Source organism: Rhinopithecus roxellana, chromosome 18 (genome assembly GCF_007565055.1).
Source record: "Rhinopithecus roxellana isolate Shanxi Qingling chromosome 18, ASM756505v1, whole genome shotgun sequence".
Taxonomy (NCBI): domain Eukaryota; kingdom Metazoa; phylum Chordata; class Mammalia; order Primates; family Cercopithecidae; genus Rhinopithecus; species Rhinopithecus roxellana.
The window spans coordinates 97,767,983-98,344,698 of record NC_044566.1 but is presented as its reverse complement, the minus strand read 5'-3'; the positions used below and the strand labels follow the sequence as shown (position 1 = coordinate 98,344,698).

The window sequence follows — 576,716 nt, the reverse complement described above, 5'->3', positions numbered from 1 at the left end:
CCGGCTAATTTTTATATTTTTAGTAGAGATTGGGTTTCACCGTCTTGGTCAGGCTGGTCTTGAACTCCTGACCTCAGGTGATCCGCCCACCTCAGCCTCCCAAAGTGCTGGGATCACAAGCATGAGCCACCACGCCCGGCTAAGCATCACCTCTTTGTTGTTCCAGAATACTTTAGTCACCCCAAAAGGAAACAGTTCCCATGAATCAATGACACGCCATTCTTTAAGCCACTCTGGCCCCTGGTAACCACAAATCTGCTTTCTGTCTCTGTGGATTTACATGTTCCAGATGTTTCTTATAAATGAAATTATATGATATGTGGTCTTTTGTGTCTGGTTTCTCTCATTCAGCATAATGTTTTCTAGGTTCATTCACAGCGTAGCACGTTAGTTCTTCTTTCCTTGTTATGATTGAATAATATTCCATTGTATGGATATGCCACATTTGTTTATTGTAGTTTCTTTATTTTTATTTTCTCTTCCAAGTTACCCTATTCTTGTTCCTGGAAGCAAGTTGCCTATATGATTGAATCCATGGGGGTGGGAACAAATAAAGATGACAGCAAATAACTCCACTCAAGGCCTTCTTTTCAATTCTCCAGGGCCCATTGTTGGTCCCTTTAGCAATCAGCTTGGTACTGACCTTGAACCAGTCACTTGATCTCCCTGTGCCACAATTTCCTCAGCTATAAAGTAGGCTTGATGACTGCCTGCTACCCATCCCACAGGGAATAACGAGTTAATGCTTATTAAAAGCTTTCAGCTTCTCAGATGTTAGTCACCATATATCGTAGATAAGTACAGCGTAGCAATCTAATAAGCATCCTCCGGGAGTTCAGTTTGTTTTTCCTAATTACCTTTTTTAAAAATGACAAACCTCAGCAAATGTTCCCAGGCATGCGGGGTGCCCTTTCTCTTTCCAGAACACGCCTTGCTCTTGGGCACAGTGCGGGTATGCTCCCAGGGATACCCGAAAGGGATCTTTCTTCTGCTTGCTCCAGCACATTGCCTGCTCATCAGTTCTAGAATGAATGCAGGGTGTTAACGATGACTGAGCAGCTACCACATGCCGAATGTAAGACAGTTGGGTCTGCGATCTCATTAGATTCTCATGGCAGCCGTGTGATCTAGATGTTACTCCAATCTGAATATGAAGCCACGGAAGCCCAGCGGGATTATGTGACTCGTGCAAAGTTCCAAAGCCAGGAACAAGAGGAGGTAGGACTCAGTCCTGCTTGTGTAACGTCTTCGCACTCTGTGCTGCTTCACTTTCAGAATGAACTGGTGACTTTCCTGAGAAGGTTTTGAGTGGTCATATTGGACTCTGTGCATCTGAAAACTCTTGGGTGAATAGTAAGATGGAATGGAAGAAGTAAACATACTAACTTGAATGCGACACCCCCTAAATCCATGTCCCCTCAGAACCTCAGAATGTGACCTTATTTGGAATGAGGATCTTTGCAGATGCAGTTGGTTAAGATGAGGTCACTTAATCTCCCTGTGCCTCAGTTTCCTCAGCTATAAAGTAGGCTTAATGACTGCCTGCTACCCATAAGGGTAGGCCCTAAGTCCAATGATTGGTGTCTTTTTTTCTTCTTCTTCTTCTTGTTTTTCAAGACAGAGTTTCACTCTCTCGTCCAGGCTGGAGTGCAGTGGCAGGATCTCAGCTCACTGCCAGCTCCGCCTCCCCATTAGCTGGGACTACGGACGCTCACCACCACGCCTGGCTAATTTTTTGTATTTTTAGTAGAGACGGGGTTTCACTGTGTTCGCTAGGATGGTCTCGATCTTCTGACCTTGTGATCCACCCGCCTCGGCCTCCCAAAGTGCTGGGATTACAGGCATGAGCCACCGCGCCCGGCCGACTGGTGTCTTTTTAAGAGAAAGTAGAGGGAGATTCAGATGCACACAGATGGAAGAAGGCAGAGGTGGGAGTGATAAAGCTGCAAGCCAAGGAATGCCAAAGATTGCCAGAAACCACCAGAAGCTAAGAAGAGGCAAAGAAAGAATCTTCCTTAGAACCTTTGGAGGAAGCAAGGCCCTGCCAGAGCCTTAATTTCAGACCTCCAGCCTCCAGAACTGTGAGCCAATACATTCCCGTTGTTTTAAGCCACCCAGTTTGTGGTACAGAAGTCCTTGGAAACCAATACATAAACCTTCCTACATTTTGTAAGTTGGCCTGTGGACTCTTCCACTGGACTCTTCGTGTCACGGTTAATTATGGAATGAGAAGATATTCGGAACTGAACTGTTTAGATGATCAGAAGTTGAAATTTTGTGGAAAAAAAAAATCCCTTCCCATGAGCAGCCTTTAGCCACCTGACTATGATGATGCTCAAGAAACAGAAATGCAAGTGGAAAAGAAAAAGTTTATAAAGGACTAGAATGGCATATGTAAGTAAATATAATTACTATAGTAAGTATACTATCCTTAGGTTAGTATAAATTATAAATTTCTTTTTAAAGAAATAGACTAGAAGGCATAGGTTTGATGTCCAGGGAAGTGAAAAAATTGCTAGTGTTTGAAACAGTTTAACAAAAAAGAAGAAAGAACTGGAAACAAATAAATAAATTGAGCCAGGTGCGGTGGCTCACGCCTGTAATCCCAGCACTTTGGGAGGCTGCGGCGGGTGGATCAGAAGGTCAGGAGATGGAGACCATCCTGGCTAACACAGTGAAACAAACCCCTTCTCTACTAAAAATAAAATAAAAAAAAAATTTCACCGGGTGTGCTGGTGGCGCCTGTAGTCCCAGCTACTCGAGAGGCTGAGGCAGGAGAATGGTGTGAACTCAGGAGGTGGAGCTTGCAGTGAGCCGAGATCATGCCACTGCACTCCAGCCTGGGCAATAGAGCGAGACTGTGTCTCAAAAAATAAATAAATAAATAAATAAATAAATTGAAGTGGAGAACAAGAAAATGTTAACCTGAACTTAAAATGTTGATTGCAACATATTTACCAAGACTAGTCTTCTGGTGAGTGTGTCTGGAAATTGAGGGTCAAGTGGATTTTTCTCTCTGGGTTGAGTATAGGGATTAATGGAAGGCAAAGATGATATCATCTATCAAAGTAATATAGATTAAGTTTGGGAGATTTTTGACTGATCTCTGCTTGTGTTGCTTTCTATTAATTGGTTCATCTTATGCGTCACAGCTGAAGCTTATACAGAGGGTGGTAGTCAAAGTTTGGCTAAAAAGAGCCTAATTTTCAGGTTGAGGGGTGGATAGTCAGCCATTTTTCATCCAGTTGGGAAGAAACAGCAGAGGATAGATGACCCAAAGGCCTGATTTCTATTTCAAATTCTCCATCAACTAGCTTATGACCTTGCATAAGATCGCCCAATATCCACAAGTCTCAGTTTTCTCTTCTATTTTATGAAAGTACCAAGCAACATGATGTGTAAAATACCTATATGTACTATGAATAAAATACCCCTTCCAGTTAAATAAAGAAGCCAAACATGATAACAGTGTTTCAAGATGTCCAGGGACTGGGGTAAGGGCCAACTCAAAGGACATAGGTAAATGTACTGTTTATTCTGAGCAGAATTAATGATTTAAGATGAGGTTTCATGAAAGCCTAAGTACATAAATTAAATGAATTCTATCAATTAACTTGGTGATATCCCAAATTCATTGCTGTACATGCAGGTCCAAATGATGTATCATATCCCCCTGATATTCTGCTGATATAATGAAAATAAATAAATTAAAATAAAATAAAATAAAGAAAATGTGGCACATATACACCATGGAATACTATGCAGCCATAAAAAAGGATGAGTTCATGTCCTTTGTAGGGACATGGATGTGGCTGGAAACCATCATTCTCAGCAAACTATCACAAGAACAGAAAACCACACACTGCATGTTCTCACTCATAGGTGGGAATTGAACAATGAGATCACTTGGACACAGGAAGGGGAACATCACACACCGGGGCCTATTGTGGGGAGGGGACGGGGGGAGGGATAGCATTAGGAGATATACCTAATGTAAATGACAGCACACCAACATGGCACATGTATGTATACATATGTAACAAACCTGCACGTTGTACACATGTACCCTAGAACTTAAAGTATAATAATAAAAAAAAATTTTAAAAAAAGAGACTGACACAAAGCCTTAAAATGATAGTCTTAAGAAACTGATTAATGCATTAATATTTTATAGCAAAATCTCTGATCTAAACAAAAAATGCTTTCCAAAACTAATGACAATGGAATGAGACCATGTGATGGTTAATACTGAGTGTCAACTTGATGGAATTGAAGGATATAAAGTATTGATCCTGGGTGTGTCTGTGAGGGTATTGCCAAAGGAGATTAGCATTTGAGCCAGTGGTCTGGGAAAGGCAGACCCACCCTTAATCTGAGTGGGCACAATCTATTCAGCTACCAGCATGACCAGAATATAAAGCAGGCAGAAAAAAGTGTAAAGGCTCGACTGCTGTAGCCTGTCAGCCTACATCTTTCTCCCGTGCTGGATACTTCCTGCCCTGGAACATCGGACTCTGAGTTTCAGCTTTGGGACTCAGACTGGCTTCCTTGCTCCTCTATTTGTGGATGGCCTGTTGTGGGACATTGTGATTGTGTGAGTTAATACTACTTGATAAACTCCCTTTTACATATATCTAACATATTAGTTCTGTCCCTCTAGAGAACCCTGACTAATACAGACCAATGAACTTAGTAAAAGGAGATGAGATCACCTTTATAGTCTTCTATGCACACATACCTGCAAATAAAAATGTCAAAATGCTTCGTTTTTGGAAGATGCTCAAAAAAAAATTGGTTGGATGAATAAAAACTTTCCTCTTGCATTACACCAATTGTTTCCCTTCCTCTTTCATTTTACTTTGTTTTTATATATATATATATATATATATTTTTTTTTTTCGTTTTGTGCTTTAGATTTGGGGGCAGCATCACAAAAAACTGATCACCCAGGCATCCCCTTGCTCCTTCCCTGGCAGTCCCTAACTGATCCATTCAGGCTAAGGTTTTGATGAAACCATGAAACTCACCATTAAAGATTCCCAAGACTTCATTCTCAAAATAATAGTATGTCCATTCATTTCATATGCAAACTAACAAAAAAATACCCAATCCAAGTTTTTCTACAAGTTAAACCAACACCAAAAATTATTTTTCTGTGCCAAATTTTTAGTACATTAAAAGTTATGAGTATCTGTAGGTTCAATTTGGGCCAGTAAAGACAGTTTCATTTCCTTGATATGACTAAATTTTTATGGAGAACTCTCATAATCAAGATTTCTTTAGCAATCACATCTAACACAATTTCTGAATTCCATAGAACTAACCAACTACCATTGTCTGTATCAGTTTATAGTCTCCTGGCAGTCACAGGCCATTCAACCTAATGGACAGCAGAGTTTGCTGCTGGAATTGGGTGGGAGAGCTAGAGCTTGCAACTTATCCCTTTTGGGCCATCCTGTCTTAAAACTGTTTCAATCCATTTTCTGGACACTGTGAATATTCAGCTTACAAGAATGTCAGTCATAATTGATACTTGTAAAAAGAAGTTTCAGATCCATGGATGAAAGGCATGAGATAAGTACAGAGTATTATGATTATTAATCATGATTGTTGTTATTATTACAATTGCTGGCTACTATTATAGTTTTATTAGAACCTCTCTAAAGGTCATGTTGATGATGTTGAAGTTCCTTAAGAACAGGATTCTTAGCTCCTTTATCAGTCCTAGTTTATCCATTGCTTCATTTAAACTGTTAAGGATTTAAGCCAATTGAATTATTAGGGCTTAGTGAGAATAGCTCCAGCAGAGTTGGAGGGTAAATCATATCAGCTTTTGTGAACAAGATGCAAGATAACGTTCAAAAAAAGTGAAGGTGTCATGTTATGCCTCTCCTATCACTATTCTGAGATAAGATTTTCACTCTATGGAAATCGATTATCTTATAAGGAGGATAATTTAGCATTAATCACCCTGTTGACAGTTTATAGACTTTGATTCTAAGTTCTCCAACTATATATATCTCCAATTCAATGAGCTCTTTTTGATGCAAATTATCCATTTTTCCATGTTTTTGTATTTTTTAATTATCAGTCTATAGAATGACAAACAGTACGTAAACTATTACATTTTCCCATGTTTTTGTATTTTTATATTATTTATCGGTCTACAGAATGACAAATAGTAAACTATTACTATTACCCCAGATGATTGTTGTGAGAATTGAATTATTTGATATATACATAAGGTAGTTAGAACAGTGTCTGGCACATAATAAGTTGTATGTAAATGTTATCTATGATTATTACCAACATCAATTGTTATTTCTCATAAGGAATATTAAGAACTTCACTATTAATTGGCTAGAAAACTATTTGTCATTCTATAGACTGATAAATAATATAAAAATACAAAAACATTGTCATTCTGTAGACTGATAAATAATATAAAAATACAAAAACATGGAAAAATGTAATGTCCACCCTCAATAGTGCCCAGCCTCATTGGAAAGAAGACAAGTAAGTCGACAACTAGAATACCTTATAATAAGTACTGTGATGGAAATACGCATAGCACTCTCATGGAACTCAGGGGAGAAGCCACCAGACTGTGGAGCAGGAATGCCTGGGTGAGGATGCAGCAGGAAGCGAGAAGGAGTAGGAAGAGGTTCTCAGAGTAGGTGTACCAAGTAATGAAAGATGTGCAAAAGTCAGCTAGGAAAAGAAGAATAAGTTTTATGATATATTTTATGTGGTTGGAGAGTAATGAGACTCAGGAGAAGTGTTAGGAAATTAGACTGGTCAAGGGATATGGGCCAGAACACAAGAGCCTTGGATGTCATGCCAAGGAGCTTGAATTTTATCCTGAAGGTAATAAAAATCATTAAATTATTTCAAGTAGTGACTTAGAGTACACCATTCGAGAAAGATCATTTCTACTGTAGACTGAAGGATGTTTAAAGAGGGTGAGGATGGAGAAAGATAGATACAGAGATCTTTGGGGGAGAAAAATCAACACGGGTTGGTGATTAATTGGTTACAGATGGTGTAAGAAAGGATCCATGGTAACTACCAGATTTCTGGCTTCCATTAGCCCCTGTAGATGATGGTACCACCCACTGAAATGGGGACTACATGAAAAGGCACTTTTCTTTTTTTCAGAGAAAGTGATAAATTCTGTTTTTTTAGATGTTGATTTGAGGTGATTATGTGATAAATATCTTCATGCTTTATTTCCTCTCCCTCTGCAGTGAAGATGGTGAAAGTGAGAAAAGGAAGACACCTGTAGGCAACGCTATCGAGAAACAGAGACCACTTGAATTTTTTTTTTCCACTGAAAAGATTAGTATTTAATGTTGAGTAGATATTGCTCTAGTGCCTCTAAGATTCACCTTGACAACTAAGAGATAATACCAACAACCTCGAATTAAGGAAAGAAAAGAAACAGAATCAATATCCAAATTTTCTCTAGGTCAATACAGAAATTCAGGCACTGGAAACATTTCACTACCCATGCTGGGTGGCAGCTTCTGCACCTTGCATGCTTGTGCTGCGTGGGAATCCCACAGCAGGCCGTGCAAAGGGCAATGGGAGATACAGGTTGAAAGTTTCAGATCTATCATTGACTCTGTGTGATTTGAAATAAAGAAAACTGTCCTATATGCAGCAATCTTAACGACTTTCTTTCACATCTAATAGTTATAGAGTCTTTTCAAAACACAAGTTCCACAGATGTTAACAGCATCCACAGACTGAATTCAAACCCTGGCCCCACCACTTCTTAGCCACATGACTTGGGCAATCAACTGAACTTTTTGTATCATGGTTTCCTCATCTGGAAAAAGGGGATAAAAACAGTAATCACCCCATATGATTGTTGTAAGAATTGAATTATTTGATATATATATATATATAAGGTAGTTAGAACAGTGATTGGCACATAATAAGTTGTATGTAAATGTTATCTATGAATATTATCAACATCAATTGTTATTTCTCATAAAGAATATTAAGAACTTCACTATTAATTGGCTAACTATTTAAAAATGTAATAGGTTGGCCAGGCACGGTGGTTCATGCCTGTAATCCCAGCACTTTGGGAGACCAAAGCTGGTGGAACATTTGAGATCAGCAGTTCAAGACCAGCCTGGCCAGCATGGTGAAACCTCGTCTCTGCTAAAAATACAAAAATGAGTCAGGTGTTGTAGAAGGCCCCTGTAATCTGAGCTACTTGGGAGGCTGAGGCAAGAGAATTGCTTGAATCTGGGAGGTGGAGGTTGCAGTGAGCCAAGATTGCACAACTCTACTCCAGCTTGGGTGACAGAGTGAAACTCTCTCTCTTAAAAAAAAAAAAAAAAATTATAATAAGTATTGTGATGGAAATACGCATAGCACTCTCATGGAACTCAGGGGAGAAGCCACCAGACTGTGGAGCAGGAATGCCTGGGTGAGGACGCAGCAGGAAGCAAGAGGGAGTAGGAGGAGGTTCTCAGAGCACGTAGACCGAGTAATGAAAGATGTGAAAATTAAGGAGCAGGAAAAGTTAAATAATTTTCTCTTTAGTCAAATATGGTTTTAGCTTTTGGTTGCTTCTTAAAACATAATAAAATTTTTATAAAAGTGCCAAATAATTAATTATTTGTGCTCTGAAGTCTGTACCTTCCCCTGGTATCAAATAGGTTTGCACCTGAGTATCTTGAGGGCAAAATGTGGGGTTCTGGGAAAAACTTGTTTCTGTCTAAAATGTATTTAAAAAAGAGAACTTTGGCAAAGTACCAGTGAAGGAGTGGTGGATGACTGTGACATGTGGGAAAGTTTATTTCCTCAGGAAAATATCCAGAGATATGGCAAAGGAAGAAAAATGAGTTTTGAAAACAATATGGAGGCCAAGGGAGATTTTCATGTAAGTTTTGGAGGCAGAGATTCATTTTCTTAAAATATCTAATGGATTTAGAAGATGACACAAGCTTTAGGAAGGCAAAGATGAAGAATCAACGGAATGATGACTAATTCCTGTCCTAGTCCTCTGCTATTGTTTTCTAATTCTTTCCATTAATTTCTCACAATCGTGTGGGGTGGACTAGTGACTATTTCTCACAGGTGAGTGGACATGATATGTGGCTCTTTCTAGTCAAAGATTTTAAGATGTTGTTCCTTATTTACACTCTTGCCCCTTTCTTTAGCTGGATTGATAGTGACAAGGCCCTAGGGTGCGGCAGATCCACAGATGGCATAAGGCTGAGTTCTTGAGTCACTGCATAGAGGAACGACACCAGGAATGCTCATCGTGGCCGACATTTGAATGGGAAATAAACTTGCGTTGCGTGAAGACGCTGAACTTTCGGAGTTCGTTTTAGCAGGTAGTGTTTCTCCAGCTAGAATGGTACACATCATTTTCTTTTTAGTAATCATTGATTTTGTGAAAACTTTTTGTTGCCCAGGCTGGAGTGCAGTGGCACAATCATAGCTCACTGGAGCCTCAAACTCCTGGGCTCAAGCGATTCTCCTGCCTCAGCCTCTCAAGTGGCCGGGACTATACGTGCACACCACCATGCCCAGCTAATGTTTAAATTTATTTTGCATTTCTTTGTAGATAAAGGGTCTCACTGTGTTGCCTAGGCTGGTCTCGAACTCCTGGCTTCAAGCAATCCTGCCTTTGCCTCTCAAAGTCTTGGGATTACAGGCGTGAGCCACCTGTGTGGCCAAAACTTTTTTTTTCACAAAGATCCAACCATAAAATTTGTATTCTTGGCTGCTTTATGTAAATGTATATAAGAAGGGCTTGGAAGTCTAATTTTCTCATCTGCAAAATAGAAATAAAGATGATGCAGAATAGAATGATAAAATGAAATATACTGAAGTACTTTTAAGCTATGGAGGGCAAAAATATGTAAAATCATATGAAGATTGTGCTAGTGTTTCACAAAGCTATGACATCACACGTGCTGCTCCATCATCCTGGAATATCCTCATCTCATTTCTCTTTGCAGGGCTCTCAGAGCTTGATTCTTCCATTTAAAATGCTCGAATTGTCTTCTCTCTAAAGACTTTCAACATCTCATGTCCTCCCTTTTACTGCTTTTCTGCTTCTTTGCCCCACCAGGAAGTTGTACCCTGCTCCTAAGCACTGTGCACATTATTATTAATTAATTCAACAAATATTTATTAACCACCTACTATGTGTCAGACAGTCCCAACTAGGAATGGATGGGCTAGCAATGGATGACAGAAACAAAGTCCTTGCTCTTATAGAGTTTATAATTCAGTAGGAGAAGACAGACGGTAAACCAGTAAATACATTTAAAACTTATTTGAGACAGTGGCAAGTGTGCTGTGAAACAGATATTGGATTGATGTGAGGGAGAATTAGGAGGAGGAAAGAGGTGCCTTCCACTGTGTGTTCAGAGACAGCCTCTCTGAGAAGATGCTGCTTGTATTGAGGCCTGGACTACAAAAGAGCACAGAAGTGAGTGGTCTAGGCTGGGGTCAGAGGAGTAGCCAGAAACCAGGTCACGAAGGGGCTTATCAGCCATGGTGAGAGTTGGGTTTTATTCTAGTTCCGATGGGAAGTCATGGGAGAGTTTTAAGGAGGGAGAAGGGTGAACTGATGTGTGTTTTGGGATGATCACTCTGGCTAAGGAAAGAAAAATGGATTTTAGTGGCCAAGAGTGGAAAAAGGCTAAAAGGTTAGCACGAGGGTCTCAGAAAAAAGATGATGGTGCCTTGGATCAGAGTGACGCAGAGGAGTCGAAGAACAGTGACAATGATATCATCAGCCACACAAGTAGATCTTGATTCAAATTCCATCAAGCTATGTGACTTTGGAGAAATGACTTCATGTCTAAGGCTATGTCCCTATCCTTAATACGTGTCTTAACAGATGGTCAGGTTAAGAGAAGATAAAGTATTTATTACTTTTATATATACTGTATTTGTTCAGAAATCTTCTCTCTCATAGTATTGTTGGTTTCTTCAAAGCAGGGATGATGGCTTAGTTCCCACTGTACCTCAGGAGCCCAGTTCATAGCTGCCGCTACAGCAGAATTTTTTACTAATGTATACTTTTAGCTATGGGAATTTCTGTCTGTGGATTTCAATGTCAAATCTAAGTTTTAGATATTGTCATTTGGAGCCAAGTTAAAAAAAATTTTAATTGTACTCTTTTAAAAAGGAATTTGAAAAGCCATAAAACTCTTAGAAACAAAATACAGGTGTAACATGTAAAAAACTCTTAGTAGAAAACATAGGTATAAATCTTTGTGATCTTGGTTAAGATATGATGCTTAGAGCACAGCAACCGAGGAAAAACAGATAAATGGCATTTCATCACAATGAACTCTTGTGTATCAAAAGACAAAATCAAGAAATTTAAAAGTCAGTCTACCAAACGGGAGGAAATATTTGCAATCACATATCTGATAAGGGCCTAGTATTCATAATACATAAAGAACTCTTACAACTGAACAATAAAAAGACAACACAGTTTAAAAATAGGCAAAGGACTTGAATATACATTTCTCTATAATGCACATGAAAAAATGGTCAACATCATTAGCAATCCAAGGAATGCAAATCAAACTACAATGAGATAGCCCTACATACCATTAGCATGACTATTAAAAAAAGGACAATCCCTAAACACCAACAAGTCTTTGTGAGCATGTGGAGAAACCAGAACTCTCATACATTCCTGTTGGAGATGCAAAATGGTGCAGCAGCTGTGAAAAATAGTTTGGCAGTTCCTCAAAAAGTTAAAAATCGAGCTGCCATGCTACTCTACTTCTAGTTAAACACAGAGTTGCCAGCAAGTCTACTTCCAGGTATACACCCAATGAATTGAAAGATATATTCACAAAGGGACTTGTATACAAATATTCACAAAGGGACTGGTATATAAATGTACCTAGAAGCATTATTTATAATAGCCAGAAAGTGAAGATAACCAAAATTCCCATCAACTGATGAGCAGAAAAACAAAATGTGGTATATCCATACAATGAATCATAATTCAGCCATGAAAAGGAATGAAGTACAGATACACACTACAACGTGGATGGACCTTGAAAATGCTATGCTACACAAAAGGCCACATATTGTATAATTTCATTCATATAAATTGTCTACAGTAGGCAAATCCATAGACATAGAAAGTAGATTAGTGACTTGCGAGGATATGGGGTGTCTGGGTATGGGGCAGGATGAGGAGTGACTGCTAAATGGGTATGAGGTTTCCTTTGCAGTGTGATAAAAATGTTCTTCAATTAAATAGTGGCTCTGGTTGTGCAACACTGTGAATGAACTAAAACTACAGAAATGTCTACTCTCGAAAGGTGAATTTTATAGTATGTGAATTATCTCACAATCAAAAAATGGTTTAGATGACCAACTCCACTATTTTACCCTGCATGCCTTAAGTTTCAAGGCACCTTTAGCACAGGAGCTATTTAAATCTACATCTTAGGTCTGTTCATTCCAGCCAGGGTGGGCCCTGTGGTAGAAACAGCCTTCAGCTCCTACACCAGTAAACTCTGTTTTCCCTGGAAGAATTCCCCAGCTAAGGTCTGACACATGCTACATCATGGATGCAGCTTGAGGACAGTATGTTACGTCAAACAGGCCAGTCACGAAAAGACAAATGCTGTATGATTTCACTCATTTGAGGTACCTAGGGTAGTCAAATTTATAAAGACAGAAAGTAGAACGGTGGTTGCCAGGGGTTGGGAGAAGGGAGAATGGTGAGTTATCGTTTAATGGCTATGCAGGTTCTGTTGGGTAAGATGAAAAGAATTCTGGAGATTGACTGTACAACAGTGCAAATGTCCTTAACACTACTGAACTGTACACTCAAGATGGTAAAGTTCATGTTATGTGTATTTTAACACAATTAAAAAATGTTTAAATGGCTTTTGCCATCACATGTGCACAAACATGTACACATACATGTATCTATACATACACACCCTTTCCCCCCCTTGATTGCATCCATCATCAATGTGAGGTTCCAGATGGTTCCAAGTAAAACAAAAATGAACACAACCCAAACTCAGGCCCCTGTGAAAGATTAGACTTACACTGTTTTAGTTGGCACAAGCACCAGTGTTAAAAGACCTGAGCTTCTACACAGGTTATTTTGGTTTAAAACTCTGCACCTAAACCGTCAGCCAGAAGCATCTCTTTCCTTCCATATAATGGATTGTGTCTTGGCCTGTCTTTACCTTAATCAAAGTTCGACTCAATAGTAACAAATGGCTTGAGTGTTCTTCTGAGGCTCTACTTGACAGGCTATAATTAGAAATACTTTACTTGACCTTTATAAGTCATGATCCCCAACAAAATTGTACCGAATCACATTTGAAAAATGCTCTTGCATCTTTGGTGAATATGGGCAAGATTACAGGATACTTTTATTTTAGAATAATTACATAGTGACCTTCAGAGTTATTTGCAAAGGTCATATTCTCTTCACATACCCTTGATTTCCTTTCAGTTTTTCCTTTTGTCCCACCAGACATAAATTTAGCAAAGGAAGAAGAAAGAGAGAGAGTGTTTTTTTCTGCGGATGAAAACTGAAGAAGATAGTTCCAAGTCCCCATAGGCGCTCAGAGGGCTGTGGGCTATGATAGGCTATTTTCTACCATTTAGCTCCTGCATTATCACTACTCCTTTTTCTTCATTATTCTCCACTTATCACACGCAGCATCACTGCAAAGCCCAAATAGAGCGTTGTAATTACCCGGCTGCCACCTGATAGTCCCCCTTCTATCATCTTTATCTCACTAGGCCTTGCTGTTTCATCATCGGATAAAACTTGCCCATGGCAATGCCTGTGATAGTGCATCTCAGAGATACATTTAAAGTTTACTCATTTATCGCAGAAAAATGCTGAACCCGGGCAATTATTAGATAAACTCGCCAGTTTAGTTTTTCACTAAAGGTTAGTTTAACTCCCTTTTGTATCAGCCATTTTTCCCTTTTCTTCTTGGAAACACCGAGGTTACAACTGGCTACTGAGATGAAATTTTAATGACATTGTCCGGCATCAACAATACTGAGGGTGCCTATGGTCATACGTATGTGTGTGTGTGTGTGTGTGTGTGTGTCTGTGTGTGTGTGGCACGTGTGCGTGTGCGTGTGTTGCTGCCATTCAATTCAAGCAGTCCTCTTGTCAGGCACACCTAAAAAAGCAGCACACTCCTTTGAAGGGGCTCTTTGGCTCAAAAACGTCACTAGGTACCAAGACCTTATGAAGTATCACATTTTGTAAAGGGTGATGTCACATTTGGCCTGCTGATGATTGTAAAAATCAGAACACGGAATGGTTGATATCTAAAAGCATAAAAATATATATTGGGCACCTCTTTGACAGATTTCTTCAGCTGTTTATTTATTCAATATGCGGGAATATAACCCAAGGGTAAGTCTCAAGAATAAGTGCTGTATATATGCATGTGTGTGTGTGTGTGTGTGTGCATGCGCAAGTGCTCGACACATGTACTTTCAATCTCTAGTGCAATTAGAAGAATGTTCATATGTGATAATGTATTTAACGGATGGCCACTGCCCTCATCAAAGTCTGTTATAAATTCAGTAGGCTACTTTTCACTCTGGCAAAAAGGCCTATTAAGAAGCTAAGAAATTCTAGTGCTAATTATTATGATTATTTTGAGATGGAGTCTCGCTCTGTCATCCAGGCTGGAGGGCCGTGGTGCCGTCTTGGCTCACTGCAACCTCCGCCTCCCAGGTTCAAGCAATTCTCTTGCCTCAGCCTCCCTAGTTGCTGGGATTACAGGCATGCACCACCATACCCAGCTAATTTTTGTATTTTTAGTAGAGACGGAGTTTCACCATGTTGGCCAGGCTGGTCTCGAACTCCTGACCTCAGATGATCTGCCTGCCTCGGCCTCCCAAAGTGTTGGGATTACAGGTGTGAGCCACTGTGCCCTGCCTCTAGTGCTCATTTTTAAAAACACTTTTATTTATGCTGAGAGTGTTAACAGTGCAACTGTGAAACTAATTCATATTAAAAGATCTTATTTGGAAGTGAAGAATAAAATGAGCGAAAATTATTTACATTTATTTCAACAATGGCAATTGCATTTAAGTGGACTTAAAAAAACTCAATGCAAGTTAGTTTTAGTAACAGCTTTAATAATCCTCTTTTACCTTGTCAGACACTTTTGAAGGCAATCTAGCCCATTATGGAAAAGGCAGATTTTTGTATGTGACTGGGCATCAGTATGGGAAAAAAAGGCTTTGCACAATAATAACAAGAGGTGCACGTTCCCCAAGTGTAGGACTTAAAATGTGGGATTTTGTGTGTATGTGTGTGTGTGTGTGTGTGTGTGTGTGTGTTTTGTTTTGTTTTAGGAAACAGGATCTCTCTCTGTTGCCTGGGCTGGAGTGCAGTGGTATGATCATAGCTCACTGCAGCCTCAAACTCTTGGGCTCAAGCTATCCTCCCGTCTCAGCCTCCCAAAGTGTTAGGAATACAGGTGTGAGTCACCACGACCAGTCTAAAATATGGTTTTACAGATGTGGTTTTTAAAATTACATCCTCCATGAATATTTAATTTGGCTTGATTAATTTACTTTATGGAATGATCTATGTAAAACAACAAATAGTCATTCCACATAATAACCAGTGTCTATTAAGCCACCGTAAATACACTCAGGTGCGCACACACACTCACGCACATGGATAGCAATGTACCTTTACACAGTTTCCCACTTTGTTGAAAAGCTCTTTTGTCCCAGTATCTGATTTCTCTTCAACTTCCAGGTAAATTAGGATTGTGCCCCACACTTCTGTAAAACTGTTCTCCCACAGAGTAGCTCTGAAGGAAGCAGGCACTAGAGAAGTTAGTGGCAGTACCATGAGGATAAAACCTTACTGTACATGCATTAAGTTTATTATTTATTTTAAAACTATTTATTTATTTATATATTTTTGGGTGTGGACACGATAGTTATGTACAAAGAAAGTTACAGAAACCATCAGAGTGGGTGCTCTGTGAAAGTGAGCAGCCACATATTTTTAGAAAGGAATAAAGAAAAACAATTGGATTGGGGGGGCTCACATAAAACAGCGATGAATTTCATCTAATCCCATTTTCCTTGTATTTTAACCTTTACTTTTTGGTTCTGTTTGAGCAACTTACTCTGGGCTGTTTTGGAGTGTTTTCTACTCATTTCAGGGAAGAAAAAGTATTGAGATATGTATTCTTAGTTCAAACCAGCTTAATCAATGGGAATATGATTTATTTATTTGCTAGAACTTAAAATGTATTCCCTGTGAAGAGCAGAAATAGTAAATTAAAGCAGTCCACAGGCCACCCAAAACACAACGATGAACTGGGAATTCTACTTTTGTCTTCTACCAAATGGAATTAGAAACTGATATAAATCCATAAGGATTATCCCACCTCCATTCCACCACCCCACCTTTTTTTTGAGACAGAGTCTCTCTCTGTCACCCAGGCTGGAGTGCAGTGGCACGATTTTGGCTCACTGCAATCTCTGCCTTCTGGGTTCAAGCAATTCTTCTGTCTCAGCCTCCCAAGTAGCTAGGACTACAGGTGCGTGCCACCACTCCTGGCTAATTTTTGTATTTTTTGGTAGAGACAGGGTTTCCCTGTGTTGGCCAGGCTGGTCTCGAATTCCTGGCCTCAAATGATCTGCCCACCTTTGCCTCCCAAAGTGCTGGGATTACAAGTGTGAGCCACTGCGCTTGGCCTACCCCACTCCTTCTAATGGTGGTTCTTCATTGGCTAGAGGAGAAGACTCACTCAGCACTTGGCTGACCTTCCACATGAACCACTGTAAGTTTTTCAACTTCTGTAATAAAGTCTCAGCCAGGACCAGGCAGCGGGCCATGAGAATGCAGTGCAGTAATGGCTGCCCATACTCTGATTCATACAACCTCACTTACTGATGTGGAACCTCGGGAAACCTACTTAACTTCTCCAAACCTCAATGTTCTCATCTGTACAATAGGCAGAGTACTATCATCTACCTTACAGGGACATGTAAACATTGAGTGTATGCACTAAGCACCCAGCGTGTAGATCCGTCAGTTATTTCCACTTGTTCTTAGAACGGGAGCCTGGGATGAATGGGGAGTAACACACAGGCCCGTGAAGCTGGTGGATGGGACATTGCTCTGCACCTTATCATGCTGTCATGTCCATGAGTGAGGCTGGTTTTCCTCTAGCACAGTTGGTTTTACTGAATGGCCAGGGCTGCTTTGCTCAAGTAGAGTCACCGATGAAAGCTCATTTCATGAAGTGATTAGGACACACAAGATTGTGCCTCTGACAGGTGAGAAAACCCTGTCAGCCCATTTTTCCCATGAGGCAAAGAGTTTTGTTGCATACTGCATATGTATAAGGTGAAGGGGCCGCTGGTTTTTATACCTTGAGAAGCCAAAACAATGCCGGATGTTAAGATTATGTACCTGAATTTCACTTTGGGTTTATGAGTCAACCAGAAAAGGTTACATTAAAACTGAAAGATTAACAACAACAACAACAACGATAACAAAAAGCAACCTCTAAAACCTCCTCCAAAAACATCCGCTTTCATCGAGCAAGCAGAGGCCTGTCTAGAAGAACATACTCTTTCTTTTCTTTATGACCCACTGTGGCTATCGGGGCAAGGCAATCATAGGCATGCATCAGAACAAATTTTGTTGTGGCAACTGCCCAAACATTGAGGGTAAGAATTTCTCAAATATCTGTGACTTCCTCCAGAGTCAGCATAAAACTTGGAGGAGAAGCAATGCATACTGACCAGCTAGATTAAGCTTGTCCAACCCACAGCTCGGAGGCCGCATATAACTCAGTACGGTTTTCACGGTGGCCCAACACAAATTCATAAGCTTTCTTAAACATTATGAGATTTTTTTGCAATTTTTTTTTTTTTTTTTTTTTTTTAGCTCATCAGCTATCATTAGTATTAGTGTATTTTATGTGTGGCCAAAGACAATTCTTCTTCCAGTGTGGCCAAGGGAAGCTAAAAGATTGGACACGCCTGAACTAGGCAGTTATGAACCCACTATTCTGTTTAAGCTGAGGATCACAAACAAAATGCCCCTCAGATTCAATATATTTCTAAAGTAACTTTAAATACCTGTCTTATTTTTTCTTGTTTAGTGTCACTGGAGAACATTTGGAGGTTCTTAATTGGGGGTCTACATGAGTTTCAAAGGCTTTGTGGACCTTCTGAAAATTTCTGCAAGGTTTTGAGAGTATGCTCATGTTTCCGAGAGTGAGTCCATGGTTTGGATCGGATTTCAAAGGGGTTTGTGTCCCCATAAATGGTGAAGAACCGCTATTTTGCAACACATTTTCCAGGAAAGAGAAGAGCAGAATATCTGAAAGAATAAAGAATGGGACTGAGGTTTTCAGAGAATATAAAAGAACATGCAATCTTATTCCTCCTTTTGTGCTACTTTCTAATACACTTTGGTTGGCCTTTGCCAAGCCCTTTGGCTGCAGTTCAGGAAGGTCAAAAACTCAGGGGTTCACTGTGTTTAGGAGCAGCATTAAAAAGGTTTAATGTAAACCCCCACCCACTTCAGAAACAAGAGCCAGGTCATTAGTTTGAATTGGCTCAGATTTTTCTGTTTCAAAGAGCTGTGATTTGCATTACGTGTACCCGGACACAAAATGGCATGTCATATCATGCACATTTCAGCTCAAATTTTTTTAAGCCTGTGTATGTCATCTCTCCTGACTACCTCTTACCACTTTGAATAAAAAAGTATAGGTGTTATTATGGCAGCTCCTGAAAGCAAGTCTATTGATCTATTAAAAGAAGCACTTTTAATTAAGCAATAATACGTGGTTGAATTGGGATGCCAAGTAGTAAATGTTTATGACCGCCAGGGGAGGGCATTGCAGAAACTTACTTGAGTTATTTGCCAGGCTTGAAAGCTGTTCTTCCAAGAAAACTTTTCTTCCCCATTGGGAAGCCAATATATTTGTAATTTTTATACTGTTACGTTTTGAGGACATCAAGCCTGAAAGCCATGTTTCAAAATGGATGATCTTATTTGACTTGTGCTTTGATGTCACCTTATCGATAGAATTCATGGTTACTTTTGAGAAGCATTTCTCCCCATGGCCCTTCTTGAACAGAGAAAAGGCTAATAAAGAAACAATTACAACAATCTCAACTCATGTTGTTGCCTTTTTAAAAGTCTGAAATCCTGTACAATTAGAATAGTGGATCTGCTAGGTATTAGATAAACCTACAATAGAGCCTCAAAATTGAGGCTATTTCCTTATTGCCCGGTCCCTTTAGTTGCTGGATGTCTCTGTCTATAAGAGATATTTCTTTTTTGTCCTTTCTTTCCTTCTTTCTTTCTCCTTCCTTCCTTCCTTCCTTCCTTCTTTCATTCCTTCTTTCCTTCCTTCCTTCCTTCCTTCCTTCCTTCCTTCCTTCCTTCCTTCCTTCCTTCCTTCCTTCCTTCCTTCCTTCCTTCCTTCTTTCCTTCCTTCCTTCCCTCCCTCCCTCCCTCCCACCCTGTCTCTCTCTCTCTTTCTTTCTTTCCCCCTTCCCTTCCCTTCCCTCTTTTCTTTTCTTTTCGATGGAGTTTCGCTCTGTCACCCAAGCTCGAGTGTGGTGGCGCAATCTCAGCTCACTGCAACCTCCGCCTCCTGGGTTCAAGTGATTCTCCCACCTCAGCTTCAAGAGTAGCTGGGACTACGGGCATGCACCACCACACCTGGCTGATTTTTATATTTTTACTAGAGACCCATGTTGGTCAGGATGGTCTCAAACTCCCAACCTCAGGTGATCTGCCCACCTAGGCCTTGCAAAGGGCTAGGCTTACAGGCATGAGCCACAGGCCCTGGCCAAGAGAGATTTCTTTAATTGTGCAATGTCAGTTTTTTTTCTCAGTTCTAACTCCCAGCCCTGTCTTATCTTGCACTCACCTTCTCACCTAGTAGGTTATCCTATCTCTTTTCCATCTACTAAGATTGAAGCACACTTAAGGCCCAGCTCAAAACCTACTCCTGTGACAAGTCTTCCCCTGAGAGCTCCAGCCCTGACTGATTTTCTTTTCTTGCTGAGCTTATTTGCAAGACAGTTCTGCCTCTGTTATATATAATCCCATATCATTGCTGTTGCACAAATGTTCCTTTTGTGTTTTGGACCACATTGAAAACTCCTTGTGAGATCATGTCTTGAATATTTCCTAGCAAAATATCGGATATATAGTTAGGTGCTTACTAAATAATGTAAGACTAGTAGCTACTGACTTTCTTGAAGTGATTATCTGACATTGTAAGTTGGATAAAATTGGTTAAGCAAGTTTCAGCCTGTGTCTGGGAATTTCCCTCTGTATTTGGGTTTCTGCCATAATTTAATAAAAAGAAAGGAAAAGAGGAAAAAAAGAAGGACCCAAGGCCATACCCAAAGCTATTAAAGATCAGCAAGGCCAGGCACAGTAGCTCACACCTGTAATCTCTGTACTTTGGAAGGCCAAGGAGGAAGGATTGCCTGAGGCCAGGAATTCAAGGCCAGCCTGAGCAACATAGCAAGACCCCATCTCTACAAAAAATAAAGTTCAGAAATTTAGATAATACACATGAATTGTGAGTTAACAGGCAAATTTGTGCTGGTCAGCAGGTCTCAGCCACAATATTGTGATTTATCAAACTGAACTCCCCAATACTGTATTATTGATTTAATACAGTAATAATTAAACCTCCTCTTTTCTGCTTGGGTCTCAGGAGGAAAAAAGCATGTTTTGTGTTTGCCTTTGGCTTGATGTAGCAGCTAATGGTTGATGATTCTTGGTTGGGAATAATGGAGACAAGGGAGATGTGTGTGAATCCTGAACTTCAGCTGGAGCTGGTGTGTCAGTTGGACATGCTAAAGGCCAAAAGGGAAGTACCTGCAGCGTGCACTGCATGACAACATCATCATCATATTAACCACATTGTTGCAGCCAGTGTGACTGTGCATCTTGGTTTGATCAGGAGAATTCCAGTTTAATCCTAAGTTGTTGCCATCATTCTTAACAACACACCTTTTTACTCTCAAAGCTGTCCCAATGTGATGATAAATTATATAGCCACTCAATTCATAAATAATATTTATTGAGCACTTGTTATACACTAGGCATTTACTTAATATACTATTTGTTTTGTCTTCACAACAACTTTACGAATTAGGTGTTCCTTTCAGCCCCATTTTACGGATGATGAAATTGAGATGGCGTTTAAGAAATTTACCCATGGTTATCCAGCTTGAAGCCAGCAGTCTGGCTCCAGAACCCAAAATCTCAAACACTTTACTGCTTCTTGCACAGAAAATATGGGGATCTGCTCCACATGATTCCCTACTATCAGGTCCATCATAAAATACTGTCACCCCAATAGAAATACCTGAATCTCTGACAGGTTTTTACCCTGGAGCCATGTGTCAGAAAATGGGAATCTAGTTAATTTTAGCCATTTGAATCTTGTTGTCCAATTTAACTTATAAATGAGCTTCTTTTCCTCTTCACGGTCTGGTTAGAGAGTGCCCAATTTAGTAAACCCACAAGTTTAGGATGAGAAAGGACTGCAAAGGCTGCAGATTGTTCGAGTTAGCCCACAGGAGTTGCTCTGTCACACTGTCATTTGTTAAAAACCAACTTTGTCACTAAGGCAAATTGCCTCATCTTGCCTTTATTTGTCACCCACATGCCATGAGTTATATTATTATCCACATTTTAAAAATGAAAAAATATACTAAAGAGTTTAACTGACCCGTGATCACTTAGCTAATATGCCTCAATGCTAGGATTTTAAACCAGGTTTCTGACTCCAGTGTTTATTTTTTGACCTCCTACTGCCTAGTAAATACTCAATTACTGATTAACTAATATATGGGTAGTATGTATGTGTGTGTATATATACACACTATATATACACATGCACTACACATATATTGATTTATTGCTTATACATATAAACATTTTTTGTAATGTCTAACATAAAATTAGGTGACACTGCCTTTATTCACTTATTGAGCAAATATTCACTGAGTACTTTCTATTTTTTTTAAAAATAGGGATGAGGTCTTGCTATATTGCCCAGGTTGGTCTCAAAAACTCCTGGGCTCAAGTGATCCTCTTGCCTCGCCCTCCCAAAGTGTTGGGATTATAGGCATGAGCCACCACATCCAGCCTCAATGAGCACTTTCAAAATGTCAAATTCCATGCTTGGCAGTTGGAGATGTGGTGCTGAACAAGATGGGGTTCCTCCCTTCACGATGTGTGTATGCTTTAGAAAAGGGAAAGACTGACACACAAAAAGATATGCTACAATGTGATTAATGCTATAAGCAAATGGTAAAATGAGAACCTCATGATGGAAATGATGCATTTTCCCTGGGAGAGTATGGAAAGAACTGACATAGAGTAATGATGGGAGATGAGCCAAAATATAAGTCAAAACTAGATTGCGAAAAAAGATATATGCTACATAAAATTGTTGGATTATGTTCACAGGGAGATGCACCAAGTAATTAAGCATGGGAATGACATGGTTACATTTTGATTTGAGAAAAATGGCCAAGGATAGAGAAGAAAATTAACTGGATGCAGAAGATATGGAGGTAGAAGATAATTATGAGGTTATTGGTCAAGCGTGGTGGCTCACATCTGAAATCTTAGCACTTTGGGAGGCCAAGGCAGGCAGATCCCTTGATCCCAGGAGTTCAAGACCAGCCCTGGGCAACATGGTGAAATCTGATTTCTACAGAAAAAAAAAAAAAAAAAATTAGCCAGGCATGGTGGTGTGCACCTGTAGTCCAGCTACTCAGGAGGCTAAGGTGGGAGGATTACTTGAACCTAGGAAGTCAAGGCTGCAGTGAGCCAAGATCATGCTACTGCACTATAGCCTGGGCAATAGAGTGAGACTCTGTCTCTCTCTCTCTTAAAAAAAAGAAAATTAAAAAGAGGTTACTGGAGTGGTCCAGCGTACACAGAATCAACACTTGAACTGGTATAAGAGTAGTGAAACTGGAGGACAGGAGACAGATTCAAGAGCCATTTCAGTAAGATCTACAGGATGTATATTGAGGATTGGATTTGACATTAGGTATAAAGGGCTTTGGTTAATTCCAAGGCTTTTGGCTTCTGTAACTTGGTGGATGCTGGTGTCCTTTAGTAACATAGGGAAGAAAACATGTTTTGCTTTAGTCCCAGCTGGAAATATGGATCGGGTGCTAGTAAGACAGGCAGTTGCTGGAGAAATGGGTTGAAAACCGTTTCTAAAGAGGTGTTTAAAAGTGGAGAAATGGATGAAAACTTCCACCCTCACTTTGATTAGCGAACACTCCGACACGGTGGACTGCTTGGCTGAAGATGGCCCTCGTTTGAGCAGTTTGCACAAGCCTGTCACACTAATCCTGATTCGTTAGGGGTATAACTTCCTGTGAGGAAAACTAGGTTTGTTTTGCAGCTGCATTTCATGTTTACATACAGTTTTTACAAGCTGTGTGGGCAGTCCAAGCAGCCTCAGGCAGGCGGTCCAGTTCCAATTCTGAGCCATTGCAAAATGATACTCTAGACTTCAGAAAAGTCAGGGAAAGGCAAGACCTGATCCAGGAGTCTGTGTCATCTACATTAGGCCGATAGTTCTGAGATGCACTTCTAATCATTAGCCAGTTTATCTTAAAGTGGATCTAAAGTTGTGAGGGCCGTGTAAGAGCTACTCTTCCTGATAGGGCTGCTGAATTGTGGGGCCAGGCAGGAGGCTTCGGGGCATTAGAATATTTTCCTTTGGGTTACTACAAGACAAGGAAGGCACCTGCCTGCTTCAGGTGCCATATAGACTGCTGTATGTGCTTATTGGAGCCTGAAACCATGGTGTCTCCACTTATCCTTAGGGCGTGGCCTTCAAAGACGCTCTTTCCACATACAAGGTGTGGGTGTGGATTGACTCATGTTAACCCCCATATCAGAGGTGGTTTGGCAGAGGGGTTAGGAGACTAGACTCCACCTAACTCTCTAAATCCTGGCTCCACTGTTTATTCCCTCTGGGTTTGGGGCAAGTGGCCTAATCGCTTGGTGCCCACATTTTCCTATACATGAAATAGGAACAATAATTGCACTTAACTCAGATGATTAAATTAGGTAATCTATGTAGTGTGCTTAAAATAATACTTAGCACACTATAAGCACTAAATGAATATTATCTACCATAATGTTTTGTACCAAGTTTGGGTTGATTGCCTATAGTGCAACCACTATAGTAATATTTCACCATAGTGATATGTTTCACCATAGTAAAATAGCCAGGCCTCCTATGTTTTCAAAACATTCTTTTTGAGGAATTTCAAGACTTTTGTGACTCAGAAGTCTTTGTACACAGCCTTCACATTTTCAGTTAGAAATGTACCTACCTATAGGGCAAGGAGGACTTCGGTTGTGTGAGGACTGTGAAATGACAGGTCAATGTATTCATTTTCCAAAGTACTTTCGTTTGGCAATTTCTCTATCACTAAAAGAAGATTAACACTTGACATGATAAGAAAGTTTGATCAACAAAAACCTGCGATCCAGCAGATAGGATAAAATAGAAAGTCACTTAAATAGACTGGACATTTAACAAGGCTGACTTCCAGCAAAATGCTTGCTGATGACTCAGTTTATCTATAAAAGAAAAATCAGGCAGAGGCAAATCATGAAAGAAATGGATTAATAGTGTTAAAGATGAGATAGGAAGGAAAGGAATTAAAGGGAGAGATTGTAATGGTCAATAAGAATAAGGAATAGAATGACCCCAGACTGAATAATCTCATTCGATCATTGGTTGATGTGTGGCTGATGGAAAAAGACTCAAAAGCAAAGAAAAAGAAGTCAAAAAGCAGACAAGTCTCCGTCTGTCTGTCTTTCAGTCTTTCCTTGGCAAAATGTGGAGGTTGAACAAAATGACCTCTATGGCTTCTTCCAGTGTTGCTATTGTGTAATAACACAATTCCACCACGGAGAAAGAGAAGTCCGGGGCTGGAGTTATTATATATGCACACACACAGAGCATCTATTCATGCGCAAGCATCACAGCTACTTATTATTTGACTCAATTATTAAATTTTAATTTCATATCCCTTGTGTGTCGGTCATCCTTTCGTTTTGTTTCTTCTCAGCTTTACTTCTCAGCAGTCATGATTTTAATCAGTTAGGAGCCGCATGCTGGAAGACCTTTCCCACATGGCTTATTTTTTCATGCCCTCTTTGTCTCACTATAGCAGTTAGAGAGAATAACCCTGCAAATGAAATAAGACCATGCGCTTGTGTTTAGAGGGGAACAAGAAGAGGGAAATGTGGGGAGACTAGCTATCTGGCAGTCAGACTGGGGGGAAGAACACCTTCGGAGAAGACTGGGTAGTGTTAATTACCAAGAAGAGGAGAAAACAAGCTCTCTTTGAGGATATAAGGATAAAAAAAAGAAAATAGGAAATGGGCCACTGGTCTAGTTTAAAACAGGGCTATAACGAGGCCTGACAATATGCAATGTAACATTATAAGAGAGTTCATTGTAAGCTTTAAAAATATTCTGAGAAAAATTGCCTTTGACAGTTTTGGGGAGCAGCCACTTATCAGAGACTGATGGTCTCTGTATTTGTTTTTTGTTTGTTTTGTTTCATCTCAGACATATTCAGAAATTTCAGCTCTTTTTTTTTTTTTTTTTTTTCGCACAAGGATTAGCCAGTCAACCATTGGATGCTGAAAATCATCCATTTCTAATTTTCTACTATTTTGAACTCATTTCTGCTTAAAGCTTTCCATTTATTTTCTTTAAAAAACCTAGACAGATATGAGATAAAGTATTTGTAAACTGTAAAGCATGCAAAAACTAAAAAGTGAGTGTGTTAGGTTCCCATTGTAGCTGTAACAAATTGCCACAGATTTAGTGGCTAAAACAATACAGATATCTTATGGTTCTCAGGTTGGAAATCTGACTCGGGTCTCACTGGGCTAACCCAAAACGTTGGCAGGACTACATTCTTTCTGGAAATGCCAAGTGAGAATCATTTCCTTGCCTTTTCCTGCTTCTGGGGGCTGCCTGCATCCTTTGACTTATTGTCCCCCTCCCTTCATCTTCAAACAGCAACATTGCATCTCTTTGACCATTCTTCCACTGTCACATCTCTCCTTGACCACAGCCAAGGAAAGTGCTCCAATTTTAAGGGCTCATGTGATTAGATGGGGCCAAGCTGGAGAATCCAGGATAATCTCTCCATCTCGAGATTTTTAACTTAATCACATCTGCAAAGTCTCTTCTGCCATGTGTGGTAAAATATCCACAGGTTTCAGAGATTAGAGCACGGACATCTTTGGGGGTGAAGGCATTATTCTGCCTTCCACAGTGAGTATTCAAATAATTCTATATTAAAATGAAGCATAGTGGATTTTTTTTTTTTTTTAAAGAATAAAGCCTATTGGATGCTAGATGGGCTATAAAGAGTTTCTACTTAGAATCCCAAAGTGTGCTTTTTATGGTCATTCTTAATATGGAGTGCACCTATTTCATATTCCTCCCTGAATTATTATTTACCCTTGGATTATACAGTGGGACAACTTTCACTTCCCTGCACACACCCACGCACACACACACACACACACACACACACACACAATATTGCAGACTTCCCCAGCTGTAGAGCATATTTCTTATCATCAAACACAGTGTCCGAAATCTGTCTGCTGAGCCAGGCACGGTGGTTCACACCGGTAATCCCGGCACTCTGGGAGGGCAAGGGGAGAGAATCACTTGAGCCCAGGAGTTTGAGACCAGCCTGGGCAACACAGCAAGACCCTGTCTCTACAAAAAATAAAAATAAAAGAAAAAATAAAAGAAATTTTTCTGCCAGAAACTTCTGCAATAAGAAGTTAACAGAAGCTTATTTTTTAATTATCTGTGCACCATTATGTTAAAGCATGTAGCATGTGCTTTAAAGATATTTACTAGAGGAACAGTTCAATGTTTACTATAGAGAAATTCAGAAGTGTAAAGGAACCTCATTGTCCTGGAAGGCAGGACAATTGATTGTTCCACATTTTCCCCACTTGGGGAAAAGATTTGTAACATGTCATTTCCAAAATAGCTTCTTTGTATAATTGTATTTTTCTGCAAAACATGTATTAATAAACTTATCTTGATATAAGCAATTCTTTTATTTTCAATTTATTCAAATCTGACACAAACTAGACCTAGCACATTTAGGTGTATGGGGAGGGTGGGGGTAATTCTTTGACAATATCCTCTGTTATTTCCATGTTTATTGATCTGTTTATTAAGGTTTGAGTCTCATTTTTGTCCATTTCTATTTTCCAAGAAATTAATATGTTGAAAAATTATTATTATTATTACTATTATTATTGAGACAGGATCTTACTCTGTTGCCCAGGTTGGAGTGCAGTAGAGCAATCACTGCTCACCGTAGCCTTGAACTCCCCAGTTCAAATGCGAAAAAAATTCTTTAAAAAATTTTAGCATGGATTTATTCAAAGTATTTTCTCATAAATAATTCACCATTCACCATTCTTATGCCCAATTTTGGTTATTTGTGCCTTTTCTCTCTGTCTATAAGAACTGGGCTAGCTAGTGACTTATTCACTTTTTCTGTTTTCTTATAGAAGTAGTACTTACTAAATACTTAGTAAGTAGTTATTTGACTTACCACATAAAAGGAACAGCATGATGAAATTCAGTCAAATCTCCACCGATAATTGGAAAGAACTTCAGCAAGGAGTGAAATTAGGAGATAAACAGTCCAGGAAGATGCCGGTTGGGCACGAATGGCCCTGGTGGAAAAACGGGCATTCCGGGCTTAACTATTTCCTCTAAAACAAAAGTGCATTGGGAAATAAGAATGTCTGGTTTAGAATTGAGTATGGTCATATCCAATTTGATCTTTGTTTTTCCTTTTATCTCCTAACTTCTTTTCTCTGGCCACACCTCTCATCTGTTTTCATGGATTGAGTCAATTAGAGCTACAAAAAAAGTTACTAGTCAGTAATAGAATGCCTACGTACTGCTACAACATATTCAACCTGATGATTCTGTAGAATTGGTGATGAAAAGGAAGCACTTTAACAAAGTATAGAGTGGGTGGGAGTGAAGAGCAGCAAATCTGAAGCATTTTAGAAATTTGAGACAACAACATTTTGATAAAAATCTTTTTAACCTTCAAAAAAGAACATGAATAACCCAAGGATTATGTAATTTCTTTTATGAATATCAAGGTCATTATTTCTTGCACAAACCTGTTAATGTCATCTGATTCAGATGAAACGCTGATTTTTTTTAAGCCATGAAAAGAGTTTTTGTTCAAATAAAGCTTATAAAACTTTATTTTATTTTGTTTTATTTTTGGACTGGAAATGAAGTTTGGTTCTTACGTGCAAGCCCTTGTTCTTCTGATATTTTCCTTTATGTGCACATAAGTTTTTAAAAAATCCTTTGTCCATCATGTGAATGCTAGTTAATAGAATAAGTTTATTTTCTTAAAAGATTCCATCTTTGCCCACTATGTTTGGACTCCATGTGGTCTATTTAGACTTAGAAACATGTATCGACCCCCAACTCATCCCATGCTCCAAATATCATTGCTTCGGCTACAAAGATTTTAAAATCGGTTAATCACGGAAGTTGAAAACAAAGTGTGTGCATAAGTCTACCAGAGTCCGGCGTCAGGACAAGTACCCATTTGGCAAGAGACATTCTTGAATGCAGGAAGATCATTTGAGGTTTTCTTGATTTAATTATTTCCTTCTATTTTGAGATGAATTTTAATTTTACAGCACTGTGGTTTTGTTGATGCATTTTCTGTGATTCACAGATACAGTAAACAAGAAACCATTGTTTTATACATCTGACCAACAGGACTTCTTATTCCACTTATCTGTCAATCATCTTCAGTGTGTGATGGAAGAGGGTATAGTGTTGAACTCAAGCAATGGTAAGTATTTCTCAGATATTCCACTTGCTTTATTCTATCTAAGTCTAATCCTGGTTTTCTGATACCTGTTGCTGTAATACTGATAACCATTGATCCAAAGTTCAGAATGTCAACAACAATACTCATTACTGCCTAGTAAGCATCTACTAATCTACATAATCTCAAAGCTCCTGGATCCTTGACTGCTCCAGGTCCTTCTCAGCCCACAGATGTTAGGGGAAGGCCTGCAATGAAGTATGCAAAACTGTAACCATATGAGAACTTAAGTTCCATCTCAAACTTTCATTTTGCACTGTAGCAGAACAAGCTTTTCTACGTATTTCCAGGTAAATGTACCTTATTCAGGATTTAAACGTAAGGTTCTGCGGCTTTTTCCTCCACAGAATGACATCTACATTCCAGAAGCCGATAGGCATCACATTGTCTGGGCAGAGACATAGACCAATATTAATCTCCTGTCCCTTTCTAGTGTCTATTTCTTCAGTCTTCTTTGATAAGGCCCAGTGTATATACTGTTTAACGCCAAGGGGCTACATGGTTTCTAGCTCATGAAATTTACTCTGCACTTGTCAATCGTGTCCTGTCATCATAGCTGCAAGACCCGCGCAGTCTACAGCCCACTCAGGGCACAGAACTCCCGTGGGTGCTGGCCCGTAACTTGTTGGGGCTGTAGCAGAGTCTCTGCTTAGATAAACCTGGCTGCCACTTGTACCCAATGGCATCCACATTATCCTGGGTTTTCTCTGGGAAGCAAGGCTCATGTCTTTGCTGCTCCTGGAACTCACAAACCTATTTGAGGTTTTTACAGTGTCCTCTCCTCAGGGCTTGACACAGAATTGCATTGCAGAGAGCCTCCCCATCATCCGGCCACAATACTCCTTTTCTTCTCCCTCTCAACTCTATTTCCATGACTCCAGCTGCTCACACTTACATCCTTCGGGGAGAGAAAACGGACTCTCCCTCCATTAGCATTCATTCCAAGCTTCACGTTTATGGGACAAACTTTATTTCCCTGGGTTGTTCAGACTCAGCCTTTTTGCTCCTCAAAAACACTTTTCTCACTCTAATACAAACAAAAAGAAATACAACTTCTTTTATGAGCAAAAACTTTGGCTTTCAAAACTACTGCTTTCTGCTATGGATTTTCAGCATTGACTCTAGGAGTCAAAATACTGTTCTTCGCTTGGCTTCCATGAGCCAGCGAGCCTCACCCTCAGGGCTAGTGTCAAAGGTAAAAGAGATGATAAATAAAAGTGAGGTTTCCTGTGATGAAATACCATCAGTTCAGTTTCAGAATAGTGTTCTGTTATAAATCCAGCATCCCCCTTTAATCCTTACAGCAACTGAACCAGATAAGCATTATCATTCCACATTTGTAGATAAGAAAATGGAAGTAATCTTCTTAATTAAGGCAGCCAAATAGTCAGGTGGCAGACTCAGAAGACAAACCCAGGCCCTGCTAACTCTATTTATTTTTCCTTTTTTTGGTCATGCTATCTAGTCTTTCTCCTTGAGATCCAGCAGGTGTTCATGTTCAAGAAACAGTGCCAAAGGCTATGATTATAATCTCCATAAATGCACCATTGACTGTTATCAGTACACAGTGGTTTGTTGTCATGCAGATAGACTCAGCTTTAGCAAAATTACCCATGTGTGGTAATTCAGGAGCTTTATCCCGTGCGTGTCTACACAGTAGATCTAGATTCATGATTCATGACTGTTAGGCACCATCCACCAGGGAAGTTGGTTCCTGATGTTTCTCTCCATTCACCAACAGTTTGCCCCATGATATAGTTTGGATATCAAACCAAATCTCATGTTGAACTGTGATCCCCAGTGTTGGAGGTGGGGCCTAGTCGGAGGTGTTTGGGTCATGGGGGCGGATCCCTCGTGGATGGCTTGGTGCCCTCCCCATGGTAATGAGTGCGTTCTCGCTCTAAGAGTTACTGTGAGATCTGATTGTTAAGAAGAGCTGGCACCTTCCTCCTCCCCTTCCTCTTGCCCCCTCTCTCACCATGTGACATGCCTGCTCCTGATTCACTTTCCACCACAATTGGAAGCTTCCTGAGGCCTCATCAGAAGCAGATACTGGTGCCATGCTTCTTGTACAGTCTTGGTCTGTAGAACCATGGGCCAAATAAACCTTTTCCTTTATAAATTATCCAGCCTTAGATATTCCTTTACAACAACACAAAGTGGACTAACACATGCCACTATTGGCCAGAGGGAAGCCCCCTACCTTCTCTAACACTGCACTTTGACATTTTATTACATAATCCTCTGTGCCCTTGACTTTAATTCCTATCCCCGCATTTTCCACAGGTTCTGGCATATATTGGAAGTGAATTTGCATGTATGGATATATTCAGATGGATAATATGTTTCTTTCATAAGCCTCCATTACTTTTTGAAACCAAATTGAAAACCTAAATTTAGCTTTCTGCTTTATGTATTATATATAAAAACTTAACTGAAAACAGTCCTTTCACACTCTAGACATTTATGATCATTTACAAACTACAAACTATAAACTGAAAAAGAAGAACTGCAACGGTCCCTTTTAATTTGGAAATCCACTCTAAGAGGAAGACTAACTTAATATGACACAAACTAAAGTCTTTGCCAGCATGGACCTTTTTTCATCCAAATTGTTAGAGTTCACAAAACGTATTAATCCGGAAGCATCTACCAATGTAGCAAGAAAGACTGTATAAAGCATCAGGTGGTGAAAGGCCAGCCTCCAGCTGCGTACTGAAATCTCACATCTGCCAAACCTGTGGATGATAGGAAGTTAACCATCTTTTCCCCACTGCTCGGAAATCCCACCTTTGTCATATGCTAATTCTCCACATGTTTTTGTCTATTATTGGACTTCGTTCTCGTCCATTGATTTGTCTAATCCCACTAATTATAGTAGCTTGATAATATATTTTAATGTCTTGGAGGGCTGGTCTCTCCTCCTTACTCTTTTTATTAGGAGTTTTGAGTATTTTTAAAATATTTGCTTTTCTGTATGATATTTGGAAATAGTTTACTTAGTTAAAAATATCCTGCTGGTCTTTTAAGTGGGATTGTTAAAATGTATAGATTATTTAAGGGAGGATGGAGATCTGTGTAATGCTGAATCTATCTGTACAAGAAGAGGCTGTGTCTTTCCATTTATTCAAAACTTCTTTATGATTGTCAGGAGAAATTTAAAATATATATATTTCACACACACAGACATCTCCTTGAACTTATTATGTTGTATTATAATTTCTATTTATTTGTGATTTTCCTTGGATAAAGTGTTAGCTCTTTAAGGGCAACTCTTTATTAATTACTAAACCCCAACCCCATGGGCAGTGCTACTTCAGTCAATGTTCAATAAATAAACTGATGAAATAACTAAAATTAAACATGAAATTCTGTGACCATCCCATCTAAATAAATATGAATGTGAGGTGGTAGACGCACTTGTGCATAGTTACCGTGCACCAGCTTTCAAAACCAATCTTGTTCTAGCTCCTCGTAACTCTCACCCTAGAGTTCCCCACCAGATGTGAAAGGCCAAACCAACCATTAGAATGACAAGTGACACTCATTTCTCCATGTAAATAAAACTTGTGAAAGTGCTTTAAAGGAGTCCCCTTCAATATTTCTTTCCTTTGAGGGACAGAAGCAAATTGACTGTCAGTGAAAAGCCCTTTAGTCCATAAATTCTTCATAGCAAAGGCACAGAAACTTGAAACAATGTCCTCAGCGCTCTCCCTTTTGTCTGTGGAAATGGAATGGGGATTCTGCACTCCAACAGCTCCTTAGGGGAAAACATCAATGCTCCAAAATTTAAACTCCACAAAGCTGCATTCAGGGAACGAAGGCCAGACATGACGCTGTTCTCAGGACAGGGTGGCTATTGTGGAAAATTGCCCTTCTTAAGAACTTTTGGTGTCCAGGCTCCTGTATGGAGCAGCCCAGACAATACCCCTGCCTTCCCAGCTATGGTCCATCTCTAGAGGCCAGCATGGGGGATAAATGTCCACGAGGGTTTTCTCTACCAATGCAAACCTCCTGAAGTTTCTGTCTTCAAAAGTGAGGGCCGTAGAATAAGAATGACAATGGACCTTGGTCCTGCTGAGGGGGAAAAACAAATTGGAATGGAAGGCCGCTACTTTCAACTTAAGCAAACTTGGAACAGATACTTCCAAAGGTATTGGGCTAACTCCACATACGTAATGGAATTTTGTAGCATACTTTATTTTCATTTTTGCAACCACGTGTTTATAATTACGTATGTAATTAGTCAACCTCTTTATATATCAAGAAACTGAGACACAGGCAATGTAAATAACTCAGTAATTACATAGCTAGTTAGAGATATAGCTGGGTTGAGAGCTTAGGTGTTCAAGCAAAGAGTCTAATTTTCTTGATTCTGTTACATTGCCATTATTTAATCCCAACACACCTTATATTTGAAAGCATGTTTTAATTAAAATTATTTGCCATTAAATTATATGAAAATAAATCCAGGCTTCCAAGTTTTACTATCAATCTACTTTTTAAAAAAAATTAGCACATCTCTAGAATGTTTTTAAAATGTATGTTAGCATACTTTTCCAACTTAAAGTATTTGCGTCAGGGTCAAGGGAGGTAGCAACTGTTGGTCCACACTATTAATACCTTAGTGAAATCTCACTTCATGCCTAGGACATGCATATCGTTAAAAAAGTGCAACTTAAAACTTTTTTAAAACACCTGTGAAAAAGTATCTTTTTGACACTGTAGATGGTGACAGTGCAACTTTCAACTACATTCGTGAAATTTTTGACAAACTTAAGACAGTCTGGTAATTCACTTTGGAAGCTTTGGTGCCTGATCCATGGAAGATTTTATTAGATAATCTAAAATCATGTCAGATGTTACATAATAAACTTGTTGGCAAAAACTTAGCTTTGGTTTGCATTCTCCTATTATAAACACTGAAGTTAAGAATGAATACAAATATAAATGGCCAGTTGCATATCACATTTCATGTAGGCATTCGAGATTTGTTCATTCATGATTTAATTAGCCATTTTATCCATTTCAATATGTCAGATTCTGTGCTAGGCATAAGAATCAGTGGTAAATAAAATAGAAATGATCCCTACCTTCACAAAGTTTACAGTACAATAAGCCTGGAAAATTGTTACAAAAATGGATTGTAATGAGGCTTGGGAATGTATAACAAAGGAATGAGGAGAATATTTCTTAAGACTTGAAGGATGAATAAGAATTAGGGGGAGGGGCCAGGTGCAGTGGCTCACACCTGTAATCCCAGCACTTTGGGAGGCTGACGTAGGAGGATTGCTTGAGGCCAGGAGTTTTAGACCAGCCTGGCCAACATGATGAAACCCTGTCTCTACTAAAAATACAAAAAATTAGCCAGGCATGGTGGTGGGCACCTGTAATCCCAGCTACTGGGGAGGCTGAGGCAGAAGAATCACTTGAACCTGGGAGGCGGATGTTGTGAGGAGCCGAGATGGCTCCACTGCTCTTCAGCCTGGGCAACAGGGTGAGACTCTGCCTAAACAAAATAAATAATTAAAAAAAAAAAAGAATTAGGGGAAGAGAGGGAACAGATAGAAGAAAGAGTAAAGGAGTGGGAAGAGTAAAAAATGTGTTTTCCTCCCTATCTATTTAAAGGCCCCTCTGTTATCTTCTACTGCGGACAATGGTCAAAATATCCTTTGCTGCTTGAAGCCAACACAGAGCTGTCCTTCCACACCACCTTTCTGCTCCCTGCAGGAATTATGCTCACGCTTACCCTTTCTCCATGCTGACAGCTCAGTTAATTTCATCACATATAGCCTCTTAAAAAGTCCCTACATTCTCCTCCTCCTCTTCTTCCTCTTCCTCCTTTTCCTTCTCCCTGTTCTTATAATACAAATAACCAATAATATATTAAATAACCAATTAATATATTAAAATGATAAAAAATCCAAATTACATAAAACGAAGAGTCCCTTTTCCATCCATCACCTCTCACACTTTCTTTGAAGTAATCCTTTCTCCTTCAGCTTTTAAAAAAATATTTGAAATACAAAAAATAAAAATATATAAATAATTAAAATATGTATAACACACATAAAAGAATATATATAATACAAATCCATGCTGTGAAGCACATCAGCAAAACAAAACAAACACCCATGAAACCCACCACCCAAACCAAGAAATAGAATTCTCATAATATCTCTCTCCCCCATCCAGAGGCAATAATAATTCTAAGTTTTGTGTCCATTATTCTCTTGTTTTTCTACGTTGATATAAGTCCATACAGAATACCTACAGGTACTTTTTTTTTAGTTTTTGCTGTTTTTGAGATTTATAAATGGTATCACATTCCATGCTATCTTCTGCTACTTGCTTTTGGCATTCAACATTATATTTCTAAAATGTATGTATGTTGACATGTGTAGTTTTAGCTTATTCAATTTCACTGCTGTATAGTATATTCCCACCATGAGAATATATCATTTTTAAAATTTATTTGCTTTCCTATTAAGGAAAATGTGGTTTTCTTTCTCTCTATCTGCTCACCCCTCCATCTACTATCCATCGATCATCTATCTGTCTATCTATCTATCTATCTAACCTTATGAATAAGGCTGCTATGAATATTCTTGTAAATTTTGTCTCTATCATATATTTTCTCTAGGGTATATATACATTTTTTTCTAGGGCATATACCTGGAATTAGAACTGGGTCATAAAGTACATGCCTACTCAGCTTTATAAAATAATGCCACTTTTCAAAATGTTTTTGAATTGTTAAACTCACCAACACTAGGTTTTGCCAAATTTTTATTTTTCCTAACTTTTCAGTTATAATATAAAATGATATTTTTTAACATTTTAATATATTAAAATGATAGATTTTATAATCTCATGAGAGATTATAAAATAATCTCTCATAAATACAGCAGTTTGCTGTATTTATTCAATGTTTCTGGTTTTTTAAAGTAAAGTAATTGCTGTTATATTTTGCCTATTTTTCTATTTAACTATTTGGTTTATTATTGGTTTTTAAAAGAATTCTTATATAATCCAGATATGAATTATTCGCTATCTCTTCTTTTGTTTTTAAATAAATATGCTGCAAATGGCTTCCCTCCCTTACCCCTCATTGGCTTGTATTTTCACTTCCTTTATAATTTGAATAAACAGAATTTAATTTTAATGAGGTACAATTTAGAAATCTTTTTCTAATCTTTGTGATTAGTGCTTCTCTGTATTTCAAAACAGATCTTTCTGGTTCCCAAGGTTATAAAGTCAGTATATATTTTATCCCACAAACATCAGAGTTTTGACTTTTATATTTAACTCATTAATCTGGTTGCAATTTTTTTTGTGTGTGTTTGCATGGCCTAAAAAATAGAAATTCAGTTTCCTAGTGGCAAACTAATTGACCAACACCACTTACTGAATATTTTCTTCATTCTCCCACTGACCTGTGATATCACATCTAGTTTCCATGTAGATGTGAGGGGCTGTATCTGAGCTCTTTATTCAGTGGCATTCATCATTTTTTCTATAGTCTTAATTACTATAATTTTATTGTAAGTCCTGGTATCTGGTAGGGGAACTCTTCCCACGTTCTTTCCCAGGAGTCTCTTGACTACTCTGTACAGACTTTAGGATCAGCTTGTTAGGTTCCTCAAATAATTTTGTTGGAGCTTTGATTGAGATTGCTTTGAATTTATAAATCATCTTAGAAAGAACTGATATCTTTACAATATTGAACTCTTTCTATCCATAAATATTCTATATTTTCCAGTTTACTTAGATCTGGTATATTTTTAACTACTTGCTCCATTTCTTATTATTGGAAATGGTGCAGCATTTATAAATACTAGGCTTTCTAATTAGTGTTACTAAGTTATAAAAAGGCATTTAAAATATTTGATCTTATATCTGGCCTCCTATGTAGATGTTCTTATTAGTTCTAACAATTTGTAGACTCTGTCGAGTTTTCTATGTATAGAATTTATACGATCTGCAAATGAGGGTTTTCTTTCTACCATTTCAATCTTTTAAACTTTCATTTCTTCATCTTGTCTTACAGCTCTGGTTAGATCAAAGTTGAATGTTGAGCTGAAATTGTAATAATTAGCTTCCTTGTCCTGTTTCTAATTTTAAACATATTTTAAATATTTTGCCATCATGAAAAATGTTCACAGTAGGTTTTGGTAGAGACTCCTTATAAGAGTGCCTTTGTAAAATAAAGGAAATACTCTTATAATCATGTTTTACAGGATTATTTTTTTCTCCTTTAGGCATGATTAGGCATTGGCTATTTTATATGCTGTAATGAGAATAATTTCAATAATAAAGTTTCTATGTTAAATCACTTGCACATTGTTGCGATAAATTCAGTTTGTTCATGATATATTTGTTTTGTGTAGAATTTTTGCATCTGGGTTTATGAGTGAGATGGGTGAATGGATTTCCTTTCACATACTGACCCCACTAGTTTTGTATCAGAAGTCTACTAGCTTAAGCAGGTAAATCAAGCAATAGTCTCTCTTCTCTTTTCCCTGGAAGAATTATTATGAAATTGAAATAACCTGTTACTTTTAAAATTATGGTGCAAGTCACCTCAAAAATTATTTGAACTTGATGTTTTCTGTGTGCAAAAAACCCTACATTAACAATTCATGCATGTTAATAATTACAGGACATTTGACACTTTTTATTCTCCTGTGGCAGCTTGTCTGTTACCTTTTTTGAAGATGTATATTGTTACATCCAAATTTTCAAATATATTAACATCAAATTATTCTCTTACTTTTATTGAAATCTTTTCTTCTGTCTATAGTTATGTCCTTTATTCCGTCCTAATGTTGTTTATTTGTACCTTCCTTCTCTTTTTTATTGAACAATTTTACCAGAGGTTGGTCAATTTTATTAGTCTTTCCAAAGAACCAGCTTTTTGCTTCTTTGATTCTTATTATCATTGATTTTTGCTCTTACTTAACTGTATACTTTCTTCTACTTGGAGGTGGGAGGAATTCTTTTGGTGTTTTTCTAACTTAAATTGGATGCTTACACCTTCAAGTCTCAGCCTTTCTTTCTTTCCTTCTCATGTAATCACTTATGACTATAACTAATAGTAAATATCCTTTTCTCTCTAAAACTACCTTTTCTGGAAGCCAGATGTTATATGTGCCTTCTATTTTCACAATTTTATTCTGCTTTAAGAAAAATGTTGTATGGAATATTTTGAACTTATTTAAAAAGTAGATATAATAATGTAATCCTTCACAGAGCTTCCAAAAAATTATCAATTTTGTTTCAACTATACCTTTCCTACTGCCTCTCTGCCCCAAATATTTTGGAGCAAATCCCAGATATTTTATTATTTCATGAATATTTGGGTATATTTCTCTAAAATATCAGGATTTTAAAAATATATGACTTCATAGCCGGCCGCAGTGGCTCATACATGTAATCCCAGCACTTCGTGAGGTTGAGGCAGGCGGATCGCTTGAGGCCAGGGGTCCGAGACCAGCCTAGCCAACATGGTGAAACCCTGTCTCTACTAAAAATACAAAAATTAGCCAGGTGTGGTGGTGCACTGCCTGTAGTCCCAACTACTCGGGAGGCTGAGGCAGGAGAATCACTTGAACCCTGGAGGTAGAGATTGCAGTGAGCCGACATCACGCCACTGCACTTCAGCCTGGGTGACAGAGGAAGACTGTGTCTCAAATAAAATAAAATAAAATAAAATAAAACAAAATAAAATAAAAAATACATGACTTCAATACTATTATCATATCCAAAATATTACAGTAATTCTTTAATATCATTAATTGTCCAGTAAGTATTCAGCTTTTCTGATTGTCTTATAACTTATTTTCCTAGTTTGTTTATTCAAGCCAGGATGCATTTAAGCCCATATATTGTAATCAATGATATATCTTTATGGTTTCATTTTATTTTTTTGAGTTTCTCCTCCATCTGTTTTTTTATTTTGGTAAGTTTTTCCCCTCTCCTTGCAATTTATTTGGAGAAACTGAAGGGCTTGTCTGGTAGAACTTTCTACAATCTGGATTTTGCTGACTGGTCATTGAGGTGGTGTGTGTTCTCTGTTGTTTATCTATTAAGTGGGTATTCGGAGGTAGGGGCTTGACCTACTCTATGTTGATTTTATGGCAAGACTATGTCATAGGCAGTGGTGTGTACTTTCTCTGGGAGGCCCATAATGCCTTGTCTCTTTCTTTTTATGATGTTGTCAACTATTGATGACTATTGCCTAGATTCGCCAATTCATTAGACATTCAAAAATTTTAATATTCTAATTCTATCTTTTGTCTTCATATATTAGTTGAAATTCTTCTATACAAAGAAATTCTCATATCAGTTATTTGGTTATCATGAGGCACACAGAGTACACATACAAAGGCAGCATAAATGACCCTTTCCTGTTTATTATATCACATTTCAAAGAAAAAGACATAACAGACTTTGAATAAGTAATCTTAAAAGTAAATCATATTTTCATTTCAAAGATATCCCACATTGATTAAAACTGTTCAGGTAAATCTCTCCTTTTGAATTCACAGAAGTACATAAAAATCATGTGTGTCACTTTAAGCACCGATTTTTCACTCCCTCACAATACAAGAGGATTTGTTATACTGGTTACCCAGCATATTTACTTACATAATTCTGGGTGAGTTTTGATATTTTCCCCAAATCAAACATATTGTCCAAAAATGACACTTTTCAGATAATCAATGAAACCCTTCAAAATGATATGCAGAAACTTCTAGTTTCTCCATTTTCTCAAACTCCTGCTCCATCTATCCATCCATTCATCTATCTATCTATCTATCTATCTATCTATCCATTCATCTAATGTATCTTCTACCCATTTTATTCTCATATGGTAATATGATTAACATATCACTTCATCTGGCATGACTTGAACAAAATAGGCCCCTTGTTTTCTGGTGTCATAGGTCTGTCAGGGTCACAGGGGATCCCAGTTGAAAACAGGTGCTCCCCATACATGTGGTGATGACTCACTCCTTACAGCAACAGCTCCTCAGGAAACCTTTTCCCACCCGGGATGCTCACCTAAACTTACACTTTGCCACATAAGACCTCAGCAAAAGGCAAAAGCTAACTTTAATCTAGCTTTGATGCTAAAACCCCTTAACTCACACCCACTCTTTCGGCTGCTGCCACCAAAATATGCACCATGGGCTGGGAGTATGGCCTCCAGACTCAGTCCTCTGCTTTGTTAGAACAAGCATCCCCCACGAAGCCATCAAGGTCTCAAAAAATGTCTCCAGCCCTTTTTTTCCACCTTTATGAAAAGGAACATTGAAAGAGGTAGCTTTGTCAATATAAAAATTAGAAAGTCCTATCATATCTTTCTTTCCAGGGCAATAAGTGTCTATTGGCTTGTATTTACATTAACTAAGAAGGGTCATTAAAGTGATTCTCCCTAGAATAAATAATATCTCCCACATGCTTTTAAATCCACGTCTAGATTTAAAACTAGGTGGCAACTTTTAAATTGAGTCTTTCTCGGCAGATAGTGGTTTGTTTTTCTTTGAAAGTATATGTTGAGGCCTTTCAACTAAGACATTAAGTTCTTTAGATTTGTACATTCTTTGCACATAGTAAGTGCTCAACAAATAACTGTGTGAATGGAGAAAGATTATTCAAGATTAAGAAGGGTGGGAAAATGGATAGATTTACCCCATAAAAATCTCCTCTCTGTCATGGGAGCCAGTGGGTAGTCCAGCTCAGATCTGATGGACCCAGGGATCAAGAGCACCGCTACTCGGTGTTGTCCCCAGACCAGCACCATAAACACAGTCAGGGACATTGTGACAAATGCAAATTCACAGGCCCCACCCCAGGTCTACGGGATCAGAATCTGTTTTCACAAATCCTGTGGGTGATTCTATAAGCAATAAAGTTTAAGACCCATTGGTCTACAGTCGCCCAGTGTGGACTGTATTAACACGAGATGACATGGGGACCCGTGCTAGTTTTAGGCCAGACCAGCAAGAGGGAAGGTGGTAATCATTATTCTGCCCTGAGAAATCAAGAAAGGAACAGATATTTTTATAGAAATAGAAACACTGGTTGATGAGATTGCCTAACAGTGACTAGAGTTACAGATTATGTTTCTCCATCATTGATTAGAAATATATTTACAGGTCTCTAGGCTTAATCCAGTTTTTCTTCATCAATAAAGGCAAAAAAGAATTAGAAAAAACACAATAGATATCCAGAGCCAGCCCACACAAGGCATTTTCTACACGTAGGGCTTAGAGATGGCTCCAGAAAACAGCAGACGTATCTGAAACCCAGATCTCTTCTGACGTGCTAGGCCAGGGGAAAAACATTTTCTGTACAGAACCAAAAAGTAAATATTTTTGGCTTTGCAGGTTATACGTGACTGCTCACCTTGTAGTGTGAAAGCAGTCATAGACAATACAGATATAGATGAGTGTGGCTATGTTCCAACACATTGTATTTATGGGCTCTGAAATTTAAAATTTATGTAATTTTCATCTCATGAACTATTATTTTTTTCCAGTAATTTAAAAATTCTTAGCTTGGAGGATGTACAAAAATAGATGGTGGCCAGATCTGGCCCCAAGTCCATAGTTTGCCAACCCCTGCTCTAGACTAGAGGCCAATATTTCACATGTGCCCAGTATGTAGAGAAGAGAGAATTAGGAACCAGATAGAATTAATACAAAGTCTGGAAGGAAAATTGTCTCCACCACCTGCACCCCAAAAGGGAAACCTAAGAGTTTTCAATTATTAATGACTGCCAGTCCCTCTGCAGGCTACAGTAAGCAACATCAAACTTTGGGCGCCCACTCCAACGTACAAAGTACTAAAATTGCTAAGGTGGTAAGTTTGAAGTTTCTTCTTCTGATGGTGATGATGGCAGCAATGAATTAGAAGGGAAGAATTGAAGAATCTATCAGTGAGAATCCAAAGCGTGAATGTACAGCCCTACTTCCTCCTCCTTTCTTGTTTTTTACTTTCAGAGACAGAGTCTCACTCTGTTGCTCAGTCTGGAGTGCAGTGGCACAGTCTCACTGCAGCCTCGAACTCCTCAGCTCAAGCCAACTTCCCACCTTAGCCTCCCAAGTAGCAGGAATCCTCCTTCCTTTTTATCCCCTAACTCTGTTTATTTTTGTCTCTCTATTGCTTTAAAAAAAACATAAATATGCGTATAAAATGCAAGCCCTTTCTTCTTCGATAAATAACACACTTTTCTCCACCTTACTTTTTTCTCAATAATAATTTCTAGAGATCCCTCCAAAGCAGTATATAAAAATGTTCTTCATTGCTTTGCTTTTTTTTTTTTTTTTTTGAGACGGAGTTTCGCTCTTCTTGCCCAGGCTGGAGTGCAATGGTGCAATCTGGCTCACCGCAACCTCCGCCTCTCAGGTTCAAGCGATTCTCCTGCATCAGCCTCTGGAGTAGCTGGGATTATAGGCGTGTGCTACCATGCCCAGCAAATTTTTGTATTTTTAGCAAGATACTCAGTCATTTTGGTGTGGATTTACTACAGCTTATTTAACCAGTCCATCATCAGTGGACATTTGTACATTTTTTTGCTATTATAAATACAGCCCACTATACTTGTATGTGCCAGTGCTGTGCATTTTATACATATTACCTATTTAGTTCTTATAGCAAGCTTATCTCCCCTTTACAGGTGAGGAAACTGAGGTCTAGAGAGGTTAAATAATGTGTCAAGGATCAAGCAGCTGTTAAGTAGCAGAGTAAGGGTTCCGGCATTGTGACTGTTCTTAGTCACTCAACCTATTTCATCCTCCTGATTCAGGCCTGTGCAGAGGAGCAGAGGAGACCAAGTTCCTCCTCCCTGACCCCCAGAAGCCTTGTTGGCACCAGCTCACATTCTTTTGCAAACTCAACAAGGCCCCTTCCAACTGCCTTACAGCCCTCAGCTGGGAGCAGATTTGTTAAACAGATGCATGAGGCTTGGAAAACTGCCCAGGGTGTCCCCACACTGACAAAACAAGAGTCCTGTGGGACACAGCAGAGATCCTGCCTCATCTGCATTCTCTCTGGCTCTCCGAGGATTGCCTTCAATGCCCCAGGCTAATGTGTTTGCCCAGAAGCATTTGTTTGGTGGGGAAGGGAGAAGAATAAGAGGGAGAGTGCTGGACAAACCTTTCCTTTTTACAGTCGGGGCACACAGGGGTTTTTAAGGCACTGCCACCTCTCCCTCCTTGTCTCTATCCTAAAATGACCTTATTCCCTTACCAACCAACCTGGAACAGGAGGGTGAGTTTGGGGGCATGTGATGCAGGTTGTAGGGGTGACTGGAAGCTCCATCCTTTGCTCTCTAGCCTGGCCTGAATGTGGGTAGAGCCACGATATCAGAGAATATCAGTCCAGCCCCCACCCCCGAAAACCCCAAATCCTGATTGTTGCAGGGAGTTAAAGGTGGCAGCTTCTGAGTACAAGTTACAGAGGTGAAGGCAGAAACTGTCCAGGGCCTAGGAATAAGTGGGGGAAGGGGGATGCACCAAAGCTGTGCCACCTTCTTTAAACAAGTGCTACAGGCTACAGTGCCAGGGAAGAAAGCCATATATCTGTATTAGATGATGATGCCTAGGGGTAAACTGTGCAGAGAGGAGAAAGGGAAAGCTACAGATTTCAGAAGCATATGATTGGCCTTAAACATTGGGTCAACCTAACATTCAATTTTGGAAGCAAAAAAAAAAGTAATACTAATATTTATTAAGTATTTAGGCTAATGAATTTACCTACATCATTTCAGTTAATCTTTATAGTAACCCTCAAATATATAATTCCCATTTTCAGATACGAAAATTGAGGCTGAGGCCAGGCGTGGTGGCTCAAGCCTGTAATCCCAGCACTTTGGGAGGCCGAGACAGGCAGGATCACGAGGTCAGGAGATCGAGACCATCCTGGCTAACACAGTGAAACCCCGTCTCTACTAAAAAATACAAAAAAACTAGCCGGGCGAGGTGGCGGGCGCCTGTAGTCCCAGCTACTTGGGAGGCTGAGGCAGGAGAATGGCGTAAACCCGGGAGGCGGAGCTTGCAGTGAGCTGAGATCTGGCCACTGCACTCCAGCCCGGGTGACAGAGCAAGACTCCGTCTCAAAAAAAAAAAAAAAAAAAAGAAAGAAAGAAAATTGAGGCTGAAAGAGCTTAAGAGATCCATTCAGATTTGAAAACCTAGTATGCAGTGGAGTCCTGATTCAAACCCAGATCTGCTAACTGCACAGTCCAAGTACCTAATCATTTTACAGTGCTGAAGACTCTTTCCTCATTCATTCAAGAGATATTTATTTAACATCTATGATGTACTAAAGACATGATATTGTGGGGATACAATAATGAAAGTAAGAGAGATGTGATTCTGGCCCTCATGGTGCTCATCTTCAAGGCTGGGGAAAATAAATAGGTAAATAAGTAAACAACATGATTACAGACTTTGATAAATGCTATGTCTCTTATTTAATATTTGAGATTGGTTTAAAACGAAGTCTTTTTTTTTAAGTCTCTAGTAATTAATGAAAGTCATCCTATATAAACTCTCCTTCCATTGACTTTGTCTATATCATGTGTAATATTTTAAGATATTCCTTTATACTTAGCTATTTTATTTAATCTGAGCTCCTCTTAAGTTGAGGCAAGAGTACAGCCTCATTATTAGTATTATTTTTAATATTCTGAACTTAATGTCTCCAAAAGCCAAAAGTAGATATTAAAAAGTCCATTTCAAATGACCTGAGGTTTTATGAGCCATCCCTGTGAAATGTTTAGGGAGCTATCCCCAGGGAAGTTGAAATTATGCCCTACTAGGAAAGGTTGAAGAAACTACCCGAGGTTTGTCAGCAGAAGAACATGGCTTTACTTCTCCCTTTACTTCCACATGTCAGAGCTGTGTGAAAAGCTCCCATGAAAGAAGACAGGATATGAATTCAACCTATAGTTTGAAAAACAAGTATATCAGATGACAAGTGATCTAAACAGTATTATTATATTCTACTATTATCATTGTTCTTCCATGTAGTTAGAAGATTTCAATCTGAGCTATCTTTTTTCTTTATGTTCACAAATACCTAGGGGGAAGGGAGGTGGAAGATATTAGTATTCCCATCACTTCCTAAACAGCTTCTGAATGAAAACTACCTGCCTCCTACCTGTCTGACTGGGCTCTGGAGTTTAATTAGATTAACATCTTTAAACTACTCAGGTTTCCCCGAGATAGGCGTTATGTAAACATAAGGTATTATTATCATTATCATAGTGTCATTATGTTATTGTAATTGTGTGGATTCTCCCATAAAGCTGCATAGGATGGGATCCTAGCCCAGATTATTATTTGTCTAGTGCTTTGAGCTTAGATGAAAGGCATGTATATGTTGTCTTGTGTTGTTACATCATTACAGTCATTATTGTTGCATTTTTGATTATTGAAGAATGAACCCGTTTTCAAATTCATCTCAACATCTCTCCAATTTTTAAAAGATGTTTCCTGTGTGACTGCAATGGTGTGCTCTTCCACACTGGTTTAAAGCCCTGGGGTAAGATAGCTCCTTGGGCTTCTGATATCACCTGGGGAAAAAGGCAGACAGGCAGAGTCTTTTAGGATGGTGTTTTTGTTTGTTTGTTTTTTGTTTTTTGTTTTTTGTTTTTGTTTTTTTAACCTCTGTTCTACTAGAGCCTGGTAGAGGTCACAGAGCTCCAGGCCTGTTGACAGCAACACTCAGGTAAATTATTCTGGTTAAAGCCGAGTTTGAGTGACTCTTCTGTCTCATTTGCTACCTTTAGGAGCCATAAATGGCTATTCTCAAAAAGATTAAGATGGGATCCATCTCAAAAAGAGGAAAGAAGACGAGATATAGGGCCAAACAGCACACCAGAGAATAATTTTAGGAGATTAAAGTAGTTGATTCATCACTAAATATACCAGCTGGTAAAGTTGTACAGTTCATTTTAGGAGGGTATTCATAAATCCAAAGATTTATGTTATCAGTGATGAAAATGTTATTTTGGAGTTTGTGAGTTTGGGACCTGCCTTATTTTATCTTCCTGTATTCTGGCAATGTCATCCTCAAAGGTCATTTTTATTCCATTCTATTTCTTTTTTCTCCTGTGAATTCTACTATTATTAATTTTCTCTTGGCTGTGTTTGTTTACAGATATGACTATAATTATTTCCATTAGAGCTTCACACTTAAGGTTTGCATTTTCTTTCATTTCCTCTACTAAAAGTCCAGTGTTTTATGCTACTGGGGAATCTGAAAGCGGCATAATTTAGAAATGTAAGACGATGGCTCCTTTTAGATACTCCCCGTTGCATAATTGTAGTTCTTTACAGGGCTGAATATCATCACATTTAAATGAAGGAAAAGCCTCTCAATTGATGAGCCAGCTGTTCACTGAGATGTTTATATCTATTCAGGCTTCAGACTAATATGTCTTTGTATGATTTATTAAACGTGTTAGTAATAACAGAGTTATCATCACTCTCTTCACTCTCTTACTGTCCGATGATTGGTTCTTGGGCTGGTATTGTATGTGGTGCTGAAACTGTCATGGCAGAGAAAGTATTTTGCTCTTTTCTGATAAGAAATTCCCACCTGGTTCCATCTGTGGAAAGGCAAGGCTAACCAGGGTGCTGAAGAGGCTTAGGGGGTGGTTAACCGCCACGCAGACCTTGACTTTCAATGCAAATTACCCAACAAAAAACTGACTGTGACTTGAACTGCTGTTTCTCATCGAATTTGTGGGAGCATTTCTTGTGCAGCTACAGGTTGCAGCTGGTCTGGCCACGGTTTTGTGTGGCTGAGTGCTCAGGCCGGCACCTTATTATCAGAACAGAACAAATCTAGGCTAATGTGCGTGGTAGAAAGAATCCCAGGGTGCCTCAGTGCCTGATTCTCCGGCCATTCTTTCCCGTTTTTCTGCTGTTGCACTCTGGATAATTGCAGTTTAATTGGGTGACATGAAATGAAAACTGTGTCCACATTATCCAGGATTATCTCTTTTTCCTGAAGCCTGCCACCCGTTGAAAGGAGCCCATTTATCAGACCAAAGAGCTGCGCTCGGTTGCTTTTACGAGCGGGGAAGAGTATGAGAACAGGCTGGGAAAAGGAGAAAGGGAGCTGACAGCTAAGAAAAATTATTTCAGTTGTTTATCACGAGGAAAGTTTATCTGATTCTTTACAAAATGATATGGGGGCCGGCATGTCGAGCCATGAGTAATGAACATTGACCAACTTTGCTTCCCCCACTGGTTGGATCCAGCGCTGCCTCTTTTGTGTGGGCACAGATCAACTTTAAAAGCTTCTTTCAGGCAGCATGAATGCACTTCATTTTACCAAAAAGAACTTTGTATTGATAGCTAGAAAAAAGGAAGGTTGTTTAAAAAGGAAGGGTAGACAATTGGGACAAAATGAGGAGCTTTCAGTTTCTATTATGAGCATGTCGCTCCTTTCTTCTCATCTGTTTATACATTCCCTGCACAATAATGTCTCTTTGCAGTAATATGTTTCCCCTTTTACACTATTCATATTGAAAAAGCCCTCACATCATGACCACGGTAACAAATACCATAGAAATGTGGATATAATGTCAATTTGCATTCTGTGAGAAGATCAAGGTAAACCTAAGGGCCAAAAGAATATTCTGCTAATGCTCATTCATCATTCTCCAGATTCAGGTGAAAGAAGGACCTTGTCACTACATTGCAAACCCCTTCTGTTGCTGCTGCATTTGTGTGAACATTTTAGCCTAATGCACCAATTGTTAAGTAGAAAGAGCAGTCTTTGAAATTGTCTATTGCACTCAAATCCCTAGCTACACAAGGTCTGGGCAGGAGGCATTTCTATTCAGAAGGAAATAGAAGGCTTTAGTTCAGTAAGCACAGTGTGGTTGAAGGTTACGGAGGATATTGTGTGTTTTTTAAATAAAAGTTTTCGAATGGGGGAAAAGCTCATTATCTATAATGGCAACAGTGGATATGAAGTCAACATCTGGTGAAACTGTATGATATGTTGCTGCGGTCCTCACATTTGGAGGTATCCATCAGTGGCTGGTTGACATCAGCATGTCCTAAATGTGCAAGGTGGGAAGTATTTTGTACCATGGAAGTAAACAGCCACACAGTCTTAGTTTTAGATATACATTGTGTTATCACACACATGAATTCAGTATTCTCTGTAATGTCTGCCATTCAATTTAATATAGACCTTCAAAAATAAGAAGGGAAAGGCTCCCTTCTTAGGAGGTTCATAGGAAAAAATCAAAATCAGTTATTCTACACATATTATTGAACAGACTACTAATTCTACTCATTGAACACAATCGTTGAGGTTGGATAACTCAACTACCTCTAGAACACTACCCTTTCCCGTGTCTTCTTTTGAAGCAGATATTAAAATGGCAGAAATGTTTCCAAAGCAATGACTTTCTGCAGGTTTTTAATGTTTTCATTGTATTTTCCACTTACCAGAGAGTACATAAATTTAGAGAAGCAGCCACTTCAGAACTGATGAAAGTCCCTTAAATCTACTTTTTAATGCATTAGCAAACAACGGCTTGCAAAAATGTTGAATGAAGAGTTTGATTTTTAAAAACTGTATTACAATGCCTATAATCCCAGCACTTTGGGAGGCCTAGGCTGGAGGATCGCCTGAGCTCAGGAGTTTGAGACCAGCCTGGGCAACATGGCAAAACCCCAATGCTATAAAAGATACAAAATATTAGCCAGGCATGGTGGTGTATGTCTACAGTCCCAGCTACTTGAGAGGTTGAGGTGGGAGAATTGCTTGAGCCCAGGAGCAAGAGGTTGCAGCGATCTGTGACTGGGCCACTGCACTCCAGCCCAGGCAACAAAGCAAGACTCTGTCTCAAAAAAAAAAAAAAAAAAAAAAGTATTACCATTTGTTAGTCTCACTCCATCCCACTCTTATTAAAGAGATTTTAACGTCTTTGAAGAAGTTGAAAATCAAATCTTTTTTTCTTGTGATTTCTTTTTAACCTGTGTCTATGGTGAATATAACTAAATGTATTCTCAGAGGCCTCTCTACTTTCACTGCCTTTTCTTTCCATTTGAATTATTTTCCTTTACATTTATTTTAAATCATGTGTGATTTATTCAGAAAGAAAAATAGTCAAAAAGGAAAGAGATAATTTTTTTTTCCGTAAGACATAGGCAGACAACTAACTTGAAATCTCTGAATCTTACCATGTGTAGAAAACTCAAATAAAATGGGAATTTGGCAGAGCCTCTTCATGTCTTTAGAGAACCGGCCCCAGCACATACTAATGTCACCTCAATTTTAAAATTTTGTTTATAACCTTGCTCTTAAGAACTACTAGCCGTATGCACATTTGCAGCCAAAACCAAGATTGAGAAAATTTGACATTAGATTATTTTATAAAGGGTCCATTCACTTCCTTCCAAATGTAGAAGAAATTATGTCTGCCGGACTCATCTTTGCTCCTCTAGCACAAATGACAAACGCACACACAGGCAGACAGAACTCCACACCAGACTGATTTATAAAAGCCTACAGATGAGTGTTTCGGGACTGGAAACCTATTTGTCAAATAGCCACACCAATTTATGCTGTCTTCCTCCCAGGCAGCAAGGAAGACACTGTGGATTAGGCTTATAACAAACACTGGAATGCTTTGCTTTACGTTAGGTATCAAGACTCTGGATGTGTGTTCAAATATATTTATCCTCTGAAAAAGAGGTGGAGAAAAATTCACAATGAGTGAGGATGTCACTCACTGATCGACAGGGTATGTATTTACTGTTCATCAAAGGCAGCAAAAAGAATCACATAGCTTCGGAGCACAGGCCTGGATTACAGACTTCCTGTATGTGAGAACATGGAATGGATTTCGAAAAAGGAAAAAAAGACAGAAAATAAATCACAATGAAACAAAGCAAAGCACAAAACTCAGAAGTTCCAGAAAACTCAAAAGCCTGAGTGAAAGCACAGTCTGGAGCCCTATCTACTTACTCCATATATGGACTTTAGCCAAAGACCAAATAGTTTTTGATTTACTATTGTCACTCAGCTATCTATTCAAAGCTCTATTGGGAACAGAATGCAAATATCATTTGATGAGTCTGGATTAGGAGACAGCGTAATAGTATGTGTGTTTCCCCGCAACTACAAGTTTGTCACTATAAAAAGTCACTACAGAAGGCTCCCCAGGGAAATGGACAATATCCACAACTGCAATCAAACAATACTAAGTGGGACTCTTTGAAAGAAGTACCGAAAATGAAACCAAATATCCTAATAGCTAATATTTACTGAATGTTCACTATGCTGAACACTATACTTGCCCTCTTATCTTGCAGCAACTCTAGGTCGTAGATATTAGAAATTAAGATATAGGGAGGTAAAATAATTCGTCTAAGCCAAGAAAAGAATATGAGTTGAATTGTGTTTCCTCTCATCCCACAATTTGTATGTTGAAGTTCTAACCCCCAGGACCTCAGAATCTGACTTCATCTGGAAATCAGGTTGTTGCAGATTTAATTAGTTACCATGAGGTCAGACTGGCCCCTTTATATAAAGGGAGAACTTGGACATAGACACACACACACACACACACACAGAGAGAGAGAGAGAGAGAGAGAGAGAGAGAGAGAAGACCATGAGAAGATGAAGATGGAGATCAGATGATACTTCTACAAGCCATGGGACAACAAAAATTGCCAGCTGACCCACCAAAAGCAAGGGGAGAGGCATGGAACAGATTCTCCCTCGCTGCCCTTAGAAGAGACCAACCTTGCCCGCACTTTGATGCTAGATTTCTGGCCTCCAAAATGGTGAGACAATACATTTCTGTTGTTTAAGGCCCTCAGCTGTGTGGTCACTCGGTTGTGCAGGTACCCTGACTTCCCGGAGGGGGTAGTTCACCTGGCACCTTCCCTCACACCCACAGAGAGTAAACAGTGACCCTGAGATGGACATTCACTTATGCATAGGCTTGATTCCAGACATGGCCCTGCTCAAAGCCCAGATGGAAGCATTTCATATACTGAGGGCCTTTCTGTCTGGCTACTAGTGTGCTCTCTTGATATTTAAAAGTTGCTTTTTGATTCAATTATCCCACAGTCAGGGAAAATTGGTAATACACAGATTACCAACATGCAAGAAGAACAATAAGTCATGCCTGGAAAAAGAGAATCTCCTTTCAAGCCTTGAATCCTGCATGTGACCTAAAGTGACAACCGTCTTCTCTCAGAATCTATTTCATTTACTGATTTACGTAGGATGAAGGGGGCTTCTTCGGGGAGGGGGACACTGGAGTTCTGCCCAGAGTTATTGGTCAGACATAGTGACACGATCGGATTGGAGGAGGGAAAGGTGACAGAAACAAGTTTCTATTCAAAAGGAAGGAGAAGGGCAGAGTCAACCAGACCGAGCAGTGGATCTTGGACAGGGACAGTAGTTTCCTGGGCACTGTTGCTGCCTCCAACAAACTGGGGTTCATGTGAAGTGGAAGAATTGCTTCATGAAATCCTTTAGTGTGTTGGGCCCAAGCTTTCCACGATAAAATTCTCACCCTGCCATCCCATCCTCCCTCTTCAATCAGCAGAGATGAGCTGAATGAGCAGAGTCTGCCTTCTCCCTTCCTAAGAGCCTGCCCAGCAGCACCAGCCTTGCCAGAGTCAGAGCATCATCAGTCAGTTGGTGAATCTCAGAGGGGATCTGCACCAAGATGGTCACTCATACTCAAGTAGAAGTGCCATGGTTAGCTCATGTTAGAGAACAGAGCTGTTCCTGATTTCATCCCTTTCTATGCTGGGGATAAAGCAACCTTGCTGTGGGACCTTTCCTAACAGAGAATAACAGAGAAAGAAGGAATGTTTGCCTTCCAACTCCATAAGGTCAGCCTGGCTGGCAGGTGAGGAGGCAGGAAAATGCCGGCTCTGACTGGCACCAGGAAGGCAGTGGCGAACTCAGGAGGTGCCCAATTCCACCTCTAGTAGCCCACGTATGTTTTCATTTGGTCAAAGTCCCAGTATGACAAGAGAAAGGAAGATACTGATCCAAGAAAACATGTAAAATACCTCTTGCGAGTTAGCAGAAATATTTGGAGAGAGGTGGTCCTCAAGGAAGTGGACTTCCTGCATGGTCACATCAGGGGTCAGAGCCATGGGAACGTGGATATTCCTGTTGAGATGACCGTGTTGTGCCTACAGGCCAATGGGGCGTGGGGCATTTTGGTGGTTGCTTACTGTCACTTTCTAATGGGTGTAATTAGAGACCAACTTGTTCCTTAAAAACTAATTCCCAAGACCTCAGTGAGAAGAGTGAAATTCTGATTCCTTCTCCTCATAAAGTCTCTGTATCTCAAAAAATGGGTTCTGTGAAGCCTCGTCTCTACTAAAAATACAAAAATTACCTGGGCATGGTGGCGTGTGCCTGTAATCCCAGCTATTCGGGAGGCTAAGGCAGGCGAATTGCTTGATCCGGGACTCAGAGGCAGAGGTTGCAGTGAGCCGAGATCGCACCACTGCACGCCAGCCTGGGCTACAGAGGGAGACTCCGTCTCAAAAAAAAAAAAAAAAAGGGTACTGCCTACTAATCCAAGATGGCGGGCTAAACACAGTCATTTACTCTTCTGTCCACCAAAATGCCATTCGGATGACAACAAAGAAGAACAAAATGGGGTAAGTGAGCTTGAGAGGTGGGGGAAAAGGGAGCATCAGTGGAGCAGAAAGGCCGATGGATTTCTGGCAGATGGGAAGGAGAAGGAATGATATAGAGGGATGACGCCTGGAACACGATGTGCTGGTTCCTGAAGGAGGAGTGGGGATGGGAACATTCTTTTGCAGGATTAGCCAGAGACAGGCTCCAAGCACAGGGGTGGCAACATAGAGTAGGAGTGAGTGACACATAGGCGGAAACGGAAGTGGTTCACTGAAGGGTAGTTTCTGGAACGCTTACCTAAATGGGCTCTTTTTCCCCCATCCCTACCCACTACAAGTATGGGCAGGATCTTTAGTCTCAGATTAAAATCAGGTGTTGCTCTGTAAAGAAACAATTGGTTGGAGAGATCTAGGGAACAGAGAGTGACTGTGGGTACTCAGAGCTAAGACTTCTTTATTTTGGCATAAAAAAGAGATGTTTTACCAGCTCCCTGCCAACAGACTATAAAGTCAACATGCCTTATAGGCACACACATTTCTTACAGTCAGCTGCCTTTTAAGAGAAGGCCTGAAAAGAAAACAGGACTACCCACATCTAGAAGCCATCTACACAAGCTTCTCAATTCGGATCGTATATGACAAAGGTAGGTTTAGATGCTGTACTGCGGTTTCAGCTACATGGGAGGCTGAGGCAGGAGGATCTTTTGTGCTGAGGATGTCTAGGCTGCAGTGAGCTGTGTTTGCACCACCGCACTCCAGAGAGACCCTGTCTCAAAATAATAATAAAAAATGATGCTGTAACAAGATACCTAACAATTAATCAGTAGCTTAAGAAATGTAAAAATCCATTTTCCTATCCAGCAGTCATCCAATCAGCAGATGGCTCTTTTCATGAAATCATTCTGGAGAGCAGCTCAGCCATGGTCAACCATGGTGTCCAAGGTCACTTCAGTCTGCAGAAAGAGGGGATGAGATTGTGAAGGGGTCATGATCATGGTCTTAAAAGTATCCACCTAGAAGAGGCTCATTACCTTGGATAGAACACTTACCTGAAAGCATGTCTAGAAAATACAGTCTAGCTATGACCCTTGAAGAGCAGATTTTGATGGACAGATAGCAGTCTCTGCACAGACACAACAAAAGACAGCCAGACATTCAATGATAAACTATGGCACCAGAGAGAAGGAACCAGACCAAAAAACAGAACAACCAACCTCAGAGCTTATGCGGTGAACATAAGAGAAGCTTCAAAAATTCTATTTGGAGTTTTGAGAAGATACTGCATTCATTAAAAAAAATTGGACAAACTGACATTCTAAGGTCACGCCTCAAGGAACTAGAGAAACAAGAATAAACCAAACCCAAACCCAGCAGAAAAAAGGAAATAACCAAGATCCAAGCAGAACTAAATGAAATTGAAATTAAAAATACAAAAGATAAATGAAACAAAAAGCTGGCTTTTTGAAAAGATAAATAAAATGATAGACCATTAGCAAGATTAACCAAGAAAAGAAGAGAGAAAATCCAAATAACTTCACTAAGAAAAGAAACAGGAAATATTACAACTGACACCACTGAAATACAAAAGATCATTCAAAGCTACTATGAATACCTTTATGCACATAAACTGGAAAACCTAGAAGGGATGAATAAACTCCTGGAAAAATACAACCCTCCTAGCTTAAATCAGGAAGAATTAGATACCCTGAACAGACCAATAAAAAGCAGTGAGATTGAAATAGTAATCTAAAAATTACCAATAAAAAAAGTCCAGGACCAGATAAATTCACAGAATTCTACCAGACATTCAAAGAAGAATTGGTACCAATCCTTTTAACAGTATTTCACAAAATAGAGAAAGAAGGAACCATCCACAATTCATTCTATGAAGCCAGCATCACCCTAATACCAACACCTGGAAAGCACATAACCAATAAAGAAAACTACAGACCAATATCCTTGATGAACATAGATGCTAAAATCCTTAACAAAATACTAGTTAACCAAATCCAACAACATATCAAAAAGATAACCCACCATGATCAAGTGGGTTTCATATCAGGGATGCAGGGATGGTTTAACACGTGCAAGTCAATAAATGCGATACACCACTTAAACAGAATTAAGAACAAAAATCACATGATCACCCCAATAGATGCAGAAAAAGCATTCAACGAAATCCAGCATCCCTTTACGATTAAAACTCTCAGCAAAATTGGCATACAAGGGACATACTCAATGTAATTGAAGCCACCTACGACAAACCCACAGCCAACATAATGCTGAATGGTGAAAAGTTGAAAGTATTCCCTCTGAAAACTGGAACAAAATAAGGATGCCTACTCTCACCACTCCTCTTCAAGGTAGTACTGGAAGTCCTAGACAGAGCAATCAGACAAGAGAAAGAAATAAAGGGCATCCATATTGGTAAAAAGGAAGTCAAACTGTCACTGTTTGCTGACTATATGATTGTTTACCTTGAAAACCCTAAAGACTCCCCCAGAAAGCTCCTAGAACTGATAAAAAAAATTCAGCAAAGTTTCCAGATGCAAGATTAATGTACACAAATCAGTAGCTCTTCTATAAGCCAACAGCAACCAAGCGGAGAATCAAATCAACAACTCTTTTTACAACAACAAACCTGTTACAATAGCTGCAAAAAACAAAACAAAACAAAAAAACAAAAACAAACAAACAAAAAAACCAAAAACAAACAAACAAACAAAAAACTTAGGAATATACCTAACCAAGGAGTTGAAGGACCTTTCCAAGGAAAACTACAAAACACTACTGAAAGAAATCATAGATGACACAAACAAATGGAAACACATCCCATGCTCATGAATGGGTAGAATCAATACTGTGAAAATGACCACACTGCCAAAAGCAATCTACAAATTCAATGTGATCCCCATCAAATACTACCATTATTCTTCACAGAATTAGAAAAAATAATTCTAAATTCATATGGAACCACAAAAGAGCCCACATAGCCAAAGCAAGACTAAGCAAAAAGAACGAATCTGGAGGCATCACAAACCTGATTTCAAACCATACTATAAGGCCATAGTCACCAGAACAGTGTGGTACTGGTATAAAAATAGCCACATAGACCAATGGAACAGAATAGAGAACCCAGAAATAAACCCAAAGACTTACAGCCAACTGATCTTGGACAAAGCAAACAAAAACATAAAGTGGGGAAAGGACACCTTTTTCAACAAATGGTGCTGGGATAATTGGCTAGCCACATGTAGGAGAATGAAACTGGATCCTCATCTGTCACATTATACAAAAATCAACTCAAGATGGATTAGGGACTTGAATCTAAGACCTGAAACTATAAACATTCTAGAAGATGACATTGGAAAAACCCTTCTAGATGTTGGCTCAGGCAAGGATTCCATGACCAGGAACCCAAAAGCAAATGCAATAAAAACAAAGATAAACAGTTGGGACTTAATTAAAGACCTTTAGCACAACAGCAACAACAAAAAAAAGTCTTTGCTATTGTGAATAGTGCCGCAATAAACATACGTGTGCATGTGTCTTTATAGCAGCATGATTTATAATCCTTTGGGTATATACCCAGTAGTAGGATGGCTGGGTCATATGGTACATCTAGTTCTAGATCCTTGAGGAATCGCCATACTGTTTTCCATAATGGTTGAACTAGTTTACAATCCCACCAACAGTGTAAAAGTGTTCCTATTTCTCCACATCCTCTCCAACACCTGTTGTTTCCTGACTTTTTAATGATTGCCATTCTAACTGGTGTGAGATGGTATCTCATTGTGGTTTTGATTTGCATTTCTCTGATGGCCAGTGATGATGAGCATTTTTTCATGTGTCTGTTGGCTGTATGAATGTCTTCTTTTGAGAAATGTCTGTTCATATCCTTTGCCCAATTTTTGATGGGGTTGTTTGTTTTTTTCTTGTAAATTTGTTTGAGTTCTTTGTAGATTCTGGATATCAGCCCTTTGTCAGATGAGTAGGTTGCAAAAATTTTCTCCCATTCTGTAGGTTGCCTGTTCACTCTGATGGTAGTTTATTTTGCTGTGCAGAAGCTCTTTAGTTTAATTAGATCCCATTTGTCCATTTTGGCTTTTGCTGCCGTTGCTTTTGGTGTTTTAGACATGAAGTCCTTGCCCATGCCTATGTCCTGAATGGTATTAGCTAGGTTTTCTTCTAGGGTTTTTATGGTATTAGGTCTAACATTTAAGTCTCTAATCCATCTTGAATTAATTTTCGTATAAGGAGTAAGGAAAGGATCCCGTTTCAGCTTTCTACTTATGGCTAGCCAATTTTCCCAGCACCATTTATTAAATAGGGAATCCTTTCCCCATTTCTTGTTTCTCTCAGGTTTGTCAAAGATCAGATGGCTGTAGATGTGTGGTATTATTTCTGAGGACTCTGTTCTATTCCATTGGTCTATATCTCTGTTTTGGTACCAGTACCATGCTGTTTTGGTTACTGTAGCCTTGTAGTATAGTTTGAAGTCAGGTAGCGTGATGCCTCCAGCTTTGTTCTTATGACTTAGGATTGTCTTGGCAATGCGGGCTCTTTTTTGGTTCCATATGAACTTTAAAGCAGTTTTTTCCAATTCTGTGAAGAAACTCATTGGTAGCTTGATGGGAATGGCACTGAATCTATAAATAACCTTGGGCAGTATGGCCATTTTCACGATATTGATTCTTCCTATCCACGAGCATGGTATGTTGCAATCAACCCAAATGTCCATCTGTGACAGACTGGATTAAGAAAATGTGGCACATATATACCATGGAATATTATGCAGCCATAAAAAAGGATGAGTTTGCGTCCTTTGTAGGGACATGGATGCAGCTGGAAACCATCATTCTTAGCAAACTATCACAAGAACAGAAAACCAAACACCGCATGTTCTCACTCATAGGTGGGAACTGAACAATGACATCACTTGGACTCGGGAAGGGGAATATCACACACCGGGGCCTATCATGGGGAGGGGGGAAGGGTGAGGGATTGCATTGGGAGTTATACCTGATATAAATGACGAATTGATGGGTGCTGACGAGTTGATGGGTGCAGCACACCAACATGGCACAAGTATACATATGTAACAAACCTGCACGTTATGCACATGTACCCTAGAACTTAAAGTATAATAAAAAAAAAAATAAAAAATTAAAAAAAAAAAAACAAGAGTCAGCAAAGTAAACAGACAACCCACAGAGTGGGGGAAAATCTTCACAATCTATACATCTTATAAAGGATGAATATCCAGAATCTACAACAAACTCAAATAAATCAGTAAGAAAAACAAAATCCGATCAAAAAGTGGGCTAAGGATATGAATAGACAATTCTCAAAAGAAGGTATACAAGTGGCCAAAAACCTATGAAAAAATGTTCAACATCACTAATCATTAGGGAAATGCAAATCAAAATATGATATAACCTTACTCCTGCAAGAATGGCCGTAATAAAAAAAATCAAAAAACAGATGTTGGTGTGGATGTGGTGATCAGGGAACACTTCTACACTGCTGGTGGGAATGTAAACTAGTACAGTCACTATGAAAAACAGTATGGAGATTCCTTAAAGAACTAAAAGTAGAACTACCATTTGATCCAGCAATCCCACTACTGGGTATCTACCCAGAAGAAAAGTCATTATATGAAAAATATACTTACACACGCATGTTTATAGCAGCACAATTCACAGTTGCAAAATCGTGCAACCAACCCAAATGCCAATCAATCAACAAGTGGACAAAGAAACTGTGGTGTGTGTGTGTATGTGTGTGTGTGTATATATATATATATATACACACACACACACACAATGGAAATATATATATATATATATATACACACACACACACAATGGAAATATATATATATACACACAATGGAATACTTTACTACTCAGCCACAAAAAGGAACAAATTAGCAGCATTTGCAGCGACCTGAATGAGACTGGAGACTATTATTCCAAGTAAAGTAACTCAGGAATGGAAAAACCAAAGATCATTTGTTCTCACTGATATGTGGCAGCTAAGTTATGAGGAGGCAAAGGCATAAGAATGATACAATGGACTGTGGGTATTTGGGAGGAAGAGTGGGAGGGTAGCGAAGGATAAAAGACTACGAATATGATGCAGTGTATACTGCTCGGGTAATGGGTGCACCAAAATCTCACAAATCACCATTAAAGAACTTAGTCATGTAACCAAATACCACCTGTACCCCAATAACTTATGAAAAAAACAGATTTAATTAAAAAGTTGGCTACTTTGAAAAGGAAAACCCAAAGAACAGGGAAGAGTCATAAAGTACGACAACTGAAATTTTAAAATTCAATGAAATGGAAGATGATAGAGTTGGCTATTGTTTTTCTTTCCTTTTCTGTTTTTGAGACAGGGTCTCACTCTGTTGCCCAGGCTGGAGTTCAGTGGCACAATCACAGCTCACTGTAGCCTTGACCTCCTGGACCCAAGCAATTTTTCCACCTGAGCCTCCCAAAGTGCTGAGATTAAAGGCATGAACCACTGTACGCGGTCCTGGTTTTCAATATTTAAAATAAACTTACAGAAAATACCAGATTTAATTATTGTTAAAGAACAGAGTATAAAAGTCATGGAAGTTGTAGGTAGAAAGGCAGAAAAGTGTAGGGATAGGTAGAGGGCTCCAATTTCCTCAAATTACATGCTAGGAGATCAAGGCACACAGTCTAAAGCTAGCGGCTCAAAAAATAGAGGATTTAGAATATTCTTGTAATTGATAAAATCAACCACTAGAACTGAAAATAAACATGTGAGGTTGGGAGGAGGTGGAGAGAGAAGTAATTCAGATAAGCTCTCAGTTCTCGGTCCATTGATACAGCTTAAAGTTGATAAGTCAAGAAAGAAAGGTTGAGGGAAAATAGCTAGATATGTGGAGGTAACCACTAGAAGAAATAAAAGAGGGAAGTGGCTACCTTTGGCAAGTGGGAATGAAATACCAAGGGGGTGAAATGTTCTTTATTTAATCTCCCTGGATATTTTAATTTTCACTGTTATATGTTTCTTGCATTGAATGAAATCTGAAAGGACATGAACTGTTAATAATGGCTATTCTATTGAATTGGAATGAGGGATGTGGGATCAGGGGGCATGGGGAAGGGTAGAAAAATTTAGCTTTTTTTTCATTCTTTACCTGCCTCGATTGTATTTTTGTGATAATAATTATGAACTTTGTGTTGAAATAGCCATTACAATTTTAAATATCACCCTCCCCATATTTCAAGGAGTTTACAGGGGAATAGACCCTTCTGTGCTGTAAAGGGCATAGTGCACAAATACAAGGTTGCAGGCAATCTGTCTAAAATTGTGTCTTGGGGACTCTGAACTTCAACTTGACCATGAACTGCATCCATTTTCGTAAAGAATAGGCTCTCAAAGAATATTGGATCTAACTTCTTGTAGGCACATTTTACAACTTAAAGTGATTAGTTTTGCCAATATAGCTTATTGCATTATTATGTCTTATAAAGGCTCTCTAGGCGTATGGTGTTCCTTTCAGGTGCTGTCACCCAAGGACATTTTGTGTTAAGATTTTTAAAGAAGTGTATTTAAAGCACAACAGGACTAATTTTTCAACATTGTTAACTTTTAACAATTTATTTCAAGCTGTGATGTAAATGAACAAAATTAAATGCCAGAGGGCTAGCTTTTATGGTTCTTGTTTTAATAATCATATGGTAATGTTTTTATTATTACCATCTTTGTAACTGAAACTGTGGCTTTGACTGATTTAGTTTAATGACTGTACAACTTCTACAGATATCAGGATCTACCCTAGGCCAGAAAAAGGTTGCAGAGTTCAGAATGGAAGAATTCAGAAGCTGTGGGAAGCATCAACACATTTTGTTCACTTAAAAATATTTCTTGCTTGTTGGCAAATAAATATTATTTTGATTTTATAGGTGTGAAAAGTTGGTGAGGTCATGAGATTCTCTATTCTGCTATATTGGAAGTCTTCTGAGGGCAAGAGGTGGGGGATATTTGCTAATCTCCCTGGTGCTGGCACCATGAATAGTCAATAAATATCTGATATTTGTTTATTGAACACATGCGTATATGAACGAAAGGATAAATGAATGGGTCATTGATAGACATTAGTTTTCAAAGTCTTTATCTCGTTCTCTGTGCAGAAGCCCAAACCACCCCTCCTATCACAGCTGCAAGATTACCAAGTGGAATCTTAAAAGTTTAAGACCTCCAAAGGCAAAGACTGAGCCCAGAAGACTTATTTTCCAGTTTTGATCAAATGAAACCACAGGGAAGGCCTCCCTCCTTCATGAGTGGCATTTATGCCAAATAGATTTCATATGCTAGACAGCCCATTCTTAAGTGTGTGAATTTATTCCAAAGTTTAGACTGTAAATAGGCACCATGGAATCCATAAAAATGAAGATACCGTGATTTACAGGAGGATGTGTATTTAAATCAGAATATCTCCTTAGGTGAAAACATATCACCCACCAAACAGATTTTATCAAGGGGCAGATTCTGCAGTAATGATGAGGTGACTAGTGGGAGAGATAAACCTGAGAAATGTCTGGCAGATCTATTGAATTTGGACATTCATGAGGATTTCCTTCCAGCAATTCCCTCTAGAACATGCCCCAAAGGGAAAACTGCTCTACTAGTGTGCTATCTGTGAACCTCTGCAGCTTTGCACTGAAGTTTTTAAGAGAGCAGTACTAAATACGCTCAACTCCTCTTCATTCCCCATGTCCTCAGAGGCAGCAGCATAGACCTCTCCTGTCACAGATGGAAAAAGAAAAATTCTCCCAGGGACTCTGAAATCTATGACAAAACTGGAGACCTCTTGTCCCACTGCTTGGAGGTGAGAGAGGATGTCCTGGGGCTTTATTTAGGAGTCTCAGACTTTCCACTGGGCCCCTTCTTCGGGTTCCAATGAGAATATGGCGACATGGCCTTGTCTTGCCAGGGACCCCTTGGTTTGCCTTTCATAATTCATGAGCCTATTGGTCGTAGGTCTTGGAGAGAACCCTGGATCTGTGATCTGCATTTTGAGTTGTATTCCAAGGTTACATCCCTTCCTTGCTCTCTCATCTCCCATTACTATAATCTGTTAGGGGGAGTCTGACAAGTTTGCTTCTACACAGAGGCTCCTTGGCATGGCTCCAAAAGATGCTCAGAGAGGGCACACCCTTAAATGTAATGTGGTCGAAGTGCTATTAAGTTAATTACAACATTTATTATAGAGCTATTTACAAGGTAAAATCCTGCAACATAAAACATGAAAGAAACATAATTACACAGAAATGGAAGGGAGACAGTAAGTTATCAAATACAAGGCATTCGATTAACGAGTTGGCTCTGAGAATAGGTTAGTTAGGCTTATCCATATGACACAGAGATGGAGCCTACCTCCTTGGGGATGTCAGGCATCTTGGAATCCAAGTGCTCAATGCCACAATTTTAGTTCTTTATTTTCTCCCTATTTTAGCCATAAATACAAATACATATTTTTTTTCTCTAATGGGATGGAGCCCTCACATGGAATCATTGCAATTGTCAATCATTTGTATCTCTCCAAACCAAGCTGAAGGATATTTCTTATGTTAGCAATTCTGATAGTATCTTAGTACATAGAATAGATACCAATCTTGTTATCTTTCAGTTGAAAGGAAATGCTACTGGCTGCACTGTATACAATTTCCCACAAACTGCAGAGTTTGTTTAGAACATGAGGGCTTTTGTTGCACCACTCACTCTATCTTATTCATGTCTTCAAAACACTCAAGACAAGATGTTTTGATTTTATTCATTTAATTCACTCACAAAGGAACTATTGTCCCCTTTAGTTTTTAAGTCTTCATGTATGTCTCCAATTTGCTATCTTTCTTCCTATTTTGACCCCATTCAGACATTCATTCAAAGAATAGCAACTCCATTCTTCCAGTAGCTCAAGCTAAAAAAAAAAAATCAGGGGCCACTCTTAACTCTTTTTTTTTTTTTTTTTAAATATCTCACATCAAATTCACCAAGTAGTCCTCTTGAGCCTACCTTCAAAATATATTCCTAAATGTATAGGTAAGTTACTTAATTTCTCGGAGCTTCAGTTTTTCCCATCTGTAATATTGGGATACTAGGGTTACACCCACCTTCAAAGATCTGTTCAGAAGATTAAATGATATTGAAATACTGCAAGGTGGCTGGACGTGGTGGCTCATGCCTGTAATCCCAGCAATTTGGGAGGCAAAGGTGGGTGGATCACTGGAGGTCAGGAGTTTGAGACCAACATGGCCAACATGGTGCAACCCCATCTTTACTAAAAATACAAAAAATTATCCAGGTGTGGTGGCACTTGCCTGTAGTCCCACCTACTCGAGAGGCTGAAGTGGGAGAATCACTTGAACCTGGAAGTTGGAGATTCTAATGCCGAAATCATACTGCATTCCAGCCTGGGTGACAGAGTGAGACCCTTTCTCAAAAAGAAAAAAAAAAAAAAATACTGCAAGGTGTCAGGTAAATGCTCATTAAGTGTTAATACCTATTTTCTTACCATAACTAGGTGATATGACATGGCAACTAAAACTATATTATATGTGTCCTACTTTTGTAGAATGCTGAAAAATTCAGAGACTTGACAAGAAAGAGCTGTTAATAAAACATCAACTGATGAAAGAAAGGTTAGTTGGTAAAGAACATGAAGACAAATGCAATGCTATTTAAAGCTTGGAAATCATGAAAAATTACTCAAGAGAAGTACATAATCTTAAAAAGAAAAATGAACAAAATGTTTAAAAGTAATGTTGGCAGCCATATATGCCCAAGTCAGGGGCATTCATAGAAAAGCCAAAAAACTTATTAATTTTAACATATTATTACTTTTTAAAAGAATATACCCAAACTCTGAGCACCTCTCATCACCTGAGTTTATGAATTATTCTTGAAAAATTCTACTTCTTCACATTTTCTGAATTTTCTATGGAGAATGCACATAACCTCTACAACAAAAAATATTATTAAAGATATTTGCTTTAATGAAAAGGTAATGGAAACTCGATATTTTTAGTTAACACACATTCTAATAAAATAAAGCTTTATTTTCAACCTAATTTGCCTTTATTAAGGTATGATGTTTTCAAAGGTTAAAAGTTGAGCCAGTTGCTACCCAAGAAAATAAGAATTAAATTTAAATTTATTTGTAATTTGAAGGTAACTGGAAAATATCAGCCTTTAGTAATTAGTAAGTTGCACTTATTTTTAAAAATGAAACTTAATCTTTTTTTTTTTTTTTTTTTTGAGGCGGAGTCTCGCTCTGTCGCCCGGACTGGAGTGCAGTGGCCAGATCTCAGCTCACTGCAAGCTCCGCCTCCCGGGTTTATGCCATTCTCCTGCCTCAGCCTCCCGAGTAGCTGGGACTACAGGCGCCTGCCACCTCGCCCGGCTAGTTTTTTTGTATTTTTAGTAGAGACGGGGTTTCACTGTGTTAGCCAGGATGGTCTCGATCTCCTGACCTCGTGATCCGCCCGTCTCGGCCTCCCAAAGTGCTGGGATTACAGGCTTGAGCCACTGTGCCCGGCCGAAACTTACCCTTATACATACACAATGTTGTATAGGTTCCTGAGGGGGCTACTTTTATACAGTGTTTAGTTGTTTGGTTTCGGCTTGTAAGTTATATTATTAAAAATGTTTATAAAAGTTTGGGGTCTATAAAACTAATAAAAATTACCCTCAGTGCGGCTTTTCCCATAGATTTGCCTTTGAAGTACAGTGCTATGGTTTAGGTAGTTTCAAAGCTATATTTATTCTATCATTTTAAAGTATAAAAGTTAATAACTTAATGGTAGCAACTTGAGCTATAATTTTAATTGTGAAACTGTTCTTTCTCTTGACATCACAATCCAGTGTAGTCAGGGTTTGAAAATCAGGCCACAGAAAAAGGGCAGGTACGCTCAGATTCTTTTTTTTTTTTTTCCAATATACTATTTCATGGCAAATCATTTTCATTCTCTTTAGAGCTCTCATCAGGCATATTGGTAGCCCAAACTTGTTGGCAAATATCCCAATGAAATGACATCAACCCTATGTATATACTATGTTGGATGCTGGCAGCTGTGTAAAGATGAGAGAAGAAATATTAATTCTCCAAGTTGTTCTTTTAAGTATATTTATTGAGCACCTACTCTGTGCCAGGGACTGTGCTGGTTGTTTCTACCCACATCACATCATTTATTACTCACAGTCCCATTGGGAGTGAGGCGTTAAGGCCACCATATTCCACAGAAGGGCAGTGGAAGGAGAAATGCAGAACTTGAACCCCAGTCATCAAATTCTAAGCCTGCTGCACACCATTCAAAAGTTTGAAGAAAAATAAATTGAGGAACAGGAGACAGTGAGACCAAAGTAGAAACCACACCCCAACAAAACACACAGCAGAACGGTATATGCTAACGTTGTGAAGATAGCAAAGCAAAATAAATTGAGGTCTTGCAGGCTTTGCTGTAGGCTTTCCTGGTGTGTTAGGCCATTAAACTCCTCGGCTCTCAGCTCTCTTGGTTATGGACAGGGCAACAAGAAGAAAGAACCAGAGAACAGAGCACTCTTCTGTGGACAGTGGACCATGCCATCACAAGACCCCTGCTGAGAAGGGAAGGAGCTTGTTGCAGGACCAAGAGCCTCTTGCATCCCTGTGGGTGGAAGGGCTGGGGGAGCCCATGACCTCAGTGGCCAAGCTGGCTAGGTAGGATCATGTGCAGGATCAGGTGGCAGGGAGCATATATTTGAAGCTCAGACTTTCAATGTCAGAACAAATTTGTTTTTTGGTGATTTTGTTGTTTTTTAACAAGAATCTTGGTGCTGCCAGTAGGCATTTTCTTGGCTAAACTGTGAACAGCAGAAAATGGCTTTTAATTCATTTATTGTGTGTGTGTGTTTTATTTTTATTTTTATTTATTTATTTTATTTTATTTTTTTTTTTTTGAGACGGGTCTTGCTCTGTCCACCAGACTGGAGTGTGGTAGCACCATCATAGCTCACTGCAGCCTCAATTTCCCAGGCTCAAGCAATCCTCCTGCCTCAGCCTCCTGAGTAGCTGGGACTATAGGCACATGCCACCATGCCCAGCTATATTTTTAGTTTTTGTAGACATGGTGTCTCAGTATGTTGCCCAGGCTGATCTCAAGCTCCTGGGTTCAAGGGATTCTCTTGCCTTGGCCTCCTAAAATGTTGGGATTACAGGTGTAAGCCACTGTGCCCAGCTAATTCAGTCACTGAATTAGAAGAAAGTTCCCAATGAGGTTCATTGCTGTGTCTACTGTGAGATTACTGGTGGGGACAGTGCCCATCATCCTGCACAGAAAACAATTTCCCTAGGTAGAATTTTTTCCCCTGGTCTTAATATCAGTAAGAGTTGATTGGTTTTACCATGGACTCTGTGAATCATGTGTTAGTAACTGGGCAGGGTTCCCATTTCATATTGGAACTGAAGGATTTGAGGCTAACTTAGGTTCCACGTTAGCAAGTACACAGAAATTTAAAATACATGTTTTTGTATTAGCCACATTCCTAACTTCTGTTTTATTCTATTAATCATCAAAATACATTTTCTTTTATTTTGTTGTATATTTGGAATCTTCTCAAGTTGTCTAGGCTCCCTTCGGAAACAGGACAGGATATGAGTGCACACGTGTAGGTGTCCACGCAAATGTGCTGATGTTCAGAGGAGGTGTGTGGGGGTGACTGAGGCTGATCCCAGGGTCCAACCTCCCCTTGCTGGTGTTTCTCCTAAACTGCCTTCTACAGGAGGCCGAGTCATCTTCACTTCACTTCCAACCCCTCAGAGGAAGTCATCAAGCTGATGATCAAGTGAGACAGTCACGTCCCATAGTGTCACAGCATTGGATTTGGAGGCCACTTTTGGGAGGGGGGGCATGCTGGATACCAGGGGCATCTTTCTTTGCTGTCACTGACGTGTTTTGAATCTTGGCTCTGCCACCTCCCATGAGTGTGTCTTTGGAGAAGTTCTTCAACCTCTACTAGTTGCAGCATCCTACCTCTGAAAGAGACAATAGGCCAAGTGCAGTGACTCATGCCTGCAATCCCAGCACTTTAGGAGGCAGAGGCAGGAGGATAGCTTGAGCCCAGGAGTTCAAGACCAGCCTGGGCAACATGGCAAAACCTCATCTCTACCAAAAAAAAACCACAAACAATCAAAAAATTAGCCAGGCATGGTAATGCACACCTGTAGTCCCAGCTACTTGGGAAGCCGAGGCAGGAGGATCACCTGAGCCCAAGAGGTGAGGCTACAGTGAACTGAGATGGCACCACTACACTCCTGCCTAGGTGACCCTGTCTCAAAAAAACAAAAGAAAAGAAACAATAACAGTGCCCTACCTCACAGGTAAATAAATGAGATCATATCCATAAAATACCCACCCAGTGTCTGGTTCATAGAAAATTATATATATATATATATATACATATATATATACACACACACACACATTATTATCACACCATTACAGATAAGAAAAATCGGCTTGTAGTCCCAGCAACTTCATTTTGTTTTATTTCATTTATTTATTTATTTATTTTGAGTCAGAGTCTCACTTTGTCACCCAGGCTGGAGTACAGTGGTGTGATCTTGGCTCACCGCAACCCCCACCTTCTGGGTCCCAGCAATTCTTCTGCCTCAGCCTTGCAAGTAGCTGAGACTACAGGTGTGCACCACCATGCCTGGCTAATTTTTCTTTTCTTTTCTTTTCTTTTTTTTTTTTTTTTTTGTAGAGACAGGGTTTTTCCATGTTAGCCAGGCTGGTCTTGAACTCCTGATCTCAAGTGATTCACCCGCCTCGGCCTCCCGAAGCGCTGGGATTATAGGTGTGAGCCACTACAACCGGCAGGCAGCAACTTCATTTTATATATATATATGTGTATACACATGGGCACACACACATGTAGAACATCTGCTAAGCTGTCCATTACAACAGGAAGACCCACCCCTGTCCTCAAGGGTCTCCCAGTGGCGGAAATGTCTATGGAACAGGAGCATTACTATGGAACTATGAACAAGTGTGCCGGCGAAATAGTAAAGGCAGCCAGTCTGGGTGACCAGGGCCAGCGCAAGCAGCTGCAGCAGAAACAGAGCAAGACCATGCTTCTTTTTTCAGATAAAAAATTTAAAATGTAGCCACTGATATATCTTTGGGACTTGTAAAAAGAAAACAGGCTAAGTGGACTCTCCTACTCTCTGCTTCTATGCAGGCCTGGCCCAGGTGAAACAGCACCCGCCTTCCTCCAGCAGCCTCTGCCAGTGTCCTTCACGCTGACCCCCACAGATGAACGTGGTGTCGCAGCCACATGGAGACCTCAAGGCAGCTGTCCTGGTTGTCCTCCTCAGTCTTCCAGGGAGGAGCCTCCGACAGAGGCATGGCTCTCTGAGGGCCCTATCGTGCACCCCTGTAATTCTCCAAGGAGGAAAGGCAACTGAAATGCATTTTTGGTTAGCAAAGTGAGACAGGTATGATCTGGTATGATCTGGAAGATGCACATCTTCCAGAACTTTCTACCGATGCGTCCTGCCATGCAACCCTCCTCTCCCGTCACATGTCCCCAATTCCTCCCATCTCACACACTATACAATTACTGTCTAATATGTCATCCTTGTAGGACCTCACTCCCTTCATTCCATTAAAATAAGTTAACCAATTTCTTTTTCTTTTTGAAACAGAGGCTGGGGTGCAGTGGCATGATCTTGGCTCACTGCAACCTCTGCCTCCCGCGTTCAAGGTATTCTCCTGCCTCACCCTCCTGAGTAGCTAGGACTACAGACCAGCGCCACCACACCTGGCTAAATTTTGTTATTTTTAGTAGAGATGGGATTTCACCATGTTGGCCAGGCTGGTCTCAAACTCCTGACCTCAGGTGATCCGCCCGCCTCAGCCTCCCAAAGTGCTGGGATTAAAGGTGTGAGCCACTGCGCCTGGCCAAGTTAACCAATTTCTGACACACTCAAGAAATTCTTTCTGTTACTAAAAGTCTAAATCCTAAGTACATAATTTTTCTGTTTTATGGTGATCAGAAATAGAGAACAGTTTGTCATTTTCTTTCACTGAAGAGCTCTTTGAATATGGCCACACTTATTTTAAGATTTGTTGGTCCTTGGAGTTCTTTGAAGGAAACGTTACTACTTAACACAAGATATGATAAATGTGCTTACAAATACAGAGTGGTTTGAAATATCTGATGAGTCGCTCTGTTTTAGACAACATTTTTACATCCCTCCTTACCCTAGGAGAAACAGTCACACACTCATGCCATACCTAGAGGAAAACCAACAATTTAAAAGTCATTGGAAGGAAGGTAATTAAGAGTGTTATTATGCATACATGGTAATAAAACAATATTTGCTTTGGTGACTCATAATAAACACTGGTCATTTGACCTGAAACCAGTGAAATATTATGTAATGGGGAAACAATTGATCTTAGTTTTTATGTGCACAATCTCATTGCCTAGAGTTTCTTCTTGTTAAGGTTCTTCATACCTTTTAAATAGTTTGTGTTTCATCTTCACAAATTAATAGTTAAAATAATTATTCCCTTCACAAACTTAACCTGGCTATACTGAACAGTTCTATGCAACTAACTCTGTTAGATTTTATTCTATCGAACTCAAGTTAGTTTTCACCATGTATTAGAAATAACAGAATTTTGTGGTTCTAGGCCTTCATAATCATGATGGGGAACTGAGGTTTGGTTTGCTTCAAGACAAGAAACCAGATCTTCCTCTAACAATTGGTTGCATATAATTAAAACTCTTAACTGTGGCTTATTAAATTTTTTTTTAAATCTGTATCATGAATTTGCTGTAGAATGCTAGTTGATATTCTGAAAGATCAAAGTAATATACTTAGCAACAATTTGAGAAAAGACATACTGCTTCTGCATTCTAATGTGTGTATGTGAGAATACTATTGCAACACAATTTTAGGTGATTTACTATAACTGGTAGCTAACAATTGATCAGAACTAACTTTTACAGACTGATACTTATTTTCCATATTTTAAAAAATATGATTTACTTAAATGTGGATTATGACCTCGGGTTTTAGCCCCGAGTTTGGTTGTCCAAAACATTATGTCAGATATGGAATACTTTCACTTGGTCAGCCACAACTTACTGAGTGGGCAGACAGAACAAATTGTTCTAGAAACTGGCTAAATGTGATGGACCACATTTCTGTAGTCAAAGGAAAAGGAAAAGTTAGGTAATTTCTCCAAGCAATTTAAGCAAAAGCGATTTGGATCAGGCAGAAAGAGGGCACGAGAGAGAAAAGCAGAGTGCTGAGAGAAGGTAAAGTAATCTCAGTGATTTATTCCACTCTTCATGGTGCTTTAGCTTTGGAAGCCTGGCTCTAATATGGCAAATGGGCAGCATGTTAAATATCCTTTTGGACTCTAGGTCCGATGCGGTTTCCATCAAATTCCACAGCCTTCAGGGAAGGCCCATTCATTCAGGGGATTCAACCAATCTATTTAGTGGGCACCATTATCAAAGCATATTCATTCTAGATTCATGAGCAGGAGATATTCAGTCAATATTTGCTCAGGATCCTTTCAGTTATACAGTGAGAACTAGATACTGGAAAATCTTTAGGCCAGGGACAGTTTATCTTAGGCCATTTTCATAGCAGTTCTTACCATCTGCCTATTTATTAACATAGGCATCATGAAAGCAAGGACATTCTGACCTGACGAGCGTATTGATAGTGGATGTATACCCATTAATTCAGAGTCAGGCACATGGAAGGAGCTGGACACATGTTTGTTAAAGGAAAGAATGAATGTCACACACATGACCCTCCTTTCTTCCTTCTCCCCTTCAGTGCTTGCAAGGCAGCAGCAAGGGGAAGCATCCACTTTAGGACACGCATCTTGTGCATTGTGGTTCATATGTCTTTAGACTGGACACCCAATGATATGGTTTGGCTCTGTCCCCACCCAAATATCATCTTGAATTGTAGCTCCCATAATTCCCACATGTCATGGGAGGGACTTGGTGGGAGGTAACTGAATCATGGCCTTGGGTCTTTCCCATACTGTTCTCATGATAGTGAATAATTCTCATGAGATCTGATGATTTTATAAAGGGAAGTTCCCCTCATGCACTCTTTTGCCTGCTGCCATGCAAGACGTGATTTTGCTCCTCCTTCACCTTCCACCATGATTGTGAGGCCTCCCCAGCCATGTGGAACTGTGAGTCCACTAAACTTCTTTCCTTTATAAATTACCCAGTCTTGGGTATGTCTTTATTAGCAGCATAAAAACAGACTAATACACCCATCTTGAACCATTGCCTCAGGGCCACGAGTCTATGATGTCGGCTCTTTGCTCAATCACCTGGACCCATGTTCAATTATTAATGGGTCGTAATGTGTTAACTATGTTTCCCCCCACAGTCATACTCACTCTAATGACAGTGACTTAATTCAAGGTGGCATTGAGAAGCCACTCGGAGCTGGTTGCTCTCTCCACTGAGTACACTGAATCATCATTATTCTTTTGCGTGACTGCCTTTGTCATCTGAATTGAGAGCCCCTGAAGAGAACACTACTTTTTTTATATATTAGTCATCTGTGGAAACCTCTAACACAGCTCTTGGCCCATCAGGAAATAATCTTAAGAAACCACTTACTGAAAAATTGCGAATGTCCCTGGCACTCACATTCACTCTCAATTGAGGCTGCAGTACTCCAGGGAGACAATAGAACTCTTGTTTCTAGATAAGGCAACTGAGACTCAGAGGGTTTAAGTATCTCGCCCAGGGTCAAGTAAATGCAGGAACTGGAGTTAAAACCCATATCTGTTCAACTGCGAAGCTCCTTCTTTCTCCACTGCATGGTGCAGCCACCCCTACATCACAGATGCTCCCCACCAAGTCTTTTTAAGACATGGTACATTCTAGACACTTTTGAAACAAAATAATATTACAGTGTGGTATCCTGAGAGAGCTTATGTCTTGGCCATCCTGGACATGCACTGTGATTGGACACCTAAGATATGAGCCAGTGCTTTCTATAATATAAGGACTTAATAAATATTAAATTGCAGAATGAAATCCTTATTCACTATTGAAGAAAGCAGTTGTGTCAGGAACCCGAGCATTACCAGGACTACCTGGATAGGAATGACATTTTGATAAGGCAGCTGCAGGCCATGGTTGAAGTAGACCTCAAACCCAAGATCACTGTAGGAAGAGGCCAAGTTTACTGGCTTTGTGCTACTATTATCAAACTCCATGGGCTTTCTTAATTGCCGCTGCTGAATAGATATCGTGATGGTAATTACACAATATAACGAGAATGTCATCCTGAATAGGTGATTCTGCAAGTCCAGTGGCTTAAGGCTGACCATAAATTAGCTTCACGGATTCTGTGTAGAGCAATCAAATACTGAATATTTACCTGCTGCTTTGTGAATAAGTCTTCTTCACTAAGGAAGAAAACAAATCTTAAAAACAGATGCATATCCAACTTCAAGGCTTTTAACTGAGGAACGAATACAAAAATCAAGGACAAACTTGTACCTGGATGGCAACTTGATTTTTCTGATTTCTTTTAGACAAGCAGAATTTCTTTAATGAACTTTTAATTTTAGACTAGCTCTAGATTTACAGAAAAGTTGAAAAGATACTACAGAGAATTACCATCTACCCCTCATCCAGCTTCCCCTATATATTACATTTCTATGGTGCATTTATCACAACTATGGAGAGACTACCACCTGATAACAAATATTGTTCAAAAGAGACACTGTATCCAGGAGCAGTGATTAATACCCTCAGGCAGAGTGTCTTGTTGGGAGTGTAAATGCAAAGCAGAGGAAAATAGTTCACAGGAATGTGGCTGAGAAGTAGAGAAAACTGGCAGTAAAAGCCACAAAGCAAACAAGTCAAGAATAATCATAATTCAAGTCAAGTGAATATCAACATGGAAAAATGGAACCTTCACTCTTACCTCACACCTTACACACAATTCAATTCCAGTTGATTTTGGATAGAAATGGGAAAATTAAAGCAATAAAACTGTTAGAAGATAACATAGAAAAATATCTTACTTTTGGATAGAGATGTTTCTTAAATGGAACATAAAGGGAAAAAATAACCTGGGCTTTATTAAAAGTAAGAACTATTGTTCATCTGAAGGTACCATCCTAAGAATGGAGAGAAAATATTTGCAATCAACATAATTGACAGAAGACTTATTTTCAGAATATATTTAGAACTCTTACAAATCTATAAGAAAAAAAAGACAACACAATTTTTTTAAATGGGCAAAAGACTGAATAACCACATCACAAAATTAAGAAAACCAAATAACAACTAAGCATGTAAGGTGCTCAACCTCATCATTCATCAGGGAAATACAAATTCAAACCACAATGTGATACTACATATACATCCCAGAATGACAAATTGTTTTCAAGCTGAGAATTCTGAATGTGGAGCAACTGAAACTCTCATACACTTCTGGGGGAAAAGTAAGCTGGTTTACCACTTTAGAAAATTGTTAGGACATGTCTACTAAAGTTGGTCATGTATATAATCTATGATTCAGCAATTCTATTCCTAGGAATATACCCAATGGAAATATTTATCCATGTACACTAAAATAATGTCTAGAATGCCCATAACAACACTATGCAAAAAGTTGAAAATAACCTAAAGTTGGAAATAACCCAAATGTGCATCAATAGTAAAATGGATAAATTGTAGTTTATTAGTGTAATAAACTAATGAAAATAAACCACAGCTACATATCACAATATAAATGTATCTCACAAATGTAGTGCTGAGAGAAATAAGCCTAGCAACAAAAAAGAGTATATACTGTATGATTCCATTTACATTCATTCAAAAACATGCAAAACCAATTTAGGCTGGAAGATGTCAGAATGGCAGGATAATGACTGAGGGGGGGCATGAGGGAAACTCTGAGATTGTTGTAACGTTCTATTTTTTGTTTTAACCTAGTGGTTACATGGGTGTTTCAATTTTCTAAAACTTCACCAAGCTGGACACATATGATTTGTGTACTTTTCTGTAAAACCTGAATGCTAGCGTCAGAATATGACATTCATTGTGGTAAAACCTCAAGCTGAAAAGTTTATAAAACTCAACCTAGTTTTTCCTGGAGTGATCCAGAAAGCATATTTTAACAGTTTCACCCTTTAATAACAGCATAAAGAAGATAAACAGTGGTTCACAGATCTCTTTATTGGGAAACATGTAGGCTCTAAAAACCTGGCACAGTCAGTTCTGATGAATGAACTCTGCAGTTCTGTCAATTAGACTTGAGAGAAGCAAAGCAGATGACCTCTTGACTGAGACAGTTCTCACTCACCTGAGCCCAGTGGATCTCAGTGACTCCCATTTCTGGTGTTGTGTCACTTGCTTAGGGAATAAAATCGGGCTCGGTTTACAAAACAAAAAAGTTGAGCGGAATTCATGAGGCAGAGGGAATACCAAAGACTCAGAAAAGACAGTCACCATAGACTCAGGGACAAAGAGAAGTGAGTCACAAGGACAGTAGGCTCCCATGGTTACCCTTGGCTAGAGCTAATCTTGTCTCCTGAACTATCTGTTCCTGGTGCTTCTTTCCTTTGCTTTTTTTGTTTTGTTTTGTTTTGCTTTGTTGTTGTTTGTTTGTTTTTACAAGCAGTGCCCATCAGAGTAACCTCAGATGATCTTTTCCTGAAATCTTAGCCTCACTACAACAGAAAGTGATTATAGTTAGAAGAAGGAAGATCCTTCTGAATCAGATTCTATGAAGGATGAGTCTTGTTTAAATCTGTCATTTAAACAATCATCCTGGTTACCATAGCTCTAATCAACTTTCTATCCTAAATAATCCGAAGAAGCTTTATTTCTCTGAAAGTCTAGGATTCTAAAAGGGAATTACATTCTCCATTTCTTCACTGTTAAAAATAATGCTCCAATAAATAGTATTGAACATTACCTTTAGTTACCCTTGATTATTTTCTTAGGACAGATTCTTAAATGAGATATCAGTGCAAAAGGCATGACCATTTGCTTTATGAAAGGTTTAAAAATAAGTATTATTTCTAGATTTTTCTATTTTAAAAAGTTGAACGAATTCATAGATATATAAGTATTTAATAAGTGTTCCCAATTCACAGTATCTTCACCAACAATGAGTGTTAACATTTTAAATCTTTGCTTATCAAATTTGAATTCATTTATTTGAATTAGGCCAAACACTTTAAGAAATATTTTTGATATTATTTAAGAAAATGATTGGAGCATCATTATATGATATTTTCATAAGAAATTTGTTAGTCAGAATTTATGACCTAACAAGGATAAAATGGAAGCAGAGACTTATACTTCTACAACATTTGTAATTCCAGAGAGAAGACAACAAGATGACTTTATTCTTTTTGCCTGGACAATGACCTCTAGCATCTCTTAGACAGCATTGCAATGAGTCTTTTAAATATTTCACTGGAAATCTTTGACTGGTTTGCTTAAGTTCTAGTGGATATTTTTAAATTAGCCTTACAGAGAAAAGTAGATTCATGTTATTTTCTACTTCCCCATAATTTCAGGGCTCTGCAATTTATCTAAGAACTCAGAGGACTAGCAGAAATACAAGAAAATGTTGCCCCAAATTGCCATGTGCAATTTACTTGTCCACAGAATGCTCCCTTCATAAATCCGTTTGCTTTTGCATTTCTGACAGAGAATGTAGAAAACTGTTTCTTCTCAGAAATTTAACAAAACAAGCCTAAAGAGAAATTTGCAGTTTCCTAAGTAACTTACCCATATAATGTACTTCTAATGGAAAAGCTTGCAAGCCCACTTTTAGAATTATTTCCCCAAGAGTGGCTGACCAAAGTATTAAGTTTTAGGAAAAGGGCACAAGGCATTTGAAGTCATGGCAGACAGTCTGATTAGTAAGAAGTGGGCTCTGGCACTCTATGTGGACAGCGAGGAGGGGTGGCTGCTTTCCTGACCACATACTCCCCAACTCTACACGTCAGTGGGTCGTCTGGCCCCATCCCATGCTCAAAGCCCCCAAAGGGCCCTGACTCTGGTAGTTAAGTGGAGAAACAGGTTGGATAAGGCAGCAAGTCCCAGTAAACAGGGTTTGGTGCTCCTTCTGCCCTGTTTTTCTGGAGGAAATAGCCACTTATGCCTGAGGTTCTTCTCTTCCAACCACCTTGCCCATAGCAGGACCACAATGTAGACAGTGATTAGAACACTGTATAAGTATATGGTGGAAGACCCAGAAGGTTCTTTCCCTAGCTCCAAAAGGAATGGCAATCCCATCAAAGCCTTGGAGAAGATGATCACTTCACAAGCAGGGTGTTTTTTAACTCGTATGTTAGGTTCGGGGTACATGTGCAGGTTTGTTATACAGGTGAACTTGTGTCACAGGGGTTTGTTGTACAGATTATTTCATCACCCAGGTATTAAGCTTAGTACCCACTAGGTTTTTTTTTCTGATCCTCTCCCTTCTCTCACCCTTCACCCCCAAGTAGGCCCCAGCATCTGTTGTTCCCCTCTTTGTGTCCATGAATTCTCATCATTTAGCTCCCACTTCTAAGTGAGAACATGCGATATTTGGATTTCGGCTCCCGCGTTAATTTGCTAAGGATATAGTGTCCAGCTCCATCCATGTTTCTGCAAAAGACATGATCTCATTCTTTTTTATGAACAAGCAGGGTTTGTTCAATCGAAACTTTATCAATTATATCCTTCCAACACACACACACACACACACACACACACACGTTATCAACCATCACTGAAGTGACAAATTTGCTGCATACAGGGTTGTCCTTGTGCATTGAAGTTTGTGGCTCTCTTTGGGGTATGATTTGAAGCTGTACAAGGTTATCCAGCCACCATACTGGAAATCACCCCCATTGGAATAGTTCCTTCTAGTGAGTACGTTGGCTCCAGAGAATCTTCTCAAGGTATATGTATGCTGGCCAGAAGAAAGAGGTAGCACATTTACTTGTCAGCATTCTGTTATTACTACCTTACACATTAACACAATCAATGTCTCAGCCCAGTCAGCTGCCACCAGGCAGGAGGAAGAACAGGAAGCTGGAATTAGAAAAGACCCTGTTGCGGAACCAGGCATGTGTAGTACCAGTCGGAAAGCTGTGTAGGACAAACTTCTCCTTAATGTTTTTTTCTGGGCAAATTCTACATATCCATTTTAAGTCCATCACGAAAATAAAGAGTAATCTTGAAACAGACTGTTAGAAAAGGTAGAAATGAATTTTCTGGAAGCCCTTGGAATCTGCTCATGTAATGAACACAGCGGGCTCTGTCCCTGGCTAGTTTATAGGATTTGGGGATGGTTCTGCTTTTCCTGTTTTATTTTCCCACCCCCATCTCATAGAGAACACACATCTCCATGTAAAATATACTGTGTGCAAAGCCAGTGTACACTGTTATATTATGACACGAACTTGAAAATACAGCCCAATCCATGTTCTCCATTTCCAACCACAGCCAATCAAACTGGTTTCCTGCCAAACCAGTTGCTGCTCTTGGTGGAGAAAGGAGACAGGCTGCACGATGGAAGACAAGGGGACTTTGCCCATCCCTAATAATCCATTGAGGTACCTCATTTGCTCTGTATACAGCCATTATTTGAAAGGAACTACTGAACAAAGTCCAGAACCTTTAGCAAATGCAGCTAAGGCCATGCAATTCCCCAGTCCCCCCATGTTCATTATTATTATTCTTAACCCCACATTGCTTTTACCCAGCTGCTCAGCAAGCCTCTCTGTTACCATTGCCCACCATCCTAGCCACTCTCACTGGAGAGGAATGCCATACTCACTGAAAAACAGCATGATTCTAAAAAAACAATCTATTGCAATAGTAAACATTTGAAAGCCAGTTACAATTGTCTTTTGTTGTTTCATTTAGCTGGATGGCTCATCAACATCAATTTCTAAAAAGAACTAAGAAGAGATTCTACTTAAGCTAGGGGATTTAAATGTTTTCCACTTCAAGCCTTATTTTATTTTGATTTTGTCAATAGGTCAGCCAATACCAACATATGGTAGTTTGCCTATACAGTAGGCAGCTAAAAAACTAATCTGCAGCCATTCCTTCAAAAATTACTTATACTCTGGGTATTGCAGTGTGTGGGCTCAGGGAGAGCAGAGACCATGCCTGCTTGGTGACCCTGCCTGCCTGGTGACCCTGTGTCCAGCCTTTAGGGTAGGCTCAATAAATTGTTTCTTCCTTTTTTTTTTTTTGATGAAGTTTCGCTCTTGTTGCCCAGGCTGGAGTGTAATGGCGCTATCTCAGCTCACTGCAACCTCTGCCTCCTGGGTTCAAGTGATTCTTCTGCCTCAGCCTCCTGAGTAGGTGGGATTACAGGCGTCCGCCACCATGCCTGGCTAATTTTTGTATTTTTAGTAGAGACAGGGTTTCACCATGTTGGTCAGACTGGTCTTGAACTCCTGACCTCAGTTGATCCACCCACCTTGGCCTCCCAAAGTGCTAGGATTACAGGTGTGAGCCACCACGCTAGGCCCAATAAGTTGTTACTGAATAAACAATAGAGTGTAATTGGTTCTTTGCTCGGTGTTAGGGACTAAGAGGTAGGAGATATGGTTCTCTAGAGATTCCACATATAGTGGAAAAGAAATATGCTTTGAGTTAATGTCCCAACCTTTCACCAGGAAACCCAGCTTGCAATAAACACATCACAAGGTCAGGAGGTGTGGATGCCAGATGCACTTCTTCCACCAACAAGTATTGTGACTTCTGACCCTGGCAGTTAACAGGCCCCAGTTTTCCCTTTCTAAAAGTAAGGGTGCTCGCTTAGATGAACCCAAAGAACCCTTCTCAACTTTTTTAACTGATTCATGGGATATGGGCCGGTGGATGAAACGCTGGCCTGCGAGCAGAGGCACATGTGTTCTCTCGGCCAGGCGATCCAGGGAAGAGGGAATCTGCTGCTGTGTCCTGAGGAAGCCGCTGGCAGGAAGGGGTTATGTAAGCACTTTGCGGAAATGTTGGTGAGGCTGGATATTTTCAGGCCTTCTGCAGCTCCGCGTTGCTGGGCAGCAGTTGGCTGGCTTTCACAGCCGTTATCACGCAGGACAAGCTCGAGACTGTCCACCCCCAACTGCAGCTGCAGAGCTCTGGGAGGACTGGCCATAGCACCTCTCTCAGCCATTGGAGTAAGCCCAGGGCTGTCCCAATGGGAGATGCATTTCCGCACCTGCTTCTTGTCCTTAGCAACTTCTCTTTGTTGCTGGGCCCCAGAAGGGAGACCCTGATACACACACAAAATGCTACTCGAGGAGCGTGGCAGACCAGGCTGTCCTCAGCACAGCCTGCACAGGATGAGGCCAGTACTCTCACTCCCATCAGCATCACATCACACCAATCTAATTTAAAATAAAAGGCTTAGAGTTCGCCATTATTACACTTTTGCCTGACAAATGTTCCCATAAAGCTATATGCAAGACATAGTCCAAAATAGATGGCACCATGCTTATGATGAATTCAGCTCCTAAATTGTAAGTCCAATGCTGTGTGAGACACCTCATCTGATGCCTGTCACCTCACTTCAAAAATTGAATTGTGCCCCACCTTGCCAAATGAGCCCATTAGTCACAACGTCAGGAAGTCCTGAAATGTCCTGGTTACTAAAGAAGGCACATTAAACAAACAGAACAAATCAGTATGATGTTTGGATATGGTTCCTGGCATGACTTTTGACACCTCAGTTTCCCCATTGGTAAAATAATGACCAGAGGGTCTTGAAAACCTGCACAGAAACCTACCACAGATGCAGCTAGTACTTTTATTATGCCATTCTAGCAGGCGTCAAAGCCACAGAGGGACACCGAATTTTCATTCAGACGAGAGTGGGGTTTAGCAATGTAGTCATTCAGGGCCATTACTTTGTAATGAATTCACAAAGTTTCTGCAGAAGCATTAAAAAGAGATGGCCGCAACCATATCAAAAAGAGACACTGAATTCCAGCTAAACACATAAACACATTTATAACACACACACGCACAACCCAGTGTGTTAAAGGGAGGGCACAGCATTCCAGAAACTGGAAAGATGGAAAAAAAAAAAAAACACACACATGGAAAACCTCAAGTTCAAACCCAGCATCGCATATCTAGATTAAATGTGAAGGCAAGGATTGGTGAAGTCACAGCCGAAAAGCCTTCCATTTTTAAGGAGCCGAGCGTAATTTCAGTGGTTCTGCGTCACTGACATTTAATGACATGTTATACAAAGTTCCGTAGCACAGAGCCTCTTTGTTTTTAAGACAAGAGAAAACACCTGTGATGTTGGCTTGAATAGCCTCTGTCACAAGTACTACCCAGTGGAAGTCAGAAAATGTGGGTTTGAATTTCTGGACCAGTTAAGTGTTTGCGTTCTGTGGTCCATTCACGTTGTCGCTATAACGTGGATGTACAAACGGCTGCTGGAATCCTGTCTTTATACTTCCTACGTCTCTGACACTAAACTTTTTTGTCTAACCTTCCCTAGTCCTCCTGTTCTTTTTCCTCTTTGTTCCTTTCATCTGCTATTTCACAAAATACGTGGGCCTGTTTTGTTTTTTATAAAGCAAATATAATGCATCCAGATAGGGAGGGGGAACAGAGAAAGGAGGAAGGAAGAGGAAGAGACAGAGAGTGACAGATAGAGTGAGAGAGAGAGAGAGAGAGAGAGAGAGAGAGAGAGAGAGAGAGAGAGAGAGACAGGAAATATGTCCCTCTGTTTTGTTTCATTTTTTTGCAGCAAGGCTGCCTACATTTGTTCAGTGATGAATCAGTGTCAGGAACTTTCAAGCTACTAGGAATAAAAACTAAACTTCCTGTATAATTGAAAACTACTTCAAAAACAATTTGTTTGTCTGGTATCAGCGGCAACCAGAGAGAAACCAGGGTTACCTGAAAAGTCACATAACATATCGAAAGGTGCTGTGCTGGGTGAATCCTGTGTCCCTCTTGGAGCGGTGGGGGATCCTGTGAAAGTTTGTGTTCAGTGAATGCTGCTGCACCATCAAGTCCAACTGCAGGTAGAGAGGAGCTGCATTGTGAAAAGTGATAGCCATCACCTAAAGTAGCGTTTTGATGATTATACAGAATAGATCTGAAGGATAAAGACACTGGGCTCTGATTATAATTTTATCACTTATGTAACATGGCTCACAATTTTGTGTGTTTTCAAAATAATTCATCTTTTAATTCAATAATTAGTTTTAAAGGTTTAATTAGGGGCAGCTGTCTGCCAATAGCGACATGTAAATCACTTCAATGACCGAAACCTCTGATCTGTTTTCTTAGTTGGATGGCATGAAAAATCAGAAAACTAAGCATTATTAATATGTATGTCCTCCTCCAAATCAGTGATTTTTATGATATTTGAATGCAAGAGTTTATAGGTTGGAAATAATACATATGCTTCTTATTTTATACATGGCACCACAAAATTAGCCAGTCAGCACACTCTGTAAAAATGCGTAACATGAAACAGGAAGACCTCAGGGACCTGGGGCAGAAGTGGAAACAGACTCTGCCCTTTACATTCAATGTGAAAATATTTTATTTGTGCCAACAAAGCATTATTCATAAGACAGCTTCAGAGCTGTCACATTTGAGATAAATTTCACATCTTGCCTCAACCTTGCATTTTTCCCTGAAGGTGTGATAATTTAAGAATAAACATACAGGAAACATTCTATATTTTGGGAGCGCCTCTGAAATGAGTTGTTAGCAATCACATCCCCTGGATTCTCCTTGATACACGTTCATTTTCTTTACCTGCTCTTCCAAATTAGCATCCTCTTTATTCCAACATTTTCATATTAGCAAAAGTTACAAGTACTGAGAGTGTCACAGAAAGAAAACCTGGCCATTCCAAGAAGGCTGCTGAGAAGGCTGGTGGTGAGATGAGAATAGGGAGGAGAGAGACACTATCTGTCCAGCAGTCTGAGTGCGAGCTCTCCTTCCCTTACCTGTGTTCTTGTGCATCTGTGCTGGTTCCCTGTACAGCTGTTGAGTTCCCTGCCAAGCTACCTGGGAATGGACCCCTGCTCATTTCAGGCGGGGTGGCTGCTCCGCAAGCCCCATCTGTCCAAGTCTCACGACTGGACCAAATGAGAGGCAAGCATCAGATACCGTCTGCTGATACTGGCTCATCAGGGCGGGCTCATCTTCTGTTTCTCCCTGAGAGACTAGATGCCTAGAGCCTCCCAACTCTGCTGCTCTGCTGAGTTTCTTGACGTAATACTAGTCTGACGTAGCGACCTGGGATTACAATCCTAGTTTATTATAATGACGGTTAGAGGAGGCAACCGGCATCTTTGTTCACCCGAGGGGGCTGAGGTTTGTACCTGCAGGTGTCATTGCGGCAAGGGTTGTGATCCTAGCTGCTCAGGCTTGTCCTGTTCTCTTTCCCATGTGTTCTGTGTGTCAGAACCCAAAGCAAATGGACACAGATGGTGGCTTGCTGTGAGGGCTGTTTGTTGATTTGTTTTCATTGTTGTTTCTAAAATCTACAGGCAGAATTTATTTCCTTAGTGTTCAGTTTATTTTAATTTCACTGGTTTTTTTTTCCGCTCAGTGTTTCTAAGAGTGTTGCTTTTGTAACAAAAAAAAAAAAAAAAAAAAGCAAGAATTTTATAATGGCTTTTAGTAGAACCTAAATTCTATCTAACGAATCCTTGCTATAAGAGGAAATGGTTAAAAACAAAAAACCAGGAAGATATTTCTTGTTATCTATTTGCTGACTTGTAACTGTTAATATAAACCCATCATGTATGCACATAAATGCACACATCATTTGGGAAGAGTCAAATTCAGTTCTACCATATTGTACTTTCTGTCTCCAAAATGTTTCCTGATCCCTGGAAAGAAAAGAATGCATACCTCTGCCTCTGAAGCTTTGAGTTCAAGTAGGTCATTTCCTACACATTCTGTGGACTGTAAATTCCAAAGAATATCAGCAACATGGCTAAAAATTACATTGGTTTTGTTATCCTGAAGCTTCCTGACCTTGAGACATACAGTCTTTTCTGGCATGGAGAAAATACAAAAAGTAGTTCCCTCTTCCAATCTGCACAGACTTCAGATGTCATTGCTATACCATTTACATGTCATAAAAAAATGCTATACAAAGAATATGTCTAAATGTGGCTCTTTTGGTTTCATGCCATCTGCATCTTTTTAAATTACTTAGAAATACTCTGAGTGAAATACTCTAGCAGAATTAACCTCTGTTCCCTCAACATTTCTCAACTATCTAGCTGAAGCCTGGGAACACATTTACAGTGTATGTATGGTTTTTAAAGTGCTAAGGCAGAAAATGTCTGAAGAAAAATCAACTTAAGTATGTTTTACAACAAAACATGTTATTGTGGGTATTGGAGTTAGGTTATGATAATTAATTTCAGATTCAAATATTTTCTTTGGTCGCCACAAAAATACGTGAGGAGCCATGGGTTTGCTTTCAGTGTTCAGTGTGGAGTTAGTTGTGTTTCATTACTAGAGGCTAATTGTATGAGAACTGCTTTCACATCCAGAAATCTTGAGATGGTAAAGGGAATTGGGGGATCGGGGAACCCAAAACATCCTATGTGGATAATTATTTAAAAGAGGAAGGATTAGCAGTGGCTGTTGGTATTTAAATACTTTTTGAAGTGATTTAAATGGTGGCTCAGTGATTGATACTGGTGCCCATACATCAACCTGTCTGAGGTTAAGGCCACTTGTTTCTAAGTACCTCCACAGACCTTTCCAAGTGGATAGGGACATTTCTTTGGTGGTGCATAAGAGTTCTCCATTAGATCATTAAGTGAGTTCAATAATGTTGAACAATCAAACCGGAAGTAAATATGCTATTAATCTGCTTCGTCCAGAGTGTTTATTTATTGTAATCATTCATCACTATCAGCCTGAGAGGCTACTTAGAGTTTGTTGTTGTTGTTTTTAAAAATTAGGTTGAGATGCTCTGTGTTGGTTAAATACCACGCAGGATGTGAACGAGACAAACCTAGGAGAAAGGTGGGCATATTGCCTGATAAAGGATTATAGTGGAAGTGAAAGGCTGACCTACAGTCAGGAAATGTTAATCATTTTTACACCAAAGTGAGTGTAACGTTTCTATAGGGAAATTACTTCAATCTGGTCAGTGCAAGGAGCAGTTTGTATAATCGGATTGCAAATAAGGTTTGATCACATTCCAGCTTAATCTACTCTCTGAGCACCATTTACGGCACTAAATCAAACCCAGGGAAGCTGCCGGCGCAGTTTTACAGTCATTACACCCAAGGGGCAGGGACTTGGTAATAAACAGCAAATAAATTGAAGCACTGACTTGCCTGCTACAGGGCATTTCTAATTATCCTCTAGTTTAGCTGGAAATTGTCATGCTCTCATCACAGCCTATTTTAACTGCTGCTGAATAAGAGTGATACTTTTAGGCTGAATTAATTGGGAATATGGGGAAATGTAGATTGTACCTCCAGCTCTCCCCTTCCCTTTTCTGCCCTTTCCAACTCTCTTCTCTCCTCCCTCCAACCCACTTCATCAACTTATTGTAGGCATTTATAAAGACCTGAGCAGATTATTTATTCTGTGTTCATCTGTCTCCCTCCTCTCATGAGGGAATCAGAAATGTAATGTAACAACAGCATGCCTCGTTTATTTCAATTATGGCCCAAAGAAGCACCAGAATGGACGGCTCTAATAAAGACACTTGCAAATCCTCCTAAATGACCTGGTAAAGTAATGATGGCTTGTTCCATCCCCAGGTTTATGGGCAAGAAGAGTTACCAATCTGTAGCATCAAACGATAGAAACTGATTGAGTCAGACACAGTAACTTGGCCAGTGAGGCTCAACAGTGGCCTTCAGATCCACCTTTGCCACTGATTCACCAGAATGTCATAGAACCACCATCCGAAAAGCTGTGGTCCTGGGGGTCTTACCAAACTGAACAAGGTCATGATCGGGTTTTGAGCACCTTGAGAAACACCTGCTTGGGTGAATTTCATCTGGAGGTAAGGATTAGGAAGGGCTCCTATTCTATAATTCATCTGAAATGAAAGTAAGGTATTGAGACCATCCTTTATGCAAAATGAGCATGATGGTAGAAATATTAAGGTACAAGATAATCATTTCTCTTTAAAGTTCAAGGATAGTGTCTCTGAGGTAAACAACTGTTCATTGAAATGGATATTCTTGGTACCCAGACATCAGGGAGAGTGGGTAGTTAAGAGCAGTCTTTTAAGTGGGAGGAGGCTTATTATTCGATGTCACTTGGATTTTAAAGTCAGCTTCCCAGGGAAGCAGAAGAATCTAAGCTACCCTGGTCTGCTTCCAGCTTCTATTCTCTCACCAACTTCTGCCCACCTTTCCACCTCAAAAATGGATCTTTTAAAATGATTTTTTTTCTACCCTGGAAATCTCAGGATCAAGAATCAGTAACGCTCTGTATCTGTGAAGCTCTCTGACTTCACTCCATATCATACAGCACAGTATTGTACCGGAGTCCACTCCTAACCCATCAGAACGACTGTACAACTAATTGGTAAGGGGCAATTTCTCTCTCCACTCAAACACCAGCATCACTTTGGAATCAGAAGAACTTCTCTTCTGCCACGCACACAAGCTAAGGCAGGATTTTCCACAGGAGTCATCTTGCCTTATTAAATCTTCTTTTGCTAACGGACTTCAAAGTAACTTTCGTTATGTTTGTATATTTTTCAAAATGTGAAAATACAAAGTAGACAGGAATTTTATTATCCAATACTTTCAACTGCAAAGAATTTACCCATGAATGCATTCATCCCTCCATGCAGGATGGTAGCAAAGCAAAGTGCCCGACAGATTCTGTCCTGGGGAACTCAAGGAGCAGCCTGATGGCAGCTGTCCTTTCCTCCAAGCTCTCCCCTTCCTGCCCTTGCAGTGGGAGGTAAGATGATGGTCAGGGGAAGCAAAGTCCAGCAATGAAGTGTCAGTCACAAAGGGGTACCTGTTATCACCTCACCTCCTCCAGGGCTGGAAGAGTCAACTATGAGTGAGTCAACTATGAGTCTCTGGACAAAGACGAGTCCACATCAGACGGAAGCTTGCAGGCTTGTCTCTGGGAGCCCAGCCATGAAAGTGATGTGCATCCCTATTTCTAGGAACCCTACGGGCTGTCATGGTGGTCCTCAGTAATAATTTTTGGTCAGCCAGGCACAATGGCTGATGCTTGTAATCCAGGCACTTTGGGAGGCCAAGGTGGGAGGATCACTTGAGCCCAGGGGTTCAAGACCAGCCTTGGCAACAAAGTGAGACCCCATCTTTATGAAACATTTAAAAATTAGCTGGGTGTGGTGGTGAGCACCTATTGTCCCAGCTACTCAGGAGGCTCAGGTGGGAGTATCTCTTGAGCCCAGGAGGTTGAGGCTGGAATGAGCCATGTTCACGCCACTGCATTCCAGTCTGGGCAACAGAGCAAGACTTTGTCTGAATAATAATAATAATAATAATAATAACAACAACAACAACAATAATAATTTTGGGTCAAATGTGGGAAAAATACAAGAATTCTGGACTCTGATGGAAACCATGGTGCTACCATATTTTGAGGAAGGCTACAAAAATGTAAGCCCCATGGCTGATGCAAAGCATGCTGACCTTAGGGTAAGCAAGTTAGGACCATCTGGACTTAGAAACAAGATAAAGGGTATTGTCTACTTAACAGGATTTCTTTTTTCTTTTTTTTTTTTTTTTTGAGATGGAGTCTTGCTCTGTCACCCAGGCTGGAGTGCAGTGGTGCTATCTCAGCTCACTGCAACCTCTGCCTCCCAGATTCAAGGGATTCTCCTGCCTCAGCCTCCAGGGTAGCTGGAACTACAGGCGCTGCCACCACGCCCGGCTAATCTTTGTATTTTTAGCAGAGACGGGTTTCACCATATTGGCCAGGCTGGTCTCAAACTCCTGGCCTCATGATCCACCTGCCTCAACCTCCCAAAGTGCTGGAATTACAGGGTTGTGCCACCATGCCTGGCCATCCACAGCATTTCTTAAAATAGACACCTGGTATGTATCTACAGGTGACATGGCTTCTCATTCCGGCACTGCCGCTGCACTGTCTATGCCACCTTGGACAGGTTCCTTGACTCCATTTCCTTATGTCTAAAGTCATAAGCTAATAATACCCTCCTCACAGGATTATTGTGGGCAAGAATACCAACTAGATACAAATGAAAACCACAAGGAGATACCACTTCACACCTATTAGGATGGCTACATATAAAAAAAAAGAAAGCAGGCCGGGTGCAGTGGCTCACGCCTATAACCCCTTCTTTGGGAGGCTGAGGCAGGAGAATTGCTTGAGCCCAGGAGTTCAAGGACAGCCTGGGGTTTGCACTTTGTTGCCCAGGCTCAAACCCCGGGGCTCAAGCGATCCTCCCACCTTGGCCTCCCAAAGTGCCTGGATTACAAGCGTCAGCCATCATGCCTGGCTGACCAAAAATTATTACTGAGGACCACCATGACAACTCATAGGATTCTTAGAAAGAGGGACTCATATCACTTTCATGGCTGGGCTCCCGGAGACAAGCCTGCAAGCTTCCCTCTGATGTGGACTCATCTTTGCCCAGAGACTCATGACAAAAACTCACCTCTACAAAAAACAACAACAACAAAAAACACACACAAAAATTAGTGGTACACGGTGGCTTGCACCTATAGTCCCAACTGCTCTGGGGGCTGAGGTGGCATGATCACCTGAGCCCAGGGAGGTTGAAGCTGCAGTGAACCATGATCACACCACTGCACTCCAGCCTGGGTGACAAAATGAGGCCCTATCTCAAAAGAAATAAAAAATAATAAAAGAAAAAGAAAAGAACAAGTGCTGACAAGGATGTGTAGAAATTGAAACCCTCGTGCATTGCTGGTGGGAATGTAAAATGGTGCACTCACTGTAAAAAAAAAAAAAAGTTTGGCAATTCCTCAAAAAATTAAACATAGAATTACCATATGATCCGACAATTTCACTCCTGAGTATGTACCCAAAAGAAAGCAGGAACTCAGACAGATACTTGTACACTCATGTTCACAGCAGCACTATTTACAGTGGTCAAAAGGTAGAAACAAGCCAAATGTACATCAGCAGATGAACAGATAAGCAAAACGTGGTATTTACATATAAGGAATATTATCCTGCCCTAAAAAGGAATGGAATTCTGACACATGCTACAACACAGAGGAACCCTGAAAACATGTTGCTAAGTGAACTAAGCCAGAAACAAAAGAACAAATACTGTATGATGCCACAGAAGTGAGTGTTATGGACTGAAAGTTTGTGCCGCCTCAAATTCATATGCTGATATCCTAACACCCAATGTAAATGTATTTGGAAGTGGGAACTTTGGGAGGTAATTAGGTCATGAGGGTGGAGCCTTCATGAATGGGATTAGTGTTCTTATATGAGAGACCCCAGAGAGCTCTCTCTGCCGCTTTCTGCCATGGGAGGATACCACAAGAACATGGCAGTCTACAGCCCAGAAGAGGGCCCTCACCAGAGTCTCACCATACTGGCACCCTGATCTCAGACTTCCAGCCTCCAGAACTATGAGAAATAAAGGTCTGCTGTTTAAGCCACACAGTCTATAGTAATTTGTTATAGCAGCCTGAACTAACTAAGACAGCAAGGTACCTGGAGTAGTCAGATGCATCGAGACTGAAAGGGTGGTTACCAGGGGCTGGGAGGAAGGAGCAATGGGGAGTTACTGTTTAATGAATACAGAGCTTCTGCTTGGGATGGTGAAAAAGTTCTGGGAATAAATGGTGGTAGATAGTTGCACAAAATTGTGAATGTATTTAATGCCATAATTGTACACTTAAAACTTGTTAAAATGATAAATCCTATGTATATTTTACTATAAAAATAATTACTTTAAAAGTACCAAATAGATAAAAACAATCTCTGGGACAGGTCTTCCATTTATGTTATTGAATCCGAATAATTTGACTCCTACAAAATAGCGGCTTGCCCAAAGTTTTAAGATGTCTCCCTATGGCAGGCACCGCTAATTGGCAACACATGAGAATCCCCTGGGGCACTTTAAAAGTATACCATGCCTGGGCCAGGCCCTGGTCCTGGAGCCTCAGCGTCTGTGTTTCTTATTTGTTTGTTTGGACATGCTCCAAATGATGAGTCATGAGATTGATAAACACAACCACGTGGTCCTGAGATACCGGTCTAGCCCTTGGTCCAACCAGGTGGGACGTGCGGTAGGCTGTGAGCATACTGTCTGCTTGCTCCAGGGTACAGCGCAAGTCTTACCATTTCCTGTAAGTGCCATGATGTAAAAATGTTTGTTGGGTAGCACTGTTCTGACAAAGTCTATCTCTGTAAGGAGCAAGAAATGGTTAGCAGCTTCAAGACAGTTGGTGAACTGGTGAACTGGCCCTCAGGCCTTATGAATATCAAGGGCCAAACTTGGGAACTACAATTTATGGAGCAATTGCAGTCTGCTTGGCACGTCACACTTTCCATCTCCCAGTGTTCCGAAGACCCCACGGCAGATTGTGCTGTGAATCCCATTTTACGGATGAAGAAACTGAGGCTCAGAGTTACTGAGTAGCCTGCCCGGGTTACCTGTTACATAGCAAGTATGTGGCTCAGCCTGAATTCATGTCTGGGTCTGACTCCAAATCGTTTGTTTTTCCACTGAAGTCTGTTTCAGCTTTTTTCTCTCCCAGCTCTAGCACTTTGATGGCACAACCTGAACTTCAAAGTGGACTAAAGCCAAATTCCAAATCATGGCATGTGCAGTAACCTGAAAAACAGAGCTCCCGGGACCCCAGGAGGAGCCAGTGCCCACCCCCCAAATCCCACACTTCCTCCTTCCGGACCCAAATGTGCTGTTTCTTATGCCTGAATCACAGGACTAAGACCCCATCCCAAACCCAATGACACACCCACCCTGGTGCCCTTTTCTTTTATAAAACAATGAAAACTGAGTCACCCTGAAAAGTGAAACTTCACATAGCCCAAGACCCCTTGACCTCTAAACCACTAGTTTATCTGGTAAATTCCACTTGGCACCCCTTACTGCCCATCTGTCCAGTGAGTCAATTTATTTGGCTCCAATATTAATTATCATTCCTCTCTTGCTAACAACATATGTAATGAACAAGAATTTAGCTAAGGTTTAGAAATATGCACTACTAGAGCAGAGTATACAAAGATGTGCCATTTATTTAGGTCACAGGTAGAGAGAAGTTTGTCTAATGTATTGCTTAGTGCAGGATGACAGACGTAACTACACAACATAACTAAATCCATGTCTGCCCCCTTTAGTGTTGTCCCTTTTTAGGAGTATATTTTCATCAAGTTTTATAGAAATCTAGGATAAGGTTTGAAATAGGGTATTTTGTACCCATGGGTCAGAGTTGGGGGTGACGAGTGCATCAGCATCAAGCTCCTCCACCCAGACGGTATCCCACTCTGTTGCCCAGGCTGAGTGCAGTGGCACAATCATAGCTCACTGCAGCCTCCAACTCCTGGGCTCAAGCAATCCTCCTGCCTCAGCCTTCTGAGTAGCTGAGACTAGAGGTGTGTGCCACCACTCCCGGCTAATTTTCAAAATTTTTTCGTAGAGAGGGTCTCACTATGTTGCCCAGACTGGTCTTGAATTCCTGGGCTCAAATGATCCTCCTGCCTCAGCCTCCCAAATAGCAAGGACTACAGTAAACCACCACACTCAGTTCATAATGATCATTTTTATGTGCTGAAGACAATCTTGAAAAAAGTCAGCATTCAGAGTCAAAGATTCTGGTGTGCACATAAAGTATCTGTTAAAGCTACATAAACATTGAGTCTGACTAGGTCATTGTCCTCTTAGACTGCTGTGTTCATTTTCACATCTCCAGTTTTTATTACAAAGTCACATTATTGACTGTAAGATGCTATCAGACGGCTGGTGGCTCACACCTGTAATCCCAGCAGTTTGGGAGGCCAAGGTTGGCGGATCACGAGGTCAGGAGTTTGAAACCAGTCTGACCAACATGGTGAAACATCGTCTCCTCTAAAAATACAAAAATTAATTGAGTGTGGTGGCAGGCACCTGTAATCCCAGCTACTCCAGAGGCTGAGGCAGGAGAATCGTTTGAACCTTGGAGGCAGAGGTTGCAATGAGTCAAGATCATGCCATTGAACTCTAGCCTGGGAGACAAGCGCAAAACTCTGTCTCAAAAAAAAAAAAAAAAAAAAAAAAAAAAAAAAAAAAAAAAAATGCTGTCGGAGAACTCCAGAGTGCTCTCTCTTCGACTGCACAGGCAGCAGTGACTACTATTACCACCTGGACCAAAGGGATCATTCAGCATTGGCACGAGTACCAACTTTATTCTTTACATGGAAATGCATAGATTACCCCTTATTGGTTGCCTCATGTCCCCAAAAAACATATATTGAATCCCTAACTTTTGGTACCAGTGAATGTGACCTTATTTGGAAATAGAATCCTTGTAGATACAATCAGGTTAAGATGAGATGATTAAGGGGGGCCCTACTCCGATATGACTGGTATTCTTATAAGAAGAGGAAAACACCAGCTAAAGGCAGAGACCCGAAGGGAGAACACCAGGTGAGGATGGAGGCAGAGATTGGAGGGATGCAGCTACAAGCCAAGGAAAGCTGGGGATGGATGGCCACCACCAGAAGCTAGAAAGAGGCAAGGAAGGATTTTACCTTCCAGAGGAAGCAGGCCCTGCTGATGCCTTGATTTCAAACTTCTGGCCGCCGGAACTGCCAGAGAATACTTTTCTGTTGTTTTAAGCCTCCCAGTTTGAGGGACTTTGTTATGGCAGCCCTAGGAAATGAATCCACTGCCCTTTTCTTAGGAGTCCATTTGGTGCACCGTCTGCATTTAAAGTGTCTACATGTTGTAGATGAGCTCTGCTGCTCTACATTGTGTTCTTTCTTTTGGTTTTGAGGCAAATTAATTAACATGATACGGAAATGAGAGAATACAAATGCTGAAGCCCTCACTTTAAGCCCTCATACTCTTTTGTTCTCCATTATTGCACCAAATTATTTAATTGGGTCTCTCTGATTGTGCTCAGACACAGAAAAGAACACAGTCTATTGTGAGGCTCCCTGCAACCATAATGCAATATCAAATTCAATTCCCATCAAAAGTGCTCGCTGCTAAAAGCCTGTTCTGTGACTGCAGATTAATGAAGATCTGCATTGAGCAAAGTGGTGGTCGTAGAGACATTATTTTCCTCCAATAGAAGGCCTATTCTTGAAGAACAATAAAAGCACAGAGAAGCGTTAGTCTGCTTACGGATAGAAATAAATCAAAATGAATAAGAGGGTTGATGGAAACAGTCTGAAAGCAGCAGAGTGAATTTTGAAAATATCATTTTTGTTTTGTGAGGACATTTTCTTTCTTTTTTGTCTCTCATCTCCCCACAGTACCACTCTAGCCCTTGATAAAAGGCTGCTGGGTGCAGGATCGAAAGCTGTGGAGTGAGGGACAAACCTGAAAAATGAAAACTCACTTATAGATAATCAACGTTCTGTCAACACACTCAGCTCAGCCCAGCCTTGCTGCTTACATTCACAGTGGGGAGGAAAGTGAGAGGACTCTAGATCATGGTGTAAATTTGGGCAAGAGGAAGCCTCACCCAAAACGATAACAGCTGTAAAGATAGAGGGGAATAATTACACTGCTTTCAGCTAATCAGACACTTAGATGGTCTCTTGACTCTCTGCTCCCCTTATTGTGGGACTGTTGAACTTTCTATTTTTTCTACTTTCTCCACTCCCAATGTCCCCAAAGAGTTTTTTCCTTGGAATGGCCTATTCTCACCTCCTTTCCACCCATCCTAATTTGAAACTCCATCCTAAATTCCATGAAGAATTTCTCAACCTGAGAAATTCAGCCTTCCTTCGACCCTTCCCCTTCCTAATTCCGCCAGGCACATATTATCTGAACTGTGTTTTCGACACAGGTGTATATTAAATGATATACCTGAGCTGTCCAATATGGTAGCCATCAGCCATATGCAACTACAGAGCACTTGAAATGTGGCTAGACCAAACTGAGAGGCACTGTAACTGTAAAACACATACTGCACTTTAAAGACTTAGTTAAAAAAAGAAAAAGAAGAAATACCTCAATAACTTTCGGAATTTGATTACATGTTGAAATGGTCATTCCAAGGAAAAGGGGCTTTGGGGACATTTGGTTTTACTGGGTTAAATAGTGTATATTATTTAAATTAATTTCCTCTGTTTTATTTTACTTTTCAAAATTTATCTAGCAGTAAATTTAAAATGGCATCTGTGGCTCACAAATGTGATTTGCATTATATTTCTGTTGAATGGTGCTGCTATATACAATTAAGGATGTAGATCATCTATGGCCATCTAAAGTGGCCACAGTTTAAACCCAGTATTGTAAACACAGGAGGTCTGACTCCAGTATTCAAACATGATATCAAACTCTTCAAATGAAAGTGAAATCCCAAGGATCTTTGCGCAGTTCTATGAAGCCTGCTGTTTAAACCCTGAAAGGTCTGCTCTTCCAGGCCAGGAGGATAATATCCTCAGCCTTCCCCTTTGCTCCTTGGAGGCATTTGCGCCCTCTATCCTTTGATGCTCAGTGTTCTCCTGCCTTATCTCCATTGTGTCTTATCAAAGATCCATTGACACGTCAGTGTGAATGATTGATTATGCTTAATGTATGGCTTCCTCAGGGCATTGTCCTTTCAGCAAAGGCAGAAAACCTCTGAGTTAGCTTAAATCAAGTGAAACTTAACTGAGTGACCCTGTACATCAAGAAGCCACATGAGGCAGGCATTCTTAAACATCTAATCTCGGTGAAGCCTGTAAAGCCACCCTGCCTGATGAATGCCTACTGTTCATTTCCTAATTGCCTTATGAACGGAATAGAATTGTTCACAAAGGATTCCTGTAGGAGAGCCATGGCAGGACTCTACCATCTGACCAGAGGCCATTCAACCATGGGTTTTTAAAAAATCATTGCTCACCCGTGTCTTCTCGGTGGCTACTCTCCACAGTAACCCGATCTTTTACTCATTGTCCCATCCTCCTTGATGATCTCCATCAGCCCCGGCCCATGCTTATCTTGTCCTGTGCTCTCCCCATCATTGGTGACATCCTCCCTCTCACTGAGAACCCTTCTTTTGAATACACTGGCACCAAGGCTGTTTCACCGTCTAACCTATGGAGATCCTCATGATTTTCTGATTCTCAGGGCATTACCAACAGAGAACCTCAATCCATGCCATTTTGTTTGATCTCCAAGACTTTGGAACTTAGACCTTCCCCTTCATCACGGCCACTTGGTTCCTTCATCTTGTCTACGGGCACTTCCTAGCCCTTCAGTTCCTCTCTGTTCTGCCAGAACATCTGCCTCCCTGGGTGTATCAGTCTGTTTTGCCATGTTATAAAGGAATACCTGAGACTGGGTAATTTATAAAGAAAAGAGGTTTATGTGGTTCATGGTTCTATAGTCTGTACAAGCATGGCACTAGCATCTGCTCAGCTTCTGGTGAAGCTCAGAAAGCTTTTACTCATGGCAGAAAGTGAAGGGGGAGCAGGCATGTTTCATGGTGGAGAAATGGCAAGAGAGAGAGAGGAGATGCCAGGCTCCTTTAAGCCAGCTCTCAGGTGAACCAACAGAGGGAAAACTTGCACATTACCATGTGGAGGGAGGGCACCAAGCCATTCATAAAGAATCCGCCCCCATGACTCAAAGGCCTCCCACCAGGCCCCACCTGCAATGTTGGGGATCACATTTCAACATAAGATTTGGAGGGGGCAAATATCCAATGACTTCACCCCAATCCATACCCTGCTTAACTTATGATGTCTCTGCAATAGACACTCCTTTTTGTCATTTTCTGAAACCTCCTTTTCCTCTGACCTTTTAATGGGCACTTTGCTTACTTCTAGCCCTATATTGTCACTTCCCCTGCTCTCATGCAAATGATTCCTTCCTCTACCAAAGTTTTTAGATAAATTTAGGCAATCTGTGTAATGTCACTTACCAGTAATACTTCTACTCTGAAAATTACTTACTGATTTGGAGTTAACAAAATGCTAACTCAATTCTATCCTTGCTTGGTAGCTGATAACCCCTTTGAGGTGTCTCTTAATAAACCTCTAATTGCATTCTTACCCAAGACTTTTTCTCTCTGAAGCTACAATTTTACCCTCACTCTTTCCACATGAATTCACCTTGTATAGAGGAAATTAAGACCACTCAGTCACTATTTCCTTAATTTCCCTCATCTCTACCTCAACTTTTCTGTCTATACCATCACAAATGTTTCCTTCATTCTCTTCTTTTTCTGGGGAAGAAGTGCCTTTTCTCCTTTAGAACATGACACATCTATTCCCTCTGGAAATTTGCTTTATCAATTTTGTGTTCTCTTTTCAGCATCTTCAATCTCTCCCTTTTCCCTGCCCTTTCCTCTTTGCCTGCTTATTAATAACTCTAAAAATCTGTCTTCTGACACTTCCATTCTATTTCAACTCTACTATTGCTGCTACATGTGTTTAAAAGATATCCTACTTGCACATTTATTTTTCCTTGCTACTCTTCAGATGTGTAGTTGGGCTCTAGAAACTTTTATGAAGATTGCCTTCTTTTCAAATCCAATGTCTTCTAAGAATTCACATTACTCTACCTCAGTGCAGCCTTGGCATAACTGACTTCTTACTTACTCTTTCCTGAAACTAAATTGTCTTTAGATTTTACCTAAGGTACACTTTCCTGCATATCCTCTTACATTCCTAAAGTTTCTCCCCTCTGTTTTTATGACTCCACTTTCTTTTCCTACCCACTAAACATAAGTTCCCAAGATTCTGTCTTAAGCTCTCTGCTCACACAGCATTCATTCCTGTTCTTCAACTGTCAATTTAGTATGGATGACTCCTAAGCAGCCCCCCATCCCCCTCCCTCCCACACACACATACACACACACATACTAGCTGGATCTCACTCCCAAGCTCTAGACATGATAGTTCCATGGTCCCTGCATGTCTCCCAAACGTTTCATGTCCAAAAAATAAAATAAAATAAAATAAATCTGTCATCACCTTCTCCAAATGATCTCCTCCTTCTGACTTCCCATACCTTTTCTGTAGTCGCTGTTGCTTGAAATCTCAGACTCATCTTGACTCTTGCAATCAGATTTATTCATACTCTGCTGGCTCTGCCCTAGCACTGTTCTCTCCGTTGCTATCCCCTTCTATTTTCATAATGTCACCTCTCTTAAGGCGTCAATGATGCCTTTCTAAGATTTACTAGCAAAGCCTTCTGTCTGCCACTCTACCACCAGCCTCAGCCCTCCAATTTATTCTGCAGTCATTTACCAGATCAGATTTGTCTTGCCAAGACACGTCTAGAAAAATCTGGTTCAAAACCCTCCAGGGACTGCACATTTCTACTGAGCAAAGTCTAAGCCTATAGTCTAATATTCTAGGTTAAGTTCCACATAATTTTCGCAGCTTAGTTTCCTATTACTTCTCTTATATTTTCCTAGCTTTCAACCAAACCATACTATTTGTCGATTCTGTCTTTTTTCCACGTCATGCCTTTGCACTTACTATGAAGGTCTTTACATTAGTTCTCTCTGTGTTGGGCTCCTTTACAACATGAGGCCATTTTTTAAGGCTCATACCAATATGATCTCTTCCCTGAGCCCAACTTTCCCTTTTCCAATTTTCTGGGTGCAATGGTTTTTTTGCTCTGAATCTCAAAAGCTTCTGATTGGATTATGGGCACGGTGGCTCATGCCTGTAATCCCAGCACTTTGAGAGACTGAGGCGGTGGATCACCTGAGGTCAGGAATTCGAGACTAGCCTGGCCAACATAGTGAAACCCTGTCTCTACTAAAAATACAAGCATTAGCCCGGCGTGGTGGCAGGCGCCTGTAATCTCAGCTACTCGGGAGGCTGAGGCAGGAGAATGGCTTGAACCCGGGAGGTGGAGGTTGCAGTGAGCCGAGATTGCACCACTGCACTCCAGCCTGGGTGACAAAAGCGAGACTCCGTCTCAAAAAAAGAAAAAAAAAAAGTTTTTGATTGTGTCTCATTTCAGTGGATAACGATAATGTCTTTTTTTAACTTGGTACCAATTTGCCAAGTATTTTTACAAATTACAGTAATTCATTATATGTCCATCCATCACTGTGAAGTGACCAGGGCTTATTGTTTCAGTTTCTGGAAACTGAAATCTGGAAGTGTTCATTTACTGACCCAAGGTCACATAGTGGCAATTTAAACTGAGATCTCTGGACTTCCATTCCAGCATTCATTACCGAATGCTTTATTTTGTATGACAGTTACTTATATACTTGTCTCATCCCTACTACTACACTATGGGCTTCTTGAAAGCAGGATTCTGAGAATAAAAGTTTCTCTCTTTGGAGGAAAGCATTGATTATTCTTCGGCTAGAGAAACAAATAAATACAAGAACTGGATTTGTACATGTCCTAATTGGTTGCTGACAATTTTGCATCAGTAAAGTGGCTTCTGAAAGTCAGCCAAGGGCCTGGCATGGTGGCTCATGCCTGTAATCCCAGCACTTTGGGAGGCCAAAGTGGGCAGATCACGAGGTCAGGAGTTCAAGACTAGCCTGGCCAACATGGTGAAACCTCGTCTCTACTAAAAATACAAAAATTAGCCAGGTGTGGTGGCGCATGCCTGTAATCCCAGCTACTAGTGAGGCTGAGGTAGAAGAAGAATCGCTTGAACCTGGGAGGCAGAGGTTGCAGTGAGCCGAGATCATGCCACTGCACTCCAGCCTGGGCGACAGAGTGAGACTCCATCTGAAAACGAAAATGAAAACGAAAACAAAAATAAAAACATAAAAAAAAAAAAAAGAAAATCAGTCAAACACTAACAGCTTCACCCTAATCAGCTCATTTCCTATCAACCAATCAGCAAGTCTTGCTGGAGAATCCACACTTCGACAGATAAAGGGCAAGCACTTCCTGAACATTCCCACTTTGGGAAAAATCCACCAATACCTTAGCATCTCCATTCTTCCCAAAACCCCGTGTAAGACAAAGTCTGGGTCTTATATTCAGGTCATAAATAGATTTTCTCAGAAAAATCACACAATGATTATGAATTTGTCATTTTTACCCAGTGTATTAGCAGTTTTTGCTTTATATGTTTTGTAGCTATGTTGTGTGGTGCAGAAAGGATTGAAGGTCATTCCATGTTTTGGTGTACTATACGTATAACATATGAAACATTCCTCTTTGTTCCACTCAGTGTCTTTGCACTTAATTCAATTTTGTCTGATATACTGCTATATCACTTTATTTTTCTTCCCATTTGCTGTGTATATTTCTATTTTCAACTTCTCTGTGTGGTGTTTAAAAAGATATATTTCTTATAAATAACACAGAGAAGAATTATGTTTTTTTAAACTCACTCTAAAATCTCCTTTTGATGAAAACAAAAACTTAACTCATTCATATTTATTGTAATTTCTGATATTTTTGGTTTACTCATGCCACCTTATTTTATATTTTCTTTTAGGTATATTTCTTGCTCCTGCCCCCCTCCTTGCATCTTCTGTTGTTCATTTGTCCATTGGATTAAGTTTTGTTTCGCTGTTGTTGTTTCTTTTTTCCTTTCAGCCCCAGTAGTGGTTTGGGAGTTCTTCAGAGAGCAGGAAAAGAGACTGGCCGTAGATTTTCATAGTGGTTAGAAAGTGGGTCCAGGGTGAAGATTCCACATTTGGTTTAAACTTTTTACTAGCACCCAAATGAAAGTTCAATCCTACTTTCTTATCAGCTTTCCCAGGTGTGAGACAGAGAGAAAGAAGAAGGATTGAGATGCTCTTTTTTGTAACTGTTGTTGTCTGAGCACTTCACCCAGGCTGAAGTGCAGTGGCATGATTATAGCTCACTGCAGCCTCCACTTCCTGGGCTCAAGTGATCTTTGCAACCTCAGCCCCCCAGGATAGTTGGGACTACAGGCATTGTGTTATCACACCTGGCTAATTTTTTTTTCTTTTTGTAGAGATGGGGTGTCATTATGTTGGCCAGGCTGATCTCAAACTCCTAGGCTCAAGCAATCCTTCCACCTCGGCCTCCCAAAATGCTGGAATTACAGGCATGAGCCACCATGCCTGGCCTAGATTGGGCAATCTGTCAGCAGCCAAGCAAAAGATGGAGTCAGTTCCATTATATTGATATTGCTTATTTCTGGATATACATACTCCTTGGAATCAGTGCATTTAATGTTGTCACCAAACTCTAGCAAGGTTTAACACATTATTCTTTTCCTCTACTGACTACATTGTGTCTAATCAGAGAGGTTAAAGCTTCCTTGGTTGCTTGCAAATTCAGTCTCAAAACTGTTCACTGAAAGTGAGTTCCAGGAGTCCACATCATCTCTGCTCTCCAGTTCTTCTTCATCACAGGACCACTGCTCAAATGACTCAGCTCTAATCCTAGGGTTTGTAATCAGTCCACAGTGCAGATAGCCACAGTACTGCACAGGGATCCTCAGCAATTCCACATGACGGCCCCCTATCCCCCACCCCCATGTATTAGGATGACTCAGTCCACAAACATAGGAATGCAACACATTTAATTTTATTTTCTCTGGAAACTTAATTTCTATTTTAAGCCCTTGAAAAAGAGAGGAAACTCCAATGGACTGGAATTAGGCCTCTACCAGTCCCATTGAATGGACACTTAAAGCAGAAAGCTGTAGGAGGTTTATATTGTGCTCAGACATTGGGTCCACTTCATGTATACTTCAGTATCCTCAGCAAAGTCACCACTGTAACGTTACTTAGTGTCTCTTATGTAATAGTTAACATTTATTTGTACTTTCATGTCATATACATTCTCTCACTCAATCTTGATGTGTCTAAGAGTGTCTTTCCTGAAATATTTTATCACACAAACTGAAAACAACTTATCCTAACGTGTTTCCTCTTTTGAAATCTCAGAATCAAATTTACTGTTCAGCTAGAGAAACAATCTTATTCCACTATAATCTAATCTCCCTGTGAGCAGGGTCATATCGCTCTTTCACCCTTGATGCCAAGCACATTGCCTGGTACACAGGGGATCAATAATTATAAAACAGAAGAACATCTTTCCTGGGTGGGCTACCATTGTCTTAGCACTAATGCTCCTTCTGACCTACACTTGTATATGTTGTATTGCGCATCACTTCAGATCCTTTGTTTTGGAATTAGGAGGGAGATAAGAAAGAAAATAACAGAGGGAAGGAAATAGGAAATGGAAGTGTAGTGTGAAAATAAGTCTCTATGCTACTTCAATAGTCAACAATTTTACGTTTCTCTTTTCTTTCCACTTAAAAAAATCTGTATCATTTTCCATATGCTTTTCTGATAATCCTTTTTTCCTAAATGAACCAATGCATTTAATATATGCAAAACAAGCCAAAAATAGATCTGGGCAGGACAGAGGGTTCATCTATTCATCTAAAAACCATTCATAGGGCTGCTATCTGGTGACAGGCCTTGCACTAGACACTAGAAGATACAAAGCTGGATATGAAGCACCTGCTGTCTACTTCCAGGTGGGGGTAAACATACAAACAATGCAGTGACAGATGTATGTGTAGGGTACAAGTAAGAACACAAAGGGATTATGACATTGAGAAGATTATGTGAGTTGAGTCCTGAAATATGACTGGAGCTTTCCAGGTGGTAAGGTTGGAAAGCTGCTGGGAAGATAATTCTAGGGACAAGTCTGTCTCTTTCCACACTCTTTCAAAGCAAGGAGCTTTTGGAAATTTAAACTCACACACATGGCTGATTGCCTTAAAACAATAACATATAATTTAGCTCTGTGATACTTAAAGGTTTATTTAGATATTTAGGAGACCTGCCGGGCACGGTGGCTCATGCCTGTAATCCCAGCACTTTGGGAGGCCGAGGCACATGGATCACCTGAGGTCAGGAGTTTGAGACAAGCCTGGCCAATGTGGTGAAACCCGTCTCTACTAAAAATACAAAAATATTAGCCGGGCGTGGTGGCAGGCGCCTGTAATCCCAGTTACTCGGGAGGCTGAGGCAGGAAAATCGCTTGAACCTGGGAAGCAGAGGTTGCAGTGAGCCGAGATTGTGCCATTGCACTCCAGCCTGGGGACAAGAACGAGATTTTGTCTCAAAAAAAAAAAAAAAAAAAAAAGAAGAAGAAGAAAAAAGATTTTTAGGAGATCAATCTTTTGGTCAACAGATTTACCCCTGAAACATTATGTATATATTATGTATACAATAATGTATGCAAGGCCCAAATATCTAGAGAAATGGTTTCCTTTTGAAAATTCTCCAAATTATACTCTGAGTGCTTTGATTTCAACTAACCATGAAAAATCTCCTTTTTAAAATAAAGTAATTAAAAGTTGGATATTGTTGCAATTGAAAAATATTCTTTATAAAGAGTTGATTTCTTTGATATAATATTCATTTCCCTTGGGGAAACACCCTCAATAAATGAAAATATTTTTACAGCAAATAATCTATTGCTTTAAGTTCACTTAAATTGATTTGATAAGCTGTTTCAACTCCTGTGGCAAATTTCTATGTGGAAAGGATTTTAATTAAAATAAAAGTAATATATGCATATGACTAAAAAATCAAATAGTACAAAGAATTTATAATGGAAAGAATAGTTCCTTGTCCAACCCTCCCCATCCACAGCCAACTCCCTAGAGATAACTATTACAAACAGTATCTTAGTACTTCCAGTGTTTATGTCAATATCCCTAAATGAAACGCGTCACCTCCATTTCTTTATTTCTCAAGGATATTTGGCTTCATTTATACCCCTCATCTTCATACGTTTATACCACTATGCTTTATTTCTATCAGTATACCTTGGTAAGTTAATGAATACGCTTAAACATCTATTTCTCATTCTGTTAACTGGCTGCAGTATTTCTTAACCCCCAACTTTGTAAAGTGAGGACATTGGCTCCTTTATTCTTCTCTCCAATGCCTTGTTGTTGTTATTTTTAAGTTAGCGTGTTAACATTATTTACTGCAGATTCAAGTGTCATGATAGAACACATTTCATATTATATTTTCTTCTCTATAGATCTAAGGTAATGTCCCCAATTCCACTCAATGAGTGTTGTTACAAGGGAATCATCTTGATTACACTCCAACAGTGATGGAAAATTCTGTCACATTTCTGTTTGCTTTGGAGTCACAGCATGGTTTGCACAGCTTTCTGATTTTCCGTGAGATTCTGATTGACTCTCTTATCTGGTTGAGGGAGAATCGTGCACCTCCTTATAATAACCTCTATACCTTTCAGCATTTTCCTCATTCTGTCTGTTACTTAGAATCCCTTTCATTCTTTTTCCATGAAATCTACAGCTAATTAGAACCATTTACTTCATATTTGGACCGCCACTTTCTTTGTATTGTTTTTTTTTCTCCTGTGAAGTTTTTATTCCCCATTTTATTTCAGGCACTCTGTATCTTTAGTAAATCATCATGTTCTAGCATCCTAACTTTTCTGCCCATCCAAAGGAATCCCTTCATTCCTGGAGACCTCCTACAGGGAGCCTTCTATCCACTTGCATACGTTTGAACTGATTATTCTAGGTTTTTTGTACAACTGTCTTCCTAGACCTTCCCTTCTTTGCTCTTCTGGATTGAATCTACAGTTTCCTGAATCTCATGTTTTCCTCTTTGGGTTTACTCCCTCATTTAACCAAAACATATCATCAAATTATTTCCCAAAGAAGAGTATATGAAAAATAAACTTTACAATCTTTCATACATCTGAAAGTACAGTTATTATGCCATCATGACTGACAAATACTCCAGCTGTATAGAAATCCATGAAAACGCATTCCTCTTCAGAGTTTTGAAGGCACTGCCCATTGCCTGTTAGCATCCAGAACTGCTGATGAGAAATCTGATGAGAGTTTCATTCTTTTGTAAGTGATCTATTTTTTTCTCACTAAATGTTTTGAATATATGCTATTCTTTATGTCATTCTGCAATTTTGTAATGATTGTGTAGGTGTGGACATTTTTTTATGCAACCTATTTGGTACTCAGCAATCCCTTCAGTTTGAAGATTTGTATCTCCCTTCAACTCTGGGAAACTTCTTTATGTTTTTGTTGCTGTTTTGTGAATTTTCTCTTTTCCAAATGTATCCACACTTTGGAACTTTTAATAACTGTTTATTGTCTCACCTGAACTGATTCTCTATGTTCTTATTCTTTCTTTTGTATGTATTTATTTCTTTTGTTGTTTGCGATAGGATTATCAGTCATTATAGGATTTCACTCAGGCTGAGTGCAGTGGTGTGATCACAGCTCACTGCAGCCTCAACCTCCTTGGCTCAAGCAGTTCTCTCACGTCAGCCTCTGGTATAGTGGGGACTACAGATGTGCACCACCATGCCTAGCTAATTTTTTATTTTTTGTAGAGACAGGGTCTCACTATATTGCCCACGCTAGTCTTGAACTCCTGGGCTCAAGTGATCCCCCTGCCTTTGCCTCCCGAAGGGCTGGGATTACAGGCGCGAGTCACCACACCCGGCCTCATATTTCTTGCCTCAGGGTTTGTGTTCTTCTGTTTTTTCTTCATTTATTTTCCAAATATTCTTCAAGCATCCTATTAATATTTCTATTTAAATAATCAAGTGTTTCATTTTCAAGAGTTCTCTAATTTTTCATTTTCATGATATATTCCTTCAACTTTCCGGAAATACTACCTTCTTCAATCTTTCCAAGAATTCCCCCGGAGGATTTGTTTCTCAGGGTTTTTTTTTCTTCTGTTCCTAAAATTATCTTCGCTTTTTTCCCGATCAGTTTTTCTGTTTGCTTAACTTTGTTTGTTAGGCTTTCTTCAAATATCTGGTGATTCTTGATTCATATTTAAGAGTTAGGCCACAGGAAGGCTGGCTAGGAGCTCGGTGTAGACAGGCAGTGCTTCTCAGCCAGGCATGATCCATGCGGCTTGCTTTGTTCGTCCACCTCTGCTTTGTGTCTTGGTCAATAATCTTCCATTCACTGCCTTTCATCCAGAAATGTTTTTCGGTTCCCTCATCCACTTATGAACCTCTTCAATTTCTCTTCATTGCATATTATCAAACTTTTTAAACAAAAATTCTTTACGTTGAGTTTATGGATCCAGGGGGTGGCAGTAGAAATACATGTGGTAAGTTCAAAATCTTTAACAAAAATCATTAAAAATTTTCATCCTCGAACATATTGGGTGTGGCGTAATTAAGAAAGGAGTTTTGGGTTTTTTGTTTTCTTTATGTTATTTGCTTGGGACTATATCAGTTAGGAATCAGTCTTTGACTGAGAGTAACAAAAACCCAACTAACATTGGCTTAAACAAATAAAGGGCTGTTTTTATCCATGAAAAGAAGGTGGAGGTAGGTAACTGAGGGTGTTCATCTCCTCAATGATGGTATCAGAAAACCAGGCTTTTTGTGCCTTTCCACTCCACCTCTCTAGCCTGTGGACTTTTGTCCTTCTGTCCATCACCTCTGGCAAATGGCTCCTGCAGCTCCAGCCATCAAGTTAACATCTAAAGCAGGATCGTCACATCTGTCTTCTTTTTTCAGGAAAGCAAAAAGATTTCCTGCCCCTTCCCATCAGACATGCACTCACTTCTAATTGGGCAAAACTGTGTCACATGGCCACCCTTATCTTAATGGGCCTGGGGAAGGTGAATACTACTCAACTTAACTGAATCTATCGTCCTGAACAAAATTGGAGTTTGCAAAGAAGGAAAGGGAATGGATATTGGGTAAGCAGCCAACAATGTCTGTAGCTGGGAGCAAAATATAATTTTTGTAAAAAATAAAATTTTCAAAAAAGTTATATGATCAAATGTAAAATGTAAGATATGTAACTGATCAGCAGTAAAATCCCAATAGTATACAATAAATCATATGTGATAAAATAGAAAACATGCTTACATTTTAAAATTAAGTTTGTCTGGTGTATTTTTCGAAACTGGTAAAAAGTTTAGCCTCAAACTGCCTCCTTACATATATTAAACTCGGCGTAAAGGTTTCTCTATACATGGTGAACTGCAATGCAACTGGATGTGTAAACAGACTGTAGCCTTCTCTTGTGCCAATCATTGAGTTTCAGCCAATCAAAGTGACCAACCGTTCAAACCATCTTCAAAGAAGGCAAACACCGAGCTGTGACCAGTCAGCTGTTTCTGTAGCCAGTTTCCGTTTCCTGTACTCACTTTTCTTTTTCCATCCACAAATCTTCCACCATGTCGCTGCACTGAAGTCTCTCTGAACCTATCCTGGTTTGAGGGCTGCCCAATTTGTGAATCATTCTTTGCTCAGTTTAACTCTGTTCAATTTAATTTCTTACGGTTTTTTTCTTTTAACAAAATCATCTGGCAACCCAAAGTACACAGCAAAAATTTGTGATTAAAATGTATCTGGGTGGTAATCAAATGCACGAGGGTCATTTACAAACCATAGACTTCTACCTCTTTATACATTTAAGAACAATATTTTCTGGGGTGGAAGTTGTCTCAATTTTTCTAGAAGGCTGCTATCCCTTTCTACTTGGCACTCATTGTACCCAGGGTTAGGACCACTCCCAGGTGGTTTGCAAGGCCTGTGGCCATCTTTTTTTTTTTTTTTTTTTTTTTTTAAGGAGGAAAGGTGAAAATGAAACCCAAGGCTTTTTCTTGACTTATAAATACCTGACCTGTTAAATATTTGCTATATATGCTATATATTAGTGACTGTCTCGTCTCAGCCATGACCTTATCTTGAGATATCTGCCACAGCAGGTATGCCTGGGACTCCAGTGCTCTCTTCAGCAAGTTTTCTTTTCCACTTACAAAAAAATTTAGAGGGCATTTAATTTCAAAAGGGATATGTCCTTTAGGATTGAGTTTTGCTGCAGGCAAGGCAAACCTAAAATAACAGTAGCTTAAAACAAATAGAAATGTAATTCTCCAATATGAAAGAACTCCCAAGATGGAAAGTCCAGGGCTAGTAAGGCAGTTCGGTCCCAGGCTCCTCCTATGCTCTGCTTTTCTTGGCGTGTAGCTGAGGGTCCAAAACAGCTGCTTGAGCTCCGGCCATAACAGCCACATTCTATACAACAGGACGAAGTAAGGACACTGTAAGAATACTTCCTGGAAACTCACACAACACTTTCTATTGTTCCCACACATGGCCATACCTAGCTGCAAAGGAAGCTGGGAAAAATAGTCCTGATTCCATGTGGCCATGTGGCCGGTTGAAAATCAGGTATTCTATTACTAAACAATGATAGATATTGGTATCAAAGAGCCGTCTTTGTCATGCGTTATGAGTGTAGGAAACTGACAACACTTAACAAGGCTTTTTACCCTATTGCACAAAATGTGCCAGGCCCTATCCTGAGTGCTCTGCATGTATTAACTTATTTCATTCTCAGAACAACCCTGTGAAGTAAGTGTTGCTATCTCCATTTGTCAGCAGAGAAAATGTGGACGGAAATTATTCTATTTGCTTATACCCAGTACACAGCCTAACACAGCACCTCTTGCCCTCAAGTATTTAATGAATGCTTTTTGGTGACCTTGACTGACAGTGAAAATGCACACAGGTCTGTAGGCAGTTGATTTAAGCCTACCACTTTGGGTAATTATATTTGCAAAGGGTTTTAAATTATTGATGTTGATTTTCTAATATTCTGTACTGGGAAGCATGCTTTTCAAAGCTGTGTGCTCTAATGAAGAGTCCTCATGATTAGACTTGTTGGCTAAATATCCCAAGGGGGACTGGAATCACCAGTAGATGATTTCAAATTGCTGCTCCTTGGAGCACAGCCAGGCCTGACTTTGTGTGATGCTGGAACTGTGATAGGTCTCAAAGATCTTAGGAAGTGGATCTAGAACAGGGAAAGATCAGACTTCAGTTGTGGGCTGGAGAAGGACCTGCTAAGGACGATACACACCAAAGTATGGTGGTGGAAAGCAGCTTGTCACTTTTCTAGGTTAGTATTTTCCTGGCATTTCCTGGGCATTCTTTTCAAGTCCTGGAAATGTAAGGCAAATGGCCTTTTATCACTACGACAATTTGGTCGACAAAAATGTAAGCAAAATCTACATTTCCAAAAAGCAATATCATATATGTTTATTCATTTTTTTTCTTCTTCCCACTGCCACATTAATGTCAGGGTGCTCCACAACAGTGACAGGTCATAGGACTTTTCAGATTATTTTGCTCTGAATTTTTAAATATTTCACGTAAACCATAGACTGACTGTAATGTTTATTATAGTTTTCTCACCCCATACGTCCTTTGCCAAACAAAATACCGGGAAGGAAAGTCTGAGAGATTTTTGTGTGTGGATTCTTTTTATCATTCCTTAAAATATATTTCCTCTCTTGGCAACAAAGGAACTTTAGCTCTAGAAAGCTTTGTACTGTGTTATAACTTTCATATTACCCTTTCCACAGCCATTTTTCTTTGGCTGCATGGTGTGTATCATTCATTGCAAGTTTACTTCATTCCCCTGGATTCATAGCTGATGCTCTGTGGACCATAAAATTTCAGCTGCAAAACCAGAACATCTCATTATTTCTGAAATATCAAGCTTGTATCTTCTTGATAAATAATTCCTACTAGTATAATGTATCAGACTAAAACATATTTTCTGAGGCCAGTGAGGTTAAAGCAGCAATCTCACCTTTTTTAATTTTTTTGCCCTGAAGACAGTGATTTCCATATATAGAGTGACCCCGGTTTGTGTTGAACATGGGGAATGAGGATGAAGCATGAAACGACACATATTGCTGTCAGAGATTTGAAATGAGGCCTGCTAACCTGTAGGCAGCCTTCCAGACTAATCAGCCCCTTGCATTACCAATATATTCAGATAGCGACACACCTTAGCTAGCAGTGGGCTGGGAAGTTTTCCCTTTCTTCCTGCTGCTTCTTCTCCTTTTTTGTTTTTTAATCACAGTAATTGACAAACATTGCATTTTAATGCAATTCTTCCTTCCCTTTCCTACTCCACTGCAAAGAGAGAGAGAGAGAGAGAAAGAAAGAAAAAGTTTCCATTGATACCATATCTCTGAGACACTAGTTTCATCTGGTTTCCCTGATGCCTGAAAAGTGGGTGCAACTGTTTGAATTTGCTTTTGAATGTACATCAGTCAGCGGTGCTTAAACAGGTGATAACATTTTTACTCTTTCAGTAGGCAACAGTCAACGCTCTGGAATTCAGCCACTCTCTAAAATTGGCTGCCCAATTTTCTAGCACCAGGAGCTTTTTTTAAGGAAGTAGTGTCACCACTCTTGAGTTTTGTTTGTCGTACAGTACAAGGTAGCAACACTGTGAAGGGGAAGAGGTTTTAAAAAATGAATAATTTGTTTTCTGCTTCCTAAAGTCCTCTCTTTTAGTGTCTGTTTCACAAACAAGGAAATCTGCCAAAGTCATGCCAAAAAATTTCTCTGCTTCAGGCCTGCAAATGAATGGTAGAATCTATGTGTATGTATATATACATATATATTTATATATATTAATTTAACATATGTATATATCTGATATATAATATGTATCTAATATATGTATATGTATATATCAGCATATATAGTATATATGTCTGACATATGTATGTACATACACACACATACATACACTCATATATGTAAGCACAATTCAGGTGACTTAACGTAAGTCATTTCCATGTCAATTATCCCACTATCTGATGGCACTGTTCTTCTTGTAGCTGTTACTGATGTCAAGAAGCACCATGGTGATTGTCTGCCTTGGAGGGAATTTGTTTTCTATGCTGACATTGTAAACAGCTACAACAGCAATTCCAACTTGTGGGCCTTGGGCCCTTGGTGGGCCATGAGTTATTTCAAGTGGTCTTTCCATCCATATGTAGAGGAAGCCTTCTCAGGATGCAGAATGAGAAATATTCATGTATATAAGGCCAGTTTTTAAAAACATACAAGTACTATTATGATGATTAAATTCTAAAATTTATTTAATAGCATTATCAAATTTATGGTATTTTTGTCATTATATATTTTCTCCACGGAAAGTACAATGATCTTTTGATTAGGGGGTCTAATGTTTTTCCCTTGAAGAAAAGACCTCATATACAAAAGATCAGAAACCACTGAGCCGAGGAAGACAGGAAATCAAGATAGATCCAAAGTGATGAAGATGCTGCATGTGGGAGGCAGGGGGCTGGAGCCACAGGGCACCTAGAAAGAGCTGCCAAATGTTACTTTGGCTTTTTACTCCTGGGGTCTCCTGGGAGTGAAGACCCTATGACATGGACCCCTTAATAGACCACAGTGTCACATGACCAAATTATCCAGTAAGTAGCCCCTTCTTAGGATCTAGACAGTTAGGTTTTCTTTCTTTTTTTTTTTTTTAATCACTTTACTGATTGTTACACAAACAGCTATACACAAACCTGAGTGTGGAGATGTGGACACACCCATTAAACCATCACTTCAGTATATGCCATAAATTTATCCATCACTTCCAAAAGGTTCCCCCAGCCCTCTTTATTTGTGATTACTTTGTGTGTGTGATAAGAACACTTAACATAAGATTTACTCTCTTAGCAAATTTTAAAGTATGTAATACAGTATTTACTCTAATCACTATGTCACTCAGTAGATCTCTAGCACTGATTCATTATTGCATAACAGAAACTTTGTACACTTGGACCAATACCTCTCCTTCTCCCTTCCCACCGGCCTCAGCAACCAACCATTCTACTCTCTGCTAGTATGAGTTCAAATGTTCTGGATTCCCCATAAGTGTATTATCATGTAGTATTTGTCCTTCTGTGTCTGGCTTATTTCACTCAACATAATGTCCTTTAAATTTATCTATGTTGTCACAAATGGCAATATTTTCCTCTTTTCAAAGGCTGGATAATATTCTATTCTATGTATGTGCCACATTTTCTTTATCCATTCGTCTATCGAAGGACATTTAAATTGTTTCTATATCTTGGCTACTGTGAGTAATGCTGCAGTGGATATGGGAGTACAGATATTTCTTCAAGATCTTGACTTCGATTCTTTTGGACATATACACAAAAGTAGGATTGCTGATTCATATGGTAGTTCTTTTCAATTTTTTTTTGAGAAACTTCCATAGCAGGCATACTTTTTGACTAACTTTATCATTGGGCTCTTTAACGGAAAATACATCAGCTTGTTGAAGAGAATTTAGATTAGTACTTTTCTTTTTTCTTTTTTCTTTTTTTTTTTTGAGACAGAGTCTTGCTCTGTCGCCCAGGCTGGAGTGCAGTGGCCGGATCTCAGCTCACTGCAAGCTCCGCCTCCCGGGTTCACGCCATTCTCCTGCCTCAGCCTCCCGAGTAGCTGGGACTACAGGCGCCCGCCACCTCGCCCGGCTAGTTTTTTGTATTTTCTTTTTTTAGTAGAGACGGGGTTTCACTGTGTTAGCCAGGATGGTCTCGATTTCCTGACCTCGTGATCCGCCCGTCTCGGCCTCCCAAAGTGCTGGGATTACAGGTTTGAGCCACCGCGCCCGGCCTAGATTAGTACTTTTCAAGCTTAGGTATGTAGAGACCTCTTTTAAAAGGAAAACTATATCATTAAAGGTTGATATATAATCTTGTTTATTAATGTTACTTAAAATATGCAAACATAAAACTAGGTATAACTTCTTAATGCCTATGATCTTGTTTTAAATCAAGTATAATAACGAAATTTCAATTAACAACATTGAAGTGTGACGTTATTTTGCTGAAACATCATTGCAAACTTGTAATATGGAAATATGCTGATTGCTGGCCAGGCGTGGTGGCTCATGCCTGTAATCCCAGCAGTTTGAGAGGCCGAGGCAGGCGGATCACCTGAGGTCAGGAGTTCGAGACTAGCCTGGCCAACAATGGCAAAACCCCGTCTCTACTAAAAATAAAAAAAATTAGTGGGGTATGGTGGCGGGCGCCTGTAGTCCCAGCTACTAGGGAGGCTGAGGCAGGAGAATCACTTGAACTCAGGAGGTGGAAGCTGCAGTGAGCCAAGATCACGCCATTGCACCCCAGCCTGGGCGACAGAGCAAGACTCTTTCTCAAAAAACAAACAAACAAACAAACAAACAAACAAACAAACAAATGCTGATCGCCACAACACAGATATTTTGTTTTAAGTTTGGCCTATAATGCCTACCATGCGCTATGTTATAATCCAATTCTTCCACCATTTTTCTCTTTTAAAACTATTTTAATTTTATAGTACATTTGATTATCATCAAAATAAAAACTCAAAACTCCAATATTGTTATAGAGTTCCCCCAGACCTGAAAGAATACACCTTCCAGCATCCGAGGACCCCAGATGGAGAAACACTGCTTTAGATACAGAACATCTGATGACAGTGAAGGAAACTTTAGAAGCAGCATCCTAAGCAAATGGCTTGGGCAGAATGGAGTCCAAATAGCAACATTCTTGTTAATTCACTGTTAGAAATGCAGTGACAGGGACAGAGCTCAGCAAACATGTACAAGTAAGTAAGTAAAAGCAAACCTGTCTTTAAAGAAGACAAGGAGACCTCTATTCCTGGATGTGAGATAGAAATTTGAGATAATTTGATGAAATGGTTTTCTAAATACTAACTTTTCCTATTTACCAGAAAACCTGCTCGGTCTTTTTTTGCATTTTTTTAATTTTAAAATTAGAGACACAAATTTCATGACAGAGAATCTTATAGTTGCCTTCTTTTATACCTATGAACAATTTCCTTTCTAAACTGTGAAAAGCTTGTTGCAAAGCATCTGTCCTTGGTTCAACCCACCTAACGTCATGTCCTGTAACATGCATGATTCTCTGTCAATGTGTTACACAGTCACCAGCTTGCCTGCTGGCAGTTGCACTAGTTTACTTACAAAACTCAGGGTGATTTGGGCTTGAATGAGACCTACAAATTGCCAAGGATGTTTTGCATTTTCAGAGAATCACTAGCCAAATCCTGCTACCTGTATTGCCCGTATTCATGTAAATGGATTTTTACTTATTGACAGCCTTTCATTTTATTTGCTTTTCACCTGGAAAATTTTTACTGGGTGCTTTCGATAACAATCTCTAATTCAGGTGCACAAGTCCTCAGGGAATTTGCATCTTTTCTGCTGTAGAAGTTTTTAATTCTTTCCTCCTTTGAAGTTTTATACAGTATTTTTCTAATATTAATCCCACAAGGAAGAAGCCCTGTTAGAGATCCACAATTGCATCCATAAAAGATGTATTTTTTTTTCTCATTTGGAGTTGCAATTTAAGAGCATGCTCATATTGGTATTTTATTCCAACAAGTTTAGTCACTCTATTATCTTGAAAGCGTTATGAAAATGTGAGTGAACTACCATGGAATATGTATTCAAGATATCTGGGTGAACTTGGTGAACCATGGAACATGTATTTAAGGTATATGGGTGAACTTGGTGAAACTGTGCTCTTACATTTGTTCCTACAGTATGTTTACCGTTTTCGTATATGTTATTTCTAATTCTTTTCTTTTCTTTTCTTTTTTTTTTTGAGACAGTCTCACTCTGTTGCCTAGGCTGGAGTGCAGTGGCATGATCTCAGTTCACTGCAACCTCTGCCTCCCGGGTTCAGGCAATTTTCGTGCCTCAGCCTCCCAAGTAGCTGGGATTACAAGTGTGCATCACCACACCTGGCTAATTTTTATATTTTTATTAGAGATGGAGTTTCACCATGTTGGCCAGGCTGGTCTCAAACTCCTGGCCTCAAGTGATCCACCCACCCACCTCCCAAAGTGCTGGGATTACCGGCGTGAGCCACCATCCATGCCCATTCTTGTCATTTCTAATTCTAACCTCTCAGAAATTTTTTTTGTATAATAAAATTCTCCCAGAAATATTTTTATAAACATTTTTAAGAAGAGAAAGTAGGCTTAGAGAGATACATTTGTTCAGCTTATGATATTTCACAAGTTGCTGAGCCAGAACTCAAACTAAAGCCAGATTTTAAGGGTTTCCACTACACCTCATTGTCTCAGTCTGTTCAGACTGCTATGACAAAATACCTTAGCCTGGATAATTTATAAATAACAAAATTACTGTCCACAGTTCTGGAGGCTGAGAAGTCCAAGATCAAGGCACTAGCAGATGCAACATTTAGTAAGCTCACTTTCTAATAAACTTTTGCTTTTAGAATAGTTTTAGACTTGCAGTAATATTACAAAGAAAACACAAAGAGTTCACACACACCTCCACACCCAGCTTCCCCTATGATTAACATCTTACATTAGTATGGGATATTTGTCACAACTAATGAGCCAATATTGGTACATTTTATTGACTAAAGTCCATACTTTATTCAGATTGCCTCAGTTTTTACCTAATGTCTTTCTGTTGTTGCTATAGGATCCCACTGAGGATACCACAGTACATTTAGTTCTTCTGTGTTCTTAGGTTCCTCTTGGCTGTGACAATTTCTCAGACTTTCCTTGTTTTTGATGATCTTGACAGTTTTGAGGAGCATTAGTCAGGTAGTTTGTAGAGTGTCCCTCAACTGGGATTTGTCTGATGTGTTTTGCACAGGTAGTCTGGGGTTATATGTTTTGGGGGAGGAAGACCACACGGGTAAAGTGCCATTTTTATCACATCATATCAAGGTACATACTATCAATACGATTTAGCACTGTGAATGTTGACCTTGATCACTATGGAGGATTGGTTTCTCCCTGGTGATCAAAGGATACCAAATTCCATGAATGCTTAGTCCCTGATATAAAATGGCATAGTATTTGCAAATAATCTATGCACATCCTCCTGTATACTTTAAATAATCTCTAGATTATCCATAATACCTAATACAATGGCTACACATCAATTCACTTATGTGAACTGAATGGAGAACTTGATGTGTGGCAAATTCAGGTTTTGGTTTGGGGAACTTTGTGGAATTGCTTTTCCTGAATATTTTAAATCTGCAGTTCATTCAATCCATGGATACGAAGGACCAACTGTATGCCATTTCACATGTAGTGTAACTTAACTTATTCCCAATTTCTCTCTCCTACCTGATATGACACTGCCATCTTTCTTTCACCTAATCATATGTACTATCCCTCAACACATTATTACTATTATTACTTTAAACAAATATCTTTTAGATCAATTAAGAATGAAAATTTTATTTTACCTTTATTTATTCCTTCTGCTATACTACAGTCTTCATTGCTCAATGTAGATCTGATTTTCTGATATATGTCCTTTTCCCTGAAGAACTTCTTTCAACATTTCTTACAGATCTGCTGCTGATGAACTCCCCATTTTTTGTTGACCTGTGAAAGTCTGTATTTCTCTTTTAATTTGGAAGGATTATATTTCTGGTTATAGAATCCTAGGTTGGTGACAGTTTTTTTTTTTCCCAGTTTTTTATGGCTTTAAGTACAGTTATATGCTGGTTACTCCGCAATTTGTATCTCCATCCTGGCCTCTTTTCTGAATTCCAGATTTGTTTATCAAACTACCATCTTGGGCATCTCCTCTAGAATTCTTAATAGGTATCTCAAATTGAAAACTGAAGCCAGACACAGCTGCTCATGCCTGTAATCCCAGCACTTTGGGAGACAAAGGTGGGAGGATTGCTTGAGGCCAGGAGTTGGAGACCACCCTGGGCAATATAAGACCTCATATCTACCAAAAAGTTTAAAAGTTAGCCAAGCAGGTGGTTTTTGCCTATAGTCATAGCTAATTAAGAGGCTGAGGTGGCAGAATCCCTTGAGCCCAGGAGTTCAAAGTTACAGTGAGCTGTGATTGTGTCACTGCACTCCAGCCTGGGTGACAGACCTAGATCCTGTCTCAAAAATATAAGTAAGTAAATAAATGAATAAATAAATGAAATAGAAAACTGTGCTCCTGATATTCCTCCACAAGGCTGAGTCTCCCACATGCTTTCCAACTCAGTAAATAGCTATGCTAATTTTCTAGTTACACAGGTAAAAGATGTAAGTTACTCTCGCTTCTTTTTGTTTCACATCCCACTTTAAACTCATCAACAGTTTCTGTCATCTCTATCTTGAATGAATATCAAAATCCAAAATGTTCTCATGACTTCCACTGCTACCAATCTGGTAGGAGCCACCATTGTTTTTTACTTGGACTGTGGCAACAGACTCCTAGATGATCTTCCTGCTTCTACCCTTCACCCCCTTTCATCTATACCCAACACAACAATGATCCTGATAAAACAGAAGCCATGTCATGTCACTGTTCTGCTAAAACCCTCCAATGGCTTACCATCTCTCTCAGAGTAAAAGTCAAAGTTCTTACAGTGGCACATAAGGCTTTACACTATCTGGCCCTCATCTTAATCATCCCTTCCTCCTACCATTTCAGTCATGTTTTTTTCCTTGCTATTCCTCAAAAGCATTAGACAAGCTCCTGCCTTATGGCATTTGCAATGGCTGTTTCCTATAACTGGATCGTTAAAATTTTAATCATAGGCACACTTAAAAACTCTACCCCTATTTTGTGCCTTTCTTTTGTCATTAGGACTTGCCACCACCTAACATCAATATATCTTCCTTCTTTATCTTTCTTTTTTTTTTTTTTTTTTTAGAATCTCACTCTGTCATCCAGGCTGGAGTGCAGTGGTGCAATCACGGCTTACCACAGCCTCCACCTCCCAGGCTCAAGCAATCCTCTCACCTCATTCCCTGAGGCACTAGGACTACAGGTGCACACCACCATGCCCAGCTAATTTTTTAATTTTTTGTAGACACAGGGTCTCATATTCTTGGGCTCAAGCAGTCCTCCTGCCTCAGCCTCCCAAAGTGCTGTGAGTACAAGCATGAGCCACCAATTTATTTTGTTTATCTTGCTTATTGGCTGTTAGTCTCTCACAAGAATGAAATCTCTCTGAAGGCAAGGATGTTTACTCTTTTTTACATTATTTTATTCCCACTGTCTAGAACAATGCCTAATATATAATAAACATATATTATTTACAATATTTATTTATTATAATTAATGAGTTAATAAATGAATAGCTATATTTTTCCTTTTCAGGATTTATAGTTAGTTCTTTTGCATGTCCATCTTTTTTATTCATATTTGCTCATTTGGGTTCATCATAAATTCTTTTACAATTGGTGTTATTCTTCTCAGTTCTGAAAATATTAACCCTCTTTGTTATTATGTCATTTAAAGATATTCTATTACTTTCATTTCATTGGGGGTAAATGTATCTACCAAATGTTGAACATGTTGAATTTTAAGAGTGGGTGTATGTGTGTGAATGTTTTCCTTGTGTGTTTTGGAATGCAGTTTTCAGCCTGGTTTTAAGTAAAGTTCTCTATCTGTCTCTCTCCTTTTCTCTCTCTTCCAAAGAATACAAATGGTAATAATGAAAACAAAACAAACATTAAAAATAATAAAATATAAATCTTAAAAAAGAAAAATGTGGTCTTCAGTATTACCAATTCAATTTTGGAGCTGAATAGGTAGAAAAAATTCTAGGTTGTACACTTTGAAGGCATGGTTTGGAAAAGCAGAAGCAAGAACTGAAGAAATCACCAAATAATAAGATATGCAGAGCCAAGGAGACGAAGAATATGAAAGAGGAGTTAAAGGATGAGGAGAGTAGATTTAAAGCTCCAATATATGTTGAACCAGCCTTGCATCCAAGGAATAAAGCCTACTTGATCATGGTGTATTAACTTTTTGATGTGCTGCTACATTCAGTTAGCTAGCATTTTATTGAGGATTTTGTGTCTGTGTTCATGAGGGATATTGGCCTGAAGTTTTATTTTTTCATTGTGTCTTGCCAGATTTTGGTACCAGGCTGATGCTGACTTCATAGAATGAGCTAGGGAGGAGCCGCTCCTCCTTGATTTTTTGGGATAGTTTCAGTAGGATTAGTACCACTTCTTCTTTGTATATCTGGTAGAATTTGGCTGTGAATCTACCTGGTCCAGGGCTTTCCTTGGTTGGTAGTTTTCTGTGTTACTGATTCATTTTTGGAGCTTGTTACTGGTCTGTTCAAGTTTTCACTTTCTTCCTTGATCAATCCTGGGAGCTTGTATGTTTCCAAATATTTATCCATTTCCTCTAGATTTTATAAATTGTGTGCCTAGAGTTGTTCATAATAGTTTCTGAGGATAGTTTGCATTTCTGTGGGATGGGTTGTAATGTCTTCTTGGTCATTTCTAATCGTATTTATTTGGATCTTCTTTCTCTCTCTTTTGATTAATCTAGTTAGCAGTCTATCAATCTTGTTTGTTCTTTTGAATAGCCAACTCTTGGTTTCATTGATCTTTGGTGTGGATTTTTGCATCTCCACTTTATTCAGTTCTTCTATAATTTTTGTTATTTTTTTTTTCTGCTGCTAGCTTTGGTATTGGTATACTCTTTTTTCTTATTCCTCTAAGTTCAAAATTAGATTGTTAATTTGAGATCTTTATAACTTCTTGATTGGAGCTGTTTAGCACTGTAAACTTCCCTCTTATCACGGCTTTAGCTACATTCCAGAGATTGTGGTAAGTTGTGTCCCTATTTTAATTAGTTTCCAAGATTTTTTAATTCTGCCTTAATTTTATTGTTCATCCAAAAGTCATTCAGGATAAAGTTGCCTCATTTCTATGTATTTGTGTCATTTTGAGAGCTCTTCTTGATATTGATTTCTACTTTTATTGCACTGTGATTCAAGAGTACACTTGGTATGATTTTGACTTTTTAAAAAAATTATTGAGACCTGCTTTATAACCAAGCATGTGGGTAATCTTAGAATATGTTCTATGTGCAGATGAGAAAAATATATATTCTGTGATTGCCGGGTGAAGTATTCTGTAGACAGAATTAAAAGTAAAATCATAAGATCATCTCAAAAGATGTGGAAGGAGCTTTTGCTAAAATCCAACATTCCTTCATGATAAAAGCCCTCAATAAACTAGGCATTGTAGGAACATACCTCAAAATAAGTGCCATCTACGACAAACTCACAGCCAACATCATACATACCTCAAAATAAGTGCCATCTATGACAAACTCACAGCCAACATCATACTGAACAGTTAAAAAGCTGGAATCATTCCCCTTGAGAATGGAACAAGACAAGGATACCCACTCTGCCCACTCCTTTTCAACATAGTACTGGAAGTCCTAGCCAGAGCAATCAGGCAAGAGAAAGAAATAAAAGACATCCACATAGGAAAATAAGTCAACTATTTCTCTTCTAACAATATGATTCTATACCTAGAAAACTCTAAAGACTCTGCCAAAAGGCTCCTAAAACTGATAAATGACTTCAGTAAAGTTTCAGGATACAAAATAAATGTACAAAAGCATTTCTATGTACCAGTAATATTCAAGTTGAGAGTTAAATCAAGAACACAATTCCATTTACAATCATCACACACACAAAAAAAATAAAATACATAGCAATACAGCTAACCAAGGAGGTGAAACATCTCTACAAAGAGAACTGCAAAACCCTGCTGAAAGAAATCATAGATCACACAAACAAACGGAAAAGCATCCCCTGCTCATAGACTAGAAGAATCAATATTGTTAAAATGGCCATACTGTCCAAAGCAATACACAGATTCAACACTATTCCTAAGAAACTACCAACATCAGTTTTCACAGAATTAGAAAAACTGTTTTAAAATTCATATGGACCCAAAAAAGAGCCCAAGTACCCAAAGCAAAAAGAACAAAGCTGGAGGCATCACCCTACCTGACTTCAAACTATACTATAAGGCTATAGTAGCCAAAAGAGCATAGTACTGAGTTTTTAAAAATAGACATACACCAATGGAACAGAATAGAGTATCCCAAAATAAAGTTGCACACCTACAACCCTCTGGTCTTTGACAAAGCTGACAAAAACAAGCAATGAGAAAAGAACGTCCTATTCATTAAATGGTGCTGGGATAGCTGGCTAGTCATATGCAGAAGAATAAAACTAGATCCCTACTTTTCACCACATACAAAAAGTAACTCAAGAAGGATTAAAGATTTAAATGATAGATCTCAAACTATAAAAATCATAGAAGAAAACCTAGGAAGTACCCTACTCAATATTGGCATTGGAAAATAATTTTTGGTTATTCTTTCAAAAATGTTTGGCTTTCTTTCAAAAGCAAGGCAAAAACAAAAGCAAAAATTGACAAATGGGACCAAATTAAACTAAAGCGCTTTTGCACAACAAAAGAAACTATCAATAGAATAAACAGATAACTTATAGAAATGGAGAAAATATTTGCAAACTATGTATCTGAGAAAGGTCTAATGTCCAGAATCTATAAGGAACTTAAATAAATTATAAGCAAAAAATGAATAACTTCATTAAAAAATGGACAAAGACATGAACAGACACTTTCCAAAAGGAAACATAAAAGTGGTCAGCAGCATTTGAAAAAAATGTTCAGTGTCACTAATCATCAAAGAAATGCAGATCAAAACCACAATGAGATACCCTCTCATACCAGTCAGAATGGTTGGTAATAAAATGCCAAAAAATAACAGATGCTGATGATGCTGCAGAGAAAAGGGAATGCTTATATACTGTTGGTGGGAATGTAAATTATTTCAGCCACTATGGAAAGTAGTTTGGAGACTTCTCAAAGAACATAAAAGAGAACTACCATTTGACCCAGCAATCCCATTACTGGTATATACCCAAAGGAAAATACATCATTCTACCAAAAAGACACATGCACTCACATGCTCATCACAGCACTATCCACAATAGCAAAGACATAAAATCAACCTAGGTGCCATCAATGGTGGATTGGATAAAGAAGATGTCGTACCTATACACCATGGAATACTGTGCAGCTATAAAAAAGAACAAGATCTTGTCTTTTGCAGCAATATGAATGCAGCTGAAGGCCATAATCTTAAGTGAATTAACGCAGGAACAGAAAACCAAATACCACACGTTCTCACTTAAAAGTGAGCTAAACATTGAGTATATATGGACATAAAGATGGGAACAATAGATACTGTGGACTACTAGCGTGGGGAGAGAGGGGAATGTGAGTTGAAAAACTACCTATTGTGTATTATGCTCACTATCTGGATGACGGGATCCAAACCCTAAACCTCAGCATGACGCAATATACCCATGTAACAAACCTGCACATGTGCCCCCAAATGTAAAATAAAAGTTGAAATTATAAAAACAAAACAATATTAAATAAATAAATAAATGCTACAATGCAGTGTAATAAGACTTCCAGGAGAAAAAAACGTTTTAGAATTGGAAATAACAATGAGTCTTTTCACCGGAAGAGCTCCCTGTGGATTCAGAAGTAACATGAAGTTTGAAACATGAAGTTTGAAACAGTGAAAAGAAATCAACTCTCTGAAAGAAATGCAGAGATAAACGAATAACAAGAAAATGAGAGCCAGAGAAATAGGAAACATCAATGATTGGCACAGAGGGTAAGAAGACAATCCAGCCAAGAAGAGTTAAAGTTAAGGGTGTAATTTATAAAATATCATAGAAGCCTAATGAGCACAAAGTTTTTTTTTTTTTTTTTTATACTTTAAGTTCTAGGGTACATGTGCATAACGTGCAGGTTTGTTACATATGTATACTTGGAGCACAAAGTTTTAAGATGAAGTGAACTAAGTGTCAAGTGCCACAGAGCATGAGAAGAGTCTTGGAACTGAGTAAAGAACACGACGTTTGCTAAAAAGTAGATCATTTGTGATTTTAGAGACTGTTGTTTACACAGAATGATGATAACAAAGGACATAATGTATAATGTGAAAGAAATGAGTGGAAAGAAATCTGAGAATTCTAATCACAGGCTACTGAGATCCTAAGAACATAATCATAACTCAACTTTTGCTCCTGTTCATGTGAAATAAAGTTGTTTCAATCTATCTATTTACTTACGCTTATGAGTATACATATGCAGTGTTTTCTGTAAATAACTATTGAATTCAATTGAGGCAGAAATAGGGTAATGCAATGGAAAGGACACTGGCCTGGATATCAGATCTGAATTCTAGTTCTGATTTACTAGACAGTAAGACCTCAGGCAAGATCATATCTACTAAAGGAATGTTTATACTAACTTAGTGGTTCTCAGTTATTGGCAGGGGCACCCTGGTGTGCTGCCAAATTTCAAGTAATGTTAAATTTTAACTTTGATGACAACTTACATTTCATCTTTTCCAAGTGAATCTTTTACATGGCATGTAGTGCTGAATGGGTCACGTGAAAAAAAAGAGAGTGATACACAATTCATGGCCAATGTTGAGTAAACGCATGCCATGACATCAGGCCCCTGTCAAAGAAAGTCATGTTTCTAGGATTTGTGATAATTCTGTCTCATGAGTATATAAGACATCTCAGGATGGTAAACATCTCTTCTCAATCAAAAACACAAGAACAAAGGGTGAGCTTCTGTGTGGATCTCTGTATATACTCTATAAGATGCTGATATTCTGTAGCTGGGATTGCAGTCATAATTGTTGCTGACTTATTTAGTGGTATTTAACTATCTTAAATATAATAACCACAATTCTATGTTTGAAAGTGTGCCGTGAACAAAAAATATGCATAACTACTGAATTTAGTCAACAGTGAGATCCCTTCCAGTCATAATATTCTATCATTTGAAGACAATGAGTTCTAGTGTTGATGTCCATTAAAAATCAGCCCTTTATTTCTAAGGCCTCATTTTCAAAAAGAACTTACCCTCACTCAATTCAGAGCATTAAAAAAGTCAGTTCCTTGAATATATTCTGGCTCAAGGTCTATATAACATTTTTAAATTTGATTTAAAGAAGATTTTTTTTTCACTTTTTACTCTTGCCTTCTTTCTGTTCTTGGAGACATACTAACATGTGGCAATAGCTATATTAGACTACCAATATTAATACCCTTTTAAAAAAAAAGATCGATTATTCAAAGAGACACTTCACTAAAGAAGATGTGTGCATATTAGAATCACAAAGAAATACCACTACACACATATTAGAATGGCTAAAATATTTTTTAAGTAATCATACCAGTGTTAGCAATAATGTGGAGGAATTGGAACTCTCAAACGCTGCTACTAAGAGTGTAAAATGCTGCAACCACTTTGGAAAACATGTAGGAATTTTCTTAAAAAGTTATACACGTGGCCGGGCGCAGTGGCTCACACCTGTAATCCCAGCACTTTGGGAGGCCAAGTTGGGCGGATCACCTGAGGTTGGGAATTCAAGACCATTCTGGCCAACATGGTGAAACCTCGTCTCTACTAAAACTACGAAGATAGCTGGGGGTGGTGGCACACGCCTGTAGTCCCAGCTACTCAGGAAGCTGAGGCAGGAGAATCGCTTGAACCTGGGAGGCAGAGGTTGCAGTGAGCCGAGATCATGCCACTGCACTCCAGCCTGGTGACAGAGTGAGACTCTGTCTCAAAAAAAAAAGTTATACATGTACCATCATATGATCCAGCCATGTTACTCTAGAGCATTTACCTAAGATAAATGAAAACATATGTCCATAGAAAGGCTTGCACACAAATGGTCAGAGCAGCTTTATTTGTAATCATTAAAAATTAGAAAAAACTCAAAAGTTCATGAACTGATAGATGAATAAACAAATTGTGGAACATCCATATGATAAACTCATCCTCAGTAATCAACAGGAATGAACTATTCATACACAACAACATCCCAAAATAATTATGCTGAGTGCAAGAAGCCAGATAAAAAGTGCAAGAAGTATGATTTCATTTGTAGAAAATTGTAGAAAATGCAAATTCATGTAGACTGACAGAAAGCAGGCCATTCGTTGGGTGTATGGATAGGGGCAGAAAGGAACAGGAATGAGGATTTCAAAAGGCTCAAGGCAACTTTTGGAGGTGATTAATATGTTCACTATCTTGATGGTAGTGATGGTTTCACAGATGTGAAACCAAACCATCTACACCCAAACTTATCAAATTATATACTTTATTTCATGCAGTTTATTATGTGCCAATTATATGCAGAAAGGAAAGAAGGAAGGAAGGAAGGAAGGAAGGAAGGAAGGAAGGAAGGAAGGAAGGAAGGAAGGAAGGAAGGAAGGAAGGAAAGAAAGAAGGAAAACAGAAAGAGAATCGTCACCTCAAAAGGCTGTTAAGATTAAATCAATTAATACTAGTCAAATACCTTAAACATTGCCTGACATCTAGTAAAGCCCTCAGTAAATATTATCACTATTATTATTATTATTATTATTATTATTATTATTATTATCAGCCAAATGGGGAACGTGATACTTCCTACCCCATTGGACTGGGGGCAGAATTGAATGAGCCAATACATGGTAAATACATTTGTCCCCATGCTATGCACCTCATGAGGGCTCAACAGATGTAAGAAGGTGCAGTCACTGGGAATGGTGGGTTTGTTGCTATTTTCGTTTGCTTATTTATAAGATTTAAATAGTCCGCATACTTGGATGAATATTAGTTCTTTTTAGTTTCCCACTAGCCCAGTGGAGTAGATACAGACAGGGAAAGATGTTGCAGCTAGTGTAGGGTAGGTGCACCACTGGCAATTTTTGATACTAAGCTCTGACTTCTCTTTATAATGAAAGAGGCAACGTGTGCTCCTGTTGAAGTACTTATTGAAGACTTACTGTGTTTCTCGGTGCTGTGGGGCACAGAGGTATAGATTCCAATCCTGGCCTTAACACAATTTAGCCTCATTGAGGTGATGTGGCATACACTTCACTAGCAATATTTATTAATAATACTAAGAGTTTATCCCATGCTAGTCATGGTATTAAATACTTCATAAGCATTTCTTATTTAATCCTCTGAACAACCCTATGGATAGATATAATAATCATCATCATAATTATAATAATTTTAAAATTATTATTACAAATAAAAAAGTTGTTGATCTCCAAACTACAATCTAAAGACCTGCTAGCAGGTTGGCCCATTGGTTTCCAGGTTCTCCCTGTAACAAGTGATTCATTTGAGTTCTCAACCAAGCACAGCTTTGGAAGAGAGTGATTTGAGCTGCATTCCTTAGTGAAAATCTTTGGTGGTGAGATTATTTTGTGGAGCAAAGTCTCAGGGAGGTAGCAGAGCTCCCTCATGCAGGATGATCAGAGCAGACAGGAGAAAACAGGCTGGGTTTCTGTAAGGAGAGGTCCTGCTCCAGCCCCTGTGGAAGAGCTGTCCAAGGTGCCCGTGATGGTGGGTGGTGGATCTGGGAAGACTGGGACATTCAAATGAGCTGAGAGATGTTGCAGGGCCCTCTTGTGAGTACCTGAGACTAGTTATATAAGGCTTCTGAGAGCAAAGGAAAAGGCACTTCAGCAAACTCCTTCAGATAATTTTTGTCCATGAAAGTGGACCCTGGAAGGTGTCTGATTTGCCCTGCTTCCATTTCCTTTCTAATACCTCAGTGTCTTTAATCACATCCTTAGGTGATTCTGATAATTATTAAATACACATTTTGGTTCATAATTTCCTGCTTATTATAAAATAATAAATTTTATTACAAATGAGAAATGTTTAGCATCTAATATAATGTAAGAGAAAAATAATATGGTTTGCCTCAAACATACATCCACCAACCCTTGACCAAAAGCTCTGTATAAGGCAGTGAAATAGAAAGTTTGGTTTTGAAACATATAACTGGGCAGGTTAAAAATGTTTAAAAGGTAAGAATTCTACTCAAGCTTAAGGCTTCTCTTCAGACAGGAAATTGCTCACCTTTGAAAGTAGCAAAAATATCTTTTTACCTGCACATGTGAAGGCACTATTTCCTCTACTATGTGGCTCTCATCTATAAAATAGGGTGGGCCGGGTGGGGTGGCTCACGCCTCTAATCCCAGCACTTTGGGAGGCCAACGTAGGTGGATCACAAAATGAGGAGTTCAAGACCAGCCTGACCAAGATGGTGAAACCCCATCTCTACTAAAAATACAAAAATTAGCCAGGCACAGTGGCAGGTGCCTGTAATCCCAGCTACTCAGGAGGCTGAGGTAGGAGAATCACGTGAACCCAAGCGGCACAGGTTGCAGTGAGCCGAGATCTCGCCACTGCATTCCAACCTGGGTGACAGAGTGAGACTCCATCTCAAATAAATAAATAAATAAATAAAATAAAATAAAATAAAATAGGGTGAATTCTATCTGCCCTACCTACTTCACAGGAATATAGTGAGTCCAATGGGATCACACTCATGAGAGTGCTTTGAAAAAGAGAAAACGACAGAAAAAATAAGATGGCATTATTATTGATGTGGAGAATGGTAGAAAAGATTATTCTGTTTCTCTCTTTTTTTCAAAGGCAAACTATTTGACTTACTTCCTACCGCCTGGCTGAAGACAGTCCATTATTGGAGTGTGAATCCTTTTCTTTAATGCTTTTAGTTCTAATTTAAACATCATCTTGAGCAGATGGTCATACTTAACCTATTTGTAGTCATTTATGTCTCTGTAAGAGATGACATTTATGTCTGTGTAAGAATGAGATGTGAAGAGGACTCAATCGTTCCACTTTCTCTTTCCTCTGGGAGAGGATGGCATGAGCAGAATTTCTCAGAATCTGGGTCTTCTTTTAGATTCTGACACATCAAGTGAAATCTTCAGAAAAGTCCCTTATTCTTGTTGGGGCTCAGTTTCCTCAAATCTCAGTTTTAGGGAGAGACCAGGTGAGACTTTCTGCATCTCTAAAAATTTGAGACTCCCATGGCAATGTATGCCAGGTAATAGTTGCAACAACTGTCAGAGAACGGTTTCTCACCTCAATTTGCAAACAGTGAAAAAGGTATGGGGAGCCAAGCAATTTGCCAACAGTTGATCTAGAACTATCTTGAGCCAAAGTCAAGGCTCCATCTTCTAGTTTCTCTGGAAGATGGAATTAGTCCACCGTGGTAGACTAGATGCCCTCACCTACTACATCCACAGCTTCCTTGAAGCCGTGGTTCTTACTCCATTTGCACATGAGAATCACCTAATTCTAATTAGGAGCTTTTTAAAAATACTGATGCCTTAAAACAATAATGAGACACTACCTCACACCTGTTAGGATGGCTCCTATTCAAAAAAATAGGAAATAGTGAGTGTTGGCAAGAACGTGGAGAAACTGGGACCCTTGCGTGCCATTGGTAGGAATGTAAAATGGCGCCACTGCATTGAAAAACAGTATGGTGGTTCCTCGAAAATTGAAAAACCGAATTACCATATGATCCAGCAATCCCACTTCTAGGTATATACACAAAAGAAATGAAAACATGCTTACAGAGATACTTGTATACCCACGTTCATAGTAGCATTATGCAATATACGCATACAATGGAATACCACGGAGTCTTAAAAAGGAAGGAAATTCTGACTCACGCCACAATATGGATGAACCTCGAGGACATCTGAGTGAAATAAGTCAGTGACAAAAATACAAACACGATATGATTCCAATTATGTGAGGTATTTAGAATACTCAACCTCATAGAGTCAGAAAGTAGAAAGGTGGTTGCCAGTGGGAGAGGGTCTAGGAATGGGGAGTTATTTTTTAATGGATACAGTTTTAATTTTGCAAGATAAAAAGAGTTCTCATGCAGCACACCAACATGGCACATGTATAGCTATGTAACAAACCTGCACGTTGTGCACATGTACCCCAGAACTTAAAGTACAATAATAAAAAGAAAAAAGTTCGGGAGTTAGATGATGGTGATTGCACAAGAATGTAAATGTACTTAATGCCACTGAACTATACACCTAAAAATGACTAGGATGGTAAATTTATTTTATGTGTACTTTATCACAATTCAAAATTTGTTTCTTAGTATTGATGCCAGGGCCAGACTAATTGAATCAGTCTATACGGGTTAGGGCTGGAGCTCTGGTGTTTTGTAAAAACTCCTTGGCATTTTCTGTTGCACAGACAGCGTCAAAGTTTGCTCTAGAACAACACATCCCCACGCTGGCCCTACTCCCTGGAAACACTCCTCTTCAGTACCAAAATGTCATTTGATAATTTGAGTCAGAATAAGAATGAAAATCACTGACATCACCTCCTGCGAATATTCTCTTGAGTATATTCTTCTTAGAGAAGAGAAAAGAAGATTCTGTCCTGGGTTTGCCAACAAGAAAGAGTCTTCTGTGTGCTTATTCTATTCTGAAACAAACCTCACTCTGAATTCTCTGACCCAGGAAAAAAAGCTGTGGTATCTGCAGAAAGCAAACGGATCCCAGGCTCCAATCAACAGAAGAATGCCTGGGGAATCAGAAGAACATTATGGTGTTGTATAAATTTCTGGTGAGGTTTCAGCCTGAAGCATTGTCCTGAATTCTATGCAAAACACCAGGGATACTGGTGAATTGGAAGGTGACTTTGATAATCACAGGCCTCGGGCCTTACTGTGATGAAGTTAGAAAAAAAAGATAGGTTTATAGTCAGAGGAAGAGAGGAAATGAAGGAAGAAGAGGTTTATGGAGTGCACTAGAGGATAGAGGAGAGATTTGTTGCAAAGCATCTGAGAGGATGATGAAACACTCTAAAACAATTAAGTGTGCATTCTCTTCTGCAAAGAAAGGGCAAGGAATTTGGTTTAGGTCTGAGAAAGGCAAGGACTGATGGGAAGATTAGGATTCTTAAAGTCTTTTATCTTTGCTGCCATTCAGGGGCATGGAGAAAGGAGGTCTCATTCTCATTCTGGATATTTCTATTGCCGCATTGGTCAGCTGGTGCACTGTTTGAGTCAACATTGTCCAGTAGAACTTTCTTTGATGATAAAAATGTTCAAGGGGTGCGTTGGAACTATTTTTACTAGCTCAACTGAGCTGACTGCTACATTTTCAGGAATTCTGTGAGCTGGTTTTAAGCACCGCTATTATTGAACAATTAAATTGTTTAAACTTACTATTAAATACTGTACTAAAAGACATATGTGCAAATACTCGAAACTCATCACTTCTTAATTATGTTACTACATTTTACTATTATATATGCTCTGTGGTTTGCCCTCTCCAATATGGTAGCCACATGTGACCACTGAGTGCTTGCAATTAGCTAGTGTGACAGCAGAACTGAATTTTAAATTCAATTAGATTAATTTACATGTAAATAGCCACATGTGGCTAGTGGCCAGTGGCTACTGTAACAGACAGTGCAGGTTTGGGATTTTTGTAAAAAGCAAAAATGGTTATCAGAACTGATCAGTAATCACTGTTATCAGATCTGATTGCTATTAGAAGAACATTTATGTATTTGTTACTAAATGAATCTTTCTCTTTCATGTCAATGATTTAGGCTTTTATTATCAGATCATTTGGATCTGATTTCAGGTTACTTGGGAGGACAGTGATGGAGAAAGTAGAAAGTGCTAGAGAGAGAGAATTCATTCTAAATTGAATTCTTAGTGCTTTGTGAGGTTGCATGCTAATGCCAGCACAGAAGCTCTGAGCTTGATGTTGTGTGATCCCATGAGCTGAACCAAAAGACAAACTTGCTTGCCTGATACAGAGCTGACTTTGGATCCTGGCACGTCATTGGCAGGCATTCGTGGGGTTCATTCAGAGTTCAGGAACATCACTAGACTCCTCAGATGGAGAAGGGACCCCAGCTGGGATCCCTTGGTTCAGAAGCCACCACAATTTGACTCTATTTGCAAGGGAGTGCCTCAGCTTTCCCAAGCTGTCGAAGGTCAGCCTGGTCAGCCAGCTGGGAGGTATTGGACAATTAGCACTTAAAGCTATTGCCTCTCAGATGTGCCCAACCTCATTTCTCTTCCCCATTCCCCCAGGTAGCTCCTTGCTTTAATTTCCCTGCAGGTTTCAGAAAGGATGCATTAAATTATAATCACTAACTGTTTTGTGAGCAGCCTTTTGTGACCAATAATGACTGTAATGAGAGAAAAGAAAAAGGGAAAATGGGATGATTGAAGCTCACTGAGATGCTTTTGCTGAGCCGTTTGTAAAGCAACACAAACAGACAAATGGGGCTCTTCTTTGCCCATTAATTTGTGTCTGTGTTTTCCTTTGCCACTGAAAGGTAAGCCTATTTATTAGGCATCTGCTAGACAACAGAGAACACTTTACTTAACCTAAGGTGGGAACTTAGAGACAGCAGGAGTCACATGACTGTCTCCTGCAGCCTTCACAGTCTTGTATATAGTCAGCTCTGCAAGTCTGCTACGTGGTTCAACTAAAACTACAGCTGGGGATCTGTCCATTAAAGCATTGACATCCTAATAAATCTGCCCCTCCTTCCTAGCCCCAGAGTTCATGCTTTTCCTGCTCATCTGGATCCTTGAAACAGCTCCTCCCTATCTTCCTGAAAAGGTAGAGATCTAATCATAACACTCCCATGGGCTAGAATCTTCAGCAACTCCCTACTATCTGTAAGCAGTTATAATGACCTTCAAGGACCTCTGCAGTGCTGACTTCATGTAACGATGTAATTAGATGGTAAGTTATCTGAGGGCAGGGACTGTGTGTCTTGTCAGCTTTTTATCAGAAATGGCAAAGTGAATTGTGCTTCAGAGGTCCAGAAGAGTCTCCTGAACTGGATTAAATCCAAAGTAAAAAGAAAAAGAAATTTTAATCTTTTCATCAAGTGCTGTTACTCAGATACTCAGACACAAAAGAAAGAAAAAAGAGACAGAAACACACAGAAAGTTTGCACTGTTCTCTAGAGAAATTATTTTAAAACTTTTCTTAACACAGTAGAAACCTTATAAAAATGTGTCTGCTTCCTACCAAAAGTTAGAGGTCAGAAATCCTATAACTTGGACCAACTCTGCCCCAGGTTCCTGGGCATCTTGGAGACCACACCAATGCCATCCAAAGGTACTCCAGTTTAGAAATTATGATGTAGAGTAACGGAGAGTGGGGATGGAAGACAGGAGATCCAGGTTCTACTCATTGCTCTACCATTAACTAGCTGTGTGATCTTGGAGATATTCTCTCTTCTATAAAATGAAAATGGGGCTAAATGGTCACCAGTGACTCTCAGCTTGAAAAATCTATGATTTTTAAAAGGTAGAATAAACTTTTCCAAAGAACTGGAGACCCTCAAATCCATTTCTTTCCATTTTCTGCCTGTGAATCTTAAAGATCAAAGATTTTAGCACAGCTCCCTTTGGGGTTCATTCAACAGACATCTGCTTATCACAGATCAGTAGACCTGAAGGGTTGACCCTGTGTTCTTATTGATAAGTCTGCAAACCTCTCTTCATCCTAGTTTTTAAAGTCCACTTGTAGAACTATACTAAGGAAATTGCTTAGACAAGTCTTCTGTCAATCCTTTCTCCTCCCAAGGATATAATCCAATGAAAACTGTCCATTAGGGCTAATTCTGGAGAATACCATTCCTCCTACAGCAGATGCTGTGGCATGTCACCAAGTCCCCTCTTTAGAACAGACACATGCAATCCCCAGATGCTGGTGAGACCAGCTACTGATGGCTTACAGCTGCACTCTTCACTAGGCTTTCCTGGCGCCATAGGGAATCACCTCACCCAAGTTTATGCCCTGTGGGAGAATTAAAGATGGCAGCAAATTCTTTATTACTCCTCTCATTGAGAGAGGGGGTTGAATCCCACCCACGCACTTTGAATTCCAGGCAGGCTCTGTGACTGCCTTGATCAATAGAATTCAGCAGAATTGATACTGTTCCAGTTTTGGGGCCCAAGACATAAGAGGCTAGCAAATTCCAGGCTCTGTCTTTTGGCAGATTCTCTGTGAACCCTGAACTATGCAAGAATCCCAACTACACTGCAACCACCATCCTGGAGAAGCCACATGTAGATGATATGGTTGAGAGTCTCTGAAGAGCCTACCCTTCCAGTCACCCCTGCCAAGGGGCCAGACATGTAAATGAAGCTGCCTTTAATCCTCCAGACCAAACTAGCCCATTCACCAGCTCAGTACCACCGAGCAACCCCTGCCAATGATATATGCATCAGAAGCATCCACCAGCTGAGTCCCATCTAAATTCCTGACCCACACATTTGCAAGATATGGTAGACTGCCACTATGTTTTGGAGTCGTTTGTTACATGGCAAAACATAACTGGGACATGCCTGTTTCCTGGGGGTGCACAGCGGGCAGTTCATAGCCAATGACTGGCTAATGCCGAGATGTAAAGGCCAGAACCCTTGCCTCAATGCTGGGCATTGAAAGGGCCTTCCAGCTCTAGAGCTCCCTGAAGAAGTGGCTGAGGCCTCATTTGCAAATGCCTTGTGGGTCAGCTTCTTCTCGGTCAAATCCTACCTTCCTCATTCCTTTACAGGTGTACCTCCCCAGTAAAACTTGGCACATGACACTCTGTCTCTAAGCATTATCCCAGGGAACCCAGGCTCAGATGGCTCCACATCTTGCTTTCTTCAAGTGAATTTTCTCAGTTCCTCTTTCTCTTCTTTGTCTTCCTTTGGGTTTGGGTTGTGTTGATAGAATAACTCAGGAAGATTCCAACTGATATAATATTTGGTGTCTTTGGGTTACTACCTGGTGGGTAAGTTAATATTTGTTCAATGAATTTTTGTTGAATAGAAGAATCGAGGGCATGTGTAAGAGTAGTAAATTATTTCCTTTTTAAGGATCCGTGTGTGTGGCAGGGCTGAGGGAATTCTAAACCCCTGCGATCCAAGCCATGTCCACCAATCTTTCATCCCCTCTAGTAATCATAGAAAGTTAGTTGGGAGCCGTAGGAACCAGTGCCTCATTGATTGAAATAAACACAGAAAGATATGTGGGGTTTCAGTGTGGAGAGGTCCAATTAGTTACCAGATTTTTTGTCTGAGCAGAATTAAAGCATTCATTTAGCAGAGTAATTGGTAAATTTATAGACAAGCAGATGGGCTAGGCTAGTTTGTACTTCCCTGTGCTCTGAGCTTGAGCATGTACTACCCAGGAGATACAACATTCGAGTAACAGATAGGATCTTTGCTTTTTAAAGCTTCCATTTAAGTGCACAAAGCAACAAGAGAAATTGTTATAAAGTAGCACATTACCCAGAGAAAGAAAATATAAACACTCAACAGAAACTTCAAAACAAAAAAAGGGTATGGTCAGCATTGTGTGGGTTTCTCACTGAATTTGAATGAAGAAAGTCTACCTACTGCTTTACTTTAGCCACAGTTTCAATGTCCTGAGATTATTTCCTGAACATATTTTTTAACTATTCTCTCCTAGCCTCCCATTCACTATTGCTTAGGAAGCACTTAGAATGTGATCGGTGCCATATAAATTCCTAGTGGGAAAAACGGTGGAGTGAATTGCCTCAAATCAGCTCTACTGCCTTTAGGCATCAGATCCCCCTTCCCTTTTTTTTCCTCTGCAACTTTACACATCCCCATAACTCCAACAACTTAAGACTAGAAAACTTTCCTAGAATTAAAACTAAAATTTAAAAGTTGATGCTCTTTCCACTTGGATATTTTCCCCCAAGGATTCTAGAATGCATATTCAGTTCTTACACAATGAAAAATAGATGTATCAAATAAATTTTCTGTTTTAGATTGAGAAAATAAGTCATTGAAGAATGACCGGAAGTTAGCCCACTGGGGCCTCCCCAGTGCCTGGGGTAATATGGAATTACTAGCTTGAGAAGCAGAGCAGGTCTCAGCACAATCGTGGAAGAGCATTTGTCCTTGGAGCTGAGTCCCTGGGTAATGGCTTCCGTGGCATGTTTAGGATGTGACTGTCACCATTCCAGCTGCCACCACCCTTCATGTCTGTCTTATGAGAGTTCTTTAGTATCAGTCCTGGGTTGGGGTTTCTTCTCTCATCTTCCTTGGTTTCAGCTAGCTTTTTGTTCAGAGATGACTGGAACTAATTTCGGCCATATCCACATTTTCTTGTTGATGATGGATGAAGAGCGAACCTCTGGCAGAATTCAATGGGGTGCCCACATCTTTGAGGCCTCTGGGTCCCTCCCTCTAGGGCACCCCGTTGTTCAAGGATGTCCAGTTTCCATAGCAAGTGTCATGAGTTGTGACTCCCAAAGACCCTACGCCAGTGTGATACTCCCAAGGTGTCCTGAGAAACCCAAAAGTGCATCTCCCAAAAATCTCTGAATTTACTGAATGCAAGTTCAGTGAAGCTCTAAGGTCGAGTTTTCCATCTCTCCTTCTGTGACCCCTCTGGGTGGGCCTCAATTTACCCAAAAAGGTGCTATGCTATGTTTCAAAGCTAAGGTGATTTTTATTCTCTTGAATTTTTAAAAATACATATATGCAAGAAAGAAATTTAGGAAATGTGGGGCCTAATAGATAAACAAATAACAAATTTCAAAGGGGCCTGGAATCAATGCCACAGGCTTTTTCTCCTCTGTACTGACTTCCTTCATTCCTTAGCCCCATTTTCCTAGAAAATGAAGGAAGAGGCTGGAAATAAGTCTTGAGGGATGAGAACACAAATGCCTAGGAGGGGACCACATGTGGTTTTTTTCAGGAATAAGAAGTCTAGATCAACTACAGCCAGTCAGTGACACAGCAGGTGTCTTGCAATCAGATGCAGCAACCCTGAGACGTGCCAGTTTACACCTGTCCTCTGGGGCTATCTCTCAAGTTTTCTAGAGAACAAAGAGCTATCTTTCCAGCCTATGAACACTCCATCCAGCCGTGCTACTCAACCTGCAGTGTGGTACCAGGAGCAAGGCTATCACCAGGGAGTTTGTTAAAAATGCACAATCTCAGTCGCCACTCTCAGCTGGCTGAATCAGAAACAAGTGTCCTGGGGTGAACCTTAAGCATATTGAAGTTTGAAAAGCACTGGCACACAGGATGTCCCTCTTCACAGATCACTCCTGCAGTACTTAGATGCCCGCAGTACCTCTCACAGTTGCCTGCATAGTGGAGCACCTCCTGGCCTCTGCTCCACGCCCTGTCTTCTCTACACAGCAATCTACACAACTCATCACAGCCTGATATCTCCATTCTATCTTCATCATTCTGATCCCCTGAGCCTGGCAGGCAGGGGACTCTGAGATCTGAGCCCACCTGCAGCACCAGCCTCAACTGCCATCACTCCCAGCTTGACTACAGCTGCATAGCCCTGCACGATTCAGACTGATCCTGGCTTTGCTCTGGTTATTTCAGCCTAGGACACCCTTCCTACTCATCCTGCCCATCCTTTAAGATCCAGTTGACTTCTCACTTAAGAAGCTAATTATGGCCTATCTCCATCTAATCAGCAGGACACACACACACCAAGCTGGGTTAGGTTCCCCTCCTCAGGGGTCATATGGATGCTGGGGTCATAATGCTCTTACACCACTTTACATTATTTTGCAGTGATCTATCTTTGACACAGGGCCTGAAAAAATACTACAGTCTAGGGCCAGCGTGGTATAGTGGTGAGTGTGGACTCGAGCTAGCAGTCTGGGTTCATGTCCCAGTCCTGTGCCTAAGTTTCATCAGTTGTAAAAAAAAAAAAAAAAAAGGTAATTTGAGGTACCTACTTCGTGATGTTGTTGTGAAGATGAAATGAGTTGATACCTGCTATATGTATGATATAAACATTTGCTATCATTTTTTAATTATTCAAGTTTGTATTCCCAGTGACTAGTGGAGTGCTTGGCAGACAGTAAATGTGCAATAAATAAAATACTGAATGATTGAATATATTATTGTGCTTGTTTAGATTTTATCTGTGAAGTCCATAAGATTTGCCTTATTGGCCTCATGTAATAAACAAGGAATGGACCGAGAGAAGAAATGGGTCTTGGAGGAAGGGAACGCCGAGAGAGTTTGCCTTGCCAAAGACCTCACAACTAATTCAAAGCAGGAGCAGTGCCTCAGCTGGAACCTTTTTCAGCTTTCTGTTTGTGCAGGATCAACACCCCTGATGTCCAATCTGCCAAATGGGAACATGGTGGATCATAAGGATGGACATCTAGTCATGAAAGCTTTCCTCCTAAATTTCTTATTGCCAAAGACCAGTGACCATGGCCACTCATCCGAAGAGCAGCAGTTTATTCCACCCTATCACCCGGAGGACTCTTCCACCTATTTCCATTACAATTTTATAGTGTCTGGCAGTCACTAGGATGCACTTGTCAACTCAACAATTATTTATTAAAATGCTGGGATTTTAAAATCACAGACTGATGAAAACTGCTTTTTCAATGCATTTTTAATATTGCAAAAAAAATTCTTTTCACAAGCACAATGACCAAAATAACCCAGACCTTATTAGTTTATTCACCTTAAATTTGTTTTTGTACTGTGTATGAAAATGAGCACTCGTATACTATGACAATGGCAGTAAACACTTTGTTTTGTTTTTACTGAAAGGGAAAAAAATCGACTTTAATTTGAATACTAAACCATCCAGAATATCTAGCTGAAAACATGTTTTTATTATTTGCATTCTTGGGTTTGGCTTGTTATGCTTTGGGCATATCTGCTGATATCACTTGCAATATTTTTTCATTTCATATATTAATATTTAATATTCTTTAAACATTGTTCAACCTTAATGGTTGTCTAATTTCTGTTTTTCATCCACAGAGAAGCTATTAATTTATGAGCGTATAGGGCAGTAAGTAATAATTTGCATGAATGCCTTGAACAGATATGCTTCCATAGGCCGCCCATAGCATAGACTCGGAAAGGGATGATACCATCTATTGGCCAAGCTCCAATGAACATTGCTTTACAAGAAGCAGAAAAAAAAGTTTTTTAATCCATAAAGAAGTCTACTAAATGAAAAATCAACAGAGATGACAGGAACCGGTTTGTTTCTGCTCCTTTTTTCTTTTGTGTGTGCTTTGCAGTTCCCTGTTGGGAGAGATTTGTGAAATCGCAAAGCAAGAAGCTGAAGTGCTTTGAAGAAGTGGAGAACAGCCCATCCTTATCTGTGTCTAGAACTTCACCCTTTTCCTCCAATAACTCTGTTGACAGAGATCCGGGCTCACATGTTGCCAGCTGAGCTAACCCAAAATAAGGCCAGATGGGATAAAAAGAAAAAATAAATCAATGAATCAGTCAAACCAGTGGCTTAGCAGTATCTAGGCAGCTGAAATCTGCTCAGTTCTCCATCTCATTGGCATTGATATTTCACGTTGTATAAATCTGACAAATGACTTCCGGCAGGCAACACAATATCACCTGTGTTCCATCTTAATCTTGGAGTTGGAGGTGTAACTGCACATTCAGAGGTGAGAGGATACTTTATATGTGAAAAGACATTAGGTTAATTGCCTTCAAAACAATCTCAATACTTCCCTCCTCCATAAAGGTGTGGAATTTGTTCCCCTTGGGCCAGGAAGTCAGCGATGAAGGCAATCACCTTTCCCATAAAGTCTGTCCCTAATTTCTTATCCTCCCTAGTCCTTCTGTCAGTTTCCTAGAATTACCTTCTCTAAAATCTGGGATTTACAGTCACCTCAGGACAGATGTCACTCTGGCACACCAGGTAGACAATTAAGATAGTTACCTAGACAATTTAGAAAGGACAAAATAATTTTTCCTTAATTATCTGTATGTTACAGCTAGTCCTTTCTTTTCAAATAGCTATGCGATTGCTATAATTCTCTTTTTAAAATTGTTTTCCTATCTTGAACAAGCCTTATGGGTATAGTAGAAGTTTAATAAGATTTAGATAGAATTAGCACCCACACTAATAAAATCTAATCTCATAATCCAGTATTTCAGCATTCAGAAAACATACCCAACAGAAGGAATGATTTTCCTAACTCCCCAGGAAGTTAGATGACTTGTTTTCATGCAGTGAACCCTAAGACCTTAAGTATTAAATGAGGCTCTTAAAATGTCTTCCCATACTCTTTCTCATTCTTGTGCTGAATTTATATCATGGCAGCAGACTTTCTACATGTGTTTCTTATTAAAATAGCAAAATGAAGTTAGTAGTGTTTAAATTATGAATATACATTTTAAAAGCTTCATTATTTTGGATAGAGGGGTGTATTCGTTTGTTTTCACAGTGCTGATAAAGACATTCGCAAAACTGCGAACAAAAAAAGGTTTAACTGGACTTACAGTTCCACATGGGAGGCCTCAGAATCATGGTGGGAGGTGAAAGGCTCTTCTTACATGGGGGCGGCAAGAGAAAATGAGGAACAAGTAAAAGTGCAAACTCTTGATAAACCCATCAGATCTCGTGAGACTTATTAACCATCACGAGAATAGCATGGGAAAGACCAGCCCCCATGATTCAATTACCTCCCCATGGGTTCCTCCCACAACACATGGGAATTCTGGGAGATAAAATTCAAGTTGAGATTTGGATGGAAACACAACCAAACCATATCAAGAGGGTTGTTGGTTTGTTATTTTGGGCTAAACTTTTTATGAAGCAAGAAAGCACATTTGGGTATACATTTATCCATGAGTGAACTGTACAGAGCTAAATATACAATCAACTGGGGCATTCCTTTTTCTTTCATGGAATTTTACAGTATCTTCAAAGTTTTATTTGGACAAATACACAATTCTTCCTCTAAACAAATCTCCCTTATCAGTGATCTAGCTCAAATCACATGTATATAGAAATATATTAGGTACGTAACATGAATAAAGCACAGTCTGGTTGAAATAAAAGTCTTCTTTCTGTAACTTTTAGTTTCAGGTGTACATGTGCAGTTTCGTTCCGTCATGGGGGCTTGGTGTACATATTATTTCAGCACCCAGATAGTAAGCATAGTACCCAATGGGCGGTTTTTAGATCCTCATACTTCCCCCACCTGCCACCCTCAAGTAGGCCCTGATGTTGGTTGTTCCCTTCTTTGTGTCCATGTGTGCTCAATGTTCTCACTTATAAGTGAGAATATACAGTGTTTGGTTTTCTATTTCTGCATTAGTTCACTTAGGATAACGGTCTCCAGCTCCATCCATCTTGCTGCAAAGAACGTGATCTCATTCTTTGTTATGGCTGGCTAGTATTCTATGGTGTATATGTATCACATTTTCTTTATCCAGTTATGTTGATGGGCATTTATGTTGATTCCATATCTTTGCTATTGTGAAGAGTGCTGCAATGAACATATGCATGTATGTGTCTTTTTGGTAGAATGATTTATATTCCTTGGGTATACACCCAATAATGTGATTACTGAGTTGAATGGTAGTTCTGTTTTAAAGCTACACTACATTCCACAGTGGCTGAACTAAATTACAATCCCACTAGCAGTATATAAGCCTTTCCTTTTCTCTGCAGCCTCAGCAGCATCTGTTATTTTTTGACTTTTTAGCTATAGCCACTCAGACTGGTGTGAGATGGTATCTTATTGTGGTTTTGATTTGCTTTTCTCTAATGATTACAGATGTGGACCCCATTTCTTCTTTTCTCTCTCTTTTTTTTTTTTTTTTTTTTTTTTTTTGAGAAAGCATTCTACTCCATCGCCCAGACTGGAGTACAGTGGCACAAACACGACTCACTGCAGCCTCGAATTCCCAGGCCCAGGTGATTCTCCCACTTCAGCCTTCCGAGTAGCTGAGACCACAGGCACGCACTACCATACCTGGCTAATTCTTTGTAGAGACGGGTTTTCACCATGTTGTCCAGGTTGGTCTCAAGCAATCCACCCGCCTTGGCCTCTCAGAGTGCTGGGATTATACTGTGAGCCACCATGCACAACCGAGCATGTTTTCATATGTTTGTTGGCCACATGTATGTCTTCTTTGGAAAAGGGTTTGTTCATCTCCTTTGCCCACTTTTTACTGGGGTTGCTTGTTTATTGCTTGTTAATTTGTTAAAGTTCTTTATAGATTCTGGATATGAGACCTTTGTCAGATGCATAGTTTGCAAATATTTTCTCTCATTCTATGGGCTGTCTGTTGATTCTGTTGATAGTTTCTTTTGCTATGCAGAAGCTCTTTAGTTTAATTAGGTACCACTTGTCAATTTTTGTTTTTGTTGCAGTTGCTTTTAGCATCTTAATCATAAGGTCTTTGCCAAGGCCTCTGTCTAGAATGGTATTTCCTAGGTTTTCTTTAAGGGTTTTTAAAGTTTTCAGTTTTACATTTAAGTTTTTAATCCATCTTTCTAATCGGGACCTTCTGCCATTCCAGAGCCCACAATGGCAGCCTCTTTCTTACAAGGAGGTTAAGAAATGACAAGTTGGGTAGGGAAGAAAATAGTGAAAAAGTGACTTCATACAATGTTTTCAAACTTTACAAAATCAATTTTTGTAACAAACTCATTTTCAGATGGGAGAAAATAACCTGTGAAGATCAATCTAATAACATTCTTATCAGATGGTAGTTTGAGGCAGGATGGTGTTTCTGGAAATTTTAAGATTTCCAAATAAAATTTAAATTTTTTTTAAGTTTTGAAACCTCTTCCAAAATGAACAAAAACATTTCATGATTACATTTTTTCTAAACGTAATGAAACTTCACTAAATTGCACTTGCCGAAAATAAAAGCCATCTAATTCATTTATTTTACAAATAAAACCATTTTTGGAATAAAGTTAACTGTTTTCAGGTATAAACTGTGTTTCAATATGTAGAATTCACTACATATTGCCTCAAAGGCACCAAATGTTAGGCATAGATATGTGTGCCTGTTTTGGAAGCCAGAGTGAATAAATCCATTTGTTCTTTTAAATATTTTAAACATTTACTATCAAATAACAGTTACGCTATTATTTTGCATAATCTCCGTTAAATGGACTTGTTCAGCAGAAAGAAATTTAAAGCTAAATTACACAACATTCTAATTTAGTGATTTTTAAATACATTTTTTAACAATCAGTCTTTCAGCCACCATCGAAAGGAAATGACACATTTCAGGAAATGTCTACATATAGCCAGGCGGCTCTGAATTTTATATACTGGAATTGAGATGTGCTGAATAGAAAATAAAGCAGGAGAGTCAATGTTCAATTCTGCTCCACTAACATTTATTGATTCCTTCCTTCTTAGTGCCAAGCCCTCCATTAGATCCTGAAGCTAAGAAGATGACAGGAACACAGTTACTGGACTTATTTGGATACTCACCTACAGTTCTCACGCTCTTTCTATATTTTTTATTTGCAGAGGGTTTTTTCCAGCTCTGATTACTCTATCCCACCTGGTTATGCCAATCACTTCCACCCACTGAATGTCCAAATTCACAGGAGAATTTTCAGACATCACCCCACATACCTTTCCTGGTCTCCTAAATATATAAAAAGTGCATTCTGCAACACAATATCATATAGATCAGTTGCCTATTGCCACAGTAAGGCTACATGACAAACAATCACAAAACTACAATAGATTATAACAATTCGCATTCAGCTTGTGAGTCAATGAGGTTAAACTGATCTGGCTAAAACAGCTAAAGCTAGGCTGCAAGTTGGTAGATAGATTTGCTGGTTTGGTCTGGGCTTGTTCACAAGTCTGAAGGACCAGTTGGCTATTCTTGGCTGATCTAGGACAGTCCAGCTCATTAACCAGCAGGCTAGCCCAGGCATGTACTTCTCAGGAAGGTGACAGAGAGCAAGAGTGAGCCAACCCAATGATGCAAGTGCTTTTCAAGCTGCTACTCATGTCACGTCAGCTCAATATCCTGTTGACCAAAGTAGGTTGCATGGCTAATGCCAGTGTTAGAATGGAAGGGTATAAAAATGACATGGCCACCGGTATGAATGCAGGGACAGGTAAAGGACTGGGGCCCTTTTTGCAAACTATAACATATGTAGGTAGAAATAGACATAAACCAATGTACAAGAATCATACTGTGTAACACTTTCCAAACATTGCCCAGTATTGTGGAAGACTTTACCAATGCGATAAACTCCATCTGCTGAACTTAGCCCTGCTCAGTCCTTTCACAATACCTCTTGAGTTCAGAAGGCACTCAAGGAAGGACAGCGGCCTCTTGAAAGCCAATGTGGGTCCCAGGATGACAATTACTACAGGACTTGACATAGAGAGCAGCAGAAAATATGTCAGCTGTTAGAAGTAGATCAAAGGTAAATATAAACACCTCCAATCACCAATTAAGTTAAAAGAAAGAGGCCAACACTAAATTCACCTGCAGAAAAATACTGCACTTCCTCTCTCAGCAACTGAAGCATGCCCAGTAAGTATAACCAATACCCCAGCACCAGCCCTTTATAGAAATAACTGCACTGAACTCCCATCCTCTGAGGCCAGGCACGGTGGCTCATGCCAGTAATCCCAGTGCTTTGAGAGGCCAAGGTGGGAGGATTGCTTGAGCTCATGAGTTTGAGAACAGCCTCAGTCACACAGCAAAACCCTGTCTCTACAAAAAATACAAAACCTAGCTGGGCACGGTGGTGCCTGCCTGTAGTCATAGCTACTTAAGATGAGGTGGGAAGCTGACGTGGGAGGACGGCTTGAGCCCCAGAGGCAGAGGTTGCAGTTGGCGGAGATTGCTGCACTGCACTCCAACCTGAGGCAAATGAGTCAGACATTGTTAAAAAAAAAAAAAAAAATCCCATCCTCTGGATAAAGTAAACGTAGAGCAACTAAAACTATACTGAAGTAATCTAATTTTTTCTTATTTTTTTTTTGAGATGAGGTCTGGCTCTATCACCTAGGCTGGATCACAGTGAAGCAATCTCAGTTCATTGCAACCTGTGCCTTTTGGGGCTCAAGTGATCCTCCAACCTCAGCCTCCCTAACAGCTGGGACTACAGGTGCATGTCACCATGCCCGGCTAAATTTTTTTTTTTTTAATAGATGGGGTTTTGCTGTATTGCCCAGGCTGGTCTCGAACTCGTGAACTCAAGTGATCCTCCTGCCTCGGCCTCCCAAAGTGCTGGGATTACAGGCATGAGCCACCCTAGCCAGGCTAGACTAAAATAATCTAGACTAATTATCTGCATGTGTGAATGTGGTGGTGTTGAAGGAATACAGGCATCGAGGGCCTATGCAGCCCTTAAAGATAGGAATTGATTATGCTTGCTTGCTTGCTTGCTTTTTTATTGTGGTAAAGAATACATAACATGAGCTCTAGGCTTTACCAGAATTTTCAGTGTAGGGTGCGATACAATATTGTTAACTATGAGCACGTAACTGTACAGCAGCTCTCTAGAACTTTTTCATCTTGCATAACTAAAACCATATACCTGATGAACAGCACTTCTTCCATTTCCCTTCCCTTTAGTCCCTGGCAACCACCATTCTACTTTCTGCCTTTGTAAGTTTAACTATTTCAGACACCTCACGTAAACAGAATTACACAGTATTGGCTTCTCTGTGTCTGGCTTATTTCGCTTAGCGTAATGTCCTCGAGTTCCATCCATGTTGTAGCATATGACAGGATTCCCTTCTTTCATGGCTGAATAGTATTCCATTGTGCATAGGTATCAGATTTTCTTTATGCATTCATCCACTGATGGGCATTTAGGTTGTTTCCACTTCCTATCTATTTTGAATAACGCTGCAATGAACATGGGAATGCAGATAATTTCTCAAGCTTCTGATTTCATTTTTTTTTTTTTTTTGATAAAAAAATGGGATCATTGGCAGAGGCAGAAGAATTGCTTGAACTCAGAAGGCAGAGAATGCAGTGAGCTGAGACCGTGCCATTGCACTTCAGCCTGAGCGACAAGACCGAAACTCTGTCTCAAAAAAAAAGTGATTTTTGACTCTTATGGTAGTTCCACTTTTAATTTTTTGAGGAAACTCCATACCGCTTTCCATAATGGCTGTACTGATTGACATTCCCACCAACAGCGTACGAGTGTTCCAGCTTCCCCACATCCTCACCCACACTTGTTTTTTTCTGTTTGTTTTTTGTTTTCAATCTTTTTACAGTGGCCATCCTAACAGGTATGAAGAGCTTCCTCACTGTGGTTTTGATTTGCATTTCTCTGATGGTTAATGATGTTGAGCATCTTTTCATAGACTATATTTTCTTACTCATATAATGGGTACATACTACATTAATTTTACATGACTGAAAAAAGAGTAGGATCCCATTATGTGTTCCCAGGGGAGCCAAATACAAAAATAATTTCACTTTTTAATACTGGTTAAACGACAACACAACAAAGCTGCACATGCTGCTTAACAGAGAACTTCAAAAACTCATATTCAGTCTCCTAGAATAGAGAACATATGTTAGAGGAATTTTCTATTCACTATCAGCAAAATTAATCTTCAGCATTTATTAGTCTCTCGTCACTCCTCAAAGACATGAACAGGGCTATCATGAGCATTTTCCAATTACTGTAAGAAGGAAACGAAGGGAAACAAAAGAAATTCACACTATGGGAGACATGGTCATTCCACACTTAGACTTTGATTTGTGCAAATGGGTTATGGTTGTTGAATCTGAAGGACACTTTGGCATGTGAATATATGCTTCACACTAGCCCTCCACTCCAGACAGGCTACAGAATTTGCTGGGCCCAGGGCAACAGGAAAATGCAGGGCCTCTTATTCCAAAATCAAGAATTTCTAGACAGCAACACAGAGCATTAAAACAAGTGCTGAGGCTTCTAAGTAAGAGGACCCTGTGTGACTGCATAACTCATGCGCCCATGAAGCCAACCCAGTCTCCACTTTTTCCCACATGGTAAAATGAAAACTTCTTTTCCCATGCTGGGCACCTGTCAAATGTCAGGAAAAAAATACCCATAAGCAACTCTGTGTGCCCAAAGAACTGGCAGCAGTGACAGTTAAGGCCCTTAAAATCTAATGGGGAAACAGTCTACACACTGCACCTGTTGAAATCAAGTTTTCTTTCTAGAAAATTCCAAAAGTTCACTTAGTTTCAACACCTAGACATTCACTTGGAGGCTGGAATTTTGCAGTCAGCCACAGCCAGGCTACAGAGCAGTTAATTCTGGCTTGCCATAATTAATTTATGGGCAATCATTACCAGGAGAGAAAAGTTACTGAGAATTACACAAGCACACAGTATCCCCAGTCAATATGAACACAGAGTTCAGGAGAGACTTTGGGGAGACTCAGATCAAGCTTGGCTTTACCATGCTCTGTATAACTTATTAACCTTAAGCAATGAAATGTTTATGAGAGTCAGAAAGGAATCTCAATGAACAATGAAACATCTTTTCGAAGTGCTTGCAAGTAGCAATGATCCTTAGAATTTCACAATAGGAAAATGGATATTTTTTAAAACCTACGTTTTTTGTGCTCACCACTTAAGTAATCAGGGGAAATTTCCCTTACTTTGTGGTGATTTATAAAGTGAGTGGTTGGCCTTTTCATTCATTATTGTTTTCACAAGGTTTATTTCCTCTAAAGACACTTTTATTTATTTTTTAAAATCATAACCAGCAGTACAGTCAGATCCTGAGTAATTTGTTCTTGATTCTGCAAATTACATTAATGACATAATTAATAACTTTTTTTTAAAAACTATGGCTGTCAGATGGGCACATCATCTAATCAATGGGAACAAATCTTTTTCTCTGATGTTTAATGATTCCCTCAAGAAGTGAATCTAAGAAAACAGAAAAGTCAATTAATGAGGAGGTTGCAGATATTGTTTCTTTTATCAGCAGGACTGAAAATGAAGGTTTTCTTTATTGTGTAAATTTCAACCATTGGAAATCAATTTTTGTACGCAGAAGGAGGGGATATGTGGGGTGGAGTCCAATACTTGATTTTTATGTGGTGAAATCCCAGCAGAACCTAAAATTATAGTCCACCACAGCTTTTAGTGATTGTCCAAATACTCTGGAAATCAAGATTAACTCATTTTCAGAAAAAATCTGAGTTTTTAAAATTATACTGTAAGTTCTAGGGTACATGTGCACAACGTGCAGTTTTGTTACACATGTATACATGTGCCATGTTGGTGTGCTGCACTCATTAACTCATCATTTACATTAGGTATATCTCCTAATGCTATCCCCCCCACCCCTGACAATAGGACCCAGTGTGTGATGTTCCCCTTCCTGTGTCCAAGTGATCTCATTGTTCAATTCCCACCTATGAGTGAGAACATGTGGTGTTTGGTTTCTGTTCCTGTGATAGTTTGCTGAGAATGATGGTTTCCAGCTGCATCCACGTCCCTACAAAGGACATGAACTCATCCTTTTTTATGGCTGCATAGTATTCCATGGTGTATATATGCCACATTTTCTTAATCCAGTCTGTCACTGATGGACATTTGGGTTGACTCCAAGTCTTTGCTATTGTGAATAGTGCCACAATAAACATACACGTGCATGTGTCTTTATAGCAGCATGATTTATAATCCTTTGGATATATACCCAGTAATGGGATGGCTTGGTCAAATGGTATTTCTAGTTCTAGATCCTTGAGGAATCGCCACACTGTCTTCCACAATGGTTGAACTAGTTTACAATCCCACCACCAGTGTAAAAGTGTTCCTATTTCTCCATGTCCTCTCTAGCACCTGTTGTTTCCTGACTTTTTAATGATCACCACTCTATCTGGTGTGAGATGGTATCTCATTGTGGTTTTGATTTGCATTTCTCTGATGGCCAGTGATGATGAGCATTTTTTCATGTGTCTGTTGGCTGCATAAATGTCTTCTTTTGAGAAGTGTCTGTTCATATCCTTCGCCCACTTTTTGATGGGGTCGTTTGTTTTTTTCTTGTAAATTTGTTTGAGTTCTTTGTAGGTTCTGGATATTAGCCCTTTGTCAGATGAGTAGATTGCAAAAAGAAATTTGATTCTTTAAACCATGAAATATATAATTGGGAGCTGAAGGAGTGAGATACCACTGAAGTTCTGCCCTAATGTGCTATCCGTCAGTCAGGCCCTTGGAAAGACTAGAGGTACCCAGTCAGATGCCTGGCTGGTGGTGGGGGTAAAGATGTGATATTTGTAGACTCAGAGCTGCTGGGCAATCTTAGAGCCTGGTCTCTGGTGTGAACTGGGCTGTCAAAGCTGTGGAGGGTTTCTTGGAATTTGAGCTGCCCAAGAAGAGCGTGAAACCACTCGTTAACTCGGCTTGCTCCTTTTAGACAAAGCCAGGGTATAAATGCCTACATGCTCCCTCCCTGCACGCTCGCCATCAGCTTAGGGGGAGTCAAAAGAACCATGTTGCAACAAAACAGCAGCAATGTTAACTGATGAAAGACACGGCCTTCCTTCATAACTTCCTCTTGTCTTTATGCCCAATTCCATCTTATACAATGACTTGATTTGGTTTGGGAATCACTCCCTAACTTCTATCTTGATGTTTTTCCATCTGCAATGTCATTTGATTTTGCCATTCTTTCAACACTCCTATTGCCCCGAGATAAGGATTTCATTGGCTCTGTGCTTGTCTCTCTCTGTCCCCACCCTTCTTATACCCCAAAGCACATACCACATCCAGATTAATCATCCTAAAACACAGCCACCACCTGCCCTTCCCTTGTAAACACCCGTGGTCAGCTGTCCACTTCTCTGCATCTCTACCACCCTTTTCCTTGCGGGGCATAGGCTGAGGGTCAGGTCCTCAGTTTTGCATTTTCAGAAATTCAGTTGTATCAGCTCACCCAGGTTATATTCATACTAACCAATGTCATGAAAGGCTGAGTTGTAAGCCAAAATAAGTTTTCTCTCTCTCTCTCTGTTTTTTTTTTTTAAACAGCGTTAGAGTTTTTAATTAGCAAGCAGACCTATGAAACCATCATGCAGATCCATTATACTATTTTAGGGCAATTTCTTTCTCAAATATTTTTTTTTTACAATTAAATTGATCTAACATTTAGTACAAGCCTTATTTTTATTTCCTTATGGAACATATATTTGAAATATCCTTTTAGATATGTGTGTACCCATCTTTTTTTCACTTAGTAAATTTTATTATATTGTGTAAAAACTTTGATTGTGAACAATTGAGAACTACTGAAGATGACCCAGAGAGATCATGATTCATTCCCTCTGCTCCAAATGCATAATAATGACAGATAAAACATAGAAAAAAGAAAAACAGAAATGTAGCCTGGCTTCAAATGCAAGGTAAGTGCTTCATTGTATCAGAAACAGGACAGAAAATAAAATTGTGAGTAGGGCTGAAAATACAGGTCTATTGAGCTCCGAGTCCAGAGGTAGGAAGCAGTAAACAGAAATCTGTCCTTTTCACAGTGAAAGGGATTCACAGTGCTTGTGTGCAAGGGACACTGTAACAGTCTCATGCCTTGAATCCAGGACTGGGGTTAGGCTCTCCATCTTCCCCAGGGAAGGAGGCTGAAGAAAGCTGTGGCAGGATCACAGGTTGCGGCTGTGGCATTATATAAAGCTGCAGGCCACTTTCACGGCAGTCTTATGAGTTTGGTAGAACAGATCTCCCTCTGTTTTGCTAGAAAGAAGCTGCTAGAGCTTCGTAACTCGTAGGTACACTTAAATGGCAAGTTTGATAAGTTACTGAAGGCTGGGTGTCCAGAATACATTTTCAATGAGAAATGTTACCACCAGGTAGCTAGAATCTCTCTCCAGCTGCTCAGTGTTTACTTTAGAAAGAAACCAAAGGACATTTGGTAGCAGGATAATTAGAGCATAGTGGATGGAATGATCTTACTGACCAGTATACTTGTGTGATGATACCCAGTACCAGTCAGAAGACATTGACTACACGTCTACCAATGGTTACGTTACTGCTCCAGACCCTTGGGTTTCATCAGTAAACAAAAATGACAAAAAGAAATTCCTTCGGGGCTGGGCTCAGTGTGGCTCATGTTTATAATCCCAGCACCTTGGGAGGCTGAGGCTGGTAGACCACTTGAGCCCAAGAGTTTGAGACCAGTCTTGGCAACATAATGAGACCTCATCTCTACCAACAAAAAAATTTTTTTGGCTGGGCACAGTGGCTTATGCATGTAATCCCAGCACTTTGGGAGGCTGAGGTGGGCGGATCACCTTAGGTAAGAGTTCGACACTAGCCTGGCTGACAAGGTGAAACCCTGTCTCTACTAAAAATTCAAACATTAGCTGGGCATGGTGGCAGGCACCTATAATCCCAGCTGCTTGGGAAGCTAAGGCGGAATTGCTTAAACCTGGGAGGCAGAGGTTGCAGTGAGCCGAAATTGCACCATTGCACTCTAGCCTGGGCAACAAGAGAGAAACTCCATCTTCAAAAAAAAAAAAAAATTTTTTTTTTTAATTAGCCAGACATGATGTCACATGACTGTGGTCCCAGTTTCTCAGGAGACTGAGGCAGGAGGATCACTTGAGCCCAGGAGGTCCAGGCTGCAGTGAGCCATGATCACACCATTGCAATCCAGCCTGGGTAACAGGGTGAGACCCCGTCTCAAAAAAATAAAATAAAGAAATTTCTTATGGAGTTTATATTCTATACAAAGAGAAAGACGATAACAACAGTAACTCTAATAAAATATTAAATTATATAATATGTGGCATGAGTTGAACTGTGTCCTCCAGAAAGTTTATATGTTGAAGTCCTAACCCTCTGTACCTTAGAATGTGAGCTTATTTAGAAATGGGGTCTTTGCAGATATAAGCAGTTAAGTTAGAATGTGGTCACACAGGAGTATGATCAATATGAGGGGTATAGCAGCAGGAGAAGGCCATGGGATGACAGAGGCGGAGAGCAGAGTGAGGCAGCTGCAAGCCAAGGAATGGCCAGGATTGGTGGCTACCACCAAAAGCGAGGAAGAGGCAAAGAAAGATTCCACTCAGAGTCTCAGAGTGAGCATGGCCCTCCTGGCACCTTGACTTTGGGTTTTTAGCCTCCAAAACTGTGAATTAATTTCCATTGTTAAAAGCCGCCTCTTTGTGATACTTTGTCCTGTCAACCCCAGGAAACTAATAGATATATTAGAGAGTCGTACACACTGGGGGTGAGGGTGGAAAAAAGGAGAGTTTGTGGTGCAACTCTGCAGGGAGAGGTGGGTTGCAATGGTAAGAAGAGTGGTCAGAGTAAACTTCATGGAGAAAATGAGATTTCAGTAAAGACTTGAAGGAGCTGATGGAATTGGCCTTGTGTGTATCTGGGGAAGAGTGTTCTGGGCTGAAGAATGGCAAATGCAAAAGTCCTACGTGGGAGCTAGCCAGACATGTTAGAAAACAAGCAAGGAGGCCCTCACGACTGGAGCAGAATGAAGGGAGAGCTTTAGGAGCTGATGTCAGATGCACAGTGAGGGAGCTTGGTCCTTCTGGGCTGCTATGAACCTGGTCCTTCCAGGATGCTATGAAGATAGGGGCTTTCGCTCTGAGTGAGATGGAAAAACTTTGGAGGATTTTGAGCACAGGAGTGACATGATCACACATCCAAAGAATGCTTCTCTGGCTACTCTGTTGAGAATAGATTTTTGAGGGCAGAGAAAGGCACTATTTCAGGAATCCAAGTAAGCAAGAGTAGAGGCTCACTTTGCTGTGCTGGTCATTGCAGTGAAGAAAAGTGGTTGGATTCTGAATATAGTTTGAAAGTAGAGCCAACAGGACTTACAGTTGGATTAGATGTAGGGTGCCTCTTGCTTCCCAAGTGCCAGAATACCCCATTACTTCTTGGAGAATATTGGAGATACCCAGAGAAAGTTTTTCTCATTGATTTTCCCTTTCTAGCATTTATATTGAGGTGCTTACCTCTCTTTCACGAAAAAAATTACCTTGGATAGATTGCAAGAATTTTTTTTGTATAAAAGTACTATATATACATGATTTTTAAAATATCCCAACAGTACTGAAGGATATAATATGAAAATGAGGCCAGGCATGGTGGGTCATGCCTGTAATCCCACACTTTGGAAGGCCAAGGCAGGTGGATGGCTTGAGCTCAGGAGTTCAAGACCAGCCTGGGCAACATGGCAAAACCTCATCTCTATAAAAATACAAAAATTAGGAGGGTGTGGTGGTGCATGCCTGTAGTCCCAACTATTTGGGAGGCAGAAGTGGGTAAACCACTTGAGCCTGGGAGGTTGAGGCTGCAGTGAGCCATGACTGCACTACTGCAGTCCAGCCTGGGCAACAGGCTGGAGTGCAATGTGACCCTGTTTCAAAAAAAAAAAAAAGGTGGGGGGGAGGAAAATTAAAAGCCTTTCTCTCCCTCCGCAGCTTCACAGTTCAGCTATAACTACTACTAATAGTCTATTCTTACAAAAAACCATAATGCACATATCACATATATGTGATATAGCCTATCTTTTACCCAGTTAAGATCATGTACATACCATTCTGCCTTTTTTTCTCTTATGTACATGTATGTATAACTTAGACATTGTTTCAAATCAGCACTTACAAAACTACCTAATTCTTTGTAATGATCATATAATATCACATTGTATGTATACACCATGATTTAATCACTTGATCTTTTATTGATGGACTTTTTTAAGGTTGAAATAGACACCTTTCTAAATAACACTAGTAAAAAAGTGAACATACATATAGCACTTACTATGTGCTCAGCACTGTTCTAAATAACTCCTCTATTTCTCTCAAGATCCCAATAGGCAGAGACTACCACTATCCCAAGTTTACAGATGAGGACACTGAGTCATAAAGGGGCTAGGTAACTTTCCAAAGGTCACATTGCTGACATGTGATAGATCAGTCCATCCTGTAGAGCTTCTCTATTTCTTTATACTTTGTAGGACTACTACATATTTGTGGGACAAAATCCTGAAACAAAATTGCTAGACCATAGAGTACATGTATTTTAAACTTTGACAGATAATCTCAAGTTGACCTCCACAGAGGTACCAATTTACAACAAATCATATGAGAAGGTTTCTTCGCACATGCTCCTAACAACACTGCATACAATCAAATGTTAAATCTTCGCCAAGCTGACAGAGGAAGAACGGTATCTCATCTGTATTTTAATTCCCAGCTATTTAATTGTGAGTGAGTTTAAACATTTCTTTGGCTGTTAATTGGTCATTTTTGTGGGTGTATAAATTGCCTATTCATGTCTTTTGCCCATTTTCCTTTGGGTTGTTCACCTTTTTTTTTTTTTTTTTTTTTTTGAGACGGAGTCTCGCTCTGTCGCCCGGGCTGGAGTGCAGTGGCCGGATCTCAGCTCACTGCAAGCTCTGCCTCCGGGGTTTATGCCATTCTCCTGCCTCAGCCTCCCAAGTAGCTGGGACTACAGGTGCCCGCCACCTCGCCCAGCTAGTTTTTTGTATTTTTTAGTAGAGACGGGGTTTCACCATGTTAGCCAGAATGGTCTAGATCTCCTGACCTTGTGATCTGCCCACCTCGGCCTCCCAATTGTTCACCTTTTTTAAAAAATAAACTTACATGAGCATTCTTTGTATAGTAATGAAATTAGCCCTTTCTATCTATGGAACACAGTTAGTTCTCCAGTTTTTTGCCTGTCTTTTGCCTTTGAGATTTTTTTTTCTATATGAACATTTGACAAATTCGTTGTTTTCATTTTATAGTTTCTGTTCTTACTCATTCTCTTAGTGAGAATTTAAAAGACCTTCTTTTCCGTGTATGAGAGTGCATTGAACTAAAATGGTAACTTTCATTTGCATTTCCAAAAGAATTTCATTGCAAATGAGTTGTATATTTTGACCGCCAAAATAATATTATTTTGATAATATCATTCATGATATATCAACAAATAGGATGAATTTAGTGGATTCACAATTATTTAAAATATTTTATTATATTAATGTTAATTAACATCAATGCAACGTAGAAAGAGAAGATGGTCACTTAGTGGCACACCACTAGGCTCTGTATTTACTTCCACCTATTTGATATTTTGTTTAAATATTTGGATTAGAATAAAATAAGCATGCTTACTAGATTTAGTAACGGCACAAAGATGGAAGGATTGTTGATATGCTAGATGTTGGATGCAGATTCAAATTGATTTTAACAGTTTGGAACAATCAGCAAAACTAATAAGGTGGAATTTAATCAGGATAAATGTGAAGTTCTGTAATGAGGTTAAAAAATGCCTGAACATTAGAGGGTGAGAAACACCTAAACCACTGGTAATTCAAATAAAATCATTTCAGGGGTTTAACTTAATCAAAATTGCAGTACTGGCCAATAGACAGAATTGCCAGAAGAACTAATGAGATCTTGAATTACATTAATAGAAATATTTCATCCAGAATAAAAACAGCAGTAGTCCCAGATGTATGCTTTGCTGGTGTGCCTACACTGGAAGTACTGTTTTAGTTCTGAGTGTCATATTGTAAGGGCTATATTGACAAAACAAAGTTCTCCCAAGAATGGAAACTATATCTTGTGATATTTAAACTAGAAAAAGGGAATTGTTATGAGAATGATAATTGTTAGGTATTTAAAGGACTGTTAGGTAGAGGTATGCTTATATTTATCTGTGTAGCCACAGAGGATGAAACTAGGACAAGAGAATTGAAGTCATAGAAGGGAGACTTCTACTTCATTTAAAAAGAATTGTCTAATGTTGAAGCTTCCCAAGAATTGGATGATTGCCTTATGAGAGAGTGAAATTTCCATCATTAGGCTCATTTAAGCTGAAGTCCAAGGGTGTTTTAAAAGGAGTTAAACATTGGCTGAGATCAGATATAAGATCAGTCACAGGGAATTTGTTACCTGTGATTTAAGGGGGCCAGTGTTGGCAGCTTCAGTGTTAGTCCTCTACTAATGGCACTTTCCATTGCTGGCATTCCATTAAGCATCACTTGAGTTGGAAAGAAGGGAACAGGGTTTCTGCTCATCCTATTTCCTGCAGCCAAATATATGTGTGCAACATTGGTAGCATGTCTTGCAGGAAAAAATCATCTATCATGTCTGTTCATGCAGGAAAAACAAAAAAAAAGGACAAAAAGCCACTAGTCTGATGATCTTAAAAATCCCTTCAGTTCCTGAGACTCAGGCTTCTGCATGTGGGAAAGCTGGCACAGCTTCAGTCAGGAGAAGTTGGTTGTAGACAATGGCAGAGCTTTAGGAATGAAGTAGCTGGCACCAGAGGTGAGGAGTGGTTTGGCCACACACAAATTCTCAAGCGGGGAAAGTGGGCCCTGGGTTAGCAAACAAACCAAGGTAGAGATAAAAGTGAAGCTTGACTACATGAAGAAAGCAGAAGACTAACTTTCGGAGGTGAGATTCAATGAAACCAAGACCCCTCCTGGTCTTCACCCGCCTACATTTCCAAGCATCATCCCCCATCTTCACCCTGTCAGTACCCAACTGTTCGCAATTCCCTGAACATGAGGAGCACTCCCTTTGCACACGCTGTCCTTCTGCCTGGAATACCATTGCATCCCTTGTCTATCAGGGTTGATCAGATTTTCTCAAGACATAACTTACACACCAGCTCTTCTGTGGTCTCCCTGGGCCTCTCCAAGCAGAGGTAGGCATTTCGTCCTCTCTGTTTCGACAGCACCCTCTGCATAAGAATTGCATTCATATAATTATTCTTGCTATGTCTGACCCTGCCACTTAGCTGTGAGCCCCTCAAAGCTAGAAACGATGTTCCCTTATTTTTCTTTTCTTTCTTTTTTTTCTTTTTCTCTTTTTTTTTTTTTTTTTTTGAGGTGAAGTTTCACTCTTGTTGCCCAGGCTGGAGTGCAATTGTGAGATCTCGCCTCACCACAACCTCTGCCTCCCAGGTTCAAGCGATTCTCCTGCTTCAGCCTCCCTTGTAGCTGGGATTACAGGCATGTGCCACTACGCCAGGTAATTTTGTAATTTTTTAAGTAGAGACGGGGTTTCTCCATGTTGGTCAGGCTGATCTCGAACTTCCCACCTCAGGTGATCTGCCCACCTTAGTCTCCCAAAGTGCTGGGATTACAGGTGTGAGCCACCACGCCCAGCCCCCCTTGATTTTTCTATCACCAGAGTTTAAATTGTTCCAGATACATTTTTTGGCTCAATGGATATTTGGTGAATAAATAAATGAATGAGTGAATGAGGCAAGGAACAGCAGCACAGCAGAGCCCATCCTCTGGAACCAGATGTTCTCTTTTTTTTAGTAAACCATGAAGAAGAGAGTGAGCACTCATGTGGGGCCAAGTCACCCAAACTGTAGAGATTAAAATATTTGGGGGATAAAGAGCCTGGCATGCCATTATAAGAATTTCCAAATTTTCCTGATATCCACAGGAGCCTCTGGCACTGTGTTTTGCCAAATAAATATGATCATTCACACTAAATGCATCTCCAATGAGCAAACACTTGTATGAATAAGTGAATGAAAACCCATTTCATCAAGTGCAGACTGTTTTTCTGGAGTCAAAATGCCTACAATTGCCCCTGCTGCTGCTAAACCTTATCTCACTGCTTCCTAAGACATCAGCCTCCTCTGGTCGGTCTGCTCAGATAGGTGGGTGATTCGGTCTGGTCAGACAGGTTGAAATGTCCGTCTCTCTCTGTTCTCCGTCTCACTCATCACCAGATTCGACTCACTCATCTGAATGTTTTCGTAGCTCCCCTTTCTCACTCACTTCTTACCACCCACATTGCTCTTGGCTTTCTCAACCAGAGAACTGCTATTAAGGAAAGAGCATGTTCTTTAGGACTCCCCTGCTCCAGGCTTAAGTTCCATCCCCTAAAGTTTATTCTTGTCCCCTGGCAATTGCTTTTGTTACTTACTCACTTGTAATGACCCCATCCTTCTTCTCTCTGTTTAATTTTTTGTTGTTCTTCCAGCAAGAGATTTATTGAAAGGCAGCTGACACTCACTCAGCCCCTGTAATACGGCATCCCCTGTGCTCAGGTCTGAAGATACCAGGGCAAATGTGACACAGGTCTGCTCTCCAGTGGTCTGAGCTTACCTGGCTGCCCTGCCCCGGACTTAGGTTTGTCATCACCCCGCCTCGTTGGTACTTAATTATCCTCAATCTCTCTCTCTCTCTCTCTCTTTTTTTTTTTTTTCGAGATGGAATCTCACTCTGTCACCCAGGCTGGAGTGCAGTAGTGTGATCTCGGCTCACTACAACTTGAAACCTCCGCCTCCCTGTTTCAAGCAATTCTCCTGCCTCAGCCTCCCTGAGTAGCTGGGACTGCAGGTACGTACCACCATGCCCAGCTAATTTTTTTGTCTGCTTTTAGTAGAGACAAGGTTTCACCATGTTGGTCAGGCTGGTCTCAAACTCCTGACCTCAAGTGATCCACCTGCCTTGGCCTCCCAAAGTGCTGGGATTACAGGCTTGAGCCACTGCGCCTGGCCCTCATCTTTTTATAGTGTCACTTTTCCTCAAGATATTGCAAATTCTATTTCCTCATAACCTACGACAGCAACCAGCTCAATGCTAGAGTTGTACCAGGCACAATACACATTTGTCACCCAAGTTGGAGGGGCAGCTTTTCTTGGGTTGACATGACTCATCCTGGAAAAATAACTCCCTAATCCTTTGAAGAGCAACCCTTATGCTTTTCTTGGATTGGAGGTGAAATGGGGAATTTGCCTCTTTCTCCTTGAAACTTCTCATTAAAGAAAAGAACTAAATTTTCAGAATTTTAAACAGGAATTCAAAGCATCCCATTTTGTCAGTGTATGTCGATGTAATAATACTGTTTATACACTCTCTTCTAGAAAACATGGACTCTGTAACATGTTTTAGCCGTGGTTCCTAGTTTCTTTTTCCTCGTTTGTGCCTGGGTTCAGTTTTACATTTGGGTCGGCTTTGATGTCACAAAGTAGAAGGACATGAGGGAAATAAGCCTGACCCATAATTCAGAAAGATGCTTTCAATACCGAAGGATGTGTGTGTCATCAGCTAATAGTAAAGTATTTCCCTTTCTCTGCACCTGACTTTGTCTGGGAAGCACTTCTGGTCTCAAGGGAAAAAACAAAATAAAAGAAAATATAAGCCACCATTAGGAATATAAAAAAGATTGTAGGTAGCTGAAAAACAGATTACGCAACGCAACAGGATGAAATAACCCACAGCACCAAAACCCAGGGCTGCCAAGGATCAATTACCACGGAGCACATAATGATCTTCTTACATCAAAAGCCCTTTCAAGACATAGCAACATACCTGCCCTGCAAAGACTCTTGAACCAGAGGATAATGTAATCATCAATACAATATCCTTTCTCTTTTTGTGAGCACTTTAGAAAAAGCCCAGCAGACTGGTGACTCGGTATTAAGTGTCATTTTAAACAATACCTCGAAACCCTAATGCAGTCTCACTCCTGAAATGTGAAATATTTGCTGCCACCATGGGTACACCTGGCACGTTTGGTTGCTAATAGAATAAATCTGTGATTTTCTGTTCACTTGCGTTCTCAATTCTTGCCTGAGTAAGCTGCAAATCATTGAACTTACCCTTCTTTTCTGTTTTGTTTCAGGGTCTGGTATTTGTTTGTGCTTTATCTTCCCCTACCTCTTAATAAAAAGAGTAAACCAGTCTGCCTGTGAGAGTATTGACTGTGGTAAGAATGCGGGATTGTGTTGCAAAGAAGCTCAGGCCTGTAATGTTATCACTCAGCAGGACTGGGTCCCATCAGAAGGCACATGGTGTGCCATGACGTAGCTGGTCTTCGACCACAAAAGCAGACTTTTCTCTGTGAATTAGACAAACCACACAAAAGGCAACAATAGCTAGCATAAACACCATTTAATACTATTCACAGGCTATTGAAGAGATGGGCGTTGACTAAGAATTGCTGCAAAGCCAGGACATTGTAGTCAGATGAAAAGAGGCCTAATGAACAGGAAGCATCATTTGAGCAGGCTGACAGTAACCATATAACGGCGGGATTGTGGGGCTGGCATTTACCCCAAGGGTCTTTACAGTGAGAAAAATACAGAGAAATTAAAGCATAAGGAATCCTCTTTGTGAGCACTTAAAGCCCATGAAGCAACACAAGAAGCTATACAATTGTCTCTTCAAGGCTCGTCTGTGCTTTAGATAATTATGAAAAGGAAACATTTGGGGTGTGCTTGCTTATAGGAGTCTGTATGACCCATTGGGAAGACTCTTCTATAAAAACACATGAAATTTTCACAGCAAAATGAATAATTGTATGAGCTTTCACCTTGTTTTAAGACAGGGAGAACTAACTTCAGCTGGATTAGTCAAGCTATTTCGCCATTTCTGGCAGACTCTTCTGGGTACACGAGGCATCCGTGGCAAGACATCCTCATTTTTTCAACAGGTTCATAAAGAAAAGGCAAGTTAAACAAATCTTTGGAAATATAAGGCTTATCTTTAAAATATTTATACCTCTGTCTAATAGATACTCATATGCAGGAATATGACGTAGAGATTTAACGAAAATACTTTACTTTTGAAGCAAATCTTTAACGACAATCATTATTTGATGTATACTGAGCATTTTGTTTAAAAAAAGCATAATCAGATAAAAAATACATTAAGGAATGCTAGTGAGGATTGCACAAGGAGATTTTTTACAAGCTAGAAGGAACCCGAGAATGTTCTGGAATGACATTTTACTGAGGAAAAAATAAGAACTGGGGTGTTAAGTGTCCAGCTATAGTCATATAACTAGTGACAGCAACTCAGGTGAGACCCAGGTCTCCTGACTCCCTGTCCACTGTGCTTTCTACTATTTTGAATATAGAAGTATTTTGATTTTTTAATATAGACATCATTATTTTGTATATAAAATAAGCTTTTTGGTTGTTTGTTTATTTAGCTGTGTAACCTCTCCTGGTTGTTTAACTTCCCTGTGCCTCAGTAGTATTCCCTGTACAATGGGGTTAAGCTACCCTAAAGAAATGTTGAGAAGGACTAAATGAGTAAGTGTATATAAATATTTGCTACTATTGTTGTTTATAAAACAGCAGAGAGGATTTTGAAGATGATGGTCCTAATGAATTCTGGGGCTATCAGGGAATATCTGGATCACTCAGAAAGACCAACAGCTCTTACAGCAGGTAAGAGGTGTGAAGACCAAAGAAGTTCTGATTGACCCAAGTCACAGACATTGACAGACAATTCTCAGGTCTTCTCACTGCAAACTAGAGCTCTTTTTCTAACACTATGATGATGTCTCTCAAGACCTTAAAATATACTCTGTAAGAACAGTGAAACTGCCTACTGTCACCAACCATGTTGAATAAAGCTCCCAGTAGAAGCTGACTACATATGCTAAATGCTCTTTTCTTTAAAGCAGTTTTCAAATTTTAGTGTGCATTTAAAAAAAAAAAAAAAAAAAAGAAGTAGTTTAGGGAGGTCTTTCCCCAACATTTTATAATTCCATGGGTCTCACGGAGGGCCCAGGAAAACATGTTTTTAAAAAGCACCTCTCGTCGGTGATTCGGATAGGTTGTCCAAAGGCTGCACTTCAAGGAAAATTCCCTGAAAGTACAGATTCCTTCCTACCTCCCCCCTTTCACCTCTTAGTGGTTCTGCCTTTAATTTTCTTATTTGTACTCTGTGTCAACAGTTGCCATCTAACTTGGTTTGCTAGCGATGATGATAATCAACAAAAGGATTCTTTTACACTAGTCAAAAAATTAACTAGAAAAAAAAGCTAGTTCAGCTGAAGCTGAACCCATCTTGCTGTCTCAAAACCCCAAATTATCACTCTAACTCCAGTCAATCATCTTGCCCATGTAAAAATAATGGATTTGTGACAGAGAACATAACAGGTCATCACTGATATCTTATCACAATAGGAAAAGCTCCGAGAAACACTGCTCTACTGAATGGTAGACTTATCAATGTCAGACATTCATTTATTCATCTACCAATCATCTTTGCCGAGAACTACAGTTCTGGAAAAGAGAGATTTAAACGAAAACAAGCCATAATACCTTCAGCCCTCAGGTGGATTGTAATCTAGTAGGAAAAGTAAAACATATACACACTTATCTTTGAATAAAAGGCATAGGATACCACCCAGGTTGTTCTGAGTCTAGTTCAGCTGCTGATTTCTAATTTGTATTTTCTTTCTCCTCAAGTCGCTTAAAGCAACACAGGGATCAGATAATGGAAGGGACGCCAGAGCAAAGAAGATAAAGCAGGAAGAGGTCATCTACTGGCAGCTTTCTTCCTGTCCACTTCGCCTGCCCTATTAGTGTAGCTTGACTCCTCCGCACATCCTGAAAACTTTGCACACAAATACCTTTACTATATCGCTTTAGCCCCATCCAAAAAAAAAGTGTACTGAGCAATTGTTCTGTGCCATGTTTTGGGAACATCCCAATAATGGGAAAGGAACAGAATGGGGCCTGGGCAGTCAAACAGGCAGAGAATATTCTTCTTTTTTTTTTTTTTTCTTTTCCCCAAGACTCCGCTCTTGTCGACAGCCCAGGCTAGAGTGCAATCAGACGATCTCGGGCTCACTGCAACCTCCGCCTCCCGGGTTCAAACGATTCTCCTGCCTCAGCCTCCCGTATAGCTGCGATTACAGGTGACTACCACTACGCCTGGCTAATTTTTTTGTATTTTTAGTAGAGACGGGATTTTCTGGTCTCGAACTCCTGACCTCAGGTGATCTGCCCGCCTCGGCCTCCCAAAGTGATGGGATTACAGGCATGAGCCACCGCGCTCAGCGGAGAATACTCTTTATAGCATCAGTTATTAGTATTTTCTCTCTGCCCCAAAGTGTGCATTAGACCTTTACAAATAATGGTGTCATTTAATCTGCACCATAACCCTGATAGCATCATTACCTTCATTTTATGATGAAAACACTGAGGCTTGGGGAAGTCAAATAATTTTCCAGTGTCACACAGCTGGTGTTAGAAAAAATATGAAAATCCTGTTTGATTCTAAAGTTCACGTTCTTAACTTCTCTGCATATTTGAATTTCTATTTTCTGTGCAGTCACTGTATGCCAGGCCCAGTGCTCGACACAGGTTATCTTCAGACCATGTAAGGAGTTCCGTAATGATAACACATTGATTGTAAGGCAGTGCTTCTCCAGCGGAGGCAATTGTGAGGCTCCACTCACCAGGGGTATTTATCAATGGCTGGAGACATTATTGGTTGTCAAACTGTAGGAGATGGGGGCGTACTGGCATCCTCTGAGTCCAGGCCAGGGATGCTGTGATGTATCCGGCAGCACACAGGGGAGCTCCCACAGCAAAGAATTAGCCTGCCCAAAGTGTCAGTGGGGTTGAGGCTGAGAAACTCTATGATGAAGGAACTGAGCGGAAGCAGCACTAACTCGGGAGGGGGTGGCAGAAGGTCAGAATGATTCCAAAAAAGGTGATATGTTGAGTTGAGCTTGGAAGGGTGAGTGAAAATTTTCCATCTTGAGAGAGGAGAGTGGATCAGGAAGAGAACACAAGCAGATGTTCAGCGAACAGCAGGTGTTTTGCAGGATGTGAGCAGAGGGAGTGCATGGGAAGGGAGGGAGGCAATGAGCCTGACAGACAAGCCTAGGTGCCTTCTGCTCACCAGGGAAGAGGCACAGGCCAGAGTCAGAGTGGGAAGGGGACTGGCAGTAAAGAGACCAGTCTAATGAGGTCTGCACTCATTAGACTCATTCCCCTAAAGTTAGGGAACCCAGAAGGCAGGATTTGTCAGTGCAAACTGGGAGAAGATGCAGATGATATGGAGAAAGTGGAATCGACTCTCACTGTCTCCTTTAGTGGGATAAAGGAAAGGGAGAAGTCAAGGCCCAGGGCCTGGTTTAGGGTCTGTTCAGAGTCTGCAGAACTGGGAAGTGTTGAAGTGAGAGAGAAAAAACATGGTTGGAGCAGGAAGGCTGGTTACTCAGGATGGGTCTCACACCGGCCTCTGTATTCTTTTGTCCAACCAACTGTGGATCTGGTGGGTATGATACTCAGGCCCTATCTTCACAGATCTAGAAATTGGATCTACAAATCTATCTGCAAATAAAGTCAAGTCCCCCCCTTTCTTGTGACTGTAGGGGTTCATGGGAAAGGGGACATCTGCCTTTGCTCAAGCTTGCTGTCTCCTCTACCATGTTTTCTTCTTCCTTTCTCTACAAGTTTCTCCAAAGCATCATCTATAATCCTTGTTTCCAATTCCCATAGCTCTATCTTCTGCAACTAATTTGCAGTGTTTCACACTGTTAACCTTATCATTTTCCTTGAAATGCTGATTTTCCTGGGTTTCCATCCTACTGACTCTCATGATTCACTCATAACCCCTTTTTGAACTCAGCAAGGGTTCCAAAAATGGGATCCCCCAAGAGGTCACCCCTGACCCTTCTTATTTCTTCACTCTTTTCTCTTGGAAACCCCATACCTCCATTTACTATCTATCTTATACATACCCAAATACAATGTATAGTTCTTTCCCTGTCTTTTATCTCATTGTCTTTCCAGTTCCTTATCTCCACAGGGAGATCGCAGCAGTGCCTCCAGCTGTGAAATGCCATGGAATAGACTGAGCACTGACTCCACCATCTGTGTCTCTCTGGCCCTGGCCATGGTACTTACCACTCCAATCAGCTCACATATTAATTAAGTTAATGTGCAATAAATGACTGTTAGAGATAGAATGGCCATAACCAAAAAAGGCAGCACTACTGAAAAAAAAATAGATAATACAAAAAGTGGAAAAACATCCCATGCTGATGGATTAGAAGACTTAATATCATTAGAATGACCATACTGCTCAAAGCAATCTGCAGATTCAATACTATTGCTATCAAACTACCAACATAATTTTTCATAGAATTAGAAAAAAGTTATTCTAAAATTCATGTGAAACAAACAAAAAAAGAGCCTGAATAGCCAAAGCAGTCCTCACCAAAGGAATAAACCTGGAGGAATCACATTACTCAACTTCAAACTATACTGCAAGGCTACAGTAACCAAAACAACATGGTACTGGCACAAAAACAGACACATAAACCAATGGAACAGAATAGGCAACCCAGAAATAAAGCTTCACACCCACAGCCATCTGATCTTTGATGAAGTTGACAAAAATAAACAATGGGGAAAGGACTCCCTATTCAATAAGTGGTACTGGGATAACTGGCTAGCCATATGCAGAAGGATGAAATTGGATCCCTGCCTTTCACCATAAATATAAATTAACTCAAGATGGAATTAAAGATTTAAACCACAGTGAGATACCACCTCACACCAGTCAGAATGGGTATTATTAAAAAGTCAAAAACCAACAGATGCTGGAGACTGCAGAGAAATGGGAACACTTACACACTATTGATAGGAAGGTAAATTATTTCAGGTACTGTGGAAAGCAGTTTGGACACGTATCAAAAAATTAAAAATGCAACTACCATTTGACCCAGCAATCCCATTACCGGGTATATACCCAGAGGAAAATAAATTGTTCTACCAAAAAGACATGTGCACTCGTATGTTCACCACAGCACTATTCACAGTAGCAAAGACATGGAATCCACCAAGGTGCCCATCAACAGCAGATTGGCCAAAGACAATATGGTGCTTATACATCATGGAACACTACACAGCCATAAAAAAGAATTAAATCATGCCCTTTGTCACAACGTGGATGCATCTGGAAGCCATTATCCTAAACAAATTAACACAGGAACAGAAAGTAAGATATCCATGTTCTCACTTATAAGTGGGAGCTAAACATTGGGTACTCATGGACATAAAGGTGGCAACAATAGACGTTGAAGACTACTAGAGGGAGAAGCAGGGTTGGGGGTAGTGTTGAAAAACTACCTGTTGGGTACTATGCTCACTACTTGAATGATGGGAACATTTGTACCCTAATCCTTGGCATCAGGTGACATGCCCACATAACAAATGCGCATGTGTACCCCCATATCTAAAATAAAAGTTGAAATTATTTAAAAACAAAGAATAAATAAATAAATGCATGATAGATTTCAGCAGTGGGGAAAAAATAACAAGTTTTGGCAAAGATAAGAGAAACTGGGACCCGTATACATTGTTTGTGGGACTGTAAAACAGAACAGCCATTTTGGAAAACAGTTTGATAGCTTCATTTAAAAAGTTACACATAAATTTATCGTATGACGCAGCAATTGGACTCCTAGTTATCTACCCAAGAGAAGTGAAAGCCTATCCACACACAGACTTGTACATCAATGTTCTTTTTTTTTTTTTTTTTTTTTTTTTTTTTGAGACAGAGTCTTACTCTGTCACCCAGGCTGGAGTGCAGTGGCCCGATCTCCGTTCACGCCATTCTCCTGCCTCAGCCTCTTGCCTCTGCCTATTACCTCCGGAGTAGCTGGGACTACAGGCGCCTGCCACCTCGCCTGGCTAGTTTTTTTGTATTTTTTAGTAGAGACGGGGTTTCACCGTGTTAGCCAGGATGGTCTCAATCTCCTGACCTCATGATCCGCCCGTCTCGGCCTCCCGAAGTGCTGGGATTACAGGCGTGAGCCACCATGCCCGGCCAACGTAGGTCAATGTTCTTAGCAGGTAGTGCATAATAATCAAAATAGAAAACAAACTGATGATGAATGGATAAACAAAATGTGACATATCCATACAATGTAATATTATTCGACAATTAAAAGAAGTACTGATTAATGCTACAATATTAATGAACCTCAAGAACATTATGCTAAGTCAAAGAAGCAAGATAGAAAAGACTATGTGCACATTGTAGGACTACTTTCATGAAATGCCCCAAAAAGAAAAATCCATAGAGACAAAATGCAGGTTAGCAGTTGCATGGGTTTGGGGATTGGGAGAAGGAGTTGACAGCAAACAGACCCAAGGGACCTTTTCGGAGTAATATAAATGTTCTACAACTGGATTATGGTGATATTTGCGCAACTCTAAAAATTTACCAAAAATCACTCATTGTACACTTAGAATAGGTTAACTGTATGGTATGTAAGTTATACCTGCTTCTAAAAAGTGACTATTGCAATAATAGTTTCATCTTCTCTATTTTGCTCACGATTTGCTTCACTGTTCATGGAATCACTCACTATCTAAAATAAGATATCCCCAGAAATTGGACACAAACTTATGCTTTGAGAGTGAAGACATAAGAATCTGCTTGTGATGGGCTTGTCCAAGGAGCCTGAGAGACAGTCAAATATAAGGACATAATTCAGAGGTGTGAATGTATCTCTGCATCTGAAGCTACAGCCTCATCACTTGGGAGTTTGTACATCAGTCTTTCATAAATCCTACTTCACTTGTTCAACTTGGGGCCTCCTAGCAAGATTCATTGGTTTAACCAAGAATATTTTTATAGGCTGCACAAAGGTAAACTTTGGCTCAGTTCTTGCCTACATCATTGTAATTTCTCAATTATTGGGATAAAACTAATAAAGCTCAATTAAACCTTAAACACATCATTATACCCTGAATTTTAAAAATTGTCAAAGTTACAGCTAATGACAGTAGAATTTACTGCTACTGTCTATATTTTGTTCTAATTATGAAAGCCCATTAAAACTCTAAATAAAGAAATAATTTGAACCTCATAAACTTAGAAATCAACTCAATGAACTTACGCAATTATATTCACATGACATAAGGGATTTCTTTTAAACACAACTGAAGAACAAACATATGCATAGATTTAGACAATATTCATGGCTTATAGCAAATTATAAAATTTTCCAGGCAACATTTTAAGGAATCCATGTTTTAAATCATTACTTCACTTGTTCTTGGCATATAAATAATTATGGAGTGCAGAATCTTGATTGAGTTTACCCTCATCACCGGCATGCTTTAGACATACAGGTTTTCCTTTTGTAAGCCAAATCACTCCAACTTCGGTTACAAATTATCAGAGCATCATGCAGCAAACACTAACTGTCCAGTTGGTAAAACTGACGCTTTCATCTTTGAGTCTATGTGCCAGCCAGAGGCAAAACTCTCTGGACGTGGCCTGAAAAAGAGGATGTTTGCTTTGTCCCTGCCTCTGCTGAGGAAGGACTCTGTGAGCTGCATAGCAGAGGCAGAAGAGCAGGGTGCCCACTTCTATGGGGAGTTGATCACGACAGTGGCCTCCAGATGGGCAGAGCTGGCAGCTTTCTTGTGGCCTGTGAGAACTGTGTGATCTCATGCCTCTTTGAGCCCAAGGACAGCAATGAGGGGCTTTATTTGCACTGCACCTGCCCCGTAAGCAATAGCATTGATTTCTGCTCCCAGAAACCCTCAATAAGTAGAACTATTCACTGACGATGCTGCCTGTTTACATCACCCGGGAAGAAGGGTCTGGGCATTTTTTGCCTCTCATGCCTGTAAGTGATGGAACTTTCATCTGATTTTTATTCTCTGGTGCATTTATTTTTGTAAGATACTGCACAGACAAGAAACCCACACACAGCCTCTGGCTCTGTGAGGAATCACACAACATATTTATTTTGTTTTAATATAAGATAATGTATGACTAGCCTGCCCCTCCCACTGACTCAGAGTGAATTTCTCGTAAGCAAAAGAAGCAAGTCAAAGAAGCATTAAAATGACACTTTATCCTCTATCCTTTATTGGAAGTTTCCCTTCTTTTCTTTGGTGGTTGGAGTGGGAGCAGGGGAAGTAGCTTTAGCTAATTAACCAAGTGTGAATCAGCTTACTCCTGACTTTTAAGTTCAGACCTCAGATGGATAATTTTTTATTCCCTCTGCAAAGACTGTTTATAGGAGAACCTTCTGAAACTCACTTAATCCAATGTGTGGTGACTGAAGCTCGCAACTGTCTCTTCTGCCCAATTGAAGTTGGATTTCTTGTGGGTCTGGACTAGCGGAACCTCTCTTCAACCTCCACCTCCTACATGGCCTTTGCACATTTGAACACAGTCAATACACCTCTTTGTGGCAAAGGGATTCCACGTTACCAGTCTTCTGAATAATTGTTCTTTGATTATTATAAAATCACAGAACTTAAGAATGAAAAGGAACCTGAGATTATCTGCTCCAACTTCTTCCCTGTGCAAGAATCTGGCTACAATTTCCCAGTAGCTCCAAACCCCACTTAGATAAGGGATTGACTGTGTTGGGGGATAAGACGGGTTGCACTAGGGTAGTCTATATTTTAAATAAACCTATAAATTAAAATGTTCTTCCTTGATCAAAGTAGTTTGCCTCTCAGTACCTTCCACTGGGTCCCAAATAGTCTTTCTAGAAAGATACAAAACAAACTGGAGCTTGTTTTTTTTTTTTTTTTTTTTTTTTTTTTTTTTTTTTTAAGACAGAATTTCACTCTTGTTGCCCAGGCTGGAATGCAATGGCATGGTCTCGGCTCACTACAACCGCCACCTCCCGGGTTCAAGCAATTTTCCTGCTTTAGCCTCCCAAACAGCTGGGACTACAGGCCCACACCATCACGCCCAGCTAATTTTTGTATTTTTAATAGAGATGGGATTTCACCATGTTGTCCAGGATGGTCTCAAACTCCTGACCTCAGATGATCCACCCGCCTCAGCCTCCCCAAAGTGCTGGGATTACAGGCGTGAACCACTGCACCCAGCCTGGAGCCACTTTCTCATAGAAAACCTTCAAATACTTGACACTTCTATGTCCTCCTTTTTTCACTGCCCTAACACCTCTCTCATATAACTAGATATTCTGATTTACATCCAGTTAACACACTTGGCTTTTAGATCAGAAGACTGAATTGTACTTTAGTCTTTTAATGTTATGGTGTTCATTTTCACACTAACATTGCAATAAAGCTACACAAATACCAAAAATAAGTTATACATGAATGATACAGAATACTTTAAATAAAGTAAAAAAAAAGAACCACCTCCACTTGCAAAGTAGAAACTTCACAACAGTGTATATCAGTTGTCTAAAATGGGATCTGTCCAAAATCAACCTTTGTGGTGGAGGAAGAAAAATACAACTGCTACTGGTAGTTTTAAATCTAAAATGTAAGAAAGAAACTAAGCTTTACTAATATTTATAATATGAAGTAGTACATGTATATACTTTATGAAAAATAAACATGCTTAGGCTAGGGTGCATGTTCAGATTTCCTTAATTATAGGTATACACTATCAAAAATGTCTGGAGCCCTCTGGTTTAAACTATTTTGATTAACTATTAATTCACTTATCTAAGTTGCAAATTTCTACAAGTAAAACATTAGTATCCTCAGAGATATTTCATAAGGTAGTCTAAGATAATGTCAGCAAAAAAAAAAAAAAAACAAGAATGTATTTTAATGTGTTTTGAATTGTATTAGCTATTTTAATGACTCAAATAGATGTAGTTTGTCTAAACCTCCCAAAAATAAGACAAATGGAAACAAAATTTACTTAATCTGATAAAACAGAAATAATAAAAAGTGTATTCTAACACCAATTTAATCTAATTAGAAATCATTGATTTAATTTTTTTATTTTAGTGTTGTCATTGCTATTATAACAGTTGTCTGAGTCAAGATAATATTTTTTTTCCCTAGGGATTGTTGTCAATGATTATTCAGGGATCACGTTTATCCTTTCTGGAGCAATGGTGCATAAAGCATTTATAGGCTGCTTTAATCTGGGTACATAGCTCAGTAAATCGGGATATTATAAACCTATGCTATGAAGTTTTTATTTGTGATCTTGAATAAAGTGTTAATGTTTTATATATTTCTCCATCTTTAAAATGGGGGTAGTGGCCTGAAGGTACAAAGAAGCATCTAGCTTAAAAGAAGAAAGCAATGAAAAACAACAACTTAGGAAATAAGAGAATGAACTCAAGAAGTCTGAGATAGAGACCCTATGGAGATACTAGTCAGGCACAATTATTTGAAAAACATGTATACTCTCAATTCGCCAAAGATATTTATACACCGCAGTGGCAGTAATATTGTAGCAAATCATCCTCAAATGGGGCAGTTCACTTTAATAGGAAGGAAAAAGAAACACATCAGAATCACATCACTTAACCATTCAGTGAATTTGCAGCACCTCTTAGACTATCACCCACATTCACTCACACATACACAGAATGACACAAAAACCAAAGAACTGAATCTGTTTTTTTTCTGATTTTTTAAAAGACAGATTGGTACTACTGGAACTGAGGAATAAGAGGTAACAATTGCCCACCGCTGATATGTATTTTAGTGAACAATCAGCAACTTTGTGTGTGTTTGCATCCATGAGTTGTATTATTTCTCTTTCCATTTTCCTTTGATGCCTTTCACAGTTGTGACGTATGCAGAGTGGCAGAAACAGCAGACAACGCAGTATTCGGAAGATGCTAACCTGCTCAAGAGTTTAGTGAGCTTTGCCGTCCTCCTTTTCCCCCATTACCCCTCAAGTCTGAGTAACAAACATTACCCAGCGCCAATGTGACTGCTGCCCGGAAATTCTCTGATGAGGCTGCCTGATTTGAATCCTAACTAGCAAAACCAAAGGACTCTAGCTCAGACTCCAAGAGAAGATGAGTAACATAAATGGCCTTCTCTGCTGGAAAAAAAATCTAATTATATGTTTATAGATTTTTTTAAAGGTTGGCATTGAATACTCAGAAATATATTAAGATCATATTTACCCTCAATAGGAACACTGAAAAGGAAATGATATTCTGAGACAAAAGGCCAACTCTAAACCTTGGGAGATGGTGACAGTTACAAAATGCAGGCCTGTGAAGAAAGTGTGTCCATAAAATGCTGACACCATCTTCTTTCTCATCAGATGAATAGAGAGCGTTTAGAAGCTCAAAACCATCATCATCCTTTCACTGTTCCTTTCTGAGTGTCTTCTCAGTAAGTGGAAGCTGCTTTTCTCACCTTGAGCTTAACATAAAATCTTTTTGAAAGTGACGATTTTTTGTTGTTGTTAGTGGTAGTTACGGATTTGCTATAAGAATACAGCAATTGCTAATATATTGCCATTAATACAATCAATATAAATAATAATATAGGATGACAATATAGCATATAACTAACAGTGTGAACCTTGGATTCAGAAAAGCTTGGCTTTGAATCCTGGGTCCATTATTACTAGCTGTGTGCAAACTATGGAAACCCTCTCAGTCTCAATTTTGCATCCATAAAATGGGATCATAATAACGATTATTCAAGTTCAACTTAAAGAGAAGTCTGAATTAGATGTGAAAATGTATGTATAAATCACACAAGTACTCAGTAAACAGGCACTATTAACATTGTCATAAATTTGTAACTGTTGTTTCATAGCCATAGTGAGATAAGGAAAATCCCTATATTCAAACTAGAATTGATTTCTGGTTCAATATTCTGAACAAATGTGTTATCTACATTCTATCAAAATCCCGAATCAGTTGTATGTTTTTAATTTGTTTGTAAATATTTGTCATGTTGTACATTTTTAGAGAAACGTGTCTTGACTAATATCAAGGATTCCACTTACAAGCATGTTTTCCTTTTAGCAACTCCTCTTGGGTTGCTTGGACCTCACATATGGGTCCAATGCCCTGATTTTTAAAATGTGGTAGGAAACTAGTGAACTGGTGTCAATGAATATCTTGTAGTTTGTCCTGTTCTTATTCAACTTGTAAATTCACTGGATACATACATGAGTATTTTAATTGGCCAGAAAGGCAGTTATTGATCTGGGTCACATCTCCACAATATTTTATAGAGATGGGTTCCAATAAAGTAGTCCTAAGGCTTAAATATCAGAGGCATAAAGGGAAGAAGACATTTTACCACATGCTGTAAAAACAAATATCTTGATCATGCAGACTCCATATCTTAGGATATTGTTAATTTACACTCCACATCTTAGAACACTTAGACTTCATCACCTACTGTGGTAGGCAGAAAAGGTTCATAACGATAAAAAGGATTCCTAAGGATGTGCAATTGGTATTTGCATAATACTGAAAAAAAAAACTTTGATCGATGATTATATTTTGATATCTGTTCTTGCTATGTAACACATTATACCAAAATTTAGCGGCTTAAAACAACAAACATTTCTGTTTCTATGGGCAGAAACCTAGGAGCAGCTTGGGTAGGTGATTCTGACCCAAGGTCTCTCTTGAGGTTTAGTCAGACCTGGGCCACAGTTTCATCAGAAGGCTTGACTGGGAGATCTGCTTTCAATGCTCACTCATGTGGTTGTTGGTGGGCCTCAGGTGCCCATTGGCTGTTAGCAGAGATTTCCATTTTCTGCTCTGTGGTCCTCTCCTAAGTTGCCTGAATACCTTCATGACATGGCAGCTGGCTTCTCCAGTTCCTCATGAAGTATTGGACTGAGGGCTTTCTGTTCTTTGCCATGTGAGTCTCTCCATATGGCAGTTTGCAACCTGGCAACTGGCTTCCCCTACAGCAAATGAAGACAGACAATATGAGCCTGTAGCCACAGTCTAGGATAACCTAATCTAGGAAGTGACATGCCACCACTTCTCTGTATTCTATTGATCATAAAGTGAATCTGATACAGTGTGGGAGGGGACACACCTTGTCTGCAAGGTTGTGCAGACAGGGAGGTGGGGATGCTTGCAGGTCATCTTGGGGGCTGGCTACCCCAACCCCCATGGTGGTTAACAGAAGAATGGGCCTCTTCTCTGCTGTAAGACTGATAGGGTGCTGTGGGGGGATTTTCTGGCTGAAAGAATTAGACAGGTCTTGGCTAGATGAGGTGGCTCATGCCTGTAATCCCAGCACTTTGGGAGGTCGAGGCAGGAGGATTGCTTGAGCCCAGGAGTTGGAGACCAGCCTGGGCCACATAGTGAGAACTCATCTCTACAAAAAAATAAAAACTAGTCTGGCAAGTGTCTGTGGTCTCTGCTATTCAGGAGGTTGAGATGGCAGGATCACTTGAGCCCAGGAGATGGAGGCTGTAGTGAGCCATGATAGTGCCACTGCACTTTAGCCTGGGTGACAGAGTGAGACCTTGTCTAAAAAAAAAAAAAAAAAAAAAAAAAAAAAAAAAAAAAGATAATTAGATAGCCTCATGCCTCCTGGTTGTAGGAAGGTTCTTAGAACAAAAAAATCAAATGGAAAGACTTAGCTGCAGATATTTAAATGGGAAACCACTTGTGATAATTAAGTTTCTATAAAGGAAACATTTCTCTTACGACTTTTCCACAAGGACTGAAAGAAGAGATGATTTGGGAAACTCTACTTTTCCCTTAGTTACTACAGTCTCCAAAATGTTTAGTTTGTGAACAAATCCAGTCAGGTGACAAATTTTCAAGAGTGTCTTCAATTTATAAAATCTTGGAGGTAGAAGCTGCTTAGAACCATGCCTTCATGTTACAGACGAGCGAGGGGGACCCTGGGGACGTTGAGACAGAAAGAGAGATGGGAATGGAACTCCCAAAGGGACATCACTTAGTTTTTGTTGTTGTTGTTGTTGTTGTTTTTTATCCAGGGACAGCTTAGGATAAGATTTTTCCATACAAGGCATTATATTTTAATTAATTCAACACATTGGGAGGTACTTTCTGTGCCCAGGAAAGGGAAAGTAAGACAAGACTTGGTTCCTGTCTCCAAGGAGCACATCTTCTCAAAGGGAGGAGAGAGAGAGAAAAAAATATGAAGCAAATGTCAAGACAACATGGTCAGTGGAGCTCAAGCATCTGATGGGTGTCAGTGGGAACTAACAGGACTGGAAGGTGATCGCTTGTGTTTTACTCAGTATCTAATCAAATGGGATGCAAATTACTCATCTATGGCTCTGTCTTTTAAGTTGTTTAGGAGAATAATGAACTTTTAGATAGAGTATAGGTAGGAAATACTGAAAGCCCTGAGAATATTGGCTTTTCACCATAACTTAAATATTCAAGTTCTAGACTTACTAATGACACTTAAAATCAAAATGATCTGACAGTTCTCAAACGTTTGCTGTATCTGTATATTCATTTAAGCACATAGTTACTATATGCCGTGTGCCAGGCACTGTGCTTGGCATGAGTGATAAAGCAATCAGTAACTCAGATGTGTCTCCATGCAGGCTTTATGAAGTTCATTATCTATTCATTATCTCCACTCTGCAGAAATGGTCACTTCTCTCTTTGCATCATGGGTAGCTTTATTTTTTAGTTTTTACTGCCACAATTGTGCCCAAGGCTATAGGGAACCAAAGACTTCAAAACGTAACAAAAAAAAAATCTGGCCTCTCGAGGTGAAAAAATTGATGACAGTATTTGCACTGTCATAACTAGGTCCAACAGAGCCACCGTTTCTTGAGGAAACCCTTTTGGGATTTGTTTCCTTAATGCAAAATGTACTTGAGACGTGACTCAACTCAGCAATGTCCCAGAATAAACTTTCATTTCCGGAGTCAGAGATAAGTACATTTTCCTTCTTCTCCAGGCCATGGCAGACTGGCTTGGAAGGAAAGCTTGGGTCACATCTAGGAAGTAACTGCCAGTCATTTGTGTGTGTGGTTCATTGGAACATTCAGGCTTTCCCAGGGACTGGCTTGTTAATAGTTGAACAAGCTAAATGCCAATCAGGAGAAAACCACTTGTTTTCCATGAATACTTCTACTTCTTGTGATCTAGAGCCTTCCCTCAAATCTCACCTATTTAGGAAGGATTCGAGGACAATGGATTAATAGCATTAATATTTCCCTCTCCACCTCCTGGAGGGCTCACATTTTTCAGGAGATGACGACATCAGTGTGAAACTTGCCCTTCTTAAGCTTTCAGAAACATGTCTCCTTATTTAAAGATTAGATTATCCTTCTCCCATTGTTTTCCATTAGATTTGTTTCCTTTCTCCTTTTTGGGGAAGGCCAGCTCACTATTTTTCAAAGGTGATGGACCATGTCAGGATTTAGAAAGTGAAAGGAAAGAGATTGGTTTGGATTTTCTCACTCTTTGTCTGCTCTAAAGCTCAATAAACTTCGAATGGTGACTGCAGGTACAAGGGTAGAGGAAGGCTTTTGTATCCTTAGAAAACCTAGGTTTCAGTTGGATTACAGAGGTAGTCAGGAGATAGGGAAAAAGTTCCAATAGCACTTTGACTACTTTCCATGTCAAAGGATATATATCAGCCATATTCCACTGCTATGAGAATCAGCATGTTTAAGTATTGATAAAAATTTTTTTAGGGAACACAATACAAGTTATCAAAAAATTGGATGAGTTTGTTGTAATAAAGCCAGGACTGTATGTAGTTTATATTCAAGTTTATGGATTCTTCTGAATACTGAATAAATTGTCAAAATGGTACTGAAACTCTATGTGAAAGGCTCAGCCTAAATTCTGTTAATCTGGCTGATACATCTTTTTGTGATTTTAAAAAAAGACTCTAAGCAAAAATTTTAAGCTCATTCCAGCACCATGATAAAGATTCCTTGGGACTCGATTATATTCATTTATTGTGTGGATCCCATGTAACCTGTCTTTACATTTTACAATGTACAATTTACAAAATAACACAGCATACACAGCACATCTAAAGCAGGTGGTAAAATGGAGATGTACCGCTCTCACTGTGGGTTTATATAACACATAGGAATCTCCTTAGTCTATGCTTAAAATATGAAACTGAGCAAAAGTCAATATTTTTATGAGCATAGATTTCCTCTCCAGTTTCTTTATCAGTAATACATGTGACAAGATCAGAGTAGCCTGTAGCCACTCAATGGTTAACATATGAATTTATTAAAACTTTCCAATTTCAACCAGTTGGGTTGAACTGGAGAAGTTAGGGAATTTGAGGAAGTTGGGTTTTTTTTTTTTTTTTTTTTTTTTTGAAGGCTGCTGCCAATTAGGGAATTGATAAACTTGAATTCACACCCAGTGGTGGAGCTTATTCACCTTGTTCACAAAGTGAGTTTTCACTCTTTATTTCTGAGTACTTAGCCTACGGCTCCCTTTCCCTTACCAGAGAGTTTTGCATATCAGAAATGATTGAGGAAAAAACAAAGTTATTATGTGCACTAGGAACTGAAGACAATGCCTGTAGCCAAGGTTAAGGAACGATTGAATGAGGTATGGTACCCTTACTTGTGTGTTATGACTACTTTCCAATTTGGAGAAATCAATACTGTGTAATAATCTATTATCAGATAGCCAATGCTGCCCATCACCCTTTCTTCAGTCCTTTTTATTTGGGTACACAGATGTATCAGGGGAAGATAAAGTAATTATGCATAATTACCAAATTCTCTAAACATGCGCAGACTTTACACAGTGTCTTTGCTGGACAGTGCAGGTTGTTGGTATAGATGGTAGATAGCCATCATCTATTGTAAATCTATTCGCACAGCAGGGTTAAGTGAATTCAAATTCAAATGATGCATCCATAATACGTTCTCTAACGTGAAGCATCGTAAATTTCCTCACTGCAAAATGCAATAATGGCTTCGATATAAGGTATTCATCCCGACTATACTAATCACCATGGTGCATTTAGATATCCAAAGATACTGCATTTTGAGCATATAGGATTTATATAACTTTAAAATTTTGTGATTTGGTATTTTTACTTGGCTAGAGGTATTAATTTGATTAAATGCACATGAAGACTTCTCCCAATACCCAAAGAGAACTACTTGCATTTCTTAAAATTATCACAGTTTGTTATATAATTACAGCCTCTGGGGCTAGATTTCTTTAACAATGCCCCTGTCTCCTCTCTACTGCTTCTCTAATGACAACACACTTTTCCTTCAAAGTTTCCTAACCTATTGCTTTCTTTAACTCACCTCTTCCTATAAGAAGCAAGTTTGTTAGCTCATTAATACAGAACTTACAGAGAGGGTTCACTACACATTGATCTAATTAAAACGTTTTTGAGTCAGGACAACAATAATAATGGAATTAACTATTGTAATTTGTGCAGCCAAAGTATATACATAAATAGGTAATCTTTATTTTTCGATATTACTGGTGGAAAATGAATTTCAGACATTAGGACCTGGGAGAGTCAGGAGCTACAGCTGCTGAGCGAGTGCCCCTCCCATGGTTCTGGCCAGCAGCCCTGACATCCCTGCACAAAGTAATCACAGATCACAGCATTTAATCACTGAAAACAAGCACTCCAGAGGACAGCGGTGTCAATATCCCACTCTCTCATTATCTGTTTGGATTGCACATCCACACTGTCAGATAAACAGAGTGGAAAATTAAGATTAAAAATATGGTAATTTCATTTCAGGCAGCAGGCACCACTCACTGCCCCTATTATGCTATTGATTACCTCTGAATTCAATTTTTCTTTCAATGCAAACTTTAATCTGTTTGCTACCCAGCAATTCAACTCCCCAAGGGCTATTTGAGAGTAAGTAACCATTTAATCTGATGCTAACTGAAAAATCACCGTCCTTAATGAATTGTGTAAATCATTCAGCTCTAAAGCACCTTTGACTTCTATTTCATTTTTTATTTTCCACTCAATATAGGAAAGGATCGGCATGTGAATAATTACAAAGTAGCAAGTATTTTTACATACAGCAAATATGATAAAAACCCTATTATAGTGGGGCATGTGTAATGAACAGTACTTTTTAATTTCAAAATAGCTATTCATTAAAAAAGAATGGAAGATTAAAAAGAGAGGCTCAAAGCTCAAGGTAAAAGTTGATAGACATTGTAATTACATGGTTAATTTCAAAGATTTATATGCTGTTATGATTTAAAAGGAATTTTTATGACCTGACATTTTCATTTGAGAAGATTTTTTATTTAAAATTAATCTTCGAGCTCCTATTCTTAATTATTTCTTGGCAAGCGATAAATGGTAATACAAAAAAAAATGCCCTATATCAAATTTTAAGCAGAATAAATGCATGCGAATTTTCGAAAAGCAATAAAGTGGTTTTTACTTATTTGAATTGCTTTACACTGAAATCCCCGGTTGGGGGAATTTGTGGGCGAGAGGTGGAAATTATTGGCCCATTTAAGGGAGCAGCAATCTTACTGCAGTGCAGCGTTTATGACACTTGAAAACAGATTGGAGAGTGGGTTTTGCTCGGGCGACTTGATTGTCTTTCAAGTTGGCGTAAAGAGTTTTCAACAGGTCTCCTTCCCTGCCGGCCAGGACCCCGGGGCTCCCTCAGAGCAGGGCGGGTGGGACCGCTTGGCCTCCTCTAGTCCGCACCGGCGCCGCCGCAGACCCGGAGCAGGCACCGGGCGGCTGCCGCGTGGGCTGCAGCTCGGCCTTCTCTGCGGGCGCCCGGCAGGGCTGCACGGCCGAGACTCGGGGCGCCTGAGCGGCCAGGAGCTCTGTCATTTGGCTGCTCCCTGCAGACTGATGACACGGCGCTTTCCATGGTCGAGCCCCACAAAGTGTAGGGCTGCGGGGCGCACCTGGCTGGACTCCTAATTACCCGGCCTGGGATGCACCGGGCAGCCGCAGAGGGTGGCGCCTGGGGTTGGGCCGGGGTCCCCTTCGCCGCAGTCCCGCCCACCCCCAGCCTCGGGGGGTCGCGGCAAGGGCGCTCTCCACACGCTTGGCTACCTGCAGGGGGTAGCCGCTGCAAGCCGGGCCAGTAGAAGTTTGGGGGCGAAGGCAGAGAGCATTTCCTCCTCGGCTTTTGGCGCCTCCATGCTGCACAGGGGCAGGGGCGACTCTGCAGGCGCCGTTTCCCCCATCCTCCCCTCCACCCCAGTTCCCCTGCAGGACTTGGCGCCGTCCCTAGCTCCCCCTTCTGTCCTCTCCCTAACACCGCAGGGCCTCTCCTGGGGGTGTGGGTCCTGCGTGCTTTGGGGGGATACAGAAGCTGGGGGGCCGTCGGAGAGCAGAGGGGAGCTAGGAGCGGGCAACGAATTGAATCCTGGAGACCTGGGAGGAGCGAGGCTGCTGCTGTCCCCGGGGAAAGGGTGACTCCGGCGGGGATACCCCGTGCCAGGGCCTGCAACTCCTGGGCCCTCGGGAATGGCATGGGGGAGGCGCGGGGTGCGCGCAGCTCCCTGTGATGTTAAGGCGTCCGACGGAGACTTGGGTTATTTGCTTCATGTATCCTCCCGTTTCTCTGCACCGAGCTCCCGGCTGCCGCTGCGGCCGCCGTGTGCCCGAGGGGCGTCTCTGTAACCCGGCTCCAGGCATTTCTTAGGTTTCGCGTCCCTGCCTTCCAAGCTCCCGGGAGCACCCGCTCCACTGCCCGCAGACAGGCGTCGTTCAAACCTCAGCTCTGCTCGGTCTGCATTCACGGACCCCAGGTCTTCACCCTAGGATTTCCATCTCAGCATTTCACGTTGCCGGGGAAAAAGGGAGAGGGAGAATGAGAAAGAACCCTGAGCGCCTAAGCAAGGGAATCCTTGCAGCTCCATTACGGGAGATGCCCTTTTGCTCTAACTCCCTGTAACTTAAGAAGAGGCTGCACAAAGCTCTGATCTCGGGGAGGAGTCTTGGGGTGGAAAGTACAAAAGTCAGTTGTGCCGGCCAAAAACTGAGGTTGAAATTTTATCCTGCACCCAGCTCTTGTTTTGAATTTCTGAACTTGAGCTAGTGAGTGTTATTTCAGGTTAAGAATAGTTCTGGGAGGGCGTGGGGTGGGGGGAAGGTGCAAACTTCTTGCTTGATCTGATCCGTTTCCACTCTTCAATCTTAAGGACTACCCATTTTAGCTTACAGGATGGAAGGCCCCAAATCAAAATCCTTTCATTTCCTCTATGGATTTCCACTTGCTCAGAGGTGTAACAGCTCTGTAGGCTTGGTTTTATTAAAAAAGAAAGAAAGAAAGAAATCAACATTAGCAAAGACTTATTTCATTCACTAAATATTTATTGAGCATCTGACACTGTGCTAGGCAGAAGCCAGTCACGGTTCAGGCAGTTTTTAAAAACATTTTATTTTGTTGGAAGCAATGAATGGCTGCATAACAATACTTACTGTATTTTAAATACATGCATTACTTCTCCAACTTGCTATATCTTCCCTAGAACTCATCTGAACTGTCCTGTCAATGACGGTTTAAAGACTGTGAATCCTACAGATTATCAGCTACTAGGTACCATCCAGAAGATGGTCATCAGCCCAGAACCTGGGGCTTTGATCTTTTAAAATACATTCAAAACTGTAACCCTTATAGGTCATAATGCTGGAAATTCTGATGCATTCAATGAAGAGCATATTTTGACTACTTTCATTTCTATATTGCCTACATTTAAAACATTTTTTTGTTTCAAAATTTCCAAAGGCCACATTCTCAGTGTGGTCCATGAGGCAGCATATTTTTCTATTTTAAAATATTGAATTATGTGCAGACCTCAAAACAAACAGTAAACGTTTGTTCTGATCTTTGCTTTAAAAATGCCTGGGCCAATTAATTTTTTAGCTGTTGATTTTTAAAGTAACCCTTTCACAGAGAAGGAGGTGGAATGTCAAGAAGCTGAGCCCATTAGGTTTGCATTTTCTCAGTCTGAAAATGTATGCAAAACAGCGCATTTGTAAATGCAGACCTGTGACAGTGTGTGTAAATGGAATATTTAATAAATGCAAAGCCCCTTTAAAATAGTAACCAATAGTCTGACCTGTCAAATGTGACAAAAATACAGGTTTATGTTTATCCTTCTGTCTTCCCTTACGTCCAGTGAATTGTATTGAAGTCTTATAATTTTGAAGATATACTATTAGCACAGAAGAACTGAAACAGGCTTCCTACCATTACCCCCTATATTTTCTTGATTTTTTAAAGTTGTGTTTTGGTTGTTTAAATGATCATTTCTTCTGGCTTGGAAATTGGGTGGCAGGAATCAGAGAGCAGGTTATCACGAATACTAAAACCTTCCATGGAGAGGTTGCTACTCTGGCTTAATTCTTTTAATAGCGAGTGTTTTCTTCTCTCTGTTTCTCAATTACATTTTAAAAACAATCATAGGCAGGAGCATATATAACACATAAATACCACTTTCCCTTGAGTTTTAAAATCTGACATTGGGAAATAGAGAATGGCATTAAAGAAGCTGTCCCTTCCAGTGTAACTGTTAGAGTTCATTTAGAGGAACGGGCCCAAATGGCTGTCCTGGTGAAACACTTCTGAATCAAAAGCTAGTCTGTCAACCACTTGGACCAGGAATCACTTAGGGTTTCCATCGGGAAAGGACTACGTTGGTAGCATTGATGGGAAAAGCAGTGACGGGGTTGGGGGTGCATATAAGGAGTCCATATGGAGAAGCTGAGGAGCTCTGTGGAGGAAATCCAATGTGTCAAAGCTCCTAAGAGCTGAGGAGAGCAGTGGTTACCCACTGGAAACATGTACTGAAAGTTAAATGAATAATCTGTTCAGTGCTAGTTTGGATGGGGGAGTTCTCTTGACCTTTTACAAGGAGATAGGAAAATAGAGGAGAAGTACATGAAAAAAAATGTTTAAGATATGGGTATAAATTATAAAAATGCTGGACAAAAAAGGTAGGGAAGAGAAAAGAGATCAGGTATTGGGAGTCATTTATTCATGCATTTGTTCTGCAAATGTTTATTGAGCACCTACTAGCTCTAGCCACTGATCAAACCTTGGGAATGAAGACCCTTCCTGAATGGAGTTACATTGCATTTATGAAAATTAATGCCTCTCATTGGTTGCTACTGCTAGAGAAGAGAAAGAGCAATTCATAATTTACTAGGCGCTGACTCAATGCTTTCCTTTAGGACTGCAGTGTCCCTCTGGCCACTGGAATCAGAGATTCCAAATGGCATTTTGTCCACTGAGTCATTCAAATTCAGCTCCCAAAGGTGGTCCAAATTCACCAACTTTCACAGAGTTGAGAGGAAAATTAGTATTTTCAAGGACCTACCCCTAGGCTGAGGGGTATGTGAAATGTTAGTCCACTTAATCCACAAAATGATACCCATGAGGCTGTCACGCTTACATTATTACAGATGAGGAAGCTGCTCTTCTAGCATGAGACTCCATCCAGCTAATGTGTAAAGTTCCCTTACAAACTGCAAGGTGTTACGTAAACGTAAGGTATCTCTGTCAACCTTTAACTCAACTGATTTTTAAATATCAATTCTTACAATGGTGAAGTGACAAGACATGGCCCTCATTTCATTATTGGCAATGAAATGATTTCTAAGCATCTTCCTCTTATTTTTTTTTTCAGGTGAATTAATGTTATAGAGATTGGTCAAAATAATAATAATTTATCTATCTATAGATGTCTGTCATGGTGCAGGTTCCTGCTCCAGGTGGTCTGTGGGAAGCATCTGTGTTTTCAAGCTAGTATCTCTCATCCAGGCTCTGTGCGTGTTATTCTACTATGTTAAAGATTGGGGCTGGGGACGCTGGCTCATGCCTGTAATCTCAGCACTTCGGGAGGTGGAAGTGGGAGGACTGCTTGACCCCAGTAGTTGGAGACCAGTCTGGGCAACATAGTGAGAGCTTATGTCTACAAAAATAAAACATTAGCTGGGCATGGTTGAGTGCCTGTAGTCCCAGCTACTTGGAAGGCTGAGGTAGGAGGATTGCTTGATCTCAGGAGTTTGAGGTTACAGTTAGCTGTGATCATGCCAGTGCACTCCACCCTAGGCAACAGAACAAGACCTCATCTCAAAAAAAAAAAAAAAGAAAAAAAAATTGGATTTCTTCCAATTAAATAATATTTTAAAAATAACTCAGTTTGAATGAGAACATCATCTGAATCATTTCCAGCTACTTACAGATTGTACCTTCTATACAACCCCACAGTTACAAACTAATTTTTCTTTATAATCACTTTCTGCAACTCTCAGAATAGTTAAGCATTACCTGAATATCAAAGAGCAACCTTGGGACAGAAGAGATTTTAGAAATTTAATTGCCAAACTCCAGAAAAATACAAACAAATCTTTGGCACCCAAGCAAATCATATTGATGCATGGTTTCTCTGCTGGACACGTCAATTTCCATGCAGTGACGCCACTGCCTTGAGCAAATCAATGATGAGCTCCTTGAGCGAACAAATGCTGAGCTTCTTCAAACTTATTCCATTGATATCCTTTTCTGAGGAGGTTGGAATCAATCCATTTGAAAGAATCAACTATGGACATTGCCAGTTGTGTAAAATGAACAGTTTGTCGAGGAGAATCAAATATCTCATAGCTAGTTTGAAAGGAAGGTAGATGTAATCTTGAATGATTCACATACATTTATAAGGTGTTAAAGGCATGAAAATAAATTTTAAAACATTTTTCTTTTCTGAAGTTTTCTTGCTGATTACATTCCTCCACATGTACTTGCGGTATGAAGGGTCCATAGTAAAGGTTACTTTGCAGGTTGATTTTTTTTTTTTTCTTCAGATGGAGTCTCGCTCTGTTGACCAGGCTGGAGTGCAGTGGTGCGATCTCAGCTCACTGCAACCTCTGCCTCGCGGGTTCAAGCAATTCCCCTGTCTCACCCTCCCAAGTAGCTGGGGCTACAGGCGCGTGCCACCATGCCTGGCTAATTTTTGTATTTTTAGTAGAGACGGGGTTTCACCACATTGGTCAGGCTGATCTCGAACTCCTGACCTCAGGTGATCCGCCCACCTCAGCCTCCCAAAGCGCTGGGATTACGGGCGTGAGCCACCGCGCCTGGCTGCAGGTTGGTTCTTAATCAGTGTAGTTGAGCCTTACTCTTAACAAGTCAGTCTGCTTCCAAAACCACGTTAATCCTTTTCAACAGCCATCTGAAGCTAGGAGTTTTCTGTCAACCCAAAAATATGTTCTCATGAAAGCCTTTAGTTTGTATAGTGTGTTGCAATTTACAAAGCACTTCCACAAACGGTTCTCTTGTTTTGGTCCTTACTACACTACTATAAAGTTTGAAGGGCTGCTGGTGTTTTCTTCCATTTGCAAGTGGAGGCAGAAAGCACCTAAAATTCAGAGAGATGCCATGACTATTTTGCAGTAAGACAGCTAGTGAGTGCTGGAGCCAGTACATCTCCTTCCAATTCTAGTCGTCTCTCCACTAACCACCCTACCTCTGTGAGGAAACCAGGTGTGGTTCTACATTGAGCTGTCAACATTTCCATTGAAAAGTTCCAAGATCTGCCCAAACATATAAATGGTGGCATTATCAAGCTTTACTAACAGAGAGAGGAAAGTTCAACTCTCCATTTCCCCTGAGACCTTTTAAAGTGACCTTTAGTTCTTCAAGTCATCTTTTATTTCAGCCCAGATAGCATAATATACAATCAGTTTCTGAAGGAACCGTGTTTATTTTCAGTCAGCTTAAACTCGTGCTTTTATACTCTGGGATATTTCAGGTTCATGCTCAAAAGCTGCTTAGCTGTCCAACTGTTGGTCTATTGGTCAGTGGCGGTGAGTGAATTATGCTAAAAGTGCCAGCTTAGCAGCATTTTAAGGAGTTATTCACAGGAATAAAAATATTAAAGCCTGGATTCCACTGGGCATATGTATCTGATGCTGGATGCTGATTTTTTTTTTTTTTTTTTTTTTTTTTTACAGTTACTTAAAGAGATTCTTTTTTTTTTTCCTTTTCTTAAATATGCAACTTTAGCTGGTCTGTCTCCATCAATTTAACACTTTTGAGGGATATCCCACATCCCTGCTGTAAGATGACAGACACTGTTGATCCTGTATCCAGCTGCATCTGTAGCATCTCGGCCTCCACCCAGGGTGTTAACCAGATTATTTTTCTATCACTCTTGCCCACACTGAATATGCTGAATACTGTATCTCTCAACCGGCTAGCCCACTCTCACAGCCTGAGTCTCTATTATCGGCTGCCACAGCATGCATATGTTTATTTAGTTTCCATTCCTTAGGGAACCCTCTGTGCTTTTCCTTGAGTAACAAAATCTTTGGATTTTCCCTTTTCTGTTACATCTCCTGAAATACTCATCTTCGAATGTATATTCAGAATGGTTACAGAAAGCTTCTCCACAACAGTAACGTGCCCCTGCCTGCTTTGAATTCTGGCACACGACAATGCGATTATTTTATGCATGCTTGCCTTGTGTCTTCTGGCTGGTTTTAGTCTCACTGCATCTCTTGCTGCAGTTTCCATAAGCACAGCGGCTCACAAGCTGTTCTAAAATGTGCACCCTTCTTCATTTCAAATCTCGCCCTGTTCGCTTCGGATGTGCGTTTTTAGAGCAATCCTTTGGTAAAGGCAAGAGTTAACAATTCCTCAGCTGCCAATAATCGGTACAGTTCTGTAAACCATCTTCTATGAAGTGGCAGATTTATATTTGAACGTTGAATCCTTTAGTATAGACAATAACAGAGGAGCTAAAATGCCATTGAGAATTATGGCTTGAATGTGGCAGGTGTGCAGTAAACAGACTGGCTTTCCTATAAACAGTGTGTCTCATTACAGGGGCAAACTCAGGATTACAAAAGACAGGCAGGAGCTGGGGGTACCTCCTCTTAGCCCAAAATACCCCTAAAATGGTGCAATACATCTTTTCTTTCCAATGGAATCTGTAAGATTACAAGCTTATTCCAGCATTGTTTAAAAATAACTATTCTCTATTCCTATTTATGTTTTTCAGACCCTTGTAAAATTGCTGTAGGCCCATGCAGACTCGACTCTATTCACCCTGATTAGACTCCTTTGAAAGAAAGCAGTTGATGAGGTAGAGAGCTGAGATATGATTTTGTTGACTTTCTAGCTAAAGTTTCTTAGGAACAAGTGAGGCTTTTACCAGCTGTGATTTACCCAGGAGAAAGCTGGACAAAAAATATCTGAAGCACAGGAAGCTTTCTCTGACAAAACACTCCAAACAGGGAAAAGGGTTGCCTTTCCCCAGCAGTAGATTCCTGCAAGGAGCTCGGCTTATTCTCTTAATTAGGGATAATTTATATGTAGGCTTGGGAAGAGACATGTCAAAGCCTTTGACAAGTTATTATCAGGATTCCCATGTTAGAGGCAGAGCAAACGAGGCACCAAAAGGTCAAGCGATTTGCCTAAGGTCGTGAATGAAGTATATCTTTTCATCCGTGTTTTCACAGCACCTGGCACTGCAGGAACAATGATGTGTTCCCACAGAGCTAGGAGGAGGAGGAGAGGGTGAAAGGAAGAGACTGGTGAACACATTGCTAAAACCAAAGATAAAATAGCCAGAGCAGCTTGATACCAGAAAAAAGACGTCCATGTACAACCTGCCTTTAAGTGGGCAGTAACTGACTAGTAACCAACCATGTTTACTCAGAGAAAGGAAATAACAGAATATTCACTGAATTATTCAATTTATATTTTTACCAAAGGACTGCTATGTAAATGGCATTGTCCTAGGTATCTTGTGGAGAAGTGCAAAAAAATATTGAATTGGTCTTCTAGGAGCTTTCCATATAAGTGGGAAAACAAGTCATATAAGCATAACTAAGTAAGTGTATAGCAGCCAACCATGGAGCCCCACTGCTGAGTGTAATTACTGGGGCATAGTAGATGCTCAATAAATGTTCCCTGAATTAATAGCTATTCACTTACTACCAAGCTTGAAATTAAACTCTGCCAAGGTATTTTTGTGATTGATTTGATTGCCTAAAGTTTATATAGGCAGGTTTTAAGGAGAGGTAAGACTTGAACCGACTTTTAGAGTAAGTTTTAAACACTTTTTTACCTTTAATTTTCAAATAATTTCTGACATTTAAAAAAGTTGCAAATACAGTAAGAGAATTCCTGTATATCTGTCATCTTCAGATGTTAACATCTTACATAACCACAGAACTATTATCAAAGCCAAGAAATAAACATTGTTACAATACTATGAACCTATCCACAGATCTTTTTCAAATTCTACCAGTTGTCCCATGAATAAGATACAATTCGGGCTCGCATGTGGCAATTAGTCATCACACTTTCTTACCCGTTTGCAGTCTGGTTCAGGCTTTCCTTTTCTTTCTTGTCCTTGATACTTTGAGGACTGGCCTGCTATTTTGTAAAATGTCCCTCAAATTAGATTTGTCTGGTGTATCCTCTTAAATAAGTGTGTGTCTTTTTTGGCAAGAATGCCATAGAAGTGACATTGTACCCTTCTCAGTACATCATATCACTAGGCACATGATATCACTATGTCTCATGACAGGGTACAGTAGTATCTGCCAGGTTTCTCCACTAAAAAGTTACAATTTTTCCGTTGTAATTAATAAGTTTCCTATGGGGATATTCTTTGAGAATTTCAAATTTGAGATATTCTTTGAATTTGAGATATTCTTTGAGATATTCAAATATCTGTTTCCTGTTTTACTTTTGCCCACTAATTTAACATCCACCTATATGATTATTGAATGCAACAGTTATTATGGTGTTTGTCAATGGTAATTTTCTATTTCCTCTCACATTCATTAGTCAGAATTCTGTTGTAAAAAAAAAAAAAAAAGAGCTTTCTCTCACCCCATTTATTTATCGAATGATTTTTATGGAGTGGGATTTATGAAGGCACGGTGCATGGGGAGGAGAGAGTGAGCACCGTGAGAGTAATGATAACAAGGTTGTTTGGGTGCAACAAAGAAGAGAAACTGGGCTGGGCATAGTGGCTCACACCTGTAATCTCAGCACTTTGGGAGGCCAAGGCAGGTGGATCACTAGGTCAGGAGTTCGAGACCAGCCTGGCCAACATCGGTGAAACCTCGTCTCTACTAAAAATACAAAAATTAGCCAGATGTGGTGGTGCACGCCTGTAGTCCTAGCTACCGGGGAGGTTGAGGGAGGAGAATTGCTTGAACCCAAGAGGCGGAGGTTGCAGTGAGTCAAGATTACGCCACTGTACTACAGCCTGGGCAACAGAGAAAGACTCAATCTCAAAAAAAAAAAAAAAAAAAAAGAGAGAGAAAGAAGCTGGGCCTGGGATCAGAAATGTTATTTCTGAAAGTAGAAAATGAAAACCTTTTAACATTTTCTGAGCATGCAGGAACACAATCAAAGAGATGGTGAAATATGGGCACATTAGGTAAAATGAATGAGAGAACCCTGGCAACTAGTACAAGGTACTTGAGGACAGGTGGAACTGGAGAAGAATGAGTTAGTTCATAAAAGGAGGAAAGGATTATTCTTGTAGCCCAATGGCAATTTGTGCAAGAAGAATGGTGCCTGGTGGTGACTAGAGAAGTGGAAAATGCTGAGGATTTTGTAGGAAAATACAAAGAACACCCCTTGAGTTAGGATTTGCTCAACCTGGTAAAGCAACCAAGAGAAGATGTTCTGGAATCTAAGAAAGGAAGGAGAGTCAGCAGAGTGTTGGCAGGCAGGGCCTTCCTAAAACCAATCTTGGGGGACACTGACTATTTCTTTATGCTCCCTGAGCCAGAGTGAACCATGGTGTCATGACCAGGTAACATTGGGTAGGCCAAAACTACTCCTGAGAGCATTTAGTGATTTACCTAACCTTCAGCACTATGGTACAAGAAGAAAGAAAATGTCCAGGTCTACTACAATATGCTGCTTCCCCGACCCCACTGTCCTAATGAGCCTAGCACCTGGGCATCTACTGTGTGCGCAATCCTTCCTGCAGTGAGCAGGGAATATGGTGAGTTGGAGGCTGATTCTCATTTAATCTTCTCCTCTGGCCTCTCCCCAGAAATCTGGTTTGATCAGCTCTTGTTTCACTCTCCCAATATCTTGGCAGGGCCAGTCCTAGTTCCCCATGAAAATGTTTTTGAAATAATGGTTTGCAGGACAAAGTGAAACCACTTTCTGTTCTTTCTTGGGTTGATGAGGGTAGTGATCACTTCATTAAATCCCTGTCCTGAGCCTTGGAATGTCACGAGAGCATTAGCCCACTTTCACCTTGAGCTAATGGGCAGTGGTGGCCTGAAGTAGCGTCTCTCTCCTTTCTCTAGTCCTTAATCAAGGGCTGTCCCTAATGAAGGGGCCACAGGAGAACAGGTCTCTCAAACTGGCATCCTAGCAGCAGTGAGATCACCAGGAAAAACCTCCCAGAATCTTCTTTGAGTCATCAACTGTGGGGGTACGAGGGTACCAGCCTGAGACCTGAAGCAGAAGAGAGAAACAGCTGCCTTACCACTGCACAGAGATTGAATTTTCTCTTCCAGAGATTGAATTTTCGCTTTCTTACTGAGGGAAGGTACAATGCTATTGGTTAGCAACAAGGTTCCAGATTCAGCCCTACCTGTGTTCAAATCGCAGCTCCACCACGGTGACCTCAGACAAGTCATGTATTCTACACCCTTTTTTTCCCAACAACAAAATAGCACTTGGGTAGCAGCACTCGATAAATGGTGGGAATGACCAACATTATTGGTGGAACTGGTCATTCCACGACAGTGTTTCGATGCTCCTTGGAGTATAGTCCAATAATCTATTTTCTTTTCTCATGATTACTCATCTTACCTTCTTGTACTACCGAAATTGACTTTAATTCTGTTATTTTCAGGAAATTGGATAATGTCTCTTAGCAAGATTATGCATATGGGTACAGATTATCAAGATGACATCTATTTAAAATGTCACAATAGTGTATTTAGGTATTAGCAAATAAAAACCAAACTTCAACAAGCCAAAACCACTCACAACAAGCACGTGAAACTGTGCTTGACTGCGGTTTCTCATTATACTCATTTGACCCTTGCCTAATTCACTAGTGTCTTGGCGAATCATTCCGGAGGGCCAGACTACAATATGTACTTTGTTCCTTTATTCTTACAAATGTAGCTTAAATTGTTTGTGATAGTTCTTAATAGCATATATTATCAAAATAATGATGACCTAGTATGATGAGACCTTACTGAAGATCATTGTTAAGTCTTGCTGAGAAGTAGGATATGACGGCCAAACTGTTTGTAAGACTTACAGTGTTATGCAGCTAAAGGTAAGGTGTGCCAAGACTCAGCAGTTCAAGACAAATACATAAGACTGTTAGCGTGGATACTGGAGGAAGATCTGAGGAAAGAAGTCAATGGATTGAAGTGTCGTTGAGGGAACCAGTGCTAAGAATCTCACAGAATTTTCATGAAAAGAAGCACTTGCATTAATCATATACTGTGATTCCCTTAAACTAAGGGTAAAAGGTTTCGTCTAACCCAAATATATGCCTCAACTGAAAGAGTGTGTGTGTTTATGGTTATTCTAATTATACACGGACGATCAGAACAAAAACAGAAGGTGTGAGGACTGCTCCTAAGAACCCTCACCAATGAGCAAGACTTTAAAAAACCCAACCATGTATGGAGTTTGGAACCTTGCCCTGAATATTTTTCAGGATTTGATTGAAATATCCTCCTTGACAGCAGGTTTCTCTTACAGCCTAGAGAAGGAATTTACTGGCTTGGTTAATAGGGCAGTTAATATCCAGAATGGCTCTGGGTGAAGAATGAGATATGCTCATCTCTTGAGTTTCTCCCTAAAAAGTAATTTGTGGTGAGGTACTTTTGCTCAGCTTCTGAACATGTGCCCACTAAGCCCTTGGAGAGTAACAACTTATGCCAGGCAGGTTGAAAACAATATTGTTTTCAATATTTTATTACATGTGAATGTCCTGGTGGGTGGCAGAGTGATTAAAACTTTCTATGGTCTAATTTATTTTCATAGCGATTTGCAAGGCTGCTCTGGCATTTCTACATTCCTTATAATTTGAGTGTTTATTACATACTTTACAAGGCACTTGAGTAATATGAGATCAAACTTAAAAGTGGTATTGTATATACAGAAACTCTATTAATAACAATTACTAAGTAGTGCTATTAGTTTACAGTAAAAGGAAACTAGCTTGTAAGCAAGACGGAAGATTCCTCTGTGCATAATGACTTAATCAGGAATTTAGAGGTTAGTTTTTCTTGTTTAAGTATCGGAATGACTGATTTCTACCAAATTCACTGGGCAAACCTCTCTCAATTAGTAATCTGCCCTCCACTGCCCCAACTTAGGTATTTTTGATTTGGACACGTAAGTCCTCTATATATGTTTTGTAAAACCTATGTTAAGATAGGTTTTCAAATCACTGTTCTACAGAATGTTGATCTGGTCAATGCAAGTGCTGTGTTGACAGTGACGACTGTATTGCAGCTATATCTCTCACCCCATTGATAACATAAGTAGATTAAGCTGAGCCCCAGTTGTCTCTCTGTGCATGTCTCTTAAAGCTTCATGTTCCATCAAAGAACTTTTACTATTCTTCTCAAATACTGAACCTGGTGAAATAACTGGAATCGAGAGTGATCTCTTCATTTGACACGATTCACAAGCAATCAGCATTACCATCCTTCCAATCTCATCACCTTTGCAAAAACTAAATGCACAAGTAATGCTGAGTGGATACTACCACAGCCAGTGCCGTTATTAGGAACAGATACAACCTGGGTTTGAAGTCCAGAGCCATTTATTTAGTGCACCCTTGTTAAGTCCTCCTTGCAAAAGATTTGAAGCAAACTGGTTCTCAAAGTGTGGTCCTCAGACTAGCAGCATCAGAACCACTTGTTAGAAATGCAAAATGCAGGTCCCATCCTGGACCTACAGAATCAGATTCCCTGGGATTGGGGCTCCACAGTCTTTGTGTGATTCTGGTTCACCCTGAAGTCAAACTACTGATTTAGAGGAATATTTCCCCATCAAGTGTTAGAAGTAAATCTGTTCCTCATTTGGACCTTTTCTAATGGCTTCTCTTGTTAGGGAGTATTTTGTCACCAAGATTTCTTTTTAATAGCAAACTAACCCTGTGTCCAAAAGCTAAGACCCTAGGATTCAAAAAATTTCATGTGAGATTTTGTCCACTTCTACATGTTTTTTTGATACTCAGCTTACTGTACCTAATTCAAATTTATAATGAATTCATATTGGCCAATTCCCATTTCTAGACTTTAAACATTTTCCAGAGAAATGTTGACCTAACCCATTGTTTTTTTCCCACAGATAATTAAACATTCACCCATTAATTCTGTGACTAAGCCAACTCATTTTCTATCCTCAAAGGAAATTTAAAAAACAAAATTTAATTAAATAAATGGCAGAAAAATGTCACAGACCACATACATATTATATACTAACAGTCTAAGAATCAGATATATTTATCTAGGATCTTTCATGGAATTTCTTGTCATCCTGTCAGTTTTACATGTTTATGTGTAATGTAAAAAACCCAAACATTTAGTTATTATACAGTTCAGTCTCGATGAGAGGTTATTTGAAGGAACACAGAACCTTATCAATGAGATCAGTAATCCTATTTCTCAGATGAGAAAAATTGAGGCATTCTAAGGTTCTTTGGACATAAACATTAGCCAAAATTCTCCCTTGGTTAACTCCAAATGAAAATCCCTTTAAGCCATATTTCTAACTCATGTACCTGTGTACATCAGATAAATTATGAGAGACTCTATCTCTAATGTTTATGAAAAACTTCAGATTATTCATGTGCACGGTTTGAGATTTGAATGTAATCATTATTATTTATCAGTATTTATTAAGCAGCTAGACAGGATAAAACACTGACCTTCAGTTTATGGGAGTGACAAGCAAGAATTTTGATCTGTGGTCTGAAGAGTCTAGAGGAAATGGGGGCAAATGAAAATGAAATCTACATATAAAATATACATGCGACCTATATACACGAGTGACAATGCAAATAAGCATAGATGCATAGACTTGAGTGGCAGAGAGACGGTGCTCACCAATATTTTATGTCTGTGATGGTTAATATTGAGTGTCAACTTGATTGGACTGAAAGATGCAAAGTATTGTTCCTGGGTGCATCTGTGAGGGTGTTTCCAAAGGAGATCAACATTTGAGTCCGTGGACTGGAAGGGGCAGACCCACTCTCAGCCTGGGTGGGCACTATCCAATCAGCTGCCAGCTCGACTGGAATAAAGCAGGCAGGAGAAAATGGAAGAGCAGGCTTGCTGAGTCTTCCGGCCTTCATCTTTCTCCCATACTGGATGCTTCCTGCACTTGAATATCGGACTCCAAGTTCTTTAGGTTTCGGACTCTTGGGCTTACACCAGTGGTTTGCCAGGGGCTCTCAGGCCTTCAGCCACAAACTGAAAGCTGCACTGTCAACTTTCCTACTTTTGAGATTTGTAGACTTAGACTGGCTTCCTTCTCCTCAGCTTGCAGATGGCCTATTGTAGGACTTCATCTTGTGATCACGTGAGTCAATATTCCTGAATAAACTCTCCTTTATATATACACATCTATCCTATTAGTGCTGTCCCTCTAGAGAACCCTGACTAATACAATGTCCTTCCCACATTCTCCAGGATTGCCTGGCAGTTACATTGGCCACGTGATTGATTCTGATTAGCTGTGGGCACGGACCAAGACAGCTAAGATCCAGGGTGGCTTCTCCATCTCCCTTTCCCTGTGCTGTGGTAGCTTTGGAGGCCACATATTACACATGGTATATTTGCAAACTGGAGGGGAATTGCCCAACCCACCTAGGAGTTGATTTGAGAGAGAAATGAAACATTATGATGTTAAATCTGTGAGATGTGGGGATCTGTCTGTTGCAGCACCCAGTGTTAATTACCTTGGCTAATTCAACCTGGAAGTGAGATGCGATGCTGCACATTTGTGCTTCCCTTCCAGTTCACACCTCCCTCATTAGGAATGCCCTACACCTCCTCCCTTGTTCATGTAACTGAATCCTAATCTTTTAGGACCTAAGTCAAATGCCAAGTCATTCATTCATTTATTCATTCATTCATTCAGCAAATATTTCTGCATGTCTAGTATGTGTCAGGTATGCATTCATTTTTGAGGATTCAACTAAGACACACAGACTTATGCCGATTTCACAGAGCTTACACTGCAGCAGGGAAGAAAGAAAATCTAGTAAGTAATTCTAATTCAGGCCCCAAGAAGTAATTTCTTTCTTCCCTGAGCTTTGGCAGGCCATCTGACACACCCGATATGTTCTAACCCCGTTACTATTATTGTTCGTAGGCATGGTCGCTCTTTCCCACCAGGTGGTGAACTCTTTAACGGTAGCGATTTTATCTGTTTTCTAAGACTCATCCACAGCTTTTTGTACACAATTACTGATGATATATACGGAGAGGTATGTTACATGTATGAAAGCAATTGCTAGTATTATTTCTGAGAATTAAAATTAGTTGGGGGTATATCAAAGAAGGTTTTATGGTGACTTTTATGATTGTGCTCTAACAATTCATAATTAAGTATTTTTCTCTTTTGTACCTGGCACATAGGAAGCACTCTATAAATATGTTGAATGGATAAACTGAATGAATGGGCTTCCCTGCTTTTTTATTGATTGATAGCTCTCCTGAGTGAATGAATTTCTATCCCAAGGTAACTTCAGTAATTGAATGAGGAGACATGCCATGCATTTTTGTGGCAAACAGAGACATTTCCAAGTCCATAGAACAGCAGGAATATTTGACTTTTTCTTTTCAACATCTTGAAAAATCAATAGGCTTCTATTGTTTCTGGTCATTTAAACCAACTCAAATGTAATTTTCTTTATAAATTTGAACTCGTTTGGCAAAGTTAAAAGGGATCTGGTTTAAAGTTAGTGAACCTATATAAAGTATAAATGGAGGTCTTCTTAAGATCTGCTAACTTAAAAATCTTTTCCTAGGTTGAAAGAATGTGTTGACTTTCATAGTAATTTAATGAGTTCAATTTTCCAAAGTTTCTATCTTTCATAAAAAGTAAACTAAAAACTGGCCGGGCACGGTGGCTCACACCTATAATCCCAGCACTTTGGGAGGCCGAGGCGGGTGGATCACAAGGTCAGGAAATCAAGCCCATCCTGGCTAACATGGTGAAATCCCGTCTCTACCAAAAATACAAAAAATTAGCCGGGAGTGGTGGCCGGCGCCTGTAGTTCCAGCTACTTGGGAGGCTGAGGCAGGAGAATGGTGGGAACCCAGGAGGCGGAGCTTGCAGTGAGCCTAGACCACACCACTGTACTCCAGCCTGGGTGACAGAGCGAGACTCCGTGTCAAAAAAAAAAAAAAAAAAAAAGAGTAAACTAAAAACTAAAAGAGGATGAGATTATTGTATTTTTACACTAAATTTATTTCCATTTAAGTTTGCTAAAATGCTTTACTAAAATGATAAAAACAACTGGGAAAAAATGTATTTTTACTTTGTTTCCCACCACCTCTTCATTTCTGTTGAGGACTACCAAGGACATGCCATCATTTTGTACATTTTCTTATTCTGTTTTATCATTGTTGTTTTAATCATGATGTGATATTCTACATGAAGTTTCTAACCATTAGGTAATATCACACGGGATATTGGTTAAAAAGCCATTTGCATATATTGATTTATATTTGCTAACACTAATGTTTCTGCTTTTGAAGCATTATTTAGCCTGGATCTTAAATATCTGTAAGTAGTGATTATGCTATTAAGATTGGATTTGTTCTTATACAGAGCTTACCCTTATCCTCTAATAACACTATTCAATAAATATCAAATAGAAACTATTGTTTAAAAAATAAGTAAAAAGCTCAGATGAAGCAGAAAGTATAATCTGGCAAGATGAAGCAAATGTAAGTTAAAGAGATAATTAACGAGAAATAAAAGAGAATACAGAGAGTATCCACTCATCCTTCCATGAATATTTAAGTTGTTTCCATGTCTTGGCTATTATGAAAAACGCTGCAATAAGCATGGAAATGCGGATATGTTTATGAGGTGGTGATTTCCTCTCCATTGGGTATGTGCCCAGAAGAAGTCTCACTGGGTGGTATGGCAGTTCTGTTTTTCATTTCCTTAGGAACATCCATACTGTTTCCCATAATGGATGCAGCAATCTACGTTCCCCTCAACAGTGTATTACCGTTCCCTTTTCTCCATACCTTCACCATTTGTTACCTCTTGTCTTTTCGAGAATAGCCATCTGTATGGATGTGAAGATTTTTAAATGTGGTATATACGCACAATGGAAAATTATTCAGCTTTAAAAAAGGAGAGTCTGTCATTTGCCACCCTATGGATGGATCTGGAGGACATTATGTTAAGTGAAATAACCAGACACAGAAAGAAAAATATTGCACGATCTCACTTATATGTGGAATATATATATTTTTAAAAGCACTCAAAAACACACAGGGAGAGAGAGAATGAAACAGTTGTTATCATGAGAGGGCTGTAAGGCGGGGACAGGAAGGAAATGAGAGATCTAGTTTAAAGGATACAAAATAGCAGATACGTAAGATAAACAAGTTTAGAGGCCTCATGTACCACATTAGCACTAAGGTTAATACAATTATGTTGTATTAGGGATTTTTGTTAAATAAGTGTATTTTAACATCATGTTCTAAACCTCAAATATACACAATATTTGTTAAAAAATAAAAAATAAAAAAGATAGGGCTGGGCATAGTGGCTCATGCCTGTAATCCTAGCACTTTGGGAGGCCAAGGTGGGTGGATAACCTGAGGTCAGGAGTTCAAGACCAGCCTGGCCAACATGGTGAAACCCCATCTCTACTAAAACCACAAAAATTAGCTGGGTGTGGTGGTGGGTGCCTGTAATCCCAGCTACCCAGGAGGCTGAGGCAGGAGAATTGCTTGAACCTGGGAGGCAGAGTTTGCAGTGAGCCAAGATGGGGCCACTGCACTCCAGCCTAGGTGACAGAATGAGACCCTATCTCAAAAAAATAAATAAAAATTTTAAAAAAGGTAGAATAGGAGGTAATAGTAAAGTATGCTAATGACCTACACCTTTTAATTAATGGAGTTGTTTATCAGGCTTCCAATACCCAGGCAGGAGTCTCTCCTATTCTTTTTGGAGGTATACTATCTTGCAAATTTAGTGTAAAGTGTGGAATGAACCCAGTGATCTCCATGTAATTCATAGGAGCCCTTCTAAGCCTAAAGATTAATTTTAATGGAAGATGTTAGTAAGTTGTATATTTTGCCTGTGTCTGGCTCTGTCACCCAGACAGGAGGGCTGGAGTGCAGTGGTGTGACAACAACTCACTGCAGCCTCAATCTCCTGGGCTCAAGCAATCCTCTCACCTTAGCCTCCCAAAACAAACAGCTAGGACTACAGGTGCATGCCACTACATCCAGCTATTTTTTAGAGACAAGGTCTTGCTATGTTGTCCAGGGTGGTCTCAAACTCCTGGCCTCAAGCAATCCGCCCGCCTCAGCCTCCCAAAGTGCTGAGATTATAAGCATGAGCCACTGCACCTGGCCAATCTGGTCTTTGATGTTGCTTGATTTTTGTGTCACAGAACTTGTTGCCTTGACTTTGGCTGTTTTCAATGGTGTAACATGGAATGTATTAGAACTATCGGGTGAATGTGCAGGAAACAAGTCAGATATTTCTAAACACTTACTTCTATAAATACAGGAATTGAATTGTTTTCCTCCTGAAGAGGTCGACTGAAAGAGGCTCTTTCAATTCAAATCAATATAAAATAATTTTTGGCTGGGTGCAGTGGCTCATGCCTGTAATCTCAGCACTTTGGGAGGCTGAGGTGGGTGGATCACCTGAGGTCAGGGGTTTGAAACCAGCCTGGGCAACATGGTGAAACCCCGTCTCTACTAAAATACAACATTAGCCAGGTATGGTGGTGCATGCCTGTAATCCCAGCTACTTGGGAAGCTGAGACAGGAGAATTGCTTGAACCTGGGAGGTGGAAGTTGCAGTGAGCCGAGATCGTGCCATAGCACTCCAGCCTGGGCAACAACAGCAAAACTCTGTCTCAAAAAAAATTAAATAAATAAATAAATAACTTTTTAGGTACATACTATTTTTCAGGTGTTTGAGGAATTAATGGATTGATTAAAAGCCTGGATGGCCAAATCAGGCACTTTAGTTTAGTAGATCATAGAATCCCAGACTTTTAAAGCTAGAAGGAACAGTAAACAGCTAACTGGATCTATGATTTTTAGGTGAGAAAGCAGAGGCCATAGTTAAGCAATGACACATGTTAAAAGTCAACAGCTAGTAAGTCAGCTTGAACCAAAATCTCAGGCCCACACCAAGTCCAGGGATCTTTCCATAGGTCAGTTCTTCTTTTATATCTTGAGTAAAATCTGTCTTGTGTGAAGTCACCCATCTAACTGTGTTTTAAACTCTCTGCTTAATAGGACCATGATTAACAATGACATATCCACTCAATGGAGTATTATGCAGCCATTAAAGATAATACTTATGAAGCTTGTGTAATAACATAGAAAAGTGGCCAGGGAGTAATGATACGGGAAGCAGGAAGCAAAGCTGCATGTATAGCATAATGACAATGCTATTAAAAGCCTTTACATAGAAACAAAAAGTGGAAAAAAATTAGAAAGTTATTTGCACTTATATTTGAATGGTGAGGCTAGCAAAAAGTGTTTCCCCTATTCCTACTCTCCAATATTTTTAAAACCTTTAGAGATATACACACTTTTAAGGTGGAAAGTGAAAACAACTCTTCTGCCATGTTCAAAGATAATTAAGGCAAAGCCCTTTTGCTGTGGGTCTGGAGATGTTTCTAGAGCAGAATAAACACTCAAAAACAAAGACGAGCATACCATCCACTGGAGGAGTTGGAGTGAGGGCACGAGTCGTGCTCTCCTGAGCTTTCTTTTGCAGGGGGGCTGGGAGGCTATGAAGTAATCGGGCCAATGGAGGCAGGAGGCCTTTCTGCACCCAGCATTCAGTCTGAGCCACAGAAAAGAAGAATGATTAAAAGGCACAACAGAGAGAAGCTCTCCCTAACACCAACCAACAAGGATCCTCTCCCAGCACCAGGGAGCAGACTTGCACAACAAGCTCACTCGTGTGTGCACAACACAAGAAGCCTCCTGACCCTAAGAAATGAAAGAGCCTATTTAAAATAGGGAAACCCTATGCTTCACTGCACTGCTCAGCTACTCATTTAAATCATTATTATAAAACATCTATGAACTCTCACTATTTCTCTGCAAACGCTGATCCAGAACACCTTTCCTGGATCACTCCTTTCAGTTACTTCAGTAGATTCCCACTGGAATCTACCTTAACAACTATGTTGAGGCATAAACGAAATAAACTGCACATATTTAAAATATGCACTTTGAAACATGTATTTTAAGGTTTTATATGTTTATACACCCATGAAGCCACAGCCACTACAAAGATACCAACATTTCCATCATTCCAAGTTTCCTTGTGCCCTTTCCCTTCAACTCTGTCTAAACTCTTCCACCACTCCCAGGCAACCATTCATCTGCTTTCTGTCACTATAGATTCTTTTTCATTTTCTAAATATGTATACAAGTGGAACTATACAGTATGTAGTCTATGTCTGGTTTAACTCAGACTAATGGCTTTGATACTCATTCAAGTTGTTAAGAGTATTAGTTGGTGGTTTCTTCTGATTGATCATCAACATTCTGTTGATCAGTATTCCACTGATCCATTAATCAATGATCTGTAATATTTTGAGGGTATTACAATTAAGCTGCTGTGAAAATTCAGTACAAGTCTTTGTGTGGACAAATGTTTTTATTTCTCTTGGGTAAATAGCTAGGAGTGGAATAGCTGAGTTCCATACATGTTAGGTGTATCTTTACCTTTTTAACTAAATACCAAACTGTTTTCCATTTTACATGGTCACAGCAATGGCTGAGAGTTCTGGTTGCTCCACATCCCTGCCATCCCTGGGTATATTCAGTCTTTAGCCACTCTGGGGGGTACCTATGGATATTTTGTTGTGGATCACACCTCTACATCCCATCCCAGTCTCTCTATAACAGAAAGCCCAGAGGAAGCCTTCTAGCACCCCCAGTCCAACTTCTTGAGTGGACAATTTGCTCTTCTGTGTTTGAGTGTTCATTCCGCTCCAGAAACATCTTTAGACCCACTGCAAAAGGGCTCTGCTTGGGCCTGAAAATGATCCCTAAGCTTCCTTTCTGGGCTTCCTCTTCTGTCCTGATCATGAAGCAAGCTAGCAGTCATGGAACACTGTATGAGTTTCCTAAGGATACTGTAACAATTGATCATGAATCTGATGGTTTGAAACAATGGGAATTTATTCTCTCACATTTCTGGATTTCAAAAGTCTGAGATCAAGAGGTCAGCAGGGTTGGTTCCTTCTGGAGGAGAATCTGCCATGCCTTTCCTAGATTCTGGTGTTCCATGACTTGTGGATATATCACTTCAATCTTGCCTCTGTCTTCTCGGTGACTTCTTCTGTGTCTTCTCTGTGTGTCTGTGTCAAATCTCTCTCTGCCTCTCTTATAAGGACACTCGTCATTGGATTTAGGGCCTACCCCATAATCCAGGATTATCTCATTTTCTCAAGATCTTTAATCACATCTGCAAAGACCCTTTTTCCAGATAAGGTAACACACAGATTCCAGGAATTTGACATGAATATTTTTTGGAGGGTCACTTTCAACCTACTACGCTTGCTAAGAACTAGGTATGACGCTGGACATGGTTGTTGACTATGATTTCCTCATAAAAACCCTGTGTGGCATTATTCCTATTTTTCATGTAATATAGGCTTAAAGAAACATCCTCTCAAAGTCTAGTGCCAGTTGGGGGCAAAATTAGTAATCAAACCCAGTTTTTCCAGCTTCCTGTAGTGCTCTTTGCTTCTCTAGAACCGAGACTTTAAAACTTCCAGAATGCAGAAAATTCCACATGAAACACGTTTATTGAGTGGATTCATAGCATTAGAGCTATCAGTTTTGCTTCATTATTGGAAGCTCTAAAGTGGTCTTTGGGTCAGTGATTATTAATTAATGCTGACTTTGTATCAGAGTCACTTGGAGAGCTTTTAAAAAAAATGCTCAGTTCACTCCTTGAGCCAATATTTTGGGGGGTCTCAGATTTTTACAAAACTCCTCAAGTAAACCTTTTGTGCAGCCAGGATTGGGAAACTGGGATTCTCTACTCAACCTGTGACTTCCACGCTGCCTACCATTTCCCTCAGACTTCCTTGGAAGTCCTCTGAGGTAGGTTAATTCCATTCAATGATCAGAAATGACCTTCAATATCTTCCAGTGTCAGAGCCAAACCCCTGTTCTAGACCTACCCACCAAGTCTCTAGAAATCACAAGATGTCTGATTTAGATTCTATCAGCCCATTTGTTCATCAAGTTAAATTCTATAGGTCTGAATAAATGAATGAGCTTATTTTGTACTGCTGCCCAGTCTCTGGTTCTTTTTGTCAGTCACCATCCAGGTGCTTCCTGACGAGAGAGATCTTCCAGACCCTTATCTGTGGAAAGTAATGTATCAAAAATACATCACCAAAAACTTCACCCCCAGAGACATAGTGAAGGACATTGTTTCCATCAAAGGGATATGGAGTCAATTGTAATTTTTCTTTTTTATATTAAGCAGAGCATATTATTTCCTTCCTTTGCATAATAAGAAGTAGCTGGATGGATTTCATCTGATTTTCTTTCTCTAAAAATTGCCTAAGGTTTAAAAGCAAACATGAAAAGATCTAGCCCCAAAGTAAATATCTGGGAGATAGTTATGGCACCTTGATCTTTATTCCTTTGGATGCAATATTTAAGGAATTTAGATACTTATGTTCATATACTTCAATGTTCATTTAAAATATCTTAGTGTTCTGTGTTTTTCAGTACATTCCTAACAAGCCATGTGCTACTGAATATGTCTATGATGTCTCCTTTTTTCTTTTTCAATTTTTGTGGGTACACAGTAGGTGAATATATTTACAGGGTACACTAGATGTTTTGATACAGGCATGTAATGAGTAAATAATCACATCATGATAAATGGCATATAGATACCATCTTTTGTGTTACAAACAAACGAATTATAATCTTTCCTTATTTTTAAATGTACAATTAAATTATTGACTATAATCACCCTGTTGTACTATCAAATCTATTGTGTTTCTTTGTACTTGATGTTTCATTATGATTTCTCTTAACTGACACATTTGGTTGAGAAATTCCCAGTTTTCAGGTTTTTCTGTGAAAAGTTTATTATGTACGATGTTCATTGTTTTGCTTTTTTTTGTATTATATTAGAGTCTGTTTGCACATTTTCCACAGAGAATTAGGGGCCCTCAAAGCTGTTCTTGGAATTCACTTTTTATGTGTGCGATCTATACTCTTTAAGAAAATATAGGAAGAGATATTTGGCCCGACTGCCAAGTAATCTCTAAGACTCCTCTAAGACTCTTCCCAAAGTCTCTTTTGCAGAATACTCAACTGAAAGTAGTAAGTGGTAATGAAATCAAATGCCTGAGTTTTGGGTCCTACCAAATGGAAGAAAGGGTTTCTGGGAGTGTCCTTCTGCATAATAAAAAGTCCCAAGTTTAAGAATGTGTCCTGGATTGATTCTGTTCTTGACCTCACAGCAAAATGGGCTGAGTGGTCTGATGTGGCATCATACAACCTTATTCCCTCACGCAGCTCCAAAAAATGTGAGCGGGTTTCCGAAAACAATAGCTCCCTGGGGGAACTATTATCCAAAATAGTTCAAACTATTATCCAAAATTGTGTAACTTCTATTTTCCATGAAGGACTCAGCAGGGAAATTTTTAAAATTTCTCCTCTGGATGTGCTGAGAGAGGGCAGTCCTCACCTGTCTAAATGATTGAGTCCCAGAAACTTTGAATGAAGGCTTGCCAAGAGATTCCACATTGTTTAACTCTGTCCTCAAATGCCCACCAGGTAGAGGGTGTGGCCTGGAAAAAAAGTTTGCACGTAATCATTTTCCATTCAGTCATCATAATAAGTACAGTTCCCACAGTCAGTTGACTGGGGTTGTTTGGGCCATTGCAGAACTGACTGAAATGTCATGCATTTGACCTGATCTAGTTGTTACGAAGTCCAAAACCAAGGGAAAGCCACTGACATTTTAGAGACCAGTGATTCGGGCCATATTATCATGGATTCAGATGTCTGTGAAGGATTCCAAGTGACCATTAGGGCATCAGACTTTCTAATGCCCAGAAGTTGCTGATCAACCGGGAATATTAGTATGGTTACAGCCTTAATTGATCACAAACTGTAGATTTTTTTTTCCACTTTATTTGAGTTTTGAGAGTGTCAGTCAATAGCTATTGAGCACCCATTTTGGTGAAACACGTTGCTTCCAGGGAGCAACTACTATTTGAAAAATGTGGTCTTTGCCCTAGGGGATTTCACAGCCTCCTCGAGGAAAAAACTAGTAGCTCACTGGTGGTGCTCAAATGAAGAAAATGTAAGGCAGGAAGATCTTCCTCTGGGGGTCCCAAAAGCAAGCAATTGGAGAGCAAGTCTCAGTGTTCCCAGCCTCCAGGAAGCCATCAGTTGGATGTCATGGATGGATGGAGGGATCAGAGACACACAGAGTTTCAAAGCAGGAGGCAGGACTATGGCATATGGAAAGTACTGTCTACATGTTTGCCAGATAATCATAATATCAAGTCATGTAGTATGACTCTTTCAGTGTCAAAACCCCCACTTAAACATATTTAAGCAAAAAAAGAGGGGAGGTAGGAAATTCATTAATATTCCTGAAAAGCTCAGGTTTACATGCATGCTTTGCTGGATACAGGTATTCATGTGATAGACTCAGGTTGTTGTCATTCATCCTTTAAAGTTGAATATGACTTTGAGTAGCACATGTTGGGTGTTCTGTGATACAGACTCTTAAGAGTTGAAAGAGACCGTAGAGATTACTTGGCAACCACTCCAAGTTCCTCTTCACCTGTTTCCCCTAAAAAGCGTAAGCTAAACATGGCTCATTGGATCAACTTTGGGTCATGTCCCTATTCTGGTGCCAAGAATGGTGAGCGGGAGAGGTGAAATATTTTGACTGGTCAGGACTGATGACATGTTATCCCCCACCTCATACCCAGGGTGGTTATGCATGAAAAATAGTATCTGTGGCCAGAAGATGAGGCAATGGATCCAAGGCCAGAATTAAAAAATAAATCTTCACTACAAATACCATGCATTATGTATTTACTATGTGTTAGGAAGGGTGCAAAAAACTTTATAAATGGTAAACCATTTTATCTGTCCAAACATCTCATGCAAGTGGAATGATATTCAAAATACTAACATAGACACCTATGTATCAGAACATATGTGGGAGAATCCCTGTGCACCTGGCAGGATCCTGGAAGCCCAGAACGCACCAGGCATTAACCCTTTATTTTCTGGATCATGGGCACTTTGGGGGAAGAGAGCTCTTACAGGAGATGCCAGGGAAGTTGAATGGTGAAAAAGCACATGGGGGGCTCAAGGCAAGAGAGCTCTGTGAACTCTTTCAGAAGTAATTTAGCATTTTCTAACGGCTGGGAGAGCCATACTCATGCATATCAGCTGTTTGTTTGATAGCCGTAGAATTAAGGACTATCTCCAGTCTACAAATTAGGAAACTGTATCTCACAGAGTATAACTTGCTCAAGGCCACATTAGTAAACTGTGGAAATAAAGTCAACGCTAGCTCTGTCTCATTCTAATAAAGTCCATGTCGTACAAAAAAAAAAAAAAAAAAATTGACTCAGACATCCCCCATTTATTTTAATATGTTTCTGTATACCCATGTCTTGCCCTTGAATGAGAAAGAGGAGGCTTTCCTGAAGACCACTGCGGCCTCAGTGCTTCCAGAGTGACTTTTATCAGTAACACAGAACTCACAAAGATGCCCAGGATTTCAAACTTCCACCTTCCCATCACTCACTCCATTACCATAATTACTATTCCCTCAAATGCTAATGGAGTAGCTAACATGTTCAATATTTGCTCCTGAGAATAAGACATAAAAGTAATGGTATAAGCATGGATCTTTTCTTGTATCATTTAGATTACAACCTAAACTTTGCTGCAAAAACTCACAGGAAAGAAATTTTCTACTATAAAGGTAAAACATTTTTTGGACATATTTTAGGAGTGATTAAGACTCATTTGTAATGTTTTGTACAAGTTGACTGTGGAATGTAAGCCACTCCCACCCCTCACCTAATTGTGAATTCCTCCATAGCAAGTATAAGCACTAGGGCATATGACACTAGTCTTTTTGCTGCTTTTGACAATGAGATTGATTTCATTCCTCCTCTAATAACATTGCAGTAGTCACTGGAGCAGCATAGATGAGTCAAATAATGTCCTTAGATTATAATTATTTGGAGGAAACAGGTACAAAAAAACCCTAAGAACTGTAATAAATTATTATTATTTGCTAAATATAAAGGAGTTTTGCATGATGGTCTTTGAAGTTGCATTGCTTGGGTTAGAATCCCAGCTCCAACTCGGGAGGCTGAGGTGGCAGGATCACTTGAGCCAGGAGGTTGAGGCTGCCATGCACTCAGCCTGGGTGACAAAATAAGACCCTGTCCAAAAAAAAAAAAAAAAAAAAAAAAATCCCAGCTCCAGCTCCACCACTAAAACACACTGAGGCTTAGTTTCCTAATCTGTGATAAGGGGACATAAAAATATCTCCTTCATATGGCTGTTGTGAGGTTTATTAAAACAACCCTGCTGGGAGCAGTGGCTCACGCCTGTAATCCCAGCACTCTGGGAAGCCAAGTCAGGGAGAAGCCAAGGTCAGGAGTTCAAGACCAGCCTGGCCAATATGGTGAAATCCCATCTCTACTAAAAATACAAACATTAGCCTGGTGTGGTGGCACGTGCCTGTAGTCCCAGCTATTGAGGAGGCTGAGGCAGGAGAACGGCATGAACCTGGGAGGTGGAGCTTGCAGTGAGCCAAGATTGCACCACTGTACTCCAGCCTGGGTGACAGAGCAAGACTCCGTCTCAAAAAAAAAAAAAAAAAAAAAAAAAAAAAAAAAAAATCCCACATTAACTGCTTAGCATAATATCTGATATATTCTATACCGAATGCTCTAAGAAGAATCATAGAATAGGGACATGTCAATCAGACCACTGAACTAGAGGTAGCTTCCTGGAGGAAATATTACTTTAATAAATTCTGGAGGATAAATAACTGAATAGATGAAGGAAATAGAAAAGTTATTGAGATAAGGAATGTTAGGTAATAAAGCAAGGTAAGAAATATTAAGAAAAGGCGGCAGTGGACGCCATGATGTTATCAGGGTGCTAGAATGAAGGGAGTGAGGAGCTAGAGAAATAGATTATGCTATGATGTGTGGGCCTATGTTTCACATGTTTTGTGTCTATCACAGGGTCTGTAGCAGTGTCTTGCACAGTGTCGTGTATATGAATGAATTTGTGAGTGAATGCACAAATGAAAATACATCTTAGGTTCCTAGAGCTCTGGAGGTGGGGAGTGGAGAAAACCTTTGCTACTGAGCCACCTACATTTTCATCATAAAAAGGCAGATAAAACAAAGATGCTGGAGTGAAACCAGCATCTTTCATCTCTTAAGTGTGAAACCTAGAAACTAGCAACAACAGAAAGTTGTCACAACCATTGGGCTGAAGTGACAAAGAGGAGAGATGGTGTTTGTTGTCTCGTGAAAGCTAGAGTGAGAAGGAAGAGGTGTAGCCACAGGTGTCTGGAGGGAGGGGGACACCTAGTTGCTGCCAAAGATGCTTCCCTGAAGCAGGGAAGGAAAAGGAAGCCATGCCTCCACCTCCCACTTTTCCAGCCCACCAATCTCCTATTGTGAAAGCCAGCCCTCAAAGCAGTTCAAACGAGTTTCTCTCCTAGCAGGAGAGAGAACAGAGAATGGATCAGTATGGGTAACATAGGGAATAACCACCACAGATGTTAAGGTCATTAATACATCTTAAGATGTGCATGGTCAATTTTAAAGACTACTCACTGGGACTTAACTCCATGTGACTTTTTTTTTTTTTATACTTTAAGTTCTAGGGTACATGTGCATAATGTGCAGGTTTGTTACATATGTATAGTTGTGCCATGTTGGTGTGCTGCACCCATCAACTCGTCAGCACCCATCAACTCGTCATTTACATCAGGTATAACTCCCAATGCAATCCCTCCCCCCTCCCACCCCCCCCATAATAGGCCCCGGTGTGTGATGTTCCCCTTCCCGAGTCCAAGTGATCTCATTGTTCAGTTCCCACCTATGAGTGAGAACACACGGTGTTTGGTTTTCTGTTCTTGCGATAGTTTGCTGAGAATCATGGTTTCCAGCTGCATCCATGTCCCTACAAAGGACACAAACTCATCCTTTTTTATGGCGCATAGTATTCTATGGTGTGTATGTGCCACATTTTCTTAATCCAGTCTGTCACTGATGGACATTTGGGTTGATTCCAAGTCTTTGCTATTGTGAATAGTGCCGCAATAAACATATGTGCATGTGTCTTTATAGCAGCATGATTTATAATCCTTTGGGTATATACCCAGTAATGGGATGGCTGGGTCATATGGTACTTCTAGTTCTAGATCCTTGAGGAATCGCCATACTGTTTTCCATAATGGTTGAACTAGTTTACAATCCCACCAACAGTGTAAAAGTGTTCCTATTTCTCCACATCCTCTCCAGCACCTGTTGTTTCCTGACTTTTGAATGATTGCCATTCTAACTGGTGTGAGATGGTATCTCATTGTGGTTCTGATTTGCATTTCTCTGATGGCCAGTGATGATGAGCATTTTTTCATGTGTCTGTTGGCTGTATGAATGTCTGAATGTCTTCTTTTGAGAAATGTCTTTTCATATCCTTTGCCCACTTTTTGACGGGCTTGTTTTTTTCTTGTAAATTTATTTGAGTTCTTTGAGGTTCTGGATATTAGCCCTTTGTCAGATGAGTAGATTGCAAAAATTTTCTCCCATTCTGTAGGTTGCCTGTTCACTCTGATGGTAGTTTCTTTTGCTGTGCAGAAGCTCTTTAGTTTAATTAGATCCCATTTGTCAATTTTGGCTTTTGTTGCTGTTGCTTTTGGTGTTTTAGACATGAAGTCCTTGCCCATGCCTATGTCCTGAATGGTATTAGCTAGGTTTTCTTCTAGGGTTTTTATGGTATTAGGGCTAACATTTAAGTCTCTAATCCATCTTGAATTAATTTTCATATAAGGAGTAAGGAAAGGATCCCGTTTCAGCTTTCTACTTATGGCTAGCCAATTTTCCCAGCACCATTTATTAAATAGGGAATCCTTTCCCCATTTCTCGCTTTTCTCAGGTTTGTCAAAGATCCGATGGCTGTAGATGTGTGGTATTATTTCTGAGGACTCTGTTCTATTCCATTGGTCTATATCTCTGTTTTGATACCAGCACCATGCTGTTTTGGTTACTGTAGCCTTGTAGTATAGTTTGAAGTCAGGCAGCGTGATGCCTCCAGCTTTGTTCTTTTGACTTAAGATTGTCTTGGCAATGCGGGCTCATTTTGGTTCTATATGATCTTTAAAGCAGTTTTTTTCAATTCTGTGAAGAAACTCATTGGTAGCTTGATGCGGATGGCACTGAATCTATAAATTACCTTGGGCAGTATGGCCATTTTCACAAGACTGTTTCTTCCTATCCATGAGCATGGTATGCTCTTCCATTTGTTTGTGTCCTCTTTGATTTCACTGAGCAGTGGTTTGTAGTTCTCCTTGAAGAGGTCCTTTACGTCCCTTGTAAGTTGGATTCCTTTTATTCTCTTTGAAGCAATTGTGAATGGAAGTTCACTCATGATTTGGCTTTCTGTTTGTCTGTTACTGGTGTATAAGAATGCTTGTGATTTTTGCACATTAATTTTGTATTATGAGACTTTGCTGAAGTTGCTTATCAGCTTAAGGAGATTTTGGGCTGAGACAATGGGGTTTTCGAAATATACAATCATGTCATCTGCAAACAGGGACAATTTGACTTCTTCTTTTCCTAATTGAATAGCCTTTCTTTCTTTCTCTTGCCTGATTGCCCTAGCCAGAATTTCCAACACTATGTTGAATAGGAGAGGTGAGAGAGGGCATCCCTGTCTTGTGCCAGTTTTCAAAGGGAATTTTTCCAGTTTTTGCCCATTCAGTATGATATTGGCTGTGGGTTTGTCATAAATAGCTCTTATTATTTTGAGATATGTTCCATCAATACCGAATTTATTGAGCGTTTTTAGCATGAAGGGCTGTTGAATTTTGTCAAAGGCCTTTTCTGCATCTATTGAGATAATCATGTGGTTTTTGTCTTTAGTTCTGTTTATATGCTGGATTACGTTTATTGATTTGCATATGTTGAACCAGCCTGGCATCCCAGGGATGAAGCCCACTTGATCATGGTGGATAAGCTTTTTGATGTGCTGCTGAATCCGGTTTGCCAGTATTTTATTGAGGATTTTTGCATCGATGTTCATCAGGGATATTGGTCTAAAATTCTTTTTGCTGTGTCTCTGCCAGGCTTTGGTATCAGGATGATGTTGGCCTCATAAAATGAGTTAGGGAGGATTCCCTCTTTTTCTATTGATTGGAATACTTTCAGAAGGAATAGTACCAGCTCTCCTTGTATCTCTGGTAGAATTCAGCTGTGAATCCATCTGGTCCTGGACTTTTTTTGGTTGGTAGGCTATTAATTATTGCCTCAATTTCAGAGCCTGCTATTGGTCTATTCAGGGATTCAGCTTCTTCCTGGTTTAGTTGGAAGAGTGTAAGTGTCCAGGAAATTATCCATTTCTTTTAGATTTTCTAGTTGATTTGCGTAGAGGTGTTTATAGTATTCTCTGATGGTAGTTTGTATTTCTGTGGGGTCGGTGGTGATATCCCCTTTATCATTTTTTATTGCATCTATTTGATTCTTCTCTCTTTTCTTCTTTATTAGTCTTGCTAGTAGTCTATCAATTTTGTTGATCTTTTCAAAAAACCAACTCCTGGATTCATTGATTTTTTGGAGGGTTTTTTGTGTCTCTATCTCCTTCAGTTCTGCTCTGATCTTAGTTATTTCTTGCCTTCTGCTAGCTTTTGAATGTGCTTGCTCTTGCTTCTCTAGTTCTTTTAATTGTGATGTTCGAGTGTCCATTTTAGATCTTTCCAGCTTTCTCTTGTGGGCATTTAGTGCTATAAATTTCCCTCTACACACTGCTTTAACTGTGTCCCAGAGATTCTGGTATGTTGTATCTTTGTTCTCATTGGTTTCAAAGAACATCTTTGTTTCTGCCTTCATTTCGTTATGTACCCAGTAGTCATTCAGGAGCAGGTTATTCAGTTTCCATGTAGTTGAGCGGTTTTGATTGAGTTTCTTAGTCCTGAGTTCTAGAGTTTGATTGCACTGTGGTCTGACAGACAGTTTGTTATAATTTCTGTTCTTTTACATTTGCTGAGGAGTGCTTTACTTCCAATTATGTGGTCAATTTTGGAATAAGTGTGATGTGGTGCTGAGAAGAATGTATATTCTGTTGATTTGGGGTGGAGAGTTCTGTAGATGTCTATTAGGTCTGCTTGCTGCAGAGATGAGTTCAATTCCTGGATATCCTTGTTAACTTTCTGTCTCGTTGATCTAATGTTGACAGTGGGGTGAAGTCTCCCATTATTATTGTATGGGAGTCTAAGTCTCTTTGTAAGTCTCTAAGAACTTGCTTTATGAATTTGGGTGCTCCTGTATCGGGTGCATAAATATTTAGGACAGTTAGCTCTTCCTGTTGAATTGATCCCTTTACCATTATGTAATGGCCTTCTTTGTCTCTTTTGATCTTTGATGGTTTAAAGTCTGTTTTATCAGAGACTAGGATTGCAACCCCTGCTTTTTTTTGTTCTCCATTTGCTTGGTAGATCTTCCTCCATCCCTTTATTTTGAGCCTATGTATGTCTCTGCATGTGAGATGGGTCTCCTGAATACAGCAAACTGATGGGTCCTGACTCTTGATCCAGTTTGCCAGTCTGTGTCTTTTAATTGGACCATTTAGTCCATTTACATTTAAGGTTAATAATGTTATGTGTGAACTTGATCCTGCCATTATGATATTAACTGGTTATTTTGCTCATTAGTTGATACAGTTTCTTCCTAGCCTCGATGGTCTTTACATTTTGGCATGTTTTTGCAATGGCTGGTACCGGTTGTTCCTTTCCATGTTTAGGGCTTCCTTCAGGGTCTCTTGTAAGGCAGGCCTGGTGGTGACAAAATCTCTAAGCATTTGCTTATCTGTAAAGGATTTTATTTCTCCTTCACTGATGAAACTTAGTTTGGCTGGATATGAAATTCTGGGTTGAAAATTCTTTTCTTTAAGAATGTTGAATATTGGCCCCCACTCTCTTCTGGCTTGTAGAGTTTCTGCCAAGAGGTCTGCTGTTAGTCTGATGGGCTTCCCTTTGTGGGTAACCCGACCTTTCTCTCTGGCTGCCCTTAAGATTTTTTCCTTCATTTCAACTTTGGTGAATCTGGCAATTATGTGTCTTGGAGTTGCTCTTCTGGAGGAGTATCTTTGTGGCGTTCTCTGTATTTCCTGAATTTGAATGTTGGCCTGCCCTACTAGGTTGGGGAAGTTCTCCTGGATGATATCCTGAAGAGTGTTTTCCAACTTGGTTCCATTTTCCCCCTCACTTTCAGGCACCCCAATCAGACGTAGATTTGGTCTTTTTACATAATCCCATACTTCTTGCAGGCTTTGTTCATTTCTTTTTCTTCTTTTTTCTTTAGATTTCTCTTCTTGCTTCATTTCATTCATTTGATCCTCAATCGCTGATACTCTTTCTTCCAGTTGATCGAGTCAGTTACTGAAGCTTATGCATTTGTCACGTATTTCTCGTGTCATGGTTTTCATCTCTGTCAGTTCGTTTATGACCTTCTCTGCATTAATTATTCTAGTTATCAATTCTTCCACTCTTTTTTCAAGATTTTGTTTCTTTGCACTGGGTACGTAATTCCTCCTTTAGCTCTGAGAAGTTTGATGGACTGAAGCCTTCTTCTCTCATCTCGTCAAAGTCATTCTCTGACCAGCTTTGATCCATTGCTGGCGATGAGCTGCGTTCCTTTGCAGGGGGAGATGCACTCTTATTTTTTGAATTTCCAGCTTTTCTGCCCTGCTTTTTCCCCATCTTTGTGGTTTTATCTGCCTCTAGTCTTTGATGATGGTGACATACTGATGGGGTTTTGGCGTGGGTGTCCTTTCTGTTTGTTAGTTTTCCTTCTAATAGTCAGGACCCTCAGCTGTAGGTCTGTTGGAGATTGCTTGAGGTCTACTCCAGACCCTGTTTGCCTGGGTATCAGCAGCAGAGGCTGCAGAAGATAGAATATTGCTGAACAGCGAGTGTACCTGTCTGATTCTTGCTTTGGAAGATTCCTCTCAGGGGTGTACTCCACTGTGTGAGGTGTGGGGTGTCGGTCTGCCCCTAGTGGGGGATGTCTCCCAGTTAGGCTACTCACGGGTCACGGACCCACTTGAGCAGGCAGTCTGTCCGTTCTCAGATCTCAACCTCCATGTTGGGAGATCCACTGCTCTCTTCAAAGCTGTCAGAGTCATTTGCGTCTGCAGAGGTTTCTGCTGCTTTGTTGTTGTTGATTAGCTGTGCCCTGTCCCCAGAGGTGGAGTCTACAGAGACAGGCAGGGCTCCTTGAGCTGCTCTGAGCTCCACCCAGTTCGAGCTTCCCAGCGGCTTTGTTTACCTACTTAAGCCTCAGCAATGGCGGGCGCCCCTCCCGCAGCCTCACTGCTGCCTTGCAGTTAGATCGCACACTGCTGTGCTAGCAATGAGGGAGGCTCCCTGGGCAGCCATGGGACCCTCCCGGCCAGGTGTGGGATATAATCTCCTGGTGTGCCTGTTTGCTGAGACCCTTGGTACAGCGCAGTATTGGGGTGGGAGTTACCCGATTTTCCAGGTGTTGTGTGTCTCAGTTCCCCTGGCTAGGAAAAGGGATTCCCTTCCCCCTTGCACTTCCCAGGTGAGGTGATGCCTCGCCCTGCTTCAACTCTGGCTGGTCGGGCTGCAGCAGCTGACCAGCACCGATTGTCCGGCACTCCCTAGTGGGATGAACCCAGTACCTCAGTCAAAAATGCAGAAATCACCTGTCTTTTGTGTCGCTCGTGCTGGGAGCTGGAGACTGGAGCTGTTCCTATTTGGCCATCTTGCTCCTCCCCCTCCATGTGACTTCTTATCATCTGTGGCAATCCAGAGGTGTTGGGCTTTGGTTCAAAAGTGGGCACAGATGGCCCCATGTGAGGCAATGGATGGGGCCAAGCTAACTGCTTGAAACTGGGAATAAGTGAGTCAGAGTTCTGGAAGCTGAGAAGTCTAAGATCAAGGTGCTGGCTGATTTGATTCCTGGTGTGGGTCCTTTTCCCGGCTTGTAAACAGACATCTTCTGGATGTGTCCTCTCCTGGAGGGGCAGTGGGAGGGTGAGCACACATTCTGGTCTTTTTTTATAAGGGCACGAATTCCACAATGATAATCCCATCCTGATTACCTTATCTAACCCTCCCAAAGTCCCTACCTCCTCATACCATCATACGGGGGGTTAAGTCTTCAACATATGAACCTTGGGGGGACACAAAACTTCAGTCCTTAACATTACCCTATATAGTCAATAAAGTAACATAATTACTTTACAGAAAGAAAGCCAAATTCAGGATAAAGAAATGAGGCAATAAACAGTGATGAAGTCCAGAAATTGGGTAATGCATATTGTTAAAAGTTGGTAAATATTTACTGATAAATTTAATTTCTGTAAAATAAAAAGAAACCATTGCATTGTGTTTTTCTAAAAGGTGGAATGTTTAATGAGACAACAATAAAAAGTCTTTATATCTAATTAATGCTAAAATTTAATTGGCCATTGCCTGATTTTTTTTTTCATGGTAGCTATAATTTCTTACAGCCTTAAGCTTTACACAATATTCATTTTCATGACCAGTTTTTAAAATAAATCTTTTATTTTAGAATAGTTTTAGATTTACAGAAAAGTTGCATAGACCCAGTTCCTTCCATTGTTAACATCTTACCTTACTACAGTATATTTATTATAACCAAGGGACCGCTATTTGTATACTACTATTAACTGAACTCTATTGTTTATTTGGATGTCAGTAGTTTTTTCCTAATTCCTCTTTTCTATTCCAGGATCCATCCAGTTTAACATATTAAATTTAGCCATCAGGTTTCCCTAACCGTCTCCAACCTGAAAGAGTTTCTCAAGTTATCCTTGTTTTTGATGACTTTGACAGTTTTGACAAACACTCGTCAGGTATTTTGTAGAACATTCCTCAATGATATTCTCTGGTTGGACTGCAGTTCTTTGTTTTGAGAGGAAGATCACAGGAGGTTCTAGGAAATAATCTGTTTCCAAGCTCTTTCAAGTGTTTGGCAGCATCCAGTTTTTTGCTGTTTTAGGACCAAGGCCCCTGTTTCCTTGTTGGCTGTCAGCGAGGCTGCTCTCAGCTCCTAGAGACCACCCACACCACAGGCCGCATGGCTCCTGCCATTTTCCTCACGTTCGGTCTGTCTTGTACTTCACGTTTCTCTGGCTTCCAGGTTTCTGACTTCTAGACCCAGAGATCGAGCATACAAACATCTCCCCATCTTAAGGTCAACTGATTTGGAACCTTAATTACATCTGTAAAATATTTTTACAGCAACACCTAGTTAGCATATGATTGAATAACTACGAAAGGTATGTGCATATGAGAGTCAAGAATTTGAGAACATCTTAAATTCTGTCTACCAGAGAGATAGAGAGAGGAAGTGGGGTGGTTGAGAGAGCGAGAGAATGAAATCATGAAGCAACATCATTTTGTGTTTGTCTCTCTGTTTGCTCTGGCTTTATTTCTACTTCTATATTTCTTTCTCTTAATATCTCCTGTAACAAAAATTATGTGTATGGGTTTTATATTGTAGTAAAATTGAATTATAAAATGAAAATACTGGCCACGCACAGTAGCTCACACCTGTAATCCTAGCACTTTAACAGGCCAAGGATGGAGGATTGCTTGAAGCCAGGAGTTCAGTATCAGCACGGGCAATATAGTGGAATCACATCTCTACAAAAAACTAAAAAATTAGCCAGGTGTAGTGGTTCATGCCTCTGGTCCTAGCTACTTGGGAGGCTAAGGTGAGAGGATTGCTTGAGCCCAGGAGGTTGAGGCTGCAGCCAGCCACGATTGTGCTACCACACTCCATCCTGGGCAACAGAGTGAAATCCTGTCTCAAAACAACCAACCAACCAACCAACCCTAAATTAAAAATCAAATTTAAAAATGGAAATACCCTTACATTCATCTTGTCTGCAGATTTTCCAACTTTGTGAATAGTGGGTATTTTAATGTTCCTAAAGAATGTGAATCTGCTTGACAAAAGGATTCTCAGACTGTCACCTTAATAGGCAGCTGTTTTTTTCTTAATTTCTATGCAAGGATATACAGCGGGGCCCTTTGTATCCACGTGTTCCACACCCACAGTTTCAACCCACCTTGGATAGAAAATATTTTAAAATGCAATAAAAATAATACAATAACAATACAATAAAATTTAATAAAAATACAGTGTAATGATACAAAATTCAAAAAATTCAGTATAACTATTTACAAAACATTTACATTGTATTATATTAGGTCTTATAAGTAATCTAGAGATGATTTCAAGTATATGAGAGGATTGTATAGGTTATATGCAAATACTGTATCATTTTATATCAGGGACTTGAGCATCCACATATTTTGCTATCTACAAGGGGTCCTAAAACCAGTCCTTCCATTGGATACTGGGGGGTTACTGTATCTTCTTCTAAAATATATTTTTAAATTACATATGTAATACAGATCAATATTAAATACATTAATACAGAGGTTTTTATTAAAATATAGTTAGGTTCCTTTTAAAAATGGTAGTGTACACCTGGGGAAGCCAGGAAGAAATACAGAAAGTCACCTGATGTGTGACCGCATGGCGCCTGTGGATATGCCAGCAGCATTTGTCAGTTAATGGTGGTATGCTGTCTATTAGATAACTACCAGCTTGTCATTTCAGCACATATTTGTAGCAGTATTCAATATTCATTATATGTTAAAACATGTATTCTACTCAACTTTCCATATGGAGGTATCTGAAAGATGGCAGTTTAAAATCAAAAGCCAACTTTGTGGCTCTGAACAAGCACAAAGTTGAACAGTTCAGAATGAAGATGAATAATTTCAGCCTTGGATCCTGAAAAACTGGAAGGTGAGCTATCCAAGATGAAATAATTAATGATTTTTGGAGCAGCCCATTGCAAGGGTACCCAAATATTGCAAAACGCGCCATTTGTGTTCTCCTTCCCTTTGCTACAACACTCTCTGTGCGCCAACAAAAACAAAATGAATGAATAGACTTGATGTTGCAGCTGATATGAAGTTCTGACTCAGTCCCATTGTTACAGACACTAATACTTGATAGAGATGTAAGATAGAGTTCACTAAATACCTACTCAATGTTTGTTTCCTAACAAAAAGCATAAACCAAAAGCATATAAATTATCAATAATAAACATACAACTCAAAAATTAAGCAAAAGATTTGAACAGACCTTTCACTAAAAAAAAAATCTACAAGGCCAGGCACAAATATCACAGGCTAAAAAAAAATTATCACCTGGAGGTAAAGCGTGAAGTGACAGACATCAGGGACTAGGAAAGGTGTGTGAGTGGGAGAGAGGGATGAAGAGAAGTCCGCTATTGCATACAAACAAATAGAAAAAATAAGGTCTAATCACAGAAGATTACTACAGTTAACAACGATGCATTGTATTTTTTAAAAAGCTGGGAAAAAAGGACTTGAAATATGCCCAACATGTAGAAATGGCAAATACTGGGGTGACAAATACTCTAAATACAAATTCCTGATTTGATCATTACACATTCTATGCATGTCATGAAATTTTACATGTATTCGATAAATATGTACAAATATCAAAAAGAAAGAAATCCTTGGCCAGTCATGGTGGCTCACACCTTTAATCCCAGCACTTTGGGAGGCCGAGGAGGGTGAATTACCTGAGGTCAGAATTTCGAGAACAGCCTAGCCAATATGGCAAAACCACGTCTCTACTAAAAATACAAAAGTTAGCTGGGCGTGGTGGCACACGCCTGTAGTCCCAGCTACTCAAGAGGATGAGGCAGGAGAATCACTTGAACCCGGGATGTGGAAGTTGCAGTGAGCCAAGATCATGCCATTGCACTCCAGCCTTTTAGGCTCCACCATTAAAAGTTGGTGAATTTCATTTTATATAACACATGCCTTAATAAACCCACTTTTAAATAAGTACATCAATAAAATGTTGATAATTCCATGCAGCAGAGCAAGACTCCATCTCAAAAAATAAAAAATAAATAGTTCACATGACAAATAAACACAGGCAGGATGTTCAACATCAGGAACCATTAGGGAAATGCAAATTAAAACCAAATGAGATGCCACTACACACCCATTAGAATGGCTAAAACTAATGGCTGACAATAACAAGAGCTGAGAAGACTAGAGCTGATAAGAAACTAGAGTTCTCATGAATTGCTTAAAATACCACATTTATTCTACAGTTCTCGAGGCCAGAAGTTCAAAATTAAAGTACAGGCAGGGCCCTGCTTCTTGTAGAGGCTTGAGGGGGAGAATAACTCCTTGCTTCCTCCAGCTTCGGTGGCTGTTGGCTTTCCTTGGCTTGTGACTGCATCTATCTTTGCCCCGTCTTCATATTACCTCCCTTCCTTGTGTCTGTCTCTAATCTCTCTCTGCCTCTCTGTTATAAAGATACATGTAATGGAATTTAGGGTCCACCCAGACATGTAATGGCATTTAGGATCCACCTAGATAATCCAGGATAAGTTCTTCCTCTTAAGACCTTTCCTCTTAAGACCTTTGACAGTCACACCTTTTTCAATGTTCAGGAAATATTCACAGATTCTATGGATTAGGATACAGACCTATCTTCAGCCCAACCTAAATATCCACCAACCAATAAATGGATAAACAATTTGTGATAAGACCATACAGTGGAATCCCACTTGGTCATAAACAGGAACCAACTACTGATAAGTGCAACAACGTGGGTGCATTTCAAAAGCACTTTGCTAAGGGAGAGAAGCCAGACTCAAAAGACTATGAACTGTATAATTCCATTTATCTGATATCCTGAGAAAGGCAACATTATAGGGATAGAAACCTGATCAATTACCAAAGGCTAGAAGTAGAAATGGACTGACTGCAAAGAGGAACAAGGTAACTTTTGGTAGTGATAGAACTGTTGAACATCTTGATTATGATGGTGGTACATAATTGCATACATTGCAAAACTTAACAACCTGAATATTAAAAGTTGGTGAATTTCATTTTATATAACACATACCTTAATAAACTCACTTTTAAATAAGTACATTTGATAAAATTTTGATAATTCCATGCATTTAATCTGATAACATTTTTATTCTCTCCTTAACCCACATGCACATGATTAAGAGCTCCTGATAATGTTCTGTCAATACGTTATAATTTTTAGTGTTCTATGGTTAAAAACATTTGGAGAATGCATGAAAAACTTAGCACCTAAAAAAAAATAACTTATTTTCTCTCTTTTTTTTTTTTGAGACGGAGTTTCGCTCGTTGCCCACATTGGAGGGCAATGGCACGATCTCGGCTCACTGCAACCTCCGCCTCCTGGGTGCAAGTGATTCTCCTGCCTTAGCCTCCCGAGTAGCTGGGATTGCAGGCATGCACCACCACACCCAGGCTAATTTTGTATTTTTAGTAGAGACGGGGTTTCTTTCCACATGTTGGTCAGGCTGGTCTCGATGATCCACCTGCCTCGGCCTCCCAAAGTGCTGGGATTACAGACGTCAGCCACTGTGCCCGGCCATTTTCTCCCCTTTTTTGTCTCTCCTCCTTAGAATTTGTCACCAGCCACTATGAAAGGCTAAAATAATATAATTCTACACCAAGACCGTATTTGTCCAATTGACATGGCAGTCCTGGTTTTGGAATGTCTGTAACTCCCTAGTCCTACAGAATTTTGTCCCCATGCCCATTGCCCCCATCTCTCCCCATTTAGATCCATTCTCCATACATGCCAACATTATCTTTCTAAAAACCAAGTCTGATCATGTCAATTTTAGGTTTAAAAGTTAAACCTTTCGCTTGATCTCTGCCCCTGTTAAAGTTGCATGTTGTGCCAGTTAGAATTCTTAACAAAAATTCTTAATTCTGTCTGCTAGCCTCATCTGCCGCCTTCCATCATGAACCCTCTGTTCCTTAACAGTGCATTGTCTATTTCTGGGTTTTTGCTGTGTTCTTCCTCCTTTCTAATATGCCCTCCCTGCCATTCCCTTTCTTCCCATGTGCTGTCTGGCTTGGGCCTCTACTGCTCCTCTCTGAGCAAGGAGATGATATTCCTGATGATTTGGGTCAGTAGTTCTCAACTCTGTGATCAGAATCACCCCTTATTCCAGAGATCCCATGTCAACAGGTATAGGAGTGGCTGGACCCGAATTTCTTGAAGCTTCCAGCTGATTCTAATGTGCAGCCAGATTTGTGAACCACTGGCCTCAGCCCATTCAAGACAAGTAGCAGCCACTGGTTGTGAGAGCAAGGGGTGGTGGATTAGTGTTGGAAAGGCAGACACAGTTCCCTCTACTAGCACCAGGATGCCTGTACCACTGGGCTTTATTAATAGGGCAAATGCCCCTGGAGGAGAGCCACCCTGAATTCATTAATACTTCAAAGTGAAACTGTATTCTATGAATCCCATTTCCTACGTGAGTTTGAAAAACACTACATGTTTTCTAGACATTCCAGTTGGTTTAGTCTACAGGTGATGCCTGGTGAGCATATCTATGGAGGGGATGCTTCGATCTCCAGTTCTTTGTGGCTTTTGTCCACTAGATGGGAACCAGCTGCCAATCTCCCTTGGCCTCCTGTAGAGATAAGGGATGGACCATCATGATAGGTAAATGAGTGATCCGTCCACCTTCCTTGCAGCGCCCAGAGTCCCAAAATGTTACCTGTGATATTGTGTGTGTGTGTAGGGAAGGCACTCAGGAGCCCACGAACCACACAAGTGGGGCGTGGCGGCCAGGAGGGAAGCTGGCAGCATCAGGCCCACTTTTGTGGGAGGACCGGATCCCTTTAAGCTCTATCCAGGCGTGCCTTGCCGCCTATTCTCTGTACGCTTCATTTTCTTTTCTTGCTATCCGTGAACTAACAGGGTGCAGATGCAAAAAAAAAGAAAGAAAAAAATAAATCCCACCCACGGCACGTCCCTGGTCAGGACTTTAGACCCGATGGCTACCACGTGTCCGTGCCTGGCTGTGTCCACACCGCCACTCCGAAGCACCTTGGCCCCCGCTGTACTCTCCTCTCCGCGCCCCTTCCCACCGGCAGAGCACATCCCCGCAAGAGAGGTGGGAGAAGCCCCGACCTCCCCGTGGGAACTAGCCAGCAAGCGAGCGCTCTCCCCACGGGTGGGGCCCGCGCCCCTCCCTGCCCGCGGGGCCCCAGCCTGTGATCGCGTTCCAGGGGACAGGCGAGCTCCCGGGCCCGCCGTGGCGGAGGGCGGGCGCCTGTGATCCGTGGCCAGGGAGCGCGCGCGCGCCAAGCATCTGGGGGCGCCCGCCTGGGATGCCGCGCCAGGCCCAGCTTTGTGGCAGAGGCCGCGTACTCTGCTTCCCGCCCGGCCCGGGACCGATGCTCCCGCCGAAAGTGTCCTGGGACAGAGGGTCGGGGAACCAGTCAGACCGGTGACTGTGGCCTGGCCAAGTCCCCCGGAAGCCTCGCACGTCCACGTGCACCCAGCCCCTGACCTTCCCAGTGGGGAGCTTCAATGACCACTCACTTCCCACGGAACCAGGGGACACTGGGCCGCATGCCACAGAACAATCCCCTTGGGGCTGCTTATCATATGCCCGAGAAAAAAAGACATGTGCAGTATCTTTTCCTTGCTGAGCATGCACCCCCTTGGAGAGCAAGCCCTCTCTGGCATGGTATTTTAGTTCTGCAAAGGCTGGTTATCCAGACAGGTGTGAATAGTTTAGCAAGAAAGACACGTTTGTCCCTGAAATGGCTCCCTGTGCAATCTGAAAGCAGACAAAAGCCTCACATTAGCGTAGGTTGTGCAAAGCCACCTGTTCAAATAACTCAGGCCAATAGTGAAAAGCAGCCTTGGAAAGAAGAAAAGAACTCAAAAGCAGTGCAAATACTTGAACACAAGTTGAAGGATTAAGCTTCATCACAGAAACAGGCAGGGAGGGGAGAGGCATTTCCCACTGGTAATAAAAACTTGCAGGGTTTATTTTTAGCAGCTGATTTGATTCCTTTAGATAATGAAATAACAGCTTTCCTAATAACCTTGTCAAAATAAAAATATGGGAGAAAAACCCAGTCTGCCTGAATCCAGCAAACATTTGTGTTTGGAAATCCTGATTCTGGCTCATGGGTGAGCAGATACGATTTTGTTCACAAACAGCAAGGCCTAGGAGAGGCAGTGTCTGCAAGTATAGTTACTGCTTGCCAACAGTCCAAGAAAACACAAACATGGTTTCATCAGCATTCATTTTTAATATTTTTGAAATGCTATTTTACATTTGCTTTCTGGTGTAAGAGAAAAGTGGGGGAAGGAGGGGGGAGAAGGCAGAGAAAGGAGCCAAGAGAAACCTGACTTAGGGAGAGTGAGTGGGAGATCAAAGCTTGGCGGTGGCAGAGTGGTAGGGAGGACCAGGGCTCAGCAGTGTGGGAACAGAGTGCACTGATGCAATGGGGATGTGAGCAAAGAAGTGGAAAGAGGCCTCTGCCCTGGGACCCACAGTGTAGAGGATGCCCTTATAGCTCTCCCCGGACCTTTTGGTCCCCATGGGGTCTGAGCGCCTGGAGAGCAAATCCAGCTAAAGCCCATTCCTTCTAGGCGCTTGCTACCAAAAGTGAGGTCCACGAACCAGCAGCATCAGTATCACCCGGGAGCTTGCTGGAAATGCCCTGACCCAGATTTACAGCATTTTGGTAAGATTTCCAGGTGGGTTATATGCAATTAAAGAAGCAATGATTTAGACTATTTAGTGTAGCAAGGATCCCAGAATGGCCTGCACAAAGGCCTCAGCCCACTTCAAGAACCTGTGTGGGCCTGTTGCCTGAGTCCATCCCCGAAAGAGCGACAGCATCAGGCAACACACCCAGTGTGAGTAGTTCTGGGCCTGAGAGGGTTCATTAGTGAGCCTAGGGAGGGGTGGCACAATTGCTTGTGCCTTCTGGATGTCTTTACTCGCACACATGAGGCCCTTCCACGTGGGGGCTGTGGGCATGGACAGTTCTTCCCATGCCTCCATAGTTCAGCACAAAACTCAGAGTCCAAGAATTCTAAATTCAATTTGAGCCAGGCAATTAGGAAGGACTGTCAAGGTGGGAAGCTAACACATATTTTATTTAACACTTTGTTAGCTTGGTTTATAGTTTTACTTATAGTTTATTTAGACATGTGATGTGTGGGGCTCCATTCCTGCTCTTGCCTTGGGCCAGAAAATAGGAGTGGGCCCTACCTATAGTAGATACTTTCTACATTAAAGCAGAGAAAACGCAGAGAAAAAAATCAGCACACTTGGACATAAATGCATAGTCTCTAATCAGTTGTCTAAAAGTTTAAACTACACCTGAATTTTTTGATGTTGAGATGTCAGTGACATTTGTTTGCCTGAAACAAGGATTAACACTAAGAACAAACAGAATTCAACTTGTTCAGCTAACACTCAGTATGAAAGCCATTCATTTTTTCAACCAACACTGATTATTCTTCCATTATGGTCCAGACACCATGTTTAGCCAGGCTCTGAGGAATGAGACCTGGCTGCCCTCAAAAACTCCCTCTGCCACTTAAGCAGGTTAAAGTTCTCTTTACCAAGCAGGTCTGCTTCTTCAACTTCCTTCTCCCAGAAATGATGAACTCCAAGTCAAATCTTCCAAGATCCCTCAACCAACTCTTACCCATAGAGGACTTCAGGGATAATTTGGCTTACTAAGCAAAACTGGCAGGTGGATGGTGTTCAAATTTGTGTATCTGGTTGCACAAAGTTGAATGGTTAAAAGACAAATTCAATGTGTTACCTATTGTTTGCCTTTTTTCAGGATTTGGGAGATTTACTTATTATGACTTGATATTATTATGCAACCTGATTGCTGAAATATCTTTACTGATGAAGATTCTGTCATGTTTACCAAGGATGAGTTCTTCCCTTCCAAAGAGATCAAAAACACCCACTCCCCCAAACCATGTATGGTATCATTGCTTCTTCTGTTAGGGAGAAAGCAATTGATAAACTGACTCTCAGTGAAGTGTTGGTGACTTCATGTTATGCATGTTTATAAAAATGCAGTATCTTCTTTTTAAGAGGACCTCAAGAAAAGAGCACAAGATATCTGCATGAATAAATTACAAACGATGCCCCGCCAAGCGTCAATAGGGAACATATTTTGCATCAAGGATTTTCCTAGGGCTCCTTAAAGCACAATACCTGGGCAGCTACCTAATCAAAAGCCTAGCCTTTAAGAAGAGGCTCCTGGCACTGACAAAATCAACAGTGATATTAATCATGTATTCATTACCACAATACAGAACTTGTTCTCAAAAATGCTATCTTCATTCCAAAAACCAGTAGTCAGGAAATCTATTAAGCTGGAGTCATGTTCTAGGGGTGGGAGAGAGAACAAAAAGCTACCTACAAACAACTCACCAGTCCTCCTCCATGGACTGGTAGCTCGGAGGCTGGGCTGGCTTGTTGATAGTCTACCTACCAGTCCTCACCCTGCAGGCGCTTAAGAAAGACTTGGAAGTCAAAATTCCACCAAAATGAGTTATTGTTTCAGGTTCCTAATTATCATCTGCATTTCTGCACCTACACATGTAAATCAGAAGCTCGAACATCATTACAATCTGGGGAAACACCAAGTGTCTCAGAAAAATGTGCCTAACCATTTCTCATTGCCTGATAACTGATTTCAGGTACCTCCCAAAAAAACATGTGGCAGCAAATCTAGACCCACGGTGCAATTTAGGAGCCATAATTTTAGTAAAAACCAGATCTGATCTAGAGTAGACCTTTATTGCAGCACTTTAGAAGTTGCACTGACACAAAGTAGGTTGTGTTCAACACTGCTAACTCTTTGGCAGTGATATTTATGTATTTATTTTACAATATTTCAAAGGTTTAGAAATAATTATTTGCCCTAAAAGTGCCATTCAAAAATGGTTTTTGTATGTAGAGTGCCTGACTAAATCCAGTTTGCACATGGCCTGTCTTTTTAATGGGAATACATTGAGATTTGCCAGATATTGCTAGAGAACAGGAACAATGAAAAGATCGTTCAAACCATGATACCAAACTTTTCTGAACAACCATTCAACTCACATGCTAAGAGAGTGTCTGCAGTAAAGATACTGAAGCTAGGAGCTTCTCTGTGGATAGGTAAGGCATCATTCATAAATACAATTTAAATTTACAAGTTCATTCTAACTGAAAGAGGCACTGTAACTTCTCCATACTTAACTTCAGGACCTTATAATTAACTCATGCTCATTATAGACAACTTGGAAAATTTTAAAAACTTACAAAAATAAAAATCAGTGACAATCACATTACTCAGAAATAACTATTCACATTTTGATTATTAATTTCAGAATTTTAAAGATACAAACGTGCTTATAAAATATAATTTTTGGTAGTTTTTCTTAATATTAAAAAACGGTATTTACTTACCTCATGTATTTGTTCATTTCACACTGTTATAAAGAAATACCCAAGCCTGCGTAATTTATAAAGGAAAGAGCTTTAATTGACTCACAGTTTCGTACCACTGGAGGGGCCTCAGGAAATCTGCAATCATGGCGGCCGGCGAGAGACAGCGAGCAAGAACAGGGAAAACTGCCTTACAAAACCATCAGCTCTCGTGAGAACTCACTCACTATCACGAGAACACGTGGAGTAAACCGCCCGCATGATCCAATCATCACTTCCACCTGGTTCCTCCGTGGACAATGGTGATTATGGTGATTGCAATTCGAGATGAGATGTGGGTGGGAAACCGCCCCCATGATCCAATCATCACTTCCACCTGGTTCCTCCCTCAACACATTGGGATTATGGGGATTACAATTGGAGGTAAGATTTGGGTGGGAACACAGAGCTAAACCATATCACCCCACATCATTACATTATCTTTGGAAAGATTGTTTTATTGGCTATTTAATACTTTATTGCATGAACACAGCAAATTTTGACTGTGGAATTTAGCTTGTTTCCATTTTTGATATTATAAATCATATTGTAAAAACATCTGTTAATGTATATTTTTGTTGGTATTTATATCCATAGGGTAGATCCCTGGAAGATAAATTTTTGAGCCAAAATATAGGAACATTTTAAGAACCTTGACATATGTACCAAACTTCAGAAAATTTGTATCATTCAAACTTTTACCAGCATGTTTGACAGTGATTGTTCTGCTGTATTCTTGCTAATAGTGAATAGTGCCCATTGGCAAGAACCCTTGCAAATTGGAGAATACAGTGTTCCCTTATTTTCACTGTATTCGCTATAAAACAACAAAGAAAAACAAAATATATTTAGCAAATGAAATTTGCAGATTTCAGTAGAACTTTAAAATGACCAGAAATGTTAACTTCTGTTTTGTCAAATCAGACATCCCCCATTTCTCAAGGTGATTTTTTTTTTTTTTTTTTTTTTTTGAAACTGTTTCTATTTGGAGGTTAGGAAGTGTAGAGTCAATATCCTTCACCTGGTTGCTTATATGCTTGGTTACTACATTTACAAGTAGCAACAATGTCAGGTGCAGTGGCTCACGCCTATAATCCCAGCACTTTGGGAGGCCGAGGCAGGAGGATGGCTGGAGCCCAGGAGTTTGGCACAAGCCTGGAAAATAATCGTAGGACCCTGTCTCTAAAGAAAAAAAAATTAGGGGGCATGGTGGTGGCAAGTGCCTATAATCCCAGCTACTTGGGAGGCTGAGGCAGGAGGATCGCTTGAGTCCCGGAGGTCAAGGTTGCAGTGGGCCATTATTGCACCACTGCATTCCAGCCCGGGCAAGAGTGAGACCGTGCCAAAAAGGTAGCAACTATGATGTTACTTTCTTAAAAAGTTCACTACTGGCAGAGTCAGATGAGTTAAACCAGGTCTTTAAGAAAACTGATGAAAAGGAGTTAGCTGATTTTTCATATTAGGAAAGTGCACACCAGAATAAACTTGACTGGCACAATGCCAGGTGGAAACATCTTATCATGGAAAAAAGAGAGCCTCCTGTATAAAATGAATTTCTACCAAAAGACAGAGTTTGGGATCATCCACATGGCTTCTGCTGAGCGGCAAGAGGCAGCGCTTTGCCCTTCAACTGTTAGTGGAGACACAAGGCATCTACTCCTAACTGCTCTGTTATCGCTAGGGTAGCATCATCCAGATCCCTTCTGTTAATGAAATTTTTTTGTCCATCTAGGCAAGATATGGCATCATGTGATTTTTCAAAGCATAGTAATGTCAAATGCAGAATCACTGATGAGCCAGATTTCCAGGATTGTATCATTCACTCCATTGTTGTTGAAGGGAGTGGCCACATGGATCTACCTGCATTCTGTGTCCAGGTTCTGCACAACACTTGACTCCACATGCATTCTCCACAGAAGTATGCATATTTCTGTGCTTTTGCCTAAAGCTAGATTCAAGCCCTTCAGCTTGGAGGGAGCTGTGCAAACCATACTCACAAAGTTAAAACTTGTCTGATGATTTTTTTAACACCACATATAGTCAACTCTTGCTTATCTAGATGTGGATTCTTTAGTCTGTGGGCTGAGCTGTGGCAGACTAATGTTTGTCTTTAACTTTTTATTTTGAGAAAACTTTTAAATCTATACAAAAGTTGCAGTAATAATACAGTAAATTCCTGTGGAGTTTGCATTTAGGTTCACTCAGCATTTTTTCCTACATTTGCTCTCAGATAAATAGATGGTAGTTTTCTGATCCAGGATCATATATAAATTATATGTATATATGTGTTTATAATGTGTGTATTGTTATATATGTGTGTATGTATATATGATGTGTGTGCATGTATACATATATATATATAAAATCATTTTTGCTGAACTATTTGAAACCAAGTTGCAGACATCATAGCCCTTCTACCCTAAATACCTCAACGTGTATTTCCTAAGAATAAGGACTTTCACTTACATAGTAGAACGAGTAAATTCAGGAAATTTAACATTGATACAACTTATGATCAACTACACAGTTCTTATTCAGATTTCACTAATTGTTTCAGTAGTATCCTTATTGCATGCTTTTGGATCCAGGATCACACAACGCATTTAATTGTCATGTCTTTTAAGTTTCCATTTAATCTGAAACACTAAACCTTTAATGGTCATTGTCATTTTCAAAGAGTACAGGCGAGTTGTTTTATAGAGTGCCCTCAATTTGGGCTTTTCTGTTGATTTGATCCAGGTTTGGCTTTTTTGGGGGGTGGGGCCAGAAAGAAAGAACACAGAAGTGGCATCCTTGTCCTTGCCTTACACGTCAAGAGACAAGGGTGTCTACTGGTCCTATTAATGTTAACTCTGGTCACCTGGTTAGGGTGATGTCTGCCAGATTCTTCTACTGTAAAGATACAATTCCTCCCTTTTTAATTAATACAAGAAGACACTTTCTGTCCATGCAAATACTTTGTTCCCACCCAAACGTCCACCCTATATTCATTTAGGAGCCAATGTTGAATTTTGTCTGAATTATTTATGACAATGATGGCTTCTGCATGGTGCTTTTTCTGTCAATCCTTCTACATTTATTAGTTGACATTCTAAAAGACCTGTCCTTTCCATTTGTCCGTCTATCCATTCATTTACTTAGCTATATATCTACCTATCTACCTAATTATCATCTATCTTATCTCATCCTATCATCTTATCTACCTGCCTACCTACCTATCTATCTTCATCTGTCTTATTCGAATCAGTATGAACTCATGGGTTATTTTTAATGAATTATGTTATAAAATGGAATTTAAAAATCTTCAGTCTAGGCCAGGTGCAGTGGCTCATGCTTGTAATCTTAGCACTTTGGGAGGCTGAGAGGGGAGGATCGCTTGATCCCAGGAGTTTGAGACCAGCCTGGGCAACATAGTGAGACCCTGTCTCGACAAAACATGTAAAAATAAAATTAGCCAGGCATGGTAGCATGTGCATGTAGTCCCAGCTACTCAGGAGGCAGAGGTGGAGTGATCACCCGACCCAGGAAGTTGAGGCTACAGTAAGCCATGATTGTGCCACTGCATTCCAGCCGGGGAAAGAGAGACCCTGTCTTGAAAACAAAACAAAACAAAACAAAACACCAAAAAACCTCCACCTCAATCCTCTGTTGATTCTTCTTTTTACTGAAAATAATGTGATATAAACTGTTTCACAGAGACTCATTTTATTTGTTTTATTTTTTTTAGACAGTCTTGCTCTGTCGCCCAGACTGGAGTGCAGTGGCACAGTCTTGGCTCACTGTAACCTCTGCCTCCTGGGTTCAAGCGATTGTCCCACCTCAGCCTCCAGAGTAGGAGTGGTAGCTGGGATTACAGGTGTGTGCTACCACACCTGGCTAAGTTTTGTATTTTTAGTAGAGACGGGGTTTTACCATATTGGCCAGGCTGGTCTCGAACTCTTGACCTCAGATGATCCGCCCACCTCAGCCTCCCAAAGTGCGGGGAAAACAGATGTGAGTCCCTGCACCCGGCCGTGACTCATTTTGACTTTTTCTAAGTAGTCTGCAAAACTTTATTTTCAAAGGTTTCTCATAATGCCCTCCAAAGTCAAATATGAGTAACTTTTGGATCAAACGCCGTTTTGCAACACCCAAGGCTTTCCATCTATTGCTACGGATAATTGTGCATTGGTTGTTTTATGCGCATGGTTGCTGAGCAAACTACTGAATTTAGCCAGAACTTTCCAATGTAAGCTTTCTGTAAAGTATTCGTAGTTTATCTAAGTTTTTATCTTGGTCCTTCTTGAAAAACCATATCATCCCGATGTGGACCCCCACTGTGGTAAGTGAGATAAACTGGAGTGTAAGTGAAGGTCATTTAGGGCCAGGGTGTGTTATTCTTCTGTTATTTTTTAGTTCTAAATTCAAATAAACATGTTTCTCTCAGCTTTCAACCTACACTGCTGCTTTATTTTTGAAAAGATGAGGTTTTTTTTTTAGAACATTAAGTTTAAAAAGCAAAACCTCAGTTAACCCACATTCTTTCTGTTTTTATTTTTATTTTTATTTATTTATTTATTTATTTATTTATTTGAGGCAGAGTCTCACTCTGTCGCGGGGGCTGGAGTGCAGTGGCCAGATCTCAGCTCACTGCAAGCTCCGCCTCCCGGGTTTATGCCATTCTCCTGCCTCAGCCTCCCGAGTAGCTGGGACTACAGGCGCCCGCCACTTCGCCCGGCTAGTTTTTTTGTATTTTTAGTAGAGACGGGGTTTCACCGTGTTAACCAGGATGGTCTCGATCTCCTGACCTCGTGATCCACCCGTCTCGGCCTCCCAAAGTCCTGGGATTACAGGCTTGAGCCACCGCGCCCGGCTCTTTCTGTTTTTAAAGGAAAGTCGACACCCTGTATATCAACTGGTGTTTCCCCCACCGCCATTTTTTTTTTTTTTTTGAGACGGAGTTTTGCTCTTGTTGCCCAGGCTGGAGTGCAGTGGCGCGATCTTGGCTCACTGCAATCTCCGCCTCCCAGGTTCAAACAATTCTCCTGCCTCAGCCTCCCATGTAGCTGGGATGACAGGCTCAGGACACCATGCCTGGCTAATTTTGTATTTTTAGTAGAGACGGGGTTTCTCCATATTGGTCAGGCTGGTCTCGAACTCCCGACCTCAGGTGATCTGCCTGCCTCAGTCTCCCAAAGTGATGGGATTACAGGCATGAGCCACCACAGCCGCCCCCATGTTCCCTACTTTTACAAATGGCCTGATGTGTACCCAGCTATTGCCTTCAACAGCAAGATCATGCTGTTAATTCAAGAATAGACTTGGCATAAACATATGCATAGCATCATTTTGTTTTTAAAATACTTTTAGACTTGACACATCCCTAATTAACATGAGCAGGATTTAAGCTTTTAATGCTGCTTTAAAATATTGCTAATATACAGTAGAGCATTTTGAAAGTCTACGTAGCCCAATTTTAAACACAAAAGTCATGGTATGATTTTTCCCTAATTAATAAAGAGGCTTGTGTTTATTGAGAGCTAATTGCACACTAGGCATTGTTCTAAAATGGTGCTTCTCAATTATCTGGGGTTAAGAATAGGTTTTATTTAATTATTTTAACTTTTCAATCCATTGCAAACTAATAAGTGGTTCTACTGTACATGGCTAATGTGCTACTCACACCACACATGCCTCATTATCCAAGTTCAACAAACTCTTGGCTGCTCTACAAGGAGGCCCCAAATCATGAGTTTGGATGTCATGACAAAGTCAAAAGCCTATAAAGGTTTCTAACAGCTTTCCTGAAATTCCTGTACTTATTGTGGCCTGAGGTTATGAACAGTTCGTGGCCTGGCACTAGCCCGCAGACCATGATGCTTTGAGTGGCACTGTTGTGGAGTATGTCCTTCATATTTCATCTTCCCAACAGCCCTCTGAGAAAAGTACTACCCCATCTCAATTTTACAGAAAAACAAATGGAAGCATAGTGTGCTTCCCAACCCAAGGGCCAATAATTAATAGGTAGTAGAACTTGGATCCAAACCCAGGCAGCCACTGCACAGAGGAGCCAGCATCCGGATCCAGGACGATAGACGCCAGAGCTTGGGCTCCTTCTCACGTGTGCTTGTTTCATTTTAACTCTATGTAAAGTAAGAACAGTTCGGTCTAGACCATGGTGAGGATCCTCTGAAATACACGTTCTACAGTTTACAAACCTACCATCATCTACATTTATCTTACTCTCCTCTCATAGTGGAAGAGGGGGAACTTCTTACCATCCAAACTCAATGCATTTCCTTCTGCGTCCTAATCTTTCTGTTCTGTTGGATGCTCTTGGTCCACCAATCATCCCAACCAAAGCAACTGTGCAAGTTCAAGAACTATGTCCATTTTACAGATGAAGCAGTTGAGGTTCATAGAGACAGAAACTTATCCAAGCATGTAACCAAGACTACATGGCTATAGGGTGGCCATATCCCCATTTGTCAAGGACAGTCCCAATTTATTGCCCTGGCGGACAGCATATTCTTTGGTCACCCAACATTGCTAAGGAGTAGCTAAGACAGAATTGGCAGCCAGATATATGTGACTGACCCCCAAACTAGGGATCTTTCTACTACCCTAGGATACCCCTTTAAATCTCAGAATCATAGTTTAAACGAAGGCTTCTTCCCAGCCATTATCCATTCACTCAACAAACATTTATGAGCACCCACGATGTGACAGGCATTGTGCTAGAAGATGCAGATTTTAAAATGAACAGGGCATGGTCCAAGTCCTCAGAAGCTCATGGTTTAGAGAGGAAACAGAACCACAAATACTCAGGGCAGCGTACATAATTTATAGGCCCCAGTGCAAAATGAAAAAGCAGGGCCCTTTGTTTGAAAATTCATAATATCTAGATGGTGAAAACAGGGCATTAAACTAAGTGCTGGGTCCTTCTAAGCAGGAGTCCTGTACACTGCAGACCCCATCTATGATTCACTATAATAAGGGGTACTCAGGGTATTATAGACATATATAGGAGTTAACCAATCTGAAGACTGCTCTTAAGATCACTTCCTGGAATAAATGAACACCGCTGATTTTAGACAATAAGGACAACCAGGATATTTCCCCTACATGGACCTTCTCTTCTCTTTTTCAGGTCACAGGTTCTTGAAGACAATCACTTAATCAGCCATCTCTTGTCAACTGGCAATTCATTTTGACTGAAATGCCAATCACCAGGAGTCTTCTGCCACTGAACACTCCAATAATCTCCCTCCACAGCTGGAACATATACTGTGGTGGACATGGAGATGTGCCACCCATCACCCCCGTCAAGGACTTGTCCCAGCTGCTGGAGGTTTAGTTGCTGGGCAATCTTCTGCTGTCAGCCCTTCTAGGGGCAGCCCACATGCAATGATAATCAAGGTGGAGGAAGAAAGCCTTGGCCATTGGCACACAGATGACCCTCATTGACCATTTTAGCTCCAGGGTTCCTGGTGGGGTCAGCTGGTCTCTCTGGCTAGCACTCCAGCTTGATTTCTCCCTCCACCCAATCCTGCTTCTTCCCTCTTGATTACACAAAGATTAATCCCAATCCCAAGGATAATTCTGTAATCAACATCCGGAACACCAAGTTCCATCTCAGAGTCTGCATCCCAGATAATCAAACTGCAGCACAGACCAAAGAAGCTTCTAGGGCTTGGGGAGGATTTTTACTTGAAAATTAGTTATATTCATAAGACTTATTTCTTCCCAACCCCTGCCTAGCTTCTGCAGAATCATAACACTTATTTCTAAATCCTGAAATCAAATATAAAATAGTGGAAACAAGGACTCTGTATGTGAATGAGTTACCCTCTGGGTTGAAAACTTCCATTTGATAAGGATCAACATATCCATTAAAACACATATAACATATTTTGTAGAAATCAAACCATGAGTTTCAATTTTTGAGGAAAACTACTTGTTTTTCAATCTGTATTTGGGAAATAATGTAGTCCATAACTATACTATTTACCAAATAAGATGGAAGTATTTCATTGACACACATTTTTTTTTTTTTTTTTTTTTTGAGACGGAGTCTCGCTCTGTCGCCCGGGCTGGAGTGCAGTGGCCGGTTCTCAGCTCACTGCAACCTCCGCCTCCCGGGTTTATGCCATTCTCCTGCCTCAGCCTCCGAGTAGCTGGGACTACAGGCGCCCACCACCTCGCCCGGCTAGTTTTTTTTTTTTTTTTGTATTTTTTAGTAGAGATGGGGTTTCACCGTGTTAGCCAGGATGGTCTCGATCTCCTGACCTCGTGATCCGCCCGTCTCGGCCTCCCAAAGTGCTGGGATTACAGGCTTGAGCCACCGTGCCTGGCCTCATTGACACACATTTACTCAATTTTCAAAGAATGAGGATTTGAGAATTAGACCATTTGGTGAATAAGTTGGGTTGAGCATAGTCATGGCTTTTAGGATGTGCATTACTTGTTGAACATTCTTAAGTTTTCTTTATTTCAGGTGAAAGATTTCTCTCTTTGCTTTTAGTAAAATATGTCCATTAGTAATGCATATCACATTTGTGGATTTATAAAGACGTTATTTTGAGCTGTGGTGGCCAGAATGTCATACAGTTTTCTAGGTAAAGGCACAGCTTGAAAACACTCTAAAACAGAATTGGTTGTGGGAAGTGACTTACACATTCATTCAGGTGCAAAATCTAACACACTTCAGGGCATACGATTCTGAACATCATTAATCTTTTGAGAATAGGATTTGAAACAAATACTGAGATTTGAGAAGACGGGCTTCTAAAATCTCCACAGTCAAACCCTCTGAAAGAAGAACACGGATTTTCATTGCAGTACATAAGGACAAGTTAATCAGCTGATAAATTAACATTAACTCAACTCACTAAATTGAACAATACTAAATAATAAATCTAATTCACTGAATCATTGAATTGATTAAAGTCGTTTCTTCACAAGACATCAACCACTTAAAGTGTTATTAAAAGCATCTAGCATTATTTCTTGTATTGATACACAGTATATATTTTTAAAATTACATATTTATGGGATACATGTATTTGTTACATGCATAGAATATGTAATGATCAAGCCAGGGTATTTGAGGGTATCTATCACCTTCAGTATTTATCATTTCTATGTGCTGGTAACATTTCAAGTCCTCTTTTCTAGTTACTTTGAAATATATAATATATTGTTGCTAACTATAGTCACCCTAGGCTGCTATTAAACATTAGAACTTCTTTCTTCTACCTGTGTTCATACCCATTAACCAGCCTCCCTCTCTCACCCACCCGCCCTTCCCAGCCTCTGGTATCTATCACTGTATTCTCTATTTCCATGAGATTAAATGTTTTAGCTCCAGTATGAGAGAACATGTGGTGTTTGTCTTTCTGTTCCTGCCTTATTTCACTTAACAGAATGACCTCTAGTTCCATCCATGTTGCTGCAAATGACATGTTTCCATTATTTTTTTTGTGGCTGAATAGTATTGCATGGTACATATATATATATACACCATATACAAAATTCTTTCATCTGTTGATGGACGCTTAGGTTGATGCTGTATTTTTGCTATTGTGAATAGTGCTATGATAAACACGAGAATGCAGCTATCCCTTTGATATACTGATGAAAGAAATATATGTATTTCTTTTCCTTTGGGTAAATACACAGTTAGTGGGGTTGCTGGTTTGTATGGTACATCCAATTTTTTTTTTTTTTTTTTTTTTGGGACAGAGTCTCACTCTGTTACCCAGGCTGAAGTGCAGTGGCGTGACCTCGGCTCACTGCAGCCTCTGTCTCTCGGGTTCAAGCAATTCTCCTGCCTCAGCCTGCCGAGTAGCTGGGATTACAGGCATGAGTCACAATGTATGGCTAATTTTTATATTTTTAGTAGGGATGGGGTTTCACCATATTGGCCAGGCTGGTCTCGAACTCTTGACCTCAGGTGATCCGCCTGCCTCAGCCTCCCAAAGAGCTCAGATTACAGGTGTGAGCCACTGCACCCAGCCATAAGGGACATCTATTTTTAGGTTTGTTTTTTGAGAAATCTCTATACCAGGCTGGGCATGGTGGCTCACGCTTGTAATTCCATCACTTTGGGAGGCCATTTGGATATTCTCTTTTGTGAAATACCCATTCACATCTCTTATCCATTTTTCTAATTGGGCTTTCTGTGTTTTTCTTAATGAGTTTTAAGAGTTCTTTATAGTTTATCGTACTGGTTCTCAGACTTTAGCCTGCATCAGAATCACACTTAGGTTGCTCGCTTCAGTAGCACATATACTAAAATTGTAATGATACAGAGAAGATTAGTATGGCCCCTTAAAAAAAAATCACCTTAGGGCTTGTTGAAACACACATTCCTGGTCCCCACCACCAGAGTTTCTGATTTAGTAGATCTGGGGTGAGGCACAAAAATGTGCATTTCTAATGAGTTCCCAGGTGATGCGCTATGCTGCTGGTCCAGGGACCACACTTCGAGAATCATTATTTAATAGTGATTTCAGTGTAACAGCAATAGACATTTCTTGTTAGTTTTGGACAAAGTCATCTTCAAAACCAAAACCAAAAGCAAAAACCTCAACCATTTAATACTGCTCAAGCCTGAGGCATAAGCTAATACTCTTTCTTCCTAAAAGGAAGGACTTGTTTAAACAGCAACAGATGGACTTGTTTAAATAGCAACTGCTTCAAACTGTCTGAAACCCACTGAAATCTACCTGTTAGAATATTTGGTACACCTAATTCGCCAAGAGAACCGGTTGATGATAGAAGGTATCCTTTGATCCCATATTTTTCGATCTCAGGAAAACTCATTGGCATTCATCAGCAAGAACATGAGTCAGGAATCCCTCGAAGCACAGAAATACAGATCTCTGAATGGAGATGAAAACTATCATTTATTTCAACTGAATTTAGTTTCATTAAAAAATTCTATGACAACATTAAAACAGAAACAGGATGTTTATATGACTGTCTTTAACCTCAAAAGTCCAAATAAACATATAGACATTTTGAATATAGCTAACGTTTTAACAAACCTCATTATGATCACCGTTGTAATTTCAGTCACCTAAAATACGAACCATGACTATTAATAAACATTTACTGTGTGTGGTTTATTGGACTGAACATTAACCATACATTTATTTCTAAGTACTAGGAGTTGAACAGCTACTACAGTCAATGTATTTTGGTAGTTAGCTGTGTGTGTGCTTTTTAAGGCTTCACTCAATAAAACATCTGTTGCTCTCTGCTGATGAGTCAAAAAACTTGCTATATGAAGGACACATATATGTATACAAACATGCACACGTGTGCATGTCTATATACATAAATGCAATTTCAGGGACGTGACACCTTATTCTGAGAGATCATGAGACTCCACTTCAAACCATAATAGTAAAACCTTTAGTAAACTGAACTCAACATGTTACAGCCACCACCATCAAGAAAAATTAAAGACCCACAGTTCAAATAAAGTACAACAGGTCCCAGGAAGTATTGTGGTTTGTTGATTCATTCAACAGAAAGCCCAAATGACAATGCTATTAGTGGTCAGAAGTAAACTAACCTGGACAGGCTCATGAAAATGAAGCCCTGGATGCATCCTGAGAACATACTGCATAATTATAGTCAATGCTTGCAACAGTTTTCAGTTTGTCTCATCATGTTAGCAGAGCCTATTCATGCAATTTAGAAAGGATTTCAATAAAGCCTAAACCAAAAGGCTTACAGTCAACAGAGGGTTAGCCTTCCATAAATGAGAAATCCAAAAAAGAATGATGCCACGTATTTCAGGAATGTTGGTTAGAGGTTTGGCCTTCTTGGGAAGTGTCACGATGCTGAGTCTAAAACTGCAACAGTTACCATGTCCAAGTCATGCAACTCTAAAGGAGGATGGACGGTCACATTTGTGTCCTTCAGTATCAAAGCACCTTTAAGGGCCTCCATTTTGAGAAAGTAATATTTTCTCTTCCTTCTCTTTTAGAACATATGATAAAATATTGTCCTTTTATCCTTTAACCATATATCCTTTTTTTTTTTTTTTTTTTTTTTTTGGTGGGGAGTAAGGGTTACATACTCCCTACTACTATGTCGCAAACTTTTTCTTTTTGTTGTTCCTATTGGTTTTAACTGTACTATTTTCTCACAAGAAGCCTTCAGAGGAAATAATGGATCCTAGTTATGTCAAAGAAAACAATGAGACAAAATGGCAACTTCACAGTCTTCAAGTAAATAGAATCCCTGATATAAATGGAAATTAACATGTAATTTTGGGGGCAGTAAAAACAACAACAAAAACATGTGACAACTTTGTCCTACTCCTTTAAAAATGAGCTTTGACTCTGTAGTTTCTTAAGGCACAAAATCTGATAGACAGCATTTAACTGGTGGCCTGCATCTCTGATTTGGATTTTAGAAAACAACTATTGACATTTAAATAAAAGTAAACCATTTTGTTAGAGCTGGAGATCACTGGATAAGTTGGGAGAAATATTCACAAATGAACAGGGATCTTGTATGTATAAATATTTGTTGCCAAAGTAAAAAAAATTACAATGTGGTTTACATAGTCCAAAAACTAGCAGAAAACACCTTCGGAACAGACTTGACGTCTTGGTTGGATTCACAGTGCTGTCTCGAAAATAGTTAAGGTTGAGGGCTGTCCATTGGAAGTGTTTGTAACCATATGGTCAGTGTGACCAATATGTGGATAATTTCTTTTGAAGTATACCTGCAAAAAAAAAAAAGAAAAAGAAAAAAAAAAAGGCAAGCATAAAAAGAATGTTTCAAAATTTTAAAGTCCTCCTCCCTGAAACAATGCACTTCTGTGTCCACTTCTTCATGTGAAGCAGATCATATCTCTCACTGAGGCACAATTTAAGAACAGGGATGAATCTACTGAAAGAGGAATTAGCCCCACTAGAACCCTCAGCAGGGCTGGGTTAAATGCCAAACAACCTGTAGATCCATTTTAGTTCCGATCACTCTGATTCATAGATATGTTTTATCTCTGTATTAAATTGATAAGCAGAATCATTTCACTGACTCAAAACCTGGAGATAAATTAAAAACAGGGTGACAAAGAGGCTGGGAAATCTAGCGTCTGCACGAGGGTTTCTCATTTTCACACATAAAATGAGCACAATAGATTTGGATGTTAATATCAAGTTGTAATCCCTATATTTTATAAACTCTGATTGACAAGCATTGAAATGCTGGCGTACATGTATGAAACATCCCGGCGTTTAATTTGTGCGGCAAAGCAGTTATAGGGCCTATAGAAATGTGGTCTGTGGATAGTGGCCCACAATAATGAAAAGAGAAGCAAAAGCTTTAACAATGACTCCACCAAGCAACTTCTCTAAAATGTAAGATGATACCAAATAATAGGACAGTTCTTTGCCAAGCCTTTGAGTTCCTGAATTCTTGCAATTTCTAGCTGAACTAGAAGAGATACAGGTTTTCTGATAAACGTATAATCAGAACATAAAGGAAATGAAATGCTGTCAAGTTTCTCTGTTCCACGATCATCAGTTTTTAGTAGCTGTATCATATCTTGGTTCCTTGACAGATGCGCATAACAAAATGAAATAATGTCAAGACTTGTGAGCTCTTATCTCAAAATGTGTTTGGGTGAAAAAGGACTTCAAATGTAATTTTTTTTTTCCCCAAAGAAGAATGTGAAAAGTTTTGTTTGAGTCTTTAAAACAGAAAATGTAGCAACTATCTGAGGCTGACACGGGTCAGCTGGGTCTCTTAGTCATACGATTCTGGATCTATTTTATAAAATCTTGCTCCGAGTATATTTGTGGGTGCTGTCAACAAAATTATCACTGGAGATAATGGGCTTCACATACAAAAAAGAAAGTGCTGAGACACCTGCCTACATATTAAGTGTACTTTCTTTCTCTCTCACTTCTTGCATGCTTGTTACTCCAGAAACATTACATATAACACACTATATATTAAAATGTCACTTAAGGAGAAAGTAAATCGTCCAATAATGCTAGAATGCCACCAGAGGGAACCTGAGGCTATTTCCATTATAATGCAAGTGTTCAAAAACAAGACTTTTCAGGGGATAATTTCCTATCATCTCCCTCTCCCACTTTTTTAAGCTAGCCATATTTTGTGCGGTTATAGATTTATGTACTCCAAAAAGGCTATTCCTTAGTGAAACTAAAAACAACCAAAAGAACAAATAGACATTCACATCACTTTCTACTGCTTGATAGCCTTCCCCAAATAGGATGTTTCCTTCTGTGTAACCCTCTTGATGTATTTTTTTTATATAAAGAAAGTGTTGTTATTAGCAATTTTAAACCCAAATGGTCTTAGCTTCATGGTCTGAAATACTTAGTCAAAAACAAATCCTGTGTATATAGGACCCTGTCAGTCCATTTTTACTGATGTGTATGGCCCTAATTCAATCACAGTAACTCTCATGGCCTCAAGTTCATCATTTTTAAAGCCAGTCTAATTTTGGTGTACATAATTGGCATGAATATTGTCAAAGTCAAAGAGTAATGGAGACTTAGAAAGGATTTCTGCTTTTAAGATAATGGAGTAATGAATTTTCTCTCTTTTTCCTTTCAGAAACCACTCTAAGCATCAAAGATATTCATTAATAAAAAATAAGCTAAATCTTTGTGAAATCAAGAGAGCTTGAATGGTAAAATATCATGAAGGGTTGCCATATGCAACTGGAACCAGTGGAGCTGTGGTAAGGCTGAGAAGATGTCTATGAAGAGCAGGCCTCAACAATCATAGGAAAGTAAAGTTCTCCAATTAATTGGAGGAACACTAAGGTATGTCAATAAACAATCAAAAAGAAACATCTTTGACCTATGTACATTGGTGAGGTCCTGACAGAGAGAGATTGCAATTGCCCAATTCTGTAAGCTAAGGAGGAAGAAAGGCAAAACATGCATTCTCAATTTCACACACACACCCAACCACCCACACCCAGTCCCCCCACCCACACCCATACACACACGCTCCCCACCCACACTCCCACACCCACCCACACACCCCCACCACACCCACATACCCACCCACACCCCCACACACCCCACCACACACCCCCACACACCCAACACACCCACCCACATACCCCCACACACACCACACCCCACACCCACCCACATACCCCTACACACCCCCACACCCCCACACACCCCACACACACCCACACCCCCCACCATACACCCATACATATATCCCCACACCCACCCACCACCCCACACACACCCACACCCCCCACCATACACCCATACATACACCCCCACACCCACCCACCCCCATACACACTGATACCCCCACCACACCCACACCCCCATACACACACACCCACACCCCCACCACAACCCCATACACACACACCCCCCATCCCCACACCCCCTACCACACCCCCATACACACACACCCACACCCCCCGCACCCACCACCCATACACACACCCACACCCCCACCCCACACCACACACACACCCCACACCACACCCACACACCCATACACACACCCACATCGCTCACACACCATCACCACCAACCCGCACCCCCTCCCACACACCCATCACACCCACCCCCCCCCCACCACCCCCACCCACACACACCCCAAACACCACACCACATTCTCCCTGCAACCCACCACAACAGCCTCTCTGGGTCATAAAGTACTTCTACATTAAGCACAGAAAATTCCCTTTAGCCAGAAACAAGGCCCTAGCCACAACTATCCTGCAACTATCTGGTCTAGGAAGAGTTTGTTTTATTCACAGGTGAGGAGTAGGAATAATAGTCATTATTATTATAATTTTAAGAGTAGTACAGGGCCTGGAAAATATACAAATAAGAAATAAGATAAACACAGGACAAATGTTGAGCACATAAAGTTTATGAATATAATATATTCAAAGAAAATGCAGCAGAATGATCAGGCTGTGCATAACAGAGATACAAAAATACAGGAAAACATGGCAGAGCAACAGAAGATGCTGAAATATGAGTTGACAGTGGTCATAAGTGAAGTGGAAGAGAAAAGTGAAAATATCAAAGAAATGGGCCAGGTGCAGTGGCTCACACCTGTAACCCCAGCACTTTGGGAGGCTGAGGTGGGAGGATCACTTGAGGCCAGGAGTTCGAGGCCAGCCTGGCTAACCTAACGAAAACTTGTATCTACTAAAACTATAAGAATCAGCTGGTTGTGGTGGCACACACCTGTAATCCCAGCTACTTGGGAGGCTGAAGCATGAGAATTGCTTGAACCGGGAGTTGGAGGGTGCAGTGAGCCGAGAGCATGCCACTGCACTCCTGCTTGCAAAATAGAAGGAGACTCTGTCTCAAAAAAGGAAAAATAAAAAATAAATGACATTTCTACTGAAGGCAGCACAAAGATTAGCCAATGCCGAAGAAACAGTATGAGACAGGATAGGATTGAGCAAACAAACAAAATAACTAAAAGTTAATAAAGCACTACAAAGGATTAAGGAGAAAATAGCTTTACAAAATAGACAAGGGACAGAAAACGTATACACGATAGATATTTGTAAAGAAGAGAATATAATCTAATTTAAAAAATGCAAGGATAATTCAAATAAACTTTCAGAAACAAAAGTAAACTTGAATCAAAAGTCTGAAAGACTACACAATAATGTCCCAGGAAAACCAGTGACCCTTTCAGCATACAAGAAAAAAGATCTGGCTGGGCATAGTGGCACATATCTGTAATCCCAGCACTTTGGGAGGTCAAGGTGGGAGGATGGCTTGAACCCAGGAGTTCAAGACTAGCATGGGAAACATAGTGAGACCTCGTATCTATGGGGGAAGAAAAAAAATTAGCCAGGCATGGTGACATGTGCCTCTAGTTCCAGCTTTAAGGGAGGCTGAGAAGGGAGCATTGCTTGAGCTAGGGAGGTTAAGGCTCCAGTGAGCTATGATTGTGCCACTGCACTCCAGCCTGGATGACAGAGCAAGACCCTGTCTCAAAAAAGAAAAAAAGGGGGAAGGGATGGCATTGGGAGTTATACCTGATGTAAATGAGGTATAATGGGTGCTGACAAGTTGATGGGTGCAGCATACCAACATGGCACAAGTATACATATATAACAAACCTGCACGTTGTGCACATGTACCCTAGAACTTAAAGTATAATAAAAAAAAAAAAGAAAAAAAGAAAACAGGCCGAGTTATGTCAAACATGGTCATAGACATCTCCATATGAACAGACAACACGAGAAGACCTTAGAGCAAAGGTTGCAACATACTAAATGAAAGAAGGTGTGACCCAGTAATTTTGTAACTACGACTTTTTGAAAATTTTTATTTTTATGTTAAATTCCAGGATACACGTGCAGAACATGCAGGTTTGTCACATAGGTAAATGTGTGCCATGGTATAACCACCACATTTAAATCAGAGAGGTAACAAAGATTTCAGACATGCAATAAGTCAGGGATTCTAAGTTCCAAGGAACCTTTCCCTTTAAGATGGTAAAGAGCATTGTTTTGCAACTTTTTTTTTCTTAAACTGCCACCCACAGTAATGGGTGGCACATTTCACTGTGATTTGATGCACATTTGATGTGACTTGATACACATCCACTATCTATATCTGTTCTATACTGAAAAGCATTTCAAAAAATATTACCACTACTATGAAAGATACATTGTTATTTTTCTTCTATTCCATTCTATTCTATTTTACATCTTAAAACACGCTAGTCATGATGGACCAAATTGATTTCACAGCACCACTAATGGGTTATAGCCTGAAGTTTAAAAAGTACTAAAGGATAAACTTTAGCTAACTAAAAGATGGAGAAAGTATCATTTAAAGAAAAGTCAAATAACAGAGGCTTAAGTATATTTGAGGCTTGAAGGCAAATAGAAGAAAAACTAAGCTAAAATTTGGTGGGTAGGATGGAGAGAGAAGTGTATTTACATTGTCATTGTTTATAATGGGGAGTCAATAAAGAAACAGCATTTAGAGGAAACAAAAGGAACACATACAAAACAATATTCAAAGAAGCAAAAATTATCTACTACAAATTAAAAGGTAAAAATGAATACAAAAAAACTGAAAGCATAACATGACAGAACTAAGACAAAACATACTTATGATCTCAACAAATGTAAATGTACTAAAATCATCTAGTAAAAACAAAGGCTAAGATTAAATCTCAGCGTAAAACCTAACCACGTCATATATAGGAGACACACTTTTGGCTATTCAAAGACAATCCCATATATACCAGACAAAGAAAACAAAGTAAAAGCATGTGACCCAATCTAGTTTTGAACCACCGTGGATTTAGGACCAAAACCATTACATGAATCAAGACAGGCATGTTAAAATGGCAGGAAATAAACTCATAGTGGAAACCCAAGTTATGAACATCTGTGGACTGAAAACCATAGCATCAAAATTACCAAAACAAAAACGACAGGTAATACAGAGAGAAATATGTACAGTATGAAACTAATTCACCTCTAGGTCCAAGTCACAGAAAATAGACCAATACAAATAAGGATCAATAAAAATGTAATTAACAAAGTAGAACTAATTAAACCTTATTAAACTCCATACCTTAAACAGAATAACATCATCTTTTCAATGCCCAAAGAACATCCAGAAAAACTAGGACACAAAGAAAATTCCAAATGGATAGAAAGGGTATGGATGACATACAATGAAAATGGAACTGGTGAGTAAAACAGAAAAGAAATGAACAGAAAAAACAAACCCCTACCACCAAAGAGTTTTAAAAACTTCCCTCTTCAGTAATTTCTGGGCCAGAGAAAATTAAAATCCAAAACTGCAGAATATATAAATAAAGAATAAACTATGAATGAAAGCACTACATACCAAAACCTATAGAATACGGAAATTCACAGCGTTAAAATACTAAGGAAAAAAGAATGAATACAAATGCATTCAAGAAGAAGCAACAAGAAAAACCAAAAAACGAAGGCAGTAAAGATAAAAGCAGGAACTGATCAACTGGAAAACAGAATATAAACTAGTAAATAAATCTGATAAGTCATTCACCAGGAAAAAAACAAAAATAGCCAACTTAATTGGAAGTTAATTGGGAAAAGTGAAAAGTACAGAGTGGAAAAAGTATAAATACTAGGTAGCCATTAAAAAAATGAGGTAACTGGCCGGGCACCTGTTGGCTCACCCTTGTAATCCCAGCACTTTGGGAGGCCAAGGTGGGTGGATTACCTGAGGTCGGAGTTCAAGACCAGCCTGGCCAACATGGTAAAAACCCGTCTCTACTAAAAATACAAAAAAATTAGCTGGGCATGGTGGTGGGTGCCTGTAATCCCAGCTACTTGGGAGGCTGGGGCAGGAGAATCACTTGAACCCAGGAGATGGAGATTGCAGTGAGCTGAGATTGCACCATTACACTCCAGCCTGGGCAACAGGAGTGAAACTGCTTTAAATATATATATATACATGTATATATACACACACACACACACATATATACACACACAGCTAATAAAAAATATACATATATAATAAAATGAGGTAACTATATGTATTGATATAATATGGAATATAATATTAAGTAAAAAAAACATAAAGAATAGCTATCATTTGTGCTCAAAAACCAGAAAAGCTATATATGCACATGTGCTTGTTTATGTACAGAATACATCAACACAACTGCAGAAGATGGTGCCAGGCCTGAAACCTGGCAGAGGAACTGCCTGATGAAGGGCAGGAGTGGCAGAGTGACTTACTTTTTACTTATTAAAGTTTTTTGCAAAACTATCAATGCTTTGAATTTTGTAACATGAGCATATATCACTTGGTAAGCTGATTCTTAAAAATAATTTGTAATTATTTAGTCTATAAAGCTACAAAACTTTGGATACTTCTTTTACTATTACTGGGAGCTAAGAGTTCAGTCTATAGTCTTAAAAAATTACTGAGCTTTTATCATCAATAGCCAGAATTTGCTTATATTTGTAAAATGTCTTAAATTCTTTGAATCACTTAAACATACACTATCTCATTTAATACATGTTAACAGTGAAGAAACTGGAGCAGTACTGCAATCCTGGCATGACAGGTGAGGCCTTTGAGGCTCACAGGCCTTGGGTGGCTTATGTAAGGCCACTGACTGCTAAGCATCTCCTCTACCTATTCAAACAGGCCCCAGGCTCCTAGGATCCAGGATGTCAGGATTTCATATCTATCTATGTATCTATCTATACATACATACATACATACATACATACATACATATTTTTTTCTGAGATGGAGTCTCGCTCTATCGCCCAGGCTAGAGTGCAGTGGTGTAATCTAGGCTCACTGCAACCTCCATCTCCTGGGTTCAAGTGATTCTCCAGCCTCAGCCTCCCGAGTAGCTGGGATTACAAGCGTGCACCACCATGCCTGGCTAATTTTTTAATTTTTAGTAGAGACGGCGTTTCACCATGTTGACCAGGCTAGTCTTGAACTCCTGACTTCAAGTGATATACCCACTTCAACTTCCCAAAGTGCTGGGATTACAGGTGTGAACCACCATGCCTGGCCAGGATTTCATAACTTTTGAGTTGTATCTGGGGATTTCATGGGTGGATAAAATGGTACCTCTGTTACTCACTGGGAACCTCAAATTCAGTCTGCTTCATCAGGGAAGACAATGATTGACATTTACCCTGTGTAATGAGCTGATTTGCATCCCCCTAAATTCCTATGTTGAAGTCCTAACCCCCAAGTACATCAGAATGTAACTGTATTTGAAGAAAGTCTTTAAAGGTGTAATTAAGTTAAAATGAGGTCTTTAGGGTGGGCCCTGATCCAATATGACTGGTGTCCTTACAGAAAGAGGTGATTAGGACACAGGCATACACAGAGAAAAGACCCTGTGAACACACAGCCATCTGCAAGCCAAGGAGAGAGGCCTCAGAGGAAAGCCGCCCTGCTGACACCCTGATCTCAGACTCTAGCACAGAAGTATAAGAACATAAACTGCTGTGGGTTAAGCCACCTAGTCTGTGCTACTTTGCTATGGCAGCCTGAGCAAACCAGTGCATCCTTCAGCACCCTGAAATGTAATTATGTAATTGTAATTTAATATGTAATTTAAAATGTAATTTTAATTTAAAATATTAAAATACTTTGAGTCATCTGCAAAGGTCAGTCAAAAGAGAGACTCAGCTTTGCTTGCACCAGCATTTTCAGGAAAGCAACTACGTGGTCAAGAATACGTGACTTGGAAGTACCTTTTCCCAGATGTTGAGCTTTCTTTCCAACAAATGAATTCTAATCTGTGAAAGCGAAAAGCTTGTTGATTTAGACTAATCCTCGTGGTGTTACAGTTGTGAATGATGCATTGATATTTGATGCTTGCACATTTAAAAGGCTGACACTCTGACAGCTTGTTCTCCTAAGAGGACTAAGTGTATGCAGAAATGTCAAGAAGATATTCAACTTGGATGAGAATCAAGCTGTGTATTTCCTTATGTCTTTCTGTAGAGCTGACCTGAGCCAGCGGTTAGGCAGGACTAAAATCCAGGAAGGAAATTCTGCCACTGTGTGAATTTGGGCGACTAGCTGCATCTTGGATACCAAATGAGACAAGGAGCAGCACTTTCAGGCTTGACACAGAACACGACCTAGGGGGACACATCGGCCTTCTGCCTTCTGTTCTCCACGGACCAGCTCTGTGTCCACATGAAAACTCATGACCCAACATCCTCGTCAATACAGTAAGACTTACAGACTGCTGTGAGGATTAAGTAGAATCATACATGCAAAAACTATGTAAACAATGTAAAATAAATTATAAAAACTACACGAATGTAAGTTATCATTAATATTGTTGAATTAGATGGAAGATTAGTGGACCAGTAATCGAGATTTCAAATTCTGTGACCAATGTCCCTTTCTACATGTATGTTATGCTTGCATTAAACATTGATTTAAAAAAAGATTCCTAATTCTGTCTCTGCTAGAAATTAGTCTGGGCCCACTAACTTCTTGGGGCCTTAGTTTCCTCATCTGTAAAACAAAGGTGAACTGTATTATCTTATGTTAGTTGGAACATGCTAAAATTCTATGACCTATTTCTTATTACTCCATGTCTTGATAATACATAACATATTTTTTAAATGGGTATTTTGATATATAGATAGGGACACATCTCTTTGATGTGAAACGCCTAAGGTACCAAAGAACAAAAAGGGTTTTGGAGGTTCCTGGCTCTTTTGTGACTAGATTATACAGGGAATCCCAAATGATTGATCGGGTTTTATGAGGGAAGCTTTGGCTGGGAGACACTCTAGAAGATAAAAGTATTCCGTAAATTTCAGGTATAAAAGAAATACAGGGCTCCAAGTACAGCTTCCCCCTTATTCATACACAATGTGATTCTTACGAAAGTTCAGAACACAGTTTTGTCGACCCTAAAGCCAGGCTTGAATGTGGACTCTGCCTATCATTCTGCTAGCTGCGAGATCGTAGGCAATTTCCTTCCCTCTCTATGTCTCAGCCCCTTAAACAGGCATAATGAGAAGTGCACAGTGCCTGTCTGCCACATATCACCATCACCATCATCATCATCATCATCATCATCATCATCATCATCATCATTGCCATCAGGGCTCAGCACATCAATCAAATCTCTGCTCTGCTCTATTCTTTGGTTTATATTGTCAATGACTAGGGGCATATTTAAAGTATTGGTTAGTGCCCAGAGTAATACTGTGCACACAAAGGCATTTACAGAACCGTTTTGAGCATGAATGCAGGATTCAAAGAAATGTCCTACAGACAGTGGAAAGGACATTTCCTCACTTCTTTGGAGAATGAGATGAAATAGGAACTGAAGGCAACCTAGGTTTTACTTGGATAAATCTTTAATACAGAAATACAGAAATACCGTTAGATATGGGAACATATTTTCTTTTTCTTTCTTTCTTTCTTTCTTTCTTTTTTTTGAGACCGAGTTTCGCTCTGTTGCCAGGCTGGAGTGCAGTGGCACGATCTCGGCTCACTGCAACCTCCGCCTCCCAGGTTCAAGCAGTTCTCTTGCCTCAGCCTCCTGAGTAGCTGGGACTACAGATGTGCACCACCAGGCCCAGCTAATTTTTGTATTTTTAGTAGAGATGGGGTTTACCATGTTGGCCAGGATGGTCTTTATCTCTTGACCTTGTGATCCACCTGCCTTGGCTTCCCAAACAAAGTGCTGGGGTTACAGGTGTGAGACACCATGACTGGCTTTTTTTTTTTTTTTTTTTTTTTTTTTGAGACGGTGTCTCACTCTGTCGCCGAAGCTGGAGTGTAGTGGCACGATCTTGGCTCACTGTAACCTCCACCTCCCGGGTTCAAGTGATTCTCCTGCCTCAGCCTCCCAAGTAGCTGGGATTACAGGCGTGCACCACCACACCCAGCTGATTTTTTTATTTTTAGTAGACATGCAGTTTCACCATGTTGGCCCCTATTTTCTTATTCTGTTGTTTGTAATAGATATTTAAAATATTACATACAAACAAGGAACTTTATTCTACCTACAGTGTTGAAAACCTGAAAAATATAGAAAACAATGAAGAAGGAAAATCACACCCACATTATAATGCCTACAGATGAACAGTTTTGATGGGAGCCTCACCATGTACTGCTAGAAGTCTCATTCCACCCTAAGCCAAGAACATCGGATGTTCCTTCCCTCCCTCCATCAATACAACTCTTACCTCACAGAATTTTAAGAAAGAATTACAGGTGACCACGTGACATCTGGCTAAGTCCCTTAAAAAAGATTCCTAATTCTGTCTCTGCTAGAAATTAGGTTATCACATCTGTAGAATGAGATACTTCCACATCACCATTGTTGGAAAGAGATCATGTAGCCTGCATGTCTTTAATGCCTTCGAAACATACTTCAAGGATTATTCAGGCTATAACTGTAATATATCATAAATTCTTGATTTGTCCTCATGGCAATAACATATTGGTTTTTCTTTTTTTTGGAGACGGAGTTTTGCTCTTATTGCCCAGGCTGGAGTGCAGTGGCATGATCTTGGCTCACCGCAACCTCCGCCTTCTGGGTTCAAACGATTTTTCTGCCTCAGCCTCCTGAGTAGCTGGGGTTACAGGCATTCGCTACCACTCCTGGCTAATTTTTGTATTTTTAGTAGAGACAGGATTTCTCCATGTTGGTCAGGCTGGTCTCGAACTCCCGACCTCAGGTGATCTGCCTGCCTCGGCCTCCCAAAGTGCTGGGATTACAGGCATGAATCACCACACATGGCCTGGCAATTGCATCTTATAGAAGGTGGAGGAAGCATATGGGCTAAATGGGCCTAATTCTAAACAACGAAGAATGAGGGGGAAACCCAGGGCAATAGTGAGAGTATTATGTAGGAGTTTTCTTTACAAATAATAAAACAGAAACTTGGCCGGGCGTGGTAGCTCACGCCTGTAATCCCAGCACTTTGGGAGGCCGAGGCAGGCAGATCACAAGGTCAGGAGATCGAGACCATCCTGGCTAACACGGTGAGATCCCATCTCTACTAAAAAATACAAAAAATTAGCCAGACGGACGAGGTGGCAGGCGCCTGTAGTCCCAGCTACTCGGGTGGCTGAGGCAGGAGAATGGCATGAACCCATGAGGCGGAGCTTGCAGTGAGCCGAGATCGTGCCACTGCACTCCAGCCTGGGTGACAGAGCAAGACTCCGCCTCAAAATAATAATAATAATATAAAACAGAAACTAGAAACCAAAAGCAATCTAGGTAGGTCTAAGTAGAACATTTTCTAGGTAGATCATTCTACAACAATAAACAATAGCCCACACTTTTTGCTCAAACTCTTAAATCTCCTGTATGTACCTCAACAGCATTTGCCTATCAATAAGAATGAAATGCAATGGGTCTGCAGAACATGAGTACTATGTGCTCTATGCCTTTTTCTATGAGAATCTGAACCCATAGAGTCTAAATGTGTAAAAAGTCTGGTCTAACACCTTTCTGCTTGGGCACACGGCACGCACATGTATGTGCACACATTCGACCCCCCAACCCCTACCCGCTTCTGCCGACTCTCTGCAGACCTGACATCAACCCGGGACGTGCCATTAAGGCCCAGTCGTGAAGCTTTGTCTCTGCAGGCTTATAATTGAAAAGGGTACACAGTGCTTGTTACCATACCCACGGTGCCAAATTGTGCGGAAGGAGCCGCTGAGACAAACTTTAATTACAACTCCGTGGAGCATGCTCACCTGTTTTGCTGTTTCAGTGAGGGCAGCGGCTTCTGCCTTGCCCAGTTGTTGCACCATCTTGTAAAATAGGCTCTCTTTATTTTGTAGCAAAACATATGGCTCATCATATTCTTTCAGTCTTCCTGAATCTAAAACCTGTTAATCAGCAGAAAGAAACCCATTGAAATACGATGTTTTGCAGTAACATATTATAACAGAGACAATATTTCGGAAAGGGGCAGGAGAGGGAGAGAATCTGTTTGGGTGGTAGGCCTGGATGGTGTTTAAATGGTTTGATTACCCTGTTTTACGAAGCAAAGAAAGGCCTAACCTGACCTTTTATTACTATAATGTTATAGGAAAGGAAGAAAATGAAAGTTCTAGACTATTATTCTGGGCACTCAGCAGTCCTGTGGCATTTTATATTCTGCCAAAGGCATTTTGGGTTCTTATCATTACTTAGTGCTTTTAACTCTCAGACTCTCAGCATTGAAGGGTATTTATACATATGATCAGAGTTGGGAAACTTCTTGATTTAAGAAAATCAAATTCAGTTTATCTACAAGGTAGGGTAATGTCATAAAAAACAGATGGGAAAGACCTGACAGTAAATTAATTGCCAAGCCAGTTTCATAGATGCTAAGCAATATTTGGAAAAGAAGTTAATGCTTCTGGAATTTCCTTAAGGTTCTTCTAGAACATGTCAGCTGCTAAGAGGGGCTAAACTCTGGATGGTGAGGTTAAGGTGCATTCTGAAATCGGCTCTGGGTGTACTTTATTATTCCGAGAGAGAAAGGCTGGCCAAAAAAGCTGTTACCTAAGCAGCTTTAGCATAATTGCTCTCTGCACAGAAGAAATCGCTAGCAATCCAACTTTCTCTTTGGATAAGACTAAAGAAGCGATTAAGAAATTGAGCTCCAAACTCCTGTGATCACAGCCCACATGACACATGAGGCAGCCCAATCTGCGTTGCTGAGGGCGGAATATCTGTTTTCCCAATCACCTTTCTTCGCTTCTTTCGCTTTCTTTAGCTGCTTGCCTTTTAGCTGCTTTATTGCTCATTAATATGTCCACTGGAAATTGAAAGAGGGAGGAAGGGGCTCTTAACTCTGCATTTCTACTTATTAGTGGCTTTGGTTAATGGTTTCAGAGGGAAGAAAGAGTCTGAACAATTGGCCCAAATGACGTACCTAAGAAAACAGTTCTGATGTTAAGTGGCACTTAGTTCTTCATTTAGGCCACATTTAGAGTAAATTTATCTTAAGAGAATATGCTGAACCTCCAAGCAGGACACAGGATGTTTTTCTACATGTAGACATTGCAATTAATTCCATCCCATGGTATTTAATCGGACACATTTATTAAGCCTCATAAAGGGCATTTTCCTGTTAATCTTTTGTTTACTACTGTGAATCACTGCTAAGGGCAGCTTTCTCAAAAGAGTTCAAGAATAATTGAATCTGTCACATCCACATAATAATTAAAATGTCCTATAATTTGGCATGCCAATTTAGATACCCCAAATGTGTAATTTTACTTAAGCATAGCATTACAGAGCATAACCACTCCTCCTGATGATGAAGGAAAAAATCTGCAATTTAAAAATACAGGTCTCTCTAACGCTAAAGACTAAATAGATAAGTGAATCAAATTACTTTCTAAAATGATGAAGTTTTAGTCTGCAAAAGCAACAAGTAAACTTTTAAAAATTATTCCCACAGAGTTGATAGCGAGTGAGTTCTCTGTAAAGACTCTACATAATGTTTAATGGAAAGAAAGTCCTACTACTATTTGGTCCTTGTCCAAATTCCTACTAAATTTATTCACATTTGAGTGACTAGTAAATCTTTCCAGATTCCCTCTCATTGTCTGCAAACACATGAATGCCACTGAGACCAGGAGTTCTCAAAACTGACCAGAATCTAAAAAGGCAGAGCCAGGAAAAAGCATTATTATTATTAGATTAATAATAAAAATGACAGAAAGATCATTTTGGTCAAAATACTTTAAGCCTTATAAATATCAACAACTTAGCAATGGCATTTTATTTGTTAGGAGAGTTTTTGAGTTTGGGGGTGATAGAACTACAACCTTAATAATTTATTAGAACTTAAAATTTTAACTTCTATAAGGTTTCACACTTAAAAAATATAAAATAAAACTGGCCTCTTTAATACTTTTTTGATACTCATTAAAACAAAATATAGGCCAGGTGCAGTGGCTCCCACCTATAATCTGAGCACTTTGGGAGGCCAAGGCAGGCAGATCACTTAAGGCCAAGAGTTTGAAACCATCTTTACTAAAAATACAAAAATTAGCTGGGCCTGGTGGTGTGCAACTGTAGTCCCAGCTACTCGGGAGGCTGAAGCATGAGAATCACCTGAACCCAGGAGGTGGAGGATGCAGTGAGCTGAGATCGTGCTACTGCACTCCAGCCTGGGCGACAGAGTGAGGCTCTGTCTCAAAAAAAAAAAAAAAAAAAAAGAAAAAGAAAAAGAAAAAGAAAAAAACCCCCCAAAAACCCAAAATGACCCCCAAAATGTAGTATCTTATAATGAACTGGATTATCGTAGCTACAGATTTGCAAGATTTGAGACATGGCATCCTTGGCATATAAATATGACCTAACAAAGAGTATGGTTACCATAAAAATCAATGAAAGCACCCCATAACTAAAATATCAGTTTGTGAACTTGAAAAGGAAAATAAAATGGGTTGAACATGCTCTGCTTTTACAATCATCACTGCAAACTCCCAAAATAGAATGGATAAGGTAATTTCTTTCCTTCCATCCATTCATGCAATATTGAGTGAATGTCTATTTCCAAAGTACTGTTTCAGGAATGGGTGATTTAAAGATGAGCAAGAAACAGTCTATCAAGATGCTGATGGCCAGAGATAAAGATGGAAGTGCAAATAAGTTAAACAACTTAGCCTAGGCTGCACAAATTAGGAGACGGCAGAGCTGGAATTTGAACCCAGGTGTAAACCTGTCTTCTTCCCTCTTCAAGTGAGTTCCCAGAGGTACACTTCTATTTACTTTCAGTCTCTTTGTTTTCAGAAGTAAAATATGGGCAATGAGAGCTGTAAACAGTCAATTTTTTAAGACACCTTTTTATTTGGATAACTTTGCATATTTTAAGAAAAATATGCCTGCAAGCATAAAAAATTCACCTATTCACTTTCCACTGCAACTGGAGTCCTATTACACCCAGGACTCAGTTTTTTACTGTGTGCCTGGCATATGCTCACAGAAAAAGAAGACAATTTTTTTTTTTGAAATAGAGTCTCACTCTGTCACCCAGGCTGGAGTACAGTGGTGCGATCTCAGTTCACTGCAACCTCCACCTCCTGGGATCAAGCAATTCTCCAGCCTCAGCCTCCCGAGTAGCTGGGACTAGAGGTGCACGCCATCAAAGCCTGGCTAATTTTTGTTTTTTGTAGAGACGGGGTTTCGCCATGTTGCCCATGCTGGTTTTAAACTCCTGAGCTCAAAGCAATCCTCCCAGCTTGGCTTCCCAAAGTGCTGGGATTACAGGCGTGAGCCACCACACATGGCCCAAGAAAACAAACTTCATTCAAGTTTCAGGATTAATAATGAGCAAGTGACACTTGGCCAGAACACATTGGAGGAAAATGAACTTTCATGAATTCCTGAATTTATTCAGCACACATTTATTGCACACTTTCTGCATTCATGTCATTATGCTAGATGCTGTGGAAGAGGCAGAAATGGGTAAGTCCCAGCCCCTGCTTTTAGGAAGCCTACACTCAAAATAAATAAATAAATAAATAAAGACAGGAAAAAACACTCAAGTGACTAGAATGCCAGAAAAAAGGCAAAACAAGCGGGAGTTCAGCAGCAGCAGAAGTCACCACTGGCCAAAATTTCTGACGAGGAGCTTCAGGGAGGAGAAAATAGCAAACTGGACCTTGAGGAATGGACAGACTTGGACACACAGAAATGGTGGTGGAGGTGAGGGGTGGGAGGACAGTGGTCATTCCAGACACCAAGAGGTCTGACAGCCCACCGATCACTTCCTCAAGGGCAGGGTTATGTGACTGCTCTGGTTCACTGTTGCATCTCCAAGGCCTGGCATTGCACACGATGTGTGAGCGGGCACCCCATGCACACTGCTAAAAGTTAAATACAAAGGAAGTGAAATTCAGGGCACGATTGGGTGACTGACCAGTGGTGCAGTCCCAGACCACAGAGTGAGGTCCAGCAGAGAAAGAATGTAGCTGGCCCTGGGAAACAGATAAGGAAGGAGGTATAGGGATGCCAGGATTCAGGCTATAGCCTTGGAGGACCACATGCCTCAAGTTGATGGCTATAGAGAAGAGAGAGAAAAGCGAAAAGGAGACACAGCAGGAATGAGGGCTAAGGCTTGACTCCAGATTAAATATTGGAAAAGAGAAAATAAGGAACAATCAAATGCTACAAGGGCTAAGTTAGGATGCACATAGAAAACAATGCTAAGAATAGAACTTTACCCGCTTGGCCTTTATACATGTTGAGTATACTTACGAAATGCCTGGGACCATAAGTGTTTCAGATTTCAGATACTTTTGAATTTTGCAATGTTTGCATTATACATACTTACAGATCCAGCATACTTACCCGAAAACCCAAAATCTGAAATGCCCCAATGAGGGTCTCCTACAAGCTTCACATTAGAGCTCAAAAAGTTTCAGATTTAGGAGCATTTCAGATTTCAGATTAGGGAACTCAATCTGTATTTATCGATTTGACCAAAGATTCTGGATCTTTTACAACAAAATAAAGCGACTCTGAATTTTCTTTTTGTACAGAAAAAGGGGTATAATCTTGAATTTGTATCTTCATATCTTTTATACCTATATGAAAACAGTCCTGAAATCTCCTGCTCGGTCCTCACCTTTTCTCTACCCAAGTAAAACTATAAACTAAGCCGCGCATTGATGTCGGTCTTGCCGCCCCAGGATCTCTCCAGCAATGCAAACCTCAAATCACTTGCTGCTCTCCAGAAGGTCAAGGAAAAACACATTATACTGGAATGCATTAGTCAGTTCCTCAGTTACATAAGCTCAATGAAGGTGTGTTTATCAGGCCTGCATATCTGCAGATATTCCAGGTAGCTGTCCTAGATATAAAAATTAAGTGAACCAACTGCAAAACAATTTAATCCATTTAATTGGCAGGATGCCATTGCTGATAGTGGGGTGACCTCAGGAACAGGGGAGGCGCAGGACAGGGTGAAGGATAAAAAAGCCTGATCATAGGAAAAGAAAAGCTCGGAACAGCTTTCACTATGGCAGCAAGCAATACATAGAAACCCCATTTAGCAACAGGCAGAGTGAGGTTGGGAGGGTTTTCATTTCAGAGGTCGGTTATGGGCTGCCATGACAAAAGGGGTGTACGGAGAGTCATCTGATGTTCGAAATTGGTTTCTGCACTTGTTAAATGGGTGCCTGTGACTCTTCTCTGGGACAAGGTACTATGGCATGTGGCAAAGATTCCTCAAAATCCTGTCCCAGGTCTTAAAACAGTAAATGATTCTTCTCACCTGGGGAAAATGAAGGGTAAGTCCCAGTGACCCACTCAGCCACTTCCCCAAAGCTCTGTAATTGTGTGTATTTATTCTCCTAGTACGTTTTTTCTTTTTTTCTTTTTTTGTGAGATGGATCTCACTCTGTCGCCCAGGCTGGAGTGCAGTGGCGTGATCTTGGCTCACTGCAACCTCCGCCTCCCGGGTTCAAGAGATTCTCCTGCCTTGGCCTCCCGAGTAGCTGGGATTACGGGCACACGGCACCATGCCGGGCTAATTTTTCTGTATTTTTAGTAGAGATGGGGTTTCACCATGTTGGCCAGGCTGGTCTCGAACTTCTGACCTCAGGTAATCCGCCCTCCTCGACCTCCCAAAATGCTGGGATTACAGGCATGAGCCACCGTGCCCAGCCCCAGTTTGTGCTTTCTACCTTCACATTAGTTCTTTGTCCCGCTGAACACTTTAATTAAATGTCTCAGCATAGTTTTTAAGAAGTAATTTTTCCTCTTCTGAAATGTTCTAATTGTGGCCGTTGTCGGTTTCTTAAAGAGAAGTTCCATGAAGATGAAACATAGAATTTAAATAAAACTCAAGTTAGCTTTGAGTTGTGTTTCTCCAGCTGGTTCTGTTAGAATGATTTCTCATTTGTTTTCTCTGAGAAAACTCTACTAAAAAGAAAGATATACATTATACACCCATAAGACTGCCTACAAAGAAAAGAGCTACAATCTGAATTTCTCAGTCCTGCTTTTGGTTCTCTGTAATTCACTCCCGAAGAATTCTCTAACTGCAGATTCGCTTATTCCTTGTTCACTCACGCTACCAGGGAGAATCCAGAGTGCTGTAAGGACGGGTGTGCAGGGACTGGAGGAAAAGGCTGTGCTATTGGCTGAAAGGAAAACAGGTCACAAGTAACCAGCTAATCCTAAAAACTACAGGGAGGAAGCTGTCTTTAATGTGGAGATAGTGGTGCGTATTAGAAAAAAGAGGATTTCTAATTTGTCTGTCTTGCTCTACTGTTTTGTGGCAACTGAGCAAATGAAGATTAAATTAGCTGTCATTAAGACTACACCATGTTTAATAAAGTTAAAATTGACAGAACATCTTCATAAAATAAAATTCTAAGCTTAACACATTAATGGCACTTAATGAACCAAAACTCGGTAAATCCCTTTGGAGAGTCAACACATAAACAAAGCTATTAATTAGGTCGCAGTTGTTTCCCAACAAGCCTTTTGTTTGATTTACTTACAGTAAACAAAACCATATCCATCCGTCTTTGTGCAGAAGTATTCACCAATGCAACAAAATGTAATTATTACACCTTAAGCACCTGCAATTCCATGACTGCACGATGACAATAGTGTTGGTTATGTCCTTCATTAACATCTGACACTTCCCCAGCCACTCCCTGAGCCTACCCTCTGGAGCACTGAGCTTTGCAGCTGATTCACTTGTCTCTATGTTTTCACAGCTTTCAGAATAACAGAACAGAACACATGTTTTCTGGAAAGGTATCTCTAAAACAAGCAAGGGAAAAAAAAAAAAAAACCACCTCTAAAATCAAAGATCTGAGAAAGAACGGTATTTATGGTGTTCCCCTGAATTGAAAGCTGGCTGATGATCAGAAGCTCTAGAATATGGGAGAAGCTTTCAGCTAGGGGTCAAGGGAACATAGAAGCCAGTTCCCAATCTCAAGCTACAGAATGCATGTCTCCTGGGTTCCCTGAGGCTGAAACCTGCCATTGCCTGTTAAGAAAAATTGGAAAATAGTTCTCACGAAGAATTCAGAGCTTGTAATAAGACTCCTTACTTAAATTTACACTTCCTAGTAGGACTTCCTGTGATGTCACTGATGACCTCATGGCCAGGGAGCCCTAAATGGAAGATCTCCCAATATCACTGGAGAGATCACCATAGATGGAGACAATAATGGAGTTGGGAGTGAGAAGGAAAGTTCCATGCTGAAATGTAAGGTCATCTCAACAGTTACATCCTCCAAGGGAACACTCGCCTTTCCCTTCTCCAAATTTATTTCTTCCAGGTCTTCCCCATTCATCCAGATAGTCAGGTCCCAAACAGAGAAACCAGGACTGACTCCCCCTGTCTTCCCTCAAATCTCACATTCAATCCATCACAGTCCAGTTGCTTTACTTTGCTATTTACTCCAAATCCATCCATTACACCATCTTCACTGCTCACACCATAGTCTAAGCCGCCATTGTGCATGGTGTAGAGAGGGCAAGACCACAACAGTGAATGCTGCGTTTGATGAACTGAAGGACGATAACTAAAGGACTGTGGCTTTTACTACAAAAGAAAGAGAGAGAACAGAGTGAGGAAAGCCTAAAAGGTAGGAAGGGGCCAACTGTAAATTGTTTTGTAGAACCATGTTGAGAGTTTAGATAAAGACATTAATCCAGAGAGAAAAAAATTAAGGCTCTCAAAAGCTACCTGGAGGGATTGGTATATAAAGCAATAAACTAATGGGCATATTTCAATAATAGTAACAGTGCCGATAGATCAAGGGGAGGCTTGTGAACTAGACATTTATGTGGTCTGATGCTGATTGATCAGATTTAGGAGTGACCAACTGACTTGTCTGCCAAGTTCTGTCCTTGCTTGCTGTCTCCCTAACTAATCAGACCTTCTAAGTTGACAGCATTTCTAAGCATTAGATAATAAAAGGAGTAGCTAGCATCAATGCTGTAACAGCAAATCCCAACAAGAAGTCTATATGATACATTTAGGCTACAGGCACCCACCACCACGTCCAGCTAATTTTTGTATTATTAGTAGAGACAGGGTTTCACTATGTTGGCCAGGCTGGTCTCGAACTCCTGACCTCAAGTGATCTGCCCGCCTTGGCCTCCCAAAGTGCTGAGATTACAGCTGTGAGCCACTGTGCCTGGCCTTGCTTCCTAAAATTATCACTGTTTCCCTTCATTTTCTAGGCCCTCCGATTCCTATGTAACAAATTTCCTGTTAAATCCTTTCTGTTGGATTCATTTGTTTTTCTGGCTAGACCCTCTATGAAAATAATTTGTGATAGATCTTTTCATTTCTTCCCCTGTGACACACATCTTGTGAATGTCCCAACAGCTGAGAAGTTCTGCAACCTTACCCAATGAGCCCCTTGCAGTATATAAAAACCTGAATCTGTCATTAAGGGGATCAAGCATGCTGAAACAACTGTGACAGTGACGATGACTGTGATCTTCTATTTGATACTACTCTGTAGTACGACAGTTAGCATCACAAGCTGAATCTTAGATTTGGAATATTTTCATGGTCAACTTTTAACGTATGATTTTTGCATATGAGTATATGCAAAGAGATACATTGGATATATTGTTAGTAGCACTGAGGGTGTAGTTAAGTATATGAATTACTGTTGGGAATGAGAGCCAAAATTAACAGAAAATTAACTTACTAGGGGTTTCTATCAAGTTTTACAAGGAACAAACCGAAAAAGTGAACATAATTGGAAGCAACTGGAATTCCGCAGGTGAAGGACTCACCATTATCCTGTCGCTGTCAATAATGGTGTTCAATCTGTGTGCAATGGTTAGCACAGTGCAGTGGGCAAATTTCTCCCGGATTTTCTTTTGTATTAACTCATCAGTTCTGCAATCAAAGAAGTTAAGTTTAATTCCGTAAAGATGGGAAAAGTAGCCTTAAGACTTAAAAAGCTCTACTACACAATAGTTTTTTTTTTAAAAAAAGATCACATATATTCAGTGTTTTAAAAAGCATGTTAAAATGTTCTAGGACAATCTTATTCTATAAAAAATCTATATAGTAATTTACAATTTTCATAAAACAATGAAAAATATCTTACCCCCAAATTGCTTAAAGCTGATTATTGGGAGTGGATTTTAGGAATCTAGCTCTCCTGGAATACTGAATAACATCACTGACACTGGAAAACACGCTTGGGTTTCTTCCTCTGTTTTTTCAGAATGAATGTTATCCATGTTAAAATGTTATCTCTGGGGCAAACAGGGTACTTAGAAACATTTCTCAGAATCATTCCGTGTTTCCCATTTACACACTTAAAATGTGGACTTAAGGTTACATGGACTTCAGCTTTATACCTTGGATCCACATTTGCCGTTGCTTCATCAATAATCAATATCTGATTTTTCCTGAGAATTGCCCTGGCAAGGCATACCAGTTGTCTTTGTCCGACACTAAAATTGGATCCTGATTCTGCTAATTCGGTATCCATTTTACTAGGAAGATCTTCAATGGTTTCTTTAAGTTGTACCTGTAGATGTACAAAGAAAAATGACTGCTATCATTCAAGCTGCTATGGAAGTAGCCAAGCCTCATAGACATTAGAACCTTCAGGTCCCTTCTCTTGAAAGATATAACTTAAGTGGACACGCACATGAGGCTGAGAGTTACCTTTAGTTAATGTTCAATGAGAAAGATGGTGGAGTCAACACAAAACTGAAATATTCTGACTTAAGAGAACAAACAATGGAACCCAAGACGCTCCTTTATCACCATCAGCGAGCACAGGGCCATGTGTTAACACTGCCTGGGCCAATTTCATTAAGAAAAACCTAGCATGATCAATAAAATGATTCTGTAGGTAAAATACAGAAAGATAAAAAAAATCCCTTCTTAACTTTTAGTTAAAAGATTACAGAAATTTAGAGACAAAAAGAATAATGGTTGCCAAGGGCTGGAGGATTAACTGTAAATGGACACAAGGAAATTTCTTTGGGTAACAGAGACATTTTAAAACCGGATTCCTGCAATGACTGCCCAACTCTATAAATTTACCAAAATGACTGAATCACTTCTAAGGGGAGCATTTTCTGCTATGTCAATTAGACCTCGATAGAGTTGGTGGAAAAAAAAAATCATATCAGTGTCCCCCAGCACCTGAACTTCCTTACCAAAAACCAACGTGACAGCCACCAAGAACCCCTCTTCCAGGGAAGGAGGGAAGTTTCTCAAAAAATGAAGCTCATGCTCCCAATGTAGAGTCTGAAGAAAAGGTGAAAGGATCTTTCTGGTTGAGTCAATTTTCCCAAAGTACATTTTGGAGAGGAGTGAGTATAACTCGAGGGAAAATGTAAAAAGAAAATTACTGCCAGAAGTATGGTCCTCCAAAGATATCATCTTATAGGCACTTTACCATTTTGGAAGGTTTTTTAATCAACTGGAAAAGCTAAAAAAAATACAAATGCAAACAATGGAAAACGGTGCCTCATTTGTTAGGAAATCAGGAGCTTATTCTTGGGCTGGTCCTTTCCCAAGTTTAAGTCCCGACTGCCAAAGCAGGTCAGTGCATTTTCTTCAGTCTAATAAATGTTTTGCAGTGAGTGAAAACTCACGGAAAACAGCACACAATAACATCTTGCCCCAGACGATGGGGATAGATGATGTTGATATTAATGTATCTTTATAAAATTATAGCTATAAGATGATCTGATACTACACTGGGTGGTGGTTCAGTTCACTGATGTGTTTTGGAGAAATTTTATAGAATAAGAGCCAAACTCAGGTGACATTTGAGAGCTATAGAGGAACGAAGAGTCAATACACCTCCAATTAAGAGATCAGCAAGCAGATAGATATGTGGTGGCCAATAAGCAGGTGTACGGAACTACAATGCCCAACAACAAAACGCCAAGAGCAAACGGGCAACACTGTCATGTACCTTAAATATGGAAGCACACTTCTATGAATGTGATCTTGAGTTGTACTCATGATGGAAGTCCAACTCCAAGAAACAGGAATTTTGAGTTAAGATTAAATATGGTATTGATATTTGGCATTAGCATGAAAAGTAGGAAATTAAACAAAATCCGAAGTGTAAGATTTAGCTCGTGGTGCAAAATGTTGCCCTGAAAATTATAGGATGGAATATGTCAGCTTAGTCAAGTCCTCTCCATTACAAGGAAGAGGACTTACTGAGTATTCTTTTTATGAAACATATTCAGAGACCTATACCCCATGTGATGGAACTGATCAAAAGTAGATGTTGGCAAAGTTTTTATTAGCTTTTCCTTCTGACTTGATTTTGATAATACTGGTAGGTGCAAAAGGGTCTTTCCTAAGACTGGCAGCCAGACTTTGAAGAAATAATCTCACACTTGCCCTTGATTAAGGTGCCATTCCATCATTCTTCTGGGTTTTGACTTTCCTTGAGGTTATCCACACTGACTTGATGAAGAACAGAGTTGTGAGGTGAAGAACAATGAACACATTTCCCAGAAAACAGTGTCCTCTGAGTCTCTGTCATCATGATTGAATCAGGGATGGTTATGAGAATGATATGAATGTGTGGCTGAGTGCTGTGGCTCATGCCTGTAATCCCAGCACTTTGGGAGGCTGTGGCAGGCAGATCACCTGAGGTTAGGAGTTTGAGACCAGCCTGGCCAACATGGTGAAACCCCATATCAATTAATAATCCAAAAATTTTAGCTGGGCATGGTGGCGGGCACTTGTAATCCCATTAGGGGGCTGAGGCAGGAGAATCGCTTGAACCTGGGAGGTGGAGGTTGCAGTGAGCCAAGATTGCGCCACTGCACTCTAGCCTGAGCAACAGAGCGAGACTGTCTCAATTAAAAAAAATGATATGAATGTGAAGGCCCTCTGTAGTGTTATCATACATTCAAGTTATGGTTAAGTATCAGCACTGAGAAAAAAAACAACGGAGGCAGTGGAACACAGCGACTAAGAGTGACAACTGGGGAAATTGAAAATATATTAGACATTACTCTTCTATTTCTTCAGTGAGGTAAATAATTATATTATGTTATATAGTTGAACATTCTTGTTCTTAGGAGGTACATATACATATTTAAGGATGAAGTGCAACTTCATGGAAATGCTACAACTTACTTTCAAGGGATACAAGAGAGGAAGCAAATGTAGCAAAATACCGTATTAACAAATGGTGAACCTTGGAGAAGGGTATGTGTATGTTCATAATACTATTCATTTGACTGTTCCATGATCTGGACATTTTAAAATAAAAAATGGAGCCTTGAAGACACACAGCATGGGTGTGAGTCCTGCCTGGCTCTGCCAACTGGGCAAGTTCCTGAACTTTCTCTATCTTAGCTTCCTAATTAACTTGTAAATAAGACCATACTAAGATTCTTATGAAGATGCTTATCTCCTAACATTGTTGGAGCATAAAATGAGTCACTATGTGTAGCACTTACAATAGTGCTTGGTACCAAATAAGAGATCAATAGATAGTATCTATTCTTTTTTCTTTGTTTATTTTGCTCCTTCCTGGACAATGAAATACTGCTTTTTTTTTTTTTTTTTTTGAGGTGAAGTCTTGCTCTGTCGCCCAGGTTGGAGTGCAGTGGTACAATCTCAGCTCACTGCAATCTCTGCCTCCCGGGTTCAAGCAATTCTCCTGCCTCAGCCTCCTGAGTAGCTGGGACTATAGGCGCACGCCACCACACCCAGATAATTTTTTTGTATTAAGAGATGTGGTTTCAACATATTGGCCAGGCTGGTCTGGAACTCTTGAACTCGTGATCCACCTGCCTCGGCCTCCCAAAGTGCTGGGATTACAGGCGTGAGCCACCGCGCCCGGCCGCCTATTTTTAATAATGCAGTCAACTAATTCCTTTCATGCACTGCTCTAGTTTTCTTCATTGCATTTACCAGTACCTAAGATTATATTACATAAGTATTTTCTTATTTTCTATCTTCCATACAAGAATTTGCGCTCTAAGAGGATGGGGACTTTCTCTCTCTTGATGACTGCTATAGCTCCAGAGTCTACAATGCCTATGTAAAAACCTCCCCACACATATCTGTTGAATGTATGAAGTCACAAGGACACCTCATTTTGTGAGATGTCTATTCTTATAAATTACAAAATAAATCCACACAGAAATAGAATTTGCATACAATTTTCTTACTAAATGTTATTGTAAAAGAAACATAGTCCTCATAAAATTAATTGGCTCCAAGATATCATAATATTAATAGTTTAAAATATAGAAAATTTAATGTTTTCTACATTTAATAAAGGTTGTAATTTCAGGAAAACAAGATCAAATCATAATATTTGAAACTATACATCTCAAACACAGTATATCAGATTATTTTGAAGCTTGGAAAAACTAGGAAAGTATAAGAAAAGTGCAAATAATGAACTGAACTTTCTAAGACAGCCCATTTCTATCATCACAAATATTTTCTTTCTTTTTTTTTTTTTTGAGACGGAGTCTCGCTTTGTCACCCAAGCTGGAGTGCAGTGGCGCGATCTCGGCTCACTGCAAGCTCCGCCTCCCGGGTTCACGCCATTCTCCTGCCTCAGCCTCCAAGTAGCTGGGACTACAGGTGCGCACCACCATGCCCGGCTAATTTTTTGTATTTTTAGTAGAGACGGGGTTTCACCGTGTTAGCCAGGATGGTCTCCATCTCCTGACCTCGTGATCCGCCCGCCTCGGCCTCCCAAAGTGCTGGGATTACAGGCGTGAGCCACCATGCCCGGCCTTTCACAAATATTTTCAAAGCCTCAAGGAGACTCACGTGGATGTCAGATTCTGTTTCCAGGTTTTTTTGAACTTTCTGACTTTTCATAAAGGAAGTCTCTGATGCCAGAGACTGAAATGTGATAAACAGCAACTCACCAGATGGGAACAAGCTTTAACGAGAACACAGCTAAGTGTGAACGAAGTGAGCAGAAGCCCATTCTGGGCAATATATGGCCCGGGAAAAATGGAGGTGCAAGGTGTGGGGAAACGAAGGCCCAGAGGACGCGGATACTGCTCATGTGCAAATTTCTGCCTTATGGGGTCCCAAATACAAGACATCCTTGTATTCTAACAGTGATTCTATCAATGTTGAACACGATTAGATGATTTCTCCACTATTCCAACATGATATAACCTAGTCTTAATTGTAGATCCTGGTATTAAAGTAGTTTTTAAATTAACAGAAATAACATGCTGCTGATTCATTTCCTTAGTTGTACCACTGTGATCTTTTGACTTTTTTCTCATAAACGACTTCCATCTTTAGTCATTACCTATGTTATATTTATAGAGTTGCTGTTATTTAGGGGCCAAAACTGGCACTAATTCTAGTAAACTTTCTTCCATTTACAGCTGACTATTTTTCAGTATTTACGATAACTTTCAGCATTAGAAAAAAAAAAAAAACTGGCTGGGTATGGTGGCTGATGTCTGTAATCCCAACGCTTTGGGAGGCCGACACAGGCAGATCACTTGAGGTCAGGAGTTTGAGACCAGCCTGGCCAACATGGTGAAACCCTGTCTCTACTAAAAATATAAAAATTAGCCAGGCATGGTGGAGCGTGCCCGTAATCCTAGCTACTTGGAAGGCTGAGGCAGGAGAATCACTTGAACCCAGGAGGCAGAGTTTGCAGTGAGCTGAGATTACACCACTGAACTCCAGCCTGAGCAACAGAGCAAGACTCTGTCTAAAAAAACAAATAAAAATAGGCCAGGTGCGTTGGTTAACGCCTGTAATCCCAGCACTTTGGGAGGCTGAAGCAGGTGGATCACAAGGTCAGGAGTTTGAGACCAGCTTGGCCAACATGGTGAAACCCCGTCTCTACTAAAAATACAAAAAAATTAGCCAGCATAGTGGTGGGCGCCTGTAATCCCAGCTACTCAGGAGGCTGAGGCAGGAGAATCGCTTGGACCCGGGAGGCGGAGTTTGCAGTAAGCCGAGACTGCACCATTGCACTCCAGCTTGGGTGACAGAGCGAGACTCTGTCTCAAATAAATAAATACATACATACGTACGTACATACATACATACATACATACAGCCAAGATGACACAACCACATTCATAGGACTGTCTCCCTCCGGATGCCAGATCTTCTTTTGCATGTCTGGTATTACCCTTGCCAAGGGAGAATGGGGAAGAAATAAAAAAACTTCAAAGAAATAAAAGGCATCTTTCCTTTTTATGTAAAGTTGTTAGAGAGGAAAAAACTGACAGCGCTGTCCTAATCTCGAGCCAGCCCTATGAGTTTGGGTTCCCATTTCCAGTTTGGCCTCATTTATAAACCAAGTGACTGTGTTTTTTGTCTGCTTTAAAGGGAGTTTCCAAATGATACCAGGTTTCCTACTAAAAAGCAGGATGAGTTCTCCAGTTCTGAACTGGATATCAATGAAAGATGAAAACCATGGAGACAGCAGAGAGACAGAATGTGACAGAGAAGTCCAGAGAAACTTGAATGGCATCGGAGTCATGGTGCTGAATCCCTTGTGTGACATCTCTCAAGATAAACACACGCACATAACTTCATGTTTACAATCACCAGGAAGTGAGCTTCAGAATTCTCTACGAGAAGACCCTCAGACTCCATGGACCTCAGGGGAAGATCCTTGACCTATCAGAATGACCCCAGCCTCCATCAACTGGTAGTCATGAAACTTGCTGTGCAAAACTCACAATGCTTCATCTATTAGGAGTGCTCAGCCTTTCCCCCGATCATCAAGAAGGTAAAAAGAATACAAGCACCCAGAGGAAATTTGGAAAATTCAGAAAAAACCAAAGAGAATAGAAAATACTCTCCTCCAGTCGTTGTCTCATTACCCCCAAACAAGCAATGTAAATAAATGCTCTGGTGTCTTTCTTAGGTCGGGTTTCGGAATATATGAATGATGAAAAACAGCTGGAATCACACCGGAAATACAATGTGGTACCCTAATTTTTAGACACTCTTCCAAATCACTCACAGAAAAACCTACAATGCCATAAAGAAGTAATTCCCAGAGAAAAGACAAAGATGGGATAATTTTTCACTTCTGAGGGGGACCTACCACGTCTTCTACCTCATCATTTCTATAATTCTTGAGAGACTACTAAATTTTATTTTAATTTTGGCTATAACAAATGTAATAAGTATGAGTTACAGCCATGTTCCATGATGGTTTTTGATAGGATCATCTCCCAATTAACATTTCTTCACTGTTCATAGAGAAATGTGTTTCTAAAAAGTAATTTTACTCTCTGAGAATCTGTGACAAGAAATCTCAAGCTCTGAAACAAATAGAAAAATACTTTATGAGTAATTCTTGCTCTTTTAGGGTGTGTCACAATTTCACTAATAAACTTGTCCTGAGAATTTAGGGGCAGGGGATTGCCTTATCTTTCTTTACGTTTGACAGTTAACTGTACCCACCTCTTCTCTCCTAGAATTTCACTGTACAGAGATTCACAAATTTAAATGAAATCAGAGGTCAATTGCTTATCAAGTATCAGGAGGTGAAGTAACCAACCTAATTTAGAAAAAGAAAATCCCCACAGTTGCTGGAAAGCAGGATGGATGTGTAAGGACTCGGCAATGACGTCTTCAGAAACAAGAATTACTGGCAGGAAACTGTCAGGCCTCCAAGTCTACTTGCTCACAGTCAAAACTCATCTATAAATTAAAGATTTCAGAGCTATCCCTGGAAGGGCAACAATGACAAATGCACCAACTCAAAACAACAACAATAACAATGGAGAGAAATTAATCTCTGTCACTCAGGCTGGAGTGCAGTGGTGCAATCATGGCTCACTGAAGCCTCAACCTCCAGGGCTCACAAGATCCTCCCACCTCAACTCCCTGAGTAGCTGGGACTACAGGTGCATGCCACCACATCTGGCTAATTCTTTTTTTTTTTTTATTTTTAGTAGAGACAAAGTCCACTATGTTGTCCAGGCTCCACACTTCTTTGAAATGAAGAGATCAAACATGTTAATACATACTTATTAAATGCTTACTTTTTTTTTAACTTTTAATATTTATTTATTTTGAGATGGAGTTTCACTCTTATTGCCCAGGCTAGAGTGCAGTGGTGCAATGTCGGCTTACCACAACCTCCGCCTCCCAGGTTCAAGCAATTCTCCTGCCTGAGCCTCCTGAGTAGCTGGGACTACAGGTGCGCACAACCACATCCAGTTAATTTTTGTATTTTTAGTAGAGACGGGGTTTCACCATGTTGGCCAGGCTGGTCTGCCACTCCTGACCTCATGATCCACCCGCCTCAGCCTCCCAAATTGCTGGGATTACAGGCATGAACCACCGTGCCTGGCCAATTTTTATTTATTTTTATTTATTTATTTATTTTGAGACAGAGTCTTGCTCTGTCACCCAGACTGGAGTGCAGTGGCACAATCTCGGCTCACTGCAACCTTGGCCTCCTGGGTTCAAGCAATTCTCTTGTCTCAGCCTCCTGAGTAGCTGGGACTACAGGCGCACGCCACCATGCCCAGCTAATTTCTGTATTTTTAGTAGAAGTGGGTTTTCACCATGTTGGTCAGGCTGGTCTGAAACTCCTGACCTCCGGTGATCCACCCACCTCAGACTTCCAAAGTGCTGGGATTACAGGCGTAAACCACTGCGCCCAACCTTAAATGTTTACTTTTTAAAAGCAAAAGACTAAACTAGGTCCTGGGAGGGACTACCAGTTTTATGATATGGTTTGTGCCATCAAGTAGACTGGCACAAATTTGCAGAACTAGGCTGAACATAGAAAATCAGTGTTAAAATATACAAACCAACAGCACCTTAATAGTCAAAGCCCTTTTCATGGAAGGGTGAGAAAATTTCAAGAAGTGGCCCAACAGGAACCACATAAATAACAGAAAATCCTCTAGAAATCAACATATTAGTATAAAAACTTAGCAAAGGTTGCAGGGTTCTGTTACTTGCATTAAAATTACATGTTTGCCAATAAATAATTATTATCCCATTCCAACTGTATAATTTATCTTTATAAACACTTTCTTATAAAACTTCAAAGCATTTCATAAATATGATCTCATTTATCTCTTAGTTAATGAAAAACAACTATGAGACGTCTTCCCTTACTAGAAATTCCATAAGAATACAGCACTAAAATAAATGGTGCAGAGTAACTTAGTTACTAATAGGATCTCAACTCATAAATACAACTTCTAGTTTAACTCATTGCTAAAGACAAATAAAACACCACCAAACTGTTTTGGACTATAGGAAGAAAATTAAAATGAGAACAAGTGAAATTTTATTTTTGGTTTTCATCATCATCAGTATACACATTTTAGCATATCCACGTCCTCAATTATCTCCTGGGTGGTGAGCAAAGTTAGTTAAACCACTAAGCTCCCCTTAATTTCCTGCAATGCTGTAAAGGTACATATACACATACTGACGTTAAAAAATTAGAGATAATTACATTTTATCACTTACCTCTTGTAAGGCATTCCACAGTTCCTCATCCGTGTGCTCATTGAAGGGATCCAGGTTTTTCCTCATTGTTCCAGTGAACAAAACAGGTTCCTAAGTGCTCAAAACAGTCAAAGTCATTACCACAGACTCTTTTCATTGTATTCCAATGCTAACATCAACAATAGAATTAAGATACCAAAAAATAAAATTCCTGATAATCATTAATTACAGCATTACAAATGCCTGTTTACAAAATAACATATCTATTAATTTTCCACTGGACAAAGCATGCTCCAAAATACCTTCCAGACCACTGAACACTAACAAAACTGTTGCAATGTGCTATCTTAAGAAGAAAATGAAAAAGACAGGCCTGATGTTTAAAACTGCTTTCCTGGTAATATTAGCTTAACATGAAATATACGGATATAGTTATTTGAGGGTCTACATCAAGAGAGCTATAGAAATTAACTATCAATCGTGTAATACTGGAAAATACCAACAGCATGATTAGAGTTTGTGCTTCAAAGCCAAATTATTAAGTATTTTCTAACTTGTACTAAAGAATAAATTAGGATATTTTCACCATTGGCAAAACAGTTTTCCAGGATTAAGAATCTCTCGCCGGGCACAGTGGTTCACGCATGTAATCTCAGTATTTTGGGAGGTCGGGGCGGGTGGTTCACCTGAGGTCAGGAGTTCGAGACCAGCCTGACCAACATGGTGAAACCCTGTCTCTACTAAAAATACAAAAATTAGCCAGGCGTGGTGGCACATGCCTGTAATCCCAGCTACTTGGGAGGCTGAGGCAGGAGAATCGCTTGAACCTGGGAGGTAGAGGTTGCAGTGAGCCGAGATCGTGCCATTGCACTCCAGCCTGGGCAACAAGAGCAAAACTCCATCTCAAAACAAACAAAAAAACCTCTCCAATGTCAGAATGGGACATCCTTTTTTTTTTTTTTTTGGCCAAAGGAGATCTAAACGATTGGGGCCAGAGGCACCTCTATTTATGAAGGGATTGCCTCTGATTTTGCATCACTGAATCCCCACATTATCTCATCTGTGCATCATGGTTACCTGGGTCACAGAACATCCTTATTAACTACAAGAGCAGGGTAACCTGAAAACCATTGTGAAGGAGGTCGTAATAAAATTACATCAATTTAAATAGCTGTTCCTATTCATCTACTTCAGGAGGAGCCCACAATTAAATCACTCTTGGAATATCGGCCTCTTCCTGGATTTTAAGAGAGACTCTTGAACATAAGCTTAGGTAGGCTGTGTGAAAGTTTTCTTCTGGCAGCTGGGTAGGGTGGCGGGCACCTGTAGTCCCAGCTACTTGGGAGGCTGAGGCAGGAGAATCACTTGGACCTGGGAGGCAGAGGTTGCAGTGAGCCGAGATCGCGTCACTGCACTCCAGCCTGGGCCACAGAGCAAATCTCCATCTTAAAAAAAAAAAAAAAAAAAAAAAAAAAAAAAAAAAAAAAAAAAAGTTTTCCTCTGGAAGGTTCTAATAAGCTAGGCCATAAGGATATAGGAGCCCCATGAGCTGCTTTCAAGGATGGGGGCAGAACAAGCGGATGCACAGATGTGGGAACAAGAGAAGGTGAGACTCTTCTACAGGTACTGGAGAAATGCTCAAGGGAACCACTGGCCTCAAATCTCACCTGGCTTTGGGGGCAGGACTGTTCCTCCTCACTTCCCAAAAGCCTGAGAAGAGAGATGAAGGAGGTAGACTTCTTTTTTCACCAGCCATAAAGAAAAATGATACCCAGGGAGGCTCTCATCCCTTTCCCTACAGTCTCCGTTTTGAGGCTGGTGAGGAAGAAATGGATGTAGAAGGCAGACAGAGTGCCACCAAAAACATAAGTCCTCAGCAAAATGCAAAAATGGAAACGATGGTAAAATAGGCACTTTGTGTACAAAGCTGATAAAGTGGCCAGTATCCTTCCAAAAGCACTGAAAAGTCACTGGCCACATGATGCTTCCAAAGTACCAAATGGAACTGAAAAATTCCAAGAGTCATATGTAAGGCCTGTCTTAAAAGTACCCAACTGAAGACCAAAACCTGAACAACCATCTAAACAATGGTGAGAATTTCTTGTGAGGAGAATAACCATCATTCTGGTTATTTCAGATTAAAATATAAAAACTTGACTTACTCTCTGTAATTATCAATTCTAAGATTCCAACTAACTAGGTAATTTCTCCTCCTTTCATTGTTTAAATGAGGTATTCAGAAACAATGTGGCCAGGAGAGGTGTGGCTGCAACTCCTTCCTCTCTCTCTTTGAAGTGCCTCCTTCTCCCCACAAGGCCCTTAACTGAGGGGATAATTCCATTCAGTGGCCAAAACCCAGAGACTCTTTGAGGACATGTGTTTGAGGAGATAAGGGGGCTAAGAGGGGAATGGGTTAAGAAATGGGCTTTCAGCCCATTTAGAGCTGTGAGACGCAGCTCTTTGCTTATATCAAACAAGTCCATTACCTTGTCTATGACGGCCTATGTTACCTGAACATTTTTTCCTTCAGGTTCCTCTCCTAGAGAAAAATCACACCCGTTACCAGGCCTAGGGTTTGACTGAGTGTCTGCCTAGGTTTTCACAGTATGTTCTAGAGAGATGATACCTAAGCTAATTTATGAACAAGTTTCTTTGCATTTAAAGACTGATTATTCTGCCTCTGTTGAGTGATGGAAGGGCTCATGGTATTAGCACGTTTCAGAATAGTGGTTTTGGTGGCTCAAAAGAACAGGCATGTGAGTGTACAATTCAAGTCCAATCATCCCGTCTTCTATAATCCAGGGCCCCTTGCCTGTCACCTTCCTTACTTTCTTCCCTTTAGGAGGGAAACCCCTTTAAATGGATGAATCCCTCGAAAGACCAAGGGGGAGGATTAAAGCGTGATTCTTCACAGGACCCGGAGATGCTCAATTCGAGCCAACCATGTCTGCAGCTGCTTTAGGCTGAGCTCTAAACCTTGACCTCAGATACTCTGCAGGACCTATGGAAGCTCTGCTAATTATCACCAACCATCATTTTTGGCTTTTTTTTTTTTTTTTTTGGTTAAAAAAGCCAAAATTTAAGTTTAAGCATTTCCCACTGCCATAGAGGTTCTTGCTTAAATCCATACTATCAATTTAAAGGAAAATATTAAGCAATTATTTATGTTTAGTTAGCAGCATTACACAGAAGAAAATAGTTTAGTAAATAAGAATATTTTTCTTTGTTATGACATGCCAAATATATTTTTCATAATGAGTAAAATTTCAATCAAAACTTGTTGAATGAGAATGATTTAATAAAACATTAACTGACTGAACCTATATTTTTCTTTAAAGCCGGCAGGTAATTTGTTAACAATGTCTGTTTTAATACGCCAATGTGTTTTATACATGGTGTTCATTTTGGTTTCTAATTCTGCTTTCATCCACTTGCCAAATAAGAAACAATTATATTATCTTCAAAAGGTAATAAAAGTGCTCATAGTAGTCACATACTGCAAGAGCAGATAAGAGTCAAATTAATTATCATTTCTGATAGATATTATTATTTAAAGTACCCTCCTCCATGTAATGAAGTTAGTAAACTAATCTTATAAATAAGTGTTGTAAAAATGTTTGCAGGCAGAACATTTCAGAGTAGAGATTTACGGTAGACATACAATCTTCATGTAAAATATAAAAGATTTATTAGCCTAAGTACATATTTTTTGATGGTATATATTTTAAAATGTCATTTAACACGAGTTTTATTTTAACCTCCATAGTTAGCAAAACCAATGCTCTGTTCAACGTATTATTTTAAATGAGGCACTAGATCAAACCTGTTTTTTTTTTTCTGTTTTTTTTTTTTTGAGATGGAGTCTCACTCTGTCACCCAGGCTGGAGTGCAGTGGCATGATCTCAGCTCACTGCAACCTCTGACTCCCAGGTTCAAGCAATTCTCCTGCCTCAGCCTCCCAAGTAGCTGGGATTACAGGCACGTGCCACCGTGCCCAGCTAATTTTTGTATTTTTAGTAAAGGTGGGGTTTCACCATGTTGTTCAAGCTGGATTTGAACTCCTGACCTTGTGATCTGCCTGCCTCGGCCTCCCAAAGTGCTGGGATTACAGGCGTGAGCCACCATGCCCAGCCCAAACCTGTTTTTCATTAGGGTTTAAAGGTCATACTTTTAAAAACTCTTTTTGCCAAACTGAGTAGTAATTTTGTCCTCATTACTCACATAAGACAAGTTGATATTAAACATGTGATCAGGCCGGGTGCAGTGGCTCATGCCTATAATCCCAGCACTTTGGGAGGCTGAGGCAGGTGGTTCACTGGTGGTCAGGAGTTCAAGACCAGCCTGGCCAACATGGTGAAATCCCATCTTTACTAAAAATACAAAAATTACCCAGGCAGGGTGGGGCACGCCCGTAATTCCAGCTACTTGGGAGGCTGAGACAGGAGAATCACTTGCACTCAGGAGGCGGAGGTTGCAGTGAGCCAAATAGCGCCATTGCACTGCAGCCTGGGCGACAGAGCAAGACTCTGTCTCAAAACAACAACAACAGCAAAAAAAACCCACCATGTGACCTAAAAATGACCACTCTGAATCAAAGCATTTAGTGCAGTAAATTGATAATCCCTCAGCAGGACTGCAAGACTGAAAACTACAGTCTTCCTAGAGCTTTCGTATAAACTTCTGGAAGACAAGCTTCTTATTATCTCAAGAAGAAACTCTATCCACCAACCTCCAGACACTTAAAACGACCTGGGACCAAGGCAAAAATCGCATAGGGAGTTACAAACCAGCAGGACAAAGCACAATACTTTACCCTAATCTTGTCCCAAACCAGGAAACTTCCCTCTCTTAAAATATACACTGCACAGTAGCTAGCCACGACTGCTGCTGCCTGGTGTCCTCAGAGCTATGTGTGCATTTCAAATCCTGAAGGCCTTGATTAAGGGCAGCTCATCTCTCTGTGCCAAGAATGAGGGAATCACCTGAAGTCACTTTAAATCTTGGTTTCCCTTCTTTTTTAAAAAACCCCTGTAGCCTCTGAATGAACTGATCATCATCCATTTTCAGAAGAAAAGAACATTGTTCGCCAACAAAGGAAAAAGAATTTAAGTCGTGTAAAGTCTTCTTTACATACAAAAAGGTCACCAGCTCCAGGGAACAGTTCCATGGCCTTAATGAAGACTTCAGTGTGCAGAAACAAAAGACTGACTGCATTAGGCCAGAATCCAATTGTATTTCTTTACTAGTAACTGCATACCTACCTCTTTTCCCTTTGAGTTTTGTTCTCAAAAAGAACTTAAGAAAAAAAAAAGGGAAAGAAAATCAGGTAATAAAAAGGAAGTCTTAAAGAGACACACTCTGGTTAACCTTTTCAACCTACTGAAGAAGGGAGTAGAAATACCAACATAGCAGAAGTCTAAGCCGTGGGCTGCTTAAAAAGTACCTAGCTTTTGCTTTGATAGAAAAACAAAAAAGTCCAACAAATACGAAAAATGAATCTGTTTAATCCTAACAAAGATTATAGCTGTTGATGTACGCCAAACCTTAGGGTGCTATCATAAATGTTGAATTTGCATGAAGTTACTCTTTAGTTGAAAACATTTATTTGTGTCCATAGGATTGGAGGACTCTAGGAGTAAATAATCCATCCAAAAAAAAGTTTTGAAATCCATTTTTCCAGATCCTTCAGTTAAGCAAACTCTTGTCTGAGTTATAGTATCACCTTGGTGCTCTCTTTGGGAAGTGCAGTTAACTACCTTGTGTCCTGAACACAAAGAAGCATACATTTCAGCTAACTATTCTGTTTAGGATAATTATTTAGGAATTACTTTCACTGTTTGCTTCTTCCTGAAATTTTAAATACAAATTGAGGGGTACTTTCTTAAGAATTCAGTATTTTTTTTTTTTTTTTTTTTGAGACAGAGTCTCCCTCTGTCGCCAGGCTGGAGTGCAATGGTGCAATCTTGGCTCATGGCAACCTCTGCCTCCCAGGTTCAAGCAATTCTCCTGCCTCCGCCTCCCAAGTAGCTGGGACTACAGGCATGCACCACCACGCCCAGCTAATTTTTGTATTTTTAGTAGAGACAGGGCTTCACCATGTTGGCCATCATGGTGTCGATCTCTTGACCTCGTGATCCACCCGCCTCGGCCTCCCAAAGTGGTGGGATTACAGGCGTGAGCCACTACACCCAGCGCAGTATTTGTTTCTTTCTTTTTTTTTTTTTTGTTTTGAGATGGAGTCTCGCTCTGTCGCCCAGGCTGAAGTGCAGTGACCGGATCTCGGCTCACTGCAAGCTCCGCCTCCCGGGTTTATGCCATTCTCCTGCCTCAGCCTCCCCAGGGAGTAGCTGGGACTACAGGCACCCGCCACCATGTCTGGCTAGTTTTTTGTATTTTTTTTAGTAGAGATGGGGCTTCACCATGTTAGCCAGGATGGTCTCGATCTCCTGACCTCGTGATCCATCTGCCTCGGCCTCCCAAAGTGGTGGGATTACAGGCGTGAGCCACCGCACCCAGCGCAGTATTTGTTTCTTAAAGTGACTCCAGGACTAGCCCCTGACTGTGTATGTCATCATTTCTGTTCTTTCCCAGGTCCTTGCTGCTTACTCCTAACCACGAATTTGAGTTGCTCATGGTGTGGTCAAGAGTGACAGAGGACCCTGAGCCATAAATGAAAGGGATAAGCCAGGAAGAGAGAGAACACAGAAACTCGTGCTCCACACAACCCAGGAAGCCATGCAGGCCAGACTTGCCCAAACATGGCCATTCGAAGAAACAGCACTTGGTTCTGCTTTTGCTGTGTTTGCTCCAAACTTCCCAGATTCCCTACATCAGGGTGTGGCGACACAAGCCATTTGGCTTTCCACTCATTTTCGAGGATGAGGGGTGTATATTTTTTGCACTGCAGACCAGTAACCTTCATGTAACCTCAAGTCTCCGGCCTTCTCCACCCTCTGCAGCCAGTGAGGCCTTGGAAGACAAAGGGCTCTGAGCTCCCACAAGGTAAGGCTTAGAGGATCTTCTGACGCTCATTCGCCCATGACACGTAAGTGAATACACTCTGTTTTCAAAATGATTTTTTTTTAGTGCTTAGTGTCACTTAAGGTTTTGGAAAAAATAAAAATAAATCACAAACAATTTAGTCTTTCAAAATGACCTAACTGTCCAAACGACAAAGTTCAAAGAAAAGATACCTTTTGACTTTGCTGCATATTTGCTCTCTTTGGTTATGGTTTCTGGGAACCTTTTTTAAGTTGGGTAGACAGAAAAACAATGAGTACTTTGGGAGGCCGAGGCAGGCGGATCACAAGGTCAGGAGATCAAGACCATCCTGGCCAACACGGTGAAACTCCGTCTCTACCAAAAATACAAAGATTAGCTGGGTGTGGTGGCACGCACCTGTAATCCCGGCTACTAGGGACGCAGAGGCAGGAGAATCACTTGAACCCAGGAGGCAGAGATTGCAGTGAGCTGAGATGGCGCCACTGCAGTCCAGCCTGGCAACAGAGTGAGACGGTCTCCAAAAAAGAAAAAAAAAAAAAAAGAAAAAAAAAAAAAGAAAAGAAAAAGAATGAGTAAAATGTTTGATGAGAAATCATGCTGTCCAACAAACATTTACTGAAAAAAAATTGAGTTGGATAATTCTGAGTTCTGATTCTACTACTTATTAGCTATTCATCTCCAGGTAAGTTAGGAATCTCTCCGAGCCTCAGTTTTCTTCCTGGAGAATGGGGCTAACTTGATACACCCAACAGGGCTGCGGTGACAATCACTATGTCATGAGGCTCCTTGCATGGTGCTGCCAGGCAGCAGGAGCCTGGCCAAGCAGGGCAGGACAGTGAGGTGCGCTGTTCTTCAAACGGCAGGTGCAACCAATGGATCATGAAATCACTTTTGTGGCTCGTGACCATCATTATGTCTTTTATATGAACCAGAATAGAATGGATATAATAGAAAAGTATCAGGGCGTAGAAGCATGGAGTAATATTGTGTTGTGAGACTTTTGTTTCTGTGCATGTGTGTGCACCTGCACAAGTCCACACTAAATCATGCTGCAAAGCAGAGTTCCAATCAGGGATTGCCCCGGCCAACATGGGTTTAAAGTCCCTAGGAGAGGGTTCAGGAACTCAGGATCTGGCATATGGGATTTGCTGTAAATTCCATTTGAATCCTGGCTCTGCTGTTTACTTTTAGTTAAGTGGGTTAAGCTCTCTGTGCCTATTTGAAAATATGTCAAATGAGGATGACACAGAATTGCTGTGAGGATGAAGTGGGAGACGGCAAGGAAAGAAGCTAACCATGTTATGGATTCCTCAAATGTTAGGAATTCTCACTACCTGTGTAACTTGTCTGCATGCAACTATCACTAAAGCACTGGATCTAAGAGGGACAAGCCCCTGTTCTCACGCAGGGCTGAGAACCAGTGTCAGTTGCCTGCTCAGGAAATGCAAAGCATTAGTGGGGTACTGACAGTGGTCAGGAATGCCACTAAGACTGGGGTGGGGGAAAGCCAGAAAACAAAGCAATAGCCTCACCTTTTGTTCCTTGTGAAAAAAACATTAGATTTCTCTCTTAGGTTGTTTTTATTGTGCATTTTTTGTTTGTTTGTTGCTGCTTCACTATTTAAATTTACATAAACAATTTGGTTAAAGGAATTCACCAAGGATCACAAAAATAGAAACAGAAGTTAATAAGCCAAGTCCTTCTAGAATAGTGAGTAGCAATAATACCCTAAAGGCCTCTACCCCAATCCTTAATTAGAAATAGTTACTATTTTTTGAGCATTCCTCAGAACCCAGAGTAGGACCACAAACATGTTCTCATCCAGTAAAATCTTCACAGCAAATCTGTGAGTTAGTAATTACTAGGCTTGGTTTAAGGATGAGGAAACTGAAGCTTGGAGGCTAAGTGACTTCATTGAGGTCACATTTGTATCAGGCAGTGCTGGAATAAAAATGTGGGTCGTGTTGACGCTTAGAAGATGCTCTGAAAGATTCTATCCCAGGTAGTCTGCTGAATGATTTCCTGGGTCGTATTAGGCATTGCACAGTCGCTCTAGACTATGTTACTTTTTTTCAACCAACATTGAGCCTTGGAGACAAAGCCATACAAAGTTAAAAAAGAAAGCTTCTATGTTTACAATGCTTGGAGATCAGGATCTACATGGATACAAAGCTTAGCAGTGTTTTGTAAGCATGCTTTCTGAACTACATACATAGAGCATTTGCTCAAAAGTAGGGTGGAAACTTATGGAACTGAACCAAAACCTGGTGATGTCAAGGTATATTTAGTCTTTGCTCAGATGTGCTTCCAAAACATTACTGGCAGAGCCAAGAATCATCTAATGTTACTTCTTTATTTAGAGTTCTTTTATGTACACAAGCACACAACTATTTCTTATTAAGAAGCATTCAAAGTAATGCAGGGCACGTTCCTAGAACCTTTCATCCAAGGATATAAAAGTACTTTACAGACATGCCCATTATCTCTGCTGAGAAAACCTCATTTGGCCCATTTTTGAGATGGGCATAACCAAAATATAAAACTTGAGAACTTATACTCTCATTTTCTACTGTAAGCACTAAGTCATGCTTCTAATAGCCAGAGGGAATCTAACGTGCTAAACATTTCTTCCCATTTTATCCTGAAAGGGATACTTTTTGTTCTTTAAATTAAAAATAAAAATTGTGGTAAAATACACATAGCATAAATATTACCGCTTTTGCCGTTTCAAAGTAAACATTTCAGTGATCTCAAAGACATTCACATTGTTTTGTAGCCATCACCACCATCCATTCACAAGATGCCTTTCATCTGACAAAACCAAAGTCCTATGTGAAATACTGTAACTCCCTATCCCCCACCTTCCCTCAGCCCCTGGTGGCCACCCTTCTACTCTGTGTCTCTGTGAATTTGACTAGTCTAGGTACCTCATATTAGGGGAACCATCTAGTGTCTGTCCTTTTGTGACTGGCTTATTTCACTTAGCATAATGTCTTTAGGGTATATCTGCATTACAGACTGTCAGGATTTTCTTCCATTTTAAAGCTGAATAATTCCCCATTGTATGGATGGACCACGTTTTGTTCATCCACTCATCTGGTGACGGACACTTGAACTATTTCCACCTTTTGGGTACCATGATGATCATGGATGTACGAAACTCTGAAATCCTGCTTTCAACTCTTTCTGGAAGTGGAACTGCTGGATCATGTTAGCTCTCATTTTTTGAGGAACTCTATACTGTTTTCCAAAGTGGCTGTACCATTTTACATTCCCACCAACAGTGCACAGGGTTCCAATTTCTTCACATCCTCAAAATTACTTAATAGTAATTCCAATTGTTTTAGAGGTCAGTGCTAGGATAGCCATAACTATAGTTGGTCTAAGATAAAAATCACGTTCTCCTTCCCTTCCAGTGGCATGTTGTCTATGCTTCCTAATAAACGGGCATTGAAGAGTTGTTTATTTCCACATGCCCAGAAAGTTCATTTCTGCCTGGGTTTTACTCTTGTCTCCTGTGTTTGTCTTCTCCAGAATATATGTGTGTGTGTGTGTGTGTGTGTGTGTGTGTGTGTGTGTATGTGTGTGCTCCTCAGCTCCTCCCAATGACTACAGAGTGTTAAAAAAAAAAACCCCACATTAAAAGAAAACAAACAACCCAGTCATGTGTAGAGCTGAATATGCGGAAATGTTAAAGTGAAGGACAGGATGGAACTGTGAGGCCCGATGGAAGCCACGAGGCCCCACAGCTGCAGACCCCGCGCCGGCTTGGACAAGGTCTATGTTGCTCACGCCTATACACCTGGAGAATAGTAATTACTCAATGAATACTTTCTGAATTTATGTTAAATATGAACCAAAGCAATGACAGGAGCTCTTATTGTACAAAGAATCCAATCTCAAGAATACTCCTTGAGAGTCACACTTCTGCAAAGGAGAAGAAAAGAAAATAGAATCAGAGTCCAGAAAGCGATGGCCAATTTAACCCTCCACCATCAGAGCAAACACTCACTGGGTCTGTGTGAAGAACACCATGCACTCTTACAACAGTGATCGTAAGAAAGATAAAGATGAAGTGCAGAGAGATGGAATTCCTTCTCTCATGTTCTTCCTTGCTAGTTTGTAACAACCTCCTGGTTAAAATCATTCACCAAGAGCTAGATTCTAAAAGTCACCGCAAAGCAACTATAAGTTTTTTAATTCTCACAGCCTACAGTTTCACAGAAAGCCCTTCATGAAGGTAATCACCTTTGAGAAGGTAGCTTTAGTTCCTACAACAAAATTCCAACATTAAGACACTTAAAATCTACATCTCCCTATAGAAACCTCCCCAGTGCTAAACAAAGCATGCATCATTTTGTTCTTTATGGTTATCAGTGGATAAAACTGTGGCATCTTAGTATAGAAACCTATCTGGGTAAGTTATTCACACACACACACACACACACACACACACACACACACACACACACACGAACAAAGCCAGATATCTAATGAAAATACCTGTTGAAAATATCTGCTCATAAAAACATGCTCTACTGGGTGAAAAAAAACAATCCTTTCATCCAATTAAAAAAAAGCAATAAAAGTAAAAGCAATTAAACATAGTAGCTCTTATAAAAGGGTTAGGTAAGGACGCTATGACTTGCATACCTGAGGTATGATTGACATTTTCTTCCTTAAATCGTGAAGTCCAATTTCAGTTGTCAAGATCTTATCAATCCAAATTTTACCTTCGGGTTCTGACAATCTAAAAAGGGCCGAGATGAGGGAACTTTTTCCAGCTCCGGTTCTTCCCACAATGCCAACCTACCGAGAGATCCAGGAGGCAGGATTTAAAAAAAAAAAATCACAAGATGCAGCAAAACTAGGAGAAAACTTTCAGGTTTTTGAAGAAGAATTAAGGACATTCTATATTGAGTGTAGTCTAAGACTTTCCCAGCCTCAGCACTGATGACCTTCTGAGCTGGATATGTCTTCATTTTGGGGGCTGCCTCAGGCATTGTGGGAGGTTTGCTAGTATCCCTGGGCCCTACTGCATAGATGCCAGGAGCACACTCCCAGAATGATACCACCGAAAATGTCACTGACAAATGTCCTCTGGGGCAAAACTGCTCCTGGTTGAGATCCACTGTTCTAAAAACGAGTTAAAAATAACAGAATTCTTTTACTGGCATTGAAAAGTCAACAGTCTCCTAAGTGGCCCATGAAAAGGCAACTTTTAAATTAGCTTTACTTGGCCGGGCGCGGTGGCTCAAGCCTGTAATCCCAGCACTTTGGGAGGCCGAGACGGGCGGATCACGAGGTCGGGAGATCGAGACCATCCTGGTTAACACGGTGAAACCCCGTCTCTACTAAAAAAAAAAATACTAAAAAACTAGCCGGGCGAGGTGGCGGGCGCCTGTAGTCCCAGCTACTCCGGAGGCTGAGGCAGGAGAATGGCGTAAACCCGGGAGGCGGAGCTTGCAGTGAGCTGAGATCCGGCCACTGCACTCCAGCCCGGGCGACAGAGCGAGACTCCGTCTCAAAAAAAAAAAAAAAAAAAAAAAAAAAAAAAAAAATTAGCTTTACTGGCAGGATCTGAGTAATTAGAATTTCTGATAATTTCACAGGGATACTAATTCAAGACAAAGGTGTCAGAAGTGACATAAATGAGTATTCATTCTTCCAGAGTTCTATTATTTAATATAACATATTCTTTGGTAGAGAAACTTCCAAATATTAAATATCTGACTATATTTTGTCTCAAAAGGAAATGTTTTAAAATTCTGAAGATTGCAGTGTCTTAAAAGACACTAGCAGCCAAAAAACACATAACGAGATCAACAACAACACAAATAACATTTGCCGTTTACGTAAGGCCTTTCATCAGCACAGTTCAAAAGGCATTCTACAAAATAATTAATACTTACAATTGTCCCTTGAGAAACATTTGTGTCAAATATCACTCCTCTATTAAAGCCAAGACAGAGAGAAATGAAGTGCATGGCCAATACGATCAAAGAATCAATAAAATGCAGGAAAAAAGGTGGGGGCAATACCTCTATATTGTAAAAACTGGCTTTCACATGTGTGCATATAAATCTGTATGCAGAAACTGGCCTCTGCACAACGACCTTGCCCACCTGCAAATTTCCTGGTGGGAACTTCCCAAGAAATGATATCCTCCTTATTTAGGAATCTGGAGTCAATGAAGGACATAAAAGATGCCTTCAATGATTTGTCGATTATTTAATAAATTTTAAAACTCACTGCAGAACTTTACTGGGCACTGGGTATGTGTTGGGAATGTTACATATTACCTCATTTGAACACCTCCATATCTGTAAAGTCAATAATGGCATTTCCACAAGGAATTTTATCTTTAAAGATATACGTGTACAAAATATAAAAATGTAAATGTTTAAAAAGTGGCTTTAGCTAATTGTATTACCTTTGGAGTCATATTCTACCTTATGGTAAATCCTAGTTTATACTTTATAGGTGGCCCATTTTCTGCACATAGGTACATCTGGGTGTGTGTGTGTGTGTGTGTGTGTGTGTATATATATATATATATATATATATATATATATACACCAATTTGAATTTCTGAGATAATGTCACAGGGATATTAATTTCACAGGGATATTAATTCAAGACAGAGGTGTCAGAAGTGACATAAACGAGTACTCATTTTTCCAGTGTTCTATCATTTAAGATGACATATTCTTTGGTAGAGAAACTTCTAAATATTAAATACCTGACTATATTTTGTCTGTGTCACACACATACACACACACACACATACAGTGTGTGTGGCTCATGTGTGTTTCTGAGTAAATCAGCACATACCTAGACACAGACAAATGCTGTGTTTGTGAGAATGTGTGGACACTCACGTTATCAGCTCTATGGGAAACTGATCCATCTGTGCAAACCTGGACATTTGTTGGCTATTATTGGTAGATGGCCGGGATGGACTCCTTAAAGGTAGGGACACTGAGGGCTGCCTACAACCATGAGACTAGGCACTCCACACTCAGGTGAGGATATAATCAGCAAAAGGCAACCAAAGAAAACCTGGCTCTGGTTATTTCTCTTTTCCAAGTCATCAAAATTACAGTCTCCAAGTCTTTCACAAGTCACCAATGGGTTTTACCAAATCCTATGGAGAATATCACTAATATCAGTAAGTTTACATTCATAACACCAAAAAGACACTTAGTCTTATTTTAATTGCTTTGCAATTGACCCTTTTTGCTTTCCCAACTGGGTCAAGAGGGATCTCTTTGGGCAAACATTAGACATTTGTACGTGGGTCTCTCTTCATATATGAAACTCAACATGATCAATACCCAACACCCCCCTCAAAACAGCTGCTGCTTCTGACTCCTCCATTTTAATCCAATAAATTCTTCCCCAAGTTCACAGGCCCAAAACACGCACCTCCCAGCTTTCCCCAACTCCAAGCACTAAAAATATTACTTGTTCTGTTTCTTGACTCAATACCCTCATTTTAATTTCTGCAACCATTACCTGAGTGCAAGGCTGCATTAACATCTGAAAAACAAAAACGCTTTTGCTAGTTATAATCAGTGCAAGTGAATTTGAAAAATAAATAAATGCTGGCCACAACCCCAGCAATCTGACAGAATCCTTGTCACATGTTAATACCTTTTCTTTCTGAACTTGAGTGTGAGTTATCTACATTCCTAAAGATATAATCTCATATATTTAGGCAAAATGAGAATATGAACAGGTTATTGTAATCTATTTTCATTTATTATTTAATAAAAGTACTTACTTCAGTAGCTACATATTACAGTATATGATTATTTATTCAACAAATCCCCTATTTGTGGATGTTTAGGCACCAATATTTCGCTATTGTAAATAATACCATGTTAAATATGTTTGAAGCTACATCTTTGCAAACAACCTTAATTAGTTTCTTAAAATAAATTCTTAGATGTGGAATTGCTGAGGAACAGGTATGAACATTTTCAAAGGAGGCTGTTAAGTGATGCCAAACTACCCTCCAGAAATATGATACCAATTTCTACTCCCACCTGTATCCCTGCAAAGTCACTAAGCAGGGTGTTATAACTTTGTTTTAGTCAACATTAGGTTGATTCTACAAAGTGGAATCACTTGCCCCATCACATCTTGCCAGTAGTACATAAAATCAATTGGCTTCAGGCCTTTAGCGTCTTCCCCGTGCACTCAATTCTCAGATGAAACTTCCGAAGTACAGCTCTCTGCCTGGCACTCCACACTGGGAAACCTCCTCCACAAAACAGTCCCAACTAACCTTTCCATCCTTAGCGCCATGAGCTGGCTTGAGTTTGCAGGGTGGCTGTGAGGGCTAAGCATGCACATGTGTGTTATTCACCTGGTAGTTCATGCCCCTGTACACTCAGAGGTGCCTAATTCTTCATTCACATCGAATCATGGCATTGAGCCTTGGCATATGCCATTGTGCCTTTCACATGAATTTCGACCTGCTGAAATTCCAACCACCTTCCAAAGTCTTTTTCAAATGCATAATTGCATTAAAATCCTCCACCTGTCCCCAGGTGGATTTCTCCCACACTTAATGGCTGTCGTAACACCTCTTCTAAACAGCCATAAAATCTGTGAACTCCTCTGTCTTACAGAGCAGCCATTTATATGCTACTTGCTTTCTTCTACTAGGCCATATGTGCTGTGGACAGGACCTATATTAGAATTAGCTTTGTATTATTTGTATCACCTGTGGTGTCCTGCAAAACAGAGAAATTCCCCAGAGAGCTGAGCATTTAACTCAGGCTTGAAACACTTATGGGAAATCTGTTGCCATACTGTTCAGGTATACAGTAAGCTAGGTGTTTTACACCTCTTATCTTGCTTAAGTTATACAACTCTAATGGTTAGGCCCTATCCCTTGCATTTTGCAAAAGAGAAAAATAGAGACTTAGTAAGACTGATTAAATCATCTGAAATAACTGAGCCCCTAAGTGACGGAATGGGACTGAAACCCAGGTCTGCCTGCCTCTTGCCCATTCTGCTGATGGCCTCCAAATCACTTGGATAGCCTGCCTCTGTATTCCCTTGGTGTAGCTAGAAGGGATACAGCAGGGAGAAGTGTGGTTGTATTTAAAGGCACTGGCCTGCCACATTGTCACACATTTAATGCATGCTGTGGACATGGATGAGTATAAAAAGGTGGCTGGGACAAGAAGATGACTACTTTGAGCCAAGACAGTACCTATATTAGGGTGGATTACAGCTGTTGACAGGGAGAACTGGCACCCACAGAAGAGGCTGGGAGAAAAGCCTGCAGCTACGTTAGACATGGGGCACCTGGGAAACAGGCCAGACAGACCTAGTGTACTGTCTGGGGCAGCGAGACTCATTTTGATCCCATCAGTAGTGAAGGGAACTCAAACCCATGGCTGTGCTGAGCTGGTATGAGGACAGAGACTGCTATTCAGGGAAGGCTGTATGGTGGGATGAAAACTGTGATAGAAGACAGAGATGACCGGAAAGGTGCAAATGAATGCATAAATGTGGAATCACACAGAATTAAATTGTAATGCAAATTCATAATTTGCAGAATATAAAAGTTAAAAAAAAAAAAACAAAAAACAAAAATCCTGTCAGGTGGCACTTGGCCCAGGACTATCCAGAGTCTCATGTTTAGTCATAAGAGGGGCTGGGGAAATCCATGAGCTCAACTTCAAGTTGTCAAAGGAAGTTTCTTGGAAATCACAGATTATTAGTCATCACAAATTGTTTAGCGGAGAGTGACGGCTTTACTGTAGGGGCAGGAGTGGGGGTGGTTCTTGTCCCAGTGCAATTTTAATCAAAAGGGTGGGGTGGGCCTGAGAGTCTGCATTTCTAACATGTTTCCAGCAGAGGCAGGTGATGCTGATCCTGGCCCCTGAGATGAGCAAGTAGGCAGGGGAAGTGGGACAATCTGGCTGTGAGAGGAGGGGTTTCTCAGCAAACATTAATGTAAAAAAGCAGAGAATATAAGAAACTAATATTTTGCACATTATAGCAAGGTCTAGTACACATCTGTAAAAATGTATTATCCAAGTAATAGCTCTGAGCAAGGGGAAAAAAAAATAACCAAAATCAATCTACCTCTAAAGATGAAAAATGCTTTAAAATGGCCCAGTACTCTCTAAAATGATTAAATCAACCACAAAATCATCTAAATGAAAAATGCAGCCAGTGTTTGGAGTGTAACCAGGAAGCTTAGGGTGGTAGATACCTCATTTTAGTTCTTTCTTTTTTACTCGCTATTTCTTCCATGAATTAGAAACCTACTTAGCGCCTATTACTTTTGCCTATTTATTATAATGTCCAGGAAATCTGAGCAGATGAAGCAATTGAAAGAGAATGAAGCCCTGTTTCTGCTGTGTGGACACATTCCTACATCCCCGCCGGAACAATGCCCCTCTCCATCAGCTCCAACAGCAAAGGGACTGCCTGAGATCCTGGGGCCGCAGGCAGGTGTGGAGGAGACAAACCCTGAACATACACAGGCAAAGTGGAACCAACTCACCACGATGTTGCCTGAATGCTGTCTCTGAATACACAAATGAAGCTAAAGGTGACACTGTGAGTGAACCAGGACACAAATCGAAAGCCAAGTGGGGTCGGGCGTGATGGCTCACGCCTATAACCCCAGCACTTTGGGAGGTCGAGGCAGGTGGATTGCTTGAGGTCAGGGGTTGGAGACCAGCCTGATCAACATGGTGAAACCCCATCTCTACTAAAAATTCAAAAATTAGCCAGGTGTGACAGCGGGCACCTGTAATTGCAGCTACTCGGGAGGCTGAGGCAGGAGAATCGCTTGAACCTGGGAGGCAGAATGAGCCAAGATTGCGCCACTGCATTCCAGCCTGGATGACACAGCGAGACTCTGTCTCAAAAGCCAAGTAGTTGTAGCTATAATCCAGTCTTCAAATTCAATTTACCCTCCCACATTTCAGATCTCAGGTAATCCTATGATTTGGGATGGTTTTAAGATGGAACACTATCAATGTGGGGATATAGGTTGTTTTCTAACTTGTACAACAGAGGTTTGTAGATAATTCATATTTTATGGCTTCAAGGAAAATTTACAACGTGGCCAAACTAACAGAATGATATTGATCAGGTAGGACCTAATAAACACATTGTCTGAGAGTAAGCAGACATCCCCCTGGCATCATCAGAACAGAATCTGAGAAACCTTGCCTTCAGCAAGAGCTATAGATGATGCTGCCTGCAGAGTGGTCTCCACCCTCTTCACACTCACAAGGACGCTGGGTAGATAATGACGAATCAGCTTTTGCTGCTTCCCTGGGTATTATCTGGGCATGAATCTGTACATTTATTTTTCATGGCACAAGGGTATCATTCATTCCATTATGACTATAGCCCATTAAATGTGTCTGTAGAAGGAAGAGCTGAGAAGAAAAAGAGCAGTTTTGAAAGTATCTAACACTGACACCCAGAGAATGGGCTGTTGGAGGAGCTGTTGTGTGTGTTTTGTTACTGATTTCTTCATATCAGTGCATATCCCTCACTCTCACAGGCACCTATCATGTGCCCTGCAGCATGCCATTTTCTGGGGGCACAGAGATGAACATAAAATGCTCCCTGAATTTAAGAGACTCAGGGTACTGTGAGATGCTGACCCTGAATTATAAATCATGCTATCGTGCTATCTTCTTTAAAAAAAATTGTGGTAAAATACACAAAAGTACTTTATGTACTCTTTAAATTGTGGTAAAATAACATCAAATTGATTATTATAATCACTTTAAAATGTACAGTTCAATTATATTAAATACATTCATATTGTTGGGCAACCATCACCATCATCCATCTCTAAAACTCTGTTTATCTTATAAAACTGAAACTCTATACCCATTAAACACTAACGCCTATTCCCCTACCCTGCCACCCACCATCCTACCTTCTGTCTCCATGACTGACTACTCCAGGTACCCACTTGTAAGTGGAATCTTCTAGCACCGTCCTTAGGTGTCTGGCCTAGTTCACTTAGCATACTGTCCTCAGAGCTCATCCATGTCACAGCATGTGTCAGAATCGCCTTCTTTTTAAGTCTGGATAATATTCCATTATGTGTGTGTATCACATTTGGTTTTTCCATTCCTCGGGCAATGGACACTTGGGCTGCTTCCACCTACTGCTCACTGCAAATAATGGTGTTATGAACACAGGTGGACCACAAATGTTATATTAAAGAATCTGGCCAGGCATGGTGGCTCATGCCTGTAATCCTAGACATGATTTGGGAGGCTAAGGTGGCTGGATCACTTTAGCTCAGGAGTTCAAGACCAGCCATGGCCAACATGGCAAAACCCGGTCTCTAGTAAAAATACAAAAATGAGTTGGGTGCCATGGTGCACACCTGTAATCCCAGCAATTGAGGAGATTGAGGCAGGAGAATCGCTTGAACCTGGGAGGCAGAGGTTGCAGTGTGCCTGGGAATGTGACATTGCACTCCAGCCTGGGTGACAGAGCAAGACTCTGTATCAGAAAAAGAATCTATAAGACGATGTGGAGAACATAGTTTCAAAGAGGCAGAGATGTCTGAACTGACTGAAAAAGGATGCACACTAGGAGCAAGGCAGAAAGGTGCTTGGGGAGAAGGAGAGCACCCTCAGGACAAGGGCTGTGTGTCCATATTGGGAGTTGTAAGGAGAGGGGTGGGAAGGGGGAAGAGATTCTACTGTCTTGTTTGTTCTGGTGTAGTTCCTTCAAGAGGCTGTCCTAGTCCTAGCCAAGGGCCCCAGGCCACATGTGAAAGGGACATTGCTGGTAGACTTAGGTGCCTGCAGAATGAGCTCACAAACCTCCAAACAGCCTCCCAAGCCCCTCCTTGCTTTCCTTTCACTGACTTTGAGTGAGTCTCTGGTGCCTTTACTGCCTCCAGCTTGGAGGTCTGATTTCTGAGCACTGATGGGATCATGGGATCTGGGTCTTCCCTTGGGGCTTAGAGCCACACAGGTCCTGTCAGGGTGGGCCTGGGGCTCATAAGGTTGCAGCAGCTGCTCACCTAGGCCAGGAGCTGGCCATGTAAGGATCAGATCTGTGATCAAACTGTTTCAGAAAGAACGAGTTTGCAGTGAGAGGGATGGGGAGAGAAAGCAAAACACAGGTTAAAGGAAGGCAAGAAAGACTAACGAAAGGGCCTGATATGGTTTGGCTGTGTCCCCACCCAAATCTCATCTTAAATTCCCACATGTTGTGGAAGGGACCCAGTGGGAGGTAACTGAATCATGGGGGCAGGTCTTTCCCGTGGTGTTCTCATGATAGTGAGTGTCATGAGATCTGATGGTTTTATAAAGGGAAGTTTCCCTGCACAAACTCTCTCTTTTCCTACTGCCATCCATAGAAGATGTGACTTGCTCCTCCTTGCCTGCCATCATGATTCTGAGGCTTCCCCATCCACGTGGAACCTTAAGTACATTAAACCTCTCTTTCTTCTGTAAATTGCCTAGTCCCAGGTATACCTTTATCAGCAGCGTGAAAACAGACTAACACAAGACCAAAGGACTGAGGAGGAGAAAGGCTGGAACAGAAGCTGCAGCAATGGAGAGGAAGAGAAGGACTTGAGAAATGCAACAAAGTAAAAATCAACAGAATCAGACATGGGAGTGTTGGTGACACAAAGCCAGAGTTGACTTCCAGGAAAAACCCATGAGTAATTAGGTGTCAAACAGAGTATCCTGGGTCACGTTAACCTCCAGCCCTGAGGCCCGGGGCCCACCAACCACAATAAAGCAGTTCACAGCATGAAGAAAGAATGTTGTTATCCACATTCCATGGTCAGTTTCCAAGACAGGTTAACCTATGTACCGCTAATCCCCTTCACACATCCACAAGGAAGACAGCAAGGCACACAAAGCACTAAATCTTCTGAAATTGAGAAGAAGGCAAGATGCTTTAAACAAACCTTTTCTCGTGATTTAATGAGTGCTGTCAGATGCTTCAGTACCAGAGGCCCATCTAGACTGTACATGAAGTTCACATTGTCAAAGATGATCACTCCTTCATGGGGCCAGGTCGGTGGTGGGCGTTTCTGATATTCCCAAGGTGCTTCTTTTTCAAGGTCTGTGTATTCAATCACTCTTTCTACTGAGATCATCTGAAAGAAATATGACATCCCCAGGGGTTAGGAATGGAGGGTGTCATTTATGGATGTTAAGAGACTGTCAATGAAATGTTCTTCTTCCATACATAGTTGGCTAAGGAGAGAGGCAGAAGACAGATGAGGATGTTGATGACTTACAAATTTGGTTCATCATTGTGTAACACCTTCACTTACAACCACTTCCTTCAACATCAGGTTAAAAGAATGAGAGAAATGAAAGCTTAGATTTTATTTATCCACTTTTCACATCTGTATTAAAGGCAAGAAAATTTTGTAAAGGAAAAGAATACTCACAGCTACTAATCAAGAATATTTTGCTGGCTGGGCGCAGTGGCTCATGCCTATAATCCCAGCACTTTGGGAAGCTGAAGTGGGTGGATCAGCTAAGGTAAGGAGTTTGAGACCAGTCTGGCCAACATGGTGAAACCCCATTTCTACCAAAACTACAAAAATTAGCCGGGTGTGGTGATGCATGCCTGTAATCCCAGCTACTCGGGAGGCTGGGGCAGGAGAATCACTTGAACCCGGGAGGCGGAGGTTGCAGTGAGCCGAGATCGCACCATTGCACTCCAGCCTGGGTGAGAAGAGCAAAACTCTGCCCCCTCACCCCCACCCCCATTAAATAATCTTTTGCTATAGAAGGATCACCTGATATAGATGGGTTAAATTGGATGACCATGAAACCTCACTGTAATAATTACTCAACTTTTGCTCCATGGGAAGAATGAAAAGATTTTTAGGTTTATTGCTTTTCTCCCTTTAGGGGAAGGTGCAAATATTTAAAACATTGATTAAAGCCTCCTCTACCACCATAAACTAATACTCTTTGACTAACACATTCCAAGAGGTGGCTTTCTGTACCATGAAGGCACACCAGCAAACCTCAGGCCTTCCTTCCTTCTGTTCATCACATAAGAGAGTAAATACTGGAACTGGGAGAGGAGGAGACCCATTAATTAAATATAAACAACCTCAAAATCCTGAAATCTTCTTTTACCAGGAATGAGGAATTACCCATTAAGAAACAAAAATAAACAGGCTTCTAAGAAATTAGCTTATATCCTCTCTAGAATTTCTGAACCTCCCTCCTACAGAGACATTTATTACATCTGAAAAAGCTTGTGATAAATATAAAACCTGCTGACATAGCAACCATAAGACTCAGAAAAAGATGTATATATTTTATTTTACATTAACTTAAAACAGATGGAGGAAGGATCTTAAAAAAATCTGTTAGCAAAGATGTAAAAATTACAGTTTTAGTATTTTACATAAGAATGGCTTTTATACCTTTTAATGGCAAGGAGACTTGAAAAGGCAAAGAACATGAAGATAAATATTACCATATTCTCAACTTCGGCACTTTGTCGAACACACCACTGAAACATCCCCATGAGTGTGAGGGCATAGGACAGCGCCAAGCCCACCTGCCCGGCATCCAGAGCTACATAAGGAGAAAGAAAGGAATAAAGTCAGTCTCACTTCAAACCTAAGCCTGGCTCCTTCTGCCACTTACCAAGAGGAACCCTTCATAATGTCAAAACAATTCTCATATAATGACATTTATAGCTATACTTTTACCGTTTGTTGCTTGAGATCAAGAGACAATGGGGAAAACAACACTGTATATTCAGAAAAATTATTAGATGATTTTATGAATTCCAACAGGATCGACATACATTTAATTAACCACATTATATATGCAAGAAATAATGTCATTATTCAGATATTCATTACTATGGTTTCAAAGCCCATTACATTATTCCACTTTCTATGTGCAATGCAACCACGGCTGGAAACCACTAAAAACAAAGCAATAGGTGGTAAGTGCCAACGCTTTTGAGACTAAAATACTACTCTCCTTGTTCCATTAATAAGTATTGTAATGCACCGTTGTTACTGGGGTGGTGAACTCATGCCATGCTTGTCTGGTACCCACGTGGCAGTGAAGATAATACTCTTTCCTGCTGAGAATTTTTCTCAACCTCATGCACCACGCAACTACAAACAACAGATACAAGCAGTTGGAAAGCTAGCACCACAAGCTGGACAAAATGCTTCAGAATAAATTGGTTCTCTCTTCGCAACTACCAGACGCTAACAGGAATGTTCAGAATCTCAACTGCGCATACCTCAACCCATGCAAAGAAAGATAAAAGAAACCCCTCAAGACCCAAATGACCCCTTAAATGAGTCACACTGCTGAATCCTATCCAACGTGACACACCGTAAATGATTTAAATATACCTCATTAGGACCAAACAGTATGTAGTATTAGACGAGGTGGCAAGAGTGTAATTTAATAACTGTAAACACAGCTATCAATTGTAATCATACCATACATAGTTATTCACATCTGTACTTACTTTTTGCCAGAATCAGGGACCCAAAGGCAACGATGATGACAAACATGGCACAGATGGCATCCAGACGGACGGCAAACCAGCGGGATGTTGTCAAAAACAAGAACCAAGCCTCTGAATTTGAGAATGGTAACAAGCATGATGAGTAAGTAGAACCGTATTAACTGCATGGGATGTGAGAGTGCGTTTTGCTCAGTTGAGCTACAGAAGATGTTTACATGGAGTTGGGCAGCCAAGTTGCACACCCAAGGAACCTGTAGATTCCAGAAAGCTAAGTGATACAGGCGCTATATGATACACATACACAATGGTATACAATGGCTTTGAGTGAAGATGAATGCAAATATGAAACCCAGGAATATGATCCTAATAAAGAACTGAGAAAAATAGTCTCATAAGGACATCTCTTGCAGTGCTGAGAGGTACTTATGTGAAGTGCATCTCACGCGAAGTCCACCCACGCACATGGTTGACTGTTTCAGTTCTCCAATAGCAGAGTGTAGTCCCAATTTACTTCTCCCACCTTCCACACTTACCAGAAGGCCTGCGCACACTATTGCTTAGGGACTATATCAAAATGACCTCACTAACAGGATTTGCATGTAGTTTTTTGTTCGTTGTTTGTTACTTCTTTTTTCCTTTTAGCATGTGGTTTTTAAAGTGCCATTTAATCAGCAAGATAAAATAAAGATTGGAATGATGGATCCAAATTTTGTAGATTTGGTGGAAATTCTGAAATTTCCAAATCGAAAAAAATCTTTACTGATGCAAGGGTCAGCAAACTACAGCATGTGAGCCAGCACTTATTTTTGTAAATACAGTTTTATTGAAACACAGTCACAGCCAGTTTGCTGATGTATTGACGTCTGCTTTCGTGCTACAGCAGCAAAGGTGGTTAACTGCAACAAAGACAATAATGGCACACAATGCCTAAAACATTTACTAGGTGGCCTTTTGCAGAAGACGTTTGCTGACAGAGCCACAGGCCATGCATGGTGAGAGAAGGACCCTGCAAGCCAGTCAGGAGGCACAAAGAAGAAAAGGATAGCAGCGATTCCGAGAGGAGTCCAAGCCCAGAAGAAGGGGATGGGCAGCGGGGGAGAGGAAGATGCGCAAAAAAGCAGGATGTGGGGCTGGGTCCTAAGGTGCCAGCCAACAAGCTCATCGGACCAGGAAAGTTCAGACAGACAAAGCAGCAGATCCCGTCCTTCGAAACCATTTCCAGAAATGGACAGACCTGAATGTAAATCCTGGTGTGCATCAAACAGTTCCTGACACCTCTCTTCTGCTTTGTACGCCCGGATGGTCCAGAGGCCCTGGAGAGAAGATGATAAGTGGGAAAACACTGGACTCCGAGCTGGGGAAACAGAGACAGAGAAAACCGCTCAGTGAGGCTGGATGCAGGGAAACCAGCGACCTCCCAAGCTCCATGGTCACACATCTACCAAACAGCACACGCAGGCTTCCTTGGAGGCTTCATGTTTCAAGGAGAAATAAATGCTCCCAATAGCCTGCCACTCTAATCTCAAGCTCCTGCTCAAACCACACCTCATATAAGGGGCCTGGAAATAAACGTTTTATCTTTGACCACATTCAAATCTAGTTATTATTCTTTCCTTCCTAACTCAGTCTTGCAGTCTCTCCGTACTCTTCCCTGACATCTCTTTGGGCAGAAATGATATTTCTGATTTTTGAGCCAGTAGGATTTTTAAAAACAATTCTCTATTACAAGTACTTACTATACTGAATTACAATTAGCCATCTATGTGTCTGTCCCCACCTTAAATTAATTTCTCAAGGGTCAGCTATAACCATTGCATCCTGGTAACTGAACGGTACCTGGCACAGGACAGGTACTCAGTAAGTAAGTGAACAGACAGATAGTCACGTCCCTGCATCCTGGGGAATCTTCTGTGCCCACTCATGCTGGAAGAATCCTTTATGAACTCCATGGACCTGGGTGCTGCAATACCCTTGTGCCGTGCCCAAGGAATCTGCCCAGCCAAGATGTCTCTGAATGGTCTTAACACTGGCTCCAGGAACCTGATGGATGTTTTTGTGACTACTGAATACTTGTCCTGATGTCTGGAGGTCTCTATGGCATATGCCATTGCCTTTTTCAGAATCTGAGAATCTGACTGTGGTCTCAGTGGGTTCATTGCCTCTACAGAATTTTAAAAGGTGAATTCTCTTTTGTGTGACTTCTTTTTTCTTTGGGAGCTGGATGTCCCGTGAGGTTCACTGATCAGTTGCTCCACCTTGGGCCGTTGTGTTTGTGTGGTGTTATTTTATTATTATTTTTTGAGATGGAGTTTTGTACTTTCATCCAGGCTAGAGTGCAGTGGTGCAATCTCGGTTCACTACAACCTTCACTCCCACTCCCCACCCTACACTGGGTTCAAGAGATTCTCCTGCCTCAGCCTCCCGAGTAGCTGGGATTGTAAGCACCCACTACCACTCACAACTATGTTTTGTATTTTAAGTAGAGACGGGGTTTTGCCATCTTGGCCAGGCTGGTCTCGAACTCCTGACCTCAGGTGATCTGCCAGCCTCGGCCTACCAAAGTGCTAGGATTACTAGTGTGAGCCACTGCGCCTGGCCTTGTTTTTTTTTTGTTTTTTTTTTGTTTTTTTTTGAGACAGGATTTCACTCTGTCATCCAGGCTGGGTGTAGTAGTGTGATCATAGCTCACTGCCACCTCAAATTCCTAGACTCAAAAGAGATCCTCCCACTTCAGGCTTCCAAGTAGCTGGGACTAGAGGTGCGCACCACCATGCCTGGATAATTTTTGAGTTTTTCATAGAGATGAGGGTCTTCCTCCTTCCTTGGCCTCCCAAAGTGCTGGGATTACAGGCAGGTGTGAGCCACCATTTCCAGCAGGCCATTGTGTTTCAAGCACACAGTCTGATGACTACCAGGACATACCTCCCTCCTGCATGGCAGGGGACATGCAGGCTAGCTACTTTTGGGCAGGGACGAATTCCTGAGAGTTTCAATTGCCCACCATGAATGAGGCTGTACTGGGGCAGGTGGATGTTGGGGACACGTGACCCAGCACAATGTCTTTAACATTCTTTTCTGGGATAAACAATTTATGCTTTATAATTAGCAAACACTGACTTCGTTACCTGTGAAGCTCCCAGAGAAGACCCTATTAGTAAAACACGGGGTGTCTGGGAGAATTTTTTTTTTTTTTTTTTTTAAAGACACTGCTTCACTCTGTCGCCCAGGCTAGAATGCAGTGGTGTGATCTTGGCTCACTGCAGCTGCAACCTCCCAGGCTCAAGTGATCCTCTCACCTCAGCCTCCTGAGTAGCTGGGACTACAGGTGTGCCACCACACTCAGTTATTTTTTTTATTTTTTGTAGACACTGGGTTTCATCATGTTGCTCAGGCTGGTCTCGAACCCCTGGGCTCGAGCAATGAGGCTGTCTCAGCCACCCAAAGTGCTAGGATTACAGGTGTGAGCCATCGCGCCTGCCCAATCTATCTTACAGGTGGTGGTTACATACGTTTTATAAAATCATGAGGGGGTAGAGTGGGAGTAAGGGGTGGAGGGAGTGGAAAATTTAAGAGAAAAACTCTAACTCATTTTCTGGGTCGGACTCTTAGTCCAGCATCCTCCAGCACCCACATGCCCATCTGTGCTACAGCTGACTCAATACCTGGTGTGCCCACTGTACACACAGGCACTGCACATTCGGAGGTGCTGGGGTACCAGTGTGTCAAGACATGGGGGTTCCACATACATCAGAGTCCAGAGTTCACAGTTCTGGAAGTGAAGAAGGAGCAGGCCGCCAGGTATGAGACACTGGGGTTCTGAGAAAGTGGGAAGCCCTGGGTTGGGGAAGGCAGATGGAGCTGCAGATTACTGACTGTCCACCCATCCTCGGGGCTCTTTCCTGGCTGATACATCTGACTGGGGGCACTATCTTTTAGGGGCCCTCTCCTGTGATAGTGCTTTAACAATCCTGTGATAGTGCTTTAACAAACCAGACCTTCCCTGAGCATAGATTCCCCACCAGAATGTGATCTGGCACTTCCCTTATATCTAATTCAGGCAGAGAGCCTCCCGCGAGTCCGCAGGGTTCTCTCTATTCTCTATCTCTGGCATCCACAATGTCCTCACTCTTCAACATGCAGAGTAACCTTTTACTTGTTTTGTGTCAGCTTCGTATAACCTGTAACTTTGCACTGGGAAGGTGGCAGATGATATGACCATAAGAGGACTGAGCTGGTGCTTCTGTAAGAAAGGCTGGATGTTCTGCACAGGTCTTTTCTGCACACGCGATGTTCTAGCCTGCACCCTAGGACTTGGTCAATCTGGAAACAGGATGATATTGGGAATAACACAAGAGAATTCCAAGCTCCATTTCTCTACAAAGAGTTTGGCTGCCAGTAGTTCAGAGAAATCACTAGAACCATGCTCTTACTTTCAGAGCAAGGTAGTGTTGTGACTGAACACGTCCATCATACAGAGAATGCCACTGAGAAGGAAGGAGATGTGGCAGTCATGGGGACAGAGTCCTGGAATGAAATCCTTCAATATGACTATTGTCATTTGCTTTCCTTATCAGGAGATCCAAGTTGCCACTGTTTTATCTCCAACTGGGTTTCAGGGCAGGGTCAACTTGAGAAATTAGGTACCATCCCAGTTTTGAACACCCGGGAATATCATGAAGATCAAGCTACACACTTTAATTCACACCAAGTTACCAAGGTACAGCAGAAATCTGCAACCTTTGAAAAGATAGTCCTTTCTCTTTCACACCCCACTTAGGGCTGAGAGGGCTGCCAGTGAGGGTAAGCTGGGAGGTCTGCAAAGACAACTAACTAGCACCGAGGGAGAGCACATGCCAAGCCTCAGCTCTAATGCACTAGTCAGCAGTTTCTGGCTGACACAACCTGCCATTTCACAAGATCAACAGCTGTGTTTTCCACAATGCAGAGAACTCTTTAGGAGGCACTCTACAGAGATTTTCTGTCTTCTCTGAAAAAGAACGTGAAAAGGAATTGCATGCAAAGATCTGGTCTACCAGTCTTGCTGCAGGGTACTGATGCTGTGTGGGACCTTTGAGGGTTATTATGGTTTTAATTCTCAAGGCTATAGTGTCTCTGGTAGTTCCTGTATGTTCAAGGTTTCCAAGCAGTCTCAGGCAACCCTCATAAGAACCCAACAGGGAAAGTATTATATCCTTGACAGAGGGAAAAACAGACTTGAGGCATCAACAACACTGCCCAACGCTGGGTGCAGTGGCTTATGCCTGTAATCCCAGCACTTTGGGAGGCCATGGTGGGTGGATCATCTGAGGTCAGGAGTTTGAGACCAGCCTGACCAATATGGTGAAACCATGTCTCTACTAAAAATACAAACATTAGCCAGGTGTGGTGGCATGTGCCTGTAGTCCCAGCTACTCAGGTGGCTGAGACAGGAAAATTGCTTGAATTCAGGAGGTGGCAGTTGCAGTGAGCCAAGATCACAGCCACTGCACTCCAGCCTGGGCGAAAGAGCGAGACTACATCTCAAAAAAACAAAAACAAGAAAACAACAACAACAAAAACACTGCCCAAGGTTACGTCAAGTAAGCCAAGCCAATAGACTTGGGTATTGGACTCATATCTGTTTTATTTCCGAGGCTGTGCTTTTAATCTGAGCCACAGTATCTCAGAGACAGAATAATCAGAGTCAAAGATTCTCATGCACCCTGAGGGCATTTTTCTGCAGACTTTGTAGCCCATGTTTTAAAAATCCCCAAATCTTACTTAGCTAATATCTAACAGCCTTCCCTATTCCTGTGCTGCTTATTAACCACCTTGCATTGAACAAAGTCCCTGGGAATCTAGGATGAACAAACTCAAGGATTTTACAGTCTGAAAACATGGGACACATGGGTTCACACTCATGGCAGACATTGCCAGCGGATCACAATATCTTTACCAACAGAAATTGGATATGGCTTCACATTTCAGGCATTGCCAAATGAGTGGAGGTGGCTGGAGAAATGCCACCAAATGACATTCTGGTTTTTATGCACTTCTCTATGACTGACTGTTGATATGGTCACTTTTGCAAAAATAAAATGATCAACTGCAGATTTTTTTTTTTTTTAGTTTCATTCTCATTACCCAGGCTGGAGTGCATGCAACCGGTGTGATCTCGGCTCACCTGAACCTCTGCCTCCCGGGTTCAAGTGATTCTCCTGCCTCAGCCTCCTGAGTAGCTGGGATTACAGGCATGTGTTTACCATGCCCGGCTAATTTTGTATTTTTAATAGAGACAGGCTTTCTCCACGTTGGTCAGGCTGGTCTCGAACTCTTGACCTCAGGTGATCCGCCGGCCTCGGCCTCCCAAAGTGCCAGGATTACAGGCATGAGCCACCACGCCTGGCCAGATTTGTTACTAAGATTCCTTAAATGCCAGCTATGGCTCCAGAGGCAGTAAGGCAGTCCGACTGAGGCTCTGGAAATCCTTGAGGGCACAAGGATGAAGCTGGGTTATGCCTCCCTGCCATGGCAATCAGGCATCCTGCTTTCAGCTGGTCACTCCAGCAGTGGTCTCAAAAAACAGGATCCACTGCTGCTGAGAAGAAACAGTGGAACTGTGATTTATGGTAAAGACCCACCACCCTGGATGGATAACAATAAACAGTTCCAACCAACCAGCCCCCATAGTTGGTGATCTGAGGGCATGGAGAAAGAAACATGCATATTTAACTCATTGTTACAGCCAAGCGGGGTACAGGAACACCCAAATATGCCTCAGGGGCCATGATAAAGTTGTCAGAATCTCCACATGAAAATGTTTTCAAGCTTTAGGGTACATGCTGAAATTCAAGAGAGAAAATCCTACACTACTTCCCAAAAAGCCTTCCTGAGTCCTCTTTTCTGCACATCCACATGGATCAGATGTGGCTCTTGACACAGACAGAAGTCTATGTCGAGATGTTTCTTCTGGAACAACTGCTTCCTTCAACATACCACAGACTCCCTTAAAACAAGACTCTCGGATAACTTCATTTCATGAGCAGGCCCAAACCATAAAATGCCTGCACAGCCTTGCTGTCCACACACAACACTGGCTAGAGCCAGTGATCTGCACAAGGAAGGTCTCTCAGCAATTACACTCTGCCTTCCCTAGCAAGTCCTATTGGCCAAGTGTTACTCACATATGAGCTCCACTGCTCGGCCTGCCCACTGAAAACCTTACAAGACTAGACCTCATGGTAGCTTAGCTGGTTTTCTTGATGATTGAAAAGTTTTTCTACAACTTTTATGGACTGTCACCCATTCCACTTCATGCAGACACTTAGGATAAATGCCTCTTAAGAGTTCACTGTTGGCCAGGTGCAGTGGTACATGCCTGCAGTTCCAGCACTTTGGGAAGGTGAGGCGGGCAGATCACTTGAGGCTAGGAGTTAAAGACCAGCCTGGCCAACATGGTGGAACCCCGTCTCTACTAAAAATATAAAAAGAGTGGGGTGTGGTGGTGCACACCTGTAATCCCAGCTACTTGGGAGGCTGAGACATGAGAAATGCTTGAACCCAGGAGGAGGAAGTTGCAGTGAGCTGACACTGCACCATTGCACTCCAGCCTGAGTGACAGCAAGACTCCATCTCAAAAAACAAACAAACAAAAAAGTTCATTGTTAAAAGAGAAACATATATACGTCACAACGAAAGACTGCTTTGTCCTGATAAGCTTCTATTTCCCACTCAGTAGAAGATACTGAAAATGATAGGACTCAATGTTTCTCTTCTAGGCGTGGCTTCCAGAGAGCTGAGTTGGCATTCATTTGCAGTAACTATCCACAGTGGAGCTTTTCTGATACAAATATCTTCCTTCTTTACTTTTTGGCTATTATCCTTATACCTTTTATTAAAAAGTAGAGCAATTCTACTTTTCTTATGAGTTTGTGTTTTAACAATGATGAAATATGTTAATTTGTGCATGCATAATGAGATGAACTCTGGATTATTTTGCCTCTGCGATTACATGTGGAATAGAGTGATTAATCATAAAATGTCTTCCTCATGATTCTAAAACTAGGAAATTGAATAGAGCAACAGACTATATGTTTTCTAAACTGATATCTCTCCTTGTGATCTAAGGGGATTATTTTCAGTGTCCATATATATATAAACAGCCTGAGGGGGAGAAACCTCAAACAGTGACATTAGAACAAGCACCGCTGGTAACAAATGGACAGCTGAAAATAACAATGCTTATCTTTTCAAAACGTTTAAAACTGCAACTTACTAGCCATTTTGTGAGTTTGCAAAAGTCATAAATTTACCAAATACATTGCTTCTGACACCTCTTTTCCTTTCTCCATCCTTCTCATTTCCTTGTCATTTTAGCATCTTCAGGGAAAGAAAAACACCCTAATTATATTCCTTCTATATTAGTTCCACCATGATCAAATATTTTATTTCTAAGAAAAATGTTTCATTAAATGCCAGCTTTGTGTAAGGAAGTATGTCATAAACAAGACACGAAGAGTCCCTGTCTTTACGGTGCTGACATTCCTGTAGAATAGTATCCCCCATATGTCCTTCACTCCTTCCTTGTTCCAAATTGCAAAGTTGCACGTTGCATGCTATCAATTCCATATGCTCTAAGGGACACAATAATTCATGATGGCCAATATGTTCGATTACCTAACATTAGAGAAATTCTGGAAGACAGAGTCTGCCGAATTTCAGGGGGTCTCTGTAATTATGGCATAAACAGAAGCTAGCTAGCATGTCTATACCAACCCGAGTTTCCATACTCACTTGTAGATTCCAGGCGCTTCACATCTCTTGACGTTTCCAAAAAATATTGCCGAAGAAAAGTGAAAACGATTCCAAGGGGAACCAAGGGTATTGCGATCCAAGGAATCACAGCCACAGCCACAGAGACCACACCAACCACTTGTAGCAATGTCTGAAACAGCAGAAGTAGATGCAGGATTTCCTTAGCATGTATTCTTTTCAAAAATGCTTTCATGAGTTGTTGTTAGGATTACACTCCTTTCCCCAAAAGACTTACTGTAGTACCAGGGACTGCTTTTCCATCCAAAGGAATAACAAAAGTATAGGTGGTCCTGATGACATCTATTACATGCCTGCCATGTGCCAAACACTATGATATGAACTTATCCCTTAGTTTTGTTTTGTTTTTTTCTTTTTCTGTTTTTTGAGATGGAGTCTTGCTCTGTCACCCAGGCTAGAGTGCAGTGGTGCCATCTCCTCTCACTGCAGCCTCCCACTCCCACGTTCAAGTGATTCTCCTGCCTCAGTTTCCTGAGTAGCTGGGACTACAGGTGCAAGCCACCACGCCCGACTAATTTTTGTATTTTTAGTAGAGATGAGGGTGTCACCATATTAGCCAGGCTGGTCTCGAACTCCTGATCTCAAGTGATTCGCCCACCTCCACCTCCCAAAGTGCTGGGATTACAAGCGTGAGCCACCACACCAGGCCCCCGTTAGTTCTTTTGATACACTCACCAGCCCCATGAGTCAGGCATTATTACTTTCCCTATTTAACGGATGAGAAAACTGAGACTCAGAGTAGAATTTGAATCCCAAACTACCATGAGTCAGTTGACGTTATCAGGGCAATGAGCAAGCAGGCATCACAGACAAGGAACCCAGAAGCCTCAGCTATGCACGGGATAAGGAAGTGACTAATTGCAAATTCAGAGCTCAGAAAAAAAGGAAATAATTTAAATCTTCACCTTTGGAAGTGGGGAGTCATCTCTCTTGGTATCCATCCTTTGCTAATATTTACTGAATGCTGATTGTGTATCTGGCTGTATATTAAATACATATGTATCAACTTGCTTGAATCTCACAATATCCCTATGAAGTAGTATTACTACACCATTTTACAGATGGAGACACTGAGGCACAGGGAGAAAAAAGTAACTTGATCAAGAACACACAGCAGCAGTCACAGCGCCGGGGAGCATGCGTCGTCAGCCACTACATTTTAGCTTGCCCCCAGCATATGGCTAGCTTTTTATTGATCAAGATACAATCCTTGAATTTGTCTTTAATTTTTCCTCCTAAACACACTTACATAAGAAATTAGAGTTCATTAACATGCCCAATAAAGAATAGATAAGAGAAATGTAATAAAAGTTTTACATGTTTTAAAAGATCTGAGACTTTTAAAATTACAATATATTGAAATTTGTATTGTCAGAAATTTTTGCCTTCTATTTATCTTATGTTTAGTAGCATTGAGGAAGAGGTTTGATAACAATAAAACAACTTAAAATGTCTAACAGCGTTTTTTTTTTTTAGCTTTAACGCTTAGATATGCATTAAATTTTCCGCCATTAGGAGAGTATTTCAAATGTCTATTTCAGAGGCACATGATGATAACAATAGCAAATGACATTTATGAGTTGTTTCTGGATGCAAGGCACTGTGTTAACGGGCCTGTAAATGTTCACTTACCCATCACCTCACCCAGCAAGGTGACGTTATCTTTGGAAATTACCTTGGTCTAAAAGGTGGAATACAAAAACATAAAAACCCAAGACACTGGATGATGCTCATTTCAGTATTCATCTTTACTAGAAAGCCATATATCATGGCTTCGGGAAATATGAGTGCAACTCAAGTTAGTCCCTACCTACTCTGAAACCACAACGCTTGCTTCTTGAGAAGGATTGAACAGTGAGGGGCATGCAGATTCACATTACACATGCTCTGAGGCCTCCAAAGTTCACTGTCTTACATAAAAGTACATGACTTCAGCAGAAAGTACAGAGTGCTACAGAAATATAAGGAGAGGCCAGGTGTGGTGGCTCACGCCTGTAATCCCAGCACTTTGGGAGGCCAAGGCGGGTGGATCACCTGAGGTCAGGAGTTTGAGACCAGCCTGGTCTCAAAAAAGTTAGCCAGGTGTGGTGCTGCACACTCGAGAGGCTGAGGGAGAAGAACCACCTGAACCTGGGAGCCGGAGGTTGCAGTGAGCCGAGATGGCGCCACTGCACTCCAGTCTGGATGAGAGAGTGAGACTACGTCTCGAAAAACAAAACAAACAAAACCAAAGAAATATAAGGAGGAATACATGTACGTACACTTTGTAGAGGTTTCTAAGGAAGACTTACAATTGATTTTCCCAGGTGGGTTTAACAGACAACCAGAAAGTACAGCATGAATAGTCACTTGCGGGTCACAATCACGGTTTGCTTGCTGCGGGAACACAGGCAATTCTGGGTGTGTCTTCTCAGCACCACCACCTGCATCTCGACCCACTAGCCCAGCATCTGGCCCACTAGGCCACCCACAATTTTCTGTACCTAGCTGACAGCCAAAGAAAGGTACAATTGCTTTACCCTCCCAAAAACCAAGAAGAGGCAACATGTCATAAGGCTTGCTTATATCCAAATCGTAGTACATATGTATTTCACATCCATTATCTAACTTCACTCTCATATCAAATCTATATAGGAGGGATTATCATCTCCATTTACACAGGAGGAAACTGAGTCTCAGAGAGATTCAGTAACTTCCTCAAAGACAGAAAATTCAGTCATACTGACCTTACGCCTGTTCTCCTAAGATACTATATCCTACATACATGATTCATATTTTTTAAAAAATTTAATACCTAAATATACCTGCATTTTTATATTTTTTATATTTTTATATTTTATATTTTTGTTTTCGGTATCTTCTAGTTTTTTAGGTTATTTTGTGTGGTGTGTGTGTGTGTGGGTGGGTGTGTGGGGGGGGTGTGTGTGTGGTGTGTGTGTGGTGTGTGTGTTGTCGTGTGGTGTGTGGTGTGTGTGTGGTGTGTGTGTGTGTGTGTGTGGTGTGTGTGTGTGGGTGTGTGTGTGTGTAGTTATATCTGGTCTCTCAATGAGGTGACCACTCCCAGGCTCCCAGCTAATTAGGATATAACAGACTTCTCAGCTCAAAAGAAGAGCTGATCTTTAAAAAGTCTTAAAATATTTGCTAATAGAACACGGCAACACGTACTGATTTAAGAATTACTGTTTACATTTAAAAGTCATAAAAAGATGAGTTCTAGACCCAGAAAACAAAATGACTTAAGAAAAGAAGAACCACATTTTAATAAATACATAAAACCACAGGACGCAAAATGAAGGTTGAATACATTTCATATTCAATATCTATATTTGAATGGTAGTGAAAAATGTAACATTTCCCCAGGCAGACTCTTCTAGAATTAATTTTGTATCTGAACATTACAGAATGGAACATATTCTTTTAACAAGCATAATTTTAACTACAATGCCTGTTTGGCATTTAACCACCAAACTGCTTTGAGTCCTGGAGAAATTTTTATGTATCTATCCACTATTTACTTTAAACTTCATTCTGTGGGATTCTGTTCCAGCTAGTCTTTGTGAAGCTTGTGCCAGTGAACATGTTTTCTATAAACAGCAGTAAAAATGTATTCCTATTTTCTGCAAATAAATATGCCATCCATCCTTCTGGCTCATTCTATTTCTTATTTGAACTCTCCCTCTCTCTGTCATCGTTCTATTAGGTACAAGATGAAATATGTATTTAATCATGAGGCCACTTAATCAGTAGATGGTAGTTTCATGATTTGTTTATGGTATCAAAACATAAAATAATGATCATTAAGATTGCTAACACCTCATAGGAACTGGAAAGCTTTTAATTCTGCTGTCAACCACTTAGAATTGTGTTCTAAGTTGTGATGAGTACAAATCGTCCAGATTGCTTTAAACGATTACTGACTTTGCAGAAGACAAAACTTAGGTGCAATAAACAAAGCAGGGTTCACTTCTTGGTGAGAAATATGGCAAGATTTTCTTCTGATTTACAGAGAAAAAAATTGCCAGCTAATTTTTGATCAGTAAGGTGTTTACTGATATGGTGGCAGAAGAAATTCTTCTACTTATTTATTTTGGGAACACATGAGACTAAAACAAAAAACAAATAAACAAACAAACAAAAAACTGGCTGGGTGTGGTGGCTCACGCCTATAATCCTAACACTCCGGGAGGCCAAGGCAAGCAGATTGCCTGAGCTCGACACCAGCCTGGGCAACATGGCAAGACCCCATCTCTACTAAAAACACAAAACATTAGCTGGGTGTGGTGGTGCATTCCTGCAATCCCAGCTACTTGCGAGGCTGAGGCAGGAGAAACACTTGAACCCGGGAGGCGGAGGTTGCAGTGAGCCAAGATTGCGCCACTGCCCTCCAGCCTGGGTAACAGAGCAAGACTCTGTCTCAAAAAAAAAAAAAAAAAACAAAAACAAAAAAACACTTCTCAATGAAATGACTAACATAACAGGTTGTGCTCCTGGCTAATACAGGATTTCTTCTGGAGCTACTAAAATTATGAACAGGGTATACAAACCTACAAGAATATTAAGAAATAAAAATGTAATTCTGTCAAGTCATTATCATTACCTTCAATTACAGGATGAATAGAAGCAAAAGGGACAGTATGGAAGACACTTAAATGTAAGCTCCTAAGCCCAAATTCTGACAGCATCAGCACTAAGTCAGCAGATGTAAATGATGTGCTACTGTAGCACCTCACCTGCCTCAGGGAGTTCAGAGGTCAACTCCGGTTCCCAGGTCCCACCTGGGGAGATCTCTAGTTTATTACCTGTTTTTTACCTGTTTGTTTGTTTGTTTTTTTGACCTCATCCAACCCAGTGAATGCCTTTAAATCAGAATTTTACGGAGTGTTGGTATGTCTTCTGCGTATGACAAGATCTAAACAAACATTCTCTAAGCTTTTCTAAACTCGTCCTTCCCTTGGGATACATTAATCACTCCTTTCATCGCTAATATGCTGATCTGATCTTTTCACATCCAGCGCTGGTACCTGTGTTGGACTTCAGTTAGCGCTTAATCCTGAGTCCCAGCTAATTCCCATGAAGAGTGAATGGTGTGAGGCATTAGAGCAATGTGGTGCACCACTTCCTTCCTTGGTGGTCAGTATATCTCACTGACAGATGGTTTCCTTTGTACATTTTTTCCATGTTAATGTTTATTATGAAATGCAAGGCTGAAGTCCATCTATATGCTACCTTAAAAATAAACACCTTAAAAAAAAAGGCATATAAAAGTAGAAATAAAAATAAGTTTTAACCCACTTATCTTAATAACTGATATAACAAGCACATAAAAATCGATAGAGAAAATTTGAAAACATGGTTAATAAACTTGACCTAATGATGACCTAAAGGCTACAATACTATAGCCAATAACTGCATAATACACACTTTTCAAGTGCATCTTTATTATGCCATAAAGCAAGTATCAGCAAACTTCAAGAGACGAAAATTATACAGACTATATTCTGACCTAAGTGGGTTTAACAAGAAATCAATGTAATTAGAAATGTAACTAGAAATGTTAGGAATTCAGCAATATACTTCTATATAACATCTGTTTCAAAGAAATTACAATAAAATTAGAAACTTTTCAAATAAAAGAAAATGAAAACCTAATAATATTAAAATTTCAGGACTGCAACTAATGCTGTTTACAAGTAAAATTATTCCTTCAAACTTTTTTTTTTTTTTAAGAGAGGCTAAAAGGATATAAAAATATACCTTACAAAGATAGAAAAATAGTAGTATAATAAATTAAGATCTGAGAAAAATGGAAATTAGAAAGAAGGAGAAAATGATTAAATAGAAAATTAATTTGAAGGAGAAAAATCAACAAACCCAAAGCCTCATTATATAAAAAAACTGATGAAATCAATAAACTTCGAAAAGACTAAGATAAAAAGAGAGGAAAATTATCATTGTCATGAATTAACAGGGAACAACAGAAGAGGTACTGCAGGCATTAAAAGGAATATATAATAAACACTGTTCCAATAAATAAATTAAACATTTTGATGTAAAAGACAAATTTCTGGAAAAACGATAGGCAAAGACTGCCATAATAAAAACCTAAATCTGAATAATTCTATTATTGAATTTAAGAATATGAATTCACAACACAAAAATTTCCCACAGAAAAAACAAAGATGGGTCACAAGATGATTTTGCACAAGTTTTATCAAATTCTTCCAGAGAACTGAAATCCAGCATTATCCTGATATAAAAACCAAAGAAAGGAAAATTATAAACAAAACTGTTTTAAGAACACTAAGGCCGGGCACAGTGGCTCACACCTGTAATCCCAGCACTTTGGGAGGCCAAGGAGGGCAGATCACAAGGTCAGGAGTTTGAGAACAGCCTGGCCAACATGGCAAAAGCCTGTCTCTACTAAAAGTACAAAAATTAGCCAGGCGTGGTGGCAGGCACCTGTAATCCCAGCTACCTGGGAGGCTGAGGCAGGAGAATCACTTGAATCCAGAAGCCTAGATCACGCCACTGCACTCCAGCTTGGGTGAAAAAGAAAACAACAACAACAACAACAACACTAAATAACATACTAAATACATTGAATCTAAGAACATAAAAAAATAATTATACTTTATAAACTGTGTTTACACCAGTAATGCAAGCCTGATTTAAGATCTGACAATGAATCAATGAATGCTATTTATGAGGTTAATGAAACAGGAAGAACCACATGATTATATAAATAGTGGCAAGAAGACACCAGGGCTTGAACCTGGGAGAGGAAGGCTGCAGTGAGCTGAGGTCATGTCACTGCACTCCAGCCTGGGTGACAGTGAGACTCTGTCTCAAAAAAAAAAAAAAAAGGAAAGAAAACAAAAGCCAGTCCCAAAAGGTGGGATCATGGCAGACAAGAGGCAGGACTAGATTGCAGCTCTGACTCGGACTGACGGAGCAGTGTGCGGAGGCTTGCATTGTGAACTTTTTAGCTCCAGACTGACTGCAAGAACAAACCAGCAATCCCAAGAGGAGCCACAGACCGTATGAAGGAAGTGGACTGCTACTGCAGGACCTGGGAGACACCCCAAATACTCTGCAGCAAATCCCACCCAAGAAGAGTCTGAGCTCAGACATGCCTAGTCCTGCCCCACACCTGATGGTCCTTCCCTACGCACCCTGGTAGTGGAAGACAAAGGGCATATAATCCTGGGAGTCCTAGGGTCCTGTGCACTGCTGGTTCCTTGTCATACTACCACAGCTGATGCTCTCTGGAAAGTGCCGCCTTCTGACAGGAGGCCAACCAGTACAAAAATAGAGCATTAAACCAAAGCTAAGAACCGTCATGGAGTCCATTGCACCCCCCTACCACCTCCAACGGAACAGGTGCTGGTATCCATGGCTGAGAGACCCACAGAGGTCTCTGTGAGGTTCACATCACAGGACTCTGTGCAGACAACCCCTAGTGCCAACCCAGAACCAGGCAGACTCACTGGGTGGCTAGACCCAGAAGACAGACAACAGTCACCACAGTTTGGCTCACAGGAAGCCATATCCACACCAAACAGGGGAGAATACTATATCAAGGGAACACTCTGTGGGACAAAAGGATCTGAACAACAGTCTGCAGCCCAAGACCTTCCCTCTGACAGAGCCTACCCAAATGAGAAGGAAGCAGAAAACCCCACTCTGATAATGTGACAAAATAAGGCTCTTTAACAGCCCCCAAAATCACCCTAGTTCACCAGCAATGGATCCAAACTGAGAAGAAATCCCTGATTTATCTGAAAAGGAATTTAGGAGGTTAGTTATTAAGCTAATCGGGGAGGCAACAGAGAAAGGCAAAGCACAATGCAAGGAAATCCAACAAATGATATAAGATGTAAAGGGAGAAATAAAGAAAGAGACAGCTTAAAAAAAAATCAAAAATTCTGGAGACACTGGACACACTTATAGAAATGCAAAATGCTCTGGAAAGTCTCAGCAATAGAATTGAATAAGTAGAAGAAAGAAGAAGAAACAAGTAGTAGAAGGAAGAACTCAAAGACAAGGTCTTCTAATTAACCCAATCCAACAAATACAATGAAAAAAGAATAAGAAAATACAAACAAAACCTCCAAGAAGTCTGGGATTATGTTAAACAACCAAGCCTAAGAATAACCAGTGTTCCTGAGGAAGAAGAGAATTCTAAAAGCTTGGAAAACATATTTGGGCAAATAATTGAGGAAAACTTCTCCAGCCTTGCTGGAGACCTAGACATCCAAATACAAGAAGCACAGAGAACACCTGGGAAATTCATTGAAAAAAAAAATCACCTAGGTGCATTGTCATCAGGTTACCCAAAGGTAAGACCAAAGAAAGAATCTTAAGAGCTGTGAGACAGAAGCACCAGGTAACCTATAAAGGAAGACCTATCAGATTAACAGCAAATTTCTCAGCCGAAACATTACAAGCTAGAAGGGATTGGGGCCCTATCTTCAGCCTCCTCAAACAAAACAATTATCAGCCAAGAGTTTTGTATCCAGAGAAAGTAAGCTTCATATATGAAAGAAAGATACAGTCTTTTTCAAACAAACAAATACTAAGAGAATTCACTACTACCAAGCCACCACTACAAGAACTGCTAAAAGGAGTTCTAAATCTTGAAACAAATCCTGCAAATGCATTGAAACAGAACCTCTTTAGAGCATAAATCACACAGGACCTATAAAACAAAAATACAAGTTAAAAAGCAAAAACAAAAACAGAACAAAAAAACAAAGTACACAGGCAATAAACAGCATGATGAATACAATAGTACCTCACATCTCAACACTAACACTGAATGTAAATTGCCTAAATGCTCCACTTAAAAGATACAGAACTGCAGAATGGATAAAAACTCACCAACCAACTATCTGCTGCCTTCAGGAGACTCCCCTAACGCATAAGGATTCACAGAAACTTAAAGTAAACGGGTGGAAAAAGGATTTCATGCAAATGGACACCAAACGCAAGCAGGGGTAGCTATTCTCCTATTAGACAAAACAAACTTTAAAGCAACAGCAGTTCAAAGAGACGAAGAGGGACATTATCTAATGGTAAAAGGCCTTGTCCAAAAGGAAAATATCACAATCTTAAACATATGTGCACCTAACACTAGAGCTCTCAAATTTATAAAACAATTACTAAGAGAATTAAGAAATAAGATAGACAGCAACACAGTAATAGTGGAGGACTTCAATACTTCACTGATAGCACTAGACAGATCATCAAGACAAGAAGTCAACAAAGAAACAATGGATTTAAACTATACCTTGGAAAAAATGGACTTAACAGACATAAACAGAACATTTCATCCAACAACTGCAGCATACATTCTATTCCACAGCACATGGAACTTTCTCCAAGATAGACCATATGATTCAACTCCAAAAGGAATCTTCAAAACCATGCAAATACACGGAAATTAAATAACCTGCTCCTGAATGAGGATTGGGTCAAAAATGAAATCAAGATGGAAGTTTAAGACTATTTCAAACTGAATGACGATAATGACACAACCTATCAAAACCTCTGGAATACAGCAAAGGCAGTGCTAAGAGGAAAGTTCATAGCCTTAAATACCTGCATTGAAAAAACCGAAAGAGCACAAACTGACATTCTAAGGTCACACCTCAAGGAACTAGAGAAACAGGAACAAACCAAACCCGAACCCAGGAGAAGAAAGGACATAACCAAGATCCGAGCAGAACTAAATGAAATGAAACAACAACAACAACAAAACACAAAAGATAAAACAAAAAGCTGGTTTTTTGAAAAGGTAAATAAAATTGATAGACCATTAGCAAGATTAACCAAGAAAAGAAGAGAGAAAAATTAACTGACACCACTGAAATAAAAGAGATCATTCAAGGATACCACGAACACCTTTATGCACATAAACTAGAAAACCTAGAAGAGATGGATACATTCCTGGAAAAACGCAACCCTCCTAGGTTAAATCAGGAAGAATTAGATACCCTGAACAGACCAATAACAAGCAGCAAGATTGAAATGGTAATTTAAAAATTACCAACAAAAAAAAAGTCCAAGACCAGACAGATTTACAGCAGAATTCTACCAGACATTCAAAGAAGAATTTGTACCAATTCTTTGGACACTATTCCACAAGATAGAGAAAGAAGGAACCCTCCCTAATTCATTCTATGAAGCCAGCATCACCCTAATACCAAAACAAGGAAAGGACATAACCAAAAAAGAACACTGCAGACCGATATCCTTGCTGAACACAGATGCTAAAATCCTTAACAAAATACTCATTAACCAAATCCAACAACATATCAAAAAGATAACCCACCATGATCAAGTGGGTTTCATACCAGGGATGCAGGGATGGTTTAACATATGCAAGTCAATAAATGTGATACACTACATAAACAGAATTAAAACCAAAAATCACATGACAATCTCAATAGATGGAGAAAAAGCATTTAACAAAATCCAGCATCCCTTTAAAACTCTCAGCAAAATCGCCACACAAGGGACATGCTTCAGTGTAATAAAAGCCATCTATGACAAACCCACAGCCAACATAATACTGAATGGGGGAAAGTTTAAAGCATTTCCTCTGAAAACTGGAACAAGACAAGGATGCCCACTCTTACCACTCCTCTTCAACATAGTACTGGAAGTCCTGGCCAGATCACTCAGACAAGAGAAAGAAATAAAGGGCATCCAAATTGGTAAAGAGGAAGCCAAACTGTCCTTTACCTTGGAAACCCTAAAGACTCCTCCAGAAAGCATCTAGAACTGATAAAAGAATTCAGCAAAGTTTCTAGATACAAGATTAATGTACACAAATCAGTAGCTCTTCTATACACCAACAGGAACCAAGTAGATAATCAAATCAAGAACTAAACCACTTTTACAATAGCTGCAAAAAATAAAATAAATAAAATACTTAGGAATATACCTAACCAAGGAATCAAAAGACCTCTACAAGGAAAACTACAAAACACTGCTGGAAGAAATAGACATAGACAACACAAATAAATGGAAATACATCTCATGCTCATGGATGGATAGAATTAATATTGTGAAAATGATCATACTGCCAAAAGCCATCTGCATATTCAATGCAATCCCCATCAAAATACCACCATCATTCTGCACAGAATTAAAAAAAAAATTCTAAAATTCATATGGAACCAAAAAAGACGCCGCATAGCCAAAGCAAGTCTAAGCAAACATAACAAATCTGGAGGCATCACACTACCTGCTTTCAAACTGTACTATAAGGCCATAGTCACCAAACAGCATGGTTCTGGTATAAAAATAGGCACATAGACCAATGGAATAGAATAGAGAACCCAAATACTTACAACCAACTGATCTTTGACAAAGCAAACAAAATCATAAAGTGGGGAAAGGGCACCCTTTTCAACAAATGGTGCTGGGATAACTGGCTAGCCACATGTAGGAGAATGAAACTGGATCCGCATCTCTCACCTTATACAAAAATCAACTCAAGATGGATTAGAGACTTAAATCTAAGACCTGGAAACTATAAAAATTCTAGAAGATAACACTGGAAAAACCTTTCCAGACATTAGTTTAGGCAAGGATTTCATGACTAAGAACCCAAAAGCAAATGCAATAAAAACAAAGATAAACAGTTGGGACTTAATTAAACTACAGAGCTTTTGCACCACAAAAGGCATATTCAGCAGAGTAAAGAGACAACACACAGAATGGGAGAAAATCTTCATAATCTATATACATCTGACAAAGGAGTAATATCCACAGTCTACAATGAATTTGAACAAATCAGTAAGAAAAAAACAAACAATTCCATCAGAAAGTGGACTACAGGCATGAATAGAAAATTCTCAAAAGAAGATATACAAATGGCCAACAAACATATAACAAAATGCTCCACATCACTAATGATCAGGGAGATGCAAATCAAAACCACAATGTGATACCACCTCACTTCTGCAAGAATGGCCATAATCAAAAACAGTAGCTGCTGGCATACATGCAGTGATCAGGGAACGCTTCTACACGGCTGGTGGGAATGTAAACTAGTAGAGCCGCTAAGGAAACAGTGTGGAAATTCCTTAAAGAACTAAAAGTAGGCCGGGCGCGGTGGCTCACGCCTGTAATCCCAGCACTTTGGGAGGCCGAGGCGGGCGGATCACGAGGTCAGGAGATCGAGACCATCCTGGCTAACACGGTGAAACCCCATTTCTACTAAAAATACAAAAACTGAGCCGGACCTGGTGGCAGGCGCCTGTAGTCCCAGCTACTCGGGAGGCTGGGGCAGGAGAATGGCATGAACCTGGGAGGCGGAGCTTGCAGTGAGCCAAGATTGCGCCACTGCACTCTAGCCTGGGTGACAAAGCGAGACACCATCTCAAAAAAAAAAAAAAAAAAAAAAAAGAACTAAAAGTAGAACTACCATTTGATCTAGCAATTCCACTACTGGGTATCTACCTAGAGGAAAAGAAGTCATTATTTGAAAAAGATACCGACACATGCATGTTTATAGCAGCACAATTCACAATTGCAAAATCGTGGAACCAACCCAAATGCCGATCAATCAATGAATGGATAAAGAAACTGTGAGATATATATATATATATGTATGTGTGTGTGTGTATATGTGTGTATATATATGTATGTGTATACATATATGATGGAATACTTCTCAACCATAAAAAGGAATGAATTGACAGCATTTGCAGTGACCTGGATGAGACTGGAGACTATAATTCTAAGTGAAGTAACTCAGGAATGGAAAAGCAAACATTATATGTTCTCATTGATATGTGGGAGCTAAGCTGTGAGGATGCAAAGGCATAAGAATGATACAGTGGACTTTGGGGGTTTAGGGGGAAGAGTGGGAGGAGGGCGAGGGATAAAAGAATACAAATATGGTGCAGAGTATATTGCTCAGGTGACGGGTGCATCAAAATCTCACAAATCACCACTAAAGAGCTTAGTCATGTAACCAAATACCACCTGTACCCCAGTAACTTATGGAAAACTAATAAATAAAGAAATAAGACACTGAAATAGATACAGATTTTTTTAAACAGAACACAAAAATCAATAACCATAAAGGAAAAGGTTGATAAGTATGTTTATGAAAACACAATATTACAGGACTGAAAAGATAAGCACTAGTACAGAAGAAGGTATCTGCAATTCAGAATATATAAACAATTCTACAAATAAGTAAGAAAAACAAAACAAAAACCCAGAGTACTCAATAGAACAACTTGTTAAGACACTTAAATAGGTGCTTATCCAAATGATATTCAACTGGTCAATAAACATAACAAAGATGAAAACTATAAGAGCAAACCAATGAAAATTCTATAAACAAAAAATTGAATATCAAAAAAACCACATTTGGCCAGGTACAGTGGCTCATGCCTATAATCCAAGCAGTGAGGTTTGCTTGAGGAGGGAGGAGGATTGTTTGAGCCTAGGAGTTTGAGACCAGCTGGGACAACATAGCGAGATCCCATCTCTATGAAAGAAAAAAACACACACACACACACACACACACACATTAAATGGGCTGGCAGCAGACTGGGATAAGAGAAATAATCAATGATCCTAAAGACAGAGCAATACAAATTATCCAAATGAAAGACAAAAATAAAAAAGACTAAAAGACCGGAATACAACACCCCAGATCTTGGAGCTACACCAAACAGTCTAACATACTATCATTTTCAGTCCCAGAAGTTAAGGAGTTAAGAGAGAAAGAAAAGACAAGTGTATCAAAACATAAAGACTCGTAATTTTCCAAAATTAAATAAAAATACCAACCCATATATTGAAGAAGCTCATTAACCCCAAGAAGGATACTAAACACATCTAGTCAAACAGCAAAAACTCAAAGACTAAGAGGAAATTGTTTTAAAAAGTAGCCATGAAAAGAGACATAGTGTATAGTGCAACAAGCTTATATAATAATGATGGTTGCTCATCAGAAACAATGAAGGGAGAAGACAATGATGTGATATATGTACAATGCCAAGAAAAGGCAAAAAAACAAACAAACAAAAAAAACCTGTCAATCTAGAATCTTCCATCTGTTGAAAAGACCATTAAAAATGAAGTTGAAATAAAGACATGCTCAGATGGGCAAAAGCTAGGAGAAGGTTTCCAGCAGACCATCCTGAAAAGAAGTTCTTCAGGCTTAAGGAAAATGATACCAGATGGAAGCCCAGACTTCAGAAAGAAATAAAGAGCACTGGAAAGGACAAATATGTGAATAAATGTAAAACACAATTTTCTATAATATGTATGTACATACATGCATACATATGTATAAATGTCTTTAAAAGACCGTTGGTTATTTAAAGCAAAACAGACACAATATATCATGAAGTTTATAGCATATGCAGAAGTAAACAATATGACAACATAAGCCCAAAGAATAGGAGAAATAAATTATATAATAGTAAGATTATTCTATTGTTTGCAAATTTGGTAGGAAATTATTTGAAAATAGATTGCAATAAACTTAAATGCATATGTAAACTCTAGAGCAACCACTAAAAACAATAACATAAAGAGGTGGAGCTAAAAATGTGATAGAAAAGATAAAATGAGATAAGAAAATATATTCTGTTCACTCAAAAGGAAAAGAACATATGAAACTAATAGAAGACAAATATCAAGGTGGTAGCCTTAAAACCAACCATATCTATAATTACATTAAATGTACACGGATAAAACTCCACATAAAATGACAGAGAATGTCAGCTGAGCATTTAAAAAGCCAGACCCAAGTAGATGCTGCTTACAACAAAGACTGTAAATACACAGAGAGTAAAGATACTGAAGATTCAGATATTATAAGCCAGCGTGACCTGTCATTTTTAGAACTCTATACTCCACAGCTACAGAATATACATTCTTTTTTTTTTTTTTTTTTTCAAGTGCACAGGGGACCTTTACCAAAGTAAAGTAAATGCTGGGCCATTAAAGAAGTCTCAATACATTTGAAAGGTTAGAAATATTACAGAATATGTTATCAAATTATAGCCAAGTTAATTAGAAATCAGTAAGTTTTTTTTTTAATCCCTAAATCTTTAGAAATGAAGTTATATACTCCATAATAACTCATTACTGAAATATTACATCAGAAAGTCAACTCATGGGCCGGGTACAGTGGCTTGTATCTGTAATCCCAGCACTTTTAGAGGCTGAGGTGGGAGGCTCACTTGAGGCCAGGAGTTCAAGACCAGCCTGGGCAAAATGGTAAAACCCCATCTCTACTAAAAATACAAAAACTAGTTGGGCGTGGTGATGTGCGCCTGTAATTCCAGCTACTTGGGAGGCTGAGGCACGAGAATCGCTTGAACCTGGGAGGTGGAGGTGGCAGTGAGCCGAGATCACACCACTGCACTCCAGCCTGGGCGACAGAGTGAGATACTGTCTCAAAAAAAAAAAAAAAAAAAAAAAAAAAAAAAAAAAAAAAAAAAAAAGAGCCAACTCATAAATACTCTGAATTGAAGATAATGAAAACACAACATATCAAAATCAAGAGAAAGTATAATTTTAAATGCATATATTATGAAACAAATGAAAACCAACAGATTAATGTTAAATCTTAAAAAGCTAGAGAAAAAGATACATTAAATCAGTGTAAACTTAGAAAAATACAAGAAATTAATGAAATAGAAAATCTACCAACTACAGAGAAAATTACAAAATCAAACATGAATTCACTGAAAAAAAAAAGGAAATTGATAAACTCCAAGCTAAAATGATTGACAGAAACAAATTATCAGTGTCAGGAATAAAAGAAGAAATTTCACTATAGATTATAAAGACATTAAATGGACAAATGTGAGATTATGAACAGTTTCATGCAAAAAGTTCTCCAGTGAAGACAAAATAAGCAAATATATTAAAAACTACACTTTGCAAAACAGGAAATATTCACAAATGCCTAGTATTAAACATATATAAATACACTTATGTATATTAAAAACTCCTAAAAAATCAACAAGATTTTTAAAAATATGTTTTAAAAAGTTGGCAGAAGATCTGAACCAGTATTTCAGAAACTAAGACACATGAATGGCCAATTAGCCTGTATGAAAAAAGCTCAATATTAATCATCAAGGCAATGCAAATGGTTCATCTATACCCTACTAAAAAGAATAAAAACAAAAAGACCGATCATACTAAATGATGGCAAGGACGTGGAGCAACTAGAATGCTCACATATTGCTGCTGCGTGTGTAAAATAGTAGAACCATTACAAAAATCCTTGTCATTGTTTGATTTTTGGTTTTTAAAGTGAACTTTATAAACCCAGCAATTCCACTCCTATGAATTTTATCCAAGATGAATGAAAACATATATAGCGTACCCATAAACACTTCTATAAGAACATTCATTGCTAAAAACTGGCAACAACTCAAATATCCATTAATCAAATAGTAGATAAATAAATGTTGATGTCATCATACAATGAAATATCACTCAGAAAAAAAAGAAAACAAAGAAATGAACCACTGAAACATACATAGAACTCAAAAACATGGTGAACAAAAGAATCCAGTCACAGAAAAATTATTGGTTCCATTTATATGTAGTTCAAGAACAGGAAAACGAATTGATGTTGACAGAAATCTGGAAGAGGTGTAGGGGTGTGAAAATTGACTACAGAGAGGCAAAGGAGACTTCCTGAGGAGATGGAAATGCTCTACAGCTTGTTTTAGAGGATGGATACCAGTATGTACACCATTAGTAAAATTCAACCTAAAAAAAAAACTGTTTATTTTATTGTATATAAAGTATACCTCAATAAAAATATTGATAGGGTAAAAAACAATATGACAGTAGAATTCCATTCCCATCCTTTTGGCCATGTTCAGGCAGAGGTTGGGCAGTGTATCAATACACAACCATAACGCTAAGAGATGATCTCCTCAGGTGCATTGAGGGTGGGGAAGGGGGCAAATGTGACAACTAATGGTAACTAGTCTGTGTGCCCTGGAACAAAAATGGCTCCTGATCCATGTTTGACACATGTCCCATAGTGGGCTGGCCCTTTGCTAAGATGCTCAAGCAGCACTATCGGCTTCGTGACTCAAAGCAAATGACAGAGAACACTAAGTCAATGAACCCAGGGAAAGGGCTGAAAGAAAACAAGTGAGTCACGAAACTCACAAGTAGAAGAGATTACACTTACCTATGCCCCACATCAGATGGAAGTGATAGATCCACATATAAAACAGTGACTGCAAGATTTTAATAAAACTGAGGCAAGTTCTCCAGTCCAAACCTTTTTTTGTTCCTCTTATCAAGAAAACTCAGTAGGCATACAGACAAAAATGAATGTAATCAATCAAGAATAGCATAGAGAGAATTTAAAGGTCCTCAATTAAGTAAACATTTAGCCATTTTCCTCTCCCGGGTAATAAGTGTCCATTTTATCATTACTAAGGAGGCGAGATGACAAGAGAAAGCACCATGAATGGCCACTATTGTTTTGCAATGGATATCATCCAATATGCCAGAATGGAAAGTTCTACGCTCTGCTGAATACCACCAGACTTGATAAAACTGAGATTCTTAATTTTTTTCTTTAGGTCTTAATTAGCTTCTTGTTAAACTACAAACACATTATCATTGGAGCACACATGCTAGGAAAAACTGGAACACTGGTTGCCAGCCTGAAAGCCTGGGAGGGTCCCCAGTGATTAACTGTCACCACACTAATGGTGACAGTACTGCTTTCTACATGTGCTATCACACTGGAAAAAACCCAACCATTGCATCTTTCATTAAAAAAGAAAAGGTAAAGGAATTGTTCAAGTGGGCCTGTGTGCATTCTATCATCCTGATCTCCGAAATCCAGGGGTCAAGGGTTGGCAAATATTTCCAGTAACACATGTCATCAACTGCCCTGTCTATTAACAAGGAAATCCACTTTAATGTGGCAGTTGGCATGAATCATTATCTCTAGCGCTGGCATTTTCACAGACCAGTCCATCCTTATAAATGCACTGACTAAAACTCTTTTGTTGACTCTGAAAGCATGAAAATGCTGTGATTCAGTTAAAATGGATGAGTTTACTTTTAAAAGAGTCAGTAAAACAGAGATCTTTCAAATGAGGGCAAGCCGACCTAACTAACGATCTCTTTTGTCCAATGGGGATTTGAGGGTAGGAGTTGGGGGAAGGGGTGAACAAACCTCAGAAATCTCAAAATGACAAAGTCATTGTTCAGTGTGCTTTCTACACACTTTCCCTGACATCTCTACACAATGAAATGCAAGGGTCAGTGGCACTGAGACAAGTCAAGGCAGTTCCACTCTTTTGCTTCTATAAAAGCGAGTGACCCAACCTATTATACTCAAGTCTTAGGATGGCTTTGTTCTTCACATCCAGATGCAGCAGCTTTTTCTCCCTCCCCTCATCCTGCCCTCGTACCCCCCGAGGGAAGAAATGACTGAGGATACCTCCTTCACATTTTTTTTTTCTTGAGCATTTCACTCCATAAAGCTGCAGTCAACGTGTTTTGTTTGTGGGAGGAGGGACTGGCACATTCAGTGGTGGTCTCCACTGCTGCCTGCATTGGTGGCTCAAGTAGCCCCAGGATTAGTCCTTTGTGTTGCATGAAAGGATATGAAAAGTCAGTTATTTAAGCTCAGTCAAGCTGCTGATTTTTTTTTTTTTTTTTTTTAGATGAGGGGTGTGTAGGGAAGAAAGGTTTTGCAATTCAGTGTACCTCAATAAATTACAGTAGTTTGCTGAGGGCAGCTGTGTGCAAGTTAGCATACTCAGAGCACTCCCAAATTTAAACAGAAAAAAATTAAAACACCTGAATCCAACCTCTGCATCCTACCTTCATTTTTCATTTGTTTTTTCTAGTAGGAAGACTTCTTTGAGGCAAAGATTTTAGCTAGCAGAAGTCTAGATAACTCAAGACCCCATACTCAATGTTATCAAGGGCCAAGGAAGTTTCAGGAATATTATGAAAATTACATTATTATGAGAGATTTAGTGCTCACTGGCTTATTCTGAAAACAACTGATTTTGATACTGTGATTCCAAAAGAGAAAACAGCCATGAAAGCCTTCAGGGATAATAAACCTAATATCTGGAATACAAACTCATGTCCTGATATTGATGGATCTGGTAACTGTCTGACAATTGCCTTAATGCAGCATAATGTCATTGTCAGGCTATTTCTGCTACTTAAAAATATACGTGGTATTTAAAAAATAACTACCTTTTATTTCGAGAGCTTAGATGTTATGCTAAGAATGTTATTGAAATGACTTCATTTTACCCTCACAATAACCCTCATGGAATAGGCAGAATTTTCTCCATTTTACAGAGATGTATCATGTGGCTTTGTGAGGAAAGAGAAAGTAAGTGGTGGAGCTGGGAGTCAAACTTAAGAAGGATGATTCCAAGGCTCTTCCATTCCATCCTACACTACACTTGAAAATTTTTATTACTATTTTTTCATTCTTTTGAGTCTGGGTCTGGCTCTGTTGGCTCAGGTTGGAGTGCAGTGGCACAATTGTGGCTCACTGCAACCTCGAACTTCTGGGCTCAAGTGATCATCCTGACTCAGCCTCCAGAGTAGCTGGGACTACAGGCACACATCACTATACCTAGCTAATTGTTTTATTTTTTGTAGAGACGGGGTCTCACCATAATGCTCAGGATGGTCTCAAACTCCTGGGTTCAAGAGTTCTTCCCAGGTCGGCCTCCCAAGTTGCTAGGACTACAGCCATGAGACACCATCTCTGGCAAAGTCTTTTATTATTTTTATAGAGAAGGGGTCTATGTTGCCCAGGCTGGTTTTGAACTCCTGACCTTGACCAATCCTCTCGCTTCAACCTCCCAAAGTTCTGGGATTACAGGCATGGGCCACCACACCTGGCCCCTACATTATACTTTGAAGTTATTTACTTACTTATAAGTGATATCTAGTCACTTTTTTTTTTTTTTTTTTTTAGATGGAGTCTCACTCTGTGTGGAGTGCAATGGCACAATCTCGGTTTACTGCAACCACTGTCTCCTGGATTCAAGCAATTCTCCCTGCCTCAGTCCCCCACGTAGCTGGGATTACAGGTGCCTGCCACCATGTCCAGCTAATTTTTGTATTTTTAGTAGAGATGGGCTTTCCACATGTTGGCCAGGCTGGTCTCAAACTCCTGACCTCAAGTGGTCCACCCACCTTGGCCTCCCAAAGTGCTGGGACTACAGGTGTGAACTACCACACCTGGTCCAGTCACATCTAATCTTATTCACCGTAGCACACTCAACACTCACACTTTTAAAATCTGAAACTGGGCCAGGCGCAGTGGTTAATCCCAGCACTTTGGGAGGCCGAGGCAGGCAGATCACACGGTCAGAGTTTGAGACCATCCTGGCTGACACGGTGAAACCCCATCTCTACTAAAAATACAAAAATTAGCGTGGCATGGTAGCATGCACCTGTAGTCCCAGCTGCTTGGGAGGCTGAGGCAGGAGAATGGCGTGAACCCAGGAGGTGGAGTTTGCAGTGAGCTGAGATCGTGCCACTGCACTCTAGCCTGGGCAACACAACGAGACTCTGTCTCAAAAAAAAAAAAAAAGATAAAGGAGGGAGTACAGGAAATGAGGCAGTTACACAGGGTTGTAGGGTTGTGAAATCACAGCTATCTGTTTGGGAACAAAAGAAAGATGGTATTGGTGATTCTGTTCCCAAGGTTAACTTTCCCTTTGGCATAGGGAGTTTGGGACCTGAGATTCTATTTTTCTTTCTCACACATGAAATAAGGCATCCACAGGCTTTGTTGTCTGAAATCAAATATATGGGGCAGTGGGGGAGTTCAGATCCTTTATTGATAGTTTTTAAGAGTATTCAGGCCGGGCGTGGTGGCTCATGCCTGTAATCCCAGCACTTTGGGAGGCCGAGGCGGGTGGATCACCTGAGGTCAGGAGTTCAAGACCAGCCTGGCCAACATGGTGAAACCCCATCTCTACTTAAAATACAAAAATCAGCCAGGTATGGTGGCAGTCACCTGTAATCCCAGCTACGTGGGAGGCCGAGGAAGGACAATTGCTTGTAACAGGGGACAGAAGCTGCAGTGAGCCGAGATGGCACCATTGCACTCCAGCCTGGGCGACAAGGAGTGAAACTCCTCTCCTAAAAGAAAAAAAAAAAAAAAAACCTAGAGTATTCAAAGTATAAATTGCGGTAGAAACATTCCATTTAATTAAACCACGAGGTGTTTTTATTTCACAAAAATAAAATATTTATGCTGTTTAGTGTATATATTTATAGTATTTAAATTTAACTCTTTAGTATACTTATGTAACTTTCTATAAAGAATGCACTTCCAATGAATAATATTAGTACAATGTAGAATCACCAGTTGTTACAACGTTTTAATGTAAAGTTATTTTTTAACACTAACTGGAGAAATGTGCATTTGCTTTTGCCACAGTTAATTCTTCTTCCTTGTTTACACAGTATTACCACAGAGCTATATATGTCACAACCTGAACAAAGGTACATCAAAATACTGTAGGTGAAGACATAAGCTGGGCATGGTGACTCACTCCTGTAATCCCAGCACCTTGGGAGGCTGAGGTGGGTGGATCACCTGAGGTCAGGAGTTCGAGACCAGCCTGGCCAACATGGTGAAACCCCGAATCTACCAAATACCTACCAAAAAATAAAATTAGCCAGGCATGGTAGCACATGCTGCTACCATGTAGTACATGCTGCATGGTAGTACATGCTGCTAATGCTGGTCCAGTCATTAGCACACACCTGTTGTCCCAGCTACTGCGGAGGAGGCTGAGATGGGAGAATTGCTTGAACCTGGGAGGCGAAGGTTGCAGCAAGCAGAGATCACACCCCTGCACTCCAGCCTGGGCAACAGAGCGAGACCCTGTCTCAAAAAAAAAGAAAGAAAGAAAAGAAAATCTAGTGTCCTCTCTCTCTCTCCTGAGCTTCCTGATGCTCATATCTAAAAAACAGTCACAATTTCTCTGGTACCTGGGTTTGAGACCAGGTTTATCACAAAACCAGGAAGGAAGTTCTTTAAATGAGTAGTCTCCACAGTTGGGAATCTAACAGACCACTCAAAATGTCTAAAAGAATTTTGGGGAAAGGAAACTAAGTTTGTATACCTTTAATTCTAAAAACACAGGGCATAAGAAAAAAAGGCTAGTACCACAATTTCTGAAAGGTTTATATCTAAAATATCATAGGTTCATATTAAATGGCATCATATAACTTTCTAGAGGGAGATGGGTGGGCACTAGATAACAAAATAATCTATTATTAGAGACTTAGTGATAGATATGGTTTGGCTGTGTCCCCACCCAAATCTCATCTTGAACTGTGGCTCCCATAATCCCTACATGTTGTGGGAGAGACCCAGTGGGAGGTAACTGAATCAAGGGGTTGAGTTTTTCCCATGGTATTCTCATGACAGTGAATAAGTCTCATGAGATCTGATGGTTTTATAAAGAGCAGTTCCCTTGAACATGTTCTCTTGCCTGCCACCATTTAAGACATGCCTTTGCTCCTCCTTTGCCTTCCACTATGTAAGGCCTCCTCAGCCATGTGGAACTGTGAGCCCATTAAACCTATTTTCTATTTTTTTGAGACAGTGTGTTGCCTAGGCTGCAGTGCAGTGGTGCGATTTTGGCTCACTGCAACCCGGGTTCAAGTGATTCTCTTGCCTCAGCCTCCCAAGTAACTGGGACTACAGGTAGCCTGCTCATGCTTGGCATCTCTCTTCCTGTGGAAATGTCACTTTGTTCCCTTCTGGAGACCTGGCACCTGTTCCTCCTCCATACAATGTGCCCCTCCCTCAACCTGCCCCTATATCTTCTTTGCATGGCTGTTTCCTTATTTTTCAAACTCAATGTCACCTCCTCCTTGACCATGCTGGTCCAGTCATTAGCAAACACTTTCCTTTGCTGAACACACTAGAACTATACTAACTTAGATTATTTATGTTTATTGGTCTGTTTACTATCGACCTCCTGCACTAGAATGCCAATTCCTGGAAGCTGATACCTGGTTCACTGCTCCATGCTCTAGATCCTGGAAAAGTACCTGGCGTACAGGAGGTGTCCAAGAAATAGTGATTGGTTCAATGACTATGAGTGAGGTTTAAATGAGATGGGGCAAGTGAAATATGCTCAGAGCAGTGATCAGCCTGGTGTTATATGATCTCTTCTTTTTCATAGGACCTAGAGATTGTTTTATTACAGAATGGAGTGGTAAAGAAAAGCATCACTAATGGGAAAGAGAGACTTTCTCTGGTCCTTAAAGGATGAAGAATTAGGAAGTTACATTTGAGAGTGAGCCACAGGTGTGCAAACACACACACACACACGGGTGCCAACAGTCTAGCATGCACATAGTTTCTCTCCAAAATTTAAAGAGAGATTAGATTTAAGGATCAGAAAATTTGAATTTTGCTCTCTGTATGTCCTTTGCAGCCACAAATCAAAGGGAGGCAAAGCAAAACAAGTCTATTCAGATATTTATTCTAACATACGGCTGCACTGTGAGAAGAGGGTTCGAGTCCCCACTGTAGCATTAGGTATTTCATGGCCAGTCTTGGAGGAAGCCATAATTGAACTTAAAGTGAAAGAGCTAGGATTGGAAATTTGTCCCGTGCTGAGACCTTAACCATTCTCTCCTATAGCATCCCTTCTATTGTAAGTCTTATTACATGGCATGGTAACTGCTTTCTATCTGTCCCTCCCAATAGAGTAAACTCAGAGAAGAAGGGAATTCAATTTCACTTAGTCCCATATCTCCAAGCCCAGCACGGGGCCTAGTACACCGAGACACTCAATAAATACTTCTCAGGTGGATGAAGATAAAGGCACTATCTTTTCCACCTCCGCATACTCAGCATATAGTAGGAGCTCAATAAAAAGCTGGTGGGAAAAAAATAAAAAAGAAGACATGTAATAAGAATGAGACATATTGGTCAGGTGCAGTGGCTTGCACCTGTAATCCCAGCACTTTTGGAGGCCGAGACAGGCAGATCACTTGAGGTCAGGAGTTCCAGACCACCCTGGCCAACATGGTGAAACCTCATCTCTACCAAAAATACAAAAATTAGCTAGGCATGGTGGTGGGTGCCTGTCATCTCAGCTACTCGGGAAGCTGAGGCAAGAGAATTGCTTGAACCCAGGAGGCGGAGGTTACAGTGAGTCAAGATTGCACCATTGCACTCCAGCCTGGATGATAGAGCAAGACTGTCTCAAAAAAAACAAAAAACAAACAAACAAACAAAAAAATGAGATATATTGAAAAGAATTACAAATTCTTTTCACAAGTCACATATTTGTAACAGAAATGTTTTCCTTTTGGGAGAAACTTTGAGATATTCCCAAATACATCTAGTTGTAAATATAGTCACAAAACACCATATCTGCCCATTAAATACTACAAATAAATTTGTACTATCAAAATTGTTGAAAACTACTGATTCCAAATCATTAATATTAAATTTCTAATTAAAATGCTAGTAAGATATTATTAATACAATTATTACAGATAGGGTACCTATTAATCCAATTATTATTTTAAGAAACTGGAAGAAGAGATTCATGATACTGGCATTGGTGCTGATATTAGGAAGTAATCAAGCACTTCTGGCCGGGCGTGGTGGCTCACGCCTGTAATCCCAGCACTTTGGGAGGCTGAGGCAGGAGGATCACGAGGTCAGAAGTTAGAGACCAGCCTGGGCAAAATGGTGAAACCCCGTCTCTACTAAAAATACAAAACTTAGCTGGCCAGGGCAGTACACACCTGTAGTCCCAGCTACTCGGGAGGCTGAGGCATGAGAATTGCTTAAACCTGGGAGGTGGAGGCTGCAGCAAGCTGAGATTGCACCACTGCACTCCAGCCTGGGTGACAGAGCAAGACCCTGTCTCAAAAGAAAAAAAAAGAAAAAAGAAAAAAAAAAACGGAAAAAAAAAGGAAGTAATCAAGCACTTTAAAATGTGAATGTTGACTATCACCTCTGTTTTTGTTTGTTGATTTACACAAACATATTCTGTTTTGAATCCCAAATTCCTATTCAAAGAATGTGAGTTCTAGATGAAGCTCTTTATGCTATTTGTATTTCAATTCTTTATGAAAACAAGATATTCAGTTTTAACCTGTGAAGAGCCATTCTATGTTCATAAATGACTTGGCTTTAGAAATATTGTAGATGTTCAAAGTTGTTACAATTTTTGAAAAAGCAAACAAGAAAAACATGTTTGAACAACCCTTTATAAGCCAGATATGCACTGCCAGCCTTGGCTAAATTATCTGATTAGCCCATGGCAACCCTGAGGTAACTGCAGACTGTTCATTTGTATTCTATAAGTTATTTATTTCCAGTGATATATTTATATCTTATGATATATTCAAAAACTTCCCTTAATTCTGGCTTACCTTTCAAAAGGCCTAATCAAAAATCTCACCCTTCTTTATTCACTACTGTTGCACACCTGAGCCAATCTGAGTTCCAAAGTGACACATTACCCACTACCCCTCTGGGTTTCTTCCCTTAATACAGGACAGCAAATGACACCCACTTTTAAATTACTGGTGTCACTGTTCCCCATTGGCAATGAATGCCAACAGCTAACTGTATAAAAACAAATGAAAACTCGCAAATACAAATATTTTATTGAAGTCCAAAAATCAAAGTTAGGTTAATTGCCTCTATCTGGCCAGGAAATCTGGTCACATGTAAACCAGAATTTCCTTAGCTCAGCAATTTCATCAGGGGAGTAATAAAATCTGTGCGTGGTTTCAGACTTGCTTCTACAGAGCCTATATTCTAGACATCAAGCCACAAGCAGAGGGTTCTCCTCTCAGATCTACCCCTCCAGTCTTTGGCAAACTCAATTGGAAACAGTTCAGTTCGGACCCAATGGTCCACAGTTCCAGACTCCTACTTATAAAACCAATAAAACAATCACCATCACACAGAAAACGTAATCAAACATGGATGCTCTGGATTAAAAAGGTCACATGAGGCCGGCTGCAGTGGCTCATGCCTGTAATCCCACCACTTTGGGAGGCCGAGGTGGGTGGATCACCTGAGGTTAGGAGTTCGAGACCAGCCTGAGCAACATGGCAAAACCCTGTCTCTACTAAAAATACAAAATTAGCTTAGAGTGGTGGCAGTCATCTGTAATCACTGCTACTTGGAGGTTGAAGCATGAGAATCGTTTGAACCTGGTGTGGGGGCGAAGGCTGCAGTGAGCTGAGATCATACCATTGCACTCCAGCCTGGGTAACAGAGTGAGACCATCTCAAAAAAAAAGTCATATGGATAAATGCAACTACATTATTTATTTCTATAGCTATTTGATTTTAAATCTCAGCTTTAGTAAGAATAACAACTCAGCAGTCTTAGTCTGAACCTTCTGGTAAGTGCAAAGTTTCAACTCCCTCTTCATGAAGATACCTAACTTTTCTGTGGATTTTAATCTTCATTCTGTTTGTTACTATACATCCTGCCAAAATTCTTTCTGGCTCAAGAATACCATCCGTAGTTGGTAGTGAAGATACGTAGTTCCCCTGTAGATCAGTCAGCTAGATAACACCAAGGGTAACATCTTGACAAAGAAATTCCCAGTTTTTTTAAACTCAATTGTTTCAGTCAATCTTCGCTGCTGGGTTAAGAAGGGCCTACTTTCTGTGAGTTTCTCTGGGCATAGGAGGAACTGCTAGTCACTGTGATTATCACCCACTGAACCTGATGAGAGCCATCAAAACCCAGGGCCCTAACGTTCGAAGCATGTTTTGCTAATGACATTAAACACAAAGTCATCCAGGAAATTTCCTACTATCTGAATTTTGAAAGGGGCTAAATAAACCCTGTAGAAGAATTGATGCGGTAGACAAGAGGCCTAAAAGTCAACTCCATTTCAGATGCCCATGCAATGGAGAAGGCTACTATTCACACAAATAAGATCATGCTTCCTGTATGGCTCACCCGACTGGTACTAGAAATAAATTTTAAAAATTTATCACAGAACTGAGTCAAAGTAGACAAAATTTCCTTTGCAAAACAAAACACCCCCCTCCTTCCCCCCCAAAAGATCAACGACTTCAAGCAAAGCCATGAGGTGAACAAAGCTAACTGTCATTTTGACCTTGCTTTGCTTTAATTCAGGAGACTACTTAGAAATGTACCGAGCAACCCCCTTCATTCGGCTCAGCTAGCAGAGCTAATAGGCTTCTAATTAATTTCCAGAAGATTGCTGTTATAACTAACAGGTTTTAAACATTTGGTTGATTGGGGAAAATGAATTGAATATAATGTATTTGATTTGGAAAATTAGTTTTCATTCTATGTGCTTACCATAATAGTGTTTATTTTAAGTTTACATGATTCCATTAAGAGTCCCAGAACACCACTGGGCTGTTTTCATCCTTACAGAGGCCTAGGCAACTTAAAAAAAAAAAAAAAATTACATTTCGATTTTTGTTGGCCTTTATTTGAGGGCAGGTGTGTGGCTTTAATAAAAAATTTTCACCTCCTAATATAGCAACAGGCCCAAATACTTCAAAATGATCCTGGCGATACCTCAGTCAAAAGCCCACTCATCGAATGCAAATCCCCAGCAGAAAGGCTCGGCACACAAAGTAAGATGAACCAGTTACTGCATTGTTTACCACGTTTCACTTGATTCCTCCTGACAACCATTTAAACAATGAATGTTGGGAAATGTCCCTCAAAGAATCAACAACAATGGCAGGGACCAGAGCTTTTATATTTAGCTAATACTATTTTTAAAAGGAGAAAATATTTCTTCCTGAAGGGATTATGGGAGGCCTTATTAAAGACACCTGCAAACAAAACAAGAGACAATAGATCTTTATCATAATTGATAACTGAGTTATCCTTTAGATAAAACTCCTTTCTTAGAGACAATCACATTAGGATTTAACCTCTGCTATAGATTCAAGAAATCAGCTAATTGGGGCCAGTAGGATTCCACAATGTTAAGTTTACCAAGGTTATGTGAGTGGATAATCAAAAATGCCCTTGTCTCTCTGGTTAAATAGAAGTACAACGAGACTAGAATTTTCCCTCCTCATGCTGCTAAGAAATGTTTTATATTGACATCAAGTAGCATCCATCCCTCTTGCCTCCATATGTGAGACAAAGCACACGAGGGATTCTAATTATGACCGCTCACTCTGCTAAGTACATAGTGGGCCAGCCAGCTTCGGAAACTCAACCTCTGCCTAGCTTGCAGTTGCAAAGAAACAGAACCTTTCACAAAATCTTCTCGAAGTAATTAACAATCCCTGTCAAAACGTGTACAGACAATCATCTGCATTCTGTGAAAACCAGGCAACTGTTCTAGTGACGGCTTCTGAGGGATAAATAATATAGCTAAACCCAGGAGGGCACATTTTAAAAATGTTTGCAAACGAAAAAAAAAAATCAGAGGTCCTTGTTTGCAGTAAAAATAATCTACCTGTGAGTCTCAGCTTACTTCACCTCAGTAAACAGTGGATGCCTTCGCCCATGGGCTATGCTGTCTGCAGTCACATGCTCATTTGCTGCCTTGCTGTGTGACAAACAGGAATTCCTACAAGCATTTCAAGCCTATGACTGACTTTTCTTACAAAGCTAATTTTCCAAATTAAGTAATTTTGGTTCCTTTTACAACAGTGGCTCCACAGGAGATCTAAAGCATCTGAGCACTGAGAAAAAAACAGGGGTAGGGGGACCACAGGATCAAGCCAAAATTGCAGACCCCAACTGTAGTATTTCTACTTAATGGCCTTAAATTCACCTAATGATTAGAACTACTGTAAGTTGGCACTTAGAAAAACTCAAAGAGGTTCACATTTCATAAAGCATTAGCCACAGCAGCTGAGACTTTGGAATATGTATAGCTTTTAATAGATGCATTTCCAAAATAAACACTTGCGAAAAAAACAAAGTGCCCCAGCTTGAACCACTGACAAGCAGACAAAATTAAACAACAGGAAAAAATAAAATAAAACCAAACCACATGAGCAAGAGTACTGAATAAGGAGATGAGAGAGGAGATGACCCAGCATTATTCTTTAGAGCCTCAAGTTCACAAACAAAAGAAACGCTTTACAGAAGGTATTTCTGTAGGATTGTTGGTTTTTCTTTTTTAAAGACAGCTTAAGACTTCGAGCAATCAACGTGTGAAAACAAAAAAGACATTTTCTGAGTTGACTTTGATCCTGTACTCACATTGGCTTAGATATCCTTGCCTGTAAAGGCTTTGTATCCGCAATAACTGCTCTCTATTGTCCTTGTTAATAAAGTATTATTTTCACCTTATTATTACTAATCTTTTCTTTGTAAGTAACCACACCTGCTTCTATCCAAAAAAAAAAAAAAAAAGTGCCTAAGTATTTGCCTTTGTGGTAATACAATGCATAATTTAGTTAATCTAGGCTATCTTTCCGTGAGAGGTGATTGTTTCTATATGATGAAATGTGTTCACAGTAAAGCACAATCCATGCCAGATACCTAGAGGCAGACAGAGAGCCACTTACCAAGCATGAAGCTGCTTCAGACTAACCCCGACAAGACTGTATAGCCACTCCCACACGCAAGGTATGACTCACGCCAACTTCGCCTCTGAATTATCACCGCGCCTTTCTTTTACAAACATGGCCTTTTATTAAGTTAACAGATTACACACAGCCAGGCCAAGAGTCCCACCCCCAGCCCCCATGAAAAGGGCCTGAAAAAATAGGAACTTCCGTTTTCCATTTGAGATCCTGATGTTACTCTCAACGTTACCTGGATGAAATCTAAAAACGTCAGTGGCAGTAAATCATCCAAGTGTCCAATGTCTTTGGAGAAACGATTTAAAATTCTTCCTGCAAGAACAGGATATGAAAAATTACTCATTTCCCCAGATAGACCCTTTAAGAGGAACAATTCACAAACAAATCAAAACAATATTTTAAATGCATATGTATTCAATATATTACGCATTCATACGAAATAAACCAATGTCAGTAGTAAAGAAAAAGAAAATAGGATGATACCTAAAGAGAAACAAAAATATCCTCAAATGGCAGCGGGCAGGGAGCTGAAATGTGGCCCTGATTTTAAAAGAATTAAGGAAAAAAAATCTTGTGACAGTAACAGGAGGGGATGGTGGGTTCTAGAATGTTCCCTCCTTTTAAGATCCAATCTAGGACTCCAATCCAAGTGCAAAGTAGGTAGATGAATGTACATAAATTGATCCTAATTATTTCACTAATTTTGCTTTACCAGCATTTCTTTTGCTAAGTGACATGTTTTTATATAAATATAATGATAACCTCTGTATTTTTTTTTTTCCCAGCCTGGTTGATTGTACCTCACATTTTTGGGGAAACTTGGGATCCCATCATTTTCCAAGCTGTGAGTTTACTACTGGCAAACAGGTTGTCATTTTCAGATGTGCAAACAGTATGACAAGAACAGGTTTATTCTTATCTAAGAACACAAGAGGAAATTATGCAGGAAAACAGAAATATTATTTAATGATTGAAGATCACTGCTCAGCATCGACTTTACTTCCCCTGTCAAGTAGAATCCAAGAAAACATTATGTCATAAAAGCGTCAGAAACAGATCAAACCTGGTTTCTAATAAATATCTATTCTTTCAAATGATTTCCTTCAAAAAAAAAAAAAAAAGGTATCTATACACACATAGCCTATGTGGATGTAGGTGACCCCTGAGAAGTTGTGTGTCTGGGCCTCTGAACTTCTTTTCTAATCAATGCTTCCGGAAGCCCTGCTTACAGATGAGATGTGCTGCCTCCTAGGGTTTGTCAGGATTGACTTCGTCCTGGTGCCTTTATACCAGGCCGCAAGTGGACCGTGAATGGTCAGAGGCTGGGGACGGAGCTGCCTCCCGCTGCCGGGGCTAATGCAGCCTCTGCGGTTCTCCCAAGGCATCCAGCTGGCCAAGGGAAGCACAGGGTGTGCAAGTAGGAGCTGCACCTCGATTTTCCTGTCTCAGGCTTCAGACACGCAGACTCCAGAAAGCATCATTCAGTGACACCTTTGGCAAGCCCAGTGACAACTTTTCTGAGCCTCTAATAACACCTCCTTTAGAGGGTTGTCCTAGGGATTAAATGGGCTCATGCCTGTAGAAAAAAAAACAAAACAAAACAAAACAAAAAACCCAGGCACAATGCCAGGTACTTTTTCATGGCTGCTAAAAAACCAAAACCAAAAAGGTGCGACGATGACTATGACCCATAGGTTCTGCAGCATGCCACCGAGGAGGAAGCTCAACTTTTCAAATGCAGGTCCTGATGCAGTGGCCCTGGGGAGGAGCTGGAGACTGCATTTCCAACCAGCTCCCGGGGACCCTTCTGCTGTTTGCCAGATCACGCTATGCAGGGTGAGAGGTCAGGCTATTATTTTATCAGCTGTACTTAAGAAACATTAAAGTTAGACGAGTATTTTTCTTACAGATTCTTATGGATCTTGTTTGTCATCTTTCTTGTTATTTTTTCTCATCTCAACGTATCAATACCAGAACAAGGAAAATATAAGCTAAAAAATTAAAGACATAATTAAAACATGAATTATTTCTTAAATGGAAAAGTTAACAATGTTATAACATAGGCAATATTCAGAAACATTGCAAGTACAGTTCAGCTTTTAAAAAGTTGAAAGCAATATTCAAATTAAAAAAAAAAAGAGGCCAGGGATGGGGCTCATATCTATAATCCCAGCACTTCTGAAGGCAGAGGTGGGAGGACTGCTTGAGCCCAGGAGTTCAAGACCAGCCTGAGCAACATAGCAAAACCTCATCTCTACAAAAAAGAAAAGAAGGAGGAAAAAAAGATAAAAAGGTTACATAAATGATGAGTATGTGAAAACCAACTCTTTATCTTAACCATTTGGGAGAATGTTAAAATCTGAGAGACCCATGGTTGGAAAACAGCATAAGATACAAGCAAAACAAAAACAACTGAGAAAGCCCACTTCCTCACACAGCTACGCCAATAACTGAACTGAATGTCAAAGATCAGCTGAAATAGAAACTCTTATCAACAATGATCTGAGTGTAGAAAGTATAAGATTAGAAGGTTCAATAGTTACTTTCTTGTTCTAAGAAACAATTCAAAGACTGGTGTTTGCAAAAAGAATATTTTCTTGTTTTAAACTTTTTTTTGAGATGGAGTCTCACTCTGTTGCCCAGGCTGGAGGAGATCTCAGCTCACTGAAACCTCCGCCTCCCAGGTTCAAGCGATTTTTCTGCCTCAGCCTCCAGAGTAGCTGGGATTACAGGCACATGTCACCATGCCCAGCTAATTTCTGTATTTTTAATAGAGACAGGGTTTCACCATGCTGGCCAGGCTGGTCTCAAGCTCCTGACCTCAGGTGATCCACCTGCCTCAGCCTCCCAAAGTGCTGGGATGACAGGCGTGAGCCACAGCACCCAGCCAGAATATTTTCATCTGGCTTCGCAGTAGACTGTCATAATCAGAGCTGTGATGTCAAGTTCACAGCCTCATAGTCATTTCCCCAGAGGTCTCCAAATCAAACACTTATGATAAATTCCCTGCATGCACATGCCACACCTCTTCATCCAAATGACACGTGGTCCCTGCTGGAGCATCTCCAGGGATGTCGAGGGAAGAGGAGTCACTGTTTCCTGAGGGGACCCAATCTATTTTCGGACTGTTCTGTTAGACAAGGCTTGCTTACATCAAACCAAAGCTTGCCTTCCGGGAACTTCCAACCATTGCTGCTGATTCTGGCCTTACAATCATACAAAGTGAATGGAATTTCTCTTGACAGGGCAGCTCTTCAACTACTTGAAGAAAGTTAATCACAGGTTTTCCAGACTTCTCACAGGCACCTATCCCTTGTGTACCTCCATTATCTCTCGTAACACACAGGGTCCTATCTTGGCCATTGCCTCAGCACACAGTCAGGTAGCCAGCCTCTCTGAATGCCTGGTACCCAGGATAAAAACCAATACCCCAGGTATTATCTGCATATCTCAGGGTCAGGATATATCCCATGACTAACCCCACAATCATGTAAATTCTTGCAGCCAGATCACATTTTGGACTCACATTTAATGTAAATCCACACCACTCCAATCCTGCATGATGGCACAGGTAGATTTTTGGGAGCTGGACAACTCACAACAACTATTGAGAGTGCATCCCCATGGACCGCAAAATTCAATTTCTAAGAGGTATCTCAAGGCATTAATAAGTGCATCAAAGATGGTCAATGTGGTATTTGGCAAATCAGAAGCAGGAAACAACCAAAATGTCTGAAAAAGGTCTATAATAAGTTATGAGCACATTAAAACTTTCCTCTGAGAGAGACAGAGACCAAGCTCCTTTGAAGTCGTAATACCACATACACAGTCAGGTTCCTCCTAACTTTTCTCCACAAGATAGAATATTATGAAAGGTGTTAATGAACTTTTTGTCAAAATGCAAATTAATAAACGACTCTATTTTACAAACTGATTCTAGAATCTAATCTGAAGTTAAAGTCACCTCTGGAATTCTAATACCTCTCCCATAACTAAGACTTCTCAGTTCCCTTATAACCAAACTACAAGTTAAAACTTGTAAGTTCCCATGTCTACCGTGAGCCCCATTCTTTTTTGTAACAAAAAGTATTAAATATGAACATATTGAGGTATATTTGCAATGATGCATATTTTACATCTCATAAAATTCACCCATTTCAGGCATCCAATTCAATGAATTTTAGTAACTTTACTGAGTGATGCAGTCATCACCAAAAATAAGTTTCAAGACATTTTTATGCCCCCAGTAAGCTCCCTCATGCCACTCACAGTGCCTCTCTATGCCCACTCCAGCCTCAAGCAACTACTTCCTGCCCTTTGCCTTTTCAGTATCTTTCATGGAAAAGGAATCACACAATATGTGATCTCTTGTGTCTGGCTTCCTTCCCGTATCTCAAGGTTTTGAGGTTCACCCATGATGGAGAGTGTGCCACTCATTCCCTCCTGGGGAGCCCATTCTGTACCACAAAACCGGTCTTAGGTGTCAGCAAAAAAGACCCCATCAGGCCATGCCACCTCTGACCTTGAAGGTAAAAGTAGATGTTTAGTGAACTCTTCAATACTGTAAACTTCTTTACAGGTATCCACACTTACAGCTTCACTGATGGTTCTGAAAGCTAATACTTTTGATAAGAATTGGCCTTTGAGTCAGGCGCAGTGGCTCGTGCCTGTAATCCCACCACTTTGGGAGGCTGAGGCAGGTGGATCACAAGATCAGGAGTTCAAGACCAGCCTGGCCAAGATGGTGAACTCCTGTCTCTACTAAAAATACAAAAAACTTAGCTGGGCATGGTGGTGGGCACCTGTAATGCCAGCTACTTGGGAGGATGAGGCAGAGAATTGCTTGAGGTTGGGAGGCGGAGGTTGCAGTGAGCAAAGACGACTCCATTGTACTCCAGCCTGGGCAACAGAGCGAGACTCTGTCTCAAGGGAGAAAAAAAAAAAAAAAAGAATTGGCCTTTGACATTCCTGCAGAGAATTGGAAGCCAGAAGTGCAAAGAGAGGGCGGACTCTCAGGTACCCATCGTTGATGATAGGTGGAGTGTGCAAAGGTAAGATGGGGAAACCACCATCTTGAGATGTGAGAAGTAGAACGTAAATCCAAGCAGTCTGTCCCAAAGAGCAGAGTCTATGAAATGGTGTTGAGAGAACTGATGTATGTACTCCCAGTACAATGTGGTGCCACATGGCAGGGCACAGACTGGTCCAGAGTACAGGCTGTTGGGTGGAGCCTGGAGACAGTTGCTGGGCTGAAAAGGATGACAGCATCCATGACACTGTGGTCTGGGAGGAGAGGAAGCCATGTGAGGAGCTGGGCCAGCCTGGACATCCTGTGTCACTCAGCTTAGACCAAAATGAGAACCAAACAGAAGCTCCAGAAGTCCAGTATTGTGGTACATCTCATCAGAACAGGCCATCAACATGGCAGAGGCTCACAAAAGGCATGAAAGAGAAAACGAGGCAGGGATAAGACATGAGGTCCTTGTCCTCCTTGGAGGCTCAGTAGCAACAGGACTCAACAATACAGGGCAACTCACCCAACCTATACTGACACACAAATTCCTGACCTACAAAATGGAGCTGATGACATTTGCCTGGACTACTTCACAGGGCCAACGATCACGAGGATCAAAGAGATGGTGATTATGAAGCGATCCTCTAAATTCTAGAGTAGCTCACATGGGTGAGGTGTTCTTTGCATTCTTATTGTAGGATTATAGAGTTTAAACGGGTGTGAAGGATCCCCAGGGCTAATAACATTCAAGCTTTATGTTTTTTGTTTGCTTGTCTGTTTGTTTGAGAAAAGCTCTCTCTCTGTTGCCCAGGCTGGAGTGTAGTGGCACAATCAAGGCTCACTACAGTCTCAACCTCCCTGGGCTCAAGTGATCCTCCTGCCTCAGCCTCCCAAGTAGCTGGGACCTCTGCTGCACCACCATGCCTGGCTAATTTTTAATTTGTTTTGTAGAGATGAGGTTTTGCCATGTTTCCCAGGCTGGTCTCAAACTCTTGAGGCTCAAGCAATCTGCTCACCTTGGCCTCCCAAAGTGCTGGGAATACAGGCACGAGTCACAGCGCCCAGCCTCAAACCTTGTCTTATGAAGATTCTGAGATTCTGCCTTGAAGAATCTTAAAGAAGGAGACAGAGGATGAAGAGGAGGCCAAGCACACCCAACCCCAGACACCTCATCTCCCCGCTTCGCTGCCTTTCCCCTCTCAAACACAGGGTCTGACATTCTTTGGGACCTTCACATAGAGATCGCCTCTGAAGAAAGGTTTCTGCAGGCAACAGAAATGTTCACAGCACTTTGTAGACCAAACTCCTCATGTTAGAGATGCGAAGACAAAAGCCAATCTTGCTCAAGGTGATGCAATATTTTGTAATGGGATGGGTACTCTCTGCCAAGCCATTCTGGGATTTCCATATGGCAGAGAGAAGAGGAATGAGAAACCCCACTCTTCAGGGCAACTTCCTTCAATATCCTTTGCTTCATCTTATTTTTTTCTAAGGATAAAGCTGTTGACCATTTTTTCCTTTTTCTGATTCTCTTCTCGAACTTTGCTCACTTTCATTTCAAGGATTTCCTGTTTGCTTATGTATCCCACATCTTATCTGTACTCCTGATCTCCCAGCCCAGGGCTTACTCAGACACTCAGTTACCCTACAAAACATCTTAAGCTCATCTAAATAAACTAAACAGATCCTTTGAAATTGACCCACAACAACCCATGCCTAACTTCTCAAACCCTACCTTAGACCTATGCCTAAATAATACAGCATGAAAACTTATAAGTCATTTTTGACTTATCTTTATCTTACATAATTACCAGCATGTCTTTACTTTTCATTTAAAATAATCTCATTTACACCCTTATTTATTCATCTGTCAAATCAAAGCTATTAAGTTTTTAGAAACAGTGAGGAGAGAAGAGGTAGAAGAGAGGTCTCTTCCTAACCTCCCCTTCATTCCTCCTGGCCATGCGTCCTTGTTCCCATCATGGGGCCTTCTCTCTCTTCCATCCACCTGTCATGAAGGTCCTCAGTCCCTGCTTGCCTCCACCTACCAGGATCGTAGCCTTAGCCCTTTCTCCTCCATGGAACTCTTACTGACAAATGTAGCTCTCAGGAACCTGCCACTAATGCGAGTGCCTTTGTCTATACTGGACCGGCTGTGGATAACCTTGCTGCTTTTCTCAGAAACCCTCCCCAGCTAGGGAAGCCAACCCCAACTCTACCAAAAATGCAAAACTTAGCCGGGCATGGTAGCACGTGCCTATAGTCCCAGGACTAGCTGCCAATAATTCAGGTTTCTACTCTCAATGAATATGAGACTGTGAAAGAAATGAAAATATGAAGCAGAAGCACAATCCAAAGGAAAGATGAGAGGCAAAGGGAAAACGGGCTTGGCCCATCCACGAGCTCTGTGACAATGGCTCCCAGCTGCAGCTTACAGGAAGGTCAGCCTTGCTTCAGCACCCGGTGCCCTGCTTCCTTCCCATCAACCCCTTCTCATCCACAATAAGCTGAGTAGATTCTGCTCCCAGCAACCCAAAAGCTTTGACCAGAACAATACCACATGTCCAACGAGAGAATGAGTGTCTAAACTTAGATGGAGAAACGATGAATTTTGTAAACTGAAATTTCCAAATTGCTAACTATCCTTTTAATTATCAAAGACCTTATTTAAAAAAATTTAAGTTGTTTTGGCCAAACCTTTTTCATGTAGATTAGAGACTTCTCACTTCTTAAACAAAAGACACACAGCATAAAGATATCTTTTCTTGGCCGGGCACCATGGCTCATGCCTGTAATCCCAGCACTTTGGAAGGTGGAGGCGGGTAGATCACTTGAGGTCAGGAGTGTGAGACCAGCCTGACCAACATGGAGAAAACCTGTCTCTACTAAAAATAAAAAAATTAGCTTGGTGTGGTAGTGCATGCTTATAATCCCAGCTACTCAGGAGGTTGAGGTAGGAGAACCGCTTGAATCCGGGAGGTGGAGGTTGCAGTGAGCGGAGATCATGGCACTGCACTCCAGCCTGGGTGACACGAGACTCCAACTCAGAGAAAAAAAAAAAAAGACATCTTTTCTTGATAACCCAGAACTAACACTTTGAGGATCATTATTCTGACCTTTTCAATGTGGCAATGATCTTAGAAGCTGCTAGGTTACTTGTATGTACCCCTATGCTCCCAACTACTGTGGTTTTGTATTATTCAGTTTTCGGTCAACAAAACCTGCCTTTTCTACCTCCATTCTTACTTTCAGTGGTGAAGAAGGAGGAAACCCTACAAATCAGTAGTTAAAACTGGGCCTGACATAAGATTCAATATACTATCAGCAAAGACATAGCAATGTTCGTGTTTCCAGGGTCAGTTTTCAGAAGCTTTGTTGGATGACAGACTTTCAGCTTACTTCCTGATTTCTCCTAGTCTGGATGTGTTGTCAGAATATATCCTAGCTTCACCTATTTAGTATCTTAACTAGTTTTTGATACTAGTTTTCGATACAGTTGACCCTTGAACAACATGAGTTTGAACTGAGGGAATCTACTTGTATGTAAATTTATTTCCACCTCTGCCACCCAAGACAGCAAGACCAACCCCTCCTCTTCCTCAGTGGACTCAGGTGTGAAGATGAGGAGAAAGACCTTTATGATGATCCACTTCCACTTAATAAATAGTAAATGCATTTTTTCTTCCTCATGATTTTCTTAATAAAATTTGCTTTTCTCTAGCTTACTTTATTGTCAGAATACAGTACATAATACATATAACATACAAAATATGTGTTGATCAAGTTTCATGGCCTCCAGTCAACAGCAGGTTACTGGTGGTTAAGTTTCTGGGGAACTGAAAGTTATACTCAGATTTTTGAGCATGTTTGCAGGGAAGCAGGGGTGCAGCACACCTAATCCCCATGTTCTTCTAGGGTCACCTGTTTAGTAGACTTAATTATATATACTTTCCACACAGGATATAACAAAGTGCCTAGGGAGTGCTCAAACGACATGCTAACAACATGCCATAAATGCAGCCATTTTCCAACTCTTTTTTAAAAATGGGAAACCTCGGCCAGGCACAGTGGCTCACGCCTGTAACCTCGGCACTTTGGGAGGCCAAGGCAGGCAGATCACCCGAGGTCGGCAGTTGGAGACGTGTCTTGGCTCCTTTCTACTTACACTCATTAAATGGGAGTATTGGCAATCTTTGCACAGGGGACTATTGTCTGTTTTGTCCCGTGCACTTTCCCTAGGGCCTGGACCAATGCTTAGCATATATACTGAGTGAACAAATAAAACAAGCCCTTCCACTACAAATATTAAGTGGTCTGTTTTCAAATTTCAAGGCTCTAGTTGCAATGCTTGATTATTGCATTCAGTCTTTCTGGCAAGTGTTTTCCAATTTGGGAACATTTGTTGTCATGAAGCATCTGCCATGTCATCCTTGCCACTGTCTTTGCACTGCTGTTGAGCCGATTTATTTGCTTGTGCTCCTTCAAAGCTCCTTCAAAGGGCATTTGAATGCAGTTACAGACCGAGTTTGGGTACAGCAACTTACAGAAGCCAACATGATGGCATGAAAGCATTATAGAAAGCAAAGAAATCCAACATTTCAGAAAAGGAAGAGAGCAGGAGAGGAGATAGCAGACCCCAGGTGCTGGGTTGGGGTTGGGGATGAGGAGGGGACCTGACAGAGAATGGAACAAGGGATGGAAGGACATGGAGGGGACACAGACCACAGGAGGGTTGGAGAGCAGGCAAGGAGAGCAGATAAGAAGCATGGCAGAACAGACAGGACAGGAAGCAGATCACAGGCAGAGATAATAAGGATATCACAGGTAACCAGAAGAGGAGGGAAAGTTCTGGCCTAGCCATGGCCTAGCCTTATTTAATTCCTCTGAAGCTAGGAACTCCTCCCAGAACTTAAAGGTAAAGTCATATAAGAGATATTTTATTTAAATGGTAGACTTAAAAGGGTGCATCTGGCCAAGTGCAATCAATGGCTCTTGCCAGTGCCTTGGGGAGCCAAGGCGAGAGGCTTGCTTGAGCCCAGGAGTTTGAGGCTGCAGTAAGCTGTGATAGCGCCACTGCACTCCAGCCTGTGCAAGAGCAAGCAGGACCCTCACCCTTACAAAATAAAATAAAATAAAACAAAATTAAAGGTACACCCTAACTCAGACCATTTTCTTAAGGCACCACATTTGGCACACAAGCCTAGAAGAGTGAACTCAACACTGCTGCGGAAGAGGATGACAGACCCCCAGAGAGAGAGACCCTCAAAGAACCTTTGTTGCTTGTCACAGCAACTATGGGATAAAGCACCTACAGTTGCCTGTCTTTCCTCTTCCTACCCCACCTGAATGCTTACACGCCAAAGAGAGACAGAACTGTGGTTCCAGGTAGCAGGTCCCGGACATGACGCATGCTCACTCCAGTGGCAGCTGTGAGATAAACGCAGGGAAAAGCAGTTTGATGGGGAAAGCCACAGGCAGGCTCATGGATGCGGTGGGAGAGGTGTCCCAGTGGCAGGGCAGACACCTTACATTGTGAGAATTTTGTATCTCCTAGGAGTTAAGCTAGAATCAGGACTGCAGTAAATCAACTAGGGATTATAGTTATCCTATAGTGAAGGAAAGCCTCTCTAGAATAAATATGCTGTGTTTTCAAAGTGTAGCTGTTTCTTGACTTTTCATATACTTATGACATATTTTTGAGAAAGTAATTTCCAGGTTTTATTATGTGACATGACAAATTGGAGAAAATGAGTTTCAAAAGTATGTACGTGTTCTTTCCTTTTCTAATCAGATCCTTCTCATGTTTTCCCCCAACTGGAAGATGGTAGGTGAGAATGTCTACACTAAACGACTTGTAAAAAACCCAAATGGCTTCAAGGCAAAGGGCAACCTCATCATCTGTTTCCTACATCCAGCATCAAGTTTTCCTTCCTCTGGGTAACAATAATCTCTTACGTTGTACTCATTCCTTTCCTGCTGCTCACCTATCAGGTAAGACAACTATAATCGCTCATTAGAACCTGCTAATTGGAATTAAAGTTTTACTTGTTTCATGACTTAAAATTGATGCTTGTTTGATGTTGCTCTGGAGTGTGTGTGTTTTTTGTTTTGTTTTGTTTTGTTTCTTTGAGACGAAGTCTCACTCTGTCGCCCAGGCTGAAGTGCACTAGCATGATCTTGGCTCACTGCAACCTCCACCTCCCAGATCCAAGCGATTCTCCTGCCTCAGCCTCTCAAGTAGCTGGGAATACAGACGTGCACCGCCACACCCAGCAGATTTTTATATTTTTAGTAGAGACGGGGTTTCACCATGTTGACTGGGCTGGTCTCAAACTCCTGATCTCAGGTGATCTGCCCACCTCGGCCTCCCAAAGTGTTGGGATTACAGGCGTGAGCCACCACACCCAGCCCTCTCTGAGTGTCTTATGATCACACTGGTAGCAGGTTAATAGATACATGTTAAGTCAGCACAGCATGTAGAGCAATACAACCCGACATGAGCACACACGCAGGTGGCAGAAATAAGAAAGCACAGACCATGCCCAAGGCAGGTGGCAATGAGGAAGGCACAACAGCAGGGGGGCATCACCAGCTGGTGGGAGTTACCAGGGTGAGGCAGGGTCAGCCCTCGTGGGAACAGGGCCTGAGAATTTGGAAAGAGGGGAGAAAATGTATTGATGAAGAATGTAGACTTTGATCAGGTGAAAGGAATGACATCCATCAGGACTGAGAGGCGGGAAAGGGTGAAGGGATGACAAATATTTGCCTAGTTGATGGGAAGAGCATGACCTAAGGTGTGCTGATAGGAGAGGACTTGGGTGTGGAATGGGAATGAAAAAGGATCAGGTGTTGAGGGCCTCTGCTGAAAATTCCTAGTACTTATGGCTCTTCAAAGCCATGCTTGTAAAGAGGAAGCATTTAGGAGGGGCACAAGCGCAGTTTGGAGAGATGGACGTTTTACACATTTGACTTTGGCTGGAGAAAGTAGTCTACAGAAGATAGTCAAGGAGATCGACTCTGCCTCTGCTTCTGTGCACACAGAGCCCACACTAACTCATCCTGGTGCCTTCCTCACTGAGAGAGGCAGCTGGACAACATTTTTTCCTAAGGGTCATCTTGGTTCATTCACTCATGATTGGAGATGTCATCCCGCTGCTGCCAGGCATGGTGGCTCAAGCCTGTAATCCCAGCACTTGGGGAAACCAAGGGGAGAGGACTGTTTTGAGTCCAGGAGTTTGAGGATGTAGTGAGCTATGATCACGCTACTGCACTCCAGACTGGGCAAGAGAGCAAGAAAGACCCCCTTGCTTTAAAAAAAAAAAAAAAAAAAAAAAAAAAAAAAAAAAAAAAAGGCTGAGCACAGCGGCTCACACCTGTAATCCCAGCACTTTGGGAGGAAGAGGTGGGGGATCACCTGAGGCCAGGAACTTGAGACCAGCCTGGCCAACATGGAGAAACCTTATCTCTACTAAAAATGCAAGAGGGAAAAAAAAAGCCAGACATGGTGGTGTGTGCCTACAGTCCCGGCTGCTCAGGAGGCTGAGGCAGAATTGCCTGAATCTGGGAGGTGGAAACTGCACTAAGCCAAGATCATGCCACTGTACTCCAGGCTGGGTGACAGAACGAGACTTGATCTCAAAATAACAATAATAATAATAATAATAATAATAATAATATAAAGGTACATTGTAACCCAGACCATTTTCTTCAGGCACCAAATTAGGCACACAAACCTAGAAGAGTGAATTCAACACCGTGTTTCAAGACCACCCCACAGAGCACTAAATTAGTGCCAGAAACCGTATACATCATCTCAAAACTATGACACAAATACTATTCCCATTTTATAGAAGATACAGTGGAGGCTTAGGGACAGTAAGAAATTAATTCCAGGATGCCCGGCTGTCAGGCATCCAGGCTGTGACTCACACGCAGCTCCTGGAGGTTCAGAAAGGTGTGCTCATGTCAACACCTCCGTGACATCAAGCTAATTTACTGGACACATTTGCAAATTCTATTAAATGTCTACTAATAAAAATGAACCAATAAATTTCTAGGCAGGGCTGACACAAATGACGATGGCCAAAGAAGCCGCTGACAGCCCAGGCCCCTTCTGATTGGCTACTGCCTGCTTACTGGATGGTAAATACTTTGGCTATCACTCCCGCTTACAAGGGTTGCAGGAACTCTCTCTTGGCTAATCATAATTAAAGTAAAACATTTAAAATAACTCCACCTCAAGATTAAATTACACAAGTTACAGGAGGCCGTAACATGTAACAAGGAAGTAAATGAATGAATGAATGAGGACATGCAGCCTAATAAAAGGCAGAATTGATTAGGAAAGTCCAGGGATTCCAGTTCTACCTCATCCCAGGCCTTAACACGGTTGTGTGACCCAGGGCAAAGCCAAATCACTCATTGCTAGGAAGTACTGTAGGGGATTATCCTTGAAGCCTTGAAAACACCTGATAAATTGCCTCAGGAAACCATTTTGCTACAGCAGCTATGCATGCTTTGCTACAGCAAGTAATCACTATTTTACATTTGCTAAAAAGAAAAAAGTTAGGAAGACAGACCAGGCCATTTCCTTTACCCATGGATCTCAAGAATACACCAGGGAGGAGTGAACCCGGCCCCACCTCACTTAGCATCCGGGAGGTACAGACCCCTGGACAGCAACAGGTAGAAGGATCTCTAGGATGACTGCTCTCGAACACGGCCAGTGAATGCCACAGAGTGTTTTCGCTTGGAAATGCACATGTGTGCAGTTTGCATATGATTTCAGGGGATTCCCAAACCAGGAACCACAGGACAGCAGAGCTCTCATTAAGAATCTCTGATTCTAAGACAATAAGAAATCGTCAATATCTTGACCTCTTCTGGGAATGTACCACTTTAAACCCTAAGACAGAGTTTTTACTGTCCAGTATTCTGTCACTGTCGCTCATGGCTAAATGCTCATGGAATATCTCTAAAAGAATGAGTATTGGAGGGGTAAAAACAAGAGCCTAGAAATACCCAGCGGTCTCCAAGAATGTGTTCCCACAGAGATGGTGGCAGCAATGCGTATTTATAAAGCATTCACCTAGACAAGGAATTTCCACTTCCACAAAGGCAAGTATCAGATTCAGTCACTGACATTACCTTGAATGGAAATTACCATTCAATGTGCAAAATTGGCTCTATCTCTGATCCACATACAAGTATATGTAATACTCAAAAATAGGACAGCAAAACATTCAGTGTGAGAACGTGACTGAACTTGAAGACAATGGGCCCTCCCACTACCCACCCTATGTAAAGCAACCAAAGGTGTGCTGGAAACAGATCAACCAACACCCAAATGTGATCGTCAGTTCCATCCCCGGCACATCATTTTAATATCTGGGAATCACCAACAGATGTTACACCAAATTGTGTGCTAGGCTGTGTTCAATAAAAACGCATGAACTTATGTTGGAATATATATATATATATATATACCATTAAAAAGCAAGGGGGGAAATTTAACCATTGAATTTCATCTTTAAAAATTCAGATAAAATTTTAAAAACTAGAAATATTACTATGATACTTATAATTCTACCTAAGCTGCCAGTTATAAACAGCTTAGATACACATTACCTCTTAGTCAAACCATCAGCTTCATCTTAGGGGGAATCTTCACCTATCCAAATGCCCCATAACCCTCTGCAGTCCCATTCCTGTTCCTCTTCATACCATGGCGTTCACCAGTCATTCTAAACCCAACAGCCAGCTTTTCCCTCATCCTCAATGCTCTTGACTTTTCCTGCAGCATCTGACATTGTTAATCGTCTTTTCAAGATATTTAGATATGCTGGCTTTGGGGATATAAATTTATTTTATTTTATTTTTTTGAGACAGAATCTCTGTTGCCCACACTGGAATGCAGTAGCCCGATCTTGGCTCACTGCAACCTCTGCCTCCTGGGTTCAAGCAATTCTCCTGCCTCAGCCTCTCAAGTAGCTGGGATTACAGACATGTGCCACCACGCCCAGCTAATTTTTGTATTTTTAGAGATGAGGTTTCTCCATGTTGGCCAGGCTGGTCTTGAACTCCTGGCGTCAAGTGATCCACCCGCTTTGACCTCCCAACGTGCCTGGCCTGACTTTCTTTCTTTTAATATCTGCCTCTTTCCACCCCTGCTAACTACAGGTGGTCTCCCCTTGCATCTGGAGGCTCCACTTCTCAGAACTCTATCCCCTCAGTGGCAGTCTCATGCCCTCATGGTGCTATTCTCTAAGGATAGTGACTCCCAAACCAGATGTGCAATCACTGATTTTCTTCTGCCTTACTCCTACTGTGCCAGCATCCTGCTGGCTGACCTCTTCTCCATGCATGGGAATGCGTAACATGTTTCAATTGTGAACTGAAGGGAACCTCAGTAACCGTCACTGAACATGTTTAACACAGTCCAATAAATAACTTCAAAGGATTTCAACATGCAAAAAAAAAAAAGCTTTACAAACTTATGCTGTAAGTTTGAGTTGCCAAAACATTTTTTATATTCTAAGAAAAAGGTAAAATCCAGATTCTGGCTGCATTTCTGATCCCCAGGGATCTTCTGCGAGCTTTGGGCAGCCACAGAAGTTCGCCTTTGTAGTAGCAGGGGGAGTCCTGAGTGCTGAGCTGACCTCTCCAGCCCCATGCCTGTTCCTACATCAAATAACTTAATCAGAACACAAACTCTTCTTAGATTTCTGTGGAGGTAATTAAATAACAATTCGATGCCAATTAATCACAGTCAAATAAGAGTCTGACAGAGAAGAACTCTATACACATTGGAGTCTATTTAATGGCCAAATACTGGCAGGATCCTAGTTAAACAATGATTCATTAAACCTCCTGTGCCACACAATGGCTAGGCTAAACTCAGTGTGAAAGAATCGAAACTCTTTTGTTCTCCCATAAAAAGACATCAAATCTCTGTGCGTGATATTGTTTTCTCCATCACTTAGCAGCCTGCTCAACTGCATGATTCAGAATGTGTTCAGCTGCTCCTATGCACAGGGCGTCTGCAAGTCCTTGTTGGCCCCGAACATCACAGCTGTGCAACTCTTTCCTTCCCAACTGAAAAAGTAAAGAGCTGGACAGCTGACCACACCTACTTAAAATATTTATACGCTCTGAGCAAGGAGAAATCACAGACTCAGAACCTACCTTTTACCCTGAAGGAGGGGCAAGCTGTGGCCATTTCCCTAGAAGCAGATGGTTATTCACTCTAAAAACTCAGGATCCACACAAGTTGTCAATCCAGCAAAAATCTGTTCAACATTTTTGGTTCCCTGAACCTACCTTATCAACTTAGTTCCTTTAAATTAAAATGTCCCTTTTTAACACAAGTCCCCATGAAAACCGAGAGATCCATTTTAAGTTTGGCTGATAATTCCCAAAGACTTTTAATCATGGTTCTCAGAAGGACTCCATTACCTCCCTGGAAATTCATTTCTTCCTATGGCGAAAGAATCAAGGAAAGTGGCCTAGCTCTGTATTGCTGGACTTTTTTGCCTACACTAGCAATATAAGCACCTCCAGAGTTTCACCAATGCTGTCATTTTTTAAAAGCATGATTTTGGCACTCATTGTAGATTCGAATCTGAATGAGAGATCACGAAGTTGGCTGAAAATGGGTTCTTTGGGGTTAGCTTGCAGATGCTGTTGACAATTGCATTTACCTCTCTTTAAAGAAGGACTCCTAGCCAGTTTGTTAAATGCATTCAAAAGTAAATTTAAAAAAACACAAATATTGTGTAATTATTAAAATATTATTTTACACGTTCATTGAAACTGAATAACCCAGACTGTTGCTTATTTTTATCTGGCACAAGATTACTGGATAATTGCCAATCATATTAAAGCATAAAGGTAGCTAAAGCAATAAACGTAATGATATTTCTGATGTGTTCATTTGTAAAGGAAGTTTTTCATTTGTTGGTCTTTGTGTATTATTTTTTCAGATGGACTGCAAATATAATGGACATGTTGTGGACATTCCAAATTCTCCTGTAGCATAGTACTGATTCAGGACTAAGGTTGTAGGCTATTTGATGATATTCAATTTGCCACTATTATATCCTGCTATCCTATGAAAAATAAGTAAAACAAAAATGTATAATATTAGTATATAAAATTGATAGTATTTATCTTATTTAAGAAAAAATACATACTAGAAAACATTTGTAGGAGAAAAATGTTTCATGAAAAAAAATCGTTTAAGATGATTCAGCTTCCTTCCCAAATTAAACGTATTATAATAGAGCAAAGCTAAATATTATATGACATTGCTTTCATGAAAAAGTTAAGAATCTTAACAGAAAACAGGCCAGGCATAGTGGCTCACACCTGTAATCCCAGCACTTTGTGAGGCCAAGGCGGATGGATCACCTGAGGTTAGGAGTTTGAGACCAGCCTGGCCAACATGGTGAAACACTGTCTCTACTGAAAATACAAAAATGAGTTGGGTGTGGTGGCACATGCCTGTAATCCCAGCTACTTGGGAGGCCGAGGCAGAAGAACCACTTGAACCTGGGGAGTGGAGGTTGCAGTGAGCTGAGATCATACCACTGCACTCCAGCCTGGGCGACAAGAGCAAAACTCCATCTCCCCCCCAAAAAAAGAAGGAAAACAGAAAACTTATTGTATTGCAAATGTATTTTAACTTTACTTATACCTTGAACAGTAAGAAACAAAGATCAACTTTTATTGGGTCTTCTTGGATAATAAATACTAAATTCACATGCAGACAATAACAGTGAACGTAGGGTATACTATATATTTACTATTTTTAAGAGATATACAAATTATGAACCAAAAACTGCAAAGCCTTAACACAGAAGCAAAAACATAAAGCATTAAATAAGTGGCTTTAATTATGAATATTAAATCTCTTTTTTGATCCCTGTCATAAAACCCACATTTTGTTTTCTGCTGCTCTGACAGTACACAATGATTACTACACCATGTGTATTTATTTGTCAGCTACACTATGATATAAAATGATTTTGAGGGGGAAAAAAGTCACACTGAGTCTGCACATAAACATACCGTGGCCAAACAAATTTTCCTGCAAACATAAGCAGTTTTACAGTCCATCAAAGTGGTGCCAAAAAGTAGATTTATTCGCATTAAGTGCTGACAAGAACGAAACATTTCTGCAGTAAATAAAGTACATTGTAACCCAATCGTCGAATCAATAAAGTCATTAAAAATAGACTGCATTCTTCAAGGAAATGGTGAATTTAAGGGGGAAAAAGAAAAATCTTTGGTTGCATTAGAGAATATATCTGCAAACACAGCTGACAATTACCGATTTGAACGGACTCTTCTCCCATGTGCCTACAAAGAAACATCTCTGGGTCCCTTACCTTTTTCATGTGTATTTAGCCATGTAAACTGCTATATGGTATTTCTGGCGTCCCCACAGGCATCCTAGAAATACAAATTTAAAAATGCGCCCTGGTTTTTTTTTTTTTCCTCCTTCTTCTTCTTTTTCTAGGCCCCAAACTGACAGACTATTATCACTTTTGTAGACTCTTGCAAATCTGCGCAGTGGTGTTGGGCGGAAATGTGCTGAGATTATAATATCCATTCATCTAAACCGCCAGCAGGTAACAAAATTCAGGTGGGGTGCGTGCCACCTAAATTAATTTACTACTTGAAAAAGACTTCTTATGCCAAGCCTGTCAAAAGGCAAACAGGAAAGGAGTTAAACTGTAAATAAATCTAAACACAGTTTGCGTTTGATCTAATTTTCAAGTGTAGGATTAAAAAAAGGGGAAGCGTGCCAAGGAAAGGCGACAAGAGGAGACGCGCAACAAAGAAAGCTGCACAGGCTCCTTCGCATGGGCGGCTTGTTTTCAGGGAAGAGTTGACCGGCCGGGTGCAGTGGCTCACGCCTGTAATCCCAGCACTTTTGGAGGCTGAGGTGGGCAGATCACCTGAGGTCAGGAGTTTGAGACCAGCCTGGCCAACAAGGTGAAACGCTGTCTCTATTAAAAATACAAAAAATTAGCTGGGCATGGTGGTGCACAACTATAACCCCAGCTATTCGGGAGGCTGAGGCAGGAGAATCACCTGAACCCCAGAGGCGGAGGCTACAGTGAGCTGAGATCACACCACTGCACTCCAACCTGGGCAACAGAGTGTGACTCTGTCTCAAAAAAAAAAAAGGAGAGAAGAGAAGAGTTGCCCAAAGATGTCAGGCAACCTGACACTCCCCACAGCTAACAACTCAAAGTCACCTTGTAGGATTTATTGACCTAAGAAAATAAAGGAAGTCACTATCTTACACCCAGGAGCATGGCTACTATCATAAAACCAGAATATACCAAGTGTTGGCAGGGATGTGAAGGAATTAGAATTCTTGTATATAGTTGGGGGATCATAAAAATGGTGCAGGTGCAAAGAAAAAAAAAATATGACAGCTCCCCACATTATGAAACATAGAATGACCGCATGATCCAGCAATTCCACCTCTAGACATACATCCAACAGAAGAGAGAGCGGGGGTCTAGAAGAGATATCTGCACATCCATGTTCACAGCAGCACTATGCACAATAGTCAAAGGGCAGAGGCAACCCAAGAGATGAATAACAAAAGGATATACAAAAGGTGGTACAGCTGGTTGTCCCTCTCTATCTATGTGGGATTGGTTCCAGGACCTTCCACCAACACCAATATCTGCAAATGCTCAAGGCCATTTGCATATAACATACACACATCCTCCAATATAATTTTATTGATGTTTTATTTGTTTACTTTTTGAGACAGACTCTCACTATGTCGCCTAGGCTGGAGTGCAGTGGAGTGATCTTGGCTCTCTGCAACTTCCGCCTCCTGGGTTAGAGGGATTCTCCTGCCTCAGCTTCCCGAGTAGCTGGAATTACAGGCATGCACTACCATGTCCAGCTAATTTTTGTATTTTTAGTAGAGACGGGGTTTCAGCATGTTGGCCAGGCAGGTCTCGAACTCCTGGCCTCAAGTGATCCGCCCACCTCAGCCTCGCAAAATGCTGGGATTATAACTGTAAGCCACCGGCCCATCCATTTAATTTTAAATCATCCCTAGATTACTTATAATGCCTAAATACAATGTAAGTGCTATGTATTGGTTATACATTAATTTTGTTGTTGTATTATAATTTTTTATTGGATTGTTTTTCCAAATATTTTCCATTCACAGTTGGTTGAATCTGAGCATGTGGAACCCGTGGATACAGAGGCTGGCTGACTGTATATACACACAATAGAATATTATTCAGCTTTAAGATGGGAGGAGATTCTGGGCCATGCTACAACATAGATGAACCATAAGGATATTACACTAAATAAAACAAGCCTGTCAGAAAAGGAAAAAGACTGTTTGATTCCAGTTAGGTCCAGTGTATAGAATAGTCAAACTCAGAGACAGAAAGCAGAAGGGTGAATGCCAGGGGCTGGAGGAAAGGGGTGGTGGGGAGTTAGTGTTTAATGGGTCCTGGGTTTCAGTTTGGGAAGATGGGTAAGTTTGGGAGATGGAGGATGGTGAGGGCTGCACAACAATGCAAATGTACTTAACGTCACCAAACTATATAGAGTACTTAAAATGATGAAGACGGCAAATTTTATGTTAGGTGTATTTTACTAGAATTTCAACTGTTTTTTTTTTTTTTTTTGGAGACAGAATCTTGCTCTGTCACCCAGGCTGGAGTGCAGGAGCATGATCTCGGCTCACTGCAACCTCCACCTTCTGGGTTCAAGCAATTCTCCCATTTCAGCCTCCCGAGAAGTTGGGATTACAGGCATGCACCACCACACCTGGCTAATTTTTGTATTTTCAGTATAGACAGGGTTTTACCATGTTGGCCAGGCTGGTCTCAAACTCCTGGCCTCAAGTGATCTGCCTGCCTCGACCTCCCAAAATAGTGGGATTGCAGGTGTGAGCCACCATGCTCGGCCCCTAAAAACATTTTTTTAAAACAGCTTTCCAGCCATTCTTCTCTTAGAATCCATCATACCTATCCGTTCCTGGAGACACCATCAGAGTGTCCAGCTCTACGTGGACACTCAGGCCCCAATGTGGTTGGGTCACAGAGGAGGTACCTGCTGTGGCAGCCCCTCTGTCACCAACTGGTGAGAGAGATGAGACAGTAACAGCACTTCTGGAGACCAGTCCCCTCCCACCTCCACAAAAGGAGAACTTTCCTTGTAGGATAAGGAGAGCAAAGTAAAGAACAACAGCCGCGACATCTGAGGAGAGGAATGGCAAAGGAAGAGCCTGCCTGTGGCGGCAGAGAAGGGCGCTGAAGGGACACAAGAGCCACCGCATGCAGAGAAGAAGAAAAAGAGAGTAAAGAGGATGTGGGTGAGCATTTTACCCTGCAAAGCAGTGGGTGACCTTTAGAAAACACCATAGCAACTGACCTTTCTGAAAAATACTTTACACTATCAATATTCTTGACCCCCACTTTCCTGCCCACGCCAAACACGTTCAGGTTAAGATGTAAATGACGAATACGAATAAAATGCTACCCCACTGGGTGACATGGCTAAGTCAATGGAAAAATATTCACTAAAGCCTTCCATGCTCTACCATTTCAAGAGGAGCCCATCAGAAGCTGATTGTTCCTAGGCCAGTCACCAGTGCTCAGATGCATGAATAATGGTCATTCAGAGGCAGTAACCATCCTAGCCCTCTGTGAGCTTATATACACTGAGAACAGAAGGCTAAAAGGAGGAGAAAGGAGGAGGGGGAATGCCAAAAAAAAATGTTATTTTTAAAAAAGAGAAGATGGAGGATCTAAATGGAAGAAGACAGTGACATACAAACATTATCTATACTTCCAGGGGATGTGTTTCTAGCAATGAAAAGTAAAGATAAATACATAACGGGATCAAGGGAAGTGGAGAAGGGCAAGTCTTGAGTTTAAAGAAGGAAAATGCTGTAGACTATTCTAGAAAAGTGTTCTAAGAATATGTAGTGAAGGAAATGTGATCCCAGGAACCATTTAAATGAAAACAAGAGAGGCCAAGGTGGGCAGGTCAGGTGAGCTCAGGAGTTCGAGATCAGCCTGGACAACATAGCAAAACTCTGTCTCTACAAAAATACAAAAGTTAGCCAGAGGAGGTGGCACACGCCTGTAATCCCAGTGACTTGGGAGGTTGAGGCAGGAGAATGGCTTGAACCCAGGAGGCAGAGGTTGCAGTGAGCTGAGATCACGCCACTGCACTCCAGTCTGGGAGACAGAGTGAGACGCCGTCTCAAAAAGATTAAAATAAACAAATAAATAAGGACAAGAGCCATAGTGTCTGCTGGGCAGGAAGAGAAGGAAATGATGCTCAGGGGAAGTGGGGTCCTGGGAGGTGGGAAGAGGAATGCAAGAAGGCAGCACCAAATGCCCAGAGGATCACCAGGCAGGGATCACTCCCAGGAGCCTGGGGCCTCTCTTTCAGGGTATCTGCAACTGAGCTGATTAAGTCTGAACTTGGGGGTAAAAACAGACCCTAAATTACTAGTCTAGCCTAGAGTCTCCTGCCGCAGAGGTTCATGCATGGAAGACAGCAAGTGACATCTGTTTTTTGCTTTTGTTTTTTTTTTGAGACGGAGTCTGGCTCTGTCGCCCGGGCTGGAGTGCAGTGGCCGGATCTCAGCTCACTGCAAGCTCCGCCTCCCGGGTTTATGCCATTCTCCTGCCTCAGCCTCCCGAGTAGCTGGGACTACAGGCGCCCGCCACCTCGCCCGGCTAGTTTTTTGTATTTCTTAGTAGAGACGGGGGTTTCACAGTGTTAGCCAGGATGGTCTCGATCTCCTGACCTCATGATCCGCCCGTCTCGGCCTCACAAAGTGCTGGGATTACAGGTTTGAGCCACCGCGCCCGGCCATCTGTTTTAATTTATATTTTCAAAAGGCAGTAAGGAAAATAATTAGCTTGATTAGTGTCTCCCTTATGCGCAAGCTATTTGAAAATCTCTGGATAAGCCTTGATGGTGGGTAGGAGAGACCAAATCAGAGACTCACAATTCATTCACTATTTTATCTACCATTTAGCTGTCCGCATGAGACACCAGCACGAGCCTGACAATCCCACCATTTTAAATGGTTTCTAGTTTTGCTCACATTTAATTTAGACTCGTAGAAGGGAATAATGATATCAAAATCAGAAAAAGTTAAAGAGAGGCATAAAAATTGTAATTTTGCAAACTCAACTAAAGTTTTCCATGCAACTAAAGTTTTCACTGAACACTCTACATTTCAGGATCAGGGAAAATATAATAATGTCCATAATTCTTTTTTTTTTCTTTTTTTTTTTTTGAGATAGGGTCTTGCTCTGTTGCCCAGGCTGGAGTTTAGCTGCGCAATCACAGCTCACCGTAGCCTTGACCTCTCGGGTTCAAGTGATCCTCACACCTCAGCCTCCCCAGTAGCTGGGACTACAAACACATACCATCACGCTCAGTTAACTTTTGTATTTTTTTGTAGAGACAGGGTCTTGCCATGTTATCCAAGCTGGTCTTGAATTCCTGAGCTCAAGTGATCCACCTGTCTCTGCCTCCAAAAGGGCTGGGATTACAGGCATAGGCCACCACACCTGGCCCATAATTCTTACATTAAAGATGCTGCTCACATTCTAAACACCCACGTTAATAAGAGAAAATATTTTGACAAATATTCTTAGTTTGACTTTTCACTTACGTAATTCAAATCACGAGGCATAAAAACTCCCTACTGTGTGTAATTGTAGGAGATATGCTTGTAAATAGCAACATGAAACCATTACTTATCTCATAGAGATAAGTAATGTTCTGTAGAAATGATATTTTAAAAATACACCAGAGCTAGTCATTAGGGCTGAAAGAATTCCAGTTTCAATCTCTAGTTAAATTTCAACCTAGGTTTTAAACTACATCTAGCAAAATCAAAACACAATTTTTAAAAATCTTAGCAAATCATGATTTTGCAGAGATAATTTAATATAAAAGTAGAACGGTAATTAATGTTATTAATACTTAAGGGATAGCAAGGCTTTCATTGTTGGGTAAGATCTCAAATTTATTTTTATTTTATTTATTTATTTATATATTTGAGACGAGTTTTCACTCCTATCTCAAAGAGTGCAGTGGCGCAATCTCGGCTCACTGCAACCTCCGTCTTCTGGGCTTAGCCTCCCAAGTAGCTGGGAGTACAGGCATGCACCACCACGCCTGGATAATTTTTGTACTTTTTGTAGAGACAGTGTCTCACTATGTTGCCCAGGCTGGTCTCAAACTCCTGACCTCAAGTGATCCACCTACCTTGGCTTCCCAAAGTGCTAAGATTAGACGTGTGAGCCACTGTACCCGGCCAGATCTCAAATTTGAAAATAGAAAGAGAAGCATCTGTATTCCCAGCATGAACTAGTAGTGACAGGAGCCTAAGTTATAGTCTTAAAGTTACGGATGAAATCCATAAAGGAGATCCAGTCTCAAATTGAAGCCAAAAGGTTCCTCTACAAATAGCATGCTAACTCAGAAAGACAGGAAATTCCACAGCCACACATCAATTCTCCTAGTTTGAGTGGAACTTCTTTCTACTCTCTCACCTGAGGGTGGTGGACATGCTGGGGAAGGACGGGGTGGAGAATCAAACACCTGATGATGCAACAAGTCCCTGGGAAGTGCCTGGGAACATGCCTGCCGGATGCGCAGCCTGCCCAGGAGCACACGGCTCATCACTGACAGCATGTGCTACTATCTCAAAAAGGTTCCCACATTCATCACATTCATGCAGAAAGCACAGCATACTTCCTGACACCCAGAGTTGGTCCAGGGATAGAGTAGCCGGTTCAGGTAACATTTCACTTTACATGGTTTGCTCTGCAGAGAACTCTGGCAAATCACAGATGGCAGGCATAAAGGTAGATAGGGCCAGGCTCTTTTCAAGGTCACTTCACACACCTACCTGCTCTGTCCCCTACCCGATCCACCCCAGCTCCCAGCCAGAAGAGAAAGTAGGAAAATGTCTATTGGCCGCTTTCATAACACTTTCCAGTGATGCACTAAGCCAGATCACTGGTCTTTAAAACACTCAAGTAAGAGCTCTCACCAGGAAGGCCATGTGCATTGAGACTTTCTTACTCAGAGCACAACATCTCTGCTTTGTCCTGCTCCAGCTCACAGGCCTCAGCTGCTACAGGCACTTCCCTTTCAGAGATATTAGTCACAGTGGCATTAATTTGTCACTACAAAAAAGTCTTGCTGGTTCCCATTTAGATGGTAGATACTGCATATTTTGAAACTAATATAGAAAATGAAACACATATTTTTAATGGGCAGTCTAAAATTCTATGTGGTAGAATTAGCATTTAAGTGGGGGGAGTAAAATCATTAACTCCCATATTTTAAAGGAAGAAATAACGAAAACAAAAATAAAATGTGGAAATAGAGGAAACGGGAGAGGCACCCGCAGGTCAAATGCAACCCCACAGGAAGTTTTCCTGCTGGGGTCCCTCATTCGAAAGACGGGGGCTGGGGGGGGAACTCCAATGTGCACAGGTTCTTCAGGCCCCATCCAGAACACTCCTTAAAGCACGATGTGGACACCAAGAGTGCTTATTCGGTTTTTTAAATATAAATCATTTTAGGGACTGGTCCAAATGTTGCATAGAGTTCACAAGACACAGGTCTTTGATCTCTGTGGCTTTGCTATGTATGTTTTTAACATTTCTGGAATGCACCCAGGGAGGCAAACTGCTTGACAGAGAACACTATAAATATCTGAATAAATAAATACATACAGACATCTGGAACCCTGATTAAGCACCAAAGTTTTCTTTTCTTTGGGGAAAGTGGGGGTGGGGGGCCACCAATACTGAACAGCATTTTCATTTTTACAGAAAAAGGACCAATTCTTTCCTTATGATAAAGCCCTTAGAGTACTAATGAAATTTTTAGTAGTTCAAGTCTCTAAGTCTGTTGCTGCCTTTCCACACACAAGCAAGTTACACTTTACCAATTAAAAGTTTACTGCAATTCACTTTTTAAATGACCAGTGGTAAATGAATATTTATGAAATATCGGTCATTATTTATAAGAAAATAAACCCAGGAAATACACTAATTTGCCCTGGAGTTTCAAACTAAATGTGTACATGTCGTTATGCAATAATTTTCTGGTTTAAAGAGATAAAACATGTTGGTTTACTCCTCTTTGGGAGGTGCTTGGAACAGCAATAAACAGTAAGAAGACAGATTTTATTGCTATTATACTCAATGCAATTAAATGAAAATCAAAGAATCAAAATGGCCACAGACCATATGGTGAAATGTGAACAAAGCGTCAGATAGTTACAAAATTTGTGACACATTAAAATAAGCTCACGTTTAAAACAAACAAACAGCTGGGCGCGGTGGCTCACGCCTGTAATCCCAGCACTTCCAGAGGCCCAGGCAGGCGGATCACGAGGTCAGGAGATCGAGACCATCCTGGCTAACACGGTGAAACACCGTCTCTACTAAAAATACAAAAATTAGCCGGGTGTGGTGGCGGACACCTGTAGTCCCAGCTACTTGGGAGGCTGAGGCAGGAGAATGATGTGAACCTGGGAGGTGGAGCTTGCAGTGAGCTGAAATAGTGCCCCTGCACTCCAGCCTGGGCGACACAGCGAGACTCCATCTCAAACAAACAAACAAACAAACAGATCAGGCACGATGGCTCATGCCTGTAATCTCAGCACTTTATGAGGCCCAGGCAGGAGGATCACTTGAGGCCAGGAGTTCGAGACCAGCCTGGGCAAAATCGTGAGATCCGGATTCTAAAAAAAAAGTTTAAAAATCCAAATGAGTCCTCATTTTTACTCTTATTAGGTTCCCTGATGAAATGGAGCTCAGGCAAGCACAGAAAGGTGACATTTTCAGGCATCTATTTTACTGAACACAAAAGCTTCCTGTTCCAGGGATAAAGTTTAAAGTCCTTCATCTGCCCTGCATGGCCCAACCTGGCCTGGGCAGGCCCTCACATCACCTGGTCTGCAATCACTCCATGCCAGCTGGGCAGCTCCTTTCCCTTACCTCCAGGGCTGCTGTAACCTCAACCACCCATCCCCATGACAGGTCCACGAGAGATCCTTCAAGGACCACCCCACCTCAAATCTGGTTGGCTTGTCTCCTGTACTCCCGTGGCCCCTGGGCCTCTCCTTCCACAGAGCCAATCCCAAGCCCAGCCATCTATTGCTTACTGCGTATCCATCTTCCTCACAATTTTGATGACCCCTTGGCCTAGCTCCAAACACAGTGCCTAGCTCAAGATAAGGCTCAGTGGGATATCTGAGTGGATGCGTAGAAATTAAATGAAAGTTTAGAAACTGCCATTTTCTATATTTGTGCTGTTTACAAAAGAGACATGATGGGAACATCATTATGAGAACTGAGACCAGTGTTGTGGCTGGACAGGATTGACCACCCAAAGGAGGGATGAAGGAGGTCACCAAAGGTTGATGTCAATCAAAGGTGGGAAAATAAATAAATACCCAGTAGTCAAATTCAAAACAAGAACAATGTTCCAGCTTGTTCTAAGGCAGCTGCAACCCAGAAACTTGACCCTGTTACACAGAAGCATGAGGGCAAGCTGTGTAGGGGGCGAGCAAAATACCCACAACCCCAGGAGCCCCTCCAGTCTTGGCACCTCCACAGCTCATGTCCAATGGGGCCATGAGTGCTCAGAAACAGCACTCATGTTTATATGGTGCTACTTGGCCACTGCCTCCAGGAAGGCAGAATCTACGGACATTGTTTAAGTGCAATTTAAATCATAAGATGAGAATTCATCTTGTTCTTTGCTCTATGTTCCTTCTTTGCAGCTTCAAGATATTTAACCGTCCCAGAGTCATATTCAATAGTTCTTTCCCATGCAATTCATACCTGTATATCTCCCCAAATTGACAGCTGTCCTGGGGGGAAAAAACAAAACAAAACAAAAAACAAACTCCAATGCTAAAAGTCTGGGTGGTTAGTCAAACCTATACCAATATGTGCTTCCATAATTGCCAAGACATCCCTTGGCATGAAGCTGGCAACCATGCAGATGGAAGGCTTCCCACTCATTCCATGCTGACCTCCTGATCTCTAGTTCTTGTTCTGATCTGGTCTAGGATCTACTGCCAAAGTCAGATTCCGTGCGTGGCCTTGACCATCTCCATGCCTCATCTCTCCCTACTCTTGGACAGATCCACTTACTCAGTCTTACCTTCAGTTCTGCTTCTTTCAAAAGTCTCCTCACTCATGATGTCAACCACTGAAAACCTGAAGCATCAGTGCTAGCCCAGGGCACTCCCACCACCCACTGTAACTGGTACACCTACGGGGCTCTATGTTTCCTCAACTCTGGGGACTATCCCCAGTCTTTGTATTCCCTAGAGAGAAGAGCACTTCATGGACTTTGCATAGCATCTAAAGGAAAGGCAACAAAGACAGCCAAACAGGCTACAGATTGCCCAAGGAATTTGCAAGTGCATTAAAACCTGACGTTTTCTCCAGACACAAATAAAATGGACAGCAAACCATCTTATTAATTCAAGCCACCAAAGACAGTACCAGTGTAGTGGCCCTAAGAATCAATATGGATATCTTTTTTTTTTTTTTTTTTTTTTTTGAGACGGAGTCTCACTCTGTCGCCCAGGCTGGAGTGCAGTGGCTGGATCTCAGCTCACTGCAAGCTCTGCCTCCCGGGTTTATGCCATTCTCCTGCCTCAGCCTCCCGAGTAGCTGGGACTACAGGCGCCCGCCACCTCGCCCAGCTAGTTTTTTTTTTTTTTTTATTTTTTAGTAGAGACGGGGTTTCACTGCGTTAGCCAGGATGGTCTCGATCTCCTGACCTCGTGATCTGCCCGTCTCGGCCTCCCAAAGTGCTGGGATTACAGGCTTGAGCCACCGCGCCCGGCCCAATATGGATATCTTTACAGATAGTTAAAAAGATATCAACAGAGTAATTGCCTTTTATGCATTCTCTTGGCACAAAAATCTGGGAACTAAGGAGAGAGGAGAAATTTCTGTATACGGAGAAAAGAGCTTCAAATCTATAAGGAAATCGTTTAGTTGAACTTTAAAGAAAAAAAAAAGAAAACATCAGAAATTCTTTACTTGCAGGATCTGCCATAGCGTCTGTCAGTCATTCTTGGTAAAACCCAGCTAACACATTTGCAGTTATATTCTTGGCCTAGTATTTATGGATTTCCATGGCTAATTTTTTCATACTAGTTCTTCCCCTTTTTCCTCCAAATCCATATTCTGTTCGACATTTTCCATCACTCACAGGTTATGTCTGCTATTGTAACCTACAGGAACAAATATTCATCTCCTAAGAGCTATACCGCACAAGCTTTTCATGCCTATTATGGGAAAATCAGGCTTCTGCAGGACATCAAAGTCCTTTCAGACCATGACCTTAACTGTGCTCTCACCAGCATTCAAAACTTGGTTGCATTAAATAATACTGGTGGAGGCTCATAATGAAATAAAATCACTACAGGATCCCAATCTCTCGGGCAGTCATGGACTCTGCATCCCTCAGATGAAAAGTCGTGTTGCTCATCACTGAAAGGTTTCCTTACAGCTGAACAGATCTACTAGTTACAAATCTGAAATTGCAAATAGTTTCACCAGAAAGGAGTAAAAGAGCTTTAATCCACTGATATTACAAGTCAGAGGCAAAGACAACAGCCAGCACAGGCTGAAGGGGTCAAGATATCAAATGTCATGAGATGTAATCAAAACGTTAAATATTCTTAGACTGTTTAGGTCGATTTACTTTTCACTGAGTTTCACTTTGTTTCTCTTTTAGTCTAAATGCATTATTTATCATCCACGTGTTTTGGCCCAAAATTTGTCCTCAAACTCAGCAAAGAAAACAAAAAGGTTCAAAAGTCAAAGAATTTAAGAATCCTCTGAGGTGCAGTATAAAAGCAGAGAACAAAGAATGTACCATAAATATAAAGCTCCACATGTAATCTCTCTAAATTGCACCTTACACAGGTGGGGGCGGGGGGGTATCAATGAAGTTTTTAATAAACCTTAACATAATTTAGCCATTTTTGAAAAGAACCTTAGAAGTCAGACTGAGGAGAAACGGTAAAAATACCATAGTTATTCTACTTTGGGCCAAGAAAAGAGAAGCTAATCCAATCATCCAAGGAACCAGTTGCTCCCTCAACAGGAAATGGCCATGTTATTCAGTAAACCTATTTCTGTGTGTTGACTCTTTTATAAGAGACGGGGTCTTGCTATGCTGACCAGGCTGGCCTCAAACTCCCAGGCTCAAGGGATCCTCCTGAACCAGTCTCCTGAGTGGCTGGGACTACAGGTGTGCACCACAGTGCCCAGCTCTGTCTTTTTCAGAGGACCATCAAATACATAAAGGAAACTGGAAATTGGTTTTCCCAGAAGCAAAAGAAATAGTGATATCTTTGCTGGTGGGAATGTAAACTAGTACAACCACTATGGAAGACAGTGTGGAGATTCCTTAGGTAACTAAAAGTAGAACTACCATTTGATCCCGCAATCCCCATTACTGGGTGTCTACTCAGAGGAAGTCATAATACGATAAAGATACTTGCACAGGCATGTTTATAGCAGCGCAATTTACAATTTCAAAAATGTGGAACCAATCCCAAATGTCCATCAGTCAACGAGTGGATAAAGAAACCGTGGAAAGGCCGGGCGCGGTGGCTCAAGCCTGTAATCCCAGCACTTTGGGAGGCCGAGACGGGCGGATCACGAGGTCAGGAGATCGAGACCATTCTGGCTAACACGGTGAAACCCCGTCTCTACTAAAAAATACAAAAAACTAGCCGGGCGAGGTGGCGGGCGCCTGTAGTCCCAGCTACTCCGGAGGCTGAGGCCGGAGAATGGCGTAAACCCTGGGGGCGGAGCTTGCAGTGAGCTGAGATCCAGCCACTGCACTCCAGCCTGGGCGACAGAGTGAGACTCCGTCTCAAAAAAAAAAAAAAAAAAAAAGAAACCGTGGAAAACAGGTATGACAGAATACTACTCAGCCATAAAAAAGAATGAATTAATGGCATCTGCAGTGACCTGGATGAGATTGGAGACTATTATTATAAGCGAAATTAACTCAGGAATGGAAAACCAAACATCGTATGTTCTCACTCATAAGCAGGAGCTAAGCTATGAGGATGCAAAGGCATAAGAATGCCACAATGGACTTTAAAGACTTGAGGGGAAAGGTTGGAAAGCGGGTGAGGGTAAAAGACTACAAATATGGTGCAGTGCATACTGCTTGGGTGATGAGTGCACCAAAATCTCACAAATCACCACTACAGAACTTACTCACGTAACCAAACACTACCTGCTCCCCAACAGCCTATGGAAATAAAAAATCTAAAAAAAAAAAAATTAATTAAAGATCATGAGTAAACCAGAAAAAAAAGAAATAGTGATATCTAATGTATACACCTAAGTTTTGGAACAAAGAACAAACAGATGGCTAGAATTAGGATTAGATCTTATCGTCATACTACTTGTGAAAAGGGTACGAGTAAAAATTAGTGTCTCACTATAAAATATCAAGCCTTGTGAAGACTAAATTATAAGATTTATGAAACACTATTTTATGCAAATTTTCAAATACTGTTTGACTTCTACAGCAGACAAACAAGTAAGAAAGCAAATCTCTAAAATTACTGCCAAAATAATATAATAATAATAAGAAGAAATAAGGAATAAAATGGATGAGAGAAGAATCTCTGTCTTTCTCATCACCATAATTTATGGGTGGAGGAGGGCAAGTAGCTAAAAAGTGGGCCATGTACTAAAAAGCCTAGATATATAAATAAAACAAGGAAAAGAAATTTTTCAACTGGGGTCTCACCTGGATTGGTACAAGTGTGACTCTTGGCTCATAAGCTCTGAGCCCATGCCAGGTTTGATATTGAACCATCGACATTACTAAAATGGTTTCTCCTGAGTAGACCACCAAGAGAATTCACTCTATCTTTCCATTTCCCACATTTCTTCAGGCCTAGAGAACAGCTGGATGGGATTCCCATGAGCTTGAAAGGCACTTGGCTGTGGTTCTTCTAACAGGAACCTGCTGAGATTCCCCTTCTGACCACATTATTCTGTCATTCAAAGTCTAACAATGATTAGTCCTATTAAAAGTTCAACTGCATTTCCAAAATAGCCTACATGAAATGTTCTAGATACATTCATAATTAAATTTAAAATTTATGAGAATGACCAAAGACATCTTGAAATAGTTAAAAGGACTTCTAATTTGGTAGGATTTGAGAGTTTATTCTCTGTCTCCTTTCCCTCTTTCTCTCCTTTTTATTAAAATATAAATAAAAAGTTCTCCATTGTCACTTTGGAGAGCTAAAAAGAAAAAGTGTACATACCAAGGACAGAATTATTTCCACTCCCAGGTAGGACACAAATGCCAAGGAATAGCCATGATATCACCATTCCACAGTGTCTCCTATGATACCAAACACTATAAATTTCAGACCTAATGCTCTCCTAACATATGACCAGTTAAAAAATTATAAAAACTTGATTTAGAAAGTCATGCCAATGTACTGCTAGAAGTCTAGAAAACATAGGCCCATGATAACAGGCAAAAGTGATCATGTAGTTTACAGAAGCAGAAACCTTGACTACACAGTAAAAACTTCTTTCTCCCATTGTGGGACTAACTCATTTTCAAATGCTAAATCCTTCTGAAAATTGATAAAAGCAAGTTTATGTAAAAGCTGAGTAAACATTTCAGAAGGTGAAGAAGATAGAGGTTAAAATACTTCTTAATTCACACATGTAACTCAAATTAGAATTCTTATATCAACATTACACACACACATACACATTCAGACAGATAAATGCATCCATTAGATACACGTTGTGACACCTGTTATATGTGATGGATTTTCTAGGTCATGCAAATTTATCAAATTTTTAAAAATATGATTAATAAGATATCCACATTAATTGGAAAGGAATTACTATACTAAACATAACCCTTATCTGAGGGGCTGAAGTGTGATGATAACATAAAATATTATAATACATAGGAATGGGCGACATAACTTTAGAAAATGCCCACGGACAATGGCTGGAAGCATTCTCCTTGATAACCGGTAAGACAAGGAGGCCTACTCTCACCACTCCTATTCAACATAATACTGGAAGTCCTAGCCAGAACAATCAAGCAAGAAAAAGAAAGAAAAGGCAACCAAATAGGAAAAAGGAAGCCAAACTACCTCTCTTCGTAGACAACATGATTCTATACCTGGAAAACCCCATATTCTCTGCCCAACAGCTCCCAGATCTGATAAACAACTTCAGCAAAGTTACAGGATACAAAAATCAATGCATAAAATCATAGCATTTCTATATACCACTACCATCCAAGCTGACAGCCAAATCAAGAATACCACGGCCACAAAAAAATAAAATATTTAGGAACACAGCTAACCAAGGACGTAAAAGATCTCTACATCAAGCATTACAAAACATGGCTGAAAAAAATCTGAGACTACACAAACAAATGGAAATACATTCCATGCTCATGGATAGGAAGAATCAATATTGTCAAAATGGCCATACTGCCCAGAGCAATTTACAGATTCAATGCTCTTCCTATCAACCTGCCAAAGCCATTTTTCACAGAACTAGAAAAAACTATATTGAAATTCATATGGAATCAAAAAATAGAGTCCAAAGAGCCACAGCAATCCTAAGCAAAAAGAACAGAATCTATAAGGAACTTAAGTTTACAAGCAAAAAACAAACAACTCCATTTAAAAAATTGGGCAAAGGACAAAAACAGATGCTTCTCAAAAGAAGACATGCACACAGTCACCAAGCATATGAAAAAACGCTAAACATCACTAAACATCAGAGAAATGCAAATCAAAACCACAATGAGATATCATCTCACACCAGTCAGAACAGCTATTATTAAAAAGTCAAAAAATAACAGATGCTGGTGAGGTTGCAGAGAAAAGGGAACACATACACACTGTTGCAGGAAATGGAAATTAGTTCAGACATTGTGGAAAGCAATTTGGAGATTTCGCAAAGAACTTAAAACAAAACAACCATCCAACCTAGCAATCCACTACTGGGTATATACCCAAAGGAAAATAAATCATTCTACCACAAAGACACACATGGCTGGACACAGTGGCTTATGCCTATAATCACAACACTTTGGGAGGCTGAGGTGGGCTGATCACTTGAGCTCAGGAGTTCAAAACCAGCCTATCTGGGTAACATGGTAAAACCCTATCTTTACCTAAAAAATTAGGTACCACATGCCTGTAGTCCCAGATACTTGGAAAGCTAAAATGGGAGAATCACTTGACCCCAGGAGGTAGAGGCTACAGTGAGCTGAGATCTTGCCACTGCACTAGGCAACAGAGTGAGACCCCATCTCAAAAAAAGAGACACATGCACTTGTATGTTTACCACAGGACTCTTCACAACAGCAAATACAAGGAGTCAACTTAGGTGCCCATCAATGGTGGCCTGGATAAAGAAAATGTGGTACATATATACCATGGAATACTACACAGCCATAGAAAAGAACAAAATTATGCCCTTTGCAGCAACATGGATGGAGCTGGAAGCCATTATCCAAGCAAATTAACACAGAAACAGAAAACCAAGTATCACATGTTCTCACTTATAAACAGGAGCTAAACATTGAATACATGTGGACTCTGTGAAGGAAACAACAGGCCGGGCACAGTGGCTCACAGCTGTAATCCCAGTACTTTGGAAGGCCAAGGTGGGAGGATCACCTGAGGTCAGGAGTTTGAGACCAGCCTAGTCAACATGGTGAAACCCCACAGCTACTAAAAATACAAAAACCAGCTAGGCATGGTGATATGCACTTGTAATCCAAGCTACTAGGGAGGCTGAGGCAGGAGAATTGCTTACACCCCAGAGGCGGAAGTTGCAGTGAGCTGAGATTGTGCCACTGCCCTCCAGCCTGGGTGACAGAGCAAGACTCCGTCTCAAAAAAAAAAAAAAAAAAAAGAAAGAAAAAGAAAGAAAAAAAAAAAAACAGAAGGAAACAACAACAGATTCTGGGAGCTACTTCATGGTAAGAGGAGGGCAAGGATCAAAAAATTACCTATCAGGTATTACGCTCATTACCTGGGTGACAAAATAATCCGTACACCAAACCCCCCGGCCACATGTAATCTACTCATGTAACAAACCTGCATATGTGCCCTCTGAACGAAAAATAAAAGTTGGAAGAAACAAACAGGAAAATACCCAGACAGAATTCAGAAGACAGTAATCGGTTGGTTACCTTATGCAAAATTCCCAGCACACTCCTGGCCTACTGAGATGCTTAATAAACGCTGTTATAATCTGCAGTCTGATTAATGATTTATGGCAATCATTTAATTTTCAATTACAGGCATCACATCTCTGCGGTTGCCACATAAAAACCGATAGGGACAATAACAAGAGTATTGGGCAAGAAGGCAAAGAAGAGGGTGGATCTACTGTGTGGATGCTCAGAGGCAGAGGCCTGCAACAGATTTCTTGTTGCTTTGTTGCTACTGCAGATGAAACGAAACAACGGAAGTGACAGAAGTTTTATATGCTTAAGTTGTCAAATAAATTTATAACGTTGCTATAAAAGTATAAGACACAGGGAAAGATTCCAAATGTATCGTACCTCTGGCTGATCCTCAATTTGGTAGCGAACTAGAACGTAACTGCCAAAAACCAAAACTTCTGTCCTCCAACAGACCTCTAAAACATTCAAGGGTGGGGCAAAACTATTACAAAAATCCTCTGACATCTTACAAACAACCTATTTTTGACTTTCTTAAGCTCTTATCAAATTATCTCTAAAAGAGTTGCACAGAATGAGAGAATCATTGCAGTTCAGAGCTGAGGGCCTTTCTGACATTACTGAGGCTGAATTCTAAGACTCCGGACTAGTTGGGTGTCTCTGCCTTAGGGTACAACTACCTGGCAGGCGGGTGGAAAATTAGTAGGTGTCCTGTCTTCATTTAGGTCTCTCCACCCCAAATTCTATTTTTTATATATCACAATGCTAGTATTATATCCAGTCAGTACTTTATGGTATTTTAATTGTTAGTTTATTAATGATAATCGTGCAGTAACAGGAGTGATCTGCTGTGTTTGGTTTATTATTCCTTTAAATGTCTTAAAAACATAATTTATAGTTTATAAGAACTAACCAGAAATCTCATTTTCTTCCCAGGTTGCTTTAAACATATTTTGCGCAAGAGGAAGTTTTAAAGTATCAGAATGTCCATCTGATAGAAATGTAGAAAGATTGCCCAGAATTAACTGGAGTGAACAAACCACAGACTGTCTCTAGAAATATCCCATGAATAAAATTTGAAGGCTCAACAATCTAAAACTGCCTTAGGTCAACTTTAACTTTCACTTGTGAAATTTGTCATTTTTCATGCTTTTTGAAAAAGGTGAATACATAGAATTTATACATTTGGACCAGTTATAGCATTTTTTAAAAATAATGTAAGTTTCTCCTACTCCTAAGAAGTATATCCACTTCTCTGGAATAATTCCAATATTCCATTTAAATAGAACTCATTTTACAAAATTTCAAACTGTCTTTCCTTAATTACACAATAGACTTCTGTACTAAACTTCAGCTGTATCGTTTTCAAACAAAAAGTAAACCAGATGTTTGGTACTTACATGCAAAATTGAGCTCTCATTGTAAAACCAAATTAAATTTAAAATTAACTCTGGAATGAAGCTAAGCCCCACTGAAAACACAACCAAAAAGAAAACATGCAAACAAACAAAAAAATACTCTATTGATTTTCTTTTGTGGCTTGTTAGTCTTGGTCATTTATCTGTTTTTCTTTGCATCCAGGAAAACACAGACACCCTTCCCAAAATCCCATTATTTTATCAAAACTAGCAGATCTGGACTTTGTGCATTTTTAAAAACTACTAAAATTTCATCACAACAATTAAATAGTCAAAAAAATCAAGTTTTAGCTGCTAGGTACCATATCAAATTCTTTTCATATATTGATTCTCTTAATTTTCACTCACACAAAAAAAGAATTGCACTGTTAACATCATCGCCATGCTATAAATAAGTTGAAGCAGAAAGAGGTTAAGTAAGTTGGCAAGGTAGAACTGAGATTCACATTTGGGCAGGCTGATTCCAAAGTCAGGCTTTTTACCAAAAGGGTACCATGGATCCCAAACCACATAGTGGTTTAAATCCCCTATTAGAAAATAAAGAAAAATCCTTTCATTTGCTGGTGGGTGAAGTCAAAGGACATTTTATTTGCTGATTAATTTTCAAATTTTAAATTTCACGTTATTAACAGAATCCAGTAATATAATTCTTATTGTGGTGGGACAATCTAACTAAAAAGTCTCTCTCTCCCTCTCCCCTACCCCTGTCACACACACACACACACACACACCTCATATCAATGCTTCTTAAGATAACTGTTTTGCTCAAGAGGTTCTTAAATGACAACCAAAGTTCTCTCTCATTTAACATCAAATGAAAAGTGGACATGAGAATTAAAGGGAGAGAACAGATGAGCTGTATTAGAGAAAAATACCCAATGTTTATCCAAAAATGATGAGGTACCTATTTTGCCATATAAAATTTCAAACCCTAATCTCATCTAGAACATTTAGCTACTTTGGTAGAGCAATAACTAATGGAAGAAGACATACCTGAAGGCTAGGTCAATTAAGCTTTAAACTCCTACAGCTTCTCATGTGTGAAAGGAGATGAGAGTGGTTAGAACATTTGGCATCAAGGGAAATTAAAGCTTCTTCTGTTCAGTTTTTAAAATTCTCTAACGTATGAGCGAAACCTATTCATCTAGTCTAAAGACTTGACAATTCCTTAACAAACAGCAGCTTATCTGATTGTACGATAAAACTGCTGATGGCTGGATTACACAGGTGTTCCCTTTTATTACTCTGGCTATTTATGTCAACAACTATTTATTTAATCTTAAAGTGAAAGAAGAACACTTTTCTAGTAACACTGATCACTCATCATCCTGAAATGTATGTGTTGATTTTCCTTTCATTTACAGGACCACATCAAGACAAACTTTTCCAACTTGGCACCAATAAGAAATACTTCTGTCTACAATACAGTTCATCGGTAGAACTTATTAAACTATACTTGACTCCCTCTTCATTTTCATGCTAAGTAACAGGGAGTATATAGAGAAGATTTATATTCGCATGGGATAATTGTAAGATGTTACTACCATTTTATTCTCCAAAAAGAGAAGAAGAATAAATTTATAGTTCCCCCAAAGGAAATAAATTTTATGCGCCCAGGCCATTCTGACACCAACAGGAGGAAAAAAAATTAAAAATAATGACTACTTTAAAAAAAGCAACCATTTCCTTCCTACTCTACTTTTAAATATTTAAAGGTAATGAAAAAAAAAGATCCATGATTCTATGCCTCAAAGCACCATGGCTGATCAAGGTATGTGGAATTATGTGTGGAGAAAATATATTTAAGGGTAAATCTACTTCAACTATATTCCCTGTTCCAATATCATTGTGCGGAACACAGAAAGAACTGGGTACACTATTTTTTCCTACCACCCTCAAAATCTCTGAACTCTTCTATTATGTGCTTCTATCAGAGTGAGGAATGAGACCAGTCACTGAAGCAAAAGAACATTTCTATAAACTTCCACTTGAAGTTCAGAGAGAAGTCTGATTAGCTACTATCAGGCTGAAGATCAACCAGGGGAGATATACTGTTTTCTCAGATGGTGCTGTACAGTTTCAGAGACAGGGTCTCATGCTGAGTCCTAGGCTTGGGGGGCAATACAGTAATCATAGCTCACTGCAGCTTCAAACATTTGGGCTTGAGCAATCCTCCCACCTCAGTCTTATGAGGAGCTGGTACTATAGGCACACGCCACTCTGCACAGCTACTTTTTTTTTTTTTACAGATGGGGTCTTGCTATTGTCCAAGCTGCTTTCAAACTCCTGGCCTCAAGCGATCCTCCTGTCTGAGCCTCCCAAGCTGGGATTATATGACATGAGTCACCATGCCTGGCGAGCATGATTGTATTTGGAACACTGTCTGCCTAAAGATTTCTAAACACCAGAACAAGTCTAAGACAGGCTTTCCAGGTGTTCAAGAGGTTGGAACATTTGCCCATGTGATATAATCTATTAAAATGCAAATGCAAACAAGACATGAAAGGAAAATGTTTCCAGAACAGAGAACCTGTTTTTAATAAACTTCCTCTCAAAACGTACCTGTTTTTTCCTCCCCCTCCTCCCCCTTCCCCACTGCCAGGGCCTCAAAATGTACTTTGAAGCTTGTCAAGTCTTTATTTGAGATATGAAAGAGCTTCTATTTAAATGAGCAAGAAATTTCTCAAATATTAATCCTGGTGACCAAGAATGAGAACACTCAGTGGATCATAGTTGATTTCATGATAACATTACTTACAGGGAAAACATCATTACTTATGTTCTTTCTCCTATCAATACTTCTTAAAGCCCAAAGCGTGTGCTGGTACTTGTAAAGGGCAACATTGGAGGTCCCTCCCCTTTCTCCAACACACTTTCCTGAGCTGAAGAGCTGAACTGTAGCACTGAGACCTTCCCCAGTGGCTCAGAAAAGCCTCTAGGCCCAGTCAAGAGTCTGCCTAGAAATTGTGAGATTATGATCTGAAATAAAGAATCATTTATTTTGTTTCCTGAACACCTCTGCTACTCCCACTGGTATGATTTCATTTTGAACACAATTGGTTTTGAAGTGCCGAAAGAATGGTATTTGGAAATTTTATAAAATCAAGGCCAATGAATTATGAAGAAGACATATCCGATAGAGCTATGCTCGTGTGTCTTCTATGTATCTAGAAGAGTATCTAGACTTCCATTTGGCAGCTGCGTTAACTTTAATATGCATCTTTTTGATATGAGATCATAGATTCTTACACAAGATGGTTTTTAGAAATAATCTATTGTTGGTCTAGTGCGGTGGCTCGCACCTGTCCCAGCACTTTGGGAGGCTGAAGGCAGATCACTTGACATCAGGAGTGCGTTACCGGCCTGGCCAACATGGTGAAACTCTGTCTCTACTAAAAATACAAAATTAGCTGAGTGTGGTGGCACGTGCCTGTAGTCCCAGCTACTTGGGAGGCTGAGGCAAGAGAACTGTTTGAGCCCAGCGGGCAGAGGTTGCAGTGAGCTGAGATCACACCACTGCACTCCAGCCTAGGCAACAGACCAAGCCTCTGTCTCAAGAAAAAAAAAAAAAAGAAGAAGAAGAAAGAAGAAAGAAAAAAGAGGAAGAAGAGGAGGAAGAAGAGGAGGATGAGGAGGAGGAGGAGGAGGAAGAAGAAGAAGAAGAGGAGGAGGAAGAGGAGGAGGAGGAGGAGGAGGAGGAGGAGGAAGAGGAGGAAGAAAAAGAAAACTGTCTGCAACTATTTAAGTGTGCAAGTCCCTTGAAAACAGGTACTTTAGTTCCAATGTTTGGGACCACAGGTGACAATGAGTAGAAGACCAATAAATGCTTGATGAATGAAAAAGCCTCCTTTTACCTGTTAGAACCCTGAGGCTAACAGAAGTGACTGAGTTAGTTCCCACAAACTATGATCCTAGCAGAATTGGGGCATCTCAACACATCAACTCCTTGTGCAAGAACTGATTTTAAATGTCTACTGATGATTTTAAATGGATTAATTCCTCTCTTTACTTCTTAAGGGCATGTAGTTTATGAAACAAAACTATACAGTACCAGACATTTAACCCACAGAGTGTTAAAAGTCACCTTCAACACACAACTAAACCCCAAAGAAATTTATTAGGTGTTTGACAGTTGCATTTCTTTGACTGGGAAACAACAGGAGAACTTGGTCTAGTTCCACGAATCACAGTTTCCAAAGAACCAATGTATGGTTTTCTCTTCAGGCCATCTTGTATCAGAAACAAAGTCCACCACAAGTAATCTATTACAAACTGTACTTTTGAAAAAGAAAATTGGAGGCAAGAGTTAAATTTAATATAAGTACCAGCTGTAAGACAAAAAACACTCTAACTTTATTTCAACACTGTAAAGTCCCATTGTTCTTTATGGGTGTTGCTTAAAGAGATGCAAATGCACTCTTGGAACTATTTCTTGTTCTGTCCAGCCAACAAATATTTACTAATCAGATACAGTGTATCCAATCCTGGGTTCAGGGGATTTAGCAAGGAAACAACAGATAAGCTCTAAGAAGACAAGGGGAAAACAAGACAGGGAAGACAGGGGAAAACAAGGCTAACACAAGACAAGGGCGGTAACTACATAATTACCTAAATTACAATGTAACTATCATTTTCATAAATACTATCAAAAACTTGATAAAAGCAAAAAAGTTTTAATCTTTATGGAAAACAAAATATCACAACCCCAATGTTGTAAATATTCTAATTTTTTTTCCAGTGTCTTCACGGCAATATAAATAATCATATTTATAATAAAGGGGGCAGGAATAAAATAATGGAATATGAAAACTCCAATTATAAATGAAAATTAGTTCTCATATAAAACTCAAATTAAACTCCAGTTATAAATGGAAAACTCTCAAATTAAAATTCCAGTTATAAATGAACACCAGAGTTCTCATGAGAACTCCAAAGTCAAATCTTTGAGGGGAAGCAGTTGGCCTTACAGTAAAACAGAACAGCGTTTCAAGCTAGCAAATCCCAACAACTTCCACTCAGTGTCCAAAAACTATGCTTTGTACATATTAGGCTCTCCGTAATATACTTATCAATATTTATTCACGTTGAAATCGGCCACTGCAAGCGGCTAATGGAATATTACTAGGTTATTCCAGAAACAGTGTTCTATTTTCTCTAGAAATGGTTATATAACAGCTAAGAACTAAGTCATGAAGATACTTTCTTTTCTGACAATAAAGTCACAGAGTGTTAACTGTTGATCTAACAGTGGGGAGACAGTTTTAAATGACAACACTTGAATTACTACTATCAGTCACACATCCCATAGGCTAATGCCAAATTACTAAGCACACATTAACAGCAGATATTGGGATATGCTACAAAGCCCTGAGTTCCAAGTTAGCTGAAGGTAAAGATAAAGACAACACATATCAAATCAGTTAATGGGGGGCATTAAAACCATAGCCATGGCCATTAGACTGAAGTGGAGAACTTACATATATCAAGAGAAAGAGACAGAGAGATACAGGCGTATACAAATACATGCAGGTATCATATTATATACACTATAGGAAAACAATTTAACACAATTAAGTAAAATGTCATCTTATAATTTCCTGAAATATTACACAGTTACCATTTTGAACAAAGCACACGCTTCCCTAATTTTTTATCTTTTTAACATTTTATTGGACAACCACAAACACAGTGCTTTCTCTGTTACTAAGTTGTCAGTATTTCCATGTATGATTTATTATGGAGCAAAAACATGAATCAGAACATTCTAGTAGATTACAAATGTATGCCAAAATGGTGCAATATTTACCAGCTGCAGATAAGTGCTACAGTAATCGCTTACATGCAGATTGCTGACAAAATAACAATAGCAATCAAATATATGTAACTATGTAACTATTTAAACTCCTAACAAAAGCTTTTATGATACTATTAGCAGTAAATGAGCAACTCCCATAAAATATGACTTCATATCACCCCGATAAGAGTTTAAGTACATATAACCATTGTTATGTGAAAAAACATTATTTTTAATTTGTGACAACCCGACAGGATTTAATTACCACACCTACTTCAAACTCTTAGCTGTTTCATTCAAAGCTGAAAAAACAATATTTATGTGGCTATTGAGAATCATTATGATTGATGCAATCTTTTGTGTTATTCCCTTTACAGTCACTTGCATTTGTTATTATTAACAAGAAAAAATGAAAGGGGAAATGTGTGTTTTTGTTTTGCAACAAAGCTTTTCTGGTGATGACTAACTTCTTCCTTTGAACACAAAAAGCCTCTTAAACTAACTAATGTACATATAAATATGTTCTTTACAATATGCATCAGGCAAGGGGGTGGGAGGGAAAGCCCGCAGGACTTAAGCCAGAATTAAAAGCAATATAGGCAAGATGAGTACATGAAAGCTGTCAGGATGGTTGTTATTCTCAATTTCTTACAGCTCATCTGCTCTCAAGGAAGAAAAATCATAGCTTCTTTTAACCATATCCACAACAGATCTCACTTGAAAGGAAACATAGCGAGTGATTTGGCATCAATGGGCATATTACCAATTTTCCCGCATCACTACTGAATATTTATACTGGTGACGAATGATGACACTGAGGAAACATTTTAGTACGAAGCCTTGCCTTGTAAATTGTCTGAATGGTGCTGTGTCAAAACAACACCTACCATAAATCAGAGGTTTTAGGACCAGTATTTCTTGTTTAAACATGCTACCTGCTCAGCAGAATCACCTGTGTGAACAGGCACAGATTAATGTGTGCTGGGCAGAGCCATCTTACCCCCTAGCTTATAGAGCTATAATTTAACAGGCCTATTATTGTAGAGGTAATTTTGACAGTGCTGAAATATTATACTTGTTAAAAATGCACATTTAGCACCAACTCCAGTGGTCATTTGAACTGAATAAACAGATAAATAGGTATCCCTACAATTATGTTTCTTCTCTATTGATGACTCTTTTTTTCTGGCAAGGAAGCAGGATATGGACATTAGATTTTATAAAGTATCACAAGGCAGTCTTCCTGATCATATAAAAACCTCACCATGGAGGCTGCTTTCAGCTCACTTTTCAGTTCTCCACGAATTACTGAGCAACTTGCAGCGGATTCCAGAGTCCCTTTCCAGGTTTCAGAAACAGAACAATAGTTCAAAGCACTACCACCCTCCTCCCCTCAATCCCTGTAGGATGCACATCCAAAAGTAGGAGAGTTTGTATTTGTGAAATCATCTACAGAGCCTAACTTCCCATTCAATCAGGCTGGGAATCTTTTTTTTTTTTTTTTTTTGGAGACAGGTTGGAGTGCAGTGGCACAATCATAGCTCACTGCAGTCTTGACCTCCCAGACTCAAGTGATCCTCCTGACTCAGCCTCCTGAGCTGCTGGGACCACAAGCACGCATCACCACACCTGGCTAAAAGCTGGGAATCTTAATCACTGGGGCAACCCTAGATTTTTGATTCAGGAACATAGGAGAATATGCCTGTCTTAAAATCTAGTACTAGCATTCACATTCCATACCTCAGTGACCACAAGCACCTTCCACTGCATAAAAAAAAAGAAACATGCGAAGAAGTCAATGTTTCTTTTTTCTTTTTTGTAGTGTTTTAGCTCTCATTTACCTTAATCTATAAAGAAAAAAGAACGGTATGAATCTGTTTTTTCGTTGTTACACTATTGAAGGCATCAATGAACATAAATATACATACACGCACATACTCCCCGCGCACACACTGGAGAAAAACCAGTTGTGTGAAACATACTGGCTGTAACCCAATATTAACTTTATACTTCCCTGAGAGAGTAAACAAACACTTCTACCGACACCAGTTCTTGGGTTCTTAAAGCCAAATTAACAAATTGAAAGCAAGTAAACAAATATTTATCTGGCACCCATTAGAGTCAGTGTACTTAGCTAAATGTCATGTCACCATAATTAGGCATGAGAAAACAGGACAACAAACCGCTCATCTTTTCTCCAAAACAACGAGTGAAATTGTAGAGACCTAATAAGAATAAAATGTCCCTGCTAACTCTGTTGGCATGGAAAAAGCTAAAGAAACTAACTTGTGTAGCTATCTTTCTCTGCAAACTCATGCTTACAAAGAAAACAGAAACATCATACAAGCAAATCATAATGTATGCTTCAGGAATTAAAATGCATCCAACCAGTCAAGATGTCAGCGTCTGCCTATTCCAGTTACTAGTCAAGAAGGTGTAATTAGGAAATCCAAAAATCCCTGTTTGAAAAGCTAGGTATTCCAAGACAACATCAGAAAAATATCTTCCACAAAGACTTGCATGTGTCAAACATAAGACACCACAAAATTACTTTTTAAATTCCATATTAACACATATCAAAATACAAAGACCAAAGCTATAAAAATAGAATTTCCAAGAAAGCTTTAAATTAAAAATCGGGTTTTGCCACAAGGTGCTCTTACATTATGTCACTGAAATACTGCAGACCATGCTGCCCTCTTGTGCTGGATATCAAAAGCAAAATTAATCCTGCCCATGCCAGGAAAACAGGATTTACATTTCAAATAAAAACCATCTCTTAGTTTCTGAAGACTTACTCTTGACTTAGGATTTGCGTTACCCATTTATTACGATTGGAACAGAACGGAAACAGGGCTAAGACACACAAAAAACTGACTAGGAAGAGGTAGATGCAGCGAACAGCATCAGAAAATGTCTGCAAATGCTCTCTTCAACTCAGGTCATAATCAAAATATGCAGACACATGCGATCCCATTACCAACCTACCTCAAAGGAGGAAAGAATAAAAAGTAACAATGGGTGAGAGAAGGATAAAAAGACAAGAAAGGAAAACTGGCTCTTGGCCGGGCGCAGTGGCTCACGCCTATAATCCCAGCACTTTAGGAGGAGGCCAAGATGGGTGGATCACCTGAGGTCAGGAGTTCGAGATCAGCTTGGTCAACATGGTGAAACCCCATCTCTACTAAAAATACAAAAATTAGCCAGGTGTGATGGTGGATGCTGTAATCCCAGCTACTCAGGAGGCTGAGGCAGGAGAATCACTTGAAACTGGGAGCCAGAGGTTGCTGTGAGCTGAGATCATGCCACTGCACTCCAGCCTGGGCGACAGGGTGAGACTCTACCACACACACACACACACACAGACACACACACACACACAAACAACCACCATTTGTCCACTGGTGGGCACCCTGGATGAATGTGTATCTGTTCTTGCTGTGGGTCCAGCCCCCTCCCAACAGCAGATAGAGCACATTTGCCCCTCAGACCCAGCTCTGCACTGCTAGTCAGTACTTGGCTTCTGGGGAAAATTGCTATCTCAGTATCAGTGGGAGGTAAAACCCTGTCTCTACTAAAAATACAAAAAAAAAAAAAAAAAAAAAAGTTAGCTGGGTGTGGTGGCAGACATCTGTAATACCAACTACTCAGGAGATTGAGGCATGAGAATTGCTTGAACCCAAGAGGTGGACATTGCAGTGAGCTGAGATCATGCCACTGTACTCCAGACTGGGCAACAGAGCAAGACTCTGTCTCAAAAAAAGAAAAGAAAGGAAAAGGAAGGAAGGAAGGAAATGAAAGAAAGGAAGGGGAAGGAAGGAAGGAAGGAAAGAAGGGAGGGAGGGAGGGAGGGAGGGAAAGAAAGAGAAAAGAAGGAAAGAACTAGAGAGAGAGAAAGAAAGAGAAAGAAGAGAAGAAAGAAAGAAAGAAAGAAAGAAAGAAAGAAAGAAAGAGAAAGAAAAAGGAAGGAAGGAAAGAAAAGGAAAGGAAGGAAGGGAGGGAGGGAGGGAGGGAGGAAGGAAAAGGAAGGAAGGAAGAAACGAAAAGAAAAGAGAAAAGAAAGAGAACTGTCTCTTGTCATTCTAAGGCAGCACATTGGTTTGCCTCACATTTTATCCTGCTAACTTAAGATTTATCAGGTTAATGAAAGACCAGTAGATAAAAAGGTATTGTATTACATAAACAAAGACGAATTTCATGCAACCATAGGTGGGTTCGAAATGGAGAGGAACTTAATGTCTTGCATGTTGGAGAAGCGTGGCCTTCTTACAAACAGAAACTTCAGGCCAGGTGTGGTGGCTCACGACTGTAATCCCAGCACTTTGGGAGGCCAAGGCGGCCGGATCACAAGGTCAGGAGATCGAGACCATCCTGGCTAACACGGTGAAACCCCATCTCTACTAAAAAAGTACAAAAAATTAGCCGGGCATGGTGGCAGGCACCTGTAGTCCCAGCTACTTGGGAGGCTGAGGCAGGAGAACGGCGTGAACCCGGAAGGCAGAACTTGCAGTGAGCCGAGATTGTGCCACTGCACTCCAGCCTGGATGACAGAGCAAGACTCTGCCTCAAAAAAAAAAAAAAAAAGAGAGAGAAAAGAAACAGAAACTTCACTGCTGAGAAGAAACACAGACCTTGCAGGTTTACCTTCCTCTTCTCCCTAAATGCAAATAAGTGAACTTGGGACCACAGTGGGGCAGTCAGGGGCACCCTACCAGAAGGTCTGGTTCTCTGAGTCAGCAGCAAGGGTCACCCATTCATTAACCACACGGACGAGGATCTGGGCAGAAGCATGATGAGGGGGACGGCACATCTGGGGTGGGAGCGGCCATAAAATAATGGAGAAGACATTTCTATGCTGCAGATCAGGCACTGAGAATATTCCAGCCCAAGGGCACTGGAGATGGGGATATGAGGGACATCTAGCCAGAACCCCGGTGTGAGTCACCTGGAGTTTCTGTGCCACTCGCCATCCCAAGGTGAGCTTACTGGAAACTATATGCCAGCAGAGGTCCTCCCCGTTTCCTAAATTTTCTACAATCTGGGAGAATATCAGGATGCTGAGCTCATAGGAAACTTCCCCAGGGCTCTTCTAAGAGCTTGCTTTTAATAACTAAGTATTCAGACATGCTTCCCAGTCTTTCTACCCTACTCAAAGAACACTCTGCAATTTAGGGGGCACAACATCATGCCAGATACCTATACACATTTAACATGTATATTTAAGAGTACTGAAAAATGGGGCATGCCTGCCTCACTATCCTAGAGGGGAATTTTTATTTATATTATAAAGCTGGCTGGGTCCAGTGGCTCATGCCTGTAATTCCAGCACTTGAGGAGGCTGAGGCAGGAAGATCCCTTGAGCACAGGAGTTCGAGACCAGCCTGGGCAACACAGTGAGATCCCATCTCTTCAAACTATAATAAAATAAATTTTAATAATTAGCTGGGCATGGTGGCAGAGGCCTGTGGTCCCAACTATTTGGGAGGCTGAGGCAGGAGGGTCACTGGATCCCAGGAGGTCAAGGTTACAGTGAGCTGTGATCACACCACTGCACTCCAGCCTAGTCAACAGAATGAGACCTTATCTCTAAATAAATTCTATATATATATATAACCATCGAAGCGCATACAATCAGTAATGTGAATTCTGAGGCATAATTCACAGATTTTGTGTATCCTTCACCATTGTAAAAAGTACAAAAATTTTATCTAAATGAAAATTTTAATTCTACCATTAAAAAACTTTTAATTTTTAAATATAATTTTTTCAACATCTACCACTAAAAAAAAGTAAATAATTCATGACCTCTAAACGTTTTGGACAAAGTAGGCTTCTCTTTGGGGTACTTATTTGGGCTTCTATTTTGTTGAAGGAATAAAGTCATGCTAATAGATATAGGAGGAGGAAGCAAGATAAACACTCATGTGCTGCCGTAAGATTAGTGACCTCCAAGATTTAGACTGGGTCCCAAATCCCTGAATAATAAATAAATCAGCATGAGGAGAAGCCCACAGGTCTCGAACATGGAGAGGCTGGTTAATGGTAGTCATGAACATTCCGAGGCCTGTGATAATAGAAATGCAGTCCCACTTAATGCTCCAAACGTTATGACTGTAGTTTCAAATTAACTGGCAAAGTGGCGCGATGTTACAGCTGTAAGAGTGCAGAGGTCCTCCAATGACTTTCTAATAACAGCTGAAATCAGACCGATATTTGTGTGGTCTCTGCAGTTTACAAATCCTTGCACATTGCACCGTGCTTGGACTGAAAAGTTTTGTTAAATAAATCTACACGAGATGCTTTCCAGAATAGGCTTCCTTAATCTTCATGAAAATCATGTAAAACAGAGAGGGTAGGAGTAATTTCCATCCCACAGTGAAGGTGGTTCAATTCAGAGATACATGACTTCACTGCCACTAACATTCGTTAGGCACTGACCATGTAGCTACACCCAGTTTCATGTACTAGGAATGTATTAACATGCTTAATTCTCATAAGATTTCAATTTGGTGGGTATGAATAGTATCCCCATTTTACAGATAAGAAAACTGTGACACAGAAAACTTCAGTAACTAGGACATGAGTATGAATGTAACTATAACCAGCTATAACAATTAGTAACCAGCACCAGGACTGATCTCAGGCAGTTAGTTTGAGTCCACACTTTGAACTACAGCATCTGCTTAGAGATTTGCCTGTGTAATAGCACCTATGTGCTCTGGCCTTGGTCACAAAGCTAGTCAATGGCCAAGCCAAAGCTATGCCTGTGTTGTCTCCAGGCCCCCTCCCTGCTTCTATGAGGGTAGCTATCATTTGCACAATGTCACTCAGGCCTCCCCACAAGTCCACTCAACTGACCAGGGTGGGGACGTATAGGCACAACTAACTCTCTCCCTAGGAACCCGGGTTAGGAAGGCTAGCCTCAGAAGCAAGACAGGTAAGAAGCCCATCGTGCAGAGGCATCAACCACTTGGAAACTACTGCGTATACTTGGGTATAGCTAGGAAACGAGCTACTGAAGATCTACATGGCAGGTTCAACAAAGTCTCTATTATAGAACCAAAAGTCTACTTTAAAACCACAGAGTTAGAAACTGTTTTTGAAGGGGAGTTTACATTTTACCAATCTTGGCTTTTAATTAACCATGTATTGTCTTTCAGGGAAACCTCACAGTCAGGGTATGTACAAAAACCCTGTGGTTCCAGAAATGAATGGGTTTCCCAGTGAAAGAAAGAAATACACAGCCCGTCTCACATCAGAGCATTCCTGATTACAAAGACCCCTCCGAAAAACGGCATAACCTAACACTATGTCAACACAGCCAATGTTTTAGCAACTACTACATTTAAACATGTTTACAGGGAATGCAGGATGCTTCACTTGCCTCACAGCAAATGGATTCCTAGAGCATTCTGCAGAGTCAACATTCATTTATTTTTCCACACACATATAAATTGGAATAAAAGATTGTATGCCCCCCTCCCCACCCATATTCAGATTTTCTCTAGTAGGAGAAAAACAGCAGTGAAGCTTCTTGTAGAAAATAAATCAACATGCATAGTGATTTTCTTCCAAGCACCCCTTCCATTTTCAAAGACGGAAACGTAATCAGATCCCAAATGTGTTGTTAACAAGACATACTTACTGAGAAACTTGGTGTCAGACTTACCTATTGGATTTCTATCAAAGAATAATACTGGAGCTTTCAGAATTGACTCAAACATTTTGTTGTGCAAAGTTTGTGAAGAATTAACTAGGACGTAGAATACCAATAGAGATCTTGCTATGCCAAAAAGAACGGTAGCCACAGTTAAACCTGAAATAAAGAAATATCACTTAGAGAACACAGCATATCTCTGCATTTTCTTCAACAGTTGCTAAAGCAAGTCAGGTAGTTTATAAAGATGTTACTTAATTTATTCCATAAAGCATCTGGATTCTACAAAAGTATGACGTATTTACAAAATACATTGACAAAGAAGGATTAAAATAGTTTCTTTTTCTCTCACTGAACGGAAACTGTACAGAAAAGAAAAATCAAGTGTACAATACAATTTCATTCTAGGCTCTCCTAATTCAATTGCAAGTTCTATTAAAAACTCAGAAGTAAGACAGATAATCATGAAATTGATCTTCTCCATATTCCAAATCTTATTATTTACATTATGTCCCATAATCTAAAAAAGGTGGTATGTTTTGATACCAACATGTGATATTAACAAGGAATAGGAGAAATGATTTACCTTTTCCTTGTAGAAAATGCCCAAGTAGCTTTAAAGAATTTAAAAATACCATATTAAGTTGCATGTGGAAAACCTCTTGAATAATTGAATTGCAAGACAACACAAATTATATTTTAACATAAGATAATTAATCTAAATAAGCAACTAATCCCCCACTAAGTGTTTTACATAGACACAAGACATTTTTAAATGAATAAAATAAATCATACATTTTATTAAGACATGAATGAGGATCCATTATTCACATAGAAATTAAAAGAGCTTTCCTACATCTCTTAACTCACAATGCTCAATACAGTAGGGGTAACTTCTATAACAAATATTTCCCTTTCAGATGACATGTCACTGTTATTTAACCTCTGAAAGCAGCTCAAATTCCTAACTCCATCAACAGGCATTATCCTTAGCCTGTCATCCTACACAAACATAATAGAACCGATTTCCTTCTTCCCTTAGTTTTCACATAGTCCATCAATTTGGAAGGTAAACACCTAACGGATTCAGATTTCTTAGCAAGCGATAGATGAAATAAACACCAAATTTCACTGAGTAGGTTCTTCCAAAGATAACTCACTCTATCTCTGAGGAAAGCTTGTAGGAGCATTTCCTGTGGAAATATTTAAAATTTTAGATGAGGATTTCCTTTAAACAGTATGTAATGCTACATACATTTTAAGCACTCTTGTGAAAACAGAGTGCGGTGTTAATATTAGTTTGGCAAGCCAAATGTTAAATTAATCACACAGTTGGGGACGCGATAACATTGTGATCTCAAGGTAGGAAATAGAAGGCGTCCTAATTCCCAGACACTGGATTCTTCCCTGCTCAGCTTCCCTCTTAAGTAATTAGTGAAGCCCAGGAGATGAGCAGTGCTGAAGGGAGCTTTGCATACCTGGGAGGGAATAATGCTTTTATTTTGGGGGCCTTGCTGCCAGAGGATTTCATCCAAGTTCAATAAAAGCCAGGGTTTATTTAGACAGAATTGGAACAATCCGAACCACAGGGTGGGGATCCGTTTCTAATCCCCCTGCCCATCCGTATAATGATATAAGATTTAGCTAAAGCAACCTATTAGAATAGACAATAGCCACATATTTCCAGTGGCTGATTTTCTGAATGCTCAATCCTGGTTTAACTTTCAAAATCCAGTACAGAGCAAATTAAGAGTCTTCATTCAACCTCTTTCTTCTAGTAGATTTTTAAAATAATTATTCTAATTAATTCACAAAGTAAATTCGACTGAGACTCCTAATCTGTTAAGACATTACTGAATTACTCCTGGAAGCCCTAGTTACTCACACAGGCTCATTGTAAGCACCTCAGCCTCTCATATAATAGACCAAATGATTCAACTTTACCTGAATAAATTCCTAAGTACCAGTTAAGATCTAGCTTCTTGGTTACATTTCCTCCTCCATTTACAGTGACATTTAGCGTACTTTGTTGGTTTGCCCTATGGAACATGGGGAGAAAAAATATTAAGCTATATATGGAATTTAGAGAAATACCTTTTTTAAAAAAATGAACCACAATTTGGGAGAAATGCTTCATGCTGGAAAATAATTCTCAGCTCATATAGTCCTGTGTGTATCTACCTCATAAAAATTCAATTTAAATCACAACTTTTAGTTCCCGAAACTGTCTGTGAACATGATGCCGCAGATCAGACATGGGTGGAGACCACCACAGGTTACACTCCACCAGCAAGCACTCTAACTTTTCTTCCAGTAAACTAAGTGAGGATTAGAAGAGAAGGATCAACAAACATCTCCCCCTAACTCTACGGAAAAGCGAGTCTTCTTATTGATGTTTGAGTATTTCATACGTCAGAAATAACTTACCAGTACGAAAGCCACCAATCTTGCAGAACATAGGCAACCTAGGAGGTGAGAAACAACAAAGACAAAAATCAAACTTGGGCATGACTTACCAACTCAAAACTCTCAATCGCTAACGTGGATAATCGAACGAAAGCCCTCAAAGCCGGGTGTGGTGGCTCATGCTTTCAACCCCAGCACTTTGGGAGGCTGAGGCAGGCGGATCAACTCAAGGCCAGGAGTTCAAGACCAGCCTGGCCAACATAATGAAACCCTAGCTCTATTAAAAATACAAAAATGAGCCTAGCCGGGCATGGTGGCACATGTGCCTGTAGTCCCAGCTACTCCGGAGGCTGAGACAGGAGAACTGCTTAAACCCGGGAGGCGGAGGTTGCAGTGAGCCAAGATCGCGCTACTGCACTCCAACCTGGGCGACAATGCAAAACTCCATCTCAAAAAAAAAAAAAAAAAGAAAGAAAGAAAAAGAAAAAAATAGAAAGAATAAAAAGCTCAGAGAACTTGCATAGTTCTTCCAGCTCAGGTCTGTGCTGAGCCCAAACTCCCAGATATCAAGAACTCAAGAAAACGCACGTTCCATTTTAAAATCATTGAAAGATACCCTTTTTTTTCGCAGAAGGTCTTTGTAATGGGACACCACTAGGCAGCCCTCACTTTGTTCCCCAAAGACAGCACATTTCAATTTAGATCCCAAGTGAACTGCAAGATGCAGTCATAATAGCATAAACATAGGTACTGTAAATATCATTTTGAGGGCACAAAACAAATGTCATTATTTACCTGAGCTGCAGTGTTTAGGAGAATAAGGAAAATGATGACAATCCAGTGAGCACCAGCTCTGAAGTAATTCTTATAGGCCTGAAAACCAACTTTTCCTTCAGAACGGTGCTCCTCTGAGAGTGTAACCGGGACATTTTCCGTCTGCAAAGGAAAGGGTGGTAAGAGACAAAACCGTATACAAAACTGTTCCCAAAGATGACAATGCACTCTGTTGACAAAGCTGTGGGGAAACAGGCAGAAGTCCAAATGATCCATCGCCTGTGGGGAAGGATGTGGAAATATCCAGCCAAACTATACATGCACTTACTTTTTATTTATTTAATATTTTTTGAGACGAAGTTTCGCTACTGTTGCCCAGGCTGGAGTGTAGTGGAGTGATCTTGGCTCACTGCAACCGCTGCCTCCTAGCTAGGTTCAAGCGATTCTCCTGCCTCAGACTCCTGAGTAGCTGGAATTACAGATGCCTGCTACCACACCTGGCTAAGTTTTTTATTTTTTGGTGGAGACAGGTTTTCACCATATTGGTCAGGCTAGTCTGGAACTCCTGACTTCAGGTGATCCTCTTGCCTCAGCCTCCCAAAGTGCTGGGATGACAGGCATAAGCCACCACACCCAGTTACATGCACTAATCCCTGGACTCAGCCATTCCACTTTCAGGGTTCTACTAGAGGTAAGGAAATATCATTTGTACATTGTGGCGTGGCTTGCTGGAAGGATGACATCAGAATGTCCAGCACTTACCTAGCACATCCAAATTCAAGTATACATACGGAAACTTGTTCCAAAATCATATACAGAAAGATATGGAACTCTCAACTGCATCACTCAATATGGAAACATAAAAGAGCAGAAGGTCAAAACATGAGCTCAATACAGTAACTGGGTTCAAGCAGTGAGTCTGAGTAACCAGAGTTTGGAAAGCAAGGGATACCATATGATCCTAATCTATTTGGTTCCTGAGTTTCAGAAACTGACTCCTGAGAATTTGGCATGTGAGGGCCTAATCTGAATATCTGCAAGAATCCTTCAGGCTCCTGGATTTGGATAGTGAGGGTTTGCGTGGCAAGGAATATCTATGTTTTTAAGTGAGCTCTGGTACATTTCTGCCTGGAGGACTTAGAAGGCATGAGATTCACATACTCTGAGGATGTACTGAGCAGCTCTATGTTGGCCACTGGGAATACCAAGATGAGTAAGATGCAGCTCCTACCCTTGAAAGGTAAAGAAGGAAGATGGGCTGCTGTGTGTCAGAACTGTTGGGTCTTTGCACGTGCTACTTCTGGCCTAACATAAACCATCTGACAACAGGGCAAAATATCTCCATCAGCCACATGCAGCATTAGAACATTCCAACATATAGGAAAAGTGGCTAATTTCATGTGGCCCACAGCAGGACTTTCTGTAAGGCGGTCTTCAAATTATGCCTCTGGATGCAAAGAGAAGTTGGGGGCCACCAGACTAAGTAGGACTTCACTACAGTAAATTCAAGAATTGTAACATTAGTGTGAGTCACACACAGCTTGGGACTTGCACCAGCACACACACCTGCTACTCATCTCCATGACATTCCCCAGCCTACATGCAAAGGATCACTCCAACCAGAGTGGTTTGCCTTGGTTCTGTTTTAATCTACCAATATCATGGAATAGGGCCTTGAAACCACAGAATCTACTTTGGGACAAAAGATGATGCTTCAAACAGAGGAGACCGAAGATCCATAAGGCCATTAGCAGTCAACAAAACCAGGCCATGTTGTAACAGGAGGTAAACTCACATCTTGGGTCTCCACAGCACCATCTTTCAAGGAGGGTCTAGAAGATTGTTGAGACCAAACTGAAGACTCTGAGAAGGTGCGATTCCTCAGTGTGGGAGTTCCTGGAACTGGAGGTTGTTCGCTTTCCTCGTTGTCCTTCTTCAAAAGGGAGCCAAAATCTATACCAGATTTTAGGAACTCAGTGTAAGTCCCCTTCTGCACCATTTTACCCTAAAATAAAAATAAAGAATTTCAGAGAGATACATTTGCAGGTGATAATGTTAACCTAATCTAATTCTAATCCAGAAAAGGTAACTGATCTTAAATTATGGTTATATTTAGGTCTGGAATCCTAGTTGACAAATCTAATACAATTCAACCTGATACACAACCGGGTGCTCTGTTCTCAGCCAGAGCCCGTGTTAGGTACTGAAGAATATTTTTTAAATGGTAATAGTGTGTTGCAAATGGCAATCATTATCACATAGATGCTGGTGACCGTATCGGCAGTCTTATTACACATGAAAAACTGAGATAAGCCTTATGCAATAAGAATTGAAGGAATGAGTAAATTGAGAAGGATATTCCAGGAAAGAAACCTAACACTGACAGGAACAGGCATATCTGCACAGGTAGGAAGCACTCCACAAGCCTCCACTGGCCATGGGCCCTGTTGGAAAAAGGTGTGAGAACCAGACTTGGACACAGACCCCATGAGCTGCACCTTCATGGTCTTTACTCAAAAATTGCCCCAAAGGCCAGGTGCGGTGGCTCACACCTGAAATCCCAGCACTCTGGAAGACCAAGGCGGGTGGATCACCTGAGGTCAGGAGTTTGAGACCAGCATGGCCAACATGATGAAACCCCATCTCTACTAAAAATACAAAAAAATTAGCCAGGCACCTGTAATCCTAGCTACTCAGGAGGCTGAGGCAGGAGAATCACTTGAACCCAGAAGGCGGAGGTTGCTGTGAGCAGAGATCGAGCCACTGCACTCCAGCCTGGACGACAAGAGCAAAACCGCATCACATACATACATACATGCATACATGCATACATACATACATACATAAATGCCCCAAAGACTCAGGGAATTCCTCACTGAAAATTCAACATTCCATGGGACACCTCCTTGCACAGTTTTCTCTCCTTACAAAGTCATAGAAAATAATGTACAAATATCTTCACTATTTGTGTACCCCATGAAATGAGATACCTCATGAAATGAGACCCAACTGATTTCCTCAAACAGCAGCAAACATATTAGGCAAACTCCCAGAATACAAAACAAATCAAAGGAGAGGAGCTACTGGCTAAAGCAAGTCAGGTGGGGGAAGGTGGCCAGGACCTTCCCTGCTACCCCAATCCTCCCCACCCCCAAAAAGGTGGGTCCACTGAGGAAAATCCAATGACACCTTGGGCCCTCTGGACCAGTTTGATAACTGGAGAATTCGAAAATGCTTCATCATACATTGAGTCTTCTTCCACACAGGAAGTAAAAGTGACACACCTAGTTTGATGAAATGACCACTTTTCACATAGTATCTGTAACACGCACAAGGAAACTCCTACTGGTACTAGGATGGCAATTCTCCTCAGAAGCCAAGTACTGACAGGCAATGCAGAGTGGGTTCCGAGGGGGCAACCGTGCTCTGTCTGCTGTTAGGGAGGGGGCTGGGACGACAGCAAGAACGGACACTTTCATCCTGGGTGCCCACCAGTGGAAAAATGGTTTGTGTGTGTGTGTGGTAGGATCTCACTCTGTTGCCCAGGCTGGAGTGCAATGGCGCGATCTCAGCTCACTGCAACCTTCGCCTTCCCGGTTCAAGTGATTCTCCTGCCTCAGGCTCCTGAGTAGCTGGGATCACAGGTATGCGCCACCACGCCCAGCTAATTTTTTTGTATTTTTGGTAGAGACAGGTTTTCACCACGTTGGCCAGGTTGGTCTCGAACTCCTGACCTCAAGTGATTTCCCCCGACACCTCGACCTCCCAAACTGCTGGGATTACAGGCATGAGCCACCGCACCTGGCCAAATGGTTGTTTTGGAGAAAGGTTATTCTGCCACCCACAGATTTATTCTAATGTACCAGCATTCAGGTTTTGCCACACTAGACTCAGCCCTCTGCATAAAAAATTAATTATTTTCAATTTTGAGGAACCCAGGCTCCCTATTCCTGGGGGAGTGGGGAAGAGCCAGCACACGGAACTGCTTCTGAAGAGGCAGCAGTTCTTCCTTCGATAATCCTCTTAAGGGTGAGAATTCACTTGCTGGGACTTCAGTGGAGACACATTCCTCACTGTTCTTTAAGCAGCAAGGAGGGACTTACAAAGACTTGCAAGAGCTTTGCTATCATTATATACCCCGTTTGTTGCAATAATGTGAAATTTATCTCCCTTGGAGAATGGTGCACATAGATCTTATAAAATATAATTAACACTCATTTTTGTTACTTCCATCATTTTATTAAGAAATTGCGAGAGGAGAAACATTAAAACATTTGAAGACACTAAGGGGGTTTCAGACCTACAATGAGGAATTTGACCAGGGCCTGGAACAGAGCAAGGGTTAAGGACCAGGTTACTGAGGCGAGAGGCAACGAGCCAAGGAATGATGCATGAAACCACCACTGGGCTGAGAAGTTCTCACTAACTTCCATGTCCCTAGCCACGCTAGCTCTTCTTGGTTGAATGGTGACCCCCTAAAAAGATATGTTCAAATCCTAAACCCTGTTACCCGTGAATGTGGCCTTTGTTTTGTGAAACAGGACCTTCACAGATACAATCAAGACAAGATAAGGTCATACTGGACTAGAGTGGGCCCTAGGTCCAATGAATGATGTCCTTATAGGAAGAAAGCCAGACAGACACAGCAACAATGCCATGTGACAACAGAGGCAGAGACTAAAGGGCTGCACTGCCAGCCAAGGATCAACTGTGAGTGCCAGCAAAACCCCAGAAAGTGGGAGAGGCGAGGAAGGATTCTCCCCTGAAGCCTTCAGAGAGAGCATGGCCCTGCGGACACCTTGATTTTGGACTTGCAGCCTCAGAACAGTGAGACAAAACATTTCTGTTGTTTTAAGCTGCCAAATGTGTGGCACTTTGTTCTGGCAGCTCTAGGAAACTGACACACTAGACCAAGCCCTTATTTCTGTCTTGTGAACTACTAAGACTTCAAATTACTTCTGCTGTAGCTCCCCTAGCAAACAACAAAGGGGATCTCTTAAAATCACAGATCAAACCATGTCACTCCACTGCTCAGTTATCCACCTGTGTGGCTGCTATTATTATTATTATTTTATTTTTATTTTTTTGAGACAGAGTCTCACTCTGTCGCCCAGGCTGGAGTACAATGGCATGATCTCAGCTCACTACAACCTCCACCTCCCGGGTTCAAGAGATTCTCCTGCCTCAGCCTCCTAAGTAGCTGGGACTACAGGTGTGCCCTATCATGCCGGGCTAATTTTTTGTATTTTTAGTAGAGACGGGGTTTCACCATGTTGGACAGGCTGGTCTTGAACTCCTGACCTCTTGATCTGCCTTCCTCGGCCTCCCAAAGTGCTGGGATTACAGGTGTGAGTCACTGTGCCCAGCCATTTCTGCTATTAATAGAAGAGGAGCTTTAGGCAAACTATGCATGACAATTAAATGGATACAAACAGGTCTGAGTATCTGTAATTTCCAGATAACACAATTTGAATTAAGTCATGGAAGAGGTAAACAAAAAGTTCTAAATTAAACTAGCATCATTGTCTTTAACAATGTAGTAATCTTGAGGTAGCAATTTACATACTTTACGGTAATATGGCTTAGCATGTAATAATGACATTTCTACAAGTCTTTTGAGTTAATACTCAAAAACACTAATCCCAGCTCTGAGAAGAAAGCGACATGAAATGCAGGAAGAAGAAGGGGATTCAACACACCTGAGTACTTGCAAGTTCAGGAGATCTCTAGAAACTACTTACATCTTTCAATATCAGAATCTGACTTGCAGCTTTGAGGTACTGCAACTGATGAGTCACTAAAATTGTGATCTTCTCATGCAAAGTCTGACAAATACACCTATAAATGTAAAAGGCACAGGGTGAAAACACACACGAATGGGGTGCTCCACATTGAAAAACATACATTTTGAAACCATAGTCAAAGACAACACAGTAGTCAGAGATCGAGATGTTAAATACAAACTAAATAGAAATATAAGCCAATAAAGCCGGCTAGGTCCTCAAAACCACTAGCAGCAAATATGAGCCTTGCTATGAAGAAATCCTAAATAGTTGTCTGGGAAGGAGGCAATAAGTATGATTTTTTTTTTTCTAAAACTTAGTTTAACCATATATTCCAGGATGAAAAAATGACTGAACATTATAGAGATTCAAAAACCTGACTTAACTAATACATTAATTATTTTACTACTGTATAGGACTGCAGGGGAGAAAGATAGATCAAGGTCATGTAATGACACGACATTTTTCCTGGATGGTTTCTGAGATGATAATTTATAATGCACATATTAATGCCCTCCAACCCCCCAAAAAAAGCTTAGATTCTTGGTAACTTTTGCCAGAGTGCATTTGCCAGACTCTTCTTCCCAAATAATACTAGGTAGGAAAACAAATGCTAGTGATGTGTGACTCTCCACAGTATTCTTGGTCTCATCCAGGAAGCAAAACTTCTCTCATTAGTCCTAAACAGTCTGAATAAGAAAAAGGAAGAACAGAATCCAAACAGTCCAAACCATATGGCTCAAAGATAAGAACCACCTCAGTATTCAACCATCAAGTTTTCTGGGGTTTGTTTGTTTTCTACAGTACCTGCTCAAAGTTCTCCTACATTGTAAATGCAGACTCCTGGGAGCTACAGAAAAAATTAGCTGGGTGTGGTGGCACACACCTGTAGTCCCAGCTACAAGGGAGGCTAAGGTGGGAGAATCACTTGAGCCCAGGAGGTTGATGCTGCAGTGAACTGTGATCACACCACTGCACTCCAGCCCGGTTGGCAGAGTAAGACCCTGTCTCAAAAAGAAAAAAAGGAGAGAAAAAAAAAGAAAAAAAGAAAAGCACTAATCTGTAACAACGGCCAAGAACACAACTCATGCTCAGTAAGTGTTAGCCCTGTCGTCCAGTCTTCCCCATATGCAGCCATTGCTTTTAGAAATTCAGGATTGAGAAGTCATAAGCGAGTATTTTAGAGACAGCGCCTGTGATCAGAACCACAACTCCAGACTGCAAATATGTAAACTATGACTTCATCTCTTACATCCAAAACAATTAATTTTTCCCCTTTCAGGTATCTTAGTTTGGCTTATTTCAAAACTAAGTTTCGCAACCTATTATACCCCTCTTCAGGTTTAGTACTAAAGCTTTCAATGAAACTGTTTCCCTTTATTTCAAAATTGGCTGCCATTAATCCTTTTATATACATATCTAAAGGGAGATGTTAATGATCAAATCTGATGGGGTGCTATGTCCAGTATCAGCCACCTCAAAGGTTTCAAAATGTTTTCTTCCTAGCATCTTCCATTATAGATGAGATATAGAAATAATTACACTAACATTGCAATTGATGGCTTGAAATTTTTTCTAAATTATGCTTCTTAGGCAAATCTCAAAAAATACTTTCCAAATTTTTAAGAGTAAAAAATCTTCCAGTCATGCCATAAAACAAACAAATAATAAGTGACTGATTTAGCAACGAGCTATTTAACACTAATACTATATAAAGACTACGGTAAGAGGCCAGGCACGAGGGCTCACGCCTATAATTCCAGCACTTTGGGAGGCTGAGGCAGACAGATCACTTGAGGTCAGGAGTTCGAGACCAGCCTGACCAACATGGTGAGATCCAATCTCTACTAAAAATACAAAATTAGGTGGATGTGGTCACGCATGCCTGTAATCCCAGCTACTCGAGTATCTGAGGCACAAGAATCACTTGAACCCAGGAGGTCTGCACTGATCCAAGATCGTGCCACTGCACTTCAGCCTGGGCAACAGAGCAAGACTCTGTCTCAAAAAGGGGAAAAAAAAAAAAAAAGACAACATTAAGAGCTGACACATACAATGTCAGAGGTGACACAAGTGAGAAAGATACAGTCGGTTAGGTGCAGTGGCTCACACCTATAATCCCAGCACTTTGGGAGGCCAAGGCAGGAGGATCTTTTGCGCCCAGAAATTCAAGGCCAGTCTGGGCAACATAGAGAGATTCCATCTCTACAAAAAACTCAAAACTTAGCTGGGTGTGGGGGTGAACACTTGTAGTCCCAGCTACTGGGGAGGATCACTTGAGCCCAGGAGATAGAAGTTGCAGTGGGCCATGATCATGCCATTGCACTCCAGCCTGGGTGACAAAGCAAAACTCTGTCAAGGAAGGAAGGAAGGGAGGGAGGGAAGTAGGGAGGGAGGGAGGGATACAGTCACTACCTTCATTCATTCAGTTAAGACACATTTGCTAAGCACTGACGAAGTACCAGGGACTACTCTAAGTGACGAGGATACATCCACTGGTCAAGCAAACAGACAACACCCTGCATCGTGTAGGGACACTCACTACACAAACACAGAAAATACACTATTGGGTAGTAATGTAAACCATGAAGAGACAGCCAGGCAAAGGTTGTACTTTAGAGGGAGTGGCTAGGAAAGGCCTCTCTGCAAGGAGGTGGTGTACGAGCCGTGAGACTATCTGGGGGAAGCAATCCTGGCAGATACAGCAGGTGCAATGGTCCTGGGGCACAAACGCACCGTGCAAAGGCACCTTCATGCATTCACAGTCTAGTGCGGGGACTGGGGGGAAGGACACATAGGTGGATCAAGAGCAGCTCATTGAGGGCTGCGGGCAGACAGAGAAAGTGCTATGGCCTCCGAGGAGCAGAAGAGACAGGCAGGAGGTGGGATCTGTGTCTTTCATTTTTCTCTTTTGCCCAGGCATACTATCCCTGGTTCTCTAACGGCAGGAACTATACCCTTACAGACAGGCAGAGGTGAGCAAGTCACACCTCCTTCCAGGCACCCCACAGAAGTGTGCATGGCTGGAGGACTGGTTTTGCGTGGGCAAGGGTTGGAAAGGTGAATGGGGCGGACTGCAAAGGGCAATTTGCCATTCGAGGACAAAATCATAGCTTAACAAGTACAGGGGTCCGAGAGGAACTGAAAGAGGGAAGGTGAACTAGTGATGTGCCTGAACGTTTGTGGCCCTCTCCAAATTCCTACTGAACCCTAATCCTAACCAATGTAATGGTATTAGGAGGTGAGGCCTATTTCGTGAGAATCTGCCAACACGAATGGTATTAGTAAAAGGGACCAGCCCAGGGAAGCTGCCGTACCCCTTCCACAGTGAGAAGACAGCTGTCTACGAACCAGAGCGTGAGCGCTCTCCAGGCACCAAAACTGCTGGCGCCTTGATCTTGGATCTTGGCCTCCAGAACTGTAGAAACAATTTTCTATTGTTTATATGGAGTACCAAGTTTATGCTATTTTGAATCAGCAGCCTGAATGGACTAAGACAAATAGGTAGGCAACAGTGTAGGAGCTCTGATTAGAAGACTCAAAGAGGCAGGGGTCTGAGAATTTGAGGCTTTCTAGAATACAACCACATCTATAGCTGGCAACAAATCGGATTGGCATCTGTTAATGGAAGTGCCCCTCACTTTTTGTATGTGATAAAATCCACTTCGTGTTTGCAACATATAGTTGTAAAACACAACTCCTAACAACTCTCGATATATATTCATGATCAAAGTAAAACTGTTAATGGCAAATAGAAGTGTAATTCATTCACTTTTAATACAAAACACTTCACATTTCTAAGCTTCAACACAACCGCCATCTTTCAGAGCATATTGTTCAATCCAATTTTCTAACTCGTTGAGAACATTCTCCAGTTGCTGCTGAGTGATTTCCTAAATTGCATTCGTGCTCCCTGTCCTAAGTTTCCCCAAAGAATGTGATTCTGATTAGCAAACAACAATTTTAACAAGCTTGCTTCTAACAAGTGTATACCCAAAGTCATTAATCCTTAAAGGTGCAAGAGGACTTTATAAATACCTCCTGAGTTCAAAAGAAAATTTGGGGGAGCTTGTGCGATACACACACTGATACTCAGCAATGAAAATACCTTCCTCCTTCCCTGCGGTGACTCTAAAAGAGTGTCCCACTGGGAATTGTTGTTCGAGTGATAAAGAACTGGTGAGGACTCGTGCAAGACTCGAGCAAGCCACAGAGGCCCTTCTCGGCCAAATAGAAAATTCATCAAGGCACAGGGAGGCGGTGGCAGGAAACAAGGCTCTGATCAGAGTGCCGGGGCAACGCCGAGTGCCAGCTTATCCCTCACTCTGCATTCAGAAAGATTCAATGCTGCCACCCGCGTTTCTTTGGTTGTGGAAAAATAGACATGACATAACATTTACCATTTATACCATTTTTATAAGTGTATAGCTTGGTAGCGGCGCTAAGTACACGCACACCGTTGTGCCACCATCACCACCATCCACATCCACTGCATCATCCCATACCAGGCACATTTTGCATACCACTCTGGTGGGGAAACATTCAGGAGCCCACGTAGAGCCCCATGCTCAGTGGATGACTTCATGTCCAAACCCCTGGAATCCAGGGCCCAGAGATGAGTTACTCTTACACAGCCAACCCTGTCTCCACTTTGCTATCCAGGACCTGTTATGGACTGAACCACGCTCCCCTCAAAGTTCCTATGTTCCTGCCCTCACCCAGCACCTTAGAATTGGAACAGAGAACCATTATTATTATTATAATTATTATTACAGAATCTCACTCTTGTTGCCCAGGCTGGAGTACAATGGCGCTATCCTGGCTCACTGCAACCTCCACCTCCTGGGTTCAAGCAATTCTCCTGCCTCAGCCTCCAGAGTAGCTGGGATTACAGGCACCCACCACCACCCATCACTGATTTTTGTATTTTTAGTAGAGATGGGGTTTCACCACGTTGGCCAGGCTGGTCTCGAACTCCTCAGGTGATCTGCCTGCCTCATCCTCCCAAAGTGCTGGGATTACAGGCATGAGCCACAGTGCCTGGCCAACACAGAACCTTTAGAGAGGTAATTACACTAAAATGAGGCCATGAGGGTGGGCCCTACTCTAATCTGACCGGTGTCTCTTCAGGAAGAGGAGGTTTGGATGCAGAGACATGAGGAGCAAAGGGTGAGAAGGCGACCATCGGCAGGCCAAGAAAGCCCTCAGGAGGAGCCGCGCCTGCAGACGCATTGATCTCGCACATGCAGTCTCCGGAACTGTGCGGAAACAACCTGCCACTGTGTAAGCCCCCCAGCCTGTGGCATTGTGAGGGCAGCCCTGGCTGGCCAACACAGGACTTCCAGAGCTTTCTTTCACAGTACCTTCTCTATCCCCCACCACAGGAACAGGTGCCTGCCTGCTGTCCTTCCCACAAGCCTCACTCCTTCCTGTCTGCACACCTCTGCTTCTACAATTTCTTTCAAAGAAACTGAATCCTACTCTCAGCCACTATAAACCCTTACCAGCCTGCAGGACCACAGGCTACTTCCAGCCAAGCCCGGCCCTCAGTGACCTTTCCAATCTCAGCTACCCACTTCTTCCATTTAAAAAAATTGATTGTCCTATGCCGGGCGCAGGGGCTCACACCTGTAATCCCAGCACTCCAGGAAGCCAAGCGGGACGGATCCCTTGAGCCCAGGAGTTCGAGACCAGCCTGGGCAACATAGGGAGACCAGCCTGGACAACATGGCAAAGCCCCCTCCCTTCAAAAAAACACAGAATGAGCTGGGCATGGTGGTGCTAGCCTGTAGTCACAGCTACCTGGGAGGCTGAGGCAGGAGAATCTCTTGAACTCAGGAGGTCGAGGCTGCAGTGAGCCGAGATTGCACCACTGCTCTCCAGCCTGGGCAACAAAGCGAGACCCTATCTTAGAAAACAATAATAATAAAACATATTGTCCTATATTGAAATTCCCTAAGCCTTGGGGTCTGTTGAACTTTTCCCATGCACTTAGTCTTGAATCCCTGCAGAGACAAATTCCTTATGGGCAAGAATGAAATCTGAACTTGTCTCTCTCTCTCACTCAGCCCAGCATGGGTGCTTATCTTCTCTGTGGCTGACTGCCGTCCTCTGCAAGCAAAGATGTTTCACGCAGTAACACCTGCAGGAGCATCTACCTCAGTGCGCACAGAAGGGCTACAATGAGTGGGAAAGGCTCATTGGCCTTAACAAGGTGAAAAACAGGAAGCTGACTGTGGGGCAGATGTGGGTGCTGTTTTAGAAAAACCAGTTCACAATGCTTTCAAAAAGGCCAGTCTAGACTACATAGGAAGTGTCAGTCGGCACACATGAGGTTACAGAATATACAGAAAAGATTCCAGAGTCATTCTACCTCCATGGCTCCGTGTCTAAGCAAGAGCCAAAGAAAGCAAATCCCAGAAACACCATGTAAGAGTTGGGAGGGAAGCCAGATTCTAGACAACTAGTTTCAAAGGCAAGCCAGGCCTACATGGGTCTTCAGTGTTCATTCTGGTAAGAATCCATGAAACAACATTAGATTCTTGAAACCAGAGTCTACTATGGAGCAAATCATTCTTAAATTCTAGATTTTACTAGTAGGTTATCTCTAAACTGACAGATTAGTATGTAAAGAGCAACAAAGCCTTCCCAAGAAAGCCCTATGTTGGTCCAAGGACCTCACTTCTAACCTGTCATAGAGAAATGATGGAGGAAAAGAGCTGAAAGACAAGCCCAGGTTGCCAAGTGCCAGCCTTCCACTGAAAAATGGCACCATCTTTCCTATCTCCGGGGCCTGGTCCTCAGCAGTTTCTTGGTTATCAACTGTAACTACCAGTGGGGGAAAACTTGCCAAATTTGCCATCTGTTTCTCAATTCCCGAAAACATGGTACACTCCACTCACTGCAACACACTGAAATCATTTGTATATTTTCCTACCTTGACCTTATATTTCTGCAAAATTTCTCTAAAATGGATCTTCAGGGAAGCAGGGGACAGTGTGGAGGGGGAGGGGAAACACCAGAGCAGGACAAGCTGAAAGCCATAAAGGCTTTCCTGAGCCAACTCAAAATGGCTCTGGGAAAGCAGAAATGACTTAGACACAAACAAACTCACAGTTCGAACAAGTGCCTGCTAACTTCCGCATCTACTGCACTGAGAGGATCGTCCAGGAGATAGATGTCAGCATCTTGATACACTGCTCTAGAAAATATAAAGAGATATCAGACTCTCACCCAGAACATGACAACTTTCAACAACTAGGATGTTCATTCAAGTGCCAGTAGAATAATCCAAGAAAGTGCTTCACACAGGACGCAATACACAGTAAGTGGGTCCTATGTGCTCACCACCACTAGAAGCAGCACAAAAGACAACTGCATAGTGGCTGCTGAAATGCAACTTACCTTGCAAGGTTTACCCGCGCTTTCTGCCCTCCACTCAGTGTGGTTCCCCGATCTCCTATCACAGTCAGATCACCATCCTCCAACAGCTGTAAATCCTGTATGGACAAAGGAAAGAAGGCGGGGAAAAAAAAGACTTAAAACATGTTCTCCCTCTGTTATCCTAAACTTTGCACATTAGTTCTTCAGAAATAACAAGTATTTGATCAATAGCAATGGATATATTTCATAGTAACTGAATTGTAACTTTGAACCTATCAAATATACCATCAGGGCACGTTATCTGTTTTAATGCTGTAGCTTTTCATAGCATTTATGCACTGAGCCATTTTAACAGGAATATTTTGAGCACCAACTCCTTGTGAATTCAGCAGTGAAAGAGTTTCCACAGTGAGTGACCTGACAATAAAAGATTGACACAAATGCAAGAGGTGATAAATGCTAAGAAGGAAAAGGACGCTGGCTTAGGGAGACAGAGAGTGACAGAGGGAAAGTCCACTTCATACAGGGAGGTCAGCAAGGGCTCTGATGGAGGGGGTCTGAGCAGAGACCTGCCAGGGGATGGACTGGCTGGCACAGAGTGCAGGAAGATTGCTCCACATAGAGGAATAAGCAAGTGCAAAAGCCATGGGGTGATACGTGGCCAAGGTGCTCACAGAACAGCAATACGGATGCCGGCAGAACTGTGAGCATAGGATGATGACAGGGGAGGCCAGAGACAGAGGCAAGAGAAGCCAAGGGCTCACACCCAGGGAAACAGGAGGAAGGACGTGATCTGATCAAGGCAATAATTGAGACAAGAAACAACAGTAGCTGGGACCAGAGTGGGGATCAGGGAAGCAAACATCAGTGGTCATGTGCTGAACAAATTTTAAAGGTAGCACCTATAGGCTCTGCTGATGAGATGGGTGTGCGTTTTGATAGAAAAGGAGCAGGACTGCGTTGGTTTTGGGATAAGACAAGGGAAGAGCAGGATTACCATGTACTGAGCTGCGAGAAATGAGGGATGCAGATTTAAGAGATAAAAGCAAAAGGTTGATTATGGCCAAACTGAAATGCTGACCGGCAATCCTGACTTGCTGCTGGATAAGTGAGTCTGGAGGTCTGTGCTGGAGACCCAACTGTGAGGGCTGTCAGCATAAAGACATGGGAGTTATTAAGGAACAACGGTGTCTTCACAAGCCATTTTGCTGACTTTTACCTTAGCTTTCCATTCTCAGAGAAGGGATAACACCTGCCCCATCTTCACAGTGATACTTAAGGTATCACAATAGACTGACAGAAAAACTCTGCAAAAAATAAGAGCAGAAAGAGCAGCCCAGCCAGGAAAAGCCAAAGGGAAAGGAGCAGTGTGCTCATGAGACACTGCACAGACTGGATGCACGAAGTAGACTCTTGTTCCATGCAAGCCCCCAAAAAACAAAAGCTAGGAAGGATAACAAGTTTTTATTTGAGGATCCAGCCAAAGTTATATTTAAAAATTATTTAAGAAATAAGTTGACAAAGCGTAATACTTTTTTTAAAAAAAACATGACAAGAACATCCCTGAAAATAACAGGATAATGATCAGGTTTAAGTTACATGACATTACATTAGAAATCTTCACTTGGGGCTGGGCGCAGGGGCTCACGCCTATAATCCCAGCACTTCGGGAGGCTGAGACGGGTGGATCATGAAGTCAGGAGATCAAGACCATCCTGGCTAACAAGGTGAAACCCTATCTCTACTAAAAATACAAAAAATTGGCCAGATGCGGTGGCAGGCACCTGTAGTCCCAGCTACTCAGGAGGCTGAGGCAGGAGAATGGCGTGAACCTGGGAGGTGGAACTTGCAGCGAGCCGAGATCGCGCCACTGTACTCCAGCCTGGGGGACAGAGAGAGACTCTGTCAAAAAAAGAAAACTTTACTTGGATGGCCTATAATTATCACTAGACAGATCCTGGCATAAACAAAGTGTGGAGAAGATCGCTGGGTACTGACTGAGCTTCATAAGCATCAACCTAGGACACTACAGAGACAGCCCTCTTACAGATCAAGGTGTCACTTCTTTGTCTCTACTCTGACAAAGCCAGGGAGACAAAGCAAATGGCACATTGAGATCTCCATGACAAGTAAGTCCTCTGACCTCCCTAAGTTCTCATTTTATCTCTTTTACAAAATGTCCTGGAGAAACAAGAATTAATAAACTCATAGAATGCTGAAACAATCTAAAGTAAGTGTATGAACTAAGTGGAAAAAGGATCTGAGTTCTTTATAATTTGCTATTGATGACTGTGACATATTTTCTGATCAAACCAACAGCAGGACCCCATTCATAGCATGAATCTCACAAATAAAGTACATCACCAAATGGAAAAAAGATAGTATCTCCATTGGAACCCACTCCCTGGCAGCCCACAAAGACACACAGGAGTCCCCTAATACTCCAATCTGAACCAGATGGCATCAAATGAAAGATAGCAAGTGCCCCATTGTGAAAATTCATTATTTCACATTATCTCTTTGTTGAGCTCAGAAGTTACACTATCTCTTCCTTTCAGTTTTCATAAAAAGACAATGTAGCCGGGCACATGGCTCATACCTGTAATCCCAGCACTTTGGGAGGCCGAAGCAGGTGGATCACCTGAGGTCAGGAGTTCAAGACAAGCCTGGCTAACCTGGTGAACCCCATCTCTATTAAACATACAAAATTAGCCGGGCATGTTGGCACATGCCTGTAATCCCAGCTACTTGAGAGGCTAAGGCAGGAGAATCGCTTGAACCTGGGAGGCAAAGGTTGCAGTGAGCGAGACTGTGCCACTGCACTCCAGCCTGGGCAACAAGAGTGAAACTTCAACTCAAAAAAAAAAAAAAGACAAGGCACCAGTTAACACTACCTCTTCCTTTCAGTTTTCATAAAAAGACAATGCACCATTTTAAGACAGGGTTCCAGCCTTCTACACAAACACAAACACACATTGTTTACTTGGCCTCATTCCATTGCTGATTGTCTTCATATAATGTGTTAAGTTTCTGTGCCTTGATTTTACATTGTTTTGTTTTCATTCTCAAAACAGCATCAAGTTGTAGCACAGCAATCTTAGCCATTTTCTAGAAAAGACACTCAAAACACCTGTCTCATTTCACGCAGATAGGGAATAGGAAAGGAGCTCTCTCCCCATGCCTGGTAGCAGCCCTTTGAGTACTACAACAACCTTGAGTGTTGTTGACTTGGCAAACTATTTATGGACAAGCCTCAGATAGGAAAAATATTTCAAAGGATCTGAAGTACAATCTGAGTCAGGCTAATTTCCTAACCATGATTTTCTAGTTTGGTTAAAGGGAAACAGTTGAGCAGAAAGCAGAAGTGCCCCCAATGGGAGGAAGGTATCTTATGCACATTAGGTACTGCTCAGTAAAATTAACCAATTAATCTACCACCACCTTTACTGAAATGCAGACACAGAAACTAGAGAAAAACCATGATGTAGCTATGTGGGTTTGATGCCATCTAACCAGAATCCTACCATATGCACATCAACCATGGTGACACTGAAGGCAGAAAGACCACTGAGGACACTGTGGGGACGGTCACAGGGGCCAGGCCTGAGGCCCCAGCACAAGAAGCAGGTTCCAGAGTCAGAGAGCAGGGCTCTCCAGCTTTGGGCCATAATTTGCTTCCATTTGGACCGGCCCTTCCTACCATAGCTTATCAATATCCTATTCTTCTTTCAGGGCCCAACTCAAACTCTTCTATGAAACAAACCTGCATTCCCTCAATCAGAAAACATCACTCTCTCTTCTAGGTTCCTTGTTTATATTTCTTTGGAAGGACCTGCCGTATTCTGTCACTTAATGTTTATGTGTGTACTCAGTGTCTTGCTCCATGAGTCAGCTCCTGGATGTAAGAGCTATGCACCAACCACTGTTCCTGACGTCTGGTATTATCTCTAATCTTCCTGACAACCTGCCAAGTAAGTACTGACCACACTTACAGATGAGGAGACAGAGACGAAGTGAAAGCATGTATCTGGTCTGAGGACTCTCAGCTAATAAAGGAAGGTTGGAGTCTGAACCAAGCTCATCTCAGTTCCCAGCCTGTTGCCCTTTCATATCACGCTTCCCCAAGTGCTTACTAGAAGATACGTAAAGGCAATACTGAAACAACTCAGAACTCGAAGGCTCTCTATCCATACACAGCACTATCAGTCCACTTAGTCACCCTAGTTAGATTCACCTCATTGTATCCCTTTTGTACTCAGCTTTAAAAAAAAAAAAATAGAGACAGTATCTGGTCTCATACTCCTGGCCTCAAGCAATCCTCCCACCTCAGCCACCCAAAGTACTGGGATTACAGGTGTGAGCCACCACGCCCGGCCCTCAGCATTTATTTCCTATTATGTCACAAAGAAGTGATATGGTTCTCCCAACTGAGAGATTAAAAAAAAAAAAAAAAAGCATAACAACAGTTATTTTATGATTGTCAAGGCAATCTAAAAAGAAAATGTCCAAGTTGGCAGGAATGTGGCAAATATAAGAAAGTATAAGATAGTGGGTACCCCAAAGGGGTGCGTATATTCAAGGGAGCTATATAGAAAAACATTGAACTCAAATGTATCAATTCCATGCCTTTGGATACTCATTTCTTAAAAGTGCTCAAGGATTAAAAGAAACTATGCAAAGGGTGACATAATATTAATACATTGCATCTATTAGGGTAACAATATTTTTATTGTTGACTTATTTACTGTACTATGTATAGAACTCCTATATAAATATCAATTCAAATAATGGAAGTTATATACTCAGATACATTCTTTCAAGCATGTCACATTTCATGTGATTTCACCCAAAATTGGTGGCTCTTATAATTAAGAAGAAGGCCTGCTAATCGCCGGGTGCACATGCATCCATGTAGTTAAGAGTTGCAGGGAGCAGTAGCGATGGACACTCTGGATCGAGTTGTAAAGCTCAAAACGAAAAGAGCCAAGAGATTCCTTGAGAAGAGAGAACCGAAACTCAATGAAAATATTAAAAATGCCATGCTGATTAAAGGGGGAAATGCAAATGCAACAGTGACACAAGTACTTAAAGATGTGTATGCACTGAAAAAACCATATGGTGTACTGTATAAAAAGAAAAATATTACAAGACCTTTTGAAGATCAGATATCACTGGAATTCTTTTCAAAGAAGTCAGATTGTTCTTTATTCATGTTTGGCTCCCATAACAAGAAGCAGCCAAATAATCTAGTAATAGGTCTTATGTATAACCACCATGTGCTGGACATGACTGAATTAGGTATTGAGAATTTCATCTCTCTAAAAGACATTAAGAACAGTAAATGTCCTGAGGGAACAAAACCCATGCTAATATTTGCTGGTGATGATTTTGATGTAACAGAAGGTCATAGAAGACTACAAAGTCTTCTTATTGATTTCTTCAGAGGCCCCACAGTATCAAATATCCGCCTGGCTGGATTAGAGTATGTTCTGCACTTCACTGCACTGAATGGGAAGATTTACTTTCGAAGCTATAAGTTGCTGTTGAAGAAATCTGGTTGCAGAACACCACAGATTGAATTGGAAGAGAGGGGACCCTCATTGGATCTGGTTCTGAGGAGGACACACCTGGCATCCGATGACCTTTATAAATTATCTATGAAAATGCCAAAAGCTCCCAAGCCAAATAAGAAGAAAAATATCTCCCATGATACTTTTGGTACAACTTATGGAAGGATTCATACGCAGAAGCAAGACCTAAGCAAACTACAAACCAGGAAAATGAAGGGGTTGAAGAAGCGACCTGCAGAAAGGATAACAGAAGACCAGGAGAAAAAGTCAAAAAGAGTTAAAAAAAATTGATGGAACTTAGCCAGCCACTCCTGTTTCATTGTGTTCTACTTAAGAGAATTATCAAGCGTCAACCCATTCAGAGTTTCTTATGAGATCTTATTATATATTTTTATAACATGATAATTTTACAATATTATGAACAGTAATATGCTAGTATTAAGTGTAAAGTAAGCCTTTTATTTGAGACATTACACTCTGGTGTGCCATTTTCTCTTGTGATATCCCCTGCCCTCCACAAATTCTTCTTTCTCATTGGGTGAATGGGTGGGAGAGGAGGGATCTCCATAACCAATGGAATTTTTTTGAATTTCTGGCCTTAGCTAAAGGAAGACATAGAAAGCAGAAATGACCTGCAGGAGCTGTGTAGACACGTTCAATATGAACTACCTGGAAAGTTAACCTCCTTTCCCAACATAGATCTACAACCTGATTTTTATTTTCTACTTTTGTTATTTTGCCGTAAATCCTACTAGTTGACAGTTGAGATTTTAAGCTTTGTGGCTGAAAATATAGATCTCTGAAAGGTTAAAAAAAAAAAAAAAAAAAGAGAGAGAGAGAAGAAGAAGAAGGCCTGCTATGTGCCTAGTAACCAGATGCTTTAAGTTCATGATTAAATTTTTTTTTTTTTTTTTTTTTTTTTTTTGAGACGGAGTCTCGCTCTGTCGCCCAGGCTGGAGTGCACTGGCTGGATCTCAGCTCACTGCAAGCTCCGTCTCCCGGGTTTACGCCATTCTCCTGCCTCAGCCTCCCGAGTAGCTGGGACTACAGGCGCCCGCCACTTCGCCTGGCTAGTTTTGTGTATTTTTTAGTAGAGACGGGGTTTCACTGGGTTAGCCAGGATGGTCTCGATCTCCTGACCTCGTGATCCGCCCGTCTCGGCCTCCCAAAGTGCTGGGATTACAAGTTTGAGCCACCACGCCCGGCCCATGATTAAATCTTATCCTCACAATAGCCTATGAGGTGAATAGTTTATTATCTCTGTTTTACAGATGACCAAACTGAGGTTTTCTAAGGTTCAGACGATGAGCTAAAATCACACACCTACTAAAGAGGAACTGAGACGCAATCCCAGGGCTGTCTGGCTCCAAGGCCTAGGATTTTAACCACTACCCACCTACATATCTAACATTACTATGTTGTTTCCTGAGGTATGCCCTGTCATTTGCTATGATATCACTTTGAATAAGTAATTAGCCTAAACCAATACTGCTAAATGTGAATTATTGCTTCCCATCTTATTTTATCTAAAAGATATTTTTAGCTCAATGAACTTATAAATTTACTTCAGTTGTATCTAGTACAATATATCTAGTTGTTATCAATATATCTGAGCATTCTTGTTATTTCCTATTTTTTCCTCTAGGACTATTTTTTTTTTTTTTTTTTTTTTTTTTTTTTTTGCAGGGGAGGGTGGCCGGGAGGGGAATGAGGAAGTGTATAAGGCAAAATCGTTTATTTATCTTATTAACTGATTTAGAGAAAAGGGCAATAGCTACTATTTAGCAAAAACCTGGCATGTTTGCATTTTACAGACATTGCCTGCAGTCTTTATAAACCTGTTGTATCTCCCCGATTTAATAAGAAATGAAACAGAGGCAAACCACCGGAGACACCCAGGACCATTTCTGTCTAGCAGGTTTTGATTACACACGCAATCTCTGTACCTACAAGCCAAAATAATTCCAGGATTGCTATTTCTATGGCCATCTTACACCCACCATTGACACGTGGATTTGAAAAGGAGTTAGCAAATGGTCTCGTAACTCATTAAGAGGACCCCTGGTTTCTTGCCAGTCCCCTGCTAAACAGTCATAAATGGCAGTTGAGAACGGTAGCAAAACCTCTTGGAAACCACCTCACCCTATGTCCTTATTTCGCACCAGAGACATCAAGGGCTCAAGGCAGGTAACATGACACGTCCAAAGTGACACCGAGCTGGTCGTGCATGGTGGCTCATGCATATAATCCCACACTTTGGGAAGCCAAGGCAGGTGGATCACTTGAGGTCAGGAGTTCAAGACCAGTTGGCCAACATAGCAAAACCCTCATCTTTACTAAAAGTACAAAAAAGTTAGCCAGGCATGGTGGCATGCACCTGTGATCCCAGTTACTCAGGAAGCTGAGGCAGGAGAATCACTGGAGCCTGGGAAGCAGAGGTTGCAATGAGCCGAGATTACACCATTAGACTCCAGCCTGGGTGACAGAGTGAGACTCCATCTCAGAAAAAAAAAAAAAAACCAAAGTGACAGCGAGCAAATGACAAAGCTGGGCAGCCTCCTGCTCTGTTCGACTTCTCCACTGGAGGCCCACCGTCCTACCAAGGATGGAACCATGCACGGGGGCCAGCAGTCCGTGCTTACACACATCCAGGAAGGAACCGAGAAGTCACCATGCAGCCCAGCCCCGAGGGGACCCCATTGCCACTGGAGTCTGCCTGCCACACAGAAGCCCACAGGTGCCTGGGACACTGTCCGAGTTACTGGGCCAGTCCTCAAAGGTGGCTATGAAAGAAGCTCAGTGGCAGCCACTGTCCTAACCCCTGCTTTCCCCCAGAGCCTTTCTGACGTGGGGAGGAGCAAGGCAAGGCTGCATCACCTGGGACCTGGAGTCTCATGTGGGTACCAGAAGCTGAACAGGTAAAAACGGAAGGCTTGAAAAACATTTTGTCCCACATTCTACCTTTTTATCAATCACGTAACTGTTAAAATCGTTCTACCCTATAAACACTCTCAACTGAGAGGTGGCCTGGCAGAGGGGAAATGGAATCTGGAGCTAGGCGGGTATGGCTTTGAACTTGAACTGCAAATGTTCAGTTGATCTCTCTGAGATCATTTCATTTCATTTCATTTTCACACAGTTCATTTCATCTCTCCCATCCTCCACTTTCCCAGCCATAAGCAACATTCAACTCTTGAAACCACAGCCTACTATGGAATAAATCATTCTTAAATTCTAGAGTTTACTACTAGGTTATCTTTAAACTGACAGATTAATATGTAAAGAGCAACAAAGCCTTCCCAAGAAAGCTCTATGTTGGTCCAAGGACCTCACTTCTAACCTGTCATAGAGAAATGATGGAGGAAAAGAGCTGAAAGACAAGCCCAGGTTGCCAAGTGCCAGCCTTCCACTGAAAAATGGCACCATCTTTCCTATCTCCGGGGCCTGGTCCTCAGCAGTTTCTTGGTTATCAACTGTAACTACCAGTGGGGGAAAACTTGCCAAATTTGCCATCTGTTTCTCAATTCCCTAAAACATGGTACACTCCACTCACTGCAACACACTGAAATCACCTTGTATATTCCCCTACTTGGACCTTCTATTTCTGCAAAATTTCTCTAAAATGGATCTTCGGGAAGCAGGGGACAGTGGGGGGACACCAGAGCAGGACAAGCCAAAGTATAGTAATTATTTTAGGGAAACGTTAGCAATTCTGTACCAACTTCGAATAAAGTGAAAATTTTACTTTAAAAAAATTAGGCTAGCAATGTCAAAAACATAAACAAAATGAGGATAGCAATAGCAAAGGCACTGGGAAACCATGGCAAAAGATTAAAACTTCATACACTTTTGTGTGCGCATATGTGTGAGTGTGTGTGAGACAGAGCAAAAAAGTTAACACCTGGTGGAATCTGAATAACTAGGAGCTTGCCTTAGCCCATCTATTCCTATACAGTATATACTATTCAATAAAAAGCTAGCTCATTACTGCTAACTTAACATCATTTCTGAAAATGCATCATCTCTCATTAACAATAGCCCAAGAGGAAGAAACAGCCCATTAAACAAGCAATGATTTCTCTGTCCAAATCACCAGCAAATATTACTCACCTCATAGATAGAATCTATGATACTCCAGCCATTGCTCAAGCAAAATTACTCATTCCTCGCAAACCTGGCTGGAAACCTTCTGCATCACACCTGTGACAGTCTGTGGTGGCCTTTTCCAGACAGTACAAAAGAACAGTAGGATGTCCAGGCCACACTGCACAGAGCCCAGGGAGAGCCCTTTAATGCCATTATTCACTGATTTTTATGGCCCAAAGAAGGTAACATAGTATTTAGCAGTATTTACCATTTTTTCTATTTTCTAACTTACAGCCTTCTATTAAGTATGCTCAGTTTTCATCAACTATCCACCAATTTTATGAAAACCTCAGTGTACAATCAAATGCTTCATCTTTTCTGAAAACAATCACTCTCTTGGTGAAACAACACACAATGAAAAATAAATTTTAAAACAGTTTGTTTCCTTTAAATAATAAATTACACTGAAAAAATTATCCATGTAACCAAAAACCACCCATACCCCAAAATCTACTGAAACAAATTTTCTTTTTTAAAGGGAGTGGAGAAGGAAACCTATGGTCTGAGAGGGACCCAAGCAGGAAACATCAGCCAAGTGCACGGTGCAGACATCTGGAGTCTGATGCACACCAGCGGGTAATGAGATACTAAAGCACTGTAATCTCTGCCGAGCCAGTTGATGATAGCAAGAAATAAATTTTTATAATTGTCCATTTTGAAAAAAAAAAAAGTTAAAAGTAAATAAAACTTCACAAAACCAACCAAACCCCCCCAAATTCACCCTGTAAATATCATTTTCACATCAGACTTAAGAGGACAGAGCATGTGTGTGTTTATTTACTGGGAGGACTGCCTTAAAGTATTAAATAACATTCAAAGGTCTTTCAAACTTAAAAAAAAAAAAAAAAAGCTAATAAACCTTGTTGTTCAAGTGAATACTGACATTGGAGTACATGAAATCCAAAAGTCACCACTCACCTTTTTCAGAGCACAAGCCTTTATGACTTTTTCATATCGTTCCTTTTCATATCTCTTCCCAAATAAAATATTACTCCTCAGAGTTCCCGAGAACACCCAGGGCTGCTGAGACACATAAGCAATTCTTCCATGCACGCTGACCAGCCCGTGACTTGGGGCCAATTCCCCGAGCACAGCACTTAACAGTGATGACTGAAACAGATTGTAAAAAAACACATGTTCAGTCAACACTCGAGACAAGAATAAGCCACTGCAATGCAGCCTTGCCCAGTCCTGGGAGCTTGAAAAACATCATTCATTCATTTAAAAGAGGATCTAGTACAGCCAGGAAATTGTGATTAAATTGGAAATAACATTTTGGTCCATATAAACTAGTGGTTTATAAGGAATATTAAAATAGAGTGTAACAATGTACTCTGTCCTAGTGAGTTTCCCTAAATGAGTTTCATTTCCCTAAATGAAATGGTACATGGAACAAAGATCAGCTAAGAATGTTGACAGCAACAGAGTAGCCAAGCGTGACATACAGTTCATATATCCAATATTGAATGCATTGTTCCTGCATGCAGGTATCCTTTTTGACAAAGAACTAGTTCTAGAAAAGCTACATGTAAATAACATATCCTGGCCAGGCACAGTGGCTCATGCCTATAATCTCAGCACTTTGGGAGGCCAAGGTGGGTGGATCACTTGAGGCCAGGAGTTCGAGACCAGCCTGGCCAACATGGTGAAACTCCATCTCTACTAAAACTACAAACATTAGCCGAGCATGGTGGCACGCCTGTAATCCCAGTAACTTGGGAGGCTAAGGCATGAGAATCACTTGAACCCAAAGTGGAGGTTGCAGTGAGTCTAGATCGCGCCACTGCACTTCAGCCTGGGCGACAGAGCGAGACCCTGTCTCAAAAACTAAACATACATACATACATGAATAAATGAATGAATAAATAAAAATAAACAATATATCCTGTGCACTAGGAAGGACTTTTATTTTTAACTACCCAAGAATCGTGTCTCTGGAGAGCAAACTTCAATTGTAAAACCGCCCTATTGGTCATATACCTACATCTAGATTTATTGCATTGCTTTAGAATGCATGACACTAATACTGTATGCATGTTTCCTTCACATCTTCTACAATGCACAGACGTGACATGTCTGTGCCCCCCACTATCGGAACACTTAGAACACTGAACTGAAATCATCTGTTTGTATATCTGTCTCACCCCAGATACCAGAAACTTCTGGAGGGCAGTGGTGTCTAGGTCTTGATTACAGGTGTATCTTTTACTCCTAACACAGGACTATACACCTGGCTACAGGTTTATTAAATGTATATTCATGTGACTTGGAGAAGTCATATCAAAACATGTTTAAAGCTTTTCAGACAAGCCTTCACAACCTCCACATGTCTTGTAGCATCTAGGGTCCACTTTGACAAAAAGAAGTTCCCACTTTCTTAGTCAATCCATCCTGCATCGTGATCACATATATAATTTCCTTCATGGAGATGTCCAACTTCTAGGAGTTCCCAATTACGCAACTTGAAGAACCAAGAGAAACAGGATATGCACTGCCCACGTTTACTTGGTCATGTGACCCTTCTTGCAAAACGAATGTTCCATGTACTGAGAAATGCCGTGCCAAGCATACGTAATTCAAAAATGCGTTACATGTAGCCTTGGGCTCAAACCCAAGAAGTTAATATGAGAAGTGGGGTGTGTCAAGCTGCCAAAAGCCATTCTAACTCACCTTCCCTGCTCCCACGGGGCCGACCACAGCTAACAATTCACCAGGTCTGACAGTAAAGGAAAGGCCTTGTAGAGTTGGGGTCTCTGATGCCTACAAATTAAAGTTTATAAAATGTGCCCATTTCAATAAAGTCACACAAATCACTTCAAAAACAGAAGAAAACAATACAATAGTCATTGACACATGAACATAACCCAAGTCTTTCTCCTTCCTATTTTAAGATATTGTATCCTAGAGTCCTTTTCATATATTTTTTTTTGTGGGGTTTTAAACAGTTTGGAGTCTTCAGTACTTAAGGAAGGTCCATTCTCTTTTACCCGATTTTCATGTGAACACAGCTCCACACTTCCACAAAATTTAGATAGTAACAATGACAAGGTAACCTTCTTGAAATGAAAACTCATGCTAACTTATTAAAACAATATTCTTTTTTTTTTTTTTTACTTTAAGTTCTGGGATACATGTGCAGAACCTGCAGGTTCGTTACATAGGTATACATGTGCCATGGTGGTTTGCTGCACCTGTCAACCTGTCATCTAGGTTTTAAGCCCTGCATGCATAAGGTGTTTGTCCTAATGCTCTCCCTCCCCTTGCCCCCCACCCACTGACAGGCCCCGATGTGTAATGTTCCCCTCCCTGTGTCCATGTGTTCTCATTTAAAACAATATTCTTAATATAATATTCAGTACGGGAGCTTTTCAATCATTTGTAAGTTTTCGTTCTGTCCCTTGGTTTTAATATTCTATTTCATTAACCTCCACAAGGTGGCAGCATGAGTACATGGCATGCCCAGTCCTTGGCTAATGGATGATTTGAAATCTCCACTAATCTCTCCGTTTTCACTTGATAAAGCACGAACCTCAGTTACGCCCAGCCAGCATTAGAAGGCACTTTATACTATAAAGTCACTCTTGGCAAATGAACTTCTACAAATCGTGGTCAACCCTGTAACCAGAGCTCTAATTTAACAACAACCAAAAACTGAAGAATCATGAAATTAAATATATGTTCATGGGTAGGAGGATTCCTTGAGCACAGGAGATTGAGGCTGCAGTGAGCCAAGATTGCACCACTGCATTCTAGCCTGGGTGACACAGTGAAACCTTATCTCAAAAAAAAAAAAAAGTTATTTTACAGTTTATTATTTAGGAGACCAAACCAAATTCATTACTTTTACAAAGAGCTTCTAAATATTTTCAATTGAGAGGATTAAGTATCAGGGAGAAGGGACAGTTTACCAGAGCATGACAAACCAAAATGAGGAGGTTTCCTCTTCTCATACAAGGACAATCAGTACTTTGAATTACTTATCTTTTAAAAAAGCAAAAGTCACTTGGTACAAATAAAGAGACGAATGGTTTTAAATTCAGAGTATAGAACCTCAACCGTAAAAACTGCCAACGATGAGAACTTTTATCCAAACCCAGACATCAACACTAGCAAACAAAAATTGATACTGTTAAGTGAAGTAAAAACAGCTACAATTTGGGAGGAATCCTAAAGGCGTTTAAGTCTCACATTTACAGTCTTCATCTGAATTTCCCGTGGACAGACTGGAGAGACCTGACCATGTGTGTCTGGTGGGTGGGCATTTAGCAAATTTATTTGAGTCCCAAATCCTTTCGGAAGGGGTTATTGTTCCGCACAACACACTTTAGTAAACGCTCATCCATATCATAGAAAAATGATCAAGAGTGAATAAAAGGCAATGTAGCCTCCTCAACTCTAGAAAAGGATTCTTCAAAATGAATCTGGCGTCCCTGAAGGGTGGAACACCCCTGGGATGATGGAAGAGGGAAGCACGCATGAAGTCAACCAACCCGCAACCTAAAGATGCTGAGCTGGCCCAGTCCACAAACAGGTACTCATCAACCCCTCTCCACATCTCAAGCGGGCACGTGCGATTAGTAAAATGCCCAAAAGACAGAAAGCACCACAGAGGAACAAGAGATCAAGATAACCTTCAAAATGAAAAATTTATCTGGACACGACTTAACAGTCACATACCCAAATAATCACAAATATTTTTACAAATGGTCAAATGCCAAAATATGTGTGTATGTAAACTGACCCCTTATAAATGTGTCCCATACCATGTTATAGTATGGCCACAGACCAAATCAATCATGATCACTTTTAATCACAAAGAAACTAGCCCCAGATATCATAGGAATTATATAAAAACCATCCAGAAGAGGTTTCTCTACTCCTTCCTACATGCCTAACAACTATGTCTTTTTTAAAAAAGTAACACATTATTACCTAAACACTTGGAAAAAATAACGTTAAACAAAATGTGACATATTTACACGATTTTGTAAGTGCAAACGTCACAAATTCACAAAGTCTTGCTTGACTTAGCCTTACTATATAAGGTGTTCCTCCTCTAAAATGTAAAGGGTCTACTCTGTATTCCTGATTAAGTAACATTGTCTTTTAAGACAACTGAAACCCTATTTCTGTGATTACAAAAGGATGAAAAAACACAACCGGTCAACCTGTCCCTTTCCCCTCCTTTGCAGTGTGTCTCTTTCCTAACAACTATTTCTGATTTTACTTCTTTTTACTCAGTTTTGACTGCAAAAGAGTGAGCCACATGCAAAACCCAGCTTCCCATCACCGCCCTGGTTCTTAGAGCAGGTTTCTGCCCCGCCTGGAGGCCTGGGACCCAGCACTGGTGTGCCGCAGCCAGAAGGGGGCAGCACTCAACAGCTCAGAAGGCGAGGCCCCTTCCCTCTGAGACCTCCAGGCTCCAGGACACTAAGGCAGGCAGACTGAGCCCCCACTCTGGGGCCGAACCTATGCTGGGCCCTGGGGCCAGAGCAGTGAAGAAAGCAGAAGCAAATCCCTGCCCCATAGAGAGTCACAGGCTCCCACAGGGCCACAGACTTTACAGCTTAGAGATTCAGCACAAACCCATTTGTTTTCTAAATGAGACCTAGGCTGGTGAGAAGACCTTTCCCCCAATACCTACTGGTCTATCCAGCAGGGCTGCTGCTGGGGCCTCTGTCTTTCTCCCGAATCCCAGCCCAGCACACCCTTCTTTCCTCTGCAGCTTCTCTCCAAAAGCCCCCGTGTCTGTGCCCCTCCTCCCACCCAAGTACCCTCTCAGCTGCATGACCTCCCTAATAATCCCTGGCAGTGTGGGGCATAATCACCCCCAAGACAAGGCCCAGAAAACAGGGTGGAGTGTTCTGTTTCAGTGCAGCTGTCAACGTTGTCTAGGAACTGAAAAACAACAAAACAGCCCATTTTACAACGTTGCAGAGTTTGGTACAAAAAAATTTGCAAATGGGACCTACACAGTGTGTGGTGGCTACTGCAGTGCCTTCCTCTAGCTCAACAGCATTCACCTAGAGTGCTTTTTGCTAGTGGATGTTCACAGAGCTTTTCTATCAATGCTTAAAGTGTATTAGAGCTGGGCGCAGTGGCTCACACCTGTAATCCCAGCACTTCAGGAGGCCAAGGTGGGCAGATCACTTGAGGCCAGAAATTCAAGACCAACCTGGACAACATGGCAGAAACCCCATCTCACTAAAAATACAAAAAATAGCCAGGCACGGTGTGGTGTTCCTGTAATCCCAGCTACTCAGGAGGTTGAGGCAAGAGAATCACTTGCACCTGGGAGACAGGTTGCAGTGAGCCAAAATCACACCACTGCACTAAAGCCTGGGCGAAAGGGCAAGACTCCATCTCCTAAATAAATAAATAAATAAATAAATAAATAAAGTGTATGAGGTGGGAATGCCAGCAGGTAAGGAGAAACTGTCCGGTCAGTTGACGCACATTGTGTGAGTTTCCATGTGCACAAGGTGCAATGATGTTCTATGTATTTGGGAACACATTATTGTTATGTCGGTCGAGATGGCAAAAATTACATCAGAATTAGGCAAACATGAAATAGGGAGTGTGACACTTAGAGCCAAGGGCATGCAGAGAAAGGAAGAGTCTGGAGTCTAGAGTTTTGACATTTGTCCCACAGGAGAGGACGGAGACAGTGGGGCTGGGCGGGAGTGCTGCTCAATCGCCTATTGGCTCTTGGCTCCAGCAAACTACACTACAACTCAAGGTCAGCCAGGAAGAGCACCCGGAGAGGGGAGGAGCTGGTCACCACCAGCACTGCCCACCTGTTTGAAGCAGTCCGAGTGGTCCCAGCGCCCTCTGATCCGAAATCTTGCTGGCAGCCGGGCCACTGCGCTCTGCTCCTGGCAGACATCATCTCCAGCCCCAGGGTACAGCCTCCTGCCATGGCTGGTCTCAGGGTGGCCTCTTCCACCCCTGCTTTCCCTTTGTGCTCTTTCTTTCATCACCTACGTAATGAATTCTCTGCACGAAATTCCCTCTCCCATGCTGTATGTTCTGTTTTCCAGACTAATACAGACTGAGACAAGTGGATTTGCGGAGGACCCCGGACTCAGGTGAGCATAACCACAGAACCAGTCCAATCTGGTTCAACTCTGTGTAATAACATAGTAAACTGTTTTTCAGTTGCCATGGATCCCAGGTTGCAAGTCATGTAATCTGAGCATTTCCACATGAACCAAGCACACAACCAAGTGCTAGGACCAAGGAAGGAGGAACGAGTTCAGAGCAGACACCTCATGGCCTGATCCAGGATGCGATCAGATCCAGCCCTGGAATCACTTCATTGCAAGAACCAATCGGACCACGCCTCATTACCCTCTGCCTGTAAAACCTGCCCCATCCCCCAGCTAGGGAAGACAAATTTGAGAGTTGCCTCCTGTCTCCTTGCCATTCAACTTACAATACAGCCTTTCTTTTCATGAAAAGCTGGTGCCATAGTAGTGGCTTCTATGAGCATTGGGCAGGGAGCCCACTGCTTCCTTGGAAGCATAAGGAGGGCCCCGGAGTTGTGGATAACAGGAGATGCACTGAGCCTAAGTACTTCCTGTGGGTGGCCCCTGCTGTTGTTCCCGTTTGCCTAAATGTTATGAGTAAACCAAGTGCTGAAAAATTGTTGTGGCCTTGCCTGAACTACCTGTCCGCTTACCACACAGTGAAACCCTTCAGTCAGGAATCCATGGAGCTTGCTACGCCAGCCTGCAGCCTCCCCTCTGCCTTGGGCTGCCACCAAAGCAGCTGGCAACATCCAGGTGCTTGGAACAGGGGAGCCCCAACCCAACCCCGTGGCAAAAATCCAAGTCATGGGCTTTCCCAATATGTAAGATGACCTGAAAACAGTAAGGTGAAAATGTGCACTGATACCTCAAAGTCTCTGTAATAATTTACAATGTACTCAGCAGTTAACCCATTCCATGCTGCACCCCTAGTCTGTCCAATCCTATAAAATCCAATGTTGCCAATGTCCAAACTTAGTGACATTTAGTTTAGAATGAGGTAACACTTTCATTGGTTCTTTGAAAATGAGATAAAATACAAGTTGTCAAATACCTAAGTCTGATTTCATACCTACTTTCTATTAATTGCAAAACTTACTCCAAATTTTGAGAATCTTTGTAACATACTTTCAGTAAATGAACAAGCCCATATTTTATACCATGTGTAACACCTCAAAACTCTGTATTAAATCAGTGTCACTCACTATCTATTAGCAGTCATGATCTTGCAATTAAGGATATGTTACCTTATCCCAAAAAGCAGTAAAGTCCTGCACATGCACCATCTTTTTACCATCTGATGGCAGCTGACGGTTACGCTGTGATATCTCATCAAGTAGCAAAAAGTTCTAAAGAAAATGGGAAAAACACAGATTGTTTAAATTACAGAAACAAAAGCACAAACAAAAGTCACTGCTTCCACGGAATTTGCAACATAAAACTTTATACAGCCTACAGATCATTTTACCAACCCTATTTAAAGTATCAGTTCATATCAGCATATGATATTTATTTAATAAATAAACATATAAAGAGTTCATGGCTATGAACTATCTTTGTAATTTTAGGAGCTATCTGTGTAACTTTTTTCAACAAGTACACTGGTTCCTAAATAAACTGAAAATACTACTCTGAGGTTGAGTGCATTTACAGCCTGCGTATTTCTACTATTGCACTTTTGTGTCACTAATGGTGAACACAGGAGTTGGTTGGAAATGATCTGATGAATATTTCATGAACCCTCATCGTGTGCCAAGCCCCATGCTAGATGCTGGCAACATGAAAGTCAAGGCCATTCCCAGCCTTTAGAAAGCGAGTTAGCCCAGAAGGGCAGGCAGCAAACACAGGGCAGAGCCTCTGAAGGCAGCTCTGGCTCTGGCTGGTCACTTAGATTCAACTGGCCTTTCTCAAACTCCCTCGTGCATGTCAAATTGACGTACAACTTATTCACTATCACTAAGTCAGTGTTCTTTACCAAAAAAAAAAAAAAAAAGGCTTCTATCTCTTAAAACATATTTTATAAGCTTCTTTTCACAATAACTTATTGTTAGATATAATAATATATATATAGTATATATAATTATATATATACTATATATATATATTTTTTGAGACAGTGTCTCTCTCTGTCACCCAGGCTGGAGTGCAGTGGCACAATCTCGGTTCACTGCAGCCTCTGCCTCTCAGGTTCAAGTGATTCTCCTACCTCAGCCTCCCGAGTAGCTGGGATTACAGGCATCTGCCACCATACCTGGCTAATTTTTGTATTTATACTAAAGATGGGGTTCCACCATGTTGGCCAGGCTGGTCTCCAACTCCTGGCTTCAAGCAATGTACCCACCTCAGCCTCCCAAAGTGCTGGGATTACAGGCATGAGCTACTGTGCTCCATCTACACTTATCTTTTTCCTTAGTCAATGCCTCCTCCTAGACAGCAGGAATAGCCCAATCTCTTGCTTATTGCTATTTTCCATACTAGTTAGCAACTACACAATGCAATTTAACTGAATAAAACAAAGTCTTGCTAACCATAACAAACCTAACATAATTATATGTAGGAAAACTCCCTTTTGCTCCTCAAATGGTAGGTATAACTCAATGAGAGAAGCTACAGTGGCTTAGAAACAGAATAAACAACCTAGATCACCCCCACCCCATCCAAAATTTTGTAGATGTGGCAAAAGCTGTCAGCTCTCCTCAAAATCTGCTCTCATTTTCTGTGATTAACAAAACTCCCAATTTTTAGCCAATGCACAGCAGCCTTGAACAAGGACCACTCTCTCCAGCCCCTAACGCAGTTAGATGTAGTCGCATGACTTAAGTTCAGCCCAACAGAAAGTGACAACGTCCAGGAAACTTCCTATACCCCGATGTCCAGTCCTTGGAAGCTGCCTGGACAACTTCCCCTCCAAAATCCAGGTGGTGAAACTCAGTGGCCAATGTGATGGTATTAAGAGGTATTTAGGCCATGAGAGTTCCTCCCTCATAAATGGCATTAAGGACCCTGTAAAGGATGCTTTGGGCAGTAGGCAGCCCTCTAAGCCCTTCCACCTTCTGTCCTTTATGGACACAGCATTCCTCCCATCTGGAATATCTAGCATCAAGGCACCATCTACAGGCAGAGAGCACGTCACTAGAAAACTGAACCTGCCAGTGCCTTGATCTTAAACTTCCCAGCCTCCATAGTGGTGAGAATTTCTGTTTTTCATAAATTACCCAATCTGTAATTTATGTTTACACATCATAAACAGACTAAGACACCCCTAAAAAAGATAAAGTCATAACCTCAGGACCTCAAAGGTTGACTGTATTTGGAAATAGGAGTGTTACAGATGTAATTAGTGAAGAAGAAGTCATACTGGAAAAGGGAGGACCCTAAATCTAACATGATCAGTATCTTCCTAAGAAAAGAAGAGAGAGACAGAGAGAGACACATGGACAGAAAACAATCAAGTGATTAGGACACAGACGAGAGGGATGCGGCTGCAATCCAAGGACTGCCAGCAACCACTGGAAGCTCAAAGCGGCAAAGAAGCATTCTCCCCTGCAGGTTTCAGAAGGAGCCTGGCACTGCTGACACCATGATTTCAAACCTCCAGCCTCCAGAATCATGAGAGGCTCAATTTCCATTGTTTTCAGTCACTGTGTTTGTGGTACTTTGTTCCAGCAGCCCTCACAAACTCACAAGGAAACTTAAGAGGATTTTGCATGAGAAAAATAAGCCACCTTGTATAAATGGCTATTACACGGGTATTCTGCAAACACTGGCAACTCTGAAGCCACTGAAATGAGCATGGACATGTTTGAGACAGAGAAAACAACACTTAAATAAGTCATCTACTACTCTAACATTTGTCAGCATCCTTTGAGTCCTTAAAATTTTTGTCTGTCACTTCACACTTGACTGCCATGTTACACTTCAAAAGAACAAAAACTGAAAATGAACACTTTCTTCCATGTAGGAAAAGAAAAATACTTTCCTTTCTTCTCTACAGGAAAAGAAAAAAATCAGTATTTCTCTCAAAGACCCAGCAAGCAGAAGATGCTGTCTGTTCTTCTGCTCCCTCACTATCCACCCACCAGCCTTACTGAGAGCCGACTTAGGAGTGGGCACTGCTGGTTCTCCCTGCACAAGCCCATGTCTGGCATGGCAGAGAGGGCACAGACAGATGCTGGCCTGAATATTCTGCTGTAGGCTTAACCACAGCATCTCTGCTTCCTCCTCCCATACCACCTATTCCATGGTCAATGAGATAACAATCAGGGCCTATTTTGCCACAATTCACTATTCCTCAAGAAATGACCCGGTTGGGCCAGGCGTGGTGGCTCACAACTGTAATCACAGCACTCTGGGAGGCCGAAGTGGGCAGATCACTTGAAGTCAGGAGTTCGAGACCAGCCTGGCCAACGTGGCAAACCCCATCTCTACTAAAAATATAAAAATTAGCTGGGCTTGATGGCACACGCCTGTAGTCCTAGCTACGTGGGAGGCTGAGGTATGAGAATCGCTTGAACCCATGAGACAGAAGTTGCAGTGAGCTGAGATTGCACCACTGCACTCCAGCCTGGGCAATAGAGCAAGACCCTGTCAAAAAAAAAGAAAGAAAGGAAGGGAGGGAGGGTGGGAAAAGACCAGACCCAATTTCACAAGTTTACTGACCGGCAATCATGGGTGATACTGATACAGTGTTTTCACTGGTCCCTTCTCCAACATCCCCCATCAAAACCAACCGTTCCCAAACACTACTCCCTAAGGATCTTCTGAAAACACCTCTGATAATGGACACCATGCTTCAAACTCTTCCATGGCCCAGCAGCACTGACATTCACACTCCCAAAGTGATTCCCTGAGTATTAATCCCACCCTGTCCTTCAGGGTCCACCTCAAAAACTAATCCTGCCGGGAACCAGCTCAGGGTGGCCACAGCTGGTACTGAAACTGAGTATGTACAGGGCAGAGATGTGTCCCCCATCCTGCACTTACAAACACACTCATCTGCATGAACACTGCACTGCACTCGGGGTCAGATACATGCTACAGTCATAAACCGACTGTATGATTGGCTTAAATTATTCAAGGCATCAGCCATGTCAGCACAGCAACAAGCAAAAGGTTATACATCTTCTTAATCTTGTCTAGACAGAATAAAATTCTGATTTTAGCTGAAGTGTATGACCAAGACATCAAATTCAATATTCTGTACATGCATGTGAGAACAGAAGTTCCCCACCTTCAAAATAAAAAATTATCCACACAGTAAACCTACTAAGCACTGGTCAATATACAATAGATCTGAGTGGAGAAAGACATGATAATAGTTTGGTGGTTAAATGAGTCTCCACTCAACACACGAATGGCTTGTAAAGATGCTGGAGGGGCTGGCTGGACTTTCTCTAGTCACTCAGGAGGATGAAAAAGCGGAAATGACATTGCCAATACAGCAATGAGGTGCATCCCCAGAATAGTTCACTTGCGGAAGTATCAGACGGCAGAACTGAAGTCAAAGAGATTGACCTTCAGAGTGGATGGTTGGCAACAACTGGAGCAGCTTTGTGAACAACAAAATCTCAGAGACACATTTTACTGGATGTGGAAGTCATTGAAGACTTTCAGTGCTTTGCTGTGAAGATAAGATCTCTTAAAATCCTATTGGACTTGCTTAATGTCAAGACCATCAATCCTTTCCTTAATAAAAGAAAAACAGACAGAACTTCTTGGACCTAAAATCTTCACAATAAAACCTTCATTTTCTGTACATGGAAAAAAGGAAATTGAAAAGTATGAGTAAGAAAGACAACAGATTAAAGACTTAAATGTAAAACCTAAAACCATAAAAAACCCTAGAAGAAAACCTAAGCAATACCATTCAGGACATAGGCATGGGCAAAGACTTCATGACTAAAACACCAAAAAACAATGGTAACAAAAGCCAAAATTGACAAATGGGATCTAATTAAACTAAAGAGCTTCTCCACAGCAAAAGAAACTGTCATCAGAGTGAACAGGCAACCTACAGAATGGAAGAAAATTTTTGCAATCTACCCATCTGACAAAGGGCTAATATTCAGAATCTACAAGGAACTTAAACAAATTTACAAGAAAAAAAAAACCATCAAAAAGTGAGCAAAGGATATGAACAGACATTTCTCAAAAGAAGACATGTATGCAGCCAACAAACATATGAAAAAAAGCTCCTTATCACTGGTCATTAGAGAAATGCAAATCAAAACCACAAAGAGATACCATCTCAGGCCAGTTAGAATGGTGATCATTAAAAAGTCAGGAAACAACAGATGCTGGAGAGGATGTGAAGAAATAGGAACACTTTTACACTGTTGGTGGGAGTGTAAATTAGTTCAACCATTGTGGAAGACAATGTGGCGATTCCTCAAGGAACTAGAACCAGAAATACCATTTGACCCAGCAATCCCATTACTGGGTATATACCTAAAGGATTATAAATCATTCTACTATAAAGACACATGCACGTGTATGTTTAACGCAACACTATTTACAACAGCAAAGACTGGGAACCAACCCAAATGTCCATCAGTGACAGACTGGATTAAGAAAATGTGGTACATATACACTATGGAATACTATGCAGCCATAAAAAAGGATGAGTTTGTGTCCTTTGTAGGTACATGGATGCAGCTGGAAACCATCATTCTCAGCAAACTATCGCCAAGAACAGAAAACCAAACACCACATGTTCTCACTCGTAGGTGGGAACTGAACAATGAGATCACTTGGACTCAAGAAGGGAAACATCACACACCAGGGCCTATTATGGGGAGGGGGGAGGGATTGCACTGGGAGTTATAACTGATGTAAATGATGAGTTGATGGGGGCCGATGAGCTGATGGGTGCAGCACACCAACATGGCACAAGTATACATATGTAACAAACCTGCATGCTGTGCACATGTACCCTAGAACTTAAAGTATTATAATAATAATAATAATAATAAAAGAAAATGTGATATATATACACTGTGGAATACTATGCAGTCATAAAAAAGGGTGAGTTCATGTCCTTTACAGGGACTTGGATGAAGCTGGAAACCATCATTCTCAGCAAAGTAACACAGGAACAGAAAACCAAACACCACATGTTCTCACTCATAAGCGGGAGTTGAACAATGAGAACACATGGACACAGGGAGGGGAACATCACACACCGGGGCCTGTCAGAGGGTGAGGGGCAAGAGGAGGGAGAGCATTAGGACATTAGGACAAATACCCAATGCATGTGGGGCTTAAAACCTAGATGATGAGTTGATGGGTGCAGCAAACCACCATGGCACATGTATACCTATGTAACAAACCTGCAGGTTCTGCACATGTGTCCCAGAACTTAAAGTATAATAAAAAAAATTAAAATTAAAATATAAAAATATTTTTAAAAAAGAAATTTAACAACACAATGTTTTCTAAACTCTATGTGTCTGCCAAGCTCTGGTCTATCTACAGTCAAGGCTCACTTAGTTCTGATCGGTATATGGGGCAGACCTATTCCTCCTCTCCTGATGCCATTTTTCACCTTCTCATTGTTCATTAACACATCCACATGAGAGGCAAGGAAGAAAAGTGAACATTGGATCAATTCATTACACTCATCATTTACAACCTCCATTTTTAGAGAAATAGGAAAGGAGGCAGAACCAGGCAGACCCCATCAGTGGGTCTTATAGCAAACACCTGCACAGTTCTAAAGCATCCCAGTCTTCACAGCCAAATTCACCCCTAAATCTGGTCTTCTTCCAGTAGTCCATATTTCAGTGAACCCAGGTTAAAAGATTTTGCAGCCATAAGAACGAAAGTAGCCCCAATCCCTCCTTCTGACTAATCCCTCCTCTTGCCCCACACCCAAATAAGGATATGCTCCCAATGGCTTTCAAATCTATCCAAGGCTCTCTACTTGGCCTGAGTCCAAATCACATCATCATCTTCCTGGACTGCTTGCTGCATCAGCCTTCTGGCATATCTCCCTGCCTCTACTCTCGGCCCCCAATGTATTCCTAGGCTGCAGCCAGGGTGAATTTAAAATATGTGGATTTTCTTGAACATTAAGAGCTTTCTCACATAATTACCCCCAGGGAAACGCAGGGCATCAGCCTCCTGGCTGCCCCAAGCCCCTCCCTTTCCCGAACTCTTCCCCATGTCTCTCCACTACCACACATGCAATGCTGCAGGCTATTTCTTGAGCCTTCACAGGAAGCACTACACCTCCACAATGGCATCGGCATCTCTACAAAAGCACCTCATGGCATCTCAGACATTGCCTTCCAAAGACAATGACACTCGAGCACTGATTTTAATTACGTGGTTATTTATTAACCCCCACTTGCTGATTCCCAGGAGGAAATTCCCAGCAGGAAAGACTTCTGTGCATTGGCTTACCATTGTATGTAAGCATTTATCACAGTGCCAGCTTAAGCCAGGTGCTCAATTACATTGTGGAGTCAATGACTAAGTGAATGAATATATTCCAAACTTAACCCCCAAAAGCCTAGCATAGACCAAGACAGGTGTCCATGTGCTTCCTCTCAACTGATTTGAGTCTTAAGTGACCCTGACTTCGTTTATATTTGCTACACATAGTTTGACCTCGTGTGCTTTTTTATCACACAACTAGGGCAAGATTTCCCAAAGACAGCATATTTTCAGGGACACGAGGACACTTTCTAAAGATATTGGGCTGAGGGTGGCTCACACCTGTAATCCCAGCACTTTGGGAGGCCAACGCGGGTGGATCACGAGGTCAAGAAATTGAGACCATCCTGACCAACACAGTGAAACCTCGTCTCTACTAAAAATATAAAAGTTAGCTGGGCGTGGTGGTGCACACCTGTAGTCCCAGCTACTCCGGAGGCTGAGGCAGGAGAATCACTTGAACCTGGAAGGCAGAGATTGCAGTGAGCTGAGATCGCACCACTGCACTCCCGCTTAGTGACAGAGCGAGACACCGTCTCAAAGCAAAACCAAACAAAAGATACTGGGCCCCAACCTATGCTTGGTGAACAGAATCTCCAAGGTGTAATAATTTAGTTTTAATCAGTACATCAGGCAATTCTGATGAACTAGGGGACAAAATTGTAAATGGGTTACAGGAACCATCCAGGTTGAAAAAACACAAAGTTCTAAGGCAGAAAAAACAAATAAACAAGACAAAACAAAACCTCCAGCAATGACTTCAACACCACCATGAAGGAGCTCACCACACTAACACCAACGCTTTCTTACCAGTCATGCCTGGCCATTTGTTTCTCCTTTACTGAAAATCACTACTGCTGGACTCTAGGCCCATCTACCCACCAGAAACTATGTACGTGAGGGGAAATTAAGGTTTCCTGCCCAACTCAAAGATGCATCCTTTATCTGGACACAGAGCGCCTTGCCAAAGTTAGCCACTGGAAAATGTAAAATTCCCAGCTGGTCAGTTTGTTTTACTGCATGCATACATCTATCTACACGAACAGGAATTTCAAGCCTTAGACACAGGTGAGTTGCATTTTAGTGGAAAAATAAAAATAAAAAATCTTAAGGATTTCTTCCCTAGCCGCATATTGGACCACAATTCCCTGAAAATCGTCTGCAGGATCCCTTTCATGCCACACTCTCTGACGTGTGACATAATTCAGCAGAGAATGACAGTCATCACTTCTCACTAAAATAATGCTCAGTTGTTAGGCCTTTTCCAAATCTCACAGACGTAATGAAGCTGGAGGCTGACTTCACTTACACATTTTCTGGGCGCCTGCAATGTATACGTAATATAAAGATGAATGAGGCATTGTGTCTGCCTTTTATATGTTCAGAGTTTAGGAAGGGAAAGAAATCTATAAACAAATGGCTTCAATACTAAGGGGAAAATGAGGACAAAGTCACCTGTGGAGATCCCAAAAGAAGAGATGAGGATTAAACTGTGTGATGGGCCAGGTGCGGCGGCTCATTCCTGTAATCCCAGCACTTTGGGATGCCAAGGCGGGTGGATCACTTGAGGTCAGGAATTTGAGACCAGCCTGGCCAGCGTGGTGAAACCTTGCCTCTACTGAAAATACAAAAATTAGCTGGACATGGTGGCTCACGCCTGTAACCCCAACTACCCAGGAGGCTGAGACAGGAGAATTGCTTGAACCTGGGAAGTAGAGCTTGCAGTGAGCTGAGATCGTGCCACTGCACTCCAGCCTGCCTGACACAGCAAGACTCATCTCAAAAGAAAAAAAAAGACTGTGTGATGGTTAATTTTATGTGTCAGCTTGGCTAGGCCACAGTCCCCAGATATTTGGTCAAACATGTCTGGATATCAATGGGAAAGTATTTTTCAGTTGAGATTAGCATTTAAATCTGTAGACTTTGAAGTCCTACATAATGTCAGTGGGCCTCACCCGATCAGTTGAAGGCATTTAAGAGAAAGAAGACCTACAAAGAAAAGGGAATTCTGCCTCAAGACTGTCCTCCTCAGACTCAAGCTGCATCATCAGCTCTTCCCAGGGTCTCTGGCCCGTCAACTGCCCTGCAGACTGTGGACTTACCTCACCTCTAAGTTGCGTGAGAAAATTTTATAAATCAATCTACTAATGTCTCTCTGCATGTACATACATGTGGGCCCTATCGGTTCTGCTTCTCTGGAGAACGCTGACTAATACAGATGGTTTTCTAAATAAGTGAGACAAGACAGGAAATGACCTCCCGACACTAAGTCCAATCCCCTTATTTAGAGACAAGAAAACCGAGGCCCAGAGAATTGATGAGGACCCAAGGTCTGCGTCCCACGCCCCCATACTACCTGTCGGGGCTGGTCTTTGCCCCATTATTTCCTATGGCTGCCATGCAGAAGTGATATCTGCATTCAGGTTATGCTGTGCATGTGGGGGTACGATTGTGCACTTCTTTTTTTTTTTTTTGAGATGGAGTGTCGCTCTGTCACCTAGGCCGGAGTGCAGTGGTGCGATCTCGGCTCACTGCAACCTCCACCTCCCGGGTTCAAGCAATTCTCATGCCTTGGCCTCCAGGGCAGCTGGGACTACAGGTGCGCACCACCTCGCCCGGCTAATTTTGTTGTTGTTGTTGTATTCTCAGTAGAGGCAGGATTTCACCATGCTCGCCAGGCTGGTCGAGAACTCCTGACCTCAAGTGATCCGCCCACCTTGGCCTCCCAAAGTGCTGGGACGTGAGCCATGGCTGCACTTCTGAGACAGATGGACAGCCTGGGCTAAAGCCCTGGATCAGCCTTTTATTAACTGTTAAAATGTGGAGGTGCTATTCACCCTCCCCAGACTTCAGTTTCTTTATCTGTAATGTCGGAGTGATAGGGGGAGTCACACTAGTAAAAGGAGTGAATATGCATAAGGCTCTTGGGCCCCTCCTTGTTACCTAGTAAGTACTCACCAGCTATTATCTGTTCATATAAAGCCCCATGGTCTTAATCTTAACCTTCATTTATCTCATAATGGCCAGGAAGACAGACTAATTTTATTAACCAAGTAAGACTGTTTTTATCTCTCCACATGGCCCAAGGAAAGTCCACTTGTTTCACAGCCTGGAAGCCAGTCAGGAAGCTTTTTTTTTTTTTTTTTTGGAGACAGAGTCTCACTCTGTCACCCAGACTACAGTGCAGTGGTGCAATCTCAGCTCACTGCAACCTCCACTTTTTGGGTTCAAGCAAGCCTGAGCCTCCTAAGGAGCTGGGAATACAGGCATGCACCACCACGCCTGACGAATTTTTATATTTTTAGTAGAGACAGGATTTCACCATGTTGGCCAGGCTGGTCTCTAACTCCTGAGCTCAAGTGATCTGCCCACCTCGGCCTCCCAAAGTGCTGCGATTATAGGTGTGAGCCACCACACCTGGCCAGGAGGGTCTACATTTAATGTCAGACATGGCCCCTCTCTTACAAGAGCAGGTCGACCAAGTCTAATGGGGTTTGAGATGCACAGAGGGACACGCATAACGAGGTGGAGACTCCGATCCAGTCCACTCTGAAAAAGATCCAGCTCCCCAGAGTTGAGGACCCTCACAACCCCCTTGAACAGGGCCCGGTGTTCTGGGAATGTTCAACTCGCGTCTGCTTCCTCACTCGGCCTTCCTCTGGCTTACGGTACAGCCTGGACTACCTTGGGTCTGTACTGGGTCCCAGCCTTTTGCTATGATTGCTGCTTCTGTTCATCCAGCATTTGGTGCCCATTATGTGTTCATCAGCACTGAGCTGCACCATACTGGCCCTTGCTCAGCAGGAACAAATGTACCACCAGGCTCCTGAGACCTGGCCGGAGGGCTTAGTAGCACTTGCTTAAATCAAGGACAGAAGGGAGGACACTCAAAGCCACAAAGAGCCAAAGACCCCAAAGCAGGAACAGAGATGGGTCATGTGCTGGGAAACACACAATGTGGCCAGGTGAGCCCTATGCCTAGGTTTCAAAAATAGGACTCCACAGGAAACAGAGAACCTTTCAAGGTTTTTGGAGTAAGACTAGATGAGTAAAAGAACACTGAAGGAAATATCCCACACCAGAGGATACTAAGGCAGCAACACAGGTGATATAGTTTGGCTTTGTGTCCCCACCCAAATCTCAGCTTGAACTGTAATCCCCATAATCCTCACGTATCAAGGGTGGGACCAGGTGGAGGTAACTGGATCATGGGGGCGGTTCCTCCATGCTGTTCTAGTGACAGTGAGTTCTCATGAGATCTGATGGTTTTATAAGCCTCTGGCATTTCCCCTGTTTGCACTTCTCCTTCCTGCTGCCCTGTGAAGAAAGTGCCTGCTTCCCCTTCCGCCATGACTGTAAGTTTCCTGAGGTCTCACCACCTATGCTGAACTGTGAGTCAATTAAACCTCTTTCCTTTACAAATTGCCCAGTCTTAGGAAGTTCTTTATAGCAATATAAAAACAGACTAATACAATAGGCAACGTAATAATGGTTAAGAAATCATGGTTCTGAACAGATTCCTATCTCTAAGACAGGCAAACTCCTTAACCTATTACAGGAGCCAGTTTCATTCTCTGTAAAGTGGGGACACTAATGCTTATCTCCTTCAATTGTGAGGATAACATGAAATAACATGTAAAGGCTTCCAAGAGCCCTGGTTCACAGTACACACACCAGCGCCTGCAATCACAGTGAGGGGCAGCAACAGCAGTCAGAGAATTACAGCAGCACAATACACACGTGGCCCTTCCATCTGAAAAAGGTGTCCCGCACACTCAGAAAGACACTCTGGTCAAAGTATATTTCTAAGTTATTTCTTTCAAGATGCAACAGCTGTAAGAAAACAGTGTTACTGACCTGCATGGACCATCCCTTCACAGTGTTACCTGAAGCTGTTGTCAGAAAGAATGAGAATAAGAATTGACCTTGTATGGTCTGTTTTATAGGTAATATTTTTTACGAAATACAAACTTGCTAATCAGTAGTGGGAGTCTGCCTATGAATAGCCACTATGCTCCAGCCTGGGTAACACAGCAAGATCTCTTCTTTAAAAAACAAACTTCATCATAAAAAAGAATCTTAGCTTTTATGACAACACCCACCCCACTCTCTCCTCAACCAAAAAAATAAAAATAAAAAATAATCACAGCCAGTGTCAGCTAAGTTCACTCGAGTCTGTCCTTGGATATCCATCTCTATTAAGAACCAGGAATAAAACAAAGCAGATTTTTGAAAAGCTTAGACAGTCAAGTTCTTGCCAGGCCCTCTCACAAAGCCAATTTATTTTAATTTTCAACTTATTCATAAACACACAAATACTTGTGCATATATTATGTGCCAGGACCTTACCTTGGTGATATAAATTATTTGCCCTGGCAATTTAGTGACAGCTACTTAGGAAAAGGTGATGGTGTGTAAAGTGGATGCTATGGTTTGAATGGACGTGCCCACTCTAAATTCACAGGCTGGAACTTCACCCCAGTGTCAGTGTTAAGAGGTGGGGCCTCTAAGAGGTGATTAGGTCGCCACAGCAGAGCCCTCCTGATGGGGATTAGCGTCCTTACAGAAGGCTGGAGGGAACTAAACAGGCCCAGTTTGTCCTTCTGTTTCTTCCACAATGTGAGGACACAGAGGTCCATCTGGGAAGCAGAGAATGGTCCTCACCACACACCAATGCCAGAGCCTTAATCTTGGACTTCCCAGCCTCCGGAACTGTGATAAATAAATGTCTAACATGTATAAATTAGCCAGTCTCAGGTATTTTGTTACAGTAGTACAAACAGAGCAAGGCAGTAGAAATCAACCAATTGGAAAGAAAGAAGTCTGGTAGAGTTAGGTTCATCAACAGTAAGAAAAAAGTGAAAAGAGGATAGGAAAGAAACGGCAGAGATCCTAAAGGCATGCACAAAAATTAACAAGGAAAACATCTACAGAGGAAAGAACTTATTTTCAAACAGGGATAGCTAAGTGAAGTTGAGGCCCTGCTTCCTGACCAAGAAGCAGGGACCTCCAGCAAGCTCTTTCCTTCCAGCCCACGGAAGAACCATACTCAACCCATACTCGCTACTTTCTCATTTGCGTTAACGTAACAGATGAAATCTATTTGCTTTTCCTCCTTTTAGATAGCTTAAACATTTTAATCACACCTGCAGTTACCACCTGCACATCAAAAGCCCTGTGCCACTGCTGTTTATGTTGCTCCCAATAAATGATCAAAATGCTTGCATTGTCTTTAGTGCGCTCTAAGATAAGGAAGTACACACAACATTGTGGAATGGCAGCACGTTTTGGTTATGAGAGAGTTAAATGTCATTACACTGGAACATAGTGATGCTAAATAAAAGGAGATATCATTTCACCTCGAATGCATCTACAACTTTAAAATGGCATCTGACACCAACCTGGATTCTTCGGATGCTGATGATTGCCTCTGACACCTTCTCAATGGCTGCGGGGAAGAAGAGGGTGACCGTCAGCCGCACAGCCCCGTACAGTGTCACAGCCACAAACACGCGACTGGCTGTGATCACGTTGCCGAGGAGGACGTAGGTGGTGAAGGTCACAAACACGATGATTTTGCTTGCACTGAAAAACGAGGCCAAGTTCATCCCTCTGAGATAGGAACTTCTCAGAATCTTGGAAATCTCCTTCCTGGAAGAGAGTACAGGTTTTTTAAAAAGCAGTGATGTCAGCCACATAAAGTGGCTCACGCCTGCAATCCCAGCACTTTGGGAGCTGAGGTGGATGAATTGTTTGAACCCAAGAGTTTGAGATCATCCTGGGTAACAACAACAACAAAAAGGTGCAAAGGTGAGAGGTGGCCAGGAACTACCCAGAAAATCATAAGAAGTACCATGTGCTGGAATGCAACAACTAATCAAATATTTAATCCAAAAGCCAGAAAAACATTTTTTTTTTTTTTTTTGAGATGGAGTTTCACTCTTGTCGCCCAGGCAATGGTGCGATCTCAGCTCACTGCAACCTCCTCCTCCTGGTTCAAGTGATTCTCCTGCCTCAGCCTCCCAAGTAGTGGGATTACAGGCAAGCGCCACCATGCTTAGCAAATTTTTTCTATTTTTAATAGAGACAGGGTTTCACCATGTTGGCCAGGCTGGTCTCGAACTCCTGACCTCAGGTGATCCACCTGCCTCAGCCTCCCAAGGTTCTTGGATTATAGGCGTGAGCCACCATGCCCAGCCGCCCCCCAAAAATTCTAATAACACAAAGAACAACTAACAGTATTTCCATGCCTGTTTGGAATGAAAAATACTGATTCATAGAGTTTAGTCCAATATAGATATGCCCAGTCTCTATAACCTGTCCATTTGGCTACATTAATATAAATCACAGTTTTATTTTAAACACCATTATTCTCAAATACTAACATCTTAGAATCGTTGTTGGGATTTGGGATATTCAGAAACATTTGGAATTTCACTTCCGTATTAGTGAGAAGCATACATGCTTTCTGTTTAAGAACATGGTAAATGGAAGACCAAGTGAAAATAACATTCTCCACCATTCTACTTAACCTAACTGCCACGCGTGGGGAGTGGGATGGATTGTACTGAACCTTCCATAATGTGAACACACAGTAAAACTTCTAAAACCATTCGACAAGAATAGCAAAGTACAAAAATACAGTACAATGTATACAAAAACTTACTTTCTCAAATTGGTAACAAGATCTGAAAATGACTTTTCCCAGGCGTACATTTTTATTATCCTTATGCCAGTTATAACTTCATTCATGGTCCTGATCCTGGCATCCGTGAAAGTTGCAGTTTTACTCCTAAGGGGGACCAGACATGGGAGATGAGCCTGAGCGATCACAGCCTGCCCTTATCAGCGGCACGCACAGGCAGGGACCCGCATCACATGGTTCCCTAGAGCGCTTTTGCTTCCGTCAACACAGACAGGTCCTACTCAAAATACAAATAGAAAAAGACTTCGATTAGGAAGTCAACAATCTATCCCAACTCAATAAGTATTTTGGAGAATTTGTAGTATCTGCTGAGGAAGACATGGAAATGAGTCAGGTGTAATCTGTCCCCTGGAGGAACGCACAGGTGGGCAGGGAAGGCAGAAAGGCACCCGCGCCTGACAGTAACACAGTGGGTGGAGTGTACTGAAATGAGAATGAAGTGCTGAGGAGCAGAAAAGAAAGGGCTGTTTGTTAACTCCACCGGGAAAGAGGAGAGCAAAAAAAAGCTTCAGAGGACTGGGAGCATTTGAACAGGGCCTCAAAGGACAAGGACTGTTTCTCCAGATGGCAAAGAGGGGAAGGTCCAAGTAGAAAATACACCATAAGCAAAAGCATAATACAAAGAACTCAATGCACTTCCAACAGTGGCTCCTCTCGATCCAGCTGACAACCTTGACAATGACTCATTTCCAATTCATTGGGACCTGCTTCAAGTCTAATTTATTTTATCATCATTAACCTCTTGACCAAAAGCTGTATTTCTTTTTCTTTTTTTTGAGACAGAGTCTACCTCTGTCACCCAGGCTGGAGTGCACTGGCATAATCCTGGCTCACTGCAACCTCTGCCTCCTGGATTCAAGTGGTTCTTGTGCCTGAGCCTCCCAAGTAGTTGAGATTACAGGCATGTACCACAACACCCAGCTAATTTTTAAAATTTAGTAGAGACGGGGTTTTGTCATGTTGGCCAGGCATGTCTCCAACTCCTGGCCTCACGTGATCCACCTGCCTCGGTCTCCCAAAGGCGTCAGCTGCCATGACCAGATGACAACCATATTCCTAACACATACGCTACTAGGACTGTGTGATTTTATAAATACATCATTAAAATTCACCCTGCCTTTGGGAAGCTTACAATTTAATGGAAATACTGAAGTAAAAATAACACACACATGTATACACATGTGAAAATAGCTCTCACACAAGCACAGTAAAGATGTATGCAGCTAGAATGGAGCCTATGAAATATTTCAAACTATTGTTATTCATTATATGTTTAACTAACTTCTATATATGTGATTTCTGCTTAAGGACATTCTACTTATTGCAGCCACAGCGCCTGAAAAGCTGGCTGGGAGGAGCCGGTGAATACCTTCACCTTTCTCCCTTGAAGATTCGCCTTCAGCATAAGGATGGAGGCCCCCTTGGCTAAGCCTGAAGAGCTGCAACATATGCAAAGAAGAGATAATAAAAGGCATTTAGTTTGTTTCTGAACAAAAGCATCGGGAAGACTGTGGATGTTACCAAATAGATATGACATTTTTCACACCAGTATTTCTCTTACCTCAGTGATGAGAACAACTTCCCAAAACAGCTTTGCAAGGGCAGGAGAATAATTAGAACTGCCATCCCAGCAAGGCACGATATTCCTATCTCCATCCAGAGTAGGGCAGTCACTGCGATCGCCTGCAGTGGCCCTGCCCACAGGAAGTGTAAGAACACTGTCACCTTTAAAGAAAAAGAGCGTTCTTAGGACTCTAGAAAAGCAAAACAAGTAAGAACACAGTACAGAAACGATCCGCTGGAAAAGAACAGGCAAATCCTAAACAGAAATGACCACAGTGGGTTTAGACCTGCTAAAGCAGAAATCCAAGCACCCACCACAGATGAAACCATTCTGGGGAAACAAACAGCGGATCTGGGAGACCTGAAAGAGAATCTGACCAGCGGCATTAGAAGATCTTGATCAGTGACTATCTCACTGATGAGCTGAGCATTTTCCAGAACTCTCTGCCACAGAATTCAGCTCCCATATGCCCTGGGGCTCCCCAGTACCCTAAGAAAGCCTGTACTATAGTGCCCACCACATACTCCAGTAATTTACTTGTGTATTTGTCTCCCAGACAGGCCGTAAGCTTCTTCAGAACAGAAACCAAGTCTTATTCATTGTCCCTGACACCGAGCGGAGGCTTTAGTTCATGTCTGTGAATGAATAATTGGAAAGAAAAAAAAAAGTGGTCCTAGTGCAAAATGGACATGGCCAGCAGCTAGAATGCCCTGGATAACATGATACCTCCACAAGGTAAGTATTAAACAATGGACCCTGGGTGGGTACGGTGTTCACACTTGTAATCCCAGCACTTTGGGAGGCCAAGGTGGGAGGATCGCTTGAGGCCAGAATTTTGAGACCAGCCTGTGCAACAAGGTGTGATCCCTTCTCTACAAATAATAAAAAAAGAAATTAGCCAGCAATCCTTTTATAGTTCATCAGCATGACAGTTGGGTGTTCATGCACATGTGTGAGATGTGCCACCCTTGAATTCTGTTATGACATTGCCACATTAGCCCATCTGACATGAAAATTCAAAAGAAGAGAGAAATTAGCTGGGCATGGCGGTGCACACCTGTAGTCACAGCTAATCAGGAGGCTGAGGCGGGAGGATTGCACATCACTTGAGCCCAGGAGTTCAAGGCTCCAGTGAGCTATGATCCTGCCACTGCAATCCAGTGTGAACAGAGTTAGCCCCTGTCTCCAGAAAGAATAAAAGGGGGAAGAGGGGTGTTTAATGCAATGAAAAAGGATCCCTGAACTGCAGCTTACCTGGTCAAACTTGTTGACATCATTGGACAGCAGATTGACTATCTGGCCTGTGGTTGTCTTCCCCATGGCCATGTTACTAAGACGAAGTGCCTGAAATAAAAGAGGTAGGTAGAGAATTGTGTTCATACAGTGATACTAAGTCAGGCTTAGGACACAGCAGATCTGAGGAAGTCTTGTGTGATGTCAAGACCAGACAACCCAAGACAACAGCTCTAAGGACCAGCATTTTGGCCCCTCCCAGTACCTTTAGTGGTGGCAGCTGTGTCCTACCAGGACCGCAAAGCGAGGGGTAGAAAGGAGAAGAAAAATCTCTCACCTCATTTAGTGAATTTGGACATGCCCCCAAGTATAAAATGATGTAAGTTTCTACTTAAGAGCCAACCAAAGTAATTTTCAGCCAAATTAGAGAAGAACAGAGAGGCTGTCAAAGGAATGAAATGAGACGATGTGGACTATAAATCCATACCAATCATTAAGGCGATGTGCAACATAATTAAACACACGGGGCCTTACTCTCTTCACTCTGCCTGGATCACAGGGTTTCAATGTGATCAATGGGAAATGACAAATGTTTACAGAGTATCAACTATCTGGAGGACACCAGGAGCCCCAACAGATGCGGGGACACAGTCATGGGTTTCGCCTTGGGAAACAGGGCTAGTTATGTCCAGACACCTGTGATTCAACTGTGACCTGCACAGAGAACTCGGGGCAGTTCCAACTGAGGGACACTGGGTGGTAGAGACCCTAGACGATCAAGGAGGGACTTTAAGGAGGGAAGGGAAGGGTGCTGCAGGGGAGGCCTCGCTAGGACAGAAGTACGGAGAAGGGGGATGTGGGGGCTGCTGAATAAAGAACACCCCAAACCTGGCTGAAGCAGGTGAAGCTTATGGAAGGCAATATGGAGCAGTATGTGTGGTTTTTCAAGTTAGAGGGAGAAACTCAACTTAAGGAAGGTTAAACAGTAGAAGTGATTGGCCAGGAGACTACTGGAAGAAAGAGAATGAGTCGCTGCTGGAATAACAGTCCAGGCAAGAGGCAACAAGACTGTCAACCAAGGCTATGTGAATGGGAAAAAAAAGGGACAGATAGAAGTGAAAACACTTTTAAAAGTTAAAAAACAGCCAGATGCAGTGGCTCTCACCTGTAATCTCAGCACTTAGGGTTGCCGAAGGCAGATCACTTGAGGTCAGGAGTTCGAGACCAGCCTGGCCAACATGGTGAAACCCTGTTTCTCCTAAAAACACAAAAATTAAACCACGCATGGTGGTGTGCACCTGTAATCCCAGCTACTTGGGAGAATGAGGCAGAAAATCACTTGAAGCTGGGAGGCGGGGGTTGCAGTGAGCTGAGATTGCGCCACTGCACTCCAGCCTGGGCAACAGAGTGAGACTCTGTTTCAAAAACAAAAGAAAAAAGAAAAATTTAAAAATGCTATTATGCGAATATAAATGAATCAATCATAAAATACAAAGAAAGAAGAAAAGGTGCAGGTGAGGGAGAAGAAGAGAGGGAAGGAGAGAGACCAGCCTGCTCCTGCAGGAAAGAAACAGAACGTAATGTGCCTTACTGACTACAAACTATCTGTGAATACTTAGAAAGCCAATCTTACATACAAGTATGTTAATCCCACATGCAGAAAATACACCACACTTTTAAAGCATGTTAATTAGATACCTAATTTTAACAAAATAAAAGCAAAATGTCAACACCAAACTCTATGCCTAAGCTGACCCTTTTCAAGAAATCTGAAACCAACTGTGCCCAACTTGAACCATCATCCACAGATGGCATCTGCTGCAGACAATGAGGATTAGGTAAGATGGCACAGATGCCAATTTGTGAAAAAGACAAAGTTCTCTGCGTGCACCAGGAGGGCTACTTGTAATTCATGTATTACCAGTAGTAATACATGACCAGGTACAGAGGTGGAATAAAAGGCTGGGCAGATACACGGGCTGTAACAGAAGTTAACCTAAGTGAATGATAACTCTACTGCCAACTCAGAAATTAAGGATCTGCTGAAATAAAATCAGTCATACTCCAGATAGGATAAAAAATATCATGAAGTGCCATGAATATTATTAATGGGGAAGACATGCCGGGCGCGGTGGCTCACACCTGTAATCCCAGCACTTGGGGAGGCTGAGGCAGGCAGATCACCTAAGGTCAGGAGTTCGAGACCAGCCTAGCCAACATGGTGAAACCCCATCTCTACAAAAATACAAAAATTAGCCAGGCATGATGGCAGATGCCTGTAATCCCAGCTACTCGGGAGGCTGAGGCGGGAGAATCACTTGAACCCAGGAGGCAGAGGTTGCAGTGAGCTGAGATCATGCCATTGCACTCCAGCTTGGGAGACTCAGCAAGACTCCGTTTCAAAAAAGATTAGGAAGACACAGCTGACAAGCAAACTGCCAGGCTTCTGCTTCCGACCATGAGAGAGGACTTGCCCTCCCCTGCAAAACTGTAACGCCGAGCAAAACATATGACAGCTGTTTTCAGGCACCGGACCAGAGGTAACACACGGCTGTGAGCCTCAAGAGATGTGAAATATAGGTGGTGGCCCGGGACTGACCTGGCTTTATGCCTGGGGACATTTTCTGCCCAAACAGAACAGCTTCACTGAGCTGTGGAAGAAGAAATGGTTGTTCCAAGTTGTAGAAGCATCTGGAATTTGTGAGCCTGAGTAGCAGAGGGTTTGCCCCAGAAGTTTCAGTGGGGATTTACTCAGGATACTTTGCCAATGGCTTCATAAGAAGGGCCAGATTCCATGAGACCTAAGAAAGCAACAACTATGGGGCTGAGTGCTGACCGAAGATTCTGGAGGTCATGCAGCAGGAGATGCCACCCGAGGAGAGGAAGGAAATCCCCACTGGGGCCTCAGGCATTCAACTGAGACACCAGGAAGGCTATGTCTTAGTAATAAAGATCTCACCCTAGATTAACAGCTGTGCACTTGGAATAAGTTCAGAATGGAGTTACCCGCCCTATGATTAACTGACTGACAGATAGATAGATGGATTCAATGCTAAAGGGGCCAATCTGCCAGGAAGTTAACGCCTGCATGAACAAAACTCAATGCTCTTTAATCCAGACTCCCTATAGTATATCGATCATAATGTTCAACATAGTAAAACAATTACTAGATATGCAAGGGGACAATAAAATGTGACCTGTAATCAAAGGAGGGAAATGGCAATAGAAAAAAAATCTGAAATGATCCAGATTTTGGAATTAGTAAACAGCAACTATGAAGCATCTATTATAATACGTCAAGGAGTTAAAGAAAAATATGGTTATAACAAGTAGATATGATTTTTAGGAGCGAGATAGGTAATATCAAAAAGAATCAAATGGAAATTCTCGAACTGAAAAGGTAATACCTGAAATAAAAAATGAATTAGATATCATTAATAGCAGTTACTTTCCATTGATCTATTCCCAGAATCGCTAACCCTTTCTTCTATAGTTTACAACTGAAATCTGAAGAATAGACAGAAAAAACGGTTAAGAAAAAGAACAAAGACTGAGGGTCCTTATGGGAGAATATTAAGCAATAAAATATTCATGTATTTGGAGTCCTAAAAGCAGAAGAAATAGGGGAAGAAAAAAAATATATGAACAAATAATGACTGAAATTTTACCAAAGTCGGTAGTAAATATTAATTTACATTATTAAGGATCTTAGCAAGTCCAATGAAGGACAAAAACAAAGAGATCTATACCTAGACACACATTAAACACAGAGAAACAACAAAAACAACCAGCAGCTGACACACTAGAAACAATGCAAACAAGAAGACAACAGAACAATATTTACAGTGCTGAAAGAAAGACAAACAGGACTGGCCAGGCGCGATGGCTCACACCTGTATTCCCAGCACTTTGGGAGGTTGAGGCGGGCAGATCACTTGAGCCCAGGACTTCGAGACCAGCCTGGCTGACATGGTAAGATCCCGCCTCTACTAAAAATATAAAAATTAGCTGGGCACAGTGGTAGGCACCTGTAATTCCAGCCACTCAGGAGGCTCAGGCAGAAGAATCGCTTGAACCTGGGAGGTTGCCTGAGCCAAGATCACGTCACTCCACTCCAGCCTTGGTGACAGAGTGAGACTCTGACTCAAAAAAAATAAAAAAAGAACAAACAAAAAAAACCCTGTCAACTCAAAATTCTATCACCAACAAAAAATGTCCTTTAAAATATGAGGGTGAAATTAGGACATTTTCTGAGAGACTTTATCAGCAATGAACGTGAACTGTAAAAAACAGTGTAAAGAATACCTTTCAAGCTAAAAGGAGATGATATCAGATGGAAACTCAGATCTACAGAAAGAATAAACAGAAACCAAAATGACCAATGTGAGTAAATAGAAAAGACAGGCTGGGTGTGGTGGCTCACGCCTGTTATTCCAACATTTTGGGAGGCTAAGGCGGGCAGATTGCTTGAGCTCAGGAGTTCGCGACCAGCCTGGGCAACATGGCAAAACTCATCTCTACAAAAAATATAAAAATTCTCCAGGGATCGTGCCCTGCACTTGTAGACCCAGCTACTCGGGGGCTGACATGGGAGAATTGCTTGAACCCAGGAGGCGGAGTTTGCAGTGAGCCAAGATCACATCACTGCATTCCAGCCTGGGTGACAGAGTGAGATCTTGTCTAAAAAAAGAAAAAGAAAAAGAAGACAAATTACTTTGAAAAACATTTTGCTTAGAGCAAAAATGGTAATAGTGCATTTTGGACACAGAAGTAAAATATACGACAATAGTACAAAAGATGGGGAAGGGTAATAGAATTTTACTACTGTATACTTCTAACCTTTAAGGCAAAATAGTCCTTATGTTGGGCCATCAGTAAATTTCAATCAACATCTGAACATAAAAATGTTACACAGAATGTATTCTGGTGACAGCAGAATTAAATTACAGATCAATAAGACATCTCTAACAACTCAAAATATCTGAATATTAACATTTCTAAATAAGCATGTGTCAAAGATGACATCATAAGGGAAATTTGAAATATTTTAAAGTAAATGATAATGATAATTTGTGAGATATAGCTAAAGCAAGTCTTAGAGTACACTTTTGGCTTTAAGGATTTGACATTTAAAAAGAACGTATAAAATTGATAATCTAAGTTCTACCTAAAATCAAGACCAAAGAAACCAACAAACAACAACAAACCACTGCTCACATCCTCAGAAGTATAATTAGTGTAATCACATATCTGTGTTACCCTCAGTAGCTACCAGAATATATAGACCAAGTCATATTCATTTATGTCATTATGATCATAAATCAAGCTACCATTTAGTAAGCACCTACTGTAAGCCAGACAACTGAACAAGAAAACAACACTTACCAAGTAAGAATTATTCCTATTTTGTAGATGAGAAGATAATAATAAAGTCAAACTATTTACATCTGACAGAGAACAAGCAATTTTTTTTAATGAAGCAAAGTTACCAGTGTTTCTCATTAATGTAGAAAACTAAAGTTTAGTTCCAACAAAGTGTCCATGTTATAGTTTAAAACAGTTCACATCCAACGTACAGAAAAAAATCTGCATATTAATGTTCTGCAAATATTTTGGTTCTATGCTTCATTAATCTGACAGGTTATAAAAAGACACCATTAAATTTGTTTTCCCTGTGAAAACAAAATTGTTCTACCATGAGAACAAATAAAAGGCAACTAAAACCAACTGAAATCAAAACTTGTAGTATACATCCCAGACCCAAAATATCTTTAATAAATCAACGGCCCCTACATATCAATATGAATTATAAATGCCTACCAATTTTTTTTAAAAGAGCAAAGGATGTGTGCAGGAAATTCACCAAAAAAAAAAAAAAAAAAAAAAACCCAAATGGCCAAGGAAATGCAAATGCTCAAATCCACTATTACACAAAGCCATGTAAATTAAAATAACAATGCATTATTTTTCACCTATGAAATTGGTGAGATTGACAGTGATGATTAAAATATAACATCAAATCTGGACTTGCAGGGCTGTCTCATTTCACTGGGGAAAATGTAAGTAATTAACAACTCTTGGGGAGGAAATCTAGCATAGCAAAAGCCTTGAAATTTGTATACCCTAGGAAATGAAGGATGTGTCCAAATGTTCAGCTTTAATCATGTCCATTAAAATGCTATGTGTAACATACAAAAACTAGAAGACATCTAAAAATCTAATAACTGAAAACTGGAAAACATCTGAGTATCTAATTATTGGTTACTCTAGAATCTGCATGGCCATTCAAGAACAATACAGTGAATGGTGGAAGTAAACACCATCAGAGCAGGGCACCATTTGATAGTTGCTCACTACTGAAGGCAGGCAAGGAAATACGTTTGGGATTACAAGAAAACTCTACAATCTAGAACAAAACATTATTTTTTTTCAATTTCTTAAAAATAAAGCATGTAATATCTAGCTTCATTTGACAGATATAAACTGTTTCTTCTTTCTTATTTTAATCAGTGTGGCCACATAAATATCACCATCAAAAGGAGGTGGGAGGAGAGAATGACGTTTCTATGGAAGTGAGTTTTCCAGACTGGTGAGATGAATATCCCTTCTTGGATTAAATGCATTAATCCAATCTTCATTTTAACAGATGTCTTTCTCCGCTCTCTAACAGTCCTTTTAAAACAAGATGCGGCTGGGCGCAGTGACTCATGCCTGTAATCCTAGCACTTTGGGAGGCCAAGGAGGGAAGATCACCTTAAGTCGTCAGGAGTTCAAGACCAGCCTGGCCAACATGGTGAAACCCTGTCTCTACTAAAAATACAAAAATTAGCCGGGCGTGGTGGTGCACGCCCCTGCAATCCCAGCTACTGGAGAGACTGAAGCAGGAGAATTGCTTGAACCCAAGAGGCAGAGGTTGCAGTGAGCCAAGATTGTGCCACTGCACTCCAGCCGGGGGACAGTGAGATTCCTTCTCAAAAATAAAATAATAATAATAATAAATAAAACAAAAGATGCAAACTGCAGTTCATCACCTTCACGATGCAAATTCCTCACAACAAAATGGCTCTGACCCGGTGTCAATGACCCTTGGTGGACAGGGATGCTCTTCCCGCAGAGTCCCCAAGTAGCCACACTTTTCGGATACCGGTACTTTCTGATCCATCTTGCCCCTGGCTGTCAGGCTATCCGGTGCCTCTTTATTCTCATCAGAATGTCACACCATTACCTACTACTGTTTTAGACTGGGATGTGGCTTATGAGTGTTGTAAGTCAAGTCAGAGTAAATACGGTATGAATAAGCACATAAAGTAAGTATTATCTATCTTATTTATTTTATGTTTTGCTTACTTCCCGGTTCATGACCCTACCCCAGAGTTGAGTTTGTGAGATAATGCAGCTTTCAATTAAACTGGGTATTTCTGCAACAGGCAACTAGAATGAGTATGTTTAGTCACTTGAAGCAGAAAATTGCCTGTATTTTTCCAATACTGTTGGCCAGAGTTGCTTAGTAACAACACATCTACTTTAACGACTGCATAATCTAAAACCAATAATCTTTGTTTTTGAGGGGATGACCCAGGGACTGGCTCATATCCTCCTTCCTCGTACACATGATGGGTGACTAGTCTACAAAGTTAGTCACATTCCTTCCCTAATTCTGTAAAAGAAAAGAAATTTAAGGAGACGAAAATGTCCATCCAAAATCAACAACCTGTATGTTCTTTATAATCTGACAGTTTCACTGGCTTCTGGGGCTTTTCTTTTGTTTCACCTGATTTTTCATGGCTGGAATATAAGCCTGAAAACCTATACAGAAAGTTCTCTGTAGGCCAGGTGGGGTGGCTCATGCCTGTAATCCCAGCACTTTAGGAGACCAAGGTGGCAAGATCATGTGAGCCCAGGAGTTCAAGACTAGACTGGGCAACATAGTGAGATCCTGTCTCTACAAAAAAATTTAAAAATTAACCATGCATGGTGGCACATGCACGTAGTCCCAACTACTCAGGAGGCTGAGGTGGAAAGATTGCTTGAACCCAGGAGCTCAAGGCTGTGGTGAGCAGTGATCATGCCACTGGAATCCAGTCTGGGCAACAGAGCAAAACCCCATCTCAAAAAAAGAAAAAAGAAAGAAAGAAAGAAAAGAAAAGAAAGGAAAAAAAATTAGTGCTTCAGTGAGCGGTGGGGCAATCAATCAATATCTATTGAAGGAAATTAGTACAATCTAATTAATCAACTCTACCAATACCCATGGAAAGAACATGTAACAAGGCTTGACAACAATCTCTTCAAAGGGGGGCCACATCCCCCCACCATGGCTGAAAGACCCCTCAGCCCCAGACCCTGCTATCACCAGTTTCTTTGCCTGAAAAACAAGCCCCAACTGAACTGGTTTATCGACTGAGAAGGGAACAGAGTGATGGGCAAGACATACTGGCAGGGCAACAGGAAGGAAAAGGAAAATATGGAGAGGATGACAAGCCCAGGAGTGGGTAAAGAAGGGACAGTGAGGACACACATGGGGACAAATATATGGTCTAGGGTTAGGGCAGAGAAGGATCATCTTAAGGAGAATATAAATGCAGTATACCCCCATTGAAGAGGAAGAAAAAACCAAACTTCTATCATCTTTTTGTTGTGTGTGTGTGACAGGGTCTTGCTCTTTTTGCTGAAGTGGCATGATCATAGCTGGCCGCAGCCTCCACCTCTGGGGTCCAAGCAATCCTCTTGTCTCACCCTCCCAAGTAACAGACTACAGGCGTGTGCGGCAATGCTCCCGCCTTGGCCTCTCAAAGTTTTAGGATTAGAGGCGTGAGCCATTGTGTTTGGCATCCATCATCATTTTCTTAAAATCTTTTTTATCATGTTTCTCTTCTTTTTTTTTTTTTGAGACAGAGTTTCACTCTTGTTGCCCAGGCTGGAGTACAAAGGCATGCGTGATCTTGGCTCATTGCAACCTCCACCTTCCGGGTTCAAGAGATTCACCTACCTTAGCCTCCCAAGTAGCTGGGACTACAGGCATGTGCCATCTTGCCTGGCTAATTTTTATTTATTTATTTATTTATTTTTAGTAGAGATGGGGTTTCACCATGTTGGTCAGGCTGGTCTCAAACTCCTGACCTCAAGTGATACACCTGCCTCAGCCTTGCAAAGTACTGGGATTACAGGTGTGAGCCAATGCAACCAGCCTGCTTTCCACTTCTAATAGAAAATTATAAGAAACAAATAAGAAATGTGTTTATAATGTAGCTTCTCATATACGACATGTTTCATGTGCCCTCTTTCAGACCAAAAGTACTTGGAGGAAGCAATCTACACTCTACAGACTCACCATAATTTTACTAAGAATCGGTCAAAATGAAAATATATTACATATGTGATTTTCCTTTTTTCCTAATGTTGTTTATTTATCAAAGTATTGACTTTAAGTAGGCCAGATATTCAGTAATCCTAAAGTAACAGTGCACAATACTATAATACTGCAAAATTCATTCCATCATTCATTCCCTTTTCAAAGATTATCTTTGACGCTTTAAGAAAATGAAGAGATTTGTGCAGCAGGAAAAAAAATGACAGAAGTCAGAAAACTCTTAATAATGACTTCTTCACTAACACACATTTTTACAAGCAAACGTACCAAATGCAGTAATGCCTTCATCTCTTTCACTGATGAGGATAAAGGAATTAGGAGAAAAATGCAGAGAGAGAGGAGGGACAGACACTCTTTACCAAGGTACCTCCTTCCCACTTTCTCGACTCGATGATAAGCGTATCAAATAGCAGCCCTGTGCCCACAGCTATTACCCCCAGGAGAGACCCAAAAGAGAAAATGACCCTGTTCCTTCAGCTAATGGGTTCCAGAGGTGGTAGAAAGCAGAAGATGAGGACTTCACCCACACCAGGACACAGGCAGCTGGCCAGAGCAAGAAGCCAGAAAAGGGTAGAATCTCTGAAATTCTTTCCTTTCCCACTACAGCTGAATAAATATGCAGTACAACAGCTGAGGATCAGGGTGAGGCAGAAGTTTTTCACTAAATACTGAGAAAATGTATGACATAAACTCCAATATTAAATGTATCTGAGGACATGATGCGAAGTGAGATAAGCCACTCACCAAAGGACAAATATGGTGTGATTCCACTTGGATGAGGTCCCTTCAGTAGTCAGATTATTACAGACAGAAAGTAAAATGGAGGACGCCAGAGGGTAACAGGCAGGAGCCACCACGCCTTGCAAAAATTACAAATTTTATGCGATAGATTTTTTTTGGGACAGGGTCTCACTCCAGTGCCCAGGATGGAGTGCAGTGGCACAATCATGGCTCACTTAAGTCTCAACTTCCTGGGCTCAGGTAATCCTCCCACCTCAGCCTCCCAAGTAGCTGAGACTACCAGTGCACACCACCATGCCTGGCTGATTTTTGTGGGGTTTTTTTGTTGTTTTTTTTTTTTGTAGAAACAGCATTTCACTATGTTGCCCAGGCTGGTCTTGAACTCCTGGGTTCAAGTGATCCGGCCATCTCACCCTCCCAAAGTATTGGGATTACAGGTGTGAGCCACCATGCCTGACTGTTACATATATTTTACCACAATTTTTTTAAATTTTTAACAGAAAAAGATTAAAAACAAATCAATTATGTTTGAAGGCCTGAAAGTAAATAACCACAAAATACAAATTCTAAACCTAGAGAAATATCTTTTTAAAAAAAAGGAGAAATAAAAACATTTTCAGGGCAATGAAAAAATTTAAAAATTTGCTATAACAGGATGTCTTAGAAGGCAGAAAAAACAGAAGAAAGCTAAAATTTAAAAACTGAATTAACATTTTTAAAAACTAAATCATCAGCCATGATTTCAACATAAGTCCTGGGGAAAGGAATGCAGAGCCTCATGCAGCCCTTTCCCTTCCAAGGAAGCCACGTCCGGCCTCCCTCTCCACACCTGTTGATCCCTTAGCCATCCTCCAGCACAGAAACTTCCCTGGGGCACAAATTAAATATACAGATTTGCAGACCCTTTCCCTAGAAATTCTGAAATAGCAGGTCAGGCCGGGGATGGGCCCGGGATTGGGGTTTTTGTTAAGCACACAGGTGACAGATGGCAGATGCCGGAGCCCCCCCAGTCTAGCATATGCCCTCACCCTGCATCTATTCAGTAAGGAAGTTAATCAGGCATTTCCTACAGCCCACATGACCACACCCTGTACCGTACACTTGGAGCTCCCAGCTCCACAGCTCATAAACATCTGGGCTATTCAACTAGCAGAGAGAGTGGGCTCTGGCCACGGCTAAATGGCTTATACCATAACAGCCCACTCCTCTGCCCCAGAACTGTACAACACTAGGAGGCAGATGCTTCCAGACACCAAGCATTGCCTTGGCTCTGAGCCAGGACACCACTTTCCGACTGTGGCAGTGAACTGAAGTCCAAACACAGCACAGCAGCCCTGCTGAGCAAAGGGGCGGAGGTCAGAGCTTGGGTTAGTTAAAGCCACTGGCATCTGCATGGCCCTGGACAGTAAGGAGGTATCAGAAGGGAAGGGCCCCAGAAGGCTATGGGGTGGGGGTGCTGCAAGTCCTCGGCTGATGCACAGGCACAGGTCAAGGCCACCCAAGCCTTAACAGAGAGCTAGTGCTAAGGAGTGAGCTGAATAGAGATACTGAAGGTCAAGCTGAGGTGAGGTACTGAAATTCTCACCAGACCAGGGTGCAGAAACCTCATTTACATATCATTAACACACCCAGCATACAGTTGAAACACCAGTGAGACCATGTCTTAGAATTCAAGAGCGCTATCCAGAAAAATAATTCTCAAACAGGGCACTTTTGCCCCCCAGGACAGATTTGGCAATGACTGGTGGCACTACTGGTTGTTACAACTAGAGGGACGCTTTCTAGTGGGTAGAGGCCACAGATGCTGTGCAACATCTTACAATGCATGGAACAGCCTCTCCATCCCCAAAAAGAATTATTTAGCCCTAAATGTCAAGTGCTACTCAGGTTGAGAAACTCTACACTAAAAAAGAGTTAACTCTAAACTTGCCCAAGAAAAAACAAGCACTACCTAACAAGGCCCGCAAATGGCACATGGCTTGAATCTTGAGTCCCATCAAGTTAGAGAAGCTTGGAAAACACCTTAAAATTTCCAAAGTTCTGCCCTAACAAAGCATAAAAAACACGCCTATGAGTTCAGCCAGTTAATATGCTATTAGAGTAAAATTCAATACTTTTTAGAATTATCAGAAGTCAGACATAAAATATATCATCCAAAATGTCCAGAATAAAAAATCTTAGACATATAAGAAAGAAAATTTAACTCAGGGCAATAAAGAAAGCAGCGTTTATAATAAAAACCAAACCCCTCGAATATATAAATAATAAAAGCAAATCCAAGTAGGCACAAACATTGGATTTTAAGATTTACAGAAACAAGTATAAATGTACTCAAAGGGTTAATATGTTCAAAGAAACTGAGGGAAAATATGAGTAACGAGACAGAGGTTTTCAGCAAAAAGAGTGTAGTGTGTGTTTGTTTGTTTGTTTTTTGGGAAATAGTCTCCCTTTGTCACCCAGGCTGGAGTACAGTGGTGTGATCTCAGCTCACTGCAACTTCCGCCTCCCAGGTTCAAGTGATTCTCCTGCCTCAGCCTCCCGAGTAGCTGGGATTACAGGTGCTCGCCACCACACCCAGCTAAATTCTGTATTTTTAGTAGAGACAAGGTTTCACCATGTTGGCCAGGCTGGTCTCAAACTCCTGACCTCATGTGATCTTCCCGCCTCGGCCTCCCAAAGTGTTGGGATTACAGGCCACATGCCTGGCCAGTGTAAAATATTTTAAAAAGAACCCAATAAACACTCTAGAGCTGCAATATTGAAATGAGAAAGAAAGAAGAAAAAAAAATCACTGGCTGGGCTTACTAGCAGTTTAAAAACATAGAGAAGATTGAATAAAAGTGAAAAAGACTGACTGTCCTATAAGACAATCTCAAATAGTTTAATGTATATGTAACAGGAGTCCAAGAAAAACAAGAGTGTGAGAATAAGTCAAAAAAATTGATACAATGGTTAAATATTTCCTAAACTTTACAATAATAAAACAAATCAAATCAAAGATCCAAAAAGCTCAGCAAACTCCGAGAAGCATAAATACCACGTAAATTATACCTAGGATCATTATCAATCCTCTAGAAAATCAGTACCAAAGAGAAAAAAAAGAAAAAACCATAGAAACATTACATACAAGGTAATAAAGATACAACTGATGGCTAACTTCTTATCAGAAAGAACGAAGGCCAGTTGACAATGGAACACCTTTGAGGGGAGAGGGGCAGACACCACCAGCTATCACCCAGAATTCAACATCTAGCAACCATGTGCTTCAAAAGAAAAAAAAAATTTGTCCAGATTAAAGAACAAAATGAGAGAATTCATCGCCAGCAGACTTGTACTATAAGAAATGTTGGCCAGGCGTGGTGGCTCACGCCTGTATTCCCAGCACTTTGGGAAGCCAAGGCACGTGGATCACTTGAGGTCAGGAGTTCAAGACCAGCCTGGGCAACATAGCAAAACCCCATCTCTACTAAAAATACAAAATTTAGCCAGGTGTGGTGTCACACGCCTATAATCCCAGCTACTCAGGAGGCTGAGGCAGGAGAATCACTTGAACCCGGGAGGCGGAGGTTGCAGTGAGCTGAGGTTGTGCCACTGCACTCCAGTCTGGGTGACAGAGCAAGACTCTGTCTCAAAAAAAAAAAAAAGAAAAGAAAAGAAAGAAATGCTAATAGATGTTTTACATGCTGAAAAGAAATTCTATCAAATGGAAACCTGGAGCTAAGGGAAGGAATGAAGAGCACCAGAAATGGTACTTCAGTGGGTAATTTAAAAACTATTTTTTTTCTTCTTTTTCTTCTTTTAAATTGCGGAAAGACAACTGAATAATTAAAGCACAAATATTGTACGGTGGTGAAAGTGAGGGGATATTAAATACAAATAAACCTTAAGCACAAATGAATCCAGCAAGAAACTTTTAAATACAAGTGAATCCAGTAAACCAGGATGCAAAAAGTTCATGACTAAAGAGAAAAAGAGAAAAACTCTCATAACTGGAGATTTTGACTTCTCTCCCCCACTCTCTCTCCCTCTCCCTCTCTCTCTCTCTCTCTCTCTCTCTCTCTCACACACACACACACACACACACACACAGAGTATATTTGTTTCTATCCAAAGGCATGATTATCTAAATAGCTATCCTAAGGAAACAGCCGAAAATTACTGCAACTTAATGTACTTTAGCAAGGTTTCAGGAAACAAAGCAAAAGTACAAAATTAAATTGTATTTCTATATACTAACAACAAATGGTAAGTGAAAATTTAAAATACAATTTATGGCCAGGCACAGTGGCTCACTCCTGTAATCCCAGCACTTTGGGAGGCCAAGAGTGGCTCACTCCTGAAATCCCAGCATTTTGAGAAGCCAAGGTGGGTAGATCACCTGAGGTCAGGAGTTCGAGACCAGCCTGGCCAACATGGTAAAATCCCGTCTCTACTAAAAATACAAAAATTAGTCGGGTGCAGTGGCACACACCTGTAATCCCAGCTACTCAGGAGGCTGAGGCAGGAGAATTGCTTGAACCCGGGAGGTGGAGGTTGCAGTGAGCCAAGATCGTGCCACTGCACTCCAGCTTGGACAACAGAGCAAGAGTCTGTCTCAAAAAAAATTAAATAAATAAATAAAATATCATTTATAACAGCACAAATAATACTTTGAATTACGGCATTCTTTTTAAATGCTAAGGAATAAAAATATAACAAATGATCTTTAAGATCTCTATCCTAATAATTACAAGGCAAGTTAAAGATCTAGGGCTTGGAGTAAGTGGCTCATGCTGGTAATCCCAACACTTTGGCAGGATGAAACAGGAGAATCAATTGAGCTCAGGAGTTCAAGATCATCCTGGGCAACATAGTGAGACTCCATCTCTACTTAAAAAAAAAAAAAAGAAATTTATAAAGATCTAGATAACTGAGGAAAAGGTAAATACACCATTTTCTTAGACTGCAAATCTAAATAATGTTAAGATGCCCACTCTCTCTAAGTCTATAAATTTAACACAATTCCAATGCATAACCCAACAGTTTCCTGTAAAACTTGAAAAGCTGATTCTAAAGTCAATATGAAAATACAAGAGACTTAGAATAGCAAAAACAATTATTAAAAAAAAAAAAAAAACAGGTTGGGTAACTTCCAGTATTTGATTTATAAAGCTATAGTAATTAAGACAATTTGCTATGAAGAAAGAATAGATTCTATCCACCTGACTATTAAAGTAAAACAAAAGAAAATATAGATCAGCAAAACAGAATAAAAGATCCAGAAACAGATTCACACATAAATGGCCATTTAATCTATAACATTTTTCCAACTTAATTCAGTGGGGAAATAGTCTTCAACAAGTTGTTATCAGGAAACTGGCTCTGAAAAGTGAATGCACTTCTCTAAGATTTTACAGCTTAGAAAATGACAACACTGAGATGTGAACTCAGGTCTGACTGCTCTGAGTCTGTGACAGCTCTCAGAGTCCACACTCAATCTCTACCCTTGCCAATCTGCCACTAGCCGACTTCATGGAGTCTTCTGCAAAGTGCCTGGACACCTGACTCAACACGTGGGCTCTCCTGCATATGAGATTCCCAGACCAGATGGTAGGACACTCGGGCTGATGAGCAGGTACCATGCTTGAGACTTATACCTACAAGTCCGAAGGAGTTATTCACCAGTGAGGGGGATTAAACCTGCAACCCATATGCTATCTCTGTGAACTGGAAGGTCTTAGTTATAAAGCATAAAATTAAGTTGAACACGCATTTGAGGCCTATTAGTATCACACAGGAGCTTTTAAAATTTCTCTATAGCAATTAATTCAGAATGTTTAGGGGAAGAGTCCAGACACCAGTGTTATTTTGAATATTTCCCCTCATGAATACAACAGGGAGCAGTTTGAGAAACCACTGAGCTAAAGCATTTTCTTCCAGTTTGTACCCACACCCCAGTGAGGCAAATAAAATTATCAGATGGTGGGACGCATCTGACACTCCTATCTTCAGCAGCAGAAATTTCCTCTTAGAAAAATCCAAACAAAACAAGTCCTCCCTCCTTAACTTGCTTTCTTAGCTCAAACTCCAAGCTACGGAAAGTTAACTTAGCTCCTCTTAAGCTATTTCCTAGCAAACTAGAAGACTGACAAATTGTCCCTTGATGAGACTAACGTCTCACAAAATGCCCAGGTACAATTCAAGTTCACATCAGAAGTAAAACCAAAAAATGGGGGGGGGAAGGTTTTTGAAGCAAACATTTTAATGTATTATAGACAATGTAAGAAGCACTACTGCTTCATTCTAATTTTGTCAGAAACTTAGAAAATAACATTAGAAGAGGAAATCCAAAGTATCATGTGTGTGCAGGGAGATAACTCTACCTCCACACACACCACACAGTTTCACTTTAACACTCTCAAGAGACTCCCTACGAATCCTCAGAAAGGAAACCTATCTAGAGATTAATAGGCAAAAGGTTAGTTTGAACCATATGAAATTGCTAGTTTTGTAAAAAGGCCCAAAGGAGTTGAATATATGTAATTTCTTTTTTTTAAAGAAGAGTCTTGCTATGTCACCCACGCTGGAGTGCAGTGGCATAGATCTCAGCTCACTACAACCTCCGCCTCCTGGGTTCAAGCAATTCTTGTGCCTCAGCCTCCTGAGTAGATGGGCTCACAGGCGTGCGTGACCATGCCAGGCTAATTTTTATATTTTTAGTAGAGACGGGGTTTCACCATGTTGGTCAGGCTGGTCTCGAACTCATAGCCTCAAGTGTGTCACCCACCTCAGCCTCCCAAAGTGTTGGGATTACAGGTGTAAGCCAATGCACCTGGCCCTGAATACTGTAATTTCATACTATTCAGTCTAAATATAAAGCAATATAGAGTCTAAAGTGAAATAAAATTAGCTTTAAATAAAAACAAAAGTTCTGTTTTAAAACTATAACCACAACATTGTATGGCTCAGATGTTGACAAAATTTTCTATCAATTGTCTTTCCACATCCACTGAGAAAACCCAGAGGGAGACAGGGCAGGAAGACTGGGATGCAGCTGGAGAGCTACAGGGGGCTGCAATCTTCTCACCATTGGCACATGATGCTGCATTTATTTTTTTACTTCAAGATCTACTTATTGCATAGGGTGGCAGACATGACTTGGGAAAGGTGCACAAGCCCAGCCTCTCTGTGCATCATGGGAGGGCGCTTTTTACTTCCTACTCAGTCTGTGGCAGAGGAGGCTGTCTGCTGCTCTGACCACTGACCTAAAAATATACCTGACCTGCAGCAATGCCAGAAAAGAGAAGGAAAAGATCAAGGCTGTGCACAGTGGCTCACACCTATAATCCCAGCACTTTGAGAGGTCAACACAGGCAGATCACCTGAGGTTTGGAGTTCGCAACCAGCCTGGACAACATGGTGAAACTCCATCTCCGCTAAAAATACAAAAATGCACCACCATGCCTGTAATCCCAGCTACCTGGGAAGCTGAGGCATGGGTATCACTTGAACCTGGGAGGTGGAGGTTGCAGTGAGCTAAGATCATGCCACTGTGCTGTAGTCTGGGCGACAGAGTACAACTCCATCTCAAAAAAAAAAAAGCCAGGTGTGGTGGCTCACACCTGTAATCCTGGTACTTTGGGAGGCCAAGGCAGGAGGATCCCTTGAGCCCAGGAGTTCGAGACTAGTCTGGGCAACATAGAGAGACCCTGTCTCAAAAAAAAAAAGAAAAGAAAGAAAGAAATGGTCAAAAGGAGAGGGCTCTCAAATGACAGGATTAAAAGAAACGGGAATTCTTTCCCCAGAAAGATGAAGAGTACCTGATAATATGAACTCTGGATGGAGTATCCAAGAGAATACATACATGTATTCCTACAGTATCCATTCCCTGGATACAGGGAATATGCCTTTCCCCCCAACTTACAGAATTCTAAAAAGAGAACCACACAGTATCTCTTAAATGGTTAAACAATGCACTTAGGGTGATTACAAAAATTCTCAACACAGAAATCTATAGAAAGCATCCCTTTGAGATATACTGCATACATATATTCCATATTTTCTTTTAGGATAGACGTGTAATAAATCATAAAGGAAAACTAGGAAGTCTGCAGGGACTCAACACATCTTAGAAGGCGGAAGATAAAGTATCGGGGAAACCCCACTCCTGATATTCAACGTGGGTTCTTTTCTATTTCCCTAAGTGTTGGCTGGTCTGAGAAATAACGGGAAAGAATACAAAAGAGAGAAATTTTAAAGCTGGGTGTCTGGGGAGACATCACATGTCAGCAGGCTCTGTGATGCTCCCTGAGCCGTAAAGCCAGCAAGTTTTTATTAGTGATTTTCAAAAGGGGAGGGAGTGTACAAATAGGGTGTGGGTCACAGAGATCATGTGCTTCACAAGGTAATAAAATACCACAAAGCAAATGGCGGCAGAGCAAGATCACAGGACCACAGGATGGGGTGAAATTAAAATTGCTAATGAAGTTGCAGGCACACATTGTCATTGGCAACATCTTATTGGGAGACAGGGTTTGAGAGCAGACAACCAGTCTGATCAAAATTTATTAGGCACGAATTTCCTCGTCCTAACAAGCCTGAGAGTGCTACGGGAGACGGGGGCTTATTTCATCCCTTTATCTATGACTGTAAAAGACAACCATCCCCAAAGCAGCCATTTTAGAGGCCTCCCCTCAGGGACGCATTCTCTTTCTCAGGGATGTTCCTTGCTGAGAAAAAGAATTCAGCGATATTTCTCCTATTTGCTTTTGAAAGAAGAGAAAAATGGCTCTATTCTGCCTGGCTCAGCAGCAGTCAGAGTTTAAAGTTATCTCCCTTGTTCCCTGAACATTGCTGTCATCCTGTTCTTTTTTCAAGGTGCCCAGATTTCATATTGTTCAAACACACATGCTCTACAATCTATGCAGTTAACACAGTCATCACAGGGTCCTGAGGCAACATACATCCTCCTCAGCTTACGAAGATGACGAGATTAAGAGATTAAAGACAGGCATAGGAAATCACAAGGTTATTGATTGGGGAAGTGATAAGTGTCCATGAAATCTTCACAATTTATGTTCACAGACTGCAGTAAAGACAGGCATAAGAAATTTTAATAAAAGTATTAATTTGGGGAACTAATAAATGTACATGAAATCTTCACAATTTATGTTCTTCTGCTGTAGCTTCAGCCGGTCCCTCCATTCGGGTCCCTGACTTCCCGCAACAATGAAGGACAGACAGATACTTTACCTCAAACTGTCCTTCAGAGTAACTCTAAAGAAAGTGAAGACGAGCAGTTTTAACCAGAATAAAAAGTTTCCCCAAACTTAATCAACTCTGCAAAGAAGTCTGCAAACAGCAGAGAGGAGCACCAGCAGGCTCAGGGACTGCTGTGGCCTTACCTGGCATTCAGCACAAGCCAACCCAACATCAAAATCCACAACTCAGAAGCCAGCCCACTGCAGGAGCCACCACAGTTCTTCAAATGAGACACGAAGTCAGGAAATCTCGAGCTAATTAGGCCACAGATCTTCAGGAAGAATCTCTATGCCTAATGTATTTTATAATACGAAAGCTGGGATGACAAGCCCATCCTGATTAATGAAACTGTCCTCCATTCCATTATAGGTCTACAGACATTTAGCATTCAGGCTCAGATCTATTCTGGCCCTAAGCCAAGGTAGGCATGGGCAAATGGGAGATCCAGTCTCACTGGTGGCTGGGGCTAGAGATCTTCAGCTATCCTTAATCCAGGCTTAGTGTGACTAAGGGACTGTCTTCTTCCAACATGGCCCCAACTCATGTGCTCTAAGCTACAGAAGTAACCCCTTGAGACTTGAAGATGGATACATCCCCTGCTTCTGTGTCCCAGATAAAAGTAAAAACAGGAGATAAGGCACTGTCCCCACTGCAGAGGTTATACGAACCCATGCTGGGAATATGACTTGTGACTGACGACATTCTAACATGAGCAAGTACTATTGCCATGAGGAGCCCATATTCTTAATGCCAATCTGTTGACCTCACTTAAAATACAGCCTGTGCTGCACAGTCTCTTTATTTGGTAAAAGTTATAAGAAATAACACAAGGAACCTGAACAAACCACCGTGAACCATTTCAACAGACCACCCTTGGAGCCATCAATCCAAATTAAAGCTAGTCATGATTCATAAAAACATCTCATTTAGTTCTCAAGTTAAACAGACAAATTATTAAAGAGTAAGTGGGAATGCAAAATGGTGTGGCCACTGTGAAAAACAGTATGGTGGTTCCTCAAAAAATTAAACATAGAATTACCACATAACCCAGCAACCCCACCTCTAAATATATACTCCAGTATATTAAAATCAAGGACTTGGCCAGGTACGATGGCTCACGCCTGTAATCCCAGCACTTTGGGAGGCCGAGGTGAGCAGATCGCGAGGTCAGTAGTTTGAGATCAATCTGGCCAACATGGTGAAACTCTGTCTCTATTAAAAATACAAAAATTAGCCTGGCATGGTGCCAGGTGCCTGTAGTCCCAGCTACTTAGGAGACTGAGGCAGGAGAATCACTTGAACCCAGGAGGCAGAGGTTGTAGTGAGCCAAGATCATGCCACTGCACTCCTGCCTGGGCGACAGAGTAAGACTCCGTCTCAAAAATAAAAATAAATGAAAACAAAAAGCAAGGACTCAAAGAGAGAACTGTACATTCGTGTTCATAGCAGCAATGTTCCCAATAGCTACAAGGCAGAAATAACCCGAATGTCCAGTGGCAGATGGATGGACAAACAAAATGTGGCATATCCAAGTAATGGAATAGTATTCACCCTTTCAAAGGAATTAAATTCTGGCATACAATACAGCATAGATAATCCCTGCAGACCTTATGCTCCATGAAGTGAGCCAGGCACAAAGTAACAAATACCATAAGATTCTACTTCTGTGAAATACCTAGAGCCATCAAATTCATAGAGCTGGAAAGCAGCAGGGTGATAACTGTGGAGAAGGGGGAGTGGAGAATCAGTGCCTAATGAGTACAGAGTTTCCACCCAGGAAGAGGAACAAATTCTGTCGATGGATGGTGGGGTTGGGAGGCACAGTGATGTGAATGTACTTAATGCCAATGAACTATTGTACACTTAAAAAGAGTTAAAATGGTAAATTTTGTATTATGCATATTTTACTACAATAAGAAAAGAAAATAATGATGAAAAAGCCTAAAGTAATTTTACCAAAGCTGTGAAAAAGTAAATAAATGACAAGTCATTTGCAGACATCCCACAAGATCATTCAACACTAAATGACGACTGATGGGCTCCACAGTCATTCCATTTGCAACACTCAACCTGATTTCTGCCAGACCAGGAATTAGGATGTGGGGCCTCAGTGGAAACTGCCAGCGTTGCAGAGGGACCTTTCAGAGCCCTGCTGCAGAGCCAGTCTCTGCCCCAAGGAGGCAGCCCACAGGTGAGGAGGAAGTGTCTTATTTCTTCACCTGGGCATGTTTCCACATACAAGACAGGACACGAGGATATTCGTCTTTCCCACATTTCTGGGATTTCAGGTTAAGTCTTATGGTTTGACCCAAGCAATTTTTGACTTTGTAAAGAGACAATACTTCTAAGATAATCAAACTGGTAAATTAATACCTTTGGGAGATGTTTACATGCAGGTAAGCAAATTTGCTGAGTTAGATCAGATTTCCCAAAGGCGATTTTCCAAAGCATTAGTGGAAAAGAGCAAGAAAAACAGGTGAACAATATCTCACTTGTACAAAGAGCTGTGTTTTACTGAACCACTACCTCAAACCGGACTTCATGTAGGGTGTTTTTAAAGTTTGCAAGTGGAGTGTTAGTGAAAATTTTATGAATTTATTAGAAGTATGATCTTGAAAGACAAAAAACTAGCTAATTTATAGAAAAACCTCAGTATTCTTCTCCTAAATGGCAGAAGAGAGTACAGGAGAATAACACAGATGATGGTGCTGCTGATGATGCTGGTGATGGTGGTGGTGGTGGTGGTGGTGGTGGTGGTGGTGGTGGTGGTGGTGGTGAAGACCCCTTGACTAGTATGTACAAGCCTTGTTATCATTTTCGCGTCACACATGAGGAATCCGGGCAAACCTGTTATACTGTACCAAAGACACTAAGACACGAGGCCTCCAGGATTCACAGAATTACAAGATCGATTTCCCCATGTCAAAGGAAGACTTGGGGAGGACACCTTATGGAAGCTCCGGATAAGTGACAACGAGGTTAAAGAAGAATACTTTAAATTCAAATGAGCTGGGTGCGGTGGCTCACACCTGTAATCCCAGCACTTTGGGAGGCCAAGACGGGCAAATCACGAGGTCAGGAGTTCAAGACCAGCCTGGTCAACATGATGAAACCCCGTCTCTACTAAAAACACAAAAATTACCTGGGCGTGGTGGCACATGTCTGTAATCCCAGCTACTTGGCAGACTGAGGCAGGAGAATCGCTTGAACCCGGGATGTGGAGGTTGCAGTGAGCAGAGGTTGCACCACTGCACTCCAGCCTGGGTGACAGCAAGACTTGGTTTAAAAAAAAAATTTTAAATGGCTTAAAAAAATGGCCCAGGACAAAGAGATATCCAGGACTGATTTAATGACAAGTTCTTTAGCTCTTGACACTAGCATCTCTATGGCAACTTCTTTGTAAAGCAACCAGAAATCCTACTCCTTCTGTAACAGGCAAGACCAGGGCAAACTATGGTATAATTTATGGCATATCTCAATACAAAAGCACAAATAAAATAAGAAAATATCAAATCAGGTCTTATCATTATTACTGCCCTGATGGGAAAGAAAATACAGTCAGCCTTCTGTATGTGTGGGTTCTGCATCCCTGGACTCAACCAACCTGGGGTTGAAAATATTTGGGGGAAACAAAACAGGTGATTATGTGAACACGCATAGTTTTTTTCTTGTCACTATTCCCTAAACATTTATTTATAATACCTAATATAATGTATATTTACATTACATGAACAATTATATAATATACAATGTACAATGTACAATTATATAATGTACAATGTACATTATATAACTGTACCCAATGTACATTGTATATTGTACATTATATAATGTATATTTACATTGTATTAGGTATTATAAGTAAGCCAAGATGATTTAAAGTACATGGGAGCGCACCCATAAAAAAAAAAAAAAAATCTTGTCCTTTGCAGCCACATGGATGCAGCTGGAGACCATTATCCTAAGCGAATTAACACCGGAACAGAAAACCAAATACCAGATATTCTCACTTATAAGTGGCAGGTAATCATTGGGTACAGACAGACATAAAGATGAGAACAAAGACACTGCAGACTACAAGAATGGGGAGAGAAGGAATGCGGCAAGGGCTGAAAAACTACCTATCAGGTACCACACTCACGGCCTGGGAGATGGGAGCATCCATACCCCAAACCTCAGCATCACACCATACACCCGTGGAAAAATCATGCACCTCTACCCCTGAATCTAAAAAAGATGAAATTATTTAAAATATATAAATAAAATGCCATATATGGGAGGGTATGAATAAGTTATATGCAAATACTATGCCACTTTACATCAAGGACTTAAGCATCCTCCGATTTTTTGTATCCTCAAGAGGTCCTATAACCAATCCCATACGAATACCAAGGGACAACTGTTTAATGTAAAAACTTACTTTGAATGAAAGCCAACCAGAAAACAGAAACACTGTAAGTTCTCTCCAAAATTGTGAAAAACAATCAAAAATTCAAAGTGTTATCCCAAACATCCAACTATTTTCTTAAATACCATTAAAAACAACCACAACTAGATTTAGAATATAAAGAAAGCCTGTATCTGACACGGATTCCACTTACATTTTTCTTCAGTTAAGAAAATTATATGGAATATGACTAAATGGTTCATTTAAAAAATACAAAAATTCTCTTTCTCAAATATAGTCTTTTCTCCTAGATTTAATTTCATAGATCCAATTTCACTGAAGTTCACTTCTTAATACAAGTGTGATGTAAGTGAAGGTTTTAATGAACAACAACAAAAATTTCCATAAACACAACTATGAGATTGAGGCAAAGAAACACTGAAAACCAATTTGATATTTTTAATTAGATTTCATTATAAATTTAGTAGTCTGCAACAGCCTGTTATTAAAGGCAGCCGTGCCCTGACAGCAGTAGAAAACTTTCATTATACACTGGAAAATTTTGCATAAAGAAAAAAAAAACATTGGCCTGATGCAAATATCAAGCTTCTCTAGTAAGGTGTAAATGATTCTATTTACAGAAGTTTTCTTCTTTTTTCTTTTTTTAGAGACAGGGTCTTGCTCTGTCACCCAGGCGGGAGGGCAGTGGCTATTTATGCAGTATTTAATTTACATAAAACTTTCCCAGAATGCTTCTGATGCTTCAGGTGAGGTACATGTTTAATGCTGAATGTCACTTACCTTCCGATAAATCATATGGCACATGGCTATTCGTAACCTCATCCCAGCACACTGAACGTGATAAAAATATAAGTGATGCAGTATAGCCAAAATGAGCGTGCAAACAGTCAGCACCGTGGCATAGGCGTACGCTGTGTTCAAAGCCACGGAATCCATGGGATCGTAATTTTCAAAATAATTAATAATTTTTCCCAAAAATATGGGCTGGATTACTTTGGCACTTTCCTAAAAGAAGAAAAAAGAAAGTCTTTAATTAGACATAAAGACCACACCATTTCTTTTTCTTTTTTCAGATGTTGCTCACTCTGTCACCCATCCTGGAGTAAAGTGGCACAATCCTAGCTCACAGTAGCCTCGAAATCCCTGACTCAAGCAATCCTCACGCCTCAGTCTCCCAAGTAGCTAGGACTACAAGTGCACACCATCATGCAGAGCTTTTTTCTTTTTTTTCTGTCAAGACAGGGTCTCACTATGTTGCTCAGGCTGGTCTTAAACTCCTAGGCTCAAGTGATCCTCCCACCTCAGCCTCCCAAAGTGCTGGGATTACAGATGTGAGCCACTGCACCCAGGCTCATTTTTTCTTAACACAAGTTTTACTTTTATATTTTCAAAGTGCAACATTCATCACTAATCTAAAAGAAAAGCAGAACTGTTTTCTTCTTTAAGACAAGCTGATAGCAGTTTTAACCTGAAGTCGAAATTCTAATTTCAAAGGCAATAAAGTTTTAGTATATTGTGCTTGGTACACTGTGGGTGCTCAGTATGACAAACAGTGCTTTAAAGCACACTTGGCAAACTACCAAATTAAATCTTGGCCTAAGGTGAATAAGAAAACAAGTGACCAAAGAGAAATAAGGAATTTGCTTACAAATGGACACCCCAGCTCTCACCCCACTTCATCTAACTCCTGACATCCCAGCCCACAGGAAAGTTGAGAAGGCTCTTGTATGGGAGGCCACCACTCTTTCCACCTTCTTCACTGTTAAGAGCCTTTATGAATGGAGATAATGGCACAAACCCAGATCAGAAAATCAAACTCTCCAATTGTTCCCAATCCAAACTCCACATGTCAATAGATCTAAGACAACCAAGTCCAGCTTCAATTGGAGTGGGGAAAAGAGCCAGGCTTGGGAGGATTCCAGGCTCTTGGACCCATAGGACATTGCTTCAATATGTTTCTGCCCCCTACAAGCCTAGATTTGCCTAGAAGAACTGCCACTTTGGCTCAGGTAGTGCAGAGTCAAAAATTAAACACACCAGAAATTGACCTCAAAGGTAATGTCATCAGTAGTTCTCTAATCAGTCATACTTTGAAGGTCCTGGTTTTGAAGTAATATTAATAATCATCTATTCCCCAAGGCAAAATTAAAACCCCACACCAATGAGCTGGGAACAAGACATAGGGAATGCAATGTTAACCTCCAAGACTAAGGCAAAGAAACAGCAGAATACAGCTTGAGCCATGGTTTGAGGTAAGCAAAGGAGCTTTCCTTTACTCTCCCTGCCAAATGAGCACTTCACTCCATAATCTACTTCCTCCCTCTAGAAACCCTTGTAAGGGACCCTTTTCCCCCATCAAAGAGAACCAAACACTCATTTCAAATCCAGGTCACCAAAGGTAAACATGTAGGCCTTTGACATCGTTTCCTCCTGACTTCTCAGAAGACAAAATGCAAAAAGGTTGAAAATCTCTTAAGAACTTGACTTTGAAAAACAACTTTTCCTTTTAAGCAATCTCTCCTTCTTAACAAAGACATAATAAACACCTGACAGATTTGCTATTGATAGCTGTTTTTTGTCTATCATAAGTGAGGGAAGAAGAATCAATAAAAAACAAAAACAAAATTAACACACACTTTCATCCCAAACAACTAGCGCTGGATCAGGATATTTACAGAAGACATTCCCATTCCTCAAATGGGTCATGATATTAAATCTCAACACTCCTGTCCTGGCATGCATACACACACACACACACACACACACACACACACACAAACTCACAGACTTCACCAACCGCGTTGCCTTCCAGGAGGTCATGGAAGTTTTCCCCGATGATATAGAAATCAGAAAATACCATTTAGTTGAAGAATTATGAATAAGATGATCAGATATCAAGAATGCAGAGGCTCACTGTTACATTTCCAGCATGCCCAATCATTCAAGAGGCACTAAGAGTTTATGGAAGAGTCCCCAGTACAATGAGTCATAACACGGACTGTGTAGAGTTTACTGAGATGAAAATCTGGAAATTTACATCAAGAAGCAAGAAGACGCATGTATACATATGTAACAAACCTGCATGTTGTGCACACGTACCCTAGAACTTAAAGTATAATAAAAAAAAAACAGCAAGAAGACCAAACTGTACACATGGGCAGCCCCAGCTCAGGAGTGCCAAGGGGAACCAGGGCCGCAGCAGACACACCTGGGCTATCAGCCAGAAGCTCAGTGCTAACTCTTTGCATTTCTAAATGTTCCTGAAACTTCTCACGGTCCCTGGGAGTCACTGTTACCTGTTAACACACTTCTCCATTTCAGCCTAGGGTGAGTACAATTCAAACAGCAAGAGGGATGGCCCCCAGAGGAAATAACAGATGCAATAAACCCAGCAAAAGAGAATGCAAAAGGCAGGCAGGTCACAACCACCTAATTGTCCAGATTTCCCTGCCGAGGGATAGCATTTAATAATCCAGTCAAGTCAACGGGCTCCCTGGTGAGTAATGCTGGTTTTTGGTCCATGCCTTTCCACGGACCTCTCCATCCCATATCTTAACCCTCAATTAATAAGAAACAAAACAACTGGGAAAATACTCATTATCAAAATTATAACTAACCAAATTTAAACTTTCTAAATATCAGTACCAAGGTCAAAAGTAACTCACATAAATTCTCCATCTTAGAGACCAACCAATCTACGACCTGGTGAAGAGTCTTTTCACAAACAAGCTAAGAATACAGTCCTTACTCCTTCACAGGAATTCTCCTCAACTGTGACACCACGGAGATTTTTAAGAGTTCAGTATGATACTTCAGTGTTCCATGCTTCAGGTTCTACCGGAGTCCCAGAGTACTTGAAGGCAGATATTTCTCAATGGATTTGGTACTCAGCCTCCTGACATTTGAGCCCTATCCCTTGCTTTCTTGCAGTGACACATTACATGTCTAGCCCCAGTGGGCATGCGGCCTCCACGCTCCTGCTCCCCCATGCACTTCAGATATTCCTTGCCCAACTGCACCGCACCTGATTGCATGGGAAGGAAAGAAAGCACAAGAAATACAAACAAGCTACCAAAGAAGAACATGTTTGAGTGAAAAATACAAGCAGAAAAGAGTGAGCTGTGGAAAAATGAGTAAGCAGTTTGTTTTAGAAATGGGGAAATACAGCCGGGCGCAGTGGCTCTCACCTGTAATCCCAGCACTTTGGGGGGCCAAGGTGGGCAGACCACTTGAGGTCAGGAGTTCAAGACCAGCCTAGCCAACATGGTGAAACCCCATCTCTACTAAAAATACAAAAATTAGCTGGGCATGGTGGCTCGCACCTGTAATCCCAGCTACTGGGGAGGCTGAGGCAGGAGAATCACTTGAATCCAAGAGGTGAGGTTGCAGTGAGCTGAGATGGCACCATTGCACTCCAGCCTGGGGAACAGCACAAGACTCCATCTCAGGAAAAAAGAAGAAAGAAAGGAAAGAAAGGAAAGAAAGGAAAGAAAGGAAAGAAAGGAAGAAAGAACTGAAGGAAGGAAAGGAAGGGAAGGGAGGAAGGAAGGAAGGAAGGAAGGAAGGAAGGAAGGAAATGGGAAAGGAAGGAAGAAAGAAGGAAGAAGGAAGGAACTTTCCCTGCATGAGAAAGTCCGCCCTCCCTCCCCATCCCTCAATCCGCCCTCCCTCCTCCCCCTCACTCCCCCCCTCCTCCCTCCCCCTCCCTCATCCTCCCCCCCCGAACTCCCTCCCCCCTCCCTCCCTCCCTCCCGAAGCCCTCTCAAAGCCAGACCTCCCCGCCCTCCGCGCTCCTCCCCTCCTCCCTCCCGCCCTCCCGCCCTCCCCACCCCCTCCTCCCTCCCTCCCTCCTCCCTCCCTCCCTCCCTCCCATCCCCCCTCCCGTTTTCACTTTCCCCCCTGTTTTATCACATCCCATTCCGGAAGAAAAAAAGTGAATCTGGGGAAATAATAACTATTAAGACTCCAGATATACCTGAAGTCCTCTCTGAATCGGTGCAGTCCTGACTGCATGTTAGAATCACCCGGGAAACTTACAAGCTCACTGACGCCCAGGACCCATCCCCCAGATTTAGGGCCAATTGATCAGGGTGGGGCCTGAGTTCCCCATCGCTGGAAGATTCTGGAGTGTAGAAACCAATGCCTGTACACATCACTATTCTCCTGTCCTGCACTGTCTCTGTGTCTGAGTCTAGAGGGGCTGGAGAACCGCTGTGAAGAACTTTTTTGAGACGGAGTTTCACTCTTACTGTCCAGGCTAGAGTGCAGTGGTGCAGTCTCAGCTTACCGCAACCTCCGCCTCCCAGGTTCACGCCATTCTCCTGCCTCAGCCTCCTGAGTAGCTGGGACTACAGGTGTGTGCCACCCCGCCTAACTAATTTTTGTATTTTTTTAGTAGAGACGGGGTTTCACCATATTGGCCAGGCTGGTCTCCAACTTCTGACCTCATGATCTGCCTGCCTTGGCCTCCCAAAGTGCTGGGATTACAGGCATAAGCCACTGTGTCTGACCCTGAAGAACTTTTAAGATCACAAAGGGCTTTTAATCAGAGCTGCTGCCAAATGTCAGGCTTCCAAGAAAACCCCTTAGGAAAAAAGGATGCTGAGATTTCACTGATGAAACTAAGACCTTCCATTCTGCAGAGCAGGGAAAATTCAATGTTCAGTAAAGACTGTACCTACCAAACAAAAGGATGAATCATAATTTGTTTTTTTAACTTTAAACAAAATAGTTTAACTAGTTTGTTTGACTTAAAAAAAAATAGTTTGAAAAGATAGTCCCTGCACATTATCATCTACCCTAAGGACAACGTAAACTGCAAAGAAAAAAATTTAATTTATTTTCAGAAATCATATTATGGGTAATGGTATTGATACTGTAAGATAAAATAAATGAGTAAGTATGTTGATATCAAGGGCTGGGATTAGGCTAGTGAGAAAAAAGAACAGATGAAGGGAGAAAAGAGATACAGATGTAAGAGCAAAGCGATGAAGTACAAACACCAGTGTCCTGAATCGGATTTGGAAATACCCACATAAATGCATGATATGTTTATCTTTAAATATAAACATATTAAATATAAACATAAAAGGAGTTAAAGCTGCTAGGAAACATGGTTGATTCCACAGCTGGAGCAAAAACTGTTCAGGGAGCCTAAAACATCTTGTCATACCAGAAAATGAGGAAGCTAGCAAAGACTAACAGTATACATGCAAAAGACTCAGAGCCCAACTTCAACAGACTCCCACTAGCCAAAGGCAGCCAAAGTGTGGCACAGGGATAATAACTATAATGAACAGCACAGCAGAACTGTTTAAATCCATGAGCTCACAATCATATTCATCAAAATAAACAGAACAAGCAATAACAAAAAAATCCACTAACTCCAGAGGAAAATGCTGGAGAATCACTATTTTGAAAGTCGGTTTTTAAAAAAAAGTAACAAAATTAATCATTTCTCCTGCCTTTAAGTATACTGTAACTCAGGGTATCAAAGAGTTGACAGTGGCAAAGTTTCTCTTTATGCAAATATTTCAGCTAATAAATGAGGAACTGGAATATCACCACTTTGCAAACTCCTAACAAATTAATGGATCGTAAGCAATGATCATGAATGGCTCCAAATATCACACACACACAACCAGACCTAAGCGAGGTATCTGGAAGTGGCAGGTGGTACACACCCCCACCTACAAAGTACTCCTGCCAAACGCAGGAGGGGGGAAAATAAAACCTGAATCACATCAAGCTTCTAGATCTAACTACTAACTTCTGGTATCAGATGGACATGTTAAATGATACAGCATGCAGGGATGCAGAGGGGGTCACGAGAGGGGTAGGAAGGATTTACAATGAGCCCAGTCTAGACCCTGGGAATCTGTGCAGGACAAGCAAAATGGTTTCTTCAATTAAAAAGTACACATGCGACCAGGCACGGTGGCTCACACCTGTAATCTCAGCACTTTGGGAGGCCAAGGCAGGTGGATCACTTGAGGTCAGGAGTTTGAGACCAGCCTGGCCCCATCCCTACTAAAAATACAAAAATTACCAGGGCGTGGTGGCAGATGCCTGTAATCCCAGCTACTCAGGAGGCTGAGGCAGGAGAATCACTTGAACCCAGGAGGCACAGGTTGCAGTGAACCAAGATCACTGCACTCCAGCCTGGGCAAGAGAGCAAGACTGCATCTCAAAACACACATACACACATACACACACACACACACACACACACACACACGCACACGCACACATCTTCAAAGAGGGCAGTGAGCAAAGCTTCATAAAAATCAAGAGTGGTCATGAGTTGATAGTTACTGAATCTGGCTTAGGGGTAGAGGGGGCTTAGTGTCCTGTTATATTTTTATATTTTTGAAATGATCTTTAAAAACCTAAGAAAGATACCAGCACTTTGGGAGGCCGAGGTGGACAAATCACTTGAAGTCAGGAGTTCGAGACCAGGCTGGCCAACACGGTAAAACCCTGTCTCTACTGAAAATACAGAAATTTGCTGCATTTGGTGGTGTATACTTGTAATCCCAGCTATTCGGGAGGCTGAGGCAGAAGAATGGCTTGAACCAAGGAGACAGAGGTTGCAGTGAGCCGAGATCATAGCACTGCACTCTAACCTGGGTGACAGACTAAGACTCTGGCTCAAAATACAAAACAACCAAAGAAGGAAAACACCACCTGAGGCTTGGTCTTGGCCCTCATGTCAGGCAGCTGAACAAGAAATGTAGAATTGGAGTTAATAAAAAACACCTCATTGGCCAGGCACGATGGCTCACGCCTGTAATCCCAGCACTGTGGGAGGCCAAGGCAGGCAAATCACAAGGTCGAAATCGAGACCATCCTGGCCAACATGGTGATACCCCGTCTCTACTAAAAATACAAAAAAAAATCAGCTGGGTGTGGTGGTGCACACCTGCATTCCCAGCTACTTGGGAGGCTGAGGCAGCAGAATCATTTGAACCCGGGAGGCAGAGGTTTGCAGTGTGCTGAGATCGTGCCACTGCACTCCAGCCTGGCGACAGAGTGGGACTCCGTCTCAGGAAAAAAAAAAAACCTCATTTCTCAGAGACACATTTAGATAGTTTTCAACTATTTAAAATACAAAGACCAACAAGCAGCATAGATACAAATGGAGAAGCTGCCTGTGTCGTGGTTTGGCCCACACAGAGGATTCCCAAGCTCCTCCTTCCTCCTGCCCCACTGCAGGCTCTAAGTGGGTGGATACTTGCTCAGCCCCCACCACAGTCTCCATGGAGGTGCACACAGGGGACAGATGTGCTGGAAATTTGCAGGCTGTTCTGTTCTAATTAGCATTTGCCTGTAAGAGCACCGTGTTCACCAGTTCACCATTAGACTAGTACTTATTTCTCTGGGCATTATAATCATTCCTTAACTCTGATAATCATTCCTAATCTCACTTGTATTTGAAATTCCAAACTCAAAGACTCCCACAAACTGGTGTCACCATCCCTCTTTCTGCTAGTGCCACCATTAGTCCCCAGGGAAGGCCCTGCTTGCATTCTGCTTAGTTAAGAGTATATGGCTAGGGAGTTATGGATCCACAGCACAGTTGTTCTGTAGCCAGAGGAATTAACCCATTCGTGCCTAGCATTCCATTATTGGAATGCTAAGTTTGTGGGAGTTATTTATATTCTACTACTCAAGGTCATCGCCAATGTCTGATTTTTCACACACACACACGCACAAAAATTGGCAACCTCTGGCATAAGTGGGTTAAAAAAGGCCTGAATGTCATCACAGAAGCTTTTTACAAAATGCTAGGTTGAGTTTAGAGCTCCCACTATCTAAAATACGAAGATCCACAAGCGGCACAGATACAAGACCAAAAAATGAAAAAGCATCTTCATAAAATCAGTTGTGAAACTAACATTTGTTCTAACTCCATAATTTTTTTTTCTTTTTCTGAGACAGTCTTGCTCTGTCACCCAGGCTGAAGTACAGTGGCATGATCTCAGCTCACTGCAACCTCCACCTCCCAGGTTCAAGCAATTCTCCTGCCTCAGCCTCCTGAGTAGCTGGGATTACAGGCGCCCACCACCACACCCAGTTAATTTTTATATTTTTAATAGAGATGGGGTTTCACCAGGTTGGTCAGGCTGGTCTCGAACTCCTGACCTTGTGATCCACCCGTTTTGGCCACCCAAAGTGCTAGGATTACAGGCACGAGCCACCGCACCTGGCCTAATTTTCTTTTTTAGAGACAAGGTCTTGCTTTGTCACCCATGCTGGAGTGCAGTGGTGCAATCATAGCTCACTAAAGCCGGGAACTCCTGGGTTCAAATAATCATCCCTTAGCACGCCAAAATGCTGGGATTACAGGCATAAGCCACCATGCCTGGTCAATAAATAGCTTTAATGATTGAAAACCCAAAACAGCATCTGAAATGCTTTTGAGATGTTACACTCACTACCTTCATCTTAAGAAATTATTTCCAACTTCTCCAAAACAGCTCAGTGTCAATAGGCAAGTCTGGGAAAACGAGAGTATTTATACTAGAATTCAGGCTGTTTTCACTGCCAGAAGGAAAAGAAAAAAAAAATCCAAGGATTACTTCAAGTTGAACTGGGAAGAGCTTTAGCTCCCTGAACTTTACTGCGTCGGAACTAAAAGTTCTACCAGTTATCATATTAAAGACACAAAGTTAAAATGAGCATCATCCACGAGTCACCATGATCATCTAAAAAATAACTGACTGTCTAATTTTATACCATAAACCACCAAGGTATTGGTGTAAACACATGACCAACAAGTGCTCTCCTGTGAAAAGCCCAGGCTCCACTTTATATGAGAGGTGCCTGCTGCGAGCACTGTGTGGGTCCATCTTAACACCTTAGCCTGCCGCCCTAATACCTGGGGCCCACCTTGCTAGTGGGAGAGTTCAGATACCAGGACAGAAGACCTGTCCCCATACTAGTGGCTGATCTGGGGTCTTCATCCTTGCCAAGCAAACTGCACACCCACTTCACGATTCAGGCCCAAGGCTTCTAAAACTGCAGAGCTATCATCGCTGTGCAGGAAACCCAGAGCCTTTGATAAGTAAAAACAGGGAACTTGATATCTGCCCAGACCATGAGTCAATGTCGTGACCATTCAAGACCACAAACTTCCCCCTCGTCTGTCTGTTAAGACAACTGGGAATGGCGTCTTAACAGCGCAGATGTTGATGAACTTGGGTCAGCAGGGCTGCCACGCCTCATACGTTTGGAGGATGGTACTTAGTGGGAGACAGGTTTCTAAAGGGTTCTTGGTCAGCCAGGCACGGTGGCTCGCGCCTGTAATCCCACTACTTTGGGAGGGCGAGGTGGGTCGATGGCTTGAGCTCAGGAGTTCTAGACCAGCCTGGACAACATGGTAAAACCTCATCTCTACTAAAAATACAAAAAATAAGCCAGGCGTGGTGCATGCCTATAGTTACAGCTACTCAGGAGGCTGAGGTAGGAGGACCGCTTGAACCCAGGGAGATGGAGGTTGCAGTGAGCTGAGATCACACCACTGCATTCCAGCCTGAGTGACAGAGACCCCGCCTCAAAGAAAAACATTATAAAAAAAAAAAAAAAAAAACGGTTCCTGGTCAACCTGAAGGTACCTTGGTGCTCTGATCTGCCCAGCACCCCAGCAACTCTCTAGCATGTCACCTGACTTTCCGGCCCCAGGAGACCTAGGAACCTAGGGTAATTTATAATCCCCAATCTCATTTCCCACAGCCATGCCCCACTGCTCCAGGGAGCTCTTAGCATCAGACTTATCCCTAGGCCAAGTTCAAGAAGCATGTGCTAGAGACACCGAAAGCACAGTTCTCAAGACACCTTTACGACAGTCTGGAGATGGTTAGGGCTCTAAGTCAGCGTGCCTGAGACTGAATCTGGGCTCTGTCATTTACACTTTGTGTGGCCCTGGGCACATTATATAACTACATGGCACCCAGTGTCCTCTTCCCAAAAGTAGGGGTAAAAGAATGCCTTCTGACTGAGCATGGTGATTCCTGCCTGTAATCCCAGCACTTTGAGAGGCCAAGGTGGGAGGATCATTTGAGCGCAGGAGTTCAAGACCAACCTGGGCAATATAATGAAACAAAAAATACAAAAATTAACCAGGCATGGTGGTACGCACTTGTGATCCCAGCTACTCGGGAGGATTGCTTGAGCCCAGTAGGCCAAGGTGCAGTGAGCCAAGATAGCACTACTGCATTCCAGCCTGGCAACAGAGACCCTATCTCAAAAAAAAAAAAAAAAAGAAAAGGAAAGGAAAAGGAAGGGAAAATAAAAGAAAAAGAAAAGAAAAAAAAGAAAAGAATTCATAGCAGTTCCTGGTACATGCTATTTTTCAAGTATTCACTGTCACTATTATTACATCTATTGCTACTAGCACTGCTGCTGCTGCTACTGCTACTGAGTACCAACCACTACTAATCCTGCTGCTGCTTCTACTAGCACTGCTGCTACTAAGCAGTACTGAGCATGAGCCCCCATATTTGCCAGGTCCTCCACTCCCTACTCTTCTGCCATGACTGCCCAACAACCACCCTGCTAAAAGAAAGACCAGCTCTCCACCAACTGTACCTGTATTAAGCTCCCCTCGATCTGGGCCCCTTCCCACATGCCCACCAGCAGTAAGGATGACCATGCTCCCAGCACCAGAGTGGGGCCTGTCCTCAAGTCTCAGGAGAAATACACATTTCTACAGCCTCTACTTCTGTGCCTGCTTCTCCCAAAAGCTTATCCAAATCTCACTGTAGTCTAGTCACCATCTGTGGGTTAGAGACCCCAGCCCAAGTGGCTGGCAGCCCATGACAGCACGGACAGCCCTGAGCATGACAAGCTCAGTTCATTCTAGATCATCCTGTTTTCAATTTCATAAGAACTGGTAACAAAGGGAAACTAGAGAAATGGAAGTAGCTGAGGGAGGCCTGCCTCGAAACCTATGTGAGGCCATTCATTCCTACTACACCTAACCAGACACCTGGGGTGAGCCTCAGGCACTTAACGGAGGCTCCACGGTTACCAGACAACTTCTCTGAGGTTGCACAGCCAAACTGGGCCAGGAAATCCCGCACACACTAGCCACATTGACAGCAACTCGTCATTCTGTTTCTTTCCAGCTGAGATTGATTGGGGCCATGGGAAAACACCATCGCTGGGACACCTTGGCACAGGTTGAAGAGGGGCTGGGAGAACCTGAGGGGCTCCTACGCCCTCTTCCACCCTCAAGTCAGTTCCACCAGTTATTCTACATGTCCACCCCATCCTCCACAAAGCCACAGCAGCATGCAGGCAGTACCCTCTCAAAGGTGGCATTCACCATCTGGCACCCTGGCCAACACATCTTTGTCACCAATGAGACCATCCATCTCCCAGGACCGTCCAGTCCCCTGTTGTCTGACAGATTCCTCTGGTGTAGGGCAGAGCGCACCTACCTGCCTCCCACTGCCCACCAAGCCCTCCACAACAAAAAGCATGTTCAACAGGAGCTACACCCCCCACATACAAACCAACCCTCTCCACCTCATTCCCAAAAAATGCACCGTGACAACTCCCCATCCTGCATTTAAAGCCACCCTTTTGTAGCAACAGCAACATCCGCCCCTCTTACTTTCATGGACCACTGACATCCTACGGTAGCACAGAGGACACAAGTCACCAAGCAGGACCCTCCGCATCCCCTCTAGCAGGCTGCAGACCAGAACAGGCAGGCTACCTGGCAGTGTGCCTAGGCAGAACACTGTCTTGCTGCAGGATCTCGATAGAGGCCCTTCAGGGTAATGGAGGTCATTGCCCTTCCGGCTTTCTGCCTTTGATTTTTCATGGAATGTCCATTTATACACTCTCTGCAGGGCCAGGCACCAAGACTCTACCTTCCAACCGGCAATCCACTCCGACAACAAAGAAGACACACCAGACGGGTGTGATGAATCCCCTGGGATGCACAGTCCTCGGACCTTCTTCCCAGAGGGGGTTTTGGCTCCCAGCACCTGGGCCCATTGGGAGGGGGTAGCTCTTGGGTGCTTCAACCAGCTCCAGCCTCTGGGGCACCACCATCAGCCCAGGTGCAAGGCCCTCAGCTCTGTTTCCCTGAGAGGGGAGAGGTGACAATACCTCTCCAGGAGAGCATTTATCAGATTTGGCTTGGTGAACAATTATTTGTTGAGCACCTGTAAAGTGTTTTACATTATTCTGGGCTCTGACCAAAAATCACTTCCTCCAAACCACAGGGCACGCGCTCCTCGAGGCTGTAGGATCCTCTTTGGATCAGGAGTGACTCAGCATTTAAAACATTTACTGTGCACCAACATTGTCCTACTATAGAATAAAATGCTCTTCTTCCATGACACAGCATTTTAATTGGTTCCAAGAAAAACAATAATGACCTTGAGCTTTAGTCACTTAAGTATTCACTCGGATAAATACACTCACTGAACTAACTAAGTAATGCTTCCTAGACACGTTTAATCCTTAGACCTTAAAATACCTTCAAACCCCATCTGGCCACTTCCCCCTTCTGTTCCCCCATCCATTACAGCACCATCAATGGTGAGCACATTTACTCTATGTGTCCTGAAAAACAATTCACGGTATGTAAAAGCTTTTACCTCAATTAATGTAAAAATTCCCAAAACTAAGTAAGATTTCCAGTAACACTTTATGATTGCTCTTGTTAAAGAAGGCTTCTGCGCGTCATTCTCAGCTCTGAAAACTTCTTTATCCCAGAACCTACAATGAGGAAAAAGCTTTGTAAATAACAATGTACCCTGCCACAATATAAAACAGGGGAGGTGGCAGAGTGACAGGTAGGGATTTAAGATAGGGCATTTTGTGACTATCTCATAAATGCTGCTAATTGATCCCAGGGCTCCTGAAGGGTATGTGTGGTATAGAATCTGTAGCATCAGAAAAACAGGCTTTGAGGGGAAGTCTGGGGAAACAAGTTACTGCCAAGCTTTGCTGGACTGAAGCCCCATCGTAGCACACATAAGCCAGACAACCTCCTCCAGCCACACCACTTCCACCTCCAGGGACAGACCTCAGGCATCTCGGGCCTTTGATGCTGGCTCCCCCAACCTTTACAGAGGCCCTTCCCATGGGGAACCCATTGCCTGGTGGCTTCTGTCTGCAGTTAAATGGTGGGCTTTCAATGCCCCGTAAGATTGGAGCACACATTGCAGGGGTACCCAAGTTAAGTTCAGGAATCCAGAAGTTCAGGAGCTTCCTCCAGGCCACCATGGTAGCTGAGCCTAGGGGCAGCCTGAGGAAGGTGACAAACATTCACCTCAAGGGTATAGAGGCTCCAGACGGGACTCAGGAAGGCAAAACCCACTCCCCACACACAGACACCCATGCTTCCTTAATGCCCACTTTACTGCCTCCCACTTACCCTTGCAACTCCTCTCCAAGGTGCTGTGAGCGGTCTTCTGGCAGTACTGAATACATATCATCTTCCTCTAATCTCCGTTTATGGCCAATCTTAAACAAGGGATTGAGCCACCTGTCAACAAGAAAAAAGAAGAGACATATACCCAGAATTACACATCCGTGTTTAAGTAGACTCCTACCTCCATGGGTTTGGCTTAAACTTACCTTTAAAATACATATAGCTATATACAGACAGAAAGATATGAATATATAGAGATAGAGAAAGAGAAAAATTAACGTGTGCACATGCGCACGCACACACACACACACACACATATACACACACACAATCCCTAGCTTTATCCACAGAGAGGCCCCAAAAGCAATGACACACCAGTAGCTGAGAGCTGGTGCCCAGATCTTGGTTTCCAATACCATTATTCTCTAAAAGGAACCAGGGCTTCTTCAAGAAATAGATGATTCCAAGGCTGGGGCAGAAAAAGTACACGAGGGGCCATGAGATACCATAAGATCAGGAAACATTCAAGGATTCAGGAAGATGGGCCCAAAGAACAGAAGACCCAGCTTGACAAGGTCCCACTAGATGAGTCTGTGATAATAGAAGCAGACAAATAAATCATGACAACAATGAATTCTAACCCACTGAATAATAAAAGAATCCACTAATCCTTACTGAGACATAAATGGGGGAAGAAGGAAAAAGCTCTCAGATAAAGAATGATGGGGTTAGAAAACATTTTCAATGGAAGCTAAAACTAGTCAGTGAAAGTTTGATGGGACATTTACATAATTTAAAATTATCTAGGTACAAATTATTTATTAGTTATAAAAGGAAAAAATAGTAATCTTGCAGAGGACAGAAAGAACTTATTCAAATATTTTGAGATCCTTTTTAGTAAAAAAAAAAAAGAAAAAAAAGAAAAAAAAATCAAAATGGTCATCATCCATTAGGAACCATTTAAATGATAATAATTAACATGCACCAGGCATAGTGGCTCACACCTGTAACTCCAGAGCTTTGGGAGCCTGAGGAGGGAGAATGGCTTGAGCCCAGGAGTTTGAGACCAGTCTACACAACATAGTGAGATCTCCATCTCTACTAAAAATTTAAAAAGAAAAAGTCTAGGCAGTGGCTCATGCCTATAACCCCAGCACTTTGGGTGGCTGAGGTGGGCGGATCACTCGAGGCCTCGAGACCAGTCTGGCAAAACCCCATCTCTATTAAGAAAATATAAAAATTAGTGAGGTGTGGTGACACATGCCTGTAGTTCCAGCTACTCGGGAGGCTGAGGCACAAGAATCACTTGAGCCTGGGAGACAGAGGTTGCAGTGAGCTGAGATTGATGCCACTGCACTCTAGCCTGGGCAACAGAATGAGACTGTCTCAAAAAATTAAAAAATATAAATAAAAAATAAAATAATTAAAATTTAGCCAGGTGTAGTGGTGTGTGCCTGTGATCCCAGCTATTCCAGAGGCTGAGGTGGGAGGATGGACTAAGCTCAGGTGGTCAAGGCCGCAGTGAGCTGTGATCGCCACTGCACTTCAGCCTGAGCAGAGGAGCAAGACTTTGTCTAAAAAAAAAAAAAAAAGAAACATATTTCTGCTTGTGCCTTATTAGGAAACCTCTAATAACTTTGATAGATGCAATTACTCAAGTACACAGATTTCTTTCATCTTGGCTGTCTTGTCCGGCCATGTGTCACCTTTAATAGGCATGTTTTACTATGGGGATTGTCTAATCTAGGAAGCCCTTCCCATGGGGAACCCATTGCCTGGTGGCTTCTGCCTGCAGTTAAATGGTGGGCTTTCAATGCCCCGTAAGACTGGAGCACACATTGCAGGGGTACCCAAGTTAAGTTCAGGAATCCAGAAACCTCCTAGTGATCCAAACTAGCAATTCTAATTAACCCAATGGCAAGAACTCATCAACTCACCTCTTTCTCCCCACCTCCTCCAGAAAACTGTAACCTAACTAGCCCAGCTTCAACTTAGGTGGGTTTCCCAGACATGCCTGAGATGATTTCTGCATGCCTGAGACCTCCCTTCCAGTGGAACATCACACAGTATATTTCAGCAAGGACTTCTAAGTAAAATTGACTGGTGTCTTTTTGGACTAAAGAGTTTTTTTTTAAATCAGGGAATAAAACTGGCTCCAGGAAGTTAAAAAATTAAGGAAAGTGAGAATGGTAACTCTGTTCCACAGGCTGAACACTTAACTGCATAATATTTAGAAATATTATAAGGAGGGGTGCCACTGTTGAGTTACAGTATCTGCAATCAGAAGAGACCCAAAGCTTCTATTAGAGGATGACACAAATCAGTGAGGACTTAACAAGGACCCTCCTACTCCCTCTCACTGCCCAGATCTCAAAAAGCTGGGCTGAAAGACGTGAGTACAAGAGCTAAAGGCTTCTGCCTGATGAAAAAAGTCTACTCTGACAAGAGACTAAATTATCTTCAGCCATCTATGTAAGGACTTTATACATGGAAATCTAAGTCAATTGGCTCCTTAATACCAATGTATCCCTGAGGGGGTCTAGTCAACAATTCCAGACCACCGCCAAATAAGCCCTTCCTCCACCCAATTCTGCCCCAATAGCCCTTCTCTCCTCAGACATAGTCTCTTCTCCCCCTCGTCTTCCACAATACTTAGTGCAGCAGCATCACTTCCCTCATAACTGTCCTACTAGCAGTACAGCACTTTCAGGGCAATGACTACTCCCATGTTATTTGGAATCCCCATTATGCCTGGTATGTGATAGATAATAAATAGTTATGGAAAGAATGAATGACTGTATTATTGAATAAGACAGATGGGTAGAGTACCTTGAGCAATGATCTAGGGTACAATTCAATACAAACTCAACATAGCATAGTCGTGCTCAATGCCATACACAGGAAGCCATCAGCTTCAGCAATACAGGAGACATTCTCTGCCCAGGATCACAACCCCCAGCATCATTTCCAGCAAGCAGGAGTCTTAGACAAGGGTTAGTAGAGAGATTTGTTATTTATTGTTGGTGGTGGTTGCATTGAGTTTTTGTTGTTTTCCCCCCCAAAGATTTGAAAAGTTCTAAATACTAGTTTCTTTTTTTTTTCTCTCTTCTTTCTTTTCTCAGATGGAGTCTTGCTCTGTTGCCTAGGCTGGATGGAGTGTAGTGAAGTGATCAGAGCTCACTCAGATCAGATCAGAGTTCAGCAGCCTCAAACTTCTGAACTCAAGCAATCCTCCTGCCTCTACCTCCCGAGTAGGTAGGAGTACAGGCACATGCCACTGTGCCTGGCTAATATTTTTGTTTCTGAGAGAGACCGGGTCTCTCTCTGTTGCCCAAGCTGGTATCAAACTCCTGGGCTCAAGCGATCCTCCCACTTTGGCCTCCCAAAATTCTGAGGTTACAGGCATGAGCCACCAAGCTTGGCCAATAGTGGTTTCTTAATGTGGTATAAGGGGGAAAACGCAGGTCCCCATCTCTGTGACCCTGACCAGAGTCCTCAGTTTCTATGAGCTTCATGCTCCTCATATCTACAATTAAAGGAGGAAATAAAAGCTAATTTATCTTTGGTAAATCCCCTCACTTTCTCTTTCTCTCTCTCCCTTTTTTCCCTTTCAGCTCTCTTTTAGACCTCTCTGCCTCCTTAATTCCCTGAAGGCCCTTTCTATTTCTCTTCTCCTCCTCTTTCCTGACCTTTTTGTAACAACTGGCTGAGATGGAACTAAAATATTATTTCATTACTTGATACTCACTGAATCAAGATTGTTCTCTCTTTAATGGACAAGTTCAATATTTTACATTCTTCAGAAGCCAAGCCTAATAAAACCTTTTTCAATGGATTATGCATTTGCATAACCCTAAAATTAGAGTCTACCAAAGAAGAAAAGTTTCCCCACCTTTATTAGAAATAAACAATACTAAAAGAAGAGACTAGGGAGGGAAGGTCATCTCTGCTCTATACCTCCTGAACTTAGCCCTGGAATCATGGGATCCAGGAGGTAAGTGAGAAGGCAGGTTTGTGCTCAGACCAACAAAGGAGAAGGTCAAAGCTCCGAGCTAAGCTGAGAGTTTAGAGAACAAGGAAAGCTAAGGGCAGGTTGAATGAAATCCCCTGAGGCAGCCCACTGAAGGAGTTCACTCATGTCTCTTGATGTTATAGTCATCCCCCCATATCCACGGTTTCACTTTCCACAGGTTGAGTTACCCATGGTTGACTGAAAAGATTAAATGGGAAATTCCAGAAATAATTCCTAAGGCTTTAAATTGCATACTCTTCTGAGTAGCATGATGAAATCTCCCACAGATCCATCCAGGATGGGAATCCTCCCTCTGTCCAGCATTTCCACACTGCAGATGCCACCCACCCTTAGTCACTTAGCCACCTGGGCGATCAGATCTATTGTCATGGCATCATAATACTGGTGTTCAAGTCACCCTTATTTTACTTAATAATGACCCCAAAGAACAAGTACAAGGATGCTAGCCATTTGGATATGCCAAGGAGAAGCCACAAAGTCCTTCCTTTATGTGAAAAGGTGAAAGTTCTCAAGCCAGTAAGAAAAGGAAAAAAAAAAAAATTGTATGCTGAGGTTGCTGAGATTTGGTTTAACAATGAATCTTCTAACGATGAAATGGTGAAAAGTATATTGTTGTAATTATTCCATTTTCTTATTATCATTGTTAATCTCTTACTGGGTTCAATTTATAAATTAAACTTTACCATAGATATGTGTAAGTAGGGCCAGCTGCGGTGGCTCATGCCTGTAATCCCAGCACTTTGGGAGGCCAAGGCAGGTGGATCACCTGAGGTCAGCAATTCAAGACCAGCCTGGTCAGCATGGTGAAACCCCATCTCTACCAAAATACAAAAATTAGCCGGGTGTGGTGGCAGGCACCTGTGATCCCAGCTACTTGGGAGGCTGAGGCAGGAGAATTGCTTGAAACTGGAAGGCAGAAGTTGCAGTAAGCCAAGATCGCACCATTGCACTCCAGCCTGGGCGACAGAGTGAGACTGTCTCAAAAACAAAACAAACAAGCAAAGATATGTGTAAGTAGAAAAACAAAAAAAACCCCACTAGGGTTCAGCACTATCCACGGCTTTAGGCAGCCACTGAGGGTCTTGGATGAGGGTAGTTCCCCTGCCTCCTCGGATTGGGGGGACTACTGTACATCTATAGAGAGAAATAGATACACAGGACTTTAACTAGATGCCCTTAATGCTTCCTTCTGTGAACTTTCTCTATTTGGAAGCCACAAAATAGTAAAGGACTAGAATTCTGGTACCAGGAATTCAACATTTATTTTAAACAGTATCTGCTGCCTGGTGACCACCCTAGACTCTTAACTTCTCATCTTGGTATCTTTAAATCTGAATGCCCTTTGTTCTTCATTCAGTTTTCACCGTTCTCCCTCACCTTCCTGTGTTTCTAAGGAAAACACCTGAGAATGCTTCTCCCCTCCCCATGCCTCCACAATAGAAAGGTTAGTGCACGGCCAACCATGCTTGCCCCGGGCTTTTTCCAAAAGAGCTCCATTGAAGAAATGATGCTGAGTTTCCATTTTGCACACTGACCCCGCCTTGGGGCTCACCCTCTGCCTTTACCCACACTTAAATTTTCTCTGTAGCATCTGTCACCATTTGAAAGGCTATCACATTTCACTTTTTCAAAAACTCATGTTTTCTCCCCAGAGCATCTAGGCTCCACAAGGATGGGTTTTTTGTTTTGTTTGCTGCTAAGCCATTGTCTCCTAGAACATGCTGGGCACACAGAAGGCACCTAGATTTGTCCCATGAATGAGCACATCCTCCAGAAATCCCCAAATTTGGCCTGGCATGATGGCTCACACCTGTGATCCCAGCACTTTGGGAGGCTAAGGAAGGTGGATCACTTGAGGTCAGGAGTTCAAGACCAGCCCGGCCAACATGGTGAAACCCCATCTCTTCTAAAAATACAAAAATTAGCTGGGTGTGGTGGAGGACACCTGTAATCCCAGCTGCTCGGGAGGCTGAGGTAGGAGAATCACTTAAACCCAGGAGGCGGAGGTTGCAGTGAGCCGAGATTACGCCACTGCACTCCAGCCTAGGTGACAGAGCAAGGCCCCGTGGAAAAAAAAAAAAAAAACAAATTTAATATAAACTCCAAAACCCATCTTCAGAGACAAGTCTCCATATAAATATAATACATGGAAGGTTAAGTGTTCCTTCAAATGTGGGCAATACCCTCATGCAAATGTTTGTATAAAGCAGATTTTTCTCTCTTTTTATGAGACAGGGTCTCTCTCACCCATGCTGGAGTGCAGTGATGCAATCATACCTCACTACAGCCTCAACCTCCCAGGCTCAAATGGTCATCTCACCTCGACCTCCCAAGTAGCTGGGATAACAAGGCACATGCCACCATGCCCAGCTATTTTTTTTTTTAAGTATATTTTTGTAAAGACAGTCTCACTATATTGCCTAGGCTGGTCTCGAACTCCTGGCCTCAAGTAATCCTCCCACCTTGGCCTCCCAAAGGGTTGGTATTATAGGCATGAGCCACTGCGCCTGGCCTAAAGGGGGTTTTATAAACAGAACTGGGTAACACTTTACTTTCTACCTGAATTTCTCAGAGTATTATATGTTTTTTTTCTAAATCTAGTCTTAATAAGCTTTCAACCTCTTTACATATATAAAATAGTTTTCTGAAATAATGGTCATAATTTTGCTAAAAAAAAAAAAAAAATGACCAGTGCCTAAGGGCACATACAAAATCCCTAACTCATAACCAACTGCTGATTCAACACCTCCTCCTTTGGGGTGTCTGATAAGCATATCAAACTAAACAGTGTCCAAACAGAACACCTTATCATCCCACAAAAAAATCCTGCTCCTCCCAGGCTTCTCCCTCTCAGTTATCAGCCGTCACATCTTTCCCCTTGCCCAGATTTTCCAAAAAAAAGAAAACCTTCAGGTGACCCTGCAGGCCATCCCTACTTTGTCACTCTTAGACAGGACATATCTAAGCCATCAGCAAGTCCTATTATTTCAGCCTGCAAAGTATATCCAGAAACAGTCACACTGACCCTATGAGGCTCACCCTCTGCCCCTGCCCACGCTTAAATTTTCTACTCAGCACCTGTCAACATTAGAAGGGCTATTATATTTCACTCTTTTTGAAATCATGTTTTCCCCCGGAAGCATCTAGGCTCCACAAGGATGGGGTTTTTCTGTGTTGTCTGCTTCTAAGCCACCCACACCTAGAACATGCTGGGTACACAGAAGTCACCCAGATTTTTCACAGGAATGAACACATCCTCTAAAAATTACCTATTTTAACATATTTAAACTCCAAAATCCATTACGAGTCCATGGTGTCAAATTCTCAGTTACAAATATAAATATTAAATAATTTACAGCTATAAATAAGTCTGCAATAGCAAAAGTTTCCTAAAAGCCTGGATTCTGCAAATGGGTTTCAGAAAGAGGGTGCAAGGACACACACCGGTGCAAATGTGCATTAACTGAGTGCTGGCGGGTAAGGAATGGTGTAGCCCATCGCCAGCACAGCTTCTCATGTAACGCTCCAGCAATTCTGCTCAGACCCCAAAACCTGCATGCTCAAAAGAAACAAAATCCTTCCAAGTTCACCAGGGCCTCTGTCCTTATAAAGCTTCCCATGGCCTGGCTCCAAGGGGAGCCCGACACACCTGATTTCTTTAATCTCCTTCCATTCCCTGCAGTCCGAAAGCCGTTCTCCATGCCCTAAAGTTCAGTGCTCACCAGGCACAGGAATCGCTGGAATGGATCTCGCGTGAGGGTGGAGCACCCACACCACAGGTGTTCTCGACATGGTCCCAACCCAGTTATCTCGGCCCATGGCCAAGTAAATTAAACTCAGGTGGCACCCGTCAAGCTGTGATCTTCTTCTGTTATTATTCCTCTAATGTTCCTCCATTCCTAAAACATGCTCAAAGCCCATTTTCTCATCCCTTCCCACTTCACTCTACCTGTTCTTTCTATGTCAACCTAAGCAACAGGCAATGTGGACCCTGTCCACCTCTCTCCTGGGTCCCCCAAACCCCCCTCCACACCCGCACTCTGGGTTCAACATGGGTCCTTCTGTGCCGTAGGCACCTCAGAGATTTCCTACCATGGAGCTTCAAAGCCTTCTCTGGTTCATCCACAGCCTTCTTGTCTCCCTGTTCTCCCACCAGCTAATCCATGCCTTTCACTTCTTCACAGGGCCCTCGTTTTATAATCTCATCTTCCCAGCACTTTCCCACTTGACAACCAGTACTGAGAATCCACAGCCATCGTGCATGATTAACCGTCTTAGTCTTCTTCCTTACAAAAAGATGCACTTGGCATATTTGTACCCAATTTAGTAACAATAAAATGAAGAAATGCGAGTAAGATTTTTTTTTTTTTTGAGAGACAGGGTCTCACTTTGCCACCCATCCTGGGGTGCAGTGGCATAATCATAGCTCATTGTAACCTCAAACTCCTGGGCTCAAGCGACCCTCTCACATAGCTGACACTAGAAGTGCATGACATCACGCCCAGCTAAGGGAGTAGGATATTAATTATTTCTGCTGCCCAAGTCATGTGGCTGACTCATAAGGAGATGAAAGCATTGTTCATTGCAACTAGCAAGTGAAGGATCTGACGACTAGCCAGAAATGCCATACTATATAGTCAGCAAGGCCCGCATGGCACCTACTAGATGCAGAGCTCATTGTCGCCAAGATCATTCTGAGCCCATCAGTGTATGATGCTGACTCTCTGAAAATCAGGCCATTGGACAGGGACTATGGCTCACACCTGTAATTCCAACACTTTGGGAGGCTAAGGCAGGAAGATCACTTGAGCCCAGTAGTTTGAGACCAGCCTGGGCAACATGGCAAAACCCTGTCTCGACAAAAACATACAAAAAACTGGCCAGGCGTGGTGGCATGCACCTGTAGTCCCAGCTACTCAGGAGGCTGAGGTGGGAGAATCACCTGAGCCTGGGAAGTAAAGGCTGCAGTGAGCCGTGATCGTGTCATTGCACTCCAGTCTGGGTAACAGAGTGAGATCCTGTCAGGAAGGAAAGGAAGGGAAGGAAGGGAAGGGAAGGAAGAGAAGGAAGAGAAGGAAGGAAAGGGAAGGGAGGGAAGGGAGGGAAGGGAGGGAAGGGAGGGGAGGGAGGGAGGGGAGGGAGGGAGGGAGGGGAGGAAGGGAGGGAGGGAGGGAGGGGAGGAAGGGAGGGAGGGAGGGGAGGGGAGGGAGGGAGGGGAGGGGAGGGGAGGGAGGGAGGGGAGGGGAGGGGAGGGAGGGAGGGGAGGGAGGGAGGGAGGGAGGGGAGGGAGGGAGGAAGGAAGGAAGGAAGGAAGGAAGGAAGGAAGGAAGGAAGGAAGGAAGGAAGGAAGGAAGGAAGGAAGGAAGGAAGGATCAAAAAAAAAAACTAGACATTAATCAGTGCCTGTTCAAATCAAGCGCTTTCTTCCAAACGATTAAACTTCATCTCCCATAAGAGATGACATAGCTCTCTCTTGCTTCCAAGCTCAAAGAACCACTTGTCAGACTAAGGAATAAGACTGCTTAACAAAGGGAGCATCAGAAGCTACTCATTTAAATTTGTGCACCAAGAAGCACAGGGAATAATATACAATTGATCCTTGAACAATGCAGGGGTTGGGGTGCCAACCCCCTGTGCAACCAAAAACCCACATATAATTTTTGACTCCCCAAAACCTTAACTAATAATAGCCTACTCCTGGCTGGAAGCCTTGCCAGTAACATAAAGTTGATGAACACATATTTTGTATGCTCTGTGCATTATATACTACATTCTTACAACAAAGTAAGCTAGAGAAAGGAAACTGTCATTAAGACAATCATTGTGGAAAATCATTGAGGAGAAGATACACATGGAAGTGGATCATCAAGGTCTTCATCCTCATCATCTTCGTGTTGAGTAGGCTGAAGAGGAAGAGGAAGATGAGGTATTGGCCTTGCTGTCTCAGAGGTGGAAGAAGCTGAAGAAAATCTGCATGTAGGCGGGGCACAGCTCACGCCTGTAATCCCAGCACTTTGGGAGGCCGAGGCGAGTGGTTCACTTGGGGTCAGGAGTTCAAGACCAGCCTGGCCAACATGGTGAAACCCTGTCTCTATAAAAATACAGAAAAATTAGCTGGACGTGGCGGTGCACATCCCAGCACCTCAGCAGGCTGAGAGAGGACAATCGCTTGAACCCAGGAGGTGTAGGTTAGAGTGAGCCAAGATCATGCCATCGCACTCCAGCCTGGGTGACAGAGCGAGACTTCATCTCAAAAAAAAAAAAAAAGGAAGAAAGAAAGAGGAAGAAAGGAAGAAAGAGAGAGAGACAGAGAAAGGAAGGAAGGAAGGGAGAGAGGGAGGAAGGGAGGGAGGGAAGGAAGGAAGGGAGGAAAGGAAGGAAAAGAAAGGAAAAGACAAGAGAAAAGAAAAAAGAAAATCTGCACATAAGTGGACTCTTGCAGTTCAAACCCTTGTTGTTTAAGGGTCAACTGTGCTTCACTGGGGTCAAAGAATTGCTTTGGAAGCTGAGTTACATGCATGTAAACATGTAATTCACACTTCTCAAGGCTAAACTGACAGAATTTAGTCAGTTACCTGATGCTTTCCCAGAATGCTCAAAATTTATCTGTCCCTGGGAAATAAACATGTGTGCCTTTAAGACATATGTCACGTCACTCAGTGCACAGCCATGCCCCACACATATGCCTCACCTATGTGAGCCCACACATGCCTGCAGGAGCGCCAACCTGCCTTTCCAGGCGCATTTGTCCCAACAATAACCCTTTCTCTCTACACCTTTGCCTCCATCACTGTGGCCCAAGGCGTCATGAATTTTCAGCTGCTAGCTGACCTACCCACATTCACCCTTGGTTTCCCTGGGATCTTTCAATAGAAAAGCCAGAGTGGATTCTTAAAAATATCACGCCATGCCGTTCTCCTGCAGGAGAAAAACAATGAAACTCATGATGGGGTGCTGTACTTGACTGGGTCCCCTTCATTCAGTGTTCCAGCCACCCTGGCCTGATGTGTTTCTGACAGTCTCCCACACTCCTGTTTGCCTGTCCCCTTGCCTGCGAGCAAATGCGTTTCCCCATCTTCTTCCACAATTAGATCGTCTCTCCTGCAGGCCTCAATCTCCAGAAAGTCCTATCCTTGTGTACAAAAAACCAAACATACCCTCACTGTCGATCATTTATATCCTCATTCTCACTTTCTTCACCCATTTACTACAATCTATTTGTATAGATAAAAAATAATGCACTTAACTATTTTATCACTTTTCCCTCTAGAACAAAAGCTCGCTTAGGGCAGGATTTTTTTATGGTGTTCACTGGGCCAGGGACCAGGCGAGCCGCTCAAAACTGTTTGGGGTGAACAAGTGAATGACTCTCCACGCAGGCTGAGGAGCAGCAGCAGAGAACACCCACATCTGGGGCCCAGCAACCCTCTTTAAGTGCCTGCAGGAGAAGGGGAATGTGCAGGTCACTTGAGGTCAGTAAATGATTCAACAGATGCTCTAGCCTCACTCAATAAGTCATTTATTATTGAAAGAATAATGCATTGCAAAGTAGTTCCAGGTGTGGCAAATTATTAATCATTGGTTAGTTCTCCTTGAAGAGTCTGCCACCCCTGGCTGTGGGAGGCTCCTGGGCCCAGCCTCGGGGCTGCACTGGGGCAGGGTGGAGAGGAAGGTAGGCTGCTCAGAGTCAGGGACTCTGGAGAGCAGGAGCTGGGTGCAGGGAGACCCAATAACAGATCTCACAGGAAGACCTACTCTACTTCATTATAAACGCCTTCCCCCAGCCGGGCGCGGCAGCTCATGCCTGTAATCCCACACTTTGGGAGGCCGAGGCGGGTGGATCACCTGAGGTTGGGAGTTCGAGACCTGACAAACACGGAGAAACCCTGTCTCTACTAAAAATACAAAATTAGCTGGGCGTGGTGGCACATGCCTGTAATCCCAGTTACTCGGGAGGTTGAGGCAGGAGAATCGCTTGAACCAGGGAAGCGGAGGTTGTGGTGAGCTGAGATTGTGCCATTGCACTCCAGCCTGGGCAACAAGAGTGAAACTCCAGAAGGAAGGAAAGAAAGGAAAGAAAGGAAGAAAAGGAAGAAGGAAGAAAGAAGGAAGGAGAAGGAAGGAAGGAAGGAAGGAAGGAAGGAAGGAAGGAAGGAAGGAAGGAAGGGGAAGAGAGGAAGAGAGAAAGCGAGAAAGTGAGAAGAAAGAAAGAAAAAGAGAGAGAGACAGAGAGAGAGAGACTTTCCCCGAGGGCAAGTTTTCTCAGCCTTGGCACTACTGGCATTTGGAGCTGAATAACTCTTTGTTGGGGGTACCGTCCCGTGCACTGTAGGATGGTTAACAGCATCCCTGGATTCCACCCTCAAGAAGCCAACAGCACCCCCATCCCAAGTCCTGACAACTAAAATTATCTGAGGAAATGCCAGGGTGGCAAAATCACAGGGATCAGAGCCACTGCCCTAAGATCTTCTATAGCCTTTCTGGACAGGCTATTGAATCTTACATCAAATGTTGGCCCCAGGCAGAAGTCACAAGACAATGACAGCAGTCTTTCAGCCACATTAGCAAATGATACAAACCCATTAGTAAATCCACCGGTTCAATTCCACTCCAAGAGTTCAAGGCATCTATGTTAACAAAGAAGTACAGTAAGATGGGACATACAACATCTGTGTTGTGTGGGAAATTAAAAAAAAAAAAAGATGGGACACATGTGGTCACAGGCTATGCACAGACTCTACTTCTGGGCTTTCCTTTAGGTCTCTATTAGGCTAAGGGTTCAACATCCCAGCTCACCAGACTCAGCTTCTATACAGCAGAGGTTCTCAAAGTGTGATCTCTGGACCAGCAGCACCAGAATCCCCTGAAGAGTCAGAAATGCAAATTCTCACGACCCACTCCAGGTCTAAGAATCAGGAACTCTGAGAGTGGGGCCCTGCAATCTGTATCTTCTGATGTTCTCCAGGTGATGCGGATGCAGGTTCAGGGTTGAGAACCTGTCATACAGCTTGCTTTGACACACCAAATGGGAAGCACTTATCTGGCATATATGCCAATACTCCCAACCCAACCCTGGTTCATTAGCAAAATTCCTACCTCAGCCTGGGGAGTTTTACTGGGGAGTTTCTTGTTTTTCGGTAAACTTCAATATATTCCCCAATTATGCCTGGGGAATTTTTTAAAACAAAAACCCACAAACACCTAGAGCCCAATCCCAAATGGCTGAATCAGAACAAGCCAAGATGAAGCCCAAGTGGTGGTCCTTAAAGAGTTCCCCTCACCCAGCACATCCTGGTCATTGGCCAGGTCTGGGAACCATTTGTACGGTACAGAGAAGAAATAGGGTGTAGGTAGGTACCTGGGAAGTTGGAGAGGGTTTGGAGAAAGGGACAAAGTTTGAGCAAACTTTAGGGAAAGAATTTGGAGTTTACTGAGAAGACAAAGGAGGAAGAAGGGACAAGCTTTCCAGAAAAACGGAGCCACAGAGCCGAGACTTATTGCTTGGAGACAGCAGAGAAAATGCTGTATGGGGTTTGGGGTGATAACGGAGTAATCAAAGGTCTTGTGTTCTAAACTCAGAAATTTAGACTTTATCCTAAAGATAACAGGGAAATTGTGAACGTTTTTAAGCTACTTTGTACATGATGAACTGTGGAAGGCAAGGAAACCAGTTAGAAATTGGATTTGAAAGAAACTTCACCAATACAATGAGTCACATCCTTTCATTCAAGCAAACTAGATCACTTCACCCTCCCAACAACCCCAGCCTGCACAAATCTCACCTCCCCTGCTTGGTCGTAACTCTGGGACTCTACCACAAAAATAAGCAGATGCACAAGAAGTCAGTTTAAAATTCCACGTCCTATTTCTAATCTACTCTAGGACCTCAAAACAAGAAAAACATCACAACGCAAGTCATCCTTTCAAAAACAATTTTGTAAATGTCCTATTTCATAGAAAAGGAAGAAGCAACTCTAAATCAAATTTTTTAAGAATTGTCAGGCCTGGTGGCTCATGCCTATAGGTGGGCAGATCACCTGAGGTCAGGAGTTCAAGACCAGCCTTGACCAAAATGGCGAAACCCCATCTCTACTACAAATACAAAAATTAGCTGGGTGTGGTGGTGTGCGCCTGTAATCCCAGCTACTCAGGAAGCTGAGGCGGAAGAATTGCTTGAACTTGACAGGCGGATGTTGCAGTGAGCCAAAATCACATCACTGCACTCCAGCCTGCACTACAGAGCAAGACTCCATGTCAAAAAAAAGAAATTACCTAGAACCAGCATAGCAGTAACATAAAAAGCCGTATCCATGAGCAGCTCTTCTTATCAGCAAAACATACCTTAAATTCATTGTCATTAAAATATTACAAAGGAACGGCTCATCCATTTACTAATATTAATGGTGACATGGCTATTGAAGAAGAAAAAACACAAAGTAATAAACCTTATATACAGAGAGTTTTACACAATTAGAAGCCAATCCTACATTGACTGAAGACAGTAAGCTAGTACATTAGGGTTGCAAGATGTGCAATACCAACAAACAGTCAAAAATCTACTGCATTACTATAGCCTAATGATACTGAAAACGTTAATAAGAAACTAACATCAAGCCAGGCACGGTGGCTCATGCCTATAATACCAATGCTTTGGGAGGCTAAGGCAGGGGGATCTCTTGAGCCCAAATGTTCAAGACCAGCCTGGGCAACATAGTGAGACCTTATCTCCACAAAAAAAAAAAAAAAAAAAATTAATTAATTAATTGGCTGGGCACAGTGGCACGCACCTGTAGTCCTAGCCACTCTGGAGGCTGAGGTAGGAGGGATGCTTGAGCCCAGGGGCTTGAGGTTACAGTGAACAATGATCAAAAGAAGTATCCACTAGGTTGGGAGGCCAGCCTAGGGCAACATGCCTAGGGAGCAGCTCTCAGCAAGTTCACAAGCAGCAGCCTAGGAGCATAGCCCTGGGGCCCCGCACACCAAGTCCGAGGAACACTCCCTGCAAGTAGATGGCCCTTGTGGCTGGGGCCCTGGTGAGAAACAAGAGGACTGAGCAAAGAAGTCAACGTATTGAGGACAGCAGGAGTCAAGTTTCTCACTACTGAAGGATGAAGACACAAATACGGAAAGAGGGACAGCCAGAACAAAGCATGAGATTTTGAACTGTGATTTGAAGCACTGGTGTGAAGTCTACCTAATGTGTTTCCTAATACACATCTATATAGATACCTAAATAAAGATAGAGAAATCAATATACACTTGATGCTCTTTAGTGACAAATCCTGTACTTGCGAGTTTGCCTACTTGCTAAATTGTAACCCCAAAAATCAGTCCTCCAGGTGTCCTGCAGTCCTTCACGGACATGCACAGAGCAGCAAAATATTTGAGTCACCCAACATGCATGCTCCCAGCTGAAGTCAAACGAAATGACACTTAGACTTTTTTTTTCTTTTTTTTCCCCTCAAGACAAGAGTCTCACTCTGTCGCCCAGGCTGGAGTGCAGTGGCGCAATCTCGACTCACCACAACCTCTGCTTCCTGGGTTCAAGTGATTCTCCTGCTTCATCCTCCCGAGGAGCTGGGGTTACAGACACATGCCACCAAGCCTGGCTAATTTTTGGTATTTTTAGTAGAGATGGGGTTTCACCACGTTGGCAAGGCTGGTCTCGAACTCCTGACCTCAAGTGATCCAGCTACCTAGGCCTCCTAAAGTGCTGGGATTACAGGTGTGAGCCACCACACCCAGCCGACACTCTGCCTTACAGTAAAAACAAATGTCCTTCTTGTGGGCTGTTCAGTACCATGTTCTTCACATTCTGGGGATTTTTGTGGGTGACTTCGCTGTCTACAATGGCCCCAAGCATCACGCTCAAGTGCAGTCTAGTGCATCGAAGCGCAAAAGGGCTGTCATGTGCCCTACAGAAAAAACGTGTGTTACAGAAGCTTCCTTCAGGCATGAGCTATAGTGCTGCTGGCTGTTAATTCAAGGTTAATGAATTAACTATATATTAAATAAAGTGTCTCTAAGCAGAAACATGCATAAAACAAGGTTATATATTAAATGGCTGACAAAAATGTGACCAAAGGCGCATAGGAACCTAACCCTGCATTTCCCCTGGAAGCAATGGTTCAGTGTTCACTAGTCCTGTGTTTGTGGAGACTTTATAGAGCTCCACTAGTAACAAGAACCAACTGTATATGTATATGTCTGTATGTGTATATACACATACACACAAATATATAAATAATATGTGTTGATCTGTATATGCAAATACATCCTAGCTTTGTCTGCTTAGAGTGCCTAGAAGCAATGAGATCCCATAACAATAAATATGCCTAGGCCGGGCACAGTGGCTCATGCCTGTAATCCCAACACTTTGGGAGGCCAAAGTGGGTGGATCATCTGAGGTCAGGAGTTCAAGACCAGCCTAGCCAACATGGTGAAACCCTGTCTCTACTAAAACTACAAAACTTAGCCAGGCGTAGTGGCATGCACCTGTAATCCTAGCTACTTGAGAGACTGAGGCAGGAGAATCGCTTGAACCCAGGAAGCAGAGGTTACAGTGAGCCGAGATCATGCCACTGCACTCCAGTCTGGGTAACAGAGTGAGACTCCGTCTCAAAAAAAAAAAAAAAATGTGCATAGCGCCCAGCACTATTTCTAAATATAGTATCCACTTATTAAAAAGAACATGTAACTTTTTTTTTAAATGCAGAGGTTCCTTTGAGAAATGGCTGAATCCAAGATTGGGGAAAAAGAAGTGCAAGATGGTCGGGCGCAGTGGCTCACGTCTGTAATCCCAGCACTTTGGGAGGCCGAGACCAGTGGATCACAAGGTCAGGAGACCGAGACCATCCTGGCTAACACGGTGAAACCCTATCTCTATTACAAATACAAATAAATTAGCCGGGCATAGTGGTGAGCGCCTGTAGTCCCAGCTACTCAGGAGGCCGAGGCAGGAGAATGGTGTGAACCCAGGAGGCGGAGCTTGCAGTGAGCCGAGATCGCACCACTGCACTCCAGCCTGGGCTAGACTCTGTCTTAAAAAAAAAAAAAAAAAAAGTACAAGACATGTCTGGACTACCTTTTTGTGCCACAAAAGTAAGGAAATGTTCAAAGAATCCCAAAACATGTCCAAAGGACACAGGAGCTCCCACTGGCCAAACCTGGGGTAATCTGAGAATCAAAATAAATCATAAGTGTAATGGATTCAAATCCAATAAATAAAATTATTCATAAGCCCATAGTGCTATAAATAAATGAGTGAATAAATGGGGGAAACAGAATATTTCTTACTATAGAATGCCAACCAATTAAGATCAGAATTAACAACAGAATCGGGAAAAAAAATCGTCATTTGGCAACTTCCACAGTAATAAGTGATTCACTTATTGAAAAGCCATCCATGGTTGCCAAAATCAGTGGGTAAAAGTTTCATGGGAAGTAAGATATTTTCTTTTTTTGTTGTTGTTTTTTTGTTTTTTTGAAACGGAGTCTCGCTCTGTCGCCCAGGCTGGAGTGCAGTGGCCAGATCTCAGCTCACTGCAAGCTCCACCTCCCGGGTTTACGCCATTCTCCTGCCTCAGCCTCCCGAATAGCTGGGACTACAGGAGCCCGCCACCTCGCCCGGCTAGTTTTTTGTACTTTTTAGTAGAGACGGGGTTTCACCTTGTTAGCCAGGATGGTCTCGATCTCCTGACCTCGTGATCCACCCGTCTTGGCCTCCAAAAGTGCTGGGATTACAAGCTTGAGCCACTGGGCCCGGCCGTAAGATATTTTCATAGCCTCCAATTATCTCCCCATAAAACACTTATTTAAAAGAATAAAGTATTGCATAATCAACTTTAGAACAGGGAAACCTGGCAGACACGACCTTAACCAAGTGATAACAGTTACCATCACCACTGTGTGCCTCTGGATACGATACACTGAGGATACTGTATTTATTTTTATGGTATTTCTGCTATGAGGTCACATCACATTTTTTTGCATCTTTGAAGAATATTCTAGAATGTGATGACCTGAATATTTTTCAAATTATCAAGGACATGAGAGACAAGAAAAGACTGCAGAAGTGTTCAAGACTGAAGGATACTAAAGAAATATGACAGCCAAATACTTTATAGGATCTTGGGCCCAAAAAACTAATACAGGGAAACTGGTTATGGAGTTGGAAGACAAATTTCTGAATTTTGTTGGGTGTTCTGTAACTACGATGGAAAGTGCCCTTTTATTTAAGACACATGCACTAAAATATTTAGGTGTAAGGGGTCTCATGTCTACAATCCACTTTATTTTTTTTTTTTTTGAGACCGAGTTTTGCTCTTTCCCTCAGACTGGAGTGAAGTGCGATCTCGGCTCACCGCAACCTCTGCTTCCTGAGTTCAAGCAATTCTCCTACCTCAGCCTCCCAAGTAGCTGGGATTACAGGCGCACACCACCACACCTGGCTAATTTTTTTGTATTTTTAGTAGGGACAGGGTTTCATCATGTTGGCCAGGCTCGTCTCGAACTCCTAACCTCAGGTGATCCAACCACCTCAGCCTCCCAAAGTGCTAAGATTACAGGTGGGAACAACCACGTCCGGACTATAATCCACTTTCAAGCAGTTCAGATAACAAAAGATAATATGTATAAACAGAGAAGGAGACAATGACAACTATGGTAGAAGTTAACATTAGGGAATCTGGATGAAGGGTATACAGGAGTGGTATGTATGTACCACCCTTGCACTTTTTTGTCAGGTTGAATTATTTCAAAATAAAAAGTTAAAAGACATTACCAGATGTTAAAATATTTAAAAGACAATGATGAAAACTCTAGAGTACTGGTTTAAAAGCATGACACAAGAAGAAAAAAGAAGATTAAAAGTATAAAAATAAAAGGTTAACGAGGTAAAACACGAAATTAGCCAGATGCGGTGGCTCATGCCTATAATCCCAACACTTTGGGAGGCTGAGGCTCAAGGATTGCTTGAGGCCAGGAATTTGAGCAAGTAGGAAATCACTGAATCGCTGCTATAACAGACAAATGCCTAACACTAGGAAGTGCTACAGAGGGGAAGGAGACCCACGCTAAGAAGAGGGCATGCACCTAGACACATAACTCAGAGGACACAGTTCAAAACACGCACACAAGAGGCTTAGGCACCTGTGGGCTTGTGTGTGTGCTCACAGCCAGCAAAATGAAAAAAATCCCAGCTCTGAAGGACAGGCAAGTACATGGCTTCCGTACAGATTGAAAAAATCTCTTAGTATGAAAATTAAATACGTGTACCCCAGGTAGACTTAGATAACTGTGAAGGGGAAAAGACTAAAATAGAGGAAAATAAGGGGTCAAGATTACACAAAAGATCGGGCTGTATCTGTCTCCACCAGTCACCAGCACTAACAGCACTTAGTGTGTGCCAGGCACCGGTTCAAGCATTTTGAGGCAATCCTCACAATCCTGTGAAGTAGGCTCCTGAAGGGGGTTTAATGGTGGCCCCAGAAAGATATGCCCAAGTCCTGACCCCCAGCACCTGTGAGTATTACCTTTCATGGTAAAGGACTGAATGTTATTTGGAAAAAGTGTATTTGCACATGGAATTAAACTGAGGATACTGGAGTGAAGACATCATCCTGGATTATCCAAGTGGGTCCTAAATCCAATGACAAGTGTCCTTCCAAGAAAGAGGCAGGGGAGACCTGGGACAGACAGAAGAGAAGGAGGTGTAATAAACACAGGTAGAGATTCAAGTGATGCAGACACAAGCCAAGGACACCAAGGACTGCCGGGAGCCACCAGAAGCTGGAAGAGGCAAGGAATATTCTCCCCACCATATCGAGGGAACACAGCCCTGCCTAGACCTGAATTTTTTACCTTCTGGCCTCTTGAACTGTAAGGGAATAAATTTCTATTATCTTAAACCACCAAGTGTGTAGGAATTTGTTATGGCAGCCTCAGCAAAATGATGCAGTGTCGTTATCACCATTCCCTATGGATGGAAAACTCAGGCATATGGCAGACATGTAGATGTCCTGGGGCATGCAGTTTGCATGTGACAGGGCTGAGACTTGTCCAGACAGCAGAATTTAGAGCCCTCGCACCAACAAGCGACAGGCTCTTGGGAGCCAGCCAGGCCATCTTCCCCCATTAGTAAGTGGGGCATTATCCCTTTGGCGAGGGTGCCTAGGTAACATTGGCCCCTGGGCTCTCTCCTATTTCTGTGTGCTGCATTACCAGCTGATATGGTTTGGCTGTATCCCCACTCAAATCTTTTTTTTTTTTCTTTTTTGAGACAGAGTTTCACTCTGTCTCCACTCAAATCTCATCTTTTTTTTGAGATGGAGTTTCACTGTCACCAAGGCTGGAGTGCAGTGGTGCCATCTCAGCTCACTGCAACCTCCACCTCCCAGGTTCAAGTGATTCTCCTGCTTCAGCCTCCCAAGTAGCTGGGATTACAGGCGCCTGCCACCATGTCCAGCTAATTTGCTTTGTATTTTTAGTAGAGATGGGGTTTCACCATGTTACATTGGACAGGCTGATCTCAAACTCCTGACCTCAAGTGATCCGCCCACCTGGGCCTCCCAAAGTGCTGGGACTACAGGCGTGAGCCATCGCACCTGGCCATCAAATCTCATCTTGAATTGTAGCTCCCACAATTCCCACGTGTTGTGGGAGGGCCCTGGTGGGACGTAACTGAATCATGGGGGCAGATCTTTCCCATGCTGTTCCCATGATAGTGAATAGGTCTCACGAGATCTGCTGGTTTTATAAAGTGGAGTTTCCCTACACAAGTTCTCTTGTCTGCCGCCATGTGAGATGTGCCTTTTGCTTCTGCCAGGATTGTAAGACCTCCCCAGCCACATGGAACTGTCCATTAAACCACTTTCTTTTGTAAATTGCCCAGTCTCAGGTATGTCTTGATCAGCAGTGTGAAAATGGACTAATACACCAGCTCCCCTGACTTGTCTTCTGCAAAGTTCTACAGGCACAGTGACAAGGGGCTGGGTGGTCAAAGTAAACGGGACCAGAGAAATGAAGACTAAGGAGTGGAAGGGAAGGAACTCACGTAATAAAGAATTTGGCTGGGTTTTGTCCCTGGTTCCTCTAAATACTTGGAATTCCCCAAGTAATAGAAGTATGGTCCCTGACGGTTTACACTAACATAAATTATCAGGGACATAATATAACCTAGTGGGTCCCTAGCAGCTGAGGTTAACAGATGACTCACGATGGGGGCTGTGCATGTCACAAAGACCAGCCCTGTGATGAGAGGGTTGGGCTCTGAGCCAACTGCTATTGCCCAACCTCCAGGGCAGGGGATACTGGAGACTGAGATCAATCCCATGGCCAATGAGCCCATCAATCATGTTGATGTAATGAAGCTCCAACAAAAACTCCAGACACCAAAACCCAGATGAGATTTCCTAGCTGGCAATACCCTGGGCATTGTCACACACTAATAGGCTAGGAAGTGACAGGTCTCAACTCCCCAGGGATGGGACAAGAAAGCTTTGTATTTGGGGCTCTCCCTTTGGTTCCAATTGGCATCCATTTGCTGTAGTAAAACTGTAATGGTAAGCGTAGCACTTCCCTGAGTTCTGTGAGTCATTCTAGCAGATCATTGAACCCAAGGGGGGTCATGGGAAGCATAGAATTTGTAGCTGGTTGACCGGAAGTCAGGGTGGCTGGGCCACCCTGATTTGCCGTACCTAAATCTTCCAAATACAGAGCCTACAACCTGTCAGCAGCACTAGCAGCTGACCTGCTACTCTAATGGCTTAGGCAGGAGGACTGCTTGAACACAGGAGGCGGAGGCTGCAGTGAGCCAAGACTGCACCACTGCACTCCAGCCTGGGTGACACAGTGAGACTCCATCTCAAAAAAATATATATATACACATATATATATACACACACACACATATATATATATATATACAATACACAACATTGATCAAGATTTAAAGGTAACATAGACTACAAAGAATTTGAAGTTGACTTTCAGTTCTTTTTGGGGGAAGGAAGGAGCCTGGAATTTAGACAGGATACAGAACAGGGACCAGCAAAATCTTATTTCTTGATTTGGTTGGTACTTACCAGGATGTTAACCTTATAATTAATTATCCAAATTACACATTTGCTTGTATAATATTCTGTATCTGCTTTATAACATAAAGGTTAAAAAATGTAGTGAGAAGGAACATAATGTGATTTCAACGGATAATTTAACGACGTATATATAACCATATACTGGCCATTTCCTACAGATACATGTGAAAATTACATAACAAATGCATGGTGACAGAGTGGGGTTTTGCAAGAAAAGCAAAGAATAGAGAAAAGAAAAACAGACCAATGAAATACCATTCTTCACTTCACTCATCAGATGTGCCAAAAAAGTAACACTTCTAGGGCAGGAAATGAGTAGAAGGAGGGTCAAGGTTGGCTGGGAATTGATCATTGACAGACTGGGATTCATTACTGTTCCCTCTACTTTTGCACATGTTTGTAATTTTCTGTCATAAGAGAGGATAAAGGAAGGGAGGGAGGAAGACTACCGGAAAATCCACATTTGTATAGCTCCTCAATGCTGGACATTTGATAGGCATTGGGTTTTCTCTATGAGAAGAGGGACACTCACCCAACTATTAATATTGGTGTTATCTGTGGTTGGAAATGAAATTAATATACTTTGTTAGCATTTTCTCTAATCAACAATGACTGTGGGAAGGGGAAGAGAAAAAATGACTTTTTTCATCTTTTAATACAGTGATTTAAGAAAAGTAAATATTCCACATTACCAGGCTGTGGAAAAAAAAAAAAAAAAAAAGGAGAGAAAAGAAAAGAAAAACAAATAGGAAAGGAATAAGAAAAGGTGGGCATAATAGTGACGGTTGAACTACAACCACAGCTTAGCTCACCTAATCCATCCTTGGCCCATTTGTGGGTCTGGCCCTTCCTTTTCCCATCATTCCTGGCACAGAGTTTGACTCTATTGCCCAGCTCCTTTGCAGTTTGATGAGACCCTGTGGCATAGAAGAGAAAGGGAGGTCTACCAGCAGCAGCCCGGCGTCAACCAAGCACACGACAGGGGCTGGCCAGGGCCCATGCATGAGACCTACTACAGATTCTGATACTAAGTCTGGGATGGAGCATGAGACTCTGTGTTTCTCCCCAACCCCAGATGATGGCAATGCTACTGTCTGCCAACCACACTGAGTAGGGAAGCTACAGGCAGAGCCATCACCCATGAGTTTCTCTTCTTTCAGATGCCTCATAGATGGTGGCCAAATGGGCTGGGCACGGTGGCTCATGCCTGTAATCCCAGCACTTTGGGAGGCCGAGGCAAAAGGATCACAAGGTCAGGAGATAGAGAGACCATCCTGGTTAACATGGTGAAACCCTGTCTCTACTAAAAATACAAAAAATTAGCCGGGCATGGTGGCGGCCGCCTGTAGTCCTAGCTACTCAGGAGGCTGAGGCAGGAGAATGGCATGAACCCAGAAGGTGGAGCTTGCAGTGAGCCCAGATCACGCCACTGCACTCCAGCCTGGGCGACAGAGCAAGACTCCATCTAAAAAAAAAAAGATGGTGGTCAAATAATACGCAGTGGAAAAATACACCCAAAATGACCCAAGAAATAGCCAGATAGCCTTTCTCTCTTGACTCATAACAAAATTTAGCTCAGATCTATGATTAACTCCAGTTAGTGCAGCTAAATAATGAATCCAGAGACAGCTGCAAACAGATTACGTTAGTGTGCAATGTGATAGGGGCTGGCTGGGCTCTACCAAAAACACAATCTGCCACCTTGAGTCAGAGACAGGGCTGTAAACAATGAGATCTCCAAAGGCAGTCACTGCTGGCCTAGGAAGTAGAGGATAAGAAGGTCACACGCTGGCCTTTGGTTCGCAGAGGCCCCCGTCAGCTGTGCCATTCTTACGCAGAAGCCTACACAGAGGTTGTTTATTCTCTAAGGCCACAGCTATGATTAACAGATTATTACTCTACAAAACCTCAGCAAATATTTGTGTTACCTCAGCCCTCAATATCCTAGCAGTTCGGTATTTACGAATATCACAATGTTTGTCCAAAAATTTCAGTAAGCGGAGAACTTCCACCAAACCTCAAGGATACTTTGAGAGACACTGATCTGCAATGGAACCTTCTTGGTTCCTTAGCTTTATGTTCCTTTTCTATTTATATAACAGATGTTGGTCCTAACAGAAACAGAGCACGCAGTGTGACACAGCTCTGCGCAAAAGTAGAAGGAGACAAGCAGGATTTCCTGGGCCTTTAATCACCAATAGCCAACAGCCTGGAAAACAGGCTGGACTCAATCCAAAAAGCTCCCACCCACCCAAGAAGTCTGATCACATGCCTCTCCCTACCAACTTTAAGAAAAAGCCAGTTTGAACTCACAAAAAATATCTAAAGTATTGAATATACACAAAGAGGTGCAGGCTGATTAATCTCCAGTACCTGAGATAACTTCCTTAGGGGAAATGCTCCAGCATGTTCTTTGAGCATGTATCTCTTTTTTTTTTTTTTTTTTTTTTTTGTGACGAACTTTCGCTTTTGTTGCCCAGGCTGGAGTGCCAATTGCACAATCTCGGCTCACTGCAACCTCCACTTCCTAGGTTCAAGTGATTCTCCTGCCTCAGCCTCCCAAGTAGCTGGGATTACAGGCACCTGCCACCACACCTGGCTAATTTTTTGTATTTTTAGTTAGAGACGCAGTTTCACTATGTTGGCCAGCCTGGTCTCAAACTCCTGAGCTCAGGTGATCCACCTGCCTTGGGCTCCCAAAGTGCTGGGATTACAGGCATGAGCCACTGCGCCAGGCCTCTTTGAGCACATAAAGTGTCTGTGGTAAAATGTGTTTACAACATTCTCTAAGCAATCTAATTTATACTGTTCATTTGCCTTAAAAAAACCTTTCACAGACAGGGAAAAAAGTACTTTCCAGCCCAGTTTCTGTTTAAATGACCACAAATTTCATATTCAAACATGAAATCTAAATTAATCCTGTGAATTAATCTAAATTAATTCAGTGGATTATAAACTCCACAAGGCCACAGATTGATTTTAGCATCTAGTACTAAACACGCGGGGCCGGGCACGGTGGCTCACGCCCGTAATCCCAGCACTTTGGGAGGCCAAGACAGGTGGATCACCTGAGGTCAGGAGTTTGAGACCAGCCTGGCCAACATGGTGAAACCCCATCTCTACTAAAAATACAAAAATTAGCCAGGTGTGGTGCTGCGTGCCTGTAATCCCAGCTACTGGAGAGGCTGAGACAGGAGAATCGCTTGAACCCGGAAGGCAGAGGTTGCAGTGAGCCGAGATGTCACCATTGCACCCCAGCCTGGGTGACAGAGTGAGACTCCGTCTCGAAAAAACAAACAAATCAAAAAATAAAAATAAAATAAACATGTGCTAGACAAACCTAAACACCTGCTACCTGACACAAAATCATACACACATACTCACACACACACACACACCCTACAGGACCCCAGTGACTTTACATGACAAGAAAGGCAAGAAAGAAAAAAAACAGATATTTAGGCATGATTAACCTGGAAAACAGGTTGGGCTCATAAAAATCCCAGAAATTTTATCTATGGCAATTGATTTTTTTAATCCTAATTCAAAGAGCAATTTATGAAGAACATGGTCCCTGTTGATCTGGAATCTTCCCTGAAACTTCCAAACCTTTTACCAAAGTCTCCAAACCAATAGTACATGTGTTACAATTATTTTGGGCATTTTCTTTTCCTGACATTTCTTTCAGCTTTGACAAGGTAGGGCCTCCCACAATGTCAGAGTGAGGTTCGGGTAGGAGTGTTTTGCTCAGCCTTACTGGAGCTCTGTCGGCTTGGATGGGCACGGGGTCCCAAATGACACTCTCTGCCATGGCTTCCTTTCGTTCCTGGCCCCTTCCCTCGGGTTGTGAGTCTTTAGCCCACCAAGCAGACTCAGGGTGTGCCACCAGTTCCCTGGAGGATCACTGAAAATACAGCAAAGTTAAAATTAAACGCAACAGGGCCAGGTGCGTTGCCTTCTGTTCCATGGGAACTATTTGTCCTAAGACTTTGAGCACCACGGACCCTCCTGCTCTGTCAAACGCCTCCTGCTGGCTCCAGGTTTATACTACTGATATGGCTTGGCTCTGTGTCCCCACCCAAATCTCATCTTGTAGCTCCCTAGCTCCCACAATTCCCACATGTTGTGGGAGGGATCCGATGGGAGATAATTGAATCATGGGGGCGGGTCTTTGCTATGCTGTTCTTGTGATAGTGAATAAGTCTCACGAGATCTGACGATTTTAACAACAAGAGTTTCCCTGCACAAGCTCTCTTTTTGCCTGCTGCCATCCACGTGACTTGCTCCTCCTTGCCTTCTGTCATGATTGTGAGGTCTCCCCAGCCACATGGAACTGTAAGTCCATTAAATCTCTTCTTTTGTAAATTGCCCAGTCTCAGGTATGTCTTTATTAGCAGCATGAAAACAGACTCATACAACTACCAAGCCTGCTTTAGCTTCTCACTGTTCTGCCCAAGCAACTTTCTCCTTCAGCCAGGCCATCAGATTTCTCATACAGCAGGGTGACCCTGTTCAGGGCCTTTGTACTGTTCACAGTTTTTACTTTGTGCATATTATGATGTCTTGACATTTTGAAAATCTCTCTGGCTGGGGAGAGACTGTCCTTCCCAGAGCTGGCCAATTCTTAGAACCAGCAGGGCCCAGCCAGGAGCACAGCTCTGATACGCAAACCAACCAACCCAGAGCTGTGCCTTCTTTATCTGGCCTGTCCACTCCAGGAAGCAGTATTTCTTCACCTGTATCATGACAGGGCCTGATAACGGGCAACTAGAAACCACGCCTATAGCTTACAGCCTGCCAAAATTATTCAAACTAGCCAATTCTAAACTGTTCATATGCACTCCCCTGCCCTGTCCATGAAATCTCAAGAAAGACCACGGCCCAGGCTCTCCCCTCACTCCTGCCCCTTCATGCTCCTAGAGGGGGAACCAACACTGATGCTTCCCCATATGGCCCTGCAGGGCATGACATGCTTCCTGTCCCTAGGACCTGTGAGTAAAATAACCTTGGCCTTCCTGAGCATGTCCTCTGCCTCCTCCTGTGGCCACATCTCATTGACCATCACAAAAATCAACATAGAATAAGCCAGGCGTGATGGCTCACGCCTGTAATCCCAGCATTTTGGGAGGCCGAGGTGGGCGGATCACTTGAGGTCTGGAGTTCGACACCAGCCTGGCCAACATGGTGAAATTCTGTCTCTACTAAAAAACACGAAAATTAGCCAGTTGTGGTGGTGGGTGCCTGTAATCCCAGCTACTCAGGAGGCTGCCCACAGGATCATCTCTTGAACCCAGGAGGCAGAGGTTGTAGTGAGCCGAGATTGTGCCACTGCACTCCAGCCTGGGCAACAGAGAAGACTCCATCTCAAAAACTAAAATAAAATAGGTTCTCATTTTAATTTTTAACATACAAACCTCCACAGGAACATTCTGACACAGACTTCAGCCCCTGGCCTACATCACCCTATGAGCCACATTATTTTACAGTGAATGGTATGAAGTTTGGAGAGGAAAGGCAATTTGGTCATCCCACCATGATTTTACTGCAAGTAAAGCAGAACCACTATGAAAGTGGTAGAGCCTTGCTTTTGCTTTAATTTTTATAATGCCACCAGCCTACATTCTTAGGAGAAAAGGCAAGGGGTTAAATAAATAAGCACGGATTTAAGTTCACATTTCTGGTAATTATCCACAAGCTAATAACTGAGATTGCTTAAGCTCTGTAAACAAAATACACAAAGCCTCCGTGGCTCTGTGCCAGAATCAAAGGTCTGATCCAAAACTCCCCCATCCCCATGTTGGCTTTGAACATGAAACCAATTTTCTACACCAAATCAGTCCTGCTTCTTTGTAACCATCCTTACCACCTCTCTTCTAGGAAAGTGTTTAGGACTCTCGGCAGTGACTCTAGAGCTAGGAAATCAACTCTCTCAGCAGCACTCTAATGAGCAAAAACAACTGTCCCTCAAAATGCAGCCTGCAGTCGGCTGAAATCTCTGCACTGCACTCCAGCCTGGGTGACACAGTAAGACTCTGTCTCAAAAAAAAAAAAAAAAGAAATCAAGTAACAAAGAACAGTTGCCTAAAACTGTGAACACTGATTTAAAATGTAATAACCCTTATGCCTGTTATTCAGAGTTAAAGTGGGTATGCTAATTACAAATCATATACTTTTCTCATTGTGCAATACTATGTCAATGGGATAGATTTTAAGAAAATTCCAGCTGAACCAGTCCATTCTTTGAAGCATTAGGTCAATTACAAACATGCCAATCCTCAGCCCAAATAGCTGCAAATTTAGAAAGACCTAAAACATTCTTCGAAAAGCTGCCATACGTGGTCTGTTAAAGGGCTTACTTGATAGGAAATAAATCTAGAGAGAATACTCCATAGTGAATCTCAGGGCACTTTTTAAAACAAATTTCAGGTCTGAGCACAATGGCTCATGCCTATAATCTCACTACTTTGAGGGGCTAAGGCAGGAGGATTGCTTAAGCCCAGGAGTCTGAGACCAGCCTGGGCAACATGGCAAGACCTAGTTCCTACAAAAAAAAGCGGTGTATTAGCTAGGCATGGTGGAACATGCCTGTGGCCCCAGCTATTCCAGAGGCTGAAGTGGGAGGATCACTTAAGCCCAGGAGGTCAAGGCTGCAGTAAGCCACGATCTTACCACTGCACTCAAGCCGGGGAGACAGTACGGGACCCATCTCCAAAAAAAAAGAAAAAGAAAAAAAAGTGGTCAAAGCTGCAGTAAGCTGTGATCATGCCACTGCACTCTAGCCTAGGTGACAGAGTGAGACCCTGCCTCAAAACACACACACACACACACACACACACACACACACACACACACACCAGTTGATATAAGAGTAATCTCCCAATCCCCAGCTGTGGAACCCAAGAGCAGAGAAGGCGCTATCCCTCTCTGTTTCCCTCAAAGACAACAGAGTGCAATAGGCTCTTCCTCACTCATTCCCATGGGAAGTAGCCTTGAACCCCTCTCAAACCACAGCATATAGAGATGCCTTTATTAATAAAAAAGGATATAACCCATGGGCCGGCCGCAGTGGCTCATGCCTGTAATCCCAGCACTTTGGGAAGCCAAGGCAGGCAGATCTCCTGAGGCCAGGAGTTTGAGACCAGCCTGGCCAACATGGTGAAACTCTGTCTCTACTAAAAGCACAAACATTAACCAGGTGTGGTGGCACACGCCTCTAGTCATGGCTACTTAGGAAGCTGAGGCAGGAGAATCGCTTGAATCCAGGAGGCAAAAGTTGTAGTGAGCCGAGGTCGTACTACTCCAGCCTGGGCGACAGAGCAAGACTCCATCTCAAAAAAAAATAAATTAAATAAATAAATAAAGTATACAACCCACAATTCACTTTTTTTTCTAACCAGGAATCTCAACAACAGGACTATGGGGAGACAAGAATTATTAACCTCATTAATTCAAATTAACTCTTAAGCATCCACCACTAACAGGCACTCTTCTAGGTTCTAGACCTTTGATCATTTTCACAGAGCTCGCATTGGGGAAGGGAGCAGGTAGGGGGAAAGGCAACCACACTAAAAAGAGGGGTTCAGAGTAACAATAAGATCCACACAGAAGGCCAGGCACAGTGGCTCACACCTATAATCCCAGCACTTTAGGAAGCCAAGGAGGGTAGGTCACCTGAGTTCAGGAGTTCGAGACCAGCCTGGCCAACATGGTGAAACCTCGTCTCTACTAAAAATACAAAAATTAGCCAGGCATGGTGGTGGGCACCTGTAATCTCAGCTATTTGGGAGGCTGAGGCAGGAGCACTACCTGAACCTGGGAGGTGGAGGTTGCAGTGAGCTGGGACCATGCCATTGTACTCCAGCCTGGGCAACAAGAGTGAGAATCCTTCTCAAAAAAAAAAAAAAGATTCACACAGAAAGTAGGCAGCCATGGTAGTGAATGGGGGCAGTTACTCTAGATGAGTAGTCAAGGCAGAGTTTCCCAGGAGGACAGAGCCCCCAGTGACAAGAGCAGGGTCAGCAAGTTCCAAGCAAAGAGAACAGCAAGTGCTGAAGCCTAAGGCCTAATGCACTTACGGAAAAATCCTTAATGACTAACTATGTTGCCTCTGTTTGGGCAGAGATCACAAAATGTGTCCTGCAGAAGGGACAGAAAAAGGGACCCCACGAGAGGGTGGCAGGGCTTCAGGTCCTGGAGAAAGGCAGTAAGCATGGCTAACACATTCCTCAGTCCACCCTGCAGGGTTAATACTGCACCTTCAGTTGACTTGCAAAGCAACTAGCTCTGATTGGAACAACAGCCAGGACAGTCACCACCCAGGGACTCGCCCCACTGGAGGACGCACGTCTGTCCCCCTGCCCTACCGCGGTCAACCCAAGGTCAGAGGACAGAAGGCCACATGCCATTGTTCTTCTGTACAAAGCACAGGTTATAGGTTATTTCTGAAGATGTCTCCTCAAGTGGGGATACTAACAGGTTTTTACCAATCATTACTTTGGATAAAAGTTTAGCAAATATTTACATCACTCTGTCCAGTTTGTGCTTATGCCCCACAGCTTTAGAGGGCCAGTACACCTTATGTAATATGAGCTTCAGCTCCATTCATGGTCATATCATCTAACCTGGGATACTCTTAGGAGTGAAAGGGGGAGCTTAATAATGGCAGTGTGATAAGGGATATAAACTAGGATTGTCCTGGGCCAACTGGTACAGGTGAAACGGACGACTTAAAAGGCAGAGGTCCTCCGTTCCTCTAGATGGGTGATCAAGGCAGAGGTTCCCAGGAGGACCAAGTTGATAAAAGCCCAGACAGAGAGGCAAGGAGCGGAGGCTCACGCCTATAATCCCAACACATTGGGAGGCTGAGGTGGGTGGATTTCGTGAGCCAGAGAGTTTGAAACCAGCCTGGGCAACATGGTAAAACCCTGCCTCTGTAAAACAAAAACAAAAATTTGCCAGGCACGGTGGTGCATGCCTATAGTCCCAGCTACTCAGGAAGCTCAGGTGGGAGGATCACCTGAGCCCAAGCACAGGGAGGTTGAGGCTGCAGTAAGCTATGATCGCACCACTTATACTCCAGCCTGGGAGACAGGGCAAGACCCTGTCTCGGAAAACAAACAAACAACCAAAAAAAAACCCGACAACAACTCAATGAACTCAGATAATTAGCAATTCTATTAGTCTAATTTCATATCAAACCAAGGTATTTTTTTCCCTTCCTCAGAGATCAGAGTTGGAGAGAAACTGTTATAGCCAATCACTTCCTTCTGGGGAAAAAAAAAAAAAAGATGCAAATACAACACATAGAAACGTGGTCTAATAGAAAATCCAGATATAAAGAACACAAACCCTTTTCTCTACAATTTAACCAAATGCTAAAATGCATCAGGAAACACAGGATACCACAGAGATAAACATTTGGCCAGCAGATTATTAACCCCAGGAAAGGATATCCATTTTTGTAGCATGCTATGCTTTTGGAGGCACACATCACACTTCTTAACTCAAGGACAGAAAAGCACAAACTAAAATGCACACTGGAATATGACTCCCCCTTCTCTATCTGCCAAAGCGCTTTGCATGTGACTTTCAATCTCTAAGCTGGGAATCAATCAAGCAGCCCAGCCTCCTACATTTGCTAGTTGTATTGCTTTGGGCATGAAATTTATCCTCTGTGCACCTCAATTTCTTCAGCTGGAAACAAAGAAAGTGGCTGCACTGTGGCAGCGTTTGTAAATGTTAATCATGGTTAGGGTAGCATTCTACCTTGTCTTACCGATGGTTGCCTAAAAAGGTAGGAAACTGTTCATTAAAAGGTCTCAGCCGGTCCTACAGTGATCAGAATGACATGGCTGAGATAAGGAGGGCAGTACCTCTTACTCCAGAGAAGTGGGAGGCAGAGAGGAAGATGGAGCAGAAAGGGGCGAAGCAAGGCCCTCCTGAAATACCTCAACCCAAATTTTCGAGAAATCCCCAAGCCCTCACAGTGCATGAATTTTTGTGGAAACCGGTAAATGGGGCTGATTTGCTGACCCTAGGGGGTAGAAAACAGACTGTCAAGAGAACAGAAGGGAAGGCAGAAACGGATTGGGGAAGTGGGGTTTGCCATGTTCACGAGCTCCTGGAGCCACAGGGCCCCCCAGGAACCACAGAGCTGAGACCGGGTGGCCTTGTTTCCAGCCCAATTCCCTGGGACCACCACCCTGGAAAGACACTTGAGCCCTACTCAAGAACCCACCACAACACCTCAGCATTGTCGGTCCTTAAATGCCAAGGTTTGTGCTCACCATTTCCATCCTTAAAATTCTCGCAGGGAGGAACCCTCACAACAGCTTTGTCCCTGCGACTCTGGGTGAGTTTCTGACACCGGCCTGGGTTCCCATGTTGCCCGTCACCAACGTCTCACAGTGTAACTCTCCAAGAGAAGTAGCATTCGATGTCAGGGAATCAAAAGGGCTAAGGTTTGGGAGGCCAAGGCAGGTGGATCACCTAAGGTCAGGAGTTCGAGACCAGCCTGACCAACATAATGAAACCCCATCTCTGGCAAAAATATAAAAAATTGCCAGTGCGGTGACAGTTGCCTGTAATCCCAGCTACTCAGGAGGCTGAGGTAGGAGGATCACTTGAACCCAGAAGGCAGAGGTGTGGCACGCCAAGATCGTGAGACTGCACTCCAGCCTGGGTGACAGAGTGAGACTCCATCTCAAAAAAAAGAAGGCTAAGGCTTCCTCAGGGTCATCTACGGTTTGCCGAGCAGAATTCAATCCAATCAACAAAATCCCCACCGCCCACTTTTCCACTTTTCCAAAACCTGATACAGTCAGTCACTAGTAGCTGCCATTTGCTCACTTTGTTTTGTCCTCTATTAAAAAAAAAAAACAAAAACAAAAAAAAACTCTCCAATTCCCAGAAGTCAAAGGCAATTCCTTCCCTTTTCTGTGTCTGTGAGACGGCTCTCTGTGGGATTCCTTCCTGCTGCACCTCATCCTTCCTGGAAGGGACTCTCAGAAAATATGTCTCCTCCTTACAGGAAAGGAATTCCTCCCGAGGAACTATGGACATGAGGCAGCTTTGTGGAATTTCCCTTCCACAGACTTCAGCCTATTTTCTGGGCAAGTCCTAGCAGAAATGACCAAAATCCACTCAAGAGAGACAGTGACAAGGAGAGGAGAAGAGATCCTATTTTGGCTTCTTCAAATGGACTAATATTCTCTTTAAAACATTTATTTTAAGGAAAAACAAGGACTACATTATATTTTAAAGGGGGAGAAGAAAGACGATTTTGAGTTGCTAAGAGAACACACCCATCTCTCTTTTTTAATACTGGATGCTAAGGACTTGCCCGGGTTTTCCCAAAAGCCAGATAGTTCAGGTAATTTGCATGTAGATTTAAAAGAGAAAGTTCAGGCCAGACATGGTGGCAACATGGTGAAACCCCATCTCTACTAAAAATACAAAAATTAGCTGGGTGTGGTGGTGCACGCCTGTAATCCCAGCTACTTGGGAGGCTGAGGCAGGGGAATCGCTTGAACCCGGGAGGTGGAGGTTGCAGTGAGCTGAGATCACACCACTGCATTCCAGCCTGGGCGACAGAGACTCTGTCTCAAAAAAAAAAAAAAAAAAAAAAAAGAAAAAGAAAGAGAGAAAGTTGAGAGCATGAGTCTGAGTGATTCTGCCTGAAAGAACAGAACAGCTTATACCAGACACATTTGTGCCAAGGACACACCCCATCTGGCACTGAGAAACGAACACCAACAATAATGAGTGACAGAATGTTAAGAACAATAATTATACAAACTTGGACCTCCCAGACTGCTTGTCTGTAGTAATTCAGAAGGAAGCAAACTATTCTGAAGGGTTTATGAAGATTGGTTCCACATCTGAAGAATTACAGGGATCTTACCTGAACTCAACCCAAAAAACATGAGGAAAAGGAGTGGTTCTATAATAAGCAGGTGGAGTAGAGTATCAAACTCCTTGGCAAGCTCAGTCTAATAGAGGACAAATTACTGCCCTACAAAGCAGCTCTGGAAAATGACAACCAGTGGCACTAACTCCAGTCAATAACTTTGTGAGACTTGTGGGCTGTAATATAGTCTGCTCAGGCTGCTATAAAAAACAAAAAAATCACAATCAGGCCAGGCACTATGGCTCACACCTGTAATCCCAGCAGTTTGGGAGACCAAGGAGGGCAGATCACCTGAGGTCAGGAGTTCGAGACTACCCTGGCCAACATGGCAAAACCCCGTCTCTACTAAAAATACAAAAATTACCCGGATGTGGTAGCACGCATCGGTAGTCCCAGCTGCTCAGCAGGCTGAGGCAGGAGAATCGCTTGAACCTGGGAGGGGTGGAGGTTGCAGTGGGCTGAAATCGCACCACTGCACTCCAGCCTGGGCAACAGAGAGACTCCATCTTTAAAAAAAAAAAAAAAATCCCTATCTTCAAATCCAATCACATTCGGAATGAAGTACTAGAGGTCAGGATTCCAACATATGAACCTCAGGGGGACACAATTCAGCCCATAACATGGGTGATAAAGGAGCAGGTCCAGATTTAGAGAAATAAGGACTCCCTGGGCCAAGTTCTGGAAGTGAAAGGCTTCTTCAAAGACAGGAAAGACCCACTGATGGTGGCTTTGGAAGTGCACCCTTGCAGCACAGCAACCTTGTTGATTTGCTCAAGAGCAGGGGTTCTAAACAGGTCTCAAAGCACTTTGTTTAATGAACCAGAATTGAAAATATCAGTGTGCCACATATTTCCTAAGTCAGAACACTGTTTCTTGAAACTTTTATTAAAGTATGCTTTTCTTTTTTCTTTTTTTTTTTTTGAGACAGAGTCTTGCTCTGTCGCCCAGGCTGGAGTGCACTGGCACAATCTCGACTCACTGCAACCTCTGCCTCCCGGGTTCAAACAATTCTCCTGCCTCAGCCTCCTGAGTAGCTGGGATTACAGGTGCATGCCACCATGCCTGGCTAATTTTTGTATTTTTAGTAGAGACAGGGTTTCACCATGTTGGCCAGGCTGCTCTAGAACTCCTGACCTTGTGATCTGCCCACCTTGACTTCCCAAAGTGCTGGGATTACAGGCGTGAGCCACCGTGTGCAGCCTAAAGTATGTTAAATATGTACATGTGTGAGAGAGAGAAAGAGAACATATCTTGTGGTCATTACATATGTAAAACTTGTAGAACATGATAAAAATGTTTAAAAACTGACCAGGCCCAGTGGCTCAAGCCTGTAATCCCAGCACTTTGGGAGTCTGAGGTGGGTAGATCACAAGGTCAGGAATCAAGACCATCCTGGCCAACACAGTGAAACCCTGTCTCTACTAAAAATACAAAAAATTAGCCTGGCATGGTGGCGCGCACCTGTAGTCCCAGCTACTTGGGAGGCTGGGGAAGGAGAATCGCTTGAACCCAGGAGGCGGAGGTTGCAGTGAGCCAAGATAGCACCACTGCACTCCTGCCTGGGTGACAGAGCGAGACTCCATCTCAAAAAAAAAAAAAAAAAAAAAAAGTTTAAAAACTGGTCCTATGGCAGTGGGTCTCAAACATCAGCATGCATCAGAATCACTTGGAGGACTGATTAAAACACAGCAGCATCAGCAGCAGCCTAATCCCAGAACTACCTTGAACTTTTTTGTGTGGTTTTTCTTTTTTTTTTTTTGAGACAGGGTCTTGCTGTCTCCCAGGCTTGCTGTCTCCCAGGCTGGAGTGCAGTGGCGCAATGATACCTCGCTGCAGCCTTGAACTCCTAGGCTCAAGCAGTGCTCCCATCTCAGCCTCCCAAGCAGCTAGGACTGCAGCTAGCTCCTAACTCATTCCCTCCCCTCCTGCCCTCCTCTAACTTTATATTGCAGCCAGAAGGATCTTTTTTCTGATGAGTATCTCATGCTGAGTGGCAGCAGAATGCAGAGATTGAGAGAGGGGGCCGGGCACAGTGGCTCACGCCTGTAATCCCAGCACTTTGGGAGCCCGAGGCGGGTAGATCACCTGAGGTCAGGAGTTTGAGACCAGCCTGGCCAACATGGAGAAACCCCATTTCTACGGGTGTGGTGGTGCATGCCTGTAATCCCAGCTACTAGGAAGGCTGAGGCAGGAGAATCGCCTGAACCCAGGAGGCGGAAGTTGCCGTGAGCCGAGATCACGTCATTGCACTCCAGCCTGGGCAACAAGAGAAAAACTCCATCTCAAAAAAAGAAGAGTGGCACCAGGCGCAGTGGCTCACGCCTGTAATCCCAGCACTTTGGGAGGCCGAGGCAGGCGAATCACCTGAGGTCGGGAGTTCAAGACCAGCCTGACCAACACGGAGAAACCACGTCTCCACTAAAAATACAAAAAAATTAGCCGAGCGTGGTGGCGCATGCCTGTAATCCCAGCTACTGGGGAAGCTGAGGCAGGAGAATTGCTTGAACCTGGGAGGCAGAAGTGCGGTGAGCCAAGATCGTGCCATTACATTCCAACCCGGCCAATAAGAGCCAAACTACATCTTAAAAAAAAAGAGTGGCAATTCTGAATCCAGACTGCCTGGATTCCAATCCTGGCTTTGCTACTTGTTAGCTGTGTCACTTTGGGCAAATGTCTTAAGCTCTATGTAACTCAATTTCTTCATGTTTAAACTAGGGATAATAAAGTACCAACCTCAATAGGGTTGTTGGGAGGATCAAATATGCATAAAGCACACAGTAAGGGCTGTACAGGTATTCGCTCTTGATGATGATGCCATCATCCCTGAGGTTCTATCTCAGGTCCCTTTCACCTGGGTCTAGCCACCCACTATCACGCTCCTGGCTCCTGCTCCTCACCCCTCAGCCCAGGCTCCTGCTAATCTGGGAGGGAAGGCTAACTGGTACATCTGGTTTTGAGCAAGTGTTTAAAAAGATTTTCACTGTTTAGGGATCTAATCCTCTAAACCAGAGCAATGCTGTGCAACAGAATTTTCTTTTTTTTTTTTTTTTTTTTTTTTGTTCGAGACAGAGTCTCCTTCTGTGACCCAGGCTGGAGTACAATCGCATACTCTAGGCTCACTGTAGCCTCTGCCTCCTGGGTTCAAGTGATTCTCATGCCTCAGCCTCCCATGTAGCTGGGATTACAGGTGTATGCCACCATGCCCGGCTAATTTTTATATTTTTAGTAGAGAAGGAGTTTCATCATATTGCCCAGGCTGGTCCTAAACTCCTGACCTCAAGTGATCCTTCCAACTCAGCCTCCAAAAGTGCTGGGATTAGAGGCGTGAGCCACAGCACTTGGCTGCAACAGAATTTTCTGCAGTGATGGAAATGTTCCAGACCTACGGGGAAAGGAAGAGATAAATTAAGAATTTCTTTCATCACTGTAATTAGCGTCCCCTTCAACAAAGAGAAAGTGGAAGGAGTAATCACAATTATTGGAATTACATCAAAGTTGGTCCTGTGTGCTCATTCAAAAATAGTAGTAACTGAGCCATTTTGGGGTTTTTTTTTCTTTTTTTTTTGTTTTTGTTTTGGTTTGGTTTGGTTTGAGTTTTTGGTTATTGTTTTGGGGTTTTTTTGAGACAGGGTCTCACTGTGTTGTCCAGGCTAGACTGCAGGGGTGTGATCATGTGTCACTGCAGCCACAACCTCCTGGGCTCAGGTGATCTTCCCACCTCAACCTTCCTGAGTAGCTGGTACACTACAGGTGTGCACCACCATGACTGGCTAATTTTTGTATTTTTTGTAGAAACAGGGTTTCGCCATGTTGCACAGGTTGTTCACAAACTCCTAGGCTCAAGCTATCCATCCACCTGCCTCAGCCTGCCAAAGTGCTGGGATGACAGGCATGAGGCACCTTGCCCAGCCAACTGAGCCACTTTGTGCCAGGACTAGGTCAGGTACTTGGGACACGAACAGGCAAGGACACTGCCCACATGGAACTGACAGTGTCTAGCAGCTACACAGATGACACGGCCTTTTGGGCAGACACCCCTGTCCCCTGTGCGTGGCAAACAGCAGAGACTCAAAAATGTATATGGTTTGACTCCCACTGGAACATAAGCCCCTTAGGGCAGGGACTGGGGTCGCTGTTCTCAGAACCTATAATCAAGAGGTACATGACACTGCAGCTGAGAGCAGGGACTCTGTGCTAAGTTACCTACCTGGTTTGAACCTAGGCTCTGCCACTGAAAGGCTGTGTGACCATGGGAAATAACAGTACCCACCCCATAGGTTTCTTATTAGTATTTAATAATATTTATTGGTAAGGTACTTAGAATAGCTCCCCTGCCTACAGGAAGCACTACATAATTATAATGTAGTTATAAAAGTTAGCCAGACATGGTGGCACATGCCTGCAGTCCCAGCTACTCAAAAGGCTGTGATTAGAGAATCACTTGAGCCCAGGAGGTAGAAGCTGCAATGAACTGAGATCCACACCACTGTACTCCAGCCTGGGCAACAGAGTGAGACTCCATCTGTTCAATAAATAAATAAATGGGGCCAGACGTGGTGGCTTACACCTCTAATCCCAGCACGTTGGGAGGGTGAGGCGGGAGGATCACTTGAGGACAGGAGTTCAAGACCAACCTGACCAACATGGTGAAACCCCATCTCTACTAAAAATACAAAAATCAGCTGGGCGTGGTGGTGGGTGCCTGTAATCCCAGCTATTCCGGAGGCTGAGGTAGGAGAATCACTTGAACCCAGGAGGCGGAGGCTGCAGTGAGCTGAGATCACATCACTGCACTCCAGCCTGGGCGACAGAGTGGGACTCCATCTCAAATAAATGAATGAATGAATAAATAAATAAATAGCAGTTCCATATCCTCTGAATAATGGACTAGAAGTTGGTTAACGGATGACTTTTCAGGGAGAATTTTAACAGTGGAGCTGAGAGGTAGGTACACTAGCCAGGGTACATAGCATGAGCTAAGGGAACAAGACAGCAAATATGAGGTGTGATCAGGGGAAAGCCATCATATATTGACTATCCAGGAACAATGGATATCTGAGAATGTAGGAAAGCTAAGTTAAGACCAGGAAAAGGAGAGTATCAAATGCCAAAGAAGATGCCACCAAAGGCTCTGGAACAGAAAGCAGCAGAGCTATGCCTTGTAAAGACGAAACCCGCAGTGTATTGACTGGGTTGGAATCTGGAATCATTGCGTGCCTCCAGTCAAGATGTGGCAACGGATCAACTACCTTTTATCACTGACCAGACTCTTCTCTACATGCAGATAACTGAGGACGCAAGCCTTAGTTACTGGGTGCAGTGATGCTATTAACGGAAAGAGGGAAGTCAGCCAGCAAAGGCTAACTGGGGCAATTTCAGTCTTGTCGCTCTGCTGTGAAACTGCTTTCCAGAAAAACTTTTTTTTTTTTTTTTGAAATGCAGTCTCACTCTGTCCTGCAGGCTGGAGTGCAGTGGCACAATCTCAGCTTACTGCAACCTCCGTCTCCCAGGTTCAAGCAATTCTCCTTCTTGGCCTCCCCAGAAGCTGGGATTACAGGCGCCCACCACCACACTCAGCTAATTTTTGTATTTTTAGTGAAGTCAGGGTTCCACTATATTGGCCAGGCTGGTCTCGAACTCCTGACCTCGGGTGATCCGCCTGCCTCGGCTTCCCAAAGTGCTGAGATTACAGGCATGAGCCACAGTGCCCAGCCCAGGAAAACTTCTTAGAGATGTAATAACACACCTTATAATTTTCCAAGTACTTCCATAGATAGAGGCCCACTTCTGAGTATGAATTAAATTTCCTTTTGTGGCCTTTTTTTTTTTTTTTAATAGATCTTCATTTCTTGGGGGACTTACAAACAGGTGACTTCTCCATTCACCAGAGATGGGACATTATACACTGATCTATTTCCATATTAACTTTCCCTGCTTGATTGGAGGTGAGGGAGAAAAATAAGTGTATAAGGCCGGGCGCGGAGGCTCACGCCTGTAATCCCAGCACTTTGGGAGCCTAAGGCAGGTGGATCACCTGAGGTCAGGAATGCGAGACCAGCCTGGCCAACATGGTGAAACCCCATCTCTACTAAAAATACAAAAATTAGCCAGGTGTGGTGGCACATGCCTGTAATCCCAGCTACTCGGGAGACTGAGGCAGGAGAATTGCTAGAACCCAGAGGCAGAGGTTGCAGTGAGCTGAGTCCATGCCACTGCACTCTAGCCTGGGCAACAAGAGTGAAACTCTGTCTCAAAAAAAAAGAAGAAAAGAAAAATAAGTGTATAGAACTTTATTGTTTTATTGGCGGGGCACGGTGGCTCACGCCTGTAACCCTAGCATTTTGGGAGGCTAAGCTGGGCGGATAGGCTGAGCTCAGGAGTTTGAAACCAGCCTGGACAACATGGTGAAACTCCATCTCTAATAAAATACAAAAAATTAGCCTGGTATGGTAGCACACACCTATAGTCTCAGCTACCTGGGAGGCTGAGGCACGAGAATCACTTGAACCCAGAAGGTGGCAGTGAGCCAAGATCGTGCCACTGTACTCCAGTCAGGGCAACACAGCAAAACTCAGTCTCCAAAAAAAGAGAACTGGCCAGGCGTGGTGGCTCATGCCTGTAATCCCAGCACTTCGGGAGGCTGAGGTGGACGGATCACGAGGTCAGGAGTTTGAGACCAGCCTGGCCAATATGGTGAAACCCCGTCTCTACTAAAAATACAAAAATTAGCTGGGCCTGGTGGCAGGTACCTGTAATCCCAGCTACTCAGGAGGCTGAGACAGGAGAATCGTTTGAACCCGGAAGGTGGAAGTTGTAGTGAGCCAAGATCACGCCGCTGCACTCCAGCCTGGGCAGCAGGGCGAGACTTTGTCTCAAAAAAAAAACTTTATCCTTAAAATACAACTCTTGGAGCCAGTCCCAGAAACTTCGGAGGATCAGGCAGGAGGACCTCTTGAGGCCACAAATTTGAGGATGTAGTGTGCCTGTGAATAGCCACTACAGTCTAGCCTGGGCAACACAGCAAGACCTCATAAATAAATAAGTAGGCCAGACGAGGTGGCTCACAACTGTAATCTCAGCACTTTGGGAGGCCGAGGCTGGCAGATCACGAGGTTAGGAGATCAAGACCATCCTGGCTAACACAGTGAAACCCCGTCTCTACTAAAACTACAAAAAATTAGCCAGGCGTGCTGACTTGTACCTGTAGTCCCAGCTACTCGGGAGGCTGAGGCACAAGAATCGCTTTAATCTGGGAGGCAGAGGTTGCAGTGAGCCGAAATTGCACCACTGCACTCCAGCCTGGGCAAGAGGGTAAGACTCTGCCTCACAAAAATAATAAATAAATAAATAAATAAATATTTTATAATGTATTTTTAAAATATAGTTCTTAAAGCATGCCGTGAGTAGGTTTAATTTTTCTAAATCGTAGAATAGGATACCAAAGCCCAGAGTGGTCATATGTCTTGCCTAAGGTCACACACAGCTAACGTGTACAAGATCGTGGGTCTTCTGGCTCAGGTCTGAGGCTGTCACAATAACTAGCTTCCCACTTGTTCCTAAGACACAGGTGTCAGCAACTCTAAATTCAAGAATTGAGATTAAGACTAAAGTAATGGCTTATAAGCATTAATTAAGTATATTAAGTACAAGATATTCAACTAGACACTGAGAGATTAAGACATTGTAGATACTGGTTTCTGCCTTAAAAGAGCTAACAATTTAGTAAAAAACTCGCAAATGAGTAAAGACTTCAATAAGACTTAAAGACTTAAGACAATAAAAAAAGGCGTGATAAAAGGGTAAATGTAGGCTGGATGCAGTGGCTCATGCCTGTATTCCCAGCACTTTGGGATGCTGAGGTGGGCAGATCACCTGAGGTCAGGAGTTCAAGACCAAACTGGCCAACACAGCGAAACCTTGTCTCTACTAAAAATACAAAAGTTAGCCAGGTGTCGTGGCACAAGCCTGTAATCCCAGCGACTCGGGAGGCTGAAGCAGGAGAACTGCTTGAATCCAGGAGGCGGAGGCTGCTCAAGAGCAAGACTCTGTCTCAAAAAAAAAAGTGGGGGGGGGAATAAATTTAGTACCAAGAACTCTCATCATCCCGTTTATCTACAGCCTAATATGTACTAGGAACCTACATATACAATAATAGGTAAAATCTATTAAGAACCTATAATGTTTTATAGTTGAACAAACTGTGTCGCTTAATCAACTTAGAATTCATGTAAATGCCACATTTGGGCTCTGTTACATTGAGAGCTCTCCAGGCCCAGCTTACCATGTTAAGCCATTGATGAAGCTCCCTGCTACTATTTAAAACAGGATGGATACCTTTCTACTGTCTTCAGAGAGGAAGAGTACATCCTGTTGGACTGTCTGCACTCTCCCTCTCTCAAGACAGTAATCTGAGGGATTACTTCAATAGAAGTTAAAAGAAGCGGTCAATTGGGTTTATCACATAATCTCAATCATATCCTGACCAATAAAATACACCAATAAAGATCAGCAAATAAAAGCAAGTGATTAGAAGAGCAATTTTATGCTCACGAGTTCTGAATTCACAAGTGTGAGATTTCCAGTCAGTTAATCTCATGAGCTCAATTAATCTCTGACCCAGGGTGAGAAAATAAACATAGTGACGCAGAGGCTGGAGCTCACGCTTTGGAATTTGTCAGATTTAACTCAATTCCCAGCTCCATCATGTCCTGCCTGGGTGACCCTCATTATGCTACCTGGCCTCTCCAGCTTCAGTTTCCTTCACCTGCATGTAACACAAGAGCAGAGCCACCCTCAACAAGGGGTTACTATAAAAATCGAAGGACCCGGAATCCGTAACAACATCCCTGGCACAGAGCAAGCACCCTTCTCCCTCAGCCACTGGCTGAGCACCCACAGACGGGAATAAGTCCTATTGTGGTAATGGTTCTCATGCTTTGAGATCAGCCAAGTTCTTTGAGAGGAACCCGAAAAAGGGGCGGTGAACCTTTGGCCAGAAAAATGGAAATATGCACAGAAATATTTCTGACTTTGGCGAGCAGTTGATCAGTAGTTCTTGGGTTTCAGTGCCCATCAGAGACATGGAGAACCTTTTTAAAATATTGACGTGCGGGGCACGGTGGCTCACACCTGTAATCCCAACACTGTGGGAGGCCAAGGCAGACGGATCACCTGAGGTCAGGAGTTCCAGACCAGCCTGACCAACATGGAGAAATCCCGTCTTTTCTAAAAATACAAAATTAGCCAGGCGTGGTAGTGCATGCCTGTAATCCCAGCTACCCAGGAGGCTGAGGCAGAACTGCTTTTTTAATTAAAAAAAATTATATATACATATATATATATATATAGACATGCAGATACCACCCCCAGAAATTATTATTCCAATTGGCCTATAACGGGAACAGACATCCATATTTTTATGGCTGTCCAGGTGATCCAATCATGGTGAGGACTAAGAAACTGCTATGTAATCTAAAAAGAATTTAGAAAAAATAGAGCTAGTAAGGTTAACCGAAATAATGCACATCAACAATCATTTGAAGGGAGCAGTTCAAGAGTATATTCATGAAAAGCAGAACCAAGAAACAGCCTGTGTTAAGAGGAATCATGGCCAGATGTGCTGTCTCACGCCTGTAATCCCAGCACTTCGAGAGGCCGAGGCAGGGTGGATCACCTGAGGTCAGGAGTTCGAGACTAGCATGGCCAACATTGTGAAACACCATCTCTACTAAAAATACAAAAATTAGCTAGGCGTAGTGCCACACGCCTATAATCCCAGCTACTGGGGAGGCTGAGGCAGGAGAATCACTTGAACCCGGGAGGCGGAGGTTGCAGTGAGCCAAGATCGTGTGACATTGCACTCCAGGCTGGGCAACAAGAGCGAAACTCTGTCTCAAAAAAAAAAAAAAAAAAAAAAAAAAGAGGAACTCATGAGGCCAGGCACAGTGGCATCACACCATTCATTGCACTCCAGCCTGGGCAAAAAGATCAAAACTCCATCTCAAAAAAATAAATAAGAGTAGAAAATACAGACACAAAAATTAGCTGGATGTGGTGGCACGCACCTATAATCCCAGCTACTCGGGGGGCTGAAGCAGAAGAACCGCTTGAACCCCGGGCGGCAGAGATTGTAGTGAGCTGAGGTTGCACCATTGCACTTCGGCCTGGGTGACAGAGCAAGACTCAGTCTCAAAAAAAAAAAAAAAAAAAAGAGGAAATCATGCCAAATGACTTTAACCCTTTTCTTGGCGGAGTTTCTGAATGACTGCCCAGGCTGGGCATGACGGTTCACACCTGTCATCCCAGCACTTTGCGAGGCCAAGGCAGGTGGATCACTTGAGCTCAAGAGTTTGAGACTAGCATGGGCAATATGGCAAAACCCCACCTGTATTAGAAAAATTAGCCAGCTATGGTGGCCCGCACCTTAGTCCCAGCTACTTGCGGGGCTGAAGCAGTAGGATCACTTGAGCCTGGGAGGTCAAGGCTCCAATAAGCTATGATTGCACCACTGCACTCCAAGGCTAGCTGGCAAGGCAAGATCCGTCTCAAAAACAAAAAAAAGAAGAAGAAGAAGAAGAAAATGCCCAGGTGATCCAATACTCCAATACTTCTTGACTTCCATAAAGCAGACTTTCCATATGACACGACCTCTCTTGACACTTGTGGCCAAGTTAATCTAGCGACTACAGTGTTGATTAGTGGATTTGCCACAACCTAGAGGACATTCCTAGGACCCATCCTTTCTAGCATTCAGAATACAAAACTGTTCCAAGAACTTTCAACAGCAACAATGAGCTGCTAAACTTTGGCATCCACAAAATACATTTGCATAGGAATAGAAGAGCAGTTACGCATGGATAAGCCCAGCAGACTGTGAGGTCAACTGGCCATGTGTCCAATGCAGCTCAACTGCATGTATCACTGATGAGGTCCAAATTAAGATAAACTTCCTGACCAGACTGGCCAATATGATGAAACTCCATCTCTACTAAAATACAAGTATTAGCTGGGTGTGGTGGCACACGCCTGTAATCCCAGCTACTCGGGAGGCTGAAGCACGAGAATTGCTTGAACCCGGAAGGTGGAGGTTGCAGTGAGCCAAGATCACACCACTACACGCCAGCCCGGGCAACACAGCAAAACTCCATCTAAAGAAATAATAAGAAGAAGATAAACTCCATGAGCCCCAAACTCATGACCAATTGAGTGCCTATTCAACATCTTCATGTGAATGTGTAGCAGGCATCTCAAACTCAACAGGGTCAAAAATAAACTCCTGTCCAGGCACCATGGTGCATGCCTGTAATCCCAGCAGTTTGCGAGGCTAGGGCGGGAGGATCACTTGAGCCCAGGAGTTCAATACCAGCCAGGGCAACATGGCGAAACTCTGTCTCTACAAAAAATTAGCTGGGCATGGTGGCACACGCCTGTGGTCCCAGCTACTCGGGAGGCTGAGGTGGAAGGATGGCTTGAGCCCAGGAGGTGAAGACTGCAGTGAACTGAGATTACACCACTGCAATCCAGCCTGGGTGACAGAGTGACACCCTGTCTCAAACAAAGAAACAAAGATTTAATGTGGCCATGAAAGCTGTCTTTGAATACTATGAGGTGAGCATATGAAGGGAAGTAGCCAACTTGCTCTGCGTGTTGACAAAAAACAAAGAAGGAGAGTGGCTGTGAACCTATTTTGGTTCTAGGAGCTGCCTGATTCACAGATCATTCTTTGCTTCATTAAATTCTGTAATTTTTTTTTTTTTTTTTTTGAGACGGAGTCTCGCTCTGTCGCCTGGGCTGGAGTGCAGTGGCCAGATCTCAGCTCACTGCAAGCTCCGCCTCCCGGGTTTATGCCATTCTCCTGCCTCAGCCTCCAGAGTAGCTGGGACTACAGGCACCCGCCACCTCGCCCAGCTAGTTTTTTGTATTTTTTAGTAGAGACGGGGTTTCACCGTGTTAGTCAGGATGGTCTTGATCTCCTGACCTCGTGATCCGCCCATCTCGGCCTCCCAAAGTGCTAGGATTACAGGCTTGAGCCACCGCGCCCGGCCCTAATTTTTTTCTTAAAAGTAGGTAAACATGAGTAGAAATTGCATGGAAAGAAAACTGTGGCTCAATACAACATAATTCTGGCATTCTAATCTAAAGTCATGCGAGTCACATAATGCATTTCCCCATTGCCCAATAACTGGAAGGGATTCCTGTATTGAGTGTGGGTTAGAAGATCTCTTCCTTTCAACCCACTAATTCTATGACACTAAGGAAAAGGGGAAGATAGGAGCTAGTGTGGAGAAAATTGCAGACAGGGACTAGGCCAGAAACAGACCAACACGGAAGTGGTCATGGAACCCAGAAACGGAACAAGGAGCTAAGTCACAGGCCACAGAAGAGCTGTAAGTGCTCATGAGTACGGGGCTGGAAGTGGGAGAAGCAAAGCCTGAATGTACTGGGATAAAGAGGGGAGGTCGCCCTTGGGTGTACCAAACGCTACCGGCTCACAGGGACGGCATTGTGACTGAGGGGTGGTCATTCACCACACATCTCAGGCAACACTTTGTCCATATGTAGTTCTGTGACCTGGACATCTCATCCCCTGCCAGGGATGACTCCCCACCTTCTCCATCCAAGCTCCAACAGGAGGGTCAACCCCTCCCCAAAGAGCCCCACCTTAGCCATCATGGCAAAATCCCATCTCTACCAAAAAAAAAAAAATTAGCCAGGCCTAGTGGTGCACACCTATAATCCCAGCTCCTCGGGAGGCTGAGACAGGAGAATTGCTTGAGCCCAGGAGGCAGAGGTTGCAGTGAGCCGTCCAGCCTGTGCGACAGAGTGAGACTCCACCTCAAAAAACAAAAACAAAAGCAAAATTCCACTCTGACACAGCTTTTCCGTACTTCTACTCCAGCACACCCAACACTGGGTCAGGATGAACTCCTGCAGTAGGGACTGCTGGACACACAGACTATGTTTTTTTGAGACAGAGTCTCACTCTGTCATCCAGGCTGGAGTGCAATAGCACGATCTCGGCTCACTGCAACCTCCGCCTCTCGGGTTCAAGTGATTCTCCTGCCTCAGCCTCTCAAGTAGCTGGGACTACAGGTGCATGCCATTGTGAACAGCTAATTTTTGTATTTTTAGCAGAGATGGGGTTTCACTATGTTGGCCAGGCTGGTCTTGAACTCCTGACCTTGTGATCCACCTGCCTCAGCCTCCCAAAGTGCTGGGATTACAGGCATAAGCCCACGCCCAGCCTGGACTATGTTTTGCTTTTTTTTTTTTTTTTTTTTGAGACAGAGTCTCATTTTGTAGCCCAGGCTGGAGTGCAGTGGTGCGATCTCAGCTCGCTGTAGCCTCCACCTCCTGGGTTAAAGCGATTCTCCTGCTCAGTCTCCCAAGTAGCTGGGATTACGGGCACGCACCACCACCACGAAAGAAGGCAGAGTGCCTTCTTTCTTGCCAGGTTAAAATCCATTACAATAAAGTACCATTCCTGTTCTCAAAGAGCTCACACAATGAGGGAGGCAGCCACTGTATCATGCAAATAATGCTAGCTGTTGAAGAAAACAAGCCCCGATGCTCAGTGGCTTAATTAAAAATCACCAGCCGAGGCGGGTGGATCACATGAAGTCAGGAGTTGGAGACCAGCCTGGCCAACACAGCAAAACCCCTTCTCTACTACAAATACAAAATATAAATATATATATATACACACACACACACACGAATATATATATACGTGTATATATACACGTATATATATCCGGGCATGGTTTCGAGCTCTTGTAATCCCAGATACTTGGGAGGAGGCTAAGGCAAGAGAATCGCTTAAACCCAGGAGGCAGAGGTTGCAGTGAGCCGAGATCGCGCCACTGCACTCTAGCCTGTAAGACAGAGATAGACTCCGTATCAAAAAAAAAAAAAAAAGAAACCAAGACCATGCCTAGTCCCATGCTGTAGTCCCCTTTGGGCAATCTAGGGTGGGGAACAACACCATCCACTCACTCCTAGCTGGACTTTCACCATCTTGCGGCTCGGCCTCCTCTCAGTATTCCTCCTCTCCAGGAGACCTCTTTATTCAGCTGGAAAGGCGTTGTGTGGGGCTGGTTTTTGTGTTCCAGGCATGGAAGCAAGACACCTTTTGCAACCACTTCCTGTTGGCCAGGTCTCAGTTTCATGGTCACCTCTGACCACAAGGTTGGGGTAGAAAACATAGTCCAGGCTGGGCGTGGTGGCTCGTGCCTGTAATCCCAGCACTTTGGGAGGCCCAGGTGGGTGGATCACCTGAAGTCAGGAGTTCAAGACCAGCCTGGACATGTTGAAACCCCATCTCTCCTAAAAGTACAAAAAATTAGCCGAGCGTGTGGCACACACCTGTAGTCCCAGCTATTTGGGAGGCTGAGGCAGGAGAATCACTAGAACTCGGGAGGCGGAGGTTGCAGTCAGCTGAAATTGTACCATTGCACTCCAGCTTAGACAAAAAGAGTGAAACTCCATCTCAGAAATAAAAAAATTAAAAACAAAAAGTAAAATAAAATAAAAAGAAGGCACTCAAATGTTTGCTAAATGAATAATCTAAACCGCAGAGGGTCAAGTCAGTAACCTTGGCCTCCCAGACACTGATCAAGTAGAATTGGACGCCAAGGACTGAGAAAGACCTGAGAAACGTGGCTCCGAAATCTCAGCATCTGAATCACCCAGGAAATATGCTTTAAAAAACTGCAGATTTCAGGATGCCACCTCAACCCCAAGAGACTGTGATTCTGTGGACGCAGAAATTTATAATTTGGTGAGACTCATACCTGCAATATCAGCACTTTGGGAGGCCAAGGCGGGAGAATCACTTGAAGCCAAGAGTTTAAGACCAACCTGGGCAACACAGTGAGACCCAGTCTCTACCAAAAATCTATTAATAAAAACTAGCAGCCAGGCACGGTGGCTCACCCCTGTAATCCCAGCACTTCAGGAGGCCGAGGCAGGCAGATCACGAGGTCAGGATATCAAGACCATTCTGGCCAACATGATGAAACCCTGTCTCTACTAAAAATACAAAAATTAGCCAGACATGGTGGCGTGTGCCTGTAGTTCCAGCTACTCAGAAGGCTGACACAGGAGAATCACTTGAACCTGGGAGGCAGAGGTTGTAGTGAGCCAAGATCACGCCACTGCACTCCAGCCTGGCAACAAGAGCAAGACTCCATCCCTCCCACCCCCGCAAAAAAAATTAGCTAGATGTCCAGGCACGGTGGCTCAGGCTTGTAATCCCAGCACTTTGGGAGGCCGAGGAGGGCGGACCACAAGGTCAGGAGTTCAAGACCAGCCTGGCCAACATAGTGAAACCCCGTCTCTACTAAAAACATACAAAAAAAATTAGTCAGGCATGGTGGCGGACACCTGTAGTCCCAGCTACTTGGGAGGCTGAGGCAGGAGAATCACTTGAACCCAGGAGGCAGAGGTTGCAGTGAGCCGAGATCATACCACTGCACTCCAGCCTGGGTGACAGAGTGAGACTCCATCAAAAAAAAAAAAAACACCTGAGCTAGGTGTTATGGCATGCACCTATAGCTCAGCTACTTGGGAGGCTGAGCTGAAGGACGACTTAAGCCTAGGAATTTGAGGCTGCATTGAGCCATAATTGCACCACTGCACTCCCACCTGGGCAACAGAGCAAGCCCTTGTCTCAAAACACACACACACACACACCCCACAAAATTAAATGGCCAGGAACAGTGGTTCATGGCTATAATCCCAGCACTTCGGAAAACCTAGGCAGGAGGACTGCTTGAGCTCAGGATTTTGAGACCAGCCTGGGCAACATAGTGAGACCTCATCTCTAAAAGAAAAATAATTTTTTTATTATAGAAAAATGAAATATAAAATTAAACATTTTACGCATTGACTGAGGGCCTCACGCACCCATCCTCTCTAAGCCATCCCCTGCCCTCAGCCACTTGCATTTGCTTCTACAGTCATGTCATCAGCTTTCTAGGGCAGGTCTCCAGAGAGTCTGTCTGGTCACTAGTGGCCGTTTCCACAGCAGCACAGGCTTTGCTAGATGATACTTCACCCACTGAGACACGGCCAGCAACAGGAGAGCAAGGATTTAACCACTCTCTGTGGGCCAGATGCATCTGGCGATCCCTCTCAATGCCCATGTTTGGGGAAAAGTCCTTCGTTGTTAGCTGCCACCCTGCTGCTGACCCCAGATCTCTGTATCAGGTGTGGGCAGAGGAATGCAAAGTGCCTGCCGGGCACCAGGGGGCAGCAGGAAGATTCCTAGGAGATTCTCAGGGATTGGCCCATCTTGTGCCAAGCTTGACATGGTTAAAAGGCTGTGCCACTTATTTCCACTAACGGGAAAAGGAGGAATTATTCAATAAATGGTAATGGGGAAAATGAGCTGTTTGGGGAAAAAATGGGGACTACCTCATATCAAATACCAAAAGAAATTCTAGCTGCCTTTATTGTTAGAAATGAAACAATGACTAAAAGAAAATGGAAGGCCAGGCATAGTGGCTCACGCCTGTAATCCCAGCACTTTTGGAGGCTGAGGTGGGTGGATCACCTGAGGTCAGGAGTTTGAAACCACCCTGGCCAACATGATGAAACCCTCTCTACTAAAAACACAAAAATTAGCCGGGCATGGTGGTGGGCACTTGTAATCCCAGCTACTTGGGAGGCTGAGGCAGGAGAATCACTTGAATCCTGGAGGTGGATGTTGCAGTGAGCCGAGATCATGCCATTGCACTCCAGCCTAGGCAACAGAGTGAGACTCCACCTCAGAAAAAAAAGAAAATGGATACAGAGGTGGAGCGTGGTGGCTCATGCCTATAATCCCAACACTTTGGGAGGCCGAGGCAGGCAGATCACTTGAGCTTACAAGTTTGAGACCAGCCTGGGCAACATGGTGAAACCCCAGCTCTATAAAAAAAAAAAAAAAAAATACAAAAATTAGCTAGGCGGAGTGGTGCACACCTGTAGTCCCAGCTACTCAGGAGACTGAGGTAGGAGGATGGCTTGCGCCTGGGAGGAGGAGGTTGCAGTGAGCTGAAATAATGTCTGTGAACTCCAGCCTGGGCAGTGCAGCCAGACCTTGTCTCCAAATTTTAAAAAAAAGGATATGGAGATCGAGGTGATCCCAGGGTTAAAAAAAAGGTATATTTAGAGTTGAAGAAGTCCAGGCACAGTGGCTCACATCTCTAATCCGAGCACTTGGGAGGCCAAGGCAGGTGAATTGTTTGAGTCCAGGAGTTGGAGTCCAGCATGGGCAATATAGTGAGACCCATCTCTACAAACAATTTAAAAATTAGCTAGGCATGGTGGCATGCACCTGTAGCTCAGCTCCTTGGGAGACTGAGCTAGAAGGATCACTTGAGCCTGGGAAGTTGAGACTGCAGTTAAGCCATGTTCACGCCACTGCACTCCAGGCCTGGTCAACAGAGTCGAAGAGGTAAATGAGAAGATGGCTCGCACCTGCAATCCCACCTAAACTAGGAAAAAATAGGTGATCCTCCCACTTCAGTCCCTCAATCTACCCAAAGAAATTACCATCCCAACACTTTAGGAGGCCTAGGCGGAAGGATGGCTTAAGCCCAGGAGTTTGAGACCCACCTGGGTAATATAGTGAGACCTCATCTCTATTTTTAAAAAAGAGCTGAAGCAACAGCAACAACCAAAAAGAAAAGATCAATTAATTATATATAAATTTAAAACTTCTGAAAAAAACTGAGAAGTGAAAATCTAGAAAACTATTGTAAACACTACAAGTGATTTCAAAACCATAAATGCCTCATAGAAAAAATGCAAAAAACGTAATGGATAATTCAAAGATATACCAATAAACAAAGGGTCAACAGACCTTGTAAAAGTTCAATTATAATTATCAATCAAATAAATGCAAACTGAAACTGATTGATACTATTTTTAACCTATCAGCTTGGAAACTTTTTCAAATTCAGTATTCGGGCCAGGCGCCGTGGCTCATGCCTCTAATCCCAGCACGTTGGGAGACCAAGGCCGGTAAATCACCTGAGGTCAGGAGTTCAAAACCAGCCTGGCTAACATGGCAAAACCCTGTCTCCACTAACAATACAAAAATTAGCTGGGCGTGGTGGTGCACACCTGTAATCTCAGCTACTCAGGAGGCTGAGGCAGGAGAACCGCTTGAACTCAGCAGGTGGAGGTTGCAATGAGCCTTGATCACCCCCCACTGCACTCCAGCCTGGGTAACAGAGCGAGACTCCATCTCAAAATTAATTAATTAATTAGTTCAGTACGCAAAGTTAACAATGAAATAAGGACACAAACTACTACTAAGAGGGCAAACTGTTCCGATTCTGTTGGAAAACAGGCTTTACCAGTCATTCTACTTCTGAGAAACAAAAAGGAAGGACATACTAAAAGCATGGGTATCCGTTACATTGTTATTAGAAATGCACTGTGTTCAATAGTGAAAAACTACATAAATTACAACCATTAAATATCATGTTTTCAAGATTATTTAATGCCATAAAAATTTAAATTAAGGCTGAGCACAGTGGTTCATGCCTATAATCTCAGCACTTTGGGAGGCTGAGGCAGGCAGATCACTTGAGCCCAGGAGTTCAAGACCAGCCCGGGCAACATGGCAAAGCCCTGTCTCTATGAAAAAAAAACACAAAAATTGGCCCGGAGCCATGACACACACCTGTAGCTACTCAGGAGTCTGAGGTGAGAGGATCACTTGAGCCTGGGAGGCCAAGGCTGCAATGAGCCATCATCACACCACTTAACTCCAGCCTGAGCAAAAGAAAGAAAAGGTTTGTGAGGAAGACAGAAGCAACCAAAATATCAGCAGATATACGTGGCCAACAGAAATAAAACATTCTATTCCCTACTTCTTTTTCTATAGTTTCAAATTTACTACAGAAAGTGGCCGGGTGCAGTAGCTCATGTGTGTAATCCCAGCACTTTGGGAGGCCAAGGTGGGCGGATCACCTGAGGTCAGGAGTTCAAGACCAGTCTGGCCAACATGGTGAAACCCTCTCTCACAAAACTACAAAAATTAGCTGAGCATGGTGGCATGCACCTGTAATCCCAGCTACTCAGGAGGCTGAGGCAGGAGAATGGCTTGAACCCGGGAGGCAGAGGTTGCAGTGAGCAGAGATCACAGCACTGCCATCCTGGTGACAGAGCTGAAACTCTGTCTCAAAAAAAAAAAAAAAAGGAGGGAAAAGAAATAGGAGAAAATACTAACTTTAAAAATCCACAATTGCCAACAGTCATAATGCATGACTCCTTTTAGACTCCAAGTCCAAATTATGCTATGAATACACCAAAATCCCAGGAACATACTTTGTATAAAAGTCAGTAAGCTAGTTATTGGCATCATTTAGGTAGGCAGCTACCAGTTCACAAGTTCAGAAAGCAGATGATATTTGAGAAGAAAAGCAAACACCCAGCAAGAAGGTGAAAAAGCAGTTTTTCCCTACAAGGTGGGCCCTGTCTCCAGGCAGCCACTTCCTGGATGGGCTCATTTCAGCTTTCCACTGGCAGTGGGAAGGGAACACAAATACTAACCTAAAAGCAGGAGGCTAAGGCACAAAATATAACTCAAGAATTTACTACAGGCCCAGTGCGGTGGTTCACGCCTGTAATCCCAGCAATTTGGGAGGCCCAGGCAGGCAGATCACTGGAGCTCAAACTCCTGAGCTGTGGATTACAGTGTCCGTGGGGCACTGTTAGGTTAGTCTGTAGCTATGTGGCAACATGAAGCACTTTCAAGTGATAAGTAAATAGCTCAAGGGGGTGGGAAATATAAGGTGACTGCTGTGTCATTTTAATGTCTCTCTGGGCCTGATAATTTAAAAGGACTCTGCATTCCTCAGATGATGATGATTATTATTTTCTCACTAAGAGGCCTCAGACTTTAAAATTCCTCAAACTGGCCCAAGCACAGTGGCTCACGCCTGTAATCCCAGCACTTTTGGAGACCGAGGCGGGCAGATCACCTGAGGTCAGGAATTCAAGGCCAGCCTGGCCAAAACAGTGAAACCCCATCTCTACTAAAAATACAAAAATTAGCTGGGTGTGAGGGTACACACCTGTAGTCCCAGCTACTCGGGACACTGGGGCAGGAGAATCGCTCGAACCCAGGAGGTAGAGGATGCAGTGAGCAGAGATGGCACCACTGCACTCCAGCCTGGGTGACAGAGCTGAGGGACAGAGTAAGCCTCAGTCTCAAAAAAAATAAAGAAAATAAATTTTAAAAATTAAAAATAAAAGCATAATACTATAATAACACTCCAATGAGAGGAGTAGCTAGAAGCAGTAAGCTCCTCAAATCAAGATCACCTGGAGCACGTGAAACCTCACCACCACCCACACACCCAGTGTTTCCCGTTTTACTGAATCAGTCTGGAGCGGATGCTGGAGAATCTGCATCTCTTACAATCTCCCAAGTGATGCTGATGTTGCCGCTCTGAGTACCATGCTTTGAGAACAGCTGCCCTAAAGCACAGTAAAAGTTGTTACACATGCATCATCTCCAACTGCAGGCACTTTAAGAACTTCCCTTGAGAAACTCTAGCCTGCCAGAACAGGGGGTGCCTTCTCCACGCATTTCCGACAAGCACCTGAACTGGAAACAGCTCAGTACAGCAGCTCCAAAGAGGCTGGGGAGCCAGTCTGCCCAGCTTTGGAGCCTGCTCTGACACTTGATTGCTGTGTGAGTCCAGGCAAATTACTCAACCACTCTCAGCTTAAGTGTCCTCAGAGTAAAATAGAGGTACTAGCTCCTTCCCCTCCATCAGGGAAACCGGAAATGAACACCTACTCCAGTCATCAACTCCAGTCATCAATGGGAAAGCATCACTTCCTATTTCCCCACCACCTAAAATTTGAAAATGTAGGGGGAGAAAATGTAAGGAGGCAGAGCTCACATCTGTAATCCTGGCACTTTGGGTGGCCAAAGCGGGAGAAACACTTGAGCCCAGGAGTTCAAAACCAGCCTGAGCAACAAATTAGAGAGCCCCATCTCTACAAAAAACTTTTTTTTAAATTATCCAGGCATGGTGACACACACCTGGAGCCCCAGCTACTCGGGAAGCTGAGGCAGGAGGATTGCTTTGGCCCAGGAGTTGGAGGCTGCAGCAAGCTACGAATGTGTCACTGTACTCCAGCCTGGGTCACAGCTTGCACAAAGCAAGATCCTGTCTCAAAAAAAAAAAAAAAAAAAAAAAAAGGTTCCTTGCCCTGCCTGAAGTTGAGGAGACCATTTGTCTACTTCAAGTTATTATTTACAGAAACCACACCCATATTCCTTCCTCCTCCACGCGCCTCTCGCGTCTCTCAAGAGAAAGGCCGCCAAACAACCCAGAGGGTCCTACACCCACTGAGTGTATCACAATCGAAACAAAAGTAAGCGATCCATCCTCTTGGAATCCCCTAGGCCAAGCTTGTCCAATCTGAGGCCCGTGGGCTGCATGTGGCCCAACACAAATTCATAAGCTTTCTAAAAACATCATGAGATTTGTTTGCAATTTTTTTTTTAGCTCATCAGCTGTCATTAGTGTTAGGATATCATTAGTGTTAGTGTATTTTATGTATGGCCCAAGATAATTCTTCCAGTGTGTCCCAGGGAACCCAAAAGATTGGAGACCCCCACCCTAGGCTGTCCCATAATAAAAGGCAATATCAACATGTGGGAAAGATGAGGCAGCAGAAGTCAAGAAACAGAAGATCTAATAATCAACCAAGTGAGACTGAAGCCCTTCAAAGGTTCAGGCTCATGTAGTTAGCAGATGGAATTTCCGCCCCTCAAGACAGTCTCACTCTGTCACCCAGGCTGGAGTGCAGTGGCGCAGTCTCAGCTCACTGCAACCTCCACCTCCTGAGTTCAAGCAATTCTCCTGCCTCAGCCTCCCTAGTAGCTGGGATTACAGGCGTGCTCCACCACACCCAGCTAATTTTTGTATTTTTAGTAGAGACAGGGTTTCACCATGTTGGCCTGGCTGGTCTCTAACTCCCGACCTCGTGATCCACCCGCCTCTGCCTCCCAAAGTGCTGGGATACAGGCGTGAGCCACTGCGCCAGGCCAAGATCGAAGTTTTAGGTACAACTATCACCTGAGTCTTTCTCCACTTGTTTCCTTGCAGAGAATGGGTAGGGCTGTGGGCCCTCCCAGCTCAGGAGCCCTGGGGTGGTTTTAAGATGGTAGAACTCCTGGTAGGAACCACCTGTATCAAGACCATGGATCACCTCTCTGAAGGTTAGCGATTCCAGGGAACTACCCCGGAGCAGTCCTCCTAGGTGGAAGTGAAAATACTGGAAACAGGGGAAGAAGTTGGTCAAAGACAGACTCCAGTCGTGGCGGTGTATGTCCCAATTAAAAGCAAAACTTGGAAAATCTTGTTCAAGAACAGTGTCCTCATTCATAAATAAAAAATAATACTGTTTTTTACCCACATGAAACTTGCCATAACTAGGTACCACGACCCACATGGACACACAGTGAGATTCACACAGAGAGACAGGAGAGTCCTGGTCACTGAGACAAACGATAGAGACATCGGGACACAGAGAGACACAACGGGGACGTGGAGTTGGATCCAGCTGTCTCGTAAGGAATATCGGAAGGGGTGGGGACACTATTGGGAGATGGCATAGGTCCAGGACACTAATTAGGCTTTGGCGGAGATTAAATGAAGGAAGCTGTTCGTAAGCTGCTTACTTAAAAAGAAAGGAAAAGGTGCGTTTGAGTTCAGGAGACTGTGAGTCTCGGAGCAGGAGGTGGCAGCCAGCGAAGGGTGGGCGTGTAATGGGTGCAGTCGCTTCTCCCGCTGGGCAAGAGACTCCCCCTTTCGGCAGCCTGGGTTCCCCGCCTCCCCACCTCCCGCTCCTCCTCCCCGGAGCCCTAAGGGCCCGCAGGGCCTCCAGCAGCAAAGCCGCTGGCCCCGCGCCACCAGCGCCGGGTCCACGCGTCCCCGCGTCCCCCTGCCCCCCGCACAGGGGCGCAGGCGGGGACCACGCGGCCGGCGTGGGGCGGCGCCACTGCAGCAGAAAGCCACGGTGTGGACCGCGTGGCACAGGAAAGCGCTCCCCTCGCTCCCAGCCGCAGAAGGCTGGGGCAGCATCGAGCGCGGCCCCGGGAGAGCGCGTCCGCGGGGCGGACGGCTACAGGGTGACCTGTTTATGGCGGGGACACTCACCAGAAGAACACGCGCGAGCAGAGGTTCGCGCCCTGCAGCGGGTTGGGCTTCACCTCCTGGTACACTGGCAGCATCTTGCCAGGCGTGGGGGGCGCGGGCCGGGGTCGCACTGATCAGGCGGCGGTGGCCGCGGGCTCCCCTCCTGGACCGTGAGCAGAGATGCTGGAGCTCCGGCCGCCGCGCCGGTCAGCTCGGCAGGAGCCTGTGAAGCAGCCGTTTCCGGGAGCCGGGCGCCGGCGGCACGCCCAGTCCCCGCCTCTCAGGCCCGCCGCTACCAGAGCCGCCTCGGGGGCGCCCGCTACGCGCCGCCGCCTGGAGCCCGGGAGCCGCGCACCGCGTGCGAGCTCGGCCGGGGCCGACGGGTGACGCGGCGGGAGGAGACGCGGCGAGAGGAGGCGAAGCTGGCGACGCCAAAGGGAGCCCAGAGCTACGCCCAGGGTTGAGGCGAGGGCCGCCCGCGCCGCTGAATAGAGAGGGTAGCCGAGCGCGCGGCGCGGAGCCGGGGTCCTGAGGTGCCCACGTGCTCGCACCCCAGTGAAACTTCCCGAAATTCACTATCCGAGTTTTGGCGCCGACCCAGAAGGTGGAGCAGGGAGGCGTCGGCTGTGCCCGCCCCTGCGACGCAGAAACGCCCCCTCGGGCACGGGTTTGGGGAGACTGGGAGACAGCTGCCTCGTGCTCCACCAGCCCGCCCCCTGGGCGCCTTGCCCTTCTCAGGACCAAACGCGGGTGCCATGGAGGCTCTCCAACCTGTGAGCCAAACATTTGACCTCGGACGACAGCAAAGTTTCGCACAGATTATCCTTGTAGAGCTGCAAGACCTCAAGAAAGCCGGGTAACTCGAGAGTAGGACCCAGATGAATTTGGAAGATGGATGAATGCTGTCGTCGATGGGGCGGGCCTTCGGCATCTCACATGTTGCATGGTACGGTGGACCTCTGAGCTTTTTGCTGCCCTCTTAGATTGGGAAAGGAATATAAGAGGAAAGAGAGACTGCCTTATGATTTCTATCATCAAGCCCTAAAGCCTAACAGATAACAGTGGCAAACGACACATGTGTTCCAGAAGACCAATTATGTTTATGTGCATTTCTGAGTGCGTAGTCTCACTTGTGTGTGTGTGTGTGTGGCAGTCTCACACACAGTGACTCAATTATGGCTCATTGCACCCTGGACCTCCCAGGGCTCAAACAATCCTCCCAACTCAGCCTAAGTAGCTAGGACTACAGGCACCCGCCGCCACGCCCGGCTAATATTTTGTAATTTTTGTAGAGATGGAAAAATCAAAATCAAAGGCTCTAAGTTCAAATACTGATAATTTCTGAAGCCAAATGATGTGTCATGGGAGTTTATTTTCTTCATATTTCATGCATGTTTGAGAATTTGGTTTTCTTTGTAACAAGATCATTTTATTGTTCCTTGATAATTTCTCACTTTGTTGCCCAGGCTGGTCTCAAACTCCTAGGCTCAGGTGATCCTCCTACCGTGGCCTCCCAAAGTGCTAGGATTACAGACATGTACCACCACACCCGACCAATTATCTCACTTTTAATTCTATCAGTGCCGCATTCAAGGTTATTCTTATTTTATAGATGAGGAAGGTGAAGCTGAAAGGCAGAACTTGTCCAGGGTCTTAGAGCCAAGAAAGAATTAAACATGATTTACATTAAGCCTGTGCCTAAGCATGGTCTATCTCCCTGGTGGATGGCCAGTGTGCGTGAGAAGTGGCCAGAATATGCTGGTTGAATGGCTGTAGGAATGAATGAACAAAATCTTGTTCCAAGCTTTTGGACTCCCACTCCTAAGTCTTCAGTTACTTCTGTGCCTACCTTACCAAGGTCAGCAGCTGCTCTTCATTTCCACCCTGAATGAAAAAAAATAAAGACTCCAAGTTCATGGTGCTTAGAACGAGATCATTTTATTGTTCCTTGATAATTTTCCAAGTATATTTGCTAAGATAGTATCATTAATAGCTTTTAAAGAAAGCCTTACACAAACACATATTTAAAAGTCAAGCACAGGCTGGCCAACATAGTGAGACCCTGTCTCTACCAAAAAATTTAAAAATTAGCCCAGGTGTGGTGGCATGCCCTTGTAGTCCCAACTACTTGGGAGGCTGAGACAGGTGGATGGCTTTAGCCCAGGAGTTCCAGGCTACAGGGAGTTAAGAAGGTGCCACCGGGCCGGGCACGATGGCTCACGCCTATAATCCTAGCACTTTGGGAGGCCGAGGCGGGTAGATCACCTGAGGTCAGGAGTTTGAGACCAGGCTGGCCAACATGGTGAAACCCCATCTCTACTAAAAATACAAAAAATTATCTGGGCTTGGTGGTGGACACCTGTAATCCTATCTACTCGGGAACCTGAGGCAGAAGAATCACTTGGACCCAGGAGGTGGAGGTTGCAGTGAACTGAGATCATGCCACTGCTTTCCAGCCTGGGCAACAAGAGCAAAACTCCATCTCAAAAAAAAAAAAAAAAAAAAAAAAAAGGTGCCACTGCACTCTAGGCTGTGCACACCCATAATCCTAGCACTTTGAGAGGTGGAGACAGGAGGATTGCTTTAGCCCAGGAGTTCTAGACCAGCCTGGGCAGCATAGGGAGACCTCTACTAAAAATGTAAAAATCAGATGGGCATGGTGGAGTAAGTCTGTAGTCCCAGCTACCCTGGAGGCTCAAGTGGGAGGATTGCTTGAGCTCAGGAGTTCTAGATCAGCCTGGGCAACATAGGGAGACCTCGTCTCTACTAAAAATGTAAAAATATGATGGGTGTGGTTGCGTGAGTCTGTAGTCCCAGCTGGAGGTTCATGTGGAAGGACTGCTTGAGCCCAGGAGTTGGAGGCTGCAGTAGGCTATGATCACGCCACTGCCCTGTAGCCTGGGCTACAGAGTGAGACTCTGTCTCCAAAAAAAAAAAAAAAAAAAGTTAAGCACATAAGAACGGCAAAATATTGATAATTTTTGAAGCCAAATGATGTGTCATGGGGGTTTATTTTCTTCATATTTCATGCGTGTTTGAGAATTTGGTTTTCATTTTGGAGATGGGGTCTCACTATGTTGCCCAGGCTGGACTCAAACTCCTGGGCCCAAGGAATCCTCCTGTCTCAGCCCCTCCAAGTACCTGGGATTGTAGGCACTCACCAGCATACCAGCTCATGTTTCAGAATTTCTGTCACAAAAAGGAACACAATATTTTAAGTTGACTACTGTGGGAAAGCTATGATCATTCAATAACCTACCTTTCTGATAGCTCTTTCTCAGATAATGCAAGCAATAAACCAAAATAGTCTTCACCTGATTTACAGTGCCCTTTGAAACTCCCTAAGCTTTCTAGCCCAGTAAATGCTGAGCTACCAGTTCTACTTCCAAGCTAGAGAACCTGTTTGCTAAAGTTAGAAGTCTAGTGACTTCCCTTGTCAGACTGCCCCAGAATGCTCTCCCTACCCCCAACAACTGTGTAAGACCCATAATTAGCCATCTCCAAACTGCCAAAGTACTCAGTCCCTTCGGCTCCTGCAGATGCTTATTTTTTTCTTAGTAAGATCTTTTGGAACTTCTTAACGTTCTTTTCTGAACATTAACAATGTGGTATTTGGAAGCGATACTGTACAGCAGTGTCTGACTGCAGAGGGGACTGGATATGGAACCAGGGGACCAGGGCTTTATATCTTTTCACTTGTTACCTAACCTTTCTGACCTTTATTTTCCTCAGGTCTAAAATGGAGTCAGGGACGGGTACAGTGGCTCATGCCTGTAATCCCAGCACTTTGGGAGGCGGAGGCGGGCGGATCACCTGAGATCAGGAGTTAGAAACCAGCCTCACCAACATGGCAAAACCCCATCTCTACTAAAAATACAAAAACTAGCTGGGCATGATGGCATGTGCCTGTAATCCCAACTACTCAGGAGACTGAGGCAGGAGAATTGCTTGAACCTGGGCTGCAGAGGTTACAGTGAGCCATGAGCCAAGAGCACGCTATTGCACTCCAGCCTAGGTGACAGAGCTAGACTCCCATAAAAAAAAAAAAAAAAAAAAAAACAATAAAATGGGGTCAGGCAGGGCATGGTAGCTCACACCTATAATTTCAACATTTTGGGAGCCCAAGGCAGGAGCATCACTTAAAACCAGGAGTTTGAAACCAGCCTGGGCAATGTGATGAGATGCCATCTCTACAAAAAAAAAATGTTTTTTAAATTAGTCAGGCATGGTGGCACACACCTGTGGTCCTAGCTACTCAGGAGGGTAAGATGGAAGGATCACTTGAGCCTAGGAGTTTGAGGCTGCAGTGAACTCTGATTGCACCACTGCACTCCAGCCTGGGAGACAGAGTGAGAAACCCTGTCTCTAAAAACATAAAAATAAATTTTAAAACAAAATAGGGATCAGAATCCCCACTCTTCCTTCTTCACAGGATTATTGTGAGTCTCCCAACTTGTGAATACATTGTGAAGGCAATATATAAATTAAATGATGGGGATTTTTTCCCACTCATTCAATAAATATTTAGTGGATGCCTTCTGGATATATGATAGGCCAGGGAATGAGCCTGCAAAGACGAGGAAGATGTCTTCTTTTTTGTTTGTTTGTTTGTTTGTTTGTTTGTTTGTTTGTTTTTGAAATAGGGTCTAGCTCTCGCCCAGGCTGGAGTGCAGTGGTGCAGTCTTGGCTCACTACAACCTCCCAGGCTCAAACCCATCCTCCCGTCTCAGCCTCCCAAGTAGCTGGGACTACAAGCACGCACCACCATGCCCAGCTAATTTTTGTATTTTTTTTGGTAGAGGGGGGGTTTTGCTGTGTTGCCCAGCCAGGCTGGTCTCGAATTCCTGAGCTCAAGCAATCTGCCAGCCTCAACCTCCTACAGTGCTGGGATTACAGGTGAGAGCCACTGTACCCAGCCTAAAGATGTCTTAAGAATGATTTATCAAAGGAAAAAATATTAGGGCCACTTCAAGCTGGGAACTGCTCAGGGCAAGTCTGCCTCCCATTCTACTCAAAGTCACCCCTCTGCTCACAGAGACAGATGCATATTCTGATTGCCTCATTTGGAGAGACTTATCAGAAACTCAAAAGAATGCAACCATTTGGCTAGGCGCTGTGGCTCAGGCCTGTAATCCCAGCACTTTGGGAGGCTGAGAGTGGTGGATCACCTGAGGTCAGGAGTTTGAGACCAGCCTGGCCACCATGGTGAAACCCCGCCTCTACTAAAAATACAAAAAATTAGTCAGGCATGGTGGTGGGTCCCTGTAATCCCAGCTACTTGGGAGGCTGAGGCAGGAGAATATCTTGAATCTGGTAGAGGTTGCAGTGAGCTGAGATCGCACCATCGCACTCAAGTCTAAGCAACAAGAGCAAAACTCCGTCTCAAAAAAAAAAATCGTGAATAACTTAGCCAGGCATGGTGGCTCACCCCTATAATCCCAGCACTTTGGGAAGCTGTGGTGGGAGGATTGGTTGAGCCCAGGAGTTCGAGACCCAGCCTGGACAACAAAATGAAAACCCATCTCTACCAAAAGAATTAATAAAGTTAGCTGGGCATAGTGGTGGAGTCCCAGCTACTTGGGAGGCTGAAGCAGGAGGATCACTTGAGCCCAAGAGGTCAAGGTTGTAGTGAGCTGTGATTATGGCACTGCACTGCAGCATGGGTGACAGAGTGAGAACTTGTCTTAAAAAAAAGGGGGCGGGGGAGAAAAAAATACCAATGGATAACTTGTTTTAAGGAGGGATGAGAAGATGTGGAAGGTAAGGCCTGCAGTGGCAGACCATCCACATCAATGTTCATGGAAAAAAATCATCTTGTTTGTGCCCTAATTGACGAAAACCAACAATTAACAGCAGCCAACACCATATTAACAATAGCAAACACCACAGACATCTCAATTGGTTCAGCTTACACAGCTCTGACTGCAAAATTAAAGTTGAGCAAACATTTCACTCAATAGGTGTCAAAACTGCTGTGCCCAGATCAGCTACAGAGAAGAGCAGAGCTTTCAGTGGAAGTTTTAAACAAGTGAGATGGAGACCCTGAAGTATTTTTTTCAAAGAATTGTGACAGGACATGAAGCGTGGCTTTACCAGTACGATCCTGAAGACAAAGCACAATCAAAGCAATGGCTACTGAGAGGTGGAAGTGGTCCAGTCGCAGCACAAACAGACCAGTCAAGAGCAAGGGTCACACGACAGTTTTCTGAAATGCTTAAGACATTTTGCTTGTTGATGTTCTGGGGGGCCAAAGAATGATAACATCTGCTTGCTGTGAGAGTGTTTTGAGAAAATTAGCCAAAGCTTTAGCAGAAAAATGCCTGAGAAAGCTTCACCAGAGTCCTTCTTCACCACAACAGTGTTCCTGCTCATTCCTCTCATCAAACCAGGGCAATTTCCCAAGTGTTTCAACGGGAAATCACTAGTATTTACATTACAGTTCTGATTTAATGCCTTCTGACTTCTTTTTGCTTCCTAATCTGAAAATATATTTAAAAGGCATGCATTTTTCTTTAGTTATTACTATTAATACTGTATGGTTGAATTCCCAGAACTCTCAATAATTTTTTTTTTTTTTTTTTTGAGTCAGAGTTTCGCTCTTGTTGCCCAGGCTGTAGTGCAATGGCATGATCTCAGCTCACCACAACCTTCACCTCCCGGGTTCAAGCAATTCTCCTGCCTCAGCTTCCCGAGTAGCTGGGATTTACAGGCATGTGCCACCACACGCAGCTAATTTTGTATTTTTAGTAGAGATGGGGTTTCTCCACGTTGGTCAGGCTGGTCTCAAACTCCCAACCTCAAGTGATCCACCCACCTCAGCCTCCCAAAGTGCTGGGATTATAAGTGTGAGTCACCACGCCTGGCTAGGACTCTCAATTCTTTAGGGATGAACTAATGACTGGTATCATTGCTTACAAAGGTGTCTTGAACTTGATGGAGCTTATATTGAGAAATAAAGTTTATATTTTTAGTTTTTATGTTTTAAGTCCATTTTGTCATGAACTTTTTTTTTTTTTTTTAAGACTAGTCAAGTGAAACAGTGGGAGTGGAAAAGAAGCAAAGAAATCTGTAACTGGTTGTGATTCCATGAACTTTTTGAAATCCCCTTGTATTGGCTTCCTTCCCTTCTCTGTCTTACTTCTCTACTCCCTACAAGTGTTTTCTGGGATCACCTCCAGATAAACTACTTGCAGTCTAATCCTGTCTCCAGATCTGCTACTATGGGAACCCAAACTAAGACACCTGCAAAAAATATCCTTCCAATTACTTAAAAATGTGTTCACTTGCACCCATAAAAGTGTTTACTAATACCATAGACCCTTGGCTGTCCAATATGGTAGCACTATCCACGTGAGCATTTTGAGGACTTGAAATGTGGCTGGTCCCAATTGAGATGTTCTGGAAGTATAAAACACACTGACTTCAAAGACAGTATCAAGAAAAATATGTTTAACATCTCATGAATGATTTTTTACATGGATTATATGTTAAAATGATAATATTTTGGATACATTAGTTAAAAACAGCCCCCCAACATTTCCAGGTAGAGAACCTATCAAAGGAGACTGAAGTGAGAAAAAAAAAATAGAGTCACAGAAGTGAAGAAAATGTTTCAAGAAAGGATGGCTGAAGCCCATGCTCCTAAGAGGCTGGGAAATTGAGGACAGAAGAGCAGCCACTGTATTTAACAAGGTGGGGACCTTTGGTGAATTGATCAAATCAGTATTTTAAAGAGAAGGAGACAGACCCTAATTAAAATATGTTGAGGAGAGAATGGAATGTGAAGATGAAGAGAGTGATTATACACAACTTCTCTGAGAATTGTTGCTGTGAGGAGAGAGAGAAAATACATAATTGCAGGAGAGAAATCCTTGGGAAAGCAGTCCTCCACACTGTGGGCTATTCCATAGCCAATTTTAACAACATGGGTCATAGGGTTTGGCTCTGTGTCTCCACCCAAATCTCATCTCGAATTGTAATCACCGCAATCCCCACGTGTTGAGGGAGAAACCCGAAGGGAGGTGATTGGATCATGGAGGTAGTTGTTATCGTGATAGTGAGTATTTTATAAGGGGCTCTTCCCCCTTCACTCCTTGCTCTCCTCTCTGCTGCCACCATATGAAGAAGGTCCTTGTTTCCCCACCTTCTGCCATGATTGTAAGTTTCCTGAGGCCTCCCCAGCCGTGTGGAACTGTGAGTCAATTAAAGCACTTTCCTTTATAAATTACCCAGGCTTGGGTATTTCTTTACAGCAGTGTGAGAACGAACTAATATGATGGGTGTAGTAGATGCTGTGAGTGCCTGACCAGAACCCCCAGGCCCTTACAATTTCGCACTAGCCTGACTTCATTGAATTAATATGATGGGTGTAGTAGATGTTGTCAGTGCCTGACCAGAACCCCCAGGCCCTTACAATTTCCACACTAGCCTGACTTCCTGCATCCCTGCCTCAAGGCCTTCTGCTCCGCCAGAGTTGGCTTAGCCCAAGTACAAGGCAGGCTAGGGAGTTAATGTCTCCCTCTGGCCTCCTTCTCCAGCAACAATCAACTAATAGATGGACAAGAGCAGGTGTATAAACACCCCCACTCACTCACTCCTCAGGGAACTGAGGTTTGTGTTTATAATGTCTCCTAAATTTCCTCAGCAGGATTACTCTCCAGTAGCCCAGACCAGGACATGTCTGATGATACACCCTTTACTGGCTTCATTCCCTCCCCTGTCTCACTTCCCCGCTCCATGATGGGTGTTTCCTGGGATCACCTACCAATAATCTCTTGACATCCGAACTCTTGTCTTAGGGTCTTATCAGACTAAGACAATAGAAAACATTCATATAATGGGCCTGGCGTGGGGGCTCATGCCAGTAATCCCAGCACTTTGGGAGGCCGAGGCAGGCGGATCACGAGGTCAGGAGATCGGAGGTTGAGACCAGGCGGATCACGAGGTCAGGAGATCGGAGGTTGAGACCATCCTGGCTAACATGGTGAAACCCTGTCTCTACTAAAAATACAAAAAATTAACCGGGCATTGTGGCTCGCCTCTGTAGTCCCAGCTACTCAGAAGGCTGAGGCAGGATAATGGCGTGAACCCAAGAGGTGGAGTTTGCAGTGAGCCGAGATCATGCCACTGCACTCCAGCCTGGGCGACAGAGTGAGACTCTGTCTCAAAACAAAAAGAAAATATTCATATAATGATATAAAACCATTATACCTATTATATAAAAGAATGCATGAAACTAAGAAAGATTGGAAGAAAATATTCCAAAATGATAACAGTGATTAGTTCTGTATTGTGGGTAATTATGGGTAATTAAAAATCAAAGCAAACCTTTCTCTTTCTGTTTTCCAAGTTTTCTAAAATGAGTTCATTAATTTTTAATTTTTAATTTTTTTGAAATAGGGTCTTGCTCTGTCACCCAGGCTGGAGTGCAGTGGTGTGATGATAGTTCACTGCAGCCTCAACCTCTTGAGCTCAGGTGATCCTCCCACCTCAGTCTCTGGAGTAGCTGGAACTGCAGGTGTGCGCCACTGCACGCGGCTAATTTTTTGTATTTTTTGTAGAAATGGGATTTTCCCACATTGTCCAAGCTGGTCTCAAACTCCTGGACTCAAGGGATCCTCTGTCCTCAGCCTCCCAAAGTATTGTGATGACAAATGTTAGCCACCGCAACTGAGTTCATTAATTTTTCTGTTTTCTGATTTTTAGTTTTTTGTTTTGTTTTTTTAGACACAGGGTCCCTCTGTCACTCAGGCTGGAGTGCAGTGGAGCAATCATAGCTCACTCAAGCCTCGAGGGCTCAGGTGATCCTCCCACCTCAGATTCCGAAATATCTGGGACTATAGGTACATGCCACCACAGCTGGATAACTTTTTAAACTTTTTTTGTAGAGACAGGGTCTCATTATGTTGTAAGACTGGTCTTGAAATCCTGGCATCAAGCAATCCTCCCACCTTGGCCTCCCAGAGTGCTGTGATTACAGGTGTAAGTCACTGAGCCTGGCCTAAAGTGAGGTTTTTTTGTTTGTTTGTTTTTAATTAAACATTTGTTTGTTTTAAAAAAGAAGTACATGGGCAGGGCGCGGTGGCTCTCGCCTGTAATTCCAGCACTTTGGGAGGCTGAGGCGGGCGGATCACGAGGTCAGGAGATCAAGACCATCCTGGCTAACACAGTGAAACCCTGTCTCTACTAAAAATACAAAAAGTTAGCCAGGGATGGTGGCGGGTGCCTGTAGTCCCAGCTACTCTGGAGGCTGAGGCAGGAGAATGGTGTGAACCTGGGAGGCAGAGCTTGCAGTGAGCCAAGATCACATCACTGCACTCCAGCCTGGGTGACAGAGCAAGACTCCATCTCAAAAAAATAATAAAAATAAAATAAAATGAAGAAGTACTGTAATTACAATATACAGATTAACAGGTTTTGTGAATTCCAGAAGTCTATCTTCAAAAAAAAACAAACCTGGCCGGGCACGGTGGCTCACACCTGTAATCCCAGCACTTTGGGAGGCCGAGGCAGGCGGATCACAAGGTCAGGAGATCGAGACCATCCTGGCTAAGACGGTGAAACCCCGTATCTGCTAAAAATACAAAAAAAAAAAATTAGCCGGGCGCGTTGGCAGGCACCTGTAAGTCCCCACTACTCGGGAGGCTGAGACAGGAGAATGGCGTGAACCCAGGAGGCGGAGCTTGCAGTGAGCTGAGATCACGCCACTGCACTCCAGCCTGGGTGATGAGCAAGACTCCATCTCAAAAAAAAACAAACAAACAAACAAACAAAAAACCTTTTCCTAAATAAAACCATCACTGATAATAACTTTCTCAGCAATACACAGCAAATGAAAAATCAACATTTGGCTGGGTGTAGTGGCTCATGCCCGTAATCACAGCACTTTGGGAGGCTCAGGTGGGCGGATCACCTGAGGTCGGGAGTTCCAGACCAACCTGACCAACATGGAGAAACCCCGTCTTTACTAAAAATATAAAATTACCCAAGCATGGTGGCACATGCCTGTAATCCCAGCTATTTGGGAGGCTGAGGCAAGAGACTCGCTTGAACCTGGGAGGCAGAGGTTGCAGTGAGCCAAGATGGTGCCATTTCACTCCAATCTGGGTAACAAGAACAAAACTCCACCTCAAAAAAAAGAAAATAAAAGAAATATCAACATGTATATGAAAAACATAACAGACCAGGCACGGTAGCTCATGCCTATAATCCCAACACTTTGGGAGGCAGAGGCAAGAGGATCACTGGAGCCCAGGAGTTCAAGACCAGCCTGGGCAATATAGCAAAACCATGTCTGTATTAAAAAAGTACAAAAAATCAGCCAGGTAGGGTGGTACGCACCCGTAGTCTCAGCTACTGAGGAGGCTGAGATGGGAGAATCACTTGAGCCCAGGTGGTCGAGGCTACAGTGAGCCATGACTATACCACTGCACTCCAGCCTGGGTGACAGAATGAGACTTTTGTCTCAAAAAAAAAAAAAAGAAAAGAAAAAACAACAAAAAATCCAGGATCCCAAAAATTTAGCATCAGTTTAGAATTATGCTTCAGACCAAATATTATATCATAGAAAGCAAATGTATAAATGTATGGCAAAATATGATTTTTTTTCTTTCAGTAGCTATACTTCACTGAAGGAGTAACTGTACTTTTTTACTATTTCACTAAATCCTTGCAATACTACTCGGAGGAATGTATTATTGTCCTTTTACAGATAATAAAGCTTAGAGAAAGGTGAAGTACATTTTCCAAAATGGAAAAAAATAAGATTTGCCAATGCCCATGAACATTGTACCACTTTGGTCTGCCTCTCTCTCCACTTCAGATGTCATGTTAGAGTCACCAGCAGATCAAGGAACAGTCACTGAGTCAACATTTCTGATGTGGTTGATGTAATCTAGCACCACGAGGCTGGACATGTATGAAGCCAGATTGCAGGAGCAAACAGGTGCCTCAGGGCAACTTGAAATGGGGTCACCACAGCTATGTTGGGTAGAATGACAGGCAGGAAGGCCATGGCCCTTCAAAACCTACAATATAGACATTATAATCAAAACAGCAGAAAAATCAACTTGTTTAGCAGAGACATCCATGTTTTAAAACTGCCAAGACTATGATAATTGTAATTTTAAAGTATATCTGACCTTGGCCAGGCGCGCTGGCTCACACCTGTAATCCCAGCACTTTGGGAGGCCGAGGCAGGTGGATCACCTGAAGTCAGGAGTTCAAGACCAGCTTGGCCAACATGATGAAACCCTGTCTTTACTAAAAATACAAAAAGTAGCCTGGCATGGTGGCATATGCCTGTAGCTACTCAGGAGGCTGAAGCAGGAGAATCACTTGAACCTGGGAGGCAGAAGTTGCAGTGAGCCGAGATTGCACCATTGCACTCCAGCCTGAGCAGCAAGAGCTAAACTCCATCTCAACAAAATAAAAATAAATATATTTGACCTTAAAAGACTAAAAATGGCACAGTTACATATACACCTATTATAGAGAAAAATTAAATTAGAATTAGATTATTCAATGATGCATTACATGAGAACAACAGCTCTTATGTACCCATCAGCAGTATTTGCTGAATGTGTCCAGGAAGCCATCACTCACAATTTTATTTACAAATAAAATGTAAACTAATCCTCAAGAGATAAGGGAGAATCTTGCATCTGTTAGTTCAATTTGCCGCTTGAAAAAAAAAAAAAAAAAAATGGCCGGGCGCGATGGCTAAAGCCTGTAATCCCAGCACTTTGGGAGGCCGAGATGGGCGGATCATGAGGTCAGGAGATTGAGACCATCCTGGCTAACACGGTGAAACCTCGTCTCTACTAAAAAAATACAAAAAACTAGCCGGGCGTGGCGGCAGGCGCCTGTAGTCCCAGCTACTCGGGAGGCTGAGGCGAGAGAATGGCGTAAACCCGGGAGGCGGAGCTTGCAGTGAGCTGAGATCCAGCCACTGCACTCCAGCCTGGGCGACAGAGTGAGACTCCGTCTCAAAAAAAAAAAAAAAAAAAAAAAAAAAAAAAAAAATGCTGGCTGAGCACGGTGGCTCACGTCTGTAATCCTAGCACTTTGGGAGTCCGAGGCAGGTGGATCACCTGAGGTCAGGAGGTAGAGACTAGCTCAACTAACATGGTGAAACCCCATATCTACTAAAAATACAAAAATTAGCCAGGCGTGGTGGCAAGTGCCTGTAATCCCAGCTACCCGGGAGGCTGAGGCAGGAGAATGTCTTGAACCCGGGAGGTGGAGGTTGCAGTGAGCTGAGATCACGCCACTGCACTCCAGCCTGGGTGACAGAGCGAGACTCTGTCTAAAACAAACAAACAAACAAAAATGCTGGCCGGGCACAGTGGCTCATGCCTGTGATCCCAGCACTATGGGAGGCGGAGGGGGAGGATCACTTGTACCCAGAAGGTCAACGCTGCAGTGAGCTATGTTCATGACACTTCACTCCAACCTGGGCAGCCGAGCAAGACACTGTCTCAAAAAATTAGTAAAAACAAAAAGCAAATAAATTGGTATCAGCACAGAGGGAAAGAATTCTGACATATTCCCTATGTATGAAGTCATCCGAATATAGTCAAGACTAAATTAAAGAAAATAAATGAAGAAGTGTTATTTCTGGATTGGATATGCAAAATGTGACATATACACACACTGGGACATTATTCAGACTTTAAAAAGAAGGAATTCTCACACAGACTACATCATCCATGCTGTAGGGAACAAAAAAATAAGCCAGTTGCAAAAGGACAACTACTATATGATTCGACTTATATGAGGTATCTAGAGGAGTCAAATTCCTAGGGACAGAAAGTAAAACAGTGGTTGCAAGGGCCTGGGTCTGAGGCAATGGGGAGTTATTGTTAAATGAGTACAGAGCTTCGGTTTGGGAAGATGAAAACATTTTGCAGGTGGATGGTTGGTGATGATTGCAGAACAATGTGAATGTACTTAATGCCACTGAACTGTATGCCTAAAACCTGTTAAAATGATAAATTTAATGCAATGTATATTTTACCACACATAATATTACAAAGTATTATTTCTGGGCCGGTCATGGTGGCTCATGCCTGTAATCCCAGCACTTTGGGAGGCCAAGGTGGGCAGATCACCTGAGGTCAGGAGTTCAAGACCAGCTTGGCCAACATGGTGAAACCCCATCTCTACAAAAATACAAAAATTAGCTGAGCATGATGGCAGGTGACTGTAATCCCAGCTACTTGGGAGGCTGAGGCAGGAGAATCGCTTGAACTCGGGAGGTAGAGGTTGCAGTGAACTAAAATTGCACCATTGCACTCCAGCCTAGGCGACAGAGTAAGATTCCGTCTCAAAAAAAAAAAAAAAAAAAAAAAAGTTTTATTTCTGAAAACAAGTAGATGTCTCCATCTGTTTCTTTCTTTTTATTTCCTAATAGAGACCAAGTCTCACTGTGTTGCCCGGCTGGTCTTGAACTCCTGAGCTCAAGTGATCCTCCTGCCTCAGCCTCGCAAAGTGCTAAAATTACAGGTGTAAGTCACCACACCTGGCCTCCATCTCCTCTTGAGGCTGTTTTTGTTGTTGTTGTTTTGTTTTTGTTTTTTGTTTTTTCTGAGACAGAGTCGCCCTGTCGCCCAGGCTGGAGAGCAATGGCGTGAACTTGGCTGACAGCAACCTCCGCCTCCCAGGTTCAAGCGATTCTCCTGCCTCAGCCTCCCAAGCAGCTGGGATTACAGGCATGCACCACTATGCCCAGCTTTTTTTTTTTTTTTTTTTCTTTTTTTCTGAGACAGAGTCTCACCCTCTCACCAGGCTGGAGTGCACTGACACCATCTTGGCTCACTGCAACCTCTGACTCCCAGGTTCAAGCCATTCTCCTGCCTCAGCCTCCCAAGTAGCTGGGACTACAGGCATGTGCCACCACGCCCAGCTAATTTTTGTATTTTTAGTAGAGATGGGGTTTCACCTTGTTGGCCAGGATGGTCTCGATTTCTTGACCTCATGATCTGCCCACCTCAGCCTCCCAAAGTACTGGGATAACAGGCATTAGCCACTGCACCCGGCCTCTTAAGCTGTTTTAGGCACTCTTGGCATGTAATTCTTAGTGGAGCAGTGGGCAATAATGTGCCCAGTCAGTCCCCAGTGTGCTCTAAGGGGTAAGGTCTAAGCTCTCCCTGCCAGCTTGGGTTGGCAGTTCTTTAGCTACTGAAGGGAAGGTGGTGCCAATGAGCTGGTCTAGAAAGTGAAAAATCCTAGAGATTACAGCTCTAAGAAGGCCGTGCCACAGAGTATCCTGAAACAAACAGTGCCCTGAGGATGATGGAAGAGGCTTGAACCCTGTGCTTCACAGTTACCTCCAGGGCTGGATGGCACCGTTTTAGAATATCAGATGATGGCTTTCCTCCAAGTCAAGCTGGCCTGAGTGCATACACTGCGGAAAAGCCACAAGCATCCACTGTTTCACCTCACAAACCTAACTGTGGGCGAAGGATTACCCAGGTGCCGAGGCAAGAGACTGAAGGCACAAACTGTTTCAGTATAATAAAGAAAAGAGATAGAATAAGAATAGTCATAATACAAATTAGATATAGAGATGATCATGGACATTATCAATCATTAGTATAAACATTATTAATCATTAGCTTTTAATATTGCCCTTTATTGTATTACTAATATAACCAATGAATAACCGGCGGGTATAGGGTCAGGTGCTGAAGGGATATTGTGAGAAGTGACCTAGAAGGCAAGAAGTGAGCCCTCTGTCATGCCCACATAAGGGCTGCTTGAGGGCTCCTTGGTCTAGCGGTAACACCAGTGCCTGGGAAGGCACCCATTACTTAGCAGACCGTGAAAGGGAGCCTCCCTTTCCTTGGAGGAGTCAGGGAACACTCTGCTCCACCAGCTTCTTGTGGGAGACTGGATATCATCCAGGGCTGCCCGCAGTCATCCAGAGGCCTAAACCCCTTCCTGTGATGCTGTGCTTCAGTGGTCATGCTTATTGTCCACTTTCATGTTCCTCCCGTGCTACTGGTTCTTCTTTGAAGTTCTTAGAAGATAGCAGTAGAAGAAATAGTGAAAGTTTAAAAGTCTTTGATCTTTCTGATAAACGCATAGAAGAAAATGCTGACGTATGCTGCCTTCCCTCTCTGCTTTGGCTACCTAAAAGGTAAGGGCCCCCTGTCCCATGATCACATGACTTGCTTGACCTTATCAATCACTTGGACGACTCACCCTCCTTACCCTGCCCCCTTGTCTTATATGCAATAAATATCAGCGCACCCAGCTATTCGGGGCCACTACTGGTCTCCGCGTCTTGGTGGTTGTGGTCTCCCGGGCCCAGCTGTTTTCTCTTTATCTCTTTGTCTTGTGTCTTTATTTCTTACAATCTCTCGTCTCTGCACACAGGGAGAACACCCACTAAGCCCCGTAAGGCTGGACCCTACACCTAACCACTTTCCTTAATACTGGCCAGCCTCTGAAGGGCTGTGTCGGGAATGTTCTGGAGTCTGTTGCCTCTCAGGCCAGACTTACTTTCCCCCTACCCCCTTCCTCCACAGCAGGGACGTGAAACCACTCAAAAGAGCAAAAGTCTAATTATTAAACTTTATTCCCTGAAACATGGGTCCAGTCATCCTACATAACAACAACTTTCTTCTTATTATTATTATTTTTGTTGTTGTTAAGATGGAATCTTGCTCTGTTGCCCAGGCTAGAGTGCAGTGGCATGATCTTGGCTCACTGCAACCTCTGCCTTGTGGGTTCAAGCAGTACTCCTGCCTCAGCCTCCTGAGTAGCTGGGATTACAGGTGAGTGTCACCATACCCAACTAATTTTTGTATTTTTAGTAGAGACTGGGTTTTGCCATGTTGGCCAGACTGGTTTTGAACTCCCGACTTCAAGTGATCCGTTGGCCTGGGCCTCCCAAAGTGCTGGGATTACAGGTGTGAGCCACTGCACCCGGCCACAAAAACCTTTCATCTTTTTATATAATTAAGAGACACCAATCACGTGACTCTTTGCTGAACAGTGGAGATAATTCCACAGTAAATACAGTCATATGCTGCATAAAGAGGTTTCAGTCAATGACATTTTGCATAAATGACAGTTGTCCCATAAGATGACAATAACTTCAGTAATTGGCTACTGAAAAATTATAATACCATATTTTTACTGTGCCTATTCTATGTTCAGATGCACTAATAGTTACCACTGTGTTCCAGTCGTCTTCAGTATTCAGTATAGTAACATGCTTTACAAGTTTGTAGCCCAGGAGCAATAGGCCACACCATGTAGCCTAGGTGTGCAGTACGCTACACCATCTAAGATTGTGGAAGTACACTCTATGATGTTCGCACAATGACAAAATCAGCTAAGGACACATTTCCCAAAACATATTCCTATTGTTAAGCCATGTATGAGTATATTCTTTCTCCCAGGACAATGGAGCCTACCCATTTACCTAAGAAGTAGTTTCACCTGGCCGGGTACAGGGGCTCACGCCTGTAATCCCAGCACTTTGGGAGGCCGAAGCAGGTGGATCACAAGGTCAGGAGTTCGAGACCAGCTTGGCCAACATGGTGAAACCCTGTCTCTACTAAAAATACAAAAATTGAATCTATAAATTACCTTGGGCAGTATGACCATTTTCACAATATTGATTCTTCCTATCCATGAGCATGGTATGTTCTTCCATTTGTTTGTGTCCTCTTTTATTTCACTGAGCAGTGGTTTGTAGTTCTCCTTGAAGAGGTCCTTTACATCCCTTGTAAGTTGGATTCCTAGGTATTTTATTCTCTTTGAAGCTATTGTGAATGGGAGTTCATTCATGATTTGGCTCTCTGTCTGTTACTGGTGTATAAGAATGCTTGTGATTTTTGCACATCGATTATGTATACTAAGACTTTGCTGAATTTGCTTATCAGCTATCAGATTCAATGCCATCCCCATTAAGCTACCAATGACTTTCTTCACAGAATTGGAAAAAACTGCTTTAAAGTTCATATGGAACCAAAAATGACCCCACATTGCCAAGACAATCCTAAGCCAAAAGAACAAAGCTGGAGGCATCATGCTAACTGACTTCAAACTATACTACAAGGCTACAGTAACCAAAACAGCATGGTACAGGTACCAAAATAGAGATCTAGACCAATGGAACAGAAAAGAGCCCTCAGAAATAATACCACACATCTACAGCCATCAGATCTTTGACAAACCTAACAAAAACAAGAAATGGGGAAAGGATTCCCTATTTAATAAATGGTGCTGGGAAAATTGGCTAGCCATAAGTAGAAAGCTGAAACTGGATCCTTTCCTTACTCCTTATATGAAAATTAATTCAAGATGGATTAGAGACTTAAATGTTAGACCTAAAACCATAAAAACCCTAGAAAAAAACTTAGGTAATACCATTCAGGACATAGGCATGGGCAAGGACTTCATGTCTAAAACACCAAAAGCAACAGCAAGAAAAGCCAAAATTGACAGATGGGATCTAATTAAACTAAAGAGCTTCTGCACAGCAAAAGAAACTACCATCAGAGTGAACAGGCAACCTACAGAATGGGAGAAAAATTTTACAATCTACTCATCCGACAAAGGGCTAATATCCAGAACCTACAAAGAACTCAAACAAATTTACAAGAAAAAAACAAACAACTCCATCAAAAAGTGGGCAAAGGATATGAACAGACATTTCTCAAAAGAAGACATTCATACAGCCAACAGACACATGAAAAAATGCTCATCATCACTCGCCATCAGAGAAACGCAAATCAAAACCACAATGAGATACTATCTCACACCAGTTTGAATGGCAATCATTAAAAAAATCAGGAAACAACAGGTGCTGGAGAGGATGTGGAGAAACAGGAACACTTTTACACTGTTGGTGGGACTATAAACTAGTTCAGCCATTATGGAAAACAGTGTGGCGATTCCTCAAGGATCTAGAACTAGAAATACCATTTGACTCAGCCATCCCATTACTGGGGATATACCCAAAGGATTATAAATTATGCTGCTATAAAGACACATGCACACGTATGTTTATTGTGGCACTATTCACAATAGCAAAGTCTTGGAATCAACCCAAATGTCCATCAGTGACAGACTGGATTAAGAAAATGTGGCACATATACACCATGGAATACTATGCAGCCATAAAAAAGGATGAGTTCGTGTCCTTTGTAGGGACATGGATGCAGCTGGAAACCATCATTCTCAGCAAACTATCACAAGAACAGAAAACCAAACACTGCATGTTCTCACTCATAGGTGGGAATTGAACAATGAGATCATTTGGACACAGGAAGGGGAATATCACATATCATATACCGGGGCCTATTGTGGGGAGGGGGAGGGGGGAGGGATAGCATTAGGAGATATACCTAATGTAAATGACGAGTTAATGGGTGCAGCACACCAACATGGCACATGTATACATATGTAACAAACCTGCACATTGTGCACATGTACCCTAGAACTTAAAGTATAATACATACATACATACATACATACATACATACATACATACAGAAATTGGCCGGGCCTGATGGTGGGCGCCTATAATCCCAGTTATTCAGGGGGCTGAGGCAGGAGAATCGCTTGATCCTAGGAGGTGGAGGTTGCAGTGAGACGAGATCATGCCATTGCACTCCGGCCTGGGTGACAGAGCAAGACTCTCAAAAAAAAGAAGAGAAGAAAATAAAGAAAAAGAAAACGTAGAGGAAATGGTCCAGGACGTTGGCCTGGGCAAGGATTTCTTGGACATCATCCCAAAACCACAAGTAACAAAAGCAAAAATAAACAAATGGAATTGCATAGATTAAAACACTTCTTCATAATGAAAAATATCAATTAATAGAGTGAAGAGACAACCCACAAACTAGGAGAAAATATTTGCAAACTCTACCTCTAATTAGGGGCTAATATCCAAAATATTAAAACTGCATTGAGATATTACCTCATACCTGTTAGACTGGCTATTATCAAAAATGAGAGATTTAAAGATGACATTACACTTAAGTGTTGGCAAGGGGACCGAGAAAAGGGAAACTTTGTGCACTGTTAACGGGAATGTGAATACTGCCATTATGGAAAATGGTATGGGGTATGGAAGTTCCTTAGAAAACTAAAAGTGGAATGAGCATAAGATCCAGTAATCCTACTTGTGTATATATACCCAAATAAATTGAAAGCAGTATACCAAAGAGGCATTTACACTGCCATTCATTGCAGCACTGTTCCCAATAGCTAAGGTATGAAAGCAACTCGGAATCCATCCTGAGTTGAATGGATAAAGAGAACATGGTATACATACACAATGAAATGCTATTACCCTTGAGAAAGGGTGGGAGGGGTGAATGCCATCATTTGCAACAACTTAGATGAACCTAGAGGACATTATGCTAAGTGAAATAAGCCAGACACAGAAAGACAAAGATGACATGATCTCACTTATATCTGGAATCTTAAAAAGTTGAACCTATGGCCGGGTGCAGTGGCTCACGCCTGTAATCCCAGCACTTTGGGAGGCCGAGGGGGGCAGATCATGAGGTCAGGAGATCGAGACCATGCTGGCTAACACGGTGAAACCCCGTCTCTACTAAAAATACAGAAAATTAGCCAGGTGTGGTGGCAGGCGCCTGTAGTCCCAGCTACTCTGGAGGCTGAGGCAGGAGAATCACTTGAACCCAGGAGGTGGAGGGAGCAGTGAGCCAAGATCCAACCACTGCACTCCAGCCTGGGCAACAAAGTGAGACTCTGTCTCAAAAAAGAAAAAAACAGTTAAATTAATGAAAGTGGAGAGTAGAATGATGGTTACCGGAGGCGGGGGAAAGAGAAACTATTGATCAAAGAGTATGCAAAGTTTTAGTTAGACAGAAAGAATAAGCTTGGCTGGATGCAGTGGCTCACACCTATAATCCCAGCACTTCGGAAGGCTGAAGCCGGAGGATTACTTGAGACTAGGAGTTGGAGACCAGCACTGGCAACAGAGCAAGACCCTGTTGCTACAAAACAAACAAACAAACAAACAAAACCCATGTTTTTAATTAGCTGGGTGTGGTGGTGCATGCCTGTAGTCCCAGTTACTCGGGAGGCTGAGGTTAGAGGATTTCTTGAGCCCAGGAGTTCAAGGTTGCAGGAAACCATGATCACACCACTGCAGTACAGCCTGGGTAATAGAGCAAGAGCTTGTCTCAAAAAAAAAAAAAAAAAAAGGAATAAGCTTTAGTGACCTATTGTACAGGATGGTGATGACAATAAACACAATGTACATTTCAAAATTGCTAAAAGAGTAGATTTTCAGTATTTCTTCACACCAAAAAATGATATGTGAAGTGATGGATTTGTTAATTAGCCTGATTTAATGATTCCACATTGTAAATATATATCAAAACATATTATACCCTATAGATATGTACAGTTATTATTTGTCTTGAATATCATGTTGTATTGTAAAAGAAGAAAACAAAAACACAGTTATTATTTGTCAATTAAAAATAAACCAGGCACAGTGGTTCACGCCTGTAATCCCAACACTTTGAAGGCTGAGGCAGGAGGATCGCTTGAGCCCAGGGGTTCCAGACCAGCCTGGGCAACATAGTGAGATTTCATCATTACTAAAAACCAGAAAACACCTTAGCCGTGTGTGGCAGTGTGTGTTTGTAGTCCCAGCTATTTGGGAGGCTGAGGTGAGAGGATCACTTGAATCTAAGAGGTCAAAGCTGCAGTAAGCCAAGATCATACCTCTGCACTCCAGCCTGGGTGACAGAGTGAGACCCTGTCTCAAAAATATAAGGCCAGGCATGGTGGCTCATGCCCGTAATCCCAGCACTTAGGGAGACCGAGGCAGGATGATCATTTGAGGTCAGGAGATTGAGACTGGCCTGGTCAACATGGTGAAACCCCATCTCTACTAAAAACACAAAAATTAGTTGGGCGTGGTGGCATATGCCTGTAACCCCAGCTACTGAGGAGGCTGAGGCAGGAGAATTGCTTGAACCGGGGAGGCGGAGATTGCAGTGAGTCCAAGATTGAGCCATTGCACTCCAGCCTGGGAGACAACAGTGCAACTCCATCTCAATAAAATAAAATAAAATAAAGTAAAATAAACCAGGCGCAGTGGCTCACACCTGTAATCCCAACACTTTGGGAGGCAGATCACCTGAGGTTGAGAGTTCAAAACCAGGCTAGCCAACATGGCAAAACCCTGTTACTAATAAAAATACAAGGATTAGCCAGGCTTGGTGGCGCATGCCTGTAATCCCAGCTACTCAGGAGGCTGAGGCAGGAGAATCACCTGAACCCAGGAGGTGGCAGTTGCAGTGAACCAAGATTGCCACTGCATACCAGCGTGGACAACAGAGTGAGACTCTGTCTAAAAATAAATAAATTAAATATAATAAAATGTAAAAAATAGTTCATGGCATTCTCTTATCATTAACAATTTATCTTTGAAAATGTTCTCCTTAATTCCTAATCTTGCCTTCTTTATTGCCTTTTTTTTTTTTTTTTTTTTTTTTGAGACGGAATCTTGCTCTGTTGCCCAGGCTGGATGGAGTGCAGTGGCACAATCTTGGCTCACTGCAACCTCCGCCTCCCAAGTTCAAGCGATTCTCTTGTGTCAGCCACCTGAGTAGCTGGGACTGCAAGCATGCACCACCATGCCTGGCTAATTTAGTATTTGTAGTAGAGATGGGGTTTCACCATGTTGGCCAGGCTGGTCTCGAAACTCCTGTCCTCAGGTGATCCACCCACCTCAGCTTCCCAAAGTGCTGGGATTACAGGCGTGAACCACCATGCCTGGCCAAGGTCTGGCTTTTCTTTATCAACCAATATGATAATTTCTGTTTCTTATTTGATAAGTTTAGTCATTTTTAACTTACTAAATAATAATTGTTACATTTGGACTTATTTCAACCCTGTTATATCAAGCTTCCTATTTATCCTAATTGTACCATGCCATTTAAGAGGAAAAAGGACAAAATTAAATATTTAATATGGGTATATATTTTCTACACTTCCATGTAAAAATGAACAATACTGTGGAAAAGAGACCAGAAAAAACACAAGCATTAATGATCCAGTGGTCAAGAAATAGAATTATGGGTCATTTCTTCTTCTTTCTATTTTTTAATATTTTTCTAAATTGTCCATGATGAACATATATACACATATATGTCACCCAGGCTGGAGTGCAGTAGTGCCATCTCAGTTCACTGCAACCTCTGCCTCTGGGTTTAAGCAATTCTCTGCCTCAGCCTTACAAGTAGCTGGGATTACAGGTGCCTGCCACCATGCCCCGCTAATGTTTGTATTTTTAGTAGAGATGGGTTTCACTATCTTGGCCAGGCTGGTCTTGAACTCCTGACTTCGTAATCCACCCACCTCGGCCTCCCAAAGTGCTGGGATTACAGGCATGAGCCACCGCGCCTGGCCAACGAACATATATATTTTTCTTTTGAGGAAGAGTTTCACTCCTGTTGCCCAGGCTGGAGTGCAATGGTGCGATCTCAGCTCACTGCAACCTCCGCCTCCAGGGTTCAAGCAATTCTCCTGCCTCAGCCTCCTGAGTAACTGGGATTACAGGCATGAGCCATCATGCTCGGCTATTTTTGTAGTTTTAGTAGAGACGGGTTTCTCCATGTTGGTCAGGCTGGTCTCGAACTCCCGACCTTAGGTGATCCACCCGCTTTGGCGTCCCAAAGTGCTGAGATTACAGGCATGAGCCACCCGCGCCTGGCCTGATGAATATACATTTTTAAACAAACAAACAAAAAACCCATGAGCCAGCAAATTAAAACAAATTTTATTGAAGTAATAGAACTGATGAGGATGGTAATGAGCCCACATCTTTCTAATGCCCAATCTTCCTTTCATACTGCGCGAGGACCCCTTGGACGTCGTCCAGAGGGGGTACCCGCTCACCAAGCCCTACCCTGAGCTTTCCTTTCCTATTCAACAAATGGCAGTGTCCTCGCCTGGTCCTGGCGACTCCTCAGGGCGTGGGAGGAAAGCAGCGGCTCAGTGCTCGGTGTGGCGGACCTGAACACTCACGGCCTTATCCTGCCATTGAGTCTCTCAAGGATATCAGCAGGATGTGGCCCGAAGGTTTTTCCTCCCCTGGTTTCCCCAGACAGAAAATGCTGGCCTTTGTCTAGACAGTACTTTGATGGATTGTGGATAGGACCATTTTAAAACTTTATCTAAACCAGATGAAAATGTCCTACAGTCACTCCAAATTTAATTTGTGGAGGTAATGTTTGTTCACTCTTGGTTCCTAGCCTAGAAGCCATTTGGACCTTTTGAAGTGCTTAGCTGGGATTTAATTTTGCAGTACACTTTATTTTTCATACATTCTTGGTGCTGTTTCTAATGCCTTAGTGATGTGGGTCTGTATCTTTGCCTAGTGGGAGTTTTGTCTTTCTATATAGTACAATAATTCCCCAACTTTTAAAATCTAGCTACCTTGTAAAAAACACAAAATCTCACACATTTTTCAAGTGAATTAAACACAGGACCTAAAAACAAACCTTTGTTTTTGTGTTGCGAAGGGAAGCAACACAGCTTTACTGGATACAGAGCTCCACACAGGGCTGTTTTAAAATCTTCGTAAGTTCTGGACAGGACCAGCTACATAATTTGTAGGGCCTAGTGCAAAATAAGAATGTGTGGTGTGGCCGGGCGTGGTGGCTTACACCTGTAATCTCAGCACTTTGGGAGGCCAAGGTGGGTGGATCACCTGAGGTCAGGAGTTTGAGACCAGCCTGACCAATATGGTGAAGCCCCGTCTCTACTAAAAATACAAAAATTAGCCAGGCATGGTGGTGGGTGCCTGTAGTCCTAGTTACTCGGGAGGCTGAGATAGGAGAATTGCTTGAACCTGGGAGGTGTTGGTTGCAGTGAGCTGAGATTGCGTCACTGCACTCCAGCGTGGTCGACAGAGTGAGACTCCATCTCAAAAAAAAAAAAAAAAAAAAAGAATGTATGACTCATTGTTCAAAAATTATGAAGACTTCCAAGGCTGGTGTGGTGGTGTATGCCTGTAGTTTCTGCTACTGTGGAGGCTAAGATGGGAAGGTCAGTAGGGCCAAGTGGGTGGAGGCTACGCTGAGCTACATGGTCACAGTGTACTCCAGCCTGGGAAAGAAAGAAAGAAAGGAAGAGAGAGAGAAAAAAAAAAGAAAGAGAGAGAGAGGGGGAGAGAGAGAGAGAAAGGAGAAAAGAAAGAAGAAAGAGAGAGAGAGGAAGGAAGGAAGGGAGGGAGGGAGGGAGGGAGGGAGGGAGGGAAGAAAGAAAGAAAAAGACTTCCAAGATGATGAGAGCAGAGCATTAAACCAGTCTCAGGGCCCTTATGAACTTGGGACCTGGTGCTAAATGCACACGTCACTCGCCTGCGAAGCTGGCCCTGGCTCCGGATACTTTCAGTGGGTCCCACTGCATGTTATATCACATGTCAAAATCATTTACATCCTACACGTTTTTTATTAGAACCGAACCTTCCTTCCCTTCCCTTCCCTTCCTTTCTCTTTCTTTTTTTTCTTCTTTCTCTCTCTTTCTCCCCCTCCCTCCCCTCCCCTCTCCTCCCTTCTCCTCTCCTTTCATTTCTTTTCCTTTCCTTTGTTTCCTTTCTTTTTTTCTTTTGAAACAGAGTCTTGCTCTGTCACCAAGTCTGGAGTGCAGTGGCCCGATCTTGGCTCATTGCAACCTCTGCCTCCCAGGCTCAAGCAATTCTCCTGCCTCAGCCTCCTGAAGAGCTGGGACCATAGATGCCCGATACCACACCCGAATAATTTTTGTATTTTTAGTAGAGATGTGGTTTCACCGTGTTGGCCAGGTTGGTCTCCAACTCCTGACCTCAAGTAATCCACCTGCCTCGGCCTCCCGAAGTGCTGGAATTATAGGCGAGAGCCATCATGTCTGGCCTACAACCATTTTCTTTCTTGTTTTTTTTGGTTTTTGTTTTTTAAGACGATGTCTGGCTCTGTCGCCCAAGCTGAAGTGCAGTGGAGCGATCTTAGCTCACTGCAACCTCCACCTCTTGGGTTCAAGCGATTCTTCTGCCTCAGCTTCCCAAATAGCTGGGATTACAGGCACGCAGCACCATGCCTGGGTCATTTTTTTATTTTTAGTAGAGTTGGAATTTCACCATGTTGGCCAGGCTGGTCTCGAACTCCTGACCTCAAGTAATCCACCTGCCTTGACCTCGAAAAGTGCTGGGATTACAGGCATGAGCTACTGTGCCAGGCCTACAACCATTTTCAAAGAGATTTTGCTTCTGAAATTATGTGGCTACAAGTAACTCATTTTATGATTGGCTCTGATTGCTCTACAAATAGTGTATATGTTTGAGACTTCTTGTGCAGTGAGAAAGTCAGAACTTTCAAATTGCTTTCCAAGGAATCAATACGTTTATGACTATCAAAGTTGGCAGTAGATGAAAGTGTCATTGGTGATGTCCTATGAATACTTAACCACACATTAAAAATCAATATTGTAGTGAGACAGCCGAGTATAAGGGGGGAAAGTCCCTGGAAAACCTCTGCCCAGCCCTGCACTGGGCGAATAGGGTGGAGTGGTGGGGAGTTTATGCCCTTTGCAGTAGGGAAGAGCCCAGCCTCTCTCTCCTGTTCCGGGGGGTGATACCCGACAATTCAGTCTGTATGAGGTGGGGCCGGTTGACAGGAACCTCTCCCGCTCTTCTAAGTTTTTGGTTTCCTTTTTGCCTAATAAATTCCACTTTTCTCACCCTTCCAAGTGTCTGCATGCCCAATACTTCATGGCCACGTAACAATGACCCCGTTTTTAGCGGAACTAAGGAAAAAGTCCTATAACGGTAGTTGTTTTTGACATTTTGGGGCTGATAATTATGTTTTGAACCCAGATATTTTCACAGGCCCTTGAAGTACCCACAGGTTCCATGTGCTGTGTCTGTAACACCTGACTGAGAAAAAAAATGGTGCTCAGCGCCCTGCTCCTATTCTGACATGGCCCCTCACAAGAGCAGGCCGGCTCTCCCCAGATGACATTCCCACCCTCAGCACTCCCCACCACACCGTGAGGGAAACTCATAAATTGCAAAGCTCTGTTTAGTACAGAGAGGACTTGGGACTTTGTTCCTTTGTTTAGTTTACTTAAAAGTAGAACTGTCACCAGGCGCGGGGGCTCACGCCAGTAATCCCAGCACTTTGGGAGGCTGAGGCGGGCAGATCACTTGAGCTCAGGAGTTTGAGACCAGCCTGGGCAACATGATGAAACCCTGTCTCTACAAGAAATACAAAAATTAGCTGGGCATGGTGGTTGAGCACCTGCGGTCCCAGCTACTCAAGAGTCTCAGGTGGGAGGATTACTTGAGTCCAGGAGGTAGAGGCTATAGTGAGCCAGCCGTGATGGTGCCACACTGCACTTCAGCCTGGGCAACAGAGCAAGACTCTATCTCAAAAGATATATATGTGTGTGTGTGCACATGTGTGTACACACGTATATTGATATACACATATATAAACACATATTTATCTACACATGCACATACACATAAAGTTTGGCCTATTGGCACTAAGTCAATGGCAACTTCTACTATTGTTATTTTTATGATTATTAATTACACAGAGCATGAATTTATGGCAGCCTTCTTTAAGAAGAAGAGAGGCTTTTGAGACAGATGCCTCCCAGGTTCAAGCAATTATCCTGCCTCAACCTCCCGAGTAGCTGGGATTACAGGCACGTGTATTTTTAGTAGAGGTTGTGGGGGTGGTCACTATGTTGGTCAGGCTGGTCTCGAACTCCTGATCTCAGGTGATCTGCCTGCCTAGGCCTCCCAAAGTGCGGGGATTACAGGCGTGAGCCACCACACCCGGCCGTGAAGAGTTTTAAATTATTTATATTGCCAGGCGTGGTGGCTCACGCCTGTAATCCCAGCACTCTGGGAGGCTGAGATGGGCAGATTGCTTGAGCTCAGGAGTTCAAAGTCAGCCTTGGCAACATGGCAAAACCCTATCTCTACAAAAGCACAAAAAATTAGCCAGATGTGGTGGCATACACTCGTGGTCCCAGTTACTCAGGAGTCTAACGTGGGAGGATCACTTGAGCCCAAGAGGTCAAGGCAAGGCTTCAGTGAGCCATGATTACACCACTGCATTCTAGTCTGGGTGACAGAATGAGATCCTGTTTCAAAAAAACAAAATTTATATTATTCCCATAAAATTGGGTTATTAGTTTTTTAATACCGAGAGGCAGAATAGATTATTAATTTGTTAGTACAGTTCAAACTCAGTCATGTGTCAATTTTTCCTGTTTATATTAAGCAGGTATTGTGTACCTCATACTGTGATCAACCAGGGGAGCTATGGACCTGCCCGCAAAGAGCTGAACACTGGAAAAGCAATCAGACAATAATATGACCCAGTGTATAATCAAATGCTAGGAGGTATGGTGCAGGTGCTACCCACTGTTGGGTTTTAATAAAGGAAATAGTGAGGATCAGGGACTCAGATGCTCAGAGGAGACTTCATAAAGAACACATACACATGCCACTATTAAAGGAAAGAGTTTGCTTTGTATTAAAACAATTCTGTGTGATTTTTAGCAAGTAATTCAACACATCTTAGTCTTCTGTCTGCAAAATGGAGAGGATGAGTTTTCTTGTATTGGATTGATGCTTTTGGCTACAAATTACTCTAATTCAATTAATGGACTTAAGCAAAGTAGAATATATTATTTCCAGAGGCACAATTATTATGGGGATTATTCAATAAACTCTTTGAGTAAGCCCAGATCCTTTCCGCTTTTCCTCTGTCATACTCAGAATTTCAGTTACCTTGTCTCCTGGTCACAAGATGACTGCAAAAGCTCCAAGCACCACATCTACTCACACCAATATATGGAGGTGGAAAGAAAAGAGAAGGAAAAGGGAAGGGGAAAGGGAAGGGAGGGAAGAGGAGGTGAGGGGAGGGGGAGGAGAAAGGAGGAAAGAGAAGGAAAGGAAAATAAAGGGAAGGAAGGGAACCATTACTTCTGACTTGTGTCTCTTTTTTTAGAACAAAAACAAAAACTTTTCTCAGAAGTGCCCCCATAACAAACTTATTCTCAAATCTTTTTTTTTTTTTTAAGATGGAGTCTCACTCTCTTGCCCAGGTTGGAGTGCAGTGGCACAATCTTGGCTCACTACAACCTCCACCTCCCAGGTTCAAGCGATTCCCCTGCCTCAGCCTCCTGAGTAGCTGGGATTATAGGCAACCTCAAGTGACCCCGGGGGGCAGAGGTTGCTGTGAGCCAAGACTGCGCCACTTCACTCCAGCCTGTGCGAAAGAGCAAAATTCCATCTAAAAAAAAAAAAAAAAATTACGTGTCCACTTGATTGGGCTAAAGGATGCCCCAATAGGTGGTAAAATATTATTTCTGGGTGTGGGTGTGTCTGTTAGGGTGTTTCCAGAAAATATCATCCTTGGCATTAGTAGACTGAGTAAGGAAGTTCACCTTCACCAACGTGGGTGGGCATCTTTCAACTCACTGAGGGCCCAAATAGAAGAAAAAAGTGGAGGAAGGGCAACTTTGCTGTCTCTGTGTGAGCTGGGACATCCATCTTCTCCTGCCGTTAGATATCAGTGCTCCTGATTCTCTGTGCCTTTGAACTTAGACTGGGACTCAACCATTGCTCCTGCCCTCTCCCTATTCTCAGGCCTTCAGACTCAGGCTGGCACTACACCACTGGCATTCCTGGTTCTCCAGCTTTCAAGTGGCAGACTATGGAATTTCTTGACCTCCATAATTGCATGAGCCAATTCCTACAAGAAATTTCTCTCTTTCTGTCTCTCTCTACCACCCCCACCATTGGATCTGTTTCTCTGGAGTACCCTAACTAATATATTTGTCATACAGCAATAGATAACCAACTTACCTATTTTTTTTTTTTTTTTTTTTTGAGACAGAGTCTTGCTCTGTCCCCCAGGCTGGAGAGCAGTGGCACAATCTCGGCTCACTGCAAGCTCCATCTCCCGGGTTCATGCCATTCTCCTACCTCAGCCTCCAGAGTAGCTGGGACTACAGGTGCCTGCCACCATGCCTGGCTAATTTTTTTGTATTTTTTTTTAGTAGAGACGGGGTTTCACTGTGTTGGCCAGGACGGTCTCGATCTTCTGACTTCGTGATCTGCCTGCCTCGGCCTCCCAAAGTGCTGGGATTACAGGCCTGAGCCACCGTGCTCGGCCTTTTTTTTTTTTTTTTTTTTTTTTGTGAGATGAAGTCTTGCACTGTCACCCGGGCTGGGTGCAATGGCACGATCTCGGTTCACTGGAACCTCTGCTTCCCTGCATCTCCCACCTCAGCCTCCCGAGTAGCTGGAATTACAGGCACACGCCATCATGCCCGGCTAATTTTTTTTGTAGAGATGGGGTTTCACCATTTTGGCCAGGCTGGTCTCGAACTCCTGACCTCAGGTGATCCACCCGCCTCGGCCTCCCAAAATACTGGGATTATAGGCGTGAGCCACCAATTGTCCTTCAAGAGAAGGAAAATCTTAAAACACTAGTACTAGTTTATTTATTTATTTATTTAGAGACAGAATCTTCCTCTGTCACCTCGCCTGGAGTGCAGTAGCGCAATCTCAGCTCACTGCAGTCTCTGCCTCCCAGGTTCAAATGATTCTTGTGCCTCAACCTCCTGAGTAGCTGCGATTACAGGCATGTGCCACCACACCTGGTTGATTTTTATATTTTTAGTAGAGACAGGGCTTTCCCATGTTGGCCAGGCTGGTCTCGAACTCCTGAGCTCAAGTGATCCGCCTGCCTCAGCCTCCCAAAGTACTGGGATTACAGGTGTGAGCCACCGCTCCCAGCTGGTGCTAGTTTATAGAAGAAGAAATAATAATACTGATAATAGGTAACCTTATTGTGCACTGATTATGTGCTTGGCATTGTGTTAAGCGCCCTACACACATCAACTTGTTACAACAACCCTAAGAAATGGGTGTTATAATTGCCCCTACATTTTAAATCAGTAAACGGAATCGCCAAGAGGTTAAACAACTTGCCCAAGGTTACACAGTAAGTAACACAGGATTTGAACAGCTAATTATTGCTGTTATTCATGGATGACTTCAAATGTGAATTGAGTTGAAGGAAATCTAGGGAGCTCTACTTCAGTGCAATGACCATGGTACCAAGGGACACTCTGGGCCAACCTGTGGCCTGTAGGCAGGCCTGTGGAAGAGGAGGTATATGGTATAGCTGCTGTGCTCCATGGGCCCCATGTGTAAGGCCAGCTTTGGGGCAAGTAGGGTGGTTCCATTTAGTGTGCTTTTTAAAAAAAAAAAAAAGATAAAATCTATGTAACATAGAATTCATCATTTTATGGCCAGGCATGTGGCTCACACCTGTAATCCCAGCAATTTGGAAGGCTGAGGTGGTGGATCACTTGAAGTCAGGAGCTCGAAACCAGCCTGGCCAGCATGGTGAAACCACATCTCTACCAAAAATACACAAGTTAGCCAGGCGTGGTGGTGGGTGCCTGTAATCCAAGCTACTTGGGAGGCTGAGGTAGGAGAATCGCTTGAACCCGGAGGCAGAGGTTGCAGTGAGCCGAGATCATGCCACTGCACTCCAGCCTGGGTGACAGAGTGAGACTCTGTCTCAAAAATAATAATAATTCACCATTTTAGCCATTTTAAGTGTACAGTTCTGTAGCATTAAGTATATTCACAATGTTGTACAACCATCACTACTCTCCATTTCCAGAACTTTTCATAGATGAGTATGCTTTTCAATACCAGGAAAGCTTCTGGTATTAATACCCAAATGCTGGCTGGGTGTGGTGGCTCATGCATATAATCCCAACACTTTGGCAAGCTGAGGCAGGAGAATCACTTGAGTTCAGGAGTTCAAGACCAGCCTGGGCAACATAGGGAGACTCCGTCTCTTCAAAAAATTAAAAAGTTAGCTAGGTATAGTGGTACACACCTGTGGTCCCAGCTACTCCAGGGGCTGAAGTAAGAGGATCACTTGAGCCTAAGAGGTTGAGACCAGCCTGGGTAACACAGCAAGGTCCTGTCTCAAAAATAAATAAATAAATAAATAAATAAATAAATAAATAAATACCACACACCTCAATACCACCACCAACATTCTCACTAGCTAATGTTAGGCTTTTTTTTTTTTTTTTCTGAGACTCATTCTGTCACCCAGCCTGGAGTGCAAGGGCATGATCTCGGCTCAGTGCAGCCTCCACCTCCCAGGTTCAAGGGATTCTCCTGCCCCAGCCTCCCCAGTAGCTAGGATTATAGGTGTACACCACCACACCCAGCTAATTTTTGTATTTTTACTAGAGACGAGGTTTCACCATGTTCACCAGGCTGTTCTCAAACTCCTGAACTCAAATGATCTGCCCACCTCAGCCTCCCAAAGTGCTGGGATTACAGGCGTGAGCCACCATGCCTGGCTTTTTTTTTTTTTTAAATGGAGTTTCGCTTTTGTTACCCAGGCTGGAGTGCAATGGCGCAATCTCAGCTTCTCAGCTCACTGCAACCTCTGCCTCCTGGGTACAAATGAGTCTCCTATTTCAGCCTCCCAAGTAGCTCAGATTACAGGCATGGGCTACCACGCCCGGCTATTTTTTTTCTTTTTTTTGTATTTAGTAGAGATGGGGTTTCACCATGTTAGTTAGTCAGGCTGGTTACAAACTCCTGACCTCAGGGGATCTACCTGCCTCAGCCTCCCAAAATGCTGGGATTACAGGCATGCGCTACCGTACCCAGCCTGCCTGGCTATCTTAAAGGACTCAAGAAGCAAGGCCTTTCATTCCATAAAGACAGATCGAATGTGGCTACCCCTGGGAGAGGCACTACTTTGCCTTATATTAATTCACATGGTTGAGTAACTAGAGTGGCATTTGTTGTTCTTGTCGGCCACCCAACCTCAAAGCACCCTTACTCCCCTGCTTTTGGTTCTTGGTGGGATGCAGGGGTTACCCACCTCTGTGGGAGCTGGATACTGTCTTTTCCAGCCTTCCTTACAGCTAAGTCAGATACCTGCCCAAAACCCATACTCTGCCAATTGGACTTACCCATGTAGGATTTTCCTTATTTTATTTTTTTAAGCCAGTCAAATTTAGCAGTGGTGGACTATATACCAACTTTAGAGACACAAATGTTAATAAGTTCTGATAACTCACTACCATCAGACCAGTCCCACATAGGATTTTTGAATCAGAAACGAGTGCTGCAAAGAGCAGTGCCTAGGTGGAATCCTTACTGCTGTGGGTGGCAGTATGATAGCCAGAGGTGCGGAGGTAGAGACAAGGACCACAGGATCTGGGGGCCAGCAGCATTGCAAGGGACCATGTCTGTGTCTAGTGGCAGCAGCAAGGGAATCTTCATTAGCCGTTCGGTGGCACAATCTTGGCTGTTTTTCCTGTGGACATAGCCTCCAATCCTAGTTATCCCTGCTTTTGGATATGTTGTGAGCTATGCAAAAGTTTTTTTTTTTTTTTTTTGACAAAGTCTCACTCTGTCGCCCTAGTTGGAGTGCCACTGGAACGATATCAGCTCACTGCAACCTCAACCTCCCAGGTTCAAATGATTCTCTTGCCTCAACCTCCTAAGTAGCTGGGATTACAGGTATTCACCGCCACACCTGGCTAATTTTTGTATTTTTAGTAGAGACGGGGGTTTCGCCATGTTGGCCAGGCTGGTCTCGAACTCCTGACCTCAGGTGATCTGCCTGCCTCAGCCTCCCAAAGTGCTGGGATTACAGGCGTGAGCCAAGGCACCAGCCACAAAAGCCTTTAATGTTTTTCCTGCTTGAGGTAGTCAGGATTGGATTCTGTTTCTTGTAACTCTGAACTTGATTATCTGTCTTTCTTCTATTGGAGGTGAGAGGCCGAGCCAGATTGCTATCTATGAAAAGATGATGCTGAACTTAGATGAGCAAGGAGAACTTCGTATCACTGATGCTATTTTACAGGTTGATTGTCCAGGCCCTCCTCAGTTTGACCTTTAACATTCTCACTTGGATAGCACAAAGTTGACCTTGCAAGCTTCCATTCTGCTTTTGTGGGAGTTTTGATTTAAATCCTGCAAAGAAAAGAGTGGCCTTGTGCTCTGAGCAAAACAACCCCTTCTTCCTGCTCTGTAATTCCTCTCCTCCCTATCTTTGGGAGTGGCCTTAGGGGACCTCTCCTGGGAGGCAAAATGGGGAAGTTCCATACCGGAAAAAAAAAGTTCCACTGTAGCTAAAGACAAGCTTTTCCTATTTCATAATAAAGTCGCATTCCTGGCCAGGCACAGTGGCTCATGCCTGTAATCCAAGCACTTTGGGAGTCTGAGGTGCATGGATCACCTGAGGTCAGGAGTTTGAGAGCAGCCTTGCCAACATGGTGAAACCCATCTCTACTACAAATACAAAAATTAGCCAGGCATGGTGGTGGGCGCTTGTAATCCCAGCTACATGGGAGGCTGAGGCAGGAGGGAGGCGGAAGTTGCAGTGAGCTGAGATTGTGCCACTACACTCTGACCTGGACGACAGAGCAAGACTCTGTCTCAAAAGAGAAAAAAAAAAAAAAAGTTGCATTTGCACTATTACTTGACCCACTCAGCAAAGATGTGGTTGCATTTTCCTCACATGTGGGTTGTTTGGGCATCTCAGGGTATGATGAATCTGTGTATTTGTTGGTGTTTAGATGCTTTTGAGAAATATGCTATAGTATGGGCAGACTTATGAAAACATTGTACTAATAATAGAACAAGATAGGAGTCTCTACTGATCACTGGCATCCATGAGTATTATGGGCTGTAGTCTTGATTTGGCATCCTCAAGTGATCTTGGTGAACATCATAAGAGTAGGAGGCAACCCCTCTACCCATGAAGAAATACCCATGTGGAATGGTCACATGGACCTCTAGAAGGCTATAGTGAGGCTGGGCGTGGTGGCTCACTCCTGTAATCCCTCAGCCTTGGTAGGCTGAGGTGGGAAGATTGCTCCAGCCCAGAAGATCAACACCAACCTGGGCAACATAGTGAGATCCCATCTCTACAAAAAGTTAAAAAATTAGTCTGGCATAGTGGCACGTGCCTGTAGTCCCAGCTACACAAGAGGCTGAGGTGAGAGGATCACTTGATCCCAGGAGTTCAAGACTGCAGTGAGCTGTCATCCTGCCACTGTACTCCAGCCTGGGTGACAGAGCAAGGCAAGACCCCATCTCAAAAATAAAAGAAAAATAGGCCAGGCATGGTGGCTCACACCAGTAATTCCAGCACTTTGTGAGACCAAGGTATGTGGATTGCCTGAGCTCAGGAGTTCGAGAGCAGCCTGGGCAACATGGTACAATTCTGTCTTCTTTTCTTTCTTTTTTTTAATTTTAAAGAAACAGAAATCAGACAAAAAATAAGAGATTTTCTTTTTCTTTTTCTTTTTCTTTTTTTAAGATAGAGTTTCACTCTTGTCACCCAGCCTGGAGTGCAATGGTGCAATCTCAACTCACTGCCACCTCTGCCTCCTGGGTTCAAGCAATTCTCCAGCCTCAGCCTCCTGAGTAGCTGGCATTACAGGCACCCACCACCATGCCCAGCTAATTTTTGTATTTTTAGTAGAGATGGGGTTTCACCATGTTGGCCAGGCTGGTCTCGAACTCCTGATCTCAGGTGATTCGCCCACCTTGGTCTCCCAAAGTGCTCGGATTACAGGCATGAGCCACCATGCCCAGCTGAGGAAGGAAGGAAGAAGGAAGGAAGGAAGGAAGGAAGGAAGGAAGGAAGGAAGGAAGGAAGGAAGGAAGGAAGGCAGGCAGGCAGGCAGGCAGGAAGGCAGGCAGTCATAGAGTACCTGAAAGTCTTCAGGCGTCTGGATTTATTATGAGATGGATTTTGGTTAAAGGGCAAGGATGCCTGCATATGCTTTAGAGGCAAGGTCATGGGTCTTGTGCTGCAGGGACAGAGACTTTTCCATTGAAGGAACTCTCAGAGCTCAAATCCCCTAAATCCATCCCCTTTCCCTGTCTTGGCCTGATGCCTGGTGATCATAACAGTGTCTCTTTGCTGTTTCATTCCTCCACTCAGTTCCAGAGGAGCCACATAGAAAAACAGTTCCCAAAACTATAAAAGTCATAAGACTTATTCTTTGAATAAACTGTTTAGATTTGCCATCAGGCACGGACACCTGGCTAATATTCATTTGGAACTCTGAGTTCTAGAAGTGTTCTCATTCTTCATATAACCCATCTAGCAGCCTCAACCAAAGAAGAATCACAGTAACAACACCAGGAAATTAAAGTCCAGCAAACCCTATAAATAGTTCTAATATATTTGTGCACACGCTTAGTTCCCCAGCATTGCTGTAAATTTGTCCTCTTTGCTGATTAAATGATACAAAAGTTTAGAGCTCCTCTTTTAATCTTCAACACCATTTCCTTTCTTATCCCATCAGAACTGGGTGATTTAACCTCAGCCCTTTGGTTTTTCTTTTTTAAAATATTAGCCTGCATTGTCCCCCAACAATGTGAATTTACTTCTTGCTCAATATGTCTATTACTGACTAATGATGCTTTAAAATTCTTCGTCCTGTGGATTGATTCAGATCCAACTAACTTTTACTAAATTCATAGAATGCAGCGACAGTGCTTGGCTTTCTTAGGGATGAAATTTCAGTTAATCCCCAACATAATTCTGTGAGGTGGGAGATATCGTCCGAATTTACAGGAAAAGAATCTGAGGCCCAGAGAAGGTCCCTGATATGCTGAGGCCACACATGTTTTCAGGGACAGTGACAGAGCTGGGCATACACCTGCAGTGTTTGATTCAAAATCAGTCATCTTGGCTTTTCACCAGCCAACAGGCCGTTCACTATCCAGATGTGGCTACATTACCTCGGCGATGGTCAGTTTTATATGAGACCAAGCTAACATTAACATCAGAGGGTACTACCACATTTGGGATTAAGTTTAAAAAGAAATCAGAGGGTAAATTTGTTGAGGGTTTTTTTTTCTGTTTCTTGTTTGTTTGTTTTGTTTTTGGGGGTTTTATTTTGTTTTGTTTTTTGAGAAAGAGTCTTGCTCTGTTGCCGAGGCTGGAGTGCAGTGGTGCAATCTTGGCTGACTGCCTCCTCCACCTCCCAGGCTCAAGAGATTCTCATGCTTCAGCCTCCTGAGTAGTCGGAATTATAGGCAAGCGCCACCAAGCTCAGCTAATTTTTATATATTTTTAGTAGAGACGGGGATTTCACTATGTTCTCCAGGCTCGTCTTGAACTCCTGGCCTCAAGTGATCCTCTCACCTCAGCCTCCCGAAGTGCTGAGATTACAGGCGTGAGCCACTGCACCCTGCCGATTGAGGAGATTTGTCAGCAAAACCGCAAACAAGATGCAGAGAAAATGGAGACACAGGTAAGAGGAGGGTAGGATACCTGTCTTGGGTTCCTGGGGTAGGGAGGGTTGGCAAGAATAGGATTGGAAATAAAGAAACAAATAACTTCTACTCATCATTCTCCTGCATTGAGCCTTCCCAGAATATTGCCCAGATAGGCCCTTGTTGCTCATATATGATTTGGACCTCCCTTCTACCCACACAGTCCTGTGGAGCTTCACATCTGCTGGCCTGGGCCTCACACACATAAACCCATCTCTCCCAGTTCCCCTGTGTTAATCCACTCTTGCATTCCAGAAGCTGAACTCCAAGTTGAAGATGAATACTTTGTGCCCTATAACCCAGATTGTCTAGATTTATATTCATATCTTATTTTACAGCTGTTCTGAGTCCAACTGAACCACCCTGGGAAATTTACTTAGATTTGCTGAAATCAGTTTCTCATCTGTAATATGGATACAAAAGTAGTACCTAATTCATAGGGTTATTGTTTTTTGTTTGTTTGTTTGTTTTTATGAGACAGAGTCTCACCCTGCTGCCCAGGCTGGAGTGCAGTGGCGTGCGATCTCAGCTCACTGCAACCTCCACCTCCCGGGTTCAAGGGATTCTCCTGCCTCAGTCTCCCAAGTAGCTGGGATTACAGGTGCCCCCCACCATCCCTGGCTAATTTTTCTATTTTCAGTAGATATGGGGTTTCACCACATTGGCCAGGCTTGTCTTGCACTCTTGACCTTGTGATCCGCCCGCCTTGGCCTCCCAAAATGCTGGAATTATGGGCGTGAGCCACTGCGCCCGGTCTCATAGGATTACTGTTTATGCAACAGTGTTTATTACAATTCCTGGAACATAGAAGATGTTTAATGAGAAGAAGCTATTATGGTAAGATAATTTATCAAAATATTAAATTCAATTGTTCCTATATCTCCACCCTACCTCTTCTCCAACTGCAAATAAAATAAATGAATAGCTAGATTGCAATTTCTTTCTTTTCTTTTTTTTTTTTTTTGAGACAGAGTCTCCCTCTGTCACCCAGGCTGGAGTGCAGTGGTGCGATTTCAGCTCACTGCAACCTCCGCTTCCTGGGTTCAAGCAATTGTCCTGCCTCAGCCTCCCCAGTAACTAGGATTACAGGCGTGTGCCACCATGCCTGGCTAATTTTTTGTATTTTTAGTAGAGACAGGGTTTCACCATCTTGGCCATGGCTGGTTTTAAACTCTTGACCTCAAGTGATCTGCTTGCCTCGGCCTCCCAAAGCACCAGGATTATAGGCATGAGCCACCGGGCCTAGCCGCAATTTCTTAATTCAGGAATTTTGGCACCAGAAGAAGGGAAGAGGAAGAGGTGTGTGGAAACCAGAACATACCAAAATCCCCACACAAGCATTCCAAACGTCCAGAACCGTGTCTCCCAAATGGGGGTGATTTGCACTCCCAGGCGACATTCGGCAATGCTTGGAGGCATTTCTGATTGTCACTACTGTGGGGAGGGTGCTGCTGGTATCTAGTAGGTACCGATCAAGGATGCTGCCAAATATCTAACAATGCACAGGACAGCCCCTCAAATGTCAGTAGCGCTGCCGTTGAGACACCCTGATCTAGGGCCTTGAGGCTAACTTGCTTGGCTGACAGGTGAGAAACTTGAGTAGAATGTGAGATTGAAGTTATAAGTGAACAGAGCTGAGCGTGATAAACTGAAAAAAATATAGAATCACTTTGAGAATTCATTAAGGGAAAGAGGATAACATAGACCAGTTTGGGGATAACAAAGATCATAGGCAGCGTTCTGGGGGGAAAATCAATTTACGTATTTACCCCAAAACGCACAAATCTTAGTATTGTAGCTGTTGATGAAATTATTTTGGCTGGGTACAGTGGCTCACACCTGTAATACCTACACTCTGGAAGGTCAAAGCAGAAAGATGGCTTGAGCCCAGGAGTTCAAGACCAGTCCGGGCAAAATAGTGAGATCCCCATCTCTAAAAATAAAAATTAATTAATTAAAATTTATAAAGGAATTATTTTGTCAGGCAGGGTTACTTTTCTTTTGCAATCTCATTTTTTTTTTTTCAGTAAAAACTCTGTATATATTTCTTGTGCTGCTTTTCTGCAGGATATAAAAGAAGTCATTGGTGCCCATGCTTTTATCCAGAATGTATGGTGGCAATAACAATCAGGAAGAGAAAGTGGACCTTCTCTTTCCTTTGACACCCTTGGAAAATCCGAGTTGCAATTTGTTATGTTCTACATACAAGATAAGGCAACAGGCCTCCTTGGAAAAACGGATTCTCGTGGCTGATATCAGACACTGGAACCCCCCAGCAGTGGGCCCAAGAGCCCTAGAATCAATTCAGACCTAAATCTGCTCAGCTTGTCAAGTACACCCATTGGGCATCCCAACCCAAGTGTTGCCAAACAGAGTGGGATGACCATGGACCATGAACCCTTAAAAACTATTTATATTCTGCTTCATTACACATGTTCACTCTCAAATGCTCCCCTACATATTTTTAAAATGAAAAAACCAATAGCTATATACCTTTATTTATTTATTTATTTATTTATTTATTTATTTATTTATTGAGACAGAGCCTCACTCTGTCACCCAGACTGGAGTGCAGTGGTGCGATCTCAGCTCACTGTAACTTCCACCTCCTGGGCTGAAGGAATTCTCGTACGTCAGCCTCCCGAGTAGCTAGGACTACAGGCACATGGCACATGTCTGGCTAATTTTTTCATTTGTAGTAGAGATGGGGTTTCACCATGTTGGCCAGGCTGATCTCAAACTCCTGGCCGCATGTGATCCACTTGCCTCAGCCTCCCAAAGTGCTGGGATTACAGAGGTGAGCCACCACGCCCAGCCTAGCTATATTCTTTGAAAATATTTATTCCTAATATATAAACACCTTGTGTTTTTTTCCTCTTTCAGAATTTCTGTTCATGACTAACTCTGATTTATCTGAGTTTTAAACTGTTAGAGAAACTCTTATCTAATTTTTGCCTTTTTTACTTTTGTTTATTTTATTTTTTTTGAGGTAGAGTCTTGCTCTCTTGCCTAGGCTGGAATGCAGTGGCATCATCTCGGCTCATTGCAACCTCTGCCTACTGGATTCAAGCAATTCTCCTGCCTCAGCCTCTCAAGTAGCTGGGATACAGCATGTGCCACCACGCCTGGCTATTTTTTTTTTTTCTGAGACAGAGTCTCACTCTGTCGCCCAGGCTAGAGTGCAATGGCGTGATCTCGGCTCACTGCAACCTTCGCCTCCCTGGTTTAAGTGATTCTCCTGCCTCAGCCTCCCAGGTTGCTGGGATTACAGGAGCCCACCTCCAGACCTGGCTAATTTTTGTATTTTTAGTAGAGACAAGTTTCGCCATGTTGGTCAGGCTGGTCTAGAACTCCTGACCTCAGGTGATCCACCCGCCTCGGCCTCCCAAAGTGCTGGGATTACCTGCATGAGCCACCGTGCCTGGTCTGCCTCTTTTTTTTTTTTTTTTTTTTTTTTTTTGTTGTAATAGGGAAGGGGTATCACCCTGTTGGTCAAGCTGGTCTCAAACTCCTGGTCTTAAGTGATCCGGTCGCCTTGGCCTCCCAAAGTGCTGAAATTACAGGCATGAGCCACCATGCCTGGCCTACTTTTTTACTTTTGAAATGTTTGTTGGATATTCACCTTTCCAAACCATCATCAGTTAATTGAATCTTTAGCAGAAATGTCATCTCTGTATCCTCATGCATCATTTCCTTGTATTGTCTCTAATAATACAATACAGCGGGTTGAACTCCTTAATGCAAGGGCAGATTTGGCACTCATGTTGTGTTTTCATGGTGCTCTGCCAAACTTCGGGGTGAGCATTGAGCTACTGGAGAGTCAAGGGGCCTGGGATTAAATCCTGACATCATGTTTTGGCAATAACGTATTTTTGGCAAGGCATCAAATACATCTGTGCTTCAATCTCATGCCTGTAAAACAGGGGTCATCATTCCTACCCTGCTTATATAAAGGAAGATTAATGTGCTGAGTCTTGAGGGATGGACACCTTCTAAATATGATGGTAGAGAAATGGCACCCTGGGGGAGAGAACAGCACGTGCGAAGATGAGAGATATACAGGGATGCTAAGTGGTACACCTTATACTGAAACGTAGAGTATTAATGAAAGAGGAATGACAGGCCAGGCATGGTAGCTCATACCTTAATCCCAGAACTTTGGGAGGCAGAGGTGAGCGAGGCACCTGAGGTCAGGAGTTCAAGGCTAGTCTGGTCGATATAGTGAAATCCCGTCTCTACTAAAAACAGAAAAATTAGCCAGGTGTGGTGGGGAGCACCTGTAATCCCAGCTACTTGGGAGGCTGAGGCAGGAGAATCACTTGAACCTGGGAGGTGGAGGTTGCAGTGAGCCAAGATCATGCCATAGCACTCCAGCCTGGATGACAGAGTGAGACTGCGTCTCAAAAAAAAAAAAGAAAGAAAGAAAGAAAGAAAAGAAAGAAAGAAAGAAAGAAAAGGAAGAGGAATCACAACAAAGACAGGGAAAGTGGGCTGAAACTAGATTTTTAAGGCAGCTGAATGACATGTTAAGAACATTTCTGCTGGACAGGCCAACTCCCTTCCTTTAAAAAAAAGAAAAAAAAAGTTGGCATGGTGCTGTGGCTCACACCTGTAATCCCAACACTTTAGGAGGCTAAGGTGGGCGGATCACAAGGTCAGGAGTTTGAGACCAGTCTGGCCAACATGGTAAAACCCTGTCTCTACTAAAAAAATACAAAAATTAGCCAGGTGTGGTGGTGTGCGCCTATAATCCCAGCTACTCAGGAGGCTAAGTCAGGAGAACTGCTTGAACCTAGGAGGCAGAGGTTTCAGTGAGCTGAGATCGCACCACTGCACTCCAGCTGGGCAACAGAGCAAGACTCCATCTCAAAAATAAATAAGTAAATAAAATAAAATGAAAATAAAAAAAAAATTTATAGGACAGGGTCTCACTATGTTACCCAGGCCAGTCTTGAACTCCTGAGCTCAAGTAATGCTCCTACCTCAGCCTCCCAACGTGCTAGGATTACAGGCATGAACCTCCACGACCAGCCCCAATTGCCTTCCTAGAAGCCTCAAAGTAGTGCCAACAGTACCTTCTGAGTGGGTCTTTACACATGGATGGCCATCCAGATGGACCACCACCTAGCCAGACAATGGGGGGACCTGACTCATCATCCTTTATGAGGTGGCCAGTAGCCTATTGGTACAGTGGCCTGAAGGGTCTTCCTCACAGGGCCCCTTATGTTAACTGATTACTGGTGGGACCATTTGTTCTCTTTCAGTGGACATATATTGAGTCCTTCAGTAGAATCAGTAAACATAGAGAGGAGGTGAGTAACTAAGAAGTGGGAGGTGCCTGTTGATGGCGTGTAACAGCTCAACTGCTGGCTCAACTGTGCTACAACCTGAACAATCTTCTGCTTCTCAATTACCCGTGAGGGCTACCTCTGTGGAGATTTTTTTGTTTTTTCTTTTCCTTTTGTTTGAGATAGAGTCTCAGGCTGGAGTGCAGTGGCGTGATCCCCGCTCACTGCAACCTTGGCTCCCGGGCAATTCGCCTGCCTCAACCTTCTGAGTAGCTGGGAGTACAGGTGCACACCACCAGGCACAACTAATTTTCTTTTTTTTTTTTTTTTCAGAAGAGACGAGGTTTTACCATATTGGCCAGGCTGGTCTCAAACTCCTGACCTCAGGTGATCCACTCACCTCGGCCTCCCAAAGGCTGGGATTACAGGTGTGGGCCACCGCACCTGGCCACTTTTTAAATTTGTGGTAACAGCTGTGTTCTGAACCACACCCCTCCTGTGAGCAATGACATATAAAGTGCGAGGTGCAGCCAGTGACCACAAGGCATTTATTTTGCCTGAACACATCCAGCTGTTATACAGAGCAAGCCTCACTTCTTCCTATTAGCAGAATCCTTTTCTACCCTACCTGAGCTCAGTGTTGAATTTCAACCTTCATCTTATCCTTGAGCTATTGTTGGAGTTTCAGTTTTTCAAGACGCTCATAATCCTTGGTTTTCCTCTCAAGTAAAGAAAAAAAAAAAAAGCAGCATTTTAATTTTTTAACATAGAGATGGGGTTTCACCATGTTGCCCAGGCTGATCTTGAATTCCTGGGCTCAAGCGATCCTCCCGCCTTGACCTCCCAAAATGCTGGGATTATAGCCATCAGCCACTGTGCCTGGCCGTTTAATTTTTCTTCAGTTTTTATTTATTTTTTTTTTTTTGAGATGTTGCTCTGCTGCCCAGGCTGGAGTACAATGGTGATCTTGGCTCACTGCAACCTCCGCCTTCTGGGTTCAAGCCATTCTCTTGTGCCTTTATTATTTATGATAACTTTTTTTATTTTATTTTAAGGAAGGAGACCACTACTACTCCTGCTGCCCTCCTTCCCCCACCTTGCCTAGTTCACAAGACAGGAGGAAAGAGAGAAAGGAACAAAAGTAAGATAAATAGCTAGACAACCTTGGAACCACCACCCGGCCCTAGGAGTTAAACAAAGTACTAATGATAACATCAACCCCTGACTTAACTACTTGTGTTATCTGTAAATCCTACACACTGTTTGAAAAAAGAAAGCACTGTAAAACTTTTTGTTCTGTTAGCTGATGCATGTAGGCCCCAGTCACATTTCCCATGCTTGCTCGATTTATCACGACCCTTTCACGTGGACCCCTTAAAGTTGTAAACCTTTAAAAAGGCCAAGTATTTCTTTTTTGGGGAGCTCGGCTCTTAAGATGCGAGTCTGCTGACGCTCCCGGCCAAATAAAAAACCTCTTCCTTCCTTAATCCGGTGTCTGAGGAGTTTTGTCTGCGGCTTGTCCTGCTGCATTTCTTGGTTCCCTGACTGGGAAGCGAGGTGATTAAAGGACAGTCGAGGCAGCCTCTTAGGCAGCTTATGCCTGCCCTGTAGAGCATCCCTGCAGGGGACTCTGGCCAGCTTGAGCGACGCGGATCCTGAGAGCGCTCCAGGGTAGGCATTTGCCCTGGTGGAACGCCTCATCAGAGCAGTGCACAGCAGGCCCCTGTGGGGGATCAACACAGTAGCTGACACCGGAAAGGAACTGGCACTTTGAGTCCGGACATCTGAAACTTGGTAAGACTGGTCTTTGGAATTTGCCCACTCCATTTGAGTGGAAGCGTGGTCTGATCACCCACGGCATGCCTGTACCGGCACTTTGGTTTTTGTTTTTGACTTGACTTGAATTAATTGCTTGATACTTTGGTTTTTGTTTTTGACTTGACTTGAATTAATTGCTTGATACTTTGGTTTTAGTTTTGATTTTGACTTGACTTGAATTGCTTGATAAATAGGGGTGCCTTCATTGGCACTTTGGTTTTGGTTCTGATTTTGACTTGGCTTAAATTGCTTGATGAATAGGTGTGCCTTTAACAACACTTTGGTTTTAGCTTTGATTTTGATTTAGTGTGAATTAGGTAAGTGAGTGACCTTTTACCCTTTCCTTCTTGTAGTGTGAATGTTGTTTTGTCTCGAGAGAATAGATCAGACACAAAGTAAGCCCACTCCACTAGGAAATGTGTTAAAAAATTTCAACAAGAGAAAAGGAAAGTCATCAAATCATCAAAACTTACTCTATTAAAATGCATGTTACAGAACCTTAAGAAAGGTTTTGCAGGAGATTATACAGTTAAGTTAATCCCTTACAGGTTAAGATCTCTGTGTGAATTAGAACTGCCCTCTTTTGGTGTTAGATGGCCCACCAAAGGAAATATAGACAAGGAACAATTGGCCATGTATTTAAGGTGGTGACAGAGGTCGGAGGACAGCCAGTGTACCTAGATCAAATTCCTTTATATTGACTCATGGTTAAATATAATATAGACAAAACCAGCATAAATTTAGCCCTGTTTAACAGCTTATTGCAAAAAAGCCAAAAGTAAAAGTAAGAGCAGCTTCACCAGCAGACACGGAGTTAGAAAAGGGAGTCCCAGAAACAGCAAGAGAAGCCAGTTTTGCAGGACCCGCCAGAGATCATAGAAATTCTTTCTCCATGTGTCCCAGCCTACCGCGCTTTACCGAGGCCAACAGCTCCCTCAGAAACGAGATTCAGGAGCTCCCTCTCAGGGAGATGGGAGGACCTGTCTATTACAATGACCAGGCCCACATCCGGTGGGGGCAACAGACTTTCATCCATCAGCCCTTTTCAACCATTGATCTACTAAACTGGAAATACCCTGAACCCGCCACCTTGCTCCCGGAAGCTAGAGCCCTGTCGAGCATGACTGCGTAGAGGTGTTGGACTCAAGTTTACTCTAGCAGACCTGACCTCCAGGACCAGCCTTGGGCATCAGTAGACTAGGAGCTATATGGGGATGGGAACAGCTTCATCAACCCACAAGGAGAGAGATGTGCAGAATATGCGGTGGTAACCCTGGACACTGTCGTTAAGCTGAGCTCATTGCTTTAATTCGGGCCTTAGAACTCAGTAAAGTAAGACTGTAAACATTTACACTGACTCTCCGTATGCCTGTTTAACCCTCCGAGTGCATGGAGAATTATATAAAGAAAAGAGCCTGTTAAACTCTAGGAAAAAGGGGAAGAAAACACCCAGAGAATGCAACTCAGCTTCAGCGTTTGCAGAGGTACTGAGAAGCACTTCTGCAGAGGCTAAGAGTTGGTAGGAAAAAGCAAGTAATATAAAAAAAGATTCCAGGAATGCTTCAAGGAGCTGACAAGAGCCTAAGTCAGTTTTATAAGACACTGTATAAAGCATTCTGGCTTTACACCCCATTGGACCCTGAGGCTGCTGAACATCAGTATATAGTGAATACTTCATTTGTAAAGCAAGTCCATGGTAACATCAAGCAGAAGCTGCAGGCATGAATACCACCCAGTCTAGAAAAGTGGCCATCGAGGTGTATGTTAACTGTAACCAAGGAACAAAACTGGCAAAGAGTAAAAGAAAAAGAAAGACTAAGAGTAAGTGTAAAAAAAGAGAAATTAGCAACATGGGAGGACATGGACGTGCATGTAGATATGAAAGAAGTCAAGTTAGGCAAAGATGCAAGAGCCGGACCAGGCTAGAGAGAGATTAATGTGCGAGACGCAGAAAGAGAGGACACTAGAAGGGTAAATGTTCAAAAAGGCAATAAAGGAAATGGCCAAGGCCGCAAGACGAAGAGGCCATCGGCCAAGGGCTGCTGCACCTTGGAGGAACCAAATACTGATCTGATCAGGCTGACAGGAGCTGAAGAATGTAAAGACTAGGGTAGACTAGGCACCTTCTCATTAGGCTCCCAGGAGCCCATGGTCACATTAAAAGTTAAAAGCAGCAAGATTCTGCTGTATCTAGATTCCAACTTCTCACTGAAGGCTGAGCCACTAAATAGAGTTACAAAGGGGGGTGGGGGGAGAAGAACCCCTCCTCTAAGAAACTTAAACAGTAAAAAGAGCCATACCTTGTGAAAACTTGCTTATAGACTTTACACAACTGCCCTGTGCTGGAGGCTATCAGTACATGCTAGTGCTTGTTTGCTCATTTAAAATAAAATCAGGGGCCAGGCGCGGTGGCTCAAGCCTGTAATCCCAGCACTTTGGGAGGCCGAGATGGGTGGATCATGAGGTCAGGAGATTGAGACCATGATGAAACCCCATCTCTACTAAAAAATACAAAAAACTAGCCGGGCGTGGTGGCGGGTGCCTGTAGTCCCAGCTACTTGGGAGGCTGAGGCAGGAGAATGGCGTGAACCCGGGAGGCGGAGCTTGCAGTGAGCTGCAGTGAGCTGAAGTGAGCTGAGATCCGGCCACTGCACTCCAGCCCGGGTGGCAGAGCGAGACTCCATCTCAAAAAAAATAAAATAAAATAAATACATAAATAAATAAATAAAATAAAATCAGGTTTTTGCCTATGGTCCTCCTCCGAGTCAGGTGCACCCCCACCAAACAAACTAGGTATTTGCCCTATAAGATTTTGTTTGGTTGGCCACCCCCAAATCATAGGTCAAATTAAAGGTGACCTCCAGAAACTAAAGAAATTAGCCTTAAGAAAGCAAATGCAGGTTTTAAAAATAGCCATACAAAGTGTTCATAATTAAATAAATGAAAATGCCTATAAGCCTGACACCCCTTTAAATCTAGTGACTCTGTTTGAAGTAAAATCTAATTTTTCTAGGACCCATATAGGATGGGCTCTATACTGTAACCTTGTCCACTTCCACTGCTGTTAAAGTTGCAGGTGTTGTGTCTTGGATCCACCACAGTCAGCTAACACCGGCAGCTCAGGACAAGTAGACCAGCCAGCACGATACAGATCATCCAACCTGGCTGATCCTGAGATGAGACCAAGCTGCTGCTGAGGATGACAGCCCTGTTCTGGTCACTCCAGATACTACCAGTCTATGCACGGCTGAAGCTTGAGGAGACAACAAGCCCTGCTCTAGTCACACACCGGCAGCTGACTAGTCTACACATGGCCGAAGCTTGAGGACTTGTCAAGCAAGTAAATGTAGTTAAAAATCTTAATAGTTTTCCTGCAATACTAACTGTTTTCCTACTGTTCTGTCGCTCTATTCAACCTTTTTCCCAGATAAGGACCTCCTTTGTCCTTGATGTACATTGTTTTGTTGTTGCTAACCCCCATAACCATGCTAGAAGAAACACCTATATAAGGTGTCCCCACTGTACATGTACTGCTTAGGAAACCCAGACCCGTCCAGTCCAGCAACAATTCCGAGTCTTACAGTCATTCTTTAAACATATAAACCAGAAGTTACCAGAACCTCTTCCGTTAGCAAAAACAGAAAAAGCCTATTTGCTCAGTTGGCTGAAAACATTGCTGGCAGCCTGGATGTTTCTTCATGTTATGTTTATAAAAAGACTAACATAGGAGACCAATGGCCTTGAGAAGCAAAAGAGTTAATGCCTCAAGATAACTTTACTTTAACTAACTCTTTCCCCAAACAGATGCCCCAAGTTCAAGCATCTGGCTCTTAAAAACTTCTGGTATTAAAAAATACTGTGTTACTTGCTGAGAAAAAGCTTTTCAGACCCAGTGACAAAACTAACCTGCTTAGGACATGACAAAGTTAATACACGTGCCTGTACAAGTTTAACATAGGTTTGATCCTAGGTCTTAATTTAGAAAATAGTTTCCAGCTATAAAAATTTAAAACCCTCATTATAAGTATATTACTGGTAATAGAAAGTTGCTTGCTGCTCCCCTGTGTATTACACTTGTTCCTTCAAATGATAAAAGGTTTTGTAGCTACCATGGTTCATCAGAAAACTTCAGGACAAGTGTATTACATAAAACACTATCGCTCTGTCTCGCAAAGAGACTCAGAAAGTAAAAATGAAAGTGAGAACTCCCAGTAATTCGTGAAAATTCTCAAAGCGGGGGACAAGGTCTCTGTCACATGAACTGGAATGCAGTGGCACGATCGTGGCTTACTGCAGCCTCAACCTCCCAGGCATCAGTCCTCCCACCTCAGCCTCCTGAGTAGCTGGCACCACAGGCATGCATCAGCATGCCCAGCTAGTTTTTGTATTTTTAGTAGAGATGGGGTTTCACCATGTTGCCCAGGCTAGTTTTGAACTCCTGAGCTCAATGAATCCAGCCGCCCTGGCCTCCCAAAGAACTGGGATTACAGGCTTGAGCCACTGTACCCAGCCTATTTATAGCAATTTTTAAGTGGCCTAGGTCAGTGCCTCACAATCTTTAACAATCACGTGAATCACGTGGGAGTCTTGTTGAAATGTTGATTCCAGGCTAGGTGCAGTGGCTCCTGCCTGTAATCTCAGCTCTTTGGGAGGTCGAGGTGGGCAGATCACTCGAGGTCAGGAGTTCCAGACAAGCCTGGCCAACGTGATGAAACCCCGTCTCCACTAAAAATACAAAAATTAGTCGGGTGTGGTGGTGCATGCCTGTGATCCCAGCTACTTGGGAGGCTGAGGTAGGAGAATTGCTAGAACCTAGGAGATGGAGGTTGCAGTGAGTTGAGATCGTGCCACTGCCCTCCAGCCTGGGCAACAGAGCAAGACTCCATCTCAAAAAAAAAAAAAAGAAATGCTGATTCCAATTCAGTAGGCCTGGGGTGGGCCTGAGAATCTGCATTTCTTACACCACCCAGATGGTGATGGTGCTGCTGGCTTACAGACCAAATGGGGTATAGAGCATTTTATCTACCTGTAATCATTAACGAACTGATTAAAAAAAAAAAACTCTCCAAAAATTAAAACAATAGCTATTGATGTTTTCCTCTTACTACTAGGATCTTATGTTGCTTACAATATATTAAATATTCTATTTGTGGTTATCAGTCTCCTTGTCTAGATTAATAGTACTTATTAGCCCAGGAATCTGTGCTAAATCTCTAAAGCTGATTTAGGTCTCCATGGCAATTTCGTAGCTTTGCCACCCTCGCTGCTAGGTAGGCTACCAAAACTCCAGAATAAATACACTTTCCAGGCAACTTTTTTGTATCAGTTCCTCCACTTCCAACCTGGCAGACCCAATGGCTGATGTTCAGGTTGTGCTTACGCACAGTGCCGAGCAGGGCACTGAAGACCCGGGTGGGCTAAATCCTGCTTGGCAGCTTCCTGTGATGTGTGTGTGGTTGTGTTAGAGGATTTTATTTTTTCCCCTTCAGCAGTTTTGATGGGATCTTCTGCCTCCTGGCACCGTTTCTGAAGTTCCCGGGCCTGTTGTTTGACCCAGTGTGTCTCACAGTCATCCGCATCATGCCTGTGGTCTTCTTGGGTAACAATGGGAATGCCCTGGTGTCAGAACCCTGTGCTCCTGACATAAACAGCGATAAACAGCGTGGTATCATTTTTGAGTCCCTGTAATTGCTTTGTTCCACTGTTGCCCTTTCTTTCTTTCTTTTTTTTTTTTCTTTTTTTTGAGAGAGTCTTGCTCTGTCACCCAGGCTGGAGTGCAGTGGCATGATCTCAGCTCACTACAACCTCTGCCTCCTGGGTTCAAGCAATCTTCCTGTCTCAGCCTCCCAAGTAGCTAGGATTACAGGTATGCATCACCACGCCCAGCTAATTTTTGTATTTTTAGTAGAGATGGGGTTTTGCCATGTTGGCCAGGCTGGTCTCGAACTCCTGACCTCAAGTGATATGCCTGCCTCTGCTTCCCAAAGTGCTGGGATTACAGGTGAAAGCCACTGCACTTGCCCTTCGGCACTTTTTTTTTTTTTTTTTTTAATCACTTGGCATGGAACACACAGGAGGCCACACAAAGTGCTGAAAAGAATGAAACAATGGAATTCTGGGTTTTTAGTCTGGAGGGCAATGGTGCTTGCATAAACTTTGGAATTAACAAGAATACCCAGCTGACCAAGTTTTCCTCCATGAAAGAGAAGATGAAAACCTTTCTAAACTGGAGGACAGCAAAGCTTTGGGGAATACAGGCAGAGAGTTATATATAGTCGGGATCCTCTGTCATCTGAACTGTCACTAACTCCAAACTTAGTGGCTGAGGGCCCTTCAAGTACAGCTCTTGCCTCACCTTCCAATAGAAGGCAGGTGAGTTTCGTAGACCTACTTATTCCTTGAGTCTGAGTCTTAAAGAATCAGGTTCTTGAACTGCTCAAAGCAAGATTCTTGAAGGAAATTCATCATCCTGGAGACCCACACTCACACTAAACCAAGGAGCTGATAGCATGAGAGCATGTTCCCTTTCAGACCCGCCACCCTACTGATCTGTGCCCCAAGGAGTGCTCCACCACCAGGATCTAGACTTGAGACTTGCATGAATTGCTGGAGGAAAGGAGATGGATTTCACAGTAAGACCCTTCATGGGAATGAGCCTTCCCTAGTAGGAGGCTTACCCAAGGGAGGTGGGTAGAGATTTCACATGAAAAGAGCTGAAGGGGGGCCCTGAATTTGAAAACAAGGGCAAAGGGAGAGATGTTGGGAATAGAAAGTTCCCATGGAGGTAACTTTTTGAGAAAGATCCAACTCTTTAAGTGATTTCTCTCTTGGAACTTGGGAAAAGACAAGTTGTCAAAAACTTTAGGCATACCCCTCCTGCACTGCACTTTTGAATTTATCCCAACTCATATAATTTTTAGATTTTTAAAAATTGAGATAGGGTCTCACTATGTGGCCCAGGCTGGTCATGAATATCCCAACTCTCTAGTTAACCACGTTAGAATATCCCAGGCTATGTCCAGTCTGCTGTTGCTATTGCCATTTCAGGGAAGCTGATAGGAAAGGATGATGAAGTGGGAAGGACAGACAGCCTGCTCCCACCCCGCAGCATCCCCTCCACTGGCCTGGTAGAAAGGCAGTATTGTCGTCCCAAGTGCACTATGACTCAGCAACATGGGTCTTGACCAACAGTCCTGTGAGGGATGACAGAGCCGGGAGGTGAAGGGAAATTCCATATAATATCTAGGAGCCCTCCTTAGAGGTCAACTCAAAGATTCCAGTAAGAATGAATGAGGTTGGCTGGGCGCGGTGGCTCACGCCTGTAATCCCAGCACTTTGGGAGGCTGAGGCAGGTGAATCACAAGTTCAGGAGATCGAGACTGTCATGCGCATCCGTGTGAA

General features: G+C 41.7%; 1 protein-coding gene, 2 non-coding genes and 1 pseudogene across 5 annotated transcripts; 3 read left to right on the top strand and 1 right to left on the bottom strand.

The window, feature by feature from the left end:
• The first annotated feature begins 231,747 nt into the window (after nt 1-231,747).
• Nucleotides 231,748-231,853, top strand: LOC115894702. Its single transcript, XR_004054831.1, has one exon. It is a non-coding gene; the product is annotated as a U6 spliceosomal RNA (small nuclear RNA).
• Nucleotides 231,854-232,363: 510 nt separating this feature from the next.
• Nucleotides 232,364-525,352, bottom strand: ABCC4 (ATP binding cassette subfamily C member 4). 2 transcript variants are annotated; one of them, XM_010358905.2, is made up of 31 exons: nt 524,865-525,352; nt 467,655-467,765; nt 466,873-466,993; nt 454,037-454,261; nt 429,522-429,611; nt 428,265-428,428; nt 426,665-426,790; nt 425,400-425,649; nt 411,810-411,911; nt 406,205-406,294; nt 404,453-404,644; nt 393,840-393,934; nt 393,550-393,636; nt 386,394-386,490; nt 382,448-382,657; nt 380,674-380,814; nt 379,900-379,937; nt 379,417-379,511; nt 377,485-377,631; nt 327,525-327,604; nt 297,683-297,833; nt 290,145-290,264; nt 288,911-289,021; nt 287,888-287,988; nt 286,347-286,538; nt 277,058-277,213; nt 265,424-265,513; nt 256,333-256,505; nt 255,757-255,862; nt 246,729-246,863; nt 232,364-234,226 (listed from the first exon to the last, which is right to left on the bottom strand). In XM_010358905.2, exons 1-31 carry the CDS (start codon nt 524,936-524,938, stop codon nt 234,119-234,121), a joined length of 3,978 nt encoding a protein of 1,325 aa, XP_010357207.2. In that variant the 5' UTR covers nt 524,939-525,352; the 3' UTR covers nt 232,364-234,118. The 2 variants fall into 2 exon arrangements, with proteins under 2 accessions (XP_010357207.2, XP_010357208.2); XM_010358906.2 differs by lacking the exons at nt 232,364-234,226; nt 246,729-246,863 and adding an exon at nt 253,870-254,545.
• Nucleotides 398,705-400,185, top strand: LOC104658803 (annotated as a pseudogene). The gene has a single exon (XR_747491.2). The product of XR_747491.2 is annotated as a ribosome production factor 2 homolog pseudogene (transcript).
• LOC115894655 lies at nt 429,172-429,276 on the top strand. The gene has a single exon (XR_004054799.1). It is a non-coding gene; the product is annotated as a small nucleolar RNA U13 (small nucleolar RNA).
• Nucleotides 525,353-576,716: the final 51,364 nt, after the last annotated feature.

Excerpts from the sequence above, each read along its gene's own strand:
- ABCC4 (XM_010358905.2), bottom strand. The coding sequence starts at position 524,938 with ATGCTGCCAGTGTACCAGGAGGTGAAGCCCAACCCGCTGCAGGGCGCG. Across the intron at positions 467,766-524,864 it reads TGCTCGCGCGTGTTCTTCTG|GTGGCTCAATCCCTTGTTTA; the intron begins GTGAGTGTCCCC and ends TCTTGTTGACAG. Across the intron at positions 255,863-256,332 it reads ACGGCAAATGTGGATCCAAG|AACTGATGAGTTAATACAAA; the intron begins GTATAAAGCTGA and ends CTTTGATTGCAG.